Below are 550,449 nucleotides of genomic sequence, written 5' to 3'. Positions count from 1 at the left end.
GCCAGCTGCCGGCTGGCCCTCCTACCAAGAGCCCTAGTGCGGTGGCTAAGATGTCCTTCCAGCAGGGCCAGAGTGAAGAGTCTTACGTATTAAAGGCCCAGACACATGGCCTTCACCTGTGGGCAAACCCCCCATCATCAGCAGCCACCCTCATGGGCCAACACTTTGTGTGGCCCCCAGTGAGCATTCTCTCCCCACAGGCAGTGAAGAGCCAGCTGATGTGCGGTGTGAGCAATGCCATCCTGGTGGGCCCTGGCTCAGTGTGGTGCCCCAAACCCCGGGGGGCCCATGCCCTGCCAGGGCCCCACACAGGCAGGGCCCTGTAGTCAAGGCCTAAGTCATGCTCCCAGGCCTCAGAGGTGCCTTACAGCCTGATGTAGAGACCAGGGGCTCCTGGAGAGAGGAGTCCAGGCCAGTGGTGGACGTGGAGGGACAGGGTGTGGGTCAAGCCAAGGCTGGCAGGAGTCATGGGGTTGGAGGCAAGAGTTGGGTAGAGAGAGCTCAGGAAGGCTGATTCCACACTCTCAGACTGGCATTCGTCAGCGGTGACCCTTTTTCTTTTTATCATGAAGCTCCTTTTAAAAATACATATGTTTATTTATGTATTTCCAGCCACAGGACTGGAAAAGGTCAGTTTTCATTCCAATCCCAAAGAAAGACAATGCCAAAGAATGCTCAAACTACCACACAGTTGCATTCATCTCACACGAGGTTAAGGCATCTACCTGCAATGCGGGAGACCTGGGTTCAATCCCTGGGTCGGGAAGATCCCCTGGAGAAGGAAATGGCAACCCGCTCCAGTATTCTTGCCTGGAGAATCCCATGGACGGAGGAGCCTGGTGGGCTACAGTCCACGGGGTCGCAAAGAGTCAGACACGACTGAGCGACTTCACTCACTCACTCACTCACACGCTAGTAAAGTAACAGTCAAAATTCTCCAAGCCAGGCTTCAACAGTACGAGAAACGTGAACTTTCAGATGTTCAAGCTGGATTTAGAAAAGGCAGAGGAACCAGAGATCAAATTGCCAATATCCAGTAGATCATTGAAAAAACAAGAGAGTTCCAGAAAAACATCTACTTCTGGCTTATTGACTATGCCAAAGCCTTTGACTGTGTGGATCACAATAAACTGTGGAAAATTCTGAAAGAGATGGAAATACCAGACCACCTGACCTGCCTCTTGGGAAGTCTATATGCAGGTCAGGAAGCAACAGTTAGAACTGGACATGAAACAACAGACTGGTTCCAAATAGGAAAAGGAGTACATCAAGGCTGCATATTGTCACCCTGCTTATTTAACTTATATGCAGAGTACATCATGAGAAATGCTAGGCTGGATGAAGCACAAGCTGGAATCAAGATTGCCGGGAGAAATATCAATAACCTCAGATATGCAGATGACACAACCCTTATGGCAGAAAATGAAGAACTAAAGAGCCTCTTGATGAAAGTGAAAGAGGAGAGTGAAAAGGTTGGCTTAAAGCTCAACATTCAGAAAACTAAGATCATGGCATCTGGTCCCACCACTTCATGGGAAATAGATGGGGAAACAGTGACAGACTTTATTTTTGGGGGCTGCAAAATCACTGCAGATGGTGACTGCAGCCATGAAATTGAAAGACACTTGGTCCTTGGAAGAAAAGTTATGACCAACCTAGATAGCATATTAAAAAGCAGAGACATTACTTTGCCAACAAAGGTCCATCTAGTCCAAGCTCTGGTTTTTCCAGGAGTCCTGTATGGATATGAGAGTTGGACTATAAAGAAAGTTGAGTGCCGGAGAACTGATGCTTTTGAACTGTGGTGTTGGAGAAGACTCTTGAGAGTCCCTTGGACTGCAAAGAGATCCAACCAGTCTATCCTAAAGGAAATCAGTCCTGAATGTTCATTGGAAGGACTAATGCTGAAGCTGAAATGCCAATACTTTGGCCACCTGATGGGAAGAACTGACTCATTAAAAAAGACCCTGATGCTGGGAAAAATTGAAGGCAGGAGGAGAAGGGGACGACAGAGGATGAGATGGCTGGATGGCATCACCGACTCAATGGACATGAGTTTGAGTAAACTCCGGGAGCTGGTGATGGACAGGGAGGCCTGGCGTGCAGCAGTCCATGGGGTCGCAAAGAGTCGGACCGACTGAGCGACTGAACTGAACTGATATTTATTTATTTCGCTGTGCTGGGTCTTCGTTGCTGCGCAAGCGCTTTCTCCAGTTGTGGCGAGCGGGGGCTGCTCTTCCTTCTGGCGCGCACGCGTCTCCTGCAGTGGCTCCTCCCGTCGTGGAGCACGGGCTCTAGGCACACGGACGTCAGCAGCTGCGGCGCTCGGGCTTGGTAGTTGCAGCCCGTGGGCCCGGTAGTTAGATGTGGCACAGAGGCTTCGTTGCCCCACGGCATGTGGAATCTTCCCAGAGAAGATGAATAATTCTGATTTTTTTCTTTACCAAAAACTAGACAGTGTCCAAAACAAAATGGCCCGTGCCCTCATCATTTCCAGGTTCACTGCAGAGGTACTATGTTATTCTGGAGCGAAACCGTGTTCACACTGTCCACGACAGGTTACGTAGTGTTCATGGCTATCCATGCTTGCTGTCAACACACAAAGGAAGTTTAAGATATGTGCCCGTGGAAGACAAATACCACACGATGTCACTTACGGGTGGAGTCTAAAACGCGACACAGTGAATAGACTCACAGACGCAGAGAACAGACTCGCGGCTGCCGGGGGAGGGGAGGGAAGGACTGGGAGGCTGGGATTAGCAGACGCAGACTAACACATAGCGGGTAGGTAAGCAACAGAGGCCCAGGGTATAGCACAGGAAACCACGTTCGATATCCTGTGATAAACCGTCATGGAAAAGAATACGAAAAAGATAGCGTGTGTGTGTACGTGTATCGCTGAACGTTTGCCATACAGCAGAAATTAACACAACCTTGTAAATCACCCATACTTCAATAAAAAAAAAATTTTAAGGTGTTTTTTTTCGTGGTCAAGCAGGGCTGAGGCACAGGTCTGAGCCCTGCCCTCTCTAACTGCATGACTTTGGGTCCGCCAGTGACCCCCATTGGCCGCAGGGACCAAATGCCTCCTGGGTTGGCGGCAAGGCGTGGTCCCCGTGGCTCGAGGCCTGTACTTGGTGACAACTGGATAAAGCCGAGTTGTTTCCAACTACTGTCAGTAGCCTGAAGCATCAGCAGCACTTTGCTAAGTTCATAGGCCAAAAAAAAATTTCTTTAACAACAAACAACATTGAAAGAGCAAGTATTAATATGCTGTTAACATTCTACCGATACTATTTTTATGCATTACCATCATCATCCTTTTAATCATTTAAAAAGGTTAGACAATTAAGAGTGTGCTTGGCAGTCAGTCCGCATGCGGAAAGTGGGAAGCCAAATTGCAAAAGCTCCAGAAGGCCTTACACAGACACGAGCCGCCAGCATCACCAAGGAGAGGGCCTCTTCCCGAAGCTCAGCTCAAGTATTAAATCTCCAAGTGAACCGGGGTTTGGAAAGCTAGCTAGACTTACACTTCTGTTCAAAGTCACCTAAAATAATTGAGTGCAGGAGTATATCAACACAGCAGTGGAAAATAAAAGCTGCTATTTATTGGGCATTCACTCTCTATCAGACGTTACACTCCATGCTACATAGACTCTTACTCAGTTACTTCTCACAGCAGCCCTGTGACCTAAATGTCATTCTCCACATTTGACCAGTGCAGAGACTGGACACAGGAGGGGGGTTAGCAATTTGACAGCCGGTCAGCGCACAGCTGATGTTCCAAAGCCTTTGCTGTTATTCAGTCGCTCAGTCGTGTCCAACTCTTTGCAACCCCACAGACTGCAGCACACCAGGCCTCCCTGTCCTTCACCGTCTCCCAGAGTTTGCTCAAACTCATGTCCATCGAGTCAGTGATGCCATCCAAACATCTCATCCTCTGTCATCCCCTTCTCCTCTCGCCTTCAATCTTTCCCAGCATCAGGGTCTTTTCCAATGAGTCAGCTCTTTGCATCAGGTGGCCAAGGTACTGGGGCTTCAGCTTCAGCATCTGTCCTCCCAGTGAATCTTCAGCATCCGTCCTCCCAGTGAATCTTCAGCATCCGTCCTCCCAGTGAATCTTCAGCATCGGTCCTCCCAGTGAATCTTCAGCATGCGTCCTCCCAGTGAATCTTCAGCATCGGTCCTCCCAGTGAATCTTCAGCATCGGTCCTCCCAGTGAATCTTCAGCATCGGTCCTCCCAGTGAACATTCAGGGTTGAGTAATTTGACAGCTGGTCAGCGCACAGCTGATGCTCCAAAATCTGGTGTTTCCCTTCAAACGTATCACCTTATAATCTACAGTCAGCCTGGGTTCAATTTCTAGCAACATAATTGAGGCTTTGCCTCAAAGATTTCCATAGAACTTTTTTTTGTTTACTCTGAGGGGGAAAAAAAAGTGCTGTAAAACAAGCCAGTGTTGTAAAGACAATATTGTAGAGAGCACTCCACTTAAGTACCTCCCGACAGTTAAACATCAGGGCCGTGTGTGCTGCCAAAGAATGAAGACATTTTATTTAAAATTACACTGGCGCAAGACCATCAAAGTATCCTTAACATTTTCATTAAATTGAGATACAGATATACTTAGGGTAGTAAATCTCTTGTGATACAAAGAGCTTATTTGAGAGCCAAGCTTCTGGGCAGCGATGAGCCTGGAAGGAAACCCAGAGACGATGACACCTTGTTCAGAGCTCTCCCTGTGACGCCCGGCCGCATGGTCCACTGTCCCCCCAACAAGGTCCCAGAGGGGCAGCCTCCAACGACGCCTTCACCCAGGTCTGCAACGGCACTGGGTGGGGGTCTGTGAGGGATGCAGAGAGCCCAGCTGTTACTCACAGATCCTGGGAGGGGGGGACATGCCACAGCGCCGGGGGTGCAGTGCAAGTCAGGAGGGGAGGCATGCACGGCCAGAGCAGCAGCCCCAGCCTTTTCGGCACCAGGCACGGTTGCATGTAAGACAGTTTTTCCAGAGACGGGGGCGAGGGTGGGCCTGGTTCTGGAATGATTCAAGAGCAGTACATTTCCCGTGCACTTTATTTCTATTATTTTTCCATCAGCTCCACATCAGATCATCGGGCATTAGATCCCAGAGGTCAGAGACCCGTGGGCTAGAGCATTTACTGTGGTTTCTGCAGGCAGAGACGGGTGTGGCCACAGACACCGGACTGGCTGGTATGGATAGTTCAGGTGAGTCTGGAGCAGAGGGGTGGCCCCTCGTTGTTGGGTCTGGCCCCAAGCTGGTGTGCGCAGGTGGACGGAGGCCCAGCCTAGGAGAGCCTGATGGAGAGGGTGGTGACGGGGTGCAGGCACCATTGGCTGGTTAGCTTTCATGAAGCACACTCACCGGTGGCCATGTGGCTACATTCTCCAGGAACTGGCTGACCCTGGGGCAGGCAGTTCCTCCAGGGTTGCCAAGGCCCCCATGGCAGAGCAGCAGGTTACAGAGGACCAATGCCTCCCGCAGATAAGCAGGCCGGGCGCCGTCTTGAAGGCGGAGTCTTGGATGAGGCTGCCTCACCTTTTCACTCACCACAACTTTATTCTCTAACTGAAGTAGGCCTGATTTACAATGCTGTGTTCATTGCTGCTGCACAGCGAGGTGATTCAGTCACATGCACACACACATACTTTTTACACTTCTTGGGCTGCCTCAGTCTTGGTGGCAGCAGCTGGGCTCTCTCTTCATGGCACACGGGCTTCTCTCTAGTCGTGGCCCTTGGGTCCTAGAGCACGCAGGCTCAGCAGCTATGGCGCGAGGCTTGGTTGCTCTGCAGCATGTGGGATCTTAGTTTCCTGACCAGGATTGCACCTACATCCCTGCACTGGAAGGCGGAGTCTTAACCACTGGACCACCAGGGACGTCCCTGCATTCTTTTCTGTTAATGGTTTATCACAGGATATCGAATACAGTTCACTGTGCCGTAGAGTGGGACCTTGTTGTTTATCCATCCTGTGTATCTCCTAAACTAACATGCTAATCCCAAACTCCCAGTCCTTCCCTCCCCCAACACCATCTTGAGTCCGATCTCCCAAGAGTATATTTATCCTTTAGTGTCCGGCTCATTTCACTGAGCATAATGTCCTCAAGGTTCATCCATGTGGTAGCAGGGGTCAGGGTTTCTTTCCTTTTTAAGGCTGATATTCTTCTGTATGGATGGACTTCACTGCGTTTGTTTACTCATCTGTTGGTGGACACTTGGGTTGGTTCCATGTTCCGGATACTGTGAATAATGCTCTGATCGCTGGTGTACAAGCATGCTTGAGTCCCTATTTTCAATTCCTGTGGGCACACAGCTAGATTTCAAATTGGTCAAGGAGTCATTTATTTATACTTATTGAACTTACATGCAGAGCACATCCTGCGAAATGCCAAACTGGATGAAGCACAAGTTGGAATCAAGATTGCAGGGAGAAATATTAATAACCTCAGATATGCAGATGACACCACCCTTATGGCAGAAAGTGAAGAACTAAAGAGCCTCTTGATGAAAGTGAAAGAGGAGAGTGAAAAGTTGACTTAAAACTCAACATTCAAAAAACAAAAATCATGGCATCCAGTCCCATCTCTTCATGGCAAATAGATGGGGAAACAGTGGAAACAGTGACAGACTTTATATTCTTGGGCTCCAAAATCACTGAAGATGGTGACTGCAGCCATGAAATGAAAAGACGCTTGCTCTTTGGAAGAAAAGTTATGACAAACCTTGACAGCATATTAAAAAGCAGAGACATTACTTTACTGACAAAGGTCCACCTAGTCAAAGCTATTGTTTTTCCAGTAGTCATGTCTGGATGTGAGAGTTGGACTATAAATAAAGCTGCGTGCCGAAGAATTGATGCTTTTGAACTATGGTGTTGGAGAAGACTTGAGAGTCCTTTGGACTGCAAGGAGATCCAGCCAGTCCATCCTAAAGGAAATCTGTCCTGAATATTCATTGGAAGGACTGATGCTGAAGCTGAAACTCCAATACTTTGGTCACCTGATGTGAAGAACTGACTCATTGGAAAAGATCTTGATGCTGGAAAAGACTGAAGGCGGGAGAAGACGGGGACGACAGAGGATAAGATGGTTGGATGGCATCACCGACTCAATGGACATGAGTTTGAGTAAGCTCTGGGAGTTGGAGATGGACAAGGAGGCCTGGCGTGCTGCAGTCCATGGGGTTGCAAAGAGTCAGGCTCGACTGAGCGACTGAGCTGAACTGAACTGAACTGACACAGCTAGGTGCTGAAAAAACCTGAAATGTGAAGGCAAACTTCTCCCTTATGGAAAAATCAGAGCAGCAAAAAGAAAACATGAAATCTGGTATGCATGAGAAAGGGCTTCCTAGGTGGCGCTAATGGTAAAGAAACCGCTTGCCAATGCAGGAGGTGCGGGTTCAGTCCCTGGGTTGGGAAGATCCCCTGCAGGAGGGAACGGCAGCCCACTCCAGGATTCTTACCTGGAGAATCCCATGAGCAGAGGAGCTGCGCAGGCTACAATCCATAGGATTGCACAGAGTCTGACATGCCTGAAGTCACTTAGCACACGTGGGCATGAGAAAGCAAAGCGTGACTCAGATGCTTTTCCACCCAAGACAGTTTCTCTGAGAGTAGCTGCAAGGCTGTGATTCAGTGGAGAAGCACCATGCCAGGCCTCAGAGGCACAGAGGTTTTCCTCTTGAGACTGAAAATGTGACTGATTCAATCTATTGAAGAGCCTAAGTCCTGAGACTTTGTAAAAAGAAATATACATATAATTGATGTGAAATAGAGACTTGAAATTAAAAATTTGTGATAACAAGTTAGTCATATTCTGGAATCTGGGTTTTACAGTCACTTCTACACAAAATACAGACTATACTAAAAAATGAACGCAGAGCCATAAATATCGCACTAGAAAGCAAGCAAGAGCCTGTTGCTCATCTTTCAAATTAAATTTGGTAAGTAGGTTTATGATTGTATTTTTCCTGGGGAAATGTGATTACTTTAAAATAGTTTATGTTTTTTTGAGGTGCAAAGACTGACATACAGATATTAAATAGATCAATATTAAATAGAACAGAGATTGATAGTCATGGATCTTGTCCAACCCCCTCATTTTACAGATTAGAAAATTTGAACTCTGAGAAATCAAGAAAATTACCCAAATGGATGCAAATTCCAACTCCCATTCTTTATATTAATATCATGATGTCTTTGCTTATTATTCTAAAATTATCTCCATCATGTTTCAAAGAGAGCCTTTTTCCTTGCATTTCAGGACTGAGAGGATGTTTAGCAAAGCTCACGGAGGACTAGCTGAGCAGGCTGCCCAGCCAGGGCCCCAGACTGCATCGCCCTTGCCAGGGATCTGCTTCTCTGCAGACAGTAAGAGTAAGTCCTCTTGATCAAGGGTATCTGTCCTGTATCCTGATTTCCTAGATCCCTAGTCTCAGCTACTGACCTGTAAAGAGGTGGCAGTGATGTTGTTGTTGAGTGCTCAGTTGTCTCCAACTTTTTGCGACCCCATGGACTGCAGCACGCCAGGCTCCTCTGTGACCCAATACAGTGAACGTGGGAAAGGAGGGCAAATGCTCGATTGGTTTTTCCCTTTCTCCACCAGCTCTGAAGATTTCACACTGGTTCCTGGGTACTCTCCATGTTTGCCAGCTGTGGCAGTAGGAGCTTGGCTGGTCCTTCGGTCCCTTGGAGGACTCTAGGCCCTCCTGAGTGATGGAGGGCACTCATTAAGTACACGGACCACCCTGCCCACTTATGCTAATGAGGGGGCGGGCCCCAGGAAAGGCCCACACATCCTCAGGAGGCGAGGACCCGTGAGCAGAGGGCTGGGGATCCAGGAGGAGTCCTCTGGGAGCTCTGTCACACGTGGGTGCTGGGAGGTCACGTGGCCCTGAAGACCAGGACACGCCCATCCCTACCCTTTGCCTCTGCCTGTGGCTGATTCTGATCTGTATCCTCTGTTACAATGAAACTGGAATCATCAGCACTTGCAGAGGTGTTTTTTTTTTTTTAATATATTTTTACTTATTTATTTATTAGGTTACTCTGGGTCTTATGTGCAGCACGCAGGATCCACTTCCCTGAAGATGGATTGAACTCAGGCCCACTGCACTGGAAGCTCACGGTCGTGGCCACTGGACCACCAGGAAATTTCTTTAAGAATAAGAAAAAACCCCATAGATTGTATGTCTTCACCCACTGTAATTAGTATGCTTACTGGTGCTTATATCACCCCATTTTTGGCTGGAGGAGACTGGTAGACTCAGCTCCCAAGCCCATCGGGCAGGACTCTTGCCATCTTTGATAGCTTCCTTGATGTGGGATGACGAGGTGTACCAGGCTCCACGTACACGATTCTGGCTCCATTTTTGGTGGCCCCATCGTGACGCTTTCTGGCAGAAACAGAGCAGATGACAATGCCGTGTGCAGACGAGCCACTGTCATGGGGGAGTTCTCACTCATCTTTCTCATGAAATGTTTTAAACACAAGTACATAGAGTATAGCAAATACACCCTCTGTCCTCGTCACCTAGATTAGGAGCTATTTCGCACTTTTGCGTCCCATCTTTTATCCTTTTCTGGTGGGCTCGGAGGGTTGCTGCACCATGCACCATACGGCACTTCCCCGACCAGGGCTGAACCCGCAGCCCCTGCAGTGGGAGCACAGGGTCTTAACCTCCAGGTGGCCAGGGGAGCCCACACATTGTTTTTCCTTAAAGAAACAGAATGTCAGCAATTGTTGGAGCCCTCAGGTTGCCTCCCAGGTACCCTGCCCGCCCCCCACCCCGAGGTGCTTTGCTCAGGAAGCTGTGCACCCCCAGCCACATCATTCCGCTCCACCACCTGTCCTGTGCGTCCACACGAGTACGGTTTGCAGTGTTCTTAGATTTAATCTTTATCAAAGTAATACACAGACATTGTTTTCAAAATCAAGCAGTACTACATGGCTCTAAACAAAAGTAGGTCTCTCCAATGACAACTCAGTAACAAACAGGCAAATAATTCAATTGAAAAATAGGCAAAGGAACTGAATAGTCATTTCTCCAAAGACATACAAATGGCCTACAGATGCATGGAAAGGTGCTCAATGTCACTTCATCACCAGGGAAATGCAAATCAAAACCACAGTGAGATCTAATCTCATACCTGTTAAACCCACTATTACCAAAACAAACACCAAGAAAGATAACAAGTGCGGGTAAGGGGTAGAGAAAAGGGAGCCCTTGCACACTGTCGGCAGGAGTGTAAATCGGCGCAGCCTCGATGGGAAGCAGTAAGGAGGCTCCTCAGAAAATTACAAACAGAACTACCAGATGGTTCAGCAAGTCTACGTCTGTGTATTAACAGTCATCCAAAGGTCATGAAATGAGGACCTCCAGGAGCTGTCTGCACTCCCAAGTTCACTGAGGCATTATTCACATTCCTTTTTTTTTTTTTTTAAAGTAAACACTTATTCTGGTTGATTTCTCAATGTATAGTTCAACATAAAGGCCAGCTTTCGATGGCAGAGATCTGGTTCCACTCAGACTGTTTGGAGACACGCACTGACTGAAACCGCCCACCCTGGACGGGCACAATAGTAACCATTTCTGAGAGCTGTTTTATGACAGGACGTCCTGGTAAGGAACACGGAGCTAAGAACCCACCACCAACAGGAAGAGTTCGGGAAAGGTCAAAAGGAGATGCCACGTGTCTGACCGCTTCCCAGAATCCTTCTCTCTGGCATCCATCTTGGCTGAACAAGGCACGCCACCAGGAAGCACTCTGAGTCAGAATGATTGGCCAAAGACAATCCGGAAACTACTCCCATCACCATAAAACCCGAGACTGCGAGCCACATGGCAGAGCAGTCCTCCTGGGTTCCCTTATCCTCCTGCTCTCTGCCCGGGGGGCCGCTTCCCAGTAAAATCTCTGACTTTGTCAGCATGTGTGTGTCTCCTCGGACAATTCATTGCTGAGTGTAAGACGAGAGCCCGCTCTTGGGCCCTGGAAGGGGTCCACTTCCTGCAACAAAATTTCATGATGCTACAGAGAGCTACAACTTTTTCCAGGAAGTAAGTGAACAGCTTTTTCATTCTGTTCATGAACATGGTCAGTACCAAATCAGACTGACTAAATTCTTTAGAGCCAAAGATGGAGAAGCTCTATACAGTCACCAAAAATACGACGTGGAGCTGACTGTAGCTCAGATCATCAGCTCCTTATTGCACAATTCAGGCTCAAATTGAAGAAAGTAGGGGAAACCACTAGTCCATTCAGTTCAGTTCAGTTCAGTTGCTCAGTGTTGTCCGACTCTTTGCCACCCCATGAATCACAGCACACCATGCCTCCCTGTCCATCACCAACTCCAGGAATTCACTCAAACTCATGTCCATTGAGTTGGTGATGCCATCCAGCCATCTCATCCTCTGTCGTCCCCTTCTCCTCCAGCCCCCAATCCCTCCCAGCATCAGAGTCTTTTCCAATGAGTCAACGCTTCACATGAGGTGGCCAAAGTATTGGAGTTTCAGCTTCAACATCATTCCTTCCAATGAACACCTAGGACTGATCTCCTTTAGGATGGACTAGTTGGATCTCCTTGCAGTCCAAGGGACTCTCAAGAGTCTTCTCCAACACCACAGTTCAAAAGCATCAGTTCTTCGGCACTCAGCTTTCTTCACAGTCCAACTCTCACATCCATACATGACTACTGGAAAAACCATAGCCTTGACTAGACGGACCTTTGTTGGCAAAGTAATGTCTCTGCTTTTCAATATGCTATCAAGTTGGTCATAACTTTCCTTCCAAGGAGCAAGCGTCTTTTAATTTCATGTTGCAGTCACCATCTGCAGTGATTTTGGAGCCAAAAAAACAGTCTGACACTGTTTCCACTGTTTCCCCATCTATTTGCCATGAGTGATGGGACCAGATGCCATGATTTTTGTTTTCTGAATGTTGAGCTTTAAGCCAGCTTTTTCACTCCCCTCTTTCACTTTCATCAAGAGGGCCTTTAGTGCCTCTTCACTTTCTGCCATCAGAGTGGTGTCATCTGCATATCTGAGGTTGTTGATATTTTTCCCGGCAATCTTGATTCCAGCTTGTGCTTCTTCCAGCCCAGCGTTTCTCATGATGTACTCTGCATAGAAGTTAAATAAGCAGGGTGACAATATACAGCCTTGACATACTCCTTTTCCTATTTGGAACCAGTCTGTTGTTCCATGTCCAGTTCTAACTGTTGCTTCCTGACCTGCATATAGGTTTCTCGAGAGGCAGGTCAGGTGGTCTGTATTCCCATCTCTTTCAGAGTTTTCCGCAGTTTATTGTGATCCACACAGTCAAAGGCTTTGGCATAGTCAATAAAGCAGAAATAGATGTTTTTCTGGAACTCTCTTGCTTTTTCCATGATCCAGCAGATGTTGGAAATTTGATCTCTGGTTCCTCTGCCTTTTCTAAAACCAGCTTGAACATCTGGAAGTTCACAGTCCATGTATTGCTGAAACCTGGCTTGGAGAATTTTGAGCATGACTTTACTAGCATGTGAGATGAGTACAATTGTGCGGTAGTGTGAGCATTCTTTGGCATTGCCTTTCTTTGGGATTGGAATGAAAACTGACCTTTTCCAGTCCTGTGGCCACTGCTGAGTTTTCCAAATTTGTTGGCATATTGAGTGCAGCACTTACACAGCATCATCTTCCAGGATTTGAAAGAGCTCAACTGGAATTCCATCACCTCCACTAGCTTTGTTCATAGTGATGCCTCTAAGGCCCACTTGACTTCACATTCCAGGCTGTCTGGCTCTAGGTGAGTGATCACACCATCATGGTTATCTGGGTCATGAAGATCTCTTTTGTACAGTTCTTCTGTGTATTCTTGCCACCTGTTCTTAATATCTTCTGCTTCTGTTAGGTCCATACCATTTCTGTGCTTTATCGAGCTCATCTTTGCATGAAATGTTCCCTTGGTATCTCTAACTTTCTTGAAGAGATCTCTAGTCTTTCCCATTCTGTTGTTTCCCTCTATTTCTTTGCACTGATCGCTGAGGAAGGCTTTCTTATCTCTTCTTGCTGTTCTTTGGAACTCTGCATTCAGATGCTTATATCTTTCTTTTTCTCCTTTGCTTTTCACTCCTCTTCTTTTCACAGCTATTTGTAAGGCCTCCTCAGACAGCCATTTTGCTTTTTTGCATTTCTTTTCCATGGGGAAAAGACCATAATCACAGAAAACTAGCCAATCTGATCACACGGACCACAGCCTTGTCTAAGTCAATGAAACTAAGCCATGCCATGTGGGGCCATCCAGGACGGGCGGGTCATGGTGGAGAGCTCTGACAGAATGTGGTCCACTGGAGAAGGGAATGGCAAACCACTTCAGTATTCTTGCCTTGAGAACCCCACGAACAGTATGAAAAGGCAAAATGATAGGATACTGAAAGAGGAACTCCCCAGGTCGGTAGGTGCCCAATATGCTACTGGAGATCAGCGGAGAAATAACTCCAAAAAGAATGAAGGGATGGAGCCAAAGCAAAAACAATACCCAGCTGTGGATGGGACTGGTGATAGAAGCAAGGTCCGATGCTGTAAAGAGCAAGATTGCATAGGAACCTGGAATGTCAGGTCCATGAATCAAGGCAAATTGGAAGTGGTCAAACAGGAGTTGGCAGGAGTGTACATCAACATTCTAGGAATCAGCGAACTGAGATGGACTGGAATGGGTGAATTTAACTCAGATGACCATTATATCTACTACTGTAGGCAGGAATCCCTTAGAAGAAATGGAGTAGCCATCATAGTCAACAAAAGAGTCTGAAATGCAGTACTTGGGTGCAATCTCAAAAACGACAGAATGATCTCTGTTCGTTTCCAAGGCAAACCATTCAATATCATGGTAATCCAAGCCTATGCCCCAACCAGTAATGCTGAAGAAGCTGAAGTTGAAGGTTCTATGAAGACCTACAAGACCTTTTAGAACTAACACCCAAAAAAGATGTCCTTGTCATTATAGGGGGCTGGAATGCAAAAGTAGGAAGGCAAGAAACACCTGGAGTAACAGGCAAATTTGGCCTTGGAGTACGGAATGAAGCAGGGCAAAGGCTAATAGGGTTTTGCCAAGAGAACGCACTGGTCATAGCAAACACCCTCTTCCAACAACACAAGAGAAGACTCTACACATGGACATCGCCAGATGGTCAACACCGAAATCAGATTGATTATATTCTTTGCAGCCAAAGATGGAGAAGCTCTATACAGTCAGCAAACAAGACCAGGAGCTGACTGTGGCTCAGACCATGAACTCCTTAGCCAAATTCAGACTTAAATTGAAGAAAGTGGGGAAAACCACTAGACCATTCAGGTGACGTAAATCAAATCCCTTATGATTATACAGTGGAGGTGACGAATAGATTCAAGGGACTAGATCTGGTTGACAGAGTGGCTGAAGAGCTATGGACGGAGGTTCATGACACTACAGGAGCCAGTGACCAAAACCATCCCCAAGCAAGAGGAATGCAGAAAGGCGAAGTGGCTGTCTGAGGAGGCCTTACCAACAGCTGAGAAAAGAAGAGAAGTGAAAGGCAAGGGAGAAAGGGAAAGATAGACCCAACTGTTTGCAGAGTTCTCGAGAAAAGCAAGGAGCGATAAGGAAGCCTTCCTCAGCAATCAATGCAAAGATATAGAAGAAAACAACACAATGGGAAAGACTAGAGATCTCTTCAAGAAAATTAGAGATACCAAGGGAACATTTCATGCAAAGATGTGCTCAATAAAGGACAGAAATGGTAGGGACCTAACAGAAGCAGAAGATATTAAGAAGAGGTGGCAAGAATACACAGAACTGTACAAAAGAGATCTTCATGACCCAGATAACCATGATGGTGTGATCACTCACCTAGAGCCAGACATACTGGAATGTGAAGTCAAGTGGGCCTTAGGAAGAATCATTACAAACAAAGCTAGTGGAGGTGATAGAATTCCCTTGGACTATTTCAAATCCTAAAAGATGATGCTGTGAAAGTGCAGCACTCAATATGCCAGCAAATTTGGAAAACTCAGCAGTGGCCACAGGACTGGAAAAGGTCAGTTTTCATTCCAGTCTCAAAGAAAGGCAATGCCAAAGAATGCTCGAACTACCTCACAGTTGCACTTATTGTGATCTACCCCGTCAAAGGCTTTAGCCTAGTCAAAAAAAAGAAAAAAAAACAACCAGAAATAAATGTTTTTCTGGAACTCCTTTGCTTTTTCTATGATCCAACAGATGTTGGCAATTTGATCTCTGGTTCTGCGTTTTCTAAAACCAGCTTGTACAACTGGAAGTTCTCAGCTCAGGTACAGTTGAAGCCTAGCTTGAAGGATTTGCTAGCATGTGAAATGAGCAAAATTGTGCGGTAGTTTGAACATTCTTTGGTATTGCCCTTTTTCGGGGATTGGAATGAAAACTGACCTTTTCCAGTCATGCAAAGATGATGAAAACCCAAATAGAGCTGTAAAGATTTCAAGGGATAATTATAGAAAAGAGAGTGAGTGAATACGTTTAAAAATTTTAGCTATGGATATCATATATATGTGGGCTTCCTTTGTGGCTCAGCTGGTAAAGAAGCTGCCTGCAATGTGGGAGCCCTGGGTTCGATCTCTGGGTTGGGAAGATCCCCTGGAGAAGGGAGAGGCTACCCATTCCAGTATTCTGGCCTGGAAAATTCCACGGACTGTATGGTCCATGGGGTTGCAAAGAGTTGAACTCGCCTGAGTGACTTTCACTTTTATCATATATGTATTTTTACACATATGCATATATGATGGAATGCTTTTCAGCCTTTAAAGAAATAAGGAATTCCTGTCATGTGTGACATCACAGATGAAATCGGAGGACATTATGCATTAAATATGCACAGTTTTTTGGTATAGTTCTAAACTTAAAAAAAAAATTTAGGTCTCTACCCCCAATGCCCTGGATGGCCACGTTCCGGTTTTTCATTCTGGTTCTTTCTGTATAAGAAGCATATGCAGCAAACTCTGGATTCGGTCTTCAGCACGCTGACGTCATGACATCATGATGACGCGACGTCATAGATGAGGATTTAAACCCTCGCCTGAACGACTTCGCTTTCACTTTTCACTTTCCTGCATTGGAGAAGGAAATGGCAACCCACTCCAGTGGTCTTGCCTGGAGAATCCCAGGGACGGGGGAGCCTGGTGGGCTGCCGTCTAGGGGGTCTCACAGAGTCGGACACGACTGCAGCGACTTAGCAGCAGCAGCAGCAGCAATACCCCTCCCCACCGGCTTCCCCAGACGGATGCATCACAGGTCCATATTACCTCCACGCTTAGTGTTTTCATCATTATGGTAATGTAAATATTTGTCTCTGCTGACCCAAAGCTCCATGTTAGCAGGCTCTGTCCAACAGAACTTCCTGAGATGACAAAAATGTTTTACATCTTAGCTGCCTAACCTCAGATGTACGTGGCGATGAGCTTTGTGCTAATGCAGCTAAGGAACTGAATTTTGTTTAATTCAAATTAATTACAATTTCAATAACCACTCCTGTCTCAGGTTGTCATTTTGGCGGCACATTGAATCCGTACTATGACTGTATTTCCGTTCTTGTGTAACTTTCTTTCCTAAGCTAATAAGTGCCTTCACTTTTATACATTCCTTTCTCTTGGCGGTGTGCCCTCACCTCCAAGGGCCATATAAAATGCGGCCCATTGTTCCCAGTGAGCTGTTGGTGTGGGCATCCCCGTCAGCCATGCCATTTCTCTGGAAATGCTGCGATCCCCTTCCACCTGGCTCACCTGTCACTGGGTGGGACGCAGCTGCCAGAAGCTTGCTAAGGAAGAACGTGAGACAAGTAGACTTTGTGACGTCCTCGATGTCGGTGAATTCTTTTTCCACACAGTTTGGTTGCATATAGGATGCTGGATTCCATGGCGTCTTTGAGGATGCGAGGAGGCTCCGACCTCGATCCCTTGCACAGAACTTTGGGATTCTTTTCTCTCTGGAACCGTTTAGGATCTCACCCTTCATATTTTGAACTTCACACCATGTGGGACTTTACATTCATGATTCTGGGGCATGGAAAGGGCCCCTTTCAGTCTCAAAACGTGTATGTTTCAGTTCTGGGAAACTCCCTTCATTATTTCTTTGTGTATTCCCTCCGTGCCTTTTCCCTACTTTGTCTTCCTGAGACAGACACAGTTTGAGATCGGGCTCCCACGTGTCCCTCTGGTCTCACTGGTCTCTCTGAGCATCCCTTTGTCTGCAGACTCTCAGGACGAATTCTTCCAACTTTTATCTGCTTGTTCATTATTCTCTTTCCTGTTCTCTGACTTTTATTTATTGGAGCTTTCCTGGTAGCTCAGATGGTAAAAGAATGTGCCTGTGATGTGGGAGACCCAGGTTCAATCTCTGTGTGGGGAAGATCCCCTGGAGAAGGGAATGGCAACCCACTCCAGTATTCTTGCCTAGAGAATTCCATGGACAGGGGCTACAGTCCTGGGGTGAATTCCTTCAACTTTTATCTGCTTGTTCACTAGTCTCTTTCCTGTTCTCTGACTTTTATTTGTAGTTTTCCTGTGCCTTAAAGCTACAGTATTTTCTCTTGTTAGTCTGAAGAACTTGGCAGTTATTTGGTAATTTTCTTCCACTCGTTCCATGGTCTCTGCTTCTTCTGAGGTCCTTTCATCATTTCACTTGTTTTTATCTCTGTCATGTTGGAAGCATCCCATAATGTTCTTCGTTGTCCATTCAACTGATTACAGCACTAAAAAAGAAACCTTTGGAAGGTGTGTGAGTGGAGAGAAGATGGCATGTCAAATGCAGGCTTGTCTCTTGGAAAACGCTTCCATATTTGGTGGCATCTGGGCTTTGATTGGAAACCCTGAAGGTCAGCAACTGCATATCCTGCTCCCTGTAGCTCAGTGTCTCCAGGGCAGGATGCTCGGGGTGGCGGGGTGCTGCCCCAAGGCTGCCCCCAGGGTGCAGAGCAGGACTCCTCCCTGGAGCTGGGGGCGGGGAGGCCTGTGGGCTCGGGCCGCATCTCCCTTCCTCCTGCCATGCGCCTGGTTACCAATCTGGAGTCTGCCTCCAGTTTCTCCAAATGATGCAACTCTAAGCCCCTGGACGCAGGGAGTGGCTGCCTGACTGTGGGGCTGGGTACTCCTCGTGCAGACCCCGAGTCCCTGGGGCCATGCCCCGTCCTCCCTGCCCTTGTATTCCCTTCTCTCCTCCCTCCGACCCTGGGGTTGGCCAATGGCAAGGTTGACGGCATTCTGAGCTGAAGAGGATATTGGCTGCAAATCTTCCTAGAGTACTGCTAGGGAGGAAGAGGTCCTTTCAAAGAAAGGAGTGGGCAAAGTGAAAGCTCGGCCCAGCTGCTTTGAAGAGAGCCTCAGAAATCCTGATTAGTGGGTGTGAGGTGAGGGGATGAGGGCTGGTGGGCAAGCTAGGCCAGTGGGTTGGCATCAGCCTGAACGTTTCGTGCAGAATTAAGGAAACCGCCAGTGCAATGAAATGGCAACCTCCAGCCTGGGAGTAAAACATGCCAACCACATAGCTGATGAGGGGTTGTTCATGTTGTTCAGTCGCTCAGTCCTGTCCGACTCTTTGAGACCCCATGGACTGCAGCACGCCAGGCTTCCCTGTCCTTCCCCACCTCTCGGAGCTTGCTTCAACTCATGTCCACTGAGTCAGTGATGCCATCCAACCGTTTCATCCTCTGTCGCCCCCTTCTCTTCCTACTCTCAATCTTTCCTAGTGTCAGGGTCTTTTCCAGTGAGTCAGCTCTTTCCATCAGGTGGCCTCTCCAAAGTCCACAAGGAACCCATACAACTTAATAACAACAAATAAATAACCAGGCTGAAACAGAGACACAGGACCTGAATAGACATTTTTCTAAAGAAGGCATAGAGATGGCCAACAAATAGATAAATAGATGCTCAACATTGCTAAACATCAGGGAAATGCAAATCAAAACCACAATGAAACATCACCTCGCACCTGCCAGAATGGCTATCACTAAAAAAAAGCAAAAGATTGTGAATGTTTGCAAGGATGTGAAGAAAAGGGAACCCTTGTACACTGTTGAAACGTAAGCTGGTGCAGCCATAATGGAAAACAGTATGGAGCTTCCCCCCAAAATTAAAAATGGAACTGCCTTGTGATTCAGCAAATCCCACTTGTGGGTATTTATCCAGAGGATTTAAAATCAGAATCTCAGTGAGACACCTGCATCTTCAGGCTCACTGCAGCATCATCCGTGATGGCCAAGACATGGAAACAAACCAAATGTCCTTCTCTGGGTGAATGGATAAAGATGATGCGGTACATGTCACAATACAACACTAGCCAGCCTCAAAAAAGAAAGAAATCCTGAAATTTGCAACGAAATGGACAGAGCTGGAGGACATTATGCTAAAAAAAAAAGAAAAAAAAAAAGACCAGATCTAGTCTCAGAAGGACAGGTATGACATGATCGCACTTAGATGTGAAATCTAAAACAGTCAAACTGAGGGCCTCCTTAGCCGTCCAGTGGTTAAGACTCCACACTTCCAACACAGGGGACACAGGCTTGAACCCTGGTCGGGGAACTAAGATATGTGTGGCGAGGCCAAAAAGTAAAATGAAACAGTCAAACTCAGAGAAGCAGAGAGTGGCATGGCAAGTGCCCGGGGCTGGGGGCTGGGCTTGGAGAGGCGTTTGCCAATGGTTCACAGTTTCAGTTACACAAGAAGGATGGGTTGTGGAGACCCAAGGCACAGCCGTGCGACTTCCGTCACCAGTGTGCTCAGTATACTCGAAATTCTCAGGGAGGCTGTTGGATCCCAACATGACAGTTCCCACGACTCGGTGACTATGGGAGGCGATGGATGGGTGGGCTTTTCACGATGTGTAGGGATGTCACAACACCCGTGAGGCCTTGCAGCTGGGTCTTCAGCCCCGCCTGCTGATTCTACGTCAGGAAGTGTCTGCAGGGGCCCTGAGATCCAGTCAGACCAGCAAAGGTGCTAAGGAAACGCTGAGTGAAGGGACTACAAATATTCAATCTGCCAGTGATACACAGAGGTGTGTGTGTCCCATGGCTGATAGGTTCCTGAAGATTTCAGAAGAAGACATGCATCCTGAAGAAGAGGAAAGCGTCCAAACGTTGCTGCTGGCAAGCCCTGCGTCTTCCTGCGCTACACGCCGAAGTCACTGACCCTAAAAAGAAATGCATTTTCAGAAATTATTTTTAAAAGCTGAAAGCTCTTCCAAGAGTCTCAAAGCATAAATCATGTCTTTCATGAAAACCCATAAAATGTACTCAGCTTGTGCGATGAAATGAAGCCAGGACAGACCTCATGTTCACAGTCTCGGTCTGTGCCGGGCCCAGGCAGAAGGCCACTGCCGGGGGTCTCTGCCTCTGGACAAGCAATCCATAAACCCAAACAAGAACCGCGTGGAGCTTTTCGCTCTAGAAATTGCCATCCCGACATATTTCGACAAGTCCCTGCTCTCTGGGATGGGAATGCATCTTCAGCTAAAGCAATTGTAAACTCATTTCTTTTTTGCGTGCTGCTCGGAATTTTTCAGACCTACCCTAGAACAACTTGAACAGGATTTTGTCACCGAAGCAGCACATTTTAGAGATTTTTTTTCATAATATCTTGATGAGGAGCAGCCCAGCCTCGTGTGGGCGCTGCTCTCGTGTCCCCAGCGAGTGGCAGGTTGCAGCCAATAAATCAGGCATGTGGCAATGCTGGGCGTGTACAATAGCCGTCCATCAGTGTGGCTGACAGGGCTCTAAGACCGAGCTTGTGAAACCCTGGAACCTTCCCAAGGAATTCAGAGCCTTAAAACACAAACTGGGGGGAAAAATACACCTCAAGATGAAAATACATTTTTAACCCTCTTTGACATCGAAAAACCAAGAGAGCTCCAGAAAAACATCTATTTCTGCTTTATTGACTATGCCAAAACCTTTGGCTGGGTGGATCACAATAAACTGTGGAAAACTCTGAAAGAGATAGGCATACCAGACCACCTGACCTGCCTCTCGAGAATCCTATATGCAGGTCAGGAAGCAACAGTTAGAGCTGGACATGGAACAACAGACTGGTTCCAAATAGGAAAAGGAGTACGTCAAGGCTGTATATTGTCACCCTGCTTATTTAACTTCTATGCAGAGTACATCATGAGAAACGCTGGGCTGGAAGAAGCACAAGCTGGAATCAAGACTGCCAGGAGAAATATCAATAACCTCAGATATGCAGATGACACCACCCTTATGGCAGAAAGTGAAGAGGAACTAAAAAGCCTCGTGATGAAAGTGAAAGAGGAGAGTGAAAAAGCTGGCTTAAAGCTCAACATTCAGAAAACTAGAATCATTGTATCTGGTCCCATCACTTCATGGGAAATAGATGGGGAAACAGTGGAAACAGTATCAGACTGTATTTTTTTTTGGCTCCAAATCACTGCAGATGGTGACTGCAGCCATGAAATTAAAAGATGCTTAACCTTGGAAGGAAAGTTATGACCGACCTAGACAGCATATTCAAAAGCAGAGACATTACTTTACCAACAAAGGTCCGTCTAGTCAAGGCTATGGTTTTTCCACTGGTCATGTATGGATGTGAGAGTTGGACTATGAAGAAAGCTGAGCACCGAAGAATTGATGGTTTTAAACTGTGGTGTTGGAGAAGACTCTTGAGAGTCCCTTGGACTGCAAGGAGATCAGTCCTGGGTGTTCATTGGAAGGACTGGTGCTGAAGCTGAAACTCCAGTACTTTGGCCACCTTATGTGAAGAGTTGACTCACTGGAAAAGACCCTGATGCTGTGAGGCATTGGGGGCAGGAGGAGAAGGGGATGACAGAGGATGAGATGGCTGGATGGCATCACTGACTCGATGGACGTGAGTTTGGGTGAACTCCGGGAGTTGGTGATGGACAGGGAGGCCTGGCGTGCTGCGATTCATGGAGTCGCAAAGAGTTGGACATGACTGAGTGACTGAACTGAACTGAACTGACTTTAAGTATGAACTTCAGATTACCTGGTCTTCTGTGAGGATAAATGCATTGGAAGGGTATTTTGCAATGAAAATAAAAAGTCTAGATTTTCAAAATCCAAAAGCAGAGACTGTCCCACCAAGGCTGCCGGAATGACTGTTATTTTGAATACATGATGGATTGCTCACCCATTGGGCAACTCAGTCTGGCTTCCCCTGTTTCAGATAGCCTTAGGGTAATAACTGAGTAAACAGCACAAGTCAGCGGGGCCTCCTGGGGATCTTGGTGCTGTGGCGACAGATGAACAAACCCAAGCAAGAGGGCCAGCTGACGCTCCGGCCCTGAGCATCGAGGTGGCTTCCCAGAGATTCTGGGCAGAGCATAGTTTTAAAAAATTTATGTGTTTATGTACAAGTAAGACAGTAGGTGTGGCCAGAGGGCATCAGAGGGCAGACACACTGAAATCATAATCACAGAAAACTAGCCAATCTGATCACACGGACCACAGCCTTGTCTAACTCAATGAAACTAAGCCATGCCGTATGGGGCCACCCAGGACGGGCGGGTCATGGTGGACAGGTCTGACAGAATGTGGTCCACTGGAGAAGGGAATGGCAAACCACTTCAGTATTCTTGCCTTGAGAACCCCACGAACAGTATGAAAAAGCAAAATGATAGGATACTGAAAGGGGAATTCCCCAGGTCGGTAGGTGCCAATATGCTACTGGAGATCAGTGGAGAAATAACTCCAAAAAGAATGAAGGAATGGGGCCAAAGCAAAAACAATACCCAGCTGTGGATGGGACTGGTGATAGAAGCAAGGTCCGATGCTGTAAAGAGCAAGATTGCACAGGAACCTGGAATGTCAGGTCCATGAATCAAGGCAAATTGGAAGTGGTCAAACAGGAGTTGGCAGGAGTGTACATCAACATTCTAGGAATCAGCGAACTGAGATGGACTGGAATGGGTGAATTTAACTCAGATGACCATTATATCTACTACTGTAGGCAGGAACCCCTTAGAAGAAATGGAGTAGCCATCATAGTCAACAAAAGAGTCTGAAATGCAGTACTTGGGTGCAATCTCAAAAACGACAGAATGATCTCTGTTCGTTTCCAAGGCAAACCATTCAATATCATGGTAATCCAAGCCTATGCCCCAACCAGTAATGCTGAAGAAGCTGAAGTTGAACGGTTCTATGAAGACCTACAAGACCTTTTAGAACTAACACCCAAAAATGTCCTTTTCATTATAGGGGACTGGAATGCAAAAGTAGGAAGTCAAGAAACACCTGGAGTAACAGACAAATTTGGCCTTGGAGTATGGAATGAAGCAGGGCAAAGGCTAATAGGGTTTTGCCAAGAGAACGCACTGGTCATAGCAAACACCCTCTTCCAACAACACAAGAGAAGACTCTATACATGGACATCACCAGATGGTCAACACTGAAATCAGACTGATTATATTCTTTGCAGCCAAAGATGGAGAAGCTCTATACAGTCAGCAAAAACAAGACTGGGAGCTGACTGTGGCTTGGATCATGAACTCCTTATTGCCAAATTTAGACTTAAATTGAAGAATGTAGGGAAAACCACTAGACCATTCAGGTATGACCTAAATCATATCCCTTATGATTATACAGTGGAAGTGAGAAATAGATTTAAGGGACTAGGTCTGATAGATAGAGTGCCTGGTGAACTATGGATGGAGGTTCGTGACATTGTACAAGAGACAGGGATCAAGACTATCCCCATGGAAAAGAAATGCAAGAATGCAAAATGGCTGTCTGAGGAGGCCTTACAAATAGCTGTGAAAAGAAGAAAAGCGAAGAGCAAAGGAGAAAAGGAAAGATATAAGCATCTGAATGCAGAGTTCCAAAGAATAGCAAGAAGAGATAAGAAAGCCTTCCTCAGCAATCAGTGCAAAGAAATAGAGGAAAACAACAGAATGGGAAAGACTAGAGATCTCTTCAAGAAAGTTAGAGATACCAAGGGAACATTTCATGCAAAGATGAGCTCGATAAAGGACGGAAATGGTATGGACCTAACAGAAGCAGAAGATATTAAGAAGAGGTGGCACAGAAAAACTGTACAAAAAAGATCTTCATGACCCAGATAATCACGATGGTGTGATCACTGACCTAGAGCCAGACAGCCTGGAATGTGAAGTCAAGTGGGCCTTAGAAAGCATCACTATGAACAAAGCTAGTGGAGGTGATGGAATTCCAGTTGAGCGCTTTCAAATCCTGAAAGATGATGCTGTTAAAGTGGTGTTGCACTCAATAGGCCAGCAAATTTGGAAAACTCAGCAGTGGCCACAGGACCGGAAAAGATCAGTGTTCATTCCAATCCCAAAGAAAGGCAACGCCAAAGAATGCTCAAACTACTGCACAATTGCACTCATCTCACACACTAGTAAAGTCATGCTCAAAATTCTCCAAGCCAGGCTTCAACAATACGTGAACTGTGAACTTCCAGATGTTCAAGCTGGCTTTAGAAAAGGCAGAGGAACCAGAGATCAAATTTCCAACATCTGCTGGATCATGGAAAAAGCAAGAGAGTTCCAGAAAAGCATCTATTTCTGCTTTATTGACTATGCCAAAGCCTTTGACTGTGTGGATCACAATAAACTGTGGAAAATTCTGAATGAGATGGGAATACCAGACCACCTGACCTGCCTCTCGAGAATCCTATATGCAGGTCAGGAAGCAACAGTTAGAACTGGACATGGAACAACAGACTGGTTCCAAATAGGAAAAGGAGTATGTCAAGGCTGTATATTGTCACCCTGCTTATTTAACTTCTATGCAGAGTACATCATGAGAAACGCTGGGCTGGAAGAAGCACAAGCTGGAATCAAGATTGCTGGGAGAAATATCAATAACCTCAGATATGCAGATGACACCACCCTTATGGCAGAAAGTGAAGAGGGACTATAGAGCCTCTTGATGAAAATGAAAGAGGAGAGTGAAAAAGCTGGCTTAAAGCTCAACATTCAGAAAACTAAGATTATGGCATCTGGTCCCATCACTCATGGCAAATAGATGGGGAAACGGTGGAAACAGTGTCAGACTTTATTTTTTGGGGCTCCAAAATCACTGCAGATGGTGATTGCAGCCATGAAAGTAAAAGATGCTTGCTCCTTAGAAGGAAACTTATGATCAACCTAGATAGCATATTCAAAAGCAGAGACATTACTTTGCCAACGAAGGTCCGTCTAGTCAAGGCTATGGTTTTTCCAGTGGTCATGTATGGATGTGAGAGTTGGACTATGTTGAAAGCTGAGCGCCAAAGAATTGATGCTTTTGAACTGTGGTGTTGGAGAAGATTCTTGAGAGTCCCTTGGACTGCAAAGAGATCCAACCAGTCCGTCCTAAAGGAGATCAGTCCTGGGTGTTCATCGGAAGGACTGGTGCTGAAGCTGAAACTCCAGTACTTTGGCCACCTTATGTGAAGAGTTGACTCACTGGAAAAGACCCTGATGCTGGGAGGGACTGGGGGCAGGAGGAGAAGGGGACGACAGAGGATGAGATGGCTGGATGGCATCACCAACTCAATGGACGTGAGTTTGAGTGAACTCCGGGAGTTGGTGATGGACAGGGAGGCCTGGCATGCTGTGATTCACGGGCTTGCAAACAGTCGGACACAACCGAGCGACTGAACTGAACTGACGCACATATCTACATATTTTTGGCTGTTGTGGATCTTTACTGTGGCGATTGGGCATTCTCTAGTTGCAGCGTGGGGGCCTCTCATCACGGTGGCTTGTCTCGTGGGGCACAGGCTCTTGCACGTGGTCTCAGTGTCTGTGTGACACGGGCTTAGTTGCCCTTTGGCACATGGGATCTTCTCAGACCAGGGATCGAAGCCGTGTCCTCTGCCTTGGCAGGTGGACTCCCAACCACTGGACCACCATGGGAGTCCTTGGCAGAACTTCTTGATTCTATTAAACTTTGCTCTCAGGAAGCAAGGAAGGCTTATGTTTCCCATCGTAGGAGGTGACCATGTCATGCTGCATTCCTTTCTGTGGTGGCCATGACGGAAGACCACAGACTCAGATGCTTACAACAGCTGTGTGTTCTGGTTCCTTCTGCGACTTAGGGGAGCATCCGTCTTCTCACCTTTCTGGCTTCTGGAGACAGTCATGCCAGACTCATGGCTCCCCCCAGGGAGCCCACTGTTTCCCCAGGACATCTCCTCCTACCTCCCTCTTATTAAGGACCCGCCCAGATAATCCAGGACAATCCCCCAAGTCAGTATCCTTAACACCATCACGCCTACAGAAGGTCCCTGTGCCCAGCCAGGCGAGGTGCCCAGAGGGTCTGGGGATTATACTGTGGGCATCTCCGGGAGGTCTTGAGCCCACCGGCCATGAGTGTGTTTCTTATTTAAAATACTCTTGCCTGGAGAGTTCCATGGACAGAGGAGTCTTCGGGCTACAGTCCACAGGATGGACACGAGTCAGCTACTAACTTTTTCCTTTCACAGTGAAGGAGGAGAAGCTTTTCTGAGAGGACCAGAGGCAGCCTTCAGCGTTACCAGAGCTGAGGAGCTACCTCGTGACACCTAGGGCCAGGTGAGGGCAGCCTCTCACCTTAGCAGGGGGCCAGAGAGTGACCCCAGCCACAACTCCAAGCGAGTGGGTCACAGCGGGGCTTGTGCACAGAACCGGAAGGGTCTCTGAGACCAGAAACGGTGCCACTCAGCTGAGTCCTGTGAGGAGAGTGCTTTGTGAGTGCCTGCTGTGAGCCGTGACCGAGGGACAGCCTGTCCTGAGGATGTCGCTGTCTGGTTCAAGGACACGCAAGCACCAAGAAAGGCCAGCCTGGCAGGGGAGGTGGGGCAGGACCACGCTAGGGCCTGGGGGCAGCGAGCAGAGGCCTCGGGGGCAAGGACGGAAGAGACTGGCTCTCACTTGCCGCTCTCGCTGCCCATCACAGCCCCGGAGTGCCATCCACCCCCCTGACACCTGTCCGCCTCTGCTTCTAGGCTCCAGACCTGGCTGCCCACCCGCCGGCCCCACAAGCACCCCTCTGCCCCCAAACCTGTTTACGGGATGCCCTTGGGACACCATCCTCTCGGCCTCAGCCGAGGGCTGGCGCCCCTGGATTCCGCTCTCCTTGTCCCTCCACTTCCTGTCCACATGCTGGCCACCACCTGCCAGTCCCATTGAGGTTGCCGCCCTTGGCCATGGGCCACCCTCGGCCTCTCACAGGCTGCGCTCGCCTCTCCGGGCAAGTGGTCAGTGTCCCCACGTCACGTGTCTCCCTAAGCAGGTGTGGAGGAGCGCTGTGCACTGAGCTCTAGGGCAGCACCTCCGTGTTCCCTGTTGCAGTCCAAAGCCTGTCGGCACCTGGGTGCCCTCTGTCCCTGTCACCCACCTATGCGGGGTGCCCTGCGCTCCTGGTCTTGGTGGGGGAGCTTGTCAGCCCTGGACCCAGCCCCTCCTTCCAGGTGGCCTCCCCTGAGAGAGGGCCAGCGCCAGAGCCCGTGGGTGCCACTCTCCGCTGCTCCAATTCTCCTCCCACCAGAGGAGGAAGGGTCACCTTCACCCGGAGGTGCCCACCCGGCTAGTGGTAGCCCTGGGGGGCCAGGCCCCGAGCTGCCTGCCCGATTAGGGGGCCCCTGGGGGTGCCAGTCCCCCAGCCCTGAGTTCCTCCTCCAACAGACCCACATGGCCCATGGGAAGCCCATCTTTCCTCCTCTCCCAGCGGCCTCCCTGGGTCCATGTCAAAACTGATGAATTGCAAAGCCTGCCACCTGAAACAGTCAGCAAACCTGCCAAGCACCATATAAAGACTTCTATTTTAGAATAAATTTTCGTGGTGCGGCCACGAGGGAAAAACCAGTCTATGCCCTCACGGAAATGCAGATGGCTGGTCAATGTTGAGCCTGCCACCCACGCGTCTGGCTCCGGTCAGGTCCGATCCAGGTTCTGGAGACGTAATTCATGGTCAGTTCCTGGCCTGGCTGGAGCGCAGTGTCTGACCACCCTCTATCAGTGTGGTTTGGGGCACACGTGCAGCCCTCCCTGTGTGGGATAAATCAAGATCCTTAATGAACAGGACGGGTGTGACTGCCAAGGCAGTGAATCAGCCTGTGTCTTACCTGCGGGACCACAAGGCACCGTAGTAACAATTAATGGCTTTGATTTTAAATGCAAGGGCCTCCGTACCAAAGCGCTAAAGAAGTCCGTTCTGGCATTCTTATGACTCTTTAATTGTAATTGATGTACCTGGGAAAGATGTCAGCGGCCCGGGTTCCCACACAGGTGTGAGGCCCCCCTAACGCACCCCCCCAGACTCACTGGTGATCACCGCTTATCAGCAACATGGTTTTGATGAAACCTAAATTTATTAGGGTTATTAAAAGTCATTAATTATTTGGCACCATCTAGATTTCATTTGCTTCATCCTTAATGAAAATTGACAGCTTTACATTTTTAGGTGTAAAAACTGGGATTGCATTTTAAACACTTCCGGTCCTGTACCGACGGCTGAGCCTCCCCTGTCTCTCCCCACTTCTTGTCCCCGATCTCTGCTCCCCGCTTCCCCCTCGCCCCCCAGTATTGATCTGTAGTGCTTTTGCTTTCAAACAAATGGGTCATTTGTCTTCCCCTGGGTTCCTTTTCACAGGGCCTTCCTTGGAAACTGCCCCCAAACCCAAGGACAATGATTTCAGTCCACAAGTGGGCTCCGAGGGCGTGAATCCAATCACCCCGCCTGGGGAGGAGCCCACGGCCTGGGGAGAAAGCCTTGGTCTGAAAAGGAGCCTCGCCTCTCCGTCTGACACTCCCTCTCCTGCTCATGTAACGGTTCTGGGTGTGAAACAGCTTAGCTGGTGTCTGTGGAAGAAAAGGCAGCCATCTGTGGGGTCACGTCTCACACTGGAGGCCGGCCCAGCCATCTGTCCCCGCTCCCGGGGGCTCCTGACTGCGGCACCGTGCCCCGGACAAGCGGCTCGGGCTGGGAACCCGAGGGTGCAGGACGCGCCTCCGAGCTGAGGTCTCCTGGCTTTCTCCAGGGCCAGCAGGGCTGCCCCGCTGGAGGGTGGCGGCGTCCAGGCTGTGACCTGCTGGAGGCAGGCGCCGCGGGGCCGTTCAGGGTGTCACAGAGAGCAGCTGCCCCTACTCTGAGAAGCCAGTTCCCAGAGGGAGGAACGAGCAAGGGAAACGGAAATCTCGGCAGAGTTCCATCCACGCATGTTCATCTTCTGGCTCTGGAACTGGAAATCCACCTGCTGGAAGGGCAGATGCAGTCACCACCAGTTACTGTTTATTATCTCCTCTGCACGTAAGTGGGCAGAGTCGAGGGAGAGGGGGAAAGAATGCTTCCAAAGAAAATGAAGCTTCTCTGGTTGTCTTCACAGAAAAGGAGGAAGGAGTTACTTGCATCCTTCAGACAGAAGATGCCGTGACTCAGGGAGGAGAGTTTGCACCTGGACCCCTGCAGTCCTCCACGGTGCCCGCTGAGCCCAGGACCGGGGGCCACCTCTCCGCCCCCTCCTTCCCCTCCCTCTGTGCCCAGCAACACAAAGCCACCCTGAGGTCTGTGCTGCCCTTGGTTAGAGGGACAGGCCTGGAATCCAGGCAGTGGTCTCGCCAAGGTCTTAGTTAAGGCATGGATGGGGTCGCGTTGGATCCCACAGGACATGAGACTCCCCGACCCCGGCACTACAGCAGCGGTCCCTGGCCATCAGGGGGCACCCCGTACTCCTGGGCACTGGGCAGCATCTCGGGTCGGGGGGCAGCTGGCGTGTTGCATGGGAACCAGACACTGTGAACACCCCGAGCGGAGGGCCCGCTCCCCTCTCCTCCTTCCCACCACTTTCCAGGGCGTAAGCTGCAGGAAACAAAGCCCAGGGAAGTCGGACTCGCGGAGTGAGGGGCGCGCGGGCCCCAGCAGGGTCCCCGGCCGGGCACAGCCATCCACACGTCCCCTTCCTCCCCTTCCCAGGGCTGCTTCTGTGACTCCACGCTGCTCCGCACTCAGGCTCCGCCGTCGGCCTTGCTGAGGTTTTTAAATTTGCATTTGGTTAGGACACTGCAGGTCAGGAGCCCACACGGGCATGTTCACTCCGAGAATGGCAGGGTTGTTGCAGACGGGGTGCAGCTGTGCCCGGCTGCTGGCGACCCCCTCTAGGGGCTGGGTCTGGAGGGGAGGCAGCGAGGCTGGTCTCACAGGCTCCGTCCAAGAGGGGACTGGAGAGCAGAGAGACCCCGATCTGGCCTTTCCCGGCTGTAACGGGCAGGTGGGCACCGAGCCCTAAGCTCTGCTTCCCCCCCGTAGGCTGACTCACAGCCCGGACCCTGGGTCCCCTCTACTGGCCATTTATAGGGTCTGAAGGTGGAGAAGCAACAGTAAGCTCCCCTGAAGGCCCACGAGGTGCCAGCTACCAAATCAGGGGCCCGAAGAGAAACAGCACAGGCGATCCAGACAGAGGAGCTGGCCTCCGGCCACAGACACCTGTGTTCTGAAGTGTGCGGGGTCTGCTCCCGCCAGGCCCCACCTCCATCCTCTCACCAGTGAGGTAAACACACAGCTGCGTCCATTACTACCTCAGCAAGGAGAGCCTAGATGCCGCAGCAAATTAAAGACCAGGCTCCTGAGCGTTAAAAGACGCTTACTCCTTGGCAGGAGAGTTATGACCAACCTAGACAGCGTATTAACAAGCAGAGACATTACTTTGCAGCAAAGGGCCGTCTAGTAGAGGCTATGGTTTTCCCAGTGGTCATGTATGGATGTGAGAGTTGGACTGTGAAGAAGGCTGAGCGCTGAAGAATTGATGCTTTTGAATTGTGGTGCTGAAGAAGACTCTTAAGAGTCCCTTGGACTGCAAGGAGATCCAACAGTCAATCCTAAAGGAAATCAGTCCTGAATATTCACTGGAAGGACTGATGCTGAAGCTGAAGCTCCAATACTTTGACCACCTGATGTGAAGAACTGACTCACTGGAAAAGACCCTGATGGTGGGAAAGATTGAAGGCAGGAGGAGAAGGGGGCGACAGAGAATGAGATGGTTGGATGGCATCACTGACTCAATGTACGTGAGTGTGAGTAAGCTCTGGGAGTTGGTGATGGACAGAGAGGCCTGGCGTGCTGCTGTCCATGGGGTCGCAAAGAGTTGGACACGACTGAGCGACGGAACTGAACTGAGCAAGCATGACTTTTCACTCCTAAATACTCCATCTCCTAAAGTAACTTATGTAGCCACACTATCATTATCACGCCACAGAGAGCAGACGACTCGGTCGCATCATGTGATGTTCTCATTTCCCCAGTGGCCCCTGTTGCTGTTACTCAGTCGCTCGGTCGTGTCTGACACTTTGCGACCCCGTGGACTGCAGCACTCCAGGCTCCTCTGTCCTTCAACCTTTCCCAGTGTTTGCTCAGATTCATGTCCATTGAGTTGGGATGCCATCCAACCATCTCATCTTCTGCCGTCCCCTTCTCCTCCTGCCCTTAATCTTTCCCAGCATCAGGGTCTCTTTCCAGTGAGTCGGCTCTTCACATCAGGTGGCCAAAGTATTTGAGCTTCAGTTTTCACATCAGTCCTTCCAATGAATATTCAGGATTGATGTCCCTTATATTGACTGGTTTAAAGCTGAATTGTAGAAGTTCAGATCCACACAAGTTTCACACGCAGCTTGGGAAGGGACCCATAAGCAGCCTGATGGTTTGTGTGTGGGGTCCGGCCACGTGCAGACCACCCCACTGACCATGAGGGACTTGCAGTACTAGCCCCAGGATACCCCCAGGCCTGATGGACTTGTGGTTTGGGGTTCTCAGAAAAGCCATGAATTCTGCCAGAACTCTTGGAAATGTCAAAAAATAAAAAGTAGCAACACTGCCTAATTTATATATACAATACTACATTTCCTAAACATTTTTTCATGTAGTAATTTTCACAGCTATCTAGTGAGGTCAGCAACATTCATCTCGTTTTACTGATGCAAGTGGCTTCCCAAAGACAGACAGCGGCCAGCACAAGGCAGGTGTGGGCATCGGGCAGCGTTCATGCAATGGAGTCCCATGACCACCAACAGACTGGAGAAAGAGCTTTCCAGATGGGACCTCGACCTGCTGGGCCCAGGCCACACAGAGGAGCCCACGAACAAGCACCCAAGGAAGACAGCGCTCAGAGGGACCAGGACTGCCCACAGGGCGCCGGGGCGCCCAGGGAAGGACGTTAGAGGGCTTCAGGAGGATGGTTAATTCTCAAGTAGCCCTGGAAGCTGGCAGGTCCACACTTCTCTGCCACACCAGAGTGGAGGCCAGAGGGAGGGCTGGAAAGAGAACGGAATAGCCAGAAGCAAGTGACCTCCCACCTGCTCCACAACTTCACCTTGATTCCAGACAGACAGCCAAGTCTAGGTTCAGAAGGAAAATTCAAAGGCACTCTTCCCGAAGCTCTCCAGATTACAAAAACATTAACCTTTACAAGCCATTTGGGGTCAGGCTCAGTGCATTTATTTAAAGACATATTGCTTTGCTCAAAGAGAATGTAGGATTTGTAATATGAAACTAAAACACAGGAAAATCAGGTGTTTTTTTTTTTTTTTTTTTTTTTTTTTAAAGAAATAGCCGCTGCCCTGGTGGCTCAGCGATAAAGAATCTGCCTGTCAATGCAGGAGACACACGTTCGATCCCTGGTCCAGGAATATCTCACACGCCACGGAGCCACCAAGACCGTGGCGCGACAACTACTGAGCCTGTGCTCTAGAGCCTGTGCTCTGCAGTCAGAGAAGCCAGCGCAGAGAGCAGCCAGCGCATCACAGCCAGAGAGCAGCCAGCGCATCACAGCCAGAGAGCAGCCAGCGCATCACAGCCAGAGAGAAGCCAGCGCGGCAGCAGAGACCCCGCACAGCCAAAAGTAGCTAAACAAACAAACCACACAAAAGCCTCCAGCAGAAATCAGTAAAGACTTACTCTGTCCTCTGCCCCATAAATGAAAAAAAAAAGAGAGACAGAGAAAGAAAACTTTCCCAGCGGTTTAGCCATAAATTTTGTGGTAAATAGGGCAACTATTAAATTAATTCTGTGTGATAGTAAAGTGATTAGCTTTGCAAAAAACCCTCGCCTGCAGTGTCCTCCCTGTTCCAGCCCCCGGTGGCCCAGTTTCCAGCCATTTCCACCTGATGTCTGGGCACGGCTGGACGCGCTCCGGCAAAGCTGGCTTGCAGACATGCCTGTGAGTCTCAATTAGGCAGGAATTTTAGGAGCAACAAAAATTATGGGAGGAACGTGGCTTCATCAGTCATTTTCCTGCGGGAACAGTGGCAGTTTGAAGAGTTTTAGCACTTTGAAGGTCAAGATTAAAAACCAAGTAATTTATTACTACTGATTTAGAGATTAACATTGTGCCAATTAATCAATTACTCAATGTGACGAATTGACAATTAATTGACATTTCAGTTCCAACCTGGCAAAGCTTTCTGATTTCCATAGTGAATAATACGAAATCGCTAAATTGAAAGGTTATGAGGATTTCTTCCAAGAGCAAAATGAAAAGGAATTAAAAAAGGATACATAAGAGTAATCATCCACAAAATTTTAATATAGGAAATATAGGCCATTGTTTCAGCAGCGAGCAAACCGAAATCACTGAGTGATCGGGTTTAGGCAAAACAGGGCCTTTTATAGTTGATTCAGGAAGGTTTGCCCTAGGCGTTTTGTCCTTCTGCTTTTGCAAACACTCCTGTTGCCTTGAGCACTGAAGCCCGAAGCGCTGCCGGCCTCAAAGCCCGCAGCAGCAGAGCAGCTCACAAACAAAGGGTGTTGTGAGGGGCCGGCTGGGTCGGCTTTGGGTCACCCCTCTGAGCAGCCCTCACCATGGTCCCCGCAGTCAGGGCCAGATCCAAGGTCAGAACAGCCACACGCCAGCTGTCCAGCCAAGACCACACTGCTCCCTCTGGGGCGCAGGGCAACGTGGCCTGTGCTGGCCTGGGAAGTCAGCCGGTCACAGTGAGGGGTCAGATCGGAGGACGGCTCTGAAGGCCAGGAGCAAAGAGATACGGGATGCTCAGCACACGGCGGGCCCGTCCGAGAAGTCAGGTGAGGAATGAGGGGCAGGGACGCACTTGAAGCTTGGGACAGCCTGCTCTCTTCCAAGCTCCCAGGCCCCCTCCTGCCCCTGGCTGCACCTGTTCCCGGGCCTGCCTGGCAGGGGCTGGCTGACCTCTTGGGCTCTGACCTTGACCTCTTCCCGGAGCCTCTCCCATAGCTTCTCCTCCCTGTGTTCCCAGCACAGCCCAGACCCACTTCGTTCTCTCGCAGGAAGAAGACTCCCTGAGGGCCACCTTCCTCCGCAACCGAAGGGGAAGCGCGGCTGCCGCTGTGGAAGCCAGCCGGTCGGACAGGCAGCGGCCCAGACCTGAAGCTTAATTAGGTAAAGGGACCTCTGCAGCGAAAATGACGTTCCTGATAGAAACAGCTGGAAAATAAAGTGACGAGAGAACTTTTTCAGTGTGTGCTTCAGTTAAGAGAGACCCTCCCATCCTCACAGCGATTGTCTGAGACCCCAAGGGAAGCCCCAGCTGTCAGGGTCCAACGAGCCGTCCCCACCCCCACCCCTCACTCCCTGGGCACTCTGATTTTTTAAGGCTCTCGCCTTTCCTTTGATTCGCTCAGAAAAGCCAGTCAGGTTCCTGGACTGAGGGCTCAGAGAAGGAAGGATGAAGCCTGGAGGTTGCAGAATGTGCTCCGTGGTGGGCGGGCACGGCTTGGGCATAAGGGCACCCACTGCGCGTTGTCTGAGGTCTTTTGCTCTTTCTCTCACTGTCTGCTGAATCCATAGACCACCCTCAGGCCAGTCAGCTGCTGGTGAAGGCAGAGGTTAGGGGGCGGGGCCTGTACCCCCTTAACAAGACGATCAGGACTGGAAGCTGAGGCTGAGTTTGGGGTGAGAGATGCTGGGAAAGGAGAGAAGTCCCCAGAAGAAGTCATGGTCAAGGACTCAAGAGGTCAGTTGTTGCCAGGCAGGCTCAGGAGCAAGATCAATCCACACAGGAGGGACGGAGGCCATGAAAGTGTTAAGTGCTAGTTGCTCAGTCGTGTCTGACTCTGTGACTCCATGGACTGTAGCCCGCCAGGCTCCTCTGTCTATGGGATTCTCCAGGCAAGAGTACTGGAGTGGGTTGCCATTCCTGTCTCCAGCAGATCTTCCTGACCCAGGGAATAAATCCAGGTGTCCCTCATGTCAGGCAGATTCTTTACCGTCTGAGACACCAGGGAAGCCCCAGACCCTGTGAGAGTCAAGTTTATAGCAGAGAGGAGGCTGGAACTGGCCAGAGTGGCCCCTGGTGGATACTCATCCATATCCAAGCTTACAGGGTGACCATGGCTCATCCTGCCCGTCACCCTGATGAGATCCTGTATCAACCAGCTGCAAGTAAGAAACCAATCCAACAGCTGCCCCCATGCCTAAGGACTTGGCCTCACATTGTAAGAAGTCTTGAGGTGGGTGACCCATGCAGGTGCAGCAGCTCAAAAATGCTGCCAGAGACTCCATCTCTCTCTGCTCCATCCTGCCTAGTATGCAAGCTTCCAGACTCAGACTTACCACCCAGTGGTTTCAAGATGCAGGCTGCCTATCCAGAATGCATCTGCTCTCCTGCCGGGCAGGAAAAAGGGAAGGGGAGAGAAGAAAAGGGAAAGAAAGAAAGGGAAGGAAGGAGTGCTTCCTGTGTCTGGTTAGCTGAGCTTTCCCAGAAATCATGCTCATACATCTCATTGGTCAGAACTGTGTCACATGGTCACCTGTACTTTCCCAGAAGTCACACTCACACATCTCCTTACATCTCATTGGTTAGAGCTATGTCACGTGGCCACACAAACTTTCCCAGCAGCCTCCTCCTTACGTCTACTCACATCCTATTGGTCAGAACTGTGTCACATGGCCACCGGTTTCAAGAGAGATTATGGAGCACTAGTGTTTTGTTGGACACATTTCCCCTCCTCCAAATTTAGAGTTCCTTTTTAAAAAATTAATTAATTAATTAAGCCGCATCAGGTCTTAGGTATGATATTCTATCTCTATATCTAGGGCCTATCTCTAGTTGTGGCGTGGACTTAGTTGTCCTGAGACATATGGGATCTCAGTTCCCCGACCAGGGATTGAACCTGTGTCCCTTACATTGTTTGGAAGGTGGATTTTTCACCGCTGGACCACCAGGGAAGTCCCTCAGAGTTCTTTTTGTGAGTAAAGACCCAGGCCTTAAGTGGAGGTGTCCGACTGGTATTAAAGAGTCTGGTAAAATCTTGGGGGAAGGCAGAAAGTCAGCTGGGTAGAGAAGAGGCGTGCACACACAGCATGTAGAGTGTGGCCACATGTCCTCTGTTCAGGGTATGAAAGATCTCAGTCATGCCCACCACGGACTGTGACCTGGAAATTATGTCTCCACGGGGACACTTAGCTTCTGGACCAAATTGTTCTTTAAGCAAATTAGAGATGGAGGCCAATTGCATCATTTCTCTTAATTAGCAAACCAATCTCTTTCAGAGGCTGAGAGTCCAAAAATGAAATCTGTCATCCCAAGTTCTCTGTCAGCTCACTCTCCAAGCAAAAAGGGAGAGGCATGGATGTGATGCGCCCTCCCAGCCCACCAGCGAAGACGGAGAGCGCAGGAGAGCATTAGCATTAAGCGGCCTGCTAATGTCTGGAAGCCTAAACAGTCAGAGAACAGCAATAAAGGAGCTCTTCAAATGTTGCTGGAGAATGTCCATAAAGAGGATATAATGAAAAGGACTGCCCAAATGTGCAAGGATAATATAGTTAATGTATTACTTCTTTTATTATTTTATCATCTTTCATTAATTGCTGGCAGCGTGCCTGCAGGAGTTGGTTCCATGGAAAGGGCTTTTAGTTAAATGTCTTAAATGAAACGACCACTTAGAACCTGCGAACAAGGTTGAACCAAGGTTCACTTGACTTCAGTAAATCTTGTCTGAAGGGTGCAGGGGCGGGAGGGAAGGGATTCATTCTGGGACAACCGAGCAGTCTTTAGCCGCCCCACAGCGGCTTGGAGCTGACTGTCTCAAGTTTGGAATCACAAAGGCGTGATTTTATTTTTGAAAGAAGGCCTTGTCTACCACCTGCTGCCACTGATCTGCTGTGTGACCTTGAAGAAGTGACTTGCAGTCTCTGAACCTCAATTTCCCCACTCTGCAAAGACTTGACCTGACTCCAAGTCCATTCCCTAGATATTTCAGGGTCACCAGGTCATGTACCGGGCTTCCCAGGTGGCACTAGTGGTAAAGAACCACCTGCCGACGCAGGAGCCTCGGGAGGTGTGGGTTCCATCCCTGGGTCAGGACGATCCCCTGGAGGAGGGCGTGGTCACCCACTCCAGTATTCTTGCCTGGAGAATCCCATGGACAGAGGAGCCTGGTGGACTTCAGTCCATAGGGTCCCAAAGAGTCAGACATGACTGAAGTGACTTAGCACGCAGGTCATATATTAATTAATGGAGAGGGTGGTGAGGTTGAGGAGAGGAGTGTGACCCGAAGCCAAAAGATGGCCCCAGAAAGGGGATGCCCGCTGCTCAGGAGTGCTCTGGGACCCCCAGACGTGTAAGCGTGCGCCCCTCCTTAAAGCCCCAGCTTCCTTCATGGAGCCAGGTGCCCCACCACCTCCCTGTAGACAGCAGAGCATCCCCAGTGCCAAGGTGCTCTTGCCCAAACGGCCTCCTTTTCCTGAAGGTCTGGGGAAAAAGTATGAAAATGCCGCCAACTCCTGATTTGAGCATCTAGCTCTCCTGTCTTCTTGCACGTCTCAGATACAGCTGCCCCTCACTCGAAGCTAGCACTTCTGAAGCCTGGCCTGAGTGCCTCGCACAGCAAGGGCAACCGCACAAGCCACGGCTGCCCAGATGCAGCCTCAGGAGGTGAAGGGAGGGGCAGAGCTGGGCTGCTTCTGGGACTGACTTTCCCAGGCTTGAGCTCGGGTCAGCTGACCATTTCCACTTGAGGGTCCCATTCGTACCCCTAAACCACCAGGTCCCAAGCTGAATAAATCAACTTCCTCCTAAACTAACCCTCCTGCAGACATTCCAGTTTCTTTCCGCGGCTCTGTAGCTTTCCTCTCCTCCAGCCCTCTGTGCGCCCCTAACCTCTGGCCTGTATTCAACGCCCAATCCCATCTAGGCACAAACCACTTGACTGTAAGCTAGTATAGACACGGCCAAGTTTTGATGCCAATAGGTGCATAACAATTCGTGAAATTTAACTGGAGTGAATGACTCCCTCCTGGGTTAGACTCTGCCCTAGAACCACTTCCATCCCCTCACCCTAAGTCAAGGTCTTGGTAAAAGAGACGGCACCCTTCCCAGCCACTGTTTATCTTATTGCTGCATTTTATTCCGTTAATAACAGTTTTGCTACCTGAAATCATCTTGTGCATTTAATGACTTACACACCACGTGTCTTCCCCAAGTAGAATATAAATTTCACAGCAGCAGAGACCTTGTCTGTCCTGTTCCTCGCTGTATTCTCAGGGCCAAGCATGGGGCCTGGCGGATCACAGGAGCTCGATAAGCACTTGCTGAGTTAATGGACTCATTCCGTGTCCTTTAATATTCCTCCTCAATCCATACTGCTCACCACGGCCAAGTCAGACTTCCCACTTGTCACCCGCTGCTTAGACACGTGTGGTGTCCCCCCACGGCCAGGGGACAGGGGCTCCAGCTCAGCCTTCCTCACCGCCCACGTGGCCCCTCCAAGCTGACCTTCCACCTAGGCTTCTTATGCACATGGCCAAACCCTCCAGGAAGTACACACGCCTGGCCCAGTCCCACGTGTCCTGGTTAGAACTCTTAGTGGCAAGTAATAGGAAGCACCTGGAGCTGATTCAGAAGGTGACAGAGCTTCAGTTTTACCAGATGGAAGGAGTCAGGGAGATGGAAGGCGTGGTGGATGCACAGCCGTGCACAGGGACGCACTGTCGCTGAGCTGTGCAGTTACAGATGGCTACGACGGTCAGTTTTACGTTGTGCACACTCGGGACCCATCAGAGAAGACCCTGATGCTGGGAAAGATTGAAGGCGGGAGGAGAAGGGGACGACAGAGGACGAGATGGTTGCATGCCATCACCGACTCAACGGACGTGAGTTTGAGCAAACTCCAGGAGATACTGAAGGATGGGTAAGCCTGGCGTGCTGCAGTCCAGGAGGTCACAAAGAGCTGGACGCAATTTAGCAACTGAGCAACAACAATCTGAAAAACAAGACCCAGCAGGGTAGGATTTAGTGTGATGACAATACGGTTGTAGTGGTCACTGTGGTCACTGAGGTCCTGTAACAGCACCGAGACAGTCCAGGCTCAAGGCTCAACCCGTGAGGACCGGCAGCTGCTGAGTCTCCGTCCCCTGTCCCTGGAGCAGAAAACCTGCACGGCCCGGGCTGCGCCAGGGTTCAGCTCCCCCAAAGTCAGCAGTGGTACAGAGAGGTCGCGCTGGGTCCTCCTCCGGGACCTTGCTTTTAGAGAGACGGCCGTTCTCCATGAGTGCAAATCATCAAGAAAAGGGAGAACGCCCCCACGAGGGCTCACGCCTCACCTGAGATTCAACTCAGCGGAGATTTCCTGGACGAAGCAGCATTTAATCTAAAATCTGAAAAATAAAGAGGCATGATCTGAGCAGAAACAGAGCAGAGAGAGGAATTCTATCCTGGGACTGTGTGCAGAAGCCTTGAGATGGTGCATCATTGAGTTTGACCACAAAGAATAATGGCGGCCTCCACCTCTTGATTCAAGAGGATGCTTGAGTTCCAGCCGTTGTGTCTATATTCAAGGAAGAAGAATGAGGCAAGGGTCCCATCTCTTCCATTAAGCATCCACTCCAGACACCTCTTCTGCTTTGCAAAGCATTGACTAGAACCTAGTCACACAGCCACTAGATGTAGGGAAGACTGAAAAAGGCCATCTTTATTCTGGGTGGATATATGTTAATAGGGAGCTAAGAGTCAGGGATTCTATTGTCAGAGAAGAGACACAGATCCTGGGAGTTTTCTAGCGGCCTCCACTGAAGGTGTGCTAGAGCATCACTCTTTTCAGGAAACGGGAAAGCGAGGCATGAGGAATCCAAAGATTAAGCAGGGGAGCCTTTGATTGGCTGTAGAAGGTTGGCCGCAGCTTTTATCACTGTCCATGTGTGTTCTCGCACGTTCAGTCGTGTCCAACTCTCTGCGACCCCACGACTGTGGCCCTCCAGGCCCCTCTGTCCATGGGATTCTCCAGGCAAGAATACTGGAGTGGGTTGCATTCCCTCTTCCAGGGGATCTTCCCGACCCAGGGATTGAACTTGTGTCTCCTACATCTCCTGCATTGGCGGGCAGATTCTTTACCAATGCACCAACTTGGAAGCCCTTCTTTGTCCATGGGCCCAGCCTATTTTAAAATAAATTATTTATTTATTTGGCTGTGCTGAGTCTTAGTTGAGGCATATGGGATCCAGCTCCCTGATTGGGGATCGAACCCAGGCCCCCTGCATTGGGAGCTTGGAGTCTCAGCCCTTGGACCACCAGGGAAGTCTCAGGCCCAGTGTATTTTTTTAAAACCCTTAATTTATCAATAACTGTAGAGTCACTGGAAGTTGCAAAGAAATGTACAGGAAGGTCCCATGCACCCTTCCCCACCACTGCCCCCCAGTGTGAGCATCATCCGTCACTGTAGTACACGGTCAAAGCCAGAAACAAACACTCGTGTGTGTGTGTGTCTGTGTGATTCATCACCCGTGTAGCCTCAAGCAGTCAGCACAGTCAAGCCACTGAACCGAGTCATCACCACAGACCCCTTTATCCCCTCCTCTGCATCCCTAACTCCTGGCAACCACTAATCTGATAATTACGTTATCTTACTCAAGCCACATGTTTCCTAACAGGCAGAATAATTTCCTTGAGGCTTGTCCAAGTTGTTGCGTTTATTAGCGCTGGTTCCAATTTGTGGCTGAATCCTGTGGCCTAGGATGGCTATGCCCTTCGGTTTAGCCATTCACCTTCTGAAGGGCACATGGGAAGTTTCCAGTTTGGGGCTAATACAAATAAAACTGCTATGAATGTTTGCATACAGGTTTCTATGTGAAAATAAATTTTTATTTCTCTGGAGTATATGGATAGTTGCTGGGTTGCAGGAGAAGTCCGTTTTTAATTTTTAAAGAAATCGTCAAACTATGTTCACAGCGGCTGGACCATTGTGCGTCCCCACCAGAAACGTACGGGTGACCTAGTTTCTCTGCATCTCTAGCAGCATTTGGTTTTATCACAATTTTTAACTTTGATAGACGTGTAGTGACATCTCGTGTGATTTCCATTTCCATGTCTCTGCTGACCAACTTTTCATGTACTTGCTCGCTACCTCTACGTCAAATATCACCATGAAACCTGCGTGTCCCCTTCCTTCAGGAGACTGACGATTTCTTCTCTGGAATGATTGAACGAAAGAGGCTTCTTACATAAGGACGCGTGCAGAGAGATGCGTGGAGGGGGTTGGCTCTGGTACAGCTCCCACGCTGGCTCCAGGCAGAAGGTGGCTCCGTCTTGTCTATAGTCAGGTACCCAGGGGTTCACCAAACTAGAGGCCAGTTTGCCACCTGACCACCCCTGAGTGAGCACACTGTTGAAACCCCCTGCCTAGCTGTAGAAGTGGTTGTCTATGCTGGGTCCCAAACCACCCCAAAATGTAGTGCCTTAAAACAATGGCAATCATTTGCGTACAAGCCCACAGTCTGGCAGAACTCAGTGTGGACAGCTCATTTCTCCTCCATACAATGGGCTGGCGTGGCTGGGGCTGGAGGATCAGCTTCTAGAACGGTTCAGCCCCAGGGCTGTGGGTGAGGGGCTCAGACCAGGCTGCTGATCCTCTCCACATGGGCCTCTCCGCGGACTGCTTGCGCTTCCCCACAGCATGGCAGCTGAACTGCATAGGCAAGAACTCCAAAAAGCTGGGGCAGCAGCCACAAGGCTGTTTATGATCTGACCATAGAACTCTCAGGATGTAACTCAACGGGAGGAATAGAAGGAATTTATGGCTATATTTGGAGAAGGCAATGGCACCCCACTCCAGTATTCTTGTCTGGAAAATCCTATGGACGGAGGAGTCTGGTAGGCTTCAGTCCATGGGGTCGCTAGGAGTCAGACACAACTGAGCGACTTCACTTTCACGCATTGGAGAAGGAAATGGCAACCCACTCCAGTGTTCTTGCCTGGAGAATCCCAGGGATGGGGGAGCCTGGTGGGCTGCCGTCTGTGGGGTCGCACAGAGTCAGACACGACTGAAGCGACTTAGCAGCAGCAGCAGCAGCGGCATGGCTATATTTAAACCACATACCCAGAGCTCTGAACAGTTTTTTAATGCCTTGTCAAATGTGAGCTGATAGCCACATATCAGAAGACATTTGAGAAAAGCCTCCAATATGAAGACAAAGATAAAGAGAAGTAAAAGAGACTACAAAAAGCAAAGATAATATAGGAGAATAAGAAAACAACAACAACAAAAAAACACCAAACCTACTATAATTAATATCTGCAGAGAAGTAAGAGAAGATATTGGATTCATGCAGCAATGGAACTGAATGTTATTTTAACAGGGGAACAACTTATAAGTAAGAAAGTGCTCTTATACTGAAAGTATAAGAAATATTTAAAATTTTAGAAAATTTGGTAAAGGAAGTTGAAGAAATCTCTCAGGGGAAAAAAAAATACAAGAAGACAAAGAGATGGAGTAGCATAAAAAATAAGGAAATGAGGATCAACCCCCAGAAGTCACACATTACACTAATAGGAATTCCAGAAAAGGAGAGGGGATAACAACAGAAATGAAGAAATTAACAAGTAATACCAGCACTTTTCCCAGAACTGAAAGACATGGGCCTCTAGATTGGGTTTGATAAGCATATAGCACATTATCATTTTTTTAGCCCATTATCTTTTAAAGAAAACTTTTAATGGAAGTATATTTGAGATACTGTTGGACTATAAAGATGGATGAGCACCAAAGAATTGATGCTTTTAAACTGTGGTGCTGGAGAAGACTCTTGAGAGTCCCTTGGACTGCAAGGAGATCCAACCAGCCCATCCTAAAGGAAATCAGTCCTGAATATTCATTGGAAGGACTGATGCTGAAGCTGAAACTCCAATACTTTGGTCACCGGATGGGAAGAACTTCTCATTGGAAAAGACCCTGATGTTGGGAAAGACTGAAGGCAGGAGGAGAAGGGGACGACAGAGGAGGAGAGGGGATGACAGAGGATGAGATGGTTGGATGGCATCACTGACTCAATAGACATAAATTTGAGCAAACTCGCCAAGATAGTGGAGAACAAAGGAGCCTGCCCTGCTGCAGTCCATGGGGTCATGAAGAGTCAGACACGATTTAGCGACTAAACAACAATAACCTATACTGTTATCTACAGCAACAGTTTGGTTTTCATTACCATCACGTATTTCCTTGAATGAATATACCACCAATTATTTATCCATTCTGTTGTTGATGAATTTGGGTTATTTCCAGTTGGTGGTTATAACAGATTTTGTTGCTGTGAACATTCTTGTTTGCTTCTTTTGGTTGATTGGATTTACATTTTGGGTGCGTAGGGAGATGTAGGTTGTATGATTGGCTTCAGTAGAAACCGCTGAACAGTTTCCCAAAGCGGTTGAACCAACGTATGCTGCCATTAGCGGTGTGGGAGAGCTCCAGCCGTCTCTGCAGCTTCTCCGACAGCTGGTACTGCCTTTTCACCCACTCCCATCCAGGTCATCATGACAAGTTGTGAAAGGATGTTCAGTAAGGGACAGTGTGTTGTCAGAAGCACTTCCAATCTTGTGCTGGGAAGGATCTGAGTAAGAAAGTGGCTCAAGAGAGGCCAGGAGAGCAGCCAAACCCTGAGGGACTCACGAGCCCTGACCGGGGTCAGACTTCATCCCGTGTGCTTGGCAGGCCTGAAGACCACTTTTTGAGTGTCTGAAATGTAGTTTTGGCTTCACTGTGGACCATGGGTTCAAGGAAGGCAATATAAATGCAGAGGGAGCTGTGAGCTATTGCAGAATCGAGGCCGGTACTGACGAAGCTTCAAACGAGGATGAGAGGGCTGAAGAGAAGTCGATTCAGGAGCAGTTCAGGTGGGAGACCCTAGCCGTCCCGGTGGCGGGTCTGCGGTGTCAGCTGAGGGTTGGGAGGACCAAGGGGACCCCACGTGCCTGGCTCACCCCCAGGGACTGACGCTGCAGATGTGGGGCAAGGAGGAGAGTCCAGTCCTGGGTGTGCTGAGTCTGAATTGCCTGCGAGACACCCGAGTGAAGACCTCACACAGGAAGGGGGCTGTTTCAGCCTCCTGGTGCTCTCTAAGCAGAGGCGTGGTTGGGGTGGCAAAGATGTAGATCTGGGAGTCAGAATCACGAAATGAGGTCAGGAGCACAGGAAGAGCGCCTGGAACAAGAAGAGGCATAGGCAGGCCTGAACCCTGAGGAAACACAACACTTCATGGACGCAAGGAAGTCTGCAAGGTGCTGTGGGGTGGAGGTGGGGCTGGGGAGGGCGTGGGACAGGAGCCGCTTGGGCGGAAGGCTCTGCAACTTGGGACCAGTCTCGGAGGGTGTTCTCGGGGCGGCGGATTTGAACTTGCAAGGGAGTTGGAGCAGGAAGAGTGAGACAGGATGGAGGAGGAGGCCAGTGGTAAATCCTTCTTTAAAAAAAAATGAAGGTCTGAGGCTAGATAACTTTCTCCATGGCCAGATGACTTCCCTCTAAGCCCCTCCCACCAACCACAGTCTGCCCAAGGCCCCCTCGGGGGACAGAGGTGAGCATGGGATGCTTGCTCCAGACTGAACGTTGTGGACATCACGGATGTCTCAAGGTCAAGTTCATCCAGGGCGCAAACCGCAGGCGCATGGGAGGGGATTTCCTTTTCTCCTTCCCAGAGGAGTGCCCCTAAGTGTCCCGGCTGCAGACTGAGGAAGGGGAGGGTCTCGCCCTGAGACTTGAGGAGCCGCTCGGGGGCGTCTCCAGGAGGCCGAGGACCCGAGACACCCAGAGGGACAGTGTCCTGACGGCGTCGGGAGCCGATGAGGGGCGCGGGCGGCCCCAGTGGCCAGTGAGCTGACCCTCTGGGGGAGGCGTCCTGACCCCAGAATGAACGCGCACATGAGCAACACCAGCCGTGTCCTTCACAGCGCATCCTTCACAGAAGGCGTGAGGCAGCGCTGCCCACTGGAGAGGGCCCACGATGGCGCTCGGACTTGAGCGTGAGAGGCTGCGGCAGGAAGAGCCCAGCCCTGGGCTCAAGGTGAAGCACCTGCTGTCCCCGGGCCTGCCCATTCCTGACCCAGAAGCCGCGGCTGCGACATTTCTGAAGGGGCCAGCCGCTGGAGCCGAAACTGGGGCAGGCGCTTTTGTGTGCGTGGTGTTGATTGCCAGCGGTTAATCACCAAGGGTAAGTGGAAGAAATCATTCCTGTTCATTTGCAAATGGAAATCAGACGAGGGCTGTGCTGAAATGCATCAGCGTTTTCCCTTCCAAATGAAAGGATTTCAGAAAGACAGCTGACCTTGGGGTGCCTGGCAGGCCCAGGCCGCCGGCTCCGAGTGTCCTGGGTCTCTTCCAGACGTTCCCGGGCCGCCACGCCCGCAGGTCCCCAGCAGACCTACTTAGTTGAGAAAGTAGGAGCATTTCGGATGCCATGAAGTCACAGGCACACAAACAGCCAGGCTCCCTCTTTTATTACCTTGCAAAGCCCTGGAGACGCTTTCACCTCACTTAAGGAGCCCCGGCAAATTATGCTGAAATCCTTCCAAGGGTTGAAATGATATGTTTATAAATCCTCCTTGCTGAACTGTTGGCCCCAAGAAATCTTACAATAATAAAGACGTATGTGCTGGGGGCAGGAGGGGGGTTCTTTCCTCTCTGTCCACCCCCCCCCCCCGCCCCACCACCAAATGTGCAGCTTTTTCTGCCTACGGGCGGTGTGTTGATACTGCATTTTCGTCCGGCATTATCACCCTCCAAGGCACATGATGTAGCCCCCTGATCAGACGTGTAATGAATGTCTCTCCATGCTGGTGGATTCATTACTGTGATTTATAGCTGTTTTAATGTACACAAGCTTCTTAAACAACTTAGAGTTGATTGTTCTGGAACTAGACCTGGGTCCCCGGGAACTCTTGGAGCTGAGCCACGGTTCAGGGAGTTATTGGTGTCCCTGGGCAGGTAAACAACCCTGGATCAAAGGTGCTAGGCTACCTGCAAACAGTGTCGATGGGAACAGGAAGTGCCTTATAATGGGGAGCAGGGGCAGTCTAATAAACCTCCTGAGCCTGGGCCAGCACCCCGGGCATGGCTGCACTTTGTCTCTAGCATGCAGGAAGGACGGGCTGGGGCCCAGGAGAGGTGAGTGCTCTCGCCGGCATGCCTGGGCCGGCCGGGCACCTTCACGGAACTTCCCCAGGAGGCCTGCACAGGGACATACAGAGGCTGACAAATGCCGGTGGAGAGAACCAACCTGGGTTACTCAGTGCACAGAGATCCTGCTTTTTTCAAAATACATTTTAACTTAGTCATCTTAAGAATGGCTCTAATGCTGTTCAGAATGTCAACCTAAACCAAGCACCCGCTGGAGCATTCCAGAACTGGGGGGCTGTGGGACTTCCCTGGTGGTGCAGTAGATAAGAATCCGCCTGCTGATGTGGGGAACACGGGCTCAGTCCCTGGTCCGGGAGGATCCCACGTTTGTCGGGGCAGCTAAGCCCACACGCCACAACTACTGAGCCCATGAGCCCTAAAGCCCGTGCTCGGCAACAGGAGAAGCCACCCCCTGGGTGAGAAGCGCACGCAGCACAAGTGAAGAGCAGCCCTGCTCGCCACGACCGGGGAAAGCGCGCCTGCAGCGATGAAGACCCAGCGCGGCCAAAAATAAATACACAGATGATTAAAAAAAAGAATTGGGGGTTGTACTCAGAGGGGAGGGAGGGGAACCCTGTAGCAACTGCGACCAGGAATGGGGTGTGGAAAGCTTCAGCCGGACTGGGAGAGCTCAAGGAAAGACAGAAGGCTCCAGAAGGAGGGGGAGGGCTAGGGGAGGGGGTGCTTTGCAGACAGAGGGCTGGCAGCGTTCTGGAAGTTACCGCCTAGAAGGAGGGCTTTCCTGGGCCAGGGGGAGGCAGCGGTGGTGAGGGTGCCCAGGAGAGACTGCCCACCTGTGCCCGGGTGAGAACCCTTGAAAGGAGGCGATGCCCACAGGGTTTCAGGGACGCGTCCCTGGTGCAGAAGGCTCTTCCTCACCACCCACTGGAGGACCGCCCGGTGAAGTTCAGTTAGTCCATCACTGTCCCCAAAAGCAAATGCAACTTGGCTCATCTCTGTGGACCCGAGTTATTTGACTAAGAGGGTTGGATTTAGAAAAAAAAATCACCATCTGAGGCTTGATGACTTATTTCATGGCCGGATGACTCTCCTCTCTAAGCCCTGCCTACCCTAGCTAGGGTGAGGGGCGTCTGCTCTGTGGAGCTGGACACCCCTCTGTAAGGCCGATGCACAGGAGTCCTGGGCTGGGCTGACCCCTGTGGACCCCTGGGCGGAAGGTCACAGGGGAGCCGTGAGAATGCCTGCCCAACAGGCACACAGCCTCCTCACCCAGAGGGGGCAGCGGGGTCTGAGGTGGGCAAGGGATAAGCCATGTTCACCGGAGCGGAGCTGAGCCCGGGACACTCTTTCCCAGCTTCCCGTGTTCTCCCAGCTCCATCCTGCTCCCATCCATGGGACTGTCCCCCAAAATTCACAATGAGAGGTATGAGCCTCCCCCGCCCACCTCTCCTGCACCCCCACCTAAGGGCCCCTGACCTCTGTCCCACAGAGGAGACCCAAGTCCTGGGTGGGCCCCTTCCCACCTGGGTGCAGGAACCTCTGCTATTCAGTCAAGAGCGCAACTGTCTAGACGGCAGCTGACGGGTATTAATCGGCCAGACGGGGTGATCGTGTGCCCCACCGGCCAGCAACTTCAAGCCCAGCCGCGGCAAAGGGGATGCCCACAGGGAGGACAGCAGTGGACGCGAGCCCGCGAAGAAGGCCTCTCTCTGGCTGCGTCACTTCTGTAGGCTCCACTTCTCCAACCCTGGGCTGGTCTGAGCGTGGGCTCACCCAATGTTAGTGATGCCACCGTGTCTGAGAGATGAGATGGAAGTGGGACCTGGCTTCTGTTTTGAGAAGCTCCCAATTTCATAAGATATCATGTACTTTATCAGTTGAATTACATTCTCCCTGCCCCAAATCACACGACGGAGTCCTAACCCCCAACCTCAGAAGGGGCCTCACTTGAAAATCAGGTCTTTGCCTGATGTGATCAAGTTAAGATGAGATCATTAGGGTGGGTCCTGATCCCACAGGACTGTCCTCACACAAAGGGGAGATCTGGACACAGAGACAGATGCCCACAGAGAAGACCCCATGTGAAGACGGAGGCAGACCTGGGGGTGATGCTCCTACAAGCCCAGGGACACCAAAGACAGCAGAGACCACTGGAATTGGGGGAAGGCCTGGGACCGAGGCTGTCTCGTGGCCCCAGCAGGACCCAACCCTGCCCACAGCTTGGTCTTGGGCCTCCAGCTCCAGGACAGTGATATAATATATTTCCACTGCAAAGGATATGAATTTGAGCAAACTCTGGGAGACAGTGAAGGTCAGGGGAGCCTGGAGTGCTGCAGTCCATGGGGTTGCAAAGAGTCGGACACGACTGAGTGGCTGAGCAACAACAAAGCCGCCCCAGCAGCGCTTTGCTCCGGCAGCCTCAGGACTCTAATAACACAATGTGTGTAGCAAGTTACCTCCTACAGGGACCCACTGCCCCCTGAGTCACGGGGAAGGCGGGATCCACATACACAAGTCACACAGATCATTTTTTACCCGACCAACCACTTTAATTAAAGGGAGGAGAAAAAACAATTTAGTTGAACGGCTGGTTTCAGTGATATTTTTTTCTGTCTTTCTCCAGCAGTTTGCCTGAATTTATATGGTCTTTCCACGGACAAGCGTTCCAGCCCCTTGACCCTAGGACGGGGTCTCTGGCTCTGTGCTGGTGCCCTGGTCTCATGCCTGGCCTTGACCCCTGGATGCCTGGGAAAGCACCTGACTGATCCAGCTGGGGACGCTGCTGAGGCCAGAGACGCACGCATGTGGCTCCATCAGGAAGTAAGGTTGCTCTAGCCACCACCGATGAATGTCTTGCTTGGGGCCAGGAAACTGTCTCCCCTGAGAAGATGCATCCTCCTATAATTTCCATAAAATATTAAAAGTGGAGTTCGGTTATAAGAGCCGCACCTGCTGATTCCCACCCCTGAAGAGGAGATGGCTGAAGGGCTCTGGAATGAGGTCAGTCTTCCTAACCCGAAGGCGGTCTTGGGAAGGTGGGTTTCTGCTGTATCTGCTGAGAGCACCCAGCTTTGGAGACCAGCAAACTTCCGCCCACCACGAGGTCACAGGAGGGCGAAGGCAGCCATGTGGCCAGACGTCTGGGGGGCAGGGAAAGCAGTGGTCACTCAGAAACCTGGGAGACAGTGAGCTGGCCAGTGGGAGAAGGGCAGTGAGTCTCCAGCTGAACTCCAAGGACAGTGCATCTCAGGGCTGTGAGCCGAGGTGTCCCAGAGACCCACCCCGGGAGATCTGTGGACCATGTGCGGCAGCATGGATGGACCTAGAGACTCTCACACTGAATGAAGTAAGCCAGAGAAGGACGAATATCCCATGATGTCACTTACATGTGGAATCATATAAAGCGGTGCTAATGAACAGAAATAGTCACAGATGCAGAAAACAAACTTATTTACAAAACAGAAATAGGGTCAGAGATGTAGAAAGCAAGCTTATGGTTACCAAGGGTGGGGGGAAGGGCATACAAATAAGTTGGGAGACTGGGACTGACATATGCTGCTGTTGCTGCTGCTAAGTCGATTCAGTCGTGTCCGACTCTGTGCGACCCCATAGACGGCAGCCCACCAGGCTCCTCCGTCCATGGGATTTTCCAGGCACGAGTACTGAGTGGGTTGCCATTGCCTTCTCCAGGGACTGACATTTCACTTTCATGCATTGGAGAAGGAAATGGCAACCCACTCCAGTGTTCTTGCCTGGAGAATCCCAGGGATGGGGGAGCCTGGTGGGCTGCCGTCTGTGGGGTCGCACAGAGTTGGACACGACTGAAGCGACTTAGCAGCAGCAGCATATATAAAAATGTGAAGTGAAAATCGCTCAGTTGTGTCCAACCCTTTGTGACCCTGTGGACTATACCGTCCATGGAATTCTCCAGGCCAGAATACTGGAGTGGGTGGCCTTTCCCTTCTCCAGGGGATCTTCCCAACCCAGGGATCGAACCCAGGCCTCCCACATTGCATATATAAAAATAGACAACAGATGAGAACATATTGTACAGTCCTCACGCTGGCTCCCGGCAGCCGGGGACTACTCAGTTCTCTGTACTGACCTGTGTGGGGAAAGAATCTAAAGAAAAGGTGGATATATGTCCATGTGTAACTGATGCACTTTGCTTCACACCTGAAGCTAACACAACATTGTAAATCAACACTACTCCAATAATAAGGTAAAAAAAAAGACAGTTCTGTGGATACAATTCAGGAGTCCCTGTAACTGGATAGGAAATAATATCTTTGTTTTCACTAACCTGCGACCAGAATTTCGCAGGCCTTTTAATTATGAATGTGGCAACAACCCACCGCCAGCGGCAGGAAGCAGACCGTGAAGTATCACGTGACTGCAGGCTCCTGTCACGTGACTGCAGGCTTGGGCCGCCCCGCACAGACCTCGCAGGGTGGCTTACACATGTCAGTCCTTCAGAGGCGTCTGCACCAGGGACTTCGTGGTTTAAGTCACTGGTTAAGAGGCGAGCGTGTTACTCTCACACGTTTATTCAAATGTTCTCATAAATATGTTTCAGAACAATTGTTTTCCTTTATAAGCCCCCATATACCTGTAATGCAGGAGATGTGGGTTCGATCCCTGGGTAGGGAAGATCTCCTGGAGGAGGAAATGGCGACCCACTCCAGTATTCTTGCCTGGAGAATCCCATGGACAGAGGAGCCGGCGGGGTCGCAGAGTCGGACACAACGGAGTGACTAACACTTTCACTTTCACATGTTGCATCACAGCCCGAAACCCTTTCCTCTGAGAAGCAGGTCCCTGGGCTCCACCAAGGGGCCAAAGCGCCCATGACTCACAAGATCAGCTCCCAATCCTCTAAGAGGGGACGGGAGCCGGGTTTGAACCAGGAAAATGGTCAAGGACTAAAGGGAGGTGACTCGGGGTGAGGGGGTCCCAGGAGTGGGGGGCCAGGCAGCTGAGCAGGGCCAGAAAGATTCTCAGCAACTGCGACAGCGGGACCGCTATCATCCCTCGAGCAGAAGACAGAAGGGGCGCATGGTCCAGACTCCAGAAGCAGCCGGGACTGTGGCAGAGACGCCCACTCCAAGGCCCTCCGAGAGGAAGGCTACCCACCCCTCCCTTCCCCCGGCTTCCAGAAAGCCACCTGTACCTCCTCTGGCCGAGTCCCCGTCGTGCAGGGGCTGGGATCGGCCTCCCCCGGCACGCCCCGTGTCACCTTGCAGAGCAACGTGAGGGCTCATCACCTGGGCTGAGGCCCTTTCTCCTGGGGCTGCGGTGGCCCCGGCAGGACAGCGGGAGGGCCCTGGCAAGACCAGCAGCCCCATGTGCAAGAGCCCCCGAGTGACCACACTCAGGAAACACGGAATCACAGCTCCTCCACTCTGAACGCGGGACTCCTGCCGACGCGCCCTTTCTGACCTCCTCCCCAGATTGTCATCTTGTGCATTGACACGCTGTTGAGGGAGAAGAAATGAAATTATGAAGAGTTCTTATTGATTCACTCGTCAGCAGGCAGGCCTGATCCGGAGGAGACGATAAATATGGGTGGTACCTGTGTGAATTCGAACAATCACTGGCTTATTAGTGTTTGGCACCAGGAACACGGCTGGGATTAATGCCCCGGGATCCCTGGTGCTGCCTCCAATCTTATCTATTTTATGAGCCAGCGCTTTGCTTTCTGAGTCACTGGGAGAATCGCACTTGTACATCAATTACATTTCCATTAGTACTGAGATCTCTTTCTTCCTAGGGCAGGATCAGGCTGCAGATACACAAAATATCAATACTGACTCTCCCTTCGTTATGCTAATCCCGGCCTCGTCCAGGGCCTAGACGGGGTTCATGCTGATGCAGTGTTTACAGGCAGCTGGGCTTCCCGGACAGTGCGGTCCCCACTTCCGTGGGCGCTCAGCCCCAGAGCTGGAGACTGGGGTGGAGACCCCACGCGTCTGCCCAGGTGACCTCCTGGTGGTCCGGGCACGTTCGCTCCGTCAGGGATGCTGGAGTCGTGCTGCTGCCGTTGGCTTACTCATCGGCTGCGCCTCCACACCGCAGTCAGAGCATCCTTACATAAATGAGTGAAGAGGACATGATGGAGATGTTAGATCACCTCAGGAGCTTGTTCTTTGCCTGGTTTTCCGTCGCTGACCTGACCCCCACCCAGAGTCAGACATGGCTGAGCCCACATGCACAAGTGTGTTCTTTGGGAGGGTGACCATTCTGACTCCCGCATTCATTCATTCAAATGAAGGCAGCTATTATTTTATTCAATCAATATTTACTGACACTTTACTGTGGATATTGAAAGCCACGAGACTGAAGGAAGTCACCTGAGGAAAGATTTGACCTAAGGAAGAAAGGAAAGTTAAGGGCGGAGCCTGGCGCACTCCAGTGTCTAGAACTTGGAGAAACGAGGAGGAATCTGAGACAGGGACTGAAATGCAACATCAGGTGAAGCACGGACACCACCTGGAGAGGGCATCCTGGATCCCAAAGACAGCGCCGTAAGGAAGGTGCAGGAACCCCTGCAGCCACTGGGCAGGGGCCCAGACAGGGGGCTGGACTCAGCACACGGGCTCCCTCCCACAGGTCCCAGCAAGATGAGACAGGCTCCAGGCAAGCCTGAGCGGAGAGGGCCCGGCAGAGGCCCCACCTGGCCTCAACAGCCTTGCAGAAGAAGAGCGACGGTGCTGGAGGACTCGCCCGTGCCGAAGTGCAACCATTCCTCACGGCACGGCGCTCAGGAGAGTGAGGCACTGGCCAAGGGCGGTGTCGACGGACGGGAAGGAGCTGCGGACCCAGCCCTGAGCCCTCACATGTACACTCAGCTGTTTGCACGAGGTTGCTGAGACAACTCGGCGGGGGAAATACTGATGACCACCTTTGCAACAGGTGGTCCTAGGACAACAGGCTATAGCCACGGCAAAACGATGAACCTGGACCCTCGCACCACGCAAAATGTAGTTCACTTATAGTAGATCATGGACCTAAATTTTAAAATATTCATTTATTTGGCTGCACCTGGTCTTGTTGGGACATCTTAGTTGCAGCGTGTGGGGTCTCAGCCCCCTGACCAAGGATTGAACCCGGGTGCCCCACGTTGGGAGCACCAAGTCTTAGCCACTAGACCACCAGGGAAGTCCCCATAGATCTAAATTTAAGAGGTAAAACTATCAAATTCTTAGAAGAAAAGACAGTAGCAAATCTTCATAACCTGGGTTAGGTAAAGCCTTCCTAGGCTTTTAGGACACTAAAAGCAGTAACAAAAGAAAGATAAGTAAGCTTGACTTTGTCAAAAAGAAATACTTTCGTTCTTCCAAGAACACCATCCAGAAAGTGAACAGACAAGGTGGAAGAAAATTCTTGCGAATCATACGTACAACTTCTAAAAAACACTTGTATCAGGAGTATGTGAAGAACCCTTACACTTTGATGATAAAAAGACAAATAACCCATTAAAAACAAGCAAAGGATCTGAACAGACACTTCTTCAGTGAAGATGTTCAAGTGTCCAATAAGCACATGGAAAGGTGTTCACCTTCACAGGCCATCGGGAGGCGAAAGTGAAGTCGCTCAGTGTCCGACTCTCTGCGACCCCGTGGACTGTAGCCCACCAGGCTCCTCTGTCCATGGGATTCTCCAGGCCAGAGTACTGGAGTGGGTAGCCTTTCCCTTCTCCAGGGGATCTTCCGAACCCAGGGATCGAACCCAGGTCTTCTGCATTGTGGGCAGATTCTTTACCAGCTGAGCCACCAGGGAGCCCCAAGAGAAGTCAAAACTGCAGTGACATAGCATGTCACGCCCCACTAGGGTGGCTGCCACGAGCTGGCCGGTGATAGAAGCTTGTAAGGATGTGGAGACCCTGGTAAGTTACCATGCTCAACAGCAGGGGTGCCAAGACACACCACCATGATGGGGTGGTCTGAACAGCAGAATTTCCTTCTCACAGTTCTGGAGGACGGCAAGTCTCCGACCAAGGTGCTGCAGGTCTGGAGAAGGGCTCCCCTCCTGGCTGGAGACGGCCACCCTCTCTCCGTGTCCTCACACGGTGGGGAGAGAGGAGGAGAGAGAGGGGGAGAGAGGCTCTGGGGTCTTGTTATTGCTGCTCAGTTGCTCAGTCATGTCCGACTCTTTGTGAACCCTTGGACTTTAGCCCACCAGGCTCCTCTGGCCATGGGATTTTCTGGGCAAGAATACTGCAGTGGGTAGCCACTCCCTTCCAGGGTATCTTCCTGACTCAGGGATCAAACCCGTGTCTCCTGTGTCTCCTACATTGCAGGTGAATTCTTTACCCTCTGAGCCATCAGGGAATCCCCTTAAGAACAAGTGCAAAGGTTGGAAAAGACCAGCTTTCCAGCTCGTCTCATCAGGCAACAGGGTCCCTCTTACTCAGCCCTTCCTTTCAGCCAGGCCTCCTGGTGACTGATGAGGCCCAACCATGGGGAGCCATCGGCTTTAGTCTATAGTTTCAAACGTTCATCTCATCCAGAAACACCCTCACAGACACGCCCAGAGCAGCATCAGACCAAACGTCCGGGCACCCGTGGTGCAGCCAAATTGACACGTAAATGAGGCATCACACAGTCCTCAAAAAGTTCTGTGTCGTGTTACCAGACAACTCAGTCGTTCCATGCCTGAGCATAAGCGACGGGAAATGAAAAGGAACAACCACACAAAAGCTTGCCCACGAAATGTCAAAGCGACATTTCTCGTAATAGCCAAAAGACAAAAACAACCTAAATGTTACCAGCCGACGAAAGAGTAGATGGAGCCTGGTCCATCTTTGGCAAGAAGAAAGGAGGCCCTGACGGAGGCTGCAACGTGGTGATCCTCGAACACGCTGAGTGAGAGAGGCTGGACACAGACGCTCACGTGGCCTGTGATCCCGTTTATACAGTGTCCGGGAGAGGCAAGTCCATCAGGACAGGAAGTAGACGAGCGATCACCAGAGGCTGGGGAGGGGCAGATGGGAGCCGGGGCGGGGGTCTACGAGCAGGTAGGTCCATGACCACCCACTGGAGCTGAGACAGTCGGCGTGGGTGTCTGCTCAGCTGCAGAAGTGTGGACAGAACGTCCCTGTACTCCGCTTGGAGATTTGCAGGACGAGGGTCAGACAAGGGGCGGGACGCAGGCGCAAAGGAGTTTCGGACGTTGAACGTACGCCATGCAAACCTGGGAATCTGGACGAAACAGCCTGCTGCTGGACTACCTGAAGGGTCCTCTCTCCCCGGAGCTCACTCACGGCTGCTCCTGGCGGCCTGCCCCGCCCCGCCACATCGCACAGTGGGGATCGTGGGGTGTGTCCTCCCAGAGACGACACAGCCGTCTCAGACAGCTCAGGAACTGGCTCCATGTCTCTTTGCTATGAGGACCAGTCTGTAAGACCGTTCTTAAATATTGATGTATATTTTTTAAATAGCAACAATTAAGTTATAAAGTAAAATCTGGGGAAAATATTGGCAATGAATGTGATAACTAAAGGTAAAGGCCTTCGGTACATACGTGTTGAGCTTTGATAAGTCAATAAGAAAATGCTGAGCATCGCATGAGAGAAATGGCAGAGGACATTACTCAAGAATGGGCTTTTTACCACGATGTTTTAAAAAGAAGGGCTTCTCTCGTGACTCAGACAGTAAAGAATCCTCCTGCAATGAGGGAGACCTGGGTTCAACCCCTGGGTTGGGAAGATCCCCTGGAGAAGGTACTGCTACCCACGCCACTATTCTGGACTGGAGAGTTCCACGGACTGTATAGTCCATGGAGTCACAAGAGCTGGACACAACTGAGTGACTTTCACTTTCAAAAAAGAATGTAAAAAGGGGGGAGTGAACTAGTGATACAGTGTGGCTGAATCTCAAAATAATCACACTGAGTGAGTCAGACCAAAAACAGTCCGGAGTCCACACTCTGTAGTGTATGGATAATCTACAGCCAGCCAGCCAGCCAGTGCCTGCTCAGTCGTGTCCAACTATCTGTGACCCCACGGACTGTAGCGCACCAGGCTCCTCTGTCCACGGGATTCTCCAGGCAGGAACACTAGAGTGGGTTGCATTTCCTCCTCCAGGGGATCTTGCCGAGTCAGGGATGGAACGCTCATCTCGGGGACAAGGTCCCAGCTCAATCGAGTGCTTCTTCAAGGAGCACGTACCCCAGGGCAGGAGAGCTGGCTCTGCTGGGGGTGGGCATGGGGGGCAGGGCCGAGTCCTGCTGGAGGACCAGCTGACCAGCCTGGCCAGGGAGGGGCCCGTGAGCCCGGCGCTGGCAGGAGCAAGGAGAAGCCTGACCCACACAAGGGCAGGAACGGCCTGACGACTCGGCCATCGACCGACATAATGGAGAGATGACGGAAGGAAGGCTGGCGGCCTCGCTCCTCGTGATAAATACATCGGTGGCCCTCCTGATAAATGCTCGCGGCACAGCGGAGCGGATGAAGCTGTACCCAATAATGGTCCTCATTCGTTCTTGGACCTCTCTGCTGAAACTGCCAATTAAGATAGTGCTTTAAGAGGGATGTGGGTTCCCACCAGCTCCAAGATGGCTTGAAACCAGCACGTCTCACCAGATGCCAGGAGGCTTCCGGGTGGCTCTGCTGATGAGCAGCCACTGACCTGCTTCTGACCCCGGGTGACCAGTTGCGGGGGGACGCTCACTGTCCTTGAGACAGCCTTGGCACTGCGTGCCCCTGCCAGGCCCTCTCCTGTCCCCGCCAGCACGCCGGTTCCGCTCCAGAGAGGGCCCCTCTCTGCCCCCCGACCCCCGCGTGCATCCCGCAGCCTCCGTGCCTGGTGCCTTGTTACCCAGGCCGCCTCAGGTGGAGTGGGGGTTAAATGGAGAAGGCCGGGCAGCCACACTTGTTTAGGAGGTGCCACGGAGGCAGGACCACGTGAGGGGCTTGGTGGAGATGCTCTGAGCCACAGGTGACCACACTGTGGTCCAGCCTCCATCAGCTTCAGTCTCCCCCACCTCTGATCTGAGAGCTGTCCAGGATGGGTTCCTGAGCCTCAGAGGCTGTGTTCTGTCCATCCCTCTCAGACCCCCACCCATATTTAACTGTCATCTAAGCCCACGCAAGTTGGAGCCACCCAGATCCCTCCTGGGGTCCCCTGGTGGCTCAGTGGTAAAGAGTCTGCCTGCAGTGCAGGAGAGGCAGAATCGATCCCTGGGTGGGGAAGATCCCCTGGAGGAGGGCACGGCAACCCACTCCAGTATTCTTGCCTGGAGAATCCCATGGACAGAGGAGTCTGATGGGCTACAATCCATGGGGTCACAGAGATTCAGACACAACTTAGCGACTAAACAGCACCACCACCCAGTCCCAGGAGACCAGGCTCCACAGCAAAGCCTGAACAGCCAGACCCTTGGCACAGTCTGAGCTCTGGGGTCTCTGCGTGCTCAGAGAACAGCGAACAGTCCTCGCGATTTGGAAGCTGCATGTGGTGGTCGCCTAGGGCTGCCAGAGCAGACCAGCAGAGAGCTCGTGGCTGACAAATGGCGGTCACGGTCCCCAGTCTGGAGGCCGGAGTCTGGACATGGCCAGGCTCCCCGAGCGTGCTGGGGAGGGTCTGCTCCACGCGCCTCTCCTGGCTTCTGTGGGCCCTTGACTCGGGGCTACAGAGCTCCAGGCTTTCTCTGGCCTTCTCCCTGCACTCGTGGCCACGGCCAAAGGGCCCCTTTCTGTGCCGACACCGGGGGTATTGGGCTAGGACCCTCCCTACCGACCTCACCTTCACGTGGTCATCAGTAAAGTCCTGCTTCTCTAAATAGGGCACGTCCTGAGTCAATGGAGAACATCAACACAAGCATTTGTGGGTGTGGGGGACACCATTCAACCCACAAGAGGGGGCAAAAGCAGACTTGAGCCTGTAAGAGCTGTGACTGCAGATTGTTATGAAAGGAAAGCAATATTATATCATCCAGATAAGCACAGCAGGAGTGAACACGCTCTGGTATTCACCCAAAAGCTTCATCGAAGTCTGAGTGAGGTGCAATGATGCTCCGTGCACACCCCTCGCCCCCACGCGGATCTGCGGAGAACACGCGGAGCAGACACACAGATTTACCTGGTTCTTACCCGGATGGGCTCGCTCGCAGAATGAGGCAATTGATTAGATATACAGCTTTAGGAAAGCTCAGTATTAAACTGTCATTTTGTCAATAAAACGTCATTTCATCAATATAATGTCGGCACGCCTGAATGTTTCTGCATAATTAATTCTGCTGATGCATTAAGGAATGTTATACACAATATTAATCAAAAGGTAGTGTCAACAGAGGGCCATATATAAACCCAGATATCAAGACTGCAAACCTCTCTGAGAACCCTGTTCCCACCGAGACACTGCTCATCTAGAAACACTTGGATTTTTTTTTCATAAAACTGCTATTTAAAAAATTAATCAGTCAAGGAAAAGCAATTAGAGTAATATACAGACACCTCCTGGGAAATTAATTTTTTACAAAACATTTTTTAATAAATTGCATTTGCTGTTGTTGTTGTTCAGTCCCTCGGTCAAGTCCGAATTTTTGTAACCCCGTGGACTGCAGCATGGCCTCCCTGTCCCCCACTATCCCCTGGAGTTTGCTCAAACTCATGTCCATTGAGTTGGTGATGCCATCCAACCGTCTCATCCTCTGTCATCCCCTTCTCCTCCTGCCCTCCATCTTTCCCAGCATCAGGGTATTCTCCAGTGAGTCAGCTCTTCACATCAGGTGGCCAAAGGATTGGAGTTTTATTAGCTTCAGCATCAGTCGTTGTAGTGAATATTCACGACTGATGTCCTTTAGGATGGACTGGTGTGATCTCTGTAGTCCTAGGGCTTCTCAAGAGTCTTCTCCAGCACCACAGTTCAACAGCATTTAGCTGTACTCAGTGTTCAGAGAGTGGCCCTGAATCACGGGGTTACGGGGCACATGGAAACCCAGCAGTGTCCTCACAGACACTCGGGCACAGTTCTTCGTGGGCTGTTTGCAAACAGATGCAGCTTTGTCATCCTGGGAAGAGGGGCTCTTGACCACATGCAGACACATGGTCAAGGCCAAGGCCGAATGCTGAGCTCTGGACCTCTCCGCAGAGCCCAGGAAAGGCTCCACTGGCCCCCAGCTGTTTCAGAACCAGCCAGGAGCAGGCGAGGGGCAGGCGCCTGCCGGGAAGAATAGCCCGTGGCAGCCCGCGACCAGCTGCTGCCCTGCGCCTCCCGTTACCCCTCATCGGCCCCTCTCTCCCCGACCCCCATTTCTCCCTCTCTGTGGCCACAGGCCTGTGAGCCCCCTGCCCTCTGCTGGGGCTCTGTACCCCACATCCACTCACGGGAAACTGGACTCCCCTTGAGCGAAAGAGGCCCCCGACAAGCAGAGGGGGTGCTCAGATCTGCAGAGCTGCCTGTCCTGGCTCACCATATCGCGAGCCTGGGGCACTGAAGCCTGGCTCCCCCAGGACTTGAAGCCAGGGTGACCCCATGAAGAGGACACCTATCCCCCATCCTGGCTACTACGTCCTGGAAGCGGTCCGGCTGCCCCAAGCCCAGCACCCACCTGGACGCCATGGCCTCACCTAGAAGCCCCTTCACGGGTCCCCAGCCTGACTGGTGGAGTTCTGCCTGTCCCGACCAGGATCAGACCCAAAGACCCCCATCAGGGTGTGACGACAGACGCCTGGGCTTGAGCCCCAGCTTCGCCACCTCAAATGCTGCTGCTCTGGGCAAGTTTCTGGATTCAGTTTGCAATTCCAGGAAACAGGGATGATATTAACAGTTAGTTAACATCATCATGTGTTGCTCACGCGGTGTGAGCAACACACGAGACTAGACGTCATCACGTTACCGCCTCAAACGGTGCTTGGCACGTGTAGAAGGCGTGGGGAGATGTCGGCTGTCCCCAGGGCAGGGCCTGGACACCGGTCCATACCCAGGGGGCAGAACGCGGGTGCTCCCAAGCTTGAGTCAGACGTGCGGCACCTACCGTGCTGGCTCAGCCACCCCCAGCTCTGCGGCCGGACACACCCCTCCAAGGCGGGGCCACGGCTGTCTGTGCTGTGCACCTCCTGAGCCCAGAAAGCTCAGAGCTTGGAAAGGGCGAGAAGCAGTAACCCGCAGGTAGGTTTTCTGAAGGTCCGTGGCCGGCCCCGGGGTCCAGCTCTCTGGTGGCAGAAGCCTCACGCTCACAAGGGAAGATCCAGAAAGACTGTTTAGCAAGGAGGCCTGGATCGCCGCCTGGCACCTGCGGGGTGGTCAGGGCCACACACGGTGAGGCCCGCAAGCTGGACTCCCCGGGTCCCTCCAGGGCCACAGCGTCTCCAGAGCGGCCCTGGGCTCGTCGCCGTGAGGCTCCAGAGGGAACCATGGATGAACCCAGATGCACGGCCTTCAGACTAACAGCAACTGCGAGCCAGCTTGGCTGCTGCGCCCCCTGAGCCTCAGTCTGCTGGCCCCTCAGATGGGCAGTGATAGAACCCACCTCACAGAAACGCGAGGCTTGCAGGCTCAGTCCAGAATCAAAGCGCTGACCAGTTCCATCCTTGGCGAGGCCCCCTGCCTGGCTTGTGGGCTCCCCGGGTCCTCACGTGATGGGGGTTGGGCTCTGACCTCGTCTCAGGAAGATCTCAATGCTGTCATGAGGGCCCTCCCAGGGACCCCACCTAAACCCGAGCCCCCCACCCTGAAGGCTCACCTCCATAAGTGATCGCACTGGGCGTCAGGGCTTCGACAGATGAATTCTGGGCACACAAAAGTTCAGTCCACAGCAGACACATTCCCCCCACGACTCCAGCCGCCAGCACTTCACGATGAGCGGATACCAAATATCCCACAGAGAGACGGGGACCTACACGTATAAGGCCATTGCTGTGTGCCGTATGCTCCACGCGTGAGCTTTCCTCCTGCCCCAACATCCTCATTAGAATCCCAGAGGTTATTTCCCCATTTTACAGATGAGATAAGGAAACCGAGGCTGAGAAGACCACAGCCTCTCACCCGGGTCCCATCACAGTTCCCAGGTTGGGCGGGCTCCAAAGTCCAGCTCCCACCTGGGAACCTGGCTGCCTACCCCCTCTCCCTACCATGCACCAGCTCCCAAGAACACTTGGCCCCTGCGAAGCACAGGTCTCTGTGTTCTGAGCTGTTCCGAGCTTCGCCTTACATGTCGCGGTCTTGGGAGCTCAGAGATGCTCAGAGATGCTTTAACAGGGATTTGGGATTTTTACCTCTATTTGCAATGGATTCCTAAAATTTAAAAAGCCATCTTTTATGGAAACTTTTTATAATTATAAAAATGATTTTTTACTCACAGAAATAAAATAAGAATATTGTTGTGAACTATTTTACATTTGTTTTTTTTTTCTTTAGTATTTCTGGAGACTGCATTTAACTGCACTTTAATAGAAAGGTCACTGATGGGTTAATAAAGGGCCAAGGGTGGTCTGGCTACAGAGGCCAGGATGGTCTTTTAAAACCTCTTTAGCTGGCAAGACAGATATTATTAGCTCTGTATATCATCAAAAGGCCCATGTTTGAATCAAATAGTTCTTATTAATTTAATTATTTAACCAAATTTGCAATCATTACAATCCCCTTCAAAAGAAAAATTGTATTATCAATATATTTCCCATCAAGGATTCTGAGGAGCTTACAATTATCTGCAGATATATCCGTGCTCTGAGTGAGGTCCTCCATGTGAGACATTTCATCTTCCTCATCTGATATCCTTTATCACCTGAAAATGCTTTATAATAGATTGGGAAAACCAAACTCTCTTCATCTCTTAAGTTATAGGGCATCAGTTCAAAGGAAGGTCATTATGATATATTTAAGGCACGCAATAACTCCTAGGCATATTTTTTTGCCTGTGTAGGAGCCAAGCAAGCATTTTCCTTGTGGTAATATAAGTGGGAAAGATTCACTAACTAAAAATAAGTATGGCTTGGTAATCACTTAGAACGATCTGGTGAAGACCGAAAAGGTTAGGGTGATGGGGAGGTTGATGATGAGAGTATTAATAAAATGTGTCCTAAATTGCTCTCTAACTAAATCAATAAACCCCAGCCCAGAATCCCCGGGTCTCCAGGCATGGAGGGAGGTAGACTGGGGAGGGCATGCCTTTCGGACGATTTCAGTGTAGTGGAAACTTCATAGAAGTCTTGCCTTTTCTCTCCACGAGGCTGCCTTGACTGAAGTTGCCAGAGTCTCTGGTTGGAAGTGGAACTGCCTCAGCTCGGTGCTGTATGTGTGTCCTCTCTCTCGTGAGCACCAGATGCTCAGTATGTCTTAAACGGATTTTTTAAAAAGTAATGTATTATTTTAAATTCAGCTTGGTATGCAAGAATAAGGTCTATAGAGAAACATAAGAGCAGTCTTTCATGTTGCAAAGTTTTTTAGTTTTTTAAATATTTGTTTGTTTGATTGCACGAGGTCTTAGCTGCAGCACGTGGGATCTAGTTCTCTGACTGGGGCTCAGACTCTGGGGGTGCGGAGTCTTAGCCACTGGACCACCAGGGAAGTCCCACAAAGTTTTCTTAAACAGACCAAGTCAGAGAAAATTTATATACAAAGATAAATCTATCAAAGTAGATCTATAATGAACACCAAAACGCTTAGATGACAAATTCTCATTACTAGATATTACTAGATATATTTTGGGAATCAGTGATGCTATCTAACCATCTCACATGAACTTGAGCAAACTCTGGGAAGTAGTGGAGGACAGACGCCTGCTGCAGTCCATGGGGTCGCAAAGAGTTGGGCACGAGTTACTGACTGAACAGCAAGAACAGCATCTTGGGAATCGGAGGAAAACACAGATAAAGTCAAAAAGATCAAATTAGATGGCCACTAATAGTCCATTCTAGGATTCTCCATCCTAACAATTCACCACTCGCTGTTTGGAAAATGCTGGCCTGCATTATGACAGAAGAAGAATATTACTCTATTCAATTTTATTCTAGAAAAATGGATCCTTGTTATCTGAGAACTAATGTGACTTGCGCCCCCAACCTCCCAGGACACCGAGTACCCTCAAAGACACACGGACTGAAATCTGCCTCCTGACATCGAAAGCCTTAAAAGTCTATCCCTCCTCCCCTAAAACACCGAACAGGAAGAGAGCATGCCTGGGGGCAAGGGCAACCCTGGCTTTAAGAATGTCCTGTGTACGTGACCAGCAAAGGGGACAGGGTCACAACACCTGGCACCTCGGCCCCCTTTCCAGATCCTTCTCCTTCAACCAGAAAACCCAAGAGAACACGCACGTCAGAAAGTGCCACGGGACTATGGCATGGCTGAGTGGGTTTTCATAGCATTCTGGGCTTCTGAGCCCCTGAAGCCAAAGGCCAAGCCCAGAGTGGTTCCCAGCTTCCTTTGCTGGGCAGTTCTCCTGGCTCTGAAAATGCTTGGTGCCGGGTTTCTGAGGCCTGGCGGCTTTAGGTGAAATGCAAGGTCGGCCTGGGTTGATTTAGTGCTTTATTAGCTGTTTATACAGTACTGAAGCGGCACAGGACGTATGAAAAATGACTTTCCGATCTCAGGGAGTAAATCAGGGCTGCTCGCGATTCCACTTAATACTTAACTTGGGCCAGTAAAATATTACACCTGTTATTATTCAAGGCAAACACAGCCCTTCCATTTGCTTATTGAGGAAACAATTTATTTGAGGACATTTAATTGCAATAGTGAAGCCTGCCTTGGGGGGTTAATCCCAGTTTATCGATGCAATTAAAAGCAGTGTGTGCTGGGTCTCATATTTATTATCTAGAGGGAGAGTGTTGACACAAGCCGGTGTTAAGCCTGGCCGCCCCAGAGCATCTGGGCGGCGTGAGGTGTAAGTTGCGGGCTGCCGGCGTGTGTCCGGGAACATCACTGTTTGTGCTCCGCGTAACCTGAGTTTGCATAATCTAATTGGGGAAAGGCTTCTAATTTGATTTTACTTGGAGCAATATGGGTTCAAATGGTCATACGGATCCAGCGCTGTTTGGTTTCTTGTCAATGATTCATGGCATCTTAATGCCCCCCAGACAAACACTAAAGCTTGTCACCTCACATTTGGCAGCAGGCCTCGGTCACCTTGGCGTGCAGCCCACCCCCGACTCCTTCCCCAGCCTCTGGATGTCTGTCCTTCTCCACCTCCAATGTTATTAGGTCTTGCCTAAGTCAGTTCCTGGGCGCCTGCCCTCTCGAGGGGTGACAACCTCCTCACAGCTTGGAGGGACTTGTCTCCCAGCGAGCTGTTCTCAGATGGGGTTGGGGGGGGTATGGACAGGAAGCCACCTGCTGGCCCCACACCACCCCCCACCCGGGGTCACCATGAGATGTGGCCAGTTCCAAAGACCTTGAACATCTCTCTCTTTTCCCCCTTTTGGTTACTATCTTCGTTTTCTTGATCGTATTTCTGGGGCTTTTCTTTGGGCTTCCACATTTTTCTCTTTAACTGTCTGTTTAATACTTGCCTCCCAGTCTTGGGAACCACCTCCTGATTTAATTTTGCTGCACTAATACGCGGAATGGGGACCGGCCTGAGGTTTCTCCACTGCCAGCCCTCCCCTTCCTGTCGGCCTCCTCCTCAGCACAGCTCCGAAACCCGCTCGTTTGCCTGGGCTGGCCCTGGTGGCCGCGGCTTCTCTCAGCAGGTCACTGGTTTGCATCAGTGGCCTTCTCTGTGCGTCCTGACCGTCCCCCCGGCTCCGTGTCTGGGGTGCTCCCAGGCTGTTGGTGGCTGGACTCCCACACTCGAGAGGCGTACAGAGCAGTGGCGCTTGGCTTTTCAACAGAAACGCGAGGCTTCGTCCTGCTGACATGTCACACTGCCCCCTTGCATGGTGGCAAATTCTCCGCTGCGAGGCGCTCGGACGGGGACAGATGCTTGGCGCGAAGGCCTTCCTGCCGAGGGCCGCCAGGCTGTGGCAGGAACAAGTGTGAGCACAGCGACGCGGGGCTTCGGGCCATGCGGGTCTCGGTTCAGATCCTGTCTCCGCCACTTGCTGGATGCGTGATTTGGGGGCAAAGCAGCCAAAGTCCCCAGGCTGCACCCCCTCCCCTGTAAAAGGCCTTAATACCACAAACGGCAGCTGGACTAGCATAAATGACCACTTCTCCACTGGGCTTCCACCATACTGAAATACCACAAATGCTAAAACATCCCCTTCTGTTTGATGACTTTATGAGCCTCCTAACAACTCTGTGGGCTTCCCTGGTGGCTCAGCTGGTAAAGAATTCGCCTGCAATGCAGGAGACCTGGGTTCGATCCCTGGGTCGGGAAGATCCCCTGGAGAAGAAAATGGCAACCCACTCCAGTATTCTGACCTGGAGAATCCTGTGGACAGACGAGTCTGGTGGGCTACAGTCCATGGGGTCGCAAAGAGTCAGACACGACTGAGAGACTGATATATTCATTTTCAATAACTCTTTAAGGATGGATGGCAAAAGACATTTTTCACGGATGATGAAATTGAGACCCAAGGAATTTAAGTAAAATGCCAAGGCGATGGGTAAAGAATGAGAGCCCAGGGCTCGAGCAGAAGTCATGCTTCCGTTGTGAGATGAAAAGAAAACAAGCTTCCCGCACCATTCCCTGTGCAGCCCGGGGTTCTTCCCTTAGAAGGGTCCTGGAGAGACAGTCCTGGGATCCATTCCATCACAGGTGACCCGGCTGCAGGTCCGCCTCCACCAAGCACTATCCCTGCTGCGGGGCAGGATTCCACTGTGTTTCTGTTTCATCTGTGCACGCTTTTCCCTCCCTTCAGAAGGAATTAAGTTCCTTGAGCACAGAAAGGTATTTTAAGTGACTGCTTTATCCTGCAATATCAAGCTGGTTGTGCAAGAGGCTTGATGAGCAGTTGCTGACTTGGATCATGTTAAATAGATTTGGGGCCAACACACCAGAAATGTCTCTGTGAGTGTCACCTGGGGCAGGGGAATGAGGCTGGATCCTCACCCCCTCCCGCCACAGCGGGAGATGTTGCAGGGAGTGGAGGTATTCCAGACTACAGTTTCAGTGAGCGCATCCTCACTTCCTCATCCAGCAGAAAATTCGCTTGGGGAGCTTACCTGCGCTCCCGCCCCCCGGCTGGCCTGTCTCCAGCCCCTGCTCTGACCACGTTCAGACTAAGCAGTGGAGACGAAAATAAAATCCATATGTTTTGCTCCGGGCTTGGCCGTGACCCCCAGGGTGGACATGACCCCCAGGGAGCCAGGCAGACGTCTGCAGCGTTTGCCATCTAGTGATCTGTGGTCAAGGACTCTTCTTCCCGTTAACCTGTTGGTGCACAATCGGGTTAATAACCAGAAAGATGAGCTGACCACAGTTTGATCTTCCCCAGCAGAAGGATTCAGGGTGAATTAAAGGAGACGGCCTGCCCTGTCCACTCTCTGGGAAAGGCTGGTCTACTGTGGTGCTTGGTACTGGAGATTTTCCAGTAGCATCCAGACTGAAGGGTTCCCCCCTCCCATCTTAGGCAGAGCGGCTGAAGGAATGGGCACCAGATTCAACTGGCCAAAGTCCTCCTCTCCCCTCAAAAGATGCCACTGCAGTAAAGACCCCAGGCGCCAGCTCCTCCCTTTTCCTGGAGCAGTGTCTTGGCAGAGAGGCAACTCACGGAAGGGCGGCTAACTGGGGTCCGGGCGCAGGCGGGACCCTGGCGAGGCCCCAACTTCTCTGGCCTGGCTTCCCACGGCCTCAGACGTCAGACGCCCAAACTTACAAAGTTCATTCTCTAGTCCCCTCTCCAGCTCCCCTGCACCATCAGCATTCAGGGAGCAGGCCCAAGAGCAGGACCCCTCTGGGCCAGGAGGAGAGAGTTTGAGGTTCCTGCGGAAGGGGATCTCCAACAGAGGCTGTGGCAGGAGGCTGCCCCAGGGCTGCTGTGCCAAGTGATCTCATGTTCCCACCTTCAGGACAGGGACCTTGAAGAGGAAACCGGAATCCCTGCTCCCTCCGCGGAAGGAACCCAAGGTGCCTAGAGATCTTCCCAGTCCAGAAACTTGTGGGAGGGGAGACTCAGCTCCTAAGAAATGTGCAAAATCAGTTTCTATCTGCCATGGCCCGGTGAGGGGGGGGGGGGGCAGGGAAGGAAAAGAGGGTGAGGGGCTTCCAGAACTCTGGCTGGAGGAAACCACCCCCCACCCAGCCTTAAAACTGGGGAAGGTTTCTATCAATAGAAGTGGCCTGGGGAGCCTGAGCCTGCAGGGAGGTCTCCTGAGAGGCTCAGGCAGGGATGGGGCAGGGATGGGGCAGGGGCTGGGGAAGCTTGACATTAACCATGGGTCCTGGGACACGGCTGTGACTGCCACCCAGGTCCCACTTGGTGGCGACTCCAGGGAGCCAAGAAGCCGACCCTCGGGACCTACTAAGCATCCACAGCAAGTAGGGAAGGACAGAGCAGGGACTGGGCGCAGGGCTGGGTGTGGACTCTGCCCTCGCCTCCTCTCCCCTGGCTGGGCAGGTCGGCGGGTGGGTGGGGAGTCCTCCCATCAGTTACCGAGTTTGAGGCTGGGGGCAAGCAGGGGTGAGGGTACGATGGGGGTGAGGAGAGCTGGGTCGGGGTGGGAGCGGGAGCTAGGCGGGGCTCGCACGGGCCAGCTGGTCCCTAATCACCGCGCGGGTAGGGGGGAGGGGGCGCGGGGGCGCCGGCGGGACGCCCGCCTCTTCCCGGGAGGAATTAGTTAATTCATCAATTAATTAATTAAGGAGAGGAGGACCCCCTCCGCGGTCAAGCTGAACTTCTGCGCCGTCAGATGGTTGTGGGGGAAGGAACGCCGTTGTCGGGGGAGCAGAGCCGGAGAGACTGGACAGTCAGACTTAGCCACGCCGTTTCCTGAAAACGATGTTCAGGCCTTTCAAAGCAGCGAGGAACGAGAGGGCGGTGGACAGGGGAGCCCGGGAGCCGCCCGGGGCCGCCCAACGCACCCAGAGCCTGCTGGGTGGCAGCGGCCCGAAGCCGCCCGGAGGGGCTACGGGCTCCTCCCCGCAGCGCTGCCCGAGGCGTCAGGGTTAAAATCGAGAGCAGCCACGCAAAGGCCCCGGGCGTGGAGGTGGCCGCGGAGCCCAACCCGGGCAGACCCCGGTGCCCATCGACCCGGGTGCTGCCAGGAGGCCCGGCGGCCCATTTCGGCCAGATGTTCAAGACAGATGAGGGACCAGTAGTTAAAACCCGCATTATATAGTTCTGTCGGGTATAAAATTGCATGTGCTGACCCATATATTCTAACTGGAAACGGACTCGAGTCACTTAAAATATTGCAACGTCGATAGGACTAATTAATTGGAAATAAGAAACGAAAGAATACAATTAAACGAGAAGAGAATCATTTTCTAATTTAATAGAGGGACATTTATAAAGATCACAAGCTAAAAGGCATCGAATGATCCTATCGACATTCTATTAAATCAGCCCCCGCGCCCGGCTGGGAGGAGGAGGGCCGGCGAGCGCAGCGTCCGCCCGGGTTTGGTTCGGGGTCTGGGCCCCACACCCGCACGTTCCCGTCTGACCCGCCGGCCGCCCTCCCCGCGGAATCGCTCCTGTCTCTGCGCCGCTTAGGTCCGCCCAGGCCAGCAGAGCCCTGCCTCTGCGAGAGTCCCCGGTTCGCAGATAGATTACAACAAAATTACTAATTGGAAAATGAAATTGTCAATAAAGCATCTCCCCACCCCCGCGTATACAATATCCTTAAATATTAAGTTATTTTATTAGACCCATTTCCTAACAATAATTTATTGCAATAAAACAGACACCGCAGGTCCACCTAAATTGTCTTTTCATAATGAATAAATTTAAGCAGGCTAATTAATATATAAACTAGCCCGATTTGTCAAGTTGATTTGTATTTCAGTTAATTGTGAAAGTAATTACCACATGGTCAAATTAACAGCTTTCTGGAAATGACCAAGCCTGAGGTTTTATTTCCTTCCTGGGTGAAGAAAATTCATTTTTCCAAGCTCTTGATGTGATGAATAAAAGTCATAAATCTGGGTGATTGGTGCAGGCAGAGTCTAAATGGCTTCATATTTCATTTTAGGTTTAATAGAAATATTCATGCTCTGTTTTAATGAAATTAAATTGAGGGGGGATGGGGCTGGGAGGCAGCGGCTGGGGGCTTAAAGCGACAGCGCAGGCTTTCCTCCCCCACCTGCAAGCCGGGCGCTGAGGTCACGTCCAGCGCAGCCCCTCAGCCTCTCCTATCCGTGGGAGCCCAAGGCCTGGAGGGCCTCTTCTGCAGCCGGCTCACCTGGGGCGCAGGCGGGGGCAACCAGCCTGAGCCCCAACCCAGGTGCACTCTCAGGCAGCTGGTGCCCTCTCCCACGGGGCTGAGGTCAGGGGCCAAGGGCAGGGGCAGCCGCTCCCCCAACACCTTTCTGCCTACAGTGGACACGCTCTGGCCTGCGCTGACCCTTCAGAATCCGGGGTCCCCTGGTGGGGACACGCGGGAAGGACATGTGGCAGAGAGCCCCTCACTCACGCCCTCTGCCCTGCGCCCCCTGTGACATCCCTCCTCCCCCCCAAGGTGACCTGCTCCAAATCTGGAGCACCGAGGACCCAGAAGAGTGGAGGGAAGGCAGGCGCTGGGCCGTAGGCCTCTCCCTGGTCCTCAAGGGAAGTGGAGGCGCGTCTTCAGGCCTAGCGCCTCTGCTGTATTCCTCCCAGGCCCGCTGCTCAGACTTTAGGGGAGGCCAGCTCTAGACGGCGGGGCTGGGTACAAGGTCCTCAGGGGTAGCCCTGGGCCCCAGGACAGTCCTGGATCTGCAGCCCCCTGATCAGGGCTGATCTGTGACTTGTTGATTTCCCCTGAGCAAATAAGGCTTTGATGCAGTTCCGGCAAGAGTGGTTAGCTGATGAATTGACAAAAACTAATCAGCTTTATTGGGAAACAGGTTAAGGGCACGGGCGTGTCAATAATTCTCAGCCTGACCCCCTCATCCATTAACCGAGGCAGGCTGATTAGAGTAAGAAGACCCTCTCGCATTTTGCACTGAAATTGCTTTCATAAACTCACCATTATTAGCAGTCGATGCGAGCAGCTAATTTAGAGAAGACATCCCAGGCACGTCACATCTATCATCCGGGTTTATGTATCATTATCTCATTTACAGAATGTCGCAGTGTAATATGTGTTTTTGGCAATAGGCTTGGCCCCGCGCCTGGGCTGCGCCGCTCTTTTTAGCAGCACAGCGGGGACCTCCTCGCCTTCTGCCCCGCCACCCCGCCTGGAAACCCGTGCCTGTCGGGGCCGGAGGCGCACGGAGAGCCGCCCCCTCCGTCCGAGAGCGTCAGGGCCGGTGGTCGCCGCCCCCGCTGCGCCCTGGCTAGCTGCCGGGCCGGCGTCCCCGCCCGGGGGCTCCCTCGGCGGCCGCTCCTCTGCGCCTGGGGGGCGCGGTCCCCGGCCTCCCGCTTGGACCTCGGCCCACTGGGTCGCTGAGAGGCGGGAAGGCCCCCCTCCGCCGCTCCCCACCCCCGGCGGCGGCCCCGCGGCCCAGATGCGCCCGGGGGGAGAGGGCCACCTGTCCCTCCGGGTAATTATTTTAATGCAGGGGCGCAGCGTCTCCGGGTGCGCGCCTCTTGGAGCGACAGACGGCGCGGCGCAGAACCCTCTGCAGCCTTTCAGTGGAATTTCCCAGATGGGCCGAGGGGAGGCCAGGCGGGTCACCAGGGGCCGTTTAACGAGTTCATTAGCCAAATTATCTTGCCCGCCGCACAGGGCCCCGGAGACTGCGGGAAGGCAGCGAGCGCCGGCCGTTCTCACCCCTGGTCTCGAGGTGCGGGTGGGGAGGGCTGACTGCAGGGCTCCAGCAAAGCCCCAGGCCAGCCGGGTCAGGGAGAAGAGGGGCGGCGGATCCTCTGTTGTTGAGCAGCAAACATGCCACCTCCCTGCCATTGTCAGGTCCCACAGGTAGGAAACTGGCCGGGGCAAAGGTCGCTGGGAAAAGGGGTTATTAGATGCGTGGAGTGACTGACCAGGCCGTGGTGTGAGGCCGGGACTGCAGGGTTGGAAGCAGAGCCTGGCCTCTCTGCTGTGGGCTCTAAAGCAAAGTGCCTGTTTTCTCAGAGCCTTAGTTTGCCTGTCTGTAAGATGGGGGCATGGGTACACTTTCCACAGTGACAATGACTATTCGAGGGTGGCCTGAGGCACTCAGGACTGAGCACTTGGACATCCTGGCAGGTGGAGGGGGCGGTGGAACACCTGACCCCGCCGTACTTCCTACCAGCCCTTCTCGGGGCCTCAGATTCCTCTCGGGGGACATATTCCCTGTTCACCTGGTGGGGGAAGCAGGGAATTGCCTGCTGACCACACCCCACCGACCCCCACTTAGGAAACCTGGATGGGGCTGTGATGGGGCGGGGAAGCTCAGGGATGGTGTCCTTGGCAAACCAGCCGCCTCCTGTTTGCAAATACAACCCCCAAGTCCACTCCCAGCCTGAGAGCCATCCTGGGGCCCTGAGCGGGCACCTGGAGGGAGACGCTGGGGCTGGGCTGAAAGAGATGAACTTGACCGAAGATCCCCCAGCTCTGGGCGGGCGCAGCAGGAGGAGGTCCAGCTTCTCTTTGTCCCCCCATCTCTCCGCCTACACCCCCCACCCCCAGCTGCCTCAGCTTCTGCCACCTCAGCAACTTCTAAATAGACCAATTAGCAGCAACTTCCTGCCATTACCCACCGTGAATCTGGACATTAGCGCACTACTATTTAGCCATAATTTGGAGTCAGAACGCACTAAAAAATGCACGCACTGAAGCGTTAAAACGCCCCCAAGCAACGTCTTCCATGTGTTTGTGGGGACTCGGCAGTCAGGGTCCAGGCCTGCGGAAGCCAGCCTGTGCTGTCTGACCTCCGGGAGGGGGGCAGACCTGCTGGCCTGGGCTCTGCAGCCTCCCGCCTCTGGGGTGGCGGGGTGCTGAGCGTGGAGAGGTGTCAGTGCCCCCTGAACACCTGAGCAAGCTGCTCTTCCATGACCAGACACATCCCCTGGGGGACCGGAAAGCTGTGCAGATAAGCCTTGTTCTCGGTTTTAAAATAAGAAATCACCCAGATTCAGGACTCACTCACGAGAGCTGCAGGTCTGAAGGGGTCCTGTGGGCCTCTGCGCTCTGAAAAGCTGGCTTCTCAGGTGTGCCTGCTACATACCTTGTTTCTGCCAACAGCATGAGTAGAGGCCGCTGTGTGAACCTACAATTAAATTACATTGAATTTAAATCCTCTGGCCAAAAGGCAGTCTTCTCAGGAAGCTGTTCATCTCAGTTGAGGGTTGTTTACCCCCTCAAGGGGCTCCAATGAGCTTCCTCCCTGCTCCTGAATTTTGGGGGAAATATTGTTTCTCTTTTTAACCTGGGAGCTTTGAATTTGTGCAACAGAAAGGCTGGGTATACCTCTTCCTTCCCTGGTGGGAGGAGACCCGCAGGGGTGGAAACACTCTAGGGATACCCCACGCCTGTCCCTTCGCCCTGGTGTCCCTGGAAGCTGGAAGGCTGCCCAAAGTCCCAGAGTAAGGCAGATATTTTTGTGTTTGGAGGAAATTTCCAAAAATAGAAGGCTGGTAGCTTGCTGGGATGTTCCAATGATGGGAATGTAAACCCTGCAGCATCCTCTGGCCTTCTTAGCAAGCCCTCAGCAATGCGCCCCTGGTTTGAGGCTGAGTCAGCTGGGAGGGGACAGACCGAGACCCCAGGGACGCCTGGAGGTGGGCTGGGTTTCAGCCCAGGTGCCTGGCTACACGCAGCCTGGAGTGGGGAACCGCCAGTGTGTCCTGCAGGCCCTTCCCAGTCCCTTTGACAGGCCGAGCGCCTGGGTCTAGGAGGAGGTCGGCGAATCAAAGGGTGCGCTAAGAGACACCTTTGCCCACCACCCCCCCCCTCCGCCCGTTCTCCGGCTCTGCTGCTGGGGGGTCGGGGGACACCTGTGCAGCCTGCCCCGCCCCCCAGCTTGCCCTCCAGTGACCCCAGCCCCTCCCGCTCCAGTCCCCAGAGTCTCACACAGTTCCTGCCCCTCCGCCCTGACAGACCTGGGGATTCCTCACCAGCATCTTCGCAGAGTAACCTGACTGCCTAGGTCCTGACTCTGGCAGGTGACACAGCACCCAGGTGCCCGTTTCCTGAAGGACGCCAGGCATGATGGTTCGACTGAAGTTCAGCAGAGTTAGTCCCGGGAGCAGTGCATGGTTTGGGCGGTTCAGGCTGAATCACCTGCACCCGTCCTGGTCTCAGCTCTGGAAACCTCGAGCTCTGGGGGGGGGGGGGTGTGGGGGGAGCTGGGCAGAACGGTTCCCAGGAAAAGCCGTCTTCCCGCCTGTGTCCCAGGGCCAGAGGGATAGAGTCGCCCTCATGTTCCTGCTCTGTTGTGCCTGCCCCCTGCACGTGGAAGGAGGCAAAGTGTAACTGATGAAGAAGGATGCCTGCCTTCCATTATCTGAACACGTGAATATATAGGTTTAATCCCAGCTCCACATATACCGTTCCAGACATGAACAGACATGGATGACAACAGGTCTTTCTTTCCCAGTGGTTTGTAAACATCTCCAGCTCTGCTTTCTTCGTCAAGGAAGGTGGGTGCAGGCAGTGTTCGGTGTTAAAGGGACACGCTGCCCAGAGTGGAGGGGCAGGGTCGGGAGGCAGCTTGATGGGAGGTGCTTCTCCTGGGAAATGGAGGGTTCTCCCTGTGGCCCTGGCACCTGGAGACTGAGGCCAGGGGTACCGCTCAGACCAGACCTTTGATCTCTCGCTGAGGCCCTTCCCCAGACCGAGTCCACTCCTGTCTATCCCAAACCTTCAAAGCCAGCTGGGCTGGGTCAATACAGATGCTGGAAACAGGAAGAGCCCGGTGTGCACAGCTTCACAGGTCGTAAACCACACAAAGACCCCAAACCTCCCAGACCGCTTCATCTCTCTGCCTCTCTCTTCTCATACAACTTCACAGAGACCTCCCATATGTATTACCTAATTCTTAACATAAACAGTGTGTGTGACCATTTTAAAGTCCTTTAGCATGTAGAGTCCATTTTGTCTAACCCTGACTTTTCGAGACAAAGAAAAACTCATCAAGATAAAGAAGCTTCTACATCTGCAATCACACTGCATTTAGAGAGGCACCCAGGGCAACCTGGGCCGTTCAGGTGGTGTGGGCTCAGGGTAACCAGGTGACCCGGTTCAAGCCGGGTCCCACACACAGTGTCCATTCTGTCTGTTCAGGCAGTGTTACCAGCCAGTCCAAGCAGAGTAGAAGCCCAGGGGAGGTGAAGGTTATGCGAGTTCGGGAGCATAGTTTCTGTGGAACAAAAAAATGGTAATGTGAAGTCCTCTAGGAGTTATATTTTTTAAAAAAGAATGATTTTGTTGGTAAAGACGGGGTGATTTATGAAGTCTAGCCCACACACCCCATCACCAACTAAGACAGCCCTGGCAGCGGTTATTTGAGGTTGCAGAGAGGCAGTCTACTTTGGGACGTTTACCTTGCAGTCACACCCCTGCCACAGCCTCCTACGTTGCTGCTCTCAGGACCAGCCGACCTGCAGCACAGGTGGAGGGGGGGAGGCGACGAGATGGGGAAAGGCAGCCAACCATGGGCTAAACACCCCCATCAGAGGGGTGCTCACGTTCGTTGTCTGCTCACTCGATCTTGGGAAGAGTGATCGAGAGTGTTGCAGAGTGGCAACAGACACCGTCACCTCCCTCGAAGGGCGAAGAAGGTCTTTTGTCCAGAACCGCTGGCTACTCTCAGGTCTCCTTGTAAAACCCTCCTTCCCCAGAGAGAACAGACAGGATGGGGAGCAGGGCTGGGGACGCTGGGAGAGCTGGGGACAGCCAGTGGGAATGTGAAGCTCCTGTAGTCACACCCATCTCATTTCAAACTCTGAGGCTTAACAAGTTTGCTGGGATGAAAGCTTCAACCTCTTTGAATCCGCACTCTGTGAAACAGATGAGAAATGCTTCATCAGGCATCACAGTGAGGATGAAGTAAGATAATTCTAGAAAGCCTGTGGCACACAGCAGGTGTTTGAGGGATGTGAGTCCACCCCTCTCTCCACTCAGAGGAAGGATGACTGCACTTTTACCACCATAGAGACATGATCTAGAGAAGATAACCACGTCAAAGCTGCCGTTTCTTGCAAAACTGTGTAACATTTATTCCAGTTGCTGTCACTTATCTGCCCCTATCCTCCTAATCTTCCTACTAGTCCTGTGGGTCTCGGATCTACCCTGTTAGAGTGAAAAGGAAACACGGCTCACCCCCGGAACCAGGAGTCACTGTGATCCACTCTCACCTGGGTAAAAAGCCTTTGAAGGGAAATGACTTGGTCCCTGCATTTACCACTAAAAGTCTGTCTGTAGCAACCTGACCTGCTAATTGTAAAGCTTACCTGGCCCTGTGTTTTATCCTCCCTTGGCCCTCGGCCCCTCCCACAGCCCCTTCCTTTTAGTCACCTCTCACCTGCAGGGGAAGCCACCTAAGCTCCCTCTCAAATTCTCACATCGGTCTGGAGAAGATAACTAAGTCTGATGGAGCTGTTGACAAAGTCTGGTGTTGGTGGCCGCTGGGCTTTTGGACCTGCATGGTCATTCTTTCCACTTCAAAAAGCCCTTGGAAGTGTTTTTTACTGTAAATATGTTAAGTGCAAATGGGGGACGGAGGTGATGGCTGGACTCTCTCCCCACTGCCCTGCTCCGGATGAGGGAAGCCCTTTCCTCCAATTTCCCAGAGCTGCAGGCAGGAGAGAGCCTGCATCATTTAGCCCACGGCCTCGGGGCAGCAGGATCAGAGTGACCAGCCTCGGAGGCCTGCGGCCCTGCTGGGCTCTCCAAGGCCAGGGTAGGCGCCGCGTGCTGCGTGCGCACAGCCGGGCGTCCCTGGCCGAGAGGAAGAGCTCTGTAGTCGAGGGCCTGTCCCAGGGCAGGTGGGCGACGGCTGCAAGCCCATCTGCGTATTGCAGATTTTCACCTGGACCCGAGAGGGCTGAGGGAGAGGGTACGTGTGCGTCCCCCGCCCCACCACACACACAACACCTGAGCCGCACAGAAGTCCCAGAGAAGGTGGGAGACCGATGGCAGGGACACGGCCGCCCACCCCGGCCCCCCCCCGCCCCCCGCCCCGCGCGTCTCGAGACCTCGGAGCAGGGCCGGGGACTCTCTGCAAACAGCCGCCAGATGTGAAAGCCGCGTGGGCTCTCCCGGCAGAAGCGGGCACCCTCAAGTGCTGGCGGGGAGGAGGGTCAGGACGCACGCTAGACTCGGGTAGGGAGGCCAGCACCTGCTGGCCCGCTGCAAGGTCTCAGGAGCGCGAGCAGGCACCGTGGGGGCGCGCCCCTCGCAGCCCCTCGCCGTCCCGCCCCGCCCCCGCGGCCCGGCAGCCCGCGCTCTTTAGGACCCCGCGGCGCGGGGGCGGGGCGGCGAGAGTCCGGGGAGCTGACAGGTGCAGTCCCCGGCCAATGGCGGCCCGGGGCCCCGCCCCCGGCCCCGCCGCGCTCGCCAATCGGCGGCCGCGCTGCGCTTCAAGTGCGCGGAGGGGCGCGGGGCCCCAGCGGCGCGCTCGCCCGCGGCTGCAGCGCTGAGCCCGGCTCCCGGGCCCCGGCGCGGCGAGCGCTCTCGTGGCCTCCGTGAGGGCGCGAGTGAGCGCGGCCCCGGCGGGCCCGCCCGGAGGAGGCTTTCGGGCCATGGTCGCCCTCGGCTGAGTTTCCGGCGGCCACTTTGATTACCGGCAAATAATCGTAACCATACCGAGCCTCGGGGCCGGCGGCCGCCGCGCACGGACTCCGCGAGCCGGCACGCGGCCGCGTCCCGCACCGCCCGGCGCCGATCGCCGGCCCCTAACGAGCCGATGGAAAAGTCCAAAAATTTCCGCATCGACGCGCTGCTGGCCGTGGACCCCCCGCGAGCGGCCTCGGCGCAGACCGCGCCGCTGGCCCTGGTCACGTCGCTCGCGGCCGCCGCAGCTGGACCCGGCAGCGGCGGCGGTGGCGGGGCGGGTGGCGGGGCGAGCGGCAGCTGCAGCCCTGCGTCCTCGGAGCCGCCCGCGGCACCCGCCGACCGCCTGCGCGCAGAGAGCCCTTCGCCGCCGCGCTTGCTGGCCGCGCACTGCGCGCTGCTGCCCAAACCCGGCTTCTTGGGAGCGGGCGGCGCGGGCGGCGCGGCGGGCGGCGGGGCGGGCGGCGGGCCCGGGGGGCCCCACCACCACGCGCACCCCGGCGCCGCCGCGGCCGCCGCAGCTGCGGCCGCCGCCGCAGCCGCGGGGGGCCTGGCGCTGGGGCTGCATCCGGGGGGCGCGCAGGGCGGCGCGGGGCTCCCGGCGCAGGCGGCGCTCTACGGTCACCCGGTCTACGGCTACTCGGCGGCGGCGGCGGCGGCCGCGCTGGCCGGGCAGCACCCGGCGCTCTCCTACTCGTACCCGCAGGTGCCGGGCGCGCACCCCGCGCACCCCGCCGACCCCATCAAGCTGGGCGCAGGCACCTTCCAGCTGGACCAGTGGCTGCGTGCGTCCACCGCGGGCATGATCCTGCCCAAGATGCCGGACTTCAACTGTGAGTACCGCGTAGCCCGGAGCCTGTGGAGCGAGGAGGAAACGGGGCGGCGACGGGGGTGGCGAGTATGGGCAGAAGGGTCTCCCGCGCATCCTCCGCCGGGCATCTCCTGCCCCGGCTCTCTGCCCCGAGCGAGCTGTGGACGCGCCCCCAGGCCGCCTCGGCTCCACTCGGGGCCTGCGAGGACTCGCGCGGGCTCCGCAGCGTGGGATCGCCAGCGATCGAAAAAATGGCCACGCGCGGTCCTTGTTCTCTTCCTCTCTTAACGGGAAGGGGCAGCTGGAGGTGTAAGACTAAAATCTAATGATTAACTGGCAGGCTAGAGGAGAAGGAAGTGGTGGGGGAAGGCGAGCCGAGTTAGGCGTGCCTGGGAATTAGAGGCCACCGAAACCAGGGCTTTATGCTCAAAGAAACGGACGTGACTTCGGTCCCACATTCTGGGCTCTGGAGAGACTCCGGGTCCCTCCCAGGAGAGGGAGAGCTCCCAGAGTAGGATAGGAGGAATGAGCCTCAAGAGGCTGGAGACGCGAGGCTGGAGACGCAATGCTGGGGCCCTTATGGGGCTGTGTCCGCCTCTGGAAGGCCCCAGGTCCGGGGTGGGGTGAGGTCCAGGAAGGCGGGTGGCCCGGTCTGAACCAAGATGGCATGCTCCAGCGGGCCAGAGAGGCACCCTCCTACTTTGGGGTATTCCCTAAGGGGCTTTGAACAGCAGGCGCCCACCTCGAATTCAGGGCGCCCAGCACAGCACGAACCCCTCCCCAAGACCGCAGCCGGGGAGGGCTGGGCACCCCCAAGCCCAGAGCGCCGGCCTGTGAGCGGAGAACTCGCCACTCAGACAGGACACCTCGCCGGGGCCTGGGTCTCTCTCTTGGTGCGGGCCGGCTGGGGCCCAGGACTGGAGCTGCAGAGAGTGTGGATCTCCGGTCGGCTTGCTGCACCCAGGCTCGATCAGTGGAAGATGCGTGAGGCTTTATGCTTCGAGCGGCCAAACACCCAAACAAAGAGACCCCATTATTTCCGTCTGAGTGAATTGGTTTAGACTAGAGACATGCAGGCATGTGGGGGGAATGAAAAAGAAAACAAATAAACACTTGCCATAAATCAGATTCCTCTGCTAGAAGCGATGGTTGTGACTAAACAGAAAAAAGCTAGGATCCCACAAGGCTGGAGAAGTCACAGCGGGGTGAGAAAAGCCTAGCATGTGCGCTGTTTGCCCTCCGTGCCCAGGCCAGCCCGGCTCAGCTCCTAGAAGGCCCTGATAGCCACCCTTCCCTTCCATGGGGTCACCCCTCCCGGCCCCAGGCCAGGCAGAGGGCAAGCTGGCTCTCACATCCACAGCTTCAGGCACATCTGAACTGCTGACCCGGGTCCACCAAACCCAGGGAGCCCTCGGGGCCTGGCCTCTGAGCCCAGCAACTCCTTCTGATGAAATGCCACCCAGCCATCTTCCACTCTGACGGCATCTCGCAGCACCTGGCAGGCTTAGTCTCCCGCCATGGGGGCCCCGGAGGGAGGGGTTGTGCACACTGGCTGCCCCCCTCCCCCAAACTGGGTTCCCTGGCCACCCGGCTGTTTTCTCAGGCCTGCATGGAGCCCAAGGCTGCCCAGAAAATCGACTAAAACCCCATCGCTTTGCATTCTTACTCCTAATCTTGACCCGGAGGTAGCTAATTAAAACCCAGCCAGCTTTAAGTTCAGAGAAGGAATCTGAACACCAAGTCCTAAAGGGCAATACGAACAGGCAAGGATGCTGGAATGGGTTCTCACTGGAAAACCTGTTTGGTTTCAACTGGTGTCTCAGCCATCGGATGGCATTTCCCAAATGGTCCCTTCAGAGCCAGCGTTTTAATTAAAGTTCTAATGTATTGTCAAGTTGGGAATTCGAGGCCTTGTTTAACTAAAGCAGGGGGCGTGGGCCTTCCCATAAAGCAAATTGCCCATCCCAGGGGAGCCTGGGCTGGCCTGCCTGGGGCTGGCTGCTTCTTTCCTTTCTTTTATTGTCTAACACTTGTCAGGCTCCTGGGAAATCAAGGGAAGTCTCGTTTTGAGGTCATAAAATTCTCTGTGATGTAACCGTGTGAAATTATGTAAATGAAGCAGAGAGACCTCCTTGAACACACAGAAAGCCGGGTCCCCTTGGGCCCAGGCCTTTGATTTGCGTCATGAGAATTGTCCTGAAAAGCTCCCAGTTGCCCCGGGCTCTGCCGCCGGGACTGGGCAGCGTTGTCAGAGAACACTACAGGAGGAGCACATGCTTAGGCCCAGCATCTGGCCCTTTTCCTCCCTCCTCCCTTCGTCCTCCTTCTCCCCCTTTTCTCCTTCTGCTTGTTTTGTATGTAAGGAGGTGGTGGTGGGAATTCTGCACCCGGAAGAAGCAGGAAGTGATTCCCAGGGCCTGTGTGGGTTTGGGCCTGAGTTGGGGGGGAAGTCGCTGGGCAGAGCATGCAGGGGGTGGTCTCTGGGTTTCTGCTACTTGCCTTTCTGTCCACCTGCTTTCCACCAACGCTCACCCGAGGGGGCAAGCCGAGCCTGGTCGATAGGACACCAGGCCCTGCCTGGGATGAAAAGATTTGGTCTCATTAAACCCAGATGGTCTGGGTCCACCTGGCGGTGGGGTCCGGGGCTCCAGGGCCTCCCTGGGGAGGGGTGCTGACACTGAAGACTGAGCAGCAACCCTGCAGGGCCCAAGCAGTGGGCAGCGGGGTATGGGGGGCGCTGCTGGCCCTGGCTTGCTCCAGCCTCACGGCCTCTCCCACCCCAGCCCAGGCGCAGTCCAACCTGCTTGGGAAGTGCCGCCGGCCCCGCACCGCCTTCACCAGCCAGCAGCTGTTGGAGCTGGAGCACCAGTTCAAGCTCAACAAGTACCTGTCACGGCCCAAACGCTTTGAGGTGGCCACCTCACTGATGCTCACCGAGACTCAGGTATGCTGCACCCCCCACCCCGCACCCACACTGCTGGCACGTTCCAGCCTCCCAGGGACCCTGTCCTGTCTGCACATCCTTGCCTCCCGGGGACCCTGTCGCCCCTGCTCTCTTCACCCTCGGCCTCCCTGGGCACCTGGAGCTGATCCTGCTGACCTTGACGGTGTGGATTCGCATTTCCCCGAGTCCACATCTCCCCTCAGGGTTCCTACGCCAGGGTCTGATTCAGCTGGTTCTGGTGGGCCCAGGAATTTTCACGTGCACACACACATTCACGCACACACCCTGTTTGGTAGCGGGGAGTCCTCAAGCCATATTAGAGCAATTTTGTTCGTTCCGGGAAGAGAGAGGAGGGGGCATCTTGAGACTCAGCGGCGGGCAGCATAGTTGCCCTGACCCTTCCCACGCAGACCAAGGATGCGGGTAGAAGACCTCGGGGGTGGCGGGGGTCTTGGTTTGAGCTTCCTCAGAGCCCCCAGCCCGTGTCAGAGTCTTCCGGAGCTCCTGAGCCCTCTAAGGGGAACCTCACCCGAGCCCTGGCGATGGCGGGCGCGCCGGGCCAGTGCGCAAGCAGGTGCGGGAGCCGGGGCGCAGGAGACGGACCGGCAGGGAGGGAGGCGGCAGGCCTCTCACGCCGCGCGCGCCCGCAGGTGAAGATCTGGTTCCAGAACCGGCGGATGAAGTGGAAGCGCAGCAAGAAGGCCAAAGAGCAGGCGGCGCAGGAGGCCGAGAAGCAGAAGGGAGGCGGCGGCGCGGGCAAAGGCGGCGGCGCCGATGACCCGGGGGACGAGGAGCCGCTGGGGCCGCCGGCGCCCGGGGACAAGGGCGGCACACGCCGCCTGCGGGACTTGAGGGACAGTGAGCCCGAGGACGACGAAGACGACGAGGACGAGGACCGCTTCCCCTACAGCAACGGCGCGGGCGCGCGCGCCGCCTCCTCCGACTGCTCCTCCGGGGCCGACTCGCCGCCCCCGCGGCCTGGCGCGCCCGGCCACCAGCCCCCGCCCCAGTAGGGGCCCCGCCGGCGGCCCAGAACGCCGCGACCTCACCCGCGCCCCCAGGCCCGCGAGCCGAGGCGCGGGGTCCTGGGGGCTGCCCTTCTGAGTCCGTTTTCAAGGGACGGAGAGAGGGAGGCCCAGCAGGTTCAAACTCGAACTCTTTTGTTCTTTTTAATTTAATTTGGCTGGCGTTTGGGGGAGGCGTTTCTGAGAAGAACCGACCATCGGGGTGCCTCCCGGCTCCCTTCTTCCCGAATGGTGACGTCGGAAACCTGCAGTGTTAAACGGCCTCCGAAACCTGAAACCTTCTCCGGATACGCCGTTCTTCTGAGTGTTGGAAAAAGAAAAAAAATGTTTTGTGCTTACGTATATTGGGAAGGGGGGAATTTATGTAATGAGCGTTCAAACTGCTGGACATCCCAAAACTGTATTGTCTTTATTTTTGTATATTGTATTTATAAATATATATATATAAAGAAATGTCTACTTACGCATGCTAAATTATCATTTAGCTTCTGCCATCGACCACGATGGAATGTAAAATAAATTGGTTTTTTTACTGGATGAGAGTGCAAGTCTTTTGAGGGGAGTTGTGAAAGCAACAAAAAAGAAAGTTTTACTGTTTTTGTTGCTGAAATGATGGGGTGGGCTGTATTCCTGAGTTGACAGCAGAAGGTGAAAATCAGAATGGCGAATGGGTGTCAGGACGGCCACCTCCTCCCGGCCCTGAGGCCAGGGGTGGGGGGAACTATATTCCGGCTGCTGGGGGAGGCGCAAGTACCAAATGTCGCTAAAAGTCCCCGAGGCCAGGTGTCAGCGCGCGTCCACGTGCCGGCTCACATCTGTCGCGGATGCGAGCATCTCAGAGGAGTAACTCTGGACGCCGCGTGTCTGTTTTCCTATTTCTATGAGGATCTTCTATCTTCGCTGGCGCCCCAGACGTGGAAACACACTGTGAATGTTTCAGAAAAGGAGCTTCAAATGACTACACTGGTCTCCAGGGTCCGTTTGGCCGCGGCGCTGCTTGCGGGATGGCCTCGGACAGCGCGGCTCGTCTCCTCTCCGACCCCGGCCCTCTTTCCTGAAGCGCCTCGAGCCGGCCAGGGCTGGTTTTCCCGGATCAGTGCAAACGGCAGCCTGCGAGGACCGCAGCGGAAGGCGAGAACGCTCCAGCCGGGCCGCGGCAGCTCTGGGTTAATCAACGCGGCCGCGCGTAATCCATCACCGGCAGAGCCTGGCCCTCGCCATGTGCGGCACACATGCCCGCGCGCCCTCCGCGGCGCCCCTTCCCCCGCGTGACCGGCCGGCCGCCCCCGGTCCGGAGGAAACAGGTGAGCCTGGGCCCTGCTGCTCCCCGCTTCAGCTGCCTCCCCCGCTCCGGTGTCTCACTCCTCGCCCGCACCTGGGCTGGGGCGCGCCCCTCCCCCTTCCCTCCCCCTCCGCGGGCCCCGCTACTCCCGGCAGATAAATGAGTTCAGAAGGGCCTGCAGTTTCATTTGGGTGATTACCGCGCGGGCGAGCGGGGCCACTCCTCGACTTCAGGGCCGGGTGAGATTAATATCCTCGCTGGCAGCTCATTATCACCCCGGCTCCTTCCATAAAACGCGGGCTCAGCCGCGGCCGGGGGCGCGGTGCTGCTGGGAGCCGGGCCGGCGCAGCTGTTGGCGCGGGCGGCCGGGCGCGGGCCTGGCCGCCTGGGGTCCAAAGGTGGGGGAACCGGGACTGGGTTTGCAACTGGGGGGAAAGCCCGAGAGCCCCAGGAAAGGGGTGGGAAACGGGGAGGGGGGAGAGACGAGAAAGACGCCTTGGGGCTTAAGGAAACCTGCCCTCCGTGTGCATCTCGCTGTAATTTCTACCACATTGCTCAAGTTCAGCCTGAAGCCATCTCGGCCCGGCAGGCGGCACATCTGGGGGATAGTCCTCTGCGCCCCGCCTTCCGGCCGGCCGGGCGTCGGCGCCCCCCATACCCCGTCTCAACACCGCCCCCTCCCCCGACCGGCGGCGGCCCTGGAGCGGGGTGGGCATCCGGCCTCGGCAGAGGGTCGTTGCCCCATCCCAAGGCCGGACCCTCCTGAAGCCCAGGAACCGTTCGCTCCGCCGGCGACAGGGGGCAGAGAGCAGGGCGGGAAGGCAGAGTGGTGACGACCCCCGCCCCCGCCCCCCGGCGGAGCCAGCCCGGCTTGGCGCGAGGACTTGGCGGCCGGGAAGGCGGGACCCGCCCGCGGCCCCAGCGTCTCCAGCCAGCGGCTTAATCGCGACTGAATTTATCTCGCTAATAAATTTAATGATCAATTCGTTCTTGTCACAGTAGCTCTTCCCCAAATCAATTATAGCAAATTTAAATATAATCACTGGCTCATCCTCACCCACTCCGGGCACAGCGAACAATTCATTCCGCCGAGTGAGCGGCCGCCAGCCCCGCTCCGCCGCACTGAGGGGAGAGAGGCCCTGCCGCCTGGAGGACCCGGGTCCCAGGACCCCGAGCCAGGTCCCCTCAGCCGGGCCCCGAGGGGGACGAAGCACTGCTTCCAGACAAGCCCGGCCTGGCCGTCGGGCGGCCGGGCGGGCCTCCGGCCGTGGAGCCCCAGTGCCCGGGGGGCCTCTCCGCCGTCCACCCGCGAGGGTCGGCCCTGCGGACCCTGCTGCCTCCGACAGTGCAGCCCCGCCCAAGGCAAACCCTGCCTTTTGGGAACCCTGCCGGCCCCTGTTCATCCAGGGCACCACTCTGGGCGCAGGTTCTCTTCACCGTGGTGGGAGGCGGGGTGGTCCTTAGTTCTCGTCGTGGGTCACTGTCTCCAGGGTGTGTGAGAAAATGCGGTTAAAGCTCTCTGTGATTGAGACCCAGCGATCGCAGGTCCAGCCCTCACAGAGCTCCGGCCCAGGGTCCGAGGCCCTGACCAGCCTTATGCTCAGAGTCTAAAGTGCAGAAATGGCTAGAAAGTCGACAAAATGGGGCTCTTCCTTTCAGGTTGCCTTCCTGCACCCTGCACCCAGGCTGAAGTCAGCCTGGAAGGATCAGCAGGAAAGACGATGACAGCAAAAGCAAAGGAGATGATGTCAGCAGTTAGAACTGCAGCAAGGGAAATGGCCAGCAGGACCAGAGGCAACCTGGGGAGGAGGAAGGCATTGGCAAATCAAGTCTCTGATAAGGGATTGATACCCAGAATATGTAAAGAACTACGGTTCAGCAACAACAAACAATTCGATTAAAAACAGGCAAAGGAATTCAAAAGGCATTTCTCTGGAGAAAATGTACAGGTGGTCCACGAGCGCAGGAATTCGCATCACCAATAGTCAGGGAAATGCAGCTCAAGGCCACAGCGAGCTCTCACCTCCTGCCTGTTAGGGTTTATTATAGAAAAGAGAACAGAGGATAACAAGTGTGGGGGAGGATGTAGTGAAATTGGATCCCCCCAGCACCGTAGGTAGGGATGTAAAATAGTGCGGCCACTGTGGAAAACTGTATGGAGGGGCCTCAAAAAAAAACAAAACCCAAGAACAATAAAAGCCTAGAATTACCATATGACCCAGAAACCCTACTTCCGGGTGTGTATCCAAAAGAATTGAAAAGGATCTCGAAGAGATATTTGCACACCCATGTTCACTGTAACGTCACAATAACCAAGAGGTGGAAGTCACCTGAGTGTCAACAGATGAACAGATAAGAAAATGGGAGCCACATATAAATGGTGGAATAGTGTTCAGCCTTTAAAAAGAAGGAAATTCTGACACCTGTTACAACAGGGATAAACACTGAGGACATAATAGTGAAACAAGTGAAAGTGAAGTCGCTCAGTCGTGTCCGACTCTTCGAGACCCCAGGGACTGTGGCCCACCAGGCTCCTCCGTCCATGGGATTTGCCAGGCAAGAGTGCTGGAGTGGGGTGCCATTGCCTTCTCCGAATAGTGAAATAAGCCAGTCACAAAGAGACAAATACTCTAATTTGTACACAATTCTACTTATATGACTTCCCCTGGTGGCTCAGACGGTAAAGCGTCTGTCTACAATGCGGGAGACCTGGGTTCAAGCCCTGGGTTGGGAAGATCCCCTGGAGAAGGCAATGGCACCCCACTCCAGTACTATTGCCTGGAAAATCCCATGGATGGAGGAGCCTGGTAGGCTACAGTCTATGGGGTCCCGAAGAGTCGGACACGACTGAGCGACTTCACTTTCACTACTTATATGTGTGTGTGCTCAGTCGTGTCCGACTCTGTGACCCTGTGGACTGTAGCCCGCCAGGCTTCTTCGTCCGTGGGATTCTCCTGGCCAGAACACTGGAGGGGGTTGCCATTTCCTCCCCCAGGAGATCTTCCTGACCCAGGGATCGAACCCAGGTCTCCTGCATCTCCTGCATCATCAGGTGGATTCTTTACCACTGTGCCACCTGGGAAGTCCATCCTACTTATATGTGGGATCTCAAATAGTCAGATTCTTCAGTGACAGAACATAGAAAGGAGGTTGTCAGGGGCTGGGGGCGGGAGAAAGAGGATGTTCAGTTTTGCAAGATGAAAAAATTCTAGGGCTCTGTTGCACAGTATGTGTATAGTTAATGCTACTTACCAGACCCTTCCCATGGCTAGGATGATCAGAGGATAGGCCTCCTTCCCCTCCTCGCTCATCCCTCCCTCGCCCTCCTCCCCTCCCTCCCCCTCCTCCTCCTCTTCTCCCCCCACCCCCATCGCTCCTCCAGAAAGGGCTCGCTTGCTGTAGAACACCGGGATCCCGGGAAGGCTGAGGAAGGGAGCCCCGGCCCCCCAGGACTGGAGCGGCACGGGCCCCTCTCCCGCCACCCCCTCTTGGTGTGGGGAGCCTGGTGCACCCCAGGCCGGTTCGCGGGCATCCAGGTTTGCGTCCTCCCCTGTGCCCCCACCTCACCCCCCGCAGACCCCGGGCAGGGGACCGCGCCTCGGGGGTGGGGGCCCATGCGGGGAGGGGCCCCGGGGTGCAGCGCCGGGTGTGGGAGGCGTGGGGGGGCTCTGCCTGTGGCCCGCGAGCGCCCCCCGCCCGTATCAAAGTCCTGCGGTGCCTGGTGTCTCCCTCAATAAAACTAATCCTTTCGGAGGTGTGACTCAGCCCAGATCGCAGCAGTGTTCCAGGCTGCAGGCAAATATGTTTTTCAGATTTGGTTTTTATGGTCGGATTAAAGTTTATTTTCCATAATAGGGCACCTAATAAAACTCATAAAGCCGGGTCGGGGCTCCAGCTGGTGGCCTCGTTTAACACTTTCACTTCGTAAATCACTTTACGACGTGCCAGGTGTGTCCCCAACGAGAACCAGCCTGCGACCCCCGGATCCCCGCCCCCGCGCCCCGTCCCGCGCAGCCCTCGGGGTCCGGGCCGGGCGGGCCAGCCATCGAGGGTCCGCGCCCCGGTCCCTCCCCTCCTGCACCCCGATAGGCGGCGGGGGACCCCCAAGCAGGCGGGGAGGGGGGTCGGGGCCGGAGGCGGAGGAGGCCCCCGCGCGCGCGCCCCGCCCGCCGGCCCCGCGCCGACCCTGCATTCCACGGCCGCGCACCTGGCCGCCCCGAGTGTACACAAGGTGCCGGACAATGTGCGGCTCCCCGGCCATTGTCCGCGGCGCTGGGCGGGACAAAGGTGCCCCCCGGCCGGCGGCCGCGGCGAGGGGCGGCGGCGCGGTTTACCCAGCTGGGGGCGGAACAAAGGGCCGCCGCCTTATCGCCGCCAGGCGGGTGGGGGGGACCGCGGGCCGGGCGGGGCGCGGGGTCAGCCCGGGGGCGCGGGGAGGGCCGCCCGAGGGGTGGCCGCGCCCCCTCGCGGAGCCCCTGCCGCCCGCGGGGGGCTCGGGAAGGGGCGGCCTAGGCGCCCCACGGGGACCCGGGGGCTAGAAGAAAAGCAGGCTTGTCTGGGGGCGGAGTTGGTGCTCCGAGTCTGCGAAGCTGCTGGTGGTTTTTTAGTGGGATCACCTTCCGATGCAGAGCCGTGGTTCCAAGCACAGGTTTTCTTCTGTGCTGAAACAGCACCTTGGAAAATGATACACAGAAAGAGTTAGAATCGCCCTGGTTCGGGGGTCTGCGAGGAGAGAAGGGCCCGCTTTCCCGTGTCCAATCTGGGGGACCCCGAGGGGTTTTCTGGGGCCAGTCCTCCTAAGGGTTAGACACCCACGCCAAAGGTTCTTAAGGGAGACACCAGAGCCTGAAGCTTGCAGTTGAGTTTTTAAATAGCTAAATCTGTAAAGGAAAGGTAACGTGTGTGTGTGTGTGTATGTGTGTGTTACCCTGGGTCTGCTTTCCTGCTTTGTACCTTTTGCCACCCTGGTTCATTTATCCTGGTGATTAATTTATTGGGGATGGGGAAACTGTCAGATTCCCACAAGCCCTGGGATCAGGCACCTGTGTGACACCACAGCCTTTTCACCTACAAGAGATACTAGCCAGCCCAGAAAATCCATCAACCACCCAGTCGTTTGGCAGATTTAGAACAGCTGCTCTTCTAGACATGGTTCTGAGCACCAGGGTGGGTGCATGGATGAGTGAAAGACAAAAATCTCCACTCTCCTCGAGTTACACAGTGGGAAGGGAAAGACAAGACTGACTCACACTAAACTCGTGCATCACATAGTGTAAGAGGTATGTGAACCCGGAAGGTGTCAGGTAAAAAGTGACCCTGCTAAGTCACTTCAGTCGTGTCCGACTCTGTGCAACCCCAATGCAGGAAAGTGAAAAGTGAAAGTGAAGTCACTCAGTCGTGTCCAACCCTCAGCGACCCCCATGGACTGCAGCCTACCAGGCTCCTCCGTCCATGGGATTTTCCAGGCAAGAGGACTGGAGTGGTGTGCCATTGCTTTCTCCGAAAAAGTGATGCTACTGCTAAGTCACTTCAGTCGTGTCCGACTCTGTGCGACCCCATAGACGCCAGCCTACCAGGCTCCCCCGTCCCTGGGATTCTCCAGGCAAGAACACTGGAGTGGGTGATGAGGGAGGTCCAAAGCCTCCATCACCTGAGATGCAGGACCCATCTTCTCCTGCACTGTGGGAAAGTGAGGAAGTGCGCTGTAGCTCAGGCTGCCTGCCTGTGAGAGAAGAATTAGAGACCTTTAAGAACCATACAGGGTACTTATCCCGGGTCCAAGCCATCAGATACTCACTTCTTGATTTAAAGTGCTTGTAGTCCTGATGGCGGAGTCAGTCTAGAAAACAGAGGTGCGTGTGTGCGTGGTGGAAGTGGGAGTTTGGAGACAGGAATAGGTTTCAGGTATGTTTTCCTCCCTTCTTTGTTTTCCACTGAGATGTAATTGACTTAAACCATGGTATTAGTTTTAGGTGTATAGTGATTTCTTAAGTAATTCAGGCCTTTAAGACCACTCTGGAAAATAGAAGAGAAAGCTGCAGTTTTCACGTAAAAGGTTCACTGCCAATTTTAGGGAGTCTGACCCCAGACACAGAAGCTTCCAGACCCCTGGGAGCAGGACGAGGTCTGGCGTCCCCCTGCACGGAGACGCCTGTGCACTGCCGGGAAGCTGGAGGCAGGCCCTTCACACCCAGCACGCCCCGCCTGCAGGGGCCGTTGGAGCAGCAGAACTCGGGTCTCCCTGGCTCACCGTGGATGTGGAAGCCTGTGCATGCTTCCAACCAGGATGCAGGCCCGTCACCGCCCCCCCCGCCCCCCCGCGCCAGTGTTCTGTGCCCAGAGGGCCCCGTGCCCCCATCTGTAGGAGGAGGACCGGGTCGTCCCCATCTCACAGGAAGAGAGAAGACTTCGACAGCTGAACCCGCACCGGGCTGCACCCGCAGGCTCACGGGACAGTTACACAAACCAGCCCTCAGCTTCCAGAGCCGCAGGCCCGGGTGGGACGCAGAACCAGTCCTCGAGATCCACTGAGGATCCTCGGGGTTGCAGTTCAAGGCTGGTCCGGGGGAAGGCCGTGGTGGGTGCGGTGTGGGCTGGGGAGGAAATCTCAGGGATTCCAGGGACTCGGGAAGCCAGGCTGAGAGCCAGGAGGCAGAGGTGCAGGCGATACCTGGGCACTTAGCAGCTGGGCGGCCTTGGGCAGGGGCGTGAACTCTCTGTGCCTGAGCGCCTCGCTTGGGAGAGTGGCAGCACCCATCTCCTGGGGCAGCTGTGGAGAAGGGCATGCACCGTGAGGAGGGGCCAGAGGAGGCTCCCCACGTCAGCCCCCCAAGCCTATACCCTCTTGCCTGGGGGGTCCCTGCTTTCTACTCACTGCCCTGCTGGGCTGGTCGGCCAGGTGTCACGCAGACCCAGGGCCACTGTGTCCACACCACGGGATCATTCTCTTGGGGACTCCAGCCGAATGGAGAGAGGGACAAACAGAGAAGGAGAAAGCGTGTGAGCTGATGGCTGCCTGGGAACCTGCCTCTCTGGGCAGCCCGAGCCCTGAGCCTCCTTTGGTCCAGTGGGCATGTGCAGATGGGATGTGCCAGGGCCTTGGAAAGGGCTTGTCCACCCGCTACCCTGGAGGGGCAGGGGCCAGCCAGCTGGACTCAAGTGACACGCAGGGCGACCGCAGGCCTGGGAGGGAGCCCCGAGTCCCACCCGAACCGCCGACCCAGACAGAGACGAGCTGAAGGCGGCTGCTGCAGGTCGCTGCGTCCAGGGCAGCCTGTCACCTGGGAGAAGCTGTCTGAGGTGTGGCCACACGGACGCCGGGGTGAGCTCTGGCCTACTGAAGGCTCCTGGACCCCGATGGAGGTAGTATTTGTGGAGTAAGTCTCATCTGCTGACTCGGAGCCAGTCTGGATGGAGGACAGAGAACTGCAGAGCCGGGCTGTCCCTGCCGTGGGCCTCAGGGCGGAGCAGGCTGTGGCAGGAAGCCCGGGTGGATCCCCAGGAGTGGGCAGCTCCCTGGAGGTGTCCACACAGCCCGCGCTAGTCGGTGACCGTGGGGTCCTCATTCTCAGCGCTGTGCGCACCCGCCGAGGCCTGTAGGCTGCTGGAATGCAGGGGTGGAGTCAGCGTTCATCAGTGAGGATCGCGGTGGGGGGCGGTCCCCAGGGGCAGGAGAGCCCGAGGGACAGAAGTTCACTCTGTCTCCTTCCACCTGGGCCCCTGGGGCTGGGCTGGTGGCCCTGGGACCCCCCAGGTGCCCAGGCCCTTTATCACGTGGCTTTCCCTCTGTGGTTCAAGATGGGGCTCGGGAATCCTGGCCAGCCAGATGGAGGGCGGTGTGCGTCCTTCCTGGGGATGAGAGTGTGGCCCCTTCTTTCCCTCCCCTCTGGTGAGAAGTCTCTCTGTTTTAATTTGGGTGTGCTGTACGGCTTGCAGGATCTCAGCTCCCTGACCAGGGATTGAACTGGGGCTGTGGCAGTGAAAGCCCCAAATCCGAACCACGAGGCCCCCAGGAAACTCCCCGGTGAGAAGGCCTGATGCCCCCACACTGAGCTTTGCCGGCGGTCAGGAAGTCTTTATTTCCATCTGTGCACAGGCCTGCGTTTCGGTTGTGTGTGTGCGTGTGTCCAGTCACATCACAGCATCGTGTTCCCCATTTCTCACCCCAGCCTAACTCTGTCCTGCTTAAACACCAGCCTCCCCAGCCCCCGACCCGGGAACCTGTGCTCTGCCGTCCAGCTCTGAGAGTCTGCCTGGTCTGTTGAATGAGTAGGTTGTGGTCCTTTCAGACACTTCCCACAGCATCCCCTGTAGGTCTGAGCACGTTGAGGGGCTCCAGTGAGTGAAGCTGGTTTTCCCATGTCTCCTCCCCGGTGTTTGAGCCAAGGGCTCCGGGTCACATCTGTGCTCCCTCTCATCCTCCCAGTGCAGGCCCTGAGGCTGAAGCCGCCCTGGACACCACACAGGGCCTGCCCCAGTGCCGCGGCCTCCGCCATCGCCCCCGTGTCCGAGGGCCTCCCCACCGGCCGCCCCATCTGCCCTGTGCCCAAGAGTCCAGGGGCAACAGCTGGTGGCCCGGGTCAGGAGCCCGGCAAGCTGACTCCTGTGCACCAAGGGTTCCTGAGGCCTGACCGACCGGCCGTCACGGGCACCAGTACACGCTGCTGCCCAGGACGCGCCCAGGAGCCCAAGGGCAGGGCAGCCAACAGAGCAGCGGTCAGGAGGCGGGGGCCAAACGTCTCGCTTTGAAAGGTTAGAGCCAGTGCCCCCACGACGTGAGTCCTCCACTGCATAGCACCGGGAGCTATGCTCAGCAGAACCTGAATATACATATATACACACATACACACACGTATGCTTAGCAGTATATGATAACCTACAAGGGAAAGAACCTGAATATACATATATACACACATATACATGCATGTATGCTCAGTAGTATTCATGTTATGGGCTTCCCTGATGGCTCAGTCAGTAAAGAATTTGCCTGCGATGCGGGAGACCTCGGTTCTATCCCTGGGTTGAGAAGATGCCCTGGAGAAGGGAAAGGCTACCCACTCCAGTATTCTTGCCTGGAGAATCCCATGGACAGAGGAGCCTGGTGGGCTACAGTCCTTGGGGTCACAAAGAGTCGGACACAACTGAGCAACTTAGCACAGCACACATGCTCAGTATTATATGATAACCTACAAGGGAAAAGAACCTGAATATACATATATATATGTATACACACACACACACGTATACACACACACACATACACATGCACACACATATACACACACACACATATATACACATGCACACACATATACCGACACACATATACACACACATATATATACACATGCACACACACATACACACACACACCTACATATATATATACACACGCACATATACACACATAAGCACACACATACACACACATATACACATGCACATATACACACACATATACACACGCATGTGTAACTGAAGCTGTGCTCACGCCCAAAGCTTACATGATATTGCAAATCAACTCTACTTCAATAAAGACAGTTTTTAAGAAAGTCCTCTGCTACATTTAAAACCAGCAATATTGGCGGGCTCCATAGCTCTCAGAAGTCTTCCCACTACCTTGACATATTTCCTGTTCCTATTTTCACAGGTAAAGGAAACACCTGAATTGTCACACACTGCATTCTTGGCAGCTTTTCAAAACTGCTTAAAATAGTCCCAGGTTTTCCCAGAAGCACCAGGGGTGTCGTGACCCCTTGGGTCTCCTCCCAGCAGCACCCTCCCTGCGGGTGGTCTGCCCCCCCGGGGGGGCCATGGAGCCGTCCCAGGGCCCCCACACTGTGAGGCCTTCCCCTATCTTCGTAAAACAAAGTAATTCGCTTTTAATGACTGCCGGTGTTTCCTTTCCCAGTTCTGTTTGAGCAGATAGTGTGGCGGGGGCGGTCCCAACGGGGTTAAACCACCGCGACCTTCATAATCAGGGAACAGAAACAAATTGTGTTTACTCACATATGTGACCCAGTCTCTGGTGCCCAGGTGCCCCCTAATCACAGGTGGGGTGATAATATGTTGCTTTTATCAGGCCTCTCACTCACAGGTAACAAAGTACTTTATTATCCCACCCAGCAGGGACAGGGCCCGTGGTCACATGGTGTCCGTGGCCTGGGGCACAAGCGGTCTCCCTGCTGGTGGCCCCGCCTGGCCCCCCAAGCCTGGAGATGGGGGTGGCAGGAGGTGGAGGGAGCAGAGCCCCCGCGGGTCCCCTCTGCGGTCTCGACAGGCACTGTTGGCCGCTGCTTTCAGGAGCCACGTCCATGGCCCCGGCCCCCCTGGGCTGGACTGACCTCAGCGAGAGGCGTGACCAGCTCACGACAGACCCCCATCCGCGTTATTTCTCTGCCCACTCGCTTCCCAGGGCTGGGCCAGGAGCCTGCACGGAAGCTCGGCAGGGAGGTGGCTGGAGCCCACTGGTGTCGGGGAGAAAGTGGAGGCCTGCGCCGACCTGGCAGACCCGGACCTGGTTTCCTCCAGGCCTGAGTGGCCCGGCCTCCAGGTGGGCAGGTCAAGCCCCAGATGCGAGGCGACTGGACGGGGACATGGAGCACAGCTCCACCTCGGCCTGGTCCTGCGCACATGGCCCGTGGCTCGCGAGCATGGGGGCGGTGGGCCTCGCTCCTGCTGCCGTGGGCCGTGCTGTGCGGACAGACAGGGCGCAGGAGCAGACGGCCAGCCCAGCCCCGGGGTCTGCCCTGTGTTTCCCGCTTCTCTGTTTCAAGGCTCTGGGGGGTGTTCGTGGTGGGGCTGGCACACCCCTGTTCCAGGGCCGACCCGGGGCAGGCCGCCTCGGCCTGGGCAGCGTTAGTGAGCCCTACAGTCACTAAAGCAGTATGCGGACTCTGGCTGGCTCATCAAATCTGATTAAGAAAACAGGTTTAAAAAACAAAAATACTCATTGTCCGTCTAAGTCAAAGAGCGTATGGGTTCTCATGACCACTATCTGCGTCTCTTACCTGCTAGCCTGGAACCAGACTGAAAAGTACTTCCTCCCCCAGTGAAAAGTTCGAGGGCAAGGATAGAATAAATCTCAAATAATCACGTTGTATTTTTGATGGGTTACATAAGCGAGGTCTCTGCCCCGGGCATGTGGACTGGCTTTTCTGCACACAGTAAGCCCAGGAGAAGCACTTGGGGAGGCTGGGTTTCTGAGAATCACGCCCTCGGGCACACCTGCTCGCAGTCGGCTCTTGGGAGGAAGTCGGAGCTCTGGCTGCCGGGTGCAGTTAAGTAATGATCCTAACAGCACTCGGGAGGCCCGCCCTCGGTTTCGGACGTGTGGTGCTGGCACTCTGCAGGCGGACTCGGAGCCGGGCTGGCCCCCAGCCCGGTTTCCTCTTGCGCTTTTCTGCAAGTCTTGTTTTACTCTCATTAAGGATAGTTTCCCAGAGATAGTAACAATGTCCTGAATAAGCCAAAGGTATTTAAGAATTATAAAGTAGATTCAGACGGCAGATTGGGGATTGAGGAAGCAGAATGCCCTTAGACACACCCCCTCCCCAATGTGCGCTTTGGGGAGAAGCAACCACAGGGACACTCCAGCCTCAGACGACGAGCAGGCGCCTCCTTTGTCCAGGTGAGAGGCTCCCTGGGGGCTGACTGACCCACGAACACAGCACCAGGCCCCCTGAAGGACGCATGGCTCATCTTAGGCCATAAAATCTCCTTCTCCTGCAAGGTAGATGTGCCCGCCCTCCTGCGAGGTCAGGCTGTCCGCGGAACTGATAAGCACGGCTTCTTTGGTCAAGTTACTGATGCAGACTCGGGAGGGTGGCGGAGAGGGAAGCCGAGTGTGGGGACAGACCCCACGTCCCTGCTGGGGACCCTCGGGGCCCGTCCGTGGGGCCACTGGACGGTAGCGGGTCCCGCTTCCCAGCGCTGCTCGTCCGAGAGCAGCCCCCACTGAGCTCTTGGGGTGACCGACCAGGACAGCTGGCCACGCTGCCTGTTCTCCTAAGTGGGCAGTGATTCAAGGTCTGTGAAAAGAGAAACAAGAGGAGCATGGAGTGACTTCGTGGTTAGTGAACCATCCTGAGGCTCAGAGAAATTACCGCTGCCATTCCGGGCACTCACAGACCTACCTGAGCAACTAGAGAACACACAGATGGCAAAGCGGCTTCACAGAAGGGGTGGCCGCGCTGCGGGCGTGGGGGGAGGCTGGCCTGAGCCGGCCAGCCCCGACGCACTTCGTCCCTTCTGCACCTCGTGCCTGAGCAGCTGGCAGGCTACCGGAGCGTCACCGTCGCTGAGGCGAGACGGGAGTGCTCAGGGGCCGTGCCACGAAGTCTGCTGATGAGGGGGTTGGAAACTGAACCCTAGACCTGGGTTTACAGAGCTGGGTTCCCTCCAGCTGGCAGGATCTCCCCCGACAGGCAGGGGACCCCCGCCCGCCCAACCCGAGGCTTTGGCGGGAACACATCTTCTGTGCTTGCCGCGGCCAGCGACGGTGTCTCGAGACTGCCATTCACCACTTCAGTGCTCTTGAGATGGGTAGAGTCTGAGCTTTCCCGGGAAAAGCAGAGGAGTTATAGAGGCTCATTTTTCAAGAATGCGAGCTAGTCATGTAGGAGGGATGACGGAGTTAGAAAGTGACCAATTTGCCATAATTGATCCTGGCAAGCATCACTGGCACGGGCCTGACCCACTGGGCAAACATATGGGTGGGGAGCAGGAAATTCACATTCTGCTGCACTTTTCCCTGTTGTAAGATGTCCTTAACTTCTGGTGATTAGTTTCCCTTAATCATCACAAAGGTGACAACGTAGCTGTGCAGGCCTTGGCCGTAACTAGTGGCCAAGCATCGCTGGCCTGAGCCGTGCGCTGACCGCTGTCCCATGGTGCAGCTGGGAGGGGCCGGTCCCCGAGTGTGCTTCCCCGGCCACGGCCACACGGAGCCCGATGGACGTGTGCAGGGCTCTACGTGACAAAGGGCTGGTTTCTTGGGGAATTTTAGTTTTTTGGCAGCAGTATGGGGCATGTGGGAGCTTAGTTCCTGACCAGGGATTGAACCAGTGCGCCCTGCGTTGGTTGCCAGGGAAGTCCCCCCGGCCCCTATTTTTGGGCCTTGAGTGAAAATTTTAAGTGGAGATGGGATGGGGTGGGTGTTCGATACTAAAAAAGAAATAAAAAGAAATGTAACGATTGAACCTTGACTGTATTCTGTCTAGGGGGAAAAAAAAGCTGTAGGAAATTCACTTCAGGACAACCGGAAGGATGAAAACGGCCCTTCTGCTGGACTGTCCCTGAACCGACATCCGTGTTCTCAGGGTGCGCCTGACTCCCTTGTACTCGAATGTACGAGAATGTCCTCGTTCTCAGGAGACACGGGCTGAGGGCTTAGGAGCTGTGTCCTGACGTATGCACTTTCTATAGCTGCCATCAAAACGTGTGTGTGTAAATGGATGTGGATTACATACAAAAAAAAAGAGAAAACGCAAATGGGGAAAATGTTAATGACAGACAAACCAAAAAATAAAAGCAGAAGAATTTGCCATCTTCTTAGGAAATGCTTCCGACCAAGTAAAACGAAACATACAATCCACCTTAAATGATTTTCTCTAGAGAATAATTTTTAAGTCTTCTTACTTATTTTGACCTCGGACTGAGCCAGATAAATGCGACCCTGGTTGCACATCATGGGGCCCTAGAGGGGCAACCCCCAACACCTCTGTCAGCAGGAGTGGTCCTGGTGTGTGAGGGCCAGGATGGGAGGTCCCAGGCTGGTTCCCCAGGGCTGGAAGGAAAGACGCAGGCCGTGCCGCAGCCGGGGGTGGGGGCGGGCACCCATCCCCTGCAGACTGGCGGCTTGAGTGCGTGGGGACGTGCCTCCGCGATAACCCCCCAAGGCCCTGGCCGAGCATCCGCTTTGGACATGCTCAAGGTCAAAATCAGTCTGCTCCCCAGGCCGGTGTGCACACACATGGCATTGTTTTCCAAACACACACAGCAGCCTCAGAGCGTTTTAAACTCGGTCCCCACTTTCCCTTTCATCATCTTATCATGCAAACATCATTTTTCATTTTACCCAGCTCAACTCGAGATAAACGTCATCTGCGTGTGAACTTGACCCCTCTCCAGTCGGCGTCATCCGTGTGGAGTAAGGTCTGAAATGTGAGAAGAGGAAAAGCCCTGATTCGCAGGCCAGTACTCCTTTCCCCGGAAGACCCAAGGTTCACCGGCCTCTTGGAACACTCTGGATGTGTGTGCATGGTGCTCCCTGCACACCCACTCGTGCGCCTTAAATGCTCGCCCACGGGCAGACGTGCAGCCCTGCAGAGGCTCACAGTCGTTGCTCCCGTCTGGGGTCTGCCTGAAGCCCCTCCGCAGTCACAGAGCCACCGTCCCGGGACGGTCCTGAGCTGTGCTGGAGCTCCCGGGCCGTCTCTGGGTCCTCCCGGGTTCTGCTCTCTGCACTAGAAGCTGCCAGGTGGCACCCTGTCCCTGGCCTCCTTCTCCTAACTCAGCTTCCTTGGGGGGTTCCGACACCTGGGCCTGAGGCCCCCACCTTGGGCGGTCTGTCTGTGGCCTCCTGCCCGATCCTGCTGCTGACGGGCACTGGCAGGGCCCCAAACGCCCACTGACCTCTTCACTGAAAGGCGCCCCCTTCTGCTGTGTGTGCCTCAGTCGCATCTCCAGAATCTTCCTTCTCACGCTGCTGTCCTGGGCCAGGAAGGGGATGAGAGCCACCTACCCGGGCTCAGCTGCCAGCCTTCTCACCAGGTGATCTGGCACCTCTCGCTGTTTTCCGGCAGCATTCCTGAGAACGCAGCCTTGGTGGCTTCACTCCCTTGCTGACGCTCCTTCGATGGCTTCCCCTGGTGGAGCAGATACATGCCTGCTCCTCACAAGCAGGCTGCAGGTGCTGGTCCTGTCCCACCGTCTGTCCCGGGTCCCAGGGCCCCACACGGCCCGGCCCCGTGTCCCGACCCTCCGCTGCAGCCCGTGCTTCCCTGAGTGCCCCGGGCTCTGGCTGGAAGGGCCGGGGCCGGGGTCACCTCCTCCGGCAAGCTCGCCATGCCTGGCCCACGGGGGCTGGCTGGCTGGCTGGCTGCCGGCCACCCTTGGCGCACATGGCGACAGGGCACGTGATGTCTCTGAAACCTTCAAGCTGCCCCGGGGCTCAACTCCGTGTGTGGCATGGAGGAGCCCCCAGCAAATGCTGAGTGAGACCAAGCCCCACTCCTACTTGGCGCCCCTGGAAGAGGCCTCGAGCTGGTGTAATTCAGACACCGCAGCCTCAGGACAAACAGCCACACCGCAGCTGGGAGCGGAAACGATCCCAGACGGGCTCAGGTTCTGCAGCAGCTGCCGGTGCCGAGTCCTGCCACACCCAGCAGCACCCAGCGCAGACTCGCAGCGCCCTGCCCTGACACCCTGGCAGGGATGCGGTCTGCGGCCCCCAGTCGGCAGCCTTGAGCCCAGAGCTCTGGTGACCAACGCCCTGGCCACCCAGGCCCAGGTCAAGGTCAAGGCGCAGGCCGTCCCTCTGGCTCCTCCTGCTGACCCAGGGGCACCTCGCAGGGAAGTACAGCAACAGACACGGGGTCACTGCTTTACAGTAAGGACTAAGCCATGTTTTTAAAAAGGAGGTTAGGGCTTCCTCGGTGGTCCGGTGGTAAAGAATCCGCCTGCCCGTGCAGGAGACCTGGGTTTGAGCCCTGACCTGGGAAGATCTCACGTGCCTCGGAGCAACAGGGCTCTAGAGCCGAACCTGCAGAGGCCCAGGCGCCCTGGAACCTGCGTTCAGTGACAGGACACGCCACCCGAACGAGCACCTGCACCCCGCAACCGGAGAGCAGCCGCAACCGGAGAGACGTCCCTGCAGCTACGAGGACCCCGCGTGGCCACCACTACAGTTAATACAAAAAAGGAGCCAACGGTGATCCGAATTAGCTTAATTATTTTCATGGAAAGACAGAATATTTCACACCTTGAAAGAATGAGTTCTGCAGTATGCATGTTTTAGAAGAATTGTTTATTTTGAAATAATTTAAAACTTGAGGAAAAGTTATAAAAATACATTCCATCTGCATAAACCTCACCCGGACTCAGCAACGCGGACATTTCGCCTCGTCTGCGCTCTGCCCAGGCGCAGTGAGTGGGGGCAGGCGCTGTGCTTCAGGGGCAACCCGGGCATGCCCGCTGCGGGCGGTCTGTCTTGAGTTCCCACACGAGAACCCACTCAGCAGGCGCGGCCGGCCAGCCCAGGCTCCGTCTGCTCACGCGGGGGCTTCAGAGTTGTGTGGAGTTAGGGACACTTGGGGGAGCTGGCCTGCCCCAGTGGGAACCTAAGGTGAGGAGCCAGGAGCACCCCCACACCGTGAGGCCCAGGTCAGCTGCCACCTTTCCCAGGACAGCAGCCTCCAGGACACTTCATGTATCAACACAGCATCAGGCACGTTTGATGGACGACTTCTGAATTTTTAACCGATATACAAAGATACAACCACCACCAGTCTCTCTCAGACTGTAACCTCGGGCTCATCCTGTCTCCGAAAAAAAAAAAAAAAGACACTGCACACCCTCTCCCTCACTGCCTAGGGCCTGCCCTGCCCGGCCCCCTCCTGAAGATATAAATAGTTATCTGAAAATGGTTTAAAATACAAATACAATACAACCCTGGAGCAAAATACACTAGCTTACAATACAGGGCTCCAGCCGCCCCGCCTTCCAGTGAGCTGTACAGGAGATGCCTTGCAGACAGGCCCCCTCCCCTACATCCTGAGGGACCCCCGCCCCTGCAGGGCCTGGGTGCACAGTGTGGCGCGCTCCCGCAGGGCGCCGGCCTCCGGGGCGCCCCTCAGCAGGAAGTGGCTGATGAAGAGCTTCAGGCCCTCACGCAGCAGGCCCAGCGCCGGCTTGTCCGACACCCTGGGGAGGAAGGGACACACGTCGGTGACCAGCTCCTGGCGCTCCGTCGGGGGACCCGGAGAGGGAGGCTTGGCCGGTTCCCACCGAGGCACAGCCCTCAGTGCAGACGTGCTGTACTGGCCACAGACCCCTTCAGTGCCCTCTTAGGCGAGCCTCCCACCCCCAAGTAACGCTCACCACATCATCCAACTTACACTGAAAAGCTGCCCCTAAATACCACATACAGCACAACAAGCTCGCTTTTCTAAGATAATGTGAGTGAAATGCTTTCTCTTTTCTCCTCCATATGTTTTATCAAAACGCTGGGAACAAACCTTGCAAAAATCAAACCAAGGTCTTCAACTTCTGTTTCCATCAGCAGTATATGTAACACTTTCCGTAAGAAGTGGACTCTGGGTTTGTCCAGTTCACTGAATTCCACAACCTAATAGAGTCAGGATAAAAAATAATAACGTTACACAGGTTTAGCCAACTTTTCAATGATTTCTAAGCACAGTCTGAGGGAATGCTACCCCCTCCCCCGCCCCCTTAACTAAGGTTATCTCCAGTTTTATAAAGTGACCAGCTGAGGCCCTGCGCCCTCTCATCACGGTTGCAGGGTGTGCGCCCGCTGGCAAGGGGACTCAGCAGAGCTCAGTCAAGTTCAGGGGTGGAGGGGCACCGAGCGAAGCAGGACTCCCTAGAACTGAGACAGGTGCGATCATCTCCACGCCTCAGAGAAACTACCCCCTAAGACCACACACACACACACACAGAATCTAGGTCCAGGAGGGACAAATTTGTGTATATAAAAATCACAGTACACTTATACAGTGGAATGCTATACAACACTAATAAAATCTGAGAACAGAAGTGCAGAGATCAACGAGGATACATTTCAAGCTTATGCTGAATCACAGTAAAGGACAGCCGCAGCCCGGTGACCCTGCGCCACCAACGGTACGGGGGGAACAACGTGCAGACAGAGGCCCAGTCAGACCCCTGTGAAGGAAGGAGGGGCTGCCCTGGCTCAGGGGTGTCTCCAGGACCTACTGCAGCTGAGGGACACGCCGTGTGCCGTCCCTTCTGAGCTCAAACTCCAGTAAACACAAGGCGAGATCCCCCCAGCAACGAGAAAGCCAGAGAGGTCTGTGCCATGGGTGTGCCCCGTGCCGGGGTGTGGGGCGAGGCGGTGGGCCCTCACGCTTGCTGCGCCGTCTGACGCCCAAGCCCCACCCCAAAGGCACAGGAGGCTAACACGACAGGTGTGTGAGCAGCCCCTGCACTCGTGCCTCCGGCCCCAGGGAGAGCAGCCAGCAGCTGTCACGGCGCCCTAAGCCACCGGCAACCCGACGCCGCCCGCAGGGTGAGGACGCTTCCCAGGCGAGGCAGGATCCAAGGACGCGTGCGTTCCCAAGGCAACGAACACACCGGCTCTGGGCCCCGAGCACGCCTATGGACTGCACGTCCACTTACACGAGGACGTCTTCCCCTAAAACGCACTGCAGGGCCATAGGCGCCCCGGCGGGGAGGCTCCTGGCACGTGGAACCAGAATGCAGAGGCGACTGTGACGTCAGACGAGGACTGTGACCGCACCGGGGTCTGCCCCGGGCCCCGCGGCTCCAGGCCCAGCTGCGCTTTCAGCTTCAGTGCCCTGAGTTACTCCGTGGGCTCTACACACCTTTAAGAGGGAAAGTGGCAGTGACTTCGTCTTCAACAAGTGGGCCACCAGATGAACCAAATTAGCAAAATTAGTGGCTGGCAAATTTTCTAGGTCCCGAAATTTGTCCCATATGCTGAACTGGAATGTCATCTAACAGAATAAGAAGGGGGAAAAAAGTTAAAATCCCACAAATTAAAATAATCACTACAAACATAATCCAAAGGTATGACACTTAATCACTTAGATGTAATATCCTTAAGCTGAAGGCTTCTTAGAAACAACCACACTGGCTTTGTTACACAGTTTGAAACCGCTTCACAGTCATCTCTTTCTTTTGAGATGCTGTCCCTCAAATCAGAGAAACACTGGACTGCAGACGCCTCGCCGGTCCACCAGGTCACGGCACCCTCATCTGTGACGCGGATCCGGGGGTGCCACGTGGACGCGGGGAGCCCACCCGCCACGCGGGGCTCGGGGCCTGCAGTCAGACAGTGATGGCAGGTGGCCTCCCGGCCCCGTCACCTGGAACCTCCGCTCGTAGGCACAGAACTTGCCGGCCAGGAAGGCGTAGAAAGGGTTGTAGGTCTTCTCCTGCAGGCAGCAGTCCACCAGCACGTGAACGATCTCTCTCTCCTGCTGATCCTTAAGCCCCAGCCTGGAGGGCAGAAGCAGTGAGCTCTGAACCTTCAACCTGCCCGATGTCGGCAGCCCGAGGCAGACAGCTGTCCCAGAGGCACTCCCTGTCCAGCTGTCTGTCTGGTGAGGTGAGCCGAGCAGAGAAGGTGAGGGGCAGGACTGGACCCCCGGCCCCGGGAACAGGGGACCCCAGGCCTACAAGGGCCTGGGCTGGGGACTGAGCCACAGGACAGCGTCTTAGCCGCGGGCCGGCAGCGCATCCCTGCCACTGCCCCTGCTGTGTCTGTCCTGTGTGGGCGGGTCTGGACACAGTGAGCCCTGCCCCTTCCGTGCAGTGTGGAGTCTGCACAGTCCTGCTATACCCACCCTCTATTTCTTCCTGAATTTGAAGCAAGTAAAGGAAAATTAATGAACACTAGACTTTTTAGATGTACTTTGTCAAAGTACACAGATGCTTTTAAATCTCATTACAACCGAGTACAGAAGCCACACGGGAGGTTTAATTTAGATGTAGTCAGAAAGACAACTTTAACAGGAAGAGTTAAGCGACTCATGACAAGCGGCGGCCACTGGGAACCATCAGGTGGCCACTGGATCCCTCCAATCAACAGATCATAAGCTGTCTGCATCTGGAGCGACCATCGGTCAGTCAGCAGGAGGGACGCTGGGGAGGCGGGTACCCCAGCCCCTGACTCAGAGGCCAAGGAGGAGGCGCACACAGGGCTTACTTCAGGAGCTTCTCGAACGCATCCAGAAAGTCTTCGCTCGTCATTACTGTGCAGAATATGTTTCTCCTGACGTCGGTGTTCATTCTCTGCTTGCGGGCAAGCTCCAGGATCTTCGAGCTCACCTGCAAAGAGGGACGACAGGGCGTAGGTCGTACAGACATGTCACTAAATTTCTCCTTTGCTTCAGTACAGTTACGAAGTTTTTAAAAACTTATGTGTGTAATCCTGCGGTTTGACCTCGGGGATAATTGTAAGTCACACATGTAAGTGCTGAATCTTCATTTCTGAGCACCACCCCGCAACAGCAAGACGCAGAGCAGGCCCCGGAGGAAGCCGCCGCATGTGGCGGTCTCCCGTGTGAGCGAGGGGCGGGGCGGTCGAGCGTCCCCTCACTCGCCTCTGCGTCTAAGTCTCCCAGCTAACGTTTTGATACTTTCAGAGAAAGTAACAGAAATGGAATCACATGAGGTCACAAAACCACAGCAGCCTCTGTGATATCGTCAACTACCCCAGGGACAGCCGCACGCGGGCTCGGTCCCCCACGCGCCATCCCTGCCCGCGGACTCGGTCCCCCACGCGCCGTCCCTGCACGCGGGCTCGGTCCCCCACGCACCGTCCCCGCGAGAGGCTTCTGCGGGGCCTTCTGCAGACCGCCATCCACCATCGGGGCGCCGCTCCAGGCGGACCCCACGATCCACCAGCGCCCGGTGCGCTCGGCGTTCAGGACGCTGTCCCAGGACACTCGGAGCTCAGGGTCCGTCCCTGCGCTGGCGCCGCGCACCTGGAAGAGAGCAGCCGCGGCCGGTGCAGTGGCTCAGCACGCGAGCACCAGCCAGGATGCTCCCGCCTGGGCGAAGGTGCTGCTGGTGCGGAACGCTGAGCTGAGTCGCCGACAACCCGGACACTAAACCCCTGGGAGGGATGGCAGCGTCAGAGGAGAACTCCGCCTGTGAGCTTCCTGGGCCCACTCCCAGATGTGCTGTGGGAGGACAGCGGTCCCACGGGGGTCCAGGGAGAGCCCACGCCGGCAGTGAGGACGCCGCCAACCAGCCTGTGATCCATGGGACGCAGCGACGGGACCAAGGCCTGGGGCTGAGGGAGCCGCCAAAGGGGCCCACGGCGAGAAGTCCCAGGGAATTTCAACAGACGAGCCCTCACTCCCAGGCTGACCTCGATGGTCTGGGTGGGACCCCAGCCAGAGGACGCGCCTGTGAGTCTCTGTGTGGCTGAGGGCTCAGTGCAGGGGTGTCCACAGCTCACGGGGGGGGGGGGGGGGCGGGGTCTCACCACAGAAACCTGCAGATTCCCCCCGACCTGGGGACCCCGGCGACTGGACGGGGACCTGACCTGTGGCTCCTCTATCTGCTGCAGAAGTCTCATGGGATAGTGCAGCCGGGGAGCATAGGAGCTGAAAGGAGGGCTCCCCAGGGAGAAGGGGGTGTTCCCCAGGGAGGAGAAGGAGGCCCATAGGAAGGAGGGGGGGCTCGCTCCTCAGGGAGGAAGGGGGGCGCCCAGGGAGGAGGGTGGGCTCCCCACGGAGGAGGGGGGCGGGCTCACCAGGCCTCTCTGCAGCTTCCGCAGCCTCTCCACGGGCTCGGGGTCGTAGCCTGGGATCTTCCGCACGTCGTTGTTCTTCAGGGCCAACAGCGTCTCCAGCATGAAGCGGACCTGAGACACGGCAGGAGGAGCCACCCTTTCAAAAGGGAGGAACCGGCGGCCCTTCAGCTCGGGAAGGGAGGGGGTGTCCTCCCGTGTGCGGTCGCCGCCGCCGTCGAGCAGCACTGCCGCGTGGCTGCCCGCCCGGGGCTCCCAGCTGCCCCACCAGCTTCAGGTGTCCCCTTCCCACCCCGACTTCTTCCCACTCCTCGCCTTTCTCCTTCTTTAACTCTCAAACTGGAAATAACACTGTACTGAGAGAAAAGCTGCAAGAACAGCAGTGAGAATTCCCACAGGCCCAGAGCAGAGTCCCCCAAATGTGAGCGCTGAGACACAACCCACACCACGCGTGCACTGAGCACTTGGGCCGCCGCCTCAGCTCAGCAACCCCAGCCCTCAGCGAGCCCCCGCCCCCACCCACCTCCTCCAGCTTCTCGCTACCATCAGAGCTAAAGGCACGTGTCTGCTGACCTCCCTATGGTCAAAGCTAAAGGTCCGTCCAATCAAAGCTATGATTTTCTCAGTAGTCATGTATGGATGTACAAGTTGGACCATAAAGAAGGCTGAGCACCGAAGAACTGATGCTTTTGAACTGCGGTGTTGCAGAAGACTCTTGAGAGTCCCTTGGGCTGCAAGGAGATCCAACTAGTCCATCCTAAAGGAAATCAGTTCTGAATATTCACTGGAAGGACTGATGCTGAAACCAAAGCTCCAATCCTTTGGCCACCTGATGCGAAGAGCTGACCTTTACCCCTGCCTCTTTCCTGAGCATCCAACACAGGAGAAGGGCGTTGGTCAGGAACCCCTGCTCGGCTCCCACGACCCTCCATGGCGGACATGGCACCTCACCCAACTCCGCGGTCCCCAAGACCCTCAGAAGGCTCAGCCCCGCCTCCCTCCTCACAATGAGCTGGCTCTCATCTCAGGATTTCAAAACTGGGCCAGTCTTCCTTTTCGGGCTGTGTCTCTCAACAACCTACTGCCCACCTGGACACCCAAGCTGGGTACCTGGTATGACCTCTGACCCCTGTCTCCCGCCCCCTCCCCAAGTCTGAGGACTTCTAAGTCCTAGACTCACGCCCACTGCAACTCTGCTAATCATCGCCCCAACCCAAGGTGGCTTTTCTCTTTCCTTTTTTGCATCCAAAGTGACCTGAGCATGAAAACGTGCGTTTACCTACTCAGAACTCATCACGTGCCTCATGCCTCTGGGACAAGGTTCCAATTCCCTGGGAGGTTCACAAGGCCCTGAGGCTAGACCCTGCCTGCTCCCCACAGGGAGGCCGGCCCTGCCCCACTAACGAGGCCCCTGCCCCCCCAGCACCCCACGGCTTCTCCAGGGAGGTCATCCCTGCTCCTCTAACAGGGCCCCTGCCCCACCCCCCAGCCCCCACGGCTCCTCCAGGGAGGTCGTCCCTGCTCCTCTAACAGGGGTCCCTGCCCGCTCCCCCAGGGAGGCCGTCCCTGCTCCTCTAACAGGGCCCTGCCCCCTCAGCCCCCTACAGCTTCTCCAGGGAGGTCATCCCTGCCCCTCTAACGGGGCCCCTGCCCCACCCCCCAGCCCCCAAGGCTCCTCTAGGCCTCTCAGTCTGCAGGAGTTACCATCAGCCCCACCTTCCAGATGGGGAAACTGAGGCCCGCAGCACACAGTCCCTTGGTGGCCAAGCGCATTGACCCGAGCCCCTCGCCACAGGCTTTCCCAGTAAGCCTCTTTTGAACAACTGAACGGTCTTAAACCCGTGAGAGTCAAGAAGGAGGTTCATTCACAGACTGAAGAGAAAGCCGCAACACCAGATCAGGCACGAGACGCAGGGCTCACTGGGATGGGGCTCGCATGCTGAGGCCGCGTCAGGGCAGTGAGGAAGCAGGTCGGGGGGGCGCGTACCCTGGTCTGGTCCCGGAACCTGCCGCCTGCTCCGCTGGCTTTGGCCTGAGTCTCCGTGATCAGCTCCTTCAGGGACAGAGCATCGTCCTTCCTTAGTGAAAAGCCCACGGTCTTCAGCATTAACAGGATCAGCTCGATATCTTTTTCCGTGAAACTTTCAACAAGTTTCCTCAAAACGTCAAAGATGAGGAGAGACTGCACCACGTGGAAGTTGTACAGATGGGCGATGATGGCGAACAGGTTGTCGCACTCCTTCCCGTCTCGCCCGCGTTTATACGCATCATCAAACCTCCTCACCACCGCCTCCAGGAAGTGGGCACCCACCTGCATGGAGAGCAGAACACACACGACCACACAGGCCTCGGGTGAGCGGACAGCAGAACACACGTGACCGCACAGGCCTCGGGTGAGCAGGTTGTTCTCAGGGGCGTCTTTCAGCTTAAATGTGTGTTAAAAGGATTCGTGCTTTAAAAATTAACAAAATACACAGGTGGCGGGGTATAAGATCCCACAGGGCAGAAGGTTTAAGAGCTTGAGCCTGAGTGCACAAAGCTTCCCAGAGGAGAGCCTGAACTGCACAGGACACAGAGCAAGCCGCCCAGGCCTCCCTCCAACGCAGGCGCCTTTTGCGGCCAGCAGCCACTCCGGTTCCTCGGAAAAATAGAGTTGTGAAAACTGCTAAGAACACACCCACATCTCTAAAAACATGCTATCCAACGCGGCTCAGTTCTCCGGCTCAGTCTGGGCCTGGAGGGCGGGGGCCCGCGGAGGGGGCGCAGGGTAGGGGCAACGCTCCAGCTGAGACTCAGGGACCCGGATCACTGCAGCTGGGCTGGACCCGGGCAGGCAGACCAGACGTGAGTGACCCAGGGACAGAACCAGAGTGGGTGGCCAGTCACGGAGGGGCTGATGGAGCTTCCAGTGGGGCATTAACCCACAAGGAGGAGTGGGAAGGGTGGGCAGGGACTGCTTTAAGACTGAGTAAGCCCGACCCCTGGACGCCTGGGTGGGCGGCTGGAGAAGCAGAGGCCGCGTTAAATCCCCAGTGAGGACGGACTGTGGTGGAAAACACACACGTCTTGCTGGCAAATGCAAGATAAGGCAGCGCCGGGGGCCCTCAGGGAAAGGCAGCCGATGGGAGCAGGGAGCAAGGGCTCCGCGGAGGCAGCTCTGATGGGCCGGACGCGTCCTTTGGCTTCTAACGACTTGCAAAGAGTCTACCCTGTAAACACCCGAGTCAAGCATCTTCACTGAAGACGCCCCTGAAGAACACACTCTTTCGATAATGACCACCATGCTACATTCAAACAGACCTTAAAAAAAAAGAGTCCAGAATTCCACAGACATTGAGAAAAACCGCGCACCTGCAAAGTGGGGCTGAACAAAGCCCTGCACAGCCCCTGCCTGGAGCCCCCAGGACTCGCATAGTGGCCAGACCCGCAGCGGCGCCCCGCTGCTGAGAGGCGGCAAAAGGCCCCGTACCGCCAAGGCCCAAAGGGTCTCAAGGTCTTCTGATACAGACGTCGTCCGGGGACGGAGGCCTCGTTCACTTCCTCCCCCACTTCCTCCGCCACCTCAGTATAAAGTCCCATCATCAGAGCTCCCTCAACAGCCCTGGAAGCCACTACCCTGGGCGAGCGGACGCCAAGGTCAACGTAAGGGTGAAGAGGCCCCGCGGTGTGTGGGACCCCCGACCCGACACAGGAGCACTGAGCCGGGACTGAAAACCCGGGGGCAGGGGGACGGGGCCAGGCTCCGAGCAGCGGGCGCTTTAGAGGCGTCGTCCACGGAATCCTGACAAAGGGCCCCTTCACAGACACGTGCAGGTCTGCGGCCCACCCGGGGACACCAACACCCCAAGGCCAGGCACTGGCCCGTCTCCTCTCTTAACGCCGTTTTCCCTCACACTCTGGGGGCCTCCCGCCCAACAAAAAGGCCTGTGCTCGGAACACCGGAAACAGTCACCGTCACGGCGGGATCACAGAGAAGGCAAAGGCAAGGCAGACGGTATGGTCCAGAGGGAGAGAGACTAACAGCCAACAAGGACCAGTCAGGACCAGAAGCCGGGCAACATCACGTGGGCACGGAGTGCAGCCTGGACTGAGACCGCGGCGGCCGGCCACTGAGACGAGAGGCGCCGGGACGGCCGCGGCGGCCCTACCTCGAGGCCGACGGTGCGGTGCAGGACGCTGACCAGGAGGACGTGCTCCATGAGCAGCCGGGCGGGCATGGCCGTGTCCGGGGCGCAGGCGCTCAGCACGACGGCGGTCAACGTGGTGTTCATGTCCTTCCGGCTGTGGCCCATGTACAGCTCCTCCAGCTGGCTGCTGATGGAGGCCAGGTTCGGCTCGCTCAGCCTGCACACAGGTGAAAGACAGAGCGATTGGGCTGCTGTTTTGGGGGTCATTTTAAGAAAAGGGAAAAGTTACTAATATACCAGCAGGTCCTACGCTGTGTAGGCAAGCCCTAAACCCGGCATGTGTGTGGAGAACACACAATCCTCTGGGATCAGCAAATAACCTAACTGCTGTCCTTCTGCTGAGACGCGGCCCCAGTGAAGCGCACGCGGGACCCCCGTCAGAACCAGGGAGGCCGTGACGAGGACGCCCGCTGCCATGCTGACTCGGTGCCCCCGGCAGGCCAGGGGGCCACCCTGAGCACATCCGCACGTGCTGCTGGGAGAAGTCAGCTTTCTCACTGTCAGCCGGCATAAGCACCTGGATTCCCTGGTGTGGAAAAATGGCTGTACTGGTGGGGGTGGGAGGATGTACACGCCCCGCTTCTGTGAGAAAAGTGCTTCAGCTAAAAAAAGCATCTTGGGCTGCGGCGAACTCCCAGCATCGCTCGTCCACTGTCTCCCGAGGGGCAGCAGCACTGCCTGGGTACCTGTTGATGAGACCCTTGACCTGTTTCTTGAGCCTTTCCAGCTCTTCCTTTTTCTGGGCGTCCTCTGTCTCCTCCACTCGCCTCACATGAGGTGGGACGTACTTTCCACCATTTTCACCAAGACTCTGCTTGAAAGGACAGAAATAAATTCTTCTTAGACACTGGATTCCCAGGCCATGGGGCAGGCGGCCACCACCGCTGCTTGGTGAACACCAGCTGTCTCCCGAGCGCCGCTCTGGCCCTGGACAAGCACGCCAACACTCAGGTAACTGTCAGCACTCCATGTCATCACCTCCCTTTTCCCTCTGGAGCTCTGCTGACCTGGCTGCGCACGTCCAGCTTGTGCCCCCGAGGGCCCTACATCCTACCCTCTGCCAGCCTCAACAGACAGCAGGCATGGCCACGCACAAACACCGAAATTACATGCACCACCAACGTTGGAGAAAAAGTTTGGAAAAACTTCAAACTTGCTCAAAACTAGTATCTAAGTTTACATGATAAAATCAACCTACTGCTCACTGGTTCCTAGATTTTCACCTTACGGGATTACAGATCATTATCACCAACCCTCCCTGACACCTGAGTGACAAACCCGCTAGGAAACAAACACTTTTTGTAAAGCGTGATCCGTGCTTAGACAGAGAAAAGTACATTTATGCACAAAGAAACTTAATCTTAAGATGCCCACTAGTAGGTCAATTACAGCTCCACGAGCTGTGACCGAGACTTGGGAAGAGTCAGAAAGCCAGTGCTCAGAGGAGCTGATGGCACTTGGGGACTTGCTCAGAGTGCCAGGCACGGAGGCACCAGGGACAGCAACGAGACAGATCATACCCTTAGGAGGGGGAGAGTCCCAGAGACGTGTGACATCAACAGATAAACGCATCAGTGAGAAAATGAGGAAAGGCCTCGCACACAGAGTCATAGCGAGCGAAGATCAGAACGCTGAACCGGGGAGAGGTAGGGAAGGGAGCAGTTCCACAAGGTGCGTGCTGAGGGGAGGCTGACAGGTGAAGGGCCATCCCTCGAGCCCATCAGCTCTGCCATGGGTTCCAAACTCGGTCGTCAGTGTGAGACCTCATCCAACTGCGTGTTAAGAGAGCAGTTTTGTGCCTTAGAAGGACTCACTCCGGGAGCAGCTGGACAGGAAAAGGACTAGGTGGGGGCACGCAGAGGTGCTGCGGCTGTTCCAGGACACACCAGAGATCGGACAGAGCAAGGGGGTGGGGAGTCAGGTTTGGAGCCTGAGGACAGCCGGTGGGGACGGCCGCCAAGTCCCTAGGACAGAAAGGGCTCTGGAGATGCTTTCTCCCTTCTCTGTTACCTGCTGTGTGCCCAGTCGTATCCGACTCTGTGACCCCACGGATGGTGGCCCGCTAGGCCCCGGTGTCCATGGCATTCCCCAGGCAAGAGTACTGACCTGACCAGACCCACACCTAACCGCAACCCTCGTTCCTCTGAAGATCCCGGAGGACTGAGATCGTGCGCACGATACCTGATCGTCTGTACGCACAGCCTCCGAGGGGGTTTCACTCCTCTCTTCATCTTCTGCAAAACGGACCCTCTTTCTGCCCCCTTCCTCCTTGGCTGTGCCCAGGGCTCCGCGCGCCTCCTCTTCGGCATCGTCCTGGTCCCCCTCCTCCTCGCTCCACGCATCCTCTGCCGCCTGCCCGCTGCTCCGCTCCAGGTCCTGCTCCTCCCATCCGTCCTCAGCGTCGGTGTCCAGCTCACTCCCGGGGGGTGTGGGGCCCGCGCCCTCCTCCGCCTCGCTGCCGCTCTCACACAAGCCACTACTTTCCCCAGAGCCCAGGGCCTCCAGGACATAGTCGAGCCCGTCGCGGGCAAAGCTGAGAGGTACGGAGCTGCTGCCGTCGCCCTTCTTCCTGCGCTTGTTCAAGCCGAGGCGCCGCTCCAGCTTTCGGATCTCGCGGTCCTCCTCCTCGTTGGCCGCCAGAAGCGCCCGCTTCCGAGCGGTGAGGGCGGCGGCGGAGGGGGCCTTGGTCCTGCCGGGCGGGCCGTGGGCCTGGGTCCGGGCCGGGGCGGCCTTGGGCGGAGCCGGGGGGCGCCGCAGCCCCAATGACGGCCGGTCGGCCTCCTCCCGCGCTGCCCCCGCCCGGGGGTCGCTGGCTTCCCCGCCCGGGCGGGGGTCCTGCGCGGGGCCTGCCGCCCTCTGGAGCCGGCGCGCCTTCCTCAGATGCCGCTTCTCCCTTCTCAGCTCCCGGCGGCTTTTCCTCCCGCCCGGGCGCGCGCGGCCCGCAGCGCGGGGCCCCTCGCGGCCGCCGGGGGTCCCGCCCTCCGCGGTCCCCTGCACGAACTCCTCCACGGCTAGCTTCAGCCGCCTCAGGGCCCCCTCCCCACCGCCCCCCGGCCCTCGGCTCGGCCCGCGCCCGCCTCCGCGCTTCCCGCGGCCCATGCGCCCCCGGAAGCCGCCCCGCGCCGGCACCGTAGCGCCGGTGGACGCCGCCATCTTTGGGGACGCACCAACGCGGGATTTCCGGCCGGGACAGGACTTCCGGGAGGGGAGCGGCGCGCGGCGCAGGGCGGGCGGAGGCGTCGCCCCCTGCTGGCGGGAGGCCAGCAGCGTAGGGAGCCGCGCTGTGCAGCGTTGTTCACAATCCGAAAACAACCCTGATGTGTGTCAACAGTAAACGGGATAAGTAAACCACGGTATATTTACGTTTCAGAGCCCTATGCGAACATAAAAACGGAGAGGACTACCGTTGCAAAGAATAATCGAGATGCATGGTAAAAAGAAAACGTCGATTGAAAAAAAAACAAAACTAAAAACAGGCATAAAATAATTCAATTAAAATTCAAAAAGAGAAACAAATATTTGGTCTTGGATGCAAAGGTATTTGGTCAAACCAAAAACAAAGCAGATAATAACCCCGCCTGTTTAGAATGATGGGTCCCTCCAGGCTCTCCCACAAGCCCACAAGAGGGGCTCGTGAGCACAATTACAGTATCACTTAAAAATGAAAACCTTACGGATGATGGTAAAGAACGCTCCGCGCTTTCTGGGGGGTGGATCCTTGGGGAGGGGCGTGCACCTGGGAGGGTGGCATGGTGGGAACTGCGCGCTGATCGCGGGAGCCCCGTCCCGCGCTCACTGCTCCGGCCTCAGGCCTCCCGACCTCAAGGCTCCAGATGAAGACGCCCCTGTCCTTCATTGGTGTTGCTCGGATTGCCGGGGTGATGGTCCCCCGTTATGGTGCCATGGACGGCCGCCCGCCAGCATGACTGGTGCCCCCAGAGTTCACATCTGCTGGTATTCAGGGACCTGACCTGGTGTGGAAATAGGGCCTTTACAGATACTTGGGTGTGAGGAGGCCCTGCTGGCCTGGGCAGGCCCTGTGTCCAACGACAAGCGTTCCTAAGAGAGGGAGACTGGAGTCCCAGCTCCCACCGGGGAGACCCACCTGGACGTCGGAGGCAGCCATGAGGACTCAGGGGGCCGGGACTCCCAGGACAGGCCACAGCAGAGGCTGGAGGAAGGTCCGCCTGGACAGGCCCTGTCCTGCAGCTGGGGGAGCCCACCCCGCCCACACCTAGATTCCCAGCCTCCAGCCTCAGCACCGGGCCTGTGGATGTCTGCTTTAAGGGGGGTGGTTTGTACCGGGAAAGGAGCACAGCACGGGGAAGGCGGGAGCTGGGGCCCGCAGGACTCAGGGCTGGATGGTGATGGGAGGACACCCGTGTGGAAGTGCCAGCCAGCGCTGGGGTTACCATCCTGACCTCGCTGCTGCGTGACCTGCAAAGTGCGGATCAGCGCCCCATCCCACAGGGCTGCCATAACATCAGTGAGTTTTGAAGTAACTCGTTCCGCAATGAAACGGACCCTGTCCCCCCGCAGCTCTGCGGGGCCCTCCTTGCTGGCCTGTCCCTCTGGGTCACCTGCGTGTGGCTGCGGAGGCCTCCCCAGTGAGGGCTTGTGTCCCGAGGGTTCACCCGGCCGGCAAAGGCTGGGCCGGGAGCGGAGACCTCCCAGACCAGTGTCCCTAATTCCTGGAGAGAAGTGAGGGGGAGGACCTCCTCCCAGCTGGCACCCTGGGCCTGGGGGTGAGGGGCAGCAGGAGAGGCCCCCGGGCAGGTCCCCCTCCCCAGGCTCTCCTGTCCTCCAGTAATTTCTCTGGTGCTGACTGGGGGAGGGAGCCAGCCAGCCTTGCGCCCACCCCTTTTAACAGGAACCAAAAAGACCCTGAAGCTGGGAAAGACTGAAGGTGGGAGGAGAAGGGGACGACAGAGGATGAGGTGGTTGGATGGCATCACCGGCTCCATGGGCATGAGTTTGAGTAAGCTTCGGGAGTTGGTGAAGGACAGGGAAGCCTGATGTGCTGCGGTCCATGGGGTTGCAGAGAATCGGACACAACTGAGCGACTGAACTGACCTGACACGACCTGAATCCCATCACTCGCTCCCGCGGCGTGCTCTGGGAGGGGCTGGTACCCGGCCAGGCTCGGGGTCAGCGGCCCCCACGTCCTCCGCCTCTGCTCTGACAGGGGCCCGGCTTTCGCTCAGGAGTTTTCTTGCTCTGAAGTCACGACTTTGAAGACCTTGTGGGGTCTTGGGGGTGTTTTTCAGGCCCAGGATCCTCGGGGAAGGCGGCCTTTGTGGCGATTCTGTCTGCCCCACACCTGGGGAAGCTGCGACTCTTGGAGCCTCAACAGGGCCGCAGGCCTGGGGCGCTGGATGGAACATTTTCCCCTGGTTCTGGTGAGAGGGGCTGGCCGGGGGGACGAGGGGGCCTGGGCATCTGGCTGCAAACGTGAAGGAGCCCACGGATGACACGGACAGATGCACGGGCAACGCAGGCACAGCGTGTGGTAGGGCCGGTGCTGGCGTGTGTGCGCTGTGCGTGCGCAGGCGCGGGCCAGAGGTGGGGCTGGAGGAGTGGGCGAGGCCGGGGGGAGGAGGGGCGCGGGGGCCGGGTGGCCTCGGCTTGATGCTGGGCGCGTGGGGAGCCGGTGAAGTCGTGGGCAGAGGCTGGGTGACCAGGACGGGGCTGCGTTTCAAAGCGACGGCTGGGCAGCTGGCAGGGCTGCCTGCGGCGACTCAGAATTGATGGGTGGACGGAGGCTGTTGCATCAGACGCTCGCTCCCTGGCCTGGAACAAACTGCTGGCTGCTGACAGCTCTTTAAAATAATAGCGTGGATGATCTATGAAGAGTTAAGATGATGCACAGCTGAAGCCTAACCTTCTGCTCTGTGTCTTAGTCCGTGCGGGCTCCTGCAACCGAACACCATGAATGGCGGCTGAAACTTCAGACGTCCGCTCCCCGCGCCTCTGGAGCTGGCAGTCGGAGGTCCGGGTGCCCCGACCTGCTATCTGGTGGGGACTCGCTTCCAGGTTCACTGGTGGCCATCCTCAGGCGCTGTCCCCACCTTGGGGGAGGCTATGGGCCCGTCTGGGGACCCGGGTATAAGGACCCTAACGCCATCATCAGCACCCACCCCCACAACCTAATCACCTGCCAAAGACCCCACCTCCTAACACCTTCCCCCTAACACACACGCATTTGGGGGAACACATTCAGTCCAGAACATTCAGCTTCCCAAACTTTTTTTTGTTTGTTTTAATTTACCTATTGCTTATTTTTAAATGTTTTTTTTCAGGTAGAAAAATAATCCATGTTCACCATAAAACCCTGAAATATCATGGTTAGATGTGTGATGAAGAAAGGGGAGTCCGGGGACTTCGCTGGCTGTCCAGTGACTGAGACTCCGAGCTCCCAGTGCCGGGGGCTCGGGCTAAATCTCTGGTCAGGGAGCTAGAACCCACAGACTGCATCTAGGAGCTGGTGCAGACGACTAAGACCCGGTGTGGCCACAGAAATAAATACTAGCAAAAGGGGGGCTGCCTCCAGCTCTTCCTCCCAGAAACTCGCTTCCTTCCAGAGAGTCAACGCACGTGTTAACTGGCGTTACGATCACTCTTCACCAAAGTAGGGCGCGTTGCCGTGCAGTTGCCCGTGTGCTCCTGACGGCGCAGCTCAGGGTTTCCCACCTCAGGAACCTGCACAGACAGCAGCGCTGCCTGGGGTCCTGTTGGAGGCGCAGCACGGCGGGTCCTCCAAGACCCCGGGGCCAGAATCTGCATCTACCAGCTTTCCAGGGTCCCGGCCGCCTCCCCAGCACTGAGCGTGGGAGACCTGCTGGTTCTGGGTCCCTCACTCTTCTCAGTGGGTTTATGGGCATAGTTTACGGAACCAATCCGCTAATGGTGAATATTTGTTTCCTTTTAAAAACATGCATACGGCACTATTCAACAGTGCCTCAACAAATATTCCTGTGTGTGTGTGGGAGTGTTTCAGTGTTTTACAAAGTTATCACCCTACACATTTTCTCGCTGTGTGTGTGCTAAGTCGCTCCAGCCGTGTCTGACTCTCTGCCACCCCATAGTCTGTAGCCCTCCAGGCTCCTCTGTCCATGGGACTCTCCAGGCAAGAACACGTGGGTGGGTTGCCTTTTCCTACTCCAAGAGATCTTCCCAACCCAGGAATCAAACCCGCATCTCTTAATGTCCTGCATGAGCAGACAGATTCTTCACCGCTAACGCCGCCTGGGAATCCCTGCTTAGGGAAATTGTATAAATATATTTTTTGAATGAACAGATAATGTCAATTTCCAACCAGAAACTTGGGCCAACTCCTCCAAATAGAGAGTGTGAGTGTTGTAGCCACACGTTCTGGGAAACAAACTCACTCAGAAGGACGATGCAGATAGTGGGGTGCAGTTTATTACACCGGCGGGCCCAAGGCAGAGTCTCCTCTTAGCCAAGGACCCGCCCAGTTTTTGTGAAAACCATATATACCCTAAGTGTACGTGCTCAAACCCGCCTCCCCAAATTCCCCGAAACTAGTCTGAACAAAGGAAAAGAAAGATACAATCCAAGCTAACCCGGGATTCGTATGCCTTAAGCCTAGGTAGTTAACAATGGACAATTATCAATAGGCCTGTGGTCATACCCCAATAAGCATAATAGAATTTATGATTCCATCCGGTTACACAGATAATTAGGGTATTCTTTTAGGACGGAGAGTCTAGGTAGGAGCCCTGGGGCTCTTCCATGGTTGGGGGGGGGGGGTCGGGTCTGGTTTTCCAGCTGGAATGTTGTTTCCATAGATACTGGGCGTACAGCTCAAAGTCCACAATCCGGCCCAAGATGGAGTCCTGCTTTCAAGGTGGAGCCTGTTCTGTCTGTTTCCTCCTTCATGAGGACCTGCCCGGGGGGTCCTCTTGGCCCACCTGACAGGTGGCAGATCAGCGAGCACCTCTGCAGCAGCCTCACCAGCCCGCCTCCTCCCCAGCAGCCAGCCCTCCGACTCTGATAGAGATGGTCCAGTCAGACCCTGGCCTGCCGCCCCAGCCGCTGCCCTGGGCCCGGCCTGACCTTGTCTTCTGCAGTCCACTGTCGGCCTGAGAGCCCGCGTCAGCCCTTCCAGTCCCCCGACAGCTGCCGCCCCCCCGCGCCCCCTCTGCCAGGGCTCCTGGGCCTGGTCTCCCTGGCGTCCCGCGTGCCCTGTCCGTCTGCCGTGGCTGGAGCCGTCTCCCTGCCTGCTGCTCCCGTGGGACCCCCGTCCCAGGGGAATCCTGCGGTCTCCTCTGCATCTGCGGAGGCAGCAGCTTGATTCCGGCTTCTTCAACTTCCTGCGGCCTGTTTCCAGTTCCAGGGCTGCCTCAACTCCAGGCAGGAAGCAGGCAGTGAACGAATGAATGAATAAATGAGCGAGTAAACGCCTTCAGATCCTACTGGGGCCCAGACAGGTGCACCTTCACATCCTCAGTCTTCTCTCACCATGTTAAGAGAAAGACTTCCCAGGTGGCACTGTGGTAGAGAGCCCCCTGCCGACGCAGGAGACCTAAGTGGTGTGGGTTCGGTCCCTGGGTTGGGAAGATCCCCTGGAGAAGAGAATGGCCACCAACCCTAGTATCCTGGCCTGGAGAATCCCAAGGACAGAGGAGCCTGGCGGGCTACAGTCCAGGGGGTCGCAGAGGGTGGGACAGGACTGAGTGCTTAGTGCCCATGCATGCTTGTTAATTACCAGCTGCATGTTTAGCCAAGAGCAGTGGGGGCCAGGTGAGCTTGGGCAAGGGGGTCAGATGGACAGGGAGACCCCTGGGGGAGGGTCTCCCAGTGAAGGCGGGCCTCTGATCCAAGCTCGTCCTCGGGCCAGAGCATGTGGTTTGTTCTGTTCGCTGCAGGGTAAGCTCACCAGGTGACACCCACTCACAGAGGACCGAGGAGCTGCCCCCAGGTCGTAGACCTGGGCTGACATCTCTGACGAGTAAAGCAAAGGGAAAAGAGTCGTAGCTGTACTTTGTGATTTTCAGTAGTTTTAGTTTACAAGCCAACTATTCATCACATTAAGACATTGATCTATAAATAAAATTGAAGGCAGTGATACATCTGGGTCTTTGCAGGCCTCAAGTCGAGGCGATGATCTGTAAATATATTTGTCTGTGTCATTGATCCCTTTTTTATTAATGTCGTGGCTTTCACTGTGGTTATCAATTTCATTCCGGATTACCAAAGTCCTTACAAAACCTTTGTTCCCTGGCGTGGGCTGCGTCGGTCAGCGCTTATGCGTTTGAGTAACATAAAGTTACATCCACTTCTGGCTGGAGTTCAGCTGTGTCGTTAATTTTCATTAGCTCTTCCTGTTCTTTCTATACTTCTACCCATTTTCAGTGTATTTTTCTATTATCTGGAGATGCTACTCCCTTGTGGAGTGCACATGACCTAAATGCTCTTGAAGGAGGGAGGTTACATTTCTGACTCCAGTACTTTGGCCACCTGAGGCGAACAGCTGACTCATTGAAAAAGACTCTGATGCTGGGAAAGACTGAGGGCGGAGGAGAAGGGGGCGACAGAGGATGAGATGTTGGAAGGCATCACCGACTCAATGGACGTGAACTTGGGAAGCCCTGGGAGATGGTGAGGGACAGGGAGGCCGTCCTGGCGTGCTGCAGTACACGGGGTCGCAAAGAGTCGGACACGACTTGTCAAATAAACAACAACAACACATTTCTGACGTGGGCTCACTGTATCTTCTGGGCAAAAGTTAAGCCTATTTTGTTAGTTATGTAAGATTTCTATTTTTTTTTTTTTATTAATCTTTTTTTTTGGCCGCTGGATCTTAGTTCCCAGAGCAGGGATGGAACCCAGGCCCCTGCGGTGGACGTGCACAGCCTTAGCCACTGGCCCAGGAAGTGCCCCGGCCTCTCACTGCCGTTCAGCAGTGTCTCTGCGGTCGGCGCCACAGCGGGCTTGTGGGCAGGCAGTATCATGTTTCCCGTGAACATTCTGCACGAGGCCATCCAGCCTAACTCCGTGTTGGCGGTGACTGCTGACACGGGAACAAGGGTGTCTGCTGCCTTTAGCTCTATTTTTAAAACTCTTTGTCTTTCTAGACAGCTATCACACTTATCCTGGTTACACTGTATTTTGCTTATATTAGAGCAAACTGGTAAAACTTGGATATAAAAAAAAAAAAAACACGCACAAACACACACACATACACACACAGCCCTGGAAGGCTGCCCTTTCAGGCTGCATAATGCTGCTCAGTGCCATCGCTAGCTACACGACCAGCCTTCCAGGTGACGCAGATCCCAGCCTAAATGCAGATACCGTTTTCTCCACTCAGAACCCCCGGGACTGTGATAATAACCAGGCATATCTTATTTTTTCTAAATGGAAATAGTTTTCTTTTGATTTCTTTTTATCAGAGTAAAATTCTCAGATACTATCAAAAAGTTTGAAAAAGAAGGCGGGAGAAGCCGCTACTCTCAGTGACTGCTTGTGCCCCCAACGTGGCTCGTGCCTGGGCATCCTGGAGCATGGGGCTTTCTCTTGGGCCTCCCCTGGCATGGAGGTGGGCGGGAGCCTAGAGGGTTGGTGCCTCCAGGGGCAGCCCTCGGCCCAGCTCGGCTTCTTCCCCAGCCAGATGGGATTGGAGGGTCACTGGGCACGTCCAGCTGCCCATACCCTCACCGGGGTGCTCACCATCCTGGCAGGACCCCCACCGCACTCAGGCCTCCATCAAACCTGACCCTCTGAGGTCCCTGTCTCAAGGTCTGCTTCTGGAAGAATACAGCTCAACAGAGCAGTTAAAAGAAACAAAACCTACTGCTAAGCATCAAACAACGAACCAGAAATAACCAAGGGAAAGTTATTCTTCCTAATTTTTCTAAATTCAAACTTGGTTTCCTCCTCCCTCAACCCCAAATTCTTTCTTTCTTACACACACACAGACACTGGGGAGAATGAGGGGGGGTCCTACTCCGTCCTTTCTGTTTCCCAAAGCCCTCGTGTGCCTGGGGAATGGACCAGTTGTGACGGTGGGGTCCAGCAGAGGATGCACTGACCCCCAGGGGCGGGGGCAGGGCTGGCAGACAGACACACCCTTGGGCATCTCAGGCGGCTCCTTCTCCCTCCGAGCCCAGAGCCAGCAGACGTGGTCCCAGCTTCCTGCTGGTTCTTCCCTCTGCCCAGGGGGGCCGCCCTGCCCCGTGCTCACAGCAACACTGCCTCAACCCACCCAGCCCCAACCAGACATGACCTCTACTTTGAAACTGACTTTGGGTCTCTTCCTCCGTGTTCCCAGACGTCTCCCCGGGTCAGAATTCCCCGGCACCCGCGTGTTGGCCCTTGCCTGTCTCTCCCAAAGGACGGGACCTGGGAGACACTTGTCTGAGTCCTAAGAGGCCTCCAGAACACGCATCCCCCGATGGACTGAAGTGGAGAGGTTGTCAGTGTCCACAGCAGCAGGGTGGGGAATCCCTGGTGGAGTCGCTTGGCTCTCAAGGGTCCCACAGGAAGTTGTGGGCTCATCGTGATTATTTTAATTATCCACACTACAGCATTTTTCATTCTTTGGGAGAATTTTTAACAGGTCCTTTAAAAAAAGTTATTAAGTGGTCTTGTATTAAACTCTTGTGCTAATGCTATTTAGCACATAATGAGCTTAGACGTTAATTGTTCCACGTCAGGGTGGGTTTACCATGAGCTGGGCAGTAGTCTAAGCTTTTAAAAACACGTCAGTTCACTTAGCATCCCCAAGATCCCAGAAGGTGCATCAGACACAGGACTGTGGTCATCCCTCGGCTTGCAGGGGGAGGGGGGCGGGGTTGGGCGAGTCGGCGCAGACGGTGCTGGCTGGGGCTTCCTGGCGGGCTACCCGGGGACTTCAGGGGCCTTTCCATGTGTTCCCTGAAGGACCAAGCGCTGCTCGAATGGTGTTATGCTGGTGAAAAATGGGCCCCTCTAAAAACACTGATTCAACAGTGTGAATACTTATTAGGTATTTAAGTCTTAGCATTCACCCAGCAACGCTGCTGCTACAAAACATCTTTCTTATGTTGCTTCTGTAACATTTATACTGCATTAAAAAAATAGCAAGACAAAGAAATAATAACTACCCGGAAGAAAACAATTATCTGTCACCTGGCGAGCGATTTATTGGAGGTTGGACCCGTGGCTTGGGAGACCCGGGACTCTGTGTAGACAGCATAATTTTCTTATTAGTATAGAGTGAATCTTTAGCAAAAGTCAAATGCTGCCTAAACACCAGCTTTTCAATGAGGCATGTTTTAAGCAGCGTGGTTGCAAAAGACACACCCGTAAATTGGGAGACCAGCGTCAGTCAAGGTCTCGTGTTACCCAACCGCGTGTCTCCTTTGCGAAAGCGTGATTCATCTCTTGGGTGCCAGGAAAGTGCTCCTTGTGGAGAGCGGGAGCGTGCAGCCGAAGGCCCCTGGGCCTGGGCAATGCCTGCTGGCCCTTGCCACCGGCCACCTGTCTGAGGACCACGGAAAGGTGCACATGTTCTGTTGTTCAGAGAGCAATTTCTACAGGTTTTTAAAGAGTGGACATTTATACCAATATGTATTTTGCTTCTTTGTCTTCCTTCTGGTCAGATGGTAAGAGCTGGCTTGTGCCACGAGACAGGCATTTCTGTGACCACAAACCGCATCACCACTAGAGCTTAATGGTATCAAGACTAAAAGCCTCCGGAGTCCACTGAGCGGGTGGGGAAGGGCGCCTATCTGGTTTGGTGCTAACCTAGGGGTGTTTTCAGGATTTTACTTGGAAAACGAGGCAAGTTGAACCTTTTGTTTCTCAGTTGATTTCCCCAAAGAAAATAAATAGAAAATAAATTATTTCATTTGAGTAAGTGGTACATTTAGTACCGGAATTATGGGAACACTGTAGTGTTCAGCTAGGGAGTATTCGCTCAGAGTTTATGGAATGCTTGGTAGAACTTTTCACAGCATTTATTGATCTATTTCTGGCATATGAATCCCTAGACAGGAACTGTCTATGGGCCAGATTTTACGACCTCAATATAGATCCAAAGCTTTTAATGTACCTTCTGCCTTTGTCATCATGTCACTGAGGAAATCAGAGTGGGTAGGAATGGCCCCCTGACATCAAATTCCATGTTTAATTATAGTAAGATGGCTCTGTTTTACATGGCCCTCACATCGGAAGATTTGAGAATAGTTCTTAGCTGATCTGGCCATGTGGCCTCTGGAATTAACTGAACTGGAGACCCTCCTTTGTTCTTAGCTGATCTGGCCACGTGGCCTCTGGAATTAACTGAACTGGAGACCCTCCTTTGTTCTTAGCTGATCTGGCCACATGGCCTCTGGAATTAACTGAACTGGAGACCCTCCTTCGTGCCAACAATGCAGAACCACTGCTGTGTTCCGGGGCCTCCGGACACAGCTAAACCTGCCTTCCGCTGCTGCCAAGAGAACCGCCACAATAGCATCACGCTGACACCCAAACAGGCATTCTTGTCGGCCTGTGTGTGTGTGCGTGCGTGCGCTTAGTTGCTCAGTCATGTCTGACTCTGCGGCCCGATGGGCTGCAGCCCGCCAGGCTGCTCTGTCCATGGGATTTTCCAGGCAAGAATGCTGGAGTGGGTTGCCATGCCCTTCTTCAGGGGATCTTCCCCACCCAGGGATCAAACCTGGGCCTCCTGCATTACGGGTGGATGCTTTACCATCAGAGCCACCAGGGGAGGCTTTATTGAGGTACCAATGATGAGCAAGACTCTTGATAGTCCCTGGGACTGCAAGGATATCCAACCAGTCCATCCTAAAGGAGATCAGTCCTGGGCGTTCATTGGAAGAACTGATGCTGAAGCTGAAACTACAGTACTTTGGCCACCTGATGAGAAGAGCTGACTCATTGGAAAAGACTGTGATGCTGGGAAAGATTGAAGGCAGGGGGAGAAGGGGATGACAGAGGATGAGATGGCTGGATGGCATCACCGACTCGATGGACGAGTTTGGGTAGGCTCCGGGAGTTGGTGATGGACGGGGAGGCCTGGCGTGCTGCGATTCATGGGGTCATGAAGAGTCGGACACAACTGAGCGCCTGAACTGAACTGAACTGAACTGAATGATGAGCATATAAAAACACACCTATGTGATGTACTGAATTTGGTGAGTCTGGAGATTATCCCTTTCCCACAGTCAGTAAACTTATCCCTCACCTCCCAACTCCTCATGCCCCTCTCTTTTTGTGGTAAGAACACTGAACATGAGACCTACACTCTTAGCTAATTTTCAGGGATTCGATAGAGTAATGTTCAGTGGGGGCACCACACTGTACAACAGGCCTCTGGAAACCGCTTCTCCGGCACACCTGAAACTTCATGCCCGTTTGCTGACAGGTCTCCCCTCCCCAGCCCCCGGCTCACCGTCCCACCCTCTGCTTCTTCGAGTCTGATAATTTTGGATTCCTCGGGTGAGTGGACTCATGTGGGATTTGTCCCTCGTGACTGGCTTATTTCACCTACCATGATGTTCTCCTGGCTCATCCAGGGTGTAGTACAGAAGAGAAGATAATGTATATTCTTTTTCAAGATTGGATTGTGTTTGATGGTGTGCATACATTTTCTTTATCCACTTGTTGATGGACACACGGATTGTTTCCACATCCTGGCTGTTGTAACTGATGTGGCAATGAACTTGGGAGTGCAGAGTGCTGAGGCCTGGAGTAAGCTGTTCCCACACGTGCAGAGACTCCCCCTCTACTGATGTCATTCACCGGATGGTTCACTTTTCACTAGAGATGAACCCGCATTGACGCATCGCAATCACCCGTTAAACACCAAGTCCCCATCCGCCACCCCCTCCACCCTGACCCTGGCCCCTGGTATCTGTTAACACCAAAATACTTCCTGACTCTATGAATTTGACCATTCTAGGTACCTCGTATATTTTTAATTCAAGTAAAGTTGACTTACACCCTTGTATTACTGTCTGGTGTATAGCAAGGTGATTTGGTTACATGGCCCAGTGGTAAAGAATCCGCCTGCAATGCAGGAGACACAGGTTCGACCCCTGGGTTGGGAAGATCCCCTGGAGAAGGGCATGGCAACCCACTCCAGTATCCTTGCCTGGAGAATCCCATGGATGAAGGAGCCTGATGGGCTACGGTCCATGGGGTCACCAAAGAGTCGGACACGACTGAGCGAGTAAACAACAGCAACTTGTGTTTTTTATATATTTATTTAGTCCCTCAGTCGTGTCTGACTCTTTGGTGACCCTGTAGCCCGCCAGGCTCCTCTGTCCATGGGATTCTCCAGGCACGAATACTGGAGTGAGCTGCCATTCTTTTCTCCAGGGTTACATATATAACTGAATATACATTCCTCTTTTCTTGGCTGTGCTGCCAGGCCTGCAGGACCCCAGCTCCCTGACCAGGCACTGAACCGAGGACACGGCAGTGAAAGCACCGAGTCCTAGCCATTGGACCAGCAGGGAATTCTCTCTCTATATCTGCTCTTTTTCAGCTTCTTTTCCATCATAGGTTATTGCAAGCTATTGGATAGAGCTTCCCGTGCTACACGGCAGGTCCTAGTTGCTTCTCTCTTTTGTATCTAGCAGTGCGTATCTGTTAATCCCAAACTCTTAATTTATCTCCCCCCACCAGCCCCTCTGATACACATCGGTTTGTTTTCTGTGTCTGTGAGTCTGTTTCTGCTTTGTAAATAAGTTCATTGTATGGTTTGTTTTTTTTTAGATTACGCACACAAGTGATATCATGCAGTATTTGTCTTCCTCTGACACGCTGTGTATATCTTAAGTCAGTACGGGGTCATAGGTGCATATGGCTTCTTGGCTCCCTTTTCTTGTTTCCCTTGCTCGTCTCCTTCCTGTTGCTGGCTTCCCAGTTAGGTCTGGTCTGTCTTGATTGACCTTCAGGCTACAAACGAGGCCCTGGCTCTTGTGTCCTGTGGGGGCTCACCCGAGCACGGCTCACTGTAGGGGAGTGGGGTGGGAGCCCCGGGGCTCTGATGGGACGACACTTGCCCCGGGAAGTCATCTGGAGATGGGGGAGCAGAGTGCAGACACGTGCTTCAGTGTCTCCTCACGTATCGACAGGAGCGTGTGGCTTTCCCCCAACCGGACCCGAGTCTGGGGCAACTCAGAAAGCGAGCTGCGTGTCCCCAGGGAGATCGCAGGGCAATCAGGCCAGGAGTCGGCCGCTCTTTTGGGGACCGCTCAGTGCTAGAACGCTGAGCAAGGCAGGGGTCATCCCTTGTACTAGCTTCGTTTTGTTTTTTTTAATGTAACCATATATTTAGCACTTGGTTCCACTTCGCAACACGTAGGCCCGGATCATTCCTCTGGAAGCTGCAGAACGCTCCGTGACGAGGTTGCATCACACCTGGGCTTGCCCTTCTCTCCCGAACAGCTTGTGTGTCCACGAGGTGGGCTTCCTGGCTCCCTCTTTCTGCTTCCCGGTTCCGACTGCTTATTAACTTTGGGCTCATCCCTAAGGTCAGTGTTCCCAGTGGTTAATGTCTGCTAACCCTCTGACATAAAGCTGCCAGGAGGAGGCTTCAGCTGGTTTACTGCGAGGCCTTTCTGAGCCATAGGTTAATATATTAATGAGGACTGTGGTGGCTACCCCACATTAAATAACGGCTGTGAGTGACTGGAAGAAAAACATGCTCATGTTCTCCTGCAGAGCCTGAGATTGATGAGAATGGATCACTCTGCCAAGAGAACTCAAAAATATTACAACCTTTTATTCCTCTGCAGCTCAGATGACTGTGTCTTCATTTCTACGTTATTGCAAAAAAAACCCTCTCACGATGGTTCTGAGCTAAAAACATATTAAATCATCACGTTAATTATATCGAAACAGCCCACTGAGACTCTGTCCCTAATCTGGTTTAAACTTGGCATCTCCAGCTCATCCAATATTTTATTTCTATGCGGGGTCATATTAGTCAGTTGGGCAGGAGCGGCTCTATTTATTTATCTTATTAGTTTATTTTGGTCAAGTAGTAAATTATGATAGAATTATGATAATGCCTCCATTTATACATATTTCATGATCACATACAAACTTGATGTGTAAAGTCTAAATAGAGCAGAACTACTGATCCTTCCGCAACTGTTCCCTCTGCTTTCCCAGAGGAATTTAAGCGGCTCAGGATATTCTGGATTCTATTTTTTTCTCCAAAACGCTCCCGTTTTAGTGTTTTGTTTGCGGCATGACCGCTCTGTGCAAGGAGAGACAGGAGAGTCACAGAGTGTGACAATGTGCTTTAACCGAAGGGAAAAAGGTGCGGGTGGGGGTGGGGCACAGCTTGGGCCCCAGGACTTGTCTGTTGCTGGCAGGTTTCACCCAGGATGCCCAGGGAGAGCAGCCGGGGGGCCTGGGCCCCCCGAGACCCGCACAGGCCCTCAGTGTCTCTAGGACCATCCAGGGAGGCACATGCAAACCCGACAGCCTTCCTCCAGTTCCTTAGACTCATTTCCTGGCAGCCTCCTCCCGACAGAGGGGCTGGTCCTGCTGACCCTCAGGCTGGGGCAAGAGCATCTTTCCTGGGCAAGGCATCCCAGGGCACCTTCATTAACACGGGAAATCTCTCATGGCTCAGGCTCTGGCCCTGAGCTTCACGGCTCAGGAACTTGACGGCAGCAGAAGTCCTAGGGTGCACGGGTGAGAGGGGCCTGGAGCTGTTGGGGAGTGCTGCCCGACCCCAGGCAGGGGCAGGGCTAGGCTCCTCGGTTCAGGAGGTGAGGGGGGCAGGCGTCCCTCCTCCAGCCTGTGGTGTCCAGAGCGCAGATGAGAGAGGGCAGGAGAGCCAATCTCCACAGTCACCTGGGATGCTGCCACTTCAGGGAACCACCCAAGGGTCTGTCCAATGGCTCAGCTGGTAAAGCCCCTGCATGCCAGTGCAGGAGATGCAAGAGACGTGAGTTCAATCCCTGGGCCAGGAAGATCCCATAGGGAAGGAAATGGAAGCCCACTCCAGTTTTCTTGACTGGAAATTCCATGGACAGAGGAACCTGGTGGGACATAGTCCATGAGGTCACCACGAGTTGGGCATGACTGAGTGTGCACACACACACACACACACACACATAAGGCATCCGTCCTTCTCTGGGTCTAGTGTCTCTCTTCCACAGTGGGCTCTCGGGGCCAGGATCACTGAGGGAGAGGCAGGCAGTGGACACAGGTGGCCCAGATAAACCCAGGTAAAGGCACAGGGGGTCGGGGCAGGTGGGTCCTCCTGGGGACAAACAGCTCATGCAGCAGGGACCCACTGAACTGTCATGTGTGGGATACACACAAGCCCGGACCTCTGCAGGAGTGGGGTGACCGGAAACGAATGGATTGAGACTATGGCAGCCTTCCCAGGGTCCCCTCCTAGGCTGCCTCTTCGAGGAAGAACCCCCCCCCCCCCGCCATGGACACTCCGTCATGGGAGGGTGAGCAGGGAGGTCATGAGCTGAGATCGTACCCAGGTCCCCAGGTCCCGGGGGGAGGGCAGGGGTTGTCACCTCCCTCTCCAAGTCCACCCCAGGGTCTTGGGCAGCCTGGACCCCATCGTCACGGCTGCCCCCGGTCCCCATCTTCTCTTAGTATCTCTGGTCTCCCTTCCCATTCTCTCATTTGTTGCCAAGTCTCCATTTCTCGGTGGCCAGTTTGGCAGATAGCAGCAGCTGCCGTCTACGGGGTCGCACAGAGTCGGACACGACTGACTCGACTCAGCAGCAGCTCTACTGTTATTGGAATAAAACAAATAACGGAGGCAACGCTTCGATAAGACAGAAAATCACTAACCACCTTCAAGGTGGAATCAGACCTTTTGGATGTGTGTGCTGGAGAAGGATGGCTTTTTACCTGATTCTCTTAAATTCATGACTGCGAACCCGGGCAGCTGCCGTGATCTAAGGCACTGACTGTAATCAGATGAGGATACTTGTGAATTAGCAGGTCTGACTGATGTTGAGTGGGAGGAAGGATAAGCTTGAAGGATTTTTCTGTACCCATGTTGGGAGGACTCACATTTTAATTAGGGTTCGATGGCACGTCGGATCTTAGTTACACAGTGCGAATCACGCACACGTCAGTGTGTTTCCCCCAAATTTGGTATCACCTTGCCACGCGATAGCTCTGGGTCAGCTTCCTCCCATGAGCACCTAGGAAGGGTGTGTGGTGCCGTGGAGGTGAAGTGTGGGAACCTTGCTTCCCTTTAGGCTCCACTGTTACACATTCTGGTCCTGGTCCAACAGCATCACAATTTCTATTGCAATCATCAAACATGACTTAGAAAACTCACGAGGAAAAGGAAGCCTGTTGCATTGACCCCTCTTTCTGCCATTCCTTTTTCCTTCCTGATGCTCCAAGATTCCTTCTTTTGTCATTTCCGTAACATCTGAAGACCTTCCTTTAGCCATGTTTGAAGGGTTGTTGGGGCTTCCCCAGGGGCTCAGTAGTAAAGAATCCGCCTGCCAATGCAGGAAACACGGGTTCAATCCCTGGGTCAGGAAGCTCCCCTGAAGAAGGGAATGGCAACCCACTCTAGTATCCTTGCCTGGAGAATTCGGTGGACAGAGGAGCCTGGCAGGCTACAGTCCACGGGGTGGCAAAGAATCAGACACGACAGACCACACACACGTGAAGGGCTATTAGCAACAAATTCTTTTAGTTTTTTCTTCTGAGGATGTCTTCTTTCCCTTTAGTCCTAAAGGATAGTTTTACTGAGGTGACAGAATTTGTGGCTCACAGGTCATTTTTCCAGCCCTGGACAAGTGTCATGCCTTTTCCTCTGGTCTCTGGGGTTTCAGATGACAAAGCTGCTCTAATTGAATTGATGTTCATCTATCGGTAATTCGTGCTTTTTTTCTGGCTGCTTTCACGATTCTCTGAGTTTCCTGAGTTTAATTGCGACATGTCTTGGATGGACTTCTTTGGGTCTATCCTGGTTAGGATAGGCTCAGCGTCTCGAACCTGCAGTGTGCGTCTTTTCCCACATTCCCCAGTTTTTCAGCCACTGTTCCGTGGGCTCCTCTTTTGGTGTCTGTGCATGTTCATCTGTGTCTGACTCTTTGCAGCCCATGGACTGTAGCCCACCAGTCTCCTCTGTCCATTGAATTTTCCAGGCATGACTACTGAAGTGGGTTGCCATTTCCTTCTCCAGGGGGCTTTCCCAACCCAGGAATCAAACCAGCATCTCCCACCTCCTGCATTGGCAGGCGGGTTCCGAGTCACCAGGGGAGCCTTCTTTCAGTTCCACCGCTGTGCTCTCTTCTGGGCTCTGGCGTGGGGGCTGCGGGATCTCTGGGTACTGTCCAGCAGGCCCTGAGCTCTATGCACGTCTCTCAGTCAATTTTCTCTGTTACTGAGATCGTGTAGACTCTGTTGATCTGTCCTCAAGGTCACTGATCCTGGCCTCTGTCGTCCCTGATCCACGACTGAGGGTGGCCACTGAGTTTCTATTTTGGTTATTGTAGTTTTCAGTTCTGTGATTTTCTTTGGTTCTTTTTAAAAAATAACCTATTTTTTTTTTCTATTCCTCTGCCAAGGTTTCTACCATTTCATCCGTTTTCAGAGAACCTGGAGTTCCTCACTGGTGCGTGTGTGTTCATGGCTGCTTTAAAGCCCTGCCCGATGATTTCAGCATCTGATCTGGTCTTGGTGCGGACACTGTCTGATTGCCTTTTCTCACTCCGGTGGTGATATTCCTAGTTCTTGGAATGACGTGTGGTCTTCACTTGTGTCCAGGACACTGAAGTTACTATGTTAGGAGGCTGGTGCCATTTGGGTCTTCTATTTCAGCAGGCGGTCGCCTCGTTTAGGTTCAGCACACAGTTCTCGGCTTACTTCCTTGGGCGGTGGTACCAATGGCAGTTTGATGCTTGGCGTGCTCAGTCTGCCTGTTGCCTGGTGCTGGTGGGGCTCCCCTGGTCCCTGCTGGTGCCATCTGAGGGGGTAAGGGAGTCTTCCCCAGGCCAGGCCACCTGATGCCTCAAGGAGATGAGTCCCCAGCCCCAGAGCCTAGAGTGTCTCCTGGCCCAGATGGCGGGTCCTCCCCCGCCCCTGCCACCGGGCCTCTGGGTGTCCAGTGTCTCTAGGTGTGTGCGGAGTATATCCTCTGGCCACTTTTGGCCATTCCCCGCTGATGTTCTGGGTGACCTGGTCTTGTCATGGGGCAGAACTCCCGTTTGTCGTGGGAGAGGGACCAGCCTACCCAGATCACCTCCTGTTTAGGGCTGCGCGTCAGGAGATGCCCGGCCTGGGCCCTGTGCTGCTGGTCAGGAGTTGTGAGACACCCCCCTGGCCTGGTGTCCCTCCAGCCTGGGCCCCTGACCAACCTGCTTCCCTCTGCCCATCTTTCAGAGTTCTCCTTCGGGTCTTCCTAGACCTAATCTGCTCTTTATCACAAGACCCTATTTTAATTCTCTGTACAGCATTTATCAATCATAACCTGATACTTAATTGATGAATTATAATTATCAATTACATTTGCCCTTTTCCTAAAGTATAAGCATGGGACTTTCCCTGGTGGCTCAGATGATAAAGAATCTGCCTGCAGCGCAGGAGACCCAGGTTTGATCCGTGGATTGGGAAGATCCCTTGGAGAAGGGAACAGCCACCCACTCCAGTATTTCTTCCTGAAGAATTCCATGGACAGAGGAACATGGTGGGCTGCAGTCCATGGAGTTGCAAAGAGTCAGACACGACTGAGTGACTAACACTTTCATTGTTTTGGGCTTCCTGGATAGCTCAGGTGGTAAAGAATCTGCCTACAATGCAGGAGACCCCACTTTGATTCCTGGGTTGGGAAGACCTGCTGGAGAAGGGATAGGTTACCCACTCCAGGATTCCAGGACTTCCTGTTGGCTCAGTTGGTAAAGAATCCAGAGTTGGACACAACTGAGCAACTTTCACTTTCACATCAAGCATAGGGTAGCTGAGCTGTAAGCTCTGTTGTCTATTTATGTAAGTATCTATTTACCAACTCTATTTATGCAAATATTCTAAGTGCCTAAGGTGGTTCAGACAGTAAAGAATCTGCCTGCAATGCAGGAGACTGGAGTTTGATTCCTGGATCAGGCTGATCTCCTGGAGAAGGGAATGGTAACCCACTCCAGTATTCTTGCCTGGAGAATCCCATGAACAGAGGAGCCTTGCAGGCTACAATCCATAGGGTTGCACTGAGTTGGACACAACTGAACGACTTTCACTATTATTTTTTTGCAGAATAGCATAGAGTACAGAGAAAGTCAATACTGGTGAGCTGAATGGATGAAACTAGAAAGAAAAAGAAGAGGGCAACTGCGGACGTCTTCTCCAGCCCAAGCAAGACATCAGGTCACGCTGCTTAGAACATGGAGGAAGGACACCTATGTCCTAGGATGGGTCAGGCGTGTGCAGACGCTGTGCACAGAGGAAGCGGGATTCTCCTTCTCTGCAGGTATCAGTGGATGGACGATGACAGTGTGACTCTGTAAACAGCCCGAGGCAAGAGTGAGGGTGTAGGTGCGTCTAGGGGAGCACTAAATCGAGGAGCTTGGGCAGCTTGCGCCTGGCTGGGCTGGTGCCACGTTTGCACTGACCACTGGCATCATCTCACAGAAGCCCCATGGCCCATCTCGGGGAAGCGGGGAAGCTCTCTGCCACCCCTCTGGGGTGCCCCGGAGAAGCAGGTCCTTTGTCTGCCCCTCTGCTGTTGGCTGTATGGACCACTGGAATAACTGCGAGAGCGGCTGACCTCATCATGTCCCGCTCCTCATGGGAAGAGGGAAAGCCGGTTGATAACTACCGCCAGCAAGCGCGCTCCGCTCGTCTGGCCGGTCCTGGGACAATACTGGGTCCCTGTGTTGGTCTGTGGGCCCAACACAGACTTATTTACTTTTGCTAATGAGACAGAGTTAGAAGGCTGGGGTTTTTACAAGGTTAGACATTATGCTCTATAGGCCGACCAAGCTAATTATTTACAGGGATCAAGGATATTCACTGCCACCCCCTCAGTCTACTATTTATTATTGTAACATATCTAAAAGGAGCTAACCACATCTGAATTTAAATAGAAGAGAACATTCACGATTTCATAATGAAAAGTTTATCTCTGTGAATTTTGAAAATTAATCTGATTTATTCCTACTCGGATTTCCAATGCTTCTGGAACAATCTTTCACAAACAAGTGTATGGTTTCTCATCAATGACCTGACTGTAGAAGCTAGCTGGGTGACTTTCAAAAATAACCCCTCACTTTATGTTACACATCTATTTGCATGTTTTTTTCCTTGTAATTGTAATTCAGATAACAGACTAAATTCCACTCCCAAGACACAAGCCAGGAGCTAAGCGAGACAGCCATCATCGTGAGCAGCACTGAGTGGGCAGCCTTAGAGGGGAAGTCAGAGCGTCTGCCAGCTTCTGCATCTGTGTGAGTGAAGGCTGATGACTCAGGGGTCAGTCGGGAGGGCTGGTCACCCGGAACAATCACACTGAGTTGGCCAAAATCTTCATCTGGATAGGAAAGCCCAAATGAGCTTCTGGGCCAACCCAACAGAATCCCAGCCCTCTGAGATCTTCAAGAACACACCCAGACACACACACACACACACAAACTCTTACATAAAGAACACACTCAGACACACACATACACACACTTACATAAAGGCAGGAGGCTGGGTGAGCACTGAGTTCTCAGCCTTTAATTTTCAAAACAGCCAATGAAGAAATCAAAACCCAGAAGGTGGAGACAGTGCGGACAGAGCGCGCCAGCTCCCCAGGGGGCGGAGAGCGCCAGCTCCCCAGAGGGCGGAGAGCGCCAGCTCCCCAGGGGGTGGAGAGCGCCAGCTCCCCAGAAGGCGGAGAGCGCCAGCTACCCAGGGGTGGAGAGCGCCAGCTCCCCAGAAGGCGGAGAGCGCCAGCTACCCAGAAGGCGGAGAGCGCCAGCTACCCAGGGGTGCAGACAGTGTGGGCAGGGTGTCATGTAGCCCAAACACTTACTCCATCCTCAACTCAGACAAAATTGTAATTTTTATCTATTGCAATCATAGCTCTATAGCCTAAAACAATATAATGTAGTAATCTGATATGATATATAGCATGAGCAACATAATGCAGCAACACATAACACACAACACAAGATAGCCACACTGTAACAGTGACATGAGACCATGTAAAGTGACACAGCAGAACGTAATACACAATGGCATCTTTAACCGGACCTCTGCAACTTACCCAGGTCCTTTCCAAATCCATGCTGCACAGCCTGAACCCAGGCAGCAGTGGGGTGGTCCATGGACACTGAGGCCTCCAATACACCTGCAGAAACAGCCAAATTACAAAGTTTCAACTGGTGTCTTTAACAGTGTCTTTACATTGGAAAAATCAAAACAACGAAAATGACCTTAGACTGGGTAATGTGTGTGCTCAGTCGCTGAGTTGTGTCTGACTCTGCGACCCTGTGGATTGTAGCCTGCCAGGCTCCTCGGTCCATAGAATTTTTCAGGCAATAATACTGGAGTGGCTCGCCACTTCCATCTCCAGGGGACTGTACCAACCTAGGGATCGAACCCATGTCTCCTGCATCTTCTGCATTGGCAGAGGGATTCTTTGCCACTGAGCTACCTGGGAAGCCCTAGACTGGGGAATAGTGCCATACAGTTTTGATCTTGTGAGTAATAAACATTAGAGGCAGGCCAAAAAAATGACTACAGAAATATTTTTTCAAATCAGCAGTTTTCACTGTGCCCACAATAAACATTTATCAAGATAGCCAATGAAAACACCTACATCTCGTTAGAATACCAAAACATATTCTGGGAGCATCTGAATTCATAAATTGCGGGATGAATGTTTTCAACATGCTGGCCTGATATAATTCACACAGATTATTTCTTGCCCTAAGAGCACTCTTTTGCACTGTGCATTATAGGAATGTCAGGCTGGATTTATATGAAGGGGGATTTCTGTAGGCGGTATTATTGATGGCAAATGGAAAATTCACCAGACACTGGAAATCGGAAGTACTCCTGAAAAACCTCTTTTTCACTTGAAAGGGCTATAAATCTAAAAATAATCTTACGTTCACAAGCAATCCTTTTATGCAATAAGTTGATAGCAAATATATTACCGAAGAGACACATAATTACCTTAAAATCTACCACAGTTAGAAATGTATTGGAACTCTTAAAACATAATTTAATTTCATACTAGTAAAAAATATAACATATTTTTAACTGTTCATTTTTTTCTTTGAGTTTCATCTTTTATTCTCAGATATATAAGGAAAAAGTAGGATTATGTATAAACTAATATCCTAGACTATCCCAGGAAGCTCCAAAATTTCTAAATATATTAAAGGCTGATTTTGATGAACAAGAGAAAGGGAATTTTTATCATCCCTTTCAGTACATAGAACCGCACTCCCAGAACTCTCCAGCGTGGCAGACATCATTTCCATGGCATTGTCTCCCTAAAACCAGACCTTCTGTGGACAGAAGGTAATGGCCTGGAACTAGAGCATCCAGGCCCAGGGGTTTCTAGCTGCATGTTAGAATTATTAATGTGGCCAGCTCAGTTCAGTTCAGTCGCTCAGTTCGTGTCTGACTCTCTGTGACCCCACGGACTGCAGCACACCAGCCTTCCCTCCATCACCAACTCCTGGAATTTACTCAAACTCATGTCCATTGAGTCGGTGATGCCATCCAACCATCTCATCCTCTGTCGTCCCCTTCTCCTCCTGCCTTCAATCTTTCCCAGCATTAGGGTCTTTTCCAATGAGTCAGCTCTTCACATCAGGTGGCCAAAATATTGGAGCTTGAGCTCCAGCATCAGTCCTTCCAATGAACACCCAGGACTGGTCTCCTTCAGCACTGGCCCGTTCAACGACCATTTTATACCTCCATCTCCATGTGCCTCTCCTTCCCCACCTCCATCTCCATGTCTCTGTAACTGGGTCTCTACCTCTACACCCGCAACCATCACCACATCTATGTTGAAATCCATAGCAAAACCATAACTACATCTCTAACATCTTCACCCATATCCCCAGCTGTGAGAGTTCTACATCTGCCTCTGTCTGCACTGTGACTCCATCTCTGTCTCTGCATCTATGACTCATTCTTTCTCCTGGGACGGCTGCGGAGAATGGGAGAGCGAGTTCTGGACTTGAAACTGAGATCTGAAGGCTGGTATTGCCTCTGTGGTTTATTCACTGTGCAAATTATTTTAACTTGCTAACTACTATACTAACTGGGTAGTTACTTCACCACATCATATTTCAGTTTCCTCTTCTGTTAAAAAGGGATGCTCATCCTAGTTTATCCTGTTGGGTTATTGTAAATAATGGATAGCATGTGGTTTGTGAGCTACAAAATGCCACATAAAAGTAAAACATTGTTAGTGATAAAATAAGTCCAGTTTGGGAAGTGCTAATAAATTAGGATAGATTCTCATTTTAAGGCTCCTTCTCCAGTGAACGACTGTAGCTTATTAGGCCTTCTTCACTTGGGGAGAATCTGTGAGTTGTAAAGGCGGAACCAGGGGCTGGACCGCAGAGCTCTCTCCACTCGCAACCGGTCCCTTTTAGTGAAACCAACCTTGTTGGTTTCTTTCACTGAAAGAAATCGCCTTAAGACCCAGGGTCCGCCCATGATTCAGGAAAAATGCAGTGTAAAGATAAGTAGGATACACAGCATCACCTTTGGAGCAAAACATGCCAGTCCTGTGACTTGTGACGGCTCGGGGGCTCAAAACCTGGAACCCTGGCGAGGCGAGCGATTGACGGCTCGGAGGCCCACGGGCAGGGAGGACCAATCGCCGGCGCCCGGCGCGGACTCGGCAGAGCGCGTTTCGCTTGGCGCGCCTGCCCCCTAGCGGTGCCGGGGCGCCACCTCAGAACGGTCTCCGGAGGACCAGCTGCGGACCGCGGGGAGCGAAGGGCGGCCCCGGCCTGTGTCGGGGAGTGGCACCCCAACCTCTGCTAACGTGTTTGACACTCAAGCCCAAACACACACCGCTCCCATCAGACAAACATCAGGTTCCTGAAGCGTTTTCCAAAGCAACGCTTGTGTTTGGCTCTTGCATTGAGCTTCGTTTGAAGCTTTCTGTTTTTTTGGTAATTTTTTGACCCGGCCGCTGGGCATGTGGGATCTTGGTTGCCCGACCGGGGATTGAACCCGCGCCCCCTGCAGGAGGCGGGGTGTCCTAATTACTGGACTGCCAGTGCCTGAAGATTTCTTGACTTTGAGACAAACAGCTACCTCTGGAAAAGACCGTGATGCTGGGAAAGATCGAAGGCAGGAGGAGAAGGGGACAACAGAGGATGAGATGGTTGGATGGCATCACCGACTCCATGGACGTGAGTTTGAGCAAGCTCCGGGAGTTCGTGATGGACAGGGAAGCCTGGCGTGCTGCAGTCCACGGGGCGGCAAAGAGTCGGACACCACTGAGTGAGTGAACAACAGCCACCTCTATGGTCCTGTTGCCGCTGTGACTTCCGGGTCACGGTCGACAGCAGGCCTTTGCGGAGAAGCTCTGGGAGAAGGTGTTAGGCGCTGGAGGGGGAAATTGCAGGCGCAGGTGCTGCCCTTAGAGAACTGATGCCCAGAGAGACAAATGCACAAAACCACCACCACGTCAAGAACTTCTGCGCGCAAGGCACAGTGAGACACACGCAACGCAAGGGGCTCGGGCTGTTTGTGTATGTTTGGCTCGAGTTTTAAAAAAATGTGTATTATTTATTTGATTAATTTGTTTGGTCACACGGGATCTTAGTTGCAGCATTCGGCATGCCAGAGATCTTTAGTTGTGTGTGGGATCTAGTTCCCTGACTGGGGATTGAACCCAGGCCCCCTGCATTGGGAGTGCAAACTCTTAGCCACTCGACCACCAGGGAGGTCCTCTGTCTGGATGTTTTACAGTCACAGAAACCTCCCGAGAAGGTCAGCTCTGGAGAGTAGCAAGCGCTGCTAATGAGGGAGTGTTTTTCTGTCCTCCCAGGTTGCAGCTCCTCACACCGCTCTCCAGGCCCCACCGCGACCCTGGGCCCTCTTCACACCGTTCCTGACCCGCATTTGTATGTCTTGGTGGCTTGCTGATGAACTGGCACCCGCACTCAGACTGGAGGCACGTCAGGTGGCCCCGCGCACTCTCCGTCTGGCTTTCACACTTCACAGCGTTGACTTCCTGGATAGAGGGATTTTTATGACACTCACTTGAAACTTGGTTTAAAGATGCTGTAAAAGAACATCAGTAGCAGGATGTTTAGCAATGCCAGTGCCCAGGAGCCTGTAAAGGTGACCAAGATATTTCTGACCAGGTTTACAAGCCACACAGATGAGCCCTTCCAGCTCCTTTAGTAACGCTTGGCAGAGGGGCCCTGGTGAGGCGTCTTCTGCTGTGAGTGACCCTGGGCTCACCGTGTGGAAAGGCTGCCCCCTGGGGCGCGAGGAGCCCTGGGCAGACCAGACTGCAGCGAGCAGGAGTCTTGGAGAAGCTTCTCAGGGTCCTGGCTGCTGGGCATGGCTTGCAACCCCAGAGCCAAGAGTCAACACAAAGATGTCAGTTCTCTTAGATGCTCACGAAACTATTCCTTGCTTTAAACAGGAAGACTCAAAGGAAAAAAAAAAAAAAGGCAATTCTCTGTAACTCAAATCCAACCTAAGACTGAGAGGATTTGGAGGGGTTCGGGGATAACAACAAACTACAGCAAAGCTGATCTGGAAAGTTAAAGGTTTGAAAGGGACGCGGCAAGCACAGCACGGAGACAAGACGAAGCTCCCAGTGGAGCCACTCCCAACCCCAGCCCGCTCCCCGTCTCCCCGCGCTCACTCCTGGGCCTGGCTCTCAGGGTTACACCTCAGCGGCAGGGGAGGAGCCTCACTGCAGGCTGCAGATCCAGGTGGGCAGTTGTCCTCAGGGAACCTGTGGTTGGGGCTGCAGCCCCTGGGGATGCCCAGGTGAGGTCTGCGTCCTCCTGGTGGATTCCCTGACTCGTCTATGGGCACTGTTTCCTCTCCCAGGCCTGTTGACGAGTGGAGACTCAGATGTGACCCACCCCCTTGCCAGGCAGCTCTGCCTCTGTCTCCACCAGGTCCCCCACGGAACGCTTTCCTGGGAGGCGGCCTGGGCGTGATGTCAGTTCAGTTCAGTTCAGTTCAGTCGCTCAGTCATGTCCGACACTTTGCGACCCCGTGAACTGCAGCACGCCAGGCCTCCCTGTCCATCACCAACTCTCGGAGTTCACTCAAACTCACATCTATCGAGTCGGTGATGCATCCAGCCATCTCATCCTCTGTCGTCCCCTTCTCCTCCTGCCCCCAATCCCTCCCAGCATCAGAGTCTTTTTCAATGAGTCAACTCTTGGCATGAGGTGGCCAAAGTACTGGAGTTTCAGCTTCAGCACCATTCCTTCCAAAGAACACCGAGGACTGGGCATGATGTAGCCTTTGCCAACAGCACCAGGGCTGCTTTGACTTTATCTGGAAACTCCCAGGAGGGAGCAAAGGAGAAGAAACTCCCATGGGGGATGTGGGGGACCACCTCCAAGGTTTGTACAAGTGTGCAAATAAATATGTAGAAGGATCTTTGCACAACATCATTTACACAAGAATATAAAACTCCGAACAACCTGAATGTCTATCCACATATGACTGGTTAAATACATGTAATAAGGACTAGTGAGTGGATGACCAAGTGGTGAGAAGGGTGGAGTAGGGTACCTTAAGACAGCTGAGATAGCTTTACTCCCCTGGGTGCGCCCAGAGGCAAATAAGGAACAGGAGAAGGCCTGACTCCTTAAACATGCCTTCCTCACACTTCTCTCTTTTTCCTCTTTGCTGCTGTTCGGTCATGAAGTCGTGTCTGACTCTTTGTGCCTCCATGGGCTGCAGCACGCCAAGCTTCCCTGTCCACTATCTCCTGGAGTTTGCTCAGATTCATGTTCATTGAGTCAGTGATGCCATCCAACCATCTCATCCTCTGTCGCCCATTTCTCCTCTTGCCCTCAATCTTTTCCAGCATCAGGGACTTTTCCAGTGAATTGGCTCTTCCCATCAGGTGGCCAAATTATTGGAGCTTCAGCTTCAGCATCAGTCCTTCCAGTGAATACTCAAGGTTGATTTCCTTTAGGATTGACTGGTTTGATCTCCTGGCAGTCCAAGGGACTTTCAAGAGTCTTTTTCAAAATTTGAAAGCATAAATTCTTCAGCATTCAACTTTCTTTATGGTCTAACTCTCACATCTGTACATGGAAAAACCATAGCTTTGACTATATGGACCTTTGTCAGGAAGTGATGTCTCTGCTTTTTAATATGCTGTCTAGGTTGGTCATAGCTTTTCTTCTAAGAGGCAAGCATCTTTTAATTTCATGGCTGCAGTCACCATCTGCAATGATTTGGGAACCCAAGAAAAAAATCTGCCAACGTTTCCACTTTTTCCCCTTCTATTTGCCATGAAGTGATGGGACCAGATGCCATTATCTTAGTTTTTTGAATATTGAATTTTAACCCAGCTTTTTCAATCTCCTCTTTCACTTTCATCAAGAGGCTCTTTAGTTCCTCTTTGCTTTCTGCCATTAGCGTCTGCATATCTGAGGTTGTTGATATTTCTTCTGGCAATCTTGATTCCAGCTTGTACTTCATCTAGCCTGGCATTTTGCATGATGTACTCTGCATAGAAGTTAAATAAGCAGGGTGACAATATACAGCCTTGACATACTCCTTTCTCAATATTAAATCAGTCCATTTTTCCATGTCTGGTTCTAACTATTGCTTCTTGACCTGCACACAGGTTTCTCAGGAGACAGATGGTCTGGTATTCCCATCTATTTAAGAATTTTCCACAGTTTACTGTGGTCCACACAGGGATTTAGCATAGTCAGTGAAGCAGAAGTTTTTTTTTGGAATTCCCTTGCTTTTTCTATGATCCAATGAAAGTGAAAGTGAAAGTTGCTCAGTCCTGTCTGACTCTTTGCGACCCCATGAACTATACAGTCCATGGAATTCTCCAGGCCAGAATACCACAGTGAGTAGCCGTTCCCTTCTCAAAGGGATCTTCCCAACCCAGGGATCAAACCCAGGTTTCCTGCATTGTGGCCGGATTTTTTACCAGCTGAGCCACCAGGGAAGCCCTATGATCCAATGGATGTTGGCAATTTGATCTCTGCTTCCTCTGTCTTTTCTAAATCCAGCTTGTAAATCAAGACGTTATCTGTTCACGTACTGCTGAAGCCTAACTTGAAGGATTTTGAGCACCACCTTGCTAGCATGTGAAATGAGCACAATTGTATGGTAGTTTGATCATTCTTTGGCATTACATTTCCTTGGGATTGGGATGAAAACTGACCTTTTCCAGTCCTGCGGCCACTGCTGACTTTTCCAAATTTGCTGGCATATTGAGTGCAGCACTTTAATGGCATCATCTTTTACGATTTTAAACAGTTCATCTGGAATTCCATCACCTCCACTTGATTTGCTTGTAGTAATGCTTCTAAGGCCCACTTGACTTCACACTCAAGGATGTCTGGGTCTAGGTGAGTGACCACACCAACATCGTTATCTGCATCATGAAGATCTTTTTTGTATAGTTCTTCTGTTTATTCTTGCCACCTCTTCTTAATATCTTCTGTTAGGTCCATACCATTTCTGTCCTTTATTGTGCCCATCTTTGCATGAAATGTTCCCTTGGTATCTCTAATTTTCTTGAGGATATCTCTAGTCTTTCCCATTCCATTGTTTCCTTCTATCTCTTTGCGTTGATCACTTAGGAAGGCTTTCTTATGTCTCCTTGGTATTCTCTGGAACTCTGCATTCAGATGGGTATATCTTTCCTTTTCTTTTTTTTGCCTTTCATGTCTCTTCTCAGTTACTTGTAAGGCCTCCTCTGCCAACCACTTTGCCTTCTTGCATTTCTTTTGCTTGGGGATGGTTTTGGTCACCGCTTCCTGTATACCCTTTCTTCTTTAGAAAGCAATTTAAGCAATTTTTTAGAAAGCAATTTAAAAGCTAGTGTAAAAAGTGTTGAAAGTTCAGCATCCATTTTCCAAAGCTCTCACTGCCCTTTCTGAGAGCAGTTTATGAGCTGGTTCTGCAACAAGAACATTTTCTCAACTAGTCCGCTTCCTTGCGGTCACCTGTGCCAAGGCTGGAAAAGACCGGCGCAGGCAGGACTTCGGGGGAGTGGGGGCCTGCTCTCTGTTCTTGGCTGGCGGACGTTTCCGGGGCCGGAGCTGCTCTCCGCAGGGCGGTCTGCGGAGGGCCCAGGACACGTGCTCCGCCTCTGTGCGTCCTGTCCCCCTCCTCGATCACTGCCCTGGGGCACCACGTCCTCTCCCCCTGCTGCTTCCCTTCCTGCCATTCAGCGTGCTTGGGTGGGAAAGCTCCCCCCCTCCCGCTCAGAGGTACAGTGCTTTTGTGTGTGCACTGCCTGGGACAAACTTGAAAGGCGTCTGTGCGAGTCTCTTCTTGTCTTGGGATTCCTGGGGTCCTGTGTTCCGTGGCTGTCGGATGGGTGCTGTGGAGAGGCTGGGGCCTGTGGGTACACACTAAGGAAAGCCACCAGCACGTGGCGAAGGGAGGGGGAATAAAGGACAAATTCTGGGCACACAGGAATTATTCAGGCCTCTTCTCTCCTTTCTGCTGCTGGCAGACTCTTGATCATCTCTTTATTTATACCGCAGTGAGAGTTAGAGAGGGGTGGGTGAAATCGACATGATTTATCTAAGACAGAATCTTGTTAAAATCAGAAACTGACACCAAAAGGTGAAGAGGAAGTGGAGGAGAGTGCTATTTTTAGCTGTGGATTTAAATTCCCATGATTCCCTGCAATTTCCCCCGCCTAATTCCCATCTACGCCCCTTTGTTTCCTCTGATTAGTCCTTGTAAGTCTCAGCTCTTACGGAACTATAGCCAGACGATTTCTTGGCAAGGTAAAGCTACTTTCAACCATTTAAAGCATCCTTTCAGGGACTTCCCTGGCCGTCCAGTAGTTAGGACTCTGTGCTTCCACTGCCGGGGTGTGGGTTTAATCCCTGGTCAAGGAATTAGGATCCTGCATGCCTCGTGGCATGGCTTAAAATTATTAAAATTTTAAAAAAGCATTCTTTAGTCTTTAGTCTCCTACACAAGAGTTACACATTTGCCATGACTTTCGTAGAAATCTGTGACTGTTTCATAAATACATCGGAGAAGGCAATGGCACCCCACTCCAGTACTCTTGCCTGGAAAACCCCATGGACGGAGGAGCCTGGTGGGCTGCCGTCTATGGGGTAGCACAGTCGGACACGACTGAAGCAGCAGCATAAATACATAACCCACTGTGTAAACATCAGCACGGTCCACACTTAGATCCTGGCGTTTCAGATGAGGGTGAGGAGGACGATGCGCACTCTTACAGTGTCCTTGCCCTTTATGGATGTGTCATGGAGTTAGAATAACCACATCAGGAAAGCATCTTGGTCATTTGGGAAGCCCATTTCCATTTATAGATAATAGGCAGAGCTGGCAAATAACCTGTCCAAGGTCCTGAAACTGAGACGTGGTGAAGTTGACATTCAAATTAAGGACTGTGAGATCTGAGACCACATTCCTATCCCATTTGACATCTGATGATGTCGACAAGATGGACACAGAGGGATAGCCATGTGAGGACATGAGGAGGACACAGGCCACGGGAGCAATGACCCTGTCCACACTTTCATCTCAGACTTCCAGCCACCAGAATTGTGAGAAGATAAATTCCTATTGTCTAGGCTTCCCTGGTGGCTCAGATGGTAAAGCGTCTGCCTACAATGCGGGAGACCCGGGTTTGATCCCTGGTTCGGGAAGATCCTCTGGAGATGGAAATGGCAACCCACTCCAGTACTCTTGCCTGGAAAATCCCATGGACAGAGGAACCTGGTGGGCTACAGTCCATGGGGTCGCAAAGGGTTGGACACAACTGAGCGACTTCATTTAAGCTGCCCAGCCTGGGTACTTTGTTATGGTGGCTCAGGGAAATGAATAGACTCAGACCACCACCTCTGTCCCCTCTCTGCACCTGTGTAACAGGAGGGAACGGGGCAGGGCACAGCTTCTGAAAGAATGACATAGCCCAAGGACACAACATAAACCGATTAGAATCAAATGGGACCAAGATGGCAGACAACACTGGACCTTGATCCTCAGTCAGCAAGTGAAATGACCCCCAGAGGCGCCACGACGGCTCCAGTCCATCTCAGTTGCTCAGTCACGTCGGGCTCTGTGCGACCCCACGGACCGCAGCAGGCCAGGCTTCCCTGTCGGTTACCAACTCCTGGAGCTAGCTCAAACTCAAGTCCATCGAGTTGGTGATGCCATCCAACCATCACATCCTCTGTTGTCCCCTTTTCTTGCCTTCTCAGCATCAGAGTCTTTTCCAAGGAATCCGTTCTTTGCATCAGATGGCCAAAGTATTGGCGTTGCAGCTTCAGCACCAATCCTTCCAGTAAATATTTAGGACTGATTTTGGCCGGGAGGAGCAACCCATGCCCGAGGCCGGGGCAGCAACGAGAGGAGTTACCCGGAGCAGTGGCTGCGCGGCACAGGAGGGCCTAGAGGAGCTATCCCACATTGAAGGTCAGGAAGGGCGGTGGTGAGGAGATACCCCTCGTCCAAAGTAAGGAAGCAATGGCTACGCTTTGCTGGAGCAGCCGTGAAGAGATTCCCCACGCCCAAGGTAAGAGAAACCCAAGTAAGACGGTAGGTGTTGCAAGAAGGCATCAGAGGGCAAACACACTGAAACCATACTCACAGAAAACTAGTCAATCTAATCACACTAGGACCACAGCCTTGTCTAACTCATTGAAACTAAGCCATGCCCGTGGGGCAACCCAAGACGGGCGGGTCATGGTGGAGAGATTTGACAGAATGTGGTCCACTGGAGAAGGGAATGGCAAACCACTTCAGTATTCTTGCCTTGAGAACCCCACGAACAGTATGAAAAGGCAAAATGATAGGATACTGAAAGAGAAACTCCCCAGGTCAGTAGGTGCCCAATATGCTACTGGAGATCAGTGGAGAAATAACTCCAGAAAGAATGAAGGGGTGGAGCCAAAGCAAAAACAATACCCAGCTGTGGATGTGACTGGTGATAGAAGCAAGGTCTGATGCTGTAAAGAGCAATATTGCATAGGAACCTGGAATGTCAGGTCCATGAATCAAGGCAAATTGGAAGTGGTCAAACAAGAGATGGCAAGAGTGAATGTCGACATTCTAGGAATCAGCGAACTGAAATGGACTGGAATGGGTGAATTTAACTCAGATGACCCTTATATCTACTACTGCGGGCAGGAATCCCTCAGAAGAAATGGAGTAGCCATCATAGTCAACAAAAGAGTCCGAAATGCAGTACTTGGATGCAATCTCAAAAACGACAGAATGATCTCTGTTCGTTTCCAAGGCAAACCATTCAATATCACAGTAGTCCAAGTCTATGCCCCAACCAGTAACGCTGAAGAAGCTGAAGTTGAATGGTTCTATGAAGACCTACAAGACCTTTTAGAACTAACACCCCAAAAAGATGTCCTTTTCATTATAGGGGACTGGAATGCAAAAGTAGGAAGTCAAGAAACACCTGGAGTAACAGGCAAATTTGGCCTTGGAATACGGAATGAAGCAGGGCAAAGACTAATAGAGTTTTGCCAAGAAAATGCACTGGTCATAACAAACACCCTCTTCCAACAACACAAGAGAAGACTCTATACATGGACATCACCAGATGGTCAACACCGAAATCAGATTGATTATATTTTTTGCAGCCAAAGATGGAGAAGCTCTGTACAGTCAACAAAAACAAGACCAGGAGCTGACTGTGGCTCAGACCATGAACTCCTTATTGCCAAATTCAGACTTACATTGAAGAAAGTAGGGAAAACCACTAGACCATTCAGGTATGACCTAAATCAAATCCCTTATGATTATATAGCGGAAGTGAGAAATAGATTTAAGGGCCTAGATCTGATAGATAGAGTGCCTGATGAACTATGGAATGAGGTTCGTGACATTGTACAGGAGACAGGGATCAAGACGATTCCCATAGAAAAGAAATGCAAAAAAGCAAAATGGCTGTCTGGGGAAGCCTTACAAATAGCTGTGAAGAGAAGAGAAGCGAAAAGCAAAGGAGAAAAGGAAAGATATAAACATCTGAATGCAGAGTTCCAAAGAATAGCAAGAAGAGATAAGAAAGCCTTCTTCAGCAATCAATGCAAAGAAATAGAGGAAAACAACAGAATGGGAAAGACTAGAGATCTCTTCAAGAAAATCAGAGATACCAAGGGAACATTTCATGCAAAGATGGGCTCGATCAAGGACAGAAATGGTATGGACCTAACAGAAGCAGAAGATATTAAGAAGAGATGGCAAGAATACACAGAAGAACTGTACAAAAAAATCTTCATGACCCAGATAATCACGATGGTGTGATCACTGACCTAGAGCCAGACATCCTGGAATGTGAAGTCAAGTGGGCCTTAGAAAGCATCACTATGAACAAAGCTAGTGGAGGTGATGGAATTCCAGTTGAGCTATTTCAAATCCCGAAAGATGATGCTGTGAAAGTGCTGCACTCAATATGCCAGCACATTTGGAAAACTCAGCAGTGGCCACAGGACTGGAAAAGGTCAGTTTTCATTCCAATCCCAAAGAAAGGCAATGCCAAAGAATGCTCAAACTACCGCACAAGTGCACTCATCTCACACACTAGTAAAGTAATGCTCAAAATTCTCCAAGCCAGGCTTCAGCAATATGTGAACCGTGAATTTCCTGATGTTCAAGCTGGTTTTAGAAAAAGCAGAGGAACCAGAGATCAAATTGCCAACATCTGCTGCATCATAGAAAAAGCAAGAGAGTTCCAGAAAAACATCTATTTCTGCTTTATTGACTATGCCAAAGGCTTTGACTGTGTGGATCACAATAAACTGTGGAAAATTATTCAAGAGATGGGAATACCAGCCCACCTGATCTGCCTCTTGAGAAATTTGTATGCAGGTCAGGAAGCAACAGTTAGAACTGGACATGGAACAACAGACTGGTTCCAAATAGGAAAAGGAGTTCATCAAGCCTGTATATTGTCACCCTGTTTATTTAACTTATATGCAGAGTACATCATGAGAAACGCTGGACTGGAAGAAACACAAGCTGGAATCAAGATTGCAGGGAGAAATATCAATAACCTCAGATATGCAGATGACACCACCCTTATGAGCAGAAAGTGAAGAGGAACTCAAAAGCCTCTTGATGAAAGTGAAAGTGGAGAGTGAAAAAGTTGGCTTAAAGCTCAACATTCAGAAAACGAAGATCATGGCATCTGGTCCCACCACTTCATGGGAAATAGACGGGGAAACAGTGGAAACAGTGTCAGACTTTATTTTTCTGGGCTCCAAAATCACTGCAGATGGTGACTGCAACCATGAAATTAAAAGACGCTTACTCCTTGGAAGGAAAGTTATGACTAACCTAGATAGCATATTCAAAAGCAGAGACATTACTTTGCCAACAAAGGTTCGTCTAGTCAAGGCTATGGTTTTTCCTGTGGTCATGTATGGATGTGAGAGTTGGATGGTGAAGAAGGCTGAGAGCCGAAGAATTGATGCTTTTGAACTGTGGTGTTGGAGAAGACTGTTGAGAGTCCCTTGGACTGCAAGGAGATCCAACCAGTCCATTCTGAAGGAGATCAGCCCTGGGAGTTCTTTGGAAGGAATGATGCTGCAGCTGAAACTCCAGTACTTTGGCCACCTCACGCGAAGAGTTGATTCATTGGAAAAGACCCTGATGCTGGGAGGGATTGGGGGCAGGAGGAGAAGGGGACGACAGAGGATGAGATGGCTGGATGGCATCACTGACTCGATGGACGTGAGTCTGAGTGAACTCCGGGAGTTGGTGATGGACAGGGAGGCCTGGCGTGCTGAGATTCATGGGGTCGCAGAGAGTCGGACATGACTGAGCGACTGATCTGATCTGATCTGATCTCTTTCGTTTAGGATTGACTTGTTGGATCTCCTTGCTGTCCAGGAGACTCTCAAGAGTCTTCTCCAACACCACAGTTCAAAAGCATCAATTTTTCAGCTCTCAGTTTTCTTTATAGACCATCTCTCACATCCATACATGACTACTGGAAAAACCATAGCTTTGACTAGATGGACCTTTGTTGGCAAAGTAATGTCTCTGCTTTTGAATATGCTGTCTAGGTTGGTCATAGCTTTTCTTCCAAGGAGCAAGCATCTTTTAATTTCATGGCTGCAGTCACCATCTGCAGTGATTTTGGAGCCCAAAAAATAAAGTCTGACACTGTTGCCATTGTTTCCCCGTCTATTTGCTATGAAGTGATGGGGTCAGATGCCATGATCTTAGTTTTCTGAATGCTGAGCTTTAAGCTGGCTTTTTCACTCTCCTTTTTCACTTTCATCAAGAGGCTCTTTAGTTCTTCACTTTCTGCCATAAGGGTGGTGTCATCTGCATATCTGAGGTTCTTGATATTTCTCCTGGCAATCTTGATTCCAGCTTGTGCTTCATCAGCCTGGCATTTTGCATGATGTACTCTGCAGAGAAGTTAAGCAGGGTGACAATATACAGCTTTGATGTACTGCTTTCCCGATTTGAAACCAGTCTGTTGTTTCATGTCTAATTCTAATTGTTGCTTCTTGACCTGCATACAGATTTCTCAGGAGGCAGGTCAGGTGGTCTGGTATTCCCATCTCTTTCAGAATTTTCCAGTTTGTTGTGATCCACCCAGTCAAAGGCTTTGGTATAGTCCATAAAGTAGAAGTAGATGTTTTTCTGGAATTCTTGCTTTTTCAATGATCCAACGGATGTTGGCAATTTAATCTCTGGTTCCTCTGCCTTTTCTAAATCCAGCTTGAATGTCTGGAAGGTTCATGTACTGTTGAAGCTTGGCTTGGAGAATTTTGAGCATTATTTTGCTAGTGTGTGACATGAGTACAGTAGTTTGAGCATTCTTTGGCATTGCCTTTCTTTGGGATTGGAATGAAAACTGACCTTTTCCAGTTCTGTGGCCACTGCTGAGTTTTCCAAATTTGCTGGCATATTGAGTGCAGCACTTTCACAGCATCATCTTTTAGGATTTGAAATAGTCAAAGGGAATTCTGTCACCTCCACTAGCTTTGTTTGTAATGATTCTTCCTAAGGCCCAGTTGACTTCACATTCCAGGATGTCTGGCTCTAGGTGAGTGATCACACCATCATGGTTATCTGGGTCATGAAGATCTTTTTTGTATAGTTCTTCTGTGTATTCTTGCCACTTCTTAATATCTTCTGCTTCTGTTAAGTCCATACCATTTCTGTCTTTTATTCTACCCATCTTTGCATGAAATGTTCCCTTGGTATCTCTAACTTTCTTGGAGAGATCTCTAGTGTTTCCCATTCTATTGTTTTCCTCTATTTCTTTGCACTGATCACTGAGAAAGGCTTTCTTATCTCTCCTTGCTATTCTTTGGAACTCTGCATTCAAATGGGTATATCTTTCCTTTTCTCCTTTGCCTTTAGTTTCTCTTTTCTCAGCTATTTGTAAGGCCTCCTCAGCAACCATTTTGCCTGTTTGCCTTTCTTTTTCTTGGGGATGGTCTTGATCACTGCCTTCTGTGCAATGTCATGAATCTCCACCCATAGTTCTTCAGGCACTCTATCAGATCTAATCCCCTGAATCTATTTGTAACTTCCACTGTATAATCGTAAGTGATTTGATTTAGGTCATACTTGAATGGTCTAGTGGTTTTCCCTACTTTCTTCAATTTAAACCTGAATTTGGTAATAAGGACATCATGATCTGAGTCACAGTCAGCTCCTGGTCTTGTTTTTGCTGACTGTACAGAGCTTCTCCATGTTTACTGCAAAGAATATACTCAATCTGATTTCAGTATTGACCATCTGGTGAAGTCCATGTGTAGAGTCTTGTGTTTTGGAAGAACACACTGCTATGCCCAGTGTGTTCTCTTGGCAAAACTCTGTTAGCCTTTGACCTGCTTCATTTTGTATTCCAAGGCCAACTTTGCCTGTTACTCCAGGTATCTCTTGACTTCCTACTTTTGCATTCCAGTCCCTTATAATGAAAAGGACATCTTTTTTGCATGTTAGTTCTAGAAGGTCTTATAGATCTTCACAGAACAGTTCAGCTTCAGCTTCTTCAGCATTACTGTTCAGGCATAGACATGGATTACTGTGATAATGAATGGTTTGCCTTGGAAACAAACAGAGATCATTCTGTCGTTTTTGAGATTGCATCCAAATACTGCATTTTGGACTCTCTTGTTGACTATGATGGCTACTCCATTTCTTCTAAGGGATTCCTGCCCACAGTAGTAGATATAATGGTCATCTGTCAGATGACAGTTCCAAGGCACTGTTAAAAGACCAAGAAGTGGGCAGTGGCCCAAATTCTGGTAACCACTCCTTCCCAAAAATGGTTGGAATAATCCTCCCACTCGTTAGCATATGAAATTACTCAGCTTATAAAAACTAACCACGCCAAATTTCAGGGCCACAATCATCCTCTGTGATGGCCCACACTCTGTCTGTGGAGTGTGCTTCTCTCTGAATCTGAATAAATCCACTTCTTACCTGTCACTTTGTCTCTCACTGAATTCTTTCTTTAATGAGACATTAAGAACCTGAGCTTCATTAGGTCCTGAAACCAGGTACCATGGTTTTTTGCTGGGTTTGAGTTCCAGCCACATGGGTTCAAGTCCCAAGCAAGGTTTTGGCTGGGTTTGAGTCCCGGTCACATGGGTTCAAGTCCCAAGCAGGGTTTTGGCTAGGTTCAAGTCCCAGTAAATGGGACTTTATGGGTAAATGGTTTCACCTGGACTTGCACACTGCCCTCCTGCATTAGGGAAGAATGACTTCGTTTTGCCCCCTTAACACCAAAAAGTAAACAAACTGCTGGTGTTTCACTGGCCTACAGTAATAGGTGTTTCTCAACGTTTATGCGCTTTCACAGATTCAGGATTGTTTTCCTGATTCTCCCTCAGGAGACCCCTTGGTCCAGTGCTCCAGACACTTGAGATGATCTCCATCAGCAAGTTTCGCTCAGTTTCCATGAAAGGATGACTACTCTGACCATCTGTTGTTTGACTTCAGCCCATGATATGGAAAATCTTCATTTTAGGCTCTAAAATCTTTGCTGGCTTCACTGGTGTGCTGTAACTAATAACAAGTTCGATAAGGGGGCAGGAAAGGCTCTGGTTTGCAGCGTTTCCTGGTTTCCATGGTGTAAGTTTCCTGGTTTCCACTGGCTCCTGGCACGGCCGATCCCAGCTGCCAGTGAGAGGTCACTGCACAAGGAGCGGCACATCAGTGTAAAGAAGATGTAAGTAGACTCAAGGAAAGCATAATAAAGTAATTAGGACACGACGGATTTTCAGTAGCTTTTACCTTTTGAAATATAATTAATTAAGTGTAAGTTTATATAGGGCTTCCCTGGTGCCTCAGCAGTAAAGAATTCGCCTGCCAAGCAGGATACCCAGGTTTGATCCCTGGGTCTGGAAGATCCCCTGGAGGAGGACATGGCAACCCATTGCAGGATTCTTGCCTGGAGAATCCCGTGGACAGAGGAGCCTGGTGGGCTACAGTTCATGGGGTCACAAGAGTCAGACACAACTGAGTGACTAAACAACAACAACAACGTTTATATAATTTAGTCTTAAATAATGTTGTGTTTAATAACTGCGGAATTCCTAAAAGCAAAACTGGCTTCCACAAACCAGTGCTGGGGGCCTCCAGCAAACCACTGGATAGTCATCACCTACCAAAATTCAGAAGTCCATTCATGTCTTTACAATTTAGATTTTATTCTTGGATCACACTGGGCCATTAGAGAACTCTGTCTTTGGACCATATAATTCCTTTTGGCTGAACAGTATTTGAAGCCCCTTCCTATGTCAGGGGACTTCCCCTCCCTATGAAGCAGGGACCCCTCCTGAGAGAAAGGGAAAACATCTCTCCCTTCCTTTGCTGCTCAGATGTGTGCTCATGACCCGGCTCTGCCAGTTTGCTAGGGTCCGGGGAGGAAAGGTCTTAGAAGTGACTTAGGAGAAGTCTTAGAAGGCAGGGAAAGGCCAGGTCTGTCTCCACGTTGGGTTTCCCTGGTGGCTCAGACAGTAAGGAATCTACCTGCACTGCAGGAGACGCGGGTTTGATCCTGGGTCAGGAAGATCCCCTGGAGAAAGGAATGGCAACCCACGCCAGTATTCTTAGCTGGAGAATTTCATGGACAGAGGAAACTGGTGGGGTATAGGCCACGGAGCTGAAAAGTCAGATACAACCGGGCAACAGCAACGGCCTCCATGTTGGAACGGTTGCTTTGACCCGCCTTTCCTTGCTGCTGCTATTTATTATACGCATACAGAATGGCCCGCCTCAGAGAGCCCCGCCCCCGCCTGGCTGTTCAACTCAAGAGCCTTCGTTCAGAACCCTGTCCACCTGTGGATGGCAGGAAGGAAGAAGTTAACACATCTCCTGCCCGAGGCTTGACATTCTAGTTGATGTTTGCAAGCTTAATGGCCTTTTTTGGACTTCCCTGGTGACTCAGACAGTAAGGGATCCATCTGCAGTGCAGGAGACCTGGATTCAATCCCTAGGTGGGGAAGATCCCCTGGAGAAGGAAATGGCTACCCACTCCAGGATTCTTGCCTAGAGAATCCCATGGAGAGAGGAGCTTTGTGGGCTACAGTCCATAGGGTTGCAAAGAGTTGGATACAACTGAGTGACTGACAAAGACATTTTTGTTTCCTCACCTCCCTCACTTCTGATCTATAAAAGAACCTGGCAACCAGACCCCCATGAGATAGCTACTTTGAGACACAGACTAATGTCTAATGTCACAGACTAGCGGTCCTCTCGGCCACCTTGTCTCTCAGATCCCTAAGGTTTTGTTGTGCGGGGAGCAGAGTGAGCTTGCACTCGTAACGGTGTCAGGGGGCTTCCCTGGCAGTCCAGTGGTTACGATTCTTTGCTTCCAAGGCAGGGGGCATGGGTTTGGTTCCTGTTTGCAGAATTAAGATCCCACATGCTGCATGACTCAAATTAAAAAATAAAGTGACTGCCATCAAGTAAGTTGTGGACATGCTATGTTTATGCTCAGAAATGGTGCACTGGGATCTTCAAGGGACCAGCTCTTGACTGGGGCATCATTCCCTCAAGTCTGGTTCTCTGATCCTCCTGGAGATTTTGAAAGCTACCTGGTATTCTTTCTCTTCCTTATTAAAAAAATAAAGTTTAAAATTTCAATTTACAGAAAGGTTGCAAAGATGGTGAGTCCCCGTGTCCCCCATATCCAAGTTCCCTTGCTTCTTCCTCTTACTACAGTATGTTTATCACCACCAATGAACCAGTGTTGATACGTTGTCAACCCGAGCCTTGGACTGAGACACTTTCCCAGACTGACCTTGTTTTTGATGATCTTGACGACTTTGGGGTGTATTGGTCTGGTGTTCTGTAGAGCACAGGTCAGTTTGGGTCGGTCTGGTGCGTTTCTCACGGTTGGAGTGAGGGTGCCCGTTGGGGAGGAAGACCTCCTGGGTGAAGGGCCATGCTGCCACTGTGACTCACCGCCGCCGGTACTCACACTGACCCCCAGGTTTCTCCTCTGCAGTTACTTGCTTTTCCTCCTTTTGTCTGTTTTTTGGAAGCAGGTCAATAAATTTAGTGACACTTAGGGGTGGGGAGGAAGTCCACTTCTCCGAGGGGAATAATTTGACAAAGTTAACATTTGTTTGTATCCATACTGACTCATGAATATTTATTTTATACTTTGATTTAACCCAATACTTTGCTATTTATTTTTATGTTCACATTATTTTTGCTTTAAGTCTCAGGTTGGTGCCTGTGTCCCTCTATCACACCCCCGTACCTTTATTGATTTGGGTTTTGATCAACGTTTGTTTTTTGTTTTTGGCTGTGTCCTGCAGCTTGTGGGATATTAGTTCCCCGACCAGGGATTGAACCCAGGACCCTGGCAGTGAGAGCATGGAGGCTTAGCCGTTGGACTGTCAGGGAACGCCCTGATCACTTTCTTCTTTTGTGGCACTACAAGATGCTCCTGGCTTATCTTGTATATTTCTTGCCTCAGCCCTAGAATCAACCACTTCCCCAGGGAACTTTGGCTTTTAATAAGAGAATGGAAGTAGGAAGCACATTGTGGCCATCTGTCTATCTATCTATGTAGCCACCCATTTGGCCTATCCATCTATCCATCTGTCATGTCTGTCTGTCTATCCATCATATCTGTGTATCCGTCTGTCTATCTGTCCATTGTGTCTATCAGTCTATCTATATTGTCTGTCCATCTGCCTATCCTTCTATCTATCTGTATGTCTATCTATCTGTCCATCCATCTGTCCTGTCTATCTGCCTATCGTGTCTGTCTCTCTGCATCTCCTGTTGGCTCATTTCCTCTGGAGAGCCCTGAGCACTATACCGCCTCTGCAGCTCTGGGCTGAGGGAGCCTGGATGGACCGGTAGGTTTCAGTACATACTCAGGCACACGTAAGGGTGAGAAAACTTCAGGGGAGGGGAGATGAGTGGTTAGGGCAGAATCTCCAACAGAGGCACCTAGAAGTTCTCCTCTGTGTCACCCACGATGAACTCAGGCTGTGGTTTTACTGCATGGCAAGGGGCAACTGTGGAAGCGAAAGTCACTCACTCGTGTCAGACTCTTTGCGACCCCATGGACTGTATAGTCCAAGGAATAGCCCAACAGCACAAGGGCGATTGTGCTGTGGGAAGGACAGGAGTTGGTGGTCAGACGGACCTGGGCTCGAATGTGGACTGTGTGAGCAGGTCAGGTCACGTGCCCTCTTCTCAGGGTCTGCAGTGGTGAAACAGAGCCAACAGTGCCTGCTTCACAGGGGTGCTGTGGTGGCGACGTTCCACAGCGCGCGAGAAGCCGGGAGTGCAGTGCTTGCTCCACGGAAGCTAGCTGCCACCCTCTCTAGCCCCCGCCCCCATCCCGTCACCTCTCTCGTTCTCTCTCATGCACACGTTTAGTTCTTGATCTAAGAAAGATTTACTGAGCTCCTGGTATTTGACAGGAACTGTGCTTGATGTTGGAAAATAGCGAACCAAACAAATTAGACTGGACAGAAAATGAGCCCATACATAAACAATAGTCCTGTGTAGAGGAAAAGAGAACAAGGTGAAGTGAGCAAGCCTCTGGGGCGGTTTGTGTTGATAACATTCACGCTGTGATGTTAAGTGACGAGGGCACAGTAGTGATCCATGGGAAGTATGTTCTGGACAGAGGCAATGGGGGCGTGGTAGGGGGGCTGCAGAGGTGGGCAGGGGTCGGTTCCCGGGTGCCTAGAGGTCTTAGTGTTTGATTTTAAGTGAGCTGGGAAGCTGGGGGAGATTTTCCTGTTCAGCACGGATGTAGAGGCTCACCCGGATTGTTGCTTGCAGCTGTGATCTGAGGATTTTTCATGCAGGTAAAATTCCATTTCGTGAGTGTATCACAGTTCGTTTGTGTTTTTCACTAGGGGTAGACAGCTGGCTTGCTAGTAGATTTCTGCTTGTTTATCTCTCCACTGTGAGGGCTTGGATAAGGGAAAGAAAGAAGCCCTTTAACGGAGGTGGGAAGGAACTCGGGTTATGCGTGAACGTTGCTTGGCTGGGTTTTGTATGGGGTATAAAGACAAAAAAATAAAAATTGGTCTCTGTGTCCTTATGTCTTAGAAATTTGATCTCATTGTGATCAAGCTAGAATCAAAGCACGGTCTAGTGGAATGAAGGAAACCATCCCAAATCCTGGCAGTTTCAAAGACCCAACATGATAGTGAAACCAGAGTACACAGCGAGGAGCAGTATTCTCACCTGTGGACACATAAGTCATCATGGCGAACACACTGGCAAGGACCATACAATTGTCTACATTGGTAGATCTGAAGACTTACTGAAGTTTGAAGAAGCCTTTGGGAAATTTCTCATGTTAACCAACCTATCGGCTAATAAACACCTGCGAAGCGTCTATGTTTGTCAAAGCATTCTAATAGATATGGGGCTTCCCTGGTGGCTCAGCTGGTAAAGAATCCCCCTGCAATGCAGGAGACCTGGGTTCAATCCCTGGGTTAGGAAGATCCCCTGGAGAAGGGAATGGCTACCCACTCCAGTATTATTCTGGCCTAGAGAATTCCATGGACTGTATAGCCCATGGGATTGCAAGGAGTTGGACATGACTTTCACTTCTTTTCTAAGAGTTTTGTAGGAAGTACACAGAAGTTTACAGAGTGCAAAAAGAGATACTCTAGACCTCACAGAGCTTGCACTCTGACTGTGGGTGGACGCAGATATGTGAAATGCTGAGATGAAACACAAGGACGTGTGTGCCAAGTGTCAGATGAATGCTGTGTGCCCTCAGTTCTCTTGGACTCTAAGCTCCCCCAGAGCTGGGACTGAAGCCGTCTTCTTTCCCTTGTGTGTTCGTGTGTTTGAATGAATGAGTGAGTAAAGACTGGAACTGCCCAGGAAAGACTTCGTGGGGAAGGAAGGTCTCAGTGTGGACAGTAAATAGTGGTAGCTCTGAATCTGAAGAGGAGGAAAGAGGGCATGGAAGTGGTGAATGTTCTAGGGGCTGGCAATGGGAAGACCCACGGGGTTGGTGAGAGGAGGAAGCCAGGCTGCAGGAAAGGGCTCTTTAGGCAGAGAAGTGGGGAGGACTTGGAAGGGCAGGATGGGGTCCCAAAGTCAAGGTCTTGGGTGCTGGTGAAGGAGTTTGATTTTTGTTCTACAGTTAATGAGAACACTGTACTGCAGTGCTTCCAGCAGAGGCGAAAAACTGTGTGTGGGGGCTTCCTATTTTAGGGGGATGCAGAAAAGCGAGTGTCGGCTGGGGTGACGGAGATACCTCCAACTGGGCGGGACGATAGTGCACGTGGCAGTTGGAGGGTGCCCAGGGGCTGTCAGAAGGGGCGAGCCCACACACACAAGCACGTCTCAGGAGTGTCCTATTTTCTGATGTTCCTTTGGCCAAGGCAAGTCACATGTTCAGACCCAGATTCAAGGGGTGGAAAACAGGCTCTGCTCCTTGCTAGGAGGAGGGGAAAGCCACAAGGCAAAGGGGTGAGAGTAGAGGGAAGAGCTTGTGGCCATTTTTGAGGTCTACTCCCCAGGCTCAGTGTTTTAAGTACCAAAGACAGGGAAACAACTCAGATCAAATGCAAGCGAACCTCTGCAGACAGCTGCATAAAAGGAAATGAAAAGGTCTAGATGGTTGGAGTGCTGAAAGATCAGAAATGCCACATGTATTGACTCTCTGGAATATGTGTCTAAATCTCACACATTTTAAATCGGATCTCATTAATCTCTGCTTTGGAGACGTTATTCCAGAGATTATCCAGGTCATTTCAGGCAGGTATTTAACTCAGCTGGGTGTTCAGAAAAACAGATAGTTCTTTGTCTTTCCCTGGTTCTTTAGGGCACTGAGACTTACACAAAATAAAGGCGAGCACAGGATTTAAGTGGCTGGAAGTAGCTCCTGGCTTCTCCTGCGCCTGTGAGAGCAGCATTGGCCCAGGACGAGTCTCCCGCTCCCCAGGACGAGTCTCGCGCTTCTCCAGGACGAGTCTCGCGCTCTCCAGGACGAGTCTCGCGCTCTCCAGGTCCCCACCGCCGCGTTCTGGCACGAGGCATCCTATGCACAGTATTTGGAGGCCTTAGAAGCTTTCAAGTCCCCACCGCCACGTTCTGGCACGAGGCACTCTATGCACAGTATTTGGAGGCCTTAGAAGCTTTCAAGTCCCCACCGCCACGTTCTGGCACGAGGCACTCTAGGCACAGTATTTGGAGGCCTTAGAAGCTTTTCAGGGGCCATAAAAAAGAGTTGGAGTCATGAAAAAAATTTTAATTCAAAATCACAAAAAGATACTTCAAAATAAATTTACATCATAAAAATAATCTGCAAGCAATCTATAGACTGTCTCATTTCCTAAGAATTCTTAGAGATGATGAAAGCTCACAGGCAATAGCAATTTAAGTGGCTTTCTTATACTCCCCAAAGCTAAAAGGTAAATGAAATATTCCTTTGAAGTCATCTTTATTGCAAAACAACAACAGGTATTTAATGCAGAAGGGGGGTAAACTACAGCAGGCCCCTGCATCTGAACCTTCACGTTGTGAACTTTCAACACGCGAACCTGTGTTCACACGTCCAGTCGTGCAAGTTAGTCCAGATGTCTGGCTCACGCTGTCTCTTGTGTGCCCCCTGTACAAGTAGCTGTGCTTCTGTGTACTTTACAGAATTGTGTAGAGTACAGTGCCACAGAATGTTTGTTTCAAGCCCAGGACTTTCGGAAGCAACTGTAAAAGCAGTGGTCGTTGTGTGTTAGTGGTTCAGTCGTGTCTGACTCTTGGGATTCTCCAGGCCAGAATACTGGAGTGGGTAAACATTCCCTTCTCCAGGGGATCCTCCCAACCCGGGGATCGAACCTGGGTCTCCTGCTTTGCAGGCCGATTCCTTACTGTCCGAGCCACCAGGGCAGCCCCCAAAGCAGTGGTATACAGCCGACTGTGTTAGCGGGACACCTAGGGTAACTCTGTTGGACTTAGGGACTGCGCACTGGGAGGAGAACTTTTGTAGGGGACTGACACCACCCAGGGAACTGGCGGGGCTGGTGCTGGTGAGGGGAGCCGACTGCAGCTGCCATACAGGACTATAGATGACTGGCTTCCCTGGCGGCTCAAATGGTAAAGAATCCGCCTGCAATGAGGAGACCCAGGTTCGATTCCTCGGTCGGGAAGATCCCCTGGAGAAGGGCATGGAAACCCACTCCAATATTGTTAGCTGGAGAATCCCATGGACAGAGGAGCCTGGTGGGCTACAGTCCGTGGGGTCACAGAGAGTCGGACACGACTGAGCGATTAACTTTTTAACTTTACCTCTGTTTGGAACCCTTGCGGGTCCGCAAACTTAACTGCTGGGTGGAGGGCCTCTGGGGGGCCCGAGAACATCCCCGCCCTCCGATCCGGCAAGGGCCGCACATGCAGGGCTATCTACGTCTTCCCGGTGGAGAGGTCCAAGGCCAGTGGCAGCCCGACCGCTGGTGAGATCCAGTGAAACCAGGTTTCCGGGCTTTCCGACCCTTTTACTTACTTGGGCGGAGTGACGGTTCCCGCCGGAGACCTCCCAGCGGACACCGCCCAGGGAACTGGCGGGGCCGGTGCTGGTGAGGGGAGCGGACTGCAGCTGGCACACAGGGTCGTCCCAGGCGGCCGCCCGCCCGCGTTAGCTCGCGCTCACGCGAGACCCTACCCCAACAGGTAGCTCCTCGCCCGGCTCTAAGCTGGAATTTGTAGGCTCCCGCGAGGGGCGTGGCCCCAAGTCCCACCCGCTAGGCCCCGCCCCCGGCCTCACGCCCCCTCAGGAGCCCTCGGCGCGGTCCTCTGACGCGCGGCGCCTTCATCTGACGTCACGCCCCGCCCCCCCGCCCCGCCCCGGCCCGCGAGGCGCCAGCCCTCGGCAGACAGAGCGGCTTCTCCTCAGGCGGCGGTTGAGACGGCGGCTGTGGCAGCAGCCCGGGTTGTGGTCACCTTCCGTGTAGCGGCCGACTGTCCGCCCATTCCCGTCCCGGCCGGCGGGGCGGCCGTCCAGCCCCTCGAGCCGGTAGGCGATGGTGCGGCGGAGCGCGCGGGCGGCGAGGCGGCGGGCATGAAGGAGGATGGAAGGGCAGGACGAGGTGTCAGCGCGGGAGCAGCACTTTCACAGCCAAGTGCGGGAGTCCACGGTGAGCGCCCTCCGCCCGCCTCGTCGGCCTCTCCCCGCCTTCGCCCACCTGCCCTCCCCTCCGGCCCTCCCCTCTTCCCTCAGGGTTCCGGCGGCGCGCCTCTCTCCCAGGCTCCGTCCCCCACCCCGCGCCAACCTGCTCCCTATCCCGGCGCGGTTCTATCACCTGTCCGCCCCCGGGAGTGCTCGGTGCCACCTGCGTCCTGCTCGCCCCGGGCTTGTCCTGAGCCGGTCACCCTCCCAGCGGCGGACGACGGCCCCGCAGCCCACCCCGCAGCCCCGTGGCCCGCACCCCCAGTGGCCCGGCTCCCCACCGTGGCCCGGCTCCGCCCCGTGGCCTCACCCCCGTGGCCTCACCCCGTGGCCCCGCCCCCCCCGTGGCCCGGCTTCCCCCGTGGCCCGGCTTCCCTCGTGGCCCGGCTTCCCCCGTGGCCCTACTCTCCTGTGGCCTGGCAACCCCGTGGCCCGGCACCCCCGGGGTCTGGCTCCCCCGTGGTCCGCACCCCCGTGGCCCGGCTCCCCCGTGGCCTGCCATCCCCATGGCCCGGCTCCCCCCTTGACCTGCAACCCCGTGGCCCGGCACCCTTGTGGCCAGGCTCCCCCGTGGCCCGGCTCCCCCCATGGCACGGCTCCCCCCATGGCCCGGCTTCCCCCGTGGCCCTACTCCCCCGTGGCCTGGCAACCCCGTGGCCCAGCACCCCTGTGGCCAGGCTCCCCTGTGGCCCGGCTCCCCTTGTGGCCCAGCTCCCCCCGTGGCCCGCACCTGCGTGGCCCGGCTCCCCCCGTGGCCCGCACCCCTGTGGCCTGGCTTCTCCGTGACCCGCACCCCCGTGGCCCGGCACAGTAGGCAAGTGTGCGGGCGGGTATCCAGCAGGACCTGGGCAGCCCTCGCAGACGCGGGGCAAGGGGCCGAGCTTGGTCTCCTAGCCCTGCCAGGAGCGAGCCTCCGCAGTCCAGCCGGGACCCTTGTCCTGGTTAGCACACGCCTTTCCGAAAGCTGGCGTTTGGGTGTGAAGACCCAAGGTCGATGGGATTGAGGGCCCCTAGCAGAAGTCCTTTGTGCTCTGGAAGCAGCGTCTGAAGGGAGTCATCCGTTGTTGGTCCCCTGTGCTTCTGTGCTGCTGCCAGGGGTCCGGAAGCAGGCTTGGCCTTAGCAACCTACTTTGATGTTTTCACCTTTTCCTGATGGCACTGGAGTGTATTTGTGTTTTCATAACAATGTAAAATATGTAAATTTGGGGTATTTGTGTTTACCTCTTCTTTCTTCTAACTACCTTCTCTCAAACTCAGTCAGTCTCTTGGTTTTAGGTGGAAAACGCTGGTTGAGAATTGCCTAGTTTGTGTAGTTACTGATCTAGAAAATTGAGAACACTCTGCCAAGTCATACCTTGGAATAAAGAAATATAAGTTCTGAACTGGTGGACTCTGATACAGCATATTTGTGACTTGAAGCTGAAATAAACAGAAGTACATAATCATCCATGCCCAGCTTGAAGCACTTTAAACACACTGTTGTAGTCCTGAACACAGACTGAGAAACAATATGGCTTGCATCCCAGAGGCCTGTCCCTTTTCCTTGTCTGGTTCCTCTCTGTTCCACCAAGAGGAACCGCTGTCCTGGCTTTAACAGGTGAGCTTAGTTTTGAACTTACACGGAACCTTATGGTATGCACTGTTCTGTGTCTGATTTCTTTCACTCATTGGCATTTGTGAAATTCATATCTCTGTTGGACGTGGTTGTAATTCATCCATAATGCTGTAGTTGTGTGGCTCTAGCACAGTCTGTTTTTATTTTATTGTTGGTGGGCGCTTCCATCGTTTTCAGGTTCTGTTTACCAGTGTTCTTGTACTTGGCTTTTGGCGAATGAGTGTATGCATTTGTCAGGTCTGCACTTAAGCATGGGACCTCTAGGTTATAGGTTGTGGGTTTGTTCATCTTTAGTAGATACTTTGAAGTAGTTTGTCAAAGTGGGTTGTACCAATTTACACTCCCACTGGCACTGTAGAAGAGGTGTGATTTGCTTCTCATCTGTACAGATACTTAGCATTTTTTTTTTAAATTAACCATTCTGATGAGTGTCATGGTATTTATTGCACAAAAGGTTTTATTTGCATTTCCCTGATGATAAGAATTTGAGCATCTTTTCATATTTTTTTTTTTTGGCGATTTGGAAATCTTTTGTGAAGAGTCTTCAGGTCTTTTCCCCATTTTTAAACTTGTTTATGTTTTTGATAGTGATTGCAAGAGTTCTTTGTGTTTTCTGGGTATGATCCTTTAGTCACATATATGTATATATATGTGTATCTATATAGTAAATCTTTTTTTCATTGAGTGGATTCCTTTTCACTTAATGATAATATGAGCAGAAATTCTTAATTTTAATATAGTTCACTTTATCAGAATTTTTCCTTTTATGACTAGTGATTTTTTTATGTCCTGTTTAAAAAAATCTTTGGTTACTCCAAGGTTATGAAGATGCTCTCTTACGCTTTTCTCTAAATGCTTTATTGATTTACTCCTCCTATCATCTGGCCACCTGATGTGAAGAGCTGATTCATTGGAGGGGACCCTGATGCTGGGAAAAATTTAAAGCAAAAGAAGAAGGGGGTGGCAGAGGACGAGATGGTTGGATGGCATCACTGACTCAAGGGACGTGAGTTTGAGTAAACTCTGGGAGATAGTGAAGGACAGGGCAGCCTGGCGTGCTGCAGTCCCATCATGGGGTTGCAAAGAGTAGAACACGCCTTAGCGACTGAACAACAACTGCCTCCTATTTAAACCTACAGTTCATCTGGAATTTATTTTTTGTGTATGTTATAAAGTAGGAGTTATATATCTTTTTTCTCACTTGGATGTCTCATCGCTTCAGCAGTATTTATGACCTTAGTCACACATTGAAAGTGAAAGTCACTCAGTCGTGTCCAACTGTTTTGGACCCCATGGACTGTACTGACAGGCTCCTTTGTCCGTAGAATTCTCCAGGCAGGAATACTGCAGCGGGTTGCCATTCTCTTCTCCAGGGGATCTTCCCAACCGAGGGACTGAACCTAGGTCTCCTGCATTGCAGGCAGATTCTTTATCATCTGAGTCACCAGGGAAGCCCAATCACAAATGAAGTAACTGTATATTTGTGGGATTTAACTGAAACTCTGTGCAGTTACATTGGTCTATTTTGGCTGTATTTTAGATTAATCAGATATTCTTTTATTTGGATTGAGAAACGTACCCATATTTTAGTAGCCAGGAGCTTTATTTTTTTTGTCCACTATCCTAGAAACAACTCGGTTTTGACACTGATTCTAGAATTCCTTAGTTCTGCCCCTCCTCAGCCCTGCCTCTCCTGGCCCAGGACCCTTGGATGGTGGATGTGCTCTGTTGCTGCAGCACCAGTGCGGGCAGTGACCAAGCTTAGTGAATTTCCAGTCTTTGGCTTTCCTTCCTTGAAGTATTCATATTTAGAGTGAGTATAAATGCTTGATTTTCTCTAGGACTTGTCACCGATTCTTTTTTCATTTATTTTTAAAAGTAGGTTTGTTTTTGAAGTCTGTGAGTTTGTTTCTGTTTTGTAAATAAGTTCATTTGTATCTTTTTTTTTTAAGATTCTGCATATAAGTGAAATATATTTTTCTCCTTCTGACTTCAATTAGTATGCTAATCTCTAGGTCCATCTATGTTGCTGCATGTGGCATCATTTCATTCTTTTTTACGGCTGAGCAGTAGTCCAGTGTATATAGGTACCACATTTTCTTTATTCATTCCCCTGTTGATGGACATCTAGGCTGCTTCCATGTCTTTGCTATTGCAAGTAGTGCTGCGGTGAACACTGGGGGTCATGTATCTTTTCAAACTGATTTTCTTCGGATACATGCCTAGAAATGGGACTGCTGGGTCATACGCTACTGTTAGGTTTAGTTTTTAAGGAACCTCCATACTGTTCTTCATAGTGGTCGTACCAGCTTACACATCCACCAACAGTGTTGGGGGGGTTCCCTTTTCTCCGCACCTTCTCCAGCATTTATTGTTTGCAGATTTTCTGGTGAGGGTCATTCTGACCAGTGTGAGGTGGTGCCTAAATGTAGTTTTGATGTGCATTTGTCTAATAATCAGTGATATCGAGCATCTTATAATGTGCTTTTTGGTCATCTGTATGTCTTCTTGGGAGAAATGTCTCTTTAGATCTTCTGCCCATCTTTTGGAGGAGGAAATGGCAACCCACTCCAGTAGTCTTGCCTGGAGAATCCCACGTACAGATTAGCCTGACAGGCTACAGTCCATAGGGTTGCAAAGAGTCAGACATGACTGAGCAGCTGAGCACACCCATTTTTAGATTGGGTTGTTTGCTCTTCTGATATAGAGCTCCATGGGTTCTTTATATATTTTGGAGATTAATCCCTTGTCCGTTGCTTCATTTGCAGGCATTTTCTCCCATTCTGTGGGTTGTCTTTTCATTTTGTTTATGGTTTCCTTTGCTGTGTAAAAGCTTTTAAGTTTATTTAAGTCTCATTTGTTTATTTTTGTTACTCTAGGGGGTGGATACAAAAAGATATTGCTGTGATTTATGTCAGAGAGTGTTCTTATGTTTTCTTTTAACAGTTTTATAGTGTCAGCCTTATTATGTATAGCTCTTTAATCCGTTTTGAGTTTATTTTGTGTATGGTGTTAGAGAATGTTCTGATTTCATTCTTTTACATGTAGCTGTCCAGTTTTCCCAGCAGCACTTATTGAAAAGATTGTCTTTTCTTTATTTTAGATTCTTGCCTCCTTTGTCGTAGATTAACTGACCATAGATGCATAAATTTATTTCCTGGCCTTCTGTCCTGTTCCATTGATCTATAGTTCTGTTTTTTGTGCCAGTACCATATTGTTTTGATTCCTGTAGCTTTGTAGTATAATTTGAAGTCAAGGAGTCTGATTGCTCCAGCTCCATTTTCCTTTCTCAGGAATGCTTTGGCTATTTGGGGGTCTTTTGTGTTAGCATACAAATTAAAAAAATTTTTGTTTTAGTTCTTTGAAAAACGAAATTGGTAATTTGATAGGGATTGTATTGAATCTGGAGACTGCCTTGGGTAGAATAGTCATTTTGCCAGTGCTGAGTCTCCCAATGTAAGAACATGCTGTATCTTTCCATCTGTGTCATCTCTGACTTCTTTCATCAACGTCTCATAGCTTTCAGAGTACAGGTGTTTTGCCTCCTTAGGAAGGTTTATTCCCAAGTGTTTAATTCTCATTTCTGTCTTTTGTTGTTAATGTATAGGAATGCAAGAGATTTCTGTGTATTAACTGGAAATATAGTAATATAGCTTTTGTTACCTGAACATTATTGACTGGAGATGTATTGATAGGTTTTTAGAGAGTGAAACAGTTAACATTGGAGAAGGAATAGGCTACCCACTGCAGTATTCTGGCCTGGAGAATTCCATGGACTATACAGTCCATGGGGTCGCAAAGAGTTGGACATGAATGAGTGACTTTCTCACACACACACACACACACACACACACAATTAACATCACCATGCAAAGTTGCTGGAGCTTAAAATTGATCAAGGGTTCATTATACAACTTAATGATTGTCATTATCATTCACATTTTGCTTTGTTAGGTTTTTGTTCCAATCAACCTTGTGTTTATATTATAAACATAAAATTTTCAAAAATGACGCACTGCAAAATTTTGAGTGAAGAATTTTTCAGTGAGTTTTATGCAGATACTTTCTCTGATTGTTCAAGCAATGTATATACTTGTGCCTCAGAAGATGATCATTCTTCAGAGTTTAGTTGATTCAAACGATGTGAATATTGGATGAACAAAAAGACAGAAAACCTTAGTGATTGATTCTGATACGGAAAGTGAAAATGAAATTCATGATAATAGAGAGAATGAGCCTTTGCTTCTACAGAATTGTGGATTAAAGACAGCATTTCATGAAGTTAGAAGACTTTACAGGTGTGTCAGGTGTAACTGTTGAATGTAACAGCCTGCAAAGTGTTAGTGAAATAACAGACGTTTTGACTGGCCCAAAGAAAAGTTGCCGGCCATAGGTGTTAGTTTCTGCAAAAATCCCCTGGTCAGCAATGGGTTAATTTTGTATCCTGCAACTTCACTAATTCATTGATGAACTCTAGTAGTTTTCTATTGGAGAAGGAAATGGCAACCCACTCCAGTGTTCTTGCCTGGAGAATCCCAGGGACGGGGGAGCCTGGTGGGCTGCTGTCTATGGGGTCGCACCGAGTCGGACACGACTGAAGCGACTTAGCAGCAGCAGGAGTTTTCTGGCAGCATCTTTATGATTTTCTATGTATAATATCATGTCATCTGCAAACAGTGACAGTTTTAACTTCTTTTCCACTTTGGATTCCTGTTAGTTTTCTTCTCTGACTGCCATGGTGCCAGTTCTTTAAATAATTCAACTTTTTTTGTTTTGCCAAAAGATAAAATACACAACTTACCGTTCACCATTTTTAAGTGCACTGTTCAGTGACACCGAGCACCTTTGCATTGTTGTGAATCACCACCATCCATCTCCAGAACTTTATCGTCATTCTAGACTGAAACTGTTCCTTTTGATCAGAAACTGGTAAAAAAAAAAAAAAAGAAACTGGTTCCTCTCTACTTCCAGCTCCCGGTAACCACCATTCTGCTTTCTGTCTCTCTGAATTTTACTATGCCAGGTAACTCATGTAAGTGGAGTCATACAATATTTGTCCTTTTGTGTCTGGCTTATTTCACTTAGCATGATGTTTTCAGGTTTCATCCATGTTGAGGGATGTGTCAGAATTTCCTTCCTTTCTAAGGCTGGATAAAATTCCATTGTGTGTATAACCTTGTTTTGCTCATCCGTTCATCCTACAGGGGACATTCGGGTTGTTTCCTGGCTACTGTGAATGATTTTGCTGCGAACATGGGGGCATGAATACTTGTTCCAGGCCTTGCTTTCCATTCTTTTAGGGATATACCCAGAGTTTGAATTTCTGGATCTCATGGTAATCCCGTGTTTAATTTTTTGAGGAGTTGCCATACTGTTTGCCACAGTGGCTGGACCATTTTACATTCCTAGCAGTAATATGCCAGTGTTTCAGTTTCTCTGTGTCTTCACCAACACGTGTTGTTTACTGTTTTTTTAAAAAGTAGTAGTTATCCTGGTAGGTGTGCAGTGGCATTTCGTTAGGATTTTGATTCATGTTTCCCTGATGGTTAGTGATGTTGAGCATTGTTTTATGTGCTTTTGGACATTTGTATATTTTCTTTGAAGAAATGTCTATCTAAAGTCCTTTGCCCATTTTTGAATTCGGTTATTTTGTTAAGATTTAGGTGTTCTTTATATATTCTGGATATTAATCCCTTTGTGATTTGAAAATGTTTTCTTCCATTCCGTGGGTTGCCTTTTTACTCTATTTATAGTGTTCTTTGGTGGACTAAAGTTTTAAATTTTGGTGAAGCCCTGTTTATTTATTTACTTGTTTGTCATTGTTGCCTGTATTTTTGGTGTTCTATCCAAGAAATTATTGCCAAATCCAGTGCCGTGAAGATTTTCCCTTATGTTTTCTTCTAAGAGTTGTGTAGTTTTAACTGACATTTTTGAGGTCTTTGATCCACTTTGAGTTAGTTTTTTGTATGTGGTGTAGTATTTACTTTTAAAAAGCTCATGTAATAATCTTACTTTAGTATTATGAATCTTTAATATTATGAATATTTCAGAGTTCTCTTGTCAATTACTATAATGGTCACATTTAGCTGCTACTATGAGGTGGTAATGATCCATTTCCTTTCTTGTTTTTGCTGTCTTTTTATTTCCTTTTCCTTTTGGACCTCAGGTGCACAGAATTAGGTTAATCTTTTAAAACCTTTATTTGTTTATTTTTGGCTGAGCTGGGTGTCTGTAGGTGCAAAGCCTTGTCTCTAGCTGGGGAGCGGGGGGCTTCTCTCGCGTTGCAGTGCACGGCCTTCTCATTGCAGCAGTTCTCCTGTTGCAGAGCACAGGCTCAGGGTGCACAGCTTCAGTGGCTGCAGTGTGTGGGCTCAGTAGTTGCAGTTCCTTGGGTCTAGAGCACGGGCTCAATAGTTGTGGCACACACAGGCTTAGTTGCTCTGAGGCATGTGGGATCCTCCTGGATCAGGAATCAAACCTGTGTCTCCCGCTTTGGCAGGGGGATTCTTTACTACTGAGCCATCAGGGAAGCCCTATGACTGGATATCTTAATAGATTATGTGTAGAAGGAAAAGCCCCTGGAATAGGAAATGGCAAACCACTCCAGTATTCTTCCCTGGAAAATTCCATGGACAGATGAGCCTGGCAGTCTACAATCCATGGAGTAGCAAAAAGTTGGACACAACTGAGCAACTGAGCACACAGAATGAAAAAAGACTTGAGTGAGGCTCATGCTGCAGTTGGTAAAGATGCAAGTCATTCATATTTGCCAGGGTGAGGAATGGTCAGTCATGTTTATGATTTGGACAGAGTTCACATTTTTTGTCTTTGTTCAGACATAACTACAGAGTGATCTTATTTATTCTTTATCCATTATGGTCATAGACTGGGCTTCTCTGATGTTAATGTTTTCTGAAGTTGTTTATTTTCCATGGGAGAATCATCACATCCTAGCTGGGAGTTGGAGAAGGCGATGGCACCCCACTCTAGTACTCTTGCCAGGAAAATCCCATGAGTGGAGGAGCCTGGTAGGCTGCAGTCCATGGGGTCGCTAAGAGTCGGACATGACTGAGTGACTTCACTTTCCCTTTTCACTTTCATACATTGGAGAAGGAAATGGCAACCCACTCCAGTGTTCTTGCCTGGAGAACCTCAGGGACGGGGGAGCCTGGTGGGCTGCCGTCTATGGGGTCGCACAGAGTCGGACACAACTGAAGCGACTTAGCAGCAGCAGCAGCAGCAGCAGCTGGGAGTACCTGGCTGTGAGTTGCTAGCCAGTTTCAGAGTTCTACTAGTTACTAAGAGAACCTGATGTAGCTTTGCTAACTTAATGTCTAGATCCTAAAAGAACAAGCTGATGAGGACTTTTTCCTTCATATTCTGTACTTGCTCTCCAGGAAGTCCTATGTTTTCAAATTTTTCCAGGGCTGGCTACCTAAGTTTTGGGGCCCAGTACAAAATGAAAATACAATTTTCATAGTCAATAAGCAGGGGAAAATGCCATTAAAGTTACAATAATCTTGTATTAGTTTCAATCAGTTAGTACTGCTAAGTAATTCAGTTATGTCTATCTTTTCTTTTTCTGATTCTTTTTCATTATAGGTTATTGTTGTTGTTTAGTCACTAAGTCATGTCCGACTCTTTTGCGACCCCATGGATTGTAGCCCTCAAGTCTCTGTCCATGGGATTTCCCAGGCAAGAATATTGGAGTGGGTTGTCATTTCTCCAGGGGATTCCTTAACCCTGAGCCTCCAGGGAAGCCCTATTATCAGATCAGATCAGATCAGGTCAGTCGCTCAGTCGTGTCCGACTCTCTGCGACCCCATGAATCGCAGCACGCCAGGCCTCCCTGTCCATCACCAACTCCCGGAGTTCACTCAGACTCACGTCCATCGAGTCAGTGATGCCATCCAGCCATCTCATCCTCTGTCGTCCCCTTCTCCTCCTGCCCCCAATCCCTCCCAGCATCAGGGTCTTTTCCAATGAATCAACTCTTCGCATGAGGTGGCCAAAGTACTGGAGTTTCAGCTGCAGCATCATTCCTTCCAAAGAACTCCCAGGGCTGATCTCCTTCAGAATGGACTGGTTGGATCTCCTTGCAGTCCAAGGGACTCTCAACAGTCTTCTCCAACACCACAGTTCAAAAGCATCAATTCTTCAGCTCTCAGCCTTCTTCACAGTCCAACTCTCACATCCATACATGACCACAGGAAAAACCATAGCCTTGACTAGACGGACCTTTGTTGGCAAAGTAATGTCTCTGCTTTTGAATATGCTATCTAGGTTGGTCATAACTTTCCTTCCAAGGAGTAAGCGTCTTTTAATTTCATGGCTGCAGTCACCATCTGCAGTGATTTTGGAGCCCAGAAAAATAAAGTCTGACACTGTTTCCACTGTTTCCCCGTCTATTTCCCATGAAGTGATGGGACCGGATGCCATGATCTTCATTTTCTGAATGTTGAGCTTTAAGCCAACTTTTTCACTCTCCACTTTTCACTTTCATCAAGAGGCTTTTGAGTTCCTCTTCACTTTCTGCCATAAGGGTGGTGTCATCTGCATATCTGAGGTTATTGATATTTCTCCTGGCAATCTTGATTCCAGCTTGTGCTTCTTCCAGTCCAGCGTTTCTCATGATGCACTCTGCATAGAAGTTAAATAAGCAGGGTGACAATATACAGCCTTGACGAACTCCTTTTCCTATTTGGAACCAGTCTGTTGTTCCATGTCCAGTTCTAACTGTTGCTTCCTGACCTGCATACAGATTTCTCAAGAGGCAGATCAGGTGGTCTGGTATTCCCATCTCTTTCAGACTGGAAAAGGTCAGTTTTCATTCCAATCCCAAAGAAAGGCAATGCCAAAGAATGCTCAAACTACCGCACAATTGCGCTCATCTCACAAGCTAGTAAAGTAATGCTCAAAATTCTCCAAGCCAGGCTTCAGCAATATGTGAACCATGAACTTCCTTATGTTCAAGCTGGTTTTAGAAAAGGCAGAGGAACCAGAGATCAAATTGCCAACATCCCCTGGATCATGGAAAAAGCAAGCCCTATTATAGGTTATTACAAAATATTTAAGATAGTTCCCTGTGCTATATATAGTACAAACAAAAATTGAGGTAAGTAGTTGCTAATGGACCTGCTTGACAAGAAATTTTAAAAGTAGTTCTAAAGAGAGAAGGAAAATTATTTAGGTGAGAAACTCAGATTACATAAAAAAAGAAAAAGTATTCAGGATAAATTAAGGTTAAATAAATTTCTTATTTTGATCCAACATGTAACAGTTTATTGAAAGTGATAGCACCAGTGTATCCAGTGATTAGCTTGTGGATAAGTAAAATGAATGACAGTAATGTTACAGGGACAGGTGGAAGGAATTGGGAAAACTCTATAAGGTAGCTGCACTACCTGTGAAGCAGTATAGTGTATTTAATTGTAAATTCTAAGGCAGCCAACAAAAATATTTATAAAGAAGTATAAGTGTTAGGCTAACAGAAGAAAGAAAATAGAATCGCATAAAATCCTCAGTTTAAACCAGAGATGGCAGGAAAAGACTAAAGTCAAAAATCTAAACAGCATGGTCAATGAATAGAAAATTGTTAAAACTATGATAACTATTAAAACAACAATATCAGTGGTTACTTTAATGGTCTAAATAAATCACTTGAAAGACAGATTGTCAGAGTGAATTAAAAACCCCAAGTGTATGTTGTCTATAAGAAATCCACTAAATATAAAGATACAGATATATTAAAAGTGTGTTATCCTGGGTGGTGCTGGTGGTAAGGAATCAATTTACCAATGAAAGACTTGGGTTCAATCCCGGGGTGGGAAAGATCCCTTGGAGTAGGAAATGGCAACCCACCCCAATATTCTTGCCTGGAGAATCCCATGGACAGGGAAGCCTGGTGGGCTAGAGTCCATGGGGTCGCAAAGAGTTGGATATAACTGAGCATGTACACGTGCGTGCGTGCGCATGTGCGCGCGCACACACACACACATTAAAAGTAAAGGGATACAGAAAGATACACTGTGTTAACTAATCAAGAGAGCTGGAGTAGCTGTTAATTTCAGACAAGGTGGACTTCAGAGCAAGGAAGATTGTCAGGAATAAAAGGAGCAATGCATAATGATAAAGGATCAGCTTTCCTAAAGGACATAAAGTCCTTAATGTGTATGCGCGTAACAACAGAGCATCACAATACATGAGGCAGAAACTAAGTGACCTGCCAAAGGAAGCGGGTGAATCCACTAACATGGCTGGAGACTGCAGCACCCCCTGTGTTGGTAGTCGGTAGATCCAGTAGGCAGAAAATCAGTAAGCATATACGTATATAGTTAAACCAAATAATACAATCGGTCAGCTGGATCTGATTGGCATTTATGGACTCCTTCATCCAACAGTAGCACAGTGTATATTCTTCTCAAGCTCTCATGGAACGTTCACCAAGATGAACCACGCTTTATAACACACCTTAAAAGTGGAAACCACAGTGTCTGCTCTCACACCACAGTTAAACTGCAGATCAGTAACACAGATATAATTGGGAAGCTCTGAAGTACTTGGAAAGGAAAAGAAACCCTAAAGGAAACCAGTTCTGAATATTCATAGGAAGCAGTGATGCTGAAGCTGAAACTGCAATACTTTGGCCACCTGATGTGAAGAACGGACTCATTGAAAAAGACCCTGATTCTGGGAAAGATTGAAGGCAGAAGGAGAAGGAGACGACAGAGGATGAGATGTTGGATGGCATCACCGACTTGATGGACATGAGTTCGAGCAGGCTGTGGAAGTTGGTGATGGACAGGGAAGCCTGGCGTGCTGCAGTCCATGGGGTCGCAAAGAGTGGGACACGACTGAGCAACTGAACTGAGGCTAACTAAGATAAACAGGAAAAACACAAATTACTAGAATCAGAAATGAAAGAGCAGCCATTGCAGATGATTCCATTAGCATTGAAACGATACTGCAGGATATTATAAACATTTCTGTGCCCACAGATTTGAAAACTTAGATGAAATGAACAAATTCCTTCAAAGATACAGTTTGCCAGAGGTCACACAAGGAAAAGCAGATAGTTAGAGTAGGTCTGTATCTAATAAAGAACTTGAATCAGCTGTTATCCTTCCAAAACCAGTGCCAGATTGTTTGGCTGGTGAATTCTCCCAAATATTTAAGGAAGAAGTGATATAAATTCTCTGCAATCTCTTACAGAAAATAGAAGCAGAGGGGAAACTCCCTAACTCATTCTATGAGGTCAGCATTACCCTAATGCCAGACAGAGACACTGCAATAAAGGAAAACTACAGACTGATACCTCTCATGAGCATAGATGCACAATCCTACAAGAAAATTCTAGTAAATGGGGTCCAGCAGTGTATAGAACTATACACTGTTGGAATTATACTACAAAAACCACTTAATGTCGTTGTTTACATCAACAGGCTGAAGAAGAAACATCATAAGATGGTATCAGTAGATCCAGAAAAAGCATTTGACAAAATCCAGCATCCATTCATGATAAAAACTCTCAGTAAACTGGAAGTAGAGGGGAACTTCCTCAACTTGGTAAAGAATATCACAAAATACCTATGAAAAGTGTTAGTCACTCAGTTGTGTCTGATTCTTTGCGACCCCATAGACTGCAGCACGCCAGGCTTCCCTGTCCTTCACCATCTCCCAGAGTTTGCTCAAACTCATGTCCATTGAGTCAGTGATGCTATCCAACCATCTCATCCTCCATCGCCCCCTTCTCCTCTTGCCCTCAGTCTTTCCCAGCATCAGGGTCTTTTCAGGTGAGTCGGCTTTTTGCATCAGGTGGCCAAAGTACTGGAGCATCAACTTCAGCATCAGTCCTTCCAATATTGAGGGTTGATTTCCTTTAGGATTGAATGGTTTGATCTCCTTACAGCACCACAGTTCAAAAGCATCAATTCTTCGGTGGTCAGCTTTCTTTATGGTCCAACTCTCACATCCATATATGACTGCTGGAAAAACCATGGCTTTGACTATATGGACCTTTGTCGGCAAAGTGATGTCTCTGTTTTGTAGCATGGTGTCTAGGAAATAGTTATAAAGAAGCTGAATATTCTCCCCCTGCTGCTTGCAGCGGTACTCTGTTGGATCTTTGTACCGTACCCCCATGACAACTTGGGGCTCATCTGCCAGCTTTATAGTCACTTTCACATATTGAACAGTCGAGTCCAGTCTCATCTAAACTCTCACCTGTCATCCAGTTCAGAGTGTCTTCCCTTTTCCCTGAGCATACCTGATTGAGGCTGAGGAACTAGCAGTGGGAAGGGAGTGTGATTTACTCAGTTTATTTAAAAAATATTTATCAAGGCACTCAGCAGGATTCAGGAGATTGTCAAGATCATTCCTATTTGTGTTAGTACTTCCAATATACCTAAAATATATTAAGTATTATACATAGTTTAGGAGATTTAGGAGACAAGTTTTATTTCCATGAACCATTCAGTAGAAATCATTGCTGTGCTCCAGCTTGTGAACGAGGGGTTTGTGGGGATTCAGGGGGAGGGAGGCTGTGTGGTTAGAAGGGCTACGAGTGGGAGGAAGAGCCTGGAGCCTTCCTTTGTGTTTTCTCAGACGGGTTTCAGAATGGATTTAAAGAATTCTTGCTCATGACTTGCATTGTAAGAATGTATAGAATCTGAAAAATCTCAAGAACAAGTAATAAAGTGTAATATTGTAGATGACATTAATGAACTAGAAATTTGCTGCGTTAATCTTGAGAGATAAAATATTTACTCCTTGTCAAATGTCTCAAGTGTTATTTTTTTGTGAGGAAATACTGATTTTTCTTTGTTGAAGCACAGATTAAAAGACACTGGGCAGTTTATCGTGATAGGCCTCGTTAGTCACTGTTAGAAGAGCAGGTGTTAGCGTGTGTTTTGTATTCAGATTAATTGTGGAACTAGAGCGCTGGTCGTTTTCTCTTCTCTGTTTTGAAAGGTGGTTTGTTGCAATTACAGTGAAGCGATAAACATCTTTGTGCATATATCCTTGTGTACATATTCAAGTATATCTGAACAGAATGCTTGTGGCTGCTAGCAACAAGAATACAGTGTGTTTTTCATCAAATGGGGTTTATTTTACTATAAAAAGTCTGAAGGAATGATGTATTTATACATGTTGCAACATGAATTAACTTTGAAAACATGCTTAGTGAAAGAAGCCAGATGCAAAAAGTCAGATATTGTATGATTCTTCTATATGAAATATCCGAAATAGGCAAATCCAACAGAGCCAGAATTTTCTCAGGGTTGTGAGGGGCTTGGGAAGTGGAGTGCTAGAATACGGGGCACTTAGGGCTTCCCTGGTGACTCAGTCAAGAATCGCCTGCAATGCGGATTGACCTGGGTTCAGTCCCTGGGTCGGGAAGACCCCCTGGAGGAGGGCGTGGCAGCCCACTCCAGTCCTCTTGCCTGGAGAACCCCATGGACAGAGGAGCCTGGCGGGCTGCAGTCCACGGGGTCGCAAAGAGTTGAACACGACTGACTGAAGTGATTTGGCACGCTCGCAAAGTAGTGCTTTATTATTCGTTGCATATTTAGTTTTAAGAAATGTATTTTGGTGCTGCGCCTTTTGGTGCATGAAGATTATTTCCTCGTTATGGGTTATCCCATTGTTGACAGAGTGCCCCAGTTTGTCTTAACACTTTTTGTCTTAATGCAGCCTCGTCTGATGGGACAAGAATGTGACGTTTTAGCTTTCTCTGTGGTTAGCATCTGCTTGGTGTGTGCCTGTTCATCGTTTTGTTTTCATCCCTCTGAGTCACTTTATTTTAGCTGTGTCTTAATCTGAGTTTCCTTTTAGTAGTTTATTTACAATTATGGTTTTTAATATGTTTCATCTTTGCTATTTTGTAACTATTTGTGTTTTCTTGTGTTTTACTACATAGTCTGGTTCTTAAGGTAATTTGAAAGAATTATAATTTTAATTTTAGTTACTGTTTGGTTCACTTAAAGGATATTAAGCATCTCTGATTTCTGATTTTGCAACTTTAAGATAAAGCCAGGTCTGTTGGCTGTGCTGGAGAATGTGATTATTGGCTTAGTTACAGTTTACTTGTCTCCTCGCCCAGGGTTTTGTTAGAAACCCTTCAGTGGTAGCTCTCCCTGAGGCCATTTGTACCCATCACTCTGACGATGGTTATTCCTGTAGTCATCTTAAATTAGCTGAAGCCCATCAGTCTTAAATACAAAACTTGTAGTACAGTTTGATTCTGATGCACTAGTTTGAATTTAGGTTCAAATCTTACACCTGGAATTTAAGTATATTTGCTTGTAACAATTTAATATTATAGATTTTTCCCAACATGTGAAAGAAGAGCGTCCTAGGAAAGCCTTCCTAAGCTGAAATGGCACAGAACAGAGAAGCAGTCAGTTGCTCACAGACACACAAAATAAATTGACGGAGCCCAGGTACTCACAGACACCGTTCACAGCTGCGCTGGCTCAACGCTGGGATGCTGACTGTGGTCCCCGGGGAGGCAGGAGCTGGGCGGGGCTGCTCACGGTTGGGGTGGACACCACCTCTGTATAGCTCAGTAAGACATGCTGAGCTGAAGGAGCTTTTTGCTTTTCACTTTTTTTTTTCCTTTCCAAAAGCTGAAGTGATATAAAGCAGACTTGAGGAATACCTCTATTAGGTTTCCTGTGACTGGGAACTCAGCTTCCAGATGCCTGGCCATTCTTGCTCAACATAGGGACTGAGGCCGTGCGGCCCCGGTGGGGGCTGCTGTGGGGCGGCTGGCAGAGAGCAGAGGCGCGCAGGCCGCTGCTGCAGGCTCGGCTAGCCCTGTGCTCCCTTCCCTGTCTGGGGAGAGGAGCTCCGTCTCCTCAGAGGGCCCTCGGAGCCGTCCTCTCCCTATCTACTGGCATGCCTCACCTTTCGAGGTGAGGAGCTGCGGTGCTCCCTTTTTTGGTTAGGCTTTTCCTTTTGTCCCCCTGGAGGGAGGAGAATAGGAGGCCCTGGCATGCCTTGTTCTCATTTTACGCATCCCTGTGGGTCTGTCTCTGCTAAAGATGTGCTCATTTGAGAAGGAGCACCTGCTCCTGGTCCCGTCTTTGGAGCTAGAGAAATAGTCTAACCAGTTCTGTGACTGTTTTGTTCCAGTCTGATACAGTTTATATTCATAGAAACTTTTATTTCCAAAGAAGTAAAATGTCCATTTGTCTTTATAATTGTTAGCCTTACTCTGCTCTCAGAGGGGTTGCTTTCCGTTAGTCTTGTCTATCTCATGCCATGCATCTTGGTTCCTCGATTTCTGTTTGTCCATTAACGTTCACGACTTCTTATCTACCACTTTGCTGCACAGACATCTTGGGACTCCTGAGACTACTCTTCTAGTACCAGCTTTACTTACTAATTTAAAAAACTCCTAACGCATGCTTTAATCACGGCCTTCTAGTCTTCCAGCTTCCTTGGGCAAGTCCTTTTTTTGCAGCTGCTTCTTTCCCAGGAACCTCAGTGGATTGGCATGTCCGCTCCTATCCGTCACTTGGGTTCACTTTTCTCCCAATTCACTTAGGTTTTATGGCCCATTATTTCACTCATTTTTGCTGATACCCTAAACTAGTGGTTCTCAAACAGTGGTCTAGGGGTTTCTGAGATTTTGTGGTTAAAACCCTGGGAGAAGAGTCTGGCTCTACCCAGAAATCATAGACCAGAAGAATGTTTAAAGGCTGGCAGGAAAAGGGAAGCCAGTTAGTGATGGAGTCTGGGAGAAGAGTCAGAGAAGGAGGAAGATCGCTGATGTCAGGGTGCTGCTCAGAGGGCAGGTGAAATCATGAAGAGTGATTTGGCTGTTGGTTCATCACTGCCTGCTGCCAGAAGTGCTTTGAGTTGGTCAGTGGGTGTGAAGTGAGCTAAGTGGTTGGGAGAGTGAGTGAGTGGTGGTGAAAAGTGGAAGTCCACAAGTAGAGGCCATAAAGGGGAGGACAGAGAATAGGGTATGGTAGGGAAAGAGTGACTGGCCAGGTTGTGACGTTGGGCTTTCTGCCCACAGCCCCTTGCTCTCGTCCCGTCTTGTAAGTACACGGTTGTGTAACAGGCCAGCGCTTACAGCACTGTAGAGGCACGGCATGACGGCCCGCTGGGTCACGGGCCACTTTTGTTCTGTAAACATATGGAAGCTCGAGCTGAAGAGCCCTGTGTGCGCGTTATGGCTGCGATATGGCTGGGTCAGCCACAGGAAGGTACAGCATGGCTGCCTGTGGTTGTTGTCTGCAGTTCCTGCAGCTCCTCGAGTTGCCTTCCAGCTTCCCCGCTCGCGCCCCGCCTACCCTGGGTTCAGCACACAGTGTGAACAGTGAGACGGTTGGCATGGTCAGCAGGACAGCCAGCAGGTGCAGGAGCCCGAGGCTGCAGTGGATGGAGGCAGCCAGCGGCCGCCACAGAGGATGTGGCACCAGGTGGCCGCGGCCCTCTTGGCACAGCCCCTGCTGGGAGACGGGGGAGCAGCGGACGGCTCACTGGCTACCATTCAAAAGGTGTTACAGGTGGGGAGTTCCCGTTTGCTCAACGAGGTGGCACGGACTGCTGCCGGTGGTGGCTTATAGCTTAGCCCCCAAGATGATAGCTGCACCTTGTCTTGGGATCCCGGACGAGCCTCCAAGATGGTCATGATAGCCTACCTGTGCGGTGAACAGTTTTCCACCCAATTTGTGGTCTCCGAAGGAGAAGATTTAACTCTGGGACCAAAGAGAGTCTCAGTCACTCAGAGCTTTGTGTAGTAGAAATTTTTTTAAAGTGATAGTGACAGAAAAAGCTTCTGACATAGACATAAGGGGGTAGAAAGATTGCCTGCCTTGCTAGTTTAAGCAGAGCATTATATACTTTTCTGCTAGCTGTGCTGTTGAGAATAGAAAAAATACCTGAAGGCTGTAAAAATTTTGCCCAGACCCTTTCCTGTAAGGGTCACCCTGGGATGTCATCCTGGGATGACACCAACACAGGATTAGCCAGAAGGAACCGGTTAACGCAGAGCTCAAGGCTGTGGCAGTTCTACCCAGACCTCCCCCCTAACGTACGTTCTGAGTTCCAGAAAAGCCTGTCCTTGGACAAGAGATGCTACTGCCTACGAGGCCTACGTGTCTAAGGCAAAAGAATGTGAAAAAGAAAGAATGTCCGCCTCCTCCTTAAAGGGGCCTTCCGCGTGGACTCCTTATCAGCCTGCCTAGAATGAACTCTCTCACTGGCACTCTGAGGTGGATTTTCCCGACCGCCCTGAAGGTGGGTGTGCATGGTGCCCTCTGTGATGCTGCACAGCTGCACGAGTTGCAGAGACTCATTGGAGCAGTGTCTGCGTGCACTGGGGCACGAGATGCACGGCCCTGAGGACCCCACTCCTCTGACAGGGAAGTCATGACCGACGACGGCCATGAGCGTTGTGAGACCCGAGGGTCCCTGGTTGGCAGTGAGGCCCGTGGTGCAGCAGAAAGGGAAGCATGAGAAGCCTGTGGCCCGAGGGGCGTCCTCGAGGGGGCATCCTCAAGTGGCCCCCAGTGTGACTGAGTTCACGATGTATCGACCATACACTCAGCTGGAGTTGGTTGACTTGGGTAAATGGTTTTGGCAAAGGCAAGGGGAACCCTTGGCAGCATGGCTTTTGTGAATCTGGAGCACAGGGGTGGACAGTATCATTCATTCTGGGGACAAAATAGAATGGTTGGCGTCTATAACCACTCACCCCTCACTGAAACAGAGGTTGTGGAACTTGACGAGACTGCAGATCCCTGCTTGTTAGTGAGGCCCGTGGTGCAGCTGAGAGTGGAGCGGCAATGTCAGTGCCCGCAGCGAGAGACTGGGTGGGGACATGAGCTCGCCGTGTGGGCTGAGACCCCGAGGATACAGACTCGTGATGTGAGCTGTGAATGCCGCAAAAATCCCCTCTTTGAAGGTGAAGGAGTGGGCCCGGTGCCTGGGGAGGGTTTAGTGGGTCCTTACTGAGAGAAGTAGAGGGATAGCACGGGAGACCCCATTTTGAAAGTGTGAAGACCTGAAGGGGGCCTGAGCTGGGAGGGGCCCCTTCTGGGAAAAGTGTTAGTCACTCAGTCGTGCCTGACTCTCTGCGACCCCATAGGCTGCAGCCCATCAGGTTTCTGTGTAAATGATAGTTTCCCGGCAAGGATACTGGAGTGGGATACATTTCCTTCTCCAAGGGATCTTCCCAACCCAGAAATCGAACCTGGGTCTCCTGCATTGCAGGCAGGTTCTTTACCAAGTGAGCTACAAGGGAAGCCCATGTACACGGATACAAATGTGGGCTGGTTGGTGCAGAGGTGTCCTGTGGAGGCCCGTCCCAGACTTGGGGCAGTGTGTACTCTGAAGGCTGTGTCCTGTGAGGTCCGGGTTAGTCACTAGGGGAAGACTGCGGAAGATAGGCCGCATGTAGATTGTGAAGTGAGAGACGCTGAGGGGTGGAATGTAGGCAGAGAGCAGTTGGCCCAGCGGCGGTGGTCAGGCTCTCTGGCCCCATGTTTTGTAAATACGTGCTTGTGTAACAGCTGAGCTCACTTACAGCTCTGCGCGTGCACACCATGATGGGCCCGCCTGGCCGCCGGCCACTGTGGTTCTGAAAGCGTGGATGAGCTCCACCTGAACAAGCCCTTGTGGTATGTCATGGCCGCGTCACGGCGTGTCCGCTGGGTCAGCCACGCGGAGAGGGCACAGCACGTCTGCTGCTGCGGCTGCTCTGCCAGTCAGGAGAGCATAAGCGTGTCCGCGGTTCCTGCGAGTCCTTGAGTTGTCTTCCAGCTTCCCTGCTTGCGCTTTGCCTACCATGGGTTCATTGAATAGGGAGAATACAGCGAGACACGTACCTGTTGGAGTCATCACACCTGTGATGGTTCATGGGAGCTCAGCCTACACCTGCCTCAGCATCTGAGGATCAACTTCTCATCTCACGTTGTGTAGCATCGTCAGGCTTCCTGTGTTGCTTCGAGTTTAGGCTTGGGCTTGCCTGGAACGTTAAAGACCATTTCTTTAAACATTTGTTTAAACTTTAAACACCACTTTTGTGGTGTTTCTCTGCTGCATTTACCTCCGATTATCCTGTGTGACGTGCGTATGTCTTGTCCCACCCTCATGGGCAATTCATTTGATGTGCTTGCTTCTCTTTCACTGAGAAAATAGAAGCCGCTCATGCTGCCGCCGCCATCTCCTTGCCACCTGCAGCGGGACTCGGATGCCCTCGGCTCCTGCCTCTCCTCCTCCCTTCACTGTGTATAAATTTGTGTCTGTGGCCCCTTGGCTTGGTGCCTTTTTTCAGAGATTCTGCCTTTCCTGCATCAGTGAGTAAGCAGTGGATCGTTCCAACAATTGTGTAACTGCTCTCATCTTAAAAAACCCCTCTGAAGAGTCTGTTTCTCATCACCTTTGTGTGCTGCCCTTTATTATAAAACTCCTGAAAAGAACTACTTCCATTTTGTTCAGTTTTTCTCCCTTCTTGTTCCATTTCATTTCAGTCAGGGTTTTGTCTCCACCCTTCCAGAAAGGCTGCTCTTGTCAAGGTCGCCCATGACCTACCTCCATGTTGCTAAATCCAGCTGTCAGTTCTCAGTCCTCATCTTACTTGATGTGTCAGCAGCATTTGACACAGTCGATAATTCTGTTTTCCTAGACAAACTCTCCACTTGGCTTTTAGTACATCGGTCTCGTCTTCACCGCTGCTTCTCCGTCAGCTTTTGCTGTTTCCTTCTGTTGAGCTGGCTTCTAAATACTGGAGAGCCCAGGCTCTGTTCTCAGACTTCTCTTCTGCGTTGCACTCCCCACTACAGTGGAAAGCTCACTCAGTCTCACGGCTTTAAGTACTGTCTCCTGCTGCTCAGTCTTTTCTTCCTCCGAGCCTGGACCCTCCCACTGGACTGCACAGATTTTTATATCCAACTGCCCATTCCACCATGCTCCTCTGCTGAGTAAATGATACATGTTTCAAATTAGACAGTGTAAACTCTACTTCTTATTTCTACCCCCAAACTGCTCCTCCTGTAATCTTCCCTGACTCAGGAAATGGCAACTCTGTCTTTCCAGTTTCTCAGGCCAAGAACCCGATGTTTATCCCTGCAAGTCCTGTCAAGTCTGCTTTCAAAGCCTCCCTCCTCGTCACCTGCACTGCAGAGTCTGCGTGACCTCTCCTCTGGATCACCGAGTGACTCCTGACTGTGCTCCCTGCCCTGTCGTTCCCCTCCTGGTCGATCCTCCGCTGTTACTCGACTGAGCCCTTTGCAGCGTGTCGGATCACGCCACTGCCCTGCTCCGTGGCTGTGCTCTGCCCAGTCCAAGGTCGTTCTCCGTCTTATGGCCTCCAGCCCTTCTTCAGAAACCCACGTACAAGGGACATCTCTCAGCTTTATCATCCTCTGGAATGGTTTCATTTGAGAGTCTTCAAAACATTTCTGGTGTGGTCCACAGTTCCGTTAAGCCTTTATTTCAAGCACACTTGGTCAGTAACTGTCATGAGGTCTGCCATTCCTTCACCCATCCTATTTTGCCTGCCATACCCTAGATAAGATAGAAATTAAAAGGACTTTAATATTGAAAAACTTCTTTGTGAAACTGCTGTTTGTTTTGATAAGTGGTGTAATTATTGAATAATCCTCACCCCACATTGATGTGTGAGGCCTCTTGTATGTATAATCATGGTACATACATTTAAAAAAATTAAAACAAATTCTGTTTTGATCTTGGTTGTGTGTGGGGCTCTCCGTTGCTCTGCATGGGCTTCTCTAGTTGCAGTGAGCAGGGGCTGCTCTTTGTTGTGGCAGGCTTTTCATCGTGGTGGCTCCTCTCGTGGAGCATGGGCTCCCGGGGCACGGGCTCCAGCGGTCGCAGCACACGGCTCAGTGGCTGTGCCTCGCAGACTGTAGCGCACAGGCTCAGGGCTTGCAGCCCCTGGGCTCGAGAGTGAGGGCTCAGCAGTGCTGGCGTATGGGCTTGGTTGCTCCATGGCACCTGTATCTTCTGGACCAGGTATCGAACCGTGTCGCCTGCACTGGCAGGCAGATTCTTATCCACTGTAACACCAGGGAAGTCCACATGTTCCTATAATTGAATCTGTCTCATTGATTGTCAGGTTTTGGTGCCAGCATACTCTTTAAATGTTACTGAAACTTCAGAGTGTGTTTTAATATTTGGTGGGGATAGTAGCATCTCATGAGTTTACTTTTCAAAATTGTCAGTGATGGTCTCGTTCTTAACAATAGTTCCATGATTTTAAAACAACTTGGTCAATTTATGAAAAGAAAAATGTCCATTGGTTTAAACTGAGCTGACTAGCTTGTGTAAGTTAATACTTCATAATACTTTTTATTCGCTAAAATTTTTACTATGTAATAGAGTAAATTCTTTTTCCTTATAAATACCAAAGATCTATTTTGTTTTACTTAAAAAGGTATGCAAAAAAAGTAAATGTGTTACATTTTTTTGTTTCAGATCTGTTTCCTTATTTTTGCTATACTCTACATTGTCTCCTACTTCATCATCACAAGATACAAGAGGAAATCAGGTAAGCAGACACACACTAATGAACGCGTTGACTCTAATGCCATGTGGTCTAGACGTGTTCCATGGCCGCAGGGCACCATGAGCATGGTCAGTGTGTTCCTTACGGCTGTGGTTGCGGCAGGCAGTTGCCTGATACTGAGAGCACTGAAAATAACCTCCAGGGAATCTGACTACTTGCAGGGTCAGTAGTCAGACCCAGGTCTGCTTCTTAGCCCTGAGCCCTTGTTTATCCTCGTTCTTATATTCAACTAAGAATAGCCCAGGGCTCTTCAGTGTCTGGGGAATTCCAGAGTTTATGAGGATGTTTGGTTCCTCGGCTCTGAATTTGAGCATACTCACCCCCATCACCCCTACCCCATTCTTTCTCTCAACCAGAATATTGTTTCTTTCTAAAGTGGTATAGAATTTAGAGTGTCCATAATACCCAGATGGTGCTAGTGGTAAAGAACCCGCCTGCCAATGCAGAGATGTAAAGAGACAAGGTTCGATCCCTGGGTCAGGAAGATCCCCTGGAGGAGGGCATGGCACTCCAGTATTCTTGTCTGGAGAATACCTTGGACAGAGGAGCCAAGGGGATTCTGGTGGGCTACAGTCTACAGGGTCGCAAAGAGTCCAGTGTGACTGATGCGACTTAGCACACATGCATAATACCATTTAACATTCAATTATGTATTATGTTATTCTTTTATTTTTTCATATGTATCCTTATCTCACCAGGGGGCCATTATATCTTTTTTTAAAATGAATTTTGTGCTGATTTATTCACAGATTTTTATGCCAGAGTTTTGTAAGTAACTAACCATTGTTTTTTTTAATAAAATAACTAGTTACTTTACTGACTTCTGTTAAATTTGAGCTACTTCTTTGAAATCACAAGATTTCCACTTGTGATGCTAGGCTAATCATAGGTGCCATGTGAATATTTAAAGATTTCATATATTAAAGATTCCTTATGTTATCATATTAAACTTTAAGACTTTTTAAAGAAATCAGGAAATAGTGCTTGCTGTGTGCACTTAGCTTTGTGGCTGCACTGAAATGCGGTTTGCATTCCTTAGTCTCTCAAAATTGTGAAGAACTGGGATCCAAGACAGTATCTTAGCTCCTTTAAAAGATGTCTTGGCATCAGGCTTTATAGATTATGTGTGTTGAACAAGGGAGAGAGAGAAGGAATGAACCATGCATTGTTTTAGAGGAAATTAGGGGATGATAAGCAGGAAAACAGGACATCTATTAGACGTGTTTTAGAGTAATCACAGAAGAGTAAAGAAGACCCTGGACCTGGTTGGTAGAGTGTTGGCAACAGAACTGAAATGGATGTGAAGCTATTAAAACACTCTTCAAGATTATGTGGTTGATTAAATGTAGGTACAACAATATAAACATTAATTGTGACAGTGGTACTTTGTTGGTCTCTCTGGTTATAGAAGTATTTTGGGCAGCCAGTAATTAAGAATAGAGTTTGGACTAAGAGACTGGCCCACATATGCCACTGTCACTGAAGCAGGTGGCTACTCAGAATTCCAGAGACCCATACAGAGAGCCTTTGAGGACAACCCCAGTGAGGTATTGAGGGAGAAAGAAGGGCTGGGGTGTTATATAATATTTTTTGTAATTGGATCATAGTCTCCTTAGCTGGTAAGATTATGTGGGAGGACTAAAAAGATGGCCACCCGCCATGAGAGAGGAGAGGGTAGGGCGAGGAAGCACCAGAGCAAGGGCCATCTGCTCTTGAAAGAGACACAAAGTGCGTGTATTTCTGTCTGTAACTGGAACAGAATGATGCAGTGTCAAGGCAGTGGTGTACAGGGTGGTTTAGGGTAAAATCCTCATCTTACCATTACTAACAAATAGGCTCAAATTACAGAAAAGTGTGTGAGTTCTAAGATTCTGAATTTTAATTTTATAATAATTTTTTTTTGTGTGGCTATTATCACCAGGGGCTTCCTGGTGCCTCAGATGGTAAAGAATTTGCCTGCAATGCAGGAGACCCGGTTTGATCCTGGGTCAGGAAGATGCCCTGGAGCAGGGAATGGCAACTCACTCCAGTGGTCTAGCTTGGAGAATCCCATGGACAGAGGACCCTGGCGGCCGCAGTCCACAAAATCACAAAGAATTGGACACAACTGAGCTACTAACACACATTATCAACCAGAAAATTTCATTCATTAGCAATTTCACTGACTCGTATAACAGTCAACTTGAATATGGTTCCAATGGTTATACCAAGTTTTATTTCCCTGAGCACTAAAGATTTGGAAGATTTTGATTTACATATGGGAGTTTTGTTAATCAGGATTGATCAGTCAAAAGACTCTTGTTGTTCTTTAACCATATTCTATCCTATCCGATTTAGTGAGATTTAGAGTTGGAAAATTGCTTCTTCAGGTTTATATTTTATGTTTTATTAAATTAATGAAGCATTTTGTTGGAAGATAACAATATTAATGCCTTGAACATTTTTGCAGATGAACAAGAAGATGAAGATGCCATAGTCACAGGATTTCGTATGTATTTAATGTTCAGTTCTCGTGTTTATATTCTAGAGTCATGAATTTTCATTAATACTGCCCTTTGGGCAGAAATATGGAAAAAATTCACCTAAGTATTAAAACAACTTTAAAGTATTACAGCAGCTTTTCAAGAAAGACATGTAAGCAAACACAAGGATAATTGTGGACTGATTATCTGTTGAAATTTACTGCTTAAGGAGCCAACAGAAGGTCTTGGTCATCCCCTTAGCCTCTCTCAGCCCACACCAGGAAGTCCTGTTGCTTTGTCGTCAGTTCTTGCTCCATTTCAGAAGGCAATGTTTCTAGAACTGCCTTCAGTTCTGAGGAACACTTTTCTGCAGGTGTATAAGCAGTCACATGTCTGCATTTTCTGGCTTGACCCCGGGCCCTACTTTGAGGCCCCTTGTTGGCATTTAGTGGTGCCGCATCAGCCTTTACGGATAGTTCTCCCTAGCCACTCAAGGCAGCAGATGGTATGACCCTGTTTTGTATCTCTAAGCCAGTCATAATACTTCTATAAGGTTTTTGATGTAAGGTCCACTGTTATATTTATGGTGACTATATATTCAGGATTTCTGGGTAACTTTTGATTTCAAAACCATTTGTGTGTCCTCATACACTTGCTCCTTGGTCACATACACCTCCTAGCTTCACACTTGGGAGCCACGGTGGGCCTCTCCAGCTGGGCTGCTGGCCAGTGTGCTGAGCGGTCAGGAGGTAGAGGGCTGGGAAGGCTTCATGGGGCACGGGGACGCAGAGGGCCCCGAGGGAGAGGGCCGACTGCCCAGACACACGGAGCCCTGAGAACCCGCTCCCTGTGAGGAGGGTGGGTGAGCCTGACAGTGTGTGGGCCCTGTCGTGGCAGGGGCGCTTGGAGGGTGGCTTGGGAGTTCTTGTGCAGGACCAGAGGGCGGGCCTGTGGGTGCGAAGGAGGGAGCAGAGGTGGCCGTCACAGACAGACGGAGGACAGAGAGGAGGTCACGGGAGTCACCTGGGGGCAGGTGCCTGAGCTGGGCAGTGCACCTGGGATGGAGATGGGGCCCCACTTTTCCCAGCAAACAGGCTGTCCATCCCAGCAAAACCGCTTGGTAAGCCTACTGCTGTGCTTGAGTTGGATTGTATTTTTGACATGTATCATATGTCTACATTAAAAAGTTTATCAGTCGTTTGCTAAACAGGGGAGGTATCTTTGGCTTTTAAGTAGGAAAACACTTCTCTTGGTTGCCACAAGATGGCACTGGACTCAAAGTTAATCTGTTAGATGTGTTTTGAGCATTTAGTATGATTTTTTTTTTCTTACATGTATTTTCACATACTTTCTACATTAAATTTAATGGAGTGGATATTAAATTAAAATTTCATCTCTAATTTTAGTGAGGGAGGTTCCATTTTCCTTTGTCATTTTAGTCTTCAAAAAACTTTAAAAATTAGATATTAAAATTTTAAGCATTTTGGACGTGTATAACTGAGAAAGTGAAAGCCCCTTATGGGCCCTCTCCTAGGAGTTGTTATATATTATGCTAGATTTTTTTAATGTACCTCTTTTCCTGTGTGAAAATACACATGTTGGGGGAGAGGGATGGGAGAGAGCATGGTTTATATTTATTGTCTGTGCTTTTTCAACTTTATTTTAGACATTTTCCATATTACACATTTTGAGCTATCCTATTTTTAAAAATGACAAAATCATCTTTTAAATATTGTTTAATAGTTTCCTACAATTTATTATATAGTTTATTTAACCTTTACCTATTTTAAGAGATAGTAGACCAATGGCTTTGTAAGTTTTTCTTCCAGAAATAACCATTTTAGCTTAAGTCGTTTTTCATACTGTTTTCACAAGTATTTTTTTCACCTGAAACAGCTGTGCATTGCTCTTAGCATATATTGCCAGCGTTGTTAATTAAATGCAATTGTGAAATAAATACTTAAATTTAAAAGAGGAATGAGACTACAATTTATTCTTCATAAATGTGTGAAGTATGCTGTCTCCAGTCTCTCTCTGCTTTAGGCCCACTTGGTAGACTTAAGGGTCTTTTCACAGGTGAGTTTTAGAGTTGGTCTAGTTTAACTTCTGGGACTATATGTATATCGTTTGTCTTCCAGCTGCGTGTACTCAACGAGATGCGTGTTGGATCTGTTGGGATGTAAGCGCTGCAGAGCTGGGCCCTACTCCCTGTGCGCCTTTTGCGGCCCCGCCTGCGCGGCCTCTGCTGACGCTGGCTCTCCCCTTCCTTCCAGGCTGTTTCTGAGCACCTTCACTCTGGCAGTGTCGGCTGGAGCGGTCTTGCTTCTACCCTTCTCGATAATCAGCAACGAAATCCTGCTTTGTTTTCCCCAAAACTACTATATTCAGTGGCTGAATGGCTCCCTGATTCATGGTTAGTATATACGTCTTAATATAATCACAATTAGTGTTTTCATTTTATACTGTACTATATTTAAAATTTTTCCCTTTCTTATTTTCCATAAAAATATGGGTCTTCCTTCAGTAAACTATTTGAGTCCTTCATAAAATCAGAAAATCAGATTTTACTTACTAGTCTGATTCTTAGTTGTGAAAAGCTTTTCTACAAGAAGCAGCATTTATACTGTGATTTTGATAAATACATTTTCATTTAATTATTTAGCAAGAGAATTTTGATTTATCTGGATATGTCAGAACTCAACCTCCATTTCAGACCTTAAAAAAAAAAAAGCTTACCATAGTTTCTACTTTATTTCTTTGCTGTTCATTTCTGTAGTCATTTCAGAATGTGTGATAGAAGGGGGAGAAACTGTTTTGTCAAGGACAGACTTCAGAATTTGTTGTTGTTGTTGTTCAGTTGGTAAGTCTTGTCTAACTCTTTGTGGCCCCATGGCCTGCAGCACACCAGTCTCTTCTGTCTTCCACTATTTCCCGGAGTTTGCTCATACTCACGTCAACTGAGTTGATGAGCCATCCAACCATTTCTTCCTTTGTTGCCCCACACTCCTGCCTTCAATCTTTCCCAGCATCAGGGTCTTTTCCAGTGAGTGAGCTCTTCTCATCAGGTGACCTAAGTGTTGGAGTTTCAGCTTCAGCCTCAGTCCTCCCTGTGAATATTCACGGCTGATCTCCTTTAGGATTGACTGGTTTGCTCTCCTTGCTGTCCATGCGACTCAGAAGAGTCTTCTCCAGCACCACAGTTCAGAAGCATTGATTCTTCGGCAGTCAGCCTTCTATGGTCCAGCTCTCACATCCATACATGACGACTGGGAAAACCGCTTTGACTGTGTGGACCTTTGTCAGCAAAGTGATGTCTCTGCTCTTTAATATGCTGTCTAGGTTGGTCATAGCTTTCCTGCCATGGAGCTGCAGTCACCGTCTACCGTGATTCTGGAGCCCAAGAAAATAAAATCTCTCACTGTTTCCACTTTTTCCCCTTCTATTTGCCACAAAGTGATGGGACCAGATGCCATGATCTTCGTTTTCTGAATGTTGAATTTTAAGCCAGCTTTTTCACTCTTCTCTTTTACCTTCATCAAAAGGCTCTTTGTTCCTCTTGGCTTTCTTCCATAAGAGTGGTATCATCTGCATATATGAGGTTATTGTTTATTCTCCTGGCAATCTTGATTTCAGCTTGTGCTTCATCCAGAGCAGCATTTTGCATGATGTTTTCTGCATAGAAGTAAAATAAGCACGGTGACAACATACAACCTTGATGTACTCCTTTCCCAATTTTGAACCAGTCTGTTGTTTCATATCTGGCTCTAACTCTTGCCTCTTAACCTGCATATAGGTTTCTCAGGAGGTAAGTAGGTAGTCTGGTACTCCCGTCTCTTTTAGGATTTTCCCATTTTGCTGTGATCCGCACAGTCAAAGGCTTTAGCATAGTCAGTGAAGCAGAAGTAGATGTTTTCCTGGAATTTCCTTGCTTTCTCTGTGATCCAGTGGATGTTGGCAATTAAGATCTCTGGTTCTTCTGCCTTTTCTAAATCCAGCTTGTATATCAGGAAGTTCTCTTTTCATGTACTGCTGAAGCCTAGCTTGAAGGATTTTGAACATTACCTTGCTAGCATGTGAAATGAACACAGTTGTATGGTAGCTCTCAGCATTCTTTGGCATTGCCCTTCTTTGGGATTGGAGTGAAAACTGATTTAAAAATTAATGTGGTTAAAAAAATAATGACTTATTTTGGCAGTGTGGTATATTGCTTTGAAGCAAAATAGATCTGAATTTCAGTCTTGGCTCTGTGATTTTCTGGAAATGTTTAGTGAGGTAGGACATTTTAATTTGTGAAATACATACAAAGATCTGACACACACATCTTTCTATGTGTTTCATTGCCTTTTGCCTACCTTTTTCCATATTGAATTATGTTATCTCTTTATGTGTGAAACGCATCAGCTGTTTATCAGATTTTTGTAAATATGTTTTTCTGGTTATGTTTTAATTTTGCGTTTTTGGTTGCAGGATTTTTGCTTTTTATGTGGCCAGTCTTTTTCTTCCTTTGGTTTCTGTAATTCTTTTTGTATTTAGAAGATGATCTCCCTTCATGAGATGTGACAAATACTCTTTTTTTTCCTTGTTCTTTTAAAAAGTGGTTTTGTTTGCATGTAACTGTTTAATCCATTTGGAGTTCATACAGATAACTACGTTTTTTCTTACCCCTTTGTGTTTGTGTTTAAAGAAATACATACTTGCTGTAGAAAATTTGGAAAGCAAAATTTATAGTGAAGAAAATTCGTATTACAGTCTCACGGCTCAGAGAATTGCTGTCACCTGAACCCTTGAGTATTGTGTGTGTGCCTGTGGACACGTAGCTGAATAGATAATGAGATGGAACCTAATGGAATTCAATAGATGAGAAATTTCCCCTTTTAAATTTACATTTCTTTAATTACTATTGAGGGTGGGCATTTACAAAGCACATTTTTCGGTCATTTGTATTTGTTTTTTAGTAAATTTCCCCCCTGTATTTCTTGTGTCCATTTTTGCAAGTTTTTAAGTATTAACTGTCAGGTTAATTGCAAATGTTTCCTTCCCGGTTGGCCTTTGATATGCTCGTCCTGTTCTTGACAAGAAGAGTTTTGGTACCTCAGTCTATTGGGTATTTTACACTGAGCGTGTGCTTTCTGTCACACGTGAAACTGGAAACAAACGGAGTCACTGATGCCCTGAAGACCAAATGAATTCAGTGAAATTAGGACTAATTGTTAAGTGAATAAAGAGAAATTACTCCATTTTTGTTGCTTAGCAATTGAACTCAAGCAAATTAAGGTCTTTACTGACACTGACACAAAAAAGTAGGCCGTCCCCTGGGAAGTCACCGCGCAAGGTGGGAAACGGTGTGGGGGTCAGGTGCGCTGTGTTCTCAGTGGCGGGCTCAAAGATAATCTACCAGTGACTTTCCTGGTAAAGTACTTTCAGATAATATATGATTTGCAAGTGTTTTTGGCACATGTCTGAAGCACTTGTTGAGGCTGTCCCCCTTGGCCCTCACTCTCCGTGGCGCTGCGGCTCTGGTGCGTGCGTTTTGAGGATTGGGCTCCAGGTGCTTTCCCGGAAGTGCAGTTGGTCTCAGTCCAGGCTAACCAGAATTATGAGCGAACTGGCCTTTGTTTCCAGTTTTACTAAACAGAAAATGCATGACACACTTAATGACCTTTAAATACTCTAATCATAGCTGTTTATTTATTATTTTTATGGACTGAAAGTAAGAACTATCAGTACATGATGTGCTATGTATTTATGCTGGAGTCTTAACCTTGGAAGTAAATGTATTTGTTTGTATTGGTTGCCTTTCTGATTGTAATGTAAGAGGTGTAAGCTCATTGTATTTTGTTTCTGAATCAGGGCTTAGAGAAGCACTTCCCACATAGCGGTAGCCCAGTAAACATGTGTTGTGAGTAGGCAGACTGTAAACAGTAGCTTTAACCTCCAGTGACCATGTCGGCTGAAAGCTGGGGAGCTAGAGGAGGAGCCCCTAAGTTACATCTTTGCTTCTATATACATTCTCGTGGCAGGTCTTAGGAAGTCCTAGCCACCAGCGCTGGGTGGTGTTCTCGAGGGTTTGATGAGCCTGACTTTGTTTCTGCTTCTAGTTTTTTGGTAGAGCTGCTTGCAGTGAATTTCATAAAGCTTCATATTTATCTTTCTCTTCTGAATTCATAGTTATGTTTAATCTTGTAGATGACATCCAAGGAGTGTTTGTTTCCTTAGATTGTCTTGGGGTTGAAGATTCGTCAACCTTAGATATGCTTGCTCCTTTGTTTTTTAAAAATTATAAGCGTTAATGGGGCCAGACTGTTGCAGGGGAGCACCCAGGGTGTAGCTCAGTGTGAGGCTGAAGGCAGTGGTGACAGGAGTCGGGTCAGCTGTGGAGAGTATACGTCTGCGTTGCTGTGGCTGCGCGTATCCTCCGTCCCGGGCACCGTGGCCACTCTTTGATGAGCTCCCTGGGTGATGGCAGGGTGGCTCAGGGAGGAGGCTGACGGGGTCTCTGAGACTAGGACCAGGCCATCTGTCCACTTTACTATGAGACTCCTCCGCTGAGGTCTCCCTTTGATGGGATGCAAATAAGTTCACATTTTTTTCCCATTCAGAGTGGGCTGTTTGCACACCTCTTCTCCAAATCTCCTTGTGACCGGGTTTCCAGTCATGCTCCTTCCAAGTCCCTGACCTTCCAGCTGAGCCACAGGCCAGTGTGAATGTGTAATTATGTGTCTGAGCAAAGTGAGCGGTCAGGTGCACTGCCCAGAGTCCTGTCCACTGGGAGGATTCCCTGTCACTGCTGGCCTTTGTAGATGTCCCAGGGAGGGCTGTCCCCCTTCCTCTCTGGGGGCAGTGTCTGCTTGGCAGACCCGTCTGTGAGCCAGGCCCCGTCTTCTCTTCCTCTGCCAGCTGATCAGAAGGAATGCCCACCGGGGCACAGGTACAGTCCAGCTAGGGGGAGATGTGGGGACCGTGGGCGTTGGGGCCACTTCCGTGTGACTCACTCGTGCCTTCAGGGCCTGCTCAGGCACACTCTCCACTTGCGTCTGGGGTTGGGATGTGGCTGTGCACGTCCACTTTATGGCTTGGCACACCCACCAGTTCCTGATGTCCCACTTAGGTTGCATGGTGACTTGGTGACCCACAGTTAAGTGTTCAGTCTCTACTAAGCCTGACAGCAAGCCAGTAACTTTCTCAGAGGGAAGGTAGTAGTTACCTGCAGGGGGATGGCGGGACTTTGTTCCAAAATCCCAAGGGCCTTTGCTGTGATTCTCCTCCAGGGTCTGTCATGGGCTCTGAACAGCATCCTCTCTGCTGCCGACTCTTCCAGCACCATTAGATCTGCTGGGTCGTAAGGCCAAGGGCAAAGCAGCCTGCAGAGCTGCCTGGGCCTGCTACAGAGCCTTCTCTTGTTTTGAGCCCTGCTCAAAACCAGCGGCTTTCTGTATCACTCAGCAATGGGCCAGAGCGGCGCACCCGTGTGAGGAGCATGTTCCTTTTCCAAATCCCAAGAAGGCCCCGAGCAGTGCGCCTCTGCTTGGTGTAGGAGAGGCCAGGTGCCACAGCCCAGAGGGGCTGTGACCCAGACCGCTGGGCCCTGGAGTGTCTTCCGACAGGTGGAGTCGCTGCTGCCGCTTGCTCGCTGGGTCTGACTAGCACTGTCATCCGTGTAGTGAAGCAGGCTGCAGTCCCCTGGGAGGGAACGGTGATGGAGATCCCTCACTCTCAGCTGTGACATAGGGCCGGGAGGACCTGGGCCCCGAAGTCAGGACAGTGAAGATGACTTGTTTGCTTTACCAGCCGAAAGCAGACTGCTTCCGGCGGGCCTCATGGGTGGGCTTTCCCAGGTGGCCCCAGTAGTGAAGAACCCGCCTGCCAGTGCAGGCCTCATGGCCAGGGGTGGAGGAAAAAAGCTTTTGTCACATCGGTAGGCATACCAGGTACCAGGACATGTGTTCATTTGCCCTCACAGTGAAGCCGTGTCTGCCGCAGCAGCGTCACCGTAGCACCCCCTGGTTGACAGTTGCTCTCTGGTTAAGCTGCTAAGAACCTACAGTCATTCTCCAGGGTCCCTCTTGGGGATGTGAGAGTCAGCCCCCTCTCATTCCCCACCTTACCTTCAGGAATGTGGGGTTTCTTGTGGGTTATGGTTTCTGGGTTAGAGGTGGTTCTAGTGGCTTCTGCTTGGCCTTTCTCACTGTGATAGCTCTTATTCTGCAGGTCAGGGAACTGTGTGGGGATTCTGCCTGCATTTGAGCATGTCCGTTCCGGTTAGGCATTTCAGACCTGGGGAAAGAGCTGCAGCACACGTTCAGGGACCCATGGAGACGTGTGCAGCCTGAGCTAAACTCCCTTGACCCCCTGACCTCTACAGGCCCCTGCTCTGACCTGGGTGATGTTTTGGGTCCCCTGGAGGTAGTGTCATTTCAGAGTCAGAGTCAGTAGTCCCCGAATGTCTTGATGATTTCTCTTACCCCAGGGCAGTGATGGTATCCGTGTTCCTGTGCTAATCATTTGCTGTCTTGTGACATTTATGGGGTTTCTTGAATTATTTTTTGTCTTTTTTGTTAAATGTTTTATAAATTTATGCTAAATTCTTTGAGGCCTGGGAACATGTCTTAAATTCTCTTACTCTCCCATGAGGCACCTGTCCCGGTTCTTGCACAGGGACAAGTAAAGACTCATTGATTGGATGAGTAACAGTTATTAATTGTATTATTAGGAGTACTTTGCTAGAGTGGACTTAATTTGAAAATAAACTTAACGGCTTATTCTGAATAATTATCAGTATGGGATGATTGTGCCTTTAATGTGTAAATCACATGAGGATTAGAGGCTAACATACGTGTTGGCAGTGCTTTGATATCTAAATGTACTCAGTTTAGCTTGAATACAGGGTTGGATCTTGGACATGTGTTTGAAATGTTTCATGTTAACTGTATTACCTTGGAATTACAGGGTTCTGGGCCAAAATTCAGTGACATGAATAAATAGAACATTAAACTTAGTTCTAAATTGCTATCTTTCAGTAAGATGTAGCTGTGTCTACAATGAGAAAATTATTAAAACATTTTCTTCAAAAACATAATATAGAAATGATATTGGAGCTGGACTGGGTCAGGTTGATAGTCTCCTGCTCACTGATGCTTTTAGCTGGGGCTCTTTGTCACTGTCAGCTGGGTGCTGAGAGAGATGGGGTTCATTGTTCCCTTGGTGTGGGCCATGACATGCCAGTGATTGTAGTTTATTATAGGATGGTACAGAAGGGACCGAGAGGACAAGTTAAAATGGTAGCTACAATTGTATTATTTTTATTTCTAATTTATTATTACAATTAAAATAGTGAAAGAATAAAAATAGAAGAAAGTGTCCATTGTATTCACTTTCTGTATCTTCACTATTAGAAAGTAAGTGGAGAAGCATGGAATTCTCCAGATGAACCACCACCCAGCTGCTTAGTGGCTCTCCCTTCTTGAGTGAGGAGAGTGCTTTGGGACTGGGGGAAGGTCATTGCCCAGCGTTGTAAACACACTAAATGCCACTGAAGTATCCACTTCAAACTGATACACTCATGCATGTGGATTTAAAATGAAAATGAAACTTTCATAAACCTTTGGATATAATCATGTTATAACCTTAAATAAGGAAATAATTCTTCAGTTTTTGAGGTATTTTCTCTCAGCTAAGCTATTTATGCTCACTTATGACCAGACAGAGATACACATTTGTAATATGATTGACCATTTTAAGATTCAGCCTGTTGAAAGATAACGACAGTGAATCTGGCTTGACTTTGCAGGATATGTGTGCCTTATTTTGATTTGTCAGCAAGAAGAGCCAGTATGATATTTTGGCCATGATGCAAGGACAGCCCCAAATCCATCTTTGTTTTATACATTTTCAAGACCCGCAGGTCAAAAAATTCAAACTTTTAGATTATAATCAATTAAACTTAAAAAGGAAAAATAGGTATCATGTTTACTTATGTATAAACATTAAATCAAAAGTCAGTTCTTACTAAATTTTAAGGTATCATTTTTAAATAAATATTACTAACAATTTCTAGTTAATTGGTCTCAGTAATTCAGTCATTTATTATAATGTGCATTATTCTAGTTGTATAGTTACTTGATATTTATTATTTATAATGGTGAAAATAAAAAGCAATCTAAGTAGGAAATTTGCTTAAATTTTGGTAGATCCAAGCAGTGGAGTGCTTTTTTTTACCATTATAGATGATGATGTAGATGAATATGTGTTTATATAGAAAGATGTTGAAAAAAAGTTTTTCTTTGAGTGGTAGGATTATATAATATAGAAAATTTATGTTTTATAAAAAATTTTGTTTTGGTGTTTGCATTTATAATATTTCTACAGTAGATGTGTATTGCTTTTTTAATTTTAAAAACAGAGTTAAAATGTTTCACAGCTTGTTGCTAAATTTGTTCTTTTTGTTTTGTTTTCCAAGTACAGAAGCAAAAGCTATACTTGTGAGGTTCTCACAACACTCACTATTCAAGAGCAAACTTGTAGTCTTTCCTTTAAAGCTTATGCTTTCTTAGAATTTTTTTCATTATATGTCACTTTTTGGTATTTGGATTAGATCTTCAATTCCAGTGAAATATGGTTTTAACTTAGTTTTACCGCTTTGGAAATTATTGAATATGGCTGAACTTGAATTAATTTTCTAATTTAAATGAATGAAGTTTTTTGTCTGTGTGATAAAAAGTGATAGATTTCTTTTGCTTCATAGTGTTATATTTTGTATTGAAATATTTTGTGACTCCAGCAGATGGAGCTAGAAGGTAATGTATCCGTTGGTGATCTGGAAGTTCAGTTTGGCTGGATTGAGTTTTGAACTAAGTATTCTGGAATTGTTAAATAGCTTTTGTTTGTTTAGATACCTCTTTGGGGGATAGACGTTGAATATCTTTCAAAAAGTTGTCATTGCAACTGATTTAGATAAACTGCAAGTTTTCTGAATTTTTAGGGTTCTACTGTGTTGGAGCATATGATTTTAGTTTTCTGAAGTAGAGAAATTTAGCTAACATTTTTTCTTTTACAAATTGATAAGTGATAATATATAATACAATAAAGGTGGTGGTGGTAGTATGTTATGTGTATTAGCCCTAATTTTTAATTTAAGAACATTTTATCAAAATTATACCATATTCTTAAGAGATGTTTATGTGTGTCTGATATATGTTTGCAGATTGCTGAAAACTTGTTAAGTTTTCAGTTCAGTTCAGTCGCTCAGTCGTGTCCGACTCTTTGCGACCCCATGTTAAGTTTTACAGTTTTCAAAAATAAAATGACAACTTATAGTGTATGGTAGCTTTATTATTTTTCTAATTAAATATTCTCATAGTAACTTTAACTTTCTTATATGTTGCAAATTTGATAATTAAATTAGCATGAGCTGAGTCTGAAGCTTTCACATTTATTCTGGTTAATAAATTTAATTTTTTGCATTTAATTATTTAGATTTTTTAAAAAGCTGGTTATTTACATAGGTGATTATACTGTTACCTAGAATATTACCATCAACTCTCAAATTCTTTTTGTTAACTGAATTTTTCTTACAAAAATAAACGTGGTAGAGGTTATATCTCTTTTTGCAGTTGGGGTTGGTAGAACCATCAGCAGTAATGTTGACTTTCCTGGAAAGAGGGAAGTGGGGGAAAATGTAAAAAATTAAATTATATGTGTTATAGTAATATATAAAGTTCAGTACATAAAAGAAGACACCAATTTCATTACAAACTTAAATGAATTGTTATTCAGAATCTTTGTGATCATCCTGTTTTCTTCACTTATTGATAAAGATTTCTTTATTTAGATTTTCATGACTATCTTCATTTTAAGTTAGAATAGATATTTTTCCGGATTTGTGATCTTTAGCCTAAGGCAGACTTTCATTTTTCAACTTTTGATTTCTAGAGAAGAATTTGAATTTGTGTTTTTCACTACATGAAAGGGACACATAATGATCAGACGGATAAATTCTAGAAGTATATATATACTTTTTATATTTAGAAATCAGCAATAATGATGTCTCCTTTATAACATGGAAGATAATTGTTTCAAATTACAAAGCCTAAGTAAAATTTTCTCCCTGATTATAAAAGTATAGTGAAGCATTCAGGGTTTATACTCATGGTTGAAGCTATTTGAGTGCAACCTCTGAAGCTGCTGCCATTCCATAATTTGTGATTTTGCAGAGGGTAGAATGTGAATTGTGCTTAGCGAGGGCTAGAAAGTAAGTAGACTGAGATCTGTGACTGATTGGGGGCCCAGCTAGCACCTGCATCTCAATTAAGCTTTGCTGCTCTCTGCCCTTCTTAGGCATTTTGTGGGGAAGTTATTCGATACAGTGGTGTGGAGGATTTTGAGTTTCACAAAGGAATTTAAATATGATTTTTAAGGGTCTTTATATGCCCCTTATAGAAGGCTTAGAACGTGTAGGCCAGTGGGAAGAAAAAAATCATCCATAATTCTACTGTGTACACATTGTTAATAATTTGGTATATTTCTTTGCAGTTTATTTTCTGAGCCTGTTTTTTTGTCATTGTTGTTTTCATGTACTTTTAATGCCATATTAGAATACAGAGTATTGTTGTGTAAGCTTTTTTTGGTGTAATTAATGAGAATTGTTCTTTAAGGAAAGGATTGAGAGCTGCGACCCCATGGACTGTGGCCTGCCAGACTCCCCTGTCCATGGGATTCTCCAGGCAAGAATACTGGAGTGGGTTGCCTGCCCTCCTCCAGGGGATCTTCCCCACCCAGGGATTGAACTTGCATCTCTTTTGTCTCCTGCATTGGCAGATGGGGTTTTTTTTTTTAACCACTGGCGCCACCTATCTGGCCTAATTGCTGATGTGCTTTGGAATTTTCAGGATTTTGGACCAATTGCATTATGTTGAGATAGGGCGGGAGAGGCACTGATGATAATTTAGCATTTTGGTATGTTATTTCTCTTCTGTTGTTCATGAGTGCTCTGTGAGTTATGTTTTAGCCCAATTTATACATGAACTAGGATGGCAGAGTTCAAGTCCCTTTTCTAGGTCTTGTATAGCTGGTAGGTGCAATCCCAGGCTGGTCAGACATAAAGTGCCCCTCACTTAGACATCTGCTGCCAGGCCTGGGAAGGCCTTAAACCATGAGCTGTGTGACTCTCTTGTTGTGCGCTAAGTGCACAGAGTCTGTTCAGCATTTTACTGAAGTCCGATTTGTTAAAGACTTTCTGTATTTGAAAGACATATTGGTATCTTTAGGCTTGGATGTACGAAAGTGTTCTGTTTTAGTGTTTTCCAAACTGGTCAAAAGCTCAGCTAAGCATTTTGTTTTACTGAGATGGATAGAATTAACGGGCTGTCATATTCTCAGCTTAAACATGGCCCTTAAGAAAATCGTGTGAAACAGATGTTCTCTTTTTGGCAGACCAAACAGGGCCCTCATGATCTCATGAGCCCTTAGAATCTCATGAGCTGAAGTGAAGGTTTTCCCAGATAGTATATTTATTGGAGGCTCTGGGGAAGAATTTGCTTCCAGGTTCATTCAAGTCGTGGAGTTTAGTTCTTCAGTTGTGGGCCTGCGGCTCCCCCCTTCCCTGCTAGCTGTTGGCCAGGTGCCTTCTGCCCTGTAGGTCACCTGCCTCTTTTCTCAGGCTTTCCATGTGATAGCCCCCGCCCCCATCCGCAGCAAAGCTGTGTCAAGTTCTTCCCTGACTTACCCTTCTGCTGCATTCCTGACTCCTCTGAGAGAAAGTTCTCTGCTTTTAAACACTCCTTTGGTTAGGTTGTACCCACCTGGCCTATCCAAGATGGTTTCCCTGTCTCTGTTTATTAAAGTCCACAGCCTTAATTGTATCTGCAACATTCTTGTCTCCATGTGTATTGGGTTGAAAGTGTTTCCCCCAAGTTCACGTCTGCTTAGAACCTCAGAACATAACCTTATTTGGAAATAATATCCTTGCTGATATAATTAGTAAATTAAGGCCACGATGAATTAGGGTGGGCCCTAGTCCAATAACTAGTGTCCTTACAAGAAGATAAAACAGAGACTTGCACAATGGGCAGAATGTGAAGAAGACAAAGGCCGAGGCTGGAGCGGTGCGTCTGCGAGGCCAGGAGTGCGCCACCTCTAAGGAAAGGGTCTTCCTAGAAGCTCTGCAAGGAGTGTGGTCCTCCTGACACCTTGATTTTGGACCTCTAGCCTCCACAACGGTTGGAGAATAAATTCTCATTGTTTGAAGCTGTCCCGTTTGTGGGACTTTGTTACAGAAGCCCTAAAAACAAATATACCGTGTAGCATATTCACTAATAATACTGGATAACAGCTCCAGGGATTAAGGCGTGAATATCTTTGGGGATTTGCTCTGCCTCCCATGAGCCTACAGCTGAGTACAAAGCAGGAAAATACAACCCATAATGAAGAGAGAAGTCAGTCAGAACTTGGAATTGACACAGATTCAAAATTAGTAAATAAGAACACTGAAACATTTCTTGTAACTCTGTTTCATTTGTTCCAGGAACTGGAGGAAAGACTGAACTTATTGAGACATGAAAGATGTAAAAAATAACCAAATAAACTTCTAGAGATGAAACCTGTAATATCTGACATGACATGTAGTGGATAGGATAAAAGCAGGTTAGGTATCACAGAAGAGATCAGTGGATTCTAAGACATAGCAGTAGAAAACTGTCTAAAAAAGAAACAGAAAAACAAAAATAACTGATATAATTGATGTTCCTGAAGGAGAGAGGGTTAAGAAAAATATTTGAAAAACTAATGGCAGAAAAATTTCACGATTAGATAAAAACTGCAAGCCCTCTTATTCAAAAGCTCATCTTGTCCCGGTTACAAGAGACCTGTCAAGATACATCATCAGATTGGTCAAAACAACTGATAAGGAGAAATCAGAGAAAAAGATATAAAATACAGAGGAACAGTGATGGGGATCACAGTGTCTCTCTTGTGGGAAAAAATGCAAGACAGAAGACAGAGCAGCAGTGTCTCCTGAGCACTGAGAGAAGAAAGCCCTGCCAGCCTGGTGTATATCCAGTGAAGATGTTTTTCCAAACAGAGTCAAAATAAAGACAGTCTCAGATGAGACTGGTTAAATGCAAGAGAGTTCCAGAAAAACATCTATTTCTGCTTTATTGACTATGCCAAAGCCTTTGACTGTGTGGATCACAATAAACTGTGGAAAATTCTGAAAGAGATGGGAATACCAGACCATCTGACCTGCCTCTTGAGAAACCTATATGCAGGTCAGGAAGCAACAGTTAGAACTGGACACGGAACAACAGATTGGTTCCAAATAGGAAAAGGAGTATGTCAAGGCTGTATACTGTCACCCTGCTTATTTAACTTCTATGCAGAGTGCATCATGAGAAAGGCTGGGCTGGAAGAAGCACAAGCTGGAATCAAGATTGCCGGGAGAAATATCAGTAACCTCAGATATGCAGACGACACCATCTGTATGGCAGAAAGTGAAGAGGAACTAAAAAGCCTCTTGATGAAAGTGAAAGTGGAGAGTGAAAAAGTTGGCTTAAAGCTCAACATTCAGAAAACGAAGATCATGGCATCCGGTCCCATCACTTCATGGGAAATAGATGAGGAAACAGTGTCAGACTTTATTTTTCTGGGCTCCAAAATCACTGCAGATGGTGACTGCAGCCATGAAATTAAAAGACGCTTACTCCTTGGAAGGAAAGTTATGACCAACCTAGACAGCATATTGAAAAGCAGAGATATTACTTTGCCAACAAAGGTCTGTCTAGTCAAGGCTATGGTTTTCCCAGTGGTCATGTATGGATGTGAGAGTTGGACTATAAAGAAAGTTGAGCACCGAAGAATTGATGCTTTTGAACTGTGGTGTTGGAGAAGACTGTTGAGAGTCCCTTGGACTGCAAGGAGATCCAACCAGTTCATTCTGAAGGAGATCAGTCCTGGGTGTTCATTGGAAGGACTGATGCTGCAGCTGAAATCCAGTACTTTGGCCACCTCATGCGAAGAGTTGACTCATTGGAAAAGACCCTGATGTTGGGAGGGATTGGGGGCAGGAGGAGAAGGGGACGACAGAGGATGAGATGGCTGGATGGCATCACTGACTCGATGGACGTGAGTTTGAGTGAACTCTGGGAGTTGGTGATGCACGGGGAGGTCTGGCGTGCTGTGATTCATGGGGTCACAAAGAGTTGGACACAACTGAACGACTGAACTGAACTGAACGACAATAAAATTAAATGGGAAATCAGTGACAGGAACATTTGGTAACTAAATAGCATCCTTCACAGTAACTCAAAGAATAAAAGGGAAATTTGAATGTACTTTGAACTCAATGAAAATGAAAGTAAAGCATTCCAGAATTTATGATACAAAGATACCTGTTCTTAGAAAATGAAATAAAGGTCTCGTACAGTGTCCACCATAAGAAACTAGGAAAAGGAGAGCAAATGAATCCCAAAGTAAGGGGATGGGAAATAAAAAATATGGGAGGAGAAATGAACAAAGCAGAGAACAGAAAGCATAGAGAAAATCAGTGAGCAGGTCAGTAATGTTGATAAAGATTTAGCTAGATCAGAAAAGCAGATACCAGTTATCAGTATCAGGATATCACTACAGATTCTACAGCTGTTAAAAACATAATTCGTGTGTATTATGAATATCTTTACGTCAACAAATTCAACAACTTAGAGAAATGGAAAAATTCCTTGAAAGGCAAAAACTACTGAAACATTCTCAGGCATTGTGGGAATGTTTCAAACATTCTTACAAACAAAACTCTAGGCTAAGAAGACTTCATTGGTAGTCCTCCCAAGTATTTAAGGAAGAAATAATGCCAATTCTACACAGACTTTTTAAGGAAATTGAAAATGAGATAATACTTCCCAACTCTGAGGCCAGCATTACCCTGATACCAAAGCAAAACCAAATAGACATATGTGAAAACTATAGGTGAATATCCCTCATGAACATAGATGTATAAATTTTAAACATAATTTTAGCAAATATAACAATATATAAAAAGGATAATATATCATGACTTTTGACGAAAGCAGTGGATTTAATTTACCATATGTGCATACTAAACCAGGAAATTCATATGGTCACCACAATATATGCAGAATTCAGTGTCCATTCCTGATAAAATCTCTCATCAAGTTAGGCATGAAAGGGAATTTCCTCATCTTAATAAAGAGCCTGTGAAAATCCTAACATCATACTTAATAGTGGAAGGCTGAATGCTTTTTACCTGAGCTTCCCCTCTCACTACTTCTGTTCTGGCGGTTTTTAAAGAATAAATGAGATTGCAAAGAAAAAAGTAAAACTGTAATAACAGATGACATGACTATTGAAATTCTGATGGAAATTATTCTAAGAAAGCGATTACAACTAATCAGTGAATTTTGCAAGGTTGCAGGGATATAGGATCAATGTATAAAACACCATTGCATTTCACTAGCAATGAATAATTGGAAATCAATTTAAAAACCAAAGCCATTTATATACAGGAGAATAAAAAATGTGAGGTGGTCAGGGATGCCTGAGACCTGAACGCTGTAAGCAAGGCATCACTGCTGAGGAGAATTAAAGCTGAAATACATGGGGAGCTGTGCTGCTGTGTTCACAGACCAGAAGACAGCAATGTTAGGAGGCCCATTAGTATCCCACTTCTCCCCAGCGACCCATAGGTTCAGCGCCATCTGAGTCAGAGTACCAGCATGTTTTTTTTGAGGGGGTGGGGTGGAAATTGAAAAACTGCCCTAAGACTTAGATGGGAATTTAGAGGACGTAGACTGGCCAAAACGCCTTTGAAAGAGAACAAAATTGGAGCACTGACTGCGGGACTCCAAGTTTAAGGCCATAGTAAGCGACACTGCTGTATGCATCAACACAGAGATGGACAGATAGGCTAAGTAATGGAATACAGAGTCCAGGAATACATCCAAACATATTGTAAATTTTTTTTTAACAAAGATGTAAAGGCAGTTTGGCAGAAGAGGCTGTTTTCAATAGATGGTACTGGAGCAATTGGATAGTCATAGATTTAAAAAGGAACTTCAGTCCATATCTGGCACTACATGTAGAAAGTAATTCAAAAGAATCATAGACTTAAATGTAAAACTGTAACACTTGTAGAAGGGAAATATAGGAGAAAGTCTTTGCCCTTGGGTTAGACTGTAATTTCTTAGGCAAGATAGCTAAAGAATGATCTGTAAAGAAAACATTGATAAATTGCACTTTGTCAACATTAGGAAATCTTGTTCTTTGAAAGATCACGTTAAGGATGAAAAGATAATTCACAGAGTGGGTGAAGGTATCTGGAAATCATACGCCTGATAAAAGACTTGTAATCAGAGTGTATAAAGAGCTGCCAAACTCACTTAAGTACAACCCAGTGAAACAGTGGGCCACACATTTGGAGAGACATTTAGCAAAGAAGTTGTAAATGGATGGCAGATAAGTTCATGAAAAGATTTGATGTTATTATTCATGGGGGCAATGCAAATTAAAGCAGTGATGAGATCCCAGTGTGCACCTGTGAGAACGACTGAAGCTGAAAAGACCCTTTTTTGGTCAAAATGTGGATGAGACTTCAACTCTGCGGGGGTGGGGTGTGAAATTGTATACCTGCTTTGGAAAACATTTTGGCAGTTTCTTGAAATGTTAAGAAACACACCTACTTTATGACTCAGACGTTACACGCTCACGTATTTACCCAAAAGATATGAAAGCTTGTGTCCATATGATGACTTGTACTTGAGTGTATAAAACTCAAGTTTATGTATAAAGTTGTGTTGTATAAACTTCAACTTTAGTTGTGACACACCACTAAACACAACTTTAGTCGTGAGAGCCACAGCTCAGTTTGCAGGGACATGGATGAAGTGTGGTTGACTGAATCCAATCTGATACAAAGGGGCAGACTACCGATGTGCCGCAGCATTGAAAAAAATCTCAACAGAATTGTGCCAGGTGACAAAAGCCAGACAAAAACAAGAGCATATACTACATTTACCATGTATAGAAAATTTTAGTTTTTTATAAAAATTATAGTTTTTTATAAAATGCAGAATCTGACTCCTGGAGTATGGAGTAGGGTAGAGAGTGCAGGAGGCAGTGATTATAAATGGTAAGGAGGCTTGGGAGTGACGGCTGCATTTGTTATCTTGGTTACGGGGACGTAACTGTCAAATTTTATGACATTGTACACTTTATGTCAATAAAGTCATAAACTGTCAATAAATTATACACACTGTGTCAATAATAACTCAGCAGATTTGCTACAGATGAATATTTTTGCTTTTTATATATGTCGTGCTTTTTTACCAAGTGAACGCGAGTGCTCGGAGAGTCCGGCAGCTCGGTGCGGGAGCTAATTAGCACCGTGCGTTAGTAGCCTCTAGGGGGTGATGGATATTAAAGGCAAAACGTCATTAAGTGCTTATTTTGTGACAGACGTGCTGGTTGTCCATGCATTATTTCACTGACTTCTCAGCATCACCTACGGACATGATCCTCAGCCTCGTGTAGATGACGAACCCGTGACTTAGAAGGGTTGTCACGTGAAAGTGCAGGGGCTCGAACCCAGGTCTGTCTGGAAGTCTTGTGTGTCCATTTGGTCACCATCCTTATGTGTCTTTCCTGGTTATTAACACAATACAATTGGCTGTAACTATAAGCCCTCTGATTGAAGAAGAAGATTAAGATTTTTAACATCTTTTTTTTTTAAGACTGAAAAGTGGTTAAGTATTTTAGAACAATTTTTATTTTTAAAAGTTTTTCCCTCTGAAACATATGAGATGTTGTTTTTGAAGACACTTTGTAAAACATTCTGTTTCCTGCTAAGATAAATATATACTGTAAAATCATTCACCCTATCTAGATTTTTGAATAAGAAGCTGCAAATCGATTTTTAATTATATCGCCGTGTTTACTAAAGGAAGTGCATCTCTAGGTAACCTGTTCAAGTGCTGCAGTCATTCTTTCTGTTTATATTTCATGCTGTTCCAGAAAGGGTTTAGGGCTGTTATGAAACGTGTATGTGGATCTACAGGGCAGTTGGGAGCTGTCTGCTTTGGTTCCCTGAGAGCTCAGTGTGTAATCTCCATGTGTCTGAAATGGAAGGTCCCCGAGGGCAGAGGTGTGTGTTTCCTTCATTGCTACATCTTCAGTGCCTGGAACAGTGCCATATAAGTAAGGGTCCTGGAAGAACATCAGTTGCCCGTTTGCAAAAGCATTGGATTTTAAATGTATGTAGTGTGTTGAATTTAGGCTTAGCATAATTTTCATCTTTGATTGTATAAATGTTAATGAAGATTATCGCCATCAGTTTTAAAGTTGAGTGTGTTACCTATGAAAAGTCAGCTGCTGGTCCACATATCCCAACAAGATACCTAAAGGTCTGTATTTCTAAAAATCAACTCTTACTATCATCTCAGTTGCTTTTTATTGTGATTTTATGAGTGTAGAATGTGCCAGAAAGGGAAAAGGTGATGTGAACTCGCTTGCCTCTCAAGTTTTCTTTCCCAGTTGGAGTTGCTTACTAAACTTCTCTGATGCGGTCATTTTAAAAAATCCCAGGAATTAGTGTAGCTCCTCGCAGGCTCTGCAGGCTTGGCAGGTTTTATATAACCAGCCTCTGTCATGTTGGGGGATTGCTGTGAAGACTAAATGAGTTTGTATAATATCTGTAAATCATTTAGAACAGTGCTTGGCACATGAGGGCTCAATAAATGCTAATTATTACTTTTAGGGTTTTATGAGGCTTAAATTAACCAAGATAATACATGTAAAATGGTTAGTAGAGTATCTGGCATTTATTAAGTGCTCAATAAATGCTGCTGGCTCTAATTTAAATATTCAGGTGCCAATATGTCTGAAGAGGCTCTGTCTTTGGATTGCTGCATATGTCATATGTTTAGCGAATTTATTTTAGAGCATGAGGAAAAATCAGTAGTTTCTATATTGACTTTTCCCAATAGTACAGTTGCAGAGTTATAAAGATTTTACAGAAATATGTAATTATTATTCTGATTTCTAAGTTTAGGTCCTTTGTTAGACCTCTCTATTAAGTTTATGTTTAGTTTTTACTGTTAAAAAGCACAGAGCTTTGACTGATAGCACAATTTAGCACAGCAGTTTTCTTTGACAAGGTTGTCCGTGTCTAACTCATCTTTCCTTTATTGTTATCCTCATAGGTTTGTGGAACCTTGCTTCTCTCTTTTCCAATCTTTGTTTATTTGTGTTGATGCCCTTTGCCTTTTTCTTTCTGGAATCAGAAGGTTTTGCTGGTCTGAAAAAGGTAAGTAAATTAACTTAGAATTAATTAATTCTAAGTAATTTAGAATTAAATTTCTTAAATGAAGAAGTAAATGTCATTCATTGTTGAACTAGAAATAGTAGGCTTAAGCAACTTTTACTGAAATGTAAAACATTTAATAATAGCAATGCCTTATTAATATTAATAATGCTTTTACAATAATGTTAATAATGTTACACATTGAGTTAATAAAAGTGTCCACAGGAAGGAAGTCACCGTTTGACCTTTGAATGCTTTTTATAGTATGTGCAGAGCTGGTGGAGGGCTCTTTTGCAGAATGAAGAAGCCGATAAAACAGCTGTTATTCTTCTCCTCGATACTGTCATTTAGTGTAAAGCATGACGGAAATTCTAAAAATCTGAAGCTGTATCTTGATGCAGAAGTGGTTTCACACCCAGTGTCTGCAGGAGGGCAGCATGTTACCAGGCTGCCCTGGATTGTCAGGTTCCCAGGTTCCGTGACTTACTGCGAGATGAGTGTGGGAGGCTGAGAAGTGGGCAGAGAGCAGACTGCCAGAGCATCTTAGACAGTTAATCCAGACCTTGTAAGTGGGACTCACTCCCTCTGTCCTTGAATAGTAGGACGTTTTAAAGCGAAGGGAGCGACATGTCCGTTTACACCTTGTGGAGCCCTTTCTATAAGAGCTGGAACATAATGGAAGGGCTCAGTAGTTAATGCTTTCTGAGTGACTGGTAAAACTTGACGAAATGAGTCCTAGTGTTACAGCTTACAGACACATTGCACCTTTTTAACTTTTAGTTAGAGTTACTCATATCCATACTGTGGTATACGGTTGCTTTCATATTTGGTGAATCTACTTGAGATCAGAGTGGGTGGTTGTGTATGGTGGTCAAACCTGCATTGAGAACATTGGCTTTTATATATTTGATTTGCTTTTTATAATGATACATGTAAATTATTTAACTCATCCATGTAATGGGAACAACTTGTACAGTTTCAGTTTAAACAAATAGAAAACATAACAATTAAAAAATAAAAAACATAATTTCTTGAGAATTATAGAAAGTTTTGTTGTTGAAAGGGATTTAGTTCAAACTCTCCTTTTATATCCAAGGGTATTAATGTTACTAAATTGTCTTAAGAACCTCATATCTACCACTGCAGAACTCAAACTAAGACCCAGAGCTTGCTTCTTACCTTCTTAGAGTGTGCGGTTCTTCACAGGTCAGCACGGTGGGGAGCGCAGGTACAGCCAGCAGGGTACCTGCTGGGCAGTGGCCGGCCAGGGGCCCAGGGGTGGAGGGCCAGAGGCGTGCTGCAAGGGGGCAGGGGTGCTGCAGGGGTGTGGCAGGTAGTAGTGAACAGAGCGGGTGTGGTCTGGAAACCGAAAGATGGAGCTCTAGGAGACTGGAATGAGGAACAGAATGTCAAAGAGGGGTTGAAAGGAAAGAATGTGGTCACGGAGAAGAAAGAGGTCATCGGAGGAGAAGAAGAAATGAGGTCATCGGAGACACTCGAGAAAGCAAGTTCTGTAGAATGTGGGAGCCTTTTGATGGGTAGTCGTTCACTTGGCAGAGTTTTACTAGGCCCTTACTGAGCAGTAATTCCTGTGCTGTTAGAGGAGCTTGCTGGGTACAGAAACGAAAAGACAGTGTTCTTGCCTTCAAGGGATTCACACAGGGAGAAGTCAGAGATGCTGGAGGAACTTTGATACACCAAGCTGCTCTGGGAGGGATGTCTTGGTTTGCCTTCAAAATTGGGAAGTCTTCAGGGAGGAGTTATCCTGCACATGAGCTGAGACTTGCAGGTGAGCATCCAGGCTTGAGCAAAGGCCGAGACACTGCCTGAACTAGGGAGTGGCCGATGCTTAGCTCAGAGTGGAGAGCAGGGACAGAGCACTGGCCAGGATCAGACCCTGAGGCCCGCGTCCTGGGCCACAGAGTCTCGGTTTTATGCTGTAGACACCAGGGAGTCGGCACAGGATTGCTGACGAGACTTTTGCATCTACTGTTCTGTTTAAGCATGTTTAGAGATAAATGCATGTGTCAGAATGTCAGCATACGTCCCTGGGGAAGGAGTACATGCAGTGGACATGCAGAGCGCTCTGTGGGGACATTACCACCCCGAATCAGTCACGCCCCTGACTCTCAAACAGAGTCACTAACGGGGCCTTGTCTATGCTTGCTTCAAACACGCAGAGTTCCCCCCACCCCCCGTCTGTCTCATGAGTCATCTTATCAAGTTCAGAAACTACGTAAAGCTCAGTGTTATAAATGCATTTTCATATTTGGAGATTAAAGCTATGCTCCCTAGGTTATGCTTTATGTAAAAATCTGGTTATTAGTTAAATAGATTATTTTAAAAACAGTGTGCAATATGGACAGACCTCTTGCGTCCAGATCATCACCCTCCCTTCTTGTGAACTAACCAACTGGAAAAGGGACTTGGCTAAATCTGTCGGGGCAGAGTTAGCACCATCTCTAGAATTAAAAACAGTTGATGCATGTCCACCGAGGTCAGAGGGGAGACAGCTTGAGGAGAGGTATAAGAAGGTAAGTAGAGATATTTTGCGCCTACAATTACACAGCAGTTCTTCCTTACAATTTTTTCACTTCTAGTCTCTTTGTACATGATTAAAAAAATGCCTTTTCTGAGTGCATCTCTGAGTATGTTTCCTCCGAGTCCCTCCAGCCACTAGCTACATTTCATGGTCTCCGAGGGGACTGATGTACCCAGTGATTGTAGGAGGCAGTGGGCATGACCCATCCTGTTCATTCCCAGACACAGCCAAGGATTTAAAGGGGTGGGGGAGCAGAGCTCAGGATGGCTCCCACTTATGAGACTCTGGTAGCTGGGGGATGAATGGGAGTTGTAGAAACCAAATTAAAGTGTGTGGTCTTTAATAAATGCTGCTGAAGGAAGGAGGGAGGTGGGGTTGCGGCTTGGCAGAATAGTTCTCCTCTTGGTGCTGGCGCCGGGGGTGTGGAGGAGAGTCTGTCCTTAGTGTCCGGCTGCCTGGGCTGGCGGCATCGTCTGCACCTCAGGTTTTCTTTCTGTGGAGTGGGCCTAGTAGTGATAGTTACCTCACCGTTCGTCTGGAAGACTGAATGAGAAGTGAGTGTCCACGTGAAACACATAACCCAGGATTGAACTCAGTGAATGTCAGGTATTATTGTCACTATCTTAGAGCTTCGTGCATTTGACTGTTAAGTACTCTAGAAAACATCAGTGTCACATGCATAGATCATTGGGAAGCAACGAAATACAGCAGTCAGCTCTTAATTATTCACGTATTATTAGACAATTTTATGATTCCACATTATTTTTCCCATTTTGAAATGGCATGTACTGAAGCAGAATCAAAACTGCCTAAGAGAACGTACATCTACAAGGAACTATATTCAGTATTCTGTGATAAACCTAAGGAGAGGAATTTGAAAAAGAATATATATGTATGTATAACTGAGTCACTTTTCTATACAGCAGAAATTAACACAACATTGTAAATCAAATATATTTCAGTAAAATTTAAAAAGAATTTGCATCTAGACCTTATTAGAAATGTTTACAGAGCTTTAAAGTCTGAGTAATCATGGACTGTTATTCACAATATTTACCTTTTCCAGTTACACGGAAGTTTCAGGGGTTATTATTAGCATTGTCTATTTCAGTCTAATGTGTTAGGTGTATTTGTGCTTGCAGTATGGTGCCATCGTGTTATATACGACCATTTGTATTTACTGCACAGACTCTGAACATGTTTGGTAACATCTCCAGTGCTTTCCACAGGTGGTACTACCATAGGTTGTACCACAGTGAGGAACTCCACTGCTCTGATAAAGGGGGTGGGCTGCTGACATTTTGACGTGGATCCCTTTAAAGCGCTTTGTTCATTGGTTACATTTGACACATCTACTTCCAAGGCGACCTTGAGGAGAGCTTTAGAAAGCACGGTAATTGGTAGATTCAGCACAGTAATTTGAGTAATGACACACTTGTAACATGGTTAAGTGAAATTTCCTTTTTTTCCCTTTGGCCTCCCTCCTGGTGCTGTTTTACTGCGTCGAAGTCTGGTGGAGACCCTGAACGGCACATGGCCCCACCAAACTCCCATTGATTCCCCTGGGCAGTCGATTTTAAAGCAGCCCCTTGCATATCGTGCCGAGATGCGGAAATTGGCCACTGGCCATGGCGGATGCAGAGCTCGAATTGAGAATCAAATTAAGCAGAATTCTCTACTTAGTTTTTAATTAAACCACTATGTTAATTCAAACAGGACATTTTAGGCCTGGGGGTTGACCATGTCCTTTTAAGGGCCTTAAATCGCCTTTCTTCTCTCGCGGCCTTGGCCCATGTTTCTTTTTATTGGGTCCATCTCCTAGCTCTTTCCCTTCTTTATAATTCTCAAGGGTAGGAGAATATAAGTGGTTTTGATAAAGCAGGCTTTTTTGTTTTGTTTTTGTAAGAAGGTAACTTTTACCTTGGAATTCTGTTAGTAGTTCAATGTTAATCTAGTTGAGATGATTTTGTGGTCACCTGTCTGTACTGTAGTGAGCCTCACGGGTGTTCATGTGTATCTGAACCTGCCCTCTGCTTGCATCTTACGTTTCAGCTCTGCTGAAGAGGCTGTGTCTGGTGGTTCTGTTTGTGTTTTGTGGTAGAGGTGTTCTCCCACAGTTTTTGTCTTGGCTGCTCAGTCATGCACCAGAGTGTGAGGGTCTTGGGGCTGACCGCGCTCCTGTTCCTGTCATACTCAGGTCACCTGTGTAACTCTTTCTCCCCACGCTGCCTCTGAGGGACCTCTGGATTATTTCAGATGATGTCAGAGATGTTTTTCGATTGCATAATCAACCGGTCTAATCTCTCAGCTCAGCTCAGTTCAGTCGCTCAGTTGTGTCTGACTCTGCGATCTCTAGCCAGGGTTTAAACGGGAGTTAGGAATATGTTTGTTTCATATTGTATCTTAACATCTTACTTTGAATTAAAATGTCATAAAGAAAATAAAGTGTCATGAGGGAAAAAATTTAACAACTTAATGAAAGTAAAAAAAAAAAATCTCTTTGATGAGATTATTTCATGAACCAAAGATGTTTCTGGGAGTAACTTTATACTGTGCCTCACATTAATGCCTATTTTTGATTTGAAGTTGTGGCATAAAATTTAACATAAATGACAACAACATCCTGACCAATTACCGAAGCCATCCAGACATCCCCAAATGTCCAGAGCATAGCACACGGTCTGTAGGATTAAGAGGTTAACTCCTCGAACTTCAAACAAAGTGCTTGATAATAAAAGCAGAAAGGACAAAATCCGAGGTAACTTCCTTTCTTAATTAATTAGACTGGCCAGGTGGAAGCGAAGAGCTGGGTGCCAGTGCTTTCAAGGCCTGTAAAGCTGAGCACCGTGACAGCACAATGGAGGAGGAACAGACATCGCTTTAATATGTTTCTATCCTGTGTCACAGTTTGAAATTGTCCTGGTTTATGTCCCTTTTGGCAAACTTACATAAAAGTGACCTTGTACTGTATTTTATGACCAGATGACTTTTTCCCCCCAGTGGCTAATTTGTATCAGGCCTCCATCTTAAAAAGACACAGAAATGAGTAGGAAGTCCATTGCATTCTTTCATTATTTTTGCTCGTGTTTGCCACTGATCATCCATAAATTGTTGGAAATGAGTGATTGAGGAAGTGCTGCTTAGTGTTAGTGGCACATGCGCATATTTGGCCTGGGTTTTGTGGGTGAGAGGAAATCACATGCAAAAAGGGAAGCTCCTGCTGGGGGCCTTTCAAGGAAATTTACCTTGGGTCTCGTTTTGATCTTGGTGTTTATTACAGAAAATGGACTCATATCTCACTAGCTATTGTTATGTGTTAATTTGATTTTCCCAACGCCTTCAAGAAAAAAAAATCATTCAGTAATTTATTAAAAGAATTCCTCTACCTTCCTTCAGTTGAGGGTCTAGTTTTTTTCTGTGGAAACAACATGGCTAAGAATGATTGTTTTCAGCACATTTGGCTCTGCTAGTGTTGTTACGCACAGGGCTTCTTTTGGCGCTGTGACTCTACTGTGAAAGCGTGATCGTGACAATAGAAACGCACCCTTCAGGCATGGAGCCTGACGCACAGGGTCTCAGAGAAAGACCCATGAAAGGGTTATTTTGAAGAAAAGGTTGCATTTATTTTATTTAACACTTATTTGAGTTTAAAACGATTTTGAATTAAAAATCATTTAGTTAATGGAATGATGCTAATTCATCACTCTTCTTGGCACAGTTGCATGGTGGCGGCAACTGAAGCGTGATGTCAGCGACAGTATCAGCTGCTGTTACAGAGCAGCTGTGCTTTCAGAGCACGTTCTCAGTTCCTGCACGCTTCGTAATAATGTGATACTTTCCAGTTATCAGAAGAGGAGAGATTTTTACTGTATGGCTAGATTTTCCCTTTATTTGCCTAGTAGTACCTTGGAAGGAAAGTTATGACCCACCTAGATAGCATATTCAAAAGCAGAGACATTACTTTGCCAACAAAGGTCCGTCTAGTCAGGGCTATGGTTTTTCCTGTGGTCATGTATGGATGTGAGAGTTGGACTGTGAAGAAGGCTGAGCGCCAAAGAATTGATGCTTTTGAACTGTGGTGTTGGAGAAGACTGTTGAGAGTCCCTTGGACTGCAAGGAGATCCAACTAGTGCATTCTGAAGGAGATCAGCCCTGGGATTTCTTTGGAAGGAATGATGCTAAAGCTGAAACTCCAGTACTTTGGCCACCTCATGCGAAGACTTGACTCATTGGAAAAGACCCTGATGCTGGGAGGGATTGGGGGCAGGAGGAGAAGGGGACGACAGAGGATGAGATGGCTGGATGGCATCACGGACTCGATGGACGTGAGTCTGAGTCAACTCTGGGCGTTGGTGATGGACAGGGAGGCCTGGCGTGCTGTGATTCATGGGGTTGCAAAGAGTCGGACACGACTGAGCGACTCATCTGATCTGATCTGACAGTGGCAACACCATAAGCGCTGGCATTCAGAAGACCCTGACTTAGCCGCTGAGTCTTCTTTGCTGACCTGTACGTCCAGGCTCTATTCTTAGTGTGTGCACCTGTACGCTGGAGCGCACTCCGGCCTCGTCCTCGGGTGCCCCACCTAGCCCGTGTGTAAAGCGCTGACGTGCAGGTAGAAGTGGCAGCATCATCAGAGGCCTGAAGGTGCCAGCTGTGTGCAAGCTAATGCTGAAGCACCAGGAAGATTGGTGTGGGGTCGCTTCACACGTGATAGCAAATAACAGGAGACGGTAGAGTGGCGGCAACACGGCTTTATTTACTTTTGAAATAGAAATGGTTTTATCTTGTAACAGTGTAGGTCATAAAAAAAAGGTATTATATTTAATAGGTAACTGAATTTTAAACTTTATTTTATATGATAATTAAATTACCAACTAATGTCTCATTATCTATTAATTAAGAAGTTTAGGTAAGGAGGAAATAAAAAATCACCAGGTTCAGACTTTAAACTAATTATACTTTTAATTAAACTGGCCCTAATACTTCTGATATACATAAAACAGTTTTATAGGAATAATCATTATCATCAATTAGAGTCTCTTTTTGAAAACTTTTTTTGGGGAGGTTGAAAACTGGCTACCCTTGGTTGTAGTGAATTTTATTTGAAAGTAAAATTAAATGTCAGATTCAATGCTGACTAGAGAGTGCCTCAGGAGAAGGCAATAGCAACCGGCTCCAGTACTCTTGCCTGAAAAATCCCATGGACGGAGGAGCCTGGTAGGCTGCAGTCCGTGGCGTCGCTAAGATTTGGATATGACTGAGCGTCTTCACTTTCACTTTTCACTTTCATGCATTGGAGAAGGAAATAGCAACCCACTCCAGTATTCTTGCCTGGAGAATCCCAGGGATGGGGGAGCCTCGTGGGCTGCCGTCTATGGGGTCGCACAGAGTCGGACACGACTGAAGCGATGCAGCAGCAGCAGCAGCAGAGAGCGCCTTACATAAATAGGTCTGTAGGACGAGAGCTCATCCAAGCGGCTAGAGTTAGGATTGTTAAAATCTTCTATTTTGGGGGGCACTTAAACTCATATTTATTTGGGCTTCCCTGGTGGCTCAGGTGATAAAAAATCTGCCTGCGGTGCAGGAGACCTGGGTTCGATCCCTGGGTCAGGAAGATCCCCTGGAGGAGAGGGCATGGCAGCTCACTCCAGTATTCTTGCCTGGAGAATTCCATAGAGAGAGGAGCCTGGCGGGCTGCAGTCCATGGGGTCGCAAAGAGTCAGACACGACTGAGCAGCACTGTACTTGTCTGTAAAGTCATTTGTTTAGCCTGCCACAGTGACATCTTGTGACCCCTATGAGATGTGCACCGTGCACAGCTGGGACTCGATACCATCACTTTCAGTTCAGTCCAGTCGCTCAGTCGTGTCTGACTCTTTGCGAACTTTACAGCCTGTTTATTTGGCCCATTTGTACCAGAATAAAAGTTGTGTGTTCAGACACATCCAGAGCAATAAGATTGTTTGATAATTTTGACATGAAGTAATATTTTAGGTTGTAGTATATCTACTTTTCTTTAAAACTTAAGTCATTAATAGTTATACTAGAAAATTTATTGATTTGCACACTTTCTGGTAAGGAAAGGAAATTCTCATTTACAAAGACATGCTCTTACTGTTATTACAGACTGATTACTTTGAAAGCAATTGAACTGTTAAAAATTACATAAAATGTATGTTCTTTTAGTCATTAAAAATAAGATGCGTAGGCAAAAACAAAAAAGCTTACATCAACAGCAGAAAAAGAATTAAATGTACTGAAATGGTCAATTTAAAGGAAACATTTCTTATTATCTTTCTTGAAACACAAAGAAGAAATTTTAAGTTATTTTATAATATTGGATTTAAATGCTTTTATACTTTGATATTTTACTGGGATTACTTGATATTAATGTTTCTCTTGTTAATTAACAAGTATTAAATTTTAAGCAGTCTGGTTTTAAACAGACTTGTGGAAGACTTAAATTTTTTAAAAAATCCTTTTTGAAGTATCAGAAAATCTTATCTCAATGATTTTTGCTTCTTTCTTAAAGGCCTAGAATTAAATGATATTTCTGATTTTTTTAGAAGAGATTTAATGAAGTACTTTATGTTGTGATAAAAATCTGCATTATATAACTTTAAAATATACTTTCAGTATCCTGAATAAGAGTCCTACCTCTTTCTGTTATCACCTTAGTTCAGGCTTCATCATTTTTTACTTGGATTACTTAAGCCACTGTCCATCTGTGTTTTCTGCTTCCAGTTTCATTCTGCCACCAAGTAGCTTCCACACTGCCTTCTAGCATCGTTTTTTAAATAATACTGTGTCTGTAACTCACTTCCGTAAAATCTCCAAGGACCAAAATCAAACAGGCACAAGAAAACTTAAGTGGTAACTGAAAAAGTGATATCCTATCAGGGGAGGGAGGTAGTTACAGCTGGTCCAGGACATTCAGGCTGGGAGTTGAAACAAGCTCCACTGAAAGCCCTCAGCAAAAGGGCAGACTTGTTTCACACACACACACACACACACACACACACACACACACATTCTCTCTCTCACACACACACACACACACACACATTCTCTCTCTCTCACACACACACACACACACACACACACATTCTCTCTCTTTCTCTCTCTCTCACACACACACACACACACACACACATTCTCTCTCTCTCTCTCTCTCACACACACACACACACATATTCTCTCTCTCTCTCTCTCTCTCTCACACACACACACACACACACACATTCTCTCTCTCTGTCTCTCAAAGGGAATGTCTGTCAGCCTTAGCTCTGAGCAGAAGTCCCCTGAGAGTCCACAGGCCTCTACCTCACAGGAGGTGGGGTTCGATATTACTACCTGTATTGTTGAGGGATGCCAAGCCAAGAAATTAGCCTAACAGTTTTTTCAAAGTATTATGTATCATTTTCAACATTTTATCAATTATCAGATATTGAAAAACTAAGATCATGGCATCTGGCCCTATCACTTCATGGCAAATAGATGGGGAAACAATGGAAACAGTGACAGACTTTATTTTCCTGCGCTTCAAAATCACTGCAGATGGTGACTGCAGCCATGAAATTAAAAGATGCTTGCTCCTTTGAAGAAAAGCTGTGACAAACCTAGACAGCATATTAAAAAGCAGAGACATTACTTTACCGAAAAAGGCTCGTCTAGCCAAAGCTACGGTTTTTCTAGTCGTCATGTATGGCTGTGAGAGTTGGACCATAAAGAAAGCTGAATGCTGAAGAATTGATTCTTTTGAACTGTGGTGTTGGAGAAGACTCTTGAGAGTCCCTTGGACTGCAAGGAGAACAAACCAGTCAATCCTAAAGGAGATCAGTCCTGAATATTCATTGAAAGGACTGATGGTGAAGCTCCAATGCTTTGGTCACCTGATGCAATGAACTGGCTCATTGGAAAAGACCCTGATGCTGGGAAAGATTGAAGGCAGGAGGAAAAGGGAATGACAGAGGATGAGATGGTTGGATGGCATCACTGACTCGATGGACATGAGTTTGAGCAGGCTCCGGGAGTTGGTGATGGACAGGGAGGCCTGGCGTGCTGCAGCCCATGTGGTTGTGGAGTCGGACATGACTGAGCAACTGAACTGAACTGATGTATCATTTTATCACTCAGCCTGAACTATAATATCAGTTTAGCATAATGTATAATTAAATTTTAAGTTAAAGTGTTTATAAATATATAATTAATGTTGGTTTCTAAAACATTAGAAAGTTTATTTAATGTACTTTAAGATTCATAAAACATACAAAATTTTGAGCTGGTCCTATTAATAACAAGGGGTATTGCCTCTCAGTTAATTGTATGAGGAAACTCAGGTAGCGTGTGTATGTGTGCTCAGTCACGTCGGGCCCTTTGTGACTCCATGGGCAGTAGCCCGCCAGTCTCCTCTGTCCATGGGATTCTCCAGGCAAGAGTACTGGAGTGGGTCGCCATGCCCTTCTCCAGGGAGTCTTTCTGAGGCAGGGATGGAACCCACATCTCTTGCCTCTCCTTCTTTGTCAGGCAGATTCTTTACTACTTGACAACAGACATACAACTAGGCCAACAAAACCTGATTTCATTTTATCCTCACTTTTTTCCATTTTAAACTTACACTTTCTTAGTAATTTGATATTGGCTTACGTTATTAAAGTGTTATTTTTCCTTCAAAGCCAAGGATGAGTAATATAGTCTATTCTATTTTAGCTATCTTTTCTGGGAGTTTTTACGAAGATCTAATATTTAAATCTATCTGTAGTTAATTTTGTGAGGTGATTAAAAAGAGTGAAGCTAAATAAACTTTTCTGTTACCCAGTTATTCTAAAGAAATGTACACAGTAATATTACTATTACCTAGTATTTTTAATATTAATATTTAAATCTTATAATTACACATGTTTTTGGACTTTTTGCAGCTTGTACTACCTGGAATCACTATTCTCTTCTTATTTTCATTCTGTTTTTTAGTCATTTCCCCTGGACATTTCTCTATAGATTTGATCCCATTTGCTTTCTATCGTTTATCTCAACGCTGCTGCTCTGTTGATGGCATTGTCTTCTAGCATTGTTAGTTCATTCAGTTAATTCCTATTGACCACTTTTTGTATGTTAGGTACTATTGCTGCTGCTGGGGATAGTACAGCTGATTGATTATTTATTTATTACATGTTTTTCCTGTTCTCTGTGGTAAAAAATTATGTGTTTGTTAACTGTCAGCCTGAATTGATGTCCCTGATTCCTCTGTCTCTCTACCTATTAGCTTTATGGACCCTTCGTCTGAAACTCAGTTATTTGTTAATTTTGGGGCATTCTTGGTTCATTTTTCCAGACCTCGGAGGCTCTGTGGTGTCTGCTTGGATTGGCTCTGATTCCATCAGCAAGTGTGTGGCACAGTCTTTTCTTTTGGCCTCTCCTCTTTAGCTTTGTAGCTGTTTTGGCCTCTCGTGACCTTGTTGCTCAGTTGTGTCTGACTCTCTGCGACCCCGTGGACTGCAGCAGGCCAGGCCTCCCTGTCCATCACCAACTCCCGGAGCTTGCTCAAACTCATGTCCATCGAGTTGGTGATGCCATCCAACCATCTCATCCTCTGTCGTCCCCTTCTCTTCCTGCTTTCAATCTTTCCCAGCATCAGGGTATTTTCAAATGAGTCAGCTCTCCGCATCAGGTGGCCAAAGTATTGGAGCTTCAGCTTCAGCATCAGTCCTTCCAATGAATATTCAAGGTTGATTTCCTTTAGGACCTTTAGGACCTTGTGACCTTAAAGTTGCTTAAAGAAGATCTTTTCCAATCTAGTGTTTAGAAATTCTTTCTCAGGATTCCAAGATGATTTCTGCAAATGTATATAAACCTTTCCTAAATGTGTCTGTATTCTAGGATCTTTAACGTTTCATTTTCCTGGTTCTTACTTGCTTGCATGAAGCATATTCACAAGGTTGATGATTTTGGCTGATTCTCCTGTATATCGTAACTTCTATTGGTTTTTCATTAATATTTTAATTATAATTTAAACAAGTGTAGAGAAAGCCAATTAACCCCATGTTGTATTTTATATAATTCCAAATTACCTTTCAGCATTTGTACTTGGATTATTGTGTAATCATAATTAGTGTGTACATATATTTTGTGCCTTTATTTTAATAAATTATTTTGTGTACATAAATTTTCTAGTGCCAGGGAAAATTGTCCAAGACTTGGAAACAGATGGAGGAGACCCTGGGTATTGCCAGTGGATGCTGGGGATTGTGTGATCCTGCAGGGATGTGCCCCTTGGCTAGTGTTCCGTTGACCTGGCTGTGTTTCATCTCCTTAGGGTTAGAGTGAAGCTGGAGGAAACTAAGCCTGATGCAAATTAATTTGTCTGATAGAAACTGTAAGTGATTTCTTCCCTGCACAAAAGATAGCACCCAGCATTCCATTTATTGTCCCACAGGATCTTATCCAGTTTTGCATCTGTTAGCAGGTTGATTTTAATATTTCTGGATATCCAAGTATGTGTGTTCCTTAAATTCTTCTTGAACCTGGTTTTAACAGAAATTAAAACCATGTGCTGAAGGATGTGAAGAACAGGAAGGACCAGGTGCTCAGAGCGGAGCTGCCGCCAGCGAGCTCCAGGAACACTTACACAGAGCCTGTGGTCCTGGGGGCTGATCATCCGGTAAACGCTTACAGGCCCACGAGGGCACAGGGTCCTGAGAGGCCTCACCCAGTCACTCTCAGACCCAGCGTCACCAGAGGCGGGAGGTGGTAGAGGAAGCAGCAGCAGGACAAAAAGTTTGTGTGTTAAAGATGAGCAGGGACTCAGAAGGTGACCAGACAACTGGGAAAAGTCAACATTGTGAGAGGTACCAAATTCGATGTACTGCTCAGAGTTAATAGACAAAAAGAAGATTTCAGAGAGATTTGAAAATATTTGATGTAGCAGTTTAGAGTTGTCTTGGCAGAGGGAATTAAGGATGCCTAGTTCTCAGTACTGCCAGAAGTGAAAGTTCTGTTAAGTCATTCTGATAAAAAAAAAAAAAAAAAAAGTCGAGACAGTTTCCAGGATGTTTCTACACGCTTTAAAAAATGGGTAACTACAATTGCATCAAATTTGTCCAGCGATCTGAAGATGGAACACGCACAGCTGTGTTTTATGGAACTAGTATAATCTTGATGCCGAAAGCAGACATGGTTAGTATGAGAAAGGAACATGATAGCCATTCTTATTCATGAATTCTTACAAATCAGGAAATATTAAACTGAATCCAACTGTGTACACAAAAGATCATCATTCAAAAGAATTATTTCAGCTATCAAGGTTGGTTTAACATGAGAAAGTCTATGACTGTAATTCCTATTAGGAGAGTAAATGAGAGAAAAGAATCAAGTGAGCACCTCAGAAGAGACACAGAACATATCCATGAAATGGATGACCATCGTGGTTAAAAGCAGACCAAGAGCTGAGGAACACTCTCACTAAGTGGGGGTCCACCCTACTCCCGCAGCTGGCGCTTCTTGGTAGTAAAGTGTTAAAAGCATTTACTTTATAATTAGAGCCATCTTGAGTACATTTATTTCTAGTGACAGATAGCACTGTAGTGGAGTTCTTTACCAGCCACAGTTAGGCCAGAAAAGGAAGAACTGAAAGGAACGAACAAAATAGTCTTGATTAACAGATGACGTTGTCTTTTGAAAAATCCTGTAGAATTTAAAGATAAATTATAATTCAAATAAGAAAATTTAGCAAGGAAGCTGGATGTAGGATTAATACAGAAAAATCAATAAAAACAACAAACAGAAAATCTAATTACAGATATCTTTTATATAGCAAGACAACTAAGATACGTTGAAATAAACCCAACAAATGATTTTTTAAAACTTATTGAAATAATATATGGAAAGAAAAAATCATATTGAAGGATGTTAAAGCTAGGTAAATGGGTAGCTTTTTTATGTTTATGAATTTCTTTATATGATAACAATACCAGTTTTCAGGTTTTTTTTAAGAGTCAATACAACTCTACTAAAAATTTTAAGGTTATCTGACAGCACATGACAAGGAGATAGTATAATTCTATGGAAGGCAGAGAACCAAGAATAGCCAAAACAATTTTGAAGAACATGGTGATGGATCTTACTCTATCAAATCCTTAAAAAGGAACAAAGGACTTAGACACTGCTTTGAAGAAGACGTACACGTGGCCAATAAGCACATGAGAAGACCCTGATATCACTAGGCATTGCTGCTGCTACTGCTGCTAAGTCGCTTCCGTCGTGTCCAACTCTGTGCGACACCATAGACGGCAGCCCACCAGGCTCCCCCGTCCCTGAGATTCTCCAGGCAAGAACACTGGAGTGGGTTGCCATTTCCTTCTCCAGTGAATGAAAGTGAGAAGTGAAAGTGAAGTCACTCAGTCGTGTCCGACTCTTCGTGACCCCATGGACTACAGCCCACCAGGCTCCTCCATCCATGGGATTTTCCAGGCAAGAGGACTGGAGTGGGGTGCCATTGCCTTCTCCGTCACTAGGCGTTAGGGAAATGCAAATCAAAACCACAGGGAGATCCTTCTCCACACCCATTTGGCTACTAGGGAAAAAAAATCAGAAACTAACAAGTATTGATGAGGATATCGAGGAACTGAAACTCGTGTGCACTGTCAGTCAGACTATAGGGTGACGACAGCCACTGTGGAAGATAGTATAGTGGTTGTTTAAAAATTATGATTATCATACAGTCCACATATTCCAGTTCTGGGTATGTACACAAAAGAACGCAAGGACTCCACAGATATATATGCACCCATTTTCATGGAAGGATTATTTATAATAATTACCCAAACTTGGAAACAGCCCCACTATGCATCAGTGGATTAATAGATAAATTGTGCTTTGTGCATACAGTGGAATATTATTAGCTTTAACAAGGAAGGAGATTCTGACATGCTACAACACAGATAAACCTTGAGAGCATTATGCTGAGTGAAATAAAGTCAGACACAGCAGGACAAGCACTGTTACGATGTCACTCATGCGAGCATCCTAGTGCAGTCAGACTCAGAGACATGGAGTGGATGGTGGGTGGGCTGGGGCTGGGGTCAGATGGAGAGTGAGTGTTCAATGAGTGCAGAGTTTGAGCACATAAGAAGCTCTGGAGATGGATGGTGGTGATGGTTGTATGACTCTGTGAATGTACCTAATGTCACAGAACTGTACACTTAAAAATGGTTAAAATGGTAAATTTTATGTTACACATTGTTGTTCAGTTGCTCAGTTGTGTCCGGCTCTTTGCAGCACACCAGGCTTCCCTGTCCTTCATCTCCCAGAGCTTTCACACTCATGTCCATTGAGTTGGTGATGCCACCCAACCATCTCATCCTCTGTATCCCCTTCTTCTGCCCTCAATCTTCCACAGCATCAGGGTCTTTTCAAAAGAGTCAGCTCTTCATATCAGGTGGCCAAAGTGGGGTTTCAACTTCAGCATCGGTCCCTCCATTGAAGATCCAGGACAGATTTCCTTAAGGATTGACTGGCTTGATCTCCTTGTAGTCCAAGGGACTTTCAAGAGTCTTCTCCAGCACCACAATTCAGAAGCATCAATTCTTCTGCGCTCAGCTTTCTTTATAGTCCAACTCTCACATCCGTATATGACTACTGGAAAAACCATGGCTTTGACTATACAGACCTTTGTCGGCAGAGTAACGTCTCTGCTTTTTAGTAAGCCATCTAGGTTGGTCATAGCTTTTCTTTCAAGGAGTAAGCGTCTTTTAATTTCATGGCTCTAGTCACCATCTGCAGTGATTTTGGAGGCCAAGAAAATAAAGTCTTGTCACTGTTTCCATTGTTTTCCCATCTATTTTCTATGAAGTGATGGGACCGGAAGCCATGATCTTTGTTTTTTGAATGTTGAACTTTAAGCCAACTTTTTGACTCTTCTCTTTCACTTTCATCAAGAGGCTCCTTAGTTCCTCTTTGCTTTCTGCCGTAAGGGTGGTGTCATCTGCATATCTGAGGTTATTGATATTTCTCCTGGCAATCTTGATTCCACCTTGTGCTTTATCCAGCCTGGCATTTTCCATGATGTACTCTTCATATCAGTTATGTAAATAAGCAGCCTTGACGTACTCCTTTTCCAATTCGGAGCCAGTCCGTTGTTCCATGTCTGGTTCTACCTGTTGCTTCTTGACCTGCAGGTTGCGCAGGAGGCAGCTACAGTGGTCTGGTATTCACATCTCTTTAATAATTTCCCACAGTTTGTTGTGATCCACCCAGTCAAGGCGTTGGTGTGGTCTGTGAAGCAGAAGTGATACTTTTCTGGGATTCTCTTGCTTTTCCCACGATCCAGTGGATGTTGTGGCACTGTGATCTCCGGTTTCTCTGCCTTTTCAAAAAAAGCAAGTGATGAGCACGGCAGTTCAGATTGGTGGTCACCAGGTTGGCGCTGCAGGTGTGTATGGTTCAGAGGGCTACACAGGTGTCAGTGGTTGTGGTGATGTTCCTTTAAGTTGGGTGGATATCCAAAGGTATTTAATAGACATACCTACACCGTGTACAGACTGACAGCCTTGGAGAGACTGTGGGTTTCTGTCCAGACCACCACAAGAGAATAAATATTGCAGTAAAGCGAGTCACATGAGTTTTTGGCTTCCCAGTACATATGAAAGTTATGGTTATACTATACTGTAGTCTATTAAATGTGCAATAGCATTGTGTCTGAAAAACAGTATACGTATTTTAATTTAAAAACACCTCTTTGCTAAAAAGATGCTAATCATCATCTGAGTCTTCAGCGAGTCAGTATCTTTGCTTCTGGAGGGTCTTGCCTTGATGCTGGCTGCTGAGCGGGGGAGGTTGCCCGAGGAGGTTGGCTGTGGCAGTTTTAAAGTAAGAGGGCTGTGGTTGCCACCTTAATTGCCTCTTCCTTTCTCTGCAGCACGCAGTGCTGTTTGATACCATTTGACCCATAGTAGAACTTATTTCAAAATTGGAGGCCTTGGAGACCTTGCTGCTACCTCCTTAACTAAGTTTATGTAACACTCTGAATCGTTGTTGTCATTTCAGCAGTCTTCACAGCATCTTCACCAGGAATAGATTCCATCTCAAGAAACCATTTTCTCTGCTCATGCCTAAGAGGCAGTGCTTTTCTGTGAAAATTAATCATGAGATTGCATGAATTCAGTCACATACTGAGGCTCCACTTCTCGTTCTCCTGCTGTCTCCACCACATCTGCTGTTACTTCCTCCACTAAAGTCTTGAGCCCCTCAGAGTCATCTGTGAAGGTCAAAACCAACCTCTCCCAGTCTCCTGTTAATATTGGTGTTTTGACCTCTTCCCATGAATCAGGAATGTTCTTAATGGCATTTAGAATGGTGAGTCCTTTGCAGCGGATTTTCAAATAACTTTGCCCAGATCATCAGAGGAATCATTGTCTATGGCAGCCAAAACTTTACAGAGTGTATTTCTTAAATAACAAGGGTTGAAAGTCAAAATAACTCCTTGATCCATGGGCTGCAGAATGGATGTTGTGTTCGCAGGTATGAAAACAACTTGAATCTCTCTGTACATCTCGATTGGAGCTCTTAGGTGACCAGGCACATTGTCAATGAGCAGTAATTTTTTAAAGGAATCCTCCCTGGTGGCTCAGAGGGTAAAGTGTCTACCTGTAATATGGGAAACCCAGGTTCGATCCTGGGTCGGGAAGATCCCCTGGAGAAGGAAATGGCAACCCACTCTAGTATTCTTGCCTGAAGAATCCCATGGACGGAGGAGCCTGGTAGGCTACAGTCCATGGGGTTGCAAAGAGCTGGACATGACTGAGCAACTTCACTTTCACTTTAGTCTGAGCAGTAGGTCTCATCAGTGGGCTTAAAATCTTCAGTAACGCATGTTGTCAGCAGATGTGCTGTCGTCCAGGCTCTGTTCCGTTTACAGAGCACAGGCAGAGCAGATTTAGCATCATTCTTAAGGGCCCTAGGATTTTCAGATGGTCAGTGAGCAGTGCCTTCAACTTAGTCATCACCGGCATTGAGAGAGTCAGCCTGTCCTTTGAAGCCTCAAAGCCAGGCATTGACTTCTCTCTAGTTTGTAAGTCCTAGTTCAGTGTCATAAGGATAGCTCTTCTGTGGTGTCTTGGAATTCCTAGTGCTTTTTGTGTAAGTATACTTTTTGCCACAAAAGCAATATGACACTGTTACCTAAATTACCATGTGGAATTGCTTTTATGTTACAGTGTATCCTTTAGTGTCTTATACGTTTTACTGTACTAATTAATATCATAATAAACCTAATGATCCTTCTTTCAGTTTGTTTGTATTGAAGCTTGTGCCTGGGTGTTTTATGAAAGGACTAGTAAGGGAATGGCTACAATGTTCTATTAAAAGGGCTGAGCATTTGCTCAGCATGAAATGGAATTGAAAAATTGGTATTCTGGTAAAAGAAGCTTTTGTGTATTTTGCATTAGTTTCTTTACTAAAATTATATGTTTCCTAGAACTGTTAGTGCGTTTTAAGCCTTCTCCCCCTACCTTCTCTTTCTATATCAGTTTGTCTTTTAGGCCTTATTTCTGTCTTGTGTTGCGGGTAGAAAGCACAGGTTCAAAAGCTGACAGACCTGAATTAAAGAGCTCTGACAGGCCTTGAACAGAGTGACTGTAGGCTGATTATTGCGTTTTTGGGATGTGAGTTTCTCATTTATAATAAATTTGCCTTTATTTTGAATATTCAGTGATTACATATAAAGCAACTACATAGTAGGAGCTTTGCACATAGTTCCCTTCTCTTCTTTTCAGTCAGATTTTACTAAAGAATTATTAGAACAGAGTTAGAATTAGAAAAGGTCGCTACTGGCCAACCGTTAGTTTATTTTGATGTGATCAAGTGTACTGACAAATGTTTTTCCCCAATTTAGAGTTATATTTAAACATTTTGATGGAAAGTCCCTGCAGTCTTTTTACAATTCAGTTCTTTCATTTACATGTTGGAAATTCACTGTATCTATTTGTTTATTTTATTTGCAATGTGGAGGATTTTGTTTGTTTACAATCCTGAGAATTTCTGCCCATTAATTTAAACCTAGTGAACATCTTGGTGCAGTGAACTAGCAGTGTTGGTGTTGTTATTTTAACCCTAAAATGCTTCCTTTTTGTCAAGTCTCAATACCTTGAGTCTCAGCATTTTCAGTTTTCCTCCTGTATGACTATAGTAAATAAATATGTGTATATATAATAAACCGCAGAAAATATTAACATTAAAAAGCACTTCATTCTAGAGTTTTAACAATGCTTTCCATAAAGCTGTTTTCTTTGACTTGGGACCAAAACGCTTTTTGTCTCTCCTTTTAATGATTTCTTTGGGAGCAAAGGGGGAAATGTTTGACTCTCTAGGGATGCTTGTTTGTAGTTTTTTCATGGTTGAAAATAATTAATACCTGCCTTTATGTTCTGTTCTTTATTAGTACTTCTATCGATCTTCCCCAGACGACTGTGTGTATGCTTGGTGCTGTCTTGATGTCATGCTGAGCAAACCTTATCTTAATGTTACTAAGAGACCCTTTTTGTTGAATGGAAACAATGGCTTGATATTTATTTTAAATGTTCTGTGAATGTAGAAATTTTTCCCAGGCTTTTCTGATGGGTGGAGACATAGTATATAAAGTGGTGTTTACATACCTTCCAAGAGGTCAAGATGTCCATGCAAAATCTTGTTTAAATGTTCATCACCATAGAAACATATCAGTTTACCATTAGAGCTTTTGTAAATATATTGTGATTTTCACTTCATTGATGTTCAGTGCAGAGCATTTAATATGTAATTGACCAGCACCAAAATTTGGTGTGTAGCCTTTACTAGCCTATTTAATCTAATTTAAACTGTTAAATGTTGAGATAATTGTAATTTCCATTACAATTAGTATGAAACCAAAGTAATTAAGTATATAGCTTACTTTTCTTAAAAACAATGTTTCCTTGGCGAAAAGAAAGTAGTTTGTTTTGAAGTTTTATTTTATTTTTTTTACTAATACACTGAGTGCTTATTATACTATGATTTCAATAAAAGGGATGGTGTTTCATTAAGGTAACTGAGATTTATGTTTTTGGGGGCTGGGTTAGACAAGTATTTATAAAAATGTTATGAAGGTCATGAAATCCTAGTACTGTGTGGCATGGTACAACATTCAGAATTGTGTGAGCAAGTGTTACTGTTGATGACGAGTAGTTCTGTGATCTCATATTCTGGAGATGTTTCTTACTTTTTAAGATGAACAGGGAACCTGCTTCCACTCTGACAATGTTTGCCACTTTGTCGATTGCAGGATGTTTCAGTCCGTTATGCTGACATCTGGCACATCTTTTAGCTCAGCTTATGCAAGAATGAAGTTGATAGGGAGCTTCCCCTGGGGGCGTCCTAGCCCCTGATTCTGACTCCTAATGGAAAGATGAGCAGTAGGCCTAGTTTTTCGCTTATATGCCGTCCTGCTGGTGATAAATGGTAGATAAAAGCTCTCACAATGCTTTTCATTTCTTTGTAAACAGAACCACACACAAAAGTTTAAAAACTCCACACTACATGCCACAAAGCCTGTACTCTTCAGGCTTTGCAGTATTTTAGTGTTCTAAAGAAAGGTCATGATAACAGTTTGTGTATTTTTGAGACATGAGCCGGTTGATGCTAAATGAACAAATGAAGTCTGATTATTTATAGTCCCTTCACCCTTTCTCTCTCTATTCTGATTTTGTTGAAGGTGGAAAATCTGCCACATTGCATTTAATGAACAGATTTGTTATGCTTTTCTGTTGGTTTTGCTAAAGCTCATAAATGTGATACTTAATTGATTTCATATTGGGCTGATTTTGTCCCATTTAATCATGAAAAGGGAATCGAATTAACAAAAGGAAAACAATTACCCTCGCCTCACAGTGCATCGGGTCAGTATGACATTTGTTTCTGATGACGTTAGTCATCTTCAGTATTTCATAGACAAGTATAACCGTAATCTGTAATTGCAGTGACTTGCTCTGTGGCAGCCTTTTCTGTAATTCCTGATTTACTCTTTTTAAAAAATTTAGATTAATAACTGAAAATGAGAAAATTTCTTTTTATAAGTTGTTACTTTCAAAAGAAATGGTGATCAATTTGGAGTAGATTTTTGAAGAGTGCATGTGCTTTGACTGCAGAGGTTTATCTGGTTAAATGTTTCTTATTTGGCTGCTTAAGCACGTGAGTGTACATTTCAGACGTTTCTTCTTGATTTTATTCATATATTTATAATAGAAAAAGCATCCTCTTGCAATGATACAGCTTGTTTCTTTCAAGAAAAACTTTCACATATAATATAGTTAATCACAGAGAGATGTGTTCAGAGAATTTTATATCAAGGTTAAATTTAGGAAAATGGCCAGAAAGTACTTGAGAGTACAGAGAGTGCTAAACATGAGATTCTGTCCGAAGCAGGCCGTCCGCAGTCTCTCTGACCTGTGTGGTAACCAGTAGCCACGTGCGGCTGTATAAATCTAAGGTAACTAAGATTCATAAAATTAAAAACCAGCTCTTCAGTCACAAGAGCTGCGTTCTGTTATTCTGGTCCTCAGTGTACACATACAGTGACTAGCTGTGTTATTGGATAGCACGGAATAGCGCGTTTCCTTGATCACAGAAATAGCTTTTGGACAGTGCTGTTCTGTACTAGTTAACCCTAAACAGTTTGTTTGTGTCGCTAATTATTTTGCATACTGTTTAAACAGCAGAAGGAAGAGCAAGGCCCAGCTTCAGGGATGTGCCTGTGCAGGCCCTCAGGTGGAGGGCGGCGCTGGTGAGGCCCGAGCCCTGCTGTTTGTTGTCACAGTAACGCATCTGTGTCCCAGGTTAGCAAGTGGAGGGGTCCTGAGATGGTACACACGCCCATGCGAGATAGGCGGCAGGTCGGGGAAAGACAGGAGTATGGATGTGGGACCAGGATGTAGCTCGGAGGCTGGGGTGTCATCCAGACAGATGCCGTGGCAGTAGAAAGAGGTGGATGAATTTGAGCTGTAATTACACGGAAGAATCGAAAGGACTTGGTGCTGGACTGGACCGGGGTCCAGATGTGTGTGTTTGTGTGAGTGTGTGTGTGTGTGTGTGTTGGGATGGGGTGGGGTGCCGCAGGAAGGAGGTGACACGGATGTTTCCAGAGTGTCTGGCAAAAACAACAAAGTGGATAATGGTGCCATTTATTGAGGCATGTGACACTGAGCTGGAGCGGGTTTAGGGGATAACATGATGAGTTTGATTTTCGGGTTCAGTTGAAAGTTGCTGTGAGGGATCTAAGGTGAGGTGGTGATTAAGATTATGGACCTTGGCCTCTGTGGTGTGATTTGGACTAAAGGTATAAACTTGAGGTTTGTTGGCCATGTGAGGAGGCAGGATCGTCCAGGAAAGAAGGGAACAGTCTGTCTGGGCGACCACCTTCACAAGAATGGGCTGGGGAGCCACAGGGGCTGGTACGCAGGGATTGACAAGCCCCTCAATAAATCTGCACACGTTAGTGTTTGAGAAGCCCTGATACAGCTTGTGAAAGGCTGAACACTGAAGATTGCGCCATCAGAGAAAAGGGATCTGAGATACTTTCCTTTACAGAATGAAAGACATAGGAATGGAGACAGCGACGTAGGACAAGGGGAAGGGGGCTGAGGGGTCTCACTAAGGGAGAGGTAAGGTCAGCTGTCATGGGAGGACGCAGGGTGTGAGGTTAGGACCAAGGCCAGGAAGACATTTACGTGTGTCTGAGGGAAGTATTAGCTGCGGATCAGCATGAGGATTGCCGGGTGACACTGGAGTCCCACTGTGAAGGGCAGTATCAAAGATTTCTCTTGATTCTATAAATTGCTTGAGCAATGCTGTAGCTTCCAGGTGAAATTAAACTGGTCTGGTGGAAGTTAAAGGGGCCAGGAATACTAGAACATTACTGATGCTGAATTATCACTAAAATGTGCTAGTTCACTATGGGGTTTAGACCAGTGAAAGCAAGACTGGTTGGAGGGCTTGGGAGGCTCAGAGGAGGGGGGAGCATGAGGAGGAAGGCCCAGGGCCAGGTTAGAGGGTGGAGAGATCGCGGGAGACGAGGAGGTCCTGGACTGAGGGGGCAGCTGCCCCAGGTGAGGTCTTGGAGGGGGGCCCGAGAGATGAGGGGTCCGGTTAGGTGCGTGGGCACCCACGGAATGGAGACAGGGTTCCGTGTGAGCTCCTCAGGTCCTCCTGTAGCCGGGGAAGCTCTGGTACACTGGGTGCTCACATGGCAAGGAAGTCAGTCTGGTTTCTTCTAGTTGTACATGGTAGACGGGAAAAGAGGAATGTGCTGGCAGTGAACGGTGGTCTCCGTTTAATTGAGAAGCATGAGTGATAGGTGGATTCCCAAGTCTTGGAGATTCCAGACGCAGAGGCAACAGTTTGAGTCATGACACCCGACTTTGCGCTCAGCACGCCGCACACGTTCACTCATGTGGTCCTGATAACCACCCATGAGGTAGGGATGTCTCTAGTAAACTCATTCTACAAGGGAGGAAGCTGAGCACGGCGGGGTGTAGGCGCTTGGCCGAGGTCACGCAGTGGGTCAGGGATGGAAACAGGACTTGAGCCCGGTGGTCTGCTACTCTGGCTGGGGCTCTTAACAGGCCTGTCTGCTGTCTGTCTCATAAACCAAACTTGGATATTTTTAAAAAGTTATTCTTTCGGGTTCCAGACTCTTGGACATTTACTATTTTAAGAAAATATTGAAAATTAAAGACAACATTAGTCTGTTCTCCTGTATCTTAAGTCATCCACATCCACTCTAAAACTTTTGGAAAAATATGGCAGGGCACCAAGCGTACAGAAAAGCAGTTCCCTGTAGCCGTGGTACGTGCAGGACGGTTCCTGTCAGCTGGCCTTGCAGGGCTTGCTCTTACATGCTCACGAGAAGACCCCTTCCTGCTCCACTCAGGGGAGAGGGAGCTGTACCAGGCCAGGGGTCAGCCCCCACGTATGCCAGCCGTCGGGGCGGGGCGGGGCGGGGCGGGGCGGGGCGGGGGGCCCTTACTTCTGCCTGTCTGAGGCCTGGGTGAGAGGGTTCATGGCTCGATCCTGGCCCTGAACCCAACCGTGTGGGCCCTTGTCTGTTCTTCCCAGAAAGCTGCCCAAAGCTGTCTGAAACTGCCGGGATCTGAGACATTACGGTACTTGCAAGGTGACAGGTTAGTTGGCCAGCTTCACAGACACTGGCTGTAGACACAGACTCCTGGTCCGACGCGCTGGGGACTTCATTCCTCAGCCTGCAAGTGCAGCAGCCCGCTGTTCCTGCCAGTTCCCCAGGCCCCGGGCCCACAGGGGCGACGCGGCCCAGTGGAAGCTGTCCCTGCAGTGGGCTCGTGTCACAGCTGCGGAGCCCCGCACCGAGGGGACCCTGCAGCAAACCTGCCTGGCTTCTGCTCTGTGGGGGGACCTCCTCTTTGACGCTATAAAGGAGGCAGACCTGCCTCTGCTGCAGAGACAGTGTCTCTGTCTTCCCACGCCGATCGCTGTGCAGATATCCTTGAAAAGACGGTCCAGAATGAGAACTGCCCACCTCTGCTGGTGAGATGCTCAGATGTGGGAGAGAACCACGCAGAGGAACAGATTTGATGAAAAACAGATTGAATTGCTAAGAAACAGTTCTTACCACGGGCTTCCCTGGTGGCTCAGTTGGTAGAAGAATCCACCTGCCAGATGCAGGAGATTCAAGAGACTCTGGTTTGATCCCTGAGTCGGGAAGATCTCTTAGAGAAGGAAATGGCAACCCACTCCAGTATTCTTGGCTGGGAAATCCCATGGACAGAGGAGCCTGGTGAGCTACAGTCCATGGGGTCGCAAGAGTTAGACACGACCTAGCGACTTGGCAACTAAATCACCACCAGTTCTTACCAAAATGTCAGAGGAGGTATGTAAGTCTTACTGGTGACTGGTTCCCCAAATTTATTATCATTATAGCACTCACTGTAACTTAATGTTACATTATTGTAATTGCTGGGTGTAATAATTGTAACATATTATTGTAGTAAAATGCCCTGTTTTTGGACATCAAGTCTCCTGGTTGTGAGTAACACTGCTCTTTAGCTCATGTGTGATGACGCTTCAGACATGTGTTACGTGTTTTGTGAGCCCAGGTGTTCCTGTGGGCTAGTTGGAGGCTGGCAGGGTTTGGGCTGCAGTCAGAGGCAGGAAGAGATGAAGCTGAGATTGTAATACATACACTCCAGAGCCTACTCTTTTAATCTGTTTTATTTATAGACTTTCCAGATCATATTTAAGGTGTAATTAAAAGATTCTTGCTTAGAAAGAGGAGGAGGGGGAAAAAGAAATCACTGCTAAAAGGTCGTGGTCATGTTTTGGTATCCTAAATGGTTTGAAAGTTGTGAAGTGTAGGTTCAGAGTTCTTCAGAAAAGTAGAAGTGTGTTTTTTAGTGGTTTGTTTTGTGACTGTTCTTGTTTCCTCCCACTTGAGCCGTAGCTACTGTGAGAGCTAACGTGTTAAGTCGGATGCAGGTGGTCATCGCTCTGGTTCACCAGCCTCCCTTGCTTTGAGCACGTAAGGGGCACTGACTCTTAACTTTGAAGAAGTGAAGTGAAAGTCACTCAGTCATGTCCGATTCTTTGCAACCCCGTGGATATACAGTCCATGGAATTCTCCAGGCCAGAATACTGGAGTGGATAGCCTTTCCCTTCTCCAGAGAATCTTCCCAACCCGGAGATTGAACCCAGGTCTCCCACATTGCAGGCGGGTCCTTTACCAGATACATTTTCACCTACAAGGGGCCACCCTGTGGTAAGGGAAGTCTGAGTCATCACTTCAGGCTGGGAACGCTTGGCCGTGGCTTTAGGACATTTCCTTTCTTACTGAATTTGAGGAGCTGTGATTTAATTGCAACCTGTTTCTGTAAATCAGAAATTAGAAAGTAACATTTAGAGCAAAATGGAAATAAGTCCATATTTTAGATTTTATATATAGGTCATATCTTGACTTTTTAATATGGAAGGACATATTACGTGATTTGAGAAACATGGATATACTTATAATTTTGTTATGTTACAGTATAAAAATACAATATGAATATTTACATCTAAGTATAGATTCAGTCATTTGATAACTTTCTAAGAACATGAGAAAGTTTTTCTTTTTTGCCTAGTCCCTTAGGTTTCAAATTTAAGTTGGCCTCTTGTTTGGCCCTGAGGTCAGAATTTGTTTTATATATTTAAAATTGTACACAATGATTTTTTATTGTATTCCATCCTGGTGGACTTAGTGAAAAATTCAATCTAATGTGGACAAAGGAGTGATGTTTAATTGATATAAATATTGATACCGTCTGTCCGCATGGTTTCTGAGGCTGGGCCACTGTGAAGAGGCCTTCATCCGGCCGCTAGAGGGCGCCGGAGGCTGTGGGGAGCCGGCGGAATTCCTGCCTTCTCCAGTAGATGGCGCTTTGTGCTCTCACCAAGTTGGGTGTTCACAGAACTGCTTGGCAGCATGCCTTAATTAGCCTTGTAATCCCTTGATTAGAATCACAAATTAAAAAAAAAAAAGAATCACAAATAAAAATTCGTTAATCTACTCTGGTGGTGGAAAGTGCTAGGAAAGTCATTAATTGTTTAAAATGGCTCTGCAAAATGTTTTTTTAAAGAATTTTTTGGGTACTTTCTTCAAAGCTTAATGGTGTTTTACATAATTTTCAAAAGAAAAGTCAGTCTGAACATTACAAACAGTAAGCAGTTAGTGTTTTTTGTCTTGCTGAGAAATATAAATTTCCTCCCCTTCCAAAGAATTTTTGTTTTCACATCGACAGAAGCCCAGGTGTTCAATGTGTTAAAATTAAAAAATTAAATCTTTGTTGTATTTTTCAGGGAATCCGAGCCCGAATTTTAGAAACTCTGGTCATGCTCATCCTCCTGGCCTTGCTTATTCTGGGGATCGTGTGGGTAGCCTCAGCGCTCATTGACAATGACGCTGCCAGCATGGAATCTTTATATGGTGCGGATTGACTTGTGTAAACCAGTTTCTCTAAGGGAGACTACGGTTTGGAATATAATTACACGTTCACGTTTTAAAACATTTTAATAATTCTTTGTATATTATTATGTAATAATCCTTGTATAGTTAATCCATATTGTTAATTTACAGAATTAAAAAGTCTTTTGACATGTTTAAGGAAAGAAATGAATGTTTATGTGTTTCTTGTATATAGAACGAGCAAGCAGCTTTTCAGACCTTTTTTTCCCCCCTTTGGTTAATTGGTTTCTGTTCTTAAAATTCCATGGAGGCTTATTTTCTCCCTCTAAACATGTTTTGCAAAAGAGTTATTTCCTGTTCTTCTGTTTTAGATCTTTTTATTGTACAATTTAGAAATTACATGGTTTAGTAGACTGAAGTAGGCAATTATGATGTTTACTATCTATAGTCAGTCTGTGTCTTAATGCACAGTATTTTGGATGTACTAAAATATTTACATTTTTTAACAGATCTCTGGGAGTTCTACCTACCTTATTTATATTCCTGTATATCGTTGATGGGATGCTTGTTACTTCTCTGTAAGTATTTTTCTGACATAATACTGATGTTAAAGCAGAGTTGTTCTGTGTTCTAGAAAATTACGGGCAAGTTTCCTGATGAGGTTCTTTAACAGCTTGGAGATTTTGTTTTTAAAGTTGGCTCTTAACTTTTTTTTGTATGTTCAAGATAAATTTTGATACACTGAAACCTTGAACCAATAAGATACCTTTGGTTTTCTCTAAAGAAAGCCAGTTGCACGGAGCTGGAGAGAGAAAGGGAGGGGACACAGAGTCAGACACGCTCCCCAGCTCTCCCTGCTGCCCCACCCCAGCCACGGCACTGCCTCCTGTCTTTGAGTGGTAACTGGCAAATTCTGTTTGATGAATTCGTGGTCTTTTTTTCTTCACAATATGTTTTGTTTTCCTTGAAGCATCACGTCGTATCTCGGCAGCACTGTGAGCAGATGAGTGTGGGTAAAACGACGTCAGTGTATTGTCGTCATTTGCGGGTGGTTAGCATTGGCACTTGAAATGCAGCCTGTTTTCTGGCTGGTTTTCTTTGACTTCTTTGAAGTGAGAGCCCTTGTTGTGATTCAGCTGCTGGAGTCTGGCATCTCCTGCCCCTCCTTGGTCTTCACAAGTCTCCCTTAAGTGCAAGAATGCCCACCCTCCGCGTGCGAGCCCCAAGAGCGTCTCTAGTGGTGATATGAGGAGCCCTGTGACGGAACACCGGGGAAACCTAGGCTCGCACGGAGCGTCTTCTCACGGCAGCAGCCCTTGAGTCTGGCGTATCTCGGGCCCGCGGTCTCTCCTAACTCTGAAGGAAGCTCTCTCTGTTCCGCAGTGTGCACTCCAGTCGGCCTCTCCCGCATGTTCACTGTCATGGGGCAGCTGTTGGTGAAGCCAACAGTGAGTATGTCGTCGTGAAGCGTCTTGCCTGTTAAATAAATACTTACACATTTGAACATCTCTCAGGTTCTAAACTAGTGTTCACAAACAGAATATTTTTATATATGGATGCCCCAAATTGCTACTGTTTTGTTTTCAATTTTTTCATCTTTGGAAACCAAATTTGTTTTTGCTCTTAAAATGCAACGTAGAGGCACACAGGTGAAAATGCTTCTAACAGATTTGAAGACAAAATGTACAGATATTTAGAGGTATTTTAAGTGTCCATTATCTTATATTTCATGGGGTCGCAAAGAGTCAGACACGACTGAGCGACTGAACTGAACTGATCTTATATCAAATAGTAATAACTTTTATGTTTCAAAGTTTACTATATATATTCTTAAAATTACAAAGCAGTTATTTCCTGAAAATTTGCCTGCATATTATATCTTGATTAATTGAATTACACCTTCCCCTTTAATCGCAGAAATACTGTATATTCATTTTAAAATAATTTTCAGTTGATAGTAGTTTTGATGATTTGTTCCTAAGTTGCTTTGGCTTCTGGGCTTCCCCAGTGGCTCAGTGGTAAAGAATCTGCCTGCATTGCAGGAGACACAGGAGATGCAAGTTTGATCCCTGGGTTGGGAAGGCCCCCTGGAGGAGGGAATGGCAACCCACTCCAGTATTTTTGTCAGTAAAATCCCATGGACAGAGGAGCCTGGTGAGCTATAGTCCATGGGGTCACAAAGAGTTGGATATGACTGAAGCGACTGGAGACACACACTCATACTTTGGCTTCTAGCTATTTTGTCAAGTATTTAACAATATGAAAATAATTCTTACCTGTATCTAGAGAGTTTGTCACTTCCGTTATTTTCATTGCCTGCATATTCCGGTCTGAACTGTGCACATGTAAGAAGGCCTTCACACCTGTCCGCCCTAAGTTTTCCTGGAGCCGCCCCTCCCGCCGTGGCCTCCCGGGTGTCTGTGACTCCGGTCAGCCTCCCAGCTGGCGTGCTGTGCCGAGCATGCTGGGTTCTCCCCCTTTCCCAGGCCCGGCGAGGGCCTTTCCCTCGCCACTGCCTCCTGCCTGCTCCGGCCCCCTGGCAGCACCCTGGAGCCCCGGCTCTGACACCAGCTCCGAGCCCTGCCTCCCTCCTCCCAGCCACGACAGTGAAGCTTCTCGCGTCACATTTCCATATTCCCCTTGGTCTGTATTTCACTAGTTGTACTTATTAAATTTTCATGGTTATATGTTTTCTTCCCTGTCAGGGTGATTCATCAAGGGAAAGAAGCAGAGAATATCATAGTAGACATTCTTTTAGGAAATGTTTGCTTAATTTTGAAAGTTTTTTTTTAATGGCAATCTTCATATTTTTTAAAACAATGGATTTTTTTTTACCTGTTATGTAAATGTGTACACACTCAAATATAATACATATGCTATTAAATCTTGAAATTTGCTTTCCTCTTAAAGAGGTTTTGTGACATGGTATTCATTTAGTTTCTTCCTAATTCTCTGGATGTTTTGTTTTGTTTTTTTGATCTCTCTCTCCATTTCTACTTTCTGCCCCCTAAAATAGGCAAATGTTTCAAGTTCTATCCTTGGGTTAATGGTGCTCTGCTCTGGTTTCCTGAGCATTCTGCCACTTCCACCTCACTTCTAAATGTCTATTTCTAGTGAGAAAAAGATAATGAATATAAACTACAGTATATTTTAAATGCTATAATTGATTACCCCATGAAGTTGAAAACCCAACAGATAAAGAATCAAACTACTTATTTATCTCCCCTCCCCAAGCTTATTTTCTCCCAAACTTGTCAGTCATTAATAACATCTTCAGACTTTTCTTATTCCTAACATCTCATAATAATGGTTATTTATTTAGTAATTAAGTATTTGCTGTATGTGTGCACTGAGTACTTCCTTTAATATCATTTTTCATAACTTCATTTAATCCTGATGATAAGCCCATAAGTTTGGTCATGGTGTTCTTATTTTATGCTTGAATTATCTGCAGTTAGGGAGATCAGTTAGCTTGTACAAGATCACAGATCTGAGAGGATGGGGCAGGGCTTGAACCCAGAGGCTCGTCTCCGAGCCGGGACTCTGGGCCGCCGCTTGTTCTACATTAAGAACGAGAGTTTGAGCCCTTCTGTTGCTGAGTGTACTTTGTACCTCCCCAGCTGGGTATTCTGCTTGTCATTTGCTCTGATTGGAATGCCTTTTCTCCTTTTGGTAAATGAAGCTACCAGGTACTATGATACTACCATCAAAAACATTTGTGAAGACTTTTTTCTTCCCAGATAGAAGCTGGGAATCTTTCTTCCTCCGAACTTCTGTAACATTTTATTTTAGCTTCATTTATGCCTTTGATTTCAATTCTATAATTTTTTTTTCATGTCTGTCCTGAACATAGAATATAAGCTGTTTGAGGTCAAGGACTAAGTCCGATCCATATTTAGGTCCCCATCAGCCCAGACTGGCTAAGAGCACAGGCTTTGAAGGCAGATAACTTTCCTTTGCCAGACCTTAGTTTGGTGGCGTGTCACAGGGTGGGGTGAAAAGAGTCTGTTTTTCACAGGGTTGCTGTGGAATGATGGGATGAAGCATGCCAGCCCTCACGCAGACATCTGTGCTTCTGTGGGCTTCATCTGTGTCACTCACTCACACCAGCACGTCCCCGTGGTGGCGAGCCATCAGTGGGCAGCTGCACAGCTGGAAGAAATCCTTCGGTGTTCTTGTTCTTGTTCTTTAGTTGCTCAGTCATTTCTGATTCATTTGTGACTCCATGGATTGTAGCCCACCAGGCTCCTCTGTCCACAGGATTTTCCCGCTAAGATTACCGGAGTTGGTTGCCATTTCCTTCTCCAAGGGATCTTCCCAGCCCAGATTGAACCCAGGTCTTCTGTTTGGCAAGCAGATTCTTTTTGGGTGAGCCACCAGGGAGGGCCCCTCTGTATGTGTTAGACCTTGAGAAAAGTAGAAGGTGTCTGTTGTGGTCCAAACAGTAGAAAGTGGTGAGAACCTTGATGGAAAAGGAACTTTGTTTCGCGGCCCACAGAGGTGTGGCCCATGCTCTCCTCACAGCGGGAAATCTGCCTTGGATGACTCAGCCCTGTTTAAGGGCTCCCCCTGGGGCTTCCATGGACCCTTCTTCCTCCAGAGACTGGAGTGTTGGGGTCTCGGCTGCTGCGGGAGGGCCACCCCTTTCTTCCCATTCCTCCTGGGCTCACAAGATGGCCATCTCTTATAATTACTTGTTTCTTACTATATATTCTTATTTAATTATTTTATTTTGTTTTCAGCTCTAGGCCATAAATTTGTTCAAATACTGGGAATTATTGGATTGCTTTGATACTTGATAGGGATTGCATGATTGAAACTCCTTTTTCTGAAAATGCCTCATCAGGGTTCTGAAAGGATATATGTATTAATATGTAGGATTTCCATCATTTTGTTTTGTCCAACAACTCACAGTTTATTGTTTTGCTGAGAAATAAGTAGTTTGGGGTTGAAGGACACAACATTAATAACAGTTCTGGGCTTCTTTCGGAGTTTTCCCAGAGCTAGGAAGATACTTAAGATTGGCTCAAGGAGGCCAGCCGTGATGAGTTCAGTTCAGTCGTGTCCGACTCCTTGCGACCCCATGGACTGCAGGACGCCAGGCCTCCCTGTCCATCACCCAGAGTTTACCCAAACTCATGTCCATCGAGTCCGTGATGCCATCCAACCATCTCATCCTCTGTCATCCCCTTCTCCTCCTGCCTCCAATCTTTCCCAGCATCAGGGTCTTTTCTAAGGAGTCAGTTGTTTTCATCAGGTGGCCAAAGTGATAATAAATTTCCCACCTGTGATAATAAAGCTTTTAGGTTTTATCAGTAATGAAGACAGTGCAGAGACTATCCCATATAAATTGGCTGTTGATTAGTGGGTTTTTCTGGTGGTTGATTTTACTAATGTTGTATGCTCTGGTAGTGAATGTGTGTGTTCAGCACTCGGTAGGGTTCGGTCTGTGGGGTGATTTTCATAATCCCAGTGTTTGATATTTGTGGACATCTTTTAGTATATAAAGATGATGTAAATGGAAAGTATGAATGGTAGTGATTTCATTTATGGATTTCTTGTTCTACACATCATGCAGGTTAATGTATTAATAGATGAGAAACCATTATTGGACTGGGTGATCTGCTCCTTCCAGCTCCAGAGAACTGGCTTGGGCACGAAGAGGTTACTGCATTCAGCTTTTTGGATGTTTAGAATGCTTGCATTTGTGTGCCTTTGAGAGAGTTGCAGAGTTCTTTCATTCTTTAAACTGAAACAACCCCAATTTAGATGTATGTAGATTTTGTGAGAATCAGCTTTCAGTTCGCTTAGTTCTGTACTAAGACTTTTTACTTGATTTGCAAATAGAATAGTTCGAGCATTTTTATTTTAGATTCCTATTAATTTGAATGGTTGTCTAAATTATAGGCCAAGTAGCCTAAATATTCTCATAAACACTGCTTTTGTAATGTATTATTCAATAGTGTGGTCTTTATATTTAGATTCTTGAAGACCTGGATGAGCAAATTTATATCATTACCCTAGAGGAAGAAGCACTCCAGAGACGACTCAGTGGTATGTATTTGTTATATTTATTGCGTAGTTAGACCAGAATACACACAGTTAATTCTAAAAAGACGGATAATTGAGGGAAGAAAGACAAGCCCCTCAGGCCCTTGTGCTGGTGCCCAAGGCTGAGACGCAGAGGAGCACGTGCACTTCCCAGGTGAGGCCCGTGTGCTGAGGAGCAGCGGCACTGGGCCAGGCCCCCCCTCACTGAAAGTCGCTGTGGTCTGGCAGGGTCTGTTCAGCGCCCGGACACTGGCCACTAGGCGTGTCTGTCCTCCACCAGATCCTCACGCACGACGCGTGTCAGGACTTAACAGTTACTGGCGTGTTGCAGGTTTGTCTTAGCGGCCGTAACATCCCTTCCTTGTGTCTCTCCTGTTGAAATCTCTAATGTGTGGTGGAAAGCAGTGTTTCTTCTATAAGAAGGGGCCAAATTATATTGTTGTACTCAGGAACTCTGTCCTCATTTGGGGATACTGTTCATTACCAACTGATAACCACGTAAGCCTGTCAAAGACTTGAAAATTTAAATTTTCATTACTGATCATTTTTGGCTTCAAATGATGAACCAGTAAAGAAAAGAGTAATGACAGTTTAACAGAGAAATGACATAGTAAAATTTTTTATTTTACTCAAATGATTTTCACCCTGCAGTCTTTTCTCCTACGCAGTTTTCTTCTGAATGTTGAAAACCTACCACCGAGATCAGATTATTAATAGCTAACTATATTTTACAATCATAATTCAAGAGTAGGTATAAAATGGAAGGTTACTTTAACTACACAATATTGAGAAATGGGAAGAAAGATACCTACTTTCTTCAGTTACAGATAGTGAATTTAAATCATCAACCCCAAAATGTTGACATTAGACATTATTCCTAGATCAAAGAATTTCGGATTGTATCTATTCTAGAGAATTCTTATCGGTAATAATTATATACTTTGATACTGATAGCTTTTAGACTGAAACTACATGTATCTTTTATTCTTCTAACTTTATTAAAGCTATTTTAACATTTAAACCTATTTAACTTATGGATTATAACTTTAATCCATACTTTCAGCTTTCTAATATTTCATTAAAGTAGTTAATATTGTAATGAACTTGTCTTATTTAGGTAATCACGCCATTGTATACTAAATCTGCCTGGATCATTCAGAATATCCATGTCTAGCTGCCCCGTGCGGTGTGGGGTTATGTCTCAGCTTATATACATACCACTTCTGTCTTACAGATCAGGAGGCTCAGATCTAGGAAGGGTAATATACAGAGCTCTGTGAATTAAAGAATTTGAAATAAGGCTAATCAAAAGAAACCCCAAAATGTAGGCTTTTCTCACTTTGTCCTTCAACAGTGGAGGAAAAAAGTCTCTCCAGAATTTGTCTAGATCCTTAGCTCCTCAGATAAAAAGTGGCTCCGTTATAGCTAAAGAAATGGAAGAGGAAACACTTGCCAGGAGTTTGAGGTAGTATACAATGAGGCAAAGCCAAAATATACAAAACATCGCAGCTAACACAGTAATGGTATAGCTTGCAGGGGATTAAGAATAATATGATCTGCGACTTCCTGGCAGTCCTTTGCCTTCCAATGCGGGGGATGCAGGTTCGATCCCTGGTTGGGGAACTAAGATTGCAGGTGCCTTGCAGGCAAAAACCCAAAAGGTAAAACAAGCAACATTGTAACAAATTCATTAAAGACTTCAAAAAAAAAAAAGGGTGATGTGATCGCCAGTGCTACGTGCGCTTTCATTCTCTGCGTTTCGGGGGCGGTGCACCACTTCTGACTGTTGGTCAGTAAGGGTCTTTCCAGGGAGACGGTGTGTTGGGACATGTTGGGATACAGCTGTCGCTTTGCTCTTTGCTGCTGGTTAGCGCTCTGGACTGTTGAAGGTGGAATATCGAGGGTTCTGAAGCAAAATGGACATTTTGATTAATACAGAGGAAGAATTATGAGCTTCAGTAAGTATATTTGTCAGTTGTGCAGAGGGAAGAAAAGCCAAGATGAAACAAAACCCTATTTTGTAATTTGCTATTTAAGAAAATATAGACCATAGGAGGTTAGTAGGGCTTTCCCAATGGCTCAGAAGGTAAAGAATCTGCCTGCAATGCAGGAGACGCAGGAGGTGTGGGTTTGATCCTTGGGTTGGGAAGATCGCCTGGAGGAGGAAATGGCAACCCACTCCAGTATTCTTGCCTGAAAAATCCCGTGGACAGAGGAGCCTGGTGGGTGACAGTCCAGAGGGCTGCAGAGTCAGGCGTGACTGAACGCGCACCCACTGCTAGGAGGGCAGTGCTGGCGGCCACCCCATGGTTTGAGAGCGTGCTCTGCCACAGAGATTTTGCTGTAATAGTTATCGTATATTTTAAATTATTTTTAAATACTGACGTTTAAGTTTTTAGTCTGGGCTATTAAAAAGAATTTCGGGATAGAGGAAAAGATTTTAAAAGCTACAGCTTACAGTGGTGATCCACCCCAGAACTTGTGGTGGCGTTTGCTGAGGGCACACTGGCTGTGCTTTCTTGGTGCTCGTGGGCTGTGACGGGCATCGTGTGTAGCTTGGGGACGTCTGCATGGTTTGGTCTGATCCTAGCTTTGTGGTTACCTGATAAAACATGATACTTGATGTCAAAAGGGACTTAATTGTGGGAATAACACTATTTTGTTCTGGAAGATACGATGACTTGTTGTGGTAGTCATTATACACCTGAGCTCGGTTTCCATGCTGGCATTTAAGTTATCAGCGCAGCTTTGGGATGCACTGCCTGCCTGTGACTTCTCCACTGCTCCTCCTTGACACTTGATGGTGCTAGAGGTTTTGTGTTGTTAATAGTGTTATTTCTTAAAAGACAGTAACAAAGTAAAGCTAACTGGCACACTATTACAGAGAAGCCGTCCTGCTACCAGCCTGCCCCACTCTCTCCCCTCTTTTCTCTTCACCACGCTTCTTTCTCTAAGCACCAGACATCGTGCAGGTGAATTTAGAACCCGAGTCTTGAGATCGTGGGCTAGTTAACTGAAGAAGAGGAAGGGACGGGTGAGACTGCGAGAAGGCTGCGTCCAGGGCTGAAGGACCTGACGAGAACTGGAGGAAGGTGGTGTGTGTGTGTTTCTGGAGCACGAGGGAGCCTGTGCAGACCCACACTGGAGAGGGCAGGAGTGACGGTGCCTTTTGCCCTTGGCCTCTTTCCGGTCCCGCCGAGGAGCCCGGGGCTGTCCTGTGGTCTCAGACGCTGGTCCGCACGTCTCCTTGGGGCCGTTTCTGCCCCCGGTTCCCACTGTCCCCTCCGCTGGGACACCCTGCGCCAGCTCTGGTGCGGAGCGCGGACCGGTGGCAGGCCCGCAGCGCTCGGCCTTCCCTCTGTCCTGAAGTCTCAGCTCCCCAGCAGCCCCCAGTGGCGTCCTGCTTGCCGCCCGCCCTCCGGCGCTCCTCCTGGAGCCTGCCTGGGCTGCCCTTGCTGTGTCAGACGCTGAATCCGTGTCTGCAGATCCTGACCTGACTGAGCACGTCTCCTCTCTCCAGCCACCCTCCCCTCCCAGGCTCGGCCTGCTCCCTGCTGGAGGACTCGCGCTGTCTGCTCTTTCACGAGCGCTGTCTCCGCCACGCCAGCTAGTCCTCTGGGAAGCCCCTGGAGCCCTCTCTTGGAGCTGCTTACTGCCGCCACGCGAGCACGGGCCTCGTCGTGCGCACGCGTTCAGGTGCTGGTGTGACCTCGGCACCTGCCGCCCAGCTCTGACTTCTCCAACTCACTTCCTGCAGCCACTCAGTGCTGAGACTTTTCACACATGCCGTGTGTTCACCCTCGTAACTTCCCGCCATCGCCGCTTGCCCCCGCATCCCCCTCGTCCCCAGGCCTCACCACAGTTACACTGGTGCCAGGCTGTCGTCACAGCCAGTGCCTCGTGTGCGCTCTCAGGCCCCTTCGCGCTCCCCGTGTTGTGCTGACGCCTGGCGAGACCACGGCCTCGGTCCAGCCCGCTCTGCGCGTCCTCTGCCCGCATGGCCGTTCACCGCCGACTGTGGCCGCCTGACCTTTCTCTCCTGTCTGACCAGTCCCTAGACGACTGCTCACGTCTTCTCTTCTCTCAGACCTCCTTCGCTGTCACTCTCAGCTGATACTTTGCTTCCTGTTTTGTCAAGAAAGCAGAAGCTCTTGTGTCAGAACACTCGCCCCTTGCCTGGGTTTGCCTGCGCGCGCTGCGTCTGGCCGCTCCGCCGCTGGGCCGAGGCTGCGGCTGGCCCTCCCCAGTGCAGCGGGCCGCGTCCCTTCTCCCGGCTGCAGGACAGAGCTCGGCTGGCTGCCGCCTCTCTCACAGAAGCAGCTGGCTCCCTTCCATCGGCGTGGGGAAGCACCGTGGTTTTTCTCAACAGAATGAGAGAACAAGTAAAGGAGTGAGGAAAGGGAGTGTCCACAGAAACAATCCGTCGATCGAAGAAAGAAGTGGAAAATGTTAGTCGAGCCCGATTGAGGATTACAACTTCGGAACAGTCTCTCAGAAAGCTCCTTCCCTCCAGTTAGAGGTCAAAGCACAGTTGTGTGAGTTTTGAGCCAGGGCGGTACGTTAATGCCATGTTACAACCAGTTTATATATACTCTGGGCTCATTTCCGCCTCCGCGGCTACCGAAGCGCTGACGCCGTGCTGGCCGTGACCCGCAGCCCTCATCCCGGCTCTCCTTCCTCCCAGGCATGCCGCCGCTCCGCTCAGTTTCCTGTTCCCGACACGCTCCTTGCCCTCCAGCTTGATGGGCTGCTGCTGCTCAGCCCGCGTGGCTGGGTCTTCCCCTGCCCCCCACCTCACGTGGGCCACCGCGTGCCTCGGTCCTGGCGTGCCTCTGTTTGCCAGCCCTCCCGGACCAGCCCTCTGGCGCCGTGGCTGCTGGCCCCCAGCTCTGTGGAGCCAGGGGTCTAGCGCGCACTCCACTGGGCTGTCCAGTTGGCATCCTGAACACATCTCGTCCAAAATCAGCTCAGTCAGCCTCTGTTCACACGGAGCCGTCCCTGCAGGTGGCAGACCCGATCTTCAGGTGCCCAGGTGAATTCCTTGGCGGCTCTTCATTCCTGTGTGGGTTCCTTCGCAAAGTTTTCGCCTCTGGCTTCAAAGCCTCTCCAGCATCTGACCACGCTTTACCCCCTTGCCCCGCGGCCTCCCTGGTCTGAGCGACGGCCAGTCACCGCTGGCTGAGCTGGTGCAGATCCCCGTCGGCTCCCTGCGCACATCCTGGGCCTGAGAGGCGGGAGAGCATTGAGGGTCAGCCCTCCCTCCCTCACGGGCTCCCGGCTGCCCCCGGCTCCTGTAGGTGCCTTGCGGCCCCTGCCTCTGCCTCTCAGCTCTTTACCTGCCAGGCCCCTTCCCCATGGGCCTTCCCGCAGTGAGCCTCGCGGCCGGTGCTGCCAGGCCTGCCTCCCCCCCGGCACTTCTTTTCTCCTTCCCCTTGTTTGCACAGCACTCTCTGGTCACTGATGTACTGCTCATTTCTCATACTGCCCTTCTCCCTGCCTGGAATAGGAACTCAGCAGGCAGGGCTCTATGCTGGTTTTCTTCCTGATCCTCTGATACCACCAGGCACGTGGTGGGCTGGGAGTAAGTGGACAGATGAAAAGCTCACACAGTGCTATGTCATTTTACCATAGATGTGAAGAATGAAGAAGTGAAATTTGGTGAGGGCATAAAAAACCACTGCATGGAACAGTGTTTAGAAAGCCCATTGTAGAGACCTCTGGAGACGAGCCAAGATGGGGGAGCTGGAGACCATGTGTTTAGTGTCAGTGAAGGAAAAGAAAGAAAGCGATTTTCCCTCATTGTTAAGCCATGAAATCGGAGCAGTCACAGCCCATCTCTACTCCAGGACCCCTGAAGAGTGGCCCAACAGAAAGTCCCATTACATTAATCTTGGTAGAAAATCTTTTGTAATTCCTTCCCAGGATTAAGATACATATACATTAGCCTGTTTAAATGTTTAAGTTGCACAGCAGCATTAATTGAAATAATTAGCTTTCGTGTGTATAGCCTATGGGTGTACTGGGTAACTTTAGAAGTACCTAATGAACAGGAATTATTTTTTGTTGTTTAAGTTCAAAACCTTCACAGTTCTTTTAATGTGATTTATTTTAAAATATTATAGCCTTTGAACTTAATGATTCAATTCCATTTTTTATGTACTGTTTTCATCTTCATGATAAAAAGTTAGTATATCACCTTTGGTGGCAATTACTTTCCTGCTTCATTCTAATCTTTTTAAAAGCTTTTTCCATTGAGGTTTGTACTAATTCTTTATTCTTAAGAGCACAGAAGATGTACTGATTTCATTTTTGCTGTATCTTTGTATTATGAAAAGTAAAAGATTGAAAAAAACTCCCACACATCCTCATTTTTTGTGGAACTTAGTAACCTGTAGTTCTAGAATCTTGTTGTTTATCCCTCAGCCAAGTTTACCAGGCAGTCTGTGCTTGCCCAGAGTGGCGGCGTCTTGTCAGAGGCTCTCCCGTCGTCACGGGAAGCGTGGTTGGCTGTGTGAGGTCTCTCACACGCCACCCTCCGTGATGTAAGGACGCGCTGGGCTTCATCTCAGGTCCTCTGTGCTATTTTCATCTTGACTTCCCCTCAGCATTCTTTTATAGTCTTGCAATGGTTATTCTGTTGGTTATACCACTGATGTAAGAGTAACGCAGATTTACCAGACTCTGGGAGTAGTAGACAGTCTGAAGTTGATCAGATACTGACTTTCGTCAAGAACATACATGGCAAAGATTGTTGACACTGAATGACCCCTTTGGGGGCAATACTGTGACAGAAGAAAGGATTTAGTAATATCTTGACTTTATGAACTAACAGAAAGTGAAAGAAAGTGAAAGTGAAATCGCTCAGTCGTGTCCAACTCTTTGCAACCCCATGGACTGTAGCCTATCAGGCTCCTCCGTCCATGGGATTTTCCAGCAAGAGTGCTGGAGTGGATTGCCATTTCCTTCTCCAGGGGATCTTCCTGACCCAGGAATCGAACCCGGGGTCTCCCGCATTGCAGGCAGACGCTTTACCATCTGAGCCACCAGGGAAGCCCCAGAAAAGAATATTAATTCTACTGGTAATACTAATTAAATGGTTTCTTTTAGTAAGACACCAACATTTGGGTCCAAGGGTCTGAAACTGTAGGAGACATCTTGTTAACAATTTATTCAGCTTCTTGAGCCATAGAATCACTTCCATGACAATAAAATATGGCCCAAATAGTGAGATGAAGAAGGGATGAGACGAGGTGACTGAAGAGATACAGTACCAGTAGCTGGAGAATACTTGGGAATAATTCAAGAGTCAAGTATGTATTCTCTGAGAGAGAGAGATCGCTCTGTGTAGACGACCCAGGTTTGTTAGCAGGAGGTGAGTTTAATGCACATGAGCTGCTTGTGTAACCACACCCAGATTATGATGGTGTTCCCAAGAGTAACGTGTAAAGTAATCTTAACACCTTATCTGGCTTAGGGTACACCACCACCTTGTAGCTAAAGTAGGAAAAAAAAGGGCCAAACCTTTCATTGTACACAGTTTCATATAATGTTCCTAAAGTTGTTTAATATTCTGCATATTGCCTGTGATCAGTTTATAACGAAAGTATTTTGCATTTTCAAAATTGTGTTGGATATAAAAAAATCTCATATTACTTGGTTCAGTAACTAGCCATATTTTTGTGCATATGTCAGAAGTAAACAAACTATTTTAACAAATGCTAGCATTGCAAATGGAATAGAAATGGAAGTAGAGTTTTTGAGCGTATGACTTGTCTGTCTCCTCTGTAGATGGTAATGGTGTTTGTTCATGCCCAGGTGGATGTTTTAGAGATTGCATGTCCAGGCTTCAGTTTTCAAAAGCTTTGTGGGGTCTGTCTAATCACCAGTGGCTTTATGGTGTATAGTAATTGGTGTTTGCTTAGGGGATGGAGACTGTTCATTCTATGAATTATTAGGAGTCTTGGGTTTTAACAACAAACGCGTTTGTCTAAGTGACTGGGAATAATGAAAAGTATTTGAGGGACCTCACATTCTTGGTGACAGAGATAACTTTGGTCAGTTCAAAGTACTAAATATAATCAAAATTTTAAAGAATTGCTTAGATAATGGATTTTATAACTAGCTTTCTTTTGTCTATACACTAAATTTAAAGGTTAAATGAAACAATACATACTAGAGGCATCTGTTTTCAAGTAGTAATCATGGAGACTAAGTTTACGACCCTGGATTGTTTCAGTTCAGTTCAGTTCAGTTCAGTCGCTCAGTCGTGTCCGACTCTTTGCGACCCCATGAATCATAGCACGCCAGGCCTCCCTACTGATTTGTTTAGGGAGATTGTTTTCTTGCTTCATATTCTTTGAATTATTCACATAATCATTTGGAGATTTATATTGGTTTTTAGAAATGCAATGTTATATATCGTACCGTAAATAGTGTCTGTCCTTTAATATATGAATATGTGGCAGTTAAGGCTCTCTTACATATTAAGAAAAGGTGTGAGGACAGCTTAATGGTTGAAATGCAGGACTTTGGGAAATTCTGTTATCTTGGGAGGAAAATATTTTCAATGCCACACTAGTTTTTCAGCTTAAGAATAAAGCTGGGAAAAGTTGCCTTCAGCTATTAGTTTTCCTGAATCCAAAGAGACGGGTGGGGCAGGATCAAAAATACTCATTTGATCAAAGTTGCTGGCTCTGAAGGGCTTCCTACCTGTGTAAGAAGATGAAAGGTGTTGTTTTATTGCATGCTAGTAACAGTGTGATTTTGAACTAATTGGTGGTGAACTGCCAATCACCCAGGGGGAGTGCAAATAGATGCCCTTACAATTCCCTTTGAGGTAGTGAAGTCTTATGTTGAGGCTGGAAGGAAAACAGAATAATACCGTTAAATTGACCTTAAATGAGCTGCTTTGTGGTTTTCTTGGAGAATCCCTTTTTATTTTTCATGACTAGTCCAAACAGGTTTTGTCTACCAATTTGAGTTATTGACTAGACAATGCTGACATTGAACATTTTAGATTCATTTTGAAATAAAGTAATGATAATACAGTTCTTTAGGATATTTTGGTGATTTTGTTGGTATAACTTAAGTTTGTATAACATTCCAGTACTTGTTTGTGGTGTGTCATGGCTCCTTACAAGAGCCATCGTTTCCTTTTATACCGGAATATTCTGCCCAAACAAGCTTACTTTTCTCACGTAGGTAATGAGATATACAGTAAAAGGCGGTGATGTCTTTAAACTTGTATTATTCCAGATGAAAATCTAGTCATTTAGTGAAACCATGATTTCTTTTAAGGACAATAAGATTGTATTCTTGATTTTAGTGTGCAGGTCACTCAGTGTTTATTAACTACCTATTGTGTGTCTAGCATTGTGTCATCAAAAAAAATAAAAACAGTGTTACAGAAACATCACTTTAGTTATTTTCCTTTGAAAACTTTGATTGGCCTGTACATCTGTACTGAGCTTTTTAGATATCACACCCACAAAGTAGGCATTTATGTCTTTTAATTTTACGTTAACAGCAGGAATACTATCTACTCTGATTCCCTTTGAAAATTCTGAATAATAATCAGGTTATTATTTCTAGCAGTGAACTGGTTACTGGAATTATGCTTTTCTTTACAAGCATAGGGGATGAAACATAGTTTGGGATTGTGTTTGTAATTTATTAGGTGAAGAAGTTAAATGAGCATTAGTTACAGATGCATACCATATAATTTATAAAGAAATGGAATGAAAAGTAAAATGTTCTTTACCTCTAAGACTATTAAATTCAAAGATACTTGAAAATCTTATAATGCTGTGCCGTCTTACTGTAAATCTCTTTGTTATACAGAAGTATCCATTAATTCTGTAACTTAAGTGTCTGTCTTTTGCTTTGGTTGCAGGAAGCTCTGGGTTTGCAGTAGCAGTGTAGTGGTTTGGGGGGACACTACCTGAGTACCTCTCTACTATCTTTCTCCCCATTCTCTAATCAACTACATACTGGGGAGCAAAAAAAACTCGTTCGTTCTGGAAATAGTGTATAACGTTTTAGTGCTTTCAAGAGCTCAGGTTCTGCCAAGGGGAGAGGATTGGATTTCTGTCTCTTTAGTGATGGGCAGTGGTGGGAACGGAAGTGCAGCGGGGACGGTCCTTACTTTGCTGGAAACCCAGGTGAGACGGGAGCTTTCTGGTTCCACAGGAGGGCTTAGTGTGCCGTGTGCCTTGTGCCGTTGGCCTGAACCCTCTCCTGAGTCTCTGCCTTTAAGAAAGGAGTACTGTTTGTAGCCTGAGAGACACCAGAGCACTGAGTCTTCTTCCTCCCAAGTCGGTATTTTCGCCGGTTCATCCCTAGTCTCCTAGAACTCCAGTTACTGGCCCTGCAGATGTCTGTCACTGGTTGAGGGCCGGTCTGCCCGGAGAGGGATGAGGGAGCAAGAGCAGCAGATCTGGGCGTGGTGTGTGCTCAGGACTAAGCGTGAGGGCCAAGGTGAGCATCTAGAGACCGTGCTTCTGATTGAAGTCAGCTGTTGGGAGAGACGAAGGAGAATTCGTACTCAGCCCCCCAGAGCAGTACAGTTTATCGAAGAGATACCACTAGAGCAGAAAAAAGACTGCCTAGCATGTGGGGACAAGTTTTAAAATTTAGTAGACCAGAGATGAGGTAGTCCTCGTGATAGACAGAACAGGGTCTCGCAGAAGCGCCCAGGCCCCCCCTCCCGAGCCTGCGCACGCGTGTCCTTACCTGGGGACAGCGCTCGTGCACGGCTTCAGTGAGGGGCGCGAGTCTCCTGGCTGGCCTGGTGGCGGGCACCGTGCCATCACAGCAGCATGAGGAGGGAGCGCCGAGGCAGGCGGCCACGGAAGGGGCCGTGGCGCAGAAGCAGAGGGTGGAGTGGCCCGAGGAAAGGCCCCCGAGCCCAGGAGTGCCGGCGGTCTCCAGAAGCCGGTTCTCCCTGGAGTCTGCAGAGGGCGCAGTCCTGCCCCGCCTCTGGGTTAGACGCCTGACCTCCGGAATGGAAGGCAAGACGTCTGTGCTGCTTCAAGTCACTGAGTTTATGGTAGTTTGTTACAGCAGCAGTGGAAAATGATACAGTCCTTCTGAAAACTGAATCAATCATCTGGTGGAATCAAGTGAGAGAAGGGAAAGTACAGAGAGAAGGAAATCAGTAATGAAATAACAGACATGGACTACAGAGCTAATATACCTTGTCTAAGTAATATCCAGAGGGAGGAAAAAGAACAACTAGGGAAAAAAGCAAATAAATAATAGAAGAAATAGTCAGCGAGCTGAGGAAAGAGTTGAGTGTACATTAAAAAGGTCACGGAGTCCTAGGTAAGATTATTAGCAAGAAATCGAAAAGATCCAGTTATCCTATTAGATTCGTGAATTCTAAGAATAATGGTAATGATAATAAAAGGTTTACTGGCTTTCACATAGAAGAGTCACTTACAAAGGAGAGAGAGAGAATTAAACTTCCCATGTATCACCTGTTAAGGATTATTGAGTACTCTGGAGTCTTAAGGGTGCAGGGAATATAGCAATTAAAAATTCATGCATTTCTAAAGATGTCATGTACCTATTAGGACAGAAAAAGGCATTCACTTATTTATTCATTTTAGAGTAGTATATTTAGTGACTAGGTACTTTTCTAGTCATTAAGGATATGGTAGCTCCATACCAATGGAAGAATGTAGTAATAATCTTTAAGTATTTTTAAAACCACCTCAGCATAAACCATGGTTTAGGAGGGGTGGGTGGAAAGCAATGAGAGAATGGTTTCTAGAAAGCATTGTGAAATTTCACCTTGGTGGGGGATCAGTTACCTAGTAAGGTTTCCCTGTAGGGTTTTATGTTGAAACAAATATAAATCTTAAGTCTGTGTGCTCAGAATGAGAAAGTAACCACTGAAGTGTCAAATTAACATGAGGGAAAAGAATAAACAGAAATTCCACTTGCTGGGGAAAGAAGAAATGATAAGCAAACTAAAATAAGCAGGAATCACAAAATCACGTGAAAGGGGGGAGGGCATCAGTCTCAGTCACAAGCCAGCTTGTGGGCAGCGGGGGGGCTCAGGGCCTGGGTGTCACTGATACGCTGCTAGAACACCCGCCTTGCAGCCCGCTCAGTGTGCAAACTTCCAGTTACATGAAACTGTCTCCTTATTTTTGAGGTGAGTTTTCAGACAAGCACAGACCTAAAAGAAGAAGAACTTGAGCAGAGAAGGCCGCACAAATGTTTTGAAATTTAGTAGACCTGAGAGAATTTTAGAAGTGACTAATTCAGCAGACCCAAGGAAGCTGAATCTTACACCATCTGTCCTTGATTAATAACCCCTGAAAGTCCGCGAAGTGGCAGCAGCAGACACCTGCCAAAGTGGGGCTGAATGGGACGAATTAAGACCAGGAGGACTGGCTGAGAAGCCTGCTCATGAAAGGGTTTGATCCCCCATCTCGCCCCTCTCTCCAGGGTCTCAGACCACTGCCTCTTCCCCACCCTGGCAGTAGAGGGCGCTATTTTCCAGAGAAAGGAAGCCTGTGGCCTGGGCATGGGCCAGGGAGTGGTGGATCCACAAGTTCTCACAGACTAAATGCCTGGGCTCCCGGCTCTCTCTGCTGGGACAGCTGAGCTCTAAAACCCTGAGAAGGAGATCAGAGGAGTCTTCTCTGGGGCCTCCTTCTGTCCAGGAGAGCCTTCCAGGCTCCTAGCAGTTGGGTGCCCATGAAGAACCCGCTGGAACACCCAACAGGAAGTCTTGTTGCAATTGTAGAGTTTCAAATCAAATTATCATTTTAGTGCTTCCTTCTTAAGTATGAACCGACAACTCAGACTCACCAGACTTAAGAGGAAGACTTCTCCCAGGAAAGTAGGAACCAAGACAAACACGCAGTAAAGGGTGCTGGGGGAGAGCAGAGCACGCACAGGATAAGAGCGCGTACAAGTACATCTGTCGTTAGTGTTCTGGGAGAGGCTGGGACCGCGTCCGTGAGAAGGGCCAGAGTTCCGTAAAAACGGAATAGCTGGCGAAATTTAGAAATGGTAATATGTTTACAGGATTGGAAGATAAAGAAGATAGGTCAAAATGGGCAAAAATAAGGTGGAGTTAGAATATTAGAGAACCAGTTCAGGACATCTAACATCTAACTAATAGGAATTCCAAGTGGGGAGAGCAGAGAAAATGAGATGGAGGGGATGACAAAATCAAGCAGATGTCCCAGTCCTAAAGGACAGGAACTCGGGGATTGAAAGTGCTCACCCAGGGCCCAGCCTGGGGCACAAGAGTGACTCCCGACACCTGGACAAGGTGGGAAATGAGAAGCGGTTCACACTCAGGCCCAGCAGGAAGAAGAGCTTCACACCGCTCAGCGCCATCACTGGGAGCTGGCAGACGGTAGAGCAATGGCATCACAGTTCTGATGGATAAGTAGTTTTGACCTGGCTAATAAATAATAATAAATCTGTAAACACTAAAGGGAAAGGCTCCCTTGCGATTTCTTGATTTTCCTGCATTAACTATTACTTGACGACTACAGAAGATGAGAATTTAAGTCTCTGTAAGTCACACACCTTGTCATTCCTCATTTATATTTTTTAAATGAAAAAGTAATCTATGTTTAACCAGATTTTAATATTGACTTGGATATTTAAAAAGAATTACCTCCCATTCATCTTTTCTTTGCAAGCTACTGGAGGAAATAAAGACATTTGGGAGGAAAGTTTAGCTTTTAATTAGTGGTAAGTGCATAAAAAGCTAAGCAAATGGAAAAAAAGATTAATTCTGGGAGTGAAAAAGAATGTTATGGAAGAAAGGAAAGCTAATGGTAGTATATTACATGGGTGAGCAGTGGATAAAATTTGTATTGTAATAATGTAGACATTGAATATTGATCTAATCAAAATTATCAATATGATGTCTGAAAGGTGGAGATGAATATAAAGAAAAGCATTAAAGACAGTGGGGGTCATGATGTAATGATAAAAGGTGGGATTTATGAGGGACATGCTACAGTTTTATAGGAGCCCCAAAATCTTACCAAATACAAACACATAATGAAAATATCTTAAAAATTGAGACAAAGCTAATCAATCAAAGTACAGTTGTAGTGGGGGGTTGTTAGTTTGCTCATTTCAGAATTTAGTAAATAAAATAGAAATGAGCTTCCTGAGTGTCTCAGTGATAAAGAATCTACCTGCCAATGCAGGAGATGTGGGTGCAATACCTGGATTGGGAAGATCCCCTGGAGAAGGAAATGGCAACCTACTCCAGTGTTCTTGGAGGGATAATCCCATGGACAGGGAAGCCTGGTGGACTGCAGTCCATAAGGTTGCAAAGAGTTGGACATGACTAGGTGCCTGAGCACACACGCATGGAATTATTGGAGAAACAGCAGAAAATATAAATAGGGCATGCGTGTTAAAGTAACACGCAAACAAATATCATTTACCCTTCATACTGGCATAACTTCAAGAGTTACAATATCCACTGCTGGGAAGACTGGAAAACACAGATCTTCTTAACTTATGACGGGTTACCTCCTGATAAACCCATCCTAAGTTGAAAATACCTAACCTACCAAACACAGTTTAGCCTGGCCTACCTCAAACGGGTGCTCAGAGCACTGTGCTTAGCGCACTTATGTTAGCCTACAGTTGGGCCAAATCATTTGATATCAGATGTGTTACGATGAAGTGTTGCTAGAAATATAAATCATTACAATAATTTATTATAGTCACAACATTTGAGGGGGAAGTAACCTTTAAATATCTTTTAAAACTGTAAATGCTCATATTGTTTGACTCTGCAGTCTAAATTTTGAGAATCTGTCCTACAGAAATAATAAAACCAGAATGTGCTGTATGTGCCTAGAAGAATGTTCATAGTGGCAAAAAAATTGAGGAAAACCTGAATATTCATAAATAGAATAATTCTGGATAAAATTGACGTATGTCCATACTCAAGTATTTATTCGGCTGTTAAGTTGGGGCTGTTTGTGAGCATGGACATATCATTAACTAGGGAAGCGGGTGGTGAAATAATGTCTGATTTTCCCTATTCTTATAACATATATAGTGAAGACTGTGAATATGATGAAATATGTATCTGTGAGTATGTACTTGCGGATGGAGAAAGCCTCACCCAAGCTGCTGGCAAATTGTCCCGTTCAGGAGGTGGGATGATGAGGAGGCAATTTTGATCTTCTTTCACTTTTTAATACAAGCATGTGATACTTTTGTAATTAATTAAAAAATTAGTAATAGATCAAATAAGAATTTTACCAGAAAAGACTTTTTCTAGGAACCATGCAGTGTTTAATGAGCAGGAACTTGGAAGTTTTCGGCACAGAAGCGGGTGATGTTTCTGTGGGTCACAGCAGCCTGTGTTTCCATTATCAGTGACCAGGACTGGCAGTGTGCTTTTTGTATCTTCATTAACTAGGAAGGCTGCCTGTTCTGGGCTCTGCCGTTCCACTTCTAAAATGTGCTTGCTTTCACTAGGACTCTCTTCATCCGTGGAATATAATGTAACAGAGTTGGAGCAAGAACTTGAAAATGTAAAGATTCTGAAGAAAAAATTAGGTATCGTACATTTTTTTCCTTTTTTCCTCGACTTATGTATTGGACTTTGTTTCTTATTAAAGACTTTACTGCAGTCTGTAATACTTTTAAAAATTATGAAATCTCTGTGTTACAAGCTTTCAGTCTGCCTAGAACTATTAATAAAGAATGTCTTTTAGTTTGGAGGAAGGATGAACCTGGATTTATTCACTTTTTTAGTTGCCGTGTTGTATGTGTACAAAATGAGTTTTCATAGATGATGCTGCTCAAATATATCACTCCACTGTCTTTCACTTGTATTATTTCTGATAAGTAATCTTCTGTGCTTCTTATCTTTCAGTCCCTTCTTTTCTTTGTATTTGTCCTTCTTGAGATCTGGGGGGCATCACGAGCGCGCGGCGTCACGCCTTCCACCCCCTTGGGCGGTTGGTCGTCGTCTCATCCGATGCCGCAGCCGTTCCTTTTCTTTTATATCCTCACACTTCAGTTACAGTATGCTGGACGTTTTCACTCTTAAATTTTCTTGTTTTCTCTCCTTTTTAATTTATGTGCTTTGGTCTGATGTTTTCTACTGATCTGTCTTCCATTTCACTCTTTTCAGCCACGATACAACTGTTGTCAGAACTATCTGTTGACCCTGAACTTCAGTCACAGTGTTTCTCAGCTCTAGAATTTCCATTTGGTTATTTTTCTTGATTCAAGTTGTGACATTCTCCATTTTGTTGCTTATACTGAGCATATCAGTTATTAATAGTTGCTGTAAAGTTGTTTTCTTGTATGTCCCGTATCAGGATCTGCTGAAAGTCTGCTTCTGTTGTCTTCTTTTTCTCTGTCCTACCTCCTGGTAACATTTCTCATATAAAACTGTAACGACTCTGCATGATGCTTTGTTCTCGTTGAGAGGATTTACTTTCACTTCTGATTAGAGTTAGAGTAGGGGCAGTTAAAGTACAGACAGGTCAGTCTAGTCTGTCTGGGCTTAAAGTCATTTGAGACTGGGTTTCGGTCTTCGTGGGCTCGTCTGTTTCCGATTTGTCCTTCCTCCTTGGGTACAGCTTGTCTTTGGTCCAGCTAAAAGCCTGCTTGCTCTGTTGTCGACTCTGACCCCATCTTCTTCCTGCAGTGTAAGCCTGACAGAAGCAGTGCTCAGCTTCTCTGCCTCCTTCTGCCCCCTTTGGTTCCTCTTCTGAGCCTCTGAGCCACTGATGCCTTGAAGGGGAAAGCAGCTGAGTGTTTTTGCTCTTTCCTTTCCCTGTGAGCACAGCCTCTCAAATTCTGGCTGCCTTGGTAGCTCCAAGCCCTGCTTGTGTCTCGCTGGCTCTGTTGAGCATGCTAGAAGCTTTGCTCCAGCATCGTTCTCTTTGCCCTCAGCGTCTGTGTTATTCCCCAGCCTTGTGGGTCTGTTTGGAAAGCGCTGTGCGCGGGAGCATGGTGCTCACTGAGGCCCCATCAGCTCACCTGGCAGAGAATGGCCCTCAGCTTCCATCATCATGGCAGCTCTCTGATATCTTCACACACACTGCTTTTTAAAAAATTAAATGTGATCCAGCTTTTCCAGTTGTGGCATAAGGATTGGGGTGATACAAGGTAGACTTAGGCACTAGAAGTAGAGTTTTGCTTCCAGCCTGTAGAAAACCGGGAGTGTTTATCTTCAGGTGCGGGATTAGAGGGGATTCTTACCCATGTTACCCGGTACTCCAGATCTCTGCCGGTGTGTCAAACTATCAGAATGTAAATATGTAAATTAAAAAAAATACAGAGATAACTATATTTTCAGGAGGAAGCTGTATATCCACAATATATTTCGTTAATAATTGAAATGTCTTTGCAGCATTCCCTGGTGGCTCAGACAGTAAAGAATCTGCCTGCCACGCGGGAAACCTGGGTTTGATCCCTGGGTTGGGAAGATCCCTCTAGAGAAGGGAACGGTAACCCACTCCGGTATTCTGGCCTGGAGAATTCCATGGACAGAGGAGCCTGGCAGGCCACAGTCCATGGAGTTGTAAAGAGTCAGACATGACTGAGCAACTTTCACTTCACTTAGCAGTGTTAAGATTTGAGCCTCATAGGATTGAGCTGTATTTAATGTAGCAAACTGATTTTAAAATTAGTTTGTGTAGGAAAATTAAAAACAGTTTATGGCTTTAGGAAAATATTTATGTAAAAATAAAACATTCTGGTTGTAGCAGTAGGGAATGAAAATGTAAATCTGGAGAGAATTTTTAGAAATTGCTGAAACATTCATTATATTTTGTTTTTCCTTCTAATAGAGAGGCGCAAAAAGGCTTCAGCATGGGAAAGAAACTTGGTGTATCCTGCTGTTATGGTTCTTCTCCTCATTGAGACAGTAAGGATTTATTTGCTGTTAAATAAAGCAAATTATTTTCTATTTACTTTAGCATTTGTGTATGGCAATTCCCTTAGCTAAATGTTTTCAGGTAAACTGGTTTTCTGTCAACAGGCTTAAAATCCATGTATGCTTTTTTTTTTTTTTTTTTGGTAAAAACTCAATAGAGCAAGAATTAAGGGGAATTTTTAAAAAGTTCTCAAGATTATCTGTTTCCTCATAAAAGCAGGAAATTCATTCTTTTGTTTCAATTGAAAATTAAGAAGAGACATGGTGTTGCTGATACCCGGCTCAAACTCTGTGATAGCGTATGAAAATTATTGCATTAGTTCTATGTGCAGTTGGGGGTTTCTAGTTGGTGAAATTGGTTAATAAATGGACCTATGTTACTAGCTTTTGTCTTAAGCTTTGAGATTACAGTACTTTGCAGGATTTTTGAGAATTTATTCTGAAATTTTTATGGTCTCATTATTTCAGGTTTATATGTAGAATTTTGGTCTTTACTGCTTTTCCTCTATTCTGAAGCATACATTTGGTTGGTTACTGAGATTTTAATATATGTATATTGGCAAAATATCTTTGAAATTCAGAACTGATGGTTTCCTTTTTCTGTTGTAGTCCATCTCTGTCCTCTTGGTGGCTTGTAATATTCTTTGCCTGTTGGTTGATGAAACAGCAATGCCAAAGGGAACAAGGGTAAAGTAAAACACTTACTGTCTTTCTGTTGCTAAAGTATTCTGTGTCTGCCCTGAGTGTTTCAAATAGGTAGATGACAGCATCCGCCCTTATGTATGTATATACTTCAAGCTGCGCGAACTTCTTTATGCAAGAGCTTTCGTAAACAGTGTTTATAAACTATGGTTTTTGTTTCTAATTTCTTATTTTAGATTGTCTGGGCCTTGTATCAAGTATCAGAGTTTCCTTTTATACTTTGTATTAGAGTTTATCTTTGTTTTACTGAAATTCATATTTGTGATCCTTTAAGAAAATGTATATTCTGTGAAATAGTGAAATATAAAGACTTTATATTGAGATGATTGGATGGCATCATCGAGTCTATGGACAAGAGTTTGAGTAAGCGCTGGGAGTTGGCAATGGACAGGGAAGCCTCACGTGCTGCAGTCCATGGGGTCGCAAAGAGTCGGACACGACTGAGCAACTGAAGTTTGCAAAAGATCCAAATATGGTTGTAAGGACTCATGCTTCAGAAGAGTTAGACATTGTGTGAACTTGAATCAAAATGTTCAGTTGTTGGAGGGAGTCAGATGTACATCTTTTCACAAATGGACTTATTAATTTTTTCTCTTTTAAAAAAATTAATGATTTTATTAAATTCCAGAAGTTAGTCTATTTATATATATTTTCCATATGGAAAGTAGTTTCCACTAAATACTCATATAAACCTTTCTTTTTCTAGGTGCCTTTATTAACCTTTGGATACTTAAAGTAGCCTTTACGTTTTGACATTTTATTAACCTTTTTGAAGTTAGCACCTTTGCCATTTCCCCGTAGAAATGACTTCAAAACTTTTCCAGACTTTTCATTCTTTTGGGGGTGGGGGGCAAATTTCCTTAACTCTTTCTAGGATCTTCTGTCTAGTCTAAGAATTAAATTGAAATGAGACAGATTAACAGAAGAAAACTATTCAATTATGTGTATAAGGGAGCGCTGTAAGAATAACGAGACCCCAGGACAAGTTGGGTAACTGAGGCTTATATTGCATCTTAGAGAAGAAGAGGGTAGGGCTTGTGACTTTGCGGGGAATAAAGGCAGTTCTCCTGGAGATGGAGAAGCAGCCGTTTGGTGAACAGTTGGGACCCAGAACAGACTTTGGTCTCCAGGTCCTGCCAGGTTCCTGGGACCACACGCAGCCCTGACCCTGGAGGGCCTGGCGACAGTGCTCGTCGTGGACCAGGGCCTCTGTCCACACTCTTCCAGGCAGTTACGGGGCGAAGCGGAGGCAGGCTAAAGTGGAAGGCTGGCTGTCTTCTGTTTCTTAAAAACAATCAGCCTGAAGTGACCCTCATGCCAGAGAGATGCCTTCTGCGGTAGCAGACTTTGCTTCCCTACACGCCTCTTCTCTCTGCACCACATGATCCACTTTTTGTCTCACAGAAGAAAGCCAGTATTTATCTTAATTCCTTTCCTTCAGTCCAGGATACAGAAGCGAATTCTTTGGGCAGTATTTTCAGTTTAACTCCCTGCCCGCAGCGCCTTCAGCATCTGGTCACCTCTCACTGCTGGAGCCTCCCAGCTTGCTCCAGGTTCCTGATCCACTAACCGACAGCAGCAGGGAGCAGCCCTCTTCCACCCACAGCCTCATCCTCGTCACTGTTTAGACACAGGTCCGCTAATGGAGCAGGGAGTCCCCTACCGTGTTGACCTCTGTCCGCTTTTTAACCCAGTTGCATGTAGTGTGCACTGGGTGTGGTCCAAGCCCGAGATACACTGGTGTGCCGTTCCCTTCGTGCCTGGTGGACAGGGACAGACACGTGGTGGGCTCTGTTTATGATTGTGTAATAAAATCCGAGCGTCTTAATCCTGCCTGTAGGCCACCTCTTGAGACGGAGAATGTTTCCAAGGTGTTTTCCATCCGAGTTAATAAGATTTCTATTAGCATTATTTATTTTTCTTCAAAAGATGGACAAAAATTGACAAATTCTTTGTCCCTTACCTTATTTATATATGAAATTTCAGTGAGTATTCTAACTTCTGTATGCCTATACAAATTAGGTTGTATAAATAATATGTATAATGTTATTTATTGTTTTTTTCATTAGGCTGACTTTATATTCCTAATTATCCTGGTGTATCTGTTACATGTCATTGAAGCTGATACCAGAATAATAGTTCGTATTCAGAGAGTTGCTTTAATTAGTAAGCTTAGAAAACATTGTCCCTACTTCAGTGGGAAATGATTTTTTGCCTTTCTGGCCTTTTAATAAATACTGCTTTTCTTGCTTGTTTTGTTAAGTTCCAGATAAAGGTAGGTTTTGAGAATAGATAGAATGTTTAGGAAACAACGTGCAGCATTGCCTTTGAAAGATCTGTGCTGATTAAATCCCTGAACTCCTTAGGGGATGAAACTTTGACGAGCAGTAACGGGATGCGAGCATTCCCTGTCTTCCGTCCTCAGCTTACTCCTGACGGACTTTAGTTGTATACTTTTTATATGTTGCCTCCGGGTTCAGACAATTAATGTTCTATTCTTACTGTACTATTATATTTAAAGATTTTTTTCCCAAGAGTATTAAGGATTTAACAATAAACGCAGATAAAGAATCTACCTGCCGGTGCAGGAGACTCAGGAGATGCGGGTTGAATCCCTGGTTCAGCAGGATCCCCGGGAGGAGGAAATGGCAGTCCACTCCAGATGTATTCTCATCTAGGAAATTCCATGGGGTCACAAAGAGTTGGACACCACTAAACGTGCGTGCACACACACGCACGCGCGCGTGCGCGCACACACACATCATGTCATTTGATAAGTGACTTAAATTGTATCTGAGACGAAACAGAAACGTTCGAGCTTGTTGAGTGTTACCATGTGGCTGGTTTCGCTGGTGAGTTCAGCCTCATCCCGTGTTTTATTCTCCTTTGAAAGCCTAGATGTTATTCCAGGGTATTAAACGTTTCTAATTTCAACTGTCCTATATTTATGAAACAGCAGTTTTAGGGAAACCAAATGTAATAGTGTCACTGAATTCTGAAAAGTGTTTTTTTCCCCCGCAGGGGCCTGGAATAGGAAATGCTTCTCTTTCTGCTTTTGGTTTTGTGGGAGCTGCACTTGAAATCATTTTGATTTTGTATCCTTTCTTTAACTGAAGTTCTGTCTGTTAATAAGTTTTCTGGGACAGTGGTAATTTACTAAGACACTTTTCTGGAAGAAACACAAGTCAGTCTTCCTCCAGCACTCCGAGTGGCATTTTGTTCTGTTTTCCTCTGGGCCTGTTGAGGACTTGAGGAAACATTCTTTGGAGAGTTTTTTTCCTTGATTCTCACAGCTATCTCATGGTGTCCTCTGTCGTCGGTTTCTACAGCCTCCGAGTTTTTGGAAATTTCATTCCCAAGAAGGACGACACAACCATGACAAAGGTAAGGTCCTTTTAAGTCTTAGGAGGCTGTGCCCCTCTTTGCCTTCCAGGACAAGCGGACTGTTTTATTTAGTGGTCGCCCTGAATGGTTCCTTGCGGTTCTAGGTATTTGTTTGTGAGTTGCGTAAACACACACTGGAAGGTTTTCAAAATGCGGAATGAGTGGGAAAAGGATGTGCTCTGTTTAATTTGGATGGTGTCCATTCACTTGTAAATGCGGAGAACCACAGAGCTTGTTAACCAGCTATAGAAGGCTCCTGAAAGGACCCTTTTTTCCTGCAAAGAAAACGTATTGCTAATGAGTAACTGTGATTGCGCTGCCTGTGCTTCAGGGAGCTTGTTTGAAATCGGAAGAACTTAGTTGCTACAAGTAGTAGAGACAGAGTATTTCAAATTTGAATAATTAAAGCAAGACGGAAGAGTTCTATTCAGAAACATTTTGTAGTCTGAGGCTAATTTGACTTTCTACAATATGTCATTGGCTTCTGAGTAACAAAGGCTGTTATCTTATATAGAGACTGCATTTGTAAAATATTCCCACAGGCTGACAATGAAGAATCACAGGAGCGGCTGGCTTCTTTTTTTTTTTTTAATCAGATTTTCCTTATTTTCAGCATATTCTAAAGGGAAGATGTTATTTTTACATATCTTTTTCTGTCTATTTAAAATGTTATAGCTTCTTGAGATATTTAGCATAAGTAAACATAAGTGCTAATCTGTGCTTTTGGCATCTTTTATTTATATGAAAGAATAAGCATAGGATATATTGAAATAGAATTGCTAGAATTTAGGTGTTTTAGATTTCTAGTTTTTTGGCTTTACATCTTAGTTTACATTAGAAGTAGATATTATATATCTTGGGCAGTAGTCTTGGCTTTAAAAAGCAGAATCATAAGTATTGAAGTATTAATTCTTTTTGTGCCTGTTAGGTGAATCCTTTTGAAATCAGCAGCCTCTGTCAGTAATGTAAAATGCAATTTTCTCTTTGTGTCAGGTACCGTAAATTACCAATAGAACTTTAAATGTCTGTAGCAAACCTTTCTGGTTCTCTGTTTTCTGTATTGAATAGTATCATCAAGAAGTTAGCAAAGTACTGTAGGTAACTAGAACGTACAGTAACTTGCCAGTATGTGAGTGGATTTTACTTAAGCGTGAACTGTGTGGCTGCCCAATATCCTTCCTGATTTCTCATAACAGATCATTGGGAATTGTGTGTCAATCTTGGTTTTGAGCTCCGCACTGCCTGTGATGTCAAGAACACTGGGTAAGTTTAAATGAGAACTTTTCACGTAAAGTCTGTATCTTTTCAAGTGTCTTTTCTAAACTTCCTAAACTTCTAAACTTTTCCCAAAAGATCACTCTTTGAAATATGTTATTTCTTCCCACGTTATTTTATACCTTTACTTCTATAATTTATTTGTATATAGGGCTGTACCAAAACAAGCACTTTTTTCAAATAAAGGTCATTGATTTTTTCAAATGCTTAGAAATATTCCTTTCCAAACAGTAGTCTTTATTTTTTTTCACTGACTGGTTAAGCTTTTGAGTCCTCTAGTGAGGAACTGTGAAGTTTTTGTTTTTGTTTTAAATAAAACAATGTTTAATGTCTAGAAAATATTAAACTAATTTTTTCCTACATGAAATGTTTTTAAAAACGTATAATTTAGTATGTGGTTTAAAAAATTGATAATCTGTAAAACGTACTTTAAGCTGCTTTTATGTCCAGGGCATAGTCTTGAAAGCAGTGAGAGCTTTGAGGGCACTGACATACCCACACTGACTTAAAGGGTGTACTTTAGCTCCTTAGTTTTTACTTGCCTGCCATTCATATAGTTTTCTTAATTTTTCAATGTACAAGGATATTTTGGTCATCTTTTAAAAGTAAAACATTCCCACTTTGTCATTGAAGCAGTTGCATAAATCTTCATTTGATGTTCTTATCTTTTGTAAAACACTGTAGCAGACTGTATTCTCAGTTATTGGCTAAATATTGTTTCAGACAAAAGTTTCCACTAGGCAGTTCTGTTCCATTTTCTAGTCTCAGATTTTGACTTGAGCATTCACAAATTATTTTTTAAAATCCCATTATTCACCTTAACAACTAACTAATGACAAAAATTGCAAGTAACTTTGAATTGCTTTTCTTTTAGCTCTTATGTTGCCTCCATTATTTATTCAAAACTCATAGCTCTCAGGGATGCAGGCTGTGCCGAGAAAGTATAAGCGTCATAGTGATCTTCATAATTCTTACAGAGAATTCCATATTTTAGTAAAAAGTGAAATCCAAGTGTAAGTGTAAAAGGGACTGCCTTTCCACAGACTAACACAAAGCTCATTTACTTAAGAGGTCTTATTTCCTTTGTGTTGCGTTATAGGACTTGTTATTGCTTACGGTGTGCTCATCTTGAAAATGCCAAAAAATACATTTTTGTAAGTTGATTTGTAGCTGTTGTCATTTGTGTTATGGAAGTCCCAACAGTTTCTGTCATGTGGCCAACCTACCATTTTATCATGTAAGAAATTCACTGCGCACTGTTATTTAAGATTAATTGTTAATAGTAACATATACTGATTTTATGGAAGAAAATTACATGCTGAGTACCATTTTAATACAAAGAAAACAAATTAATGGCAAAATGTGCTTTTTGAAGATCAACACATTAAATTCCTGAGTAGTTTGCCATAGAGATAAATAAAAAGAAGAAGAAGAAAGATGGGACAATTAAAATGCAGCTAACAAACGCCTGGCCCAGCTGTCCAAACAGGATTAATGGCGTGTGTTAGGTACAGTGAGTCATGTGGTGCTTTGCAAAATATCAACACACACTGCGCTACACGTTATGCCCAGTGGCACTGAATAGATGAAAAGAAATAAATACGTTAAACAGATTCATAGAGGCTTTTCACAGTATTAAAAAAGCACATTTCTAGACTAAAAGAAAAAGCTTTATTTTAGTATTATGGGAAATGCAAACTAGAGAGTTACTTTGTCGTTCCTCTATTAACCCTTTAGAATTGAGTCTTTGATTTTAAGAAGATAAAATATAGAGAATTGTCATGAATATTATCCTAGTGTATAACGGGATTTTGATTTACTAGCTGAAAAGCTTGTAAGACTAGAATAGAGGATGTATTTAACAACCGAATTCCAAGCTGTGAAAGTTTTCGCTCTTTCTCATTGCCTCTCACAAGGGAGTCCTGACCTTAGGGTGCTCTCATTCGCTTCTGTGAATTCAACCCGCATTCTCAGTTAAATAAGAAACCAAGGAACAAGGAAAATTATCATTTACCTGTATAAGTGCAGTTTTTCTCTTATTTTAATCATTTTTAGTAATGATAACTTTAACTGTAAATTAGAAATATTTTGAATCCTGTATAAATAATTCATTTGATGATGTTTTTACTTCAAAAATGAAAGTATTTTTAAACAGTGTGATTTGCCAGCTGCTGCTGTGCCGTAAGTGTACGTGCCGCTTTGGAGCGGGGTGCCTGGCGTGAGGTGGCAGGCCTGTCACAGAAGGCCTCTGAAAGAGCTTCCTGCTTTAAATAGAGAAGATTTTGTACTAGTTTTAAAAATTGCCACTGAGTAGATTTTAGAAGCATATCACTTAACCACAAAGCATTAGGTTGCGAGGAGCATTTTGGCCATGTATTCTTAGCCAAATGAAATTAATAGAAAGAATAGCATTTTGTCCATGGGAAACATGAAGGATCTGTGCTTGAGATTTTTTATTCGAACTCTTTAAAACCTTTTAAAAGTGATGCCATACTAGGGGATATGATTTCTAAAGTGTTGTTTTGTTGCCTATATGTAGTGTGCAGTTTTTAAAGAATCCAACGTTTTTGAGGCTATGATGTCCATAATTTTTAGTAATCAGTTTACTCTTTGATATAATGAACTCTCAAGATGATTAGAGGAGATGGTTGACTAACAAAGTGAAAATAGAAGAGGCTCAAATCTAGTAAATTACCTATAGATGTCCAGATTTTCTATAATAAAATGTTTTAAAGGCAGCCGTGAATTTGAGAATAAATTTTGTGAGATTGCGGACATGTTCTTTGTTATTCTTAATCAAGAAACAACTGAGGGATTGACAGTTTTTACCTTATTCTTTATTTGAAATCTCTTAACAGGAAAAGTTTTCTCAGATACAACCAATAGACTTTGAAATACTGTTACTAATTTCTATTACGAAATTATTTTTATAGTTATGGTTTCATCTCAGAATTTTTTCTGTAAATTTTAAGTTATTCAAGGCCCAAGTGCAGATATATATTTTTATATTTAAATTTATATGGATGCTTACTCTATTAAAACAAAAAACCCCGACTTATTCTTCCAAGTCAGCTGGAATCTGTTTTATGGTATTTCCATGTATTTCTCATCTGGGTCCCCTCTAGCTCATCATCTCGCAGGAGATGAAGTGGATTATTCTCTTTTGTTCCTTGATGGAGGGAGCATGTTTAGACACTGGTCCTTCGAGGGAGAGGTCTTTATTTGGGTTTTGTGAATGTACTACTAATCTTTACCCCAAGCTTTCCCTCTCCAGTGTGAATCAGAAAGAAATGATCCTTAGACATGACAAATGAGAACTCAAAAGTATAAATCATGATATATATTCCTAATTATGACTTTCATGTAAAAGTAACTCTTAAGCCCTGTATTGAAAATTTCTTAGCAAAAAATTGTATGTGACTTCATTATATTCTGTTATATCGAAGAGAGTAATAAATGAGTGGTGTGACTAACTTTTGATTGATTACTAATGGTCTTATAACTGAACAATAAATTTGTATATCTAGTTAGGATTTTTAATAGTAAAGAGAGAGCATTCTGTGTCAAATGTCTGAAAGAATTCAGAGAGTCACCACTGCTCACCCCTCAGCATTCCCGTTCCCAGGGTCCACATGTCGCGTCCTTCTGATGCTGCTCTTATTTCAGAGTCCCTCCTGCCTGAGAGAAGGTTGTATTGGCCACACATTCTAAAGAATTTAGCCGGCTGTTGACATACATTCAAATCCCTTGAATTTTAATTTGATATAAAATATTTTTTCATATGAAGATAATTTCAGTTAGGATTATTCAGTTGGAAGATATAAGATGTAGTTTTTTAAATGTAAATCACAGTAAGGTTATAGTTTGCACTGAGAACCAAGACCCTCCCACCCTGGCTGAGAATACTTAAGAGCACACGTGTGCATGGCCAACTCTGAGACCGAGGAACAGGCTATCTCCTCCTTTGTAGGAAGTTCTATTTTAAAATTAGTTTTTAATAAGTATGTACATGAGCAAATTCTACATACAAAGGATATTAAAAATTAGATCTCAGGCTTGCATTCCTTATGACCACCACTTTTAATCCCAGTCCCTTCTTCAGAGTTTCCAAGAACCAGTTTAATGTGTATAGTTATTTAAAATCTTTTTCTGGGTACACACACACAGACACAGCACTGTGTAGAAAATTGAAAACTCTCTCCTGGGTATTACTTTGTGTGACTCCCTAACTTCAGTGTCCACCCAGTAGGAGTTAGAAGAGGTTTCAAACTCATTTCTTGTACCAGAATTCAGTCAGCTGAAAATGAATTTCAAACCAGAATACTCACCTCTTCCTGCTCAGATCACCTCTGGCCTCCGAGTCGCCCAGTCGTGTGGGTTTTGCTGTTGTCTTAATTGTTCTGCCGCACTTGCGCTTTGTAAGCCCTCTTCTCAGATCTCCTCTCTCTTCATTTCTGGGCACCACTCACTTTTTCTTTTTCTTTTTTTTTTTTTTTAAAGGCTTAAAATGTATTTTAATAAGTTCATGTTGCATTATTCATTTCTCAGAAAAACTTCAAAGGTATTAGGGACAAATCAAACATGGTACACCAATAAAAAATGCACAGCATAACTACCTAAGATAGGCAAAGCTAAGAGCTACCGTCTGACATTCAGCATACAGCAACCCTGTTCTCAAGATTGTACTAGGCCTATCAAGAAAGCTGTGAATGGCAACATCACAGACACAAAAGGGCCATTTCTGGGTTGTCCTTACCCAAGAAAAAGATGGAGGCAAGTTTAACACAAGATTTTTTAAAGATACACTAAATGAAAATCTCTAAGAGAAAATGTCTTCCTTGGGACATGAAAGGGTAATATATGGGACATAACAGAACCGTATGTATGTTGTCTGTGACCTCTGTGGACATGTGCCTGAATTCCCACCTGGGAGTGATTGGAACAGTGGGGCCAAGGTCATTGGGGGATGTTTGGTTTTTGTGGTATATGTGGCAGGATCTCTGGGGTGAGACAGTGCACTAAGTCATGTCCGACTCTTGCGACCCCATGGACTGGAGCCTGCCAGGCTCCTCTGTCTATGGGATTCTCCAGGCAAGAATACTGGAGTGGGTTGCCATTTCCTTCTCCAGGGGATCTTCCCAACCCAGGAATCGAACCCAGGTCTCCAGCATTGCAGGCAGATTCTTTACCGACTGGGGTGGCGGGGGGGTATAAGAACAAGAAAGCAAATAGAACAGGGTGGACAAAGAGTGGAATGATTAAGATTAATGGGGGCTCTAACTGGATCCATTTTGCCATGGCTCCCTGGCCCTCGCAGGCTCTCAACAATCACATGAGATTTTAGGAATGCACCACACAGAATTGATTAGTGAAAGGATATACCACATGGAACTGATTTGTGAAATATCACCCCTCCCTTACCCTTGCCTCCAACATACTCCCTAGAGTACTACAGGCAGGGAAGACCTAAACTATTGGGAGGAATCCCTAACACTTTTCCAGAGTAGAATTCGGCTAAGTCCAAAAAGGGTCCTTCTTTTAAGGGTTTTGGGAAACTAGACACTGCAATTTTATTAGTATCGGCGACGTTTGTTTGGAGCAAATTCAGCTCCAGGAGCTGCACGGTTGAATGCAGGAGGGGTTCCACCAGTTGCCCCAATTCCTTCCATTGTAGCAGCTTGGCCAAAGCGTTCAGTTGTTGGTGGGGTCAATCCCAAGGTTCCATCTGGCATCATAGTGGCTGGTCCTGGAGGAGCTGGGGTACCAGCTGGCACAGGAGCAGGGGGCATGGCACCTCTGTTGTTTATGCCCATAGCACCTCCCATAGCCATCTGACCCATCTGTATCTCTTGCTCTCTCGCATCAGGGAAGGTTCCCTTGAATCCTTCCTGCTGTCGTCGCATCATTTCTTCTTGTTGCCGCCGCATCTCTTCCTCACGGCGCCTGCGCTCCTCCTCCTGCCTGAGCTCCAGCTGCTTTCGTTTTTGCACTTCTTGATCGTGCAGCTCTTCCATCCTCCGAAGTTCTTCTTGACGTCTCATCAAATCCTGCCTCATTAGCATGACCTGGTGCTCATGGCGAGCAGCCTCCGTCTCCATCTCCAGCTTCTCACGAGCTTCCTTGATGTTTTGGTCCACTTGGTCCTGGTGCTGCTTTTCCATCTCAATAAGTGCCTTCCAGCGCATGGCAGACTCATACTCAAAGGAGCCAGGCTGTGCAAATCTGGGTGGCTGCTCTCGCTCTTTGTGAAATTGCTGATTCTTCATAACCAGCTTCTCTGGGAGTCCCTCCTCATCATCTAACTGGTCCACGGGCTCCACAGTCACAGGTCGAGGAAATGTGGTTAGCAGGAAGGAGCCTTCACTGCATCTGTCCAGAGCTTTCCGAGCAGCTGGCTTCCCTGAGAATTCAACAATGCCTTTTCCTGAGGGCCTGCCTCGATCATCCACAATGACTACAGCCCTCTCCACCTGGCCGAACACAGAAAAGGCCTCCTCCAGCAGTTCATTGCACACATACTGAGGAAGGTTTCGGACTGTAAGGGATGCACCGTGGCAGGCAAAGCGCACACGCGGCTGCTTTCCACGGAGTGGCATGTTGTCCAGTTCTACTTTGGCAATCTCCGCTAGGGTTCGTGTTTCCAAGCAGATAAAGCCAAAGCCCTTGTCCTTATGAATGAAGACTTCGCCTGCCTTCCCATATTTCTCAAACAGTTTCCTCATTTCCTCCTCAGTGATGTCAGGAGGAAGATTGCCCACAAAGAGCCGGCTACGCTGGGTGAAGGTCTTCTCTCCTGGTTTCCTAAAATTCTTCAGGTCAATAGTCAAGCCTTCATTCTGGCTGCTGGCTTGCTGCCCATCTGCAGGCATTGGTGGAGGTGGTGGCTGCTGCTGCTGATGCTTCCTTGGAGTGTGGTTTTGTTTCTCCAAGTTAAAAGTTTTATTGCTCTGCATCTTTGTACCCCTCCACCGACTGTTTTCTGCTCAGAGTAACGGCGACGCTACACGGCCTTTACCGTCCCGAGAAAAGCTCACTTTTTCTCCTTCTCCTTCTCCGGCCGTCCTTCGACTGTCTCTCATTGCTCGTCAGCCTCACCCACGCACTTGCCCCCACCGCCCTCCCTGAGCTGGGGCAGCAGCCGCAGCAGCCCTGTCCTCCATGTGGCGTCCCGCAGCTCCTCACGTAGGCCGTTCCCACAGTAGGACCCATTCGTGCATGTGTGTGCGTCTGTCCTCCCCGCTCCTTCCCTCCTGCCCTTACTCCCTCCTGCTCTTTCTCCCCTCCCTTGTCCTTCCCTTTTAGTCCTCAGGTACTTTCTATACCGTACACCAAACCAGAGAGTTGGGAGTTGCGTTAGAAACCTCCACGTCTTGTACCAACACCTAGCACTGCCTGCTTTCATCTTGTTACTCTCTCTCACATCGGGGCTTCCCCGGGGGTCCAGTGGTGAAGACTCTGCACTTCCATTCAGGGGGCATGGGTTTGATCCCTGGGCAGGGAACTAAGATCCCACATGTCACATAGCACAACCAGAGAAAAAAATTTTTCTCACATTCACTCTGCCTTTCCATTTCCTTTAATAAAAGAAAAGTGAAAAGAATCAGATTTGTTTATCAAGTAATCAAAGCAGAGAGTTGAGTGTATGATTTTAGTTTAATATGTCGTTGTGAAGGATTGCTCATGAGCTGGGTTTTAAACACATGTTCTTTTCTCTGAGGAGAGTAGAGTAAGAAGTGCGGCCAAAGCAAAAAGCACTAGTGTTAGTCATTCACTTGTGTGTCTGACTCTTTGCGACCCCGTGGACTGTAGCCGAGTGGGCTCCTCTGTCCGTGGGGTTCTCCAGGCAAGAATACTGGACTGGGTTGCTATTTCCTTCTCCAAAGGGTCTTCGCAACCCAGGGATTAAACCCACATCTCCTGCATTGCAAGCAGATTCCTTACAACTGAGCCACCTGGGAAGCCCTAAAAGCACCAGGGAAGTGTTTAGTTTTTCAGATGAGGCCGTGACATTGAGAGCTACTCTGGAGGCCCCCCCATCTCAGGAGAGTTTCTCTAGGAAGAGAGTGAGTGGATCTCTATTGGAGATCTTAAACGTTCACTTGTTTTAAAATTAGTACTTTAGGTTTGTTCTTGGACTATGATTATAGTTCCCTTTCATTTAACTTTAGTTTGTATTAAAATTCATATACATTACTTCATCTGGACTAGTAAGTTAAATTGCCTTCACATTAGGACAAAATGTATTTGTAGCATATAAACAGTGATGACTAGAATTGATTTGATATTTACAAGCACACTTTCCCATCTCCAAGCCCACACTGGCTCACATTGTTCCCACAACCCTCTCTCCAGCTTTGCTCTACCTCTCCAAGTCTTCTCATTCTGTAAAGACAGGTCAGATTCTCTGTCACGCGTGAAAGGTGTATCAGATTCTTGCTTCAGCCTTGTGTTACACTTGTTTTAAAAAGAGAAAAAGGAGTGAAGCATTGGACACATACTCCAATGTGTTTGAACCTAGAATACACTGTGCAGAGTGAAACGAGCCAGGCACAAAAGGCTACATAGTCTGTGGCTCCTCTCGCATGGGGCGTCCAGAACAGGAAAATCCGTAGAGACGAGAGTGGGTTAGTGGTGGCCAGAGGTGAGGGGGCGGTGGAGAGGGCTGGGGTAGTGATAGAAATGTTTTTCAGTTAGATCGAGATGGTGGCCAATACTTGTTCTCTGGCTTGACTTGTAATCTTATCCCAAGGGTAAATTTTTTTCTTAAATTTTTATTTGTTGATTTTTTTTAGCCTAGCTGACATACAATATTAGCTTCAGATGATCAGCACAGTGATTTGATGCTTATGTACATTATGCATTGATCCCCACAATAAGCTTAGGGTGAGCATCTGTCATACAAAGTTATTACAGTGTTACTGACCATATTCTCCATGCTGTATATTAAGTCCCTGTGGCTTATTTATTTAATAACTGGAGGTTTGTACCTCTTATCCCCCTTACCTCTTTCACCCACCCTCCCACTTGCCTCCCTTCAACCTGTTTGTCCTCTGTATCTGTGAGTCTGTTTTCATTTTGGTTTGTTTTTTAGTTTCCACATATAAGTAAGATCATATGGTGTTTGTATTTCTCTGTCTGGCTTGTTTCATGATACCTCTCGATCCATCCATGTGTTGCAAATGGCAAGATTTCAGGGTTTTTAATGGCTGACTGATACTGCCTTTGTATGTATGTAACTATGTATATATTGTATGTATTACGTGTCCTTTATCCATTCCTCTGTCAGTGGACACTTAGGTTACTTCCATATCCTGGCTGTTGTGAACAATGCTGCAGTGAACATCGAGGTGCATGTATATTTTGAATTAGTGTTTTGCTACTCTAGCCTTCTTTTCATTTCTGTTTGCATGAAATACTGTTTTCCACCTCTTTTCTTTCAGTCTGTGTGTGCCTTTAGATCTGAAGTAAGTCTCTAGTGAGTAGCATATAAATGGGTCTTGTAATTCTTCTTCTTTTAGCCACCGTATGCCTTTTGATTAGAGCATTTAGTTCATTTATCTGTTTTAAAATAATTATTTATGGGTACTTATTTATTACCAGTTTGTTAATTGTTTTTAAGGTTTTTGGGCAGTTCTTTGTTTCTTCATTTCTTCCCCTCCCTTGTGATTTGATGACTTCATTTAATGTTATATTTGTATTTCCTTCTGTTTAGTTTTCGTGTCTTTTTACTGTTTTTATGTTTGAGGCTGCTATGATATTCGTGCATAACAGCCTCCTCTGTATAGAGCAGTCCATTTTAAGTTGATGGTTGCGTCAATTTGAGCAGTTTGTAAAAAGCACTGCATCTTACCCTCTTCTTCCTCGCACTTTATGTGTTTGGCATCACATTTTATATCTTTCTATTTTGCGTGTCACTTGACGATTGTTTTAGATATGGATGTTTTTCACTACTTTTGTTTTTCAACCTTTATGCTAGCTTTACTGGAGCTTCCCAGGTGGCTCAGTGGTAATGAATCTGCTTGCCAGTGCAGGAGATGCAGGAAATGTGGGTTCGACCCCTGGGTTGGGGAGATCTCCTGGAGGAGGAAATGGCGACCCGCTCTAGTATCTTGCCTGGAAGATTCTATACATAGAGGAGTCTGGTGGGCTGCAGTCCAGGGGTCGCAGAGCGTCAGGTGACTGCGTGCATGCTACTAGCTTTACAGGCCGCTGAGCCATTACCTTTATGTTTGCCTTTACTGGTGAGATTTTTTTCTTTTATAATTTTCTTGTTTCTAGTTATGGCTTTTTCTTTTCCCTGTAATGAAGTACCTTGTGAAGCCAGTTTAGTGGTGATGAACCAACTTTCTTAGCTTTTGCTTATCTGGGAAATTATTTCTTCTTCATTTCTAATAATCTTGCTGGTTAGAGTATTCTCGGTTTTAAGTCTTTTCCCTTCAGTACTTTGACTATATCGTGCCAGTCCCTTCCGGCCTGTAAAGGTCATACTGAAAAGCCAGCTGGACTGTGGGCTCCCTTGAATGTGATTAGTTGTCTTTCTCTTGCTGCTTTTAAGAGTCTTTCTTTAATGTTTGGCATTTTAATAATAATGTGGCTTGGTTTGGGTCTGTTTGGGTTCATCTTACTGGGGAGCACATGCTCCACCCCTCTCCCCCACCAACGTTTACTCATGCTCTGATGGATAGCTCAGCACCCCTCTTTCTCCTGCACTGTGTTCCTGCTCCCAGTGCTTCCAAGACCTCTGCCATTAGATTAACTTCCAGCCTCTGCACGGTGCACAGGACGGCATTTAAACCTAGCCCCACCTGTGTGTCCCGCTTCACTGCTTGCAGCCCTGGTTCAGGCTGCAGCAGGGGTGCTCTTCAGATGTGTTGGGATAGGAATCAAATACAGCTCTGTCCATTATGTCGTTGAGTGTGTTACTTTGTCTGTGGTGAATAATTTCATTACCACCTATTCGCTGGCACAACCTAACATGTCATTTGAGAGTCATCTCAGCCATTAACTCCACAGATAAAGTTTTCCTTGAATTTCTCCCCCTTTAAGCTCCCTCCTGCATACTCCCATAATACTTCTCTCTGCTGCTGCTGCTGCTAAGTCGCTTCAGTCCGACTCTGTGCGACCCCAGAGACGGCAGCCCACCAGGCCCCCCTGTCCCTGGGACTCTCCAGGCAAGAACACTGGAATGGGTTGCCATTTCCTTCTCCAATGCATGAAAGTGAAAAGTGAAAGTGAAGTCGCTCAGTCGTGTCCGACTCCTAGGGACCCCATGGACTGCAGCCCACCAGGCTTCTCCGTCCATGGGATTTTCCAGGCGAGAGTACTGGAGTGGGGTGGCATCGCCTTCTCTGGATACTTCTCTCAGTCCTCTGCTTATCTGCCGTGTCACTCATCACACTGTATTCTGACTGCTCACGTTTTGCTCCACAAAACTGGTCTCCTTAAGGAAAGCTGTGGTCAGGTGTACCCAGTGTCTGCATGTAGCATTTAGGTCATGTGTGTGCAACGAGGAACTCATGTGCTTTTCAGTTTTCCATTTTACTTAACTGTACAGAGACATCCATGAAGGGAATAAATGGCATACATACCTACTTGTAACTCTTACAGTACTGTGTGGGGTTAGGAATATGATAGCAACTCAAAAATACTGTAAAATGTGACTCATACCACAACAGCAAGTGCAGAAATAAAGAATTTCTAATTAAATCTATTTGGCACAGCCATACACTAATATATCCATGCATGGTATGGAGTATATAGTGTGAAGCCTGTTAAATACATTTTAACAGCTTTATTGAAATAAATGAAAATGACATATTGTAAACTGTACTCATCTAAAGCGTGTAATTTGATAAGTTTTGCCTTAACGTGCGTGACTGTGAATCTGTCACGACAGTCAAGACAGCGAACAAGTCTGTCGCCCGCAGATGCTCCCTTCTGGCCCTGGGTGGCTCCTCCTCATACCGTCCCCCACTCCCCGACCCCTGTGTCGCCAGGCAACCACTGACCTTTCTGTCACAATAAAAGTAGTTCACATTTCCTAGAGTTTTTTGTAAGTAAAATCACTTACTATGAACTATTTTTGTTTCTTTAACTCATTGTATTTAAGATTAACCCATGTTGTATGTGTATTTATCTGTCACTTCCACTGTATAATCATAAGGGATGTGACTTAGGTCATACCTGAATGGTCTAGTGGTTTTCCCTACTTTCTTCAATTTAAGTCTGAATTTTACAATAAGGAGTTCATGATCTGAGTCATGCTCCTGGTCTTCTCCTGATCTGCAGAGAGCCTCTCCATCTTTGGCTGCAAAAAATATAATCAATCTGATTTTGGTGTTGCCCATCTGGTGATGTCCATGTGTAGAGTCATCTCTTGTGTTGTTGGAAGAGGGTGTTTGCCATGAGCAGTGTGTTCTCTTGACAAAACTCTATTAACCTTTGCCCTGCTTCATTCCGTATTCCAAAGCCAAATTTGCCTGTTACTCCAGGTGTTTCTCGACTTCCTGCTTTTGCATTCCAGTCCCCTATAATGAAAAGGACATCTTTTTTGGGTGTTACTTTTAGAAGGTCTTGTAGGTCTTCATAGAACCATTCAACTTCAGCTTCTTCAGCATTACTCATTGGGGCATAGACTTGGATTACTGTGATATTGAATGGTTTGCCTTGGAAACGAATAGAGATCATTCTGTCGTTTTTGAGATTGCATCCAAGTACTGCATTTCAGACTCTTTTGTTGACCATGATGGCTACTCCATTTCTTCTAAGGGATTGTTGCCCACAGTAGTAGATATAATGGTCATCTGAGTTGTATTCGCCCATTCCAGTCCATTTTAGTTCACTGATTCCTAAAATATTGATGTTCACTCTTGCCTTCTCCTGTTTGAACACTTCCAATTTACCTTGACTCATGGACCTGACATTCCAGGTTCCTGTGCAGTATTGCTCTTTACAGCATGGACTTCACTCCCATCACCGTCACGTCCACAGCTGGGCGTTGTTTTTGCTCTGGCTCTGCCTCTTCATTCTTCCTGAGGTTATTTCTCCTCTCTTCTCCAATAGCGCACCTACCAACCTGGGCGGTTCATCTGTCAGCGCCATATCTTGCGTCTCATCATCAGCCCACATTAACCCGCAGGGTGTAGTGCTGGTGTAGAGACGAGGACGTCAGTGGGACACAACTGAGTTCAGAAAGAGACCCACGCTCACGCATAGACGGACAGCTGGTTCCCAAGAGCAACTGAGTGGGAGAGAATTCTCAAGCTTCAGTGACTGGTTACCAAATGCCAAGAAATAAACTTTAATTCATACCTTATACTATATACAGAAATTTACTCAAAATAGGTCACAGACCTAGGTATAAATCTTCTAGAAGAAAACACAAGAGAGAATCTTTGTGACCTTGGTTAGAGCAAGACTTAGCATAGATGACACCAAAAGCACAATCCATAAAAGAAAGGTTGCTAAGTCGGATTCCATCCAATGAAGAACGTCTGCACTTGCTAAAATATTGGCAAAAGAATACAAAGACAAGCCACTGAATGCGGGAAGTATTTTCAAATCACATATCTTGATAAAGAACCTTTATCCAGAGTATGTAAATAGCACAAAAAACTCAACAATATGAAAATCACCCTAATTTTTAAAATGAGCCAAAGATCTGAATAAATATTTCATCAAAGAAAATATACAGATGACAAATGAGCACATTAGTCATCTGGGAAATGCAAGTTAAGTTCACTACACACCTATTAGAAGGGCTGACCTTAAACTGACTGACTATACCAAGTATTGGTAAAGATGTAGAGGAACCAGAGTTTTCATGCACTTGTGATGCAGACATAAAAATGGCATGAGCACTTTGAAACAGTTAGGCCATTCCTTTAAAACTGAAATATACGCCCAGGCATTCCATTTCTATTAACAGTTACTACCCAAGAGAAATGAAAGTCTAAATTCATACAGAGACTTAGATGTGAATGCCCATGGCAGCTTCATTTATAATAGTAGCTAGAAGCTGTAATGGAGAAGGAAATGGCAACCCACTCCAGCGTTCTTGCCTGGACAATCCCATGGACGGAGAAGCCTGGTAGGCTGCAGTCCATGGGGTCGCACAGAGTCAGACACGACTGAAACGACTTGGCAGAAGCTGTAAACAACTCAAATGTCCTTCAGTGGGTGAATAGAAAAACAAATTGTGATATATACAAACAATGCAATAATAGAAAATAGACTATGTCCTTGCTAGTCATTTTGTCATCTGTGGCATTTCTGGGTTGGTTGTTTTTCCACAAGCCAGTGTGTTCGTCAGTTCCCAGCTGAATACTCGAGGTCCTCTGTCTCCCTCCCAGGTTCCCACCCTGTGCAGCTGTCCAGCCGCTGTGCTGTCCCGAGCTCCAGCCGCGCCTCTTTACCTTGGTGAGGCGGCTGGATTCTGTCCCTCTTCCTTTCCACTCTGCATTCAGGAAGCCCTCTTTAGGTAGGAGCTACGGCAGACAGCAGTTCATGGGGTTGCAAAGAGTCGGACACGACTGAGCGACTGAACTGAACTGATGGCATTCAGAGGACCACGTTGCTTGTTTCTCATCTCTTAGCATCATTGACCCTCATTGCTATATGTCCAGGGTCTTGAATACCACAAGTTTGCATATTTTGTCCAGTTTTTTGATTAATGAAAGTGTGAGAGACTGTCTCCTTTATTTAGCTTTGGCTGGACTCTGAAGTCAATGAACATATTTCTAATTGATGTACTATAATGAAAACTTGTTTGCAGAGTAAGACTGGTCAGATTTAAAGTCTTTCCTTTAACAACATTGTCTTCCATTACCCCTAAAAAGTGGGACCTCTTGTTAGTTTTAGAATTTTTGTGTGTGTGTGTGAATAAATAAAACAATTTACAGTGAGGTTATTTACATTAGTCCTGAAATTAATGATGTTCATGATTAATTATGGATTTATATTCTTTAAGTCACATTTAATTTTTGATACTGTGTAGGTAAATTTTATATCAAAAGCCTGGTTTTAGAGAAGGGAATTTAAAAATCTAGTCGAGATAATAATTTATACTAACTATTATGGGAATCCAGAGAGGGGGAAAATGTGTTAATCCCAATATTTTATCAGAGAACATTCAATTTATAAATTTGCTTTCTATAGCAAAATGTATGTGCTCTTTTTGGCAGTCTTTCATTAAAGCCATGGATATTCATGGCAGCCATTTGTATGATATGCCAGCAAACATGATTTATTGAGAAAGTTACTTTAATGGTCCTTTTGGTGTGTCAAGCTTTATATATTCTCTCACAACTTCTTGCTAGTTAAGGAACATGAATATGCTTGCTAAAAGTCAAGTTGACTCAGGTGGGCTAACAAACGTAAATTCTCTTGACTCATATTGCAGGTGGAGTAATCAGCTCTGTCTTGAAGTGAGGTTTTGTCCTTAGTTCTTTTATAGGTATGGATAAAAAAAAGATCTTTATTCAAGGAACTATGCATAAGACATTTTCAGTTTAATCCTAGTGCAGGGAGCTGATTTCGTGGTTTATTGTGAAGAGTATTTTATTGACAGATAATTCAGATAATGTAACCATATGCTTAGCTGCTGCTTACTAACTGAGCTTCTTACCTGGTATATCTTTTAAAGAAATGAACTTCTGAATGGAAATAAACTTTTCAGTGTTTGACTAGGAGAGTTGTAGTTATTGTTGTTCAGTCACTCAGTTGTGTCTGTCTCTGCAACCCCATGGACTGCAGCATGCCAGGCTTCCCTGTCCTTCACCATCTACCAGAGCTTGCTCAAACTCATGTCCATTGAGTCGGTGATGCTAACCCACCATCTGATCCTCTGTTGTCCCCTTCTTCTCCTGCCCTCAGTTTTCCCAGCAACAGGGTCTTTTCCAATGAGTCGACCCTTCGCATCAGGTAGCCGAAGTACTGGAGCTTCAGCTTCAGTGACAGTCCTTCCAATGAATATTTAGGATTGATTTCCTTTAGTATTGACTGGTTGGATCTTCTTGCAGTCCAGGGTACTCCCAAGAGTCTTCTCCAGCACAATTCAAAAGCATCAATTCTTTGGTGCTCAGCCTTCTTTATAGTCCAACTCTCACATCCATACATGACTGCTAGAAAAACCATAGCTTTAATAGACAGATCTTTGTTGGCAAAGTAATGTCTCTGCTCTAATATGCTTCCAGTGAGGAAGCATCTTTTAATTTCATGGCTGCAGTCACCATCTGCAGTGATTTTGGAGCCCAAGAAAACAAAGTCTGTCACTGTTTCCATTGTTTCCCCATATACTTGCCATGAAGTGATGGGACCAGATGCCATGATCTTCATTTTTTGAATGTTGAGTGTTAAGCCAGCTTTTTCATTCTCCTCTTTCACCTTCATCAAGAGGCTCTTGAGTTCCTCTTCACTTTCTGCCATAAGGGTGGTGTCATCTGCATATCTGAAGCTATTGGTATTTCTGCTGGCAGTCTTGATTCCAGCTTGTGCTTCATCCACCCTGGCATTTCACATGATGTACTCTGCATATAAGTTAGATAAGCAAGGTGACAATATATAGCTTTGACGTACTCCTGTCCCAGTTTTGAACCAGTCTGTTGTTCCATGTCAAGGACAGTTAAATAACATTAAATAATTAAAATTATCTTATGGTTAGTAGTATTTTAAAATTTGCTGCCTTAGTACCCTTTTATGTCTTTCAGAAATAGAGATTTTGAAGTGTTTTACATTTGTACAAGTCTTTATTAACATGTCATTCACCCAGGGGATTTTTGCAGAAATTTGTGCCTGTGGCTGACTATTTGTTATATAAGTGAATAGTGAAACACTTCGATCAATATTTGGGTAACAAAAGACATATTAATACATCTCTGGTCAATAAGTTGTTAAAACTTTTAAGTATTGCTGTTTTTTCTTAAGTGTTGGTATTATCAATAAAAAAAGTACACTAGTCCAAATGGACTTTATAGTTCAGTCACCCAGTTGTGTCCATCTATTTGTGACCCCATGAACTGTAGCATGCCAGGCCTCCCTCCTGTATATATATGTGTGTGTGTGTGTGTATATGTATATGTGTGTGTATATATATATATGTATGTATTTATATATACTTATATAGGCTATTCCATCCAAAAGCAGAATACACATTCTTTTCAAGTGCCCAAGGAACAGTCTCCAGAATAGATCACATGCTAAGCCTCAAAACAAGTCTTGGTAAATTTATGAAAATTGAAATCATATTAAGCATCTTTTCTAACAGCAATGCTTTGGAACTAAAGAGCAGCTACAATCTTTAAAAAATTCCTGAGACTTCCCTGGTTTGTCCAGTGGCTAAGAATCCATGCTTCCACTGCAGGGGGCGTAGTTTTGATCCCTGCTTGAGACCCCACATGCTGTGTGGTGTAGCCAAAAGATAAATTCTCTGAATCACCTTTGCAGAGAAAATGAAAGTGTATTAAAAAACAAACAAAAAACTTCCCAGAGCACAAACATATGGAGGCTAAGCAACATGTTCCTAAGCAACCAATGGGTCACTGATGAAATCAAAGGAGAAATTTTAAAATACCTATAGACAAATGAAAACAGTGAGCCAAAATCTATGGGGTTCAGGAAAAGCAATTCTAAGAGGGACATTTATAGTGATACAGGCCTACCTCAGGAAACAAGAAAATTTTCAAATAAAGAATCTTACAGAGAAAGGAGAGCAAACAAAACACAACATTAGTAGAAGGAGAGAGTCATGAAAAATCAGAGCAAAGATAAATAAAACGAAACTTAAGAAAATAGAAATCAATGAAATTGAGAGCTGGTGTTTGAAAAGAAACAAAATTGATAAACCTTTACTCAGACTGATTACGGAAAAAATGTGAGGGCCCAAATAGCAGAAATTATAAAGAAGACATTACAGCCTACACCACAGAACTACAAAGGATCATAAGAGATTACTAAGAAGAACTGTATGCCCCAATAAAATGGACAGCCTAAAAGAAGTGGACAAATTCCTAGGAGTGTACAGTCTCCCAAGACTGAACCAGGAAGATATAGAAAATATGAACAGGTAGTTACTAGTAATGAAATAGAAATGAAAACTCCAACAAACACAAGTCCAGGACTAGACGGCTTCATAGGTGAATTCTAACAAACATTTGGAGAAGACTTAACACCTGTCCTTTTCAAACAGTCCAAACAATTGCTTAGGAAGGCACACTGTCACCCTGGCATCCCTGGTATTAAATCAGACAAAGATATCACACACACAAAAATTATTGTCCAATATCACTTGAGTCAGCATGTGCAAAAATCCTCAACAAAATCTTAGCAAAGTGAATTCAACAGTACATTAAAAGGATCACACACTATGATCAAGTGGGATTTATTCCAGGGATGCAAGCAAGGATGGTTAAATATCTGCAAATCAGTGTGATATATCAAATTAAGAAACTTGAAGTATGCAAATCATATTGCATATCTCAGTAGATACAGAAAAATCTTTTGACAAAATTCAGCATCCATTTATGATAAAAACTCTGCACAAACTGGGTAGAGGGAACATACCTCAACATAATAAAGGCAATATATGATAAACCCACAACTGACATCAAACTCAGTGTTGAAAAGTTGAAAGCATTTCATTAAAGATCAGGAACAAGATAAGGATGCCCATTCCTGCCACTTTTATTCAACACACTAGGGGAAAACCTAGCCACAGCAGTGAGACAAGAAAAAATAACTAAAAGGAACCTAAATTAGAGAAAAAGTAAAACTACCACTGTTTTCAGGTGACATATACTAATAGAATCCTACAGACACTGCCAAAAAACCACTAGAGCTTATCAATGAACTCCATAAAGTTCCAGGATGTAATATTAATATATAGAGATTAGTAGACAGAAATCTGTTGCATATCTCCACACTAAAAACAAACTATCAGAAAAATTAATTTAAAAAAGAATCCCATTTACCATTGTATCAAAAAGAGCAAAATACCTAAGAGTATATCTAAATAAGGAGATTAAAGATCCATGCTCAGAAAACTATGACGTTGATGAAAGAAATTGAAAGCAACAAAAACAGATGAAGGGAAATACAATGTTCATGGATTGGAAGAATTAACACTGTTAAAATGACCATACTACCTAAGATAATCTACAGATTCAGTACAATCAAAATACCGATGACATTTTTCACAGAAGTAGAACAAATAATTCTAAACTTCGTGTGGAACTATATAAAAGATACTGAAGTACCAAAACAGCTTTGAAAAAGAAGATTAAAACTGGAGGTCAGTGTGCCCTGATTTTAAACTATACCACAATACTACATCCATCAAAACAGCATGGTACTGGTACAAAAACAGACATATATGTCCATGGAGCAGAATAGGAAGCCCAGAAACGAATCCATCCACCTATGGTCAATTAATCTGTGACAGAGGAGGCAAGAATATACAATGAGGAAAAGAAAGCCTCTTCAGTAAATGATGTTGTGAAAAACTGGGCAGCTACATGCAGAGGAGACTGAACCATGTTCTCACATCATGCACAAAAATAAATACATCACAGGTTAGAGATGTAAATGTTAGACCTGAAGTCATAAATCTTCTAGAGGAAAGCATAGGCAGTATGCTCTCTAACATTGGTCTTAGCAGTATTTTGGGGAGATCTGTTTCCTCAGGCAAGGGGTGCAAAAGCAAAAATAAGCACATGGGACTACATCAAACTAAAAAGCTTTTGCACAATGAAGGAAACTAAACAAAATGAAAAGGCTGCCCACTGAATGGAAAAGATACTTGCAAATGATGTATCCAATAAGGAGTTAATATCCAAAGTATTACAAAGGATCAATGCCAAGAAACCAAACATCCCAGTCCAAAAATGGGCAGATTTAAATAGACATTTCTGCAAAGAAGACATACAGATGGCCAAAAGATACATAAAAAGATGCCCAGCATCATTAATTATTAGAGAAATGCACATCAGAATTACACTGAGGCATCACCTCACACTGGCCAGAATGGCCATCATCAAACAGTTTATATATAAACGCTGAAGAGGGTGTGGAGAGAAAGGAACCCTCATGCTCTGTTGATGGGAATATTGATTGGTGCAGCCATTGTGGAGAACAGTATGGAAGTTCCCTAAAAAACTAAAAATAGAGCTACCATATGATCCAACAGTCTTACTCCTGGGTAGTTTTCTGAAGAAAATGAAATCCCTAATTAGAAAGTAAATATGTACCCCTGTGTTGATTGCAGCATTATTTACAGTAGCCAAGATTCGGAAGCAGCCTCAGTACCCATGAACAGATGAATGGATAGAGATGTACGTGTGCGCGTGCACGCGCGCGCGCGCGCACACACACACACACACACAGGAATATGACTCAGGCGTAAAAGACTGACATGTTGCCATTTGTGACATGGGTAGACCTAGAGGGCATTATGCTTGATAAAATAGGCCAGATAATGACAGATACTGTGTGATTTCACTCACATATGAACTCTAGAAGACAAAAATGAGCAGCCAAACAGAATCAGAGTCACAGACACAGAGAGCAGACAGGTGGCTTCCGGGACTGGGTGGTGAGTGGGAGAGAAAAATAGGTGCAGGAGATGAGGTCTGCAAAATTCACAGGATCTCAAATGTACAGTGTGGGGAACATAGTCAATAACTAGATGGTGGTCATTTTGAAATGTATAGAAATACCAAAGCACAGTGTCATGTCAGAGGAACTGACATAGTGTTTTAGGTTGATTATACTTCAAAAGCAAACTCTTAGGAAAAAAGATCAGATTTGTGGTTACCAGAGGCAGGAGGTAGAGGAGGGGGAATTGGATGAAGGTCATCAACAGGTACACATGTCCAGTTATGAGAGAAATCGTAGGGACATGATGTGCAACATGACAAATATAATTATTTGCTGTGTGTTATATAGGAAAGTTGTTAAGGGAGCGAATCCTAGGAGTTTTCATCACATGGAAAAAAGTTTTGAAACTTTTAAAATTTTGTATCTGTTTGAGGTGATGAATGTTCACTGATCTGATCTTAATAATCATTTCATGGTATATATGAGTTAAAACATGCTGTACATGCTAAACTTATGCAGTGGTAAGCTGGAAAAGAAATAAGTACATTTTACAATTTTTACTGTGACAAAATCCTCTTAGACATTTTAGAAAAGTGTTTATTTAAGACTTCTTTTTGTCTATTAGAAGATTTTCAGAGTTGAAGAGCTTTGTAGTACTTAGCTGATATTATATTTCTAAAATGTTAAATTCTGAACAACATAGTCTTCTGGAGCTCGCTCCTATAATCTCTGATGTTTTGTCTGAAGCCCCAGTGCATCCACAGTAGCACTAGGCTTCTGGGTTTCTGTCTGAGGCCAACCTGAGGTGTCTGTGGCCAGAGCCTCGAACAAGAGGGGTTGCTCTTCTCCTCATGTTTCCCACTGGGTCTTGACCTGCCTCTGCAGACACCAGGGCTAGCCAGCTGAGAAGCTCTAGTGGAAGCACCTTTCCATTGTTCGTAACGTGCCTTCCAGTCTCACTGTGTGAATTCTCACTTACTGCCCCTGGCTTCCCTCTCATGGGGCGCGTGACACACAGCAAGTTCTGGGTGACTCTGAATTACTAGTTAGCATGTAGCAGAAGTTTCCAAAGTGGAGTTGGTTTCCCCATAAATTCACAAAGTAAGTCATTGGGCTCTGTGGAGAAGCTATCAGAACTTGTATTTATTTTTATTGCTATAGTTTTTTAAGTCTGTCTTTTGTGTATAAAATAATATATAGGTCAGTGAGTAGTATGTATATAGTTTTCAAATAAAATACACATGTAATGGGTATATATACTCTAATTTTATTTTTGCTAATGGTAGTGTATGATCAAAAATTTTTGAGACCAGATCAGACTTGTATAGAGCATCTGGGCAAGGTTTTACCCTGTGATGTGTCAGCTCCTCTTTAAATGAGCTTCCTGATACGCACAGTTGTGTGTGCGCATGCACGTGTGTCCCTCACCGGATGCTCAGGAGTCTTGGGCTCTAAGGATCGAAGATGCTTATCTGGGATCCCCGGGCCATGAACCCACTGAAGTGTGTTTTTGGGAGGACTGCATCTTGTTTACAGTTAACTTCCTAGGTTAAATTAAGTAGTACTTCATTTGAAAAATAATATGTATAATTAGACACATGTTCCTTTTAACAAAGTCTTAGTAAGTCTTCACTCAGAGAAACTGCCGCCGAATCGTTGCCATGGCCTTGTGGTGTGACCTATGCTATACGTGCTACTAGGGTCTGGGTCCCTTCTACCTTCTTTGAAAAAGCATGTTATTGTACATTTCCATTAATCTTGTATTTCCTTAAACTACTTTGGTAGATTATTGTCTCTCAGATTCAGATACATTGGCCCTGGATACATGTGGTTACACGAGACCTGCTTTTTGATACCTGCTCTTTTTCTGTCATCTCCATGAGCTACTTTCGTAGAGTCTGTCCAGATAGGAGGTGATGGGATTGCGTTGAGTGGGGATGAGAGTTAAGTTTGAAAGTTAGCTGATGAGGTGACGTTAAGTTTAGTCAAAGCTGTTCTTGAAATTCTTAGGCCACCCATAAAATGAGAGGTGCGTGATTTTGGATATACAGGTCCTTAGTGGTTAAACTTTATATGGCCATGGTGAGCTCTCCAGCTTCTTCCTTAAAGAACATCAGTAGTCCCGTCACCTCTCACTTGACTGACCATTTGAACGCTGTTTTACTTATTTATTTACCTGTCAGTAGTCGGAAAAATCCTTCCATATGCAGACTCTTTCCAAGAAGTATTGAGCCGAGGGCATGTACTTGTTGAATACAATGACTAGTCAGACTTTTTTAAAGAAGACTTGTTTTTTACATGTCACAGGTGAATTTAAGTGGTGATGCATATAGAATACAACTGCACTGCGTTTCTAGCGTACGCAGCAGGTACACTGCATCTCAGCTGTGGCCATTCATTCCACAGGACTGCAGCATCCAGTTCACATATGTAACGTGTGTTTTCTTCCCCTTGGAAAGGAACCACTCTATTTGTTTATTTGTTAAGTAGTAAGTTTTAAGTATGTGCAAGGCATTGCTCTGGGTTCTGGGATCATAGGGCTAAAAACAAGAGTCTCTATTCTTATAATTCTGCAGGAAGTAGGCAGTAAATGAACCACAAAGGAAAAGAAACATTTCAGATAGTGTGTGCCTTGAAGAAACATTATCAGGGTGGTGGACCTTGGCAGGTCAGCTGTTGAGGGTAGAGGAGACAGGTGGCCTCTTAGAGGAGGTGACATGTGAGCAGGGCCCTGTAGGGAGGTGGGACAAGGGTTGGGGCAGGAGAGAGTTTGTCAGTGTCTCTTCCATCACAACCCTCATTTCCTGTTTTGGGGAATGGGCTGCACCCACTTTCCACACAGGAGCAGCACAGCGGGTTTCTTGTGGATGCAGGGAAATGCTGAGCGAGTGACCCGTTTCAGCTTCGTTGCTCACCACTGCCAGAGACTGACACGTGGACAGTTGCTTAGGCTGACTGGGGTTGGCCACAGGACCATGACTGTCTGTGATAACCGAGGATTCCCACTAACAGAAATGAGGAAGCCCATGGAATTTGATCTGATTTGTACTTTATCTTGGTAAATATATATTTATATAAATAGATTGTACCTGATTTACTAAGGGCTATTTTATTTATTTTAACAGGAATCACTAGATTTGACCTGCTTGGAGACTTTGGAAGGTTTAACTGGCTGGGAAATTTCTATATTGTGCTATCCTACAATCTGCTCTTTGCTATCATGACCACACTGTGTCTGGTCAGAAAATTCACCTCTGCTGTGCGAGAAGAGCTTTTCAAGGCCCTAGGTAATCCTGAGGTTTATGGGTACTTTTTCTCTCTTTCTACTTTAATAATTTTAAGTTTTCAGCTAATTTTAAGTCTTTACCTATTCATTTTCCAAATGTGTGAATCCTTTGAGGTCACATTCCTGAACCCACTGCTTATTGGTTATGTTCTTGTATAAGATTACTTCATTAAGCCTCATCTTTCTCATCTATAAAACAGTGATAATATCATCCTCAGAACTGTTGTGAATATTAACTAAAATAGTTCTCATCAGGGCCTAAGGGAAGTCCTGACACCCATGAGAGCTCAGCAAGAAGTAGCTCTTTTATTATGATGATGAGAGCAGTTGTGATGAACTGAGGGTGAGGTGCAAGGCTTATATTCTGGTAATGATGCCTCTTACTGTTTTTTAGTTTAAGATTTTTTTTGAGAATTGGATTTTGTAAGTTTCAGGCTGACCCACAATTACAGTTCTCTTCATAAGTCAGATAATAATTTGGAATAAAAATATTAGTGTTTGGCATTAATAAGAGAGAGGGCATTTATTATGTATTCCATGAGTCATATGCATTGAGACAGTATTAAAAACTCATAGATTTGGCTAAGCTATAAAAGGTACAGATGTCACCCATGACCGTATTTTTCATGCTTACTTCAACATTAGTGATAAGCATATTTCAGGCTTTGTATTTTGGGAATACCAAGACAATATAAACTGTCTTGCTTTTAAACCTTCTTGGGTTTAGGGTGTGTAATTTTATAAAAGAGGGGAAAGGTAGTGATTTATGGTTAGAAAGTCCTGACATTAGCTCATTTACCTGAACTGACACCATGTGAATGCTCATAGCCCACGTGCCTCTGTGGCTCTGAGCTGTTGCAGAGCACAGCGTAACCGTGGTGCCTTAAGGCCCTGATCGCACGTACAGGGATGTCTGCCAGGCAGACCACAGAAAGCTTTACACACCACCAAGCTTTCCAATCCTGATGCTTGAAAGGATGGCCACTGGGAAGAAAAAAGGACTTCAGATTGTCTACTCGTGTCTGTTTTACTGCGAATTTATCCTAGGAGACAGTGGCTGATGAAATACTGGGCAAAAAGGGAAGAGTTACATCTCATTTCAGCTGAAGCCCCAGACACTTTGGGGATTTTAATGCCCAGGTTCCATAATGCTGGTCAGATTAAAATCTAAAGATAAAGTGGGAATCAAACAGTCCTCTTAGCCAGATGTTTAGAGTTATAATTTCATATTTAGCTTGTTGTAGCATCAGCAATATTAGTTACCCATAATCTCAGATAAATTCCTACTTATCATTCACTAAAATGAGATGGTGGTGAATGCTGCTGCTAAGTCACTTCAGTCGTGTCCGACTCTGTGCGACCCCAGAGACGGCAGCCCACCAGGCTCCGCCGTCCCTGGGATTCTCCAGGGACGAACACTGGAGTGGGTTGCCATTTCCTTCTCCAATGCATGAAGTGTCCTTCTCCAGTGCATGAAGTGAAAAGTGAAAGTGAAGTCGCTCAGTCGTGTCCAACTCTTCGAGACTCCATGGACTGCAGCCTACCAGGCTCCTCCGTCCATGGGATTTTCCAGGCAACAGTACTGGAGTGGGGTGCCATCAAATTGCAGTAAATTTAGCATTTGAGTTGGGTGTTTCGGATATCATCTTGCTAAAGAAGTCTTTATTAAAATAGTAAGATATGGGACTTCCCTGATGGTCCAGTGGCTAAGACTCCAAGCTCCCAATGCAGGAGGCCTGGGCAGGGAACTAGATCCCACCTGCCCCAGCTAAGACCTGGCACAGACAAATAAAAATGAATAAATAAAGTAGTAAGATATAATTTACCCTAAGGTAAAGCTTGTGTATGTTGTATTGGCTCTTTGACTGTAAGAGGCAGTGGTGTTATCAAGAGCTATGTAGAACATCTAATAAATACAGTTTTCCTAAGGTTTTCTGTTACTCTTTGGAACGCTCTAAGGAGGCAATGCTTGATACCTAGAAAAAGATCCTCATTAAGTGTATATAATGTGTGAATGATCTGAAATCTTAATATGATTTCACTGAGGATCATATAATTTGATCAGAAAATATAAAACTTAACCATCTCCTTTCTTTTCTTCTTTTGTGTGTTGGGGGTGGTGCGGGAGGGCTTTTTCCCTCTGCTGCTGTGGGTTGAGAATCGCAGTCTTTCTCATAGAGCCTCTGGCACAGGGCAGCCACTGGGAATTCAGCTGCCGTGATGGTGGAGCCGGTGATGATTTCTACAGAAGAGAGACACTGTAGTTTTTCCGAATAGATAACCTGTGCCCCACCCAGGTTTGAGAAGTAGCTCATCAGAATAATGGCCCCTGAAGGGGCTGAGTCTCCGCGAAGGCTGACCACCTGGTGGCCGTGCGCCCTGCAGCCGGCCTGTGTTGGCGCACTGCCCCGTGTCTGTGTCCCGCTGGAGCTGTAGGTGCCTTTCGTCACTCAGCGGCTCAGCCACTCCTGAAACCGGAACTCGGGGTGGGTGTGTGTGTGTGTTTGACTGACTTATTTTTTCCTTCCCAGTCATCCATCATAGACAGGCTCAATTTCACTTTTTTTCCATGAAGATATGCAGGTGATAGAAATTTTAAAATTTGGAATGTTGTGTTGGCTTGTGAGGGGTATAAAATTGTATATCAAGTTAGCTAGAAAACTACCTGAAATTTTAGGGGGAAAAATCATCCAAGTATATTTTTACAAATATCTGAGCCTCATAAAAATCATTCCCTGGAAATCTTTTCCATGGATGTGCTGCTTATGTGTTCTTGAATATCTTTATGCTTCGTTTTGTTAAAGTGCTCAGAGCTTTAGTGCCAGTTAAATACTTGAAACTTCCTACCAGCTTCTGTGCCCACACAGGCACAGTGCTGCCCAGTGTGTCAGTGCCCTGGTGAGCCATCGCCGCGTGATAGAGGGCAGGAGCATAGCTTCCAAGGCAGGGATGCGCGTTGACTCTGTGTTCAGGTTGCTCTTGGTCCTTTCCTTCTTCTTGGTAATATTCTCCATTGTTTTTCTTTTTACTTGCATGCTTAATGTCTTAGTGTGTTTTCCCCTGCATTTTCCTGTGAGTGTGTATGTATGAGTGTATTTTAAAATAAAAATGGGATCATCTTTGTTTCAGGTTATTCCCCAAGAAGGGCACTTGAGGATGGAGATAAGCTTGCAGGCGCAGGTTCATTAGAAGTTGCTCCTGGGGCCGAGGTGGAGGGCGTGGCGGGGCAGGGGCTGTGTGGAGGGCAGGGGCTCTGCACTCAGCGGAGGAAGCTGAGCCTGCCCTGTGGGAGGCTGGGTGAGGGGACGGCTCCTGCATGAGGGGAGGCTTGGCTTCCCGCCAGGCACCTATCTTCAGCGGAGGCCCTGGGCGCTGCTGGTGGGGCACGGAGCCCTTTCTTGCTGCAGGGAGCGTGCCACGCGGCAGTCTCCTCAGGAGCACCTCATGTTCTGCCCAGCCTCTCAGCAGTGTGTTGGTTCTTACATTTTCTTCGTTTTTCTGCAGGGCTTCATAAACTGCACTTATCAGATACGCCAAGGGATTCAGACACAGCAAAGCCTTCTGCAAACGGGCATCAGAAAGCACTGTGAGGCCCGAGCGCCACTCTGCAGTCGAGAGCAAGCACCCCACACTCGTGACATTCCCGCCAGCCAGGCCGTCCTGCTGACCGTGGTCCATGTGTTGGGCCTAGGCCTGCCCGTGTCCCCGTCTTCATAATTTGAGGGCTTGGCTGTCGCAGGTCGTCTCCTCTTTGTTTGCCTTTGGGTGGACCTTATAGTTTCCAGCCAAGCGCAGGCTCCTCCAGGCAGCGCGTCTTCTGGGGGACATGCTTGCTTGCATCAGCTGTGCAGCCATGAGTATGTGAGAAAAGGCAACTTTGGGGCTTTCTAAGGATTCATGTAAATCTCATTATATAGTCCATTCAAAGTGTAGACACCTACATGAAAGGCATCCTTCCTTAATCCTCAGATGGGCAGTTTCTGCAAAACATGGAAGTTGGTAGGTGTTACCGCAGTGGCTGTGTTGAGATTGTAATGCTCGCAAATGGCGTTTTCTACTTCCTTCAAGAAAAAACAAAAGCATAGTTCTGACTTAAGCTACCAAATATTGACTGGAATTTGAGTTAAGGGAAAAATACGCACCTCTTGTAACCCTGAGCCTTGGTAGATGCGAGGACCTGCCTGCTGCCTGAGCGATAGCCGTGGCAGGGTGTGTTGCGTCGTCGCACTTTCTGACAGTTTATGTGTAAATAATTCATATTACCTCTCACAACATAGTTGCCAGTGTTGAATACACTTGTAACTTAGATTTTGCCTTATAGGCTGTATGTACACTCAGTTTTTTTTTAAACATTTTTTTCAGGAATCCCGTAATTCCCTGTACTCCTGTGTCCATTATGGAACCGTAAATCCTCTGTGGTAGAAAGCCCTTCTTTCGCCTTTGGTCACTTCTGCACATGCCAAGTTAAGCCTCAGACTTAGAAAGGTGATCATTTAACACCAGAACACACAGCGTCGGCCAGCGTGCGTGGTGTCAGGACCGTTCTGCAGTGCATCGTGACCTCACGCTCATTCAGTTATTAAACTGTAAATAATTGCAGGGACAGGTTCTTGACCTCAAGTCCACTGAGTAGAAACTATACCGTGGTACTCTGTATCACCCTCGCTAGGTTAGAGCACCAGAAGCTGTGCATCAGAAGCAGGAGGTGGGCCCCTCACACGCAGTTCCTACCATGAGGCCTAAAGTGCGTGTGCCCACATGCACTGTGTGTGTGGCCGTAGAGTGTCTGTGTTCAGACACAGGTAAAAGAATCGTTTTCTCAGATTGTTGAATTTAAAGGTTCTGGGGAGAGAAGTTTATGAAAAATAGGCTGTATGTATTTGACGAAAAATTTCCACTAAGAACCAAAATTATAAGAAAAAGTAACTCAGCTCCATGTGTAGACTTCTTTATTTACACCTCTGCATTTCCTTCTGAGTTTCTCTTGTTACAATGCAGCTTAGTTTTAAAACAAAAGAACATTTTGTGATTCTAAATGACCCTCAGTAAATACAAGCAGTCTAGTATGGGTGAATTTCTCAGCATAAGATCCACATACTGAGAAAAATTTATAAAAAATGGCTTTCTTCAGTTTTACTGGTAATTATACCTATTTAAGCATTAGTTGGAGGTTTTGATTTTTACTGAAACTTGCTTGCTTTGAGCAGACCAGGTCAAGGGGAGAAGAGAAAAAAGTTCCTTCAAATAAAAGAATATCACTTTTAACTTACACCACTTTCAGGGCACACATCCAGAAGAGCTTCTGGGTATTTGTAAGATGTCTGAAAATTTTTGAGTAAAGTATTAAACTTTTCAACATCTGTATCAACTCTTTGCTCATCTGAAAGTTTCTTTCCATCAGAGGATGTAAGCCAGGTTTGGATCAGTAAGGAGTGAAATGTATAATGGATTTTTCAAGCTCTCATTGGGTGCTTCTTCACTGCTGTGTGGAATAGAGGGATAGTTGTAACCTTGGGCCTCAGATGTGTTCTGTGTGAACAAATACAGGTCGTTACGTCCTCGGTCTGCATGTGATGACAACCACTTGAGACTACAGATACCCTGTATGTTCCCGGTCACATCCACGATCTCGTTCCTGACTGAAACGCTCATTCTAATCTCAGGCACTTCTCTCCGACACATGCTGGAGGCTGGTGCGTGGCCCTGTGCTGGGGTTGATGGAGGGCAGCACGTGGAGCTGGGCCCACAGCCAGAAGCGCCGTGGGGTGGGGTGGCGCCCACGAGGCCTCGGGCCGGAGGGCCCTGCGCCGCAGTCAGACGCCCGGCTGCCCTGCTCCTGAGCGGGCGGGGTACGTCAGTGACGGATTTAATACGGCTCCTCTCATATTTTCTCACTTCCAGGAACCAATGTATTGGTTCTGTGGTATTTAAATGTGTTGGTTACACATTTTACACATACAACATTTGTAATGATCTTCACTGATTTTCCAAGGTATTAGGTTTAAAATTTATTTAGCGTTATGTACATTCTCTATGAAAACGAACCTGCTGTAAATGTGAGACTTGATGTGAAGACCCTGTGTGCACACACGTTAGCACCTTCTGAGCCACGCTGAGGGGTGGGCAGCAGATGAGAACGAATCCTCGCTGGTGGTTGTCACTTGGGTGCGTCCGAGGTGCAGACACGCCTGACCTGGGGCAGTGGCTTCTGCCTGGCTGTGCTGGGGGCACAGGTGAGCCCTGTGGCCTCAGCGTCACCGTGCTTGCCTAGAGCACAGGCTTACGTCGTGCCCCTTGGTGGCTCTCTGTGTTGTTGGCACAGTTTAGTGTATTTAGTGTATAAAGGCAGTGCTTGCAATGAGGATATATGCAGTACTGACTGTTTACACTTTTAAAAACTGGTATGATGTTACTTGGAAAATAGTGTTTGGATGCACTGGCAAATGATTTTTGTTTACAGAGTGTTTTGTTTACAAATTATCAGTCTTGTTTGTTTCTATGAAATTACTTTTAGTGTGACTTTCTCAGAAATTAAAGTTTTACAAAAAGTGATTTCATATTTTGGTTTACAAGTACTCAAATATTTGTGTTTTTGTTTTTTTATCTTAAATACCCTCATGGCTAAAACTTAAGGGTGCAGGTTACGTTCATTTCAGTCTTACGAAGGGCAGTAGTTACTCTGGTGGAATGGTAAGTTGAGGAAGAAGTGGATGTTTTCTGCCCTTTTTGTTGGGGAGTTTTTGGTAGGTCAATTTCTTGTGACCTAAAATGATTGAAATCATGTATGTTATGTTATTTATTTGACTTAGATACGATTTCTCTAATTTTTTCCACTGAAGGACTGAGCCACATACCTGACTGTGGTCTGGGCAGCTTAATCCAGTCTTTGGAAGCACATGTCCTTAGCATCTGGTTCATTCACTGACAGAAGCCTCTCCGGTGAGGCTTTCAGACTTCTGACCACAGTGAGAAATCCAGTTTACAGTGTAACACACACACTTCTCTGCATACAAACAAAAATCTAAGAAAACAGTACCTGCTTTTACTGTGTGTGACACTTGCTGCCATTTTCTGTCCTGTTTTGTTTTGGGTTTTTTTTTTTGTATATATATATTTTTTTAATTAGATAGAAACCACTGAGTCATTTCCTGGCTGAAAGAATGATGAATACAAAGAATTGTTTTGGGTTTTGAATATTGTTCAGGTAAAATCCATTATTGCAGATACCACGGAAGCAAAAAGATTGAGTGTGAAAATTATTTGTTGCACTGCAAAGAATGTAATTAAAGTCAGTAGAAATTGCTGACTCTAAAACAAGTTTCAAAACTAAGTGGATTATAAGGTTGGGATTATAAATTTGGATTATAAAGTTTCAAAACTAAGTGATCTGTATGTGTTGAAGGAGTAGTGCTGGGAGCTCATTTTCAAGAGAAGTTACTTAACTTCCAATTCTTTGTAATTCAATTAGGAAAGTTTTTTTCAAGTTCAGGTGTAATCAGGTAGGCACTTCAGACAGCCCAGTCACTATGGGTGTGACTTTGGTGTGTGCTCTTCCCGGCGTGTGAAGAAGCCCGCTTCTCACAAGCAGGGTCACGGGAGCCGGGCAGACACAGCTTCTGTGCTCTTCTCTGAGGACCAGAGACAGCAGAGAGCCTCGGCGTCTGAATGCGGGCGGCGGGCACCCACGCGTCGCTGTGGGTCTGGGGAAGAGAGCCGTATCAGCTCCTACAAGTCCAGTGTTCTGTCACGCGGCTGCTGCAATGGCTGTCCTTTGAAAAGCTGCTGTTGTAAAAGAACGGCCTGCCTGCAGACCGGGGCGCCGAGCCTCAGGACCAGGCTGCCCCTGGAGCCCGCGTGCTGGCTCGCGGCCTCCCGAGGCCTGCGGTCTCCCTGTGTCGGCTCAGCAGTGGGCGTGAGGCGGAGGTGACGGGTTAGCCGCCAGAGCCGGGCCTGGCCCTCCCCGGCCGCACCTGCACTCTCCCTTCTGCCTCTACTTCTTCTCGGCAGCCACCCGCTTCTTTGCTCTTTTTAGTCCTCACCGTGGCATCTCATCAGGACTCGAAGTCAGGGGGTGAAGTCAGGAGGCAGATGCAGAGTCCTTGCTGTCAGCAGCCCTGGCAGCTGGGGAGATGCTCGTCTCTGCTCCAGGGCTTGGGGGCCCAAGCACAGGGAGGCGAGGACGTGGCCTGGGGGACACGCCGGCGAGGTGTAGCGCTGGCTGTGAGCGCAGGTCCCTATCGCTGCCGCCTCCCCTCCGCCTGCTCCAAGGGTTCTGCTTTCCCAGTGAGTCCAGTTGGGTGGTTCGGAATTTCCCAACACCGGGGTGTCGAGTCAAGCATTCGAACACTGTCTGTCTGCCTTCTTGTCTCAGGTGCAGGAGTGCGGCATGGCCTCAGAAACTCAAGCCGACTTGGTTCTGTCTAGATTACACAGATAGCATAAGGACGTATCTAAGATGTCATTTTAAGATGAGACCAGTTTAACGTACATAGCTTGCAAAGGGATTTACTGCTGTAAATTGGTAATAACAACAGCAGTAATAGCAGTAGGCACTTAAGTAGTGCTTCCCTATGGCAAGTATTGTTCTAAGCATTTTATAGGTGTTTTTAAAAATATTTGGCCACCTAATACAAACAGCTTACTCTTGGAAAAGACGCTGATGCTGGGAAAGATTGAGGATGGGCGGAGAAGGGGCGGCAGAGGATGAGATGGCTGGACGGCGTCACCGAGTCAATGGACGTGAGTTTGAGAAAACTCCAGGAGATGGTGAAGGACAGGGAAGCCTGCAGTCATGGAGTTGCAAAGAGTCGGATTCGACTGAGCAGCTGAACAACAGCTCATTTAATCCTTATGACAGTCCTGGGGAGGAGGCACTGTTAGTATTCCCTCTTTGCTGATGAGGAAGCTAAAGCACAGAGAGGCTGGGTAACCCACCCGGGACCCACGGAGCACAGAGAAGCTGAGTAACCCACCCAGGACCATGGAGCACAGAGAGGCTGGGTAACCCACCTGGGACCACAGAGCACAGAGAGGCTGGGTAACCCACCCGGAACCACGGAGCACAGAGAGGCTGGGTAACCCATCCAGGGCCCACAGAGCACAGAGAGGCTGGGTAACCCATCCGGGGCCCACAGAGCACAGAGAGGCTGGGTAACCCATCCGGGACCCACGGAGCACAGAGAGGCTGGGTAACCCACCCGGGACCACGGAGCACAGAGAGGCTGGGTAACCCATCCAGGACCCATGGAGCACAGAGAGGCTGGGTAACCCACCTGGGACCCACGGAGCACAGAGAGTCTGGATAACCCATCCGGGACCCACGGAGCACAGAGAGGCTGGGTAACCCACCCGGGACCCACGGAGCACAGAGAGGCTGGGTAACCCACCCGGGACCCACGGAGCACAGACAGGCTGGGTAACCCACCCGGGACCACGGAGCACAGAGAGGCTGGGTAACCCACCCGGGACCCACGGAGCACAGAGAGGCTGGGTAACCCACCCGGGACCACGGAGCACAGAGAGGCTGGGTAACCCACCCGGGACCCACGGAGCACAGAGAGGCTGGGTAACCCACCCGGGACCCACGGAGCACAGACAGGCTGGGTAACCCACCCGGGACCCACGGAGCACAGAGAAGCTGAGTAACCCACCCGGGACCATGGAGCACAGAGAGGCTGGGTAACCCACCCGGGACCACGGAGCACAGAGAGGCTGGGTAACCCACCCAGGACCACGGAGCACAGAGAAGCTGGGTAACCCACCCGGGACCCACAGAGCACAGAGAGGCTGGGTAACCCACCCGGGACCACGGAGCACAGAGAGGCTGGGTAACCCACCCGGGACCCACAGAACATAGGGTCTGAACCCCGGGCCAGCTGGCTCCTGAGTCCTCACCCGTCACCACTTGTAAACCTCGCTTCCCAGATAGCCTTTACTTATCAATCACAGCTGATGGAAGGCACCTGTCTTCATAGGGAAGCCCCTGTACTAGTTGGCAGAGCCTTGTAATATCAGAGCCTCTGAGACAAAGGGACTTGTTTAAAATTGTTACCTGTTTTTATGGTGCTTGAGTTCCCTGGTGGCTCAGAGGATAAAGCATCTGCCTGCCATGCGGGAGACCCGGGTTCGATCCCTGGGTTAGGAAGATCCCCTGGAGAAGGAAATGGCAACCCACTCCAGTATTCTTGCCTGGAGAATCCCATGGACAGAGGACCTGGTGGGCTACAGTCCACGGGGTTGGAAAGAGTCGGACACGACTGAGCGAGTTCACTTCACTTCACTTTATGGTGCTTAGTGAGGACCGTGAACCAGATAGGGAACCACGAGTGAGACATCGGGGCTTTAAGAATGCAGCTTGATCACCTTGGAAGGAAAAAAACAGTTTGGGAAAATTTCTTAAAGATGCTGGTTCTGCTGTGCCCGTTCCAGCTCTCAGCCCTGCGGGTTTGCTGCGGCCCAGCGAGCTCCACCTTTGGGGAGGTTTCGGCAGAGCCGCTGGTGCTGGGCAAGCACCTGGGCTCTAGCCCCACTGTGAGCTGAGCAGAGCTGCGGTTTCCTCACGATTCCACACTCCTTCCCCATGCGTGAGACGGGCAGGACCCGTGCTTGTGAAAAGGGTTAGGCAACAGTAGCCATTACCTGTGCCAGTCAGAAAGTGGGCACCCTATCTACGAGCTGTGTAGTGGAACCCGGGTGGCTTCTCACCTGCACACGTGTGCCTTGTGCCCAGGGCTCTGAGTGGGGCCGCCAGGCCACTGTCGTAGCGCAGGGCCCAAAACATCAGATGCCCTTTAAGTATTGGCTGTTAATAATTAAATGTTCTGTCATGATGGCTTGCCATTTGTAAGATGATGTCACCGTTAGTTGTAGCAGAGCCTATAAGGAACTAAGGGAAAAGGGAGAGGGAAGTCGCTCAGTCATGCCCGACTCTTAGCGACCCCTTGGACTGCAGCCTACCAGGCTCCTCCATCCATGGGATTTTCCAGGCAAGAGTACTGGAGTGGGATGCCATTGCCTTCTCTGTCTGTTATGTTCTGCTACTGCTAAGTCACTTCAGTCGTGTCTGACTCTGTGTGACCCCATAGACTGCAGCCCACCAGGCTCCCTCGTCCCTGGGATTCTCCAGGCAAGAACACTGGAGTGGGTTGCCATTTCCTCCTCCAATGCATGAAAATGAAAAGTGAAAGTGAAGTTGCTCAGTCGTGTCCGACTCCTAGCGACCCCATGGACTATATAGCCTACCAGGCTCCTCTGTCCATGGGATTTTCCAGGCAAGAGTACTGGAGTGGGGTGCCATTGCCTTCTCCAATAAGGAACTAAGGGGAGCCTTAAATTGTTAGCTGTGGTCACTGTAGGAAGAGCTGAGACCAGCACGTGAAAGCTGCTCTGCGTTTATCTGGTCCACCTGGCTTTTCTAAATGCGTCCTCGCTGATCCTTACAGAAATGACTCAGCTACTGGGGTTGCTTAAAGGCTTAGTGTCTTAAAATTGTGATGAGGATTTTGGAACAATGTAGGCTATGTTGAAAACTTTAAACAAGAAAACATTTTTGAGTCTGTACATCCTCGTTATGTTCTGGTTAAATCTGAAAGTTGAGCTGTGTTAAATTAATTAACAGTTTTCTTACGAGGCTTTGTCCTTGAAATAGACGTCAAATCTTGGTCTACAAAAGGCAGTGCGGAGCTCCCTGGTGTCCAGTGGTTAGGACGTGCACTTTGGCTGCCCGGGTTCAGCCCCTGGTTGGGGAACTGCGGTGCCGCAAGCCACGCAGCACGGCTGGTAAAAGAAATGGCGATGACGTCGTTTGTTTGAAATGTTCCCGCTGGTCTGCCGAATCGCACTCTTACCTTGCGGGAAGTGTGCCTGGCGCAGTAATTCCACGTGGATGCTCTGTGACACACCAGATGCCCCACGGGATTGTCGTGTGTGTATGGAACAGCCTTTGCTCATGAACTTCTTTTCCTACCAACGTGTAGGTTAATATCATTCCATGGGATGTCTGTATAGCCCTCTTGCTGTGTGGGGACCATGTTGTAGTCAGCTCCATATGGGTGGTATCTGGCTTATTTCTGGTTTCGAGCTGCCATAGAATCTAACAAACGGCTTTCTGCGCGCCTTAGTGCACTGCTCTAGGAGTTGGTAATGAATCTCTGTCTCTGTTCTCTATTTCATCTCTGGCCACCAGTGCGGGTTTTTTCCCTCACCAGGCACTCCTCCAGTCCTCTGTGGATCGCTGCTTGGGCGTCCTGCACTTCAGTTCAGTGCAACCCCACACACGAGGGGCTCAGTCTCAGTAAGCCTGACTGCTCATCCCTGCTTCAGACGCACATCCCGAGCCCAGAGGCCGTCACGCTCTGCCCAGCCCGCTCCACAGCAGAGCCCAGGACTCCCTCATCCAGTCCAGCCCCTTCCAGAGCTGCTCGCAGGACGCTGGGCAGCAGTTCATTCACTAGATGACCGGCCTCCCATAAAGGAGCAGGGTCAGGACCAGCCAGCTGGGAGAGACCCCCAGGCCAGGTTTGGGGAGGGGGTGCTCAACTTCCCGACCCTCCCTGGGTGCCGCACCCTCCCAGAGCCTCCACATGGCAGGAAACTCTCGGAATGCCTTCAGGTGGCAGTTTGTGTGGAGGAGGCTCCGCCCTACAGGCGTGCTGGATTAAATTATTGGCTGCTGGTGATAAGCTCAGCCCCTCTCCCCTCCCCAGAGGTCACGAGGGTGGGGCTGACAGTTCAGCCCCTAATCACAGGGTTGGTGCCCCTGGCGATCCTTGGGGAGTCTACAAAAGTCACCGCGTTCAGTGTGGAGAAAAGCAAACCCTCCTACACTGTTGGGAGTGTAAGTTGGTGCAGCCACTATGAACAGTGTGGAGGTTCCTTAAAAAAAAACACAAAGGCTGGAGCTACCATATGACCCAACAACCCCACTCCTGGGCATATAGCTGGAGAAAACTCTAGTTGGAAAAGTTGCATGCACCCCAGTATTCATGGCAGCGCTGTTTACAACAGTCAAGACATGGAAACAGCCTAAATGTCCATCCTCAGAGGAGTGGATGAAGAAGACGTGGTGCACACACACAGTGGAGTACCGAAGTAAAGTGATTGTCAGTTGTGTCCAACTCTATGACCCCATGGACTGTAGCCCCCCACCAGGCTCCTCTGTCCTGGAATTCTCCAGGCAAGAACACTAGAGTGGGTTACCATGCCCTCCTCCAGGAGATCTTCCCAATCCAGGGATCAAACCCAGATCTCCTGCACTGCAGGCAGATTCTTTATCATGAGCTACCAGGGAAGCCCCAGTGGAATATTACTCAACCATAAAAAATGAAATAATGCCATTTGCAGCAACATGGATGGACCTAGAGATTACCATACTAAGTGAAGTAAGTCTGAGAAAGACGAATATGCTACCACTTACACGTGGGCGCCAAAGAGTAGTACACATTAACTTATTTACAAAACAAACGCGCTCAGGCATGGAAACTTGTGGTTACCAAAAGGGAAGGGTGGGGTTAACAGATGCTACTACTGTAGATAGAGTATAAACAGCAAGGGTTTACTGTATACCATAGGGAGTATAACTGGAAAAGGTCAGTTTTCATTCCAATCTCAAAGGAAGGCAATGCCAAAGAATGCTCAAACTACCGCACAATTGCACTCATCTCACATGCTAGTAAAGTAATGCTCAAAACTCTCCAAGCCAGGCTTCAGCAATACGTGAACCGTGAACTTCCTGATGTTCAAGCTGGTTTTAGAAAAGGCAGAGGAACCAGAGATCAAATTGCCAACATCCGCTGGATCATGGAAAAAGCAAGAGAGTTCCAGAAAAACATCTATTTCTGCTTTATTGACTATGCCAAAGCCTTTGACTGTGTGGATCACAATAAACTGTGGAAAATTCTGAAAAAGATGGGAATACCAGACCACCTGACCTGCCTCTTGAGAAATCTGTATGCAGGTCAGGAAGCAACAGTTAGAACTGGACACGGAACAACAGACTGGTTCCAAATAGGAAAAGGAGTACATCAAGGCTGTATATTGTCACCCTGCTTATTTAACTTATATGCAGAGTACATCATGAGAAACGCTGGGCTGGAAGAAGCACAAGCTGGAATCAAGATTGCAGGGAGAAATATCGAGAACCTCAGATATGCAGATGACACCACCCTTATGGCAGAAAGTGAAGAGGAACTAAAAAGCCTCTTGATGAAGGTGAAAGAGGAGAGTGAAAAAGTTGGCTTAAAGCTCAACATTCAGAAAACGAAGATCATGGCATCTAGTCCCATCACTTCATGGGAAGTGGAAACAGTGTCAGACTTTATTTTTCTGGGCTCCAAAATCACTGCAGATGGTGACTGCAGCCATGAAATTAAAAGACGCTTACTCCTTGGAAGGAAAGTTATGACCAACCTAGATAGCATATTGAAAAGCAGAGACATTACCTTGCCAACAAAGGTCCATCTAGTCAAGGCTATGGTTTTTCCAGTGGTCATGTATGGATGTGAGAGTTGGACTGTGAAGAAGGCTGAGCACCGAAGAATTGATGCTTTTGAACTGTGGTGTTGGAGAAGACTCTTGAGAGTCCCTTGGATTGCAAGGAGATCCAACCAGTCCATTCTGAAGGAGATCAGCCCTGGGATTTCTTTGGAAGGAATGATGCTAAAGCTGAAACTCCAGTACTTTGGCCACCTCATGTGAAGAGTTGACTCATTGGAAAAGACTCTGATGGTGGGAGGGATTGGGGGCAGGAGGAGAAGGGGACGCCAGAGGATGAGATGGCTGGATGGCATCACTGACTCGATGGACGTGAGTCTGGGTGAACTCTGGGAGTTGGTGATGGACAGGGAGGCCTGGCGTGCTGCAATTCATGGGGTCGCAAAGAGTCGGACACGACTGAGCGACTAAACTGAACTGAACTGAACAGGGAGTATATTCAGTATTGTTTGGCAAGCTACTAATGCAATGGAAAAGAACCGGAAAAAGAGAATGTAGATAAATACATATATGCATATACACACACGTGTATGAATAACCAAATCACTTTGCTGTACACGTGAAACGAACACAGTTTTGTAAATCAGCTTCACTTGAATTAAATAAAGCCACTTCATTCACATAGGCCCAGGTGTGGTTGAGAGGGGCTTGTTATGAATATCAAAAGACACTCTTATCCTGTTATCACTTAGGAAATTCCAAGGGTCTTTCCTTAGAGCTCTGTGCCAGAAATGAGGAAGACCATATGTGTATTTCTATTGTAAGTCACAATGTCATATCTTCCTAGAAATGAAAATGGTTCAGAGAGGATGCACACTGCAGACTGTTTCCAGAAAGACCATATCAACAGCGTGTCTGAGACGTGTGCATTTAGCTAACCCTGGATTTTGCCAGTCTTCAAGTTAGTGACAACCTGATGGGCAAAAGGTGTTTTTTCTTGCCTTTTTAGTAACCAGTGGGGGAACTTTAAAAAGAATTTTTCAGTTCAGTTGAGTCACTCAGTCGTGTCCGACTCTTTGCGACCCTGTGCACGGCAGCACACCAGGCTTCCCTGTCTGTCACCAACTCCCGGGGCTTACTCAGACTCATGTCCATTAGGTCAGTGATGCCCTCTGGCCATCTCACCCTCTGTCGTCCCCTTCTCCTCCTGCCAGCATCAGGGTCTTTTCCAGTGAGTCAGTTCTTCACATCAGGTGGCCAAGGTATTGGAGGCTCAGCTTCAACATCAGTCCACTATTTATATTTCTCCTTATATGGGTTATTAAATATACATGGCCCACGTTTGATATCTCTTATCTTTATTCTTTTATAAAATTATTACAGTAAATGTTTATCTTTTTGTTGTCATAAATATTTTTCCTTTTTTTTATCTTGTTCACACTTTTCTGCTATATGGAAATCTAAAATTTTGAAGTAGTTAAAGTTTACAATTTCCCATAAATTTTTTGATATCATACTTAGGACTTCCCTACTCTGAGCTTTTAAAATATTTACCGAATTTTGCCCCAACTCCTTTCATTGAGATGTACCTCGCATACCACGTGTCAGGCTGCACCCCCAGGCCTGCAAGCCCTGTAACTGCCCTGTCAGAAGACCAAAGGAGGAGGCTGGCGGCGGCAAGAGAGACCTCAGGGGTTTGTTGGACCAGAGATCTTACCTCTGAAGCAAGGTCCTGGAGTGACTTCAGGCTGCGGGGTAGAGGGTGGGGGTGCGTGTCAGTTACAGGGGATGTGGATCAGTTCCAGGTTGGCCTCAGGGTAAGGGGCGGTATCAGTGACGGGGGATGGATGTCAGTGGTGCGGGACGTCAGGCTGGCTGGGTATCAGGAAAACAGGAGCAAAAAGGAGCCCCTCTCATCGGAAGCTTAGGGTGCTCAGTAGCTGGGGCTGGTGGGCAGGTGTGCGGGCAGGTACTGGTCAGGCTCTGTGAGGAAGAGGGAAGGGACGTGTAGGTGAGTAGGCTGCAGGTGAGGCAAGGACCAGGCCAGCAGGGGGTGGACAGAGAGCAGGAGAATGGCCGTCTCTGGGGGGAGCCTGACCACACACCATAAAACTCACTCCCACAGTATACAGTCCATTGGTGATTCGTGTTCAAAACCAAAATTCAAGTAAATCCAGGGATCTGAAGGCTTGATTAGGTTTATGATTTGGGCAGCATCTCGTCCTGTGGCTAGAGGGAGCATGCAGGGGTTGTACAAGATGGAAGGTGTTTGTTTATAGGGAGGGGGCAGGACAAGGGGGCTATTAGCCAAAGAAGAAGTAGCGTTTTTAAGCCAAGGCATCTTTGGGGAAGGCAACAGTAAGGGTGCCATTGTGCAGGCTGCTCCTTCCTCTCTGGTAGGTAGAGGGGGCCCACAAGACAGACCACCTGGTGAGGACTGGAAGGCCCCAGACAGTGGGTCGAGGTTGCATTGCTGGTGGGGAACGAGACTGCAGCTAGGCCAGGGAGCACGGGCTTCAGCACGGTGATACCAGTGACCGCCTTGGGCCTGGGGTTTTTCTCTAACCTTGAGTATATCCTCAGGGTTGGGCAAACACCACCATCTAAATCAATCCCAGAACACTTCTGTTTCCTCAAACTGACCTACTTTTTTGAAAGTTTTATTTATTTTTGGCTGCAACGGGTCGTGCTCTGGTTGCGGTGAGCGGCGGCTACTCGTCCCTGCGGTGTGCATGTGTCTCTAATTGTGGAGCACAGGCTTCAGTGGTTGTGGCTCTGGACCCTGGGGCCCAGGCTGAGTCATTGCTGAGCGCAGGCTTAGCTGCCCCAAGGCATGTGGGATCTTCCTGGCCCAGGGATCGAACCTGTGGCCCCAGCGTTGGCAGGCGGATTCTTAGACACTGCACCACCAGGGAAGCCCAAACATAACCACTTTGAAGGCTTCATTTGTGGGAATCAGTCATCCTTTTCCCGGTTTCTTTTGAGGAAAGGAATGCGATCGTGGTTATGCGGAGGCTGTCACTTGCCACACACTCGCTCTCCTGTGTGCTGCGCGATGCGTGTGGCTTCCCACAAGGCGGCCGTGGCCTTGGCCCCGTGTGGTTCAGGGGCAAACAAAAGCCGTGTGGCGTGGGGTCCCGGGAAGGTGACTGCAGAGAAGCGGGTCCACCAGGAGCAGCACCGTGGACGTGAAGGGGAGTTACCCCTGGGACTCTGAGCCACTTCCAAGCATGAACTTACCCTCCGGAGGGACAGTTGCAGGAACTGGGCAGCCGCTGGGGGCACACCTGGCTGCCTGCCCTCCCGGGGCTCCCAAGGACAGGGCCACCGCGCGGGGATTCAGGCCACCGCCGTCAGTCTGCTCTGAGCCCCAAACGCAGCTCCCGCCCATCAGCTTTGTTTCCGCACGAGGCTGCTGTGGGTCATGGCAAATCGTAGGGTGAACAGTGTGTGACCTTCGTGCCTTCTCCATAAACCCAGTGTCCTTGAGGACCGGGCTGATGTCTAAACTCTGTAACCCAAAGCGCTAATTGGTACTTCTCACACCGTTTTGAAGAATATGCGCCTCTTCACGTACCAAACACTAACCGTGTGTTTTGAGTTATGGACACTTAGACGTCCTCTTCTCTTCTCGGGCCCTGGTCAGTGACTCATTCTCCTCTGTCTCCCACATGGCATGGTGACGTCCCTACATACACCTGGCTTATAGCGTGGAAGATGCATTCTTTTAGACATTAGCATTCTTGTTGGCAAAGAAAATTCTTGTTCACAAGACATCCCAGAGATGGTGGATCGGATCTGTAGGTCAGTTAACACTGTTGTTTCAATGCTAGTGTTCTGGTTTTGACAGTTTTACTAAGGCGTGTTAACATGAGGGGAAGCTGGGCGAAAGCTCCATGGGAACTTTGTACACCTACATTATTTCAAAATGATATATATATATATATGTCAAATTAAACAAAACTGGAATTTACTACTAAAATGAGAATAAACCAAATACTCAGCTGCTTGGACAGGTAAAACGAAAGTTAGGGATTATCTATGGATTTAGGCAGCATCACAAGTGAGTCCTCCACCAAACTCAGGCTTCTTTGGGCCGCCACTCTGTCTTGATCAGTGACCAGTTTTCAAAGGAGACCCAGGGAGACTGCGATGTAATCGTATGCGCGTCTGCGTGGTGCCTGTGGCTGAGCACGTGTGGTCTGCCGAGAAGCGGCTGCCCCACCGCAGCGCACGTTTTCCCGTCCGGTAAGCGCGGCCTCCGCAGCCTTTGCTGGGGGTGATGTTCCAGGAGCTTTTCAGTAAGAAGTTCCCTGACTTGCCGCGGCCGAGTGAGACGCGCCCCGGGGCCCTCATGGGGCTGCCACTGCGCCGCCTCCCACCGCGGCCGAGCCCAGGCTTCCATCCCTACTGACCCTCCTGCGGATCCGCTGCCTGTGTCGGCAGAGCGCGACACGCAGGAAGTTTCCTGGAAGGATCTGCAGAACTCATGGAGTCAGAGGGACCGTGTGAGAGGCGGGCTCCGGAAGCAGGCGGGGTCGCCGGGTGTGGGCAGCAGCGCCCTGCTGGCGTGCCCAGGACGCGGTCACGCCGGCCCTGAGTGGCCGCCCGCGCTCACTGAGTGCCTGGGGCCCCCTGGGTGCCCCCCTGCAGGCTCTGGGCGTGGGTCTGGCATCAGACTGGCCAGGCCTTCCTCCTCAGCAGGCTGTGCTCTGCTGGAGGGGCCACGGGCGGGAGGCAGGGAGGGGCGTGTGGGAGCCAGCCTTCCTCAGCCGTCTCACGGCGGTGTTTGCTGCTGCTGTTCAGTCGCTCAACCGTGTCTCACTCTTTGCGACCCCATGGGCTGCAGCACACCAGGCTTCCCTTGTGCTTCACCATGTCCCGGAGCCTGCTCAGACTCATGTCCATCGAGTCAGTGATGCCATCCAACCATGTCATCCTCTGTCATCCTCTTCTCCTCCTGCCTTCAGTCTTTGCCAACATCGGGGTCTTTTCCAAGGAGTCAGTTCTTCTCATCAGGTGGCCAAAGTATTGGAGTTTTAGCTTCAGCACCAGTCCGTCCAATGAATATTCAGGACTGATTTCCTTTAGCATGGACTGGTTGGACCTCCTTGCAGTCCAAGGACTCTCAAGAGTCTTCTCCAGCACCACGGTTCAAAAGCATCCATTCTTCGGTGCTCAGCTTTCTTAATGGTCCAGTGAGTGTCTGCTCACCGTTTAAATCATCTCCAAGTGAGGCTCCAGATTCTTTCGTGGGACTCTCCACCATTGCAAGTGGACGTACCCCAGGTTATGTGGATGTGGTCATTAAGGGACATATGTGCGTGGGCTTTATGTAACGAAAACACCCCCGATGGGATGAGAAATAAACAGGGACAGGCGTGGTGGGGCTCCTTCCCAGGCGACGCTGGGGCCGTTGTGCGCTTGGACAGGGGTGCAGCTGGCCCGGCTGCCTGTCTGTGGCGCCTCCCGCCCTGGCTGCTGGTTGTGGCTGCACTGGCCTTCCGGGGGCCCCAGGTGGCCGCGAAGCCTGCCTGCAGGCTCTCCCTGTGGCCCAGGGGTAGGAACCCCCCTTCCAGTGCAGGGGATGCGGGTTCGATCCCCGGTCTGGGAACTAAGATCCCACACGCTCCAGGCACCACGATGAAGATCCTGCAAACCTCAGCTAAAACCCAAATAAATAAAGAATTTTTTTTTTAATTAAAAGGAAAAGTCTACCTGCTCTTCCTCAGCACCGGGGAGGGTTCGCTGGGGACTCCAGGCAGAGCGGCCAAGAGCTGGGAGCCACTGAGGGCAGCTCCTCGGCCCCTCACCTACTGCTGATGGGCGGGGAAGTTCAGAGGACAGGCTGCTTTGTCTGTCCCTAACATCTGGGGCCTCTTCTGTCCCAGCAGCTGGGGCACCTCGCCAGGACCCTGTGGTCAGCGCGTGTGAATGACCAGGCTCCCAGGAAGATTCCCTGGATTTCTTTACATGTGAGCCATGAACATGTGGCTCTGAGTTATTAATACGTGATGCGCTGTTTTAGATAGCATATTAAAAAGCAGAGATGTTGCTTTACTGACAGAGGCCTGTCTAGTCAAGGCTATGGTTTTTCCAGTAGCCGTGTATGGATGTGAGAGTTGGACCATAAAGAAAGCTGAGTGCCGAAGAACTGATGCTTTTGAACTGTAGTGTTGAGAAGATTCTTGAGAGTCCCTTTAAGAGCAAGGAGACCAAACTAGTGAATCCCAAAGAAAATCAGTCCTGAATGTTCATTGGAAGGACTGAAGCTGCAGCTGAAGCTTCCAATTCTTTGGCCACTTGATGGGAAGAACTGACTCGCTGGAAAAGACCCTGGGAAAGACTGAAGGTGGAAGGAGAAGGGGACGACAGAGGATGAGCTGGCTGGATGGCATCACTGACTCAATCGACATGAGTTTGACTGTGCTCCGGGAGTTGGTGATGGACAGGGAGGCCTGGCGTGCTGCAGGCCAGGGAGTCACAAAGAGAAGCCTGGGTGACTGAACTGATGCTGAAACCACTGAATACTTATTTTTATATCTTGGGTTTACGTATTCAGAGTGCTGGACTCAACAGTAACATGTCCCATAGAGAGAAAGAAAGGACTACAGAGCAAGCATTTGAATGGCAGAGGGCCTTGGATGCCCGAGAGGTTAGGCTCAGTCTGCGGTCGGACGCGAGGGGCAGCTGCAGGCCCACCTGGGAGGATGCTGTGCGGCCACCTCGCCGGCAGGCCCGCCTGGGAGGACGCTGTGTGGCCACCTCGCCGGCAGGCCCGCCTGGGAGGACGCTGTGTGGCCACCTCGCCGGCAGGCCCGCCTGGGAGGACGCTGTGCGGCCACCTCGCCGGCAGGCCCGCCGGGCGCCCGCAGCGCCGCTGTGTCTGAGAGGGCAGCGAGGGAACCACTTGACTCTCACGAGCAGCCCAGCCCACCAACCAGAAGCCGAGCTAATCAGCAAACTGTAGCACCTCCGAGATAGAAGTTTTTAATCCGTTCTTCACTTCAGCTGACTCAACTCATGAACTTGAAGTTTTCTCTTTATAAAGACTAGAATTGGATGGGTTTGTGAGCTTTTAAAATATTGTCAGCTTTCCTAACATACAACCACCAACAATAAGGTTAACACGTCCCCCCCGAATTATATAATTTTTTCCCTTGTGAACTCAGCATTCAAGAATTCTCTTCTGATAGCAGCAGCGGCAGAGCGGACAGGCGTGGAAAGGAGCGCTCTCCCCCAGGGAGAACTCCTCCAGAGCGCGGAGGCACGCGCGGTGGAACACGTGGGAGCAGGACAGCAGGACCGTCTCCCGCGGCGCCAGCGCAGTGAGGCAGATGGGGCAGTCGGGGGCCTCCCGGCGCAGGGCCTGCAACACAGGGCAGGCGGCACACGTGCGGGTCACGCCACAGCGGGCAGTGCCCCGCGTTTAAATGAGAACCGGGCACCCACAGACGAGGGTCTTCTAAATGTGAAGACGTTTCATCCTGGGTTAAAATAACGCTAATTACATCTGTGCTCTGCTACTGCGAAAAATGGAAGGCACCGCAACCCACCTGGCATGACCGACTTCGAAACACAGTTTATAAAATGCTGAACCTTAGTAACCGACTTTCTTTTAATTAAGCAGTCTCTGACACTATGTAGCCGCTAAACTTCTTTATGCATTTTAGCATTTTTGTGATTTCTAAGTGTTTCCCCTGCCGGGTTCGGGGTCCCTCTCCTCAGATGCAAGGGGCAGGCAGGCTGGGGCAGGCAGGAAGCTCGGGGTGGGGGCGGGAGGGGGGCACGTGGGGAGGCCTTTGCCCTTGGCGCTTTCACTGCTCACTAGATGCCTTCATCAAAGCAAAATTCCACACCCAGGGCCCTTGGCCTCACCCCAGAGTGGGTGACGAGGGTCCCAGGGCCCCCTGGGGGCAGACACACATGCCCTCTATGCGGTGCCCGGCCCCTCTACGCGGTGCCCGGCCCTCCGCCCCCAGCAGGCTGGCCGCGCCTACCTGGGTCTGGATCTGCCCTGCTCACCCCCTCCCCTCCCCACCTGCCGCAGGGCCGGCCTGGCATGCCTACCTGGGTCTGGATCTCACCCCACTCCTCTTCGGAGAGCTCACGGCCACACCGCTCCTCCAGCTGCTGCAGGACGCTGCGGTTGATGGCCAGGCAGCGGTCCACCTCGGAGAAGAGCTCGTCGATGTCCGTGCGGTAGGAGCAGAGCAGGCGCTGGCTGATCTCTGTGAACTGAGCACCCGCGCCCGCTGTGAGCCGCACTCGGCAGCACCCTGGCATCCCCACCACCGTCCCCCAGCTGCCCTCACACTCGCCAGCCCAGAGAGCATGGGCGGAGATTTCAAGAAGGGGCACCTGCTGGCCGGCCTTGCTTGGTGGCAGGGAGCACGCTGGTGAGGAGTTGAGAGGAGGGACCAGAGCCGGGTACTGTGGGTCACACAGTTATCTTGCGCTGGCAGCGCCCCTGGAGCCTCACAGGCCCGCCCCTGGGCAGTGCCACCCCCGGGCCCACGGCAGGCCGTCGTTAGTGATGCCTGGCACGGCATGTGCCCTGGCTCCGCAGCATCGTCCCTCGCAGCTGCAGGTCAGGAACCGTCCTTTCAGTGTGAACATTTCCAAAAAGAGAATCCACGAGAAAGACCATCTCCTTTTGAGTTGGTTACTCGTCCTGCCTTTCTCACCGAGCTCTAAATTCCTCGTTTTGAACCCACCCCTGTTGCCTAACGAGCTAAAAAAAATAAGCTGAGGTAATCAGTTTATGGACCATCGTGTGTCTCCATGCTACAGAACACAGTTTTAGGACTTACCTAACAATCCTGACTTCACTGCTAGCCTAAATATGAAGGCGGCTTATCACAGTTTATCGCAAACTTTCATTTTGCTTTGAAGGCACTGTCCTCAAATACAGAGTCTAACGTTCCCCCAGGCTCAGGCCTCTTTATAAAGGTCTGCATTTGGTACAAAGAGATCTAGAAAAGCACTCTGCTCTCAGGACAAACGAGGTAACGGGAATCGTGGTTGTCTGCTGAGGGGACAGCTCTGAGCAAACCAGGGCCGCTGAGAGGAGCGCAGGCATTTGCAGGGCGCACGTGGCCATGCGCTGCGGGCCGAGGCCACGTGGGAGGCGCGCGCACTCGGGCGTGCCGTCCCCTCGCCCACGCCTTGCGCGGCACTGGGGGCTGACGGCTCACGCAAAGCAGGAGCTATGTCCTCCTTCTTCGGGACTCAGTTCGGCCTCGTGGTCCTTTAGGTGTGTGGTGCGCGGAACACATTCTCCACGGGCCCAGAGGATGTCCCCAGTGGCAAGTATTCCGGTCTGTGGGACACCACGTGTGTGCGGCATGTCTGTGCGTGTGTTTTTACGCAGTGTCTGTGTCGGTCACCTGCATCAGAAGGTGCCTTCGCAGCCCCGGGGGCCCCTTCCAGCTCCTTCATCCCGCAAGAAGCCTCGAGCCTGGGCAGGATGGGGCCAGGGCTGTGGGGACTGACCCTCCCCGGCCTTGGTCCCTGGGGCTTACAGAGCGGGTGCCGGCTGTCAGGGGAAGGCAGCCTGTGAAGCGGCCGGTGGCCCACAGGGTTTGAATCCAGGCACCTCCGTCTTGGGGTCTTATTGGCAGTGGTTTCTCAGCCATGTCTGAGGCCTGGACGAAGATGCTTTTCCATTTTGGAGTCCAGTTCTGTTTCTTGCTGACAATTATCCAGCCGACAGCTGGATCCAAGCTCATGGGCTCCAATTGGCAAGGCTTCATTTTCTCTGTTCCTGAGCCTTTCAAATACCTGATAATCTCTATTATTAAAAGTAGAAGAGGTCCCTATACTTTATAAAAGGAAGAATTTCTTGGAAATGCATACACAGGTGCCTCAATTAATGTTTTATAAGTCAGGTTTTCTCTGAGTTGGCTTTTCATGCAGCGTGAGAGATTCCCCAAATAGAGCTGAGAGGTAAGATGGTTTCTTTCTCCAGAATTAGCCTGCGCCAGTGCAGACCTTACACAGTCTCTGGGATGCCGAGGTTCGCTCTCACGTTAGTTCTCAGCAGAAGTGCTGACTTCAGAGATGGCAGCGCCAGGGTGTCCCACCGCTGGGGCGGGGGGACTGCAGTCTTCTTTCGGGGAGGCCGCTGCACCAGAGCACCCGCCTCGCGGGGGAGCTGCGGGCAGTGCTGATTCCAGGCCGCCCTAGCCCTCCTGGGTCAGCACTGCGGGCGGAGACAGCTGTCCGTGTTCTAACAGCCCCCCGGGCAAGGGCACTGATGCTCATTGGCAATGGGAACTGCTCTCCTAGAAGCTGCCCAGTTAAGGTTTAGGAGTCAAAGTTGTTTAACACTGATTCAGTCGTCACTCCCTGAGATGTGGGGCTTCCCTCATAGCTCAGTTGGTAAAGAATCCACCTGCAATGCAGGAGACCCCAGTTCAATTCCTGGGTTGGGAAGATCCACTGGAGAAGGGAAGGGCTACCCACTCCAGTATTCTGGCCTGGAGAATGCCATGGACTGTATAGTCCACGGGATCCGAAAGAGTCAGACATGACTGAGCGACTTTCCCTTCCCTTGCCTGAGATGTGACCACCCAGCTTCAAGTGTGCGGTACCCTCCTGAGCTTTCAAGGGTCACCTCAGGGAGTGACAGTAAGTGTGGAGGCCACGGGCATTTCTATTTTCTTACATATGTGTGTATATTATCACGCACACGTGCCGACACGTGTGTTCCTCTTGCTGTGCACACGCCCAGGGGGACGGCAAGAATCCACACCTGTCCTTGTGTCGTGTGAGCACTCGCGGCTTGAGATGCACAGCGCTGGTGTGCCCGGAGCAGCTGTGCACACAGGTCCCAGTGGCCCCGTGAGGACGCCCTCGGTGCCCCCTGCCTGCCTCCATCCTCTCTGCCAGCGTGGGGCTGTCTCCCCGCGTGCCCCCTGTCCATGTGTCTGTCTGTGAGCCGCTCTGTGCACTGGCCACGCGAGGCGCCAGAGAAGTACTCGCTGAAGAAAACGGCCGTGGCGGTTCTGCGGATGCAGCCAGGAGCTCTGGGACGGCCGGAGTCGCTGCCACCCCTTCACCTCTCCAGGGTTTTCTCCAGGACACAACCGGTGGAAATCCATGTTTTCAACAAAATACCTGACGTGTTGTGTCTCCCCTCCAGGAAGGCGGGACGCACCCAGAGGTAGCCGTGGGCCTGGGGGGAGGCGCCTGGTCGGGGGATGCTCCCGGTGTCGCAGGGTCTGTGGCACAGGCCCCCAGCTGGAAGCCAGTTCTGGGTGCGGAGGGCAGGGTCAGCGTGGATGCAGGTGCACGGCTCACCGACGTCGCTCTCACACTTGTTAACGGGCACACTTCCTTCCTCAGCCTGAATGGGAAGCATTTCACAAATGAGAAAAACAGCCATCCCTTTATCTGCAGGGGTCGTCAGAGACTTAAAATGCAGATTAACATGGAGAGTTGGTGAGAGGCTGCCGTTGAGCACAGGGAGCCCTGCCTGGCACTCTGTGACACCCGGAAGGTGGGGTGGGGGGAGGGGGGCTCACGAGAGACAGCATTCTGTATAATTCTAGCTTGTTGGCATTGTTGGACGGCAGAAACCAACATGACATTGTAAAGCAGTTTTCCTCCAGTTAAAAAATAAATTTGACTAGAGCTAATCAGTGAATTTAGCAAAGTTGCAGGATATAAAATCAATACACAGAAATCCTTTGCATTTCTGTATACTAACAATGAAAAATCAGAAAGAGAAATTAAGGAATCAATCCCATTCACCATTGCAACAAAAAGAATTAAATATCTAGGAATAAACTTACCTAAGGAGACAAAAGAACTGTACACAGAAAATTGTAAGACAGTAACAAAAGAAATCAAAGACAACATAAACAGATGGAGAGATATTCCGTGTTCCTGGGTAGGAAAAATCAATGTTGTGAAAATGAGTATACTACCAAGCTCAATCCACAGATTCAATGCAATCCCTATCAAATTACCAATGGCATTTCTCACAGAACTAGAACAAAAAATTTCACAATTCATATGGAAACACAAAAGACCCTGAATAGCCAAAGCAGTCTTGAGAAAGAAGAATGGAGCTGGAGGACTCAACCTTCCTGATTTCAGATTATGTTACAGAGCTACAGTCATCAACACAGTATGGTCCTGGCACAAAGACAGAAATACAGATCAATGAGCAAAATAGAAGGCCCAGAGATACATCCATACACCTATGGGTACCTTATTTTTGACAAAGGAGGCAAGAATATACAATGGAGCAAAGACAGCCTCTTCAATAAACGGTGCTGGGAAAAGTAGACAGCTACATGTAAAAGAGTGAAATTAGAACACCTCCCAACACCACACACAAAGAAAACTCAAAATGTATTAAAGACCAGAAACTATAAAACTCTTAGAGGAAAACATAGGCAGAACACTTGATGACATAAATCAGAGTGAGATGCTCTATGACCCACCTCCTAGAGTAATGGAAATAAAAACAAAGGTAAACAACTGGAGATCCAACCAGTCCCTCCTAAAGGAGGTCGGTCCTGGGTGTTCACCTGATGCGAAGAGCTGACTCATTTCAGAAGACCCCGATGCTGGGAAAGATTGAGGGCAGGAGGAGAAGGAAGGGGATGACAGAGGATGAGATGGTTGGATGGCATCACCGACTCAATGGCATGGGTTTGAAGGACTCCAGCAGTTGGTGATGGACAGGGAGGCCTGGCGTGCTGCAGTCCATGGGGTCGCAAAGCGTCAGACACGACTGAGTGAACTGAACTGAAACAACTGGGACCTGATTAAACTTAAAAGCTTTTGCACAGCAAAGGAAACTATAATCAAGGTGAAAAGACAACCCTCAGAACGGGAGAAAATAATAGCAAATGAAACAACTGACAAAAGATGAATTTCCAAAATATATAAGCAGCTTGTATACCAGAAAAACAAACAACCCAATCAAAAAGTGGGGAAAAGACCTGAACAGACATTTCTCCAAACAAGACATACAGATAGCTAACAGACACATGAAAAGATGCCCAACATTGCTCATTATTAGAGAGATGCAACCAAACCACAACGAGATGTCACCTCACACTGGTCAGGATAGATCATTATTAGAGAAATGCAATCAAAACCACAATGAGATGTCACCTCACACTGGTCAGGATGGCCATCGTCAAAAAAAGTCTATAAACAATAAATGCTGGAGAGGGTGTGGAGAAAAGGGAACACTCTTGCACTGTTGGTGGGAATGTAAATTGATACAGCCACTATGGAATACGGTATGGAGATTCCTTAAAAAGCTAGGAATAAAACCACCATATGACCCAGCAATCCCACTCCTGGGCATATACCCTGAGGAAAGCAAAACTGAGAGAGACACATGTACCCACTGTTCAGTGTAGCACTGTTTACAACGGCCAGGACATGGAAGCACTTGATGTCCATCGACAGATGAGTGGATAGGCTGAGGTACATATACACAACGGAATATTACTCGGCCATAAAAAGGAACACATTTGAGTCAGCTCTAATGAGGTGGATGAATCTGCTGCTGCTGCTGCTAAGTCACTAGAACCTATTATTCAGAATGAAGTTAACTCAGAAAGAGAAAGATACATATCATATTCTAATGCACATATACAGAATCTAGAAAAATGGTGCTGAAGACTTTATTTACAGGGCAGCAATGGTGATGGACCACAGAAGGCGATGGCGCCCCACTCCAGTGCTCTTGCCTGGAGGATCCCAGGGACGGGGGAGCCTGGTGGGCTGCCGTCCATGGGGCGCTGAGAGTCGGACACGACTGAGCGACTTCACTTTCACTTTTCACTCTCATGCATTGGAGAAGGAAATGGCAACCCACTCCAGCGCTCTCGCCTGGAGGATCCCAGGGACGGGGGAGCCTGGTGGGCTGCCGTCCATGGGGTGCTGAGAGTCGGACACGACTGAGCGACTTCACTTTCACTTTTCACTCTCATGCATTGGAGAAGGAAATGGCAACCCACTCCAGTGCTCTCGCCTGGAGAATCCCAGGGACGGGGGAGCCTGGTGGGCTGCCGTCTATGGGGTCGCACAGGGTCAGACACGACTGACGCGACTTGGCAGCAGCAATGGTGATGGACAGGGAGGCCTGGCGTGCTGCAATTCATGGGGTTGCAAAGAGTCGGACACGACTGAGCAACTGAACTGAACTGAACTGAATGGAGAAACAGACACAGAGAACAGACTTGCGGACCTGGGGAGAGGGGAGGAGAGGGTGAGATGTATGGAGAGAGTAACATGGAAACTTACACTACAATATGTAACATAGAGAGCCAACGGGAATTTGCTGTATGGCTCAGGAAACTCAAACAGGGGCTCGGAATCAACCTAGAGGGGTGGGATGGGGCAGGAGACTGGAGAGAGGTTCAAAAGGGAGGAGATGTGTATACCTATGACTGATTCAAGTTGATGTTTGACAGAAAACAGCAAAATTCAGTGAGGCAATTATCCTTCAATAAAAAATAAAATTTTAAAAAAAATTGGAAAAATGCAGGTTATTTAACCTAAGCTGAAGCACTGTGCCCTCACCCTGCCGGTTAGCTTTTGCAGGTGATGGGTGAGAGCACAGACGGCCTGGAGGAGCCGGTTGTGGCCCAGCAGGGAGAGGGACCACGTTGTTCCTTGACTAGCTGGGCACTCGGCTCAGAAGAAAGGTGGGAGGGTGGGCCGGCTCTGACCCCGGCTCCCCTCCTCAGGCCTCTTGGCAGCCTCTCCTCAAGCCTTCCTGCTGGGCTCTGCCCCGGCCGCCCCGCTCCCTCCACCCGCTCCCCGCCTCGCTTCTCCGGCCAGGCTAGCGCTCTGCCTGGCCGCCCAGAGGGCTCTCTTGGCTCCTTCCGCTGACACTTGTCACCGCCAGGGCTCCTTCCTTCTTCCTGTGTGTATTTCTTATCTCTTGGCTCCTCCGCTTCACCTTGGGGAGGCCCTTGGCATTCAACAAAAACGTCGCCTTGAAATTTGCAACAGGTGAGGAATGAAGGCCCACACGCCCCGCTCCCCCCACCCCCGGTACACATTCTGCAGGAGTGCCCTGCGGTCTCCTCGTGGGGTTGAGAAGAGGACACTGTCTGTGTGGGAAGATTCTGAACAAACTTCCAGTGCTGAGGCTCCATGAAGCCTCAGTATTTGGCCTGTAACACTGGCCCCAGCTTGTTGATAAACACGCGGAAAAGCCTTCTGTGCGCACTTGCGCAGTTCTAGAAGTGAGCCGGCGGGACTGTCTTCACTCCTGCGCTTTAAGTATTGAAAAGTTAGCAAGAATAATATCCTAAAAAAAGTTAGATTAGCAAATGGGCACTGACTATGCTGTGGCCGGGTCAGGGCCACGTCAGAAGCGTAGCTGTTACTAAACATTTCTTACAGGCCCGAGTCCTGCCTGAGCAGCATCCTTCTGCTCCTGTTAAGCCCTGTCACGTGCGTCAGAGGCCTTTAGTGGTTGGAAAACACACACACAAGGATGATCGGCTTCTAGTTTTCAAACTAGTGGTTAATACTAATTCTACAGAAGCATACAAAGTACATAACATTTTCCATTAAAAATGAGTATCTTCTATTGCTCTTTCTAAGCCTCACATTTCATATATTTGATAAATTAAGCAGTTACGGATTCAGGTAACTGATATGTAGAGCAATCACTGGTCATTTACAAGTACATCCCGGGGAAGAGAAAAGAAGACCCGCTCCCAGGAGTGCCCAGGTGAACTCTGCCTGCCCAGGGGCCCCTCTGAGCATCCATCTTGATGTCAGCAATTGCTTACTAATGTGTTGACTTACGGCCGCCCTCAAAAGCAAAGCGAAACGCCTGGAATTTACAGCGTATCAGTGAATCCGCTGATAAGCGTTTACTGGTTTCATGTCCTCCCGTCTTGCTGCTTGGAGCCACTTCAAGTTAGCAACAGAATGTTTGCCATCTCTATGTGATAAAGGAAGTCAAAAGGGCTGAGCAAACGTGAAGACCATTATGCTGTTTGGTGAGATGGAATGAAAAAAAAAAGTTGGAGCACCCTCCCAGGGCGGGGCTGGGAGCGGCCGTCCCTAAAGTCAACCGCAGCATCTGACAGACCCCTCACCTCGCTTTCTAAACAATGGCCCCGACTTTTAGCTCGGGTGGAGATAATATAATGCATTTGAAAAGTTTTAATTGCCGCAATAAAAGGCCATACCTCAATTATATGACATATGCTAGCAGAACTCCCAGATAAGGATCAAAGGCACTCGAGGACCGACCATGCATTCTGGGCGACACTCGGGCGTTCTGTACACACTGCGACAGGCGCGAGCGCGGCGGCTCTCGTGACCTCCCCGGGCGGCTTTGATCTGGGTTCAGCCGTCGGCGCGGGAGCGCGCCCGGCCCGCGGTGCCCCGCGGACGGCCGGCCCTGCGCGCGCGGGCGCCGCGAACGCGGGTCGCTCCGCACGCTTCCCCGCGGCGCGGGCTCAGCAGGCGACCCCCTTCCGCGCTTAGCGCGCCCCGCCTGGTGTCTGGGCGACCTCCGGTGCGGCGCAGCTTCAGCCCGCCCTGCTCCGTCTCGTCGGGAATGTGCCAGGGCTGGGGGAGCGTGACTGTGGACAGATGACCTCTGCCTTCTGCGGGACTGCTGACACCCAGCAGACGCACGGCAGCTGGGGCCGCGGAAGTCCTCATCAATTCTCCGTATTAATCGCCCTGAGACAGAAGGGCGAGCACGCAAGGCCAGGGTTCTTTTACAAGAAAGACGAATTGATTTATAAAAATAGAATGGCCGGAGCTAATCTAATCTCGAGTATTAAAGACATATCCATCTTGGTGAGGTCTTGAAACTTTAAAGGAAAGGAGCACTTCCTCATGTGTGGTGCCTAAAAATATCACAGTCTCACCCGCGCTTTGCCTTTCCTTTCTGTGGATTAGCCTTCTTTTCCCTGAAGGGAACCAGGCCAGTGGTCCCCAGGTATGGCGAGACGTTTTCACCTATCTGCCAGACAAGGAAAAAAAAAAGGGAATTCAGTGGAGTGGAACTTCTAGAGCTGAACAATTCAGTGTGGTCAGGTACTTGCAGCTTTCCTGCTGTTGAAACAGCCCTTCAGTCTTACCAGATGATTCTGAGGGCCTCCATGAGATGCTTGGGTTTAACTCTTACTCGGCCCAATGGACAGTTTTTGAAAGTTGGTAATGAGTCTGCTGGAGGCGTGGTTTCTCTTTGATCACCAGCAGACTCTGGACAGCGGGAGACCCCTGAGGTACGGAGCTGCAGGGGCTGCGAGGAGAGGGGACCCCGCTGCAGTGCCCCGACTTCACGAGCCCACAGAGGCGGCCGGGCCGAAATGCACCCATCTGTCGGCCTTGGGCAGTGAAGTGAGTGGGTCATGCGGTTTCTTCCTTCTAGTTACTGGCAATTTCAGTTTTTTAGACTAAATATAAGATGATTTTACATTGACTCTCGCCCGTGGTCAGTATGGAGATACAGCTTAGAAATGCGGCTTCTGGTTGCACAAGTCACCGCCAGTTTAAAGGACCCCTGGTTCCACAGAGAGTGATAAACGTACCATATTTCAAACTGTAGCTACTGCACATTTTGCTCTGTAAACTCTCAGATTTCTGAAATTCAGACACTGGGTCCCTAACGGCGCACTGATCTACAGTTCTGTGCAAGGAGGGTGATGGGGTGAACACGCGGGTGTCAGAAGGCAGAGCCAAAGGCAGGCCCGTGCAGGCGCCTGGCGCTCCTGGAATGTCCCTGTCACAGGGCTGGTCTCCCGCCCACTGGGGCCTTGATGAACCCCTTGCTCGCCGCGGCTTTGGGGTTTATCTTTTACTGGATCTATCACTAGGGAACCTGCAGACCCCAATGCCTCTGAAGCTGGGCTCTGTTTGGGACACACATCTGGTTCTGAAAAACTGTCAAGATGAAGACAGGGCCAAGAGTTACACTTTTATTTTAAATCTCTTAACCTGTGATTTCTAGATTTGAAAGGCTCATTATACTGACAAGCTCAAGTTAAAGTATTTTTATAGGCATTTAAAGGAAAACAATCAGCTCAAACTTTTAAAACTGAAATGCATGTTTGTTTCTTGATGAAAATAATAAAATTCTGTTTCCATCATTGCTGTTCAGCCACTCAGTCATTTCCAACTCTTTGTGACCCCAGGGGCTGCAGCATGCCAGGCTTCCGTGTCCTTCACCATCTCTTGGAGTTTGCTCAAACGCATGTCCATTGAGTCAGTGATGCCATCTAACCAACTTATCCTCTGTTGCCCCCTTCTCTTCCTGCCTTCAGTCTTTCCCAGCATCGGGGTCTTTCCCAGTAAGTCAGCTCTTTATATCAGGTGGCCAAAGTATTGGAGCTTCAGCTTCAGCATCAGTCCCTCCAATGAATATTCAGAGTTGAAATCCTTTAGGATTGACTGGTTGGATCTCCTTGCAGTCCAAGGGACTCTCAAGAGTCTCCATCATTAGAAAAATGCCATTGAATTATCTTTAATAAAATAGGGTATCCTTTTGAACTGAGATGAAAGTCTTTTTTCTAAAGGCACCTCTGGAAGATGACTTCTTTCTTCACTAACTCAGAGCTCACGGTTGTTTCGTGTCTAATATCTCTCTTATTAGGTTGTTATGGTATTGCACCGAGAGATACTTATTCTATTCACAGGATCACATCTTTTAAAAAGCACATGAAAATACCCCAAACCCCTGAATAACATGTGTATTTCAATCTGTGTATTAACATAAGCCAATGCTCCGTTGTTACTAAAAACTCAGGTGAAGACGATCATTTCACCCTGTTGGCCATCAGCAGGTTGGTGCTTTCCTGCTGAGCAGCTCGGCACGGTGGCGGCCGCTGACCCCTGGCTCCAGCGGCAACGTCAGGAGGGTCTTCTAAGCTCCCAGCGCACACGGGTCACCACGCTGCCCTGGGCCCTGGGCGGGCACAGCTCAGGGCCCGGTGCGTCATCTGTTGCCTTCTAGTAATTTTATATATTCTCTTGGAAAGTATTAGTGTAATTAATACGGAACTCTTCTGAGGATAAGGTATGAAGTAACGTCTGTTTTTCTCCTTCGCATGAATGCCGAAATTAACCGTTCTTTTCAATAGGTCTTTTTCTTCACTGATCTGCTGTGTCTCCTGACTGTAGATTTAGAATCTCTGGACACTGAGGTGGGTGATTTTCTACTGGTTCTTCACCTGTCCGTCTGTCGTTTCACAAGAATCTCAGTTACCAAAGTTTTATATATATTTTAATATTTAGCAAGGATGTGCTACCTCATTACAACCTTGTTGGGACAGAACTGATGTATACCGTGGTGTGAGTTTCCGGTACAATGTGATGACTCAATGCACTTACATGTTGGGAAGCAATCACCTCAGGAGGGTGCGTGCACGCTAAGCCGACCCTCTGGGACCCCGTGGACCGTAGCCCACAGCCATCCCAGGCTCCGCTGTCCTCGGGAGGCTCCAGGTGAGAATACTGGAGCGTGCTGCTGTGCCCTCCAACAGGGGGTCGTCTCACTCCAGGGGTCAAGCCCGAGTCTCTTAGGTACTGAAGGGTGAGTTAACACCATTTCCTGTCTGTGGTGAGGAATTCCGATCCACGTTCCTGGCAGCTTTCAAGCATCTGATACAGTGTTGTTGATGGCCACCGCCAGGCTGAGCACAGGGCATCTCACAGCCGACGCTGCCCTCCGACTGGCGTCTCCCCTTGCCCGCCCCTCTCCCGTGGCCCTGGCCACCACCGTTCTGCTCTGTTTCTGTCAGTTGGACTTTCGCGGGTTTCACACACAAGTGGAATTGCATCATATTTCTCTGTCTGATTTATGCCACTTAACATAATGTCCTCAAGGTTCAAGTGTGTTGGTGCAAATGGTAGCCTTGCTTTCTTTCTCAGGGCTGCCTTCCACCGTAAGTGCGCCACGTCTTCCTCGGCCATTCATCTGTTGACATTCAGGCTGCTTCTGGGTCATGGCCGACGTGCATAACGCTGCCATCAACGTGGGAGTGCAGAAGTCCCTCTGAGCTCTTGATTTCTCCCTTAGATGGTCAGATGCGCAGGGCTGGAACTGCTGGGTGGTACGGTAGTCCCGCTTTTACTCAAGCTTTAGTACCTCCCTGCCGTCTCCATGGAGGCCGTAGCTATTTACATTCCCACCAGCAGCGCCCAGAGGTTCCCTTTCCTCCACGTCCTCACCAACATTTGTTCTTTCTCACCTTTTCATTAGTCATTCTAACAGGCGGGAGGTGGTATCACCCTGGTGTTGATTTGCATTTCCCTGATGATTCCTGAGGCTGAACACCTTTTTCATGCATCTGTTGCCTGTGTGTGTGTCTTCTTCAGAAGAGTGCCTAGGCACCGCCTCTGCCCATTAAAAAAAAAACCAGATGGTTGGGTTTTTTTGTCTGTTGAGTTGTATGAGTTCTTTATATATTTTGAATACAACCCCCTTATGAGATTTATGATTTGCAGATATTTTCTCCCATTCTTTAGGTTGTCTCTTTTCATTCTGTAGACTGTTTCCAGTGACGTGCAGAAGCTATTTATTTTGATGTAGTTTATTTATTACTTTTTAGTTATTAAGAACATTTAATCAATAAAAACACAAACTGAACACTTTCGGAGAAATCTGGCTTCCATCCCTAACTTCTCTTCTGTCTTCCCTCCTTTCCCCTCAATTAGGTTTTTAATTAAACGCTTTATTTGTGTTGGCGTATAGCTGATGTAGCGATGTTCTGATGGTTTCCGGTGGGCCATTTATTAATTTTAGCTTTTGTTGGCTGTGCTTTTGGTGTTGTCTCCAAAAATATCATGGCCAAGATCAGTGCCAAGATTCCCCCTGTGCTTTTTTCTAAGAGTTTTGTGGTTTCAGGCTTTAAGTCTTTCACCCATTTTGGGTTAGTTTTGGTCACATCCTCTGTCTGGATTAACTACTTCATCAGTATACAATGGTCTTCTCTGTCCGCTGCAGCTTTAACGTCTGTTTTATCTTACAGAAGCACAGCTACCCCCCCTCTCTTGGTTTCTACCTGCATGGAATATCTTTTTCTGTCCCTTCAACGTGAACCTATTTGTGCCCTTACTGGTGGAGCAAGTCTCTCTGTAGGCAGTTTTGCTTTTTAATGCATCTGCTCATTCTATGCCTTTTGATTGGACAAATTCATTCATTCATATTGAGAGTCATCACTGCGAGGTAAGGACTTCCGGACGCCCCCTACTGCCTCCTGTCTGACCCTAGTCCCTGTCTTCCTCTCTTCCTCCCTCGCTGGTCCTTTGTGGACTGAAGGTCTTGCAGAGTGGAGTGCTCTCTTGCTTTCTCCTTAACTCAGCGTGTCTACGGTAGGGTTCTGCTGTGTGGCTGCCACGAGGCTTCCGTGAAGCATCGCACAGATGCACTGATAACTGACTGCACACGCTCCACCCTTTTACTTCCCCCTTGTGTGTTTGTGATGTCACAATTGACATCTTTTTATAGTACTGACAAATATCCTCACCGAGGAATTACTGTAGCTATGGTTATTTTTAATGCTTTGTCCTTTAACCTTTATAAGGGAGCAGTATCGCACAATATCACAGTATTAAGAGTATTAATTTGACAGTGTGCTTTCTTTTGTTTGTTCCCATGTTACTAACTGGATTTCCCAAGTTAGTAAAGAATACTCCGCCAATGCAGGAGACACAAGAGGCAAGGGTTCGATCTCTGAGTCAGGATGATCACCTGGAGGAGGAAAGGGCAGCCTGCTCCAGTATTCTGGCCTGGGCAAGCCCATGGACAGGGGAGCCTGGTGGCTGCAGTCCACGGGCCACAGAGTCCTTCCTGAAATCAGCATTCAGCCTGAAAAACTCAAGGTTCTCGGGAGGTGGGTCTAGAGATGAAGGCCCCCAGCTCCCATCTGTTTGGGGCAGGCTTTGCTGCCTGTCCTTCATTTCTGAAGGACATCTTTGCTAGCAGAGGATTCTTGCTCGGCAGTTTTTTTTTTCTTTTTAGCACCTTGAATATATCGCCTTCTGGCCTGTGAGTCTGATGAGACCCACCGATAGCTTGTGGGCATTTTCTTAAGTTAGTTATAAGCTTATTTTCTCTTGCTGCTTTTAAGATGCTGTCTTTGATTTTTGACAGTTATTATAATGTGTCTAGGAGAACGTTAAATTGCATTTGTTTGGTGACCTATGAGGTTTACCAACTTGGATGTCTAAATCTCTCCCCCATCTGGGAAGTTCTCAGCCACTGTTTCTTTATATACTATCTGCCTCCTCGCCCTCTCTTCTTCTGGGCTCTAATAATTTACACACTGTTCCTTCTAACGTACTCCAAGGATCACACATGCTTTCGTCACTCTTCTCTTTGTTCTCCCCTTACTGAATAATTTCAGAAGTTCTGTCTTCTAACTCACACTCTTCTGTTTGAACCATTCTAATGTTTAGGCCTTCTATTAAAGTGTTGTTTTTTTTTTTCATTTCATTCATTGTATACTTCAGGATTTTCTTGGTTCCTTTTAATTTTTCTATCACTCGGTTGCATTTCTCACTTTGTTTCCATGCTGTGTTCCTGAGACTGTGGAATGGTTTTCTGTGTTTCTGGTAGCTCACTGAGCTTCCTCAAGACACTTGAGCTCTTTTCCATGAACATCCCAGACCTCCATGTCTCTGGACTCCGTCACTGGGAAGGGCAGTGAGCTCCTCTGGCATTGTCACGGTTGCTTGGTTTTCACGTTCCTTTCATGTTTACTGTTGACCCAGGATCCGGTCAAAGACTTTTCATTACATTTAAATGTTCTATCTCTCAACTATCTTTGTTCCAGAACATTCCTCTTTTTTTCTTTATGACACTGTTCTGTTGAAGTCAGCTGTTTCACAGAGTATTTCTCATTTCGGGTCCACCTGCTTACAGGGGTCCCTGTGGCTGGGCTCAGGGGTGTAAGTGCAAAGGCGAAGCTCTGTCCCAGTGCTCCACGTGCACACGAGGGGCTCAGGGGTCACTCTGCAGTGACTGGCATCGTGGCCCCTGGGCTGAGAAGAGGATTACTGGACTTTTCCAGTGTATGCACTTCTCCTCTTGATAGATTCTGACTCATCTCTGGGGTGGTTCCTTTGAGACTGTGTGTGAAAAATGCAGTTCCCCAACAATCTTTCACCCAGCAGCTCACAGTAATTTACTGATATGGTTCTCAGACTGTTATCTGTGTACATCTGTGTAGTCTGGGTGTATCTATAGACTCCTGGGTGATACGAAACTCAGTGACTTAGTTTAATCATCTCTCAGATTCCACACAAGCATGCTGGCACTTAATGTTGTATATTAACATTTCCTACATAATCCCTAGGAAAAGGTGACTCTTCATTGGAAAAGTCCCGATTCTGAGAAAGACTGAAGGCGGGAGGAGAAGGGGACGACACAAGATGCGATGGTTGGATGGCATCACTGACTCCGTGGACATGAGTCTGAGCAGGCTCCGGAAGATGGTGATGGACAGAGAGGCCTGGCGTACTGCAGTCCATGGGGTCACAAAGAGTCAGACACGATTGCGACTGAACAACAAGATCATACTTATAGCTCAACAAGTGAGTCCATCAAGTTGGAAGAGGAAGGAAAAGTTATCAAATCACAAGAGTCATTCAATAAATGATAAGAAGTGGTCTGTATCATAAAGGACAGTCTCTGGGCTCCACCTAGGAAGGCATTTAAGTATCCAAGGCCTCCAGGAGCCACCAGGAGCAGGGACAGGAATGTATACTTCTGCCAATCTGCTACCTGATGTAAATTCAGTCTTCACTTATTGAAAATGAGGTTTGGGTTTACAGATGTCTATTGTTCATGGCCAAACGGGATAAGTGGGCTGGGGTGAGGTGTGAAAATATTGTGGACAAGATTTAGGAAACTACCAGAGAGAGCCGGGGATTCTAGATTTCATAAATTTAAAGAGGCAATTATGCCTATTTGTGCAACAAAGTAGGAGTATAACTTCACTAAGTTAAAATGCTTCTGGTGAAGAGTGACATGAAGTATGGGGTGTGTGTGTGCAGCCGGCTGAGCCGCTCGACTCTGCTCCGTGTGAATGCAATGGGTGGTCTATGCTTTCAAAAGTTATCTTAAACTGATGCATGAAAATAAAAAAATTATACACAGAAGGTAAAATGACTATTGAGTCTGTCATTAAATTTTTCCAAGCGGAAATGATAATTTCTGATTTGAGAGCCCACATATATTTATGTAATAATTATATATAATAATTATTATTATATCTTATAAATTATTAAGAGGAGCAGAGAGAATAAGCCTCACTGTCAGACTAAGAATGCAGAAAAGCATGAAAGGGACATAAGAGGAAGAGGAAAAACCAACATGGTAGACAGTCGCTTACTGGCTCAGAATGAACCACGATACGTGGGATCGCAGTCTCCGGTGGAGGTGAGACAGCGGCCTGTGGAGGAAGTGACAGCGGCCCCATCCAGGCTGGGGGTGGTGAGCACAGGGGCTCCCTGCGGGGAAGGGCCAAGGCTCTCTGGAGAGGACGGTAGACTCGGTGGAGCTGGGAGCTACTAAGGAGGTGAGCCTGGTGCTCCCTGAGACGTTCGGGGTAGAGGCTCACTGTCCAGGAAACAGTGAGGGCGGCATGTGTCCTTTCTATCGAGTCCCTTATCCGGAGTTTTAGCCGATCTGCTGTTTCTTCTGTAAAATGGGGACGCTTGTGAAAGGCCCAGGTGGCAGAGAACTCGGAGGTTTTCACTGGGGCGCCTGTAGCCGCCCAGGCCGCGCCCCTGCCGCAGACGTCCTCCGCGCCTGTCCTGCGGGGTGAGCCCCAGATTCCCCATCCACGGCCGCCTCCTCCCCGTTTCTGCCCCCCTCCAGCGGCCATCCCGCCCGCCAGGGAAGGGGGCCGCCCCGGGGCAGCTCCAGCCCGCCGCGCTGGGCCACAGAAGGGGCTCACTCCACCCGCGTCAACCTCTGAGTCATCAAGAGACTCGGTATTTTAAGGTCCTTGCTCACATGCTGCCTTTACTGGTGTCCTACTCCTGAGCGCAAATCAGGTACACTTTCTCGATTAAGTCTGAGGCATGGTGATTTCACATGGGCCATGATTCTGATTTTCTTTTGTGCATACTGACAGCTACCTTGCTTGGAACCCTTACCTAGCGACCAGAAAGGGCATTAGAAAAATCTGCTATGATCGCTGCTTTGTGGTCAAGCTAAATCCACCTACTTTCAGGGACGCTGAAGAAGCCTCCCACCCGGGCACGCAGAAGGATGATGGGGTCGTGAGACTCACTGACATCAGCCCCGCAGCCTGAGGTCGGGCAGGAGGTCGGCCGACGGCCCACGGTGACCCCCTCCCCAGCGCATGGGGCTCAGTCCTTAGGCTCTGGATACAAGGAATCACACAGCCGGAGAGAGGGCACCCCTTGCAGGGCGAAGGGTAACTTCCTATCGCTCATTATCCCACGTGGGAGTGCAGGCTAGAAGACAAATGCGTTTAGAAAGGATGGAAATAAATGGGAGTGGTGCTTCCGCAGACAACGGGCATAGGACAGTGTGACTGCGGGTTTGCCCCCGTGATTCCAGGTGACGCCGTCACAACGCCATCCCCTCTGCAGGGCGCGCCTACAAAATACGGAATCGCACTAAAGCCGCGCACAGACCAACCTGAACGACATAGTAACGTTTACAGTAAACGCGGTCTCCAGTGCCCATGGTGGGCTAGGCCCTCCGCTCTGCGGGGGAGACGACGGCCTTCGCAGCACAGACGGGGCCCCAGGCAGGAGCCGGGGTGTCGCCCGGGGCCGCAGAGCTGGGGTGCAGGTCGGGGCTGGCCCCTCCTCTGCGCCTGGCCTTTCTGTATGAGGCGCGTAAGGGAAAGTTGTTAAACAGACCAAAATATTATGCACACACACAGGTAAAAGCTGGTTAAAGGAAAAGGCAGAAACCGCAGTTACTTATTTCTAAAACTCGCTCCCACTTTGGTGACGCCAGGAGGCCCTTCCGTTGCTCAGGAGGAGGTGTGAAACCTTGAGCAGGCTCCCTTTCTTTTCTCTGAAGAGATGAGTTGATCTAAATCGCTGTCATAAGGTGGACACACAAAAGCTTGCTCTGAATTTCACCTTACCCAATTTTACAAGTTCTATGATGGAGAAGGAAATGGCAACCCACTCCAGGACTCTTGCCTGGAGAATCCCATGGACGTAGGAGCCTGGTGGGTTACAGTCCCTGGGGTCACAGAGTCGGACACGACTGAGCGACTTCTCTTTCATGAGGTGACTAGAAAAGGGAATCTGAAAGTATTTACCGTCAGGGTTTGAAAGCCAGTTTAAGGGGCCGGCATTCCACCGTTTGAAAGAGCCTAAACCTGAAGCCTGGCTCAGGGTGTCGCGCCCCTCAGGCACGTCGGGGTCACACCCACCTTGGCTTCAAAGAACTTCCTCCTCAGCTTGGCATCTGCGGGTGGCACCGTCCGCCTCAGGTCCCGGTACCACCTCCTGACCACGTGTCCGCGCCAGGATGCCTGGATCCTAGGGTACAGGGGGCCGTCAGCCCGGGACGGCCCCGGCGGAGGGAAGACCCACACCCCGCAGCCCCCAGAGCGCGCCCGGGCTGGCCTGCCCCGCGCGGGCGGGCACGCATCGCGGGCTCGGGCCGCTCACCTGGTCGCACACTTGATTTTGAAGAGTCGGGCCCCATCGCGGATCACCCGAGTTTGGTACTGGTTCTTTCTACAGAGAGGACAGGTTTTTTTATTTGTGAACTTTTCAAAAGCCTGAAGGCAAGCCTGAAGGAAAACATTTCACTTGAAATTTCACGAGTAATTATGTAGAAACAACACGTTTTACTTCTCAGGTAATTATAGTGTTCTTTTCTCGCATAATTATGAGACTTGGCCCAATTTAGATTATGAAGGGAAGAAGTTTCATCAGATGTTAACACCTTCCTCATGAAAAACGATATTTTACAAGAATGTACATGCAGGCACATCAAACACTTCTGAGAAGCCCTGTGTGAAGGTGGATGTCCTTGTGTTCAGGCCACCGGGCAGTGAACTCGGAGGGAGCGGGGCTCGCCCACGCCGGCGGACGTCACTCGCCACACTCTCTCCTAGGGACATGTGCAGCTCTACCACCATGGAGAAGTCACAATTTTCAAATCAGGATGAGCCCTACTCTAAAGTCACATTTCTAGCCGTCAGTGGTGACTATGGATAAAATAAGTGGCTCTTTTCAGGAGCCGGAAGCTGAGAGAGGGCTTCCTTGGTGGCTCAGTGGTAAAGAATCTGCCTGCCAATGCAGGTTTGCTCCCTGGGTGGGGAAGATCCCCTGGAGGAGGAAAAGGCAACCCACTCCAGTATCCTTGTCTGGGAAATCCCATGGACAGAGGAGCCTGGTGGGCTACAGTCCGTGGGGTCGCCCAGAGTGGGACACGAGTGAGGGACTTAACACCAAAGTGAGAGGCGGCCCTGCCCTCTGAGCTAGGAGGGCGCCGTGGCCCCGGGGGGCGCGGAGTGGGGGCTCCTCACCCTGTGGAACACGTGTGAGCAGGAGAGCAGCACCTGTTCAGAGAAGACAAAGGAGGTTTGAAGCTTAAATTAGTTTAAACGAGAAGCAGCATAAATGCATTAATTAAAAGAAAAGTTCTGAGTCTTTGAAAGGTAAGCTGTGTTGCTTCTTTGAAAAAGTTAAGAAGCAGATTAACAACCTTGATATTTACAATATTCGGAGTTAAAGTTTAGCATGGCACAGGTATATAATCTCCACAAGAGAAACTTAACAACAATCTGAAACATCAAACGAACAGAATATTGCTACAGAATAAGTGTATATTTAAAAATGAGATGATTATAAAAAAGAAGTATTTCTGGGCAGATCCTAAGAAAGAGCACAGCTGGCAGGGACCCAGGCTGGGGGCAGGGTGCAGAGGACAGAAAGCAAACACCTTTTCTTAGGACTCTGTTCAACTCAACTGCTGTCTCAAATTTAATGAGCACTAAATCCCAGAGACACATGAATTACTTTTTCTCCTTTAAATGCAGGGCAAGGGTGGGCGCCAGAAAATTCCACCTTTCTGTGACCCACATTCCCACTGAATAATGGTATCCTGTTGTTGTTCAGTCGCTTAGTCGTGCCCAACTCTTTGTGACCCCATGAACTGCAGCACGCCAGGCTCCCCTGTCCCTCATTGTCTCCCAGAGTTTGCTCAGACTCATGTCCATTGAGTCGGTGATGCTACAATATTCTGGGTTGAGATGTTATGTCCAGACTGTCTAAAGATACTCTGGGCTGGAACAAAGGAGCTTAGACTGAATGAAGAGAAAGGCTGTTGGTTCTTCTGGAAGGAAGGACCAGGGAAGTGTGAAACCAGGCCAGCCAGCATGCAGTCCACTCCCCTGCTCCGCGTTCCTGAAGTCTGTCTGAGGGAGCTGGGCTGGAGGGGGGTGCAGCAGATAAACTTTGCCAGGAGTGCATGTTCCAAGGCATGAAAGGCACGGAAGGCCCATGCCTTCCCTGGGCCGCCTGGCCTGAGGGAAACCTCCCAGTTTTAATGAATCATCTCCTCAGCCCACCATCATGCCTTTATTCAGTCTATACTTCTCTTCTTAATGGGAAGAATGGAAGAAATATCAAAATAAATACAACTCAGAAAGTTCTAAAACCGATCCTTGAAACTTACTGCCACCAAGAAGCCTAAATTGCAAAAACTCATTAACGTGGGTCCTTTTAAATTATCATCATTTAAGCTTGCTTCTTGGAAGAAAAGCTATGACAAACCTAGACAGCATATTAAAAAGCAGAGACATTACTTTACCAACAAAGGTCACCTAGTCTAGCTCAAAATTCTCCAAGCCAGGCTTCAACAGTACGTGAACCGTGAACTTCCAGATGTTCAAGCTGGATTTAGAAAAGGCAGAGGAACCAGAGATCAAATTGCCAACATCCATTGGATCGTCGAAAAAGCAAGAGAGTTCCAGAAAAAAAAATCTACTTCTGCTTTATTGATTATGCCAAAGCATTTGACTGTGTGGATCACAACAAACTGTGGACAATTCTTCAAGAGATGGGAATTCCAGACCACCTTACCTGCCTCCTGAGAAACCTGTATGCAGGTCAAGAAGCAACAGTTAGAACCAGACATGGAACAACCGACTGGTTCCAAATAGGGAAAGGAGTACATTAAGGCTTTATATTGTCACCCTGCTTATTTAACTTATATGCAGAGTACATCATACAAAATGCTGGGCTGGATGAAGCACAGCTGGAATCAAGATTGTGGGGAAAAATATCAATAACCTCAGATATGCAGATGACACGACCCTTATGGCAGAAAGTGAAGAGGAACTCAAGAGCCCCTTGATGAAGGTGAAAGAGGAGAGTGAAAAAGTTGGCTTAAAACTCAACGTTCAAAAAACTAAGATCATGGCATCCAGTCCCATCACTTCATGGCAAATAGATGGGGAAACAGTGGAAACAGTGACAGTGTATTTGGGGGGCTCCAAAATCACTGCAGATGGTGACTGCAGCCATGAAATTAAAAGACGCTTACTCCTTCAAGATTAAAAAGCTAATTAAAGATTAAAAGAAAATCTATGACTAATTTATACAGCATATTAAAAAGTAGAGACATTACTTTGCTGACAAAGGTCTGTCTAGTCAAAGCTATGGTTTTCCCAGTAATCATGTATGGATGTGAGAGTTGGACTGTAAAGAAAGCTGAGCGCTGAAGAATTGATGCTTTTGAGAACTGTGGTGTTGAGAAGACTCTTGAGAGTCCCTTGGACTGCAAAGAGATCCAACCTGTCAATCCTAAAGGAAATCAGTCATGAATATTCATTGGAAGGACTGATGCTGAAAGTCAAACTCCAATCCTTTGGCCACTTCATGTGAAGAGCTGACTCACTGGAAAAGACCCTGGTGCTGGGAAAGACTGAAGGCAGGAGGAGAAGGGGACGACAGAGGATGAGAGGGTTGGATGGCATCACCAATTCGATGGACATGAGTCTGAGCAAGCTCTGGGAGATGGTGAAGGACAGGGAAGCCTGGCGTGCTGCAGTCCATGGGGTTGCAAAGAGTCGGACATGACTGAGCAACTGAACTGAACTGAACTCTGTATATTTAAAATATACTATTAAACGTTCACGAATAGCTGTTATTGGCAAGTATTCTCTGAGATAAGAAAATTGAATGACTCAGTGGTGGTAAACACACTGAAAGTGTCCTCGAAGTCAGGGTTGGATCCCAGCCCTGCTGAGCACATGTCCTGAGGCAGCCTGCTGTGGATCATGGGATTGTTTATTTCCTCATCGGTTAAGGGATATAACGCCCACCTCAGAGACACATGAGCTGAACTGATCAAACGTTGGGAAAATGCTGACTAAGGAAAAACTGGGCTTCCCAGTTAGCTCAGTGGTAAAGAATCTGCCTGCCAATACAAGAGACTGGGATTCAGTCCCTGGGTGGGGAAGATCCCACCCAGGGAGAAGGAAGTAGCAACCCACTCCGGTATTCTTGCCTGGAGAATCCCATGAACAGAGGAGCCTGGTGGGCTACAGTCTATGGGGTAGCAAAGAGTCAGACATGACTGAGTGACTAAACAACACCAAAGGAAAAAGCTAAACCTGAGAACTATAAGTAGAAACACAAAAGAGACACATGTCTGTATCTATAATCAAAAATGTTACAGTGAGAAGTTTATAAAAAGCAGAATGGGAGAAACGCTGGGTGTGTGACACCCCGCTCCCCCTTCAGATATTCAGCTGCAAGCTTCCCTTCTTCACATCACCATCGGACCAAGTGTCTGCGGCACAGACACTTGGAAGAGGTTGCTGGGGCCAGAAAGACTCCTCGCGGCTCTTTCACTAAAGGCTTAATCGTCCCAGAGCTACTTCCGCACTTTAAGGACCACAATCTTTCTGAAATACCCAACCTTCATGTACCTAAGAGATTAGGTCTTGATAGAGAACTAGAACATAATAAGTATGTTTAAAATAATGTGTGAGTTCAAATTAGTAAAGAACAAAAGTTCATGACTGTGAACTAACTCATTAACCATAAAAACTTATTAAAACAAATGAAGTTTGAGAGTTTATGTGCCAGGTTGGTAGATGAAGCCTGGGATTCCTAGGCTGTGAATTCTAAGCCTCCTTTTAAATATATTTACTGTATTTTTTTAAAAAAATCAAAGTTTCAAGCGCTTCTGTGTAGGAAGCATAATGCTACACATGAGAGAAATTACTCAAGGTGGTCATTTGCTAAAAATAAACAAAAAAAGATTCTAGGAATAGCAGAGCCCCTTAACTTCCATGAGATTGAAGTTTAATTAGTCAAAGTATGTATAGGAAAAAAAAAACCTATGACATAGACTGATTGTATATTAGCTATATTATCATCAGTCTTAACTATGGTAAACTTTCATAATAAAGATTGTTTTATAAGATTTCACTTAAAGACACTCCCACAGATTCTTTGGAGATATTAGACCTCGGTTTTCCTTTTAGGATTTCAATTCTCAAAACAACACAAATGATTCCCACTCTTCTGCTCTGTGCACCTTGCCAGCTGGGTTCCCCCACCCCCACTGCGCACAGTCGGTGGAGTGGGAACAGTCTTGCACAAATTCTGTACTTGAGAATTAAGAGCAATCAGTAAATAAGACTGTTCAGTGAGGGTGTTTAGCTCTTTCTCATATACAAACTTAACTAATGGAAAAGAAAACGTTGAGTCTTTGAGGGTCAAGTAGGAGAAAGAGACTGGAAGAAAGAAGCGTGGACCCTCTTAATCCCCAGTTCAGAGTCCAGTCACCGGAGAACGCCCCGCAGGCCTGCTTATCTAAGGCTCACGTTAAACACCTGCGGCTGAAGTCCAAACTCCTCTTTGCATATTGGGCACGGCTGCATGGAGTCCCCCTGCTCAACGGACCTCTGCTTCACTCTGTCCCATTCATCCGCCGACAGTGGCAACGGGGGAGGGTCAAAGAGGCCCAACTTCTGTGCTGAAGTGCAAATAACAGGGAATGTGAGTCCAGTATATTTTAGAGGGTGGTAACTCATGCATCATTTTAATGACATTATTTTGCAAATATTAAGGCAAAACATTCACCTTACTTCATTCCACCGTATTTAGAATGCTGCTTTTATACGGGTGAACAGAAGTCAAGAATAATTTGGTGTTGTTCAGTCGCTCAGTTGTGTCCAATTCTTTGCAGCCCCATCGACTGCAGCACGCCAGGCTGCCCTGACCTTCACCAGCTCCTTGAGCTTGCTCAAACTCATGTCCATCGAGTTCGTGATGCCATCCAACCATCTCAACCTCTGTCGTCCACTTCTCCTCCTGCCCTCAATCTTTCCCAGCATCAGGGTCTTTTCCAGTGAGTCAGCTCCTTACATCAAGTGGCCAAAGTATTGGAGCTTCAGCTTCGGCATCAGTTCTTCCAGTGAATATTCAGGGTTGATTTTCTTTAGGATTGACTGGTTTGATCTCCTTGCTGTCCAAGGGACTCTCAAGGTGAATAATATCTTATATTTATGTTGTTTTTATTTACAAAAAATTCCCCAGATCTATTTCATTTTCACAAGGATTCTATAAAGCAGGCCAGGCTGATATCCTATTTTACGAATTTTTCATAGGTGTTGGCCAAAGGTCTCCTCATTTCTCAGCTAACTTCTCTTCAGCTTTCGGCATTGCCTTCCTCCAATTTTGCTTGTTTCTGCTGCCAGTGACCTTTGTAAAATGAGTATCAACCCAGTTCTTCCCTTGCTAAAAATTTATGACGTACAGTTACCCGTTAGAATCAGTCCTTGTCTCAGCCACGTTTGAGGATCCTCTGCGTGTCTACCCTGGAGCAGGCCCAGAGCATCTGTTCCAGTGGAAGCACACACTCTGGAGAAGGAACCGCGAGGAGCTCGGGAGACTGGGGGTGGGGGCGTCAGCACAGCTTCCGCTCTCCCCACCGCGCCCCAGGCCACTGAGTGGACACAGCATCAACCCACAGGGCTGCCTTCAGGGACGGAGAGTGAAGTGCTAGGTCTGCGGAACAAGAACGGGGAAGAGCTCTTGAAGACGGAAACGTTTTAGTGTCCAATGGAAATACCAGAGTCAACCAAAAGACTGGAGGAGGAAGCTAAGATAATCTCAAAGTAGAAGAACACGGTAAAGGAGGAGACAGAAAATAAGAAAAGTCAAGGATCAGTCTGACATCTGAAAGTCAGGCATTCCAGAAAGAAAAGAAAACAGAGAGTAAACAACTTAAAGAAAATAGCCCAAATGTCTCCCAGAAGAGGACACCTGTTTCTAGCCAGAGAGCACCCAGCAAGGCCGGAACGAAGGACTCACCCAAGTCCGGTCACTGCGATGCTGCAGAGGCAGAAAAAGATCCAAAGTACCAGGAGCCAGAAGCACATCAAATGCATCCACAGCAACACAGACAGCAGGAGGCAGCCCTTCCAGAATCGTGAGACGGAGCTTTCCCTGTGAGAATCGCATCAGCCACAGGCCACGTCAGAGCGGCACATGGGTGTCTCCTGTCTGCTCCCTTGGACGGGGCCTCTCACACGCTGTTCCCTAGAAGTCCCTGCTACAATGGCACAGGTGCAGAAAGCTAAGGGGCAGGGGCGCCTCAGGGCTGCAGTCCACAGGAGGGTGCAGAGCAGAGGCCCAGGGCCCACAGTGCCGCACCAGCCCCACAGAGCAACTGTCCAGTTGCAAGCGGAATGTCGCCATGAAGATAAAACGAAAAGTCACCTACTGTATTTTAATGTACCGAGAGAGTATATTTTTGGAAGACATTCTGGGGGGCAGATTTTGGCTCTTTTCCTACGAGTTATTACAGCGTATTACAAAATTTTATGAATGAAAACAGTGAGATACTGACATAGAAACAGAAGCCCCAAATCATGCACACTCCCCCTCTCCCTCTCTCAGATAAACAGAGAAAACTCTCTGCATGCACAACGTGGGGCCACAAGCCAGCTAAGGAAGCAAGGCTCATGATTTGAGGGAAGAATCTAACTTTAATTGTTATATGAAATAATGTTCCCCAAATCATTTGCAAAATAAACTGGGCTGAGATCTAAGTGAAATGCAAAACTTCAAAGGTAGTGACGAAAAAATGGGAACATCTTTGCGATCTCAAGGATGGGTAAAGATGGAAACCCCCAAATCATAAAGGATAACGAGAAAAACTGGTAGAAGAAACAGCACTTGGAGTGAAGAGTCTGTTCAAACATACAATCAGACACAGACCCGGAGAGGGTAGTCTCCGTGGCGAAGTCAACACGGGATTCAGACAAAGAGGATGCTGAGGACTCCAGCATGGCGGCAAGAAAAGATGGGAACCCTAGAACAGTATTAGGTTTGGACAACACTTAAGAGCGTGTGGGACTGTTGCAGGAAGGGGGACCGGGGCCCCAAACCAGGCTCTTGTCTAACATTCGGAAATGAATTGTTCGAGGAGACACATGTCTGACAAAGCCAGAGATTTTACTGGGAAAGGGCACCTGGGCGGAGAGCAGGAGGGTAAGGGAACCCAGAACAGCTCTGCCACACGGCACACGGTTTTATGGTGATGGGATTAGTTTCCGGGTTGTCTTTAGCCAATCATTCTGACTCAGGGTCCTTCCTGGTGGTGCACGCCCTGTTCAGCCAAGATGGAAGCCAGAGAGGAGGATTCTGGGAGGTGGTTGGACATGTGGTGTCTCCTTTTGACCTTTCCCGCACTCTTCCGGTGGGTGGTGGCTTATTAGTTCCGTGTGCCTTACCAGGACCTCCAGTCGTAAAACAACTCATGCAAATGGTTGCCGTGGTGCCTGGCCAGGGAGGGCAGTTTTAGTCAGTGTGCTTCCCCTAACAGTCCCACCTCACCAGTAGCTAACATGCATAATGCTAAGATGTTTTTTTCATTCCAAATCGGGACGCTCATCCTGGTGTAATTTACAGCCTCAGGTGATGGTACCGAGGCTCCTGATGGTTTCCGGAAGCTGTACGTGCAGACGGAAGGCAGTCACTAACCACTGTCGTGTGCTCCAAGCTGCGCACTTCCTGTGCGACACCGCATATAGGACGGGACTAGCGCTGCGGCCAGTTCCGGGGAGAAGGCCGGAGCTTCTGTCCGGCACTCTGGGGGCCCCGGGCTCCCCCTTCACAGGGCAGCTCCCGCCTGCAGGCCTCTGGCTCCTTCTCCACCCGCCAGCCGCCCTCCGCCACCAGTTCAGTCAGTCAGTTCAGTCACTCAGTCGTGTCCGACTCTTTGTGACCCCATGAATCGCAGCACGCCAGGCCTCCCTGTCCATCACCAACTCCCGGAGCCTACCCAAACTCGTCCATCGAGTCGTTGATGCCATCCAGCCATCTCATCCTCTGGCGTCCCCTTCTCCTCCTGCCCCCAGTCCCTCCCACCATCAGAGTCTTTTCCAATGAGTCAACTCTTCACATGAGGTGGCCAAAGTACTGGAGTTTCAGCTTCAGCATCATTCCCTCCAAAGAAATCCCAGGGCTGATCTCCTTCAGAATGGACTGGTTGGATCTCCTTGCAGTCCAAGGGACTCTCAAGAGTCTTCTCCAACACCACAGTTCAAAAGCATCAATTCTTCAGCACTCAGCCTTCTTCACAGTCCAACTCTCACATCCATACATGACCACAGGAAAAACCATAACCTTGACTAGATGGACTTTTGCTGGCAAAGTAATGTCTCTGCTTTTGAATATGCTATCTAGGTTGGTCATAACTTTCCTTCCAAGGAGTAAGCGTCTTTTAATTTCATGGCTGCAGTCACCATCTGCAGTGATTTTGGAGCCCAGAAAAATAAAGTCTGACACTGTTTCCACTGTTTCCCCATCTATTTCCCATGAAGTGATGGGACTGGATGCCATGATCTTCGTTTTCTGAATGTTGAGCTTTAAGCCAACTTTTTCACTCTTCTCTTTCACTTTCATCAAGAGGCTTTTGAGTTCCTCTTCCCTTTCTGCCATAAGGGTGGTGTCATGTGCATATCTGAGGTTACTGATATTTCTCCTGGCAATCTTGATTCCAGCTTGTGTTTCTTCCAGTCCAGCATTTCTCATGATGTACTCTGCATATGAGTTAAATAAGCAGGGTGACAATATACAGCCTTGACGTACTCCTTTTCCTATTTGGAACCAGTCTGTTGTTCCGTGTCCAGTTCTAACTGTTGCTTCCTGACCTGCATACAGATTTCTTAAGAGGCAGGTCAGGTGGTCTGGTATTCCCATCTCTTCAGAATTTTCCACAGTTTATTGTGATCCACACAGTCAAAGGCTTTGGCATAGTCAATAAAGCAGAAATAGATGTTTTTCTGGAACTCTCTTGATTTTTCGATGATCCAGCGGATGTTAGCAATTTGATCTCTGGTTCCTCTGCCTTTTCTAAAACCAGCTTGAACATCAGGAAGTTCAGGGTTCACATATTGCTGAAGCCTGGCTTGGAGAGTTTTGAGCATGACTTTGCTAGCGTGTGACTGCTGTGGGGGTAGAAAGTATTACAGGGTAGGGGCCCTTCCATGTGAGCTGGAGTTGAGCCTTTGGGGACCCATCTTTCCAGACTTTAATTAGGACTTGAGTCCCTGGAGCATATAGTGGTGACTCTTTAGAATCTTTTGGGTCCTGGTTCATACCCCACAAGCGTAGATCCTGTTGGAATTGCCCAATGGCTACGGTATAAGACTGGAGGGTCTGAACCTCTGGATCTAGGAAAAGGTCATTGACATAAACAAAAGGTCTCCCATATAGCATCTCATAAGGACTAAGACCAACCTGTTCCTTAGGGGCAATGCGGGTGCAGAGGAGAGCTATTGGTAAAGCCTCCTTCCATCCCAGGGAGGTCTCCTGGGTTATCTTTTTTATCTGATTTTAAGAATTGATTGGCTCTTTCTACTTTTCCTGAAGATTGAGGCCTCCAGGCACAATGGAGATAATAAGTAATGCCCAATGCTTTCGAGACCCCTTGGGTGACCTTAGAAGTAAATGATGTCCCGTTGTCACTTTGGAATGACCTGGGCAGGCCAAATCTTGGAATGATTTCATGGAGCAGTTTTTTACCACCTCCTCAGCCTTCTCAGTCCGGGTGGGAAAGCCTTCAATCCATCCTGTGAATGTATCTATCATGACTAATAGGTATTTATACCCTTGAGAAACTGGCATCTGGGTGAAGTCCATCTGCCAGTCCTCTCCTGGGTAGGCCCCACGTCGTTGGACGGGCTGGGCCAGCTGGGGTCTTCGAGCTCCTTGGGGGTTGTTTAACTGGCAAGTGGGACAAGAGGAGACCACCTGTCTTATAGTTGTTTGGAGGCCTGTTCCTCTGAAGGACCTTTCTAGTAATCTTTGGAGGGCCTTTTCTCCTAAATGGGTAGTGGCATGTAAGGAGTTAACCAACTTCCATTGGAGGTTCCCAGGCAGAAAAAGGAGTCCCTCCTTTTGGAACCACCCCATATAATCTTCTTGAAAGCCCTCGCTCTTAGCTTTAAGAGTCTCACCTTCAGTATATGAAGGAGTTTCTGGCAAATTAGCCTGTGGAACTAGGGTGGCAATCCCTATTAGGTCATGGTTCTGTAATGCTGCTCTCCTAGCTGCCTGATCAGCTGCTTGGTTCCCTCGTGCCACTTCCGTGTTCCCTTTTTGGTGTCCTTTGCAGTGGGAGACTGAAGCATCAGTGGGCAGATGGACTGCCTCCAAGAGTCGAAGAATCTGATCACCATATTTGATTGGGGACCCTCGGGTGGTCAAGTGGCCCCTTTCTTTCCAAACAGCCGCATGTGCATGTAGCACCAGAAAGGCATAATACCCGGAGTCAGTGTAAATGGCTACTCTTTTTTGAGCTCAGCTAATTGGGCTGAAGTACCTGGTGGCAGAGGCTTAGCCTCTATGGTCTCAAAATTGGAGACTACTGCATACCCGGCTCTTCTTTTTCCATCCAAAACAAAGCTGCTTCCATCAGTGTACCAGATTTCCTCAGGATTGGTCAGAGGATCTTCTGACAATCCCTCTTGGGGTTTTGTCCAGTGGTCCAAGTTTTCTAGACAAGAGTGAAAGGGGAGAGAGCCCTCGGGGGTAGGCAGGAGGGTGGCTGGGTTAAGAACCTCACAAGGGGATATAGCGAGGCCTGGATTTTCCATGAGCATTACTTGATATCTGAGGATTCTTTGATCAGACATCCATAAATGGTCTCTCCCATTTAGGAGTTGTTTTACTTGGTGGCTGGTAAAAATAGTTAGTTTGCCCCCAAAGGAGAGTGTTAAAGCATCTTCTATCATGATTGCAATAGCTGCAAGATTTCGAAGGCAGGGGGGCCAACCTCGGGAAGTTGGATCGAGCCTCTTGGATAAGTAAGCTACAGGCTGGGGCTCAGATCCCAACCTTTGAGTTAACACTCCTGAGGCTATTCCCTCTCTCTCATGGACATAAAGTTGGAATGCCTTTTCTGGGTCTGGCAACCTCAAGGCAGGTGCCTGAGTTAAGGCCTGTCTTAGTGTAGCCTCTGCCTTCTTTTGAGGAGTTCCCCACATCAGTGGGATTGAATCATCTCGTCCCTTTAAGCTTTCATATAAGCGCTGGGCAATTAGACCCTAGTTGGGTATCCAGATTCTACAATAACCAGTTAGCCCCAGGAAAGCTCACAATTGTTTTCGAGTCGTGGGGGAGGGCAACTGTACCTGATCAGAAGACAGCCTCCTGGACCCGTGTGTAATCTGAACTCCCAGGTAAGTGACCTTTGTCTCGACCATCTGTGCCTTAGCACAGGAGACTTTATATCCCCTTTCTGCCAAGAAGTTTAGAACCTGAATTGCATGTTGTTGGGTGCTTTTCTCATCTGGAGAGCAGATTAGTAGGTCATCTACGTATTGTAATATTTTCCCATTAGGTCCAGGTCCAGATCTAGGAGATCCCGGCTAAGGGCCTGTCCAAACAGGTGGGGGCTATCTCTGAACCCCTGAGGTAATACTGTCCAAGTCATCTGTTGGTGTTTTTCTCCTGGGGCTTCCCACTCAAAGGCAAAAAGGTATTGGGATTCTTTAGCCAGTGGTATGCTAAAAAAATGCATCTTTGAGATCCAAGACTGTAAACCACTTGGCATTGGGTGGGATTTCTCCCAAGATTACATAGGGATTGGGTACTGTGGGATGGAGGGGGACTACAGCTTCATTTATGATCCGGAGATCTTGAACCAGTCGCCAGGTTCTGTCTTTTTTCTTTACTGAGAGGATTGGGGTGTTACATGGCGAGTTGGTGCGGACCAATAGCCCACAAGCAAGGACTTTATTTATTAAAGGCTGTAGTCCCTCCCAGGCCTCTCTTTTGAGAGGATATTGTTTCCAGTTAGGGAACCGAGTGGGATCTCGGAGGACAGTGATGACCGGTTCAGCTTGGTGGGCTCGTCCAAGAGTCCCCTGGTCCCACACCTGGGGGTTAATTTTGTCTTCCCATAGTTTTTGGTCCCTCTATATTGAAGGTGTAATGGGTTCTTCAGTAGTAACCAGGAGCTGTAGAGCTCTAGGGGCTGAAAAACTTCCCATCACAAGGGTGGTCCCCAGTTTAGTGAGTATATCTCTTCCCAATAAGGGAGTAGGACACTCAGGGACCACCAGAAACTGGTGGGAAAATATTTGTCCATCCCAGCAACAAAGAAGTGCTCAGGTGAATATTTTAGTAGTTGCTTTTCCTGTAGCTCTGCCACCAGGTCCCCAGCAAACCTCCTCTCCGGGCCCAGCATCATTTAAAAAATTTTATGGCGGTTCCTCAAAAAATTAAATATAGAATTACCACACGGTCCAGCCATTCCTTTTCTTGGCACATGCCCCAAAGAATGGAAAGTGGAGACTCAAACAGGTATTTGTACAAAAAGCTTCCTGGCAGCACCATACACGGTAACTGAAAGAGGAAACAACTCAAGTGTCCGCCGATGGAACGGACAGGCGTGCTGTGTGCCGGCGGGCGGGTCGTGTTTGGGCCTAAACGAGGAGGAGGCTCTGATACTGCTGCAACTGCCAGAGCGAAGAACCCTGAAGACCTTACGCCGAGAGCAACGGGCCAGACACAAAAGGACGGATATTAAATGACTGAGCCAAAGTGGTCGGATTCTGAGAGACAGAGAGGAAACTCGTGGTTGCCAAGGTGGGGAGAGGGGCTGGGAGTGTGTAAGTGGGCAGAGTCTGGGGGGATGAAGGCATTGTGGAGATGGACAGCAGCGATGACCGCTGGGCAGTGGGAGTGCACTTACTGCCACTGAACGACATGCTTAAACATGGCTGAAGTGGTAAACTTGATATATTTCATCACAACAGAAGTTCTACACCACAACCCCTCTCCTAATCGGCCCCTCCCGGTTCTCCCCAGTCTCCCCTTCTGCCCCACCCTCACCAGGCCCCAGCTCACTCTCCTTTCAGCAACTCAGGCACCCGAGCTGCCTTGCTTCAGAGCCCTGCGTGTGCCTCTGTCTCCGTCAAGAACATCCTTCCTCTGTTCTTTGGTGGTGGTGGTGAAGTCGCTCAGTCGTGTCCGACTCTTTGCGACCCCGTGGACTGTAGCCTGCCAGGCTCCTCCATCCATGGGATTCTCCAGGCAAGAGTACTGGAGTGGGTTGTCATTTTCTTCTCCAGGGGATCTTCCTGACCCAGGAATCGAACCTGGATCTCCTGCATCGCAGGCAGATGATTTACCAACGAGCTATGAGGGAACTGCAGGGACAAATCCTCTTAACCCTGTGAATTTATGGCGGAAGCTGGCTGATGTTCACCAGCCTCCTCCTGGGTGCATGGCTGGATCTGCACTCCCTTGCAAAAAATGAAAATAAATATATAAAACCTTTTCTGTTCCTAAGTTTGCAGCTTACAATAGCTTGGACTTGTCTGTAAACACTGTAAAGCCGTGTAAAGGAGCCTCACGCGCCTTGCCCTGGGCCTCCCCAGATGCTAACGTGTCATGGGACCTGAGCGCGTGGTCCCATCCAGCTCGGCCTGTTGATCCAGCGCTGTTGATTCATGTGTCCGCCCCACTGGGCGTCCTTCTAGTCTCACTGAAGCCTCTGCTCTGCCCCAATTCCACATGTGCTCAGCTGGCTGCCCCTTTGGCCCCTCAGGACCTGGCTTTGCACCTCGGTCTTTATTTGCTTCTCTTGACGCTTCTGTGGAGCCCCGGCCAGGAACCTCCTTCTGGGTCAACTGATGTGTCCTCAGAGCAGACTGAGAGATGCTTCTCTGGTGGGAATGTCTAGGAGGGGCCTGCGCCCTTCTGAGAGCCTGGCCCCAGACTTCTTCACGCGGTAAAGGTGCCGCCGCTTTCTCTGTGTAGTGAGCACACCCCTGGGGCGACGCTCTGAGGCTGTGCCCAGGCCCGCGCCTCAGCGCCACTCCCCGCTGGTTCCCGCATCCGGGTACCGCCGTCATCCCTGTGCTTGTCGTTCAGTCACCAAGTCACGGCGGACTCTTTGTGACCGCGTGGACTGCAGCACACCAGGCTTCCCTGTCCTTCACTTTCTCCCATTGAGTCGGTGTTGCCATCCAACCATCTCACCCTCTGTTGTCTCCTTCTCTTCCTGTCCTCAATCTTTCCCAGCATCAGGGTCTTTTCTAATGAGTCGACTCTTCGCATCATGGAGCTTCACGTTAGTCCTTCCAATGAATATTCAGGGTTGATTTCCTTTAGGACTGACTGGTTTGATCTCCTTGAAGTCCAAAGGACTCTTGAGAGTCTTCTCCAGAAAAACAGTTAGAAAGCACCAATTCTTTGGCTGCCACCTTCTTTATGGTCCAACTCTCACATCTGTACATGACTGCTGGAAAAACCATAGCTTTGACTATACGGACCTTTGTCGGCAAAGTGATGTGGCTGCTTTTTATCATTGTGGTCTTGGCCAGATGGTGATTTCCTATTTCTAGCCCCTATCTACTATATTTAATAGCTGTTAATCGACTGTAAGAAAGAGTCTTTCCTATTATTTATTCAATGATTTATTTCTATCACTGTAGATTAATGGATATTTACTTTATTCTCCTCTTACTTATTCTTGCTCTACTTATCATTACTGGGCTTCCCTTGTGGCTCAGCTGGTAGAGAATCCACTTGCAATGTGGGAGACCTGGGTTTGATCCCTGGGTTGGGAAGATCCCCTGGAGAAGGGAAAGGCTACCCACTCCAGTATTCTGGCCTGGAGAATTCCATGGACTGTTTAGTCCATGGGGTCACAAAGAGTCAGACACGATCAAGCAACTTTCATTTATCATTACTATCTTTAGTTTTTGCTCAAACTGTCCCCACCACTGTTTTTAAACTTTAGCACACACGTATCTTTCTGTAAGACTATAAATTAAAATAATTTCTGAATCAAAGAAAATGGTACTATTCATCTCAACTCGATTCTTTAGCTCTAGTAAGTCAAAATAAGAGTGATGAGATCAGACTTACCTAAAGTTAATGGTGGTGGCTTTGGATCAAGAACATAGTCTTTTTCTGGGTCTTCCGCTTTAGGGCCACCTTGTGTGGTTTTCTTAAGTCCAGTATCTATTGTTGCCTTTGCATTTCTTTTTAGAGATTTGGATCTGTTCTCTGTCTTTGGTACCTTTGTCTTAGAATAATCTGCTACTGAAAGGTTCTGAAGTTGAAGGTCATGTACAATGTGATCTTGTAAGGCCACTGCAGTGACTGCCAAGTTATCCTGTTTAGAGGAATGACCCTAAAAGCAGGGAAAAAGCCTCACAGTTACATTATCTAATGGCTCATTTACAAGAAAGCTTACACTTTAATACTCGACCTTGATGGCATACCAGATCCAGCAGTAAAGAATGCTGCACGGATCGCTACCCAAGTCGGGGGACCAAAGGCCAGTCCCATTTATGTTAACGACACAGTAACATCTTTTCACTTAATTACTAAGGCCTTAATCATAACAAGAATAAATACATTCTGACCTATAAAAGCTGTGCATGCCCGAGCACATTGTTTCACTATCATTAGATTAGGCAAAGCTTGTTTCTGTTATACTACAGAGAACCTTGCATTTAAGTGCATGTTTCTTTGGTGAAAACTTTTACAAAATAAAATTGCTCTGCAGCTAAGAAATGCTCGCACCGAGCACTACGGCTGGCAGCGCCTCACTGATGCAGGGTTTGCAAACCATTTTTATCCCGTCAAAGAGCTGAATTAAAACATATTCATGAGCGAAACAATGTCTGGGTTTTAAACAGGATTGTGTACCTTATTCCTTAACATGCTGATTCAGGAGAAGCTGTTGCTGGGCTGTATCAAATTATATCTTCATTTCATATCCCAGTCCTTTAATTCTTCTACTGCAAAAAAGTCAACAGAAAGTCAAAGCTGGAGTGTGCATAAAACATCTGGTGAAGTTTATGGGGAAGAGATCAACTGAGGGTCTAACCGATGGTGAAGGACAGGACCGCCTACCAGCACAGCCCACGCTCCGCGGTCTGGTCTTGGAGGAATTCAAGCCAGTTGCATCTGGATCAGGCCCTGTCCTCAAGCAGTTCTCCAGTGAGTTGGGGGAAACATATTAATGTGAACGAGAACAATCCATTGCTAAATATAGTGATATCATGTGTGAATACAACAAAATTTCAGACTAAAAGATCAGAGAATGTAAGCGAAATGCTTCTTGAAAAGTCACAGTGTTAGTTGCTGTGACGTTTTGCGACCCCATGAACTGCAGCCCGCCAGGCTCCTCTGATCATGGGGTTTCCCAGGCTTGAATACTCAAGTGGGTTGCCATTTCCTTCTCCAGGGGATGTTCCTGATCCAGGGATCGAACCTGGGTCTCCTGCATTGCAGAATCTTTACCATCTGAGACTTTGGGGAAGCCTCTTAAAGAGATAATACTATACCTGGGATTTGAAGGACAGAGAGCGGGCGATGAACATGCTGCCCAACGCATGAGGAAAGCAAAGTGCTCTAGAACTCAGCAGCGGTTTGCATTTCAGAGGAGAAGGGAACAGTGGATGCCCTGGGATGGAGGAGGAGCGCTCTGTGACTTCCCCCTACCGAGGGTACAGACTACAGAATGTGAGCCAGGTTCCAGTCTTGCTCTGTTTGCAAAATATGTAGCATATGTGAGTCTGCTTTCCCATCTCAAGACACACACACAGCACTTTCCATGCAGGACTGTCATGATTAAATGACACAGCCCAATTCCCTTCAAAGCTGGAGGAAGAATTCGGAATTGATCCTGTCAGTTTTTAGACAAGGGTATATCTTATGATTCTTTACCATCTGAGAAGACAAGAGACCAAAATACACTGGGGTGGGGACAGACAGTACCCTGTTGAAGTCATCTAGGGACCAGTATTGAGGGCCTGACTGTAAGAGGAGAAAGGAAGTAATCCCTCATGTGTGTCTCAGGATGGACACCTACATCCAGTTAGTCCACAGTATGAACTTCCTAAGAAGAGTGTCCAGTGAGAAATGTAGAATGAGAAAAGTCAGGGCTACGGAGAAGGCGATGGCACCCCACTCCAGTACTCTTGCCTGGAAAATCTCATGGACAGAGGAGCCTGATAGGCTGCAGTCCATGGGGTCGCTAGGAGTCGGACACGACTGGGCGACTTCACTTTCACTTTTCACTTTCCTGCATTGGAGAAGGAAATGGCAACCCACTCCAGTGTTCTTGCCTGGAGAATCCCAGGGACGGGAGAGCCTGGTGGGCTGCCGTCTATGGGGTCGCACAGAGTTGGACACGACTGAAGCGACTTAGCAGCAGCAGCAGCAGCAGCTGCTGCCAAGATCCCCTAGAAGTGAGGTGACCGTTTCTATGGCAACCTCATTCCCCTTACATTCCGGCATCAAGAGAAGCATGAAGGAAGTTTCCTTCCAATGTTTCATCACAACAGTCTAGGCTGGAGAAATGGCAGAAGACATTTAAAATGCTGAAAGATCACTACCAGCATCTCCTACTTTCAAAACGCCCACAACCTAGCAGAGCACAGTTTACATCACCCTAAAAATTGTTTAATAATCACAGCCAACCATCTGCAGTTGGCAGTTTTATCTCGTGTAAGCCATTGTGATTAACATCAGGATAAGAGCTTTTAAAAATGGTGCCCCTTGTAAGTCCTATAGTGTCATTAAATTTCAGCATTAGAAACTATTTTCAAGTATTTAGTCCAATTTCATTTTTTTGAGGTATAGTCCAACTTCATTTTGGGTCGCAAAGAGTCGGAGGCAACTGAGCTCGCACGTGTGCACACACACGCACGCACACACACTAACTTCATTTTAAAATGAGAAAACATACCCAGAGATTACTGACTCCTCCAAAATTATATAATTAGTCTGTGGCAATGGTAGGGCTAGAAAGTTAATCCTTACCCAGTATTTAGAGCTAAAATTAATACGAATATTCTTTCTTTGTAAATTCCATTGTTAACAATTAGTTAAAAGATGTAGGACTTGGTAACAAAAAACCACTACTGCGGTGCCAAAGGAATTAGTTACCAATTTGTCTAAGTGACTTTAAGCTAATTTATAGACACGCTAGTTAAAAACACAGGCATACAAGAGAAACCCAATTTTTAAAAGACAATTGGACACTGTCTTATTACGTTTTATAACTCAGGAATCCCTTGTTTTACGTTTTTGATGAGACTGCACCTAGGTTGGCCAGAAGCACAGAGACAGATGTAAAATGACGTCCTCGGGTCCCTGGGTACCAATGGTTTGACCAAGTCCCCAGGACGCTCAAGCCCCAGAAGCCCACCCCACCACCTCCTGTCCTCCTCCAGGGAGGATACGGCGCTGTAGCACGTTATTTATTGAAGAACATCCGCACACAGCACACGGGAGGACTCAGCAGTTCACTCTGAGTTCAAGGGTCAACTGTACAGGTGAAGGGTTTCAGTAACGGATTCTCAAGCACTGACCCTTCAGGCCCTCCCAAGGGATGGCCGCGGAGCAGGTGGGCTGTCCTGGGGACAGTGCTAACCGCTTTCGCTCGCAGGGCGTCCCCTTCCCTTCCTTCCCGCGTTCCCTACCGGAGACCACATCTGCAGCGCAATCCACCCCGCCTGCCGCAACGCCCACCGCGGCCGGAGCCCTCCACCGACGCGGCTCGCCGTTGCCTAGCAACCGCCGTCGCACCAGGCTAGCACCAGCGCGCATGCTCATCAGCCTCGTGCCTCCAGGGGCCGGGAGCCGCTTTCCGGAGGCCCGCCGCGGCTCTGCCACACTGCGCATGCTCGCCGGTCCCGCCCCGCTTGCAGCCGCATCGCGCATGCTCGCCGGCCCCGCCGAGCGCCCACTATGACTGGGCGGGGCTCTCTTACCGCGCGCGCTCGTCGGCCGCGCGCTGCACAGGCCGCGCCGCGCGTGCTCGCTCGCCCGGCCCTCGCTCGGGGGCGCGGCGCGCGCGCAGGCGTGCGGGTGGAGCGCGGGGCGCGGGGTCGCGAGGGACGGGCTGGCGTGCGGCCCGGCCCGGGGCGCTCTGTCCGCGGCTCTCTTCCCACGCGCCCCGCGCGGTTCCTGGAGCCCGCCTGCCCCGGGCCGCCGGGCCGCCGCCTTGACTCGGTTATGGCTTGGACTCGCCTGGGCCCCCCTGGTTTCCCTTCTCTAAGCATCACATCACGCCACTACCCGTTGTCCAGCGTCCGAAAACCACTGTTTTGTACATGTCTTTGGCTTTTTAGTCGTTAGAGGTGAGCTTGGATCCAGTACTTAACGCCGCACTCTGGCCCAACCCGGCGACCAACAGAAGCTTGTGAGACACTGACTCAGTTGTACTATTTCAACTTTTATTCAAATGAAGTTCAGCTGAAAGTACAGAGACAATATACAAAATGCAAATAGTCCCTTTTTTCTCCACTCCTCTGAAAGCGAGGTCTAAAGAACTTACCAAGTTGGTTGGAAATAGATCGTTGATTGTTGAAGGCCACGTTAGTGATGTAACATGGGAATGAATGGTATTATATTGATGAAACAAGACAATTAGAAGCTTCATTGAAGATTTTTTTTCTTCAGTTCAGATCAGTCGCTCAGTCGTGCCCGACTCTTTGCAACCCCATGAATCGCAGCACGCCAGGCCTCCCTGTCCATCACCAACTCCCGGAGTTCAGTCAAACTCAAGTCCATCGAGTCAGTGATGCCATCCAGCCATCTCATCCTCTGGCGTCCCCTTCTCCTCCTGCCCCCAATCCCTCCCAGCATCAGAGTCTTTTCCAATGAGTCAACTCTTCGCATGAGGGGGCCAAAGTACTGGAGTTTCAGCTTTAGCATCATTCCTTCCAAAGAAATCCCAGGGCTCATCTCCTTCAGAATGGACTGGTTGGATCTCCTTGCAGTCCAAGGGACTCTAAAGAGTCTTCTCCAGCACCACAGTTCAAAAGCATCAATTCTTCAGCGCTCAGCCTTCTTCACAGTCCAACTCTCACATCCATACATGACCACAGGAAAAACCATAGCCTTGACCGCTGCTGCTAAGTCGCGTCAGTCATGTCCGACTCTGTGCGGCCCCATAGACAGCAGCCCACCAGGCTCCCCCGTCCCTGGGACTCTCCAGGCAAGAACACTGGAGTGGGTTGCCATTTCCGTCTCCAATGCAGGAAAGTGAAAAGTGAAAGTGAAGTCGCTCAGTCGTGTCCGACTGTTAGGGACCCCATGGACTGCAGCCCACCAGGCTCCTCCGTCCATGGGATTTTCCAGGCAAGAGTACTGGAGTGGGGTGCCATTGCCTTCTCCGATAGCCTTGACTAGACGAACCTTTGTTGGCAAAGTAATGTCTCTGCTTTTGAATATGCTATCTAGGTTGATCATAACTTTCCTTTCAAGGAGTAAGCGTCTTTTAATTTCATGGCTGCAGTCACCATCTGCAGTGATTTTTTTCCTAGTGGAATTAAATTTTGTAAGGTGGCCACTCTTGTTTGGAAGCTTGTAGAAACTGACTAAAAACAGCTAAAATTTTTAGGTAAAGCCAAATTAAATTCATAATGAAGTGAATTCTATTAATCTTCACATACTACTGGAAGCTTTTCCAACAAACACTGTAACCTTGATTAACGTTCCGATTGGTGATGGGGCTCGGAGACAAGGCAGGGTCACTGGTCTGAGAACCTTTTGTTCTGTAACTGGAGTATCCCTCCAGCACAGAGGAGAGCGCACCAGAGCTTTGGGATCAATCAGGTAGGTCTTACTTTTGGGTTCTGTACATAAAGGGGGCATTTCTTATTCCTCCCCTCAGCATCCATGAGCCCTGCTCCATCAGGCGTCCTGGGATGGAGCATACGACCAGCCTCAGCTCAGCAAAAAGTCTTGGTGTCCTGGCCACAGTGACTTACAATTGGCATGAGCATAGTATGGAGCGGGTCCGATCAGATGGACTCTGTCTACTTGTGGGAGCAATGGGAAAATGCCTTTATTCTTCCTGCTGCGTGCAGGAACAAGGAAAGAGAGAAGCTGCAGCTGTGTTGGCTGTCTTCTCACAAGGTGAGAGCCCGAAGCTGTTGGGGGCTGTCCCGAACCTCAGAAGGAGATTGTGTGCCATAGATTTGGACAGAGTCCAAGCCCTGGTGAGGTAGTTTAAGTCCTGAAGGGGCTTTAACCCAACTCTGAGTCTTTCCAGTTAACCTGAGTGAATAACTTCCCTTTAAGCTTCAGGCAGTTGAGGTCTGGTTTTCTGTTACTTGTCATGGGAAGAGTTCTGAGGATAAATAGGTATACTGTTGCCACTTTAGGGCTCTGGTGAGGTTAACACAGGGCTTCCCGGGTGGCACTAGTGATGAAGAGCCCGCCTTCCAATGCAGGAGGCGTAAGCGACGTGGGTTCAGTCCCCGGGTCCTGAAGATCCTCTGGAGGAGGGCATGACAACCCACCCAGTATTCTTGCCTGGAGAATCCCATGCTTGTATGGATGAGGCTAAAACAGCATATGTATGTGAACTTCTTAGTACAGTGCCTGCTAATCTTTATATCCGGAGAAGGCAATGGCAACCCACTCTTGCCTGGAAAATCCCATGGACGGAGGAGCCTGGTAGGCTGCAGTCCATGGGGTCGTGATGAGTCAGACATGACTTCACTTTCAATTTTCACTTTCATGCATTGGAGAAGGAAATGGCAACCCAGTCCAGTGTTCTTGCTTGGAGAATCCCAGGGATGGGGGAGCCTGGTGGGTTGCCATCTATGGGGTCGCACAGAGTCCGACATGACTGAAGCGACTTAGCAGCAGCAGCAGTAATCTTTATATAAATTTTAAGGTATTTGTTCTTTTTAAACTTCAACATCTAAGGAAAATTCCCATTTTAAAAAATTCCTTCACTCCGTCCAAGTGTTTCAGCTTTCAGGACTGTTTTACTATCTGTGTGTTTTCTATCCTAAGGAAATGGGTCTTTCTTCTTAGTGACATAGAACACCTGACCGCAGCCATGAAATTAAAAGATGCTTATTCCTTGGAAGGAAAGTTATGACCAACCTAGATAGCATATTCAAAAGCAGAGACATTACTTTGCCAACAAAGGTCCGTCTAGTCAAGGCTATGGTTTTTCCTGTGGTCATGTATGGATGTGAGAGTTGGACTGTGAAGAAGGCTGAGCGCTGAAGAATTGATGCTTTTGAACTGTGGTGTTGGAGAAGACTCTTGAGAGTCCCTTGGACTGCAAGGAGATCCAACCAGTCCATTCTGAAGGAGATGAGCCCTGGGATTTCTTTGGAAGGAATGATGCTGAAGCTGAAACTCCAGTACTTTGGCCCCCTCATGCGAAGAGTTGACTCATTGGAAAAGACTCTGATGGTGGGAGGGATTGGGGGCAGGAGGAGAAGGGGACGACAGAGGATGAGATGACTGGATGGCATCACTGACTTGATGGACGTGAGTCTGACTGAACTCCGGGAGTTGGTGATGGACAGGGAGGCCTGGCATGCTGCAATTCATGGGGTCGCAAAGAGTCGGACACGACTGAGTGACTGAACTGAACTTGCTTAAAAATTTAGCCTTGCAATTGTTACTTTGTAATTCTTGACAAAAAGCATAGCTGATGTGGTTGATATTTGAAGACGTTATGAGGACCACATATCTCACCTCTCCTTCAGATACAGTCTTGTATTCATCTTCAAAATGCAACATTTGTGGATGAGAAAGGTTCAATAATATGTATAATCCACCTGCCTCACTCCGAGAAACCTTTTATCAGTGATTTATAGTTTGTTAGGCTTCCAGTGTCTTTGTTTGTTTGTGTAAAGATGGGCTTAAAAATTGCCTTATGTGACTGTGTTTGCATCCTTTGAAACCCCCCTGAGTACGTTCTCTGCAGTGTTGTCCAATGCCCTTTATATAAGCACTCATGTCACCTGAAAACCAGGTTCACTTTTTGGTGGATGTTGAGCCAAAAGACACAACCAAGCCAAAGAGAGGGAGAAGGAAGGAATGGTTACTTGCAGCAAGTGAGAACCCTGGGGATCTTTCCCAAGGCAGTGCCTCTCAGAACAGCCAAGTTGGGGAAGTTTTAAGCTAAGGTACATGCACATTCATGAATTCGGCTTCCCTGGTGGCTCAGCTGGTAAAGAATCCGCCTGCAATGCAGGAAACCTGGGTTCAATCCCTGGGTTGGGAAGATTCCCTGGAGAAGGGAAAGGCTACCCACTCCAGTATTCTGGCCTGGGGAATTCCTTGGACTGTATAGTCCATAGGGTGGCAAAGAGTCAGACACGACTGAGCGACTTTCACTTCACATGCACATTCGTGAAGGGGCCTGAGCAGAGGAGAATTCAGCATTGCATTGGGGTGAAGGTCAACAGAGTCCAAGTTTTAGTTTATCAAAGTCTTGGTCTTAAAGGGTCAACATCATCATTCTATTCTGTACTTGGGGGTGGGGGCGGGCCTTAATTCCTGCAGGACTCAGTGGTTTTAAGTGGCACCTGACTCCAGTATTCTTGCCTGGAGAATGCCATGGACAGAGAAGCCAGGGGGGCTACAGTCCGTGGGGTGCAGAGAGTCAGACATGACTGAGTGCCTGAACAACAGTGGTTGTATCAGATTGTTACCTCCACCCCTTTAGGGGGAACTCGGACTCTGTTTTATTGGTGAACTATTGTTTATTGATTGCATCTTCTTTGGTTCTGTGTTTCTTCATTTGCTTTAATATCATTAATGACTGAGACCTATTCAAGGGCAAGCACTGTGGCCAGGCTTAGATCTCAAAATGGCTTAGACCAAAAATGGCTTCTCTTATGTCTAGAAAGCCATGTCTGGTTCTCTTTCTCTGGGGACGCCTTACCCTCTCTGCTTCCACTTGCGTTATTAATGTCTTAGAATTTCAGAAGCATGAACTGGATGTTCTGGGAGTGGCCTGAGGAGAAGACACTGGGGAGGAGATGAGATGCGGGTGGAGAGGACAGGCTGAGGCTGGTTGCTCTGCTTAGATGCGGAGAGAAGACGCGGATGTACCTGCAGTAAGTGCACTGTGCTCTGTTCTCCACGCACCGAAGAAGGAAGCCTCCTGTGTGTGGGGCTGTAGTTCAGAGATCCGGGCATAAACACTGTGAAGAGAGGGGTGATGGTGCCCACACGCCTCAAAGGACGGGCAGCCAAGGACGGGAAGGGCTGGCTCTTTGATGGAAAGCATTTATATGATGGGGGAATCATATACTATATTTTGTCTGTGTAGGAGCAATGCAGGTATTCCTGAGTCCAAGCATGTACTGCTCACAGCCTGACAGTCAAATAAATCCACAGACCAGTTGTTGGGTCAAGGGGATAGTGACTTTATTTGGTCAGCCAACAGACAGACAAGATGGTGGACTAGTGTCCCAGAAAACCATTTTGCCCAAATTAGCATTGAGGCATCTTATTTTTTAACCCAAAGAGGAGGGGCTTGTTGCATACTTCTTGGTGCCAGAATCCTTTGTTCACAATGTTCCTTTGAATCTCCAGCAAGATAATTGGTATTTTCTGTCCTGCACATTTTTCTCTCTCCTTAAATGGAAAGGTCAAGCCTGGGAGGCAGAGCATTGAGAAAGGGCCCTGTGTATATTTCAGGCTGTAGTCAATGTCCTTTTACAGACGTGCAGAGCCAGCGTGACTGAGCACAGAGGTGAGAGTGGTGTGGAGACAGGCGTGTTCTTCTCAGCCACACAGGGAAATATCCAGCTATGACAGTTGGCATTTGGACTTTGTCTCCTGGTTGAGAATGAGGCTTTTCCACTATTACTGCAGACAAGCTGTTGGACACTAGCGGTGGGAGAGTCTGGGTTCTCAGTACGTTTGGTCCACACAGATGAAGTTTGCCCGTCTGCCAAGGCTGCGGACTCTGTGCCGATGGGCACTAGGCAGGATCAGAGTGGTTCTTTCTAGTTTAAGCTCCTCCTCACCCTCGCGTATTCAGTGTTAGTGCTCTCACATTTCTCCTTTGGTGCCTGCAGAATATCTTAGTCCCACTCGATGCATATTCCCCTCCGGCCTCTCTTAGCACTGTCCTTAATGCCGAAAATAAACCTGCAGAGTGAAGAACAGTGGCGCAGAATCCACCTTTAATTTATGGATAGCTTTCAGTTTTAACCGTCACCAAAAAATGCCTTTCCTTCAATATATTTCTCTGAATCTTTAGTATCACCTTTAACTTTCTACTATTTCTAGATTTATTACTAATTCTTATTTTGCCTCCACCCAAGTCTTTTTTCCAAATAACTCTTTTCCTGTATTTTGCAATATGTGAGGTCCAGCAATTGTTGGAAATTTTGCAATCTCTCCGAGTCCTGCAGCAGCTATCTTGTAAAGGCTCAGTTACACCAGTGGGGGAACTTTCTAAAATACTCTTTTTCCTAGAGATTATACAAGAGTTCTGTTTTGTTTGTAATAAAGAAATGAAAAAGAGCTTAGGTTGAGTTAGTTCATTCCTTCTGGCCAAAGGCATATCTGTATTTTTGTATCTGTGACAAGAGTACAGTGATTGCATCATTCCTGTTAATGTTAAAATAGCGAGAGACACTCGTGACAAGATCTCCTACGCCGGGGCGGGTGGGGGTGGGAGAGGGGTCGCCGTGTTTCAGCGCCTTGCCTATAATTTAAAGCCACTCGCATAGCCAAAGAGCTCCTTTAAAAACTTGTTTTCTGAACAGAAAATGGAGCAAATTCATTCTTTGTTGTTGAATCCAATATATTTAGAATCGATTTGTCACTTTGGGGAAGAGGAGTGTCCTGTTACGATGCAATGGCTGACATGATAAAGACATTCATGCCCACTGCTCTGTGATTCTCCTGCACCAGACTCTTTACAAACCGTTCAAGGGCAATTATGCTTACTCACGGGAGTTTGCAAGTACCAACTCTGCTCAGACATCTGTGATTTTTCTGCCCTAATGAAGTGAAGTGAAAGTCGATCAGTTGTGTCCGACTCTTTGAACCCCATGGACCAGACAGTCCATGGAATTCTCCAGGCCAGAATACTGGAATGGGTAGCGTTTCCCTTCTCCAGGGGATCTTCCCAACCCAGGGATCGAACCCAGGTCATCCGCATTACAGGCGGATTCTTTCCCATCTGAGCCACCAGGGAAGCCCATTAAAAGCATTACAAATGCCAGATTTCTCGTGTAAACTCCACAGTAGCCTGGAAGAGAAATGCGTGCTGGTTTCTAACCATTGCATCAACCGCACAGTTTCTCTGAAAATTGAATCAGCTGATGCTTTGATATATTCAATGTGGACTCAATCCTGATCAAATCCAGATACTTTTTTTAATTAATAAATTTTATTTACTTAATGAAATTTATAGACAAATTAAGCATATAATACAGAGCATATGCTGCTAAGTTGCTTCAGTCGTGTCCAACTCTGTGCGACCCCATAGACGGCAGCCCACCAGGCTCCCCGGTCCCTGGGATTCTCCAGGCAAGAACACTGGAGTGGGTTGCCATTTCCTTCTCCAATGCATGAAAGTGAAAAGTGAAAGCGAAGTTGCTCAGTCGTGTCCGACTCTTAGCGGCCCCATGGACTGCAGCCCACCAGGCTCCTCCGTCCACGGGATTTTCCAGGCACGAGTACTGGAGTGGGTGCCATTTCTTTACAGTTTCCCGTTATTAATATCTTGCATTTGTATGCTGCATTTGTCCCAAACGACCAACCAGTGTTGATGCATTCTGATTAGCTGAAGTGTGTAGTTTTAAGAATTCGTAAACCGTAAAACCGTAAACATCTTGAAATTCTGGAAAAGGCAAAATGACAGGCAGTACAAAGAAGGTAGGGAGAGATTTTTACGGTAATGAGATTCTCTGAGTGATACTGTAATCGTGGACATGATGTGGTGCAGTTGTGAAAACCTTTACAACTATGCAAAAAGAGATGTGAATTCTTAAAACTATACACTTCAGCTAATCAGAATGTATCAACACCGCTTGGTCCTCTGGGACAGATGCAGCATACAAGTGCAGGATGCTAGTAACGGGCGACCACTGATCTTGTACCGTCTGTCGTTTTGCCTTTTCCAGAATCTCATAGAGCTGGACTCATGCAGAGTACAGCCTTTTCAGATTGGCTTCTTTAACCTAGCAACATGCATGTGGGTTTCCTTCGTGTCTTTCTATGTTTGATGCCTCATTTCCTTTTACTGCTGAGCATACGCCGCTGTCTGACAGACCATAGTCTGTTTGCCGCTCATCTCCTGAAGGACGCTTTGGTAGTTTCAGTGATTATGAATAAAGCTGTTGTAAACATTTGTGTCCAAGCTTCTGTGTAGACCTAAGTTTTCAACTCATTCAAATTGCTGGATTAAATGAAGACCATGCTTAGCTTTGTAAGAAGCTGCCAGTCTTCCAAAGTGTACTTTTTGAATCCTCACTAGCTCCACATCCTTATCAGTACTTGATATGGTAAGTTATTTGAAGTTTAGGCATTTTAATAAGTGTGTAATAGCATCTCATTTTTGTTTTAATTTGTAGTTTCCTTATGACATGTGATACTGAACATCTTCATTGTCTTTATTTGCTGTCTATGTATTTACTTTGGTGAGGTATCTGTTTAGATTTTTTGCTCGTTAAAAAATTAAGATACCTTCTTATGTTGAGTGGTAAAAGTTCTTTGTATATTTTGAATACAAGTCCGTTATCAGATATGAATTTTGCAAAAGTTTCCTCCCAGTCTGTGTCTTGTCTTTTTCATCTGGAAAAGACCCTGATGCTGGACAGTTTGAGGGCAGGAGGAGAGGGGGCAACAGAGGATGAGATGGTTGGATGGCATCACTGACTCAATGGACATGTTTTTGAGCAAACTCCAGGAGACAGTGAAAGACAGGGAAGCCTGGTGTGCTGCAGACCATGGGGTTGCAAAGAGTTGGACACAACTGAGCAACTGAACAATAGCATTTTTAACAAAACAGGATTTTAAATTTTAATGAGGTCCATCTTTAAAATTTGTTTTCTTTCATGGATCGTGGTTTTGGTATTGTGAGTAAAAAGTCATTGCCAAAGCCAAGGTCACCTTGATGTTCTCACAGTTTATCTTCTAGACATTTTATAGTTTTGCATTTTACATTTAGGTGTATTATCTGTTTGGAGTTAGTGTTTGTGAAAGAAACAAGGTCTGTGTTGAGATCCCTTTTTCCCCTGGGCTCTTTATTCTGTTCCACTTATCTGTCCACTCTTTCACCAATGCCACATTGCCTTGGTTGCTATAGCTTTATAATGTAGTTTTTCAGTTGGGAGGGGTAGTGCTTGAACTTTATTCTTCTTTAGTGTTGTGTTGGCTATTCTGGGTCTCGTGCCTTTTCAAATGACTGCAGGTATGAAATTAAAAGATGCTTGCTTCTTGGAAGAAAAGCTATGAAAAACCTAGGCAGCATAATAAAAAGCCGAGACGTGACATTGTCGAAAAAGGTCTGTATAGCCAAAGCTATGGTTTTTCTAGGAGAATTGAACCGTAAAGAAGGCTGAGAGCTAAAGAATTGATACTTTTGAACTGTGGTGCTGAAGTACTCTTGAAATAACGTGGATAGTGAAGAGATCAAACCAGTCAATCCTGGAAATCAGCCCTGAATATTCATTGGAAGAACTGACGCTGAAACTGAAGCTCTAATATTTTGGCCACCTGATGTAAAGAGCTGACTCATGGAAAAAGACCCTGTTTCTGGAATAGTTTGAGGGCAGGAGGAGAGGGGGCGGGGCAACAGAGGATGAGATGTTTGGATGGCATTATTGACTTGATGGACATGCGTTTGAGCAAATTCCAGGAGATAGTGAAGGAGAGGGAAGCCTGGTGTGCTGCAGTTCATGAGGTCTCAAAGAATCAGACATGACTTAGCAACTGGACAACAACATTTTGGGTCTTGCGCCTTTTCAAATGAACTGTAGAATCAGTTTGTTGAGTCCCACAAAATAATTCACTGGGATTTTGGTTGTGTTATGCCCACAGATCAAATTGGGGAAGAACTGATATTTTAAATACATTGTCTTCCTTTTCCTGGACATGGAATATATCTCCATTTATTTAGATCTTTGCTTTCTTTCAGAGTTTTGTAATTTTCCATATGTAGATCTTATACATATTTTATTAGATCTATACCTAAGTATTTGATTTTTATTGGAGTTAATGTAAATGGTGCTCTGTTTTTAATTTCAAATTCCACTTGTTCATTGCTGGTATACAGAAAAGTGATTGACTTTTTTATATTAACCTTATATCCTGCAGCCTTGTTATAATTGCTTTTTAGTTCCAGGACTTTTTTTTTTCTTTTTTGCTAGTTCTTTGGTATTTTCTTTGTAGAGAATCATATCTTCTGAGAACAAAGATTCCCAATATGTATATTTTTATTGTTTGCTTTTCTTGTCTTATTGCATTATCTAGGACTTTCAGTGTGATGTTGAATAGGTGTGGAATGAGGAAAATTCTTGCTTTTCTTCCCCATGAGAGGGATAAAGCACTTATCTCCTCACAGTAGAGTCTGATATTAGCTGTTAGGTTTTTCACAGATGTTCTTTATCAAGTTAAGGAAGTTCCCCTCTATCTCTAGTTCACTAAGAGTTTTTTTGTCATGAATGGTTGTTGAGTTTTGTCATATGCTTTATCTGCATCTATTGATAAGATCATATGATTTTTCTTCTTTAGCCTGTTGATGTGATGGATTGCATTAACTGATTTTTGAATGTTGAACCAGCTTTGCATTACTGGATTAAATTTCACTTGGTCATGGTATGTAATTCTTTTCATGCATTGTTGGGTTCTATTTGCTAATAATTTGTTGAGAAACTGGTATCTATTTTCATGAGGGACATTGGTTTGTAGTCTTCCTTTCTTATAATACCTTTATTTGGTGCAGGTATCAGGGTGGTGCTTCTGTTTTTCTGGGTGAGATCATAGAAAATTTGTGTGATTTCTTTCTTAAAAGTCTGTAGTGAAACATTCTTGACCTGCTGCTTAATTTTTTTAGCACCTATATTATTATTAAATATTGGCTGTTCAGATTATCTCTTTTTCTTTTTAAAAGTTCTGTTAGATTGTATCTTTTAAGAAATTGGTCTGTTTAAGTTATCAAATTTGTGGGTGTGGAAATTGTTCAGAATATCCCTTTACTATTTTTATATGTCCAATGGCTCAGTAGCAATACATTGATCATCCCATTTGAATTTCTGATTAGCAATTTCTGTCTTCTCTTTTTCTCTTGATTAGAGGTTTATAAATTTTATTGATCTTTTAAAAGTACCAGCTTTGATTTTGTTGATTTTACTTTCTTGTTTTCCTGTTTTCAATTTCATTGGTTCCTGCACTAATTTTTATTATATACTTTCTTCTGTTTGCTTTTGGTTTATATTACTCTTCTTGCTCTAGATTCCTAATGCAGAAGCCAAGATTCTTGATTTTAGAGTTTTCTTATTTTTCTAATATGCATTCAATACTATAAAGTTTTCTTTAAGCACTGCTTTTTCTGCATCCTACAAACGTCAATAAATTATATTTTCATATTTATTTAAAGTATTTTAAAAAATCTCGAGACTTTTTTCTTTGATTCAAGTCTTATGTGCAGTTCAGTTCAGTTCAGTTGCTCAGTCGTGTCCAACTCTTTGTGACCCCATGAATCGCAGCACGCCAGGTCTCCCTGTCCATCACCAACTCCCGGAGTTCACTCAGACTCACGTCCATCGAGTCAGTGATGCCATCCAGCCATCTCATCCTCTGTCATCCCCTTCTCCTGCCCCCAATCCCTCCCAGCATCAGAGTCTTTTCCAATGAGTCAACTCTTCACATGAGGTGGCCAAAGGACTGGATTTTCAGCTTCAGCATCAGTCCTTCCAATGAACACCCAGGACTGATCTCCTTCAGAATGGACTGGTTGGATCTCCTTGCAATCCAAGGGACTCTCAAGAGTCTTCTCTAACACCACAGTTCAAAAGCATCAATTCTTTGGCACTCAGCCTTCTTCACAGTCCAACTCTCACATCCATACATGACCACAGGAAAAACCATAGCCTTGACTAGACGGACCTTTGTTGGCAAAGTGATGTCTCTGCTTTTGAATATGCTATCTAGGTTGGTCATAACTTTTCTTCCAAGGAGTAAGTGTCTTTTAATTTCATGGCTGCAGTCACCATCTGCAGTGATTTTGGAGCCCAGAAAAATAAAGTCTGACACTGTTTCCATTGTTTTCCCATCTATTTCCCATGAAGTGATGGGACTAGATGCCATGATCTTAGTTTTCGGAATGTTGAGCTTTAAGCCAACTTTTTCACCCTCCTCTTTCACTTTCATCAAGAGGCTTTTGAGTTCCTCTTCACTTTCTGCCATAAGGGTGGTGTCATCTGCATATCTGAGGTTATTGATATTTCTCCCGGCAATCTTGATTCCAGCTTGTGCTTCTTCCAGCCCAGCATTTCTCATGATGTACTCTGCATATAAGTTAAATAAGCAGGGTGACAATATACAGCCTTGATGTACTCCTTTTCTTATTTGGAACCAGTCTGTTGTTCCATGTCCAGTTCTAACTGTTGCTTCCTGACCTGCATACAAATTTCTCAAGAGGCAGGTCAGGTGGTCTGGTATTCCCATCTCTTTCAGAATTTTACACAGTTTATTGTGATCCACACAGTGTAATTGATTCCCCCAATATTTCAGCATTTTCAAACTGTTTCAGTTATTGATTACTAGTAGTTTAGTTTCAGAGTGTGGTTTATCTTGATGAATATTCCGTATGAACTTGGGAAGAATGTACATTGTGCTGTTGTTGAATGAACTATTCTTTAAATGTCAATTAAATTTGGTTGAATGATGGTGCTGGTCAGCTCAACTATGTCCTTAATGATTTTCTACAGGCTGGATCTGTTATTTACTGTCACTCCCATTTACTGATGGGAGGCTGTTGAAGTTTCCACTTATAATAGTGGATTTATCTATTTCTTCTTGCAGATCTGTAAATTTGTGCCTCACATATTTTGACCTGTTGTTAGGTACATACACATTAAAAATAGTTATGTCTTCATGTAGAGTTGACCCCTTTATCATCATGAAATGCGTGTCTTTATCTTTGATGATTACCCTCTCCTTAGGTTGGCTTTGTTTGACATCGATACAACTTCTCCAGCTTTCTTTTGATTAGTGCTAGCATGGTGTATCTGTCTCTATCATTTTACTGTTAATCTAGCATTGTCTTTATATAAAGTGGGTTTCTTTTAAACAACATGTAGTTGACTGTTGTATTTTAATCCACTTTGTCAGTCTCTGTGTTTTAATGTATTTAGATCATTCACTTATAAAGTGATCCTTATATAGTTGGATTAATATTTATTTCTATATATGTTTTTTTAATTTTTTTGGTATTTGTTGTTTCTTTTTGGTCTTTCCTTCTTTTTCTGCCTTTTGTGATTTTACTTGAACATTTTATATTGTTTTGTTTTCCCTCCTTTCTTAGTATATCAATTATACTCCTTTAAAAGTTATTTTAGCAGAGACTTCCCTGGTGGCTCAAATGGTAAAGCGTCTGCCAACAATGCGGGAGACTGGGGTTCAATTCCTGGGTTGGGAAGATCTCCTGGAGAAGGAAGTGGCCATCCACTCCATTATTCTTGCTTGGAAAATCCCATGGACGGAGGAGCCTGCTACAGTCCATGGGGTCGCAAAGTGTCGGACACGACTGAGCGACTTCACTCACTCACTCACTCACTCACTCAGTTTACTGTATACATTTGCAGCTAACCTGAATCTGATTTCAAATAACATTACGCTGCTTCATGGATAGGAGTAGATGCTACACTCTCTGCCATTCCTTATAACATTGGTGTCATTTCACTTATCTGTAAGCTATAAATCATCCAATATGTTGCTGTTTGTTGATTATATTGAACAAACAATAGATCTATTAGATCAGTGAAGAACATGAAAAAATGAAAAATTTTGTTTTGCCTTTATCTGTTCCTTGTCTAACCATCTTTTTTATTTAAATATACTTTTTAAAAAGTATATTTGAATTTCTGATCCATGTCATTTCCCTTCTTTCTGAAAAACTTTAGGCGTTTCTTGAAAGACAATTCTCCTGGGAGCAAATTCCTTCAGTTTTTTTTTTTTTTTGTCTGAAAAGTTCTACATTTCTCCATTATTTTAAAAACAATTTATCTAGGTGAAATTCACACAGCATAAAGTTAACCGTTTTCCAGTGAACAATTCAGTGGCATTTAACATCTTCAAAATGTGCAACTACCACCTCTGATTAGTTCCAAAACATTCTGATAACTCCATGGAGAAAATAAAATCCCATACCATTCCCTCCTCCCCCCTGGCAACCACCAGTCTGCATTCTAACTCTATGGATTTACCTACTCTGGATATTTCATATACATAGAATCACACACTATATGACTTTTTGTGTCTGATCTTTTTAAGTTAGCATAATGTTTTTGAGTTCATCCCTGTTGTAGTATGTGTCTGTACTTCATTCTTTTATGGCTGAGTAATATTCTACCGTGTGTATACGCCACAATTTGTGTATCCATTCATCACTCTTAGATGCTCGGGCTGTTCCCATGTTTTGGCTGATGTCAGTAGCACTGCTGTGAACACACATGTACTTGCATTTGTTCAATGTCTATTTTCAATTCTTTTGTGGACATGCCAGGAGTGAGATTGCTGAGTCATACGGTATGTGACCACCACACTGTTTTATATGGCAGATGCACCATTTCACATTATCCGTAATGTACCAGTTCAGTTTCTCTACATGATCTTCAACACTTGCTATTTTGAACTTAAAAATGTTACAGCCATCCTAATAGTTGTGAGGTGGTATCTCACTGTGATTTTAATTTGCATTTCCTTACTAACTAATGACACTGAGGAGCTTTCCATGTGCTTGGAGACCATTTGTATATTGTCTTTGAAGAAATGTTTATTCAAGTCACTTGCTCATTTTTAAATTGGCTTGTATGCTTGTTTTTGAATTTTAGGAGATCTTTATATATTCTGGAAATGAAACGTTTATCATATATGGATTTGCAAATATTTTTTCCCATTTTGTAGTGTGTCTTTTCACTCCCTTCATACATCTTCTTCTATAAGCAGAGAGGTCATAGTTTAATAGTCCCATTGATCTGTGTTTTCTTTTGTTGATTGTGCTCTTGGTGTCGTATCCAAGACATCACCACTAAATCCAATGTCATGCAGATTTTCCCTTAATGTTTTCTTCGAAGAGTTTTGTAGTTTTAGCTCTTACACTTAGTCGTTTAATCTGTTTTGAGTTAATGTTTGTATATGGTGTAAGGCAAAGGTACAGTTCATTCTTTTGCATGTGGATATCTATTTTTCCCAGCACCATTTTTTGGGAAGATACCACCCTTTCCCCATTGGATGGTCTTGGCACCTTTGTTAAAAATCAGTTAACCATAGAGGTATACCTGGAATCTCAGTTCTCGTACATTGGTCTGTGTGTCTGTCCTTACGCTGCTGTCAGTTGTATTTTGCAGTAGGAGACTACAATTTTACTCTTCTGTTTCAGGACTGTTTTAGCTATTTTGGGTCCCTTGAGCTTCCATATAAGTTTTAGAATTTATTTTCCCGTTTCCGCAAAAATACTGTTGGGAATTTGATAGGGGTTCATTGCAATGAATCTCTACACCGCATTTGTAGGACTGTCATTTTAACAGTATTAAGCCTTCCAATCCAAGAACACAGGATATCTTTCCATTTATTAAGGTCTTCTTTAATTTCTTTCAGCAAGATTTTGTAGTTTTCAGTGTAAAAGCCTTACACCTCCTTGCATAAATTTATTCCTAAATATGTTATTCTTTTGGATGCAGTTGAAAATTGAATTATTTCCTTTTCAGATTATTGTTAGTGTCCTCTTCACTTTGGAAGGATAATTTCACTAGATACAGAATTCTAGGTTAGTGGGGTTTTTTTTTTTCAATGCTTTAAATATTTTACTCCACTTTTTTCTTGCTTGCCTGATTTCTGAAGGGAAGTCTGATGTAAATGTTATCCTTATTCCTCTATAGGTAAGGTGAGTTTTTTCTCTTGACTTTCAAGGTTTCATCTCTTCCTTTGGTTTTCTGTGATTTGCATGTGGTGTGCCAGGCATACAATTTGTGGTATTTGTCTTGGCTAATGTTGCTCAGCTTCCTGTGGTTTGGTGTCTACCATTAATTTTGAAAATTCTTATCTATTATTATTTCAAATATTTCTTTTTCCCACCTCTTTCCTTCTCCTTCCGATGGTCGGATTACACAAATGCTAAATCTTTGGGAACTGTCCCACAGTTACTGGATGTGCTCTTTCTCTTTCCTTCTTTCTCCTCTCTGCATTTCAGTCTGGGAGGTTTTCACTGGTGTGTCTTCAAGCTCGCTGAGTCTCTCCCTGGCCACGTGCCACAGTCTCCTGATGAGCCAGCAAAGGCACTCAGTTCTCTACAGTAGTTTTGATTTCTCGGGTTTCCTTTTGACTCTTTCTTAGAATTTCCATCTCTGCTTAAATTACCTGTCTGTTCTTGCATGTTGTTCGTCTTATCCCACTCGAACCATCATCATATTTGTCGTTGTTCTAAAAAAGACCCATTTGATAATTTCAAAATCTCTGCCATATTGGAGGCCGGGTCACATGCTTGCTTTGTCTTTTCAGACCTCAGGTTTTTTTAAAAAGCAGATTTGTTTCCTGAGTCTCTGGCTCCGCTGGGCTTGGTTGCTGTGGGGGCTTTTTCTGGCTGTGGCGAGCAGGGGCCGCTCTCCGTCTTGGTGCTCGGGCTCCCTAGCGCAGCGGCTCCTCTTGTTGTGGAGCACAGGCTCTAGGGCGTGTGGGCTTCAGTAGCTGTGGTGTCCGTGGCATGTGGGAGCTTCCCGGACCAGGGATCGAACCCATGTCCCCTGCACTGGCAGGTGGCTCCCCATCTACTGCACCACCAGGCACGTCCCCGACAGTGGTTTTTAAAGTGTGTTTTGTGTGTCTTATTATTTTTGGTGGGAGCCAGGCGTGTTTTGGGTAATAGGAAGTGAGGTAAATAGACCTTGAGTGTAGTGTTTTTTGCTTATCTGGTGAGGAGCTGTGCTGTGTTTAATCCTTGCTGTAGCTGGAGGTACCAACGCTTCCATTTCCGCTGTGGTCTTTGTTCTTCTTTCCCCTACTGCCATTGGATTTCCCTTGAAACTCTCTCTTAGATAGATGCTCTGCCTCATCTCTCTTAGTCATAATCCACTCTGATTATCCTGGAGCCCTGCTGATGTGGTGGCTGGGTATGGGGCAGGAGAAGCATTCTATAATCTTAGGATAAATCTTCACTTTTTAATGGGCCAGTGTCCACGGGCTGTGAACTTGACAAGAGTCCGTCAGCCTTCCTCCCCTCCCTCGTATGAGACAGGAAGAATAGCCGGGGATCGACTCACCCACTTGTCCTCTCCCCGGGTCACTGGCTGCAACAGCGAAGTTTCCCATGAGGGCAGGTCTCTGAGCAAAGAAGAGAAAGCTCCGTGTGTATTCCAAAATGCCGCTTCCTTTGCGTGTTCCCTCCCACCACCATGGACACCGGGGAGGGGAGTCTTCCTGCAAGATTCACCATGAGAACCTGGTGAAACTCCTGGTGGTGAAACTCACAGAAGACCTGGCCCCCCCCAGTGGTTTTCAACTCTTAAGCTGGTCCACGCTCCAGTGATTAGAGAGCCAGGTCTGTTTTTTGCATGATGGTTTGCCCTCTGATCTTAATCTCTGGTCATCCTAAGAAAAGTTGTTGATTTTTTTCAGCTCTTTCCTTGTAAGTATGGGAGTGATGTCTGCAAGCTATTTACGTGTCAAAGTAAAAGTCAGCATTGTGAGTCTAGATGTTTTGTTTGTCTTTTTTCCCCATATAACTGTCTTCTTCTTGGGTTACTTTCTTTCATTCCCTTTCATTGGGTAATTTTTCTTTGTCCCTCCCTCATTATCTGTTCTTTTAGTTTTTTAACCTTTTACTTTATATGATCCCTGAATTTTTTTACTTTCTCCCTTAGCTCTCTTGTATCTACTATTTATTTGGTATATATATGTTTCTAAACTCTTCCCTGATTGTTTTTTACTTTCATAAATTGTCAGTAAGTTATTGAATAAATAGATGTTTATTTGTATACTTTCAAGTTTTGGGTTTTCAAAAAGAAACACTTCACTGTTTTGTAAAATCATAGACCCTTTTAAACAAATTCTAATCATATATAACTGTACAAAGAAGAAAGTAAACATACACACACATGTATAAACCTATGTGGACAGACTTAAGGCCCCACCACAAGGAGTAGTTATCGTGAACATTTGGTGAATACCATTTAGCCATATCTCCAATGCATGTATACAAAGAGAGAGACTGTGAAAATGAATGTGTGATCAAGGGAATCACACTTGACAGGCTATTTAAAAAATAAAAAGTATTGAGGGTTGTTTTTAGATAAAATTTTTTACCATCATGTTTTTGTTTCCAAAAGATCTTTCTAAAACATAAGAAGATTATGAAAGCAGTGAAGTATTGCTGTCCTGGCTTCATGATCGAAACTGATCTACCAAAGCACTTACAGAACTAGCTCTAGAGAAACGTCCCTTCCACGCTCCGCTGTCAGCTGTGCCTCAGCTTCTCTGGCCGCCTCTGACTGAGGGCGGACGCTGTACACTTTAAGAACATGAGGCAAAGAGATTGCAAAGCTAAGATTACAGATCTTGTGAGCATCACGACGTACTGTAGCTGATGGAAATGGCCTCGTGGGAAAAGGCATGGCTGATTGAAGATGTGGTGGATTTAGACTAGGTGGTGACTTTAGAGGAGACTGACAAGGATGATCACCAGGAAAGCGGCTTCAGAGGAGAAAGGCTTTGAGGCTGAAGGGTTAAGAGAAGCTCCTAGGCACACGGTGAGCAGTGTCTCAAGTCATCTGCGACGAAGGACTCTGCTGTAAAAGGCAGAGCTGAAGTGAAAGGATGTGAAAACACAGCTTTTTGACCAGGCGCTTTTATTTACGTTATGACCCATGCATTTGGCTCCTGGTTATACTTCTGTCAGAGCTGGTAATGACGTCTACACTCTGCTCCCTCGGGCAGTGGAAGTAAAGCAAGGCCGACCAGGAGGACGTGCTGCTGATTAAGGCTTTTCTATCAGGGGCGTTGGCTACCAGCACTCGTGTTCAGCAGAGCCTCGAAGATGGGCAGGAGCGAAAGGGGGAGGCTCAGTGTGCCCTGCTGGAGGCCGTGGGCACAGGGAAGCGGGAGCCGGGGACATCTGGTGTGCCTGGTTTGGGGCACACTTAGCTTTTCTGCTTTGCCCTGACTTGACAGGATGCATAAAACACACCCAAGCTGGCGTGGATCAATCCTGACTGCCTGGCCTGATGGCTGCAGAGGCTATGGGCTGGCTTCCTGGCTGCTTGCTGCCAGACTGTGGGTCAACATTCCGTTATCACATACGGTCTGGCTGTTGTCTCTCTGTAAACTCAGTCCGTCCATGATTCCATGTCCGTTGTCTGTGGTCACAGTAATGACCCATCACAGCCCCTCTCCACCCCGGACTCAGCAGGTTTCAAGCAGTAAGACTCATCCGGGCTGTGAGTAAGTCCACAGGTTGGGGATTTTAGCTGGGCTTAGCCGGAGGCCTCAGCAGGGATGACTTCTTACACGAACAGGCAACTTACTAAGGAAGAAACCTAAAAGCGCTCTCATTCAAGTGGCCTTGGTGGCCTTGGCAACTGGGGTCACTCAGTCCTGCCCCAGGAGCACTGCAGCTCAGGCCGGCCCAGGCGTGTTCGCCGCGGGGCTGCTCAGGGCTGTGTGAGCCCGTGTGCTGCTGCGCGGACAGCCAGAGCAGGTCCAGGCTGGGGCCCGGATCAGAGGGTGGCACCCCGGAGCGCCTGGGAGAGCGTGGGTGCGCGAGGACGGGGCCAGGCTGCGGGGAGCGCTTCGCCCGACTCTGCGCGCCCCCTGGCCGCCCCTCCGCGGCCCCTGGGCGGGGCCCCAGCGTGTGCTTTCCGGGCAAGTGAAGCTGTCTGGGAAGACAGCCTCATTGACTGTAGTTCATTCGTTTACACGTGCGAAACGTATCATTACTACTTTTTAAGTGAAGTCTTAGCTCATGGGTCCAGAATTTATTAATTAATCAAGAAATTATTTAGAACGAGTCCATTAAACTACTTTTATGCAGTTGCCTGTGTGTTTCTTCAGAGATAATTTGGAAGTAAATGTTTTGTGAGAATTCAGTGTCATACATGTCATTCATATGGTATTTATTCTCACTGTTGCTGAAATCCTCTAGAAGTTTCTATATGAAGTATCCATGATTTTTTTTTTTTTTTTTTTTTTTTTTGCCAACTGCACTCAATTTCTTAGTTCTGAGCCTTTAGGTAGCAACGGTCTTACACATAGGTTATACTTTTCATTCATATTAAATCCTATTATAATAACTGTCACTGTCTCTTTATTGCCCTTAAAATGAATCATAAAGAAAGTGAGTTTGGAGTATATTTAAGTACAGCAGGTGTGTGAATTTTGTAAGAAGACATCACGTTTTGTGTACACAGCAATGCATGAAGTTGAATACTGAAAGGGTCCAGCTGCCTCAGTGACAGTGTCGAACAGGAAATAAACACCACGTTGGAACAAATGTCATGTTGAGAACTTTTACGAAGCTTAAACTCCTTTAACAGAAAAAGAGGTAGTCTTCTGTCAGTAGAAATACAAAAAGAAACTCCTAAATAAAAGATAGTACATAAAAAATGAGTTCTCTTTTTCTAAAGTTGATCTATTATATGATAATCCTCTGAGTGGCTTGGTTTGGAAGTATTTTCATGTATAGTATATTTTAAATAAAGTTTGTTCCTGTGCTGTTCTCAGCATAACTAATTTACATGGCCATTATTTCTAAATACATGTTTGATTGCCTAGTCATTAAACTAATATTTATGAAATGCTTAGTCTATGAAAGTATGATGCCAGGAACTCCAGTGACATCGAAGTGAAATCAGTTCAGAGTCCTGCCCTCAAGGAGATTATCGTTTAGAAGCAGAAGAAACCATGCACGTGAAGAACTGGCATTAAGATAAAAAGAGCTGTGTCCACTCTTGGAGGAGGAGGGATAAGCTAGGGAAGGGGAGCTGGGGGGGCAGTGATGACAAGGGTTTGGGGTGAGAATGCAATAGCAGAGAAGACCTGAGGGGAAGTGGACCAGAAGAGACAAAGCAACCTGAGCAGCATGTGCAGAGCAAGGTCCTGAAAGGAGCCACACAGGTGAGCAGCTGGGGCAGGTGTGTGTCCAGGGCCCAGGAGAGCAGGCTCGGGTGTGGCAGGAGGGGAGGGGGGACAGGCTTGCAGAGAGCGGGGTAGGAAGGGGAGGGCTGGAGGTGCAGCTTGAGGGCAGGCCTGGTGGCCCCGTGCTGGGAGGAGTCGGGTGGCAGGGGTCCCGCCCAGGTGCTCAGATAGGAGAGCCTGGGTTGGGGGGGTGGCTTTGGGGAAGGGATGCAGCAGTGTCAGGGGTGCGGGTGGCCAGGAGGTGGCCCCGTGGGACCCCCAGGATGGGCATGAGGGGCCAGGTCCCCTGGAGCTCGGGGAGCAGGTTCGCGGAGGCGCAGGAGAGAACATTCAGTGCACAACGCCAGGTCTACCTGTGTGGCCTCACACCATCACGACTCATTAGAAATGGTTTCAATGTGGAAAAGAAGAAAGCTTTAGCTCCATAATCGAGGCTTATTTTTTTCTGTAGGGATTTCTATAATAACTTTAACAAAAGATGTTGACGGCCAAGAAACTAAGCATCACTAAGCACGGCCAGTGAGTCCACTTTGCTTGAGAGTGAAGCGTGAAAGCGGCTCCTTGCTGTCACTTTTGGCGTTTCCACGGCTCAGGGCTTCCTGCGTGTTTCATCGCTTCTGATCTCAAGGAAACTGGCCAGCCGCTTTCATCCCACAGTTTGCAACTTTCCTATTTTTGTTCTTTGATTATCAATTGTTGCCCAAATTGTATCACCTAATTTTTCTGGGTAGTTGTAGAGGATACAAGGATTATTCAAAATTTAAAATGTTAGCTCCAGTTTGAATTTACTGGTTTTTAGATTCTGGCAGGCGGAGAGGGCAATGGCACCCCACTCCAGTACTCTTGCCTGGAAAATCCCACGGACGGAGGAGCCTGGTGGGCTGCAGTCCACGGGGTCGCTAAGAGTCGGACACGACTGACTGACTTCACTTTCACTTTCATGCATTGGAGAAGGAAATGGCACCCCACTCCTGTGTTCTTGCCTGGAGAATCCCAGGGACGGGGGAGCCTGGTGGGCTGCCGTCTATGGGGTTACACAGAGTCGGACATGACTGAAGCGACTTAGCAGCAGCAGATTCTGGCAGGACCTCTGAATCCAAAACTACATTAAAAAAATCAAAACAAGAAGTCTGATGGAACTGAAAATTGTTTTACTTGATTCTCTTCACTGTGGTGTTCCCAGCACACAGCTCAGTAACCCACCCACAGCAGGCACCCAGCAACCCAGTGTGGACTTCATCCTTTTCCAAGCTGGAATAGTCATGTAATTTAAATCTTCAGTTAGGGATAAAAAAGAAGGACTTTTTTCTTTGATTCTGGAAGGATTTTGAAATAAAAGATACGTGTGTCAATTCTTAAACCATTATAGAGACTGTTTATTGGGCTTCCCTGGTGGCTCAGCAGTAAAGAATCTGCCTATAATGCAGGAGACACAGGAGATGCTGGTTTGATCCCTGGGGCGGGAAGATCCCCTGGAGGAGGGCATGGCAACCCACTCCAGTATTGCCTTGAGAATCCCGTGGACAGAGGAGCCTGGCGGGCTACAGTCCACGGAGTCGCAAAGAATTGGACATGACTCAAGCGACTGAGCACACACGGTAAATATTAGGATAAACTGTTCTTACTGCAGTGCAGTAAGATTTGGGTTTTAGAAGCGAAGAGACTTCGGTTCGAGTCCAGGCTCTGTCACTTATGAGGTGTGTGTGGTCTTGGGCAGCACAGCCAACTTCCTGTGCCTTGGTTTCCTCCCTTGGCAAATGGGAGTAGTAATGTCTGCATTAGATTACGTTAGGGAGTATATGCAAACCCTGAGGGAATTCTGTAGGGATCACTGAGGGAATGTGTGTTGTAGAGCGCTCCCCCAGTGCCTGTAGGTAGCTCGTGCTTGTGGACGGTTGGTGTTTTTGCTGTGATTAGTGGTTACAGGTGGCGTGAGGTACGAGCCGGCTGAGCGGGTGTTCCTGTTCCCATATTATTTGACGACCATTCCTGATCGGAGCATCCCTGGTGAGTCCACAAGGTGAGAGCAGGTTGTGTGGTTCCATGCCATCTGAGTGGCCATAGATAAACTACAAATTATTTTCAACTATGAAAAGAGAGGGCTTCCCTGGTGGCTCAGCTAGTAAAGAATCCGCCTGCAACGCAGGAGACACAGTTTTGGTCTCTGGGTCGGGAAGATTCCCTGGAGGAGGGCATGGCTGCCCACTCCAGTGTTCTTGCCTGGAGAATCCCATGGACAGAGGAGGACGGTGAGCTCCACTCCACGGGGCCGCAAGGAGTCAGACGTGACAGCAGCTAACAAGAATGAAAAGAGAGGCAAATTAACACGTTTTATTGGAACTTACACTACTTAGTTTAAACTTTACGACTGGATTTCAGACAAGAGCAGATTGAAATCACAGTTCTCTGAACAATGGAAATTTCAGTACTTGTAGTATGTGAGTTTTATTTATATCTTTTCCTTATTATTTAAAGCTCTTCGTTCTTTGAGAATGTAGTCAAGTTCTATCATTTCAGACCTCAGAATTAGCATTGAAAACATGGGATTCTTTACCGGGATTGATGAAAGTAATTTATTGTTTGCCGGGTCAAACACAGCATGCTATTTGTCACCCTGTGGTTTGTGTATCTTTCTAGAAGCTTTCAACTTTGATCTGAGTCAAAGTACACTCAGTAGCACAGATGACAGAGTTAGAAAAAAACCAAGTGATGTACACTGTCACTCACAGAAACTCTAAGTCAACAAGTACAGAGACGCAGAGTGAAAAACCCAAGCCCTTTAAAGAGGCTTGTACGTTCTTGTGAGGGAGCAGGCCGGTCTTTCTCGGCGAGACAAAGGTGCGGGACAGTTTATTAATTCAAGGCTGAGCTCCCCGGCTGCCACTGCCGGCGCCTCTTCAAGGCCAGCTCCTGGCCCTTGCCGGTCCTTCAGGTAAACACTCGCATTTAAAAGGCCTTGCACCGCAGGGCTCCCCGCACATAAAAGCAGCTTTCTTAAACTGTCATCAGAGCGGATTTCAGAACGTGCTTTTAATACTTACAAGGTTGATGTTTGCCTTTTAAAAATGCTATTTGAGATAGCTTTTTATTTAACTTTCCCCTCGGCCTGGCTTTTACCTGATGGGCGGCAGCATTAAGGAAACTCGCCTTGTTGTGAGACCAGACAAAGATTTAGGGAAACGGTGCTCATGTGACCTTTTGAAAGTCAAGGCTTTAAAAAAAATCCTTGTTTCAACACCATAAAAACTGGATGGAAAACAAAGGCATGTAATCTTCATCTGAACATTTGGTTTCAGATTCTTTTTATTGAGCCTGTGTTGATTATATTGGGAGATAAATTAATTGTTTTCTGGGATGCCCTGTACTTCTATTTCCTCTCAGGTTTTAACAAGCAATGGCTCAAATCAATAAAAAGGTGAAGGGGAGAGGACTGGGACCGGGGACATTTGGGTATGCTTAACTCGTAACTCTTCTAGATTACGATTCTCATAAAAGAAATTTAGCTCTGCTCTTCAAGCTGCATTTGTAGAGTTAATTATTGGTAGGAAACTCAAGCTTGTATATTACAAATATAATTAATAGCGGCAAAATAATCCATGGTATGGGTGTACCAGAATTTACCCAGGCACACCATTATTTTTCGACATTCCCTTTGTCTCCTGTTTGAAGCAATACTATTCCTTTAAATTTATATTTCTATACCTGGAATATTTATAAAGTTAAATATATCAAGGTAAAAAATACACACGCCTTTTTGATTGTACAGTTCCATGCATTTTGATGAACACAAACAATCACGTAACCAGCACCAAAATCAAGACATACAACCCATCATCATAAACATCTCCTTCCGTCCATTGTAACCAATTCCTTCCCCTTGTCCCCAGCCCCTGGCAGCCACGCAGCTGCTTTCTGTCCCTGCAGGTTTGCCCATTCTAGTATGTCCTGTACACGTAGTCACACCGTATGTGACCTCTTGGGTCTGGCCTAAGCGTGATGTGGCTGAGATTCATCCATGTTGCAACATGCAAGCCGAGTTCCTTTTTTACTGCTGAGACACATTCCATTTGGGGAGTGTGCCTCACCTTGTTAATCCACTCACAGCTTAATGGGCATTTGGGTTGATCTTAGTTTTTGGCAACTAGGGATAAAGCCCCTATAAACATTCATCTACTGCTTTCTGTGTGATCACGCGTGTTCACCTTTCTTAGATTGATATCTAAGAGTGGGGGTCTGGTGCTGAGCATGGGCAATTCACAGGATGCTGCCAGCAAGTCCCCGCCGTGTCACCTCCTCACCAGCACCGGGTGCTGTAGGCTTGCCTGTCCTCCTCGCAGCATCCCAATGCGTGTGGTGTATACATAAGTGAAAGTCGCTCAGTCGTGTCTGACCCCGTGGCCCACACAGTCCATGGGATTCTCCTGGCCAGAATACTGGAGTCGCTAGCCTTTCCCTTCTCCAGGGGATCTTCCGAACCCAGGGATTGAATCCAGGTCTCTTGCATTATAGGCGGGTTCTTTACTAGCTGAGACAGCGGAAGCCCAATATATACACGTACCTATATACACACACATACCTATATACACACATGCCTATATATACATATACCTGTGGTTGATTCATGTCGATGTATGGCAGAAACCAGTACAGCATTGTAAAGCAAATATCTAGCAATAAAAATTAACAAAACAAAACTTAACATTCAACAAACTAAAAAAAAATTTAAAAAAGCATTGCTTGAATCCATCGTGGTTTCTGGATACAAATCTTCTGGTGGATAAGTGACTTACAAATATTCTCCACTACCCGCCCCCCTCCCCCACCCCTTAAAATTGGTTACTGGGAGTCCTCCAAGTTTGCTATTCTTTTCCACAGTTGTTTGGCTATTTTGGCTACTTTGTCTTGCCCTGTTTTTTTTAAAGCTTGTTTATTTACTCACTTTTGGCTGCGCTGGGCCTTCCTCGCCCCCCGCTTGCCCTGGTCGTGGCGAGCAGGCGCTGCACCCCGCTGTGGCGCGCAGCGTCTCCCCGCGGCGGCTTCCCCTTCCCGGAGCCCGGCTCGAGGCACACGGGCTGCAGCCGTTGCAGCGCTTGGCTCAGTCGTTGTGGCTCACGTGCTTAGTTGCTCCTCAGTGTGTGGGATCTTCCTGGACCCAGGATCAAACCCACGTCCCCTGCATGGGCAGGCAGACGCTTATCCACTGAACCACCAGGGAAGTCCTCCCTATTGGTTTTTGAATCAGCTTGAATGCACAGACAAAAGTTCTGCTGGAATGTTCATTGGAATTTCATTAAACCTGTACGATGGTTGAAGAGTGTTTTATAATCCATGAACATTGTATGTCTCTCCATTTAATTATATCTTCCTTCCTTTCTTTAATCAAGGTTTTACAGTTTTCAGAATATGTTTAGCATTTATACCTAAATGTATGATTTTTGGAGCTACTGTAAATATTTACTATTTATATTTTTTTTCTAATTGTTTATTGCTTATATACAGAAATATGATTCTTGTAGGTTGACTTCTTATATGATAACTTTCTGTTATTTCCTCTTCTGTGAAATCCCTGATCATGTCTTCTTTTTCCATTTATATAATGTCACTTACCTTTTCTTTAGATGACAAAGGTCCATGTAGTCAAAGCTATGGTTTTTCCAGGAGTCATATACATATGTGACAGTTGGACCATAGAGAAGGCTGAGTGCCAAAGAACTGATGCTTTTGAACTGTGGTACTGGAGAAGACTCTTGAGAGTCCCTTGGATTGCAAGGAGATCAAACCAGTCAATTCTAAAGGAAATCAACCCTGAATATTCACTCGAAGGACTGATGCTGAAGCTCCAATACTTTGGCCACCTTATGTGAAGAGTCGACTCTTTGGAGGAGACCCTGATGCTGGGAAAGACTGAGGGCAAGAGGAGAAGGGGGAAACAGAGGATGAGATGGTTGGATGGCATCACTGACCCAATGGACACAAGTTGGAGCAAACTCCAGGATATGATGAAGACTATCCTGAGATATAATATGGAGGGAAGCCTGGCGTGCTGCAGTCCAAGGGGTCGCAGAGTTGGACAAGACTGAGCGACTTTCACTTCCCTTCCTCAAACGTTGTGCATGTGACAGGCACCACGCCCCTGGGCCTTTTAGATTTTCAGGTCGGGGGGCAAACATGTAGGCGGATGATGCTAGTCAAGTGCGGTAATGATCATGATAAAGGGTTAGAAGCAGATTTACAAGAACCCTGTTCAGTCCGGGGACATGTACATCTGGGCCTGTCTGACTCAGGAAAGACTTCCGAGCTGAACGCTAGACCTTCCTTGGTCATGGATTCAGAGCATCCAGCACAGCCGGGAGGACACTGCCCCAGCCCTGTGCGGCGCCCTGCGTCCCTGGTCCTATGGCCAGGCAGGGAAAGGAGGACGTGCTGAGGGCGGGGACTTGCACAGACAGGAGCTGGCTTGCCACAAGATGAGTCTCCCTGGCCAGAAGCAGGGTTACAAGGAATATTGGTTGATGAAAAGGGTATTGCATCATTCTATGGATGGCAATTTTGGCAAAAGCATTGTGGGCGGAGAAAGCGAATCTCTTTCTGGAGCCCATCTGTTCCGGAGAACAGAGAGGCCCACCTCTCCCACGACGGTGACGCTGTCCACCCGCTGTCAGGGGCAGCTGGTCGCCCTGCGGGCTGGAACCACCTGAGGACTCAGCACTGGCACCTGCTGCTGGCAGTGTGTGGCTCAGGGTGGCGTAGCCACGGTGGCCTCTGTGAGTGGACACTGACACCAAGGAGCCCCAGCCCAGGCTCCATCCCCGTTGCTGTAGCCACTCTTTTCGAGAGTCCATCCACATGGCCATGGTGGCTGGGAAGGTCTTGGATGCTCACAAACCCATCCTTCTCGGACAAGGCTGCCCTTTGGAAGCTTTCCACGGGACCCGGATCCTCTCCTTCTATGTCCACTCCAGAGGTCTCTCCATGGGCCTCCTCACACCTCGTGATCGACTCTCCACCTGTTTCCTTCCAAATCTCTGACCACCCAGCCCAGCAACAACGCCTCTCGGGGAAGCTCAGCTGTGCTTCCTTCCAGGTAGAATGAATGGACGCTGGCCCTGAAGTCCTCCCTGCTGGGTGGATCCCCTCAACCGCGGCTCTTCGGAGCAGCCTGCGTGGGGCCAGGGGCTCCTGCTGCCCACTTTTGGGAGGTACCAGCAGGCCGTCACACACAGCCGTTCACACACGAGGTCTCCGCTTTCTGTTCCTGACTCAGCTGGTCCCGGGCGCTCTTCCTGAGGCCACAGGTGAGGGGTGAGCTGCCAAGGGGCAGAAACTGGATGCTCGTGCCCCGAGCACACGTGTGCTTCCAGGAGTCTGCGTGGGTCTGATCTAGTGCTTGTCTCCTCAACATGAAGACAGAGAGCTGCTGTGTCGGCCCGATTTCATGGCACTGGGGTCAGACAACACGCAGTTCATGATGAAGAGAAAGAGAAAGACAGGAAACACAGGGAAAGGCCTCTCTCTTCAGGGAGAGGCCTGAAGCTGTCTCTGTAACCTGTCAGTCAGACCGTTGAGGACGCCCTGGTAAGTTAAGAGTCAACAGATGCTCTCCAAAGAAAGCCATACGTCTAGCTTCCTGTCATTGAGTCCCGCAGCTTTTACCTCTGGTTTAAAACTCGCCGCATCTCTCCTTGCCTTCCAACATTCTCTTTATCTTTACCAGGATCACCACTGTGCAAAAAAGATCTCTCATTTCCTGCTTAAATCTGTCTGAGGATCTACCTAAAATGCACACTCTGCCATGACAGTCCCCACGGGCAGGATTTTAATGGCTCCCAGGTATCTCTCAGTAAATGCCACACCGAGTGCCTGCAGGTGCCGGTGCTGGCGGCACAACGGGCTGCAGAGCTGCTGGAGACGACGGAGCTGACCGAGGCCCTCGCCTGTGCAGTGTGAGGTGGGCGGGGCCGAGGCCCACGCCCAGGGCCCAGGTGATACCTGTGAAGGAGCTGGTGTAAACTGGGAGGACAAATCTCTGATGCTGTGTTTCCTGACTCCAGCTTGTTCAAATCTCATCAGTGGCCTTGATGGGGAATTATGGTTCCCAGAAGGGATGGGTGGGAGAGGGACAGTCAGGAAGTTTGGGGCTGACACGCATACACTCCTGTATTTAAGATGGGTAACCAACAAGGACCAACTGGAAAGCATAGGGAACTCTGTTCAATATTATGTAACAATCTAAGTGGGAAAAGACTAGACACACGTATGACTGAATCACTCTGCTGTGACATGGTTAATCACCTGGACTCCCACCTAGAATAAAAAGTTAGGAAAAAAAGAATACCCATGTGTCAACAGTGACACGAGGCAGGGAGAGGCAGCTCACGCCCTGACCAGGGTCCTCGGGTGTCACCTCGGGTGCACTTCATGGTCCCCTGGGAGTTTTACAGGCCTTTGGGGAGGGGCCCGGGCACCTGTACCCAGCAGTCCTTCCTGTCGCGGGGCCCTCTGCCTTGGCTCGTGCCCACCCTTGTGCCCCTGTGTTTCCTGGGCTTGGTCCCGAGATCAGTGACTTCGGGTCAGGTGGGAATCCAACAGAAAGGCAAATTCTTGGGCCACTGCGGACTCAGTGAACCAAGAAGTCTGGGAGCAGTCCATTCCAAAGCAGCTATAGTCAGAACTGCCACCCCCGAGGGGCTGTGTTGCCCCCAACACGTCCTCATCTTTTGAGTCCCAGAGCTGCCTCTTCTCATGAGACTGCTCAGCTGTCCCCTCCCTGCTGCATGACTGCCCCAGATCTTGGCGCTGGCGTCCCAGCGAGCGTAGGTCGCAGCATCTCTGCTAGACTCAGGGTTTCCCAAGGAAAACAGCAAGGGCAGCGATAAACGTGGCTGAACTGACTGCAACTAGACTGAATCCCGGCTCCTTGGACACCGCAGCCCCGTCTCCAGGACCCATGTCCCAAGCCTGCTCCCATCTCATTGGGCGCTGGGCAGAGCCACTGACCCCCGCTCAGCATCTGCTTTCCTTCCTCACACCCTCTGGCTCCTGCGGGGCAGGACCCTCGGTCAGGCCGCCCTCTGTCCCAGCGGGGCCTCCGCACAGACCTTCCCACCTGCATCCACCTTTGCTTCTGCATCTGCCCCCGGCACCAGTGCCGTTCTTGCCCCATGGAGACGGCGCTGACTTTGTGGAAGCTGGGGTCGGCCTGCCCCACACCTCCTTCCCTCCGCAGCCTTTCTTCTTAATTCTGGGAAGAATCTTCTACAAATGCAGGTGTTCTCTATGGCTGTGTCTCTGTTTCTGCTTTGCAACATGAGATAATATATATATATATTTTTAATCCAGATTTCTGTGTTAGTATACAGTATCTGTCTTTCTCTATCTGACAGCCTCTAGGTCCATCCACATCTCTACAGGCAAATATATGCACACCAAGGGGGAAAGGAGTGGTGGTGGGAGGAATTGGGAGACTGGGATTGACCCATGTACAGTATCGATAGTATATATAGAATAGATTACTAATGAGAACCTATTGTATAGCACCAGGAACTCTACTCAATGCTCTATGGTGACCTAAATGGGAAGGAAATCCAAGAAGGAAGGGATACATGCCTCAGTCAGTTCAGTTGCTCAGTCGTGTCAGACTGTTTGTAACCCCACGAACCGCGGCAGGCCAGGCCTCCCTGTCCATCACCAACTCCCGGAGTCTACCCAAACCCATGTCCATCGAGTCGGGATGCCATCCAACCATCTCATCCTCTGTCGTGCCCTTCTCCTCCTGCCCCCAATCCCTCCCAGCATCAGAGTCTTTTCCAATGAGTCAGCTCTTCTCATCAGGTGGCCAAAGTACTGGAGTTTCAGCTTTAGCATCATTCCTTCCAAAGAAATCCCAGGACTGATCTCCTTCAGGATGGACTGGTTGGATCTCCTTGCAGTCCAAGGGGCTCTCAAGAGTCTTCTCCAACACCACAGTGCAAAAGCATCAATTCTTTGGCACTCAGCTTTCTTTACAGTCCAACTCTCACATCCATACATGACCACTGGAAAAACCATAGCCTTGATTAGACGAACCTTTGTTGGGAAAGTAATGTTTCTACCTTTTAATATGCTGTCTAGGTTGGTTATAACTTTCCTTCCAAGGAGTAAGTGTCTTTTAATTTCATGGCTGCAATCACCATCTGCAGTGATTTTGGAGCCCAGAAAAATAAAGTCTGACACTGTTTCCACTGTTTCCCCATCTGTTTGCCATGAAGTGATGGGACCAGATGCCATGATCTTCATTTTCTGAATGTTGAGCTTTAAGCCAACTTTTTCACTCCTCTCTTTCCCTTTCATCAAGAGGCTCTTTAGTTCTTCTTCACTTTCTGCCATAAGGGTGGTGTCATCTGCATATCTGAGGTTATTGATATTTCTCCCGGCAATCTTGATTCCAGCTTGTGCTTCTTCCAGTCCAGCATTTCTCATGATGTACCCTGCATATAAGTTAAATAAACAGGGTGACAATATACAGCCTTGACATACTCCTTTTCCTATTTGGAACCAGTCTGTTGTTCCATGTCCAGTTCTAACTGTTGCTTCCTGACCTGCATACAGATTTCTCAAGACACAGGTCAGGCGGTCTGGTATTCCCATCTCTTTCAAAATTTTCCACAGTTTATTGTGATCCACACAGGTGTGGCTGATTCATTTCACTGATCAATAGAAACTAACACTGCATTGGAAAGCAACTATAGGCCAATACAATTAATTTAAAAAGAAAAGAAATAAAACCGCAAGAGGCATCCTGATCATCTCGTCATCCCCATGATGATACTCACTGCCCTGAGAATGAAGACCCAGGCCTACTGTCCAGCCACCTTGCCCGGCCCCTCACGCGGTCTTGTGCTCTGGCTGCGGTCATCCCTGAAGCGAGTCCCTCGGCCAGGGCAGGTCCCCGTGTGCCCGTTCTCTCCCGTCCGCCAGGCTGGCTGGGCATCAGTCACGTGTGGCTCCTCCCAGGACAGGCATCTGCTCCTCAGGGTGCCCGCACCCCCGTGTTTGTCCCTGGCGGCACCCAGGGAACGCTGTGTTGACCGTGGCGCGTCATGTGCCCACCGGTCACCTGGCTCCGTGCCTGTGTGGATGCCCAGGGCAGACCTGCACACACCTGTGCTGGGCACACAGGAGCTCCCAATGGGGGTAACTCCGGGTTACTGTAGGGCTCTAAAGAGAAGCTGCAAGTGAGAGAAAAGATGCTTGCTCCACGCTCACGGACGTCACCTGTGAAGGGTTAAAAAGTCACCTGCGGGGAGATGACCCCTGTGCGCCGTCCTCCCCGAGGCAGTCGAGCTGCCGGCGGAAACAGGCCAATCCAGAGACTTGCGCGTGGGAGCCGCACACGCGTGGTGACGTCACGGCCCAGGCGTGACGCGAGGGGACGTCACGGGTGGGGGGCGGGGCTTGAGCGTGCGTGCGCGTCGCCGGGTGTCCCGGGCCTCACCTCCAGCCTCGTGAACGTCTGGGTTGTTCTCGGAGGCCGGTCTTCAGAGGACCTTCTCCTCAGAGGTCGCCCACGAGACGTTCATCAGCATTTCCCGCACTTTGAAAAAATGGCTTCCTTCCAGCCAGTGACGACGGCCCCGCAGGTGAGGTGAGTGGAGTCAGTGGGAAACCCGGCGTTTCCCCGGAGCGGTCGGGGCCGGGCGGCCGGATGGCCCCTGGGCACCGCCGACCCCCACCGCCGGCGTCCGCCTCGCAAGCGGGGGTGCGGTCGCGTGGGCTCCGTCTGCGCTCCCCTCGTGGGGCGGGGCGGGGACGCCTCGGGCCCCCGTCGCCGCGGTGACGGCGCTCTGAGTGCGGTCCCCGCACGCTGCCCGCTCTGGCGGCTCCGCAGAGCAGTGTGGCCTCAGGACCCTGTGTCTCCGCCCTTGGCCGGAGGGCCTTACGTCCTCAAGGTCGTGGTCCTGGCTTAAAATAGCGCCTGGAGACCCAGCTGTCTAGGTCAATCCGGCCCAGAAAGGGGAGGAAGACAGAGCCAGGAGGAGGCCCTCTCGAGCTGCGCGAGGCCGCTCACGCTTCGGCTGGCGTGCACCCGCGCCCGGGGCTCAGTGCTTCGTTTCCAGGGAGGGTGGAGACGCCGCCCCTGGGCGCTAAGTGCGGAGCGGGAGTCAGGCCGTGTTAGCCGGGGCGAGGATGCGCCGGGGGCAGGCAGCCTGCTGCCCTGACCGCAGAGGTGGTAACCCGACCTGTGATGCGGTCAGAGCTGCGGGCCCACAGCTGACGGTGGGGGTGCCGAGCGTGAACCCACGTGGAGAGTGAAGAAGCCACCTGGTGTTTCAAGGCTCTAAAGTCGTCTGTTCCCAGCTGGCTCGGGAAAAAAGGCATTTACCAGTCCAGTTGACTGGGTTGTGCACTGGGGTTGGGGCCAGCGGCTGAAGATGCCTGAAGTTCCACATGGCCTGGACGCTGTTTCCCATGTTCACCCCTCAAGGCCTCAGGGGGCCTGAGGGCAAGACTTGGTGTCCCTAGGCTCCCTGCCCAAGGCTCATCACGCTGTCCCTTTAGTTTCAGTAACTAAGAAAGCATCCGCTGGCTGTACGGACCAGGTAGTTCAGAGGCCAGTCTTCTGCTGTTGATTTAAGTCAGAGTCACTGGTCACTCCTGTTTTTTGCAAGTAATTTTGCTTAATAATTGGGTGGATAAAAGGATTGAAACCTTGGAAAGGGTAAGTTAAGCTTTTAATGGACAAGCTACATTGTGTGCTCATTTGGAATTGGGTTGTTTTTGTTGTTGACTTTTAGGAGTTCTTTGTATATTATGGATCTAAGTCCCTGATGAGGCATAAATGATTTGCAAATATATTCTGCTGTCCCATCAGCTGCCTTTAAACTCTTCAGATATTCTCTGAGACACAGAAGTAACATGTGTTACTTTGAAGATAAACAAGTGGGGGCCTTTCTTGAAAATAAAGTTCATTGGTGAAGTAGAATGTTCTTATTAGTTAGCTTCATAATGCATTAAAAAATGAAGATCAGACTTTTAAACCACATAGTCCACAAATTAGAAAATTAGTGTATAATACTGGGAAAATATTACTCATTGTTCAGTGAATAACAACAGCAAAATTTACTTCCATCTTTATTAATACGTGTAATACCAGCACTGATTTTTTTCTTGATGTTTCCAGATTTAATGTTGCCATTTTACTCTGGAATCTGGTTAAAATGAATAACCCCTTTGGAGAACAACAGAAGTCATCTTTGCTCTGCCATCTTTCACCACTTCCGGGTGGGTTCCCTTGGGAATTCCCTCCAAACAAAGAGTTCTGCCAAATCACGGCACAGTGTATCAAAACCTCATCTTTTAATTACAGAAATGTTGAAGAAATAGTTGCTCAGGTAGCACAGATTGGCTCTTCAGCTGCTCTTTTATGGAGCTATTAACTCAGAGACAGCATTACTTAAATGTAGTTTTTATTATTACAATTAAAGACTGATTTGATTTTATGAGATCATGCATTTTTATTTTATGGAAGTTTTATAGTTAAATTCAATTTAAAAGATTACTCTATATTTAAAGTAAAATATAAGCAAGTACAGTATTACAATTATACTCTACATCTTTTGCAAATCTGATATTAAAACTTCCAGGCAGCTGATTACTTTGGTAGCATCAAATGTTTCCTGATATAACTACGTAATAGCCAAAGAAAAGCATCTTGGTTTATTCTGTTTGTGAAATGCCAAGCAATTGTTCCCTTATTAAATATGTCAGATCTAATTAAGTTTATTGCCAGACATACAAGTCGCTTTCCTTTCTGCTGATTCCCAGAGGAACGGGCTTCTTTGGATCAAAGCGATCTTTTATTGGTACTGTATTGTTTGTGTGACACAAAGTTGTAAAAATGGAGACCAGCACTCAGAAAGCCAGCTTCTGGTCTTAACTTTTCACAAAGGGAGGAAGTTGGGAGAGCTGAGCGAGGCGTGTGTGTGCAGCTGAGATGCACACGGCTGTCACGTGGCCTCGAAGGCCAGCTTGTGACTTTCAAGTTTCCCTGTGATTTTTGAAGGGCTTTGTTTCTGATGGAGGAAAAGAATGTAAGAGTATTTGCACTAAACAGATTAAGCTGCTGGTAAACATGTCCCCTTTAAATGAACTGATGTGGAGACAAAGAAAGCTCTTTGTCGTTGTCAGCTGGGTTTGTGTGAAGTCACAGGGACAGACGAGAGAAGCGGCGGGCCTCTTCAGATCCCTAAATCAGAAAATCTGTGAAACAAGTCAAGACCGAGTTAGACTCTACTTCCCACTTATTTTGGCTAAAAACTTGCTTTTCTTCTCTCACTTGCACTTCTTGGGAGGGAAACCTGGTTTTTCCAAGATAGAGTTAGCAGAGGAGCAAATATTACTTGGGAACGGGAGCGCTTTTCAGGGTCTGAGCACTTGTGATGGATCAGTCCTGCTTGTGAGGGGCTGGCGGCACATCGGGGCCCGGCCCCTGGCTGGCGATGGCTATGATCTCACTGTCAGCACAGACGAGCAGAGGGAGCTTGTCCGGCTCGGGGTCTGGGGCTCATAAGGGGGCTGATGGGCCGATGGGGGCACTGGTGGGGGCTGATGGGGCTGATGGTGGCTGATAGGGGAGTTGATGGGGCAATGAGGGTGCTGATGGTGGGGCTGGTGGGGACTGATGAGGGGCTGGTGGGGGCTGGTTGGGGGAGCTGATGGGGGAACTGATGGGGGACTGATGGGGGCTTATGGGGCCCCTGAAAGAGGCCATCCTTTTTTGAGGAGGGTGTGCTGTGCAAACTTGTAGGATCTTAGTTCCCCAACCAGGGATTGAATGCTGACCATGGCGGTGAAAACACCCACCTGGGCCTCACGGAGATGCGAGCAAGCCCGGCTGGAAGCATGTGATGTGGACACAGAGCTTCTTTCCCATTCAGTGGGGTGTGTTTTTGTTGTTTTTTGTTTGTTTCTTTTTAAGAAAGTTACCTCAGTAAGTAAAGTTGGGGATTTGGGGTGTTAGCTGTCAAAAGTTGGGGTTCACCAAAAAGAGTTCAGAGTAACGACCAGGGGTATGTCCTGAGGTCCAGATGTCCAACAGGTCTTTAGCATCTCTCATGGGGACCTCGGACAAGGTGCCCCGAGGGGAAGGCTGAGTCACTTGGGATGGACACTTGCGCTGGGGCTGCTGCACCTGAAGGAGGCCAGGCCCCTTGGGGGTGGAGCCGGGTCTCTGGGTGGGTGTGGGTGGGGGCTTTGGGCTCTGGACAGTGCATGTGGCCTCTGGAAGCCCCGCATGTGAGGCCCCGCCGCCAGACACTGTATTGTGGATTCTGGGGACGTGTGACCTCAGACTCCCCGGCCCTGGAATGGGCGTGTCCACGCTGGAGTCACAGTGCGGGCGTGAGTGTGATGCCAGGTCCCGATGTGTCCACACCTGGCACAGGCCTGGCCCTAGGGTGCCGTGGGGCTTCATCCCTCCACTTACTGGGGCTGGCCTCCTGCAAGCCGAGTCCAGAGCTGAGGCCTCTCCCGTCTCGCTCTTGACCCACTAGAGCAGAGCAGCTGCCAAGCACGGCTTATCAAGGCTCTGCAGTGTCCTGACTGCTGACCCTTGACCCCGACTACAGCTTCAGACCAGTTACCTCCCGGGGTGACCATGACCCATCTCAGCAACCTCTGGCTACTGAGGCCCAGGGAAGGTCTCAGAGGTCAGGGTGCTGAACATCTCCACCTGCACCTGGGCGAGGCTGTGATGGCTGGTAAGTGACTCCCGGGGTCAGGAGTCAGGGTCAGGGCCACCAGTGCTGGTCACATCACCTCGGCTTCATCTTGGACTCACAGAAAAACTTCCTTTCTGTGACTTGGGTGTGACCACGTGACTTGGTGGTAACAACGGACTTTGAGCAGAAGTGATGGGTTTGCTTCCCATCTGGCCATGAAACCCAGGGGCCAGCGCCTCACCTCTCTCTCCGGCCACTGACGCTGCCATGTGAGAGACCCCAGCACCACAGACTGAAGACCAAGAGCCGGCTGGCCTTGGAGGCAGCTTCAGAAATGCTGGGGACTGCTTGTTACAGACGCTGGTGTTGTCTTAGTAAATAGAGGGTCTTGTTAGCAGTTGGGGGGGACCACCATCTGTCCAGTCCTGAACCAGAGAGCTGGCGACCACATATCTCCTCCACTCATTCATGTCCAGGTCAAATCCAAAGTCAGTGTTTTGTTTTTCTCAAGCTTTTATTTTGAGATGATTTTAGACTTAGACCTGAGTTGCTAAATACCACAGACTTGTGTGTATCTTTTACCAGGTCCCCTCTAATGTGAACACAGAAGCGTCCTGTAATCATCAAAGCAGAGAAAAACACCTAAGAAATCACCACGGGTACAGCTGTGTTAACCCAGCTGCGGACGTTGCTGGATGTCACTGGCTTGGATGTAGTGGGGACAAGATGTGAGGCTCGTGCGCGGCTCAGATTCTAGGAGCAGAATGTGGTCCTCACGCTGGAAGGTGACTGCCCGTCCTCTGTGCCTCCAGCCCCGCGGCAGAGCTGCAGACCCCTTCTCCTGCTGCTGCGGTCTGCGAGCCAGAGGCGCTGGAGACGTGGGCCTCATCTGCCCCCAGGATGGTCGCACTGAGGTCGCCACAAAGGGGGTGGTCGGTGGAAACCTCGGAGAAGTCAAGAGAAGCAGCAAAGGAATGAAATCTTCTGTAGGAATTTAAGTGTTTATAGAAATTTAGAGTTTTCCATAAACATGTAAACACAAGTACGTTGATGCAGACTTACTGGGTACAGCAGCCCTGTTGCTTCTCCCGGGGCGGGTCACAGGGCTTTATGGGCAATAAATCTCACAGCTGCGTGCCCCTCGGCCTCGCTTGCTCCACCACTGCACCGGATAAACCATGAGTCGGCCTGGAGTTGGGCCAGGCCGAGCATCCCCTCCCTTGGTGTGGCCTCTCCTCTTCGATCGTGCAGAAGGGTCAGGAGCCCCCCGCCCCCTCCGTGTGCTAGGTGAGTTCTGCTCCATTGCTGTGGCTGCCCACGTCTGTGTGTCCACGCGGAAGGCTGTACCCATGGGGTGGGTCCTTTGGGGTTGAGGGTGGGAATCTTCCCCAGATCCAGTGCAGGGTCTCCTGGGGAAGACACGTTGGGGGAGACTGTGCTCTGCAGTTTGCTGGGGCCTGGAAGTGATGGGTGGGGGAAGGACAGGGCAGGTGCAGACACACAGGAGGGCCTTTGTCCAACAGCTGCATGTGGGTCCCATGTATTAGTCAGCTCGTGCAGCTGTAACGAAACACCTGGACTGGCTGGCTCAGCTCCAGACATGTGTCCTCGCACAGTCGGGAGGCTGGAGGCCCAAGCTCAAGGGGCCAGCAGGTTGGGTTTCTCCCAAGGCTTCTCCTTGGCTTTTTGCTGGGTCTTGTGGCCTCTTCTCTTGCCAGATTCCTGGGGTTTCTCCCTGGTCTCCTGTTGGATCAGGGCCCTACCCTTGTAACCTCATTTAACCTGAATTGCTTCTCCAAAGGCCCCATCTCTGAAACGGTCACATTTGGGGTTAGGGCTTCAACGTAAGAGTTTTGTGGCTGACAGCCCGCTGTAGCTATAGCGATCTGGAGGTCTGACATGGAGCCTGCTGGGTAGTGCTAGTGGTCGAGAGCGCGGCTTCCCTGGTGGCTCAGCTGGCGAAGAGTCTGCCTGCAAAGCAGGAGACCCCGGTTCCATTCCTGGGTTGGAAGATCTGCTGGAGAAGGGATAGGCTACCCACTCCAGTATTCTTGGGCTTCCTTGGTGGCTCAGATGGTAAAGAATCCGTCCACAATGCGAGAGAGCTGGGTTTGATCCTTGGGTTGGGAAGATCCCCTGGAGAAGGGAAAGGGTACCCACTCCAGTATTCTTGCCTGGAGAATCCCCAGGACAGAGAAACCTGATGAGCTGCAGTCCATGGGGTTGCAAAGAATCAGACATGACTGAAGCGGCATAGCACACGCAAGCATGCACTGGTTATGATTAGTTTAAAATATTATTAAGAGTTGAAGCTCTTGCTTGCTATAGAGATCCTTTGTTCCTGAGGACCTGGGTGTGAGAGGCAGACGCAGAGGCAGTAATGCGTGTCCGAAACACGTGCACACCCCACAGAAACCTGACCCTGGGGTCATACTCTCAGTGTTTTCTTGTGTGTATGGACCCAGCCCACCAGAAGGGGAAGTGCGTGTGCCCACTGAATCTGCCCACACCAGGCTAGTCACTGTGGACAGTTCCTGCTTAACCTCTGTTTTGACCCAGAGTTTCCTGTAAGCTGGTTATTAATTACACCTGCTTTCACAAAGATTAAGATCAGTTAGTGAAACTCTTGGCCGTTACTGGACTCAAATAACCTAGCTTGGCCCTTTGGTTCCATAGATATTTATCGAGAGCTTCTTATGTTACAGTTGGTGTTGGGGATACAGAATTGAAGAAGACAGGCCTTGTTTTCAGGACAAGAGAGAGACAAGGGAGGAGAAGATGGTGTCATATAAGAAGGATTTTAGAGACGTGGATGTTGACACAGGGTGAGGTCCATGCCCATAGTAAAGGGTGTTTGGCTCATCCTGGGCTGAGGATGGGGATGGGTGGGGAAGGGTTCCAATTCTCCTAATGGGCTGGAATCTAAGTAACCTAGAAGCATAATTCCTAAACATTCCTTTAAAAAACAGAGTCACACTGCTACCGAAGAAACCATTCAGCAGATAGAAAATAGTTCCAGTGTTTGATTCAGATTCAATGTGCTCAGATGTTGTATTGAGTAGTATACATAGAAAATCCGAAGAATCTACAGGTGAATATTAGAATTGGTGGGTAAAGTTTTCACGGTTAGTACCTGCACTTCTATACGCTGTCATTAGATAATTAGAAACAAAGTCTTAATAACTTACTTGTAGCATCACAAAGATGAAATGGCTGACGGTTAATCTACTGAACAAAGTGCAGGGTCTCCATACGGAAAAGTGTAAAACTTGGTTGAAATAAATTAAAGATCCTTCTATGTGAAGAGACTTGCTGTATCAATGGATTAGAAAACACTTTTTTGTAAAAATGTCGTCATCACACATACATCTGTAGATTCAGTGGAGTTCCAATAAAAATTGTGCAGTGTTTGTGGAAACTGATAGGCTGATTAGAGAATTTGTATGAAAATGAAAATGGCCAAGAGGAGTGAAGGCAGTTTTTAAAATAGTTTTATTGCTTATGGCTGTGTCTAGTTGCTGCGAGCGGGGCGACTCCCGCTGCGGAGCACAGGCCTCTCGGGGTGGCTTCTCTCGTTGTGGAGCACGGGCTCTAGAGCTCAGCCTCGGAGGCTGTGACCCATGGCTCTTCCTGGACCAGGATCGGACCAAGTCTGCTGCATCGGCAGGCAGATTCTTTACCACTGAGCCACCAGGGAAGCCGGGAGGCGATTTTTAAGAAAGGAAATAGTTGGAGAACGACCTGTTTGTGAACATCCAGCATCGTCGACAAAGGCCCGAGCTGTAGAACAGCATCTCGCCTCACGGTTTTCCGTGTCGTGATCCTTCGTTTCCTTCTGTGTCAGTCAGCTCAGCCTGACGTGACCAAGTACCGCTGACCGGGTGGCTTCGTCAGCAGGCGTCTGTGTCTCCCAGTTCTGGAGGCTGGACCTGTGAGCCCAGGCTGCCAGCGAGGTCAGGCTCTGGGGAAGGCTGCCCTCGCTTGGGTTGCAGAGGCCGACCCCTCCCCGTGACCTCTGTGGGCCTTCCCTCAGTGAGGGTCGGGGAGCTGTCTGGCATCTGCTCCTGTGAGGACACTAATCCTGTTGGACTGGGGGTCCTTCCCTCATGACCTCATTTAACCTTTATCTCCTTCGAGGCCTCATCTCCAGATGTGGCCACGCTGGGGGTCAGGGCATCAGCCTGTAAGTCCTCGGGGACACAGACATTCACCCCATGTCAGTGTCCTCTCCTCAGGATTTACAAGCTTAGGCTGGACTCTTGGTCATTAATTTGTAACTTTTTCTCATCCATGCACATAAGGTGAATGTTTTCCTTCAGGTGCCATGGGAGCCGTTTCCAAGGTTTGTATCATGTTCCTCTGCATTTGGTTCTGAATCTGTCGTTTCTTTTCAGAGCAACCCCTGCCGGCCCAGCTACATTTCCCTCCTCCCCCGTTCAGCTGCAAGGGCAGCACTGCAGAGGTTAAATCTTGGATTTTACTACTGGGTTTTAATGACTCTGTGACCATAGTGCCTGGGTTCAAATACCAGCTGTTTTATTTATTAGCTCTTTGACAGCGGGAAATTACATAATTCCTCCGTGACGCAGTCTTCTGAACTGGTCTGGGTGTGGTGTATGTGTGTGTGTGAGAGAGAGAGTGTGTGTATATGGTGTGTGTGGTGTATATGTGAGAGTTTATATATGGTGTGCATGTGTTTGTGGTGTGTATTTGAGAGTGTGTGGTGTGTGTATATGGTATGTGTGAGAATGTGTGTGTGTATGTGAGAGTGTGTGTATGTGAGAGTGTGTATATGGTGTGTCTATTTGGTGTGTGGTGTGTATGTGAGTGTATGTGTATGGTATGTGTGAGTGTGCGTATGTGAGTGTGCATATGAGTGTGTGTATGGTATGTGTGTATATGAGTGTGCATATGAGTGTGCATGAGTGTGTGTATATGGTGTGCATGAGTGTATGTGAGTGTATATGGTGTGTGTGAGTGCATATGTGAGTATGCATATGTGAGTGTATGTGTATGGTGTGTGTATATGGTCTGTGTGTGTGCATATGTGAGTGTGTGTGTGTAAGGGGTGTGTATATGGTGTGTGTGAGTGTGTGTATGTGAGTGTGTGAGAGTGTATATAGTGTGTGTGTATGGTGTGTGTGAGTGCATATGTGAGTGTGTATGGGGTGTGTATATGGTGTGTGTGAGAGTGTGTATATGTGAGTATGTGTGTATGAGTGTGTGTGTATGTGCAAGTGTGTGTGTATGGTATGTTTGTATATGGTGTGTGTGATTGTGTGTATGTGAGTGTATGTATATATGGCACGTGTGAGTATGTATGTATATGGTGTGTGTGTGTGGTGTGTATGTGAGTCTGTGTATGGTGTGTGTATATGGTGTGTGTGTGTGTGTGTGTGGTGTGTGTATATGGTGTGTGGTGTGTATGTGAGAGTGTATGTATATGATGTGTGTGGTGTGTATGTGAGAGTTTATTTATGGTGTGTGTATATGGTGTGTGTGTGGTTATGTGAGACTGTGTGAATGTGTGTGTGGGGTGTGGGTGGGTGCGTGACCTCCCTCTGGCCTGGTTTGCATCTATCCAACCAGACCGTCTGCCTCTTGGCTCCTTGGGGGGCTGGATGCAGGCGCGGTGGCTCTGGCGTGTATGAAGGGGGCTCTCTGCCTGGAGTCCCAGCTCCCTCCAGGCACTTACGTTCACACCCCACCCTCCTGTGCTGCCGGCTGGTCCTCCCGTGTCTTGTGGATGATCTTGCCTCTCCAGACCCTGTGGAGACAGCCGGCATCTTTACCCTGCATCCGTCCTCGGTGCCTTTGGTGGTTCAGCGTTCATCCCTTGCAGGGCCCATGCTCAGAAGCTGAGGGGGGCAGCCCTGTCTCTGGTTCCCAGGGTCTCGGGGCACCAAAGTCCTGCTGGCAACATCCTTCTCTTTTTACTCTTAGCTTCTGGTGTTTTCTAGTCTTTCTGTTGCACTCAGCTATGTAGTTTTCTGAATGTTGTATTTTAAACTAGTTCTCTGTGTAATACAGTGGGAGTTGTCCTGTTTTCATTAGTTCTGCCCCCCAAATCCCTGGAAGTAGGCCTCATCAGGATGCCATTTTTGTTTTACTAAGTAAGTGACACCGCTTCAACTGGCCTGGAGTGAGTGAGGCCACATGAACAGTTCCTGAAGTTCATTTAGTCTATACTTTCTTTAGAGAAGCATCAGCACTCCTCCTCACTCAGGTGTGATTCCCATCTCCGGATGCACCACTTCCAACAGACACCTCGTCTTACTCAAAACTAGAAGTCAGGCTGATCGTGGTTTCCTCCTAGCTGGGCAGTGCAGGGTCATCCTGTTTGTGGACTTTGTCCACAGTAACTTTTCACATATAAAGTTTGTCTAATGGTCTAATAACCCCAGTGTCTGCATCCTGGAACCCTCCTCATACCAGCCCTCTGCTTTCTTCCACATGTTGGTCAAAAGATCCGTCAAGGACCGAGTATTTTTTGCAGCCTAAGTAGGTTCATAAGCAGCTCAGAGGCTCTTTGGGAGGAAGTGGGTGGCTGTCCAGACTGTATGTGCGAGTGCGTTGCAGTCTCAAGAGGAGTATGTATAGAGTATAGAGTGTAATGGGACCCCCAAGATTGTTCAGATTCTCTTCTGTTTTGTTGAAGTTCATAAAACTCTTAAATTATAACTATGAAGCAAGTATCTTGCACTTTTGGCCAACTGCCTGGGGTTGTTTTAAGTTGGATCTTATAAATATTCCATGAAGTCCTCTGTAACGGGGCTGCTTTCTCCTGGCAGTCAGCCTGGGTGGATGGCATCTGAAGCATTTATGCCATCTCTGCAAAACTTGACAAAAACATTTTAGGCATTAGTAGTTGTGTTAATAAATTACTCCACACCAAGACCATATATTATTTAAGAAAATTCTTGGAACCGATTACTCTTCGGTTTTACTTGTGACACTTGGCAAACCATTGAGAGCCTACAAAGATCAATTTAGCTCTGCACCTCCGAAGGGAGCATGGGAGGAATACCCAGTGCAGCAGCGCTGTGCTGTCTTCCCTGTGAGGAGAGGAACCGATAGAACAAGGTCACTGCTTTTGTTTGAGGAGCTCATTACATCCTGACAGTCGTATTGAGCATTTGGAGTTAGATGCCCTTTTGTGCGTGTTCCGGTCAGGACCAACTCCACACGCCAAGGCAGGGTGCATTCGTGCTGTGAATAGGAAAACTATCTTCATAGAAAATTTAAACTCTTATGAAAGACTGGAGTGTAGTCGACTTACAGTGTTGTGTTTCAGGTGTATGGGGCAGTGACCCATGACGCGTATATAAATCCTCTTAATATATACTTTTTATACATATGATTCAGTTATGGATATATTTTTATATATGTATGCTTTTCAGATTCTTTCCCCTTATAGGTTATTACAAAATATTGAGTATAGCTCCCTGTGCTATACTAGGTCCTTGTTGGTTATCTGCTTTGTGTATAGGCTTGTGTATATGTTAATCCCAAACTCCTAGTTTATCCCTCCCCTTCCCCTTTTTTCTTTGGTAACTGTAAGTTTGTTTTCTGTTCTATGCCTGTGAATTTCTTTCTTAAGCTCCTTTTTTTTTTTTAATAGTGGGAAAATTAACATCCTCAAATACAAAATATTCTGTATTTTAATACATTGAAAGATATAAAAGCCATTAGAATGTTGATTTATGCTTCCAGATTAATTCTTTTGGGAAAACTTTAAAATAAGGAACATCCTGCCATTGGGGGCATTTCTTATAACTCTGTAGCTTTATTGTTAATTCTAAAAATTTTGTCTCTTAAATGATCTTTTTTCCCCCCTTTTTAAAAGAAAAATTCAGGCTTGTGATTCCTATAAAAGTCATGCTACCCAAGCACGTTTAACCGTGTCTGCACTGTCTGCTGGCTCGTGCAACGTGCAGCAGGCTTTGGAGTGTTGATCTGGACATGACCTGGGAGAGCCCGTCAACCTGCAGGCTGAGGCCAGGTGTGTGGGCATCTCGGAGTCGTGCTCTTGTGCTTTAGCTTGGTGTAGTGTGTATTGTAAGTCCTGGGGCTTCTTATTTTTATAGTTTCCTACTCACCTTCCTTTAGACTTGTGGATCACTTTGACTGAATTGAAGAGTAGCTTGTGACTGCAACATAAAAAATGTTAATAACCCATTGCTTTTCAGCTGTGTTGAGTGCTGTGCAATGGAAACAAAATACAAGAGTAAATTGATGCAGAGCCTGAAAAAATTGCTAACATAACAGTAATGGCTGATTTCACATGCTCATCAGAATTCATTATTATGTTCGTTGATTTACTTTATAATAGGGTGTGAATATATTTATTTGTGATTTATGGGTCCAGTATTTATGAGTGGGCTTCCCAGGTGGCACAGTGGTAAGGAATCGGCCTGCCCAGTGCAGGAGACACAGAGGCATGGGTTCAAGCCCAGGGTTGGGAAGATCCCCTGGAGTGGTAAATGGCAACCCACCCTAGTAATTCCATGGACAGAGAAGCCTGCTAGGGTGCAGTCCTGGGGGTCACAAAGAGTTAGACATGACTGAGAAGCATGGCATGGCATGGAGTCCAGTGATTTGTTTTGTATATTGAGATTCCATGTACATTTTTCTCCAGAAAGGGGCCCTGTTACTAAAGATATTTAAAAACTCTGATATGGTGGCGAGAGCATGGGGTGAGCCAGATCTGAGTTGAATTCGACCCTGAAAGGTACTAGTGTGTCAAGTGTCAAGTTACCTGACTTCTCTGAGACTCAGTTTCTCTGTGGATTAAATACGGATGGTACCTACACCATAGGTCTCTCATGAGGAGTCAATGAAGGGCTGTATGTAATACATCCATCGAATACAGTGCAGAGTATAGTCACAGATGGTACCTGTGGTCTTGGTACTGTGGTGATGTCATGGGATTCTTTAAACCAGCAAAATCAAGAATCAAGAATTCAGGACAAATGAGTGGAGAAGTCTCAAAGTTGTCTCTTCATCAAGAAACATGGTGTTAATTAAAACTGAAGTAAGTTTAGAAGTGAAGAGAGGTAACGAATCTGGTGTGGAATGGGCTGTTTTTATGTACATTGTGTTTACATTTGATAAACAAGAATTACCAGTTGGCTTTCAAATGATAAAACAATGAAGGCATTGTTAGCAATGTTAATAGTGGAGATTTATCTTACCATATTTTGTGTTGTCTGCATGCACAGTCACATACAGTCTAGAATTGCACAGTATACTTGTATACATTTAGTAGCTATTGTACTATTTTTATTAATTTAGAATTCAAGAATTGTGAATTTGGAAAGACCGTTAGCTATTACAGTAAGTCCCCTACATATGAATGAGTTTCATTCTGAGAGCATGTTCCTAATAAGCCCAGTTTATTCGTAAATCCAACAAGGGTAGCCTAGGTGCCTAACTAATGTAATCAGCTATGTAGTACCATATTGTAATAGGCTTATAATACTTTTCACACAAACAATACATAAAAAAAAACAAAAAAAAAACATTTTAACTGTTACAGTACCTTGAAAAGTACAGCAGTGCTTATTTAACTTACATGCAGAGTACATCATGAGAAACACTGGACTGGATGAAGCACAAGCTGGAATCAAGATTGCTGGGAGAAATACCAATAACCTCAGATATGCAGGTGACACCACCCTTACAGCAAAAAGTGAAGAAGAACTAAAGACTCTCTTGATGAAGATGAAAGAGGAAAGTAAAAAAGTTGGCTTAAAACTCAACGTTCAAAAAACTAAGATTGTGGCATCTGGTCCCATCACTTCATGGCAAATAGATGGGGAAACAGTGGAAACAGTGATAGACTATTTTCCTGGGCTCCAAAATCACTGCAGATGGTGACTGCAGCCATGAAATTATAAGATACTTGCTCCTTGGAGGAAAAGCTATGACAAACCTAGACAGTATATTAAAAAGCAGAGACATTACTTTGCCAACAATGGTCCATATAGTCAAAGCTATGGTTTTTCCAGTAGTTACCTATGGATGTGAGAGTTGGACCATAAAGAAAGCTGAGCGCCGAAGAACTGATGCTTTTGAACTGTGGTGTTGGAGAAGACTCTTGAGAGTCCCTTGGACTGCAAGGAGATCCAACCAGTCAATCCTGAAGGAAATCAGTCCTGAATATTCATTGGAAGGGCGATGCTGAAGCTACAATAATTGACCACCTGATGCCAAGATCTGACTCATTGGAAAAGACCCTGATGCTGGGAAAGATTGAAGGCGGGAGGAGAAGGGGATGACAGAGGATGAGATGGCTGGATGGCATCACCGATCCCATGGACATGGGTTTGAGTAAATTCTGGGACATGATGAAGAACAGGGAAGCCTGGCGTGCTGCAGTCCATGGGGTTGTAAAGAGTCAGACACGACTTAGTGACTGAACAGCAACAACACAGCAAGCATACAGCAGCTGGCACACAGGGGCTGGCATCACGTGAACAGGCAGGAAGAGTCACTGGGGGAGGGCGAGGAGGTGCAGATGGTAGAGCTGAAGGGCTATCAGCAATAGGAGACAGAAGGCAAGCTACAGTTCCTCTCACGCCTGTTATTGATGGAACACACGTTTGCATCTCGGAAAAACTTGAAGTTTCGTATGTAGGGAACTTACTGTGTTTAGACTATGTTAGCTCACTTTAAAGGTGATAGAAATGAGGCTGGAGGAGTGAAGAAACTGGTGTAGACTAATTGTTAGCTAATCAGCAGGAGGTGAGACCCAGAGCCCGATTTCCTGATGCTCGGGCTGGCATCCGTGTCTTTGCCCTGGGACCACTCCAGGCTGGGCTGCTGGGACTGTCTGCTCCAGACATCCAGCCACATCTTCGGGCTGGGCGCCAAAGAGCATGCGGGTTGAGTGTCGTAACTTCTGGAAGGGGAGATAGGATCCCTCGGATGGGATTCCTTTGAAGGCTTTGCTTAACAGGGCGTACCTTTCTCTGTTGGGGTTAGATAGTGGTTCTTTGGTTTTAATTGATGGTCTGTGATCAAATATTGTACTGTCCCACTTTCTGTCCTCTTAGCACGTCAGTTATACCTACTTGTAAATTTTTCATTAGTGACTGCTGGACAGTATGCAACATATGTTTGCAGCTAATCTAAGTTCACTTCCAGCTACCTTTTACTTAGGCATCCCAGTCCCCTGATGCCCCCGCCCACTGCCTTCTAACACTGCTGCTGTTCACTGCCTGTACCCCAGGACGGTAACCGCCTGCTGCGTCCTTACTGTGATGACTTCCCACAAACACTTGTCTGTGACGTGAGTTAAGAATAAGGATAAAATTATTGTCCTTTTTTCGTTTATTCCTTCTCTGTTCTCTGCCTCTCTGTAAGTGGAGCTGTGAGTGGCTCCTGACCTCTGCCGTGTTCCTCAGGTGAGAGAAAGGTGGGGCGGGCTGGACAGTGATCCAGGTTGGATGGGTCTTTCCCCACCGAGTAGACCTTTGTGACAGTGAGCGCCCCAGGTAGCTTTACAGAATGATTCTTTTCCCTTTCTGCCAGAAACAGAGGAGGATTTTTCTTGGCTGCTCACCTGAGAATCTGGAGGTGTTCCTAGAGGTTTAGCGTGACTGTGTAGGGTCCCCCGGAGACTGTGGCCCCAGGAATCTCTCCAGTGTGTCCACCCATAACCCCAGCACCGACACCTCCGTCCCCAAGTGCCTGCCGGTTACGGCTGCACTGCTTCTGTTTCGGGTAAAACCTCACCATGACTGTCTGACTCTTCTGCCTCCAGTTCTCGGGGCAGTGGTTTGCCCTGTCACCCCAGTTTCTGATGGATCCAAAAAAGGGAACTGATTTTCTGTTCAGGAAACTTTTTCTTTGCTGTCGGGACAGGAGGAGCAACTTCTAAGCTCTTTACATGTTGGGATAATGGCAATGACTGAATTTTTATTAATGTCTTTTATAACAGTTGAACATATAAGGAAGGAATTGTTTTAAAGTCCTTTATCTGTGTCTGTTGCTTCATACATTTAGATAATTTTCCTATTAAAATATCTTACAAGCATTTGAAACCAGGAAGTTTGTTTAGGCTATTCTGAATATTACCATTTTTATATTATTATTTTTTTTCTTTTTGCAAAAAGTGGATTAATGTTATTTTTCTACAGAATACTAGCCAGTGAAATTGAACCAGTGAAGTTGCTCAGTCGTGTCCAACTCTTTGCTATCCCATGGACTGTAGCCTACCAGGCTTCTCCATGCATGGAATTTTCCAGGCAAGAATGCTGGAGTGGGTAGCCTTTTCCTTCTCCAGGGGATCTTCCCGACCCAGGGGTTGAACCCAGGTATCCCACATTGCAGGCAGACGCTTTACCGTCTGAGCCCAATTCTGGAAATATCACTTAAGAATGTAATTCTGCATGAAGCGGCTTTGAGCACAAAGTTGTGCTCTGTGTGCAGTGTCTGCTGGGGTTAGTATCTAAACCATTCGTCACTTATCTTACACTGTCTACTCTGTGAATTACCTTGTGACATGGTGACGTTCTGTCTGTCCAGCCATCTGTAGCTCCTTGGCTACAAGGATGCTGTGTTATATTTCTCTAAATGCCGCCCCCCCACCCCTGGCCATGAAATGTGGCACACTTGTGGTTTTTAGTCAGCACGGATGAGCATGCTGGGCACTGGGCAGTGACGTGATGAGCAGGAAGAAGTGGTCCCAACCTGTGGGGTCTGGGTTCCGATCTAGAAGACAGCGGTCCTGGGAAGACTGTGCAGACGGTTTTAGTTGGGCTGAGATAGGCACTGTGAGGGAAACACCTTTTGCAGAGTCGTACACGCAGGGGGACTGAACTGTCGTAGGAGCGCAGGATCGGTCGGTTTATGCTGAGGAAGCTGTGTCTCAGGACATTTCTGCTTGTGGAGGAGGCACAACTTTCCAGTCCATCCACGATGCAGGTGACGTTTTTCAGAAGCAGCCCCCACCCCTTCCCGTGGGATGCTGTGTCAGCAGACCTGGATGTCACCGAGGCGCTGCTGCGGAACTTGGCCTTCACTTTGTAAACTCTGTCAGGATCTCGTTGCTGGCTTGGTGTGGCTTCTGTTAGTGTTTTAGGGACTGTGTGGCTGGATTCCATTTAAGCTTCCGAAAATCCATGGTCCTGGTGAGTCACCCACGGAAGCAGAAGTGAGCGCTCAGCCCGGCGTGACTGAGCGTGGTTGCGACCCCGTGGTTTGTGCTGTGACGGCTGTTATTTGTGTTTCACTGCAAATATTCCAGACTGAAGAGATTCAGATCTGGAGATTTCGAAAAGTCAAAAGAAAAAATCATGACATTTTACTTGATTGTATTTCTGATTTTCAAAATTGTGCATGAAAATTGACATGACCATTGTGCATTTTGACTGTTAACCTTGGATGTTTCTTACACCAGTGATCAGACTTGCTGAAAGAGGAGTTTACAAAAGCTGGGGAGCAGTTGCTGGAGGGGGGCAGGTGGTTTCTTGATGCTGAGATGGTGATGGGAAGATCTCTTGGCTCTGGGGTGTTGCTTGTGTCTGGGTTGCAGTCTCTCCGGGCCAGGTGTCCCCCATCCCGGCCCCCACCGTGCAGGGGCGTCCCTGTCATGGCATCCACACAGGGATCAGCTGTGACTGCTTACCCTGGAACTCACTCATTGGATTGAAACCTCTTAGTGGGGAAGTCACGTCTTCCTCGTGCACCCTTGTATCTCAGCACAACACCGGTGACTTGGCAAGTCTCTAGAAATATTTGTTGCATGAATCAAATAGTGTCTAACAGCTATTATATACCCACTATATATTCAGTAGTAAGAATCAGTTCAGTCGCTCAGTTGTATCAGACTCTTTGCGACCCCATGGACTGCAGCACACCAGACCTTCCTGCTGTTGCTGCTGCTAAGTCACTTCAGTCGTGTCCGACTCTGTGTGACCCCGTAGACGGCAGCCCACTGGGCTTCTCCGTCCCTGGGAGTCTCCAGGCAAGAACACTGGAGTGGGTTGCCATTTCCTTCTCCACCAGATCTTCCTGTCCATCACCAATTCCCAGAGCTTGCTCAAACTCATGACCATTGAGTTAGTGATGCCATCCAACCATCTCATCCTCTGTCGTCCCACTTCTCCTCCTGCCTTCAATCTTTCCCAGCATCAGGGTCTTTTCCAATGAGTCAGTTCTTCACATCAGGTGGCCAAAGTATTGGAGTTTCAGCTTCAGCATCAGTCCTTCCAGTGAATATTCAGGACTGATTTCCTTTAGGGTTGACTCGTTTGATCTCCTTGCAATAAGAATAATGAAAAATAAACTTTAGCTTAACCATTTCATTGGCGGAGACAAAATACATGAGACAGTGATGCAATAGTACGGCCCTGTACTTAGGGAGATCCCAACTGTATGCAGATGGCAAGTTCAGCAAGATTTCAGAGAAGAAGCTGAACATGCATCCTTGAGGTCCAGGTCTGTTTCATGGAGAAGGAGCCTGAAAACAGTCGAGGGTGAGGCGGTGAAACCATGTTGGTGGACGTGTGTGCAGCCCTGAGCGTTTGAGTTCTAACGTATGAAACTTCTGGGGTCCAAGTCGATGAGAGCTGATATGTATGATATCTGTAGGGAAAGGGGAATGAGCGTATGAAGGAATTGGGAAAAATTGACGAGGAACAGAAAGAAATAAAGCGGGGGGTATGGGAGCCGTCAGTCAGAACAAACTGGTGAACCCTTTTTCCCTGGACCGAAAGGGCCCGAGTCCCGGCGGTTGGGTGTTCTGCTCTTGCTTCATGGGAGAGCAGATCCATGGTGACCGTGGCGTGTGTTTGGCTTTTTATGGAAGGTAGGGAAAGTAGGGATAGTCAGCCCAGAGCCTTCCTTTGTAAGTAATTTTAATGAAGAGAGGCTTGTAAAGATCCAGCTCTGCTCCTTGGACAGACCTGGGAGGTTGTTTTTTGCATCCTGAGATTCTGCGAAGCCTAGTGGCCCTTCATTTGTCAGAGCCCTCACCTCTTCAGCCGCTTGTTGAATCGCCTCCTTGTTTGCCTGTCTGTTCGGTCATTTCCGAGTCTTTTCAACCCCATGGACTGTAGCCCGCCGGGCTCCTGTGTCCATGGGATTATCCTGGCAACAATACTGGAGTGGGTTACCTTTTCCTTCTCCAGGGGATCTTCCCAACCCAGGGATCGAACCCGCATCTCCTGTATCTCCTGCATTGGCAGGAGGATTCTTTATCACTGGGAATCTGCCTCCTTGATTATATAACTGCTTTTCTTTTTTTTTTAATCTGAGGTTTCGTTGTTTTTCATGTTCCTTTAGTTTTTTGCTTTCTCCCTTACAATGTGACTTCTTGTGTCTGTCCTAAATTTCCTAGAATTGAACCCTATTTAAAGACTATTTGATAAAAAATGAAATCAACAGAACTTCTCCAGTGGTGTAGCAGATAAGAATCTGCCTGCCAGTGTTCAGTCCCTGGTCTGGGAGGATCCCACATGCCTCGGAGCAACTAAGCCTGCGCACCGCAACTGCTGAAGCCCCCGTGCCTAGAGCCTGTGCTCCGCAGCAAGAAAGGTCACCACAGCGAGGAGCCCGAGCGCTGAAACAGGGTGGCCCTGCCTGCGGCAGCCGGCACGCCCGAGTGCAGCAGTGAAGACGCAGCCCGGCCGCAAGTAAATGCAGTGAGAAAAGAGCTGAGCATCTTAAACAACGAAACAAACAAAGCCCCCGAGCCAGAGCACTGGGACACCGCCTCTGTTTCTTAGCACCCTGCGGCTTTAACACTGTTTCCTTTCTCGAGACCTAAGCAGCTGAGTGAAACTTCCGCAACAGCACGGCTGACCATTACAGCCACACTGAGTGGTGGTTCTATACTCCGATAGTTTCCTTAATAGTAATTACATTGAACGTGCCGTGTAATTCGATGTTTATTTGCCAGGCAACTTTTGTATTTCATCGAAACGATGTGACTTACACAGCAAAGGTAATTATCTTATGATTATGAGGCTTTGACCCTGAACTGGGCCTTAATAATTACTTGCAGTTTCTGATGTAATTAAATCATGAGCCAGATCTTGCCTGGCCGGCAGGCAACTAACAGCAGGCACATAAGGACCGAACCGCAGGGGCATGGCGATAAAACCCTGCGCGCGGGCTCTGGCAGCCACGTGTGAGCAGAGCTACTCCCGGGACCCTTACTGGCCACTGAGCCATGACTGGCAACCACTCTGCTGCGTGCTCGGAGTGTTTTGAATCTGCCCACGTCTATTTGGAGCTCATGGAAGGTCAGCAGCACATGAGGGATGGGCCTTAGCCATGGACCTGACATCCAGACAGCACCACCATGTCTCCCCATGGATTGCTCAGGACTGGGGACATGGCCCCGCTTTGGACAGTGACACTTAGAATTTGCTGGGGGCTGCGGGGCAAGCTCTTTCTCTCCTAAGACTCAAGGATAATCTCGCCTCCTGTGGTGGCGTCTTCCAGAGGGGGAAGTACGGAGCCCAGGTCACTGCGGGGACCCCCTGACCTGAAGCTGAGCCTGGGGCGCCGCCTCGTGGGAGGGAGGCCGTCGGGCTCCTGATGCTGTCACTGGGCCCTCGGATGGACCTTCAGAGCCCAGCTGACTGTGGCAGGCTGAGTTTCCTGTTCCGTGGAGGTGAAGGCGCAGCCGCTGATGTTGGTGATGTGTGGCCGTTTCTCCGGCAGCTTCCCGTGGTAGAAACGTCCCGTCTGTTCTCCAGCCTCTTGTTGCCTGCTGAGTGATTTCTGGCCGGGCCCAGCTTCCCCTGAACTGTGAGTGGAAAGAGACCCACACTACTGACAACCGTCAAATCAAGTGACCCGGAGGGACACTTGCAGAGAGGCGGTTCCGGTAAATCCCAGCAGGCTCCCGGGCAGAGCGGGGGTGTGGGCGTGTGTCCTGGTGCGTGCGTGTGGGCGTGTGTGTGGGCGTGTGTGCTGGTGCGTGCGTGTGGGCGTGTGTCCTGGTGCGTGCGTGTGGGCGTGTGTCCTGGTGCGTGTGTGTGGGCGTGTGTCCTGGTGCGTGCGTGTGGGCGTGTGTGTGGGCGTGTGTCCTGGTGCGTGCGTGTGGGCGTGTGTCCTGGTGCGTGCGTGTGGGCGTGTGTCCTGGTGCGTGTGTGTGGGCGTGTGTCCTGGTGCGTGCGTGTGGGCGTGTGTGTGGGCGTGTGTGCTGGTGCGTGCGTGTGGGCGTGTGTCCTGGTGCGTGCGTGTGGGCGTGTGTCCTGGTGCGTGTGTGTGGGCGTGTGTGCTGGTGCGTGTGTGTGGGCGTGTGGGCGAGTGCGTGTGTGTGTGTGCTGGTGCGTGCGTGTGGGCGTGTGTCCTGGTGCGTGCGTGTGGGCGTGTGTCCTGGTGCGTGCGTGTGGGCGTGTGTCCTGGTGCGTGTGTGTGGGCGTGTGTGCTGGTGCATGTGTGTGGGTGTGTGGGCGTGTGTGTGGGCGTGTGTCCTGGTGCGTGTGTGTGGGCGTGTGTCCTGGTGCGTGTGTGTGGGCGTGTGTCCTGGTGCGTGTGTGTGGGCGTGTGTGTGGGCGTGTGTGCTGGTGCATGTGTGTGGGCGTGTGTGCGAGTGCGTGTGTGTGTGTCCTGGTGTGTGCATGTGGGCGTGTGTGCTGGTGCGTGCGTGTGGGCGTGTGTGCTGGTGCGTGCGTGTGGGCGTGTGTCCTGGTGCGTGTGTGTGGGCGTGTGTGCTGGTGCATGTGTGTGGGCGTGTGGGCGAGTGCGTGTGTGTGGGTGTGGGTGCGTGTGTGTGGGCGTGTGTGCGGGTGCGTGTGTGCTGGTGTGTGTGTGTGGGTGGGTGCGTGTGTGGAGTGGTTACTCGTGGTAGCCATCCTCGTGGGGCTTTCCTGTTCCATCATGCACCCAGAGTTTCTTGTTTAAAAAATTCACAATGGGCCAGAAGACATTATAAACATGAGGATTTTCATCAGGAAGTGCCTTCTTCATCTTCAAGGATCTATTACGTTCTCTATTTTGTAAGCTCCCAGTTTGGTATGGGGCAAACTTGATTTTTTTTATTAAGAAAGTTTGGCCCTTTTCACGTTTTTAGTATGTCTTCATTTTAAACCTTGATTCAGCTAGCAGCTTCATAGATACCTTGTTTGTATTTTCTGGTCTTTCCAATTGTTTACACTGAAGGAGTCTCGACCCACCCCCCCCTCCCCGCCCGGCATCCACATGTTTGTAATTACTCATGGTTAGTTTATGTTTCTAAATTTAAGAAAACACTTATGGTGGCCCATCTATTTGATTAGGTATATCCTTGTGATTATAATATTGCTTCAGAGATTAATTTACAAAACATACAATTGACACTTTTAATTAATAGCCTGCCACAGAGCGGAGTTCAGTGATGTAACCTGGTGGTCCAGACCTACAATTTATGAACTATTAGTTAGCCATTAACTCATCTGCTCACACGACCTGTTGATCCATCAGCTGATGGAGAGTAGAGACCTGAATGATCCTAAAAGATATTTTACAGAACTTTCAAAAAATTTCCAGGAAAAAGTTGATCCTTGGATGAAAAAGAGAGTAGAAAAAAAGTTCATTAATTTCCAAGGCATTTCCTGCCCTCCACCACAAAACAGGCATGTAGTCATTTCAGTAACGCTATACTTAAAAAATTATTTCCCTAACTGCACAGCTGAAGTGACATGACTATTTTTAATTCTTAAAAAAAGAAGGGGGAATCAAAACTGATTTTTGCAAATCTTTGGAGTGCGTGATATGAGGCATCAATTTTAATTTGGCTTCATTTACTAAGTGCTTCATTACCTCATCCTTTGGTTTTAACTATGGATTTTCTATAAATCTTCGTACGGCTAAACATGATAAACTGCTTAACACACCACGGAACAAGGCAGTGCTTATTAGCACTTGAGAAGTTATTGATTGCTTGTCTTGATTAATCTTTTATGGGTCTCTGCTGTATTAGTTCCAGAGAGAAGGCCCACTTCTACTGCAGTAGGCCTCATTCATACTTTCTACTTCAATTACAAGATTTTTGCTCCCTACAGCTATTAGTCTAGTTATGACTTTCCCAGCACAAATTCTTTTGGTCTCTATTTGTCAATAGTGAGCAATTAAAAATTAAATAGATCTTCGGTTATGTGTCAGCCTGGATGGGAGGGGGGTGCTTTGGGGAAGAATGGGTACGGGTACACGTGTGGCTGAGTCCTGCTGCTGCTCACCTGAAACTGTCCCAACATCGTTCATCGGCTATACCCCAAAACAAAAAGTTACAAAAAGTTAAACTGATTTTCAAGACGTGCCAGTAAGATGAAAAGTGGGACCCAAATGTGTTTTATACACTTTAAAGCAAATTGAGATTTTAATTCATGTTTCAAAATAAAGTTTCCTTTCCTCCATTATGTAAATTTAAAATATATACACCCTTCTGCGTGTGTGCAGCTTCCAGTGTGTAAGCTGGGAAATCAGAAGTTCTTAAGCGAACAGCCAGTGGTACGTTCATCCTGATGTTCACTGCCAGTCGGGCCTGGGAGCTTCTGAAGCAGAGAGATCTCGCCTTGTGGGACTGAGTCGAGGGTGAGGGGGCGCTGGGCATGGGGCGCAGGGTCCCTGGTGCAGAGCAGCTGGGGGTGTAGGTGCAGGACCCCGGTTAGGGCAGGCAGCCTGGGGACACGCTTGAGGCCACACCTGCCAAGCTTCTGTTTCCAGACTGCAGGGGGGCTGCTGTGCCCCCCACTTCTGGGCCACCATCGCCTGAGGAAGAGCTGGAGCCCGGATGTGTTAGCCATCCCACCCAGGGCTGGGGTGTCATTCCTCAGAGCAAAGTGTCCTCCACGTTTCCCAACAAAGCTGTTCCCTGAGTCCATGTCAGCTGACTAAGATCTAGTCTACCACACACAACACACACGTTTATTTGCTTCAGCCTCAGAGCTGGCTGGTCAGTTAACACTGTCGGCAGGGATACTGCGGCCAGAGGTGGAGAAAGATGGAGGAGAAGGAGCAAAGGAACGCCTCTGGGGAGGAGGCCGAGCACAGAGCTGACGGAACTGCAGAACCTGACAGGGCCCCTGTGGGCCGGCGCTCGCACAGGCTGGGGGAGGTGTCACACGGGCGTGATTGCACATTAGCAGGCTCGCGGAGCAACACTCAGTGTCAGCGTCATGTCCGATTCTTTCTGAGCTCTTGTTTCCATTGCCCGTGGAGCCACATATGCTCCAGAAGGGTCGTTGTAAGGAAAATTTTTAGGCAACCGTGTTTACCGACTGCCGTGTCGTGTCATGGGTCTGAAACCCCTTCTGTCTCTGTGTTGTCCTTGACCCATCCGGGAAAGATGGGACGTGGATGCTCCCTCACCCCAGGAACAGCGAGCCAGCCTAGCAAACGGATCTTAGGCTGGAGATGCAAGTCACTGTGTGCTCACGGCCCAGCTCCAGAGGCGTGTTTCCAGCTGACTTTGGTTCTGTTGGTCTCCTTGAGGTCGTCAGTTCTGGGAACGAGACGCCATGTGTCAGTGAAAGGGTGGGTTAACTGAGAGTTAACCAGGAAGGGTCATTCATTTTTAGCTTTTAACTGAAATCAGAAAATCGTCTTCGTCCTTTACCAGCTTTCTGAACTTGGGCAAATCACTTAATCTCCTTTGTTCCTCCTGCTAATCTGTGCCTCTGAATGTTCTTGCAAGGATTACAGTAGGAAAAGTGTGCCCCTGCAAACAGGAGATACTAGGAAGGGGAAGTGTGCCCTGGCACACAGGAGATGCTCAGAGAGAGAAGTGTGTCCCCCACGCAGGAGAGGATCAGAGAGAAAGTGTGCTCCACATAGGAGATGCTCAGAGAGAGAAGTGTGCCCTGCATACAGGAGATGCTCAGAGAGAAAAGTGTGCGCCGCATACAGGACATCCTCGGAATGTGGCAGCTTGATTTGAGTGAGCCAAAGTGTTAGTGAGCGTTTTGTGATGCAATGAAAATAGCTGAATCCTTCAATAATGATGGTGTTGACATAGCTCTATCTGCGTGCCAGGGATGGGGTCGGTGAGGATGAAGTTCCCACACTCTGCGAGCCCGTGTTCTACAGGCAGTCTTTTCCTGAGTGCTGGTTTCCAGACTGATTTCCCTTCTTCCGCATCAGAACGGTGGACCCTGGAGCTGAAGGCTGAATCCAGGGTGGTGGGTCGACTGTGACGCTGAGGTTTCTTTTCTCAGTTAAATGCTGGGTCTCTTTCTGAGGAGGTGATGGAGGTGGTGAAGGCAAAGTCTGGGAGTTCATCTGGGGGACGGAGGAGGTCAGATTAACCTTCCTGCTTCTGGCACGTTCTGACTCCTCCAGCTTGAAATTGTCAGGATGCCGAGGTACCAAGTTTTGGGGCCGGGTGTCTTGAAACCCATCCCTTCCTTTCTTCCCTCAGCACGCTCGAGCCCCAAGAGAATACAGATGAATATGTGTTTACATTTGTTTGCAGTGACAAGTGCAGTCAGGAGGGTGACCAGGGCCTCCTCAAGCTGGCCACTCAGGGAAGGTCTTTCTGAAGAGGTGACTGTTTTTTTAAATAAAAGTTTTTAATTTAAAAAAGTCAGAAGAAACAGTTTTATCAGAAGTGACAATGATTCATATCCTCGATGTATGAAGAGTATCTTAAAATCAGAGAAAGTTTCCAAATTAGAAAGGCACCAAACCGCAGTGTCTGAGTGGGGAGGGGTGAGAGGCGTTGGGGGCCGCCCGCGCCGCGCGGCAAGGGCTGCGGCTACCTGAGCAGAGCCCCTGCTGTCAAGGGCATGGCCCTCAAGTCCAGTGCTGGTCCCGTGACCTTCCAGGAGAGGCGGCCTGGACGCTGGCTCCGGAGGACGGGCGCCCCAGCCGTGAGGGCAGTCACCGTCTCTCCCCAGTAGCAGGGCCTGCCTGCCCCCTGCACGCGTCTCATGCCTGTCCGCAGGGTCCCGTTCCTGCCGTTCCCACTGTCTGCTGAGTTTTCTCTTCCACTGTGCTTCCCAGGTAAATCCTGCCTGGAGGAACAGGGGCTCAGGATTAGTCCTCAAATCAGCATCTTTAAAGGTTACGTGTGTCCTGGCTTCCATGAGCTGTTTGTGGCTTGGGTGTTGTTTTGCCCCAGTCATTCTTAAACCCACCCGTACTTCGTGCTTTACTGCTCTGCACGGCAGTGACATGGATCCGCGGCCACCTGTGAGGCTCCTGGAGCCCACCGGAGGCAGGCGCCCCCATGGCGGCCCCGTCCCGGGAGGAGAGGGCGCCGGGCGTGAAGATGCTCCGTGAACTTGGGGGGCACGAGCACCCCATTTTCTGGGACAGATGGGTATGTCTGGACCAGCCTGGCTAGTTCCTTCTTCCCGGTTCTGATCAGTCATCCTGAGAGCCTCTTGGAATGACTGAGTTCCTGTTGAGTCTCCCATGATGGTTGTGAATGTGAATAACAAGATCGTGGCTATGTAGCTGCTCACCCCTGTGGAGTGAGAGGGGGTCAGGACTCCACAGGAGGCGGGGCTGGGCAGAGTCCCTGCCCGGGGCCCACACCCTCACTGTCGTAGATGACTGAGGTGGTACAGGCTCACGGTCACTGTGAGATGACCGGTAAATCTCTCCGTCTCATAACAGACGTCAGCATAAAGCCTTCATCCAAAGCACGGGGAGTGTGAGGGGCAGCCACGGGTAGACACATTCTGGGGGCGTTTCCTTGGCCTTTGAGCCAGCCCCCTTTCTCTGCGGCCCTCACCTGTCCAGGTGCGCTTGGGTGCAGACGTGTTTGTCTGACGTGCTCCGGCCACCCTCGCCTGGAGGGGCAGGACCAGGGTGGATGCTGGCCTGGGCCCTGCCATCAGGGTCTCCAGGAGATCTGAAGTTGGAGTCCCCCCGCCCCTTAAACAGTCACCCGTCTGCTTCTGTCTGGACGTGTGCGAGGTTCTCTCGAGCTATAGGGTAGCTGAGAAGAGAAGGTCCGAGGAAGACAGGAGAGGGGGCCAGAGCAGGTGAGCGGCTGTGCTTCCCTCCCGCCACAGTTTCTCCATCTGTGGGAAAGCTCGCTGCTGGAATGGAACCTGCCCTTTCCATAAGAAAGGCCTCGCACTGGCTGGAGAGGGGTGTTACCTGTGGTCACGTTCAATTAGTTTTCCCCTGCAAGGGCAGCCCACCAGCTTCGGTTGGGCTTAATGTTTTCCCGTCTTCTAATGGACAGTAATTGGAGTGGATTTATTATCTGAGTTACCCCTTCATTCAGGGTATCACTTAGAAAGATGGGATCATAAAACGAGATGCTCCCACCAGAAAGGGCCTGTGAGGAGCAGGTGAGGGGGACAGCCGGGTTCCTGGGCCCGGCACTCTCCTCGTAGAGTGGAAAGTAGTTCTTCAGATTTGGAAAATTTATGATATCATAAATGGGATTTAATATCTTTCTTTACCCAATTTAGCAAAAATTGTCAGAAAAAAAAATCCGATTTTACAGGCCGTTTCAGATGCAGGTGCCTCTGCACATGAATAAATCCCAGGCAGGGCCGCCTTCAGAGCTGGCCTTGGACCTTCCTCCTGTTCTGGCCGAGTCGCCCTGGTCCCCTCTGTCCCTCCCCTGGCCTGGCATCTCCGAGAGGTCACCAGGCCTGAGTTCAGGCCCGCCCCAGCTCTCGTGTCCACACACCCGCCCCCCCTCCTCCAAAGCTGTCCCTTGAGAGTCTGGGGTGGACCCAGTGCCCCTCACCTGCTGCAACTCTAGCTTCCTGAGCACCTCCCCACCAACCCCCAAGTTCCTGGTGCTGGAGGAAAAGACCTGGAGCATCACTCCATGGTAATTTGCTGTGAAACAGCAGTAAATATCACCCGGGTTGGGCTTCCCTGATGGCTCAGATGGTAAAGAATCTGCCTGCCAATGCAGGAGACGTGGGTTCGATCCCTGGGGCAGTAAGATCCCCTGGAGGAGGCAATGGCAACCCACTCCAGTATTCTTGCCTGGAGAGTCCCGTGGACAGAGGAGCCTGGCGGGACTGCAGTCCATGGAACTGCAGAGTCGGATGCGACTGAGCACACACGTATGCGCGTTGCCCTGGCTTTTCAAGTGGTGTGGATGAGTGTGGACGGAGCGTGTACTTCGTCGGTGGTGAACCCAGGGACCTAACAGTTAGATGATAGGAGCTCCATGTCTGGGAGCCTGCTGTCCGGGGAGATGGAAAGCGCTATATGGAGGAGTTGGGGCCACCCACGGTAGAGACCCCGCAGAGTGGCTCCCAGTGGCCTGGGGTGGGGCGGAGTCGGCTGGAACAAAGGGGAAGCGAGGCCACAGGTCTCAGAGCTGAGTGAGCTTGTGAGGTGGGCTCGGGGTTTCAGGGCAGGCATGGCGCTCAGTCCCCTCGCCCTAAAGGACCACCTGCCCGGACATGCGGCTCTGCAGCTGGTCCAGCTCATGACGGGTGCTGGACTTCCTGGGCGGCACAATAATAAAGAACCCGCCTGCTAGTGTGGGAGACCTGGGTTCCACCCCCGGGTTGGGAAGATCCCCTGGAGAAGGGCATGGCAACCCATTCTGGTATTCTTGCCTGGAGAACCTCATGGGCAGAGGAGCCTGGGGGGCTAAGTCCACAGGGTTGTAGAAAATTGGACAAGACTGAGCAACTGAACAACAACAGCGTGTCTAGTGCTGGGTCTTCATTCTCAGTGGGTTATAGTTCCTGACGGGCAGCAAGCTGGCTGTGTCCAGGAGCCAGGCAAGGCCCACCTGGCCAGCTGTTCATCTCCCTGCAGGATGCAGCCCCCTGCCCACTGAGACCCTCCACACCACCCAGTAAGGCGGCCCTCCCTGGACCCATGCATCTACCCGTGGCTTCGACCCTAGAGGCGACACTTGGCCTTTACAGCCCTTTTGGTCCAATTGGAGGAATGACAGTCTTAATTATTTTCGGGAGTACTTTATTTTATCTAAGCTCCCAAGATGAAAAATGATAAAACTGGTGCTTGAACACATGCCTCGGACCGAGTCACGCTGCCTCCACAGTCGCCTGTTTACATTTTCCTGCAGCTCCTGGACGGATCCTAGACATGGATGCTGTCACTTTTGGCTCTTCTGCAAGGAGGGAAAGTCACATGACCCAGGAAACGTCATGTCCCGCTGGGCACCTGCTTAACTTTATCCCCAAGTTTAGTGATCACAGGCAGAACTTTGATCATCCAGGGAACAGGCTGTGAAGAATTTGAGTGCTTTCATGAGATAACCATCACGCCCAGGTTTTGTTTCCTTCTGTGCTCTTTAGAATTCCCTCCTTCCCTCCCTCCCTTTCTCCCTCCCTTCTTGCCTCCTCCTCGTCCTCTCTCCCTCCTTCCATCGGTGGACTTGGGCGTTGTCATTGCCTGAACACCTGCCCGCCGGGGGACGCGTCCTCACCAGCTCTAATGCCACGGCTTGTGCATCGGGCAGCGGGCCAGCCTGGGTGAGATGAGCGTGAGAGGGAAGCCGGTGTTCTCGGCGCCCGAGTCCCCAGCTGTTGTATCAGTGTGGTCACAAAAGGATGCGTGGGAACAGGCGGTGGTCCTTCTGCTCAATTTAACTGGCTTTACGGCTCTGATTTTATAAGAGGTTGATGGTGGAAAGGCAAGGACTCAAGCGTATCTTTAAATCTAGAACTGAACCCTAGATTAAAAATTAATGTATGATCAGTATCAAAATACTCAACAGAGACAACTTCAGATGAGAAAAGAAAAATCACTCAGATCTTACTATCTGTTAATAATCATAATTAGCATCTTGGTTAAAAAACCCTTCCAGGTTAATTTTTGCCCATGAAAATATACAGAGGTGCCGTCAAGGAAACCACAACTTATTTTTTACCAGGTATGTTACTTTATAACCTTTCAAATATATCTTTTGAACGTATTTTGAATTCAGTAAATACAGGTAATCATCACCACCATAGAAATTTCATTTCATTGTCAGAATGTAATGAGTTTACACTAATTTAACTACACTGTTTTCATATTAGTTAATTTAATTGTATAGCTTGTCAGTTTGTTTCCAATTTCTGTTTTTGCAAATATGAACAGCCTGATGATGGATAATCTCAAACGCTCCTGCTCGTCCACTGCTGGGGTTAGTAGACGGAAGGCTTTGCGGAACATCCCTGCTCTTCATCCGAGTGAGAAGGTGTACATGTTAAAAAAAATTGATGTGTGTTGTTGAATTTCCCCCCAGAGAGCTTGTGTTAATTTTCGTTTCTTCCAACAACACAAGAATGCCTATTTCTTCAAATTCTTTCCCACCTTAGGCATTATTTTATAAAATAAAATTGTTATAGGAAGGTTTTAAATTACAAAATCGGTTTCTTTTTTTGCATCTTTCTACATTTTTAAATCTCTTGAGTTGGTTATCTGTGTGCTCCTTGAAATTCGTTTCTTGTCATGCAGTAGTTCCTCATATTTCCCTCTCATCTTTTTGCAATCTGTAAGATTTCTTCCAGTGTCTCCTTTTTTAAATTCCTGATATGGAAGATTTGTGTTTCTTCTATTTCTTCCTACAGTGTATTACTTTTACTTGTAATTCAAAAAGCAAATTGGTTTTTCTCTAATGGTTAGTCAGATATTAGTTTTATTTCAGTTCTTGCCTTTATTACATTCTTCCTTCTGTTTCCTTTAGGTTTTATTTGATTCATACCCATTGATCACCCAAAGTAATTTACTTTCTGAATACGTCATTCAGTTCAGTTCAGTTCAGTCGCTCAGTCGTGTTTGACTCTTCGTGACCCCATGAACCACAGCACGCCAGGCCTTCCTGTCCATCACCAACTCCCAGAGTTCACCTAAACACATGTCCATTGAGTTGGTGATGCCATCCAACCATCTCATCCTCTGTCTTCCCCTTCTCCTCCTGCCTTCAATCTTTCCCAGCATCAGGGTCTTTTCAAATGAGTCAGCTCTTCTCATCAGGTGGCCAAAGTATTGGAGTTTCAGCTTTAACATCAGTCCTTCCAATGAACACCCAGAACTGATCTCCTTTAGAATGGACTCGTTGGATCTCCTTGCAGTCCAAGGGACTCTCAAGAGTCTTCTCCAACACCACAGCTCAAAAGCATCCATTCTTCGGTGCTTAGCTTTCTTTATAGTCCAACTCTCACATCCATACATAACCACTAGAAAAACCGTAGCCTTGACTAGACGGACCTTTGTTGGCAAAGTAATGTCTCTGCTTTTTAATATGCTGTCTAAGTTGATCATAACTTTCCTTCCAAGGAGTAAGCGTCCTTTAATTTCATGGCTGCAGTCACCATTTGCAGTGATTTTGGAGCCCCCTAAAATAAAGTCAGCCACTGTTTCCACTATTGCCCCATCTATTTGCCATGAAGTGATGGGACCGGATGCCATGATCTTCGTTTTCTGAATGTTGAGCTTTAAGCCAACTTTTTCACTCTCTTCTTTCACTTTCATCAAGAGGCTCTTTAGTTCTTCTTCACTTTCTGCCATAAGGGTGGTGTCATCTGCAATATCTGAGGTTATTGATATTTCTCTTGGCAATCTTGATTCCAGCTTGTGCTTCCTCCAGCCCAGCCTTTCTCATGATGTACTCTGCATAGAAGTTAAATAAGCAGGGTGACAATATACAGCCTTGACGTACTTCTTTTCCTATTTGGAACCAGTCTGTTGTTCCATGTCCAGTTCTAACTGTTGCTTCCTGACCTGCATACACGTTTCTCAAGAGGCAGGTCAGGTGGTCTGGTATTCCCATCTCTTTCAGAATTTTCCACAGTTTATTGTGATCCACACAGTCAAAGGCTTTGGCATAGTCAATAAAGCAGAATTAGATGTTTTTCTGGAACTCTCTTGCTTTTTCCATGATCCAGCAGATGTTGTCAATTTGATCTCTGGTTCCTCTGCCTTTTCTAAAACCAGCTTGAACATCTGGAAGCTCACGGTTCACGTACTGCTGAAGTGGTGCGCGGCGCAGGAGTGGCTGAGAGGAGGACCCCACGTCCCAGGTCAGGAGCGGCAGCCGAGAGGAACCCACTGGTCATAACAAACACCCTCTTCCAACAACACAAGAGAAGACTCTACACGTGGACATCACCAGATGGTCAACACCGAAATCAGATTGATTATATTCTTTGCAACCAAAGATGGAGATTATGTCACAGTATGACTTTATAAGACATCCGGGTTGTGAAACGGTCAGAGGAAACGCAAGCTCACCTGTGTGTGCTGTGCTCGGTGACAGCAGACGGCAGCATTCGGTAGTCAGGCGCCTGTGATTTTAACTGAGTGGAACTGTTTCGTGCAGAGTTCAGTTACTTCTGTCATTTCTCACGTCCGTATCCTTCTGGAGTCCTCTCTGGGTCCTCCTACGACAATATTATTAAAAACACGATGTGTATAATTTCATAACACTCTCCATGCTACTTAATAATAATTAGCACATATTTTGGCATATGTGCTTTTCTGTTCATTGTTTTATATCAATTTATATTATATTTCCCTGTATCTTGATTTTTAAAAATACTTATATATTTCATATAATAAATGCATGATAGATAATCAAATAATAAACCCAGTAATCCCTCCAGGTGCACTGGAGTTCTCTCTCATCGTTTTTATGGATTCTGTGGTGGTGCACAACTATTTCTGTACATAGAGCCATTTTTATTTTGTTTTAAATTTTTTTTGGCCACTGAAAGCTTGTTTAGGTTTCTTAGTTGCTAAGTTGTGTCCGGCTCTTTGTGACCCCATAGACTGTAGCCTGCCAGGCTCCTCTGTCCATGGGATTCTCCAGGCAAGAATGCTGGAGTGGATTGCCATTTCCTCCTCGAGGGGATCTTCCCGACCCAGGGATGGAACCCACGTCTCCTGCATCTTCTGTGCTGCAGGTGGATTCTTTACTCAGTGAGCCACCTGTGAAGCCCAGATCAAGAGCCCACAAAGTTCCTGAACCTGGTTTGTCCTAGTGGAAGGAGAGGTAAGAACAGCAGAGGAGCCAGGCTGTGGCCGCAAGTCTGGAGGAGCCGATACCCCGCGGGACTGGCCCAGCGCGGCTCTCCTCGGGCACCTGCCTCCTTGGGAAGGGGTGTGCTCTGCGGGGTCAGGAACCGGCCCTGAAGTGCTCTGGGTCGGCTGGCAGCCTGTCCTCACCCTCCTTGTTTTGGAGAGGTTGGAAAGCTCAAGCTGCATTTTTGAGACCCTCGGGTAGCTGGGTGTGACTGTGACCAAGTCTGGGTGGCGAAGGTTGCAGAAGTAAGAGCGTCCCCTGCCTGGACTGTCCCTGCCTTCCTGCCAAGGCAGCCATAGTCTTGGATGCAGAGACTGTCTACAGTGCATCCTGCAGAGCTGGCTGGCCAGCCAGGGCCCTTGGGTGACATCATGCCATAGTCTTCCACCCAGTGACTGTCTGGGTTGTGAAATGAGAGAAAAATAAGCTCCCATCTTACTTATCCCACTGCATTTTGGGTCTCCTTGGCCACACTCTCATTAGAAGTTTGAACCTCTAGGTGGGTTTCTGCTGCAAAAACAAAAAACCCAAATATGTGCACTGACTAAGTGGTCAGGTATGAAGAGCAGACTTTGCAGGCTGTGAGTGTGGTGCCCTTGCCGGGTCACGGGGAGACACAGTGCTGCTCGCGATGGCCTGGTGCCCAGGGGGGCAGACTGCGGCCGCGGGGCCTGCGGCTCTTGGGAGAGCTGTCTGGGTGAGAGCTGCTGCTTCCTCTCTGCGCTGAGCGCTCAGCGAGGGACTGGCTGCTGTGCGAGGGTTTGGAAGGTGAGTGATCTGCTTGTCTTTTAAAAACTGCGTTGTCAGCCTTTGAGAACGGGAATGTGGTTTTTGATCTTCTGTGGGTTTTGCAGGTTGCAGAAGTCTTCTTTTGGGCCGCGACTCGTTTGCCCTCTTCTGTCGTGCTTCAGACTCTCCCCAGTGAGCGCAGGGCTTCCTGGGGACCCCCACCCCATCTGTCCTGCTTGGAAGGTGCTCGGCTTCTCAACTCTGTGGCTTGGTGATGTCTTCCATTGGTTTTAGGGAATTTTGAGTCCTTATCTCTTCCAGCTGTCTTTCGCCTGCAGTGACTCCCATTTCTTCTTGGAACTCCAATTCCAAGAAGAAATTTAGATATTAACGTAATGTTGGATCTCCCGATCTGTTCCACTCTCTCGCTCTTTTTTCTTGTTATGCTCTGGTTGGGAGACTTTCTTTTCATCCTGCTTCTGGTCCATAAATCTTTTCCTTCTATTAAATGCCATCTCCCTTTGAACCCATCTTTGGCGTTCCTAATTTCAGTTACTGTATTTTTCAGTTCTAACATTTCTATTCTGTCCTTTTTAACAAACGTCAGTTCTCTGATGAGATTATCCTTTATTCATCATCTTCTCCATCATTTCCCTGAGCATATTCATGACCCTTGTAAGTTCCTTATCTGATGATTTCAGTATTTCCATCACATGTGGGTCACTTTCTGTTGGCGTGTTTTTCCTTGATTTGGGGTCAGATGGCTCTGTCTCTTAATGGGTGAGTCACCGCTTTCCTGAACATTGTGTATGAACGGCTGTAAACTCTGTGATGTCCTCCCGTCCACAGCGGGGCTTGCACTGCTTGTGCTGGACGGCTGTGAGCCGTTATCCTTGGGGGCTGCGCTGCCGCGAGCGGGGCTGCGAGGCTCTCGTCTGCCCCTCTCCCCGCGTTGCTCGCCGGGGTCCCACCTCCCGCCCGGCCCCGCCTCCAGTCCCGATTTCTTTGCGTTTGGCTGCACTTCGATTGCTGTGTCCTGGGGTCTCTTTCTGGCTGCATGCTACCTGCCCTCATGGTCTCACACCAGCGGGCCTGTGGAGGGGGAGAGTGGCATGCTGTGGGGCCAGTTTCGCCCTTGCCCTCTCACTGGGGTCCTGGCCCCTCGCGCCTCCAGCTTCAGTCGCTCCATCCTTTTAAGACAGTCGCCACCTTGGTGGGTGTCTCTGACTCTTAGCTGTGGCCTTGCATGGGCTCTTTGTTTAGGTCCAGAACCTTGCTGGTACTGGGACCAGCCGGCGCCTTGGTGGGAGAAGCTGCCGATGTCAGCTCAGCTCTGCTGTGATCTCCCTGCCCCACGATCTTGTCCCCTAAGTCCTGGTTCCCTCAGAGGCGCTCCAGCGCCTGTTTGGCGCTTCCAAACAGGATTTTGTTTTCCCCAGATTTTGTGTTTATTCTTGGTGAGAACACTGGTTTGCTGTAAGCTCTTTCATCATAGCTGGGAGGGAAGCCTACCTTAGGTTTTGTCTTTTTCTGGGGCGGTGGAGTGTCAAGTTAAGGAAGTTCCTTTCTATTTCTACATGGTTTAAACACATGAATGATTGTTAACTTTATAAAATGGTTTTTCTGAATGCATTGAGGTGACCCCATGGCTTTTCTTCCCTAATCTGTTGGGTTAATTGGTAGATGCCCTGACTAGATATATTGATGCTGAGTCATTTTAAATTCTTAAAGGTAAATCCTACTCTGCCACGATAGCTTATCTTTATATGCTGCTGATCGGCTAATATTTTATTTGGGATTTTTGCATTTATGATCAAAAGGAGGGGTCGCCGGCCTCTGGCATCATCAGTGTTCTGTAGACCTTGTTGCGGGAGTCATGAGCTCTGTGCCCACCTTACCCTGTGCAACCCTTGCTACCGTGTTATCTCAGGGATGCCGACAGTCAGCTGGCTGGGCCGTCCTGAACCCGGCGCCCAGGGAGCCCGTGGCTTCCTCTCAGCTCTGCGTCCGTGTGTCGTGCTGGTTCATGAAGCCATGCAGCCAGTTTTGAGCTGGAGCCTGTCTGTTTTCCTGGTTGATAGATTTTATCCGTGGTGTTAATTGTCAGGGCCGAGAGGGCTCCTGAAAAGCTGACTCTCTTACAAGTCCTCCACTGGATATGTGTTTACTGTTTTCAAGTTTTGTTTGGAAGCATTGGAAACACAAGGGAGGTTTAAAGACTGAGATAAGGGACACTCAGACGCTGTTGTGAGGGCCCTGAATGTAAATTGAAGGCTTTCTGTCACGTCACTCCTCGGTACCTGAGTGTGTGCCTCCATGAGGGGCTCTGGGGCTCTGCAGCCAGCCCGCCCCGCTGGATAACGGCGTCCCTCCCCAGCGGCCCCCCGTGTCGTCTGTAACTGCTCCTCGCCGCGCGGGGTGGCAGTTACAGCAGGGGCACGTGCCCGGGGTCACAGTGGTGCCCTCGCTCCGCGCCTCCCACCCCCATCCGTCCGGTTAACCACAGGTCAGCGCTGCCCTTCTCAGCCCCCTTCCCGGGGACAGTGTGTGTTTTATTTGTTCCTCTTCAGCTGACACTGAAATGTTTTAAATTGTTTGTAGGCCCCAGTAATGCGTTTTCTCAGGCCTATACTCTGACACTAGTTCAGTTCAGTTCAGTCGCTCAGTCGTGTCCGACTCTTTGCGACCCCATGAATCGCAGCACGCCAGGCCTCCCTGTCCATCACCAACTCCCGGAGTTCACCCAGACTCACATCCATCGAGTCAGTGATGCCATCCAGCCATCTCATCCTCTGTCGTCCCCTTCTCCTCCTGCCCCCAATCCCTCCCAGCATCAGGGTCTTTTCCAATGAGTCAACTTTTTTCATGAGGTGGCCAAAGTACTGGAGTTTCAGCTTTAGCATCATTCCTTCCAAAGAAATCCCAGGGCTGATCTCCTTCAGAATGGACTGGTTGGATCTCCTTGCAGTCCAAGGGACTCCCAAGTCACAAATCCACTTGTGAAATGTGTTGGATTCAGAATAAGTGAGCATCTAGTTCACGAAGATATGCTTGGATAAAATGCCACAGTATTGGGAGAGAAAAGGCTCCTTCAGTCCCAGCAAACTGAAAACCATCTTACATCCAGGCCATTGACTAAACTCTTCCGGAATCTCTCACATGTATGTCCTTATTCCTAAGTTCTTTATAAAAAGGAAGTTCTTCACTTTTTGATTCAGATTACAAATCCGCTTTGCTGTTCATTTCCGTTTTGAGTATGTGTTTCAGAAGCGCAGTTGCACGAAACTCACATTGACGCTCTGTGTGTTTTCTAGGATCCTGTGTAGTGAGAAGTGGTGTTCACGCGCCACACAGGTGCCCATGTCGCCTGGGCAGTGAGTGTACATGGACCTGAGTTCAGGGTGCTGAGGGGTTGTTGCACCAGGTCCGTGATCCTGGCCTCCCACCCCGTCTTGTTCAGAGGTGTTCGCGACAGGTACTTAGTAAGTTAAGTGAGTGGGTTCCAGCATCTGGGTGGGAGCACTGGCTGTCAGGAAAATCAGCAGCATGGACTGAAATCCCTGTCTTGGATTCACTTTTCCTGGCATGCGTTGGCATGATGCTGGTGTTTCGCCCGTGTCTTCACTTCTCTGTCCAGAGAGGGAAGTGATGGGGCTCGTCACGTGACTCTACAGACCCCACTGATGGAGGTTTGCCTCCCTGCCCCTCAGCTGTGGGCTCAGACGTATGGCAGCTGCAGGGGCTCGGTGAGCACCTGCACGTGGAGACCCGTGTGTCTGGGCCCTGCCCTGAGGTGGCCTTGCTTGGGGGGTTGTGCAGGACGCCTGCCGTTCCCCGGAAGAGCTGAGCCTCGCAGTTGGACCCAGCCTGCATCCGCTGACCCCTCGCTGACCTTCAGAGGTGCGAGACCGCTGCCTGCTTGAGCTGCGCTCCCGAAGCTTGTGGGTATTCCTTACGCACATCGTGGCGCCTGTAGGTAACTGTGACAGAAGCCAGTGGTGGAGGAGGGTTGGAGTCTCTGTCTGAACTCCAGGGATACCAAGCGTTATATGTAACAATGATGTGTGCTTTCTGTGTTCTTTTGACAGTGTTTGTAATAAACTTAACGCGAGAGCCATGGACACGAGACTGTTTGTGTGGTTGACTTCAGACGAGGGACTAGCAGGACGAGTCAGTAACAGACAGAGCTGGGCCAGGAGCGCCAGCCTCTCAGCTTTTCGTCTGACGCTCATTCTCTTGCATCCAGACTTTCCTCAATGATGAAAAAGGCCGTAAGAGCCCCCGTTTGCCTGTGAGTATGCTAAGTGAAGAGTTACGGCTGTGGTTTGTTCTCAGGCCCAGGGGCTTGCCGGACTTTGGAGCAGTCCGTGCTTGGCTTGCGCAGCACGGGCCTGTTGCTGATTCACCAGGCCCGGGTTTTAACTGGGAGCGGCGGGGCTGCTGGTAACTCCTGTGCTCCTAGACACAAGATGTCACTATTGTGCTTACCGAGCAGATCACATTCTCGTTGTGATTTTAATGCTTTTAAATGGTCTGCCTTTTTAGCCCAGAGTGAACTAATCAGACAGCCTGCGCGGGGGCATAAATCATAGCATATTCCTGGGGAACCTCAGGTGAAATAAATCAAGGAATATTTTCTTCAATCAGCTCTTCAATCATTCTTTTTAGTCACATAGAAAATACGGTCCATGCTGTATTTACAGTTTGATGGTAAGGAGATGTTTAACATCAGTGTAGGAGATTAAAAATGACAAGTTATATGGTGAAGAGTGTGAAAAGGTGTTTACACTGACATGTAATATCTAGGTTGATCTACAACCCAATAATAGATACCATAAATCTAAGCTCGGGCCCCCGAGACCTTGTGCTGGGTGAGTTACCGTGGCGGGTCGGTGCGTCCGAGCGGCCTGGGTCCCACACGTGGGAAGCTGCGGCTGCTGAGCAGACGTCTGGCAGGAGGGCTGCGGGCCGCTCAGTTCTCCTGGTCTGGGGCGGGCTGCCAGCGCGCTCACACGTCTCCCCTCCCTCCAGACTCAGGGTTCCTGATCTTTGTGTTGACATGTGTGTCTGATGCCCATTCGCCATTTGGTTTTTACTTAAAAACAATAAAAATGTAACCCAAGAGAACAGTGTTTGTATTCCACCTCTGGCCCCAAACATATTCCAGTTCTTGCAAGAGATGACAGATGTTGTTGGATTTTATTTTAAAAAAATAACACTTTTATATATTTTGTAAAACGTAAACACTTGACAGACTATTAAAATTATATGTAAAGTAAGGACTGAGTTCACTTTGAGTGAAAGCCTGAAGTTACCTCTTACAAACTTTATGCTTTGCCTTGTAGAGCCTGTCCTTTCCCTGTTTCTCTTCCAAACAAAAAACGTATGGAAAAGAATCAACATTTGTTTGTACACATGCATGCATGCACACACACACACACACTGACAGACTCATGTTCTTTGGTCTTCTGCTGTGCTACAGGTTGATGGTTTTCAAACTGGGGTGGGTAATGGGCTTGCACAGTCTGTTTATACTCATCTGTGCTCAGTTGAACTTAATATCCATAACAAGCGTTCATGAGATAATGACCAGGTTAGAAATGGAATCCCTGGCTATTGATAGTGGTCTGGTAATGTTGTCTATATTTAGTAAGTATTTATTGAATACCTATCATAGTTACAGCAAAATGATAGCTGTTGTGTAGAATATGAAAGAAGTACAAGCCATGACTACTGCTCCAAGATTTTAATCTATTTGGAAAGGCAATAGAGAAATATAGTGCTAATTAAATCATATTATAATCAACCAAACTGACAATGCCATGTACAAAATAAAGATATTTGGCCATAGTAAATTAAAGGCTTTTAAAAAAGAAAGGAGTTTGACTAATAGCATGCTGTAATTTAAAACAAAAAAACCCTCAATTTGAAAATAATATATAATGTAAGGATTTCTGGGGCAGGGTAATTAAATATTTTCATAGCATATTATTTTTATCCATTCCACACTCTCCTTCAACTCCCAACTCCCCCCACCGCCTCCCCCCCATTTTTTAAAGGTGACTGTCATCCCAGGGGCTGATTTTTGCATGCGTCTCTCTGGGCCACTTTCACCATCGGGGAGAGCGGGGTCAGCCACCACCACCCCAGAGGGAGCCCTGTCCATGCTCCAGGCTTTCTGTGTGGCGTGGCTGTTGTGTGAAGCCTGTGGTTTCAGGGTGGCCACTCCCGTACCCTCAGTGAACAGGGGTGTTTCCAGAGCTGTCTCGTGATTGGCTCGATCCTCTTCATCGTCTCAGGTCTCAGGACTTCTCTTAGGTGTGGGGGTGTCAGGCTGATCCTCACTGTCTTGACCTGTTACATCTGTGTTGCATCAGCATTGCTCATCTACATTTCTAAACCATTTGTGATCATTTCCAATTCCTTACATATTATTTAACAGTATAACATTAGAGGAGATCTGCTAAAAATAGGAAAAACATGAATGTTCGATAGTTTCATTCTTATTTCATGCTATTCTGAAAATCCTCAGTTCAGTTCAGTTGCTCAGTCATGTCTGACTCTTTGTGACCCCATGAATCGCAGCATGCCAGGCCTCCCTGTCTAACAGTAAAATCTCTCTTTTTCCTTCTTAGCTTGAGTGGTAATTCTTTTTATTGAAGCCAGTGATTCCTGCCTGAAATAATGATATTCAGATGAAAAGTGTAGAAACCATTAGAAGGAAATTATCATTTATTTTATTGGAAAATAGGAAGAAATAAAGAAGCATTCCATGTTGATGCGTAGGAAAACTGAATACTATGCAGATGTCAGTTTTTCCACAGTTATTTGTTGGGGGTAAAAATTCAATAAAAAATTGGATAGAAATCCCTCTTCTTTACTTTTATGAGTTGACAAAATTATTTTAAAGTTAATCTGACAGAATAAAACTAATAACCATTCAGTTCAGTTCAGTCGCTCAGTCATGTCCGACTCTTTGCGACCCCATGAACCACAGCATGCCAGGCTTCACTGTCCATCACCAGCTCCCAGAGTCCACCCAAACCCATGTCCATTGAGTCGGTGATGCCATCCAACCATCTCATCCTCTGTCGTCCTCTTCTCCCGCCTTCAATCTTTCCCAGCATCAGGGTCTTTTCAAATGAGTCAGCTCTTTGCATCAGGTGGCCAAAGTATTGGAGTTTCAGCTCAAAATCAGTCCTTCCAATGAATACCCAGGACTGATCTCCTTTAGGATGGACTGGTTGGATCTCCTTGCAGTCCAAGGGACTCTAAAGAGTCTTCTTTTAACACCACAGTTAAAAGCATCAATTCTTTGGCGCTCAGCTTTCTTTATAGTCCAAGTCTCACATGCATACATGACCACTGGAAAAACCATAGCCTAATAAGCATTAATACTAATAAAAACAATGAATATTTATTTAGTGACCCCATTTGTCAGATTTTTTTTAACTGCTTTCCATGAATTTGGAAGAGAATCTCACTGAAGCAGAGAACAGGCTAAACATTGATGAGTGTCTTCTTTTGTTGTTTTTGCTTTTTAATTTTTGTTCAAATATAGTTTGCATACAATATTGTGTTAATTTCAGGCGTGCTGCATAGTAATTTGACATTTGCCTACATTTTGAAATGATCACTATGGTAGGTCACATGACTGTGTCCCTATACAAAAGTATTGCAATATTATCTACCATATTCTTTATGCTGTATGTTATATCCCGTGACTTATTTATTATCTAACTGGAGATTCATGCCTCTTAATCCCCCTTAACTATTTCACCTCCCCTCCCAGTCCACCTCTCCCTTCCCGTTTGGCAACCACCCATTTGCCCTCTAGGGCTTCCCAGGTGGCAGTAGTGGTAAAGAACCCACCTGCCAATGCTGGAGACATGAGGGACGCTGCTTTGATCCTTGTGTTGGGAAGATCCCCTGGAGGAGGGCACAGCAACCCACTCCAGCAGTCTTGCCTGGAGAATCCCATGGACAGAGGAGCCTGGCGGGCTACAGGCCATGGAGCCACAAAGAGTTGGACGTGGCTGAAGTGACTTAGCCCACACACATTTGCTCTCTGTATCTTTGAATCTGTTTGAGTTTAGTTTAGATGGAAACTGTATATTTCTGGGAATTCATTAATTTCTTCCAAATTGTTCATGTTATTGGTGCATATTGTTTGTAATAATCTCTTATATCCCTTGTATTTCTGTAGTGATGGTTGTAACTTCTCTTTCATTTCTGATTTTATCTATTTGGACCTTCTGTCTTTTTCTCGATAAGTCTGGCTAAAGGTTTATCAATTCTGTTTTATCTTTTCAAAGAAGCAACTCTTAGTTTCATTGCTCTTTTTTTTTGTTGTTTCTGTTTCAGTCGTTATGATTTCTTTCCTTCTACTAACTTTGGGCTTTGTTTGTTCATCTTTTCCTGATTCCTCGAGGTGTAAGTTTAGCTTATTTATTCTATATTTTTCTTGTCTCCTGACATGGGCTTGTATTGCTATAAACTTCTCTTTTAGAATTGCCTTGCTGCATCCCCCAGATTTTGGATTGTAGTATTTTCATTTGTCTCCAGGTATTTAAAAAAAAAATTTCTTCTTTGATTTCTTCAGTGATGTGTTTTTGTTTTTTAGCCTCCACATGTTTGTGTTTTTTTGCAGTATTTTTCTTTTAGTTGATTTCTCGTCTCCTAGCATTGTGGTTGGAAAAGATACTTGATAAATTTTCTTAAATTTACCGAGACTTGTTTTGTAGAGTAGCATGTGATCTATCCTGGAGGATGTTCCAGGGCTGATGAGTGTCTTAAAGAGATAGGAGTGGTGCAGACAGGCTCCACTCTGGGTTGACTGAGGTGCACTGATAGAAGCTGGTTTAAGTCATGAAGCCGTAAATCTTCTCCAGAGACCAAATGGATCTTATAGCCAGGAGGAACTATGGGCATCTTTGAGTGGAAAAGATTTCCATCCAAATGTTGCCTTTGTTATGATCTGAATGTCTGTGTCCCCACAGGTTTATCCATTGAGTCCTAACCTCAGGTGATGGTGTTGGAAGTGGAACCATTGAGAAGTGATTCGGTCATGAGGGTGGAGCTTCATGACGAGATTAGTGCCCTTATTAAAAAAAACCCACAGAGCTCCTTGCTCCTTCTTCCCCACTTAGGCACATGGGGAGAACGACCCTCTATGAACCAGGAAGGGGGTCCTCAGCAGGCACTGAATATACTGACACCTTAGTATTAGATTCCCAGCCTCTAAAACCATGAAAAATAAATTTCTGTTCTTTATAAACTGCCCAGCCTATGAGATTTTGCTACAGCAACTGCTGTCTTAGATTTTGTCTAATTTTCAGGTTTTAATTTTGTGGGCAGGATCACAACATTCTCTTTAGAAAGGGCTTGACTCCTTGGAGAGGTGTCTGCATTTGGGGTAGACTGAAGTGTGTCTCCAAAGACTCCCGAAGCCCTGCTGAACTTCTGTGAGAGACTTTGAAATTCCAGCATAGGACACACTGGAAGTTTTCCATAATTTGATACTGAAATGCAAAAAGCAAAACAAAACAAAACAACCCTCAGAGAAATAGCACTGACATCTGCTAACACCTCAGGAGGGACTAGAGTGGACAGAGGGGTGGGAATGTTGGCTTCTGGATGGGGAAGGACAGAGAGACCAAGTGGACCTGTTTTACACCCTCCATCTGAAGTGTAGAGAGAGCCTGAAGCCACTTCTAACTATGAGAACATTTCCTATGAGAGCTTTAAAAGTAGAGACTTGACTAACTCTGTCTTGCTTTTTTGAGAAATTAGAAGTGCTCCTGGATTAGTTGCAGTTATCTGTGTAATGCATCTGTGAGGTGATGGTGCGTTTGTCCCATTCCTTTTATTTTTTGGCTTTGCCCCTCAGCCTTTGGAATATTAGTTCTCAGTCTAGGGGTCAAAAAAAAAAAAGCTGGCTTAAAATGCAGCATTCAAACAACTAAGGTCATGTCATCTGGGCCTGTCACTTCATGGCAAATAGAAGGGGAAAAAGTGGAAGCAGTGACAGATTTTATCTTCTTCAGCTCCAAAATCACTGTGGATGGTGACCACAGCCAGGAAATTAAAAGACACCTGCTCCTTGGAAGAAAAACAATGACAAACCTAGACAGCATATTAAAAAGCAAGGACATCACTTTGCAGACAAAGGTTTGTCTAGTCAAAGCTATGGTTTTTCCAGTAGTCATGTATGGATGTGAGGGTTGGACCATAAAGAAGGCTAAGCGCCAAAGAATTAATTCTTTCAAGAGAAGACTCTTAGAGTCCCCTGGACAGCAGGGAGATCCAACCAGTCAATCCTAAAGAGAATCAGTCCTGAATATTCATTGGTAGGACTGATGCTGAAACTCCAATACTTTGGCCACCTGATGCAAAGAGCTTACTTACTGGAAAGGACCCTGATGCTGGGAAAGATTGAGGGCAGGAGGAAAAGGGGATGACAGAGGATGAGATGGTTGGATGGTATCACCGACTCAATGGACATGAGTTTGAGCAAGCTCCGGGAGGTAGTGAAGGACAGGGAAGCCTGGTGTGCTGGAGTCCATGGGTCACAAAGACTGAACAACAGCAACAACAATAGGGTTGAACCTGTGTCTTGTGTGTTGGAAGCATACAGTCTTAGCCACTGACCCTCCAGGGAAGCTCCTCACCACGTTCTGTAGTTGAGAAAATCGAGATATAAAGAGGTGAGAAGACGCCGACATATGTGGAATTCTGCTCCAGCATTCTCTCCACCAGGTGAGAATGTGCAAAATCCAACACCGTGCAAAAAAAGACTAAAGGACCCAGGCAAAGAGGAAATACTGAGGCGTTCTGGAGTATACGGTATGCTTTTGGGGCTGACTGGGAGAACTCCCCGCTAACGCGGGAAATTGCAGTTCTGCCGGGGAGGCACCTTTCACAGCCTGCATTATGTTTGGTCTCAGGTGAAGTTCTGTTTTGGTGTCAGAGCATTTTATAATGCCATGCCAACTCTAATGAAGTTAGCTCCTGATCTGAAAACTCTGATGGTGGAGGAGTCTTTCCAATGGGAACACAAAAAGAAATGTAGAGAACCCTCAGCATATGATGAAGATCAATAGCACACCATTCCCTGAATGGCTTACAAGTGGTTGGAGCAGAAAGACCTTGGCAGGTCTTCCATGATTCATCATGCATTCACAGGGAAATCAGGAATTTGAGACTCACTGCTTTAAACAGAAATCTCTTTTCCTACTAGATCAACAGCAAGAGAGTTTTTTCCTCCAAGAGACTATTTTTAGGTCCCAGAAGTAGTGACTTCTTTATTTCACCCTGTTATCAGACTTGTTTAATTTTTAAAAGTGCATTTTCCCATTTTTTTAAATCAACAAATTGACTTCTTGTCTCTGCCCTTAAGTAGAAAGGCTTTTTGGGTGGGTGCTGGTTTTGTGAGTCACTGTGAGCAAAATGCTTGGCTCTCAGGGGCTCCTCGAATGAGTTGAAGGTGGGGAGGTTCGGTTGGAGGTCACACCATTGTTTTTATCTGCCATTCCTGAGAGGACGCAGTGTCTTTCCACGGAGTGGAACCACGTGAAGATACAGGAGGGGAGAGAGCGGGCTCCAGGGGCCATTTGCCCTTGCGGACCACCCCTCTCCCAGGGGTGTGGACACAGGGCAGGCGGCCTGTGTGGCCACCACGCTATGCGGGTCCCCGAGTCCTGAGTGACAGGCCCGCCTTGTTAAGGAAGTCCCGATGGAAGGACGGCTGTGCTGGGGGCCATGGGCGCCTGAGACACGCCATCTGAAGATGCTAAACCACAGCAGCGATGGCTCTTTTCTTGCGTTCACGTTAGTGAGGCCCCCGGTGCCTTTGCCGCATTTTTACACGGAAAGCATCTTGTCATGAAGCAACAACACGGTGGCTGGAGGAAGCCTCCTCGTTTGCTGCGTCAGTGTCTTGTGGATAAGGTTCTGGCAGAAGCAGAGAATGCAAATGCAGAGACCATAGTGAAGGGGTTCCTAAGTGGGGGCACTGAGGGCGTTCAGGGGCCAGACCCCGGAGGCTGCTCCAGCAGGAAGCTGTTAGCCAGGGCCAGGGGGCAGGTGCCGGGGGGGGCTCTGGGGAGGTCCCTTTATGCAGATTCTTAGGTCTCTGTCTCCCGACCCTCACAGTGGTTCAGCCAGAAACTCGGAGTCACGGGGTTGGGGGGTGCACTCCTATGAGGTCTGCAGGCAGCACAGAGCCATGCAGAGACGTGCGGCGGCCACTGGGTTGGGGGGTGATGTTGACTGTTTGCACGGCAGTCAGGTGAGAATAGTATTTATGTGGCCTGTGGCAATGTTCAACCCTGCCTGAGACCAAGATGGCAGCGAAGATCGTTAAAGAAGAAATGACTCCGTTTAGAAAACTATCAAGGGTTTTCTTTTTTTCTTAAGGGCTGAATCATTGAGAAATGATTAAAATTATATTATATTTAGGAATGATTGAGAGATTTTTAGTTCTCTCACGAACTTATAAGTATTAACTAGAAGAGACTCTCTTATAAGTACTTCTAATGAGAGGAGAGAGTAAATTCAACCTGATAATATAAAATTTAGAAAGTCTGTGGAGAGAGTCTCCTGAGTGAGGGCAGGAACGGGGACCCTTGGTCAGCAGAACTGGGTGGACTGCCCAGGCCCTGACTCACAGGTCAGTGCTGGGTAAGTCTGCCCCCTGGGGCCTGTGGTTTGGGAAAGCCCCCTCTTTCCAGTCCCCTTCTTCCATCTCTAGGATCCCTGTCTGAGCGCAGACACGGGCCGCGGCTTTTCCAAGAAGCGGGAAGCACGCTGAGTCCTTAGTAGGCACGCAGCCCGTACGCTCCTGACTTCAGCTTTGTGTTGTTGTTCAGTTGCTCAGTCGTGTCTGGTTCTTTGTGGCCCATGGACTGCAGCAGGTTTCTCTGTCCTTCACCAGCTCCCGGAGTTTGCTCAAACTCATGTCCATTGAGTCAGTGGTGCCATCCAACCATCTCATCCTCTGTCGTCCCCTTCTCCTCCTGCCTTTAATCTTTGCCAACATCAGGGCCTTTTCTAATGGGTCAGCACTTCTCATCAGGTGGCCAAAGTATTGGAGCTTCAGCTTCAGCATCAGTCCTTTTAGTGAACACTCAGGGTTGATTTCCTTTAGGATTGACTGGTTTTGATCTCCTTGCAGTCCAAGGGACTCTCCAGAGTCTTCTCCAACACCACAGTTTGAAAGCTTTGTGTAGAAACATTCTGTTTTCCCAGTGTGACAACCTTTCTAAGTGTCAGGGTCTCCCCCAAGCACTCCCCTCATCTGCTCCCATTTTGGAATCCCCGGAGCAGAAGCCCAGCTCCACGTCTCACCGTGAAGTCCCGTCCTGTCCAGTGCTTGGACACATAGCCCAGCCCACCCACCACAGTGCAGCATTTACTGACATTTTTCTCCCACTTTCATCACTAACTGTGAACTGTGGACGATTCCTGGACCTGTGGTTCGAACCCTACTCTTCAGAACCCAGAGCTCTCTGTGTCCCAGTTCACCTCTAAGGAAGAGAAGGGTGTTTTTCAGCCCGTTATGGCTGAATCATGCCCCAAATCCATATGTTGAGGTCCTGACCTCAGTACTTAGGATGTGACTCTGCTTGGAGACTGGCCTTCACAGAGATGCTGAAGTTACATGAGGTGAGTCCGCTGTGACTGGTGTCCCCTGAGAAGAGGATGTGACCCCGGGGTTGCATGTGTGGAGAGGCAGCGGAGTGGGGGTGCCATCTATGAGCCCTGGAGAGAGGTCTCAAGGACATGCCCCCCGGAACAGTGAGGAATGAGGTTCTGTGCTGGTAGTGGCTGAGCAGACTGGCCACCAGGGTGAGTGAGGGGCCGTCCCTGGGAGGAGCCCGAGCTGGTTCGTGTGCTCATGAATTACACAGAGGTCCGCCGTGAACATTGGTACATGTGGTGGCCAAGACAGTACATAGACCTTCATGCAACTTACAGAAGGGAAGCATAATTTTAAACTTAGTATTTTTACGACTCAGTCACCTCAGAGAACATAGACTATGGACTCCTTGTTCACAATATTTTGTGAAAAATAAGTCGATCTTAAGTCGTCCACTGTGTGTGTGTGTGTGTGTGTGTGTGTGTGTGTGTGCGCGCGCGCACTCAGTTGCTCAGTCGTGTCTGACTCTTTGGGACCCCATGGACTGTAGCCCACCAGGCTCCTCTGTCCATGGAATTCTCCAGGCAGGAATACTGGAGCAGGTTGCCACTTCCTTCTCTAGGGGATCTTCCCAACCTGGAGATCAAACCCAGGTCTCCGGAGTCTCCTGCATTGGCAGGCAGATTCTTTACCACTGCACCATCTGGGAAGCCCAGCCATTTAAAATTGCTATCTTATGTAGATTCTTTAAAAAAATATAGCTACCATATGATCCAGCCAACCCACTGCTGGGCATATATCTGGAGAAAAACATGATCTGTAAAGATATGTACCCCAATGTTCATTGCAGCACTATTTACAATAGCCAAGACACGGAAGCAAAATAAATGTCCATGGACAGATGAATGGATAAGAAAGGTGTTGTATGTACGCACAATGGACTATTGCTCAGCCATTAAGAAATGAAATAATTCCATCTGCAGTAACATGGGTGGACCTGGAGATTATCATACTAAGAGGAGTAAGTCAGAGAAAGACAAATATATGGTATCTGTGATAGGTGGAATCTAAATGTACTTAATTACAAAACAGAGACAGACTCACCGACTTAGAGAGTGAGCTTACGGTTACCTTGGGGGAAGAATAAGGGGAGGGAACAGCGAGTTCAGGATTGACGTGAACACACACTGTGTTTAAAATAGCCAGTAGAGAACTACTGTATGGCACAGGAGACAAAACAATTACTATTACAAAATAAAACGGTGTATAGCTTTACGCATATAGTCTTCAGTTTAAATTAGTCAGAAAAGGGTAACTGGTCTCCTTTCTTCGTCGCTGTTAAGTAGTAAGCACAGGAAGTGTAAGAAGTAAGCCTGACACGCCTGATCCTGACGTTTCCAGTTATTTTCCCTGACACATCAGTCTGGTCCAAGAGAGGGGAGGTGACCAGCCTGCTTGTGACAGAGCAGGGTGAGGCTTTCTGCACACTTGTTCACGCACAGCCTGTGCACACACTTCACACAACACCCGTTGTAGAGCATGCACGCATGCAAGCACACCCTTTGTAAACACACATGTATGCACGTGCACTGTGCTCTTTCTGTTGTGAGGAGGAGGTAACTTCATGTCAAAACAGATCTGGGGAGTGCGGCTGAGCTGAGCAGCAGAATGTTCCGGGTGAGGCTCGGGTCCCACGCCGTTGACCGTCCAGGGCCCTGGTCTCCTGGAGCCGACCCGGCTCCTGCAGCCCGTATGCGTGGAATTTCCTGCTTAGTCGGCTCCATGGGGCACGTGGCGAGGTTGAGATGAGCCAGGAGTGACAGGTAACGCGGACACTGGGGCGGGCCGCCGTTTCAGCCCCGCCTTCAGGCAGCGGCAGCGGCAGCGGCAGCGGAGCCGAGCGTGGTCGATCACGATGCCGTGGCGGGTCCAAGGTTAAAAATAAGTGTTGGACAGGAAGGGAAGGCAGAGGCTGTGACTGGCCGAGGCGGCGCTGTTTGCCTTGGCAGGTCTTCTGAGAGCCGCGGTGTCAGGCTCAAGGGCAGCCCGCGTCTGGCTGGACGACGGCTGGAGCCTGACGGAGCAGGCGGACTGCACCTTCTGTGCGGACTCCAGCAGACTTGATGCTCATTTGTCCTGCGTTGCCCTCACGAGGTGTGGCACCCAGACGCGTGCGTCTCCTTCTTGCCCCCAGCAAACACTGTTCAGTGATCCTGGGATCCGCTTCTGTAATTTACATACAGTGATTCCTGAGGGACGTGTGTGAGGTCAACAGTAGGCACCGTCTGCTGTGTTTTTCATTTTATTTATTATCAGAAACTCCAGGCATATGAAAGAAGGATAGAATAATGTAAGCGCCTGGTCAGCCACCGTCTCCTTGCTGCCACGACAGTTGCGGAAGCACCACGGAGTAAATTATAGGTGCTCTCGACTTGGGGGCGCTTAGTCCTCCAGCGCTCAGCGTCTGTGCTTCCAGAGCAAGGGCATTTCCCTGAGTAAACACAGTGCCCTCACCACGCCACACAAGCTGAAGCAGCCCTGTCAGATGCCCAAGCTGTGCTCACAGTGGCCAGCGGCCCCTCAAGGTGCTGGGGCGCTTCCGTCCTGTCTGCAGCGTCTGGCCTGCTTTTGTCCTTGCACATGCTAAGCGATGACATGGCTGCCTGTGCTTCCTGTCTCACGGAAATGTGGTGAGAACAGGAGAAAAAAGGCATGGAGTCCCCCTTGGAAAAGGAAGGAACTCGACTAACTTCCGGGGTGATTTTTATATGGAAATGAGGTTTCTCCAAGGTAAAAGAGGCCGGACTTTCCAATCAATCCTCACTCCAGCAGGTTCCATATGTGTCTGAGAGAAGCCTTGTGTCTGGGGACTAACAGGCAGCCCCTAGCACCTTGCCGGAAGTGGCCCACCACCTGGGATGGCGTAAACACGAAAGCCAGGGAGAAATATCCCACCTCATGGATCACGGCTGGAGCTGTGGTCTGGTAACCGCTCCCCTGAATGAGCCCCTGCTTCTGGGGGCGTTGGAGCCCCATACTGTCCTCCTGGGATAGAATGCTTCAGTTCACGCTCTCAGCCCCGCAGCCCTCAGTAATCTCTCCAGCTTAGCCCCAGTGTCTGTGGCCTGACTTCTTTGGGGCACAGGTTTGCCTTGTGAAATCTGGCACACCTTGAGTTCTGTACTTTGACATGCTCTGGTCTTGACATATTCTGTATTTTGACATGCTCTGGGTCTCTGACCTCTGCACCTAAGTCATTAGCACCCCATTGGCTAGAGGTGATGTTGTATGCCCCTTTCATAGTGCAAAACCTGCCACAATGCTGGGAATATCTGGTAGTCATAGATCATAATTATTGCTCACAAACTGGGAAACCCTCCTTCATTGCTGAATAGTAAGTAAAGAATGAATGCCCATTTTATAGTTTTGATTAATTTACCACTTAAAATAAAAACAGAGGCTTTTTCAAGATAAAATTTATGGCATAAGGCAGCTGGCTTTGTGTTGCCATTTTTTTCCTGGGAAATATTTTGCATCCTTTATTTCCTTGAAGAATTTGACCTTAGATCAAAATCAGAGGCATTAAGGGCAGGCACAGTGGTCTTGAGGGAATACCTCCCACTGGTATAAATTCAGAGGAAGAGGAGTCTGGCTGGGTAGAAAGGCAAGAATCAGGAGAAAACCAGAGTGTTTTTAAATGATTAGCTCAGCCTTGCAGGGCACTGAAGACAAATGCCTCCATACCTTGACAACACCTTTCCCTTGCTTCTAATACCCCGCCCCGACACTTAAATCTGCCACTCAGCACCCACCATCATGAACGTTTATTGAGTGCCAGACCTGAAAAGAAGAAACGTGAAAAGCAAAGGAGAAAAGGAAAGATATAAGCATCTGAATGCAGAGTTCCAAAGAACAGCAAGGAGAGATAAGAAAGCCTTCCTCAGCGATCAATGCAAAGAAATACAGGAAAACAACAGAATGGGAAAGACTAGAGATCTCCTCAAGAAAATTAGAGATACCAAGGGAACATTTCATGCAAAGATGGGCATGATAAAAGACAGAAATGGTATGGACCTAACAGAAGCAGAAGATATTAAGAAGAGGTGGCAAGAATACACAGAAGAACTGTACAAAAAAGATCTTCATGACCCAGATAATCACGATGGTGTGATCACTCACCTAGAGCCAGACATCCTGGAATGCGAAGTCAAATGGGCCTTAGAAAGCATCACTATGAACAAAGCTAGTGGAGGTGATGGAATTCCAGTTGAGCTATTTCAAATCCTGAAAGATGATGCTGTGAAAGTGCTGCACTCAATATACCAGCAAATTTGGAAAACTCAGCAGTGGCCACAGGACTGGAAAAGGTCAGTTTTCATTCCAATCCCAAAGAAAGGCAAAGCCAAAGAATGCTCAAACTACTGCACAATTGTTCTCATCTCACACGCTAATAAAGTCATGCTCAAAATTCTCCAAGCCAGGCTTCAGCAATACATGAACCATGAACTTCCAGATGTTCAAGCTGGTTTTAGAAAAGGCAGAGGAACCAGAGATCAAAATGCCAACATCTGCTGGATCATGGAAAAAGCAAGAGAGTTCCAGAAAAACATCTATTTCTGCTTTATTGACTATGCCGAAGCCTTTGGCTGTGTGGCTCACAATAAACTGTGGAAAATTCTGAAAGAGATGGAATACCAGACCACCTGACCTGCCTCTTGAGAAACCTATATGCAGGTCAGGAAGCAACAGTTAGAACTGGACATGGAACAACAGACTGGTTCCAAATAGGAAAAGGAGTACATCAAGGCTGTATATTGTCACCCTGCTTATTTAACTTATATGCAGAGTATATCATGAGAAAGGCTGGGCTGGAGGAAGCACAAGCTGGAATCAAGATTGCCAGGAGAAATATCAATAACCTCAGATATGCAGATGACACCACCCTTATGGCAGAAAGTGAAGAGGAACTCAAAAGCCTCTTGATGAAAGTGAAAGAGGAGAGTGAAAAAGTTGGCTTAAAGCTCAACATTCAGAAAACGAAGATCATGGCATCTGGTCCCATCACTTCATGGGAAATAGATGGGGAAACAGTGGAAACAGTGGCTGACTTTATTTTTTGGGGCTCCAAAGTCACTGCAGATGGTGACTGCAGCCATGAAATTAAAAGATGCTTACTCCTTGGAAGGAAAGTTATGACCAACCTAGATAGCATATTGAAAAGCAGAGACATTACTTTGCCAACAAAGGTCCGTCTAGTCAAGGCTATGGTTTTTCCTGTGGTCATGTATGGATGTGAGAGTTGGACTGTGAAGAAAGCTGAGCGCCGAAGTATTGATGCTTTTGAACTGTGGTGTTGGAGAAGACTCTTGAGAGTCCCTTGGACTGCAAGAAGATCCAACCAGTCCATTCTAAAGGAGATCAGCCCTGGGTGTTCTTAGGAAGGAATAATGCTAAAGCTGAAACTCCAGTAGTTTGGCCACCTCATGCGAAGAGTTGACTCATTGGAAAAGACTCTGATGCTGGGAGAGATTGGGGTCAGGAAGAGAAGGGGATGACAGAGGACGAGATGGCTGGATGGCATCAGCGACTCGGTGGACATGAGTTTGAGTGAACTCTGGGGGTTGGTGATGGACAGGGAGGCCTGGTGTGCTGCAATTCATGGGGTCACAGAGAGTTGGACACAACTGAGTGACTGAACTGAACTGAGACCTGAGAGGCAGGCTCTTGTGTGTGTGTGTATGTGTGTATCTGTTTGTGTGTGTATATGTGTGTATGTATTTGTGTGTATGTGTATATGTGTATGTGTGTATATGTATATATGTATTTGTGTATGAGTATGTGTATGGGTGTGGGTATTATATATGTATGTATTTGTGTGTGTGTGTATGTGTGTATATGTATCTCTGTGTGTATCCGTGTGTATGTTTATATGTGTGTGTATGTGTATATGTGTGTTTGGGTATTATATATGTATGTATTTGTGTGTGTGTGTATATGTTTCTCTGTGTGTATCCGTGTGTATGTTTATATGTGTGTGTATGTGTGTGTGTATGTATGTAGGTGTGTATTTGTGTGTATATGTATATGTGTGTGTGTGTGTATATGTAGGTGTGTATTTGTGTTTGTGTATATGTATATGTGTGTGTGTGTATATGTAGGTGTGTATTTGTGTGTGTGTATGTGTGTGTGTGTATGTGTGTATCTGTGTGTGTATATGTGTGTATGTGTGTGTATGTGTGTATGTGTATGTGTGTATATGTATATATGTATTTGTGTATGTGTATGTGTATGTGTGTGGGTGTGGGTATTATATATGTATGTATTTGTGTGTGTGTGTATGTGTGTATATGTTTCTCTGTGTGTATCCGTGTGTATGTTTATATGTGTGTGTATGTGTGTGTGTATGTATGTAGGTGTGTATTTGTGTGTATATGTATATGTGTGTGTGTGTGTGTGTATATGTAGGTGTGTATTTGTGTGTGTGTATATGTATATGTGTGTGTGTGTATAAGTAGGTGTGTATTTGTGTGTGTGTATGTGTGTATCTGTGTGTGTATATGTGTGTATGTGTGTATGTGTATGTGTGTATATGTATATATGTATTTGTGTATGTGTATGTGTGTGGGTGTGGGTATTATATATGTATGTATTTGTGTGTGTGTGTATGTGTGTATATGTTTCTCTGTGTGTATCTGTGTGTATGTTTATATGTGTGTGTATGTGTGTATGTATGTGTGTATGTGTGTGTGTATATATGTAGGTGTGTATTTGTGTGTATATGTATGTGTGTGTATATGTATGTGTGTGTGTGTGTATATGTAGGTGTGTATTTGTGTGTGTGTATATGTATATGTGTGTGTGTGTGTGTGTGTGGTGATGAAGGGCTTAGGTTGGGTTTGAATCTCCATCTTCTGCTTTCTTACTGACCTGGGGCAGCCTTCAGGCTCAGTTTGCTCGTTTGGAAGCTGTGGATAGTAATCTTGTCTCTGTCGTAGAGATGTTTAGTGTGCCGCCTGACACAGTAGGCGTTCAGTAAGCCATAGCAGTTTTGTGTGACTCAGTGTGTGGTTGCTGTGGCGCCTCCAGGATTCAGTAAGCGTGGCAGTGGATTGACCGGAAGGAGGCTGTGTACAGAGACCACATATACATGTTCAGTCTCTGCACAGAAATAACGGTAACATGGAGGCTGCAAGGCTCGTCGTTTGGGAGGATCAGATGGGGGGAGGGGCAGGGGGCCTGCCTTCCAGGCCTGGGTCCACCCCCTGGACCCCATTTCATCACTGTGTAGATGGATCATTTGTTCAGTGGTCCCCAGCTCTGTCCTTTAAAGCATCAAGCCTGTAAGATACTCCAGCAAAGAGGAATCCAGTGTCAAATAAGTTTGTGAAACAAAGAACATTTAATCTCCTGCTTGGAGAATCACAGAGTCTTTAAATGCTCTAAATTACTGCTTAATTTGGTTAAGCTCAAAATTTCCTGTAATGACTTGTTTGGCACCCCCCCCCTCCTTTTTACTTTTTATGATGTCCTTTAGCATTGGGTGAACCTAGTGTTTCAGAAAAATTCTTAGAAAATGTTGCACTAGATGATCCCCCAAGTGCCTCTGAAAAGTTCATTTTTAGGTACAACACAGTGGGCAATAGTGACAGTAACGCTTGTTTTGCTTTTAAGTCAGAATTTCAAGGCGGAGGAAGCAACAAATCTAGTTACTAATAACTTCCTTTGTTTGGAGATAATCTTAAGATTTAGCTAGCAAACTCAGTTAATCATCTTGAAAAATTCATGGGCCTCCAGACTATTTGAGATGAAAAGGATTCACATTTTCACAAAATGTAAAGAGAGAGGAGCTGGAATAAGGAAGATTAACCATGGAGTCCAGCATTGCCATAAAACCTTATTTATCTGAAACACAGAGTGTCCCCTCTCCCCATTTGCTGGGAACTCAGGCATTGACTGGGCCCTTTTTTTTCTTCCTCAGTTATGAAAGTCCTTGTCAGACGTATGAACTCTGCTGTTATTTTTGTTAAAGGAATCAATAGCCAGTGGGGGAGATTTAATCTTTCTGTGTGACTAAGAGTCTTGCAGTTTGTCTGGGTCAGGATTCTGAAAGCAAATTTCATTTTGTGCGTGAGGTTGCCATAGAGGCTGGACAGTCTGGCCGCGGGGACAGAGTCCTCATTCGGGCACTAAGTGGATGAGTGAGCCAAGCACCGTTTGCCTGAATAGAAGATGGAGAGAATAAAGGGCCCTTAAATAGCGTTCCTGAGAGGCTCCCTGGAGCAGGCAGGTAGAGGTCTTACCTCATGGAACTTTGTAAATGTTAGTTCTGCTTATTGTGGACGCAGATATTATGATATCCACTCCTCTCAAGGGTATCTACAGATTCAGTGCAATCTCCATCAGAATTCCAGTGGCATTCTTCACAGAAATAGAATAGATGACCCTAAAATTTGTATAAAACCACAAAGGATTCTGAATAGCCAAAGCAGTCTTAAGAAAGAAGAACAAAGCTGAAGGCATCACAGTCCCTGATTTAAAACAATATTGCAAAGCCATAGTAATTAAAACAGTATGGTACTGGCATAACGACAGATGCATAGATCAATGGAACAGAATAAAGAGCCCAGAAATGAACTCATATGGTCAGTTAATTTAGGACAAAGAAGTCAGTAATGTATGGTGGGGGAAGGGATAGTCTCTCCACTAAATAGTGATGGAAAAACTTAACAGCCAAAAGAATGAAACTGGACCACTGTCTTACACAATACATAAAGATTAACTCAAAATGCTTTAAAGTCTTAACTGTAAAACCTGAAACTGTAAAAGTTCTAGAAGAAAACATAGGTGGTAAGCTCCTTGACACTGGTCTTGTGATGGTTTTTTGAATATGTCACCAAAAGCAAAGGCAACACAAGCAAAAATAAACAAATGAGGCTACATCAAACTGAAGAACTGAACACAGAGAAAACAAGCAACAAAATATAAAGGCAGTCTATTGAATGGAAAAATATTTGCAAATCATATATCTGATATGGGATTAATACCCAAAATGTATGTAGAACTCATACAACTCAACAGCAGAAAGTGCACAATCTGATTAAAAACTGGTCAGAAGATCCAAATAGACATTTTTTCCAAAGATGACATACAGATGGCCAACATGAGAAGATGCTCAGTATCACTGCTCATCAGGGAAATGCAAATCAGAGCCACACCGAGATACTGCCTCACATCTGTCCAGGTGGGCATCATTAAAAAGACCATGAGTAACAAATGTTGGTGAGGACGTGGAGAAAAGGGAACCCTTCTACCCTGTTGATGGAAATGTAAATTGATACAATCACTATGGAGAACAGCATGGAGGTTCCTTGAAAAATTAAAAATAAAACTACCATATTTTCAGTGATTTCACTTCTAGGTATTTATCTGAAGAAAACAAAAGCACTAACCACCCCCCTCTCCTCAAATACATGCACCTCTATGTTCACTGTAGCATTATTTACAAAAGCCAAGATATGGAAGCAACTTAAGTGTCCATTGATAGATAAATGCATAAAGTAAATGTGTAAACATATATACATACAATGGAATGTTATTCAGCCATAAAAATAAGGAAATTCTGCCATTTTTTTGACAACATGATGGATCTTGAGGGTGTTATGCTAAATGAAATAAGTCAGACAGAGAAGTCAAGTACTGTATGATCTCTCTTATATGTGGAATCTAAAAAAAAAAAACAACCAAATGAAAAAAAAACTCATAGACACAGAGAACACATTGGTGGTTGCCAGAGGCAAGGGTTCAGTTCAGTTCAGTCGCTCAGTCGTGTCCAACTCTTTGCGACCCCATGGCAGGGTAGTGAGCAGGAGAAATGGGTAAAGGGGGTCAAAAGGTAAAAGAAAAAAGTAGTACATGTTCACTGTAGAAACTTGATATATTACAGATAAGCAAAAAAGAAGAAAATACAGTGGATAACAACTTTGCTGAGCAGAATATTGCCTTTTTTTTTTAATAAAAATGGAAGCCATCCAGATAGCATTTAATTGAGGTGTTTGTGTAACTCAGTTCTGCTCTTCTCCTTTAGAAGAAATCAGTGACATCTCAGCCTTAATAAAAAAGAACAAAAAAGAACATCAAAATTTAAACAAGAATTATGACCCAAGGAGCATTTGATGAAGAACTTTCTGTGAAAATCCTGCAGGAGTCTTCCCTGTTAACAGTCTTTTAGGGCATGTGGGTCTGTGAAAGCTGGAAAATGGCTCACTGTCATTGGTAGGATTTTGTGCTCCCCAAATTCAAATGTCGAAGTCCCTGCACCATGACCTTAGTTGAAAATAGAGTCGTTGCAGATGTAACCAGAGTCTGGGTGTCATCAGGGTGACCCCGATCCAATGTGACTGGTGTCCTTAGAAAAAAGAAAGAATTGGACAGACAGAGGCAGCTCTGCAGGGAGGACACCACGTAATGACAAGGATGCTCCCCTTCCAGCAGGGAGAGACCCTGAAGAAGATGGTCCCTCAGCCTCAGTGGGGAGCTGAGCCACTGGCACCCGGCCTCCAGGACCTGCGGTCAGTTTGTTGTTTGAGTTACAAAGTTTGTGGCACTTTGTGATGAAGCCCTTGCAAACTGATACATTTAGCTAAAGTCTGCTGGATTTTCACCTGGAATTTTGGTTTCCGAAGCTCATGGTGGGACTCTCTTTCCTTGTTTTCCTGGGTGCTTGCCGAGTCATTTTTCACCCTTGGGGTTTTGTCTTGGTGTTTCTTCTGCAGTGCTGCCCTCCCTCTGCTTCTTCACAAACCCAAGAGATGTTCAACCTGGGTCTCTGTGCAAGGACCACTTTTCTCTGTGAAGCTTCTCTTCACAGTGCTGCCCCATCCATCCATCCATCCATCTGACCATCCATCCATCCATCCATCTGTCCATCTATCCATCCATCCATCTGTCCATCCATCCATCCCTCCATCCATCTGTCTATCCATCCATCCATCCAACTGTCCATCCATCCATCCATCCATCCATCCATCCGTCCATCCTTCCATCCATCCATCCATCCATCCATCTGTCTATCCATCCATCCATCCATCCATCTGTCCATCTATCCATCCATCTGTCCATTCACCCAGCCTGGTACTGGGTGAATGGACATCCATCCATCTGTCCATCTGTCCATCCTTCCATCCATCCATCCATCTGTCCATCCTTCCATCCATCCATCCATCTGTCCATCTATCCATCCATTAATCCATCAGTTCATCCATCTGTCCATCTGTCCAACCATCCATCCATCTGTCCGTCCATCCATCCATCCATCTTTCCATTCATCCATTCATCCATCTGTCCATCTATCCATCCATTCATCCATCAGTCCATCCATCCATCCATCTGTCCATCCATCCGTCTATCCATCTATCTGTCTATCCATCCATCTGTCCACCCATCCATCCATCCGTCCGTCCATCCACTGGTTCACTCAGTTCCCACCTGGCCACAGCCCCACAGAGCTCAGGCTCAGCCTTTTCTTCCCTCTTGTTGCTGGTGTCGCTGCCCACTGCCTGTGTTCACAATTTTAGTAAGTAGTCATCATTATTCAAACCATGTCAGGGTTCTTGAGAGATTTGGTGTAGTTTTCTTCACTAAAATACATGCTTTGCATATTTATTAATTTCTCTAAACTCACAGTTTCTTGCCCTTTGCAGTATTTATTCCTCTTGGAAATAATTTTTATTTGACAATTTCTCCTAAAGTAATGGGTTTGTCAGTGAACTTCTTTCCACCTTTATTTCTTGAGATTTAAAAAAATACTCAGAAGGTCTTCACGGTTGTTGAGCTCTTGGAAAGTTGGTGCTGTTGAGAGGTTAAGGCATATTGTTGGGTGTTGGGCTGGGGAGGTAAGGAGATCCTCCTGCAAGGATCCAACAGGCTTTGTTTGAATAGTCTTGAACCCTCTTTCTGACAAGCTGTCTTGAAGGGGTGGACAGTTAACAGCACAGGGAATGGAATGCTGCTTCCTAATGGAATGATTTACTTGTGTCAGGACTCTTTACAAGTGCTCAGAATTACTTTTATTTATAACCCTATTATTTGGCAGATAATAAACACTGCTGATATATTTCTGCTATTAGATTGATGTTTTGTTTTTAAATAGGATGGAAAAGAATGAGTTTTATTGTATTAGCTGCCATATCTTTGCATTTTCCTCCAATATAAGCTATTTGGTACTTGTAGCTTTGTGTCAGACTTCTGGATTGTTGGTTTTTTTTTTTTTTCCCCTAAGTCATGTCATTTGGCCAATAATCCAAGAAAACTCTGCTATGATTTTTTTTTAAGGTGAATGTAATGAGGACTTCGATTTTGAATAGAAGGTCAAAAACTGTCAAGTACAGATCATCAAATTGAAAATAACTGAATTAATAGCATTAGGAGGGTAAAAATACTGTTCAGTACTGGAAAACTCATAGGGCTATGAACGCATAAGATTAAAGAAGCATTAACACAATGGAGTAACTTTCTAGTAATTGAAGGCACAGATGAGAAGGGGAGGAAGCAGGAAGGAGGCAGATCGTGATAGAAGCTGAATAAGAGAAGCGTGGGGGGGATCCTGACTTGTCTTTGTGGTGACGCTGGGCTGTGTCGGTGGAAGCCAGTGTAAATAGGAGACGTGGAAACACGCTTCTTTATCATTCGTTAATAGTTGGGCACTTAACAAGCGTTAGTCACTCGGTCATGTCCAGTTCTTTGCAACCCCATGTGGCCCATCAGGCTCCTCTGTCCATGGAACCCTCCAGGCAGGAACACTGGAGTGGGCAGCCATCCCCTTCTCCAGGCAATCTTCCTGATGGCGGGACTGAACCTGCGTCTCCTGCACTGAAGGCAGGTTCTTGACTGTCTGAGCCACCAGGGACCTCATCCCCAAACTGAGGGTGATTTTCATCAGACCTCATTGGTAGAGGCCATGTGTGTTAATGTTTTCTAGATCCAGATGGATTCTCTCTGTCTCCCTCTCACACACTCGCACACACACACTCTTTGTTGTGGGAAAGTCCGCCTGTCCCTCCGCTCACCCTGACCTCTTCAGACTGAGGGCTTGGGAGGCTGTAAGTGAATGTCTAGGAGGAGTCCCTGGGTCTGGACCTGAGCACGGACCTGCTCTCAGTCTTCCCTTCCTCATCTGTAAGACGGGAATGTTACTTCCCTGGGTTGTACTTCCTTTCTCTTCTTCTTCTGCTCTCTCTCCCTGTCCTTCCCTCCCTTCCTAACTTCTTTCCTTCCTTCCTTTCTTCCTTCTGCTCTAAGCCTTTATTTAATTGAATTAATTGATTAATTGAGATATAGTTGATTTATAATACTATTTTAGTTTCAGGTGTACGACAGCGAATTAAAATTTTTAGAGATTATATTACATTTAAAGTTATTATGTGACTTCTCTGGTGGTGCAGTATATACGAATCTGCCTGCCAGTGCAGGGGATATGGGTTCAGTCCCTGGTCCAGGAAGATCCCATGTGCTGCAGAGCAACTAAGCCCAAGCACCACAACTACTGAGCCGTGCTTGAGGGCCCCTGAGCCGCAACTACTGAAGCCTGCAGCCCTGAAGCCTGTGCTCGGTAACGAGAGAAGCCACCACAGTGAGCAGCCCGAGCATCAAAATGAAGAGTGGTCCCCTCTCGCCGCAACTAGAGAAAGCCCAGTGTGACCAACAGTAAATAAATAAAAAATGAAGTTATTATAAAGTATTGCCTCTATATCCCTGTGCTGTGCAGCAGGTCCTTGTCGTGTGTGTATTCTGTATGTAGTAGTTTGCACTTCTTAATCCCCTGCCCCTCTCAGGTCCTTCCCTGCCGCCCTCTCCTACCTTCTCCCTAGTTTGTTCGCTGTATCTGAGACTCAGTTTCTGTTTTGTTATAGTCACTCATTTTATTTAAAAAATTCCGCATATAAGTGATGATGTACAGTATTGATCTTTCTATGACTTGTTTTACTCAGCATGATACCTTCCAAGTCCATCCATGTTGTTGCATATGACAAAATTTTATTCTTCTTTTATGACTGAGGAATATTCCTCTGTGTGTGTGTGTTTGTGGGTGTATTACATCTACTTTATCTGTTCGTCTGTTGATGAACACTTAGATCGCTTCTTATATTTTCTTTTTTTGAGGTGAAATTCACATGACATAGAAGTACCCATTTTAAAGTGCACAGTTAAAAAAAATAAAGTATACAATTCAGTGACATTTAGTATATGCATGCAGTTGTATGACTACCACCTCTAGTTCCAGAATATTTTCATCACTGCAGAAGAAAACTCCGTATCCATTGAGGGGTCACTCCCTGTCCCCCCGTCTCCCAGCCCCTGGCAGTTGCCAACCTGCTTTCTGTGTGTATGGAGGCACCTGTTCTGTGTATTTCACATAATGGAATCATGCAACATTTGGGCCTTTGTGACTGGCTTCTTTCGGGCAGCATGCGGTTTCTTAAGATTCATCCTCGTTGAAGCACATGCTGGTACTTTACTCTTTTCCACGACCGAGTAATATTCCACTGGATGGACGTGCCATATTTTGTTTGTACATTCATCAGTCGGGGAACATTTGGGTCATTTCCACCTTTTAGCCACCTGGGGGTGGGGTTTGGTAACACACACGCCATGCGTGTGACGAATCACACCGCCCTCCCAGGGAGGGACAGTATGGTCCAGGGATTGAGCAAACGTTGGGTCAGTGGTGACAGTGGATGCTCAGCCTTCATCCATTGTATTAGCCAGGGTTCGTAGTTGACAATGGTAGAAATTATGACTATTTAAGATAAGAAAAGAGGATTTACTGGAAAGATGTGGGGTTCCTAAGTTTGACTGAAGGTTGAAAAGCAGACTTGGAAGGGACAGAGGCCCAGGGGCTCAGAGGGTCTGAGCAGAGGAGCCATAGAGTGGTCCCCGTGTAGGGCCTGCCTTAGCAGTAAGATGCAGGGCCGGGCCACAGCCGGTGCTCTCTCCACACACAGACCCCCCAGAAAGACCTCGCTCTGGCCGGCCAGCAGGGAGCTCTGCCGGGGCTGGGTGGGGAAGGGGGCAGCCCTCCTGTCTAAATGCTCCCCCAGGTGTCAGAGGAGCAGGGTGGATGGAGAAGAGGGGGGCAGGATGCTGGACAGGGAAATGACTGTTCACTGCATGAATTTTACAGTTTTCTTGCAATATGTCACACTTCAGAAAGGATTAGCCCATCTGAGCTTTTGACATCTCCCCTTGGAGAGAAGTAACAGTCTTGATTTATGAAATGGACACAGATCACTTCCCTTTCACTTAAATGACCGCCTTCCTTTCACAAAGATTCACACTTTGTCAGATGGAGAGGACACTTATGGGTCTTTAAAATTTTTTAAATCCTATCAGTGGGTGTAGATTTGTAAGAAAAAGCAATTTAGCAAGTAGGGATGGTTTTTAAAAAAGGATTGTGTAATTGAGACCTCTTGGTAAGGTCAGCGTTAGTTCTGGTGGTCTACCCTAAGGCAGTGTTGAACAGAATTATGTACAAAAGGTGTTAATGACAAAAAGCTAAACGACAGACAAAAACGAGGCTTCAGAGTTCGGTTGTTCTGCTCAGAATGGGCTAGTGTGGTGCTTAGCACATTGACGCTGAGGAAACAGATTTGTTAAAATGCTTCTCTGGGGGTTCTGCTCATCCTGGAGTTCCCGGTCTGGGCACCAGAGTCGCTCCAGGAGCCGTCCTCAGGACGCATCAGCTGCTTGCAACAGTGCCAGGGCGGTGACACGGAACTCGGCGGAGGCAGCGAAGGGCTGGGTGGGAACAAGGGAGCCTGCAAAGGGGAGACTCAGCAGCTGCTGCTAATGGGGGCACAGGTGGTAATAACCATGTTATTAGCAGGCATTTACTGAGCAGGTGCTATGTGCCAGGGGCTTCCCTGGTGGGTCAGCGGGAAAGAATCCACCTGCCAATGCAGGAGATGCAGGTTTGATCCCTGGGTCGGGAAGATCCCTTGGAGAAGGAAACGGCAACCCACTCCTCTATTCTTGCCTGGGAAATCCCATGGGCAGAGGAGCCTGGTGGGGTACAGTCCACGGGGTTGCAAAGAGTCGGACATGACTGAGCACATGTGCGCACACACAGGTAGAGAAATCTTGCGTCTGAAATATTGTATGTGGGAACAGTAGAGACAATAAATGTCTGGACTTTGAGAGGATGAGAGCGCTTTCTAATGGAGGGCGGTATTGATCTGGACCTTGCAGTCTGGGAATGGTTTGGAGGGTAAGGGAGCCGGCAGACGCATGGTCCAGGGAAGGAGATGAGTGAGGGGTGGGGCGCTGAGGATACCTGGAGAAAGCCCCGAGAGGGGACACGGCCTGCGTTACGGGAAACAGCCTGCATTTCCAGGCTTGGAAGACCGATAGGAAGGCTGGCGCTAGCGTTAATGGTTTGCGTAAAAGACGAGCTGCTACGTACAGAAACCAGCACGTGCGTGCTAGTCTGCGGCTGTAATTTACGTGTGAGACACACCAGAGAGCTGCGGCGGGGGTCGGGGAGAGGAGGCAGCAGGCAGACGAGACCCAGCACGGTCACGAGCCGCAGATACGCAGCTGCAGCATTTCCACCCAGAAACAGCGGCTGCTTGCGTTAGATGGGTGGAGAGCTATCTTCATAATGTTGACCCAGGAAAAAATGAATAAGCTTGACCTCCCTGCCTTTGCAGCCGCATCACTGGGGTAAGATAAATAGACAAGAAGGGTGCGTTTTAGCTGAGGGGGCCCGCCGGGAGAAGTGGGAAGGGCAGTTAAGGCAGCTGCCTTGAGGGCGGGGGGTGCCCTGTCGAGGCTTGGTGGTTCTGAGCCCGGTGTGATGGGCACCAGGGAGTGGAAGGAGGTGGACGGCTGGAGGGCGGGTGCTGTGAAGCCGTGAATGGGTAAGTTCTTTGATTGAATATTCACAGGAGGGCAGGCTGAGAGGCTGCACATTGGGACGGTCCCAGCTCTGGGCTGGGAGGAGGAAGTGGGCCAGGAGCGGAAGTGAGGAGTTTGAAAAGGCTGGACGTGGCTCAGGAATGAAAGTGGCCTTCAGAGTTGTGCTGGTCAAGGGGAATGGTACTGAGCGGAGGTCTTGAACTTTAGCATTAGGAGGTCGGCCACAACCAACTGCAGATGTAGCTCAGCCGGTAAACGTCTGCCTGCAGTGCGGGAGACCTGGGTTCGATCCCTGGGTGGGAAAGATCTCCTGGAGGAGGAAATGGCGACCCACTCCAGTATTCCGGCCTGGAGAATCCCATGGACGGAGGAGCCTGGAGGGCTACAGTCCATGGGGTCCCAAAGAGTTGGACACGACTGAGCGACTTCACTGTCTTCTTTTGCAACCAGCTCGTGAGTGCTTTAGAAGGGGGAGCAGACAACAAGATGAACATGGTATCTGTTCACCAACCGCCATGTTAGCTAAAGGTTTATAAATTTTATTGACAGTTTCAAAGAATCATTTCTTGGTTTTGTTTTTATTCATCCCTTGATTGTTTTCCATTACATTGATTTCTGCATGATTTCAGTATCGCTTTCCCTCTTATGTTATTCTTATCTTCCTAGCTTTTTAAAGTGGAATTTTATGTCACTAATTATAGACTTTCTTCTTTTCTAATGTAAACTTTTAGTGATGAATTTCCCTCTAAGCACTACCTTACCTGCATTTTACAAGCTTTGGTGTGTTTTCATTTTCATTCTTTTTAAGCTACATATTTCCTCACAATTTCTTCTTTAACCTGTTGGTTATTTATAAGTATCTTATATGCTTTCCACATGTTTGGGGATTTATCAGAGTGTTCTTCTGTTATCAATTTAAAATGTTATTTCATTGTAGTCAGAAAACATTCTTTTTGATTTCGGTCTTTTAGGATTCATTGAGACCTGCTGTATGGTTCAGCATATGGTCTATCCTGGTGAATGCTCCACGAGTGTCTGAAACAAGTGCGTGTTTTGCTGTTGGGTAGGAGTGTTTTATAGAGCTCGGTTGTCTGATTGTGCTGTTTAAGCCTTCTGTTTCCTTACTGGTTTTCTGTCTACCTGATCTATGAAGCATGGAGAGAAAATAGCAAGGTCTTCAGCTGTGACCGTCTCTTCTTTCCGCACTCTCAGTTTGGGCTTCACGTGTCGGGGGCTCTCTTATTAAGTGCATGTATACCTAAATTATCATGTATTTCTGCTAAATTGAACATCTATCTCATCATTATGAAATGTCCCTCTTTGTCTTGAGTAACACTCTTTGGTTTTAAAACTATTTGATATGAACACGGTCACTCCAGCTCTCTCATGTGTAAAGTTTGCCTGTTTTTTTCACTGTTACCATCTTTGTGAAAGTGAGAGTGTTCGTCACTCAGTCACGTTGACTGTGTGCCCTCATAGACTGTACTCTGCCAGTCTCCTCTGTCCATGGAGCTCTCCAGGCTCAAATACTGGAGTGGGTAGCCATGCCTTTCTGGAGGGAATCTTCCTGACCCAGCGGTCAAACCTGGTTTCCCACATTGCAGGCACATTCTTACCATCTGAGCCATCAGGGAAGCCCATCTTTGTAGTTTTGAATTTAGAGACAGCATATAGTTAGATTTTGCTTTTATATCCAGTCTGAATATCCTTGCTTTTTTATTGGACTGATCAGTATATTTATATTTAATGTAATTATTGTTATGATTGGATTCATGTCTGCCATTTTGCTCTCATGTTCTTCTTTTGTGTTAAATATTTAAATAGAGCACTTTAATATCCTTATTGATTTCTTACCTATATTTCCTTGTGTGCTTTTCTTTCTGTGTTATTATCTTGTGGTTGCTCAAGAGGTTGCATAGTTATTTTAAACCTATTATCAGTTCAGTTCAGTTCAGTTCAGTCGCTCAGTCATGTCCGACTCTTTGCGACCCCATGAATCACAGCACGCCAGGCCTCCCTCTCCATCACCAACTCCTGGAGTTCACCCAGACTCACGTCCACAGGGTCAGTGATGCCATCCAGCCATCTCATCCTCTGTCGTCCCCTTCTCCTCCTGCCCCCAATCCCTCCCAGCATCAAAGTCTTTTCCAATGAGTCAACTCTTCGCATGAGGTGGCCAAAGTACTGGAGTTTCAGCTTTAGCATCATTCCCTCCAAAGAAATCCCAGGGCTGATCTCCTTCAGGATGGACTGGTTGGATCTCCTTGCAGTCCAAGGGACTCTCAAGAGTCTTCTCCAACACCACAGTTCAAAGGCATCAATTCTTCAGCACTCAGCCTTCTTCACAGTCCAACTCTCACATCCATACATGACCACAGGAAAAACCATAGCCTTGACTAGACAAACCTTTGTTGGCAAAGTAATGTCTCTGCTTTTCAATATGCTATCTAGGTTGGTCATAACTTTCCTTCCAAGGAGTAAGCATCTTTTAATTTCATGGCTGCAGTCACCATCTGCAGCGACTTTGGAGCCCCCCAAAATAAAGTCTGCCACTGTTTCCACTGTTTCCCCATCTATTTCCCATGAAGTGATGGGACCAGATGCCATGATCTTCGTTTTCTGAATGTTGAGCTTTAAGCCAACTTTTTCACTCTCCTCTTTCACTTTCATCAAGAAGCTTTTTAGTTCCTCTTCCCTTTCTGCCATAAGGGTGGTGTCATCTGCATATCTGAGGTTATTGATATTTCTCCTGGCAATCTTGATTCCAGCTTGTGTTTCTTCCAGCCCAGCCTTTCTCATGATGTACTCTGCATATAAGTTAAATAAGCAGGGTGATAATATACAGCCTTGACGTACTCCTTTTCCTATTTGGAACCAGTCTGTTGTTCCATGTCCAGTTCTAACTGTTGCTTCCTGACCTGCATAGAAACTTCTCAAGAGGCAGGTCAGGTGGTCTGGTATTCCCATCTCTTTCAGAATTTTCCACAGTTTATTGTGAGCCACACAGCCAAAGGCTTCGGCATAGTCAATAAAGCAGAAATAGATGTTTTTCTGGAACTCTCTTGCTTTTTCCATGATCCAGCAGATGTTGGCAATTTGATCTCTGGTTCCTCTGCCTTTTCGAAAACCAGCTTGAACATCAGGAAGTTCATGGTTCACATATTGCTGAAGCCTGGCTTGGAGAAGCATGAGCATGACTTTACTAGAATGTGAGATGATTTCAAAGTAACGATGACTTTCTTCTGGAAAAGTGTAGGTACTTTGCACTGGTGTAAGATATGTGCGTGCGTGCTCAGTTGCTAAGTTGTATCCAACTCTTTGCCACCCGATGGTCCATAGCCCACAAGGGTCCTCTGTTCATGGGGTTTCCCAGGCAAGAATACTGCAGTGGGTTGCTATTTCCTCCTCCAGGGGATCTTCCCAACTCAGGGATCAAATCCACGTCTCCTTCATTGCAGGTGGGTTCTTTACTGCTGAGCCACCAGGGAAGCCCAGTGTAACATAGAATTATATACATACATGTAAACCTACACGCACATTCTCTTTGTTAAAATCCATCAGCATAATTTGCTTTAAACATTCTTTAAAAGTTAATAGATGGAAGAAAATTTTTTGAGTGTTTATCCACATACTGTTTCTGCTGTGGTTCATTCTTTCCCGGGAATCTGAGTTACTATCTGGTGTCATTTTCTTTTCTCCTGAGGAACTGCCTTATCATTACTTGTAGTGCAGTTTGCATAATAAAGTTTACTGGTTTTGTATATCTGGAAATATCTTTATTCCACTACTGTTTACGAAAGATAGTTTAACTAGGAATAGAATTCTCAGCTGAGAGTTTTATTCTATTTGCGTGTCATCCCCGTGTCTTTTTGCCTCTGTTGTCTGTGATGCGAAGTTGGCTTTAAATGGTATCTTTACTCCTGCATGCCACGTGCTGTTCTTCTTTTGTTGCTGTCAAGATTTTACTTTTATCTTCGACTTTCAGCAGCTTGACTATTGCGTGCCTAGGTATGGTTTTCTTATTGTTTATTCTACTTGGGTTTGGTGAACTTCTTGGCTAAGTTAACGTTTTCACCCAGTTTGGGAGGATTTTGTACAATATCTCACTTCATTTCCTGTCTCTACTTCTGGGACTCCAGTTGCATACATGTGGGTTCACACAACATTGTTCCACAGACATGTGTTATGCATTTCTTTTTCTCAGATCTTTTTTTTTTTTCTATCTGTTCTTCAGATGGAATGCTTTCTATTGATCTGTCTTCCCAAGTCTACTGAATATTTTCTTCTGCCCCCTCATATCTGCTGTTGAATCATTTGGTGAAATTTTAATTTCAGTTACTGTAATTTTCAACTCTAGCATTTCTGTTTGGCTCTGTTTTATGGTTTCCAACTACCCGCCCCCCCCATTCCTACTGTACTCACTCATGCTTAGCACATTTTCCTTCAGTTTTTTGAGCCCATTTTCCTTTAATACTTTGAGTATATTTATAGCTTCTTAGAAGATCTTTGTTAAATTCAACTTCTGGTCCACTTGACATCTCTTCCTATTGATTGCTGTTTTTCTCTCCTGAGTATGGGTTATGCATGCACTTTCTATTTTTCTGCATATCCTGTAATCCTGGTTTGTTCCTCTGAGATTGTCGGCAAGTAACCTGCCTGGACTCGTGGTGTGAAATGTCTCCTTGTAATGCACAGCCCTGAACATCTCAAGTCATTTTTTTGTTCTTCTTTGCCTGGCCCTAGAGGGCTCCCTGTGCCTGTGTAGCTTAGCAGTCAGCTGACGATCCGAGTGGAGGTTATTTTCTGACATTCAGGATACTGAGGATTCCTTTCTGCCACTTGGGCTGTGTGCAGACTATGTTCAAATGCACAGCAACTCATAAATGTCCCTTGCTTGTGACTTTTACAGACCTCCCTGGGACCTGCTACCTGCACAGGTAGCTTATTTAATTTAATTTATTATTTTTATTTTTTCCCCAAGGCTCTGTGGAAGGAGGACAGACTTTATTTTTTTCATTTTCATTGAAGTATAGTTAATTTATGTTGTACAGCAAAGTGATTCAGTTATACCTATATTTATATATTCTTTTTCAATATTCTTTTCCACTATGGTTTATAATGATTTAAGCTGATGATGAAGCTTAAACTCCAATACCTGGGCCACCTGAAGCGAAGAACTCATTTGGAAAGACCCTGATGGTGGAAAAGATTGAAAGCAGGAGGAGAAGGAGACGACAGAGGATGAGATGGTTGGATGGCATCACCGACTCGATGGACATGAGTTTGAGTAAACTCCAGGAGTTGGTGATGGGCATGGAAGCCTGGTGTGCTGCAGTCCATGGGGTCCCTAAGAGTTGGACCCTACTGGGTGACTGATCTGAACTGAACTGATGGATTATAATAAGATACTGAATGTGGTTGTCTGTGCTACAATAGGACCTTGTTTACCCATTTTCTCTATAAAAGCTTACATCTGCTAACCCCAAACTCCCGCTCATCCCTCCCCCCAGGGTCTCCCCCACACGTGTAGTTTAGGGATCAGTTTGTGCATCTCAGGGCTGCCCTGGCTTGTTTGCTTCTGTGGTACCGCCCCAACCGCACCCATGACCCTTGCCTGTCTAGCTGCTTTGCCAGCACCGAGACCAAGTCCATCCCTCTGATGGACTGCAAAGCTGCAGGCCCTCCCCACCTGCTCTGCAGGAAGGGCGGGAACACCCCCAGGTAGGAAGGCCCCAGATTCACTCCCCTTACCTGCTGCAAGCGGGTTTTCTCCCAGTGAATAGCCTTCAAGTTGTCGCCCAGCCTGGGTTGTTTTCAGCGCCCAGTGCTGGAAGCAGGCAGTGCGGGCCGGAGGGCAGCGCGGAGCAGAGAGGACAGGTGCGAGGAGGTGTCGGTGGCTGGGCTCACGGGACACGTGTTGGAACTCACGGAAACTCGCAGCTGCATTGCTGGAAGGGAAAAGGTGCCTCCAGGGGAGCAGTAACAGTAGCTGTGGAGGGAAGCGGGCAGTTCGCGTGTCGGTGGGGGTGGAGAGCTGTGCAGTGTCGCTGGCAGACAGGAGAGTCAGCGCGGGCCCCTCTTGAGTCGTGCCTAGGTTTTCTGGATACTCCATGTGAGGCCCAGCCGCCTTCGCTCCAGTGGACGCTGACCACAGTGGAGCTCGTCCAGCACTTCCCAGGCAGGCACACACCTTGCTGCTGGGTGTGGAGAGCTGGCACCTTGTGGTGTATGGTGAGCCCTTGGGCACTGCCCTCCCCTCCCCACCAAGAGCTCACTTATTCTTGAGAGGGAAGAGGGGAGCCTGGGCATGCCTCATTTTCTAAGTCTCTGGATGTAGCTGTGTAGACAGTGGACAGGGAAGAAGGTGGTTGGCCACACTGGAACTGCGGAGCTGGAGCAGGGAACTGCCCGGTACTGTTGAGCCTTAGAAAAGCGAACGGTTGCGAGGGGGTGTGCATGATGACACACCCCGTGTGCACGTGGGCGAGTCTTCGAGGCAGCGCACGAGGGAGGCAGTGACCGCCAGCCATGTGACTGCCTGTGGGCCACGCTGATCTCAGCCCAGCAGGTTCCTCGCCGCCCAGAGAGACTGGACTGGGAATGTCTAAAGGCCTCGTACTCTGTAATGACCCCAGCAATCTGGTTGGGAATATTTATTTGAACAAACTTCTAGATTCTTGTACTAATAGCTTCTTTGATGTATGCGCAAAGGAGAGGCTGCTTCAGTCTCAGATATTTTTGTTACATTTGTGATCAAAGCTGGAGATTTAAGCAAACCCTCTTGGCGATGTTCACGATGCCGTCTTCTTAGGCTCACTTCCTGCCCCTAATGATGGGCGTTACCGTTCTACTGCGGGGCAGCCGCACCACGCTTCCCTGGCGGTGTCCACGTCACCAGCGGGGAGAACTTGAAAGGCTCACCTGCTCGAAATTATCTTCCACCCCTGGGCACTCTGGTGCCTGCAAGTCCACCTTTGGGAACTGCTTCCCCAGGGTTATGGAGGTGCATTTCCAGGATTCGTTTTTAAATTCTGAATTCTTCCTGGAAATGATCATGAACTGCACCCCTGGCGGCAGAACGGGTTTTTGTTCCTGTCACACCTTCTCACCCTCCCCGGGGGCGACTGTGATCAGTGGCACAGGTTGGGGGGAGCAGACGCAGCTGGACGACTGTCCATCGCAGCAACTGCTGAGGTCTTACAACCGGTCCCCCGCATCCTGGGACCCTTCCTTCCTCTCCGCCCTGAGTACACGCACTGGCCTAGTCTTCTGCTTGCAGTCAGAGCTCTTTTTGCTGTAACAACCAGAAGCCCATTCTAGCTAGCTGTAGTTAAATTGGGAGAGGTGTTTATGTTCAGGAGCTGGAGAAGCCGAAGATGGGATGTGACGATCAGTGGGGTCTCAGGTCAGCTGGGAGTGCAGACAGATAATCCTTCCCAAGGTGGCTCAGGGGTAAGGAATCCCCCTGCCGAAGATGCAAGAGACACAGGTTTGATCCCTGGGGTCGGGAGGATCCCCTGGAGAAGGAAATGGCCACCCTCTCCAGTCTTCTTGCCTGAGAATCCCGTGGACAGAGGAGCCTGGTGGGCTGACGTCCATGGGGTCGCAAAGAGTCGGACAGGACTTAGTGACTGAACAATGAACTGGTGCTGCTGCTCACGTCCTGGTCTCATCCCTCTCATGTCATGCGCTGGCTTCCTTGACTTAAACAGGGTCGGGTCTGGCAACCGCATGGCACCCCAGCCCCTGTGCCCTTCATGCGCTGCCTGAATTCCTCTGTATCACTTGGCTCAGATTTCTGAGAAAAACTCTCACCAACTCAGCTCGACTTGGTGTGGGAAGTATCTTTACACCAGTGATGCTTCAGTAGCTGTGCCAGGGAGGGTGGGGTCCTGGGATCTTTCTCTCCGCCCCCTCTCGGACTAGGAGGGGGGGGTCCCCGGAGGTGCTGGGGGGCGGGGCAGGTGGTCGTGACTCTCTAGTGCACATGGAGACTGGGGGCTTTGTGGGCACAGCCAGAGCCTCGCTTTCTTGGGGGTTGGCGGCTGCGTTTGTAAAAATACCTGTAGCAAAAATCCATTGTTTCAGAAAGGTTCAAGGCCGTGTGGGCAACAGGAGGAAGTCAGGGTAGTGGTGGAGGTTTGAAAGAAGGATGTGGCCTGTGTTGTGACATGAAGTGTTGGTGTTGCCCTGGGCGACAGAGGGCCAAAGAAATTATAGCTCTTTGGGGTTACCACGTTAGCCAAAGGTGAGGAGAGAAATTGGGCCCTGACCTTCCCACTTCCTGAAGCTGGCAAAGTCACAGCTACACGGAGCCCCTGTAAAATCCGTCGGTTTCCTAGACTCTCCAGGTTGGCAAGGCCCTGAAGGGAGCGGTGCCTGGTCCCAGCTCAGGTCCATCTTTGCTCAGGCGTGTCTGGTGATGGGAAGGCCAAAACCCGTCCTCCATATTCCAGAGCAGCCGTGTGTGTTCCCGGCTCTGGGGAAGCTCTGCCGGACTCGTCCTGTGCAGCTCACTCTGTGCGGGCAGGCTGGGTGGCCGTGTCCTCGGGGAGGCAGCCTCGTCCTCTGCTCCAGCCTTTGGAGCAGATGAGCTGACCGCGTCTACAGGTTGGCAGTGGAGCGTCTCTTTCTTATCTGCATGACCCCAAACCGACACGTCTGTGCTGTGAGCCCTAAGGTCTCACCCAGAAAACCTGTCCGCTTGGACTTTGCTTCGTTCTTGTCTTTTCTCTTTTAACAGTGTAGCTGAGACTATGGGGGTGCCCTCTGCTCGTCTCTGCTGGCATGGGGGACCACAGCTCATGAGGCGGTGTCTGGGGGAAGGCCTAGGGCGGACTGAGGGGAAAGGCTGTGCTATTTGTTTATTTTTTAAAATTCAGAGTGTGTGTTTATCTTTAAAATGGAAGTATACTTGATTTACAATGTGTTAGTTTCTGCTGTACAGCAAAGTGACTCAGTTATACACATACACACGTTCTTTTTTTCATATTCTTTCCAGTGCGGTTCATCCCAGGACGCTGAGTGTAGGTCCCTGTGCTATGCCGTCGGACCGTGGCGTTTATCCATTCTATATGTTGTGGTGTGCATCCGCTCATCCCAGCCCATCCCCACCCCCGAGGCTGTGTTATTTTAGGTGTGTTGTTGCCTGTTTGAAGAAAGAAAGCATATTTTGTCCAACATGCTGCTGTCTGCACATTCATTTCCCTCACAAAAGAACAAGGTTCTGGAAGTGCCTTTTCTCTGGATCGCTTGCTCATTTAGCTCAGAAGGTTGGGAGCCTGTGAGCGGGATCTGAACCATAGATGCAGGTCTGGCAGGAAGATCCAGTTCTGTTTACTGGGCCCATTGGCTTTGACTTGGGAAGGGTCCCTGTTGCTCAGGGACCTCACAGGGGGTGCCTGGCACGGAGCATAAACCAGGGGCCAGCAATAACAGAGAGGAAGCAGGCGGAGGGCTCCGGGGAGATGCTGAGATGTCACTGTTTACAGAGGCTTTGACTCTGATGTGGGGAGCGTGGGCCTGGGGGCCCAGGTTTATCCAGAAGTGATTCCGCACTCTCGTCCTTAATTCTGAGATTAAGAATGCATTGTCGCCTTGGAGAAGGTGCTGTCTGGGGGCCAAGGGGCAGTCGCGCTCCCGGCTGGCCTCATGTGTTGTCATCACCGTTAGCCTCCAAGAGACAGAAAGCAAGCGCACGTGGACCGTGAGCGCTTCACAGAAACGAAGGCAGACAGAACACACCGGTGGTTCTAGAGGCTCCCAGAAGGTTCTGACGCACGGAGCGGTTACATCCTTTCTGTCTTCTTCCTAAAGGATCTTTAGGGAAAGATGATGCTTTCTGAGCTTTCTGTCATATGAGGAGTCAGCCTTATGAGCTTCATATTTATTCATTTTGATACAGTTGCGGTTTCTTTCTGAAGTCAGAGTGGATCTGAGACTCTCATTGGGATGGTCTGTGGGCTGCACACAGGTGGGGAGCCTGCATTACTGAGGGTCAGGCTCCTTTTCAGAGTTGGGTGTTTGGAGCAGGGAGCAGGTTGGTCCAGTGTGCACTGACCACGTGTGACGGTGGGGAGAGAGCACCTGCCTGCTCTGAGCTCCTCCGTCTCCCGCGTGGCCTGTGAGTCACAGCAGACGGTGCTCACCCACGGAGGGGGGGACACCGGGCACTTTCGTACGGTGTGGCTTTTCTAAAAGAAGTTGAACTTGACCAATAGCGCTGTAAGCTGCTGCTGCGCGCCTTTTCATTAAAACCACCATGCTCTTTTGGAATGAAGAGAGCTTCCTTGTGGAAATACTGTTAATGAGAAGAGGGTTCGGTCTGGACATTTTGGGTAAACATGCTCTAGTTTACTTCTCTGGTGGCTCAGATGGCAAAGAATCTGCCTGCAGTGCAGGAGACCCAGCTTGGATCCCAGGTTGGTAAAATCCCCTGGAAGAGGGCATGAAAACCCACTGCAGGATTCTTGCCTGGTGAATCTCATGGACAGAGGAGCCTCGCGAGTACAGTCCAGGGGGTTGCAAAGAGTTGCACACAACTGAACGCCTGAGCACACACAGAGGAATCGTCGTGACTGAAATGCTGGTGGAGAAGGATGTCAAGTGGAGACCTTTATGCTTGATTAGCGGATTTTTGGATTTGATATGTGTGTTTATGGGAATGATCAGCACGGTAAGTTAGCACGCGCCACCTTTCGGTAAGTTAACACTCATCACCCTTCAGCTACAGGGTTTTTCTTTCTTCTGATGAGAACTTTCAAGATTTACTCTCTTAGCAACTTTCTTTTCTCTTTTCTTTTTTTAAAATTATGTATACAGTTCCCTGTGCCACACAATAAATCCTCGTTGCTTATCTATTTTACTTACTTTCTAAAAGTTTTTTGGCCTGCCACACAGCATGTGGGATCTAGCTCCCCAGCCAGGGATGGAGCCTGTACCCCCTGCACTGGCAGCATGGCGTCTTAACCCCTGGACCGCCAGGGAGGTCCTGCAACTCTCAAACGTACAACTCAGGGCTGCTCACCGTAGGGTCCAGAGACCTTTCGTTCAGATGTCGTGAGATCTCACGCAGACCCGTGTTGTTGGGATGTTGTTTCCAAAAGAGTGGCGAGCACTGAAAGATACATGTAGAGAAATGTGAGAGAGGGGCAGATGCTGGGGGGTGTGTGTGTGTGTGTGTGTGTGTGTGTCCTTCCAGGCAGGAGATCACTGAGTGCCCGCCATCCGGGGGGAGAGAGCCAGCCGACGGGGCAGCGAGCGTCCACCTGCTCCGTCCAGGACGTCTTTCCCGAGCGAGTTCAGCTTGCCTCTTCTCTTGGTTTCCCTGTGCTTAATTGCAGGTGATGATTCAAACAGAGCCTTCACCTGTTTGCGCCCGGCTTTCATCTTTGGCAGACAAAGCAGGCTGGGGCTGGGGCCTTGATCTGTGGTGTGCTCAGGGTCTGTGTATTAAAGGCGCTGCATCACCCTCAGGCTTTTAAGGTTGTTTTTTTTTTTTTTCGTACTGGGTTAAATTGATGAGCATGTATAATAAATTGAAGCTTTGTTGTTTGGCAGATTTTAAAGAATTTGTTATTCTTTTATCAGTTCAGAGGCTGCTGGGGGGTGTAGCATTTCTCTCTATGTCTCAGATCTGCCCTGAGATTTGTAATTAACTCGGATGGGCTTTGATATTACAAATATTTTCGTATGTTTCTCCTTCTCAAATAATCACCCTGAATCCAGGTATCTGAGAGGCTGGCTATGTAGTGTTTAGAGTCACTGCAGAGTCTGAGCCAGGCCTGGCAGCCCACTGCCCTTTTCTGCATCTCTCTGCCCTTAAGTGAGGAGCCAGACACACCTGTGCTGACCTCCTCGAGTGACCCTTGGGGCGCCTGGGACGTGCTGGAGCCACTCTCTGCTGGACACGGGGTGCCACGTGCTGAAGACCGTGCTTTTCTTCTGTTTGTTTCTTTGGAGTTTTATTTCCATTCAGAGGACAAGTGAAAGAATTGAGTGAATATCTGCTGTGTTCTTAGGGCTGCTTGCCTTTACGAAGCACCCCAGATCAGAAAGGCCAAATATGCATAACACCTGAACTGGTAAATCTGAGAGTAGTCGGTTTTGGACCAGCTTGTCCGGGGTGGTAAGCGTACTGTCGTAAGCAGAGGGTGTGTAGGCCCTGCATCCTGTGTGGAGAGGGGCTCACTTAAAGGAAGCTGTTAAACATCACTCAGCCCCGGCGTGGCTGAGTACAAGATAACACGTGTGTGTGTCTGTCTGATGTGACATGTATGTGTGTGATGTGGAGTGTGTGATGTGTGCATGTGATATGACGTGTGTATGAATGACATATCCACCGTGGGGTGGGAGGAGAGAACAGGGGCCACATGGCCTTTCCTTTGATTCCAGCAGGGCACCACGCTCGGCGGTGTGTGGGGAGGTGCCGCTGGAGTGGGTTTCGGGCTTCGCTGCTCTCCTTGGGGTGAGGTGATTGAACTCTGCCTGTGCTTGCTGAAATGCTTGGCTCCTCTTAATTCTTTGTAAACACAACTGAGTTCCTCGCCCCCGCCCCACGGCTTACTTCTGGTTTCATTCACTGGTGCGATTCGGCCTAATCGTATCTCTTGGAAATAATATGAGAAAGTTACGCTGTTTTACTCCATCAGATTTAATAAGTTTGGATGCTTTCCAAGTATGAGGCATTAATCACACTTAAACCCAGGCCTCAATAGTTCATGCACCCGGAGTATTCATGTCAGAGACATAAAACAACCAGCTTTAATGCCCACAGTTTTCTTTAAATTGAGCACTTGCCTTGTGTTAATAAAACTTGCTTTGTACTGAGGGGCTGGGATAAGGACTGGGGGTGGGGATTTTTATGTCATGTAAAGCATTTCATGGCTGAATTTCCCTTCCCTATCTTAAAGCTCTGCAGGAATGATTATATACATATATATATATATATATATATATATATATATGTATATATGTGTGTATGTGTGTGTGTGTGCATGCGTGTGTGTGTGAGAAAGTGAAAGTGTTAGTCACTCAGTCGTGTCTGACTCTTTGTGACACCATGGACTGTTGCCCACCAGGCTCCTCTGTCCGTGGAATTCTCCAGACAAGAATAAGAATACTGGAGCAGGTTGTCGTTTCCTTTTCTGGGGGATCTTCCCAACCCGGGGGCTGAACATGGGTCTCCTGCATTGCAGGCAGATTCTTTATCATCTGAGCTACCAGGGAAGCCTATATATACGTATAATATAATATATATACATACGTAGTGCAGAATAAGGAGGCAGGAGTTGCACCTTAGCTGTGTGCAGAGTGTGGTCCCACCAACGAGATGGAGAGCAGCGTGGTCTTTACCACCAGATGGCCTCCCTACCCTCAGCGATTCCATTTGAGATGACGGTGGAAGTGGACACGGGGATCTGCCTGCTGTCCAGTGGGTGGGTGTGATGTTCGTTGGCTGGGTGGCTTGCTGTGAGTGTGGGCAGGGCTGCAGGGAGGCAGATACATGAGCATGAAAAAGGACTTCCTTCAGCACCAGTGTTTGCTCTGTTCCTCAGGTCAGTTTGGCTGGAGTTTCCCCCAACTCCCCCTCCCCGCCATTTTTTTTTTTAAATCCAGGTCTCTGTGCTGCCCAAGTCTTGAATCTTCCCTAGACATTACTTTCAAGGTCAGCGTCAAGTTGAAGCCATCCCCAAGGAGCCCTCTAACACCCCAGAAGTATTTCACTCTGGAGGTCAGTTCTTGGAGTCCCTCTAATTCACGGTCTCCCCTCCATCACGAAGAGAACGCTGTCTAAGCCATTTTTGTTTGTTTTGGCAGGAAAGTCTTCGTGTTGTAGCAGTTATTTTAGTCTTTATTCAGTGACAAGAGTTCTCATTTGTGGGTATTTTGCTGATGAGTCTTCCGTGTCCTTAGAGAGACTGGCCCCGGTGGACTGAGTTCACCTGAGAGTCAGGTCTCCTGGGGGAGGGGGTGGCCCTCCTGACACGGGGTGGGCTCCTCCCCGCTCCTCACCCATCTGACCCTCCTCGTCTCTGACCCTCCACGCGTCTCACGCGTGGTCTTCAATCGGAGGACTTTTTTGGAAGCCTGCGTGAACACATTTTATTTCTTTGGGGTAAAACTACACATGTGAGCTATTTCAACTTCAATCTGAGAACAGAATAAACTGGACTAAAACAAAACAAGTGAGCAAACAAACATATACAACAAATTGGAAAATCCAGTGTAGTAGGAGATGGTTTATCCTCGTGTAGCAGTTGATTCACTTGAGGCAAATGAGATAGCTGGACAGTGTCTTTTTCTCTCTCTTTTATAATCTACGCTGACAAGGAGTCTGTATTTAGAAACTATGGCTCAGATCTATACGGAATTTGTTGGTTTCAAACTGTGTGAATGTCCAAAATTAACACCGCCCTTGGTTTTAATGTTCAGAGTTTAGAATATGATGGATTGGGGTTGGCTTTATCTAAGAGGTCATATGTAAATCCATTTCCATGTGTCTGTGCTGTGTATTCAAGTCCAGCATAATATGGGGCACCCGTGCGATCAGCAAGTTGAAATGCAGCCTGTCCGCACGCTTTGCAGGGCTGACCCTGGGAGGGAAGCTCGATTCTTAGGAAGTCTGTAGTTTCACGTGGCAGTCGTGACTTTCCTGGAAAACATCGCAATCCACGTGACATCATGCTGTGAAGTCAGCTGTGTTATGTGACTTGTTCCTTCAACAGTAGTTAAGGAGATGCTGGTTGAATGCCGGTTAGGATCCAGGCCCTCTTCTGGATGTTGGGGACAGAGCAGAGAGGGGACAGACCGAGTTCCTGCCTTCTTTCCTGGGAGGGGAAGGCGGAAGAGGGTTACACAGGAAGAAGCCCCGTTGGTCAGGATGGACAGCCGCCGGGAAGAGATGCTTGTCTGGTGAGGAAACGGAGCAGGTGGGTGGAGGGTCAGAGAAGACCCACTGATGCAGAGCACTCGGCAGAAACCTGAGTGCAGCAAGGGAGCGAGCCCTGAAGGCAAAGAACATTCTGGAATCTGGAAGGAACAGCAGGTGCAAAGACCTCGCAGTCAGAGCGTGCTTGATGTTTTCCAGAAGCTTCTCTTGTTCTCTCACAGCATGCATTGTCCATGTGTGCATGCTCAGTTGCTAAGCCATGACCAACTCTTTGCGACCTCATGGACTGTAGCTCGCCAGGCTCCTCTGTCTACAGAATTCTCCAGGCAAGAATACTAGACTGGGTTGCCATTTGCTTCTCCAGGGGATCTTCCCCACCCAGGGATCAAACCCATGTCTCCTGCATTGGCAGGCAGATTCTTTACCACTGGGCCATCAGGGAAGCCCACTGTCTGTATAAAAATGTATAAAAATACATTTTTAATTTAATCGAAGTTTTCAAGTATAAATAGATTGCTTTCCTAGCCAGATTTATAACTGAGAGCTGAAAGTGAAAGTGAAGTCTCTCAGTCGTGTCTGACTCTTAGAGACCCCATGGACTGCAGCCTACCAGTCTCCTCCATCCATGGGATTTTCCAGGCAAGAGTACTGGAGTGGGGTGCCATCGCCTTCTCCGTTTCCAAGAGAGCTGAAACCATGTCTTAGATGTATCTTGTGCCATCATCATGTTTAGCCCAATGGTGAACCCGTAACAAGTCCTCGACAGATGCATGTTAGAGTTAATGGACTCAGTGATTAAAATATTAATATTAGCTGAAAAGTGATGGGTGCTTAGTTGATATGGAACATTTTCCAAGGACGAGAAACAAATCCAGCTATCTCAACCCTCCTTTGTCAGCCGCCTTTCCAGTAAGATGTTTTGTAGCCTCATCAAGCTCATATTAATAATTGAACACGGTCCCAGGAAATGGCCCACTCCTGGATGTTGGCTAGAACTTTCTCTTCCTGGGGAATGTCCACAAGATAAAGGCTCTATCCTCTGAGACTGTGTGGTTCTGTGGAATCGGATGGGCCGTTACAGCTTCCTCATGATGCACGGTGACATGATGCAGATTTTGGAAGTTAATTCTGAGCTCGCTGTCATTTTTATTAAAGTCACACTTGGATAATACTAGTGATGTGCTCTGAAGAGAATGTATCTGACGATTGGAATGAACTCAGAGTGCCTCACGTGTTCGGGTTTAGAACAGACCTGGGGTAAATCTTCAGTAAAGCAGCGGACGCGCGTGTGGGCCTCCCAGCCTGTCAGCAGACGGCACCTGGTGAAGCAGGTGGCGTCTGCGCGCGTGGGTGTGTTTCTGTGTGTTGCACACCTATCATATGTAGAGAACATTCCAGAAGGGCCGTGAGGTGGAGGGGTTCTTGGACTGATCAGTGAATGTGGGAAGACCCTCTGTGGGGTTCAGCATTGTGGACAGACGGTGGCTGGGCGCCAGGGCCCCGCTGTGTGTGCTGGTCTCTGTTGGTCCCCAGAGAGGCCCCCTCACCGGGGACGTGCCCACAGTCCCCTTCCCCGGGTCCAGGCTTCAGGCTGCATGCTCCTGTGGCCAGTGCAGCGCTGGGGGCACCCCGTGGGTGCTGCTGGAGAGTGGGCCCGAGGGGGCCTTGCCGTTAGCCAGATGCCATGGGGAGACTGTGATGATGATGGAGACGCGCACGTAACTGCAGGTCAGTGAGAGAAGCCGTGGAGGGATCTGAGCGAGCGCAGCACCCGGAACGTGACTGTGAGGCAGCCGGTCGAGCCCTTGTCCCCAGCTGTCGTCCCATCGGGAAGATTACGCCACGCCCACCCCCTCCGTCTCAGAAAGGCACAGCTTTTCTGCCGGGTAACAGCACGGGGGCAGGACCACGGAGTTTGTAAGCCAGGCCCCCGAGGCCTCCGCGTGCTCGCTTCTGAGCACATGCGTTTTCTGGTCTCTTGGTTCCTGCTCCTGATCCCCTGGGGCCCGGGCGGTGCTGACCGGGACAGCTCTAGGTGGGCTGCGGGGATTCTGGGATGGACAGGACAGGACAGCCCCTGCACTCAGAGACCACGCGTCCCAGTGCGGGGGACAGACGACGAGCCAGTGAGCAACCGATCGGCCGCTGAGGGCAGTGAGCATGCTGCAGAGGAGTGCAAAGCGTGCCAGGGAGACAAAGTCAGGGCTGGTGCAGATGGGAGAGTGAGAGAGGCCTCACAGAAGGGACAGCATCTGAACTGGACCCGAGTGGTGGGAAGGAGCAGGCCACGCGGAGCTCAGGACTGGAGCAGCCCCGGAGCAGGAGGAGACAGCACGGGCACGTCCAGAGGTCGGGACGCGGGCGGCGTGTCCTGTGGTGTGGAAGGAGAGAGAGGGACCAAGGATGTGCTTGGTGTTCTGACTTCAAGCCCCTGGAGGACGGTGGTGCAACTCCCATGGGAGTACTGAGCGGGAGCCTGAAGCCAGGGGTTGGATGGGAGGAAGTGGGGGAGACATGGCTGCTGCTGCTGCTCTTGATGGACTTTCCACCAGGCCTGATGAATCCGTGGGCTTAATAAGCCTGTTTAGGACCGTCATTGATGATTCTCCAAATAAGTGATGGAAGTACAGTTCTGAAAAAATGGAAAGTTTGCTTTTGGGGCAAGGATATTTTCTGCTATCTTAGGTCCAAATTCTATACTAGAGCAGCATTCAAAGTTTTCTAATTTCTAAAGGTTTGGGGAAATTTTCTCTACTTTCCTGGAGGCGACTGTGTGACTGTGTATGAATCATAAACTCTTTTGTTTGTCTTTGTGCAACTGATGGAAAAGTTACACACTCAAACTTGTTTTAAAATACAGCCCACAACCCTTCCCTAGGAGTGCACACTAGCTTAACTTTGATATAAATTTACAACTATTTAGTGGCCTTAATAATTAAATGGCATATTTTGGGGGGAAATAATTCTGCCCATGGAAATACATTGCAGTCTGAAAATGAGATACTCTTCTTATTCATCTTGGCCAGAGTCAGATTTCCCCAGCAAGCTGCTTAAATTTGGTGAAAATGCTAAAACAGGACTAAGAAAAATAGATGATACCCCACCCCATGACCTGAAGCAAGGGCTGGCCGACCAGGCTGGACATGAGGAGAAATTATGAATGCTGGTTTGCGTCTCCTTCTTTTCTGCACACTTTCTGCCTCGGGAGGAGATCAGTGAGACTGGTGCTGCCTTTGGGGAGCAGGGCGACGTGGGGGCGGGTGTCTTCCGAGCTCACACAGAGCAGCCAAGACTCGCCCAGACAGCTGGACTTGTGTCTCCTGCAGGTGGCCCCATCATGGCCCAGGGCCCCAAATCCTGTTGGCCACGAGGCTCGTCTGTCCCTTAAAGCCTGTCTTAGGTCATTTCTCTCTCTCAGATCACTGTTCCCTTCTAATTCGTAGTTCTAACACCAATTGCTTCAACTAATAGGAAAAAAAGCTGTCAAAAATCTTTTAAAACCTTTTGTAGAATTTATGTATCCACCATCAACCTTTGACTTGATAGACAAATTGTTAATTGGGCAAATTGAATGATTTTAATATTGATTTAAGCTTTTATATGTTTTCTTTAAAGATGTTTTATCCTAATGCCATCATGAGAATCAGGAGGGCAAAATGATTTTCTAATTTATCAAACCTCTGTATTAAATGGTGCAAACCAATGTTGAGACCTTTGATATTTAACTTGCACTTCAGCATTTTTGCTTTTAGACATCTTAGACTTTCCTCTGAGTGGATGATCAGAGACCTGGATTCATGTTTCTGGAGTGATGTCCAGAAACCTTTGATTTAGCAAATTATGGTCAAGAGTATCATCTGAATTGTAATTTTGCCCAAACTCGGTCATTTTGGGTAGTTTTCCTTTGGCATTTACATTGTTGCTGTTGTTCAGCTCAGTTGTGTCCAACTCTTTATGACCCCATGGACTGCAGCACGCCAGGCTTCCGTGTCCTTAACCCTCTCCCAGAGTTTGCTCAAACTCATGTCCATTGAGTCGGTGATGGCATCCAACCATCTCATCCTCTGACGCCTCCTTCTCCTGTTGCCCTCAGTCTTTCCCAGCATCAGAGTCTTTTCAAATGAGTCAGTTCTTCGTATCAGGTGGTGAAAATATTGGAACTTCAACTTCAGCATCAATCCTTCCGATGAATATTCAGGACTGATTTCCTTTAAGATTGATTGGTTTGATTTCCTTGCTGTTCAAGGCACTCTCTGGAGAAGGCAATGGCACCCCACTTCAGTACTCTTGCCTGGAAAATCCCATGGATGGAGGAGACTGGTAGGCTGCAGTCCATGGGGTTGCTAAGAGTCAGACACGACTGACTGACTTCACTTTCACTTTTCACTTTCATGCATTGGAGAAGGAAATGGCAACCCACTCCAGTGTTCTTGCCTGGAGAATACCAGGGACGGGGGAGCCTGGTGGCCTACTGTCTATGGGGTTGCACAGAGTCGGACACGACTGAAGCAACTTAGTAGCAGCAGCAAGGAACTCTCAAGAGTCTTCTCCAGCACCACAGTTCAAAAGCACCAATTCTTTAGCACTCAGCCTTCTTTATGGTCTTACTCTCACATCCATACATGACTACTGGAAAAACCATAGCTTTGACTATACGGACCTTTGTCAGCAAAGTAATGTCTCTGCTTTTTAGTACACTGTCTTGGTTGGTCATAAGTTTCCTTCCAAGGAGTAAATATCTTTTAATTTCATGGCTGCAACTGCCATCTGCAGTGATTTTGAAGCCCCCCAAAATAAAATCTGTCACTCTTTCCATTGTTTCCCCATCTATTTGCCATGAAATGATGGAACTGGATACCATGATCTTCATTTTTTGAATGTTGAGTTTTAACGCAGCTTTTTCAACCCTCCTTTTTCACCTTCAAGAAGCCCTTTAATTCCTCTTTGTTTTCTGCCATAAGGGTGGTATCATTTGAATATCTGAGGTTATTGATGTTTCTCCGAGAAATCTTGATTCCAGCTTGTGCTTCATCCAGCCCAGCATTTCACTTGATGTACTCTGCATATAAGTTAAATAAGCAGGGTGACAATATACAGCATTGACGTACTCCTTTCCCAGTTTGGAACAAGTCTGTTGTTCCATGTCCAGTTCTAACTGGTGCTTCCTGACCTGCATACGATTTCTCAAGAGGCAGGTCAGGTGGTCTGGTATTCCCATCTCTTTCAGAATTTTCCAGTTTGTTGTGATACACATAGTCAAAGGCTTTCTTATAGTCAGTGAGGCAGATGTTTTTTTTTAGCCATGAAATTAAGATACTTGCTCCTTGGAAGAAAAGCTATAATAAACCTAGACAGCATATTAAAAAGTAGAGACATTATTTTACCTACCAACGTCCTTCTAGTCAAAGCTATGGTTTTTCCATTAGTCATGTATGGATATGAGAGCTGGACCATAAAGAAAGCTGAGCGCTGAAGTGTTGACGCTTTTGAACTGTGGTGTTGGAGAAGACTCTTGAGAGTCCCTTGGACTGCAAGGAGATCAAACCAGTCAATCTTAAAGGAGATCAGTCCTGAATATTCATTGGAAGGATTGATGCTGAAGCTGAAGCACCAATACTTTGGCCACGTGATACAAAGAACTGATTCATTTGAAAAGACCCTGATGCTGGAAAAGATTGAAGGCAGGAGGATAAGGAGATGACAGAGGATGAGATGGGTGGATGGCATCACCAACTCAGTGGACATGAGTTTGAGCTCCAGGAGTTGGTGATGGACAGGGAGGCCTGGTATGCTGCAGTCCATGGGGTCACAAAGAGTAGGACACAACTAAGCGGCTGAACTGAACTGAGATGTTTTTCTGGCATTTCAGTTCAGTTCAGTTCAGTTCAGTCGCCCAGTTGTGTCCGACTCTTTGCAACCCCATGAATCGCAACACTCCAGGCCTCCCTGTCCATCACCATCTCCTGGAGTTCACTCAAACTCACGTCCATCAAGTCCATAATGCCATCCAGCCATCTCATCCTCTGTTGTCCCCTTCTCCTCCTGCCCCCAATCCCTCCCAGCATCAGAGTCTTTTCATGGATGATATAAAATACTTCCATTAAAAACCGGGTGTGTGTGCATGGATGTTCAGTTGTGTCCAACTCTTTGCAACCCCACAGACTGTAGCCTTCCAGGCTCCTCTGTCCTTAGGATTTCCCAGGCAAGAATACTGGAGTGAGTTGCCATTTCCTCCTCCAAGAGATCTTCTCAATGCAGGGATCAAACCCGTGTCTCTTGTGTCTCCTGCATTGGCAGGCAGATTCTTTACCACTAGCTCCAGAAACAAATGTGACTTACTCAGTGGTTCATTTTTAATGTAATCTATTGGTACCTATATAAAGTGGAATATGTGATACCCTGTGAGACAACCCAGATCTTGGCTTGTTTGGGGTGAAGCTCCATGGTTTCAGGAAGACACTCACACAGAGACAAAGGCTGAGTCTGCCGGGGTTCCTTGTGCCTCTTACCTCCCTGCAGTATGTCTGGTGGGCAGATAGATCCTTTGCCGTTTCCAGAAAACATCTTTGCCATCTGCATGGCCGAAAGCTCTGTCTCACAGCCGTCCCTCTAAGCTCAGGGCAGGCTCTGCCGAGACAAGGCGTGCACAGTGTGCGTCAAGGCAGCGCTTGTTCTCTCACCCCATTGTTTTCTCCATCTTTAAAAACAGATAAGGCAGTGTGGCCTGAACCCCACTATCTGGACTCTTAGAGAAGGAAATGTGTGTGATTGTGCATCCACATTGTGCCCACAGGCCAGTAAGGACACAGCCACGGGGAGCCTACTTTTGCATTTTAAGGAACACTTTCATTGACGACATTGTTTAGAATCACATTGCTCAGGTCCAGGAAAAGCTCTATGTCCACCAATGTTGACCTTAAAGAAGGATGATGTAACTCAGCTCTGGCTTGATGGACAGGAAGTCTGTCTGTCCATCCATCCACCCACCTATCTACCCATCCACCTATCTACCCACCTATCCACCCACCCATCCACCCAGCCCTCCCCCCATCCATCCATCTATGTGGGCAGATAGAGATATAGTGCCCACTTATCAACATTCAGAAAACAAAGATCATGGCATCCGGTCCCACCACTTCATGGGAAATAGATGGGGAAACAGTGTCAGACTTTAGTTTTTGGGGCTCCAAAATCACTGCAGATGGTGACTGCAGCCATGAAATTAAAAGACGCTTACTCCTTGGAAGGAAAGTTATGTCCAACCTAGATAGCATATTCAAAAGCAGAGACATTACTTTGCCAACAAAGGTCCGTCTAGTCAAGGCTATGGTTTTTCCTGTGGTCATGTATGGATGTGAAAGTTGGACTGTGAAGAAGGCTGAGGGCTGAAGAATTGATGCTTTTGAACTGTGGTGTTGGAGAAGACTCTTGAGAGTCCCTTGGACTGCAAGGAGATCCAACCAGTCCATCCTGAAGGAGATCAGCCCTGGGATTTCTTTGGAGGGAATGATGCTAAAGCTGAAACTCCAGTACTTTGGCCACCTCATGCGAAGAGTTGACTCATTGGAAAAGACTCTGATGCTGGGAGGGATTGGGGGCAGGAGGAGAAGGGGACGACAGAGGATGAGATGGCTGGATGGCATCAGTGACTCGATGGACGTGAGTCTGAGTGAACTCCGGGAGTTGGTGATGGACAGGGAGGCCTGGCGTACTGGGATTCATGGGGTCACAAAGAGTCGGACATGACTGAGCGACTGAACTGAACTGAACTGTACCTACTGCCAGTTTTTACTACTTAACTCACATCTTTTTCTCAGTCATGGTTAACTTTGGTCATATTATATCTGTACTGTTGTAAACCATCTGAAATCCTATTTGGAGATAGTCAAAAATGAAAGAGAACTTATTGGTGCTGAGTGTTTAAGGTTGATAATGGTGTAATATGCTAATACGCTCCATGAAAGTGTATTTGAATTTCTCTATAAGCCAAAATTTATGTGTTAAATTCAAATGAGTGAGCAATGTTGGGAATTTCAAGCCCTGATGGTGGTGGTGGGGTGTAGGGGCAAGAATCCTGCCTTGCTTTGTGTAGACAATAATTAAGGTCAGTCGTGTGTGTTCATGCACCATGCATGATTTTAGTTTACTAAATATGACTAGTCAAGACTGAGCTGGCTGATGAGAGAGTTTCTAAATGAAATCCTGGAGTCCCTGCTGTTAACCTTTGTGAGCCTGTTACTGTGTGAAACTTGACTCTCGCTGCAGCCTGACTGATCTGACTAGCAAAGAATTGACAGGTACATCCTTTGTCTTTATCAGCTGACGTTTGCTGAGCCTGTACTGTGTGCCTAACACATAGTCCGTGGGGACACAGCTGCGAACACAGTGTAGGCAGCCCTTGCCGCCTGCTCCTGAAGCCACGTGGTTAAGAGAAGGCTTCATCCGTCCGCTTGACTGTGGAGACAGAAGGGCGGGCTGCCGCAGGAGGTGCAGGCCCAGTGGCGTTCCTGCGGGGTCTGGGCCGGGAGGGGCTGCATTCCTGGCTGGGCTCCCCTTCTTGGTGGGCGTGGCTGTCCCCTGGCTTGGAAAGCCCTCCTCCCAGCCCTGTCCACCCCAATCCCTCCTTCAGGACCAGCACTGTCCTGTCTCCCAAGAGCCCTGCTGTGGCATCCCGCCCGCCTGACCAGCCCTGTGGGCTTTCCCTGCTTGCGTTACCTGCTAGCATTTCTCTTCAAGCAGACAGTTATATATTTTTTAAACTGGAGTAAAGATCTAAAAACAGAGCCCTAAAATACTCCTTAAATACTTAAGAAAAACTCTCATTGTGTGAAAAAATAAAAAAACCAATGGTACTAATGTAGCACATGTTCTTGGCAGAAAATGCAAACAAATAGGAGAAAATAAAATTTACCCACAACTCCATTATCAAGAGATGAATACGTTTTTTAAAAAAATGATTTGTTTCTTTTTAGGTGCTCCGAGTGTTTGCTGCTGTGCGGGGTTCTCTAGGCAGGAAGAGGGAGCTGCTCTCAAGCCACGGAGCACAGGCTCTGGGCCCACGGGTCCAGTTGTCTTTTTAGCTGCTCTGAGTGTTCACTGCTGTGCGGGGTTCTCTAGGCGGGGAGGGGGAGCTGCTCTCCAGCCGCGGAGCACAGGCTCTGGGCCCACGGGTCCAGTTGTCGCAAGCGCGCTCGGTAGTTTTGGCTCGAGGGCTAAGTGGCTCTGCTATGGTGTGTGGAATCTTCCCGGATCCGGGATCGAACCTGTGTCCCCTGCTTTGGCAGCGGATTCTCATCTGCTGAGCTTCCAGGATGTCCAAGAGATGAACACTCTAACATTTAGGTGTAATAGAAATCTAAATAACCGTGTAGGCTGCGGTTTCTCACCTATTGTTGTTCAGTTGCTAAGTCAGGGCTGACTCTTTGGGACCCCGTGGGCTGCGGCACGCCAGGTTCCCCTGTCCTTCACCGCCTCCTGCAGCTTGTTCAGATTTCTGTCCATTGACTTGGCAGTGTGATCTCACCATCTCATCCTCTGTCACCTCCTTCTCCTATTGCCCTCAGTCTTTCTCAGCATCAGGGTCTTTTCCAGTGAGTTGACTCTTCCCATCAGGTGGCCAAAGGATTGGAGCTTCAGCTTGAGTTTCAGTCCTTCCCATGAATTTTCAGGGTTGATTTCCTTTAGGATTAACTGGTTTGATCTCCTTGCAGTCCAAAAGACTCTCAAAAGTCTTCTCAACCACCACAATTTGAAAGCATTAATTCTTTGGTGGTTAGCCTTCTTTATGGTCCAACTTTCATGTCTGTACATGAGTACTGAAAAAAATCACAGCTTTGACTACACAGACCTTTGTCGGTAAAATGATGTCTTTGCTTTTTAATATGCTGTCTAGGTTTGTCATAGCTTTTCTTTCAAGGAACAAGCGTCTTTTAATTGTCTGGCTACAGTCACCATCCCCAGTGATTTTGAAGCCCAACAAAATAAAATCCATTGGCTTCCACTTTTCTGCCTTCTCTTTGTCATGAAATGATGGGACCAGATGCCCTGATCTTTGTTTTTTTTAACTTTTTTTTTTATTGAAGGATAATCGCTTTACAGACTTTTGTTGTTTTCTGTCAAACCTCAGCATGAATCAGCCATGCTGCTGCTGCTGCTAAGTCGCTTTAGTTGTGTCTGACTCTGTGTGACCCCATAGATGGCAGCCCACCAGGCTCCTCTGTCCCTGGGATTCTCCAGACAAGAATACTGGAGTGGGCTGCCATTTCCTTCTCCAGAATCAGCCATAGTCATACATATATCCCCTCCCTTGTGAACCTCCCTCCCATCTCCTGCCCCATCCCACTCCTCTAGATTGATACAAAACCCCTGTTTGAGTTTCCTGAGTTTTTTGAATGTTGAGTTTTAAGCCAGTTTTTTCACTCTCCTATTTCACCCTCATCAAGAGGCTCTTTAGTTCCTCTTCACTTTCTGCCATTAGAGTGGCATCATCTGCATATCTGAAGTTGTTGATATTTCTCCCAGCAGTCTTGATTCCAACTTGTGATTCATCCAGCCCGGCATTTCACATGATGTACTCAGCATAGAAGTTAAAGAAGCAAGGTGACAATATACAGCCTTGATGTACTCCTTTCCTAATTTTGAACCAGTCAGTTGTCCCATGTCCAGTTCTAACTGTTTCTTCTGACCTGCATACAGGTTTCTCAGGAGGCAGGTAAGGGGGTCTGGTATCCCCGTCTCTTTCAGAATTTTTCGCAGTTTGTTGATCCACACAGTCAGAGGCTTTCTTGTAGTCAATGAAGCAGAAGTAGATGTTTTTCTGGAATTCCCTTGCTTTCTCTATGATCCAATGAATGTTGACAATTTGATCTCTGGTTCCTCTGCCTTTTCTAAGTGAAGTGAAGTAAAGTCGCTCAGTCGTGTCTGACTCTTTGCGACCCCGTGGACTGTAGCTCACCAGGCTCCTCCATCCATGGGATTCCCCAGGCAAGAATACTGGAGTGGGTTACTCACTAAGCTGAGGTGACAGTCTTTGGTGAATGAAGGAATTAGCTTGGGGATGTTCTAAATGCGTTTGCTGCACTTTGAGACCTTGGATGTATCTCCCAGACCTGGGACTGTCCTCATCCACCTCTTGCGTTTCTCAATCACAGAGTCATCTGTTAGTTAAATATTTCCTGAGAGACACTGAAATATTTGGCCTCCCTCCTTTTTGCTCTCTTCTTCTTCCATGGAATAAGGTCGCAATATCCTGCCTCACTGGTTAGGACTGTCTTACTCTGAGGCATGATTTACTGTAGCCTGGAAACATAAATCTTGGCTCTAAGATTCCATGGAATCATTTGGAATTGTGGATCAGTGCCTTGGTTATCAATCAATTGGCAGTTGATCTTTGATGTCCCTTCCCCAGCCCTCCTGCCTGTGGGTGGAGGAAGGGTGATGGGAATTGCTGGGGTCCGTGGCCCTGGAGCAGTCGCTGGGGCCGTTTGTGTGGCCTCTGCACGCAATCACTGAGGACACGGAGGTCTGGAGAGGCCAAGAGACTTGTCCGACTTCATAAGTCAGCCAGTTTTGTGACTTGAGAGTGGATGTAATAAAGTATTGATGGGAGAACGTTTTGAAATTGAACTGGAATGAGGTTTCTGGATTACCTGTGGACTTCAATTACCTGATCCATCTCTTTCTCACTGTGGGACAGGTATTCTGTGATTCCATATAATAAAGGTTCTTTTTGAAATGGGTTTGGCCCAGAGAAAAATGGCAGAAATGAGTAGCAGAGTAATGAATTTTGTGTTTTTTTATAGATCAAAATCTAATTTTAGACTTTGATATCACTATAGCAACATGCTATTTCTAGCTTATTATTATTGCATTTTTGCTCTAATTTTAAACCTCTATTTGGAGAAGAAATTTAATAAATTGGAACTTTTAGGCTCGAAAGGAGGAACTTGAATAAGACAGAATAGCAATTGACAAATAGCAACTTGAATCCCCTGAGGGGGAAAATCAGTGACGTAGAAAGAAGTTTGGAAGTGGTTGTTGATGTTGTTCAGTGGCTCAGTCATTCAGTCGCTCAGTCATGTCTGACTCTTTGTAACCCCATGGACTGCAACACACCAGGTTCCCCTGTCCTTCACCGTCTCCCAGAGCTTGCTCAAACTCATGTCCATTGAGTTGGTGATGCCATCCAACCATCTCATCCTCTGCCGTCCCCTTCTCCTCCCACCTTCAATCTTTCCCAGAATCAGGGTCTTTTCCAATGAGTCACTCTTTACATCAGGTGGCCACAGGATTGGAGTTTCAGCTTCAGTGTCAGTCCTTCCAATGGATATTCAGGACTGATTTCCTTTAGGGACGTGATTATTCATGTTGTGAAGTGACTGTTGGCTTGAAGGGGGGTCTCCCCGTGCTTCCTAGACCAGGCACCTCGTATGCCGGGTCACTTGGCGAATCCAGAGGAGGACGGTAGCTAGGATATACTGAGTGCTTGCTGTTTGCAGGCTCTGTTCCATCTCAGCCGCCTCTGTTATCTCGTGTCTGCCCAGCCTCACGCAGGCTCCCAGAGGTTTTGGGTTCAAGGGTACGCCTGCCTGAGGGCCTTTGCACTTACCGTCTCCTTTCCGTGTGAGTGCCATCCCCCTGTTACGCGTGTGGTCTCTCCCTCGTGTCCTCAGGATTGCCCCTCCTCTTTATAGAGTGCTTCTCTCGCCCCCGTGTCTAGATTCACCTCAAGCCCACTTCTCCCACCCTGTGTGTCCACATCTCTGAGGATGGCGTCACCTGGCCCACCGCACGAGCCTGCAGCTCAGGACTCCTCCCTGACTCTCCCCATAGCTGAGGTGTTGCCAGGTCCTTTGCGTTTCTCTCCCAAAGACCCACAAATCTGTCCGCTGCCGGCCATTGCCTTAGTCTCGGGTTTTAGCATCTCGTGTCCCCCAGCTGCTGGGCCCACTTCTTCCCTTTCAGTGGCTTTTGGAACGGCAAGGAGACGTAGTTGCTGTGGCATGGGGCAGCTGTCTACCCATTTTCACAACTGCATGGCATTCCTCTGTGTGAGGTTGTCACAGTTTATCCATTCCCCAAGTGAGGATGTTGGTTGTTTCTGCTCTTGCTGTTGTGAACCGTTCTGCTATTACCAGGGTTGTGTATTTTATTTCAGGCTTGTGCCAAGGGGTTTCTCTGGGACGCGTCTACCCGGGAGGGGAATTGTGGGGTCACGGTGCGTCCAGATGCTCGACTTCAGAAAATGATAGCAGATTTCTTTCCAAAGAGGTGTGTCAGCTGGTCTCTGTGGTCTGTCGGTCTGTATGCTCCCTGAGTTCCCACGTTGTCGGAATTCTTAGCTTTTATCAACACAGCGGGCAGAGACTGGCGCCTCTCAGTTCTTAGTTTGCCCTGAGCTGATGACTAGTGAGATCAAACGTCTTCTCACGTGCTTATTGGAGTCTCTTGGTACATCCCCTGTGGCTGGCAGTGGCTTTGCTTCTTCCTTTCCAACGCTGGTGGCCGCGCTGCGCTGTAACTCTCGGCTGCACAGGCTCTGCCCGCCCCTGAGGGCTGAACTCGAGCAGCAGCGCGGGCGGGCCGGGCGCCTGCCTGGCTGTCGGGGGTGCGGCTCCCTGGGCGTTCCAGGAAGGACTGTGGTGCGGCAGGCAAGGGCCTCCTGCACTGTGTCATTCCCGAAGTCAGAGAATCTGGAATTCCCGGGGCACGTGCCCGGCGCCCTCTGTCCTCTGGGAGCAGCTCCCGGGGGTCGTGCCCTTCCGATCACCTTGTGGTCCCTTTCCCTGGTGGGTCTCCTCTGCTTCTTCACTCGACCACAGGGAGGATGCTTTCCCAGAGAGCGGGCTAGGCGACGGGAGCGGGACTCCCTGCGCCTTCTCGGGAGCTCAGGCGTCCCGGGCTAGGGTGCCGGCCACTGCCCCGGGCTGGGGTTCCTGCGTGAGCCGCTCTGCACGTGGGCCGGGCAACTTCAGCAGTAGCATCCTGCTGATGCGCACACACGCACACACTCTTACACATACACACACTCAAACACTACACACTCATATACACACACTCATAAATCACATACTTCACACACTCACAGTCTTACACACACACACACTCTTACACAGACACTCTTACACATACACAGACTCTTATACACTATACACTCTCACACACTCTTATACTTAACACTTATACACACCCACATGCTCTTACACACCACATACTTATATACACTCACACACTGCTACCCACATATTCTTATACATTCTACTCACACATTCTTATATACTTTCACACACTCTTATCTTACACCCTCACACACACTCACAAACTCTCACACACACTACAGTCACACCTACACTACACATGTTACACACTCTCACACATACACACTATACACCTACACACACTGACTCACACTACACACTAACACAGTCATATACCACACACACTGCACACTCACACAGACTACACACACAGGTACTACACATACCGCACATACACACTTAAACACACACTCTGACACACACACCACACCCACTGCACATGCAAACACACGTACACTATACATACTGCACACGCTCACACATGCTCACACACACACTCCACACACCTGGCTCACACACACACACAGTAGTGTGGTGCTGGGCGTGCTCAGTGTCTGGCCACACCCGCAGCAGCTCCACGGGCGCTTCGGGAAGCCGTGCGCCTCCCACAGCCCCTCCTGTCCCCGCCTTTCGCCGTCTCTCCCCCCCGTGTCTGCCGCGCCTTCTCTGCTTCTCTTTGAGTGGACCTGCGTTTATGTCTCTACTTGCCCAGGACAGTCTCATTTAAAACAGTGTCAGAGACACCTGCACAGTGTTACTTAATCCCGGGCAGTGTTGCTAAATCTTGCTCCAAGGAAAATGTTAACCGATGGTATATTGCTAATGGTGCAGGCCTGCCTCTCTCAAAAATGATTATAGATCAATAAATTATGGGGTGAATTATAAAGTAATTGACTAAAGTGTTCCTTTAAATATTGATGATAATTGACTTAATTTATAAGACCTTTTTTTCCCCTCTTTTCATAACTGTTGAGTAGAGCACTGGTACCAGCCCTGAAGACAAGTCCTCCTCTTGTCTGGGTGAGTGTCATGAGGTGCACGCTGTTTGGGGCTGTCCTGAGGGATGCCCTGCTTTCTGGCTGTCCTGAGGTGCACCCTGTTTGTGGGTGTCCTGAGGTGTGCCCTGTTTTGGGGTGTTGTGGGGTGCGCCCTGTTTGGGGGTGTCATGGGGTGCACCCTGTTTGGGGCTGTCCCGAGGGGCGCCCTGTTCTCTGGGCCCTGCTCCTGCCCTCGGAGGGGCGGCTGCAGGGTTTGTGTCCGTGTCAGTGTTCTGACCCCTCGCTGACCGCCCTCAGACTCGGTGCTCGCACGGTCCCCAGCCGGGGAGGACGAAGCCCAGGAGTGAACGTGCGCACGTCCAGAGCCGCAGGGAGGTGTGGCTGACGGCTGTCAGAACCAGCCCAGCGCGCCCGGCCGACACACGCGGAGGCGCCTTCCAGGAGACGCAGCCCCGCTGGTGCGGAGAGACCCAAGCAGGCTTCGTGCCTGGCAGCTCAGCGCGCACCGGGTTCTGTTGGTGCCAGCGGCAGAAGTGGGCTGCGCAGGACCTGCCTCCTGCTGCTCCAGGGCATCACAGCCCGACCAAGGCCCCGCCCGCCCCGGGGCACCCCCGCCCCAGGAGTCTCCCGCAGAGGAGAGAGACCTCCGCTTCTGAAGGCCTGGCTCTGAGCCACATTCGAAGCGACTGCCACCTAAGGGCGGCCTGGACCCACGTCCCACTGCCCGGGGATGACCAGGCCATGGAGGTTTTCGGCCTGTAACCCAGGCTGTGTCTGTACGGAGTGTGTGACTTGTATCATAACTAGCGTGTGCGATGATTCGTTTCTCACACGCCTGTTAAGAATTGAGGGCTGACGGCACTCATGCCGTGTAGCAGAAGGGCTGCCTCCTCTCCTGATGGCCCTGGAGGAGGCATTAAGGACCCCATCAGTTTCTGGCACCCTGAGTTGCTGAAATTACTGAATTCCCAAGCAAAAGTCATAAGGAAAAGGGTTATGTTTCAGTTCAGTTCAGTTCAGTCCCTCAGTCCGACTCTTTGCGACCCCATGAATCGCAGCACACCAGGCCTCCCTGTCCATCACCAACTCCAGGAGTTCACCCAGACTCACATCCATCGAGTCAGTGATGCCATCCAGCCATCTCATCCTCTGTCGTCCCCTTCTCCTCCTGCCCCCAGTCCCTCCCAGCATCAGGGTCTTTTCCAATGAGTCAACTCTTTGCATGAGGTGGCCAAAGTACTGGAGTTTCAGCTTTAGCATCATTCCTTCCAAAGAAATCCCAGGGCTGATCTTCAGAATGGACTAGTTGGATCTCCTTGCAGTCCAAGGGACTCTCAAGAGTCTTCTCCAACACCACAGTTCAAAAGCATCAATTCTTCGGCGCTCAGCCTTCTTCACAGTCCAACTCTCACATCCATACATGACCACTAGAAAAACCATAGCCTTGACTAGACAAACCTTTGTTGGCAAAGTAATGTCTCTGCTTTTGAATATGCTATCTAGGTTGGTCATAACTTTCCTTCCAAGGAGTAAGTGTCTTTTAATTTCATGGCTGTAATCACCATCTGCAGTGATTTTGGAGCCCAGAAAACTAAAGTCTGCCACTGTTTCCACTGTTTCCCCATCTATTTCCCATAAAGTGATGGGACCAGATGCCATGATCTTCGTTTTCTGAATGTTGAGCTTTAAGCCAACTTTTTCACTCTCCACTTTCACTTTCATCAAGAGGGTTTTTTGTTCCTCTTCCCTTTCTGCCATAAGGGTGGTGTCATCTGCATATCTGAGGTTATTGATATTTCTCCCTGCAATCTTGATTCCAGCTTGTGTTTCTTCCAGTCCAGCGTTTCTCATGAGGTACTCTACATATAAGTTAAATAAGCAGAGTGACAATATACAGACTTGACGTACTCCTTTTCCTATTTGGAACCAGTCTGTTGTTCCATGTCCAGTTCTAACTGTTGCTTCCTGACCTGCATACACTTTTCTCAAGAGGCAGGTCAGGTGGTCTGGTATTCCCATCTCTTTCAGAATTTTCCACAGTTTATTGTGATCCACACAGTCAAAGGCTTTGGCATAGTCAATAAAGCAGAAATAGATGTTTTTCTGGAACTCTCTTGCTTTTTCCACGATCCAGCAGATGTTGACAATTTGATCTCTGGTTCCTCTGCCTTTTCTAAAACCAGCTTGAACATCAGGAAGTTCGCAGTTTACATATTGCTGAAGCCCGGCTTGGAGATTTTTGAGCATTACTTTACTAGTGTGTGAGATGAGTGCAATTGTGCGGTAGTTTGAGCATTCTTTGGCATTGCCTTTCTTTGGGATTGGAATGAAAACTGACCTTTTCCCGTCCTGTGGCCACTGCTGAGTTTTCCAAATTTGCTGGCATATTGAGTGCAGCACTTTCACAGCATCATCTCCCAGGATTTGAAATAGCTCAACTGGAATTCCATCACCTCCACTAGCTTTGTTCGTAGTGATGCTTTCTAAGGCCCACTTGACTTCACATTCCAGGATGTCTGGCCCTAGGTCATTGATCACACCATCATGATTATCTGGGTCGTGAAGATCTTTTTTTGTACAGTTCTTCTGTGTATTCTTGCCATCTCTTCTTAATATCTTCTGCTTCTGTTAGGTCCATACCATTTCTGTCCTTTATCGAGCCCATCTTTGCATGAAATGTACCCTTGGTGTCTCTAATTTTCTTGAAGAGATCTCTAGTCTTTCCCATTCTGTTGTTTTCCTCTATTTCCTTGCATTGATCGTTGAAGAAGGCTTTCTTTTTTTTTTTTTTAATTTTAGTTTTAAACTTTACAATATTGTATTGGTTTTGCCAAACATCGAAATGAATCCGCCACAGGTATACATGTGTTCCCCATCCTGAACCCTCCTCCCTCCTCCCTCCCCATACCATCCCTCTGGGTCATCCCAGTGCACCAGCCCCAAGCATCCAGTATCGTGCATCGAACCTGGACTGGCGACTCGTTCCATATATGATATTATACGTATTTCATGCCATTCTCCCAAATCATCCCACCCTCTCCCTCTCCCACAGAGTCCAAAAGACTGTTCTATACATTGGTGTCTCTTTTGCTGTCTCATATACAGGGTTATTGTTACCATCTTTCTAAATTCCATATATATGCGTTAGTATACTGTATTGGTGTTTTTCTTTCTGGCTTACTTCACTCTGTATAATAGGCTCCAGTTTCATCCACCTCATTAGAATTGATTCAAATGTATTCTTTTTAATGGCTGAGTAATACTCCATTGTGTATATGTACCACAGCTTTCTTACCCATTCATCTGCTGATGGACATCTAGGTTGCTTCCATGTCCTGGCTATTATAAACCGTGCTGCGATGAACATTGGGGTACATGTTTCTCTCTCCCTTCTGGTTTCCTCAGTGTGTATGCCCAGCAGTGGGATTGCTGGATCATAAGGCAGTTCTATTTCCAGTTTTTTAAGGAATCTCCACACTGTTCTCCATAGTGGCTGTACTAGTTTGCATTCCCACCAACAGTGTAAGAGGGTTCCCTTTTCTCCACACCCTCTCCAGCATTTATTACTTGTAGACTTTTGGATCGCAGCCATTCTGACTGGTGTGAAATGGTACCTCATAGTGGTTTTGATTTGCATTTCTCTGATAATGAGTGATGTTGAGCATCTTTTCATGTGTTTGTTAGCCATCTGTATGTCTTCTTTGGAGAAATGTCTATTTAGTTCTTTGGCCCATTTTTTGATTGGGTCATTAATTTTTCTGGAATTGAGCTGTAGGAGTTGCTTGTATATTTTTGAGATTAGTTGTTTGTCAGTTGCTTCATTTGCTATTATTTTCTCCCATTCTGAAGGCTGTCTTTTCACCTTGCTTATAGTTTCCTTTGTTGTGCAGAAGCTTTTAAGTTTAATTAGGTCCCATTTGTTTATTTTTGCTTTTATGTCCAATATTCTGGGAGGTGGGTCATAGAGGATCCTGCTGTGATGTATGTCGGAGAGTGTTTTGCCTATGTTCTCCTCTAGGAGTTTTATAGTTTCTGGTCTTACATTTAGATCTTTAATCCATTTTGAGTTTATTTTTGTGTATGGTGTTAGAAAGTGCTCTAGTTTCGTTCTTTTACAAGTGGTTGACCAGTTTTCCCAGCACACTTGTTAACGAGATTGTCTTTTCTCCATTGTATATTCTTGCCTCCTTTGTCAAAGATAAGGTGTCCATATGTGTGTGGATTTATCTCTGGGCTTTCTATTTTGTTCCATTGATCTATATTTCTGTCTTTGTGCCAGTAACATACTGTCTTGATGACTGTGGCTTTGTAGTAGAGCCTGAAGTCAGGCAGGTTGATTCCTCCAGTTCCATTCTTCTTTCTCAAGATTGCTTTGGCTATTTGAGGTTTTTTGTATTTCCATACAAATTGTGAAATTATTTGTTCTAGCTCTGGGAAGAATACTGTTGGTAGCTTGATAGGGATTGCATTGAATCTATAGATTGCTTTGGGTAGTATACTCATTTTCACTATATTGATTCTTCCAATCCATGAACATGGTACATTTCTCCATCTATTAGTGTCCTCTTTGATTTCTTTCACCAGTGTTTTATAGTTTTCTATATATAGGTCTTTAGTTTCTTTAGGTAGATATATTCCTAAGTATTTTATTCTTTCTGTTGCAATGGTGAATGGAATTGTTCCCTTAATTTCTCTTTCTGTTTTCTCATTATTAGTGTATAGGAATGCAAGGGATTTCTGTGTGTTGATTTTATATCCTGCAACTTTACTATAATCATTGATTAGTTCTAGTAATTTTCTGGTGGAGTCTTTAGGGTTTTCTATGTAGAGGATCATGTCATCTGCAAACAGTGAGAGCTTTACTTCTTCTTTTCCAATTTGGATTCCTTTTATTTCTTTTTCTGCTCTGATTGCTGTGGCCAAAACTTCCAAAACTATGTTGAATAGTAATGGTGAAAGTGGGCACCCTTGTCCTAACCCTGACTTCAGAGGAAATGCTTTCAATTTTTCACCATTGAGGATAATGTTTGCTGTGGGTTTGTCATATATAGCTTTTATTATGTTGAGGTATGTTCCTTCTATTCCTGCTTTCTGGAGAGTTTTTTTAATCATAAATGGATGTTGAATTTTGTCAAAGGCTTTCTCTGCATCTATTGAGATAATCATATGGTTTTTATTTTTCAATTTGTTAATGTGGTGTATTACATTGATTGATTTGCGGATATTGAAGAATCCTTGCATCTCTGGGATAAAGCCCACTTGGTCATGGTGTATGATCTTTTTAATGTGTTGTTGGATTCTGATTGCTAGAATTTTGTTAAGGATTTTTGCATCTATGTTCATCAGTGATATTGGTCTGTAGTTTTCTTTTTTTGTGGGATCTTTGTCAGGTTTTGGTATTAGGGTGATGGTGGCCTCATAGAATGAGTTTGGAAGTTTACCTTCCTCTGCAATTTTCTGGAAGAGTTTGAGCAGGATAGGTGTTAGCTCTTCTCTAAATTTTTGGTAGAATTCAGCTGTGAAGCCGTCTGGACCTGGGCTTTTGTTTGCTGGAAGATTTTTGATTACAGTTTCAATTTCCGTGCTTGTGATGGGTCTGTTAAGATTGTCTATTTCTTCCTGGTCCAGTTTTGGAAAATTGTACTTTTCTAAGAATTTGTCCATTTCTGCCACGTTGTCCATTTTATTGGTATATAATTGTTGATAGTAGTCTCTTATGACCTTTTGTATTTCTGTGTTGTCTGTTGTGATCTCTCCATTTTCATTTCTAATTTTATTGATTTGATTTTTCTCCCTTTGTTTCTTGATGAGTCTGGCTAATGGTTTGTCAATTTTATTTATCCTTTCAAAGAACCAGCTTTTGGCTTTGTTGATTTTTGCTATGGTCTCTTTTGTTTCTTTTGCATTTATTTCTGCCCTAATTTTTAAGATTTCTTTCCTTCTACTAACCCTGGGGTTCTTCATTTCTTCCTTTTCTAGTTGCTTTAGGTGTAGAGTTAGGTTATTTATTTGACTTTTTTCTTATTTCTTGAGGTATGCCTGTAATGCTATGAACTTTCCCCTTAGGACTGCTTTTACAGTGTCCCACAGGTTTTGGGTTGTTGTGTTTTCATTTTCATTTGTTTCTATGCAGGTTTTGATTTCTTTTTTGATTTCTTCTGTGATTTGTTGGTTATTCAGCAGCGTGTTGTTCAGCCTCCATATGTTGGAATTTTTAATAGTTTTTCTCCTGTAGTTGAGATCTAATCTTACTGCATTGTGGTCAGAAAAGATGCTTGGAATGATTTCTGTTTTTTTGAATTTACCAAGGCTAGATTTATGGCCCAGGATGTGATCTATACTGGAGAAGGTTCCATGTGTGCTTGAGAAAAAGGTGAAATTCATTGTTTTGGGGTGAAATGTCCTATAGATATAAATTAGGTCTAACTGGTCTATTGTATCATTTAAAGTTTGTGTTTCCTTGTTAATTTTCTGTTTAGTTGATCTATCCATAGGTGTGAGTGGGGTATTAAAGTCTCCCACTATTATTGTGTTATTGTTAATTTCTCCTTTCATACTTGTTAGCATTTGTCTTACATATTGCGGTGTTCCTGTGTTGGATGCATATATATTTATAATTGTTATATCTTCTTCTTGGATTGATCCTTTGATCATTATGTAGTGACCGTCTTTGTCTCTTTTCACAGCCTTTGTTTTAAAGTCTATTTTATCTGATATGAGTATTGCTACTCCTGCTTTCTTTTGGTCCCTATTTGCATGGAAAATCTTTTTCCAGCCCTTCACTTTCAGTTTGTATGTGTCCCCTGTTTTGAGGTGGGTCTCTTGTAGACAGCATATGTAGGGGGTCTTTTTTTTGTAATCCATTCAGCCAGTCTTTGTCTTTTGGTTGGGGCATTCAACCCATTTACATTTAAGGTAATTATTGATAAGTATGATCCCATTGCCATTTACTTTATTGTTTTGGGTTCGAGTTTATACACCCTTTTTGTGTTTCCTGTCTAGAGAATATCCTTTAGTATTTGTTGGAGAGCTGGTTTGGTGGTGCTGAATTCTCTCAGCTTTTGCTTGTCTGTAAAACTTTTCATTTCTCCTTCATATTTGAATGAGATCCTTGCTGGTTACAATAATCTGGGCTGTAGGTTATTTTCTTTCATCACTTTAAGTATGTCTTGCCATTCCCTCCTGGCTTGAAGAGTTTCTATTGAAAGATCAGCTGTTATCCTTATGGGAATTCCCTTGTGTGTTATTTGTTGTTTTTCCCTTGCTGCTTTTAATATTTGTTCTTTGTGTTTGATCTTTGTTAATTTGATTAATATGTGTCTTGGGGTGTTTCGCCTTGGGTTTATCCTGTTTGGGACTCTCTGGGTTTCTTGGACTTGAGTGATTATTTCCTTCCTCATTTTAGGGAAGTTTTCAACTATTATCTCCTCAAGTATTTTCTCATGGTCTTTCTTTTTGTCTTCTTCTTCTGGGACCCCTATGATTCGAATGTTGTTGCGTTTAATATTGTCCTGGAGGTCTCTGAGATTGTCCTCATTTCTTCTAATTCGTTTTTCTTTTTTCCTCTCTGATTCATTTATTTCTACCATTCTATCTTCTAATTCACTAATCCTATCTTCTGCCTCTGATATTCTACTATTTGTTGCCTCCAGAGTGTTTTTTATTTCATTTATTGCATTATTCATTATATATTGACTCTTTTTTATTTCTTCTAAGTCCTTGTTAAACCTTTCTTGCATCTTCTCAATCCTTGTCCCCAGGCTATTTATCTGTGATTCCATTTTGATTTCAAGATTTTGGATCAATTTCACTATCATTATTCAGAATTCTTTATCAGGTAGATTCCCTATCTCTTCCTCTTTTGTTTGGTTTGGTGGGCATTTATCCTGTTTCTTTATCTGCTGGGTATTCCTCTGTCTCTTCATCTTGTTTAAATTGCTGAGTTTGGGGTGTCCTTTCCGTATTCTGGCAGTTTGTGGAGTTCTCTTTATTGTGGCGTTTCCTCGCTGTGTGTGGGTTTGTACAGGTGGCTTGTCAAGGTTTCTTGGTTAGGGAAGCTTGTGTCGGTGTTCTGGTGGGTGGAGCTGGATTTCTTCTCTCTGGAGTGCAACGAAGTGTCCAGTAATGAGTTATGAGATGTCAATGGGTTTGGGATGACTTTGGGCAGCCTGTATCTTGGAGCTCAGGGCTGTGTTCCTGTGTTGCTGGAGAATTTGCTTGGTATGTCTTGCCCTGGAACTTGTTGGCCCTTGTGTGGTGCTTGGTTTCAGTGCAGGTATGGAGGCGTTTGATGGGCTCCTGTCAATTAATGATCCCTGGAGTCAGGAGTTCCCTGGAGTCAGGGTTTGGACTTAAGCCTCCTGCTTCCATTTATCGGTCTTATTTTTACAGTAGTTTCAAAACTTCTCCTTCTGTACAGCACCATTGATAAAACATCTACGTTAAAGATGAAAAGTTTCTCCACCGTGGGGGTCACCCAGAGAGGTTCACAGCGTTACATGGAGAAGAGAAGAGGGAGGAGGGAATTAGAGGTGACCCGAATGAGATGAGGTGGAATCAATAGAGGAGAGAGTGGGCTAGCCAGTAATCACTTCCTTATGTGCACTCCACAACTGGACCACTCAGAGATGTTCACAGAGTTATACAGAGAAGAGAAGAAGGAGGAAGGAGACAGAGGTGGCCAGGAGGATAAAAGGGGGAAATGAAAAGGAGGGAGACAGATCAAGCCAGTAATCAGTTCCTTAAGTGTTCTCCACCGTCTGGAACACACAGAAATTCACAGAGTTGGGTAGAGTAGAGAGGGGTTAGGGAGGAGACACAGGCGACCTGGTGGAGAAAAAGGAGAGTCCAAAGGGAGAGAGAGCAGTCAAGCCAGTAATCTCGCTCCCTAGTGAAAAATGGGTACTGAAGATTGGGTTCTTAATGGTACCAAATTGGTAACAAATACATAAAAGCAAAAATTAAAAATCTAGAGTAGAGTTTGGAATTTCAAAAATACAATGTTAAAGAAAAGAAGAAAGAAAAGAAAGAGAGAGAGAGAAAAAAAACAAACAAAAACAAAGTTGCAAAAATTATAAAGAAAATATAGGTACAAAATTGATAACAAATACCAAAAAGCAAAAGTTAAAAATCTAGAGTAGAGTTTGGACTTTCAAAAGTACAATGTTAAAAAAAAAAGGAATAAGAAAAAGAAAGAGAGGAAAAACAAAAACAAAACCAAAAACAAACAAAGTCGCAAAAATTATAAAGAAAATATAGGTACAAAATTGATAACAAATACCAAAAAGCATAAATTAAAAATCTAGAGTAGAGTTTGGAATTTCAGATATACAATGTTATATAAAAGAAGAAGAGAAAGAAAGAGAGAGGAAAAGGAACAAAAAAAGAAAAAAAAGTCACAAAAATTATTAAAAAAAATATATAGGTACAAAATTGATAACAAATACCAAAAAGCTAAAATTAAAAATATAGAGTAGAGATTGGAATTTCAAAAATAAAATGTTAAAGAAAAGAAGAAAAAAAAAAACCAAGATCACAAAAATTATAAAAAATATATATATGAAGTTTGCTTTAAAAAAAAAATAGGGTCTTTTTTTTTTTTTTGCAAAGTAATAGTAGGTTATAAAAGTGAAAATTAAAGGAATAATAGAGGACTTAAAATTTTTTAAAAAATTAAAAAAAAGAAAGAAAGAATGATTGTAAAAATAGTAAAAAATATATCTAGGACTTTCTCTGGTTTTGTTGTGAGTATTGTGGGGTCAGTTCATTTTCGGCTAGTTCCTTGGTCCGACTTATATTTCTCAAGATCTATAGGCCCCTTCCTATGTAGTCTGTACTAACCACAGGGTTTTAATCTATTGCCAGTAGCTTCCAAGGCGGTTCCCTCTGTTATAGCTTCTTCTGTTTGCTGGTCTCTTCAGTGTCTGATTTTCGCCCTGACACAAAGGGGACGGTGGTGGACACTTTTTTTTTTTAGGCTCACTTGTTCAGTCACGCTGTGGGGAGGGAGGGACGCTGCAAGCAAATAACACTGGCGTGTGCTCGCAGTGCCTCAGCCACACTGGGCCTGCCCCCGCTCACGGCGCGTGTAGCCTCCCTGCCCACACTGCTCAGGCTCTAGGTTGCTCTGCCGGGAACCATCCGTGGCCGGCCCTGGGCTGCTTGCACCTCCCGGGTCCAAGCCGCTCAGGTTCAGGCACTCGGGTAGTCCTCAGAGGCGCAGAATCGGTTGGGCCTGAGTTTTGTGCCCTTCTCAGGTCCAAGCAGCTCAGGTGATGAGGTGTTTGGCGAGCGTGATTGCTGCGATTTGTCGCCTCCCCGCCGCTCGGTTATCTGGGTGTACAACTGGAGCACCTTCTCAGGCGGATGTTGACCGTCCAGAGCCCCAAGAAGTCTTAGTTAGCAGAAAACCCTACTTACAGTTTTATAGATAATGTCTCTCTGGGGCTGTGATTGCCCTCTTCTGGCTCTGGCTGCCTGTCACCTGAGGGGGATGGTCTGCAGCCGGCTATCTCTGTTCAGTCCTTTGTTCTGTGCATGGGCCTGGCAGTGTCTTAGGTTAGGGCTGGCTTTTTGCGTGGTAGATATCCCACAGTCTGGTTTGCAAGCCCGAATTATTTCGCTCAGATAGCGCCCGGGGTATTCAGGCCAGATCCTTACTCTAAGTGATGCAGCCCATGCCGCGCCTCCCTGCCCAGCCCCTGCTTGCTAGTGGCGTGTGCAGGCGTCTGAGCTGCTTCTCCGCTGGGGGAGTTACTGTAGGGCTCGCAATCTGCAGGTTTTAATTGTTTATTTATTTTTCCTCCCTGTTATGTTGCCCTCTGTGCTTCCAAGGCTCGGCACAAATTCGGCAGTGAGAAGGTCTCCTGGTGTTTGGAAACTTCTCTCTTTTTAAGACTCCCTTCCCGGGACGGAACTCCATCCCTCCCTCTTTTGTCTCTTTTTTTGTCTTTTATATTTTTTCCTACCTCCTTTCGAAGACTTGGGTTGCTTTTCTGGGTGCCTGATGTCCTCTGCCGGCATTCAGAAGTTGTTTTGTGGAATTTACTCAGCGTTTAAATGTTCTTTTGATGAATTTGTGGGGGAGAAAGTGTTCTCCCCATCCTACTCCTCCGCCATCTTAGCTCCTCCTCTGAAGAAGGCTTTCTTATCTCTTCTTGCTATTCTTTGGAATTCTGCATTCAGATGCTTATATCTTTCCTTTTCTCCTTTGCTTTTCGCTTCTTTTCACAGCTATTTGTAAGGCCTCCCCAGACAGCCATTTTGCTTTTTTGCATTTCTTTTCAATGGGGATGGTCTTGATCCCTGTCTCCTGTACAATGTCATGAACCTCATTCCATAGTTCATCAGGCACTCTATCTATCAGATCTAGGCCCTTAAATCTATTTCTCACTTCCATTGTATAATCATAAGGGATTTGATTTAGGTCATACCTGAATGGTCTAGTGGTTTTCCCTACTTTCTTCAATTTAAGTCTGAATTTTGCAGTAAGGAGTTCATGATCTGAGCCACAGTCAGCTCCTGGTCTTGTTTTTGCTGACTGTATAGAGCTTCTCCATCTTTGGCTGCAAAGACTATAATCAGTATGATTTCGGTGTTGACCATCTGGTGATGTCCATGTGTAGAGTCTTCTCTTGTGTTATGTTTAGCCCTAATCAATTTCAACCTAATCTGTTTTTTCCTTTTTTATGTATTCACATGATGTAACATTGATTGTTTCAAAAGGAATAATCCAGGGACATTTAGTACATCATTGTACAACCATCACTTCTGTCTAGTTCCAAAATAATTTTCTCATCCCCAGGGGAAACCCCCCACCACAGGCACTTCCTCCCTCCCTGTCTCCTCCCAGACCCTGGAAAACCCTGCCTTCTGTCTGTAGGCGTGACCTGCTCTGGACACTTCAGGTAAATGGACTCATCCTCTGTGAGGCCTTGTGGCTGGCTTCTTTCACCTTGAGAAGGTTTTGAAGATCCTCCCCCCACAATGCTTTGGCATGAGGCCCCCAAGCCCTTTTTTATGGCCAATGGTATATTGCACTGTGTGGCTAGACCAGGTCTGTATAATGTCTGTTGTTCATGGACAGTTGGGTTCTTTCCCAGACTCTTAGCTGCTGTGAATAATGCTGCTATGAGCATATCTGTATGAACATTTGTTTGAGCCTCTGTTTTCACTGCTTTGGGTACATACCTACAAGTGGGATTGGTGAGTCGTGCAGTAAGTCTATGTTTAACTTTTTGAGGACCTGTCAGATTTTCCAAAGCTGCTGCATCATCTGCATCTCCACCAGCAGTGCGTGAGGGTTCCAGTTTCTCTGTTCTGCCTACAGTCACCTGCATCCAAGGCTGGGCTGCGGTCAGGCTCCCAGTTGGGAGGACCACGGGCTGCGGGCCTGAGTGCTGGCCTGGGGGGATCTGTGGACGAGCCACCAAGATCTGAGTAAGCCATAGTCTTTGTCCACATTCTGAAACCTATGAAGTCGTCATTGAAAGGGTGGTGGCCAAATATGAGGCATTGTTATCCTCTCTTTTGTCTGCATTTCTGTTCTCAGAGAAAGTTCCTGCAGTCATCTCGACTCTTGCTTCACAGAAAATAACTTTAGCCAGAGTTTTGAGTGGGATAAAATGGGATCAAAAGATCAATTTCCTGATTTACTTATTATTAAGATTAAATGCAGTCACTGGCCACCCATCTGCCTGTAGATTTGGTTGTTCCTCAAAAGGGAGGGTGAATTACACTCACAGAGCAGGCGCCTGCTGCTGAACTATGGCATGAGCCTCAGGGAGTGTGACATAGAGATAGGTAGAACCAATGTACAGAACTCAATTCTTTAAACTTTGCCATTGACTTCTCTGAAGCTTCAGTTATCTGAAATAAACTTATGCAAATATGAAATATAATGTTTCAGACTGCAAGGTAATATGTTATGTAGTATTTGTAAAATACTCTAATATTAACTAGTGATGATTTGATTTGTACAGTCATGAGTTGTTAAAATGACTTCATTTTAACATCCACCAATGTAGATTAATAATGTAAGTTCAGATTTAAAGATTGATGGGGGAAATGATGCTTGTTAATACTTTTCCAAGTATTGGGAGTTTGGTATGTTTTGAAAAGAGTAGTTTAAGTTTTGGGTGTCAGGAAATGGGTTTTCTCAGAGCCCATTGCTGGCAGTGGGTGGGCCTAGATACTGGCACAGAGCATTAACTGTACTCCTTACTAACCTTGAGGTAGATAACTTGGAATAAAGTTTTAAAAGTTTAAAAAAACCAGTGGGGCAAGCTGCTCAGGCCACAGGGTGGGATTTCTGGGGCTGGGGATCCCCTGGTGCCCTCTCCGTGCTTCAGAACCTCCGAGAGGCAGCGTGCCTGCTGGCCGCCACTGGATGAAGCTTCAGAGCGGTAGGGAAGCCCGAGAACGTCATCAAAAAAGCTAAAGGTGAGGTCGTCCCGCGGCTGGGTCGGCGGTGATCCTTGGCGTGATGCTGGTGCCTCCACGCCAGCCGCGGTGACCCCTCTTCTCATCTGTGCTGTTTCCTGCTGGGTCGCTGCTCTGCAGGTCGGGAGCAGGGACGGGGAGGGGGGAATGGCCTTTAGTGAGAGTCCTGCATCGCCACGGCTCCCTTGCGGGCGGTGGTGGGTTTTGGAGGAGGCAGAGGGGCCACGGTGGGGGCAGACTTGGCCTGGGCTTCCCGTGGCCAGATGAGCCTGGGGGTCAAGCCTGTCCCCCTCTCTTCATCCAGCTCGTCCAACAAAACTGGGCAGTGCTCAGAGGGCAGCAGGCCGGGCCGCGGTGGAGAGGAAGCAAATGGGTTGGGACTCTCCCATCTTGAGGGGAGCAATGATGGCCCTGGAGGCCAGTGGGCTGCACCTGTGATCGGGCTGGGCACCCTAAGGGTGGGCACCCACTGCCCGCCCTGCACCCTCCTTGTCCTGCTCCTGGTCCCCATCTTTCTTTGTGGTCACTGCCTCCCTGTCTCTCTCTTCCCCCATCGGTCACTGTTTGCAGAGCCCTAGGCCTGCCTTTGTCCAGGTAGAGACCCAGCAGCAGAGCTGCCCTGTGGTGGGGTGGAGGAGGGGCTTCGGGCAGGGCTGCCCCCTGACCCCGACCCCCGCCAGGGGAAGGGCCCTCTCAGCCCGTGTGAGGCTGCCGACAGCCCTGTGGAATCAGGAGGTGGGCATCCCCGAATGGATGTGCACAACAGGGCTGGCCAGGTCACGCCCTGAAGAGTCAGGTCTGAGTCTCCCCTAAGTGGGTCCCGGGAGAGGGCGGAGCTTGGAAGGCGGTAGATGGGAGGGGGCGCGCCTGCTGGGGGCCCTGGCTGCCGCCTGTCTCCCGCCAACCGTGGTGCGGAGATGCTGCACCTTCCCGGGAGGCACGGGGGGCTCCTTTGCTTGCCTCGTCCCCATCTCTGATGCCGTTTTTGGACCACAGTGCTGCCTGCGCGGTGACCCATCACTGTGAGCGGGGCCCGCATGGCTCGTGGGGTGGTCTCAGCGCTGTCTCCCAGGGCCCGAGAGCCTGGATGGCAGAGCCTGTAGCATAGGTGGGGGGCGGCTCTGTGGTCACAAGCATTTTCGGGGAAGGAAGCGTCCGCTCTGAGAAGCGGAAGTCAGCTAGACTTGAAGGTCTTTGCCGTTTTCCTTGCCAATCAGTCTGACCTTCCAAGTCCATTGTAGAGCCTTGACTTTAAATTTACCTCCTAGGAGGGGGAGGAGTACCCTGTCCCCCTCCACAGCAGAGTGTGATTGAGAAAGTGCCAATTCACGACAAAGCATCTCACCAGCAACCCCAGTTGGAAGTGCTTTCATTACTTAAAAATAGATGAACATGGAGAGAGCTGTTGTTCAGTCACTCAGTCGTATCCAACTCTTTGCAACCCCATGGACTGTAGCACGCCAGGCTTCCCTGACCTTCATTTTCTCTTGAAGTTTGCTCAAACTAATGTCCATTGAGTCGGTGATGCCACCCAACCATCGCCTCCTCTGTCGTCCCCTTCTCCTCCCACCTTCAGTCTCTCCCCAGCATCAGGGTCTTTTCCAATGAGTGAGCTCTTGGCATCAGGTGGCCGAAGTATTGGAGGTTCTGCTTCAGCATCAGTGAATATTCAGGGTTGATTTCCTTTAGGATGGACTGGTTTGATCTCCTTGTAATCCAAGGGACTCTTAAGAGTCTTCTCCAGCAAGCAAAAGTTAGTATGTTCTAAGAACTCAGTGTTGATGTTAACTGATCTTAAGGTATACCTGCTCAAAATAAGATCATTGTAGGCAGAATAGTTTCAGAGTTAATTTTCAGACTGTATTTGTTTTTAGTAGTACTTTAGGATTTAATGTGATGAAAGACAGCTGTCGTGTGTTTTAAAATTTTCACTGTTCAGGCTAACAAAGGGATTGCGTCCTACTTGTCTGATCGAAGCATCTTTCTCTGTGTCAGCACCAGATGGCGCCATGGTGCAGGTCCTTAAAACACGATTTCATTTGAAAAATGAATTTGGGAATCATAGCTGCTGGCACCCTAGTTTCAATAGATTTTGTTCAGTGTTTCAAATAGTAGATCAGAGAGTCAAAAACTGAATTTACTGTTTTTCCCCCCATCTCCATTCTCATCTGTTGTTGTGGTAGAAAGACTCTTTCCAACGAATTCTGGATTTTCACGGGGTGGCGGGGGTGGGGGTAACACACAGGGTGTCTGGGGTGGAATTTCCGTGGCTTTGCCCCACAGCCTCTCTGTTTTTCTGTTCTGTTCTTCCCTTCCTTCTGCAGGAAAGTGAGTTACTAAGAGTAACTTACAGCACAAGGTTAGTGGCTTATTTCACTAGAGGAATGGGTGCAAAGGAAGAATAACGTTTGAAGCAAAGAATTGAATTGCTGATGGAACATAGCTCTCGGTGACCAGCCAGTTCAGAAGATTTGTTCATTCAAGACTGACACTTACTTTCACCCTAATCTCACCGGTGTTCTTTTTATCTGGGTACAGAATAAAACCGTGTCATTTGCTGTGATAAAGACATTTTGCTCAAGGCAGATTTGGTTTTCCTTGTTTTCACAAGAATGCTATGACTAAGAATGGCCCCCGTGAATTTACAGTGAATGAAAAAATGTTTTCAGAGCGTTGATTTGAATTCAGAGAGGAACTGTGTAAAAATGGAACAGGAAAAGACATCTGAATATCCAGGAACGCTATAATTGATGCGTTTAAATCCTAAAACACTATTTATCATTGTCACTAATGCAGATATAATATGTACTGCTGATGCTTCAAACGATAGGGTAGATTCCATTGTTGAAGTTACAGCGTCCAGTGTATGTTCTTACAGGTTATCCTTTATTTTTATAAAAATATTCCTCTTGCTGAACATATATTTTGAGATTAAGAAGTACCTTTTCTGTCTCCGAGAGGAATGTTTCTCACCCCTCAGTTCTGAAATCAGACACGTGCTTTAGAAAGACGACCCTGCAGTGTGTGGAGGATGGGGTTGGGGGGCGTGAGGGCCAGTGGGCACCTCCTTCCCTCCGTCTGTTCCAGTGAACACCTGCTCTGTGCCCGGCAGTGGGGCACAGTGGCCAGCGCCGGGAGTCCATTCCTGGGGTGTGGAAGGTCCGAGGACCTCCAGAACATGAGGGTCTTTGGGGATAGAAGGCAGGGAGCCCTCACAGTTCCCTGGGGTCTACAGCCCTGAGATAAACGTGGGTCACATGTACGTGGGCAGAGCTCTTCTGATTCTCTCTGTTTCTGCCCCCCTCACCTCTTGCCACCCTTGGACCCAGGTGTTTCGCTGATGCCTTGTACCCACACCACACCCCAAAGTTAGTTACTAGTGGGGTTACTAGTAATAAGTTTTAAAATTTCAGGCAGCCCCTGGAGTTAAATCTGATGGTGGACTCAAATACTGATGGGTTTCCTTGATGGGAGTATTATGTAAAGGAACTCATATGTGAATTAATGTTCATATAGACACCGTGTCTGTAACATGGCAAAACCTGAAAGCATTGATTTCTGGTGCCTCTTCTCCCGATTACAGTGGAATAAAGGCCTGCATTTTTCATGGTGTGGGAAGGGAAATAAGTCCTTTGTTAGAGTACAGGACATCTACTGACTCAGCCATTCAGTGAGTGTTGATGGTGGCCCTGTCTGTGCTGGGCTAGGTTTCTGTGACACCACCGGACCCTAAAGGATCTGGTGGGCCGTGCTGCCTGCCAGCGTGGAGACCCTGCCTTCATCCGTAGAGCTGGGCTACGTGAGGCCCTCGAGTGGCTCTGGGCACACAGTAGGAGCTTAATCCCTCCTAGTTCCCTTCATTCATAAGCAGGTCACAGGCCGGGTCCTGGGATGCAAGGCCAATGTCAGCAACCCAGGCCTGCACTCCGCTCCCACCTGTCAGGCAAGAAAGGCTCCTGCCCTGGGAATCCCATGTGGGGTCTCAGTGTCTTTTCTGCTTCCCTGCTTTGAGGACACGGGTGTTGGTTTGTAAAGCTTCTGACACTGAGAGCCAGCCCGGCCTGGGCTCTCAGGGCCCGGGGAGTGATGAGTGATGGCCAGGGAGGGCTGGCCTTGTCTCGGTGAGGTGCACGGGTGAAGGGGCCAAGAAGGCAGAGGCGGCCCGCGCTGCAGGAGGAAGCCGGCCCTGCGGTGTTCACGGTGTCCTAGGCTGGTGCTTCCTCAACTCTGCAGGAGAGAGAGAGCGAGCCCGGGGCCGCACGTTTCAGTGGTTCCTGCGTGCCCCTGCCCCATGCCCTAGCCGGCCGTGCAGTGTTTATGGAGTCCTGGGCTGGTGTTTCCTCAACTCTGCAGGAGAGAGAGAGCGAGCCCGGGGCCGCACGTTTCAGTGGTTCCTGCATGCCCTTGCGCCGTGCCCTCTCCTCATCGCAGTGTTCGAACGAATCTCTGAGATGTGCATCAAGGGCTGCCTCCCGGCACGTGGCCCTGTGGCCCTAGGATGACAAAGAGCCTGGACGTTACATAGGCTGTGCTCCATGGCATGAAGGATCTTAGTGCCCCAACCAGGGATTGAACCCACCCCCCGTTCCCCCAGCATCGGTGGCGGGGGGTCTTAACTACTGAAACACCAGGGAAGCCCCAAGATTCTGGACTTTGATCCCAGAGTGAGGGGTGCTGGAGGGTTGTTTGCTTCCAGTTCTGCCCCAAACCACAGAGGACAGAGTCTGTGAGGACGCTCGCCCTCCCTTTGCAGAGCCGAGAGCAGGACAGAGCTGCGATGCGGGCGCTAGGTGCTGCGGGCCGCGGGCAGGACTTCCGGGACTCGGGGCGGGCCCCGGGTGCGCTGGTGACCCGGCAGGGCGGGGGGCGTCTTTCAGCACCTGGTGCATGTGCTGTGAGTCCCGGTTTATGAGATGGATGTCGCGCTGGGTCACGCGGGCGGTGCTCGTCAGAGGCGTCCCCGAGCTGGAGGGCTGCCCCAGAACCCCGGCGCCTCGTCGTCACTGCTGCTCCTGCTCAGCGCACCGATGTTCTGGCTCCGGCGCGGTGCCCGTGGTGCTGGGCCGTGGTCAGGGTGGATGGAGACGGGGTTCCGTGCGCTCCAGCGGGGTCTGCCAGTGCGGTGGTGCCCTGGGATCTGCGTTTTGGGTGTCCTTCTTCTCGGTGAGCGGTCTGTCTGGGATGAAGTCTAGCCGGCCTGGTTCGGCCCCATCAGAGCACTCACCTCTGAGAGCGAGCCTTCCCCTCTGTTTCCTCTGTGCACTGGAGGGGGCAGGAGAGTGGCCGGTGGTTGCTGAGTTCTGCGGTGCTTCTGTCGGAGCATCGGTGACGCCTGGCTCTGCCCCGCCTCTCACCACTGCAAGAATTCCAACCATTCCAGGCAGGAAAACCCACTTCAACTCCTAAGCTACAAGCAACAAAGACACACACAAAGCTGCCCTCGGAACGCAGAGAAAGGGAGGTATTTGCATGATGTCCTTCTTTTCGTCCTCCGGGTGTGTGATTTTAATGACTCATCGATGGTAGGAACTTAGGGGCCACTCTGTTTGGTCTGTTGGCTTATCGACCAGACAACTGCAGCTTACTTGTGATAACAAAATTTCACTGTGGGAGAAACTGTAGAATTTGTGTTTGTTTCACGTATGGGGGTTTAGTTCGTGTAAGGAGCCTCGTTGTGAACGGCCTGGATGACACGCGTGGCTGAGGCTTTTGTCTCAGACGGTCAGAATAGTAACTGCAGTCACCACTGAATTATGTCCTGGACTGAAGTAGATTCTCACCATTAATTGGATGTAGGCCCTCTGACCTTTCTGCAGGAAGCAAACTAAAGGTATAATAATTTTTATAAAGATGAGCTTTCTGTACTTCCAGTAATTTTTTTTTTAAAAACACTGAAATAATTTCTAGACAATGGGAAGAACTCTGACTTTACTGTCCTTGAAATAAGTACAGTTTGGTTTTCAGGGTTGTCACCTCCTCTTTCTCTCTCACCGTCACTCTCCTGCCCCCCGCCACAGCCCCCGACCAGGTGAGGGTGATCCAGGAAAATGAACGCAAAGATCACTCACATTCAGGAACAAACATCTAATTGAGTCAAACTTAGATTTCAACCAATGTTGTTTTTAAAATGATCTCATTCAGATTCTTTCCCAAAATGTCAAGCCAAATAGAAGCCAAACCAACATTTGACAAAACTAAAAGCCTATCTTCAGTGGCACTTTTTTCATCTGAGACTAAATACTTTATGTAACATTTACAAAAACTCAGGAACTAGAATATGGAAAGCAGGCTAAGAAAATCAAAGGCTCCCAATGGGCTTTTGAGATAAGATAGCCTGGATTAAGCAGGAGGAAGTTGCACATGGGCCTCAGCTTTTTTATTTCAGATTCTGCTTTCTTTTATCATTGTTAGTTTTTGAGTTCTGTCTCTCTTTTATGGGTTTTGCTCCACTTATTGGATGGGCCACCAGTGTTCCTCCTGAACACTGTGAGTTCAATATTTTTTTTTTTTTTTTTATCATTTTCTAATTGGTGTTTGTAGGTTGACTGATTGGGGCTTCCCTGATGGCTTCAGATGGTAAAAAATCTGCAATGCAAGAGACCTGGGTTTGATCCCTGGGTCAGAAAGATCCCCTAGGGAAGGGAATGGCTACCTACTCCAGTATTCTTGCCTGGAGAATCCCATGGACAAAGGAACTTGGTGGGCTACAGTCCATAGGGTTGCAATGAGTCAGACATGACTAGTTTGCTTCATGATATAAAGACTGGGCCAACTTTTCTGATTTCAAAAATCTGATGACCTGGTCAAGTATGTAAGAAGTGCCCAGTGACTACTGATGCTGGTTTAGCACCAAAGCAGACTTGAAAGGGTGTCGGAACTTGCCTTTGCTGAGGTCTGCCGTTCTCATTGTCCACCCTCAGTGAGGCCTGGCGGTCCCTTGCCTCTCGCCGCCCTGAGAGAATCCCGATGGCTCCAGGTTGGAACGTGGGAAGAGTAGTGCCTTCCCGGTGCCCTGAGCCACATCCCACGCTATGCAGTCTGGGGACAGCCTTGCAGAATGGATCAGTTAACTGTTCAATTATCTTTAGTGTTTATAAATTTAGGTGAAGTAACCAGTCTGACCTTTGGATGTGAAATCAGTGTCTTGATGTAGCAGTGTAGACTCTCTTGTTTAGGATGGCTGCGTCAAAGGTTAGAGGTAATCACTCTGTTTTGCAGTTAGATAGTGTACAAAAAAGCACGTGCCTCTATGCATATACTTATCTACATGCATTTTTATGAAATAATTTTAAAGACACAGATGCATCTTCTTATATGCCCTACCTGTGCAGCCATGGAAGGATACTTAGCAACATATATAAAGTGTGTTAGTTGCTCAGTCATGTCCAACTCTGCAACCCCATGAACTGTAGCCCACCAGGCTCCTCTGTCCATGGGAGTCTCTAGGCAAGAATACTGGAGTGGGTTGCCATTCCCTCCTCCAGGGGACCATGTTTTGTTGGAACTCTCCACCACGACCCGTCCATGTTGGGTGGCCCTGCATGGCATGCCTCAGAGCTTCATTGAGCTATGCAAGCCCCTTTGCCACGACAAGGCTGTGATCCATAAAGAGAAGCCTGGCGTGCTGCAGTCTATGGGGTTGCAGAGTCAGATATGACTGAGACTGAACAAGAGCAAAAGCGAATGAAGTACTTTGTCAGTAAAGACAGGAGTACTGTCCATAAGTACTCCTACCTCTGCTGAACGGTCAAAGATTGTTTAGAATTAAGGGCAATATGCTGCTGGCTACGTGACTGAGTGGTTTATTTGAAGTAGAGACATGTGGTCTTTGAAAGAAGTTATCAATGATGTGACATAAATCTTGAAAAACACCCATTTCAATGGGAAAGTATCGTCAAGGCTTTGTACTAACAGGTTAGCTGCCGAGACAAAGCCTCGGGGAATATAATATTATGCTTGAAGGTACGGTTGCGACAATAAAAAATGCAAAAAGCCACGACTCCATTAATCTTAGTCGTTTCAGCTAGAACTTTATCGCGATAGTGTATTCCACAGTTAGTGGGTTTCCTAATTAGGTGGGAACTTGATTTTCCTAGTTTGCGTCTAATAAGTATCGATGCTGGTTGTGCTAGTGAATTAGCAGAGGATTTCATTTAGTGCTCGCTCTTGCTTCTGCCACTGGGCTATCACGGAGACCTGTGGGGAGGGAGTGGCAAGGCTGTGGGGCCAGCTGGACGGCTGGAAGGTCAGGGCAACTTATGCACACACGTGCTGAGGGAGGCTGCGCCCCTGGCGGGCGACGCTTCGTCCTAGAGACCCTGGTGCTCTCCACTAGCGTGCTGGCTCCTCCTGTTTGTGCTCAGTCGCTCCGTCATGCACGACTCTGTGTGGACTCCCCGTGGACTGCAGCCTGCCCGGCTCCTCTGTCCATGGGATTCTCCAGGCAGGGATGTTGCAGTGAGTTGCCATTCCTTCCTCCAGAGGATCTTCCAGACTGAGGGATTGAACCCACACCTCCTGCATCTCCTGCATTGGCAGGTGGTTTCTCTACTACCACGCCACCTGGGAAGCCCTATTCTGGCTCCTATTATCTCCCCCAAATAAACAGATTTGGGGCAATTTATGGATGAAGAACCACTCCATTTAACAGAGAGAAAGCCTTCTCGGAGGAAGTGGTGCCAGCCGTGGGCCATTCTGGGAGCTGGTCTGGGAGGCGTCTGTTTTGGTCCTTGGGGCTGAACTTGGGGTGGGGGGAACCACAGCCCCATCTCCTCCTTCACTGTCTCCTGCAAACACCAGTACCGGGCCAAGAGCCACCGTTCTTCTGTCCTCAGGTAACCAGACTGTGCAGGTAATAGAGCTTTGCTTCTTCCAAAAACAATGTGTTTTTCCGTAGCGGACTAAAAGCCAGCGTTCTCCTGTTGCTTTCTGTTTACGGCACAGAAACCACTTCTTCACCCCGTGGGTCTCCAGTGATCAAGAGCCGCATGTAAGGGAGCCTGCCTCGTGCCATCTGTCTCCAGATTGATAGTGGCCTGTGCTGCTCAGAGCGAGTGAGCTGCCATTTAAATCCCCACCAACTCAGAGCGAAGCTGGGGAAGCCAAATTCTGGCTTGCCCGCCTCCCTCACCTCCTCGAAAACAAACATCCAGAAACGCGTTGCTTCTGAGCAAAAAGGCACTGCTCCTTTGTGTTCTCTTGGAGCACGCTGTGCTCCCTGGAGCTACGAAATCTTCCCCCATTGTCTGTGTGAAGCTCTGTCTGTCTCCTGGGTGTCTACCTGTGTCTGTCCCGCATCACGTGTGAAAGCGCAGCAGCCCTCCCCAGCCTGTCAACGTGATAGAACAGCGGCCTGGCTCTGAAGGGAGATAATCAGAGCTTATTCTGATTAAAAGGAAACAAAGTATTTTAAGTGGCTGGTGGGCGAGGGGAGTCAGGCGGCCAGGGCATCTGATAGGCAGGATCTCAGCCGGTGTTGACAGCTGAGGTTTTAGCAGAAAATGCTGCAGAGTAAAGAATGCTCTTCTCTTCCAAACATCAGCCATTGTTCCAATATTATCGACTTTTCAAGAGGGGTTTTAGAATGTGTGCAGACTTCAAATATGGAGTCCTTGAGTTCAGTTTTTTGAAGCCTGTGAAACCTAGTGAGGCAACCAGAGCTGGACATTTTTTCACAGAAATAACCCACAGGGAAAATGCGGAGTGTTCTTCCAACAGCTTCTTAGTGCAAGCTCGTCAAAGCTTCATAGGTACATGCACACGCACATGTGCCATGCTCCATACGTTTGTGATAAAGTCATTGTGATACAGAGATTTACAGTAAAGATGGGGAATAGAGATTGGCCCTTGTAGAGCCGATTTCTGTCTAGTTATTTTTTTCTGTGCTTTATACACATATGGACCATATACATTTTTGAAAAGAGCATCACCTTCACATGGAGGAAAAAATCAGTATAACCAGACTCAGAGTTTTAGAAAATGCTAATATTAAGGAAAAGATTTCTTCTCTTTTTTATATAGTCAAGCTTGACCTACTCATCCATTTATTCACCCAACAGCTATAAGAGGCAGGTGTGTTCCAGGCACTGTCTGGGGTGTTTGGAACAAAAAAGGAGACCAAATCTGTGCCTTAATAGGACCTAAATTCTTATTTGAGGAGACAGATAATAAATAAGCAAATAAGTAAAATATGTCAAAGTGGTTAAGTGGAGAAAATAAAGGTGGTGTGTGCCGGTTGGGTGGGTGGAATCACAGCAGTTGGTTTGGTCTGTGGTGGATGGAGTCACAGGGGTGGGTGGGCCTCAGTGGTGGGTGGAGCCATGGCAACGGGTGTGGTCTCAGTGGTGGGTGTGGTCACAGTGGTGGGTGTGGTCACTGCAGTGGGTGTGGTCACTGTGGTGGGTGTGGTCACTGGTGGGTGGGTCTCAGGGGTGGGTGTGGTCTCAGGGGTGGGTGTGGTCTGGTGGTGGGTGGCTCTCGGGTGGGTGAGTCTCGGGGGTGAGTGGGTCTCAGGGGTGGGTGGGTCTCAGTGGTATGTGGATTTCAGAGGTGAGTGGCATCACGGCGGTAATTCATTCAGAGGGGAGTGGCTGGGTCACACAGTAATTCTGTATTTAGTCTTTTATGGGCTGTTTCCACCAGAAGACCCCAGGGCTCTAACTTCTCCGTGTGCTCACCACTTGTTATGTTCTGTGTTTTGGTGATGGGTCGGAGGGCCAGGGCGGAAGTACGCCCGAACCCAGGGGAGCAGTGACCGTGGCGGCTCAGGTGGGGCCACACCAGATGTTGTACCCAGGTGTGCTTTGCAGGCACCATCTCGTGTGTTGCTGATGGATGTTGGGTTTGGGAGAAGAAATGTCCTGGAGGAGCCTGGTGATTTTGGCAGAGTGGCCGACAGGAAGGGCATTTCCCTTTGCTGAGATGGAGATAGAATTTGGGTGTATTATAAGTCATCTTCGTGTGCCTGTAAGACTAGGAAGAGCTGTGGTATAATTGGTGTGTTTCTGATCCAATCCTGAGCCGTCACGTGTAACACTGGTGTCCCGAGAGCAGGTGCCCAGCATGACATGGGAGTGCTGGGCCTGTCGCCTGGCGGTGGTTCAGAAGAGGCTCAACTTTTCACCACCCTGGTCCCCTTGAGCCTGTTCCTTCTCCCGCCTGCCCCCCACAGTCCCTGTCCCTGAGGACAGTCCATCCCTCCCTGGGGCCAGGATCTCCCTTGGGGGTACCTCTGCTTTCCCTCTGGTCTTTGTGGTTTCCCACCCATCTGTGTGGTGATATCCATGTATGATTTCAGCTTTCCGCAGTAGCCACTGATACTTAATTGTTTAAGCTCTTAGGCCAAGGATGCAATGCATGTTATGCTGTTGCTCTTTCCGATCCGAAGTTTATCTCTGGTTCCAGAGTGTAAGGTGTGAGTGTCCTGGGAACAGTAGAGTCCAGCGAGGGATGCAGGAACCTGTCCAGAGGCAGGTGTCCTCCAGTTGCCGAGCCATCTCCCTTCCCCACCCTCCCTCTCCCATCCACGCTCCAGTCTCTTCTGGTTTAGATGACACCACGATGAAACCCAGTTCTGGTCACCCTCTCCCCCTGCATCTGTGGAACTCTGCAGTTCTCAGGGCCTTTCCAGTACCTGCCCTTCCATAAGGTCTTATCTGGCCACTGCAGCCTGTATTAATTTCCCCGTTCTCCGAAACCTCACTGCATTTTTATTTTTGCCAGTTTCAAGCCATTTGGCACTTCTGTGAAGGCGCATTTTGCATCTCAGCTGCAAGGTCAGGGTGTCTGGGGACGGGAGCGGTCTCTCAGATTGTCTTGTCTCCCTGTCATCTTGCAGCTCAGTGGGAGACAGATAAGGATGTGCTCAGTAAACACTTGAGGGGAAAGGGTCTCCTTCCCATACGTCGTACTCCTGGGGCCTCAGACTTTCTTTCCTGTAGACATATGGGTCATTGTAAAATAAGTGATACAGGGAATAAGCAGGCCCTTTATGCTGGGCGACCATGGTCCTGTCTCTGCAGGGGATGTTGGGTGACATCCAGTCTGATGTCAGCTCAAGTGTCTTGATCTGGAGACAGAACTCACGCCAGGAGGCTCCAACTTAGTCACGTGCTCCAACAGAAGCCTAGCTGTGGACTAGACCTCAGGGCGGCCTAAACTCTCAGTAGACAGAATGTACATATGAAGGCGTCGTCCCAGGCGCCTTGAACACGTGTGCACTGTGAGTCCTCTGTGTCCGCGACGACACCAGATGTTTCCGTGTGGAAGCCTCCTCTCCCATTGCAGACAGCACTGTCCAACCGTCTCTTTGTGGGAAGTGCTCTCGAGATCCCCTGCGGGCGTCATGGCGTCTCCTCCTGGGGCTCACCCCTATTCTACTGTATTTATTCTCAAAGGTCTAGTTTTCGGGGGGTTGACTTTTCTTAATTGGTCTGAGGGCTTCCCTGATAGCTCAGCTGCTATCCACCTGCAATGCAGGAGAGCCCTGTACCCAGGTTTGATTCCTGGGTGGGGAAGATCCGCTGGAGAAGGGGTAGGCTACCCATTCCAGTATTCTTGGGCTTCCCTTGTGGCTCAGCTGGTAAAGAATCCACCTGCAATGCGGGAGACCTGGGTTAGATCCCTGGGTTGGGAAGATCCCCTGGAGAAGGGAAAGGCAACCCACTACAGTATTCTGGCCTGGAGAATCCCGTGGACTGTAGTCCATGGGGCTGCAAAGAGTTGGACATGACTGAGTGACTTTCACTTCACTATCTTGGGCTTCAGTATGCTAGAACTCCAAAACTTTGGCCACCTGATGCGAAGAACTGACTCATTTGAAAAGACTCTGATGCTGGGAAAGATTGAAGGCAGGAGAGGGGGATGACAGAGGATGAGATGGTTGGATGGCATCACCGACTCAATGGACATGAGTTTGAGTAAACTCTGGGAGTTGGTGATGGACAGGGAGGCCTGGCGTGCTGCAGTCCATGGGGTCGCAAAGAATCAGACATGACTGAGCGACTGAACTGAACTAACTGCTGGAAACACTCAAAATGCTTGTTTTATTACCTTTTAAGTCCTTGAAGGTGGTGACGTGTTTTCTGTACCCTTGGATCCGTAGGACCCAGCACAGAGCTGAGTTGACAACGGGTACCATCGTGTTTCCTGAACCAGTGAAGGAATGCCATGATGTGGGCCCCCCCAGAACTCTCTGCCTGGAGCTGGGCAGGCAGAAATGTCTTCTGTGGTTACCACGGCAGGTTACTACTCAAGAGGAATTTCTTTCAAATGTCTTCTAGTCTCTTGGAAATTCTATACCCTCTCAGTCACTCACCAGGGATCAAATTCAAGCCAAAAGTCATCTTATGAGGCTGAATACAGTTCTCCAAGTTTTATTTAGTAACCTCCCTCTACAAAGTGATTTTCTTTCCTAAGTGAGAAACAAAACCAGAATTCTAACTCTGCGTTAAACCTAAGCAAACAGTGGGTTACACAATGGGTTACGGCAGCTGTAACTGGAGAAAGCCTGGCCCTGAGCAAACGTGGAGGGAGGCGTCTTTGATGCTCTGTCCTCCTGGGCCCCGCCCCGCCAGGATGCAGGCCCCCAGCCTTCTGGGGACTTCAAAGCTGAGCCGCACCTCCAGCCTGGCCCCACCCGAACCCCGGGAGCCTGCGGAGCGCGCACCCAGCCATACTCGCGGCTGAGACGCACGGCAATTTGTTCTCGCTGCTGCGACTTTGAACTTGGGATCTCAGGTTTCTCTCTGTGTCACTGGCTTTGAACTGCAATTCCTCGCTGCCTGAATTATCTCTTTACAACTGCTCCTCGATACCTGTTGGAGGGCCTCACACATTCCAGGCCCTCACCTGCCGGGGCCCAGCTGCCACCCCCCCCCCACCCCGGTTGACCCTCACCTCTCCTCATCATCTCCACCAAGACCTGGGGTCTCCGATGTGCTGAGGTCACTTCCTAACACCCTGTGCGTCTTCGCTGCCTCCGAGGGTCTTGAGGTTGGAGCTGTCCTTCCAGGGCAGAAGCAGGAAAAGATGGAGCCGGGAACGGTGGCATTCCTGGAGCTGTCCCGGGACCCTGGTCCCCGCTGCACCCACCCCCAGGGGAGGAGCAACCCCCTCCCCCTGGAGCCCCGCCCCTTGGAGCCCCCGTGCTTGTCCGCGCCTTTTCGCTACTTTTCCTGACCAACCTCCAGGCTTCCTAACCAAAACGCTTCCTAAATCGCAGGTGTGGGCTCGGGGCTGGGACTTCACCCTGCTCTAGTCACAGATTCCAGGAGACGGGAAATGGTTTTGGGGGACCTGCAGTCCTTTTCAGACCGTGGGCATGCAGGGCTCACCTGTACTCCCTCTGTGAGAGGCATATGTGTCCAGAGGTTCCCTTCACCACAGGAGAAAAATACACGTGGTTGCCACTTGTGCAGAAACCACGATGAACAGCTGTCTAGATCCTCCTGTGAATCCCAGAAATTTTACCTGGACACCAGGATGTAGCCATGGTCATAGAGTTTTTGCGTGAGATGTGTTCATGGTACAGATGAAGATTGTAAACGCCCAGTTCCAGTGCCAGGCCCCGAGGGATTCTGGCTGTGACCCCAGCTCTCGTGGGCAAGCAGGCCTGGGGCCCCCGAGGTTAGGGTTCCTCTTTGCTCTGCCCTCCTCTCACTGCCCCCATCCCATTGCCGCCTCTGTGAACCTTTTCCTCCAGGCGCCTGGTCACGAGGACGTGATCTGCCCCAGGGCGGGGGCCTTGTCCTGTCCACTGAGGTACTGGGCCCCCGGGCACGCCTGCTCCCCTTGGCTTCCTGGTCTGTGTCGGGTGACTGCCTGGCTTCTCGGCCACACCTGGAGCTTTCTGACTCCACAACTTTCAATGGGATGTTTTCTTGCTAAAAATCCTTACTTTTTACCCAACTCTCCAAAACTGATCCCCTTCTTGAAGTTCCCGCTCAGACTTCTTGATCTGATTTGATTTGATTTGTTTTGGCAGCGCTGCGTCCTCATCGAGACACACAGGCTGGTCCTTGTGACGGTCGGGCTTCTCCAGCTGTGCTGCGTGGGCACGTGGGATCTCAGTTTCCCTCACCAGGGGTCGGACCCTCGTCCCCTGTGTTGGAAGGTGGATTCTTAACCCCTGGACCACCAGGGAAGTCCGTGAAATTTCCTTGCATGAAATCTTCCTGAAATGTTCTTCCCTTTCCGCTGAATTCCTATAGAGTCTCTGTGTGTTGTTGTTGAAATGTAGTTTTCTAACCATATTACAAGCATCCAAAAAAGTATCTTTTATGCCAGCTCAGTGATTGATCCCGTAAATGGAGATTTAAATGAACTTTGTGTTGCAGGCTGTCAGGTCCGGCTTCAGGGAGGATGCCATGAGTCATTGGCCCACAAAACAGACACTTCCCCCTGTGGGGCAGGCGCTTGGCCCAGGGACAGAGCCGCGGCAGCCGAGGCCGGGATTTGGGCAGAGGGAACTCACTCAGTTCCCGAAAGGCATTAATTCCGATGCTGGGGCCCGGCAGACATCGCAGCATCAGTGGGCTTTGGTGGACGGTCGGACAATGCAGACAAAGGGCATCATCACGAGGAAGGGCCAGGATAGGCGTCTTGGGGCCCATGGGAGCAGGACACGCATCTTGCCGTGGCCAGGCTGGGGACCCAGAGGGAATTCAGTGGTCTGGGCCATGAGCCCCTGGGACCCGGGGTGGTGGGCCAGCCAGGTCACCGTGGGATAATTTTCTGAGCCTTCTGTCTCTTAGTCTTGTAATTCTGGTCCTCACGCTTTTAGCAACCGTCTCTTTCTTAAAAGACACTGGCCCTCAGATCAAACTCCTCCAGCGGCACTGACGCTGTCTGTGGCGTGCCCTCTGTCTTTCCAGGTCAGCCCTCCAGATCCTCTGGGAGGTTAGTGGCTCTGCGGGCCCAGGGCCTGGGAGGGGGGTGCCGTCTGGCACAGCTCCTGGTCTCACATCCCAGGCTCCTCTTGCTTCTGCTGAGTAGACTGGGGCCTCGGGAGGACCAGCATCTTGTCCAAGATCTCCACTCATGCTTATTTGGTGATGGGTTTCGTTCCAGCCCAGGAATTGAACCAGGGTCTCCTGCACTGCAGGTGGATTTTTTACCAGCTGAGCCACCAGGGAAGCCCTGGGTCAGGAAGATCTCCTGGAGAAGGGATAGGCTACCCACTCCAGTATTCTTGGGCTTCCCTGGTGGGAGAAGCCCTGGTGGGCTTCCTTGGGTTTGACTCCTGGGTTGGAAAGATCCCCTGGAGGAGGGAACGGCTACCCCCTCCAGTATTCTTGCCTGGAGAATCTCATGGACAGAGGAGCCTGGCAGGATGCCGTTCATGGGGTCACACAGAGCTGGACATGACTGAGCAACTAAGCAGGCATGCACATCTCTTCCTAAGCCCTGAGTCTCGTGGCCGTGTTCTTACAGCGCTTACGGCCCTTCACGCTCAGTCCAGTCTCCTTCAGCCTTGTCCTCCCACGCCCCTGGGCTCTGGGGTGGTTCTGTGCCCCCTCTGTCTCCTCGTCACTCCTCAGCCTCCTGACTAAGTGTCCACTCTTGCGGGCTCAGCCCTCACTGCCTTTAGTGGTGTGGTTTTGTGACATGGAAATGCATATCCTTTGAAAACAGAACCAAGAGCATAACGCCATCGGTGGTACATCCCACATGTGTGTCCACAGCCCACCCAGGAGCTGGTGAAGGTCCCTTGTCGTGAACTGGGGTGTAAAGCGGGAGTGTGTAGGAGCCCAGACTGCAAACCTCCACGTTGGCTGTCGGTGCGTTGAAGGGAACGTTCTTGACGGGCACGCACCCTTGCGCCAGTGTCTCGCCTGCTGTGCGCTGTGCATTACGGCGTCGTCCTGACTGGCACGTGCGGCCCAGGGCAGGGCGCTGGGACTGTGCTGACTGCAGGAGGGCGGGAGGCGCTCTGGGGCTGGAGCCTGCAGCCCGGCTCTCTGTGCCGCTTCTCCTCCCAGAGCCCGGAGGACAAGCGCGTCCCCGGCACCAGCCTCGGCTGCAGTCAGCGGGGCGACTCGACCCTCTCTGCCGTCCGCCACGCGGTGCTGTGGGGCAGTCATGAGCCCGCGGTCATGCTCATCTGTGGGGACCGCAGGTAAACCCCCTCTCCAGTTTGGGAAGCTGCCTTCTCCTCCCAGCTGCACGCCACGCACGCAGGGTGGACAACCCCTCTCCACTGTCCCATGGGGCTTCCAGTTTAGCCTCTGGATCGCACTGCTGCTGTTTGTTGTTGCTGCTCAGTCGCTCAGTCGTGTCCGACTCTTTGCGACCCCATGGACTGCAGCACCCCAGGCTTCCCTGTCCTTCACTGTCTCCCGGAGTTTGCTCAAACCCATGTCCTTTGAGCCAATGATGCCTTTAGTCTGAAATATTTACTATAAAATTGTGTCTGTTCTGAGAAGAGATGTCTTTTGATTTGTACTTTTTCCTTATTATAGATGAAGATTGGGGAAGACATTCATGGTTATAAGCCTAGGATTCTGAACTCTGTGTTCAGGTGGGTGTGTCTTTCCCTTTCTCCCTTGCCTTTCACTTCTTTTTTTCTTCAGCTGTTTGTGAGGCCTCCTCAGACAACCACTTTGCCTTTTTGCATTTCTTTTTCTTGGGGACGGTCTTAATCAACACTTCTGTACGATGTTAAGAACGCCTGTCCATAGCTCTTCAGGCAGTCTGTCTATCAGATCTAATCCCTTGAATCTATCTGTCACCTCCACTGTTAAAAAGCAGAGACAGTACTTTACCAACAAAGGTCCGTCTAGTCAAAGCTATGGTTTTCCCAGTGGTCATGTATGGATGCAGGAGTTGGACTATTAAAAAAGCTGAGCACTGAAGAATTGATGCTTTTGAACTGTGGTGTTGGAGAAGACTCTTGAGAGTCCCTTGGACTGCAAGGAGATCCAACCAGTCCATCCTAAAGGAAATCAGTCCTGAATATTCACTGGAAGGACTGATGCTGAAGCTGGAACTCCTGGGCACCTGATGCAAAGAACTGACTCACTGGAAAAGACCCTGATATTGGGAAAGATTGAAGGCAGGAGGAGAAGGGGACGACAGAGGGTGAGATGGTTAGATACCATCACTGATTCAATGGACATGAGTTTGAGTAGGCTCCAGGAGTTGGTAATGGACAGGGAAGTCTGGAGTGCTGTAGTCCATGGGGTTGCAGAGTCGGACACGACTGAGTGACTGAACTGAACTGAACTGTATAATCATAAGGGATTTGATTTAGGTGATACCTAAATGGTCTAGTGGTTTTCCCTACTTTCTTCAATTTAAGCCTGAATTTTGCAGTAAGGAGTTAATGATCTGAGCCACAGTCAGCTCCCAGTCTTGTTTTGCTGATTGTATAGAGCTTTTCCATCTTCAACTGCATAGAATAAAATCAGTCTGGTTTAGGTATTGACCAGGTATTGACCTGGTGATGTCCAAGCGTAGAGTCATCTCTTGTGTTGTTGGAATAGGGTGTTTCCTATGACCAATGTGTTCTCTTGACAAAACTCTGTTAGCCTTTGCCCTGCTTCATTTTGTACTCCAATGCCAAATGACTTGCTACTTTTGTATTCTAGACCCCTGTGATGAAAAGGACATCTTTGTGTGTGTGTGTGTGTGTGTTAGTTCCAGAAGCTCTTACAGGTTGTCATAGAACCATTCAACTTCAGCTTCTTCGGCATTAGTGCTTGGAGCATAGACTTGGAGTACTGTGGTATTGAACGGTTTGCCTTGGGAACGAACAAGAGATCATTCTGTCGTTTTTGAGATTGCACCCAAATACTGCATTTTGGACTCTTTTGCTGACTCTGAGGGCTATTCCATTTCTTCTAAGGGATTCTTGCCCACAGTAGTAGATATAATGGTCATGTGAATTAAATTTGCCCATTCCCATCCATTTTAATTCACTGATTCCTAAAGTATCACTGTTCACTCTTGCCATTTCCTGCTTGACAATGTCCAATTTACCTTGATGCATGGACCTAACAAGTATCAGTCTTTACTTTTACCACCAGACACGTCTACAACTGTGCATCGTTTCAGCTTTGGCCCAGCCTCTTCCTTCTTTCCGGAGTGTTTCTCTGCTCTTCCCCAGTAATTTAATCTTGGACACCTACTGATCTGGGGGGCTCATCTCTGGTGTCATATCTTTTTGCCCTTTCACACCACACCGTTCATGGATTCTTCCGGCAAGAATACTGGAGGTTTACTATTCCCTCCTCCACTATTCCCAACATTCTCATCACATTTGAAGGGCTTCATATGTATTTAAATGTCACCCCCCCACACACACAGAAACCCCCCAGTGCTTGCAGTCACGTCCAGAAAGCTCTGCCCTGGTCTCCATCACCTCGCGTCAGCTGCCCTTTCACATGCATGAAGGGGTAGCACAGTTTTATGAGCTGTAGTTACCTGGGTCCTTTGAGGTCCTGGGTGTAGATCAGTGGCGGTGGCCCCCTCCTCCCTGGTGGGTCCAAACGGATCTTTAAAGTCCTCAGCTGCATCCTTAGGTCAAGCGGGGGCCTTGCAGCAGCGCGGTCAGTGACACAGCACTTTAATGTGACCCGAAGTCAGGACATCAGCGCACGAGGCTTTCTCCCTCATGTTTATTTGATCGCTGTGCCCATTAGGAGGTGGGTTTGTTTTTGGCCCCTGAGCCTGCATGCAGGGGCCCAGCCTTAGCCTCACGCGCTGTCGGTGGTGGGCAGCCTGCTGCTGGGCGTGGTGTGAACACCGTGCGGGCAGAAAGGAGGCCCTGCACTGAGGACCAACCTCTGGGAGAGGCCAGGGACGCGGATTCCCAGCCTGGTCATCAGCTGGCACTGGCCCTTGGAATAGGAGGGATCTTAACTGTGCTGAGCCTCAGTGTCCTTGCCTGTAAGATGGGGCAACGGGACCCGCCCAGGGACTTGGAGCTCAGGAAGCTAGAGTGTGTGACGGCTTTTGGGAAGGGTGCTCCCCGGGAGGGTGGGCCAGTGGGTGGGGGTCTCTGCATCCATGTGGGCGCCCTGCTGAGCCCGGCCCGGGCTGTCCTTCCCCTGCACAACAGGCTCCCTGCAGACACTGCAGCCAGACTGCTCACCTGCGTCCCTGTTGCAGACGTGGGGGGCTTGCACGTGACCGTAGCCATCACTCTTTCACCTTCTTTCTTCATCGATGTTTGAGCTTGGTGCCTCTGAAGGTGTGTTCCCAGATGCCCAGGTTCCAGGCACTGTGGATTTATGCGAGGATTTTTAGAATGATCTTCTTGGGTCCAGTGAGAGCTGAGTCCCGGTAAAGAGGAGACTCTGACACCCAGACCCAGCCTGAGTCTCCTGCCACTGGAGAAGAGCCTGGGGAGGGCCTCAGCTGCAGCCTCAGCTCACACGGAGGAGGAGCCCTCCCTCCAGCCCAGGGCCATCTGGGTGGTTGTTGCTGTTCAGTGGCTCAGTCGTGTCCGACTCTCTGCGGCTCCATGGACTGCAGCATGCCAGGCCTCCCTGTCTTTCACCATCTCCCGGAGCTTGCTCAAACTCTTGCCCATTGATTTGGTGATGCCATCCAACCATCTCACCCTCTGTTGCCCCCTTCTCCTCCTGCCCTCAGTCTTTACCAGCATCAGGGTCTTTTCTAGGTCCCCCCAAACCAAGGCTCCACAGTCCAGAGAGAAAAAGCAGTCTTGGGGAGAACTGATTTTTTTAAAGCTTTGAACTGTCAGGAGACCCCCAGGTCTTGTTGAGCTTCTTTATTTTGCAGAATGAGTGTTTTGATTGCATTAAATACAGGGGAACAACAATCCTTTGGGGAACTCTTGGGCCCTGCAGGTCTTCGTGTGGTCTTGATTTCACAGCATCCTCAGAAATCTACTCAAGTGGCGGCATCTCCATGCACGCAGCACAGAGGAAAGGAGGGTCTGGACATGAGAGTGGACGTGCCTGTTGGACCTTCTCACCCTGAGGACGGCGGAAGGGGGCAGAGTGCGGAAGGGTGTTACCACGTGTGCCCAGATGCATAAGCAGAGGACAGAGGACGCAGTGCAGGAGGGACCCCAGGCTGGGCCCCGTCTGCTCTCGGGGGACCAACCTCTTGGCCTTCCGTGCTGGGGAGGAGCCATTGCACACACCTGACGAGGTGAACTGAGGACACGCACTGGAGAACAGGGATGCTGGAGATTGCACTCAGTGCAGATTGAGGATACGGTTTCTAGAATCACAAGAAGTTGTAGAACTAAAAAAACATACTAGCCTGCCTCTGAGTTCATCCTTGCCTTCAAAAAAACCACACCATCTGTTGCTAAATAAATAGATAACATAATCCAAGCCGTTAAGGACGGACACAGCATGCTGGATAATGGGGGAGAAGCCATCCTTGATCATATGGTGTGAAGGCCGTCAGCATTTCAGCAAAGTCTGTGGGAAGCACACAAAATATGGAGAAGTGAGAGGTTTTCCCAATGGTGTGAGGGATTCAGTTTTTAGTTGGCCAAGTCGATAATGAACAGCTAACAACCGCTTGTTCATTTCGGCGACTGCAAACCGAAGCCGCCTCCCAGCGGGTCTTGTTGGTGGCTTCTGTTCCCTGCTCTGAGTAAGGACTGCGTTGGTCACAGTAGCTCCTTGGTACCTGGTCCCTTTTGCCCAGTGGGAAATAATCTGCCTACCTATGAAGGAGATGCAAGAGACTTGGGTTCAATCCCTGAATGGGAAGATCCCCTGGAAGAGGAAATGGCAACCCACTCCAGTATTCTTGCCTGGGAAATCCCATGGACAGAGGAGCCCGGTGGGCCACAGTCCATGGGGTCGAAACAAGTCAGACGTGGTTGAGTGACTTAGCCCGCCCTTTTGTGTCTCTGGAAGAAGGTCTGCATTAACGGAAATGAACAGTGAGCACTGTGGCTTGTGGAAAAACGTTCGATTATTTCTTTGTGATTAGGATCAAGACATGTGCTTTCGCGCTCAGTCACTTCAGTCGTGCCTGACTCTTTGCGACCCCATGGACTGCAGCCCGCCAGGCTCCTCTGTCCATGGGATTCTCCAGGCAAGAATATTGGAGTGGGTTGCCATGCCCTCCTCCAGGGGATCTTCCCTAGCCAGGGATCGAACCCACGTGTCCTGTGTTTCCTGCTTTACAGGTGGTTTCTTTACCTCTGAGTCACTAGGGAAGCCCAGGATTAAGACATGGATGACTGTTATCTGTGTTAATTTTCAACATCTCTCCTGAACAGAGAAATAGTACATGTCAAATACAAGGATGTATGGTATAAAAATGTGAGAAGGTAGGCGAAACTGTCATTTTTCATATGATTATCTATAGAGAAAACCCAGAAGAATTAATGAATAAATTACTGAAACCAAACAGGGCCTAGTAAGGAACCTGGGTTATTAATAAAATTAACCTACAGTTCTCAGTAGTGTTTTTCCTCATCAGTAGCAAACAGTTGGATTATATAGTATAAATAAGGCACCATCAGAATAGCCACCAGCTCTTTGGCATCCAGAACTTAACCAGAGAATGCATAAAGACCTTCAGAAGAAAATTTAAATACTCTTTCATGGAGCACAAAAGGGGGTTTTAATTAATGGGAGGATATCCTGGTTTCATGTGCAGGCTGATGAACATGACCATCCAGAAGAGAGAGCCCCTGCCACGTATCGAGGGTCACTAAAGGGCCGGAGCAGACGCAGGGCAGAACCAAACCCAGCCCAAGAGGAACCGTGAAGGTGACCAGAGCTGGCCAAGCGCTGGGAGGTCCACTGATGGTGAGAAACGGTGGTACCTGGGTGGGTGGGTGAGACGGAGGCACACGAAGTTGCGGTCCAAGCACCAGGGGCAGGGGTGTGGCCTCCCCAGGGGGGCGGGGCAGCACTGGGCAGGGGCGTGGCCTCCGGGGGGGGGCGGGGGCAGCGCTGGGCAGGGGCGTGGCCTCCCCGGGGGGCGGGGCAGCGCTGGGCAGGGGTGTGGCCTCCCCAGGGGGGCGGGGCAGCGCTGGGCAGGGGCGTGGCCTCCGGGGGGGGGCGGGGCAGCGCCGGGGAAGGGGCGTGGCCTCCCCAGGCGGACCGGGCAGCACGGCAGCCTCCCCTTCGCACCCAGGCCCCAGGAAAGAACCGGAGATCACGACGGGCGGAGCGTCGACTCCAGGTCACTCCCGTGTCCCAGTGTGAATGCACCGCTCACACTGCGGTGGAGGGCCGCCCTCCGGGCCTCCTTACTTCTCGGGAGGGCGGCGGGTGCGGGCTCTGGAGTTTCCGCTGAAGTTCACTCCCGAGTCCTCTGAGGGAGCCAAGTCCTCATCTGATAGCTCTTTATGACAGTTTACAACGTGTTGCATAAATGGAGAATCTCGTCTAAATAATCCCCTTCTATCCTCGCTGCTTCTACCCTTTAAATATCTGATGATGTTTATCTTGTCTTCGCTTAGTCCACGATTAGGAGCGCTGTACACACTTGGCGGCCTTAATCTTTTCCTCGTAAATCAATCCCTGAAGCCAGCCTCTTAGTACTGTTGTTACTGCGCTCGGCGCTGAGCCTCGTCCAAGCTGTCTGTCTGTCTCGCACTGAGCTGCTGGGCTGGGGGAGCCGGAAGCAATGTTGCTCTAGGTGCAGACTCTCCCACGTGCCCCCAGCCTGCCAGGCTCTGGCCCAAGCCTCCCCCGCTGCCCCGTGACCTCTGCTCTCTGCCAGCCCTGTTTTTTTTCATGGGGGATTGTTGCTTTCCAAATACCTTCCTGACACCCAGAGACTGACATTCAAATCAGGAGGAGAAAGAAGTGCAGGAACCCCAAGGGGGACCTTCCTCCACTGTCTTTCCAGTGCCTGGAGGCTCCTTTCTCTTTCCCTGACAAGAGCTGTTTGACATGAAACTATCCCTTTGTATTTTCCCAGAGTTTTCATGCAAGATGCCTCTAGTTCCTCTCGCTCGAAGGTCTGAGTGTCTCCTGCGAGACGCGTGGTAACCTGAGGCCCTTCTAGAAGGAGGGTCAGCGGGCTGCTTCCGGTCACCCGCTGTCCTGCCCCACCGTGCGTCTCACAGCGTTGTCTGCTCTAGCGGCGGGCTGGGACCTCCTCCCCTTTCGTAAACCTGGTGTCATGCTCTCTTCCTAAATGAAGCCTTAAAATCTTCCCTGCGGTAGACACACTGCAGTTTGACAACCTTTCATCGTGTTATTATTCACCCTGTCATTTCAGCCTTTCTGCACAGCTGGAGTATCCATGACTTATTTACATGTTATAAATACAGCGTGAGTTACCAAGCGAGGTTTTATGACCTGCTTTATTCTGATTACTTCTAATGTGTGACCGGGGCTTGCTTCCAGTCCCCAAATAGCTGACTGCCAAAACTGGCCTTGCGTACAAAAGGCCGCTGAGCGGAAAGTGAAAGTGAAGGTGGGGTGACTGCGTGGGTGAAGAGTGCACAGGTCTGGGGGTGCTGGTCCCCCAGACCACCACGGACACGGCAGCCTGCCCTTTGTGAGCAGAGATGCTGAGGGACAGGCAGGGCTCCTCCCCAGGCCCAGGAGGTGGAGGAGCGCTACAAGCTCCGTTGCCTGCAGGATAGAGGCACAAGGCGGCTTCCAGACCAGCTGCAGTTTGCGCTTTAAGCTTCGTCTTCTCCTGCTTTCTGTCCCAACACAAACCTGCAGGATCCCCCAAGCTTTATCTCCCTGAACCGTTTCACAAACTGGTCGTTGGCAGTAAGTGTCCTCTCCCTCCGCAGCCCACTTCCTCCGGGACGTCTTCCCCTGTCCTGTCTGTGGAGGGACTCTCTGCCCTTCTGTGCTGGTCACAGCCATGCGAGGGGTCCCGTCATGGGCGTGCGAGTACCCCGATTCTGCTGGGCCAGGGTGAGCCCCCAGTCAGGTCACAAGCTTGAGGACCGGCCCGGCTTCTGCCCTCCTCTCTTCTGTGCAGGGTGTGCGCAGGGTGAGTGCCCAGCTCCGGGTGGAGTGACTGTTTGGAGAGATGATTCCTCGTCTCCTGCCTCTCTTCTCTCTTCTCCACATTCACAACATCCGATCTTATGGAAACAATGCCGCTAACCGACACGTTGGAAAAGACCCAGATGCTGGGAAAGACTGAGGGCAGGAGGAGAAGGGGACGACAGAGGATGAGATGGTTGGATGGCATCACTGACTCAATGGACATGAGTTTGGGTAAACTCCAGGAGTTGGTGATGGACAGGGAGGCCTGGCTTGCTGCAGTGCATGGGGTTGCAAAGAGTTGGACACGACTGAGCGACTGAACAACAACCACTACAAACTATCACAAGAAAACTTTTCAACGCTCAGGTCCTAATGTATGCCCATTCTGTAGGGAAAAACCCCTTTGTTCTCGCTCTCCAGGAGTTTGGACGGGCAAGTCCAGCCTGCTCTGCAGGAACAGCCAGTCAGCGGTGGTGTCAACTGGCAGTGGCTGAGATCGGACGTCCTCACGGAGATCGCCACATTGTTAGGCTCCCGAGAAGGTACAGAAGACACAAGGGAAAAGGCGCCAGGGCTTTTAAGGGTTCTGACGGCTTCCCTGGGGCTCAGCGGTGAAGACTCGGCCCGCCAGTGCAGGAGACACGGCCTGGGAATGACCGAGCCTGGTGCCACGGCCACTGAGCCTGTGCTCTGGAGTCCGGGAGCCGCAACCCGAGAAGCCACTGCAGCGAGCAGCCCGCACACCACGGCCAAGAGCGGCCCGCTCACTGCAGCTGGGGCAGAGCCAGCACAGCAAAGACAGCCCAGCACAGGCGCAGCCAGGAGGGAGCAGGGTCGGGAGACAGCGCGTGTGGGCTCTGTGGGCTTCCGTCACCCGGGACCCGTGAACGCGACCTAATTTGAAAAACAGGGTCGTGGCAGATGTGACTCAGTTCAGGATCTCAAGACGCGGCCAGCCTGGGTTAACCAGTGGGCTTTAAACCTGAGGGCACAAACGCAGAGGCACACGTGGAAGCCCGTGATGCCAAGGGCAGAGGGTACAGCCCGGGAGTGCCCGGGCTTGCTGGTGGCAACCCACCGACGCCTGGATCACAGAGCTCAGTGCCCCAGAAGTGGGGCGGCGTTCACCTGCAGTGCCTTCCTCTCATGGCCCTTGTGTGCTCGTGCCGTGCGGCTCCGTGATGGACGACTGGCCAAGGACACGGGCCCGCATCCCCCGGAGGTGCCCTCACTCACTCAGCTCAGCGGCTGCTGCCTGGTCTGTTTGGTTGTGTTTTTAGCCATGAGCAGCTTACTTCTAAGCAGGAGTGGAGAGGGAAGAGCTCTGGGCACGCCATGCAGGGAACCCGACTTTGTGTAAAGTCCATTGGCTGGGAGTAGGGGGCATGTGTCCCCCCAGAAGGTTGGGTGCTGACACCGCCTCCCTCACCAGTTCCGGGTGATCGGACCCTCGGTGTGTCGAGCGGCTGTAACTCAAATGACTGTTTCCCACCTCTGGCTGGATCCTGGAGCTCCTCTGAGATGGAAGAGGGGAGCAGAGTCCACCCGCCAGTACCCGTGGTGTTTACCTGACCCGTTGGAGGCCCTGGGGTGTCTATTAGGATAAAACTCTCCTTGGACGGTTGCAGTCCAGTCTGAAGCGCTCTGACTCCAGCCCTGTCCATCGACAGAGTAAGAGGAAGGCGCCAAGGCTGTGGACGTGGCATGGGATGCCCGGGGTCTCCACGTGCAAGGGGGCTTGACGCTGGTTCCCATGCCAGAGCTTCATTCGCTGTGGCTCAGCACAGCGACCACGCGTGGCTGTGATATCAGTTACCCCGTGGAACACAGTGAACACAGACACGTCTTTTCTGCTCAAACAATATAGATCATGGTGAGGACTGTCTGGTGCACACACACCCACGGGTTCTAGGATGCTCTGCGGACATTGTATTTTGTTAGTTCCACATCCAGGCAAACTGTATCTGAACGAGAGCAGGGACATGCACCAGGCAGGTCATTCCTGCAGCCTCTGGATTTATTATTCATTATGGATTTTGATCACTGAGGAAGGCTTTCTTGTCTCTCCTTGTTCTTTGGAACTCTGCATTCAAATGGGTGTATCTTTCCTTTTCCCCTTTGCCTTTTGCTTCTCTTCTTTTCTCAGCTATTTGTATGGCCTCCTCAGACAACCATTTTGCCTTTTTGCATTTCTTTTTCTTGGGGATGGTCTTGATAACTGCCTCCTGTACGATGTCATGAACCTCCTTCCATAGTTCTTCAGGCACACTGCCTATCAGATCTAATCTCTCGAATCTATTTGTCACTTCCAGTGTAAATTATAAGGGAGTTGGTTTAAAGGCAGGAGAAGGGGACGACAGAGGATGAGATGGTTGGATGACGTCACCAACCTGATGGACATCAGTGTGAACAGGCTTCAGGAGTTGGTGATGGACAGGGAAGCCTGGTGTGCTGCAGTCCATGGGGACGCAAAGAGTCGGACATGACTGAGCAACTGAGCTGAACTGCACAGATGGTTTTTGAGATTATTTGTTTTCCTGTTTTCTGAGGGCTGAAGAATCGATGCGTTTGAACTGTGGTGTTGGAGAAGACTCTTGAGAGGTCCTTGGACTGCAAGGAGATCCAACCAGTTCATCCTAAAGGAAATCAACCCTGAATATTCACTGGAAGGACTGATGCTGAAGCTGAAGCTCCAATACTTTGGCCACCTGATGAGAAGAGCTGACTCATTGAAAAAGACCCTGATGCTGGGAAAGAGTGAAGGCAGGAGGAGAAGGGGGTGACAGAGGATGAGATGGTTGGATGGCATCACCGACTTGATGGACATGAGTTTGGGCAATCTCTGGGAGCTTTGTCCATTGGTGATGGACAGGGAGGCTTGGCATGCTGCAGACCATGGGGTCACTCAGAGTCGGACACGACTGAGCGATTGAACAACAACAACAGTGATAAGATTCTCTTGATTGTGATGGTCAGGATTGCTTTCTTTTCCTCTCTGTGTACTTTTTATCTCCAGTCTAACACATCGGGATCTTGTCTCTGGGTAGGATTGCCGTGGGGTGGGGTGGGATATTATTATCCCAATTATTGTGAAGACATTCCAGATAAGCTTTAGAACAGGAAGCACCATTGGAAATACATGCTGGTAGGGAAGATGCCTCGAGTTCTGAAGGGGAATAAAGACCCTGGGGTGAGACCCTAGCGGCCCCACCGCAGCTGGACCAACTGCTTCCTCCCTGGGTGGGGACTGAGGCAGTTTGGGGCAGGGAAGGATACAGAGAGGAGTCAGCGATAGAATCTGGCTTTAAAGGGGCTTACGGCATAATGAATGAGCTGGGACATAATTACAATTACAAGTTAAAACGCAGCGAGTTTTGTGGGAGGGATAAAAATAAAGAACTGTGGGGGCTTAAGGGGGAGTGGTTTCTTCTTTGGGGAGGATCAGAAAGCCCCTGTCACGAGGCACTGAGCTGTGGCTTTGCTACTGACTTCCAGAAGCCAATACATTTTGTAATCTTAATTTTCTAGATGTTCTCAAAGCAGGCAGCCTATTCAGCTCTCTCTGAGTTGAACTTAAAAAGCAGGGAGCAAATTAAGATGGAGAAGCTTCTTGCCTGGGACACGGTGTACCGCACTGCACTGAGCGCTTCGCATGCCTCTGGAAGCCCAGTAAAGGTCATGCTTTCCATCTCGTCACACCGAAAAGACAAAATTTTTTTTGCATTGGGTTGCTGTAATAAACTCCCTTTCTTTTTAATTGCTTGGCATTCGTAACCACTGCTTATGCTCCAGAAGAAGATACTTTGATGATTGCTTAGATTGTGTGAGAGGGGGAAGGAAGGGAGAAAAAGAAGAGAAAGAAAAAGAAAAAAGAAGAAAGGAGGAAAGGAAAACCAAAGGGCAGGCAAGCTGAGAGAGACATCTTAGAAATGAGATCATCTTTTCATGTGTGCAATTTAATGATTTCTTTCGTTTGAAGCGATGTAAAAAGCAAGTAATTATTGTTATTCCTAATATCCTAATGCCAAATTGTAAACCAAGGGCTCTGGAGAAATAAATGGGGTGCTAGGACTTAATGATCCTGTGTGCGATAGATCACGGGTGATAAGATATATTAGTGCCATTATATAATTTGATCAGGTAGCCAAGAAGCATGTCAGCAAGCTCACTTGCATTTATGGGTCTGTCTGCTGGGTGCTCTGAGTTCCTCGCCCTGGAAAATAAAAGCAATTTGCAGAAGTGCACGTGGCTGTGGGGAGCCTCCTCGGGTGAACACCTCAGGCGTTCTGGAAGGCTCCGTCCCGGGAGCGGGTGTCAGAGGCTCCCCCTGTGGCCGGTAAGGCTGCGCCTCCATGCAGCCCTGGAAATGCTAAGCGGGTAATTAACGAGTCACCAGGCACAGGTGTGCCAGGTGAAGTTTGGTAAATTGCTTTTGATCTAAATTGAGATGCTTTGGGGATTTAACTTCTTAGACAAAAAAGGGCATAAATAAATAATCAGGGTTTTGAGGTTGGGGCTTGCTCTAAAATGTCTTAATGCACTGCGGGCCAGCCCTCGACTCACCCAACGTGCCGTCATGTCAGTTCACCTGATTAGCTTAGAACTCTGGCTTGGCAGTGTGTCCTGGGAGTGTGGAGGCGCGCAAGTTGCTCTCAAATGCCTGCAGTTTTCTTGCTGACCTCCTAAGAGCGAAAAGGGAAAGAGACATGAGCCCCTGAGAGGTTAGGATGCCAGCCCGTCATCAGGGGTTGTGCTGACGGTGGGGTGGGGTAGCGTGCCAGCCAGGGGAGGCCCTGGGGTGCCCATCCTCAGCACTGGGCACGAGGCCCGTCTGTGCAAGTCTCACATCGAGTGCCCGCGAGGACCCGCTGCGTGAGGAAGCTGCAGGGGTCAGAAGGGTGATGCTCGGTCCTTGGAGCTGGGGCCGCAGGGGTGACAAGGGTGCTGGCAGCCCTCTCTCGAGCCTTCTGGGCCACTCTCGGGCTCTCTGTGCTGGACTTGGGGGCCACCCTCTGTGGGCCCTGAATTCTCCTGGGCTGGAGCAGCAAGGGGTGGTGACGGGCCAGCGGCAGACCGGCTTCCTCCCTGCCCGGTCAGGGCTGCTGGGGTCCGTCCTCCTTCCAGGGCCAGTGGTCTTTGGAAGCGGGTCTCCCTGGCCCCCAGATGCTGGCAACCAGGTGGCCCACGTGGTGTGACTCCGGGGGCGCTTCACCTCCACGGTCAGGGCCCGGATCGCACGCGTGCTCAGCTGCTCTGTTCACAGTGGGCTCTTCTCCCCACTGCGTCTGTGCTGACACCACAGACCGCCTCACCCAGGCGGTCCTGCATCGTCCTAGGACTAAGCCCCGACGTGCCGTGGTCGTCTTAGTAAGCACACAACCCTGGCGAGAAATCCACTCCCCTGCTGGAGGTCACTTGGGTCGCATGCACCGTGGAATTAATGTATCGATTGTTTTGATTGGCTTGCTTGTTCACCCACTGGGGACTTCAGCAGGAAGCGGAGCTGTGCTGGGCAGAGAGGACGCACAAGCATCAGAAGGCATTCTTGCCAGAGCGTGGACGTTAGCCAGTTAATCCCACTAGAACGTGAGTGTCACCTGCCTGGAGAAGCAGAGCGTGTGAGGGCACAGAGGGGCTGGGGGAGCTTCGTGGGTGTGCGGCATTCAGTGGAGCAGAGCCCAGGGCGGAGGAGTCTGTGGGAGGAGCAGCCTGTGCAAAGACCCTGGGGTGGGAGGAGGGTCAGGGACGCGGGGTGTGGGCTTGGCGGAGGCTCACGCGGGGGCAGGGGCAGGTGTGGGGTTGACCTAGGGGGTCTTGGAAAGACATTGGAGGTTTGGGGCACACGGTGACCAGCTCAGACTGTGGTCGTAAGATCACTGAGGCCGCTGGGTGGGGGCGGGCGCGTGTGTGGGGCCTCGGGTTCAGCTGGTGAGACGCACTGTCAGGAACTGCACGACAGCGGCCCCTTTATTGGAAACCCGGCAGGCCTTTGGGAGCAGCTTCAATGTGAATTTGGGGTGCTCTAGAGGGGGGCGACTAGAAGGAGCCCTGGGGTATGGCCGCTGCCGTGGGGTGAGGCAGGGATCCTCGGGGGAGGCCGACGGGGGAGGAAGTTGTCACTTATTTCCAGAGTCTTCCAACGCCCCCGCCATCAACTCTGACCCTGAAATCGTGTGCAGTTTTGCTGAGCTGGGCACTATGCGCACGGCAGAAGTGGTCTGGGGGTCTTACTGTGTTTTGGTTCATGGCGATTTTCGAACATGAAGCCATCAGGCAGAAATGCAACCCCGTAAGACCTGTCATCACTTGGCCGGCACAGACGACTGTCAGGGAGGTCAGGAAAGGAGAAAGGTGTGTCCCCGGGTCCGAGAAGGCCTCCTTGCCCTCGGCAGGCAGCTCCCTGCTGTGGGCACAGTGCCACTGGGGCCCGGGTCCTCCTCCCCCTCCCAGGGAGAGGTTCACGGCTCAGCTCGACGTCCCGGGTTATTTAACGTTCAGAGCCGGTGGAACTGGGAGACGGTGGTCTGGTAACCGCAGATCGTGTTCAGAGAGCTGGACATCTTAATCAGCACGTTTTTGTTGGTTTTTCCCCCAAACACGCCGTGCGTACCTGGGGAAGGAGCACGTTTTCCCCTCGGCTGAAGGGACGGGCCGTTCACTGAGGGGCACACCCTCCTCTGGGGTCTCTGTGTGCCGGCACCCCCGTTCTTGCGTGGGGATGGTGGTTGACCGCACCACGCCTTGGTCCCCGTGGTCACCATGGCCAGCCTCCCAGGGCCAGCCTTTGCAGCTCTGCCTTTCTCTCCAGCTGGTCAGCAGGCCTGAGCTCCCCCCAGCGTCCGGCTCCAGCCCCACCGATGGTGTGCTGGGTCCAGTGCCCTCAGTCTGTCTGTACCAGGGGGCTGGGCTCAGGCAGAGAGCCGGGGGGAAGGATGCTCCGGCGGAGGGGATTCCCGTGGCCTGCTGTTGGGGCCCCAGCTTGGAGCCTGGCGCGGGCTTTCACGCGAGCAGAGCAGGACAGCCCTGATCTGGCCGTGGGGCTGAGCCCAGAGGCGGGGAGGCGAGAGTGTGCCCACTGGGAGGGCCAGGGAGGCGGGGAGCCTCAGCAGCTCCACGCCACGCTGCTGCTCCCGGCCCTCAAGTCCACGCAGGGTGACCGCACGGTCTCGGACCCCACACCTGCGGGCCAGGGCCACCTGGCTGGAGCGGCAGGTGGGTGCGGCTGGGACCTGTGAGGAGCCCCGTGACCCGCTTCCGCTCTCCGCACCAGGCCTGGCTCCAGGGACTCTGTCTCCCCAGAGCCTGCAGACAATCCCTCCTGCCCCAGTGTCCTCTCTAGGGGCCCCGCTTGGGGTCCGGCCGCCCTCGGCCTTAGCTGCTTTCTCTGGGGTTTGTCAAGAAGCACCTGCTTTACAGACCAATGCTTCAATGTCTCCGGAAGCTTCAAGTTCAAAAACCCTTTCCAGCAACTCCTTTAATGTAAAGAATCTTTTCTCGGATGGATGATCCCTGCTGTTTGGCCTTTCCTTTCTTCATATGACCTGTTTTATGAATGTGTTATGTTGATATCATATACTTATGTACTGTTATATGAGGTATTATATATGGGCTTCCCTGGTGGCTCAGCTGGTAAAGAATCCACCTGCACTGTGGGAGACCTGGGTTCGATCCCTGGGTTGGGAAGATCCCCTGGAAAATGGAAAGGCTAGTCACTCCAGTATTCTGACCTGGAGAATTCCATGGACTGTATAGTCCATGGGGTCACAAAGTTGGACACGACTGAGCGAATACACCTTGATATTATATATATTTTAAATCAAAGCAGAGGACAGTTAACATTGTCATTATTTTCAAGCAGTAATGACAGCTGATACAACGGGCTTACGGCAAAGCCGTGTGCTTTTGAAGCAGGCAAGCCTTAGGAGGTCGTCTGCAGATACCTGAGTTGCTCGTCACACGCTCAGGGACTCACAGGTCCTGCCAAGGTCAGGGGGCTCATCGTGTGATTTTAAGGCTTATTTTAACTTTCCGAAAACTCAATGCTGACTCCTCAGTGTGACATCTGCGTGTTTACATGTCAGGGTGTTCTGTTTCAGGAACTTTAGTCTAACCCCTGAATTTCTTCATCTCAAATGTACTGGGAATCACCAGTCATGGCTGACTCTGCGACCCCAGGGACTGTGGCCTGCCGGTCTCCTCTGTCCATGGGGTTCTCCAGGCAAGAATCCTGGAGTGGATGGCCATTTCCTTCTCCAGGGAAACTTCCCAACCCAGGGATTGAATCTGGGTCCCCTGCATTGCAGGCAGATTCTTTACCGTCTGAGCCACAGGAAGCCCCAAGTAGACTGTTCTTTTCCTAAACAGCGGTTAAAGAGGAGTCACTGTGAGCGTGGTAAGCACGGCCCACCCCGCCTCCCTCCCTGGTGCCGCGGTCCCGGGCAGAGCCCTTCGGCTCAACTGTTACCTGGGCAGACTTGCTGCTCGATGGAGTCAAATGAGGCACACTGTTGACCCCGATCCAGACGGCCTTAGGAGAAGAGTTCATTTTCATCTTCTGTTTCCCAAACGAAGCTTTAAATCTAATTGGATCCTGAAGTAACTGTGATATGGTTTCTCTAAGTGAAGGCCCTTTAAATAATGTTCTTATTTGTTTATGTGTGTGATTTACAGTAAGTGATGACATTCTTTGCGGCTGGCACACTGAAGGGACCCTCTGCGTGCAGCACTTTGAGCAAGTTATGAACCATTCTGGACACAGAGAAGTTTAATTGTTATCACACTGAACAGTGCAGCAGCAAGCCCCAGACCCCAGGACCCCGCGTGGGCTGCGTTCCACATAGTGGAGGCTTGAGAAACACTTTCACTGAATCAGTGAACTCACGCTCACCAGCCACCTGCATCAGGATAGAGCAGCTATTTTATGAAGATTCAGCTTCTTCAGGAGTTTTCCGTGGGGAGGCTTGAGGGGAGGACTCCTAGATGGTATCGCTCGTTTCAGCCTCTGAGCAAGAAGGGTCCACCCAGACCTGTACCTGGGAGGCCTCTGAAGTGGTGGTCGGGCCTGAAGTGCGGGAGGGCGGGGCTGGCTGGCAGGAAGTGACTCAGGCTGCTGGAATGTCCCGCTTGTTTGTTCGCAGCCCTGTTTGAAGGGTTTTTCTACTTTTAATGGAATAAGTTACCTTACTCAGGGCCTCAAGCTATACCTTCAGATGGATTTGCAGAACATCCAGAAACAGAACATCTGCCTAAGCACTTTTCCATAAATTATATATCATTGTTTAGGTTGCTAAGTCGTGTCCGACTTTTTATGACCCCAGGGACTGTAGCTGGCCAGGCTCCTCTGTCCGTGGGATTTTCTAGGCAAGAGTACAGGAATGGGTTGCCATTTCCTTTTCCAGGGGATCTTCCCCACCCAGGAATTGAACCCACGTCTCCTGCATTGCAGGCGGATTAGAGCTGGAGTAGCCTTCGAGTGTATATATACATATATATATATATTTATACATTAAAAAAATGGATTTCCATGAAATTTGCTGTGAGATGAGAAGTTCAGATGTTAACACAGGCTCACAACCCAGAGGACCACTGTCTGGGTGGCGGGTTCCAATGGCCGTGGCTGGCGCTGGGCATCGCCCATAGTGCTCTGAGCCCCAGTTGTGTGAACGGCCCCATGAAGGACGAAGGTGGCACCATGGCGACACATACGGAGAGGCTGTCACCACGGTTAAAGAGCGTAACCGTCTGTTGAACTTGGAAGAACTGAGCCTCTGGTTCCTCAGGAAGGCCTGGCTTCATCTCCTCCCCACTTTCTTCTCCAGGAGGCAAAGCTGAGCCTTCTTACCCCTCCACTGTGTGTGTGCGGAGTCACTAAGTCGTGTCCGACTCTGTGCGACGCCGTGGAGTGTACCCACCAGACTCCTCTGTCTACAGGACTCTCCAGGCAAGAATACCGCAGCGGGTTGCCATGCCCTCCTCCAGGGGGTCCTCCCGACTCGGAGATGGACCCGCGTCTCTTACGTCTCCTGCACTGGCAGGCGGGCTCTTTACCGCAGCGCCACCCGGGAAGCCCCCGCTCTAGGGAGGTTTGTAAATATTTGAGAGAGTCACACCGAAGATCGGCAAGACAACGTGGCCCGCTCTCAGGCTTTCTCTGTGCTCCCTCCTTTGGGGCGCGGCGCCGTAATTAGGACAAAGGGATGCTTGAGATTATGCCTTAAATAAACTGGGACAGAACTCCGTTCAGCTCCGCCGGTTATTTTTATCTCCGAGGCAGAAGCACCGATATCAGTGTTGAGCTTTACTGGGCTCTCACAGAACGCAGGCAGAAGGGAGCTGGGGCGACGGTAGGCTCGGAGGCCTCGAGGCCAAGTCAGGAGAGGGCTCCGAGTGTCCTGCTCCCGGGGGACGCAGCGCTGTGGCCTCTCTCGGCTTGGGGCTCCGGGGGAGCAGATGAGCAGGCTCCTCCTCTACCGAGAGACCCCCTCCCCGTCGTCTCCCCGTCTCCCTTTCCGGGTGAGCGGGACTGTTGGAGCCGACGTGGTGGCAGGCGGGCCCGTCTGGGCTGTGTCTGCCCCAGGCCCTCTGCAGCCCCCGCATGAGCCCCAAGGGGCCCTTTCTCCCTCTAGCCTTCGGACTGCACACCCTCCCATCGTGGGGTCCGGGCAGGCGGCCCGTGTCCCCGGCGGGCTCACGGGAGAAGGGCCGGGTCCCGCGCTCCCCACCCGCAGGGTCCTTGAGCAGCAGGAGCGGGCGTCCTGGGACAGTGAGGTTCTCCGGGGTGCTGGGGTCCTTTTCTTTTCTGGGTGGGAGCGCCCTGCCGGGGCGACAGCCTGTAACCAGTGACAGGGTTCTGCTTACTCAAGACAAACAAGACACAGCAACACGGAGAGTGGCGAGGAGGGACCCAGAGGGTTGAATGTGGGTGTTTTTTCCCCTTGTTTCAAAAATGACATTTTAATAGGTGTTAGCACGAATCTTTCAGTTACTTACAGCCCTGTATGCTTGAGCACACGAGACACCCTTCCGAGCCTGCTTCCGAGCCTATGAGAAGGGATGGTGTTATCACTTGTTTCCAGGCGGCTGGGGGGCTGAGCAGGGTAGTGACTATCCGAGGCGTTGGTGCAGCCCCGTTCATGGTGCACACTCGCGACCTGCGCACTGTCAGCCTGGTTTTAAACTGAAGCATTTACACTGCTGTGTTAGTTTCAGGTGTCCAGCGAAGTGGTTCAGTTACACACACGCATGTACACACACACGTGCGCACACACATGCACACACGCACACACACACGCACGCACACACACACACACACACACACAGATTAATGCTGTCCGAGAGTCTTTTTGACTAGAAGTTATTAAAAAACCTTGAATATTTTCAAAACTGTGCTGTGCAGTAGGTCTTTGGTGGCTGGCTGTGGTGCGTACAGCGGTGTGTGTCTGTTGGTTCCGAACTCCTGGTTGACGCCCCCTCGGCTCTGCTGGCCGCAAGGCGGTTCTCTGTGTGAGTCGGTTTCTGCTCCGCAATTAAGCTCGTTTGTGTCACTGGTTTAAGGTTCCACGTGTAAGCGACATCGTGTGATGCCTGTCTCTGACTTGCTTCAGCTAGTGTGCGCATCTCCAGGTCCACCCCTGCAGCTGCACATGGCATTGTGGCATTCTCTTTCACGGCGGAGTGGCATCCACTGCGTGTGCGCCCCGTCTTCTTTGCCCACTCCTCTCCTGGTGGACGCTTAGGCTGCCTCCGTGCCCGGCTGCTGTGAGCGCTGGGGTGCATGGATCTTTTCAAATCCGAGTTTTTGCCTCTTCTGGAAATATGCCCAGGAGTGGGATTGCGGGATCGTATGGCAGCTCTGTCTTCAGTTTTTAAGGACCCTCCATTGTGTTCTCCAGGGTAACGGCACCAATTTACCTTCCCACCACGGTAGGAGGGTTCCCTTTTCTCCACACCTTCTCCAGCATTCATTGTTTGTAGAGTTTTGAACAATGGTAATTCTGACTGTTGTGTAATTGGTAATTTTGACTCACTTTGGTTTTGATGTACATTTCCCTAATAATTAATGATGTTGAGTATCTTTTCATGTGCCTGTTGGCATCTGTATGTCTTCTTTGGAGGAATGTCTGTTTAGGTCTTCTGCTCATTTTTTTACTGGATTGTTTGCCTTTTTTGGGATATTGAGCTGCATGAGCTGTTTGTATATTTTGGAAATTAAGCCCTTGGTTGCATCATTTGCTAATATTTTCTCCCAGTCCATAAGTTGTCTTTTCATTTTGTAGATGGGGTTTCTTTACTGTGCAAATGCTTTAAGTTTGATTAGGTCCCATTTATTTATTTTTGCTTTTATCTCTTTTGACTTGGGAGACTTGGTCATTTCTAGTTTTATTGTTGTAACAATAACCTAAAAGGGGAACAGTCTCTTAATTAACTTCTATCTTAAATATTTTAATGATGATGAAGGAATTTTGAAGGCAGTTTCTATAAAAGTCTCCTGTTGGCAGATACGTGTCACATTCTGCTCTTGGAGTTAGGGGTAAAGTGCTGAATATCATCTAACGTAACTCTTATCTCTAGTAAAATACTTGGTTGTTCATCTTCAACTGGGTTTTTCTAGGAGATATTATTTTTCCTCCCAAATGTGATCTTAAGGTTGGGCTGAGGTATGGGAGGTCACGGCTGCTGTTCCTTGTCTGATATTAAAACAGGAAAGAATTGTAGGCACACGGTATCCATGTGATGTGTGTGTGTGCGCGTGTGTTTGGCTGATTATAAATGACTGTAAAAGCTGAAGCCACCCTGTTTCCATCCATCCATCTATCCATCACCCACCATTCCATCTATCCATCATCCATCCACCCATCCCTAATTTGGTCCTCAAATGCCTTGTGTCTCTGTCGACCTTGCTTCCCACCCTGAACTTCACATCGTTAACTCTTCACATTTTGGGTCTCACTCGGACATCACTTCCTCAGGGAAGCCTTCTGGATCCCAGATTGTAATTTCAACAGATGATGTGAAGTTGTCAACCAGCCAAACGCTGTCCTCTTCAGAACCCACACTGCTCCACCCTTGTATCTGCACATCACCATTCTCACCAGGTGACAGACTCCAGCCTAGGATTACTTAAGCTTCCTCTTGGCTCTAAGCAGCAGTGTGGTGCCCAACCCTCTGCCAACACGCTGCCGTGTGGCCTCTGCTGTTGGGGCCCTGTCTCTGCGGGATGCTTGGTCATCGCCCTGATTGCCCTTGGGCTTTGCAGACCGTTTCCTCTGCCGGGAGTGACCGTCCCCCCGCCCCAACCTGGCTGGCCGTGTCTGCTCTTCTAGGTGTCCCCATCCCTGGGGGGCCACCCAGGGCTGCACCTGCACCCCCACAGCCAGGCCCTCCCCTTTCTGACCACATCCAACGTGGCCCGTCCGATCCCAGAGGCACCCACCCGCTTCTTGCTGCTCCTCTAAGAGGACGATAGGCCGGAGGGAAGCGATTGTCTTACTCATCTCTAGGTGATGCGCGTTGTCCATAATGGAATTTTAAATTTGACACGTGTTTTCCTGTCACTTTTCTCATTGAGTTCTTTTTGAGCTGTCTTATCCTCTCCTTTGTTAGATCATCTCTTATGTCACATGTGGACCATTTGCTTGGCTCCTCCTCAGTTTCCATCTGCGCTCACCTCCCACAGCCATGAGCAGGAGGCCACGGGGAGTGGCCTGGGGGCTGGAGGATGACCCCCCTCTGCCCTGGTGTGTCCTGGGCACACTGCCTGGAGTCCCCCGGCAGCGCCCCATTAGCAGACAGGTGTTCCGCGGAGCTGACGCAGGCAACCTCCGCCCCTTCTTGGCAGTTAACCTGGGATATTGATTAGTCCACTAGCCATACCTCAGTGATTTGAGCCTTTTCTCAAAGACAGAGAAGACAGAGGGACCAGTTTGCAGCAAAGGGCAAGTTGGGATCAATTCACAGCCCAAGGACAGCATGGGGGTGATGACTAGGGAGGGTCCCTGGACAGAGGGAAGCCCGTAGACTCTGGGAGGGGCATCTGAGGGCTGTCCCAGCTGCCCTGGCTGCCGCCCACCTCTGCACTGGCTCAGGCCTCGTGTTTACCACTGTACACTGAATGAACATGCCCGGCTCCTGACAAGCGCTGGGTCCTGACCCAGATGCCTTCCGAGCAGTGGTTGAGCCTGCAGGAGAATCTCCAGTGGCTCTGGGTGCTCAGCTTCCCGGAGCCACAGGAACAGATACAAGACTTGCTCTGGTCATCAGGAGGATGGGCTGCTGGCCTGGACCCAGGAGGGGCCATCAGTCGTGAGCCCATTTCCATGGCTGATGTCTGGTCCTGCCCACGGCGGCGCCAGGCTTGCTGCACACGCAGGATGTGAAGGTCCCACTGGAAGGAGCCAGGTGAGGCCTTGAGAAGTCGGGGAGGGAGAAGAGAATCCCGTTTCAAGGCGGGCTTGAGGCAGCTGGGTCGTGAGAGCCATGGGCCGACCCACCCGCACATCTGGATCCCGGCCCCGGGGTGGGGCGCTCCGTGGCTCCTGCTTTCCTGGACTCTCAGGGTTCTCCCTGCTCCTCACTGAGGTCCCCCGTTACCCTGGTCCCCAGTTCTTTGCACTAAGCTTTCCCGGTTGAAGTGACTGGTGCTTTTCTCTCCTGCTCAGACCTTGCCTGCTGCGTTCATTTCTGCTGTCCTCCGTTGGTGGAAGCCACCCTGAGCCCACCTCCCCGTCGGGGGTGTCAGATATTTGCAACCACCTGCTGACCCCACCCCTGGGCGAGGCAGGCATTCTCAGACCTGAATGGTGTATGGGTGGTGGAAAGACCTCCTTACTAGGGGTCTTTGGGAAGTTTTCATTTTCTAACCCAGTGTGCTGTGCTCAGACACAGCTGTGTGCGACTCTGCAATCCCATGGAACCTGCCAGGCTCCTCTCTCCATGGGTGTTCCCAGGCAAGAATACTGGAGTGGGTTGCCATTTCCTTATCCAAGGAATCTTCCTGACCCAGGGGTCAAACCTGTGTCTCTTGTGTCTCCTACATTGCCAGGTGGATTCTTTATCAGCTGAACCACCTGGGAATCCCAGCTAACCCAATAGCGCTTTAATTTAGGAAAGTTCAGGCCTTGTATGGAAGATGTACCATGGCAGACAGCTGTGGACTATATTATTTGTCAAGATGACCTCATGGCAGGCCTCAGATTTGTCCATGATCAACAAACCAGAGTTACCTTTGATTTCAGCCCATAATCTCATTGCAGGTCATAGCTTCATAATCCTGCTCTATTAGAGCTGGTGAGTCTAGGCATCAATACGATACCAGTAACTGTTCTTTTCTGAGCCTCTTCCTAGATGCCGAGAACTGTGAGCACCGTTTTCATGAACTGTCTCGTGAGGCTGCCCCACACAGGCTGAGGCTTCCCCAAATCTCAGACCAGGAAGCTCGAGGTCACATGGCCACTGACGTCCAGAGTCAGGACTCACACCCAGAGTCCAGCAGCTGCATCTGTGGCTCCCCCGCTGCAGTCCAGGGAACCTAGAGGTGTTTCTCTTACTCTGTGTAACCCTGCAGGTGTTTGAGGACAGCTGTCGTAGCCTCTCAAAGCCGCCCTCCTCTGGTCTTGGCTCAGTGGTTCCTGGCCAGGCAGTTTCTAGCATTGAACCCTTTCTGATGACCCTTTCATGGTGGATTCTACCTCATCAGTGCTTTTCATCCATGACACCCACTGGACAGACACTTCCAAATTGTCAGGGTGCTGTGAAGTTACTGAAATAGTTCTTAAGGATGTGGATATTTACGCATGGATATTTATATATGTTTCATCAGAGAGACGAGGTGCAGACAGTTGTCCATCTGTGACATTTGGAGACGTGGACAGACAGTCAGCCGTGTTAGACACTCACCTTCCCTTCCCTTGTCTTAAACTCGCAGCTGTAACTAAAATGTCAGGGACTGGGCGGCTTAAACAAAGCCACGTGTGTTGCGGTTCTGTGGGTTGCAGTCCACGGTCACGGCCCAGCCGGTTGGGAGTCTGCTGGGAGCCCACGGCCTATTCATAGCCAGCTGTATTCTCTTTTTTTTTTTTGAAGGTTTCAGATATACTTTATTTCTTCAAACATGCTATATTTTAATGGGTACATAGTACTTTTACTTGGAATTAATTATGAGTTGATTTTGAAACAATTCAGTATTAAATCAGCTGGGATGATTACTGTTCTCTCCATTCCTTTGGGGTGACTCTGCCAACAGGCGATGGGTTCCACTCTATTTCAATTTGTGTTGCCATACATACCCATACAGCAACACAGAAAGTGGATCCACTAGCTAATACAGCATTACCATATTTGTCATGGAAATCAGGTGCCCGCTTTTGATGGATCTGCCCTGCCACTGCTTGCTGAATGCTTTGAACTCTCAGACGATGTGGTGCGTTTTCGGCCGAGGGAAACATGCTGAGGTTGAACATAAAATGGCTGCAACTACAGCTGCTGGCCTCGAGCAATTCGGCGTCTAGTCCAGCTGTATTCTCACTGTGTCCTCACATGGCAGACACACTCTCCTCTTTTTTAAATTTATTTTATTGAAGTATGGTTGTGAACCGTGAACTTCCAGATGTTCAAGCTGGTTTTAGAAAAGGCAGAGGAACCAGAGATCAAATTGCCAACATCCGCTGGATCATGGAAAAAGCGAGAGAGTTCCAGAAAAACATCTGCTTTATTGACTATGCCAAAGCCTTTGACTGTGTGGATCACAATAAACTGTGGAAAATTCTGAAAGAGATGGGAATACCAGACCACCTGATCTGCCTCTTGAGAAATCTGTACGCAGGTCAGGAAGCAACAGTGAGAACTGGACATGGAACAACAGACTGGTTCCAAATAGGAAAAGGAGTACGTCAAGGCTGTATATTGTCACCCTGCTTATTTAACTTCTATGCAGAGTGCATCATGAGAAAGGCTGGGCTGGAAGAAACACAAGCTGAAATCAAGATTGCCGGGAGAAATATCAATAACCTCAGATATGCAGATGATACCACCCTTATGGCAGAAAGTGAAGAGGAACTCAAAAGCCTCTTGATGAAAGTGAAAGAGGAGAGTGAAAAAGTTGGCTTAAAGCTCAACATTCAGAAAATGAAGATCATGGCATCTGGTCCCATCACTTCATGGGAAATAGATGGGGAAACAGTGGAAACAGTGGCAGACTTTATTTTTCTGGGCTCCAAAATCACTGCAGATGGTGACTGCAGCCATGAAATTAAAAGACGCTTACTCCTTGGAAGGAAAGTTATGACCAACCTAGATAGCATATTGAAAAGCAGAGACATTACTTTGCCAACAAAGGTCCGTCTAGTCAAGGCTATGGTTTTTCCTGTGGTCATGTGTGGATGTGAGAGTTGGACTGTGAAGAAAGCTGAGTGCTGAAGAATTGATGCTTTTGAACTGTGGTGTTGGAGAAGAGTCTTGAGAGTCCCTTGGACTGCAAGGAAATCCAACCAGTCCATTCTGAAGGAGATCAGCCCTGGGATATCTTTGGGAGGACTGATGCTAAAGCTGAAACTCCAGTACTTTGGGCACGTCATGCGAACAGTTGACTCATTGGAAAAGACTCTGATGCTGGGAGGGATTGGGGGCAGGAGGAGAAGGGGACGACAGAGGATGAGATGGCTGGATGGCATCACTGACTCAATGGACATGAGTCTGAGTGAACTCCGGGACTTGGTGATGGACAGGGAGGCCTGGCGTGCTGCGCTTCATGGGGTCGCAAAGAGTCGGACACGACTGAGTGACTGATCTGATCTGATGGTTGATCTACAGGGTCAAGAGACTCTTCTCCCAAGGGCACTGATTCCACCACGAGGGCCCCACCCTTGTGGCCTGATCACCTGCTCAAGGCCCCACCTCCCAATACTGTCACTTTGAGGGTTAGTGTTTCAACATAGGGCTTCCCAGGTGGCTCACAGGTAAAGAATCTGCCTGCCAGTGTAGGAGACGCAGGTTCTATCCCTGGATGGGGAAGATCCCCTGGAGGAGGAAATGGCAACCCACTCCAGCATTCTTGCCTTGGAAGCCCATGGATAGAGGAGCCTGGCGGGTACAGCCCATCGGGTTGCAAAGAGTTGAACATGTCTGAGCACACCCACACACACATACACAAAAGCAGGCATGTACATGCACACACACATGTGTGCACACAGAATGCTTCTGAACCCACAACACAGAAGACTTTCAGCACAAGGAGTCTTACCCGTGACCTCAAGAGACAGGGGAACAGGAGGAAACCAGGCTCTGGGACGTGTTCCGAGTCCAGCTGTGCTCACGCCAATTGTCTTTGGCAGTGGACGCCCAGCGGGGCTGCCATTGGCTGCTGCCTGGGGCACCAAGGAGGGCAGGGCTTGCGTCAGAGCAGCTCAGGGTGGGGAAGCAGTCGAGGGCTCAGTGTAGGTGAGGAGAGAGTCCCGTACAGAGGGAGCGGGTCGCTGTGTCAGGATAAAGATGGGAAAGTGTCACTGAGCCCACAGACGGGGTCACTGGGGGTCATGACCCGAGTTGTGAGGAGTCTGCAGATGGGGTCACTGGGGGTCATGACCCGAGCCGTGAGGAGTCTGCAAATGGGGTCACTGGGGGTCATGACCCGAGCCGTGAGGAAGGCAGGTAGGCTGAGTGACAGGCGGCAGATCACTGGATCACGTGTCCCCTGGGGTCACCTCGTTCTGCCATCTTAGTGTTTGGGGCAGTATAATCCCGTTTTCACATTATATCTCACTCAGGGCCTCCATGAGAAAACAGATAAGACCAGCCCACCTGGGAGAGTTGGGGTGAGGCCTGGACCCCCAGCCCCCAGAGCCTGAGAACCCATCTCTCACCTCCGGTCCCCTGGACCCAACGCTCCTGAGGATACGGTGTGGACTCCAGCCTGCATCCTGCGTCTGCTCCGCTAATGAGCTGTCCTCGCAGGTGCTGGCCTCCCTCTCCTGGGAGATGCAGCTCCGGGCAGATTTGGTCCAGCCTCACAGAAGGTCTGTGAACTCCATCATGGGTGGGCAGTAGGATCCCAGTGGTTATCATGGTTGCATTTCAGGTTAATTCTCGTGGGCGTGTCTGAAATGTGGCCGTGGCACAGTGCATCCGACTCCCAGCTGTGCAGGTGACCCAGACCAGAAACCCCATTTGCTTCAAGTGGTACCCAGTTCTCTCTCCCGACGGGGGCTTCCTCGTCACCTCTCTGTGACCTGGGCTCCTTGGAGGGTGGTGGTTGCAGTGGGATGGTCCCCAGGTGGGTGGGACAGGTGGCCCTGGGGCGTGAGGGATTCCTGAGAGGCTGCTGAAGACCCTGAGTTTTTCTAATTTACTTTAAAATTTTTATTGGAGTATAGTTGATTTACAATGCTGTTAATATCTGCTGTACAGCAAAGTGACTCAGTTATATATATATGTATATTCATTCTTTTTTAGATTCTTTTATCAGAGAGTATTGAGTAGAGTTTCCTGTGCTATGAGCTCACATTTCTTCTTCACAAAAGACTTTGGGCTTTTCCGTGGTGTTTACAACACAGTCCAAGGCCCGAGGACCGTCTGCGCTCGGCGAGCCGTCCCCTGCACTCTGCCAGCTCAGCATGTCCTGTTTCCTCTTCTCTGGCCTTGCTTTCCTTTCTTCTCCACCTTCTTCCGCTCTGGTGAGGTCAGTGAATATGAAGACAGGGCGAGAATCAGAATTCTCTTCCTCAGAAAGGAAGAGACATCTTCGTTCTTGAGAAGGAGCAAGCCTTTTCCGAGAACTGAATGCAAAACATATTCACCTTGGACTTTTCACATCAGGCCCTGAGGGTTGGTGCGCAGTGTCCTCAACCACAAATGCAGCAGGAGTTCCTTAATTATTTATGCCCCTGCTTCTCGGTGAGGGATTCAGAGTGACAGTGTTCATAAAGCAGTTTCTCGTAGTGACCCCCAGAAAAACACGCTGCTCCGGGGGCCGAGCTGCGAAACTCCCAGGGACGAGGCCCAGACGCCCCATCCTCCAGGGCGGAGGGCTGGGATGGAAAACCCCGAGCACCCACCCTGGCCCCACGGGGTGGCCTGGGACTCACGGGCGAAAGGAGACTGTAAAGAGCTAAAGATTGTCCCTGGTCACTTGTTTATCCACTACGCACCACTACACACCAAGACACGGAGACTGTCTCACAACTTGTCCTAAAACCACGTAAGTCTTGAGTTTTATGAAACAAGATAAGAATATGTCAGATCTTGTCCCACTTCCTAAAGCTGTGGAGAGAACCCGAAACCGTGGCCTTCCCTTCCTGCCGTGGCCTATTGATCCTAGGAATTCCTTGCAAGATTCTAGAATCTGTAATTCCAGGGAATGTCTTCACTAGCATGAGACTGGGAGTGTATTTCCCTGGTATTCCGCTTACTGTCCTTTTCTACTTTTGAAGGAGAGAGAAAATTCTGCTAAAAATAATGTACAAGGTCTGTGGTCAGGGTATAATCCCTCTAGGAAGTACGCCTCAGGACGGTAGGGTTAATTGTTCAGTTTTCTCCTCGGCACACAGAACAGAACTCGATCAACATCTGCTGAAAAATTAGTGGCAAGGTCTGTGACAGAGAGGAACTAGCATTGGGATATTTGAGAGAAGAGTTGTCAAGGGCCTGTCACTATCATCCCTGTGAAGCCAGAAGTGTCAGGGTGGAACCAAAGGACCCGGTCAAGAGGGAACTCACTCAAACCCTGCCTGTGGTCCCCGGAAACTGGCGCCACATGGCTGCTGACACCTGAGATAAACTTGTTGTTATTCAGTCACCAAGTTGCGTCTGATTCTTCGCAACGCCATGGACTACAGCACGCCAGGCCTCCCTGTCCATCACCAACTCCCAGAGCTTACTCAAACTCATGTCCATCGAGTTAGTGGTGCCATCCAACCATCTCACCCTCTGTCGTCCCCTTCTCCTCCCGCCTTCAATTTTTCCCAGCTCAGGGTCTTTTCCAATGAGTTGGCTCTTTGCATCAGGTGGTCAAAGTATTGGAGTTTCAGCTTCAGCATCAGTCCTCCCAATGAATACTGAGAGTTGATTTCCTTTAAGATTGACTGGTTGATCACCTTGCAGTCCAAGGGACTCTTAGGAGTCTTCTCCAAAACCATAGTTGGAAAGCATCTATTTTTCAGCACTCAGCCTTCGTTGTTGACCAGCTCTCACATCCGTACGTGACTAATGGGAAGCCCATGGCTTTGACCATACGGACCGTTGTCGGAAAGTGACGTCTTTGCTTCTAACACACTGTCTACGTTTGTCTTAGCTCTCCTGCCAAGAAGCTCCCGTCTTCTAATCTCATGGCTGCAGCACCATCTGCAGTGATTCGAGAGCCCAAGAAGAGAAAAATCTGTCATTGTTTCTACCTTCTCCCCATGTATGTGCCATGAAGCGATGGGACCAGATGCCAAGATCTTGGTTTTTTGAATGTTGATTTTTCACTCTCCTCCTTCATTTTCATCAAAAGGCTCTTTAGTTCCTCCTTGCTTTCTGCCATTAGGGTGGTAACATCTGCATATCTGAGGTTGTTGATATTTCTCCTGGCAATCTTGATTCCAGCTTGTAACTCATCCAGCCCGCATTTCCAATGATGTGCTCTTCATATAAGTTAAATATACAGGCTGACAGTGAACAGCCTTGTCATACTCCTTTCTCAATCCTAAACCATTCAGTTGTTCCATACAGGGTTCTAAGTGTTGCTTCTTGACCCGCATACAGGTTTCTTAGGAGACAGGTAAAATGGTCTGGCATTCCCATCTCTTTTTAAGAGTTTTCCACAATTTATTATGATCACAGTCAAAGGCTTTAACGTAGTCAATGAAACAGAGGTAGATATTTTCTGGAATTCCCTTGCTTTGGCTATGATCCCACAAATGTTGGCAATTTGATCTCTGGTTCCTCTGTCTTTTCTAAACCCCACTTGAATATCTGGAAGTTCTCAGTTCACGGAATGCTAAAGCCTAGCTTGGAAGATTTGAAGCATAACCTCACTAGCTGGACTAACAGTACCTCTTAATTTTACATGAATACTGAAAATTGTAATGTTTTGGTAAACGTCTGAGGAAGGCTATCTTGTGAGTCTGGCAACTTAAATTCATACTCATAAAAACCATTTCAGTCCCTCAAGTGAAGCTCTGGGTGGCAGGTATGGCCATCTGCCTGATTTTTTGTATCAATCTAGCTCGATGCCAGTGGACAGAGGTGTGCCCACTGCCCTACCTTCCCGAGCACGAGCATCTGGCAAGGACAGTGATCTGCCACGTAACAGGAGCCCCTGCCCCGCTTCAGACTCAGCCTCAAGTCTTCCTTGGGGTCGCATCTGAGACCTCTGTAGGCAGCAGGGTGCTGTTTGAACTGTGCCTACAGGGACCCCCGGGGTGGGGACCTGTGTGTGTCCTGTTGGTTCTGGGTCAAGGTGGCTACTTGTCCCCACCAAGTGCCATCTGACCTGTCCGTTCATGTCCAGACCACGGTTTCCTGGACCACAGCCCGGCAGGAAGGGGGCATCCCGCTTGCTGTGCGCATGCTGAGGGCCTTCCCGGGGCGGGTGGGGAGGGACTGCTCCACAGGGGACAAAGGACCTGAGGTCACATGCATTTGGGAAGCGGCTACCTCGCAGCCCTCCCAGGAAAGGCAGCCTCATAAAACTCATCCTGACTCAGGAGGATGAGTTTTCATCCCCAGCACGTCTGCTGGGCACCCTTAGCTCCCTGATGCCTGCAAGTGCCGACGCCTGCAAGCCCGTTCGTCCAAGGCAGCCCCTTGGCTCGGATGTTTGCCCGTGAGCTGTGCCTGGCCAGCCGCCCTGTGTGACTTTCTTCCCGCACCAGGCGCGTTGGGGAAGACCTTGTCTATGCCGTGTGCTGGGCTCCTGGTGGCATGTGCAGGCCCAGTGGCAGGCCTTCCGTTTTGAGAGGCACGCGGTTTTCCCCTTTTGCTCCTGTCAGGGTCTTCAACATGGGGATCGCACAACTGAACGGTCCCGAATGTCCTGGGGGTGGGCTTGTCCATGAGGTGGTGGGTGTTCGGGAGGAACCCGGGAATGCCAGTGGGTGGAATGTGTGGAGGCTGGAGGCCTTGCTGGGTGGGCCTGCCCCCACTGTCCAGGGATGCTGGCTGCAGGCTCCCCTGGGGTTTCCTTGGCGACTGAAATTCAACAGAAGGGCTTCCCCCTTGGTCTCCTTGGTGGGTGTGGCCCTCCAAAGTTGAAAACTTGGCCATCATGACTGCCTTGGTTTGTGCTTGCTTTTACTTTTTCACATTATTGCCATTTACAGCTTCCTCCCCACTTTAATCTTTTTAAAAAGACATCATATTTTTAGAGCAGTTTTAGGTTCCTGGCAAAACTGAAAGGAATGTACAGGCAGTTCCCACCTACCCCTCGCCCCAGCCCAGCCTCCCCGCTTTCAACATCCCCACCAGATGGTCCATTTGTTACACTCAGTGGAGCCACGGGGACACGTGGTCATTACTCAGAGCCCGTAGCTTGCATCAGGGTGCACTCTTGGTGTGTCCAGTCTAAGTGAAACTGAAAGTCGCTCATTCATGTCCGACTCTTGGCGACCCCCATGGTCTATACAGTCCATGGAATTCTCCAGGCCAGAATACTAGAGTAGGTAGCCATTCCCTTCTCCAGGGGATCTTCCCAACCTAGGGATCAAACCCAGGTCTCCCACATATCAGTCTATGGGCTTGGACAAAGAGATAACTCCATGGGTCCACCACTGTGGTATCATTCAGAGTATTTTCACTGCTCTAGAAACCCATGTTGATCTTACAGCGCTGTTTCAAGACCCTCCAGATAGTCAGTGGCATCCTTTGAGTTTTCAGCACTGACTCAGCACCTCCTCTGACCTGTGCTGGACAAAACGAGCACCCCGGTGGCCTGCACCAGCCCTGGGGCCATGCCTGTCCTGGGCTGCACAGAGCAGAGCGTTGGTACAGATCATCCAGCTGCTTCTTGTGGCCACTTTGTATCCTGCCTTGTCCATTCGCCCATCCCAACACAGGTTTATTAAGTGCTGAACATGTGTTGGTTGCTGAGGATCTGATGGTAAACAGAAAAAGCTCAGCCTCAAGGTGGGGGAACTTCTGTCATCTAGTGGACCATGTTTAAGTGCTATCATTCAGGAAGCTTCTCAATTATTACTGTTATTTTTTTAAAAACACAAATTAGTATCCTCAGTTTCCCCTAATTCTGCAATTGAGCTTTTGAAGTACAGGACTTGTTACATGAAGTTAGTTTCGGTCATTTAGCTATTGTTTTCTTAAAGCCTGTCAGGTTACAAATACTTGTACTGTGTCCCCTCGGGATTGTATACACTTCATGGACACATTTGTTGATTGTTTCCTCTAATTGTTGCTGCAGAGATTCATCGGGTCAGGGCCCCCTCCAGAGCCCCATGTCAGCCCACTGGACACTTCCCTCCAGGAGGACGTAGTCACACGTGGATCTTCTACACGGTCGAGTCCACCATTCATGTCTCGTGTGGTCTTTCTTCCCAGGAGCTTGGGCTAAAGTAGGGATTGATCCGTGGTGGTTCCCGTAATTTCAAGCCCACCTGTCTGTGCAGGTTGCTTTCCTGGTTAGTTTATTGTGATAATATTTTGGCCTTATCAGTGGTTCTCTTATGCGTCTCCCAATAAATATCCTCTGTTTTGTTCAAGGAGGACGAGGAAGGCTGCAATCAGTTAATGCCCACAGAAGCGGTGACTTTCGTGTCCCTCCGGACCCATCCTTCTTTCACATGGTCTGAGATTTGTAGAAACCAGAAATCCTCAAATGTGGCATATTAAGAAACCAGTTAGGTGTCTAAAGGGGAGTGTCCTTATAAGAGATTAATTCCAAGGATCCAGATGTTAATGGGGAAACCAGACCACCGAGGCCAAGTTCAGATACTTTCTAGTTATAATTGAGCTGGGAAATGAAGACCTTTGTGCAGTGTGAAGAGACTGGATTGATGCGTTTTTCCAGCCTCAGGGCTAGATTTGGGAATATACCCAGAGACATTAGTAGGGAATTTAAAATAATTTCAGGGTCTGATGGGACTCCGTCACAGCCCCAAGGTGCCCCTCCACGTGGGGTCTGTGTTCCTGGGCGGGGACGCAGCTCAGAAGAAGAGAAGAGCTCATGGGTGTGCTAATGGAGAGCGTTCAGCCGAACAGAAGCACAGATTCATGGTGTTCTTACCTTGGCTGACCTGTGTGTTTACGCAGCCCTGGATGACACGGCCTCGTTTCTTGAACTGATTACCAAGACTGCACGTGAGGGTCGGCGGGGGCCAGGGGCAGGGCCTGGAGAGGCCCTGGGTGGGGAGTCTCGCAGGTTACACAGGGATCAAGGCGCCTGTGTCCCCCTGGCTTTGATTGCGAATTACAGGCACACAGCTTGCCGGAAGCAGTGTCACTGGCCATGAAGATGAGCTCAGAGATGCCTTTGTTGTTGTTCAGTTGCTAAGTCATGTCTAACTCTATGCCCCACGGGCTACAGCACGCCAGGCTTCCCTGTCCTTCAGTTCAGTTCAGTCGCTCAGTCGTGTCTGAATCTTTGCGACCCCATGAAGCGCAGCACGCCAGGCCTCCCTGTCCATCACCAACTCCCGGAGTTCACTCAGACTCATGTCCATCGAGTCGGTGATGCCATCCAGCCATCTCATCCTCTGTCGTCCCCTTCTCCTCCTGCCCCCAATCCCTCCCAGCATCAGAGTCTTTTCCAATGAGTCAACTGTTCGCATGAGGTGGCCAAAGTACTGGAGTTTCAGCTTTAGCATCAGTCCTTCCAAAGAAATCCCAGGGCTGACCTCCTTTAGAATGGACTGGTTGGATCTCCTTGCAGTCCAAGGGACTCTCAAGACTCTTCTCCAACACCACAGTTCAAAAGCATCAATTCTTCAGCACTCAGCTTTCTTCACAGTCCAACTCTCTCATCCATACATGACCACAGGAAAAACCATAGCCTTGACTAGACGGACCTTTGTTGGCAAAGTAATGTCTCTGCTTTTCAATATGCTATCTAGGTTGGTCATAACTTTCCTTCCAAGGAGTAAGCGTCTTTTAATTTCATGGCTGCAGTCACCATCTGCAGTGATTTTGGAGCCCCCCAAAATTAAGTCTGCCACTGTTTCCACTGTTTCCCCATCTATTTCCCATGAAGTGATGGGACCAGATGCCATGATCTTCGTTTTCTGAATGTTGAGCTTTAAGCCAACTTTTTCACTCTCCTCTTTCACTTTCATCAAGAGGCTTTTGAGTTCCTCTTCACTTTCTGCCATAAGGGTGGTTGTCATCTTCATATCTGAGGTTATTGATATTTCTCCCTGCAATCTTGATTCCAGCTTGTGCTTCTTCCAGCCCAGCGTTTCTCATGACGTACTCTGCACAGAAGTTAAATGAGCAGGGTGACAATATACAGCCTTGACGTACTCCTTTTCCTATTTGGAACCAGTCTGTTGTTCCATGTCCAGTTCTAACTGTTGCTTCCTGACCTGCATAGAAATTTCTCAAGAGGCAGGTCAGGTGGTCTGGTATTCCCATCTCTTTCAGAATTTTCCACAGTTTATTGTGATCCACACAGTCAAAGGCTTTGGCATAGTCAATAAAGCAGAAATAGATGTTTTTCTGGAACTCTCTTGTGTTTTCAATGATCTAGCAGATGTTGGCAATTTGATCTCTGGTTCCTCTGCCTTTTCTAAAACAGCTTGAACATCAGGAAGTTCATGGTTCACATACTGTTGAAGTCTGGCTTGGAGAATTTTGAGCATTACTTTACTAGCGTGTGAGATGAGTGTAATTGTGCAGTAGTTTGAGTATTCTTTGGCATTGCCTTTCTTTGGGATTGGAATGAAAACTGACCTTTTCCAGTCCTGTGGCCACTGCTGAGTTTTCCAAATTTGCTGGCATATTGAGTGCAGCATTTTCACAGCATCATCTTCCAGGATTTGAAATAGCTCAACTGGAATTCCATCACCTCCACTAGCTTTGTTCGTAGTGATGCTTTCTAAGGCCCACTTGACTTCACATTCCAAGATGTCTGGCTCTAGGTGAGTGATCACACCATTGTGATTTTCTGGGTCATGAAGATTTTTTTGTATAGTTCTTCTGTGTATTCTTGCCACCTCTTCTTAATATCTTCTGCTTCTGTTAGGTCCATACCATTTCTGTCCTTTATTGAGCCCTTCTTTGCATGAAATGTTTCCTTGGTATCTCTAATTTTCTTGAAGAGATCTCTAGTCTTTCCCATTCTGTTGTTTTCCTGTATTTCTTTGCATTGATCACTGAGGAAGGCTTTCTTATCTCTCCTTGCTGTTCTTTGGAACTCTTCATTCAGATGCTTATATCTTTCCTTTTCTCCTTTGCTTTTCACTTCTCTTCGTTTCACAGCTATTTGTAACACCTCCCCAGACAGCCATTTTGCTTTTTTGCATTTCTTTCCCATGGGGATGGTCTTGATCCCTGTCTCCTGTACAATGTCATGAACCTCAGTCCATAGATCTATGGCACTCTATCAGGCACTCTATCAGATCTAGTCCCTTAAATCTATTTCTCGCTTACACTGTATAATCATAAGGGATTTGATTTAGGTCATACCTGAATGGTCTAGTGGTTTTCCCTACTTTCTTCAATTTCAGTCTGAATTTGGCAATAAGGAGTTCAGGATCTGAGCCACAGTCAGCTCCTGGTCTTGTTTTTTGTTGACTGTATAGAGCTTCTCCATCTTTGGCTGCAAAGAATATAATCAATCTGATTTTGGTGTGGACCATCTGGTGATGTCCATGTGTAGAGTCTTCTCTTGTGTTGTTAGAAGAGGGTGTATGCTATGACCAGTGCATTTTCTTGGCAAAACTCTATTAGTCTTTGCCCTGCTTCATTCCGTATTCCAAGGCCAAATTTGCCTGTTACTCCAGGTGTTTCTTGACTTCCTACTTTTGCATTCCAGTCCCCTATAATGAAAAGGACATACTTTTTGTGTGTTAGTTCTAAAAAGTCTTGTAGGTCTTCATAGAACCATTCAACTTCAGCTTCTTCAGCATTACTGGTTGGGGCATAGACTTGGATTACTGTGATATTGAATGGTTTGCCTTGGAAACAAACAGAGATCATTCTGTCATTTTTGAGATTGCATCCAAGTACTGCATTTCGATGTCTTGTTGACCATGATGGCTACTCCATTTCTTCTGAGGGATTCCTGCCCACAGTAGTAGATATAATGGTCATCTGAGTTAAATTCACCCATTCCAGTCCATTTTAGTTCGCTGATTCCTAGAATGTTGACGTTCACTCTTGCCATCTCTTGTTTGACCACTTCCAATTTGCCTTGATTCATGGACCTGACATTCCAGGTTCCTATGCAATATTGCTCTTTACAGCATTGGACCTTGCTTCTATCACCAGTCACATCCACAACTGGGTATTGTTTTTGCTTTGGCTCCATCCCTTCATTCTTTCTGGAGTTATTTCTCCACTGATCTCCAGTAGCATATTGGGCACCTACCGACCTGGGGAGTTCCTCTTTCAGTATCCTATCATTTTGCCTTTTCATACTGTTCATGGGGTTCTCAAGGCAAGAATACTAAAGTGGTTTGCCATTCCCTTGTCCAGTGGACCACATTCTGTGAGACCTCTCCACCATGATCCGCCTGTCTTGGGTGGCTCCACGGGCATGGCTTAGTTTCATTGAGTTAGACAAGGCTGTGGTCCTAGTATGATTAGATTGACTAGTTTTCTGTGATTATGGTTTCAGTGTGTCTGCTCTCTCATGCCCTCTTGCAACACCTACCGTCTTACTTGGGTTTCTCTTACCTTGGACGTGGGGTCTCTCTTCATGGCTGCTCCAGCAAAGTGCAGCCGCTGCTCCTTACCTTGGACGAGGGTATCTCCTCACCACTGCCCCTTCTGACCTTGAACGTGGAATACTCCTCTAGGCCCTCCTGCACCTGCGCAGCCACCGCTCCTTGGAGGTGGGGTTGCCCCTCCCGGCCGCAGTCCCTGGCCTTGGGCGTGGGGTAGGTCCTCCCAGCGACTGGTGCACTTAGCACGGCTGAGAGGAGCTGCCCCACGCCCGAGGTTAGGGGCAGCAGCCGAGAGGAGCTGTCCTTCACAATGTAATAAATATTACTATTGCAAAGTTACTTCCTCCAAACCTATTACCCTTTTTCACTGTTTCCTTCACTCACATCCCCAATATTTACAATCATATGTTTGCATTCACTGTTTTTTGTCTTGCTTCCCCACTGGACTGTGGACTTCTTAATACCATGGATCTTACTTTGTCTCATATGCCTTGGCCCCAAGCAGGGGATCTGACACATAGTAGGCACTTAACTCTAAGGCAAAGTTGAAATTAAAGTCGTGTGAAGATCTGAGGTTGAAACTTCTTGTCCTGCCTCCAAAATGATGCCAACAAGTCCTCCTTACGTGTCACCTGGGTGGCTGGGCTGGGCCGTCTTTGGGAGCCCTGTACTGGACGTTGTGAACCCAGCAATGGCCCAGGGTTTAGGACCTCGCCCATGGCCCTCGCTGTGTGGAGGCCACAGGAGGAGAAGGGGTCCTGTCAGCAGGGAGCTGTGGCCTAGGTGAAGGTTCCAGATCGACTCCTACAAAGTGATGGGTGACCATTCCTAGATAGTGTGTGCCCACCAGGACTTCAGCAGAAAGGAGAGGTTCTTGCAACCTGGAGCATGGATTCCAGATTTTGAGAGATGCTCAGTCTCTTAGTCATGCCCAACTCTTTGTGACCCCATGGACTGTAGCCCGCCAGCCTCTTCTGTCCATGGGATTCTCCAGGCAAGAATGCTGGAGTGGGTTGCCATGCCCTTCTCCAGAGGATCTTCCCGACACAGGGATCCAACCCACATTTCCTGCATTGGAGGTGGATTCTTTACTGGGGAAGCCCTTTGGAGAGATGGTTGGTTCCAAATTGGCCTCAAGCAAACCCTATTTCTGGGGCTGTCCCCACGTCTAGGTCTCTAGTAAAGATGCCAGGTTACCATACTGTTATCACAACAGCAGAGTAAGAGGAGCGGCTGGTTCTAATCCAGGCCCAAAAGCAGCAAGCAAGGAGCGTTTTGTTACAGAAACAGATTTTCTGAAGTTCATCAGTTGTTTTTTTCCCAAAGGATTTTGAGAGGGGAACTGATCTGGGTGCCAGCTTGTTACAGAGCTTGTTGTTGGGAGGTGACTGTGGTTACCTGTCTGAGGAGGGGATGGCACATTTATATGGATTCTTGGGTGGCACTTTTCACCTTGCTGTTCTGCTGGCCTCCAGAGCCTGAGAGGAAACCTCCATGGGCGATCCCGACACAGTCCCGTCCACTGGACTTCCTCAAAGTGCTGTGGGAGCGCCCGCTGCAGAAATTAAAGAGAAACACCTAATGCTGGTTCAGGTCAGAGCTGGGTGCCAAGACCTACCAGCGTATCCTGTGTGCCTGGTCACTCAGTCGTGTTTGACTCTGTGACGCCATGGACTGTAGCCCGCCAGCTTCCTCTGTCCATGGGATTTTCTAGGCAGGAATACTGGAGTAGGTTGCCATTTCCTACTCCAGGGGATCTTCCTGACCCAAGGATTAAACCTGCATCTTCTGCATTGTCAGACAGATGCTTTATCACTGAGCCACTTGGGAAGCCTAGGTTTATCATAGGCAATACTCAAAATACAATATATGGAAGTTCAAGACTTTGGTGATGACAGAGCAGCTTCTCAGGTTAATTCTCCCAAGGATAATCAGTGCAAAAGCTGGACAGAATGTAATAATAATAAAAACCCATTCAATGTCAATGGAGAGTAACTGATAATAGGCAGAAGCTGGAGAGGAGCCCAGTCTTAAAATACAAGCCACAGAGGTGGAGATATTTTTGGGTTCACACTTGGGGTCTTTGCCTGAAGGCCCTCCCTGAACCCCAGTTTGTGGCTGGGACGGCAGACACGTGCAGTTTCTAGACTGAGGGATCCTGGGGCTGGCTGACCATCTAGAAAGTTAGAAAATGATGGAAGAGAGGTGCCCCAGACTGTCACATCCAGTCTACCCAACTGCCAGCTGACCGCTGAGCTGTGCTGTGTGTTGCAGGGTGAGAAAATGGCATCTGGAAACCAGTACAATTACACAGACAATTTAGCTGTTGTCCACTGCAGAGTATGGGGTTTGAGCCCTGCCAAACTAACTGCATATTAAAAAGCAGAGATGTTACTGTGCCAACAAAAGTCCGTCTAGTCAAAGCTATGGTTTTTCCAGTAGTCATGTATGGATGTGAGAGTTGTACTATAAAGAAAGCTGAGTGCCGAAGACTTGATGCTTTTGAACTGTGGTGTTGGAGAAGACTCTTGAGAGTCCCCTGGACAGCAAGGAGAATCCAACCGGTCAATCCTAAAGGAAATCAACCCTGAGTATTCATTGGGAGGAATGATGCTGAAGCTGAAACTCCAATACTTTGACCACCTGAGTCGGCAAAGAGCCAACTCATTGGAAAAGACCCTGAGCTGGGAAAGATTGAAGGTGGGAGGAGAAGGGGACGACAGAGGACGAGATGGTTGGATGGCATCACCGACTTGATGGACATGAGTTTGAGCAAACTCCGGTAGACAGTGAAGAACAGGGAGGCCTGGTGTTCTGCAGTCCATGGGGTCACAAAGAATCAGACATGACTGAGCGACTGAACTGAACTGACCTGAAACTAACTGCTTGCTGAAATAAAAATTATTCTCCAGAGAAGCATAAAATAATCCAGAAACTACAATGTTTCATCCATAGTGACTTGTGTTTAATAGTAATTGGCTCAGTGGTAAAGAATCTACCTGCCAATGCAGAAACAAGAAACGCGGGTTTGATCCCTGGGTCGGGAAGATCCCCTGGAAGAGTAAATGGCAACCCATTCCAGTATTCTTGCCTGAAAAATCCCATGGACAGAGGCTCCTCAAGGGCTACAGTCTGTGGTGTCAGAGTCGGACGCGACTGAGTGACTGAGCACTCCATGGATGTGTGAAGAAGCAACAAAATGTACTTGTACTTAGAGAAACAGCAAATAACAACCAACTCAAGTGAGCCAGATGCTGCAATGAGCATAGGTATACATTAAAGAGCTTAATAACGTGTATACCAGAAGATAAAGGAAAGTAAATGCCTAGTAAATGAATAGCTGGAGAGCTCTGGAAGAGAACTGGTAAGTAGAAATTATTGGCTTTAAATATTCAGAAATAGAACTGAAGTCATCACAGAATTGACTTCACAGAAGAATGAGACAAATGAAGGAAGAATCAGTGAACTTGAAAACAGATCAATAGAGGACTTCCCAAATGGGCCAATGGTCAAGAATCTGCCTTCTCATGAGGGGGATGTGGGTTCCATCCCTGGTGGGGAAACGAAGATCCCACACACTGCAGGGGAATTAAGCCTGCATTGTGAAATCAGAGAGAAGCCCATTTGCCACAACAAAGACCAGTGTAGCCAAAAAAAAAGGAAAAAAAAAAGAAAATAGATCAATAGAAATGATCAATTCTGAAGAACAGAAAAAGCATTGAAGAAAATGAACAGAGCTTCCAAAGCCTAGAGTTAAATAGAGATCAAGGAATCTAACATATCTGTAATTAAAGTTCCAAAAAGCAATGAGAAAGATACTGGAATGGAAAAATAGATTTAAAGAAATAATAATTTAAAGTGTCCTGAATGTTTTAAAAAACATTAAGTTTACAAATCCAACCACCTCAAAGAATTCCAAGTAGGATAAGAGAAGAGAAACCAAAACCACAGACCTCTAGGCATGTCATAGTTAAGTTCCTGAAATCCAAGCATAAATATGAAGTTTTGAAAAGCAGTTAGGGGAAATGGCATCTTACGTAAGGAAAATGGCGATGCAACCACAGAGGTCTCTTCTGGAACAGAGACCAGAAGACACTGGAATCACATTTTAAACCGAGGCGCTGAAAGCTTCTGCCAACCTAGAATTCTATACCCAGGAAGCTAGTCTTCAACACAGAGCACAGAGACATTCCAGGGCTCAGCTGCCCAGCTCAGCGGCCACTGGCAGAAGCTGTTGAACACTTACAGAGGACTAGTCTGCATGCAGATGAAAAATGCAGATATATATATATACTTCATAAAAATGCTGCTGGTGGTGCTTTAGTCACCAAGTCACATCCAACTCTTGTGACCCCCTGGACTGTAGCGCACCAGGCTCCTCTGTCCATGGGATTCTCCAGGCAAGAATCCTGCAGTGGGTCGCCGTTCCCTCCTCCAGGGGATCTTCCCAATCCAGGGATTGCACCCTGGCCTCCTGCATTGGCAGGCAGGTTCTTTCCCACTGACCCACCAGGGACTCCTATATACAAAAATAGATGTGTATTAAATAGATATATAATATATAGATATAATAATACGTAATATATAAAAATAGGCTTTGAGGCAAAACATATCACCAAATATAAAGAAAACCACTTCATACTAATGAAGGTCTATCAGGAGGACATAACCATAAACACTTAGTACAAGCTTTAGGACTAGAGGTTCAAAATAACTGCACCAAAAAGGACAGAATTTACTAGGCTTAGTAAAACTGTGTTGACAGGAATCTATAAAATAACTAGACAAAAAGAATCAGTAAAGACAGAGAATCTCAATTATGAATTACGATTATAAATCTATATGTTTATAAATTTACCCACTTAAATTATAAACCTAAATTATAGGATCTCAGTGGCTTAATTGACGTTGATGGAAACTCTGCCCAAGTCTGCAGATTTCACATTATTTTCAAGCATACATGGAATGCTTATCATGATAATTCATATGCTGTGCCATAAAATGACACTTAATCAACTTCAGAAGATTGAAATATTACAGAATGTGTCTTATGGCAACAATGGAATTGCATTTGAAATCAATAAGAATAAGAGCTCCAGAAAAGTTCCAAATATTTTTATGTTAAATGATGAACTTGAAAAAGCCCCATATGTCAAAGGAGAAATCACAATGTGAAAGAGAAATAATTCAAATTGAATGAAAATAAAAATACTGCGTATCACATTTTATGAAATGTAGTTAAAGCAGTGTTCAGAGGGAAATTTATAACTCCAAAATGCTTATTTTAGAAAGAAAGTGATTTAAATCAATGATCTAATTTTCCACTTCAAGAAACTAGAAAAAAATAAATGAGTACATGAAACCCAAAGCAGCTAGAAGGAAGGAAATGATAGAACTGGGAGCAGAAATAAATCAGGAACAGTCCGTAACAGCCGGGATCAGGACAACGCCCAGTGAGGTCTACTGAAAATGTTAGTAAAGTCACAAACTCCTGGCAAAAATAATTCAGAAAAAAAGAGAGAAAGCAAAAACTGATGGTATTAGTCATGAAAGAAGGGAGATCATTACAGATCCTTCAGGCACCTGCAGAAGTGTGATAAGGAAATATTACAAACAGGTTTATGGCCATAAATTTGATAGATCTGACAGTTTGACATTTGTCTTTTGACATTTGTCAATAAATGAAAATTGAAATGGACAGATTCCTCAAAAAACATACAGCTTATGAAAAATTACACAAGCTGAAAGGAAAAAGCCAAGTAAGTTTATATCTATCCAGACCTTAAAATTCCTATCAAAGTAATTTCCCACAAGAGAACCCTAGACCCAGAGGGTTTCTCAAATATATAAGGCAGAAAAATCATCAATCCTACAATAATCTTCTAGGAAATAGAGAAAGGAAACTTTTAAATTCATATTGAAGGTAACATAACTGTAATACCCAAACCTGACAAAAAGAGTCACAGAAAAAAACAAATTATAGACCAGTATCTTCTAAGAACATTGATGCTGAAATCTTCGACAAAATGTTAACACACTGAATCCAACAATACCTGTGAAAAATACATCATGACCAGTGGGCTTTATCCTATGAATGTAAAGTTGGTTTAATGTTTGAAAATCAGAGACCATAGAAATTGAAAATCATTGAGATTGAATAAAAAAGAAAGATTCATTTCAGTAGATTCATAAAAAAATTTGGTAAAAATTAAAACCTGTTCAAGACAAACATTCTCAGGCATCTAGCGATTGAAGGAAACTCCCTCAATCTGATAAAAGTGTGTGTCGGTCGCTCGGTTGTGCCCAACTCTTTGCGACCCCTTGGACTGTAGCCCAGCAGGCTCTGCCCATGGAATTCTCCAGGCAAGAATACTGGAGAAGCCAGGGAATCTTCTCCAGGGAATCTTCCAGACTCAGAGATCCAACCCGGGTCTCCTGCACTGCAGGCAGATTCTTTACCATCGGAGCCACCGGGGAAGCCATTTACTAGACACTGATGCTTTTCTCTACGGCGGGGAACGAGGCAGGGATACCTCTTACCATCGCTACATTCAGCTTCATATGGGGGTCTGCCCAGTACAGAAAGAGAAGAAGAAGAAATAGAAATAAGGAGGTAAAACTGTCCTGTCTCAGACAAGCTGATTATTTACACAGAAAATCCTAAGTTATTGGCAACAATCACCACAACAATATCTTACTAGGACAAATCTGTACATTTAACAAAGTCTTAGGATGAAGGTCAACATTCAAAAATACAATTGAATTTCTATAAATTAGCAGCAACCAGTTGGAAAGTAAAATTTTAAAAAACCAATGTGTAAAAGCATCAAAAAAGCATAAAGTATTTAGAAATAAAGTTAACAAAAGACATACAGAGTATGTCCCACTGAAATGACAAAACTTTGATGAGAGAAAACAGGCAATCCCTCAATAAATGAAGAGGCACGTACCATGTTCGTGAAAGGCTGGAAGGCTCAGTACTGGTAAGCTGTCTCTCATCTCCAATTTGATTATGTTTTCAACGCAATCCCAGTCTTACACAGTAAGCATTTCGGTAATTGATTCTAACATTGATTTAGAAGCCTAGGAAAGATAGGCCAGCCTCAAGACTGTGAGAGAGCCTGTGATGCTTGACATCATGACTTATTGCAAAGTCCAGCAGTCAAGCAGTGTGGCTCTAGTCTGAGAATATAAAACAGACATTAGTAAACAGTGGAGTGAAATAGAGTTCCAGAGCCCACCCTTATATGGCCGATTGGTTTTTAACCAAGGCGTCTAAAATGTTCAATGGTAAAAGTAAGTTTTTGTAAAAAGACAAATATTACTGAAATGACTTGATGCCCATAAAGGGGGAAAAAATCAAACTTTGGACTTCCCTAGTGGTCCAGTGGATAAGAATCTGCGTGCCAGTGCAGGGGACACGGGTTTGACCCCTGGTCTGGGATGACCCCACGTGCCGCAGAGTAAGCCTGTGAGCCACGACTACGGAGCCCGTGTGTCTGGGGCCCGCAGCTTGTAACAGGAGCAGCCCCCGCCCGCCGCAACTAGAAAAGCCTGTGCAGAAGGAAGACCTCGCACGGCCATAAACAGATAAATAAATAAAAAAGAAACTTGGCTTCCCTTCCCTCATAAACAAAAACTGAGGTGTGTCATGTATATATAAAGTAAAGCTAAAACTATAAAGTGTTTAAAAGAAAACACTGGAGAGTATCTCTCTAACCAGGAGGTAGGCAACAGGTTCTTGCATAGGACACAGAAAGCAATGTTCAAAGGGAAATTTCTGATTAGACTTCATTTAAAAAAATCCTTCCTGTTCATTAAAAGTATATTTTAGGAAAGAGAATGAGCAGATCTGGACTGGGAGAAAGTATTCTCAAGGCACAGAGGTGACATAGGACTCGTACCAAGAATATAATTCTTATTCTCAACAACAAAAAATAAACACCTTATTTTTAAAAATAGGCAAAAGATTTGACCAGTCAGTTCACCAAGGAAGATGTCCATTGGTCAAATGAGCCCATAAAGAAGCGCTCAACATCGTAGTTGTCAGGAAGGTGCAGATAGATGTCACGAGGGCGCAACACCACCCGCCGAAGAGCATGGCTACGTCTGAAAAAGAGCAGCTGCAATTCCAGCTTGATTCCGCTAGGTTTGCAAAGCAGTGAAACCACTTTGGAACGTGTTTGGCAGTTTCTTATAAAGTTAAGCTCATGTCCTTAGACTCCAGTAATGCGATCATGTTTTTATATAAAAAATAAAAACAACAAAACAACACAGGAAAATATTTGTCCAAAATATTAACATCCTAGTGTTCACAGAACCTTCACTCACAATTGTACAAAACTGGAGACAGCTCCAGCGGCCACCCGCGAGTGAAAGGACAAGCGACCCGTGGCACGGTCACCCAGGGGACGCCACCGGCCACCGGAGAGGAGGAAGCAGTGGCCGAACCAGCCGGGCGGGTGACTCTCGTGGACGTGAAGCTGAAAAAAGAAGCCGAGCCTCTCCCCCACAGCCTGCTTTATATGACTCCATTTATGTGACGTTCGAATCCCAGCTACGCTGGTCAACGGTGAGGTATGTCCGAACGGTGATTGCTGCTGGGAGGTGGAACAGGAGGCCGCCTTCTGACCAGCTGGGGATGCTCTTTAGGGGATAGGGTGTGGGCTTCACAGGTGATTCAATTCGTCACAATTATTCAGTGAAGATTTGTGCATTTCAGCGTGTTTGAGTTTACCCCCCAAAGAAAAATATAAGGATGTAAAAATATAAAGATAAGAGTTGACTGGGACCTTGAGATCCCAGTGGAAGATAGGGAAACAAAAATGGCACGATGTTGGCAACCGTTGAACTAGGTCATGAGAGTTTGATGTGTACGGTCCGATGTGAGTGTCTGAGTGGTCCGGGTGGGAGGTGGGATGCCTCTGGCTGTCCTGGCTCCTCTTCAGTCTTGATCGCTATCACAGCTCGGTGGCTGCGTGAAGGCAGGGGTTAAGAACTGTCCCAAGAGATCCCCAAGCGCGTGGGAGTATAGCCTGCACCTGCTCATATGGGGAGCTGAGGGAGAAGGCCTCCGTGGGAGGCGAGGCAGCCCTCAGCCCCCTTGCAGGGGACCGTGAGCCCCTGTGATTTCTGCTCCACCCTCCTCCCTGGGCCAGCCCACAGAGCAGCATCTCCAGTGGCCTTCTATGCAGGTCTGGGGATCCGTGCCGTGTGGAAAGGTGGATAGAGGTCCACGTGTGGGGGCTTCCTGGAGCCGGTGGGATTTTAGCAGCTTCCTTCTCACCGCCCTCATGTTCAATCCATGCAAACGGAAATGAAAC

General features: G+C 48.2%; 7 protein-coding genes, 6 long non-coding RNA genes and 1 other non-coding gene across 23 annotated transcripts; 4 read left to right on the top strand and 10 right to left on the bottom strand.

Annotated features, from left to right (window-relative positions):
• Positions 1-42,463: 42,463 nt before the first annotated feature.
• On the bottom strand, positions 42,464-73,403 carry LOC129659710 (uncharacterized). The gene is made up of 3 exons (XR_008718197.1): positions 73,308-73,403; positions 72,356-72,475; positions 42,464-44,389 (listed from the first exon to the last, which is right to left on the bottom strand). It is a non-coding gene; the product is annotated as an uncharacterized LOC129659710 (long non-coding RNA).
• On the bottom strand, positions 49,085-62,085 carry LOC129659709 (uncharacterized). Its single transcript, XR_008718196.1, has 3 exons — positions 61,962-62,085; positions 61,004-61,156; positions 49,085-49,216 (listed from the first exon to the last, which is right to left on the bottom strand). It is a non-coding gene; the product is annotated as an uncharacterized LOC129659709 (long non-coding RNA).
• LOC129659708 (uncharacterized) lies at positions 62,393-63,545 on the top strand. The gene is made up of 2 exons (XR_008718195.1): positions 62,393-62,615; positions 63,273-63,545. It is a non-coding gene; the product is annotated as an uncharacterized LOC129659708 (long non-coding RNA).
• Positions 73,404-74,102: 699 nt separating the features above from the next.
• LOC129659707 (uncharacterized) lies at positions 74,103-76,628 on the bottom strand. Its single transcript, XR_008718194.1, has 3 exons — positions 76,404-76,628; positions 74,751-75,206; positions 74,103-74,566 (listed from the first exon to the last, which is right to left on the bottom strand). It is a non-coding gene; the product is annotated as an uncharacterized LOC129659707 (long non-coding RNA).
• A 196-nt stretch (positions 76,629-76,824) lies between these two features.
• On the top strand, positions 76,825-82,295 carry MNX1 (motor neuron and pancreas homeobox 1). Its single transcript, XM_055589632.1, has 3 exons — positions 76,825-77,813; positions 80,575-80,735; positions 81,386-82,295. Exons 1-3 carry the CDS (start codon positions 77,114-77,116, stop codon positions 81,746-81,748), a joined length of 1,224 nt encoding a protein of 407 aa, XP_055445607.1. The 5' UTR covers positions 76,825-77,113; the 3' UTR covers positions 81,749-82,295.
• LOC129658788 (uncharacterized) lies at positions 81,886-82,501 on the bottom strand. Its single transcript, XR_008717517.1, has 2 exons — positions 82,225-82,501; positions 81,886-82,060 (listed from the first exon to the last, which is right to left on the bottom strand). It is a non-coding gene; the product is annotated as an uncharacterized LOC129658788 (long non-coding RNA).
• Positions 82,502-99,050: 16,549 nt separating this feature from the next.
• NOM1 (nucleolar protein with MIF4G domain 1) lies at positions 99,051-127,291 on the bottom strand. The gene is made up of 16 exons (XM_055589428.1): positions 127,180-127,291; positions 118,627-118,743; positions 115,325-115,441; positions 112,819-113,404; positions 112,388-112,449; positions 110,895-112,027; positions 109,400-109,524; positions 108,675-108,870; positions 106,514-106,837; positions 104,530-104,640; positions 103,586-103,753; positions 102,973-103,094; positions 102,131-102,263; positions 101,627-101,758; positions 100,280-100,389; positions 99,051-99,965 (listed from the first exon to the last, which is right to left on the bottom strand). Exons 1-16 carry the CDS (start codon positions 127,289-127,291, stop codon positions 99,809-99,811), a joined length of 3,705 nt encoding a protein of 1,234 aa, XP_055445403.1. The 3' UTR covers positions 99,051-99,808.
• A 5,631-nt stretch (positions 127,292-132,922) lies between these two features.
• Positions 132,923-157,976, bottom strand: LOC129659706 (uncharacterized). 2 transcript variants are annotated; one of them, XR_008718193.1, is made up of 4 exons: positions 157,792-157,976; positions 156,133-156,430; positions 152,095-154,240; positions 132,923-133,002 (listed from the first exon to the last, which is right to left on the bottom strand). It is a non-coding gene; the product is annotated as an uncharacterized LOC129659706 (long non-coding RNA). The 2 variants fall into 2 exon arrangements; XR_008718192.1 differs by having other exon boundaries at positions 156,133-156,333.
• TRNAG-CCC (transfer RNA glycine (anticodon CCC)) lies at positions 136,507-136,579 on the bottom strand. Its single transcript has one exon. It is a non-coding gene; the product is annotated as a tRNA-Gly (tRNA).
• Positions 157,977-158,100: 124 nt separating the features above from the next.
• Positions 158,101-291,438, top strand: LMBR1 (limb development membrane protein 1). 2 transcript variants are annotated; one of them, XM_055591374.1, is made up of 17 exons: positions 158,102-158,422; positions 181,523-181,595; positions 184,063-184,105; positions 186,349-186,488; positions 205,273-205,376; positions 232,783-232,909; positions 233,398-233,466; positions 234,272-234,336; positions 238,870-238,942; positions 254,423-254,503; positions 256,753-256,829; positions 257,448-257,525; positions 260,562-260,635; positions 260,834-260,924; positions 262,121-262,187; positions 285,914-286,075; positions 289,579-291,438. In XM_055591374.1, the coding sequence occupies exons 1-17, from the start codon at positions 158,357-158,359 to the stop codon at positions 289,662-289,664; spliced, it is 1,476 nt and encodes a 491-aa protein (XP_055447349.1). In that variant the 5' UTR covers positions 158,102-158,356; the 3' UTR covers positions 289,665-291,438. The 2 variants fall into 2 exon arrangements, with proteins under 2 accessions (XP_055447350.1, XP_055447349.1); XM_055591375.1 differs by lacking the exon at positions 285,914-286,075 and having other exon boundaries at positions 158,101-158,422.
• LOC129659704 (non-POU domain-containing octamer-binding protein-like) lies at positions 267,694-269,167 on the bottom strand. Its single transcript, XM_055591373.1, has one exon. The coding sequence runs from the start codon at positions 269,150-269,152 to the stop codon at positions 267,773-267,775; it is 1,380 nt and encodes a 459-aa protein (XP_055447348.1). The 5' UTR covers positions 269,153-269,167; the 3' UTR covers positions 267,694-267,772.
• A 16,075-nt stretch (positions 291,439-307,513) lies between the features above and the next one.
• On the bottom strand, positions 307,514-346,597 carry RNF32 (ring finger protein 32). Its single transcript, XM_055589631.1, has 9 exons — positions 346,452-346,597; positions 343,669-343,760; positions 342,880-343,147; positions 332,319-332,461; positions 327,996-328,028; positions 327,130-327,254; positions 326,889-326,997; positions 308,575-308,742; positions 307,514-307,873 (listed from the first exon to the last, which is right to left on the bottom strand). Exons 2-9 carry the CDS (start codon positions 343,681-343,683, stop codon positions 307,673-307,675), a joined length of 1,062 nt encoding a protein of 353 aa, XP_055445606.1. The 5' UTR covers positions 343,684-343,760; positions 346,452-346,597; the 3' UTR covers positions 307,514-307,672.
• Positions 346,598-378,936: 32,339 nt separating this feature from the next.
• On the top strand, positions 378,937-412,296 carry LOC129659703 (uncharacterized). 8 transcript variants are annotated; one of them, XM_055591367.1, is made up of 4 exons: positions 378,999-379,729; positions 409,513-409,578; positions 409,788-409,889; positions 411,627-412,296. In XM_055591367.1, exons 1-4 carry the CDS (start codon positions 379,392-379,394, stop codon positions 411,748-411,750), a joined length of 630 nt encoding a protein of 209 aa, XP_055447342.1. In that variant the 5' UTR covers positions 378,999-379,391; the 3' UTR covers positions 411,751-412,296. The 8 variants fall into 8 exon arrangements, 6 of the variants coding, with proteins under 6 accessions (XP_055447343.1, XP_055447342.1, XP_055447347.1 ...); XR_008718190.1 differs by lacking the exon at positions 378,999-379,729 and adding an exon at positions 399,948-400,647 and having other exon boundaries at positions 409,788-409,887; XM_055591372.1 differs by lacking the exon at positions 409,788-409,889 and having other exon boundaries at positions 379,212-379,729.
• Positions 412,297-528,440: 116,144 nt separating this feature from the next.
• Positions 528,441-528,781, bottom strand: LOC129658785 (cytochrome c oxidase subunit 7B, mitochondrial-like). Its single transcript, XM_055589630.1, has one exon. It carries the CDS (start codon positions 528,779-528,781, stop codon positions 528,524-528,526), a length of 258 nt encoding a protein of 85 aa, XP_055445605.1. The 3' UTR covers positions 528,441-528,523.
• Between the last annotated feature and the right edge of the window lie 21,668 nt (positions 528,782-550,449).

This window comes from Bubalus kerabau, chromosome 8 (genome assembly GCF_029407905.1).
Source record: "Bubalus kerabau isolate K-KA32 ecotype Philippines breed swamp buffalo chromosome 8, PCC_UOA_SB_1v2, whole genome shotgun sequence".
Taxonomy (NCBI): Eukaryota; Metazoa; Chordata; class Mammalia; order Artiodactyla; family Bovidae; genus Bubalus; species Bubalus kerabau.
This window is presented reverse-complemented; position numbering and strand designations above follow the sequence as displayed.

What these genes read in the sequence shown, in the direction of transcription:
- RNF32 (XM_055589631.1), bottom strand. An exon ending in AGTTTGGACTTCAGCCGCAG is followed by an intron (nt 328,029 to 332,318) that starts GTGTTTAACGTG and finishes TTCTCTGAACAG; the next exon opens with GTGCTGCTCTCCTGCTCACA. An exon ending in GGGGTGAGATCCAGACCCAG is followed by an intron (nt 307,874 to 308,574) that starts GTAGGCATGCCA and finishes CCTGTGTTGCAG; the next exon opens with GCCCTGCGCCGGGAGGCCCC.
- LMBR1 (XM_055591374.1), top strand. Translation starts at nt 158,357, where the DNA reads ATGGAAGGGCAGGACGAGGTGTCAGCGCGGGAGCAGCACTTTCACAGC. An exon ending in TTCTTCTCCTCATTGAGACA is followed by an intron (nt 256,830 to 257,447) that starts GTAAGGATTTAT and finishes TTTCTGTTGTAG; the next exon opens with TCCATCTCTGTCCTCTTGGT. An exon ending in AGAGCTTTTCAAGGCCCTAG is followed by an intron (nt 286,076 to 289,578) that starts GTAATCCTGAGG and finishes GTTTTTCTGCAG; the next exon opens with GGCTTCATAAACTGCACTTA.
- NOM1 (XM_055589428.1), bottom strand. Translation starts at nt 127,291, where the DNA reads ATGGGGACCGGGGGCAGCCGTGACGATGGGGTCCAGGCTGCCCAAGAC. An exon ending in CCCGGGACCTGGGGACCTGG is followed by an intron (nt 118,744 to 127,179) that starts GTACGATCTCAG and finishes CCGTGTCAGCAG; the next exon opens with TCACCGCCAACACGGAGTTA. An exon ending in AGAAGCCTCTCGCGGGGACG is followed by an intron (nt 103,095 to 103,585) that starts GTGCGTGGGGGA and finishes CCCTCTTTGCAG; the next exon opens with GTGAGCTCGAAGATCCTGGA.
- LOC129658785 (XM_055589630.1), bottom strand. Translation starts at nt 528,781, where the DNA reads ATGTTCAACCTCAGCATGTTTCCCTCGGCCGAAAACGCACCACATCGT.
- LOC129659704 (XM_055591373.1), bottom strand. Translation starts at nt 269,152, where the DNA reads ATGCAGAGCAATAAAACTTTTAACTTGGAGAAACAAAACCACACTCCA.
- MNX1 (XM_055589632.1), top strand. Translation starts at nt 77,114, where the DNA reads ATGGAAAAGTCCAAAAATTTCCGCATCGACGCGCTGCTGGCCGTGGAC. An exon ending in CAAGATGCCGGACTTCAACT is followed by an intron (nt 77,814 to 80,574) that starts GTGAGTACCGCG and finishes CTCCCACCCCAG; the next exon opens with CCCAGGCGCAGTCCAACCTG. An exon ending in TGATGCTCACCGAGACTCAG is followed by an intron (nt 80,736 to 81,385) that starts GTATGCTGCACC and finishes GCGCGCCCGCAG; the next exon opens with GTGAAGATCTGGTTCCAGAA.
- LOC129659703 (XM_055591366.1), top strand. Translation starts at nt 379,392, where the DNA reads ATGACCCCTGTGCGCCGTCCTCCCCGAGGCAGTCGAGCTGCCGGCGGA. An exon ending in ACGACGGCCCCGCAGGTGAG is followed by an intron (nt 379,730 to 409,787) that starts GTGAGTGGAGTC and finishes AAATATGAACAG; the next exon opens with CCTGATGATGGATAATCTCA. An exon ending in CCTGCTCGTCCACTGCTGGG is followed by an intron (nt 409,834 to 411,626) that starts GTTAGTAGACGG and finishes TTCTAAAACCAG; the next exon opens with CTTGAACATCTGGAAGCTCA.